Below are 576,716 nucleotides of genomic sequence, written 5' to 3'. Positions count from 1 at the left end.
GGATTGCATTGAATCTGTCGATTACTTTAGGCAGGATGGCCATTTTGACAATATTACTTCTTCCTACACATGAGCATTGGATGTATTTCCATTTATTAGTGTCTTCTTTAATTTCTCTCAAGAGTGACTTGTAGTTTTCAGCATATAGTTCTATCACTTTGGTTAGGTTTATTCCTAGGTATTTTATTCTTTTTGATGCAATTGATGCAATTGTGAATGGAGTTGTTTTCCTGATTTCTCTTCCTGCTAGTTCATCATTAGTATATAGGAATGCAATATATTTCTTTGTATTGATTTTGTATCCTGCAACTTCACTGAATTCAGTTATTAGTTCTAGTATTTTTGGATTAGATTCTTTAGGGATTTTTATGTACAATATCATGTCACCTGCAAACAGTGATGGTTTAACTTGTTCCTTGCTGATCTGGATGCCTTTTGCTTCTTTGTGTTGTCTGATGGTCATGGCTAGGACCTCCAGTACTGTGTTGAATAAAAGTGGGGAGAGTGGGCATCCTTGTCTTGTTTCCTATCTTAGAGGAAAAGCTTTCAACTTTTCACTGTTAAGTATAATGTTGGTTGTGGGTTCGTCATGTATGGCCTTTATTATGTTGAGGTATTTGCTTTCTAAACCCATTTTGTTGAGAGTTTTTACCATGATTGGTTGTTGGATTCTGTCAATTACTTTTTCAGCATCTATAGAGATGATCATATGATTTTTGTCCCTCTTTTTGTTGATGTAGTGGATGATGTTGATGGATTTTCAAATATTGTACCATACTTGCATCCCTGGAATAAATCCCACTTGATTATGATATATGATCTATTTGACATATTTTTGAATTTGGTTTGCTAATATTTTGCTGAGTATTTTTGCATCTATGTTCATCAGGGATATTGGTCTGTAATTTTCTTTTGTGTGTGTGTGTGCCTTTGCCTGGTTTTGGTATTAGAGTGATGCTGGCTTCATAGAATGAGTTTGGAAGTATTCTCTCCTCTTCTATTTTTTGGAAAACTCTAAGGAGAATGGGTATTAGGTCTTCTAAAATGTCTGATAAAATTCAGCAGTGAAGCCATCTGGTTCAGGTGTTTGTTTTTGCATCATTTTTTGATAATCAATTCAGTTTCATTGCTGGTAATTAGTCTTTTCAGATTTTCTGTTTCTTCCTGGGTCAGTTTTGGAAGGTTATATTTCTTCCACATTATCCATTTTGTTAGCATATAATTTTTCATAGTATTCTCTAATAATTCTTTGTATTTTGGTGGTGACAGTTGTGATTTTTCCTTTCTCATTCATGATTCTCTTTATATGTGTAGACTCTCTTTTTTTCTTGTTAAGTCTGTCTAAGGGTTTATCTATTTTGTTTATTTTTTCAAAGAACCAGCTCCTGGTTTCATTAATTCTTTCTATTGTTTTATTTTTCTCAGTTTTATTTATTGCTTCTCTAATCTTTATTATGTCCCTCCCTCTGCTGACTTTGGGCCTCATTTGTTCTTCTTTTTCCTGTTTTATTAATTGTGGCTTTAGACAGTTCATTTGGGATGTTCTTCCTTCTTTTAATAGGCCTGAATTGCTATATACTTTCCTCTTAGAACTGCCTTTGCTGTGTCCCACAGAAGTTGGGGTGTTGAGCTGTTGTTTTCATTTGTTGTCATATGTTGCTTGATCTCTGTTTTAATTTGGTCATTGATCCGTTGATTATTTAGGAGCATGTTGTTAAGCCTCTATGTGTTTGTGGGCCTTTTTGTTTCTTTGCACAACTTATTTCTAGTTTCATACCTTTGTGATCTGAGAAGTTGGTTGGTACAATTTCAGTCTTTTTGAATTTACTGAGACTCTTTTTTGGCCTACTATGTGATCTGTTCTGGAAAATGTTCCATGTGCTTTTGAGAAGAATGTGTATCCTGCTGCTCTTTGGTGGAGTGTTCTGTAGATGTCTCTTGGGTCCATCTGTTCTAATGTGTTGTTCAGTGCCTCTGTCTCCTTATTTTCTGTCTAGTTGATCTGTCCTTTGGTGTGAGTGGTGTGGTAAAACTCCTAAAAAGAATGCATTGAATTTTATTCCTGCCTTTAACTCTGTATTTGTTGCACATAATTTGGTGCTCCTATGTTCGGTACATAGATATTTATAATGGCTATATCCTGTTGTTGGACAGACCCCTTTATCATTATGCAATGTCCTTCTTTTTTTCTCATTACTTTCTTTGTTTTGAAGTCTATTTTATCTGATACAAGTATTGCAAATTCTGCTTTTTCTCCCTCTTGTTTGCATAAAATGTATTTTCCCATCCCTTCACTCTTTCATCTGTGTATGTTGTTAGGTTTGAAGTGAGTCTTTTGTAGGCAGCGTATAGATGGGTCTTGTTTTTTTATCCATTCTGTAACTCTATGTCTTTTGATTGGTGCATTCAGTCCATTTACATTTATGGTGATTATCAATAGATATGTACGTATTGACACTGAAGGCTTTGGATTCGTGGATACCAAAGGTTCAAGGGTAGGTTCTTTACTGTCTAACAGTCTACTTAACTTGCTTATTGTGCTGTTATAGACACAATCTGAAGATTCTTTTTTTTCTCCCTTCTTTTTCTTACTCCTTCACTCTATATATTAGATGTCATATTCTGTACTTTTTGTGTATCCCTTGACTGACTTTGTGTGTAGTTGATTTAATTTTGCATTTGCTTAGTAATTAACTGGTCTACTTCCTTTACTGTGGTTTTATTTTCTCTGGTGACAGCTATTTAGTGTTAAGAGCAATTCCATCTTGAGCACTTTAAAATCACTGTAGAGATGTTATGTGGGATGGAAATCCCTCAAATTTTGTTTATCTGGTAATTTTGTAATCCCTCCTTCTAATTTAATTGATAATCTTGCCAGGTACAGTATTCATGGTTTGAGGCCTTTCTGTTTTATTACATTAAATGTATCATGCCACTCCCTTCTGGCCTGTAAGGTTTCTCCTGAGAAGTCTGATAATAGCCTAATGGATTTTCCTTTGTAGGTGATCTTTTTTCTCTTTCTGGCTGCTTTTAATATTCTGTCCTTGTCCTTGATCTTTGCCATTTTAATTATTATATGTTTTGGTGTGTCTTCCTTGGGTCCCTTGTGTTGAGAGATCTGTCTAGTTCCTTGGCCTGAAAGACTGTTTCCTTCCCCAGATTGGGGATGTTTTCAGTGATTATTTCTTCAAAGACACTTTCTATCCCTTTTTCTCTCTTCTTCTTCTGGTACCCCTATAATGCAAATATTGTTGCATTTGAATTGGTCACACAGTTTTCTTAATATTCTTTCATTCCTAGAGATCCTTTTTTTTCTCTCTGTGCCTCAGCTTCTTTGTATTCCTGTTTTCTAATTTCTGTTCCATTTACCGTATCCTCTATCTCATCTAATCTGCCTTTAAATCATTCCATTGTATGTTTCATTTCAGCTACTGTATTTTTCAGCATGTCTAACTCTGTCTTGAATTCATTCCTTAGATCTTGAATATTTTTCTATAGTTCTGTTAGCATATTTATGACTCTTATTTTGAATTCTTTTTCAGGAAGATTGGTGATTTCAGTTTCACTGGGCCCTTTTTCTGGTGTTCGAGGGATTTTGGATTAAACAATTTTCTTCTGCAATTTAATAATCCTGGAGTGATGGCAGGGGTCACAGGTGAGTGTTGCTGGTGCCTACCTGAAGGAGAGAGCTCTTTCCTGCCTTCCAGTGGCAGTGCCTGCCTCCACTGTCAGGGCCAGTGAGCCATGCATAAGGAGCAGCCTCTGTGTTAATCTCCTAAACTGCCATAGGTGGGGCTGCCCTCCAGCTGGCTGGAGCAGATGGGTGGGTCTCAAGTGAGTGGTGCCAGCCTCCTGGAAGGACAGAGCTTTTTCCTGCTTCCTGGCCCCAGTGTCTGCCTCTGCTGTCAGGGAGGTTAGTCGCATGTGCAGGGAGCAGCCTCTGAGTTAAGCTGCTGTGATTGCTGTAGGTGGGGCTGCCCTCTGGCTTACCTGGAGCAATGGTGGCAGTGGCAGGTTTGTGTGCAGGTGCCCAGAAGAAGGAAGGAGCAGCAGACTGCTTATTATGGTGGGGGGCCTCATGACTGTGTTGGCAGCCAGGGGGTTGGAGCATCTGAAGCTCCTGAAAGTTTCCAACCTGCTGGTTTGAGTGTGCTGGGATGATTTTGTCCACTTGTTCCTTCTCCTGAGCAGCAAGCTCTGTGTAATCCTTGCCCTTCAGCAGCCCTCCCACTGTTGGGAAGTCTTTCAAAGCACCTGTCTTTCTTTTGTCTCAGAGCAGCCAGTTGTGAGAACCTGTTCTCCACAAAAGGCTGGGATCTCAGTCTCTGACTTCACTTCTCAACCTCTCTAATCTCCAGAGCACCATGAAATGTGGGTTTATGCTCCCAGAGTAGATCTCCAGGGCTTGGTATTTAGCAGTCCTGGGCTTCTACTCCCTCCCCACTCTGTTTCTCTTCCTTCCACTGGTGAGCTGGGATGTGGGGAGTGCTCAGGTGCCACCAGATCATGGCTTTGTTACTTTACCTTTTTCCATGAGATATTCTCTTCCCAGATGTATGCTGGCTGGTACAATCTCAGTTCTGGTCACTCTTTTAGGATTAGTTGTATTTTCTGTATTTTCATATTAAGTATGGTTTTGGGAGGAGATTTCTGCCTCACTTCTCAAGCCGCCATCTCTTTTCCTTATCCTGGAGTCTCACTTTTTTTTTAAGTGAACTTTTTATTTACATTTAATGTAAGTAAAAGTGCTCAATAAATTTTCACAAAGTGAGTACACCTGTACCTAGTACTCAAAAAATATGCAATTGTAATGGGACTATTATCTTAATTTCTTTTTCTAATAGTTATTAGTATATAGAAATTAAGCAGATTCTTGTATATTGATTTTGTATCCTTATTGAATTTGGTCATTTGTTCTAACAGTTTTTTGGTGAATTCTTTAGGATTTTGTAAGATATAATATGTTATCTGCAAATAGTGAAAGTGTTACTTCTTCCTCTATGATTTAGATGCTTTTTATTACTTTTCTTGACTAATTGCTCTGGCTAGGACTTCCAGTACTATATTGAATAAAAGTGTTAGGGGTATTGGTATAAAAACAGACACATATTCAATGAAACAAAATACAGAGCCTAGAAATAAACTCATGAATATATGTTTATTTAGTCTTTGACATAGGAGCCAAGGATATACAGTGGGGAAAGAAATATACAATCTCTTCTATAAACACTGCTGGGAAAACTGCATATCCACATGCAAAAGAATGAAACTCTGTATCTTAAATGTACACAAAATTAACTCAAAATGGATTGCATATTGAATGTAAGACCTAAAACCATAAAACTCCGAGAAGAAAACAAGAGGCTAAGTTCTTTAGCATTCGTCTTGACAATGATTTTTTTTAAAACTTGGCACCCAAAACAAAGGCAACAAAAGCAGAAATAAACAATGGGATTACACCAAACTAAAAAGTTTTAACAAAGCAAAGGTAACCATAAACAAAATGAAAAGACAACATATGAGATGAGAGAAAATAATTCACAATCGTGTATCCAGTAAGGGGTTAGTGTCTAAAATTACCAAGAACTCATAAAATTCAATAAGAAAGAAACCCAAATAACCCAATTAAAAAATGGGTAAAATACCTAAATAGACATTTATGCAAAGATGGTATACAAATGAGCAATAGGTACATGAGAATATACTCAACTTCACTAATCATCAGGAAATATAACCCAGAATCATAATGAGATGTCATCTCAACCTATTAGAATACCTGTTATCAAAAGACAAGAGATAATACATTCTGACAAAGATGTGGAGGAAAAGGAACCTTTGTATACTGTTGGTGGAAATGTAACTGGTAAGTAAAGCTACTATGGAAACAGTGAGGAGATTTATCCAGAAATTAAAAATAGAACTACCATTTGATACAACAGCCCCACTTCTGGGTATATATCCAAACTAAACAAAATCACTCTCTCAAAGAAGTATCTGCATGTTCACTGCAGCATTAGTTACAATAGTCAAGATGGGGAAACAACCTGTGTCCATCAGTGGATGAAGGATAAAGAAGATGTGGTATAATATATACACAATGGAGTATTACTTGGTCTTAAAAAAAAGAAGGAAATCCTGCCATAGAAACCGTGCAGGTAAGGCCAAGCAAGAAATTTTCTGAGCTGATCACCTTCAAGTCTCAGTATAATCAGGGCATAGCAGCTACTGGCAGGGCCTCTAAACCTGAAAAGTCCTTGTTATTTTTGCATTTTCATACTTTATGGAGCTCTTAAACATATGTACAAACTACATCTGTCCACACAGAGTAGTCCTCCTAGGAACATTTGTCAAAGCCAAAATGGTCTTTCTCTGGTATTGGCTGCATGGACAGTAACAGTCTCCATAGCCTTATGTGCCTGTATGGTTCCACTGGAGCATGAAAGTGTTCAAGAAAAAAGTCCTAACTTCAAGTAAAGGGAAGAGGCTTATTTTTCCACTTAACTTGTTGGCTTACTTTGGGGTTTCAATTATTTTATGTTAACTTTGTTGATTCATATGCTGACCACCCCTAATATTTCAACACCTGGGAAGAGAGGAAAAACAGAGGCCCACTAACCATATGTCTACACACATGAAGGTTCTCAATCAAGATAACAAACTGTTAAGTAAAATGTGTGCTTTCTTTCTACTTTGATAGATATACTTTCATAATGACAAAATAAAAATTATGTGGGTGAATCCATGGATTTTATATGATAGAAAGCTGGTAAATGTTAAAGATGACTAAAGTCAATTATTTAATAATTAAACTTAATTATTATTGCATATGCTTTGGTATTCTGTAATGGGCTAGTGATGTTTGAATGATTAATAAAAATACATGCAGATTTCATCAATTATATGTTTGTTCTATAGAAAGTTTTTTTCTCTTTATTTAGCAAAATCACTACTTATATTTTTACACTTGATATGTTTCATAATTTAATAGCCATTTATAGAAATGAGCTAAAGGATTAAAAGCAAAATACACTTGTAATCAAAAGTATGCAATTTGATTATATTTTATAGCAATATAAACTAGAGTAAATGTAAAAATTTTTTAATTATCATATGCTTTAAGTTACATGTATCCTAAAATATACAAGATTTATCAAGTCACAAGTAAAATACAAATTGTTATTTATAAATATAACAATTTTTAAATAAAGCTGAATTTAAATTTACTTTTAAATTTCAACTATTTTTATAAACATAAAAGTATTCACAATTCCAGTGTTAAAAATTCATCTGGTTGCCAATATAAATAATTTTTATTATTTTATTTTTCACACATTATGTTTAGATTCACATAAAGATGAATTTAAGAGTAATATAAATTGCTTAACATCATGAAATATTCTTCAACTTCTCTTTGCAACTGTAGTATATATGTAGTATAGCAAATGTAGTGCTGATTGGAGGGCCTTCAGAATCACATATTGGTACCTGAAGAGAAGCAATAACTTTTGTTTATGTGAGAATCTATCGGATTCATTCTGAGAGGCAAGGTTTGGTAAGGGAATTAATTTTCCCTTTATCTTGCCTATGTGCTTTGCTGCTCAAGTTCTCCTCTGCTCTGAAGCAGTGTCCATTTTGACCTCAGCAGTGGCACAATCCATAAACCTTCATGGCAGGTGGACACAGTTACTTTTGAAGACATAAGACAGATATGGAGAAGCCTAAATGTTGTTATTCATGAAACAGGTGTTTAGGGTTCTGGATAGTACTAAGCCAGTATTGAGTGTAAAATCCTAAGTTATGACAGAGATGCTCATGTGTTTTTAATACATTTACTGTGTGTGTACAGTAATATTAGGTCCTGTAAAGAGTTATTGGTGGGAAATACCACAGACTTGAGCAGGGATTCTGTTTCATTCATCTTTGCAGCTACCGTGCTCAGCTCCTTGCCTGGCATTTAGTACATGCTCAGTGCACATTTGGTGAGTTAATAGATGAAGCATTGTTTGGTGAAAGCTTCAGGAAGCTTTTTTTATTTATTGCCTTCTCCTTTTTTCTAAAATTATGGGCTATTCACATTCTAGGTTCATCTCAGGGACACAGATTCAGACTTGCGCAGGATGGACCAAAGATTCTGTAGCTAAGCTACTGCGGAAGATTTGACCAAGGGGCAGGCATCTTGATCCTAAGTATAAATCTGAAACTGTCCTAAAGGCCCTCCTTATATCTTATTAGCTACATATTATATAGATTTCCATCCTTTTTTATCTTTCTTATTTCTTGCACTAAGACAGCTTTTTGGCCATTGTTTATGCATCTGAGGAGGAAAAAGAAATAGAGCCAATGGTGGAGGTTGTCTCCCTCTTTCTGAATCTGACTTAACTGCCAGGGCCTTTCCCAAACCCCTTCATGAGCCTCTCAAGAAATGGAACCTCAACAAGCTGATTCTGATTGTGGATGGGTAAACCAAGCACTGGCAGAGAGTAGGGAGACTTGGATTCTATTCTTTTTCTGCTATTCACTGGCTATATCATTTTGGCTTAACTTCTTGGGAATTTCAGGTTCCTCATCTGTGAAATTAAGGGATTTGTACTAGATATCCTAGGTCACACCTGTTCAAAAATGATGGGGTTTTATTTTAATAGAATAATTGAGCAAAATGTTTTCTAGGTTTTACATAATGATAAACCATGGCAGGCACCTTTTAGGACTGTTAGTTGGGCAGACAACAGTTTTATTAGATACTTCCATTGTTTATATGGCTTGTGGGCTCCAGCTAATGATATTTATTCATTGACTCATAAAGAACAAAGAATATCTATCTACAAAACACCATCCATGTGAGGTGCTGAAGCTTCAAAGATGAAGTCAGAATTCCTGCTCTCAAGAAGCATGCAAATAATTTTAGTAGTATGTGGTAATCGGTATTACTGAGAATTTTTCAAAGCGCAGGGAGAGGCACAAAGAACAATGGTGTTCCTGCTAAAGAAAAGGGGTGAGAGTGTCAGGGAAGGCTCCTAGGTGAGGAGTTCCTTATCGGGAATACTAGGATTATTTTCATCTCAAAGCTTCCCAGTAGTTGCAACCTCTGTTGATGAGACTGCTCTTTTCAGCAAACCAATATGACAACAGTGACTGGCATTACTACAGAGGATGAGCCAGTTAGCAGCAGAGTTTGCTGAAGGTATTTGATTCATGTGCTTTTCTATGGCAGCAGATGGTTCTGGTTTCAAATGGTGCAATTTTTCCTGCAGTGGGCCCAGGGGAGGACATACTGTTGGGCAGAGCCTTAGAGATGGATTTATGGACACATTGCTCAAGCTCTTAGATTATTTGTCTCATTAGCAGTGTCAGGAATGGCTAAGGGTAGAGAAAAGAAAAGGCCAGAGATGCTTGGTATGCAAATGATTTCATAGTCATGGACTCAGGGCTCTGAGAAGAAAAAATTCCCCTTCCTGCTTATGAATCATTTCAGCCTGGTAATTTAGGACTGAGTCTGCATATAACCAGTTCTCAAGAAATATTTTCTATCTCAGTAGTTACTAAAAGCCTACTATGTAACAAGGACTGTTGTAGGCACTTAATAAATGTTTGTGGGATAAATTAATTTCATTTAATCAAATGCCAGAGAGCAACCAAATAACCTACATGAGCATTTGGTTGCCATTAAATACAAATGAAATAACCACACATTATATAAATGCATCCCTCCCTGAGTATGAGCTTGCTAATGCTTTCCAAGGGAACAATAACTTTGGTCTTTATAAAATTTTACTTGTTAAGTTACAAATGAAATGAAGAGATTTGTTTGGCTTTGTATGTCTACCTGGTACTCTTCTAATAGTCTTTCATTATGTTCTTTCTCTTGTATCAGATACACATATTTGCAATCACCTATGAGATATTGCAGCACTGGAGACCGAAAGTTAACCTTCTAAATAGATCAAAGGTAACAGAACAGCCTCTCCATATTTTTTCTGTGGGGGTAGGGCATGAACCATTTGCATCATTTCAGGGTGATAAGGTACAAAAACAGACATGGAAGCCTTTTATTATATTTGGAAGAATGGGAAAGGAAGGAAGAGAAAAGAAATAAAGAGCTCTGATGCATTGTTCATTTCTTAATCTTTCATTATAAGGATCTGGTGTTCTTAGTAAATGACATTCACAAACTGCAGTTTTTATTATGAATACTCTACTTTTTTTGTTATAGGAGAATAGACTTCAACAGCCCTAGTCTTTGGCCACCTAGTGTACAATTGTCATTTGAAAATCACATCCATAAAGGTAGAAAAGTTCCATTTGTTGTGTCAGAGAAAATTATCCTCAGACGTCACCCAGACCAAAATACCACAGTTTTGTGTCCAAACTCTCCAGGTCAATCCAAACTCTACCTCTTGGACCAGTGCTCTTCCAAACTGCTCACTGAACATGTGGATAGGACCTAGTGGAAAAACATTATCTGAAAATGGCCAAAGCAATTCTAAGAAATCTGTTGGAAAAAGTAGAAGTTACTACAAAAATGGGACATGGAGGGAAGGAAGCCTGTGTAGCTCTAGAAATCTCAACCATCTCACGCTTCTCTGGAGACAGAAAAAAGTTGCATTGAAATGGATTTTTAAGCTGTTAGGCTCTCCTTCAGCTCCCTTTACTAATGGTACTAAAGTACACTGAGCTTAAGGGCTACATCTGGACCCAAATATCCTTGCTGAAGACTCCTGCCTTTTTTGAACTTTGTCTTATCTTTCCTCACCTTCCTGAATTTGGATTTCACCCATCCTTCCTGAATTCTGTTCTCATCATCTTTGCCAGCTGCCCTTTCCTTACTCCCTGGGCACCAGAAAGGATTCCCATTGTATAGGTATTTCTGGGCATGAGACAGCTTGTTGGCTGAGAGATGAGGCCACAATTTAGAAACAAGGCTGGGAAAGGTAGAGGGGAGAAAATGACAATAAGTAAAACAGTTTGTATTGATCAGATTCTTAAATACTCAGGTAATGTGTTAAAGAATAGATGAGCTTCTAAAACTCCACAGTTCATATTAGTTGTGTCATGGTGGAAGAGGTGCTAAAATCAAGGTCAAGGATCACTTTTTCACCTGGGAACCAAGTAGAAGTTAAATAATGGGTATTTAATTTCTAAAAGAATTTATTTGTAATAAGTCTAGCCTAATCTAAGCTGTTTTTAAATCTCCAAAAGTCAGGGTGTGAATGAAGCTTGGAACTGTAGTCTTACAGCTCATTCTTTTGCATATTAAAAACACCCTACTTAGGGGATAAAAACCTGTGCCAAGAGCCCTATGCCCCGAATATAAACCTTTATAATATTTCTCACTTGAAGGTTCTAGGGTCCTGCAAATGCTCTGCCTAGTGTTGGATGGGGAAAAGGATTGTTCACTGGTAGTGCTGATATAGCCTGAGGAGAGAACAGCGGGAGCGGTGGTGGTGGGGTGCTTGGAGGGTGTCTGAGAGCAGTGCTTCTCAAACTTGAGAGTGCTCCGGAACCACCTGGAGGGCTCCTTACAACACATGTTAATTGCTGCGCCTTATCTGAGCCAGTGTGTCTGAGATGAGACCCAGGAATTTCCATTTTTAACAAGTTCCCAGAAGAGACTGAGCTGCTGGTCCAGGAAACTATTGAGAACCCATTGCTCTAAAGTCTAGGGGGAATCTTTAAAGGAGAAAGAGAAGAGGACTAGGACTTTTTGTAACAATACAATGAGCAAGGTTTATTCATTTTGCATGCCAGCACTTTAGTACCAACAAAGCTTCCTCATTTTTCTATTTTTTAGTGCTTTGTTGTAAAATACAGATAGTACCCTTTGAGTACCAAGTGCATTTGCACCTCATTGAAATTTCTCTTTTAGGGAAAGTTGAGTCTATTTGCTTTCAGGCTGCCTGTGCTCTTAACTCTACAAGATACCATCAATGGTGGTCGCTAACAACTCGGACACCGCAGACCTAAGGACACTTGTGCCCCACAAGGGGTCAGGAAGATGAAAAGACCATCTTTTTAGTGTCCCCATGTCCTTAATAAAACATGTCTTTTATTTTAGACATTTTGTCTAATTATGGACCTCTCCTTTGGAGCTCAGAATGAGCTGGTGGGATAAATTATGTAAAGGATAATTTGTTAAAGGTATCTGGTAATATAGAAGAGAAAAATGTTTTCAGTTTGAGAAAACTTAGAGGAGATGATGAATGTGTGCTCTGCTTGAGAGATGATATGAAAACATTGTGGTTAGAGAGGTTTAGTTTAGGATGATAATGTCTATAACACTGCAGAGAGTGTGGGTCTGGGAAGCTGAAAAAGGTTATTTTAAGAAAAATTATCAAATCTGAAATTGAATGGCTTCTGGTATGTGTGTGTGTGTAGACACTGAGCAGTTCTTACTGTCATATCTTACTGTCATAGTAGGAATGTCAGTACTTATTCTGAGTTCACTAATTCAGGGATAGTCTGTGAATTCTAGGTATTCTGTGAATACCTAGAGATCCAAGCCAGTTCGGTAAAGGCCTCTTTCCAAGGTGTGTTGGTTAGCCTCCTGGGCATCTGAAATATTTGAATTTCTCAGGTTGTTTAAGAGAGTCAAAGCTCACTTGTACCAGAAATTCCTCCCTCCCCCCCAGGTAGTTCAACCACCTGGGCCCTGGGTTGTAGTCCCCTGTGCCTGAAGTGGCACTATCATCCCTTCTTCCTCAGCTGACCCTGGCACTGACCTGAGCGACTGGAACATTAAGAAGGAGGACTTACTACTCCTAGATGATTTGTGTAGAAGAGTCACTGCAGTCTAGACTAGGAGGGAACTTTGTTAAATCCAGTGACCTACATTCTATACATCAGGGTCACTAGAGTGAGCAAGTGCATTTGGGATATAAATGCAGTTTGGAATATTTGGGGCTTTTGTTCAGTCATGCTGACACTGTTTGTTTTAATCAGAGTAACAGTTAGCTTATTTAATTAAGACATTGAAGTTTCCAGTTGGATTGGGAGAAGGAAGGAAAAAACAGAAAAAAAAAGCACAGGCTTTTGAAATTAGTCACATTTTTAAGTCTTCCATTGCAAAATCTAAACAAAAACAAAACAATATACTTGCTCACACTGATATATTTCCTTTCCTTTAGTTCTTTGGGAGGGAATATTTGAATTTGGTTCAGTGTTAGACATTAAGCTTCAAATGTATTATGATTTATTTTCCAATCTATCTTTACAAAAACTATATTTTATCCCTAATTTCAATATGTTCAAATCTGCAAAATATGAGGGATAAAAAATGTCCCTTGAAATTCTACTTACTTCAAATTTCTCAGAAAGTGAAATTGTGATACTTATTCAAAATAGCAGAAATGTATCACTGGCCTTAAAACATGAAGGGTATTTAAAAAAAACTAGGTAATAGGCAAAAACAAAATCTGAATAATACACATGTAGGAAAAATAACAGAAGTTAGTGAGGTTTTTAGTTATTTATTATACTCCAAAATTTTTGAGACATATATATATTTATGTATGTGTTTGTATATGTGTGTATGTGTATGTTTGTATATTTGGGTGTGTGTGTGTGTACATATATATATATATATATGTACACACATACACATAGAAAGATTCGTTTTTCTACCTCCTTGCATTTCTACCAGGCCCATCAAAGTATACTTTTCTCTTCACAAGAGGGCCAATATCAGGAAGGAAATGTCTGTCCTCCTAGCTCCACTTCTGACTGGCGGGATTGGGAGGACGACCGGAGCACTGAAATCTTCTTGATTGGAATGGTTTCCTTTTCTGCAATATGCAGTGATGTGCCCAGATGGAGTTTGTGGGAAGGACTTGTAAAGAGTCTGTAGTTATGCAATTTTGTTGCTAATTGGGCTAATAAATTAATTATAAATTGTTTAACCCCATTTTCCACCCAGCCTTCTCAGTTTATGAGTTGATACTGTATTTTGACTATTGACTTATATGTCTTACATCTCTTAATGGGTTCCAAATTCAGAACACTTTAAGGTGGGGAATAGTCATCATCCTAAAACTCCTTCAAGAGAGAGTGCTGCTGAGATTTCCCCGAAGGAAATTTTTTAAGAATTTCCCCCTATAATAGGGCTTTAGGCCTTTCCTACTCCTAGCTGTGTCCATGAACAAAGAGCAGGAGGGGTAGGTGAACCTCATTATTTACTTTACTCCTATGCTACCGTATCCTCATACATGCCCACTTACAGCCACTTACATACAAACTGCCTTTCCACCTTTTTCCTCCTCCCTCTGTGGGTAAAATTGCAATATTTCCAGAATCTTTTGCCTGGCCTTAGTGCATCTCCATATCAATAGATGATTACAAGAGGGAGCGAGAGCATATCTGGACCATAGAGTGTGGTGGGGTCCTCTTGCAGCTGGATTGCAAGAGACACAGACAAGCAGAGTAGACTGCTTATAGGCAATAAAAGGATTTCTCCAACTTTATTTCTCCCTTTGACTGATTTTGGCTTCCAAGGTTATTTGCCCTGGGATGGGAACATATTTTCCCCTGGAGTTACACATGGCTATGGTCAGGAGGACTTCTGAACCTGAAATCTGTCTTCATGGGTGCAATGTTTGGGTGGGCTGCCCCTAGAGATGGTTGGGAGATACCCAGAAACCACCCTGTGGATGGTGGAGAGACCCCCGTGGCTGCTGAAGTTGGAGGTGATGACTCACCCTTCCTTCTGGCAGCTGTCGATGGTGTGCCTTCACCTGAGAAACCCCTATCCATTAGGCTTCCACTTAGGGAACCCCTAGTGGGAAACTGGTCTAGGGTAAACCACTTTCTAGACAGGTGGGCCCTTGCCCAGAATTTGGGAAAGATGGAGACACCAGAAGGTGTGGAATAGCCCTTTTTGAGATAGAATACTGCTTAGAAGCCCTGAGTGGCCATGTGGCAACCAGGATTGTGGGATGTTTGTTTCTCAAGGTAGTGGAAAGGATTATTGAGGAGAGAGACATACTTTGGCATTGCTTGGAGGAGCAGAGTGATGACCTATGGGATGCCCTTAAGAAAGAGAGATAGTATTGAGAAGATGGGTCACACTCCTGGAAGATACATTAGCAGAGAAGGAGGAGGCAGCAGGAGAATCTGCATTGCAGGCTATGGAAGAGGAGGAAAGAGTGATCCCCTTCAGCCGCAGAGATGGTAGAGGAGATGTTAGCACAGGATGAGGGTGTGGGTCCAAGGGCTGAACTATTGTTGAAGCCATTACCCAAGGCATCAGCCTCTCACATACTAAAGGCCCAACAGGTTGTAATTAAGAAAGTAAAAATGCAACAACTGCGGACTCCTCAGGGGGAGGAGCAGCCCCCTCCCCAGGTTGTGGAGCACTCCATGTTCTGCCCTAATGCCCAGGATGAGCTGGTGGACATGAACATCTGGTTTTGGCAGAAGCTGTCAGAATCTCTGCCTATTGGCTTTTGTATCTCTGGGATATAGGGGTGGAAAAAATTGTTATGTCAGGTTCTAACATGGGTAGACTGGCTTCCCTGACAACTCACCCTTCCCTCTGGCAGTGGTTGCAAAATGCCCATCACACCTCAGGGAATCAGGCACTTCTGGATGGGCTGACAGCAGCCATCAGGGCAGTTTGGTCCAAACAGGGTGATTTACCATACTTGCCCACTAACTGCAAAACATATGCAGATTCTAGCAGGTGTTACAGGAGTTGGGCATGAAAAATATCATCTATAATATGGGCCCCCCAGGGTCCCAGTGAGGAATTGTTCACCGTAGGAATGAGAAATCTAGTACACAACTTCCCCATCTCTCTTTGGGTCCCTAGGGACTATCCTTGCCCCCAACATAGGGCAACTCGTAAGTGAGGCCACTCATACTCTAGCAGATCTGAAGGAGGTTGAAACAATAAGAGCGTGGAAGGAAGTATGGGCTATAACTGAAAGGAGAGGTGCAAAGGACCCCATGAAGGTCTCAAGAACCAAGATGTGAGTTGATCTGATGAAGGCAGGGGTAGTAAAAATACTTGATAGACAGCCCAGTGGATCATGTTTAAACTATGGTACCAATTAAAGCCAGAGCAGCAGTTCCAACCACAGAGGCCCAGGACATGGAAGCTGGAGGCAAAGCCCCATGTCAGGGCCTTTGTCCCTGCAAGACTTCCTGGGGGACAGTATTCAGGCTCTGCCTGGGCCCTCACCCCCACAGAAGGGCGATTGGGTGTCACAGTTTCACTGAGGGTCAAGGCCTCCACCTTGGGGAACATGTTGGGAACTGGAGGCCACATGTAGAATTAGCAATTAATTGGTTCTCTGTGAATGTGCAACATGTCCTGGAACTGGTGACACAGGAGCTAAATGTTCTCAAAATTATGGCAACCCTGAGTGCTTTCCTGGGCCCCCTGCTGTGACAGATGGCTATGGGGTAAGGCAATTAGAGTGAAGAAAGCCCAAATTCCACTGGGCATAGGGCATTTATACCCAAAGAGTATACTGTGTACATTTCTCACATCCCTGAATATATTTTGGGGGTAGATATCTTGCAGGGCCTGTGGTTACAGAACACTGCAGGTGAGTTCAGACTGAGAACACGTGTGGTAAAGGCAGTTCTGAGGGGACATGCTAAGCAACTGCCTGTACCTCAGCAAGTGACAAATACTGAGCAGTATAAATTGCTGGGTAGACACAAGGAAATTGGAGAAACTATACAGGAGTTGGAGAAGGTAGGCATCATAAAGCCCACTCGTAGTCCTTTTAATTCCCTGGTGTGGACAGTGAAAAAGCCAGACAGCTCCTGGGGTATGACTGTGGATTACAGGGAATTGAATAAAGTCACACCACCTTTGCATGCTGCTGTCCCCTCTATAGCAGCCCTTATGAATACCCTCAGTCATGAACTAGGGATGAATCATTATGTTGTGGACCTTGCTAATGCTTTCTTCTCTATTGACATAGTAAAGGATAGTCAGGAACAGTTTGCTTTCATGTGGGAAGGCTGGCAGTGTTCATTTACTATCATTTCACAGGGATATATCCTCAGTCCCACCATTTGTCATGGACTTGTAGTCCAGGACTTGACCACATGACAGAAACCACAAATGGTGCAGCTGGATCATTACATTGGTGATATCATGCTCGTGTCTGATTCTCTTTCAGATTTAGAAGATACTGTGCTCATGCTTGATTCTCTTGCAGATTTAAAAGGGGCAGTTCCTAGACTGCTGCAACATCTATAGGAGAAAGGATAGGCTGTGAACATCACGAAGGTTCAGAAACCTGGTTTGTCTATAAAGTTCCTGGGGGTTGTTTGGTTGGGTAAAACTAGTTATTCCTGAAGTGATAGACAAGGTCCAGGTCATCCCTACCCCTACCACTGTGGCAGTATTACAAGAGTTTTTGGGTCTTTGGGCTACTGGAGAGTGTTTATCCTGCACTTAGCACAAATTCTGAAGCCCTTATACTGGCTGGTATGAAAGGGCATCAGGTGGGATTGGGATGAAACATATGCAGCTGCTTTTACTGCTGCTAAGCAAGCAGTCAAGGCCATAGAGCCCTTGAGTGTAATGGACTCATCAAGGCCCTGTGAGCTAGATGTTCATGTAACAGAAGATGGTTATGGATGGGGCCTTTGGCAGTGGCTTGCATAGATCCTCCAATCTATTGGATTCTGGTCACAACTATGAAAAGAGCAGAGGTCCAGTACACATTGATAGAGATGCAACCAGCTGCTGTGTACCTTGCCTTGCTGTTATGGAACCCATTACTGAAACAGCTCCAACCAAGTTAAGAACCACCTTTCCCATCATGGAGTAGCTGCAAAACTGGACCCAAAGGCCATGGAGTGGCATGGCACATACACCTATACTGGCCAAATAGGGCATATATTTGCAGAAGCTTAGCATCCTCTCCACTAGCCCCTTAAGTGGAGAACACCAGTGCTTATTGGGGCCAGTAACCTATACCAGTGGAAAGCAGAAAGAACTTGCTTTTGAGCCATTGGTAGCCAAGAGTCCTTATCAGGAGGGAAAAACCCCTATACCTGAAGATGCTTGGTATACAGATGGCTTCAGTCCTGGGCAACTCCAAAGTGGAGGGCTGTGGCTTTCCATCCTAAGATTGAGACAATACGGATGGAAGATGGAGAGGTAAAGAGCAGCCAATTGGCTGAGTTGCAGGCAGTATGGCTCGTGATCACCCAGGAGCCCTCCCCTATAGTTGTCTGCACTGACAGCTGGGTCATCTATCAGGGCTTGACCCTGTGGCTACTGACATAGTACCATGCCAACTGGATGGTTGGTCACCAACCCCATTGGGGAAAGGGTTGTGGCAAGACCTATGGGCCTCTGGTCAGACTAAGACAGTTACCGTATATCATGTGACTGGCCATTTGCCTTTGGCATCCCCAGGGAATGAAGAAGCAGACACACTGGCCCAGGTGCTTTGGCTAGAAGGAAAGCCTGCCTCTGATGTAGCCCAATGATTGCATCAGCGTTTGTTGTAAACAGGGTAAAAGACAATGTGGGCTGTAGCCCATTGGTGGGGCTTGCATTTGACCTTTGAAGAAGTCAGCAGAGCCTGGAAGGTATGCCTTGTGTGCTCTAAGAGGGACTTACACTGAGTCCCACAGCAACATAGCACAATAGTAAAGGGGCCAATACCCCTCGTCAGGTGGCAGATAGACTATATTGGGTCTCTGCGCATATCAGAAGGATATTGGTATGCCATGACTTGTACAAACACAGCTAGAGGACTGCTGGTTGCTTTTCCTACAAAGCAACATCAACAAATCAGATCTACAAAGCAGATCAACAAATGACCAAAAGGGACCTAGTGTGTCTATTTGCAGGCTATGGCCAGCCGCTGGTGATTGAGACTGATCAAGGCACCCACTTTACTGGATATGCATTACAAGAATGGGTGCAGCGATTAGGAATAAAGCAATTAGGAATAAAAAGGATAGAGAGGTACAATGGTTTGTTGAAATCTGGCCTGAAGTCAGATACCAATAGTCTATGGGGCTGGTCAGTTTGCTTATGGACAGTGCTACAGCATTTGAATGAGAAGCCCCGAGAAGAGGCCTTGAGCCCTGTGGACATGCTAACACACTTTGCTGCTTCTCCTATACATATGTATGTGCAAACCAAAGAGGAGTTATTGAAACCTGGAGATGGCCAGCAGAGCAACATCCTGCTGTCAGCCTCAACTGCATTGAACCCTGGAGACTCTGTTGAGTGGATGTGGCCCTGGACATTTTGACACATGGAACACCTTGGGGAAAAGGCCTGGAAGCTTGTCTCTTGTGTGGTCCTGGAGTAACAACAGAGTGGCCCCCAAAGATCACAGTAGTGTACCCAAAATGTCCTGAAGGTAAGAGCATCTTATGGGGAAGTTTTGTTTTATCTTTATGACCAGTGCACGTACCTCCCATAGCCCTATATATTGAACTGTCCATAACTCCCACAGGGAGTGGGGTGAAGGTCTGATATACTAGACCAGGATGAGGTCTCATTCCTGCCATTGTCCTATCACAGGACCACTCTCTTGCATGCATCCTACCTGATGGACAAGATTTGCCTATGCTGGTGTCATTAAACATGTATCTTACCTCTCTTAAAGTTATTTTCTTCTATATTGCTTGTGGCCTGCATCTGCCCCTGGATGTAGCTAGTGTGTAATGATTGCTCTGAACTCCCTATCCATTCAGCTACTGGCTGCCAGTGAAATGGGTGAGCTATGGACTTAATCTGCCTAGGACTTTGAATCTAGCTGAATCCTCTGGCTTGAGGATTTTCATGATTTTATTGCTGTTGCTGTTGTATGTTATTAGTCTGGTTACACTGCTCAAGTTTTCTCACACAGAGGCCATTGTAGAAGGTGGGGAGCATGTAGATTGTAAGGTGAGATTTCTGGAGGGGTGGGCTGTGGGTAAAATTGCCATATTGCCAGAATATCTAGCCTAGCTTTAGTGCATCTCCATATCAATAGGTGATTCCAAGGGGTGAAGAGAAGTAGTCCATCTCCATATCAATAGGTGATTACAAGGAGGGAGGGAGAGTGAGGGCTTATCTGGACTGAAGAGGTTTGGTGGGGTCCTTTTGCAGCTGGGTCATGAGAGACATGGATGAGCAGAAGCAGATGACTGCTTGTAAGCAATAAACAAGTTTCTCCCACTTTATTTCTCCCTTTGACTTATTTTGCCTTCAAAGGTTATTTGCTCTGAGCTGGGAACATATTTTACCCCCAGAGTTACACCTCACTCTGTACCTCTGGGTCATGTGGTTCCTTTTTCACTATCTTTGATATCCTCTTAGATTTTTTCTTTCCTTTTTAGTTGATACAAATTTTATGGTTCACTATGCTGAGCTAAGAGCATCATTATTTGTATGGCTAAAGTGGGATTTATCAAATGCTGCTTATTATGGTCATATATAGTGGATTGTCTTTTGTGTTGTTGCTGTTCCTATATAAAAAATATATATATTATATAACCGGGCCTGAACACTCTTTGAGGGCAAGCTCTTAGGTTTATGCTCATTTGTGTGTCTTAAAATGCTTTACATATATTAGGTGCTTCATAAATATTGGTCAGATTACCTACTGGATACTCTCTGCAGTGTCCTTGTAGGGTAAATATTAAAATGTGTTACTAGAAAGATGGATCTCTGATAGGTGGTTCATTCCTTTCAGCCAGTAGTTTAATTACTACCACTACTATGTTTAATTGAGGTAAAATTGTTATGTAATATTGTATTAGTTTCCAGTGCACCACATAATAATTTGATAAAATTTCTCACTCTTATTAGTTGTACTCTCAGTAAGTTTTAATAGAGGTTGACAGAAAGGAGTAGTTGGTTCTATGTTGGCTTAATATGAGTAATAGTAACATTACCGAGTTTCTGCAACATAACAGCCATCAAGCTAAGTGTTTTTTAGATATTACCTCATTCCATCATTACAACAATTATGATGCTGTTGCTGTCATTATCTTTGTTTCACTAAGAAGCTGAGGCTCCAGTTATATTACCAGGTTGTAAGTGTGAGAGCTAGGATTTGAATTTGAGGATTCTTGATCCCAAATCCCAAACTTTTAGCCACAGTGCCATGTGGCTATAAAGCTTTTCCATGCCCAATATTAAAGGACTATTCAGGCATTCAGCAGGTGTTTTGTGCTTTTTCTCTTCAGCTGTGGTGCTAACCAGAGGGATGTGTAAGATACTAATCTAGTGGTTGAGAATATTACTCTGAAATTAGGTAGACCAGGGCTCAAATCTCGTCCTTGTTATATAAAAGCTGTGTGATCAGGAGTTAGTTCCTTAACCTTTCTGACCCTCATTTCCATGATCTAAACTATCAACATTGTAATTCTGTTAAATGAGATAAGTGCTAACAAAACACTTAGCATAGTTCCTATAAGTGCTCAAGAAATGTGAGCTATTGTTACTACAATTACAATCCTGTTGGAAACTAACACAAATTACATTAATGAAGGTAGATGAGGAAATTGGCAGGCAGAGTCCTATGTAAAAGGGATACTTGGAGAGACTAACAGAACTGCAGTCTCTCCAGTGTCTGAGAAATAAACAGCATATCAATATTTTCTAAAAACTTTGTTCCTTTCTTTAGATATAAGAGTAATTATGTGACATACCAGTTAGTTTAATGATGCTGCAAGCAGATCAGTAAAGTCATGCACATGGGCATTAAATACAAGCAAAGAAGTGCTTATGAGCAAGTTTATGTGTGACACAAATAGCCTCCCTATGTATTTTTTCACCTCCTCCATGTAAGGCTCCAACTGAGCCTTGGCACTTGGCATGGAGAAATTTGAGGCATTGGATGGAATGCTGTCCATGGAGAAGGTACAGGGCAAATCAGGAGGAAGAGGTTTCACTATACGGAACTGGGAAATTTGGAGGGCTTTTATTTCTTTTGACCCTTTTCTGTGTTTCTTTAGGTTCTCTGCTTTGGTTGTTTGTTAAATGAACTTAGGGCTGCAATGGGTTTATATTTGAAAGGCCGCATTACTAGAAAGAACATCATCTCTAGGTTGAGGAGATTGGGCTTGGGCTTGGAATCCTTACTCTCCTACTCTCTAACCTAGTGACCTTGAGGAAACCCCAGGGTAGACTAAGCTCCCTTTGTCTGCAAAGTGGGGGCCATAGTAATGATACTTCTTAACCATAGGGCTGCCATGAGGGTCAAGAAGGCCCAGGTGTGAAGTCCTGGGCAAGGTACACAAATATCTTACTGAAAGAGCTGTTATCCAGCTGCATTTTAGTCTTTCTCCCTCCCCTAATTCTCTTTTCTTTGCATGTAATGAACTTATGGAATATGGTCCTTTGCTTCCTGTACTATTTCCTCCCAACATTCCTTCTTCCTAAATCTGTGAAAAAGAATAGGAAAGGAAGCGGAGCCAAGATGGCGGCATGAATAGGACAGTAGAAATCTCCTCCCAAAAACATATATATTTTTGAAAATACAACAAATACAACTATACCTAAAAGAGGGACCAGAAGACACAGGACAACAGCCAGACTACATCCACACCTGAGAGAACCCAGCACCTGGTAAAAGGGGGCCACAGCATAGCAGAGCAGCAGCCTGAGGCTGGTAACGCCCACAGCAAGGGAGCTTCCTCCATACCCGCTGGGCAAGATACAGAGACCCAGTCTACACGAAATTACCCAACACAAGCCACTAGGGATCGCAGTTGTCCCAGTAAAGAAAGGCCAGGAGCCAAGTAGAAAAAGTCTAGGCTCTCCCAGCTGACAGATGTGTCAATAGCATACCACTGCACCTATCAACATGAAAAGGCAAAAGAATTTGATCCAGACAAGACTAACCCAGACAGCTTCAACATCTTCTACATCTTCCGCTGAGAAGGAACCTGGGGAGATAGAGTTAACTAGTCTTCCTGAAAAAGAACTCAAAACAAAAGTCATAACCATGCTGATGGACTTGCAGAGAAATATGCAAGAACTAAGGAGGGAGAATACAGATATAAAACAAGCTCTGGAAGGACTTCAAAGCAGAATGGACAAGATGCAAGAGACCATTAATGGAATAGAAAACAGAGAACAGGAACGCAGAGAAGCTGATGCAGAGAGAGATAAAAGTATCTCCAAGAATGAAAGAATATTAAGAGAACTGAGTGACCCAATCGAAATGGAACAATATCCGCATTATAGGGGTACCAGAAGAAGAAGAGAGAGTAAAAGGGATAGAAAGTGTCTTTGAAGAAATAATTGCTGAAAACTTCCCCAAACTAGGGGAGGAAGTGGCCTCTCAGACAACAGAGGTACACAGAACTCCCATGACAAGGGATTCAAGGAGGACAACACCAAGACACATAATAATTAAAATGGCAAAGATCAAAGACAAGGACAGAGTATTAAAGGCAGCCAGAGAGAAAAAAAAGGTCACCTACAAAGGAAAACCCATCAGGCTATCATCAGACTTCTCAACAGAAACCTTACAGGCCAGAAGAGAATGGCATGATATGCTTAATGCAATGAAACAGAAGGGCCTGGAACCAAGAATACTGTATCCAGCACGATTATCATTTAAATATGAAGGAGGGATTAAACAATTCCCAGACAAGCAAAAGTTGAGGGAATTTGCCTCCCACAAACCACCTCTACAGGGCGTCTTACAGGGACTGCTCTAGATGGGAGCACTCCTAAAAAGAACACAGAACAAAACACCCAACATATGAAGAATGGAGGAGGAGGAATAAGAAGGGAGAGAAATAAAGAATCATCAGACCGTATTTATAATAGCTCAATAAGCAAGTTAAGTTAGACAGTAAGATAGTAAAGAAGCTAACCTTGAACCTTTGGTAACCACAAACTTAAAGCCTGCAATGGCAATAAGTACATACTTTTCAATAATCACCCAAAATGTAAATGAACTGAGTGCACCAATGAAAAGACACAGAGTAATAGAATGGATAAAAAAGCAAGACCCATCCATATGCTGCTTACAAGAGACTCACCTCAAACCCAAAGACATGCACAGCCTTAAAGTCAAGGGATGGAAAAAGATATTTCATGCAAACAACAGAGAGAAAAAAGCAGGTGTTGCAATACTAGTATCAGACAAAATAGACTTCAAAATAAAGAAAATAACAAAAGATAAAGAAGGACATTACATAATGATAAAGGGCTCTGTCCAACAAGAGAATATAACCATTATAAATATATATGCACCCAATACAGGAGCACCAACATATGTGAAAGAAATAGTAACAGAATTAAAGGAGGAACTAGAATGCAATGCATTCATTTTGGGAGACTTCAACACACCACTCACTCCAAAGCACAGATCCACCAGACAGAAAATAAGTAAGGACACAGAGGCACTGAACAACACTCTAGAACAGATGGACCTAATAGACATCTATAGAACTCTACATTCCAAAAGCAACAGGATACACATTCTTCTCAAGTGCACATGGAACATTCTCCAGCATAGACCACATACTAGGCCACAAAAAGAGCCTCAGTAAATTCTAAAAGTTTGAAATCCTACCAACCAACTTTTCAGACCACAAAGGCATAAAACTAGAAATGAATTGTACAAAGAAAGCAAAAAGGATCACAAACACATGGAGGCTTAACAACATGCTCCTAAATAATCAATGGATCAATGACTAAATTAAAATCGAGATCCAGCAATATATGGAAACAAATGACAACAACAACACAAAGCCCCAACTACTGTGGGATACAGCAAAAGCAGTCTTAAAAGGAAAATATACAGCAATCCAAGCATATTTAAAGAAGGAAGAACAATCCCAAATGAATGGTCTAATGTCACAATTATCGAAATTGGAAAAAGAAGAACAAATGAGGCCTAAGGACAGCAGAAGGAGGGACATAAAGATCAGAGAAGAAATAAATAAAATTGAGAAGAATAAAACAATACAAAAATCAATGAAACCAAGAGCTGGTTCTTCGAGAAAATAAACAAAAAAGAGATAAGCCTCTAGCCAGACTTACTAAGAGGAAAAAAGAGTCAACACACATCAACAGAATCAGAAATGAGAAAGGAAAAGTCACGACGGACCCCACAGAAATACAAAGAATTATTGAAGACTACTATGAAAACCTATATGCTAACAAGCTGGGAAACTTGGAAGAAATGGACAACTTCCTAGAAAAATACAACCTTCCAAGACTCACCCAGAAAGAAACAGAAAATCTAAATAGACCAATTACCAGCAATGAAATTGAAGCAGTAATCAAAAAACTACCAAAGAACAAAACTCTTGGGCCAGATGGGTTTACCTTGGAATTTTATCAGACATACAGAGAAGACATAATACCCATTCTCCTTAAAGTTTTCCAAAAAACAGAAGAGGAGGGAATACTCCCAAACTCATTCTATGAAGCCAACATCACCCTAATACCAAAACCAGGCAAAGACCCCACAAAAAAAGAAAACTACAGACCAATATCCCTGATGAATGTAGATGCAAAAATACTCAACAAAACATTAGCAAACAGAATTCAAAAATACATCAAAAGGATCGTACACCATTACCAAGCGGGATTCATCCCAGGGATGCAAGGATGGTACAACATTCGAAAATCCATCAAAATCATCCACCACATCAACAAAAAGAAAGACAGAAACTACATGATCATCTCCATAGATGCTGAAAAGCATTCGACAAAATTCAACATCCATTCATGATAAAAACTCTCAACAAAATGGATATAGAGGGCAAGTACCTCAACATAATAAAGGCCATATATGATAAACACACAGCCAACATCATACTGAACAGCGAGAAGCTGAAAGCTTTTCCTCTGAGATTGGGAACAAGACAGGTATGCCTACTCTCCCCACTGTTATTCAGCATAGTACTGGAGGTCCTAGCCATGGCAATTAGACAAAACAAAGAAATACAAGGAATCCAGATTGGTAAAGAAGAAGTTAAACTGTCACTATTTGCAGATGACATGATATTGTACATAAAAAACCCTAAAGACTCCACTCCAAAACTACTAGAGGTAATATCAGAATTCAGCAAAGTTGCAGGATACAAAATTAACACACAGAAATCTGTGGCTTTCCTATACAGTAATAATAAACTAATAGAAAGAGAAATCAGGAAGACAATTCCATTCACAGTAGCATAAAAAAGAATAAAATACTTAGGAATAAACCTAACCAAGGAAGTGAAAGACCTATACTCTGAAAACTTTCAGACACTCTTAAGAGAAATTAAAGAGGTCACTAACAAATGGAAACTCATCCCATGCTCCTGGCTAGGAAGAATTAATAGCATCAAAGTGGCCATCCTGCCCAAAGCAATATACAGATTCGATGCAATCCCTATCAAATTACCAACAGCATTCTTAAATGAACTGGAACAGATAGTTCAAAAATTCATATGGCAACACCAAAGACCCAGAATAGGTAAAGCAATCCTGAGAAGGAAGAATAAAGTGGGGGGGATCTCACTCCCCAACTTCAAGCTCTACTACAAAGCCACAGTAATCAAGACAATTTGGTACTGGCACAAGAACAGAGCCACAGACCAATGGAACAGAATAGAGACTCCAAACATTAACCCAAACATATATGGTCAACTAATATCTGATAAAGGGGTCATGGACATACAATGGGGAAATGACAGTCTCTTCAACAGATGGTGCTGGCAAAACTGGACAGCTACATGTAAGAAAATGAAACTGGATTACTGTCTAACCCCATACACAAAAGTAAATTCAAAATGGATCAAAGACTTCAATGTAAGTCACCAAACCATAAAACTCTTAGAAAAAAACATAGGCAAAAATCTCTTCGACATAAACATGACTGACCTCTTCTTGAACATATCTCCCTGGGCAGGGAAAACAAATGCAAAAATGAACAAATGGGACTATATCAAGGTGAAAAGCTTCTGCACAGCAAAGGACACCATCAATAGAACAAAAAGGTATCCTACAGTATGGGAGAATATATTCATAAATGACAGATCCGACAAAGGGTTGACATCCAAAATATATGAAGAGCTCACACACCTCAAAAAACAAAAAGCAAATAATCCAACTAAAAAACGGGCAGAGTAGCTGAATAGACAGTTCTCTAAAGAAGAAATTCAGATGGCCAACAGACACATGAAAAGATGCTCCATATCGCCTGTCATCAGAGAAATGCAAATTAAAACCACAATGAGATATCATCTCGCACCAGTAAGGATGGCTACCATCCAAAAGACAAACAACAACAAATGTTGGCGAGGTTGTGGAGATAGGGGAACCTCCTACACTGCTAGTGGGATTGTAAATTAGTTCAACCATTGTGGAAAGCAGTATGGAGGTTCCTCAAAATGCTCAAAATAGAAATACTATTTGACCCAGGAATTCCACTTCTAGGAGTTTGCCTTAAGAATGCAGCACTCCAGTTTGAAAAAGACAGATGCACCCTGATGTTTATCGCTGCGCTATTTACAATAGCCAAGATATGGAAGCAACCTAAATGTCTATCAGTAGATGAATGGATAAAGAAGAGGTGGTACATATACGCAATGGAATATTACTCAGCTATAAGAAAAAAACAGATCCTATCATTTGCAACAACATGGATGGAGCTAGAGGGTATTATGCTCAGTGAAATAAGCCAGGTGGAGAAAGACAAGTACCAAATTATTTCACTCATATGTGGAGTATAAGAACAAAAGAAAACTGAAGGAAGAAAACAGCAGTAAAAGCACAGAACCCAAGAATGGACTAACAGTTACCAAAGGGAAAGGGACTGGGGAGGATGGGTGGGAAGGGAGGGATAAGGGTGGGAAAAAAGAAAGGGGACATTACGATTAACATGTATAGTGTGGGGGGAGCATGGGGAGTGCTGTGCAACACAGAGAAGACAAGTAGTGATTTTACAGCATCTTACTATGTTGATGGACAGTGACTGTGAACGGGTATGTAGGGGGGACTTGGTGAGGGGGGGAGCCTAGTGAACATAATGTCCTTCATGTAATTGTAGATTAATGATATCAAAATAAAATTAAAAAAAAAAGAATAAGAAAGTTTAAATATTAAAAAAAAAATAGTCAGCATGTTTGTGTTGTCGGCCTTCATCTGCCAAGGTTGAGCATGTCAGACCAGCCATAAACCAGCTGCCCTTCTATGCTCATAGTCCTCCTGGAGCCTTCTAGTGCAGCTGATTGGAAATGTTGCCTATTAGGAACACTCCTTCCTCTTACATGCTCTTCAGTCCCAACTCAAGTGCCTTCTCAGAGTACTTTACTAAAGTCCTATCCAGAGGCAGGAGACAATGTGCTATAAATGAGGCAGCAGGGTCTGGAAAGAGAAGTTACTAACCTGAGGCTAAGTGAGGAAGCAGTGTTTTCTTCAATCCAGTCAACAAGGGAGGAAAAGGAGACAGGGCCTGAAGAGGGGGAGAATTAGAGGAGTTGACATAAAATAAAAAATGGAAGTGGCTACTTATGTCCTGTTCCAGTAGTAAAAACATTTATACACACATACATATAATTGTATATGTGTGTTATAGTATACAGATAGATGCATAAGTCCCCCAGATGCTCAGGACAAAAGTTTTAAAGGCCTATCTAGAATAAGGAAAATGTGAGACAAATTCTTACCAGATACCCCTGTTCCAGCTCGAACTCTTACTTCAATTTTTTTTAATTTTAAAAGTTACATAAAAATTTATAATAATCTCTATTTCCATTACTTACAGTGAATCATTGTTAATATCCTGGCATACCTACTTGCACTATTTAAAAAAATAAAAGTAGGTTATCATTATTTTGTGAAATTGCAAATGCTGTTTTGAAATTACAGGCATTAAATTTAATGTCACGTGCACTTACAGAAATGAGACTAGAGGAATTGTTGAACTTCAAATATGTATTTCCTCATCTCAAGAAATATCACTTCATAAAAGGGGTTTCTAAAGTTAAGAAAACATGAAAAATATTAATGTTGGAATTAAGATTTTTAAAGTTATAAATTTTAATTTCCAACAGTTCATTTAAACTTTTTCTCTGCTGTGAAAGAATAGAACCATAGTACTATCATGCATCACATCTCTCTCTTTGCCTCCAATTTTTATGTTTTATTATTACTTTTACATTAATTTATACATTACATTTTACTCTGTAACTAATTTCATTTATATATGTTTAATAGTCAACATTTAAGTGGATTGAATGCTCACCATTAGTCTTTTAAAAAAGTCATCCCTTCTCTATTTCTGGGTTTTAAATTTTAATTGAAAGTGAATTGGCAGGTTTTTACCATCAAGTGTTTTTTTCAGACAGGCTCTTGGGCAATATGTTCCCTTAGTCCTTTCATAGTCCATAATGCTTTTGTACTAGATTTCCGTCTTTGTTACAACATTATTTGGGTTATGCTATTTTCACCTCAGAGCAATTGTTCCTTTGTCTAATAGCATTGATTGATCTAAGGCAGCCTGATTTTAAACCCTTCTAGGTTATTTGCTTTTTTTTCCCTGATGCCTGAAATTATTTTATTCCTGAAACTCAGGAGATTACCTAGAATCTTAGTGTAGACAGTTCTTGTAACAGATTTTTCCAGAACACATATACTTTCCAACTACAGATAATTTAAGAAAGTTTCCTTTGATTCAGATAAATTATCTTGTATTATATTTTTGAATATATAATTATTCTATATATTAGGCTTTTCCAGGAATATCAGTTTTTCTGTCTTTTCTATCAATTATCTTTTTCTTCATGGCTTTAGTTAATCTTTTTAAATATGCACATATCCTATTAGCTCAAACCTTTTTTCTATGCCGGTAATTTGGTCATCAGTGGGACTAATTCTGCTTCTTGCTTTCCTAATTTTTTTGTTATTTCTTTAATTAAACTGCTTTGGTTTTTCAATTTGTTTCCACAGGTCTACAGTTCTCTTTTTTCATAACACTCTTGTTTCATCATTTTATCTTTGGCCCAATACTGAATTGATATTTTTGTCAAGAAACATTGATGAGAAAAGTTCCTTGAGATATTTCTTCAAGGGTTTTTGGTTTTGTTTTTTTGTTGTTTTAGATATTCTAGAAGGTATTCTGCTTCTTTCCTGACTGTGGAAAAAAAATCCTCAATTGGATTGAAACAAACTGCCCAGAGTTATGTTGAGACGCCTGAATGTTTGATTGTGATATCCTCCTAACTAACATCTCAGACAGAAACCAGGAGAGCAAAAGGGCTTTGAACATAACTGAGGTGAACGTAAGTGTGTACACAGAAAGCTGACTCCAGGTCGTCAAAGTTTTTCCTTATCATGACTTGTTAGTTTTCTATTCCCACTCTGTTCAATTCCCAGGCCTCTTGTAGACTTTGTGTGCTTTTTTGTGGGGTCAGAGAACATTTCTAATTTTAGCTTGCTGGCTTGCTTAAGCTCATGTACTTCCATAGAGAAGTTAAGAAACCTTCCCTTAACATACATCTTCTTTGTATGTTAATTGGAAAATGAATACATTTGAAACTTCTGAATTAAAATTTAAATTGTCACATGCTGGGAATCTTCCCTATAAAGTAAGCAATTTAACCATATCCAACAATACTTCCTTTGGCATCAGAAGCTAAAAATATCTCATTGGCTAAGAAAATTAGGTACAAAGAAATAATGTAGAGTTAAATCTTTCTAAGGGAAACACCGACATATTCACAGGCAAGATGCAAAGACTTAAGGCTTCTATTGTATTTAACTGTATTCACGTAATAGCAAGATAATTGGTAAGAAAACTAACCACCTTCATTTATGAGAACTCAATTCAACACAATATCCAGTGTTTCTATAATTTTTCCTCAGTGCTCTCACAGTAAGAAGGAGGCCATCCATTTCTATTACATGGATTAAATTTTGTGGTCTTCTGAAAAGATACACAGTAATGGGCTGTTTCTGCAAATATAATAAATCGTTTCATTTACTCTAGCATGCAAATTCAATCTCCCTGGTGTGGTTTAAAACAGAAAAAGCAGTTGCTGGTGTGGCATTGCTGACAGTTTAGTTTGATTCTCCTTAGGCTGAGAGCAGGTAGAGTTAGCAAATAATTTTTGTAACTTTATACAGAAAATATTACAACAGTATGCAAAATGTGTAATAGTATAGTGATTTTCACCAGAATCTCCTTTATAAATTACTAACCTCTGGAAATATTTAAGAAAGTACAAAATTTTAATTTTGTTAAAACTTGCCTAAGTCAATTCTATACACATAAGACAGGAAAAACAATCCAACTTTCCTTTAGTTGTTAAAATGGCAGAAATGTAAAAACTATAAAAAACTGATGTCATAGGGAATATTTCTCTTTTTGGATAGCTCATGGTTCATGGAGATCCTCACTAACAGTATCATTGCGGAAATCTGGGCCCCCTAGGGATGTATCCCCAGGATAATAGACACCCAGGCTCTTTTCTTGCTCTTTATTGTATTTATCAAACTTCATATTTCTTTTCACTTGACGTCTGATGCCTAAAAATATGTTTTTCTCAATAAGCCAGAAGTAATGGAAAATAAATTTACCCAAAAGGATGTGGTACCAATCAGAGTAAGAAGAATTCACAGATAGGAATGATCATTATAACTCCACTTTCAAAACCAGAACAAGTATTTGCTTGAGTACCTACTGAGATGGCCATTTTGCCAAATGGTATGTATAATAACACTTCCAATAAGCACTGGGAGGAAAGCAATCCCTTTCAGAACAATACAGACAATGAGCAGTGCTCTTCAGAACTGCGTGAGAAGGTATGTTTCCACGGATAGTAGCAGTGGCTTCTGGTTCTCTAACTTTTTGTTTTCTGGTACTCTCTGGTCAGACTTGGAAATCTGTGGGTCCAGACTTGCTGGCTGCTTAACAAATATAATAGCATTGGATTGTGTTTCCAGGAGAGGAACTGGAATGCTTGGCAGGAGAGAGGTGGGAAGATTGACCCTCTGTAGTACAGGTTATCTTTATGCTGTGACTTCCAAAATCATGTCTGGTCAGGTTTATGAGCTTCAGGCTCACATATCCATCTACCTTTTTGATACATCACACCTCACAGATATCACAAAATTAAAGACTTTGTTTTTCTGAAATAGAACTCAATTCTCTACCCCTGCTTTGTATCTTCCCTATCTCATTAATGATACCTTTGTACATCAACCCAATTACTCCACAGAGAAACTCAGGGATCAGCCTTGAAAATTCTTTCCCTCATTCTACTCCTTGCATCCAATCCATCAGTAATTCCTATCAGTTCTCTCCTCCAATTTGTAAATGTGCCCAAAATCAATCTACGGCTTTCCACTGGTCCCAGCCACTATCCTCTCATTTAGATTAAGGCAACAGTCTTCAAATTTACAATCTGTTTTTTCCCAAACCTAATCCATTTTCTACTTGATGGCAAAGATAATCTTTCAAAACACACATCAGATTATGTTATTGCCATGACTAAAACCTTTCAACAATCTCTCAAAAAGTCTAAAATAAATTTCAAGCTCCTTATGATGAATTCCAAAGCTCTTTGTGATCTGGCCCCAGACTGTCCCTTCACGCTCACTCCCAGCCCTCCTCCCCCAAGCTCAGGAGGCTGTAGCCACCCAAGTTATATTTCAGTGTCTCAGGGTCTTGTCCTGAGCTCTTTCCCACCAGAGGACCTCTTTCTTAATGTGGATGACCTCTCTAGTAGGTTCCATCTCAGCCTCTTGTTTGTTTTTTTTCATTATGCTTATTTACACTTCATTACACTGGAGTTATTTTATTCATTTGCTTGTTTACCTATTTCTTATCTGTCTTTGCCTGCTAGTATGTAATGACTATGAGGAAAGAGACCATCTCTAGGTACTGCCCTTTTACAGCAACACTTGGAGATAACCCAATAAATGTCTGTTTAATGAATGAATGAATGAATGAATGAATGATGTGGAAGCAAGACTGTGGCATAAAGACACACTGAAGGCTCTGCAAAGGGAAAAGCCTGAGTTAAGATGAGTAGAATCTATAAAATTATGAATCAAAAAGTAAAGGGAAGACTAGTTTGGTCACAAAATTTCAAAGCACTGGGTTGGGGAGGCTGCCTTTGATATTTCAGGGAGGTGACTTTAGAACAATTAGCTTGTGAGACTTATTAAGAGGTGACCTAAGGAGGATATATAAATGAATAAGAGTAAATATCAAAAAGGTTTGGACATTTTGCAAATTACAGTGTCATAAAACCAAATGAAGCCTGGATGACAGGAATTGTTACACGTGAAGGCCAAGAAAGATTCACCACCCATCCTCCCTTTTGAAGGTCTTACCTCTTGTCAGTCTAGGTTTCATTCAGTGTGAACAGAAGGAACCACCATGTTGTTTGTTTTGTGTTGTTTTAAACCAAAATCTATACCAAGTGCTTTATCCTCTCAGCTCTATTTGGTGGGCACTTCTGTGTTCCTGGTGAGTGAGCAGAGGTTTGAGAGGCTAAGTAACCAGCTATAGGCCACATTTGGTGAGAGGGAGAGCAGGGAACGAAAGTAGTATGGTCACCAGAGGCCTGCTCTTACCTTCTGTCCTGACCCTAATGAATATTCAGCATCCCAAGCCCTAGGGAAAATAACAAGATAGAGATATTTGACTTTAGCATTTACTTCTCCATCCTTTACCTTTTCAGGGGGTCCCTAGCCAGGCTCCCACTGGCTGGAGTCCCTTGAGAAAGAATGAAAGATGATGAGTCATTAACACCTTAGCATGAATTAGATAATGACCCCTCAAGGAAACTACTGACCTTTGTAAGGTAAAAATATTATGATCAGAGCACCTTCTCCTTCCCCTCAAATCCCAGATTCAGAGCTGTAACCCTTGGGTCCATGCTTGCTAATGAATATGTGCAGGCCGAGGAGCTCGATAAAGATTGACTGATTCATTGATTAATGGAGCGAGGCCAAGCGTAATCTTCCCTTGCAGCTGCTCCTTTCCTTTCACATCCCTGGAGCTGTGTGTTTGCCCCACCCAACATCCTCATGTATGGTGTACTTCATCCTTTAATGGGAGTTTAGTATGAAGTTAATCAGTGGCAGAGAAACATCTGGAGACACTAAAGAGGAGGAGCCAAACCTGCAGCCCAGTGCCGGGCTCCTGGCAAGGCAGGCATCACCATACCACACCTGGGGAAAACTCGCCAAGGGCTTTCCTACTGCCAGAGAGCTGCAGAGGGAGTGATCCTCACCCCCCAGAAGAAGGACAAGCCAGCTCTAGGCTCCCTGCCTCTGTCTATGAAGCTGTGAATAAGTTGGGAAGTGTTCACAGACACTGGCATATGGGAGGAGAGGTGGCTTTGGCACTCCTCATCTTCCTTGCTTGTGGGATGGAAGGGAAAGAAACCAGTATCAGGTGGATACTCTAGCTGGTAGGTGGAGAGCGTCTGGCATCTGGCATGGAGCAGGGCATGTGGGGCCTCTTCTTGGCTGAGAGGCTGCCTGACACTGGTGTGGCTGTGGCAAACATGGCAGTGGTGGTGAGATTGCCCATAATCATAAATGTTTGTCTTTAAGGCCCATACTGCAAGTTTCATGTTTAGTTGTAGGGGATGCACTTTGTAAATGACACGTAATTACTGCTACATATGCATTAGTATGGACAGGGGCAGGTTTACAACCAAAGCTTCTGAAAGTGGAGAGGGTATTCCCAGGGGCATAGTGAACCTCACATCACTGGGGGAATTCAAGAAGAGGCTAAGGGATAGCCATGAGCATTGTATAAGGTATTCAAGCATCTGATAAGAGATGAGGCCAGACTTCATAGCGTCCCTGCAACTCTGAGATGTAGAGTCCAAGGAAATCACGATGCTAATAATACCTGCCTGTTTGGCTAAGAGTAGGATAGTCGAGTAGAGAATCCATAGAACTCTCTGCCTGTGCACCCAGTCCTTGCCTGTGCTCCTGCAGGAAAAGACCAGCATTGAAACTCAAAAACAGCCTTTCAGTCTGGGGCTAACGGTTATTTCAGAGTTCATTTCCAAATGTCTCTAAACTGCAAGGCATGGAAAAACAGAGTTTTGGTGAAAGGAACTTGAATTTACCTAATATTTACCATGTTTCAGATGATGCTGCTCCATATTGTAGCCAGTGTCCACAAATGCTTGGCATGTGGCTTCTCTGCTTCAAGATGTATAAAACACATAGAAGATTTCAAAGATTTAGTATAACAAAAAGAATTTTAGAATATCCCATATTTTATATTGGTGTTTTTGTAATGGTAATATTTTATAATATACAAGCAAAGTTCCCTTACTAATTTTCTTTTTTCTAAAATGGAGCTACTGGAAAATTGAAATTATATTCATGGACTGCATTATATAGGTATTGGACGGTGCTTCTGTAGACCCAGCATTAGTATTTCTGTTTATCTGATTTAATCCTCACAATTACTCCATGAGGTACGTACAGTTCCCACTCCCATATTAATCATGAGGACTCTAGAATTCAAGGAGGTTAAATAACTTGCCCAAGGCTCACAGCTAATAAATTGCTAACCTGGGATTTGAACCCAGGTCCTCCAGACTTTGACCACATTCTGCTGCTACTTTATGCTGCTGTATTGACATCCTCTTTGGGAAATTGCTGCTATGTTGTAAAATGCTGAAGGAAGGAACATGAGAAATGATTGTGGAAATGCTGATGGCAACTAAACTATCTAATTAAAAATGTAACACGGCCTCTGAAGTATGTGCCATAGGGGCAGGAATGGACAGCAAATCTGGTTCCAAGTTTGACTACAAAATCTGTGCCCTCAGAAAAGGGAAACTGCAAACCTGGAACCTTGGAAATGCATGTGACTCAGGAGTTTGAAAGGTACATAGGTGGAGAGTCATTCTAGAGATAGAGCTTCCCCTGTTTGAGCTCTGTGGGCTGGATTTAGGCCTACTTGGGAACCCCTTCTACTTCATGAGGTGCTTTAATATGAACACTTTCTGCAGAGTTGTTTGGTGGGATCACTGATGGAGCAGAGGGAAGGGTGACTGGGGGTGACCACGTCCCGGGGAGGATTTAAACATCTTCCTGGATCCTGCCTCAACAAAACTAACTCATAAATGACCCGCTTTTCCTGAATCAAAAAGGTATTTGCTTTCCTTTTTTTCTGGTTAGGTAGTGAGGGCAATTTGGAAGGGGTTCTTCTGTTTCTCCATATACATAAAGCCTTCTCTCTCCCTGTCCTGCCCAGTGCCTCCCTTGAGTGGACAGTGTTGCTTCCCCTGGCCTCGTTGTGCCCAGGGGGCATCTCCAAGCCAAGCTGCAGTGGGCTGAGGCCTGCACCTCAGGAAGGTTTCTTTGTGGGGATTATCCACCCTGTACTCACATCTAGGAAAACAGAAGGTGGCCTCAGGCTGTGGAGGGCAGGGAAATCAATGACAGGCCATCTGCTGTTCTGTGTTAAATAAATAAGTACCCCACCTCCCTCAAATAACACTCAGTTGAGAAGATTCATGAGACATGAGGTAAATGGCCTGTACAAATGTGCGACTGAGGGGAGGAAGGAGCCATGGTAATGATTTTACCTGCCCTAAGGGAAGAGGAACCAGAGTTGGAAGGGAGTGATTGACTTATAATTACACTGACTGGGGACCCCAGGGTTGTGACCACAGAAAATTACTCGAGTTTTCCATAGTCCTAGAGCAGCAAAAAAAAGCCCCAACACCCAAGGCCCCAGAGCAAGTTGGCTGCAGTTACCTCGGGTCTCTCAGGAGGCAGCAGGCATGCGGGGGGGATCGGGGGATGCTAGCCAGTTTGGGGGGGTTCAGGTCATAGCTGCAGGTGCGGCCATTTCAGAGACCTTGCCACCCTGGACTGCGGAAAGGGATATGGGAGGCAGGACATAAGTCAAAAAGGGAAATTTTTTCATGCATAAGTCATAAAGAAAATTTGAGTGTCCCATCCTCCCAGCTTTCAAGGATTCTGGAATAATGTGGCAGGGCCCTGCAGGTAGGAAGGATAATGAATGACCCTTAGCTCAGGCCCACAGTTCCATCAGCTCTGCATTCTGGGTCTGGGAGAGACACCCAGAGGTGACTTGAGGGAAGGCAGCTTTTCTCCTTGATGACCTTGGGAGAGTGGGGCTGCACTTTTAGAACCCACTTTTGGTTCTAGTGAGTTCCTACTAGTAGTATTGTTAGTGGTAAGGGCTGTGACCACTTCGAGATCACAGTGGGGTGTGGTAGGTCAGGGAAGGCATCTTTTGGACAAAGGTTAGTTCACTAGGTATCTGCTGTAATCTGTGACTCTGTTTCAAGGGACTGGGGAGAACAAAGCTGGTGTACCTCTGAATATAGTCCCCAACTCCCATTAGCCCCAGAAATTTCCTCAAAATTCTTACCAGAGCCCTGAACCAGAAGGTAAATTAGTAAACTTGAGTTTTCTCTTTGTGTATTTTCCCAACCCACACAGTAAATAGTTAATGCAAGTGAAAGAAATATATGGAAGCTATGAATGGTGGCTCTGCAGTTATGTTTTTTCCAAGGCCCATTCATTGTATCTTCTCTGAAGTGAGCAGACAGTGGTAAGAGAGACCTACTGAAATAACTGCCTTGCAGATGCTCCTGCCTCCTTCAGATTCTTCTCTCCATGGCATCATCAGGGAAACCTCCACTGAGTAATGTTAACTCAGCCAGAAAAATACAAAAGTTCCCCTTTTCTAATAAAGGGGGAACCTTATTTTAGGCTGCTTAGGTGAGCCTTCTAGAGTTCCAGAGAGAGGCTGAGCAAAGCTTGTCACTTAACAACAGTTCTGGTAAAAGCATTGTGATGACAGCAGTGATTTCAGATCCCAGTGTGAGATGCCCAAATGGCATTGGGAATTCAGAAAGGTTTAAAAGTTAAAATGAGCTCAACATTTCCCCCTGCTCCACCTCCTCTTCAGAACTGTATGGAAAGTAAAACCCCCCACAGATCCAGCTCTCCCACACAGTGTGAGCAAGCAAAGTGCAGAGCAGGTCACAGTATTTCTAATTCAGATTAATGACCCCATTCAGCTCTGTCGCCTTAGCAGGAAATTAGAAAGTGTAGGAAGGAGCAAATAGTGATTCATAAAGCATGACTCTGGGTATTGGCAACTGTGCTCATTAAAAGCTAAGATACTATTTTGATATAAAATAATTGAGTCTGACTTATATATGGCATAAAGTGTTTTCTATAATGGAAGATCCCTTTTACAAAGCCAGCTGGCTACATACCCATATGGTTGAAGGGGAGGAGCACTTATCTTTGCCCATTTTGTGTTTGCTGCAGCTCTGTCAGAAACAGTAATCCAGGGTAATAGGCTGGTGGCTTGTGCTTTTCTTGTACTCTGCTGTTGATTCTATAGATCTTATTCCTCCGCTGGCCATCTCTCACCACCAGGGCTTAGACCTGACCTTCCATTCTTTACCCACTACACTTCTTCAGGGAGCTGATTTCATTTGGCATCATTTGTCACCTGTTTGCATACAGCCATGACCTTTTCCAAGTCTTATCTCCCCTACTCCCCAACACACACACACACACACACACCACACACTTCTATTTGCTTCACATAGACTTATGTATACAACTAGACTTGTCTCCATGTAAATTCCATTCCTTCTCCAATTCCCATGTATAGCCATGCATATCCATTTCTTTCCTTCCTTTGGCTTCTGTTATCTTGTTTGTCACCAAGAGTTGCCCTTTCCTCTTCAGATTCAGCCCTTTTCCTCCATTTTCACACTCAATATATAAGCTTGTTTCACGCTCTTAAGAGAAATTATTTCTTTGAATAACAACCATGCAAAGCTCAGTCCCTGGGCATGCTCAGTAAGCCTTCAGCATCACTTAAGCATTGTTTGACATGCAAGTTCTTGGGCTTCACATCAGTCCTGTTAAATCAGTACTGGGAGGTAGCTGTTTGTGTTTCAACAAGCCCTCCAGGTGGCTCTGATGCTGGCTAAAACTTTGAGAACTGCTGCTCTAAAGCATTGTGCTGTGCCACGTTAGCTTTTGCACTTACTAGTATTTGTCAAAGCAAAAAAAAAGAAAAAAGATCTGTGGCAGACATATGTGACATTTACATCAATCTTACACTACTCCCTAATTGTGTCAGGTGTATTGGGTTAGGAAACTGGCTTATCATGTGGCCCTTAAGCATCCAGGAAGAACTCAGTACATATTTGTTGGCTGGCTAATTTTTGCAATATTTCTTTTTTGGCTCTAAGTGACATAAGGAGAAAGAAAATTTATAGTCCTCCACTCAAGAATTAATACAGTATATTTTTTTAGAATATAGAAAAGACATTGATTAAAAACACTTGTAGGTTGGTTAATTTTGGTTCATTGTTTTATTATTGGTTAAGAAAATATTAAGGTAGTTAAGAGTCAGATTTGGGCTGAATCAGGCCTTCATTGGTAAAATGGGCAATAATATCTACCTGGGAGGATTAATAGTACTGACACACAGTGGGTACTCAAAGTAATTGGTAATAATATTAAAATTTGGCATTTTTGTAACATATAATATGTAATGTTTATTATGCTGGTGTGTGTGTGCCTCTGAATGTAATTATTCAGAAAGAAAGAAGACAGTGAAAAGCATGTTTCAGAATGGTGGTTCTCACAAAGTGGTCCTAAGACCAGCAGCAGTACTGCCACCAACTAGGAACTGTTTGGAAATGCAGATTGGTAGGCCCCACCCGGATCTACTGAAACAGCTCCTAAGAGTGGGCCTACTAGCTGTTTTGCCAAACTCTTCAGGTGACTCTGATGCAAGCTTGGGTTTGGGAACCCTGCTTTAAAATGACCCACCCCAATATGGTGTGCTCTCTTGAGAAACAATCTAGTAACAGATGAAGGGACCCTGAAGTCAACAACTAGAAAATTCCTGCTGAGAGACAATTCAATAGGATTCAAGTCATTTGAATTTGGAAAAAAGACCCAATTCCTGGTTTCTGTATCAATCCATTCAGTGGACTGGCTTTCTGACAGGGCCTTGAAAAATGAGGTCCCCAGTAACAGCCTTCTCTCCCTCAAATGTTTCCCTGGCCTGCAGCAATTAAACTGCTGAGCAGGAAACTGGACCTGATGTTCTGTTAACCCTTTGCCAGCTAAAGCACAGAGGCACTTTGTCTTGCTGGAGAGATTTTTCTTCTCAACTTCTTTCCCTCTCACTGCACTACAAAGGAAAACTCCCTTAAAACATCTCCTTGTCATTCTTCCATGTCTGAGAAACAGCCAGGTCAGAGATCAACAGAGGTGAAAGATCATTATGAAATAAATGCAGCTGCTGAATCTCCTTGTGCTTCCCCTTGGTGTCATGAAGACAAATAGCATTAAAAAAAAAAAATTCTCCTGATGAAGCAGTTCACATTTTCTCCTTTCTCATCACCCTCCAAGCATTTCTTAATGAACTACAGCTCAATCAGCTATGAGCCTGATGATTTTAAATTGGAATGTAGCCTAGCTAGAAATGATCAGAACTGAGTCAATTAAGCTGGCTTTCTGAGTTCTTTTGTCCTTGTGTTTTTAAGTTTGTGTTTTTTACCACAGTCCAAGTCCTCATTGTTACCATTTATGACAATACCAAACAAACCTGTAGTAATGTCAAGCCAGTCCTTTGGTGCCAGGCAGGACTGAGACGCTGAGGAAACACTTCCTGGTTATTTGACAGTTGTGGTGTCTTTTCCTTTGTCTTTTACGCACATTCATTTTTCTATTATCCAAAGTGCTTTATAGGTTTTCCCAGTGAATTTTATTTCTAGACCAGCATCTCCCACCATCTATCCAGGGATTTTGCAGCTAATTTGAATGTGAGTTTGGGATGGGGACAATGGACTTAGACAGAGCAGGCAAGATATTGCAAGGCAAGATATTACAGTCAAAGCAATGTAACAATGTAAAGCCCCTATTGAAACTCTGTGTTCAGCATTATGCAAAGTCAAGGTCACACTAATTCTCTAGGGTAAAGATACTAGACTAGGAATATAGACATCTTCAGTGAGATCAGTTAAAGGTCAAAAGGCCAAGAGCAACTTGGCCTGGAATGTTTGAATATTCTGCAAGGGTATCTCACATAACCCGTGACTTCACTGTAAACAGCCCTAGCAAACAGACAACAACCCAGCCCACCTTGAGGGCAGGGCACATGGTGGAAGTCCACACCCTAAGCCCTCAGTTCCCAAAAATGCTCAACTGCCTATAAATCCCCTAGACAACACACCACCCCGGGCTTTCCTGTCCCCTTCTGGCATGAGCCAGGAGCTCTTCCCTCTCACTTTATTTCTAAATAAAAGCCTCTGCCCTGGCTCTCCTACCTTGGGTGTTTGCTAAGTTCATTCTTCGACTCCACAAACAAGAACCCCAGCATCAAGTTTAAACAAAAGGCAGTTTGGATCATAATCTTTTCTAAGCCACATCTGTTGGACCCCAATAACTCTATTTAGGAAAGACAATCCTGCCTTCCTATTTCTCAAGTTGAAAAGAGTTTTGAATCTGGCAAACAGACTAGGGAGCATCTAAAAATATCAAATAATATCTTTGTAGCTATGAGAATCTTCTGTAGTCAACACAGGCTACTGTTTAATGAGGCCCTTATGATAGCACAGCGCTTTGCTCACAGTTGATGCTCAACATGTTTTTTTTGCTTCAATATTATTTTCAAATGTGTGTTTTAGCCCCCAACAGACTAAAAACTGGAATGAAGATATAGAGGTGGATATATCTGATTTTACAATTAAATGAGAATTTATTAATCAAATTTGGGTTTCTTCTCTGTTAGTGCAGATGATGGGAGAAAGAACTAGACTCCTGCTTTCAAATGAAATTACATGTATAATCCAGCCAGTGTGGATTCACTCCTGTCATGTAAGTGCTTGAAGAATGTGACTTTTCTTCCTTTCTTCTTCTCAGGCAAGTGATGGTCTATCCACATGTCAAGGGACAATGTACTAATGAGTGAGCAAAAATTAAACTGTAGTCAGTGGTTCCCTGCCTTGGCCCAGGGGACCTCTGCTGGCAGGGTGCATAGAGAGGGTTGGGGGAGTAAACAGGAAAGGCTTACAGAGTTATCTGCAAAAGATTTTTAAATGTATATGTGCATTGAGCCTTGTATGTGGATGACATCAACACTATCTCTTAGACAGAGTTCCTACTCTTTCTCAAATATCTATATATGGTAAATAAAACAGTATTTATCTATAATCATTACAAAATGAATTACAGATTTTTGCTGTCCTGCTTTTTCTCAAGTGTTTTTAAGGGATGTCTGAGAACTTTTTTGAGTAGAAAACTTTCCTCACGTTGAAAAACAAGAACTTCTGTTCTATAGCATTGCCTAAGGCAGGGCTTCCCACGTGTGGTCCTAAAACCTGGTGGTACCTGTTTGAAGTGCAGATTGCCTGATTCCATCCCTGACAGTCTGGATTAGCCTCTAGATGGGAAACTGGAAATCTTTTTAACCAAACTTCCGAAGATCGGTTTCCCATGCATTGAAGTTTGAGAACCATAGGCTTAAGAGAATTGGAAAATACCTTCACACAATCAGGAGTCAGCTTCAGAAGGTTAAAGCTTGTTTTTTCAAGTTTTACCTGAAGGTGGAATATCTGTTTCCTCTTTGAATCCTTGCATACTATCCAGAAACTTGCTAGAAAATCTATCAATCATGTCAGATAGTCTATTGACAATTTTTAACACCCTATCCCTGCTGGAACTCTTAAAAAAAAAAAGGAAAAGGTTTTGGATCATTTACAAATGTGGCTTAGTCATACAACTCTGCCTTCATTAGTGTGCACTGAAATACCATGTAAATTAAATTATGGTGGGTAGGGGAGCTGGATTACAGATCTGAAATCATTTTAGCAACTCCTAGGAGCACTCACTCGATTTGCGTGTATTTAAATATAATCTTCAATAAAATTAGGAAACCTTTACCACTATCTGTGTTGCCATAGCAAAGTACAGGAGTAGCAAATACCTGCTGTATGTTTTGACACCCACCCTCTCTAGCTGTATGGCAACTAGACATTGCTAATCAATTCTTGCATCCTTCCCCTTGAGCCAGGTATTTGTGCCTCAGAATCCTGTGTCCCAAGCAGCAGGTAGAATGATTGGATGATGAAACCTATTTGATATGTCTGGGGGTGGTGAAGGGTATAGGTTTTGCAGTCAAATGGGTTTAAGAGGTTCAAAAGCCAGTTTTGGCACTTTGAAGTTATGGGACATATAGCAAGATATTTAATATTCAGTACTCTTGTAGCCTCATTCCCCTTACCTGTAAAAGCTGAATAATCAGTCCCATCTCACAGGATTGTTGTGAAGGTGACAGAAAGAATATGTGCAAACTGCTTAGTATTCCTGCATATAGTGGGTACTCAATAAATTTTAGGTATTGTTATTTTAATGCAGCTTGAAAGGATGTGGTGATGAACACAAGGAGGAGAAAAAGACCCATTTTGAGGGACCATTTTAATTCCATAAAGCAAGCGTAAAAGATTTTATAGCAAAGTATATCCTTACTGGAGCCCTCTCTGAAGGGTCCCTATCAGTAAGATGGCAAACTTCCGGCTTCTCTTCTGGGTCCTCAGTTCCCGCTGGCGCCACCTGAAGCCCAATCACCTCTCGCCCCCCTCCCAATCCCAGCACCTAGCCAACAGCCACCAGCCCCGTAGAAGTGACACCTCAATCAATTCATGCCCCTTCCTATATAACCCAGCACCTTTCCCTAATAAAGCGGAACTCTCCGGTGAATTGCTACTATGTGTCGCTCCTTTCCTTTCATTGGTGCTAAAACCCGGGAGACGGGACACGCCAACTGGGCCCCGTCTTCCCCCCCCCCCCCGACACCAGCAGCAGCTTGCCCTCATCATCTTTTTCCAGCGCTGGCTCCTCACACTCACCACTCCTCTCTGGCCTTTAGGTAAGTTTTCCCCCCGGAGTGGGCCACTCTTCCCTGAGCTATTGCAGTGCCATCGACCGTGATCGTCCGGCAAGGCCCTGACGCTCAGGAATGAGGAGGGAACTCTCCCCGCCTCAGGCCTTCACGGCTGCGGCGGACCCTCAGGCCCCTCCTCCAACAGCCATAAATCCCCGCCTCAAGCCTTTACGGCTGCGGCGGACACTCAGGCCCCTCCTCCGACAGTCATAAACGCATTCACCGTCCCTTCAATCAGTGCTGAAACTTTTTAAGCAAAATTTCCCCGGGGTGGGCCACTCTTCCCCGAGCTATCGCAGTGCCATTGACCGTGATTGTCCGGCAAGGCCCTGATGCTCGGGGATGAGGAGGGAACTCTCCCCGCCTCAGGCCTTCACGGCTGTGGCGGACCCTCAGGCCCCTCCTCCAACAGCCATAAATCCCCACCTCAAGCCTTTACAGCTGTGGCGGACGCTCAGGCCCCTCCTCTGACAGTCATAAATCCCCGCCTCAGGCCTTCACGGCTGCGGCCGACTCTCAGGCACCCCCCCCCTCCAACAGCCATAAACGAGGTGACTCCTTTGTAGATGAGAACGCTCCCTTTCCCCCCCCTCCTCCTTCTGCTCTGTCCGCCGAAAACGCCTAGCGCTAGGTACCTCGTGACTCCGGCACTCTGCCTTCTTAGGGAAGTCTGGGTGATGACCCACACTTCCTAAGAAATTCCTACTCGTATACGAGTTTCCGCAGACCACCAAGGATCATCGGGGATGCCCTTTGTCTCCTTGTGGTCTGCTTCCAGTCCGAGAATCTCTGTTCGTCTTCCCCTGTTTGTCTCCTTCTCTGTCCTTTAGCCATGGGAGTCTCCTCATCCCTCCCTGAAAGTTCACCTCTTGAATGCCTGCTTAAGCATCTGGCTACCCTCTCCCTGATGCCTGATATAAAACCAAAACTTCTCCATAAATATTGCTCCCAAGATTGGCCAACATACCCCCTAGACAATAACAACCAATAGCCTGCAGGGGGAACTCTTGATCCTAACATCACTCGCGATCTTGTTAACTACTGCCAGTGCCTGAAAAAATGGAAGGAGATTCCCTATATCGAAGCTTTCCGCCTCCTCCTCTCCCCGCCCCCTCCCAAGTTCTCCTAGCCTGCAAGCCACCGCCCCCACAGAAGCCTCCTGTTCACTCCCTTCCCCTTCTTCTCCTACAATAGCCCTTCTCCCTTCCTCCCCAACCATCTCCTCCCCCATCTCACCTCCTCCACCTTCATTCCCTGCAGATTAAGCCTGAGCCTTTCAGCCCCCCTTTAACTAGGTCCCAAGAGCCTCCTCCGTCTTTGCCCTCATCACCTGTTTCTCCCCTGTTAGGGACCGCCTTTGTCTTCTCACATGTTTGTAGGGAGAATGGGAAAGCACCTTCCCCCATGTCTGAACGCAGCATGGGAAAGCACAAGCTAGAGAACAAGAGGTGCAGTCCTTAGAAGTTATCTGTCCCCAAAAACATATCTTGCCAAGACTCCTCACTCTGAAAATAGGGAGACCTTGAAGATGTGTAGAAACACCGCCCCTGCTTCTAAATATGCCCTTCCCCCACTTGCGGATGTGGCAGGAATAGAGAACAAAGAACATTCTGTTTACGCATTCCATAAGCAATTAACTAGAGCCCTGCTGCAGCTCAGTTAGTAGAGCATGGGACTCTTAATTCAGAGTCATGAGTTCAAGCCCAACTAGAGCGGCAGAAGTAAGCAGCTAAGCTGCTAGCTGGCGACATGTGGGTCCGATTCTATCTTTCTTTATTTTCTTTGCCCCCCTTCTGCACTTCAGGACCTGCTCGACTAGGCACGGCTAGACTGCGTCACTCCCCCACAGACTAAGCCAGAACCCTTCAGTCCCCCTCAGACTCAGTCCCGAGAGCCTCCCAAAATTATCGCCCCCCCCTCTGGGAGGTAGCAGGATCCAAAGGCATCGTGCGCATTCACGTCCCTTTCTCCTTAAGAGATTTAGCCCAACTAGAGAAATGCCTAAGTTCCTTTTCCACTGATCCCATGACATACATCAGGGAGTTTCAATAGACCCTCCAGTCTTACAGCCTCACACATCATGACATTTTCATGCTCCTGGCCAATACTCTCCTCCCTGAAGAGCGTAGACGAGTTTGAGACTTTGCTCAAATGCAGGCTACCGAAACCCACAGGACTGACCCCACCTATCCCCCTGGTCCCACTGCTGTCCCCGAACAAGACCCACACTGAGATTATAACACCGCCATGAGTCTCCGCTCTCGAGATATTTTTGCCTCCTGCTTAATAGCAGGTCTGAAAAAGGCAGCTTGTAAAGTAGTCAATTTTCAAAAGCTCCAAGACATAATTCAAAAGAGAGACGAAACCCCCTCCAAGTTCTTAGACAGACTCACTCAAGCCCTATTACAGTATACCAGCCTGGACCCAGAAACACCTGAAGGAAGACATGTCCTTATGACATACTTCCTAGCTCAAGGCTACCCCGACATTAAAGCTAAACTCAAAAAGTTAGAACAGGGCCCCACTATCCCACAGACTGAGATCCTAACAGTGGCCTTTAAAGTCTTCCATAAGCGGGAAGAGGAGAAAGAACGCCGTAAACAAAAGGCTGATCAGGCCAATTTCCAAATGTTGGCCCAGCTGATAAAACCACAACCTGGGCGCCCCTCTACAAACAAGCCCCCCCCAGGAGCTTGTTTCAAGTGTGGAAAAGAGGGACATTGGTCAAGGGCGTGCCCCTCCCCCAGATCTCCTACCACCCCATGCCCCAGATGCCACAAAAAGGGCCACTGGGGGTCTGATTGCCCAACCACCTGAAGGGGAGGCTGGACGAACAACCCCCATCCTAAGCCCGCCGTAGTGGAGCTGGCAGAAGAAGATTGATGGGGCCTGGGGGCTTCTCGCCAGACCATTTCCATCACTAAACAGGAGCCCAGAGTTACTTTAACAGTAGACGGTCACCCCATCTCCTTCCTCCTAGACACAGGAGCCACCTTCTCAGTCTTGCGAGAATACCGGGGCCCTACCACGCCAGCCATTACTCCTATAGTCGGGGTAGGAGGTAAACAGATTTTCCCATTAAACCCCCCCCACCCTTTTATGCACAATCCAAGACAATCCCATACCTTTCTCCCACTCCTTCCTGGTTATGCCCCAGTGTCCCTTCCCTTTACTAGGACGGGACATCCTTTCCCTCCTCCACGTTTCCATAACTATATCCACTCCCACAGCCCCCAGTACTCCCTTTCTGATGGTCCTCATAGCCAACAACCCCCCTCTACCAAATGAAAGCTCCGGTTCTGCCCTCATACACCCTGTAAATCCCCAAGTTTAGGACATTACAAGCCCCTCCGTGGCCCTATGTCCCCCTGCCTCTATCAAATTACGTGACCCCTCTCAGTATATCTGTCAGGCCCAATACTCCCTAACCACTTCAGCCCTCATAAGCCTCCAACCCATCATTCAAGATCTCTTAAACAAAAATTACCTCAGACCCACTCACTCCCCATTTAATACCCCCATATTAGCTGTTAAAAAAACCAACAGATCTTTCCGCCTTGTCCAAGACCTTCGCCTCATCAACATAGCCATTGTCCCTATCCATCCCTTAGTTCCAAATCCATACAGCCTTTTATCGCAGATCCCTGCCTCAGCTTCCCACTTCTCAGTCCTAGATCTCAAGGACCCATTTTTCTATCCCTCTAGGCCCCTGCTCCCAAGAATTTTTCATCTTCACCTGGACGGACCCATACACAAGACATTCTGAACAATTCACTTGGACAGTTTTGCCACAAAGCTTCCGAGATAGTCCCCATATTTTTAGACAGGTCCTAGCTCAGGACCTCAAACAGTTTCATCATGATCACTTCAAGTCCACCTTATTATAATACATGGACAATCTTCTACTCTGCAGTCTCTCGTGAGAACAGTCTCAACTTGACACTGCCTCCCTACTTAACCTTCTAGCGTCCAGAAGTTACTGAGTATCCCCCGTCAAAGCTCAAATCTCTTCCCCTCCTGTCACTTACCTCAGATTCCTTCTATCTCAACAAAGAAAGTCCATTACCTTAGACAGAAAATGGCTCCTCTCTGACCTGCCCATTCCCAAAACCAAGACAGAAATCCTTTCCTTTCTAGGCCTGGCTAGGTATTTTAGAGCATGGATCCCTAACTTCTCCCTGTTGGCAAGACCCCTATATGACCTCAGCAAGAGCCCCCCTAAAGAACCATTATCCTCCTCACCCTGACACTCCTTCATTAAGCTCTGTCAAGCCCTTGTGGAAGCCCCAGCTCTCCATCTTCCTGATTTGTTGAAGCCCTTCTCATTATACATTCATGAGAGGTCCAGTCAAGCTCTAAGAGTCCTAGGCCAATATTATAGCCCATCCTTTGCCCCAGTAGCTTATCTCTCCAAGCAATTAGACCCCACAGTTCGGGGATGAGCCCCTGCCTATAAGCATTAACCGCTAGACAGCTCTTGCAGAAAGAACCTCATAAACTGACATTCAGGGCGCCCCTTACCATTCTGTCCCCACATCACCTAAAAGATCTCTTAACCTACAAAAGTTTACAGACTCTCCCTTCCTCCAGACTCCTGACCGTATTGTCCTCTTTCCTCCAAAATCCCGTTCACCCCCTTTGCCATCTATACCCGAATCATGACTTTTTCCTCCTTTACTGCTCTCTCGCTTTTTTTTCCTCATTCCTATTGTCTTCCCCACCACCCCAGCCTCCTTTGTATGGCGATTCAAAGTCAGAGAGACTTACACACAGCATCAAACAATAGTTACTGCCCTCATTGCCACACCAGACTGCCCTCTGAAAAGCTGCTCTGAGCCTTTATACCTCCACTTTCCTCCCTCCACCGAAGTGTTCACTAGCAGCTACCCTTATTCTCCCTACCTCTGCTTCCTCTATGACCAAAAACAAGCCTATTGCAGGCGATAGCCAGACACCTACGGGGGATGTCCCTACTGGTCTTGTGCAATTCACTACATGAGTAACTTCCAGTACCCACAGTATTACTCCTCCAACCGTTTCATGAACTATCCCAACGGCTCATTCTCCTTTATCAATCCCAGATCCCTGAGACTCTCGATGAGCTGCCAGAGTCACAGCCTCAGTTTACTATGGGGGGGGTCCTCGACCCCCACGGTACCCTTCATATCTCTCAAAAGTATGTTCCCTCTCATTCCCAGATCGCTCAAGTTGCATCAGATATCAGACATTCCGAAAAAGTCATTATCCAAACTCTTGACGGCGCCTCTTCATCTTCTTATCCCCGCCCCTCTTCCCATTTCTCCTACTCTTCATTACAGCTCATTCAAGACACCACCATCTTTCTCAACCACACCCTTAACACAGCCAATTGTTTCTTGTGCACATCACTACAGCGCCCACTGCTGGCCGCCGTGCCCCTCAATATTTCCAACTACTCCTTCCATGCAGAAAGACAACCCCTCTGCCCCCTGGCAGACATACCCCTATGGGAACCAGAATACGCAGATCATCTCACCATCCACCACTGTGTAGGCCCAACTCCACCCCCCTCCAGCGCACTTCACTGCCTCTCTATCTACACCCCTACCTCCGGCTCTAAAACTTTTACGCAACCAGGAACTTCTTTTAGTGTAATGGCAGTCTTTTCAACTCAGTGCCTCTCAACTCCGATACACCCTGCATTCTCGTCACCCTAATCCCACAGTTTACACTTTACAGCATGGCAGAATTCCTTGAGCTCCAACCTCCCTTGCCCTCGCGCACAAAAAGAGCTGCTTTCCTTCCCATCATGGTCAGTAGCTCTTTGATCACCTCAGCCACTGGGGCAGGGTTTTCGGAAGAAGCCTTGGGTCACTCTCTATGGGCAGTTAGAGATCTCAACGCCAAACTTGAGGAAGCCCTGACATCCACTGCCGATTCTCTAGCCTCTCTCCAAAGACAGGTCACTTCGCTAGCTAAAGTCACCCTTCAAAACCGGTGGGCCCTAGATCTGCTTACAGCCGAGAAGGGCGGCACCTGCTCTTCCTCTGAGAAGAGTGCTGCTGTTCCGGCATTGTAGAAACTAACATTACCAAACTCACCGACCTTGCCTCCAGCCTCCACTCTGCTTCCAATTCCAACCCATTCTCTTCAATACCAGCAAACCCCCTCCTCACCTAGCTCTAGCCCATTGCAGGCCCCATAATAGTCATTCTTCTCGCCTGTCTCTTCTTACCCTGTATAATAAAGTTCATCAAATCCCAAGTCGGAAAAATCTCTAATCAAGCTTTCAACCAGCTTTTACTCAGGAACTACCAGCTTCTAGCCACAGAAGATCCCTCATCCTCACGTGACCTCCTCACCACACGCTGAGATGGACCCCTCTCTTCACTGGAAACTGTTCCTGGAAACAATGGCCGCAGACGCCTGGCTCCTGACACCCATATCCTCTTGGCACCATTGGAATCAACAGGTCCTCAACCTATAGTTACAGGGAACCTTCATTGATTTCCAAACCTGAAGAAGTCCACATCTACTCGTCCTTACTGTGGGGAGTCCTATCAACCCTTTCCTCCCAATCCTCAAGCCCTCACTACCTTCTCTGCCCCTGTTCAGCAGGAAGCAGCCAGAGAGAAAGCAACGTCCACAAACCCATAGAGGAGAAAGGGGGGAATGAAGAGTCCCCACCAGTAAGATGGCAAACTTCCGGCTTCTCTTCGGGGTCCTCAGTTCCCGCCGGTGCCACCTGAAGCCCAATCACCTCTCGCCCCCCTCCCAATCCCAGCACCTGGCCAACAGTCAACAGCCCCATAGAAGTGACACCTCAATCAATTCATGCCCCTTCCTATATAACCCAGCACCTTTCCCTAATAAAGCGGAACTCTCCGGTGAATTGCTGCTATGTGTCGCTCCTTTCCTTTCACTCTCTCTGGAATTATGGCTTATATGGCCCACATTTATGGAGGCTTAATAAATTCCAGAAAGTATCCTAAATACCTTATGAGGAGCAACTAATTTAATCCTCACAAGAACCCTAAGAAGTAGATGTTCTTATCCCCAATTTATAGATGAGGCACCTGAGGCATACAGAAGTTAAGTAACCATAAGAGGTGGAGTCGGGCCAGTGCCCTTCAAAGTGAGGACCCAGGCCGACACCAGCAGAAGCAGCCCTGGGAATCTGTGGGAAGTACAAATTCTCAGGCTCTACCCCTAACCCCTGGAATCAGAAGCTCTGTGGGTGGGCCCAGAAATCTGTTGTAACAAGCCCTCCAAATGATTCTGAGGCATATTAGACTTTCAGAACCATAAACTGGAAGGCAAAAGAGATTGGCAGGATAAGTGCAGGAGTGAGATTGTGACCAAGTAGGGGAGCAGATTGATCCAACTAGAGAAAGCATGTCCCTGTTAATGAAGTGTGAGTGCCCTTTCAGAAACTTGTTTTGATTTTAGCTATATTTCTTCCAGTATTCATCCTGGAATTCTGTATGTGTTTCTCTTCTGTTTAAGAGGAAAATTGCTTTGTTTGTGCTATTGTTTTTTTACTTTGTATTATATAGGTTCCAATAGAACAAATAAGAAAACCCATCTGTCTCTGAACTGTACATGAACTCTTGTGAAAGGCATGCAAGTCTCTTTCATATCCACGCTCTCCTTAATTTACACCACAAATGTGAGTGCCTGCATTTTGCCTCTTGCAAACTCTGTTCTCTCCTAGTTTTACAGTTACATTCACTAAGTAATGACCATGTAGGAGGGTTTTAAACTCTATCTGCTACATGAATTTGAAAGGGCTTTGTTGGAGGCCTGCAACATAAAATAAAAATTACAGTAACAACCTAAATGTGTATGACTCCCAATGCTAAGGTCTGCTTAGTCACCGTGTCACTGAATCTTTATAAAGATCTTAATGCAACAGGCACTGTCATTATTATGTCTGATGCAAATGAGACCACTTACCCACTCTTAGCTTTGAAAGTGACCTAATCTGCCCCGTGTGAGCATCAGGGCAAGGATTCAACCCCAGGTCTGAACCAAAGCCCGCTGTCTTAGCCACAGGCTTTGTGACACAGGGGAAAGGAGTGATGGAAATCTGAGGCCACTAATATCACCAAGTTGGAAAAGTCAGAACTGGCTGCTCATAAATTCTAGAGAGAAACTAGATGCTGGGATTCAGAGAGTCTCCTTGGTGATTTTATCATGATTTGCCCCCAACTCAGTCACATCATCATGAACCCCAGTAAGCTCTGTTATTTGTTGACTGAGTTCTGTGCGATTACTGTGTAGTTTTCAGAAAGACTGAGAAATTCTGTGTTCTTTCAAGATGCTCTGCTGCTGTTTCTAGTGCTATGAGAGGAGATCCCTTAACACCTGCAGAGACAGCAACCCTCTGCTGACTTAGAAAGCAGAATGCAAGTCCCAGTGTCCTTGTGGCTTGCTGTGGGACTCTCTGCCTCATGACCCAACTCTGTGGCTTGGGGATGAGGGAGCAACTATCCCAAGAGACAGCTTGTATTTTCCCAATGACCTGTGGAGTAACTTGCACTTTGGGAGAGGAGGAAAGGAGGAAAGCGATTCTTTCTGACCTTGGTTGTGTCTGCCACTTCCTTGTCATTTCTCTAACAGACTTGTTCTGCTCCTGCAAACACAAGCTAGTCATACATAAATACCCAGTCAGAACAAGTTAAAACAAAACAAAACAAAACAAAATTCAACCAGCCATTGTCCTGTATCTCTGGAATTCAGCCAGATTTTCTCTAGTTTTGGCTTCCCAGACTTTCCACAGCTTGTTTTTTGCTTCTTCAGCTCCGACCCCTGTACTGTGTTGTTTTAGCTTCCTAGGTTCATTCCAGACTTTTCTTTTCTAACAACCAATTTGAGGCTTTCATCTCCAGGCCTCACCCTTGGCATCCTCTGGGGAAGCTTATGAGGTTTGTCTTGGGCCACTGCACCACATATGGGGTCAGGGTTGTCTTTGAGTTCCGGCCCCATACAGAAGAATAACCCTTGCCAGAGGAGGGAGGGGATCACATGCCTTCTGCGGTGGAGATTTCCCAGCTTCAAAGATCTGGGGGGTGGTTCTGAAACTTTAGAATACCTAAGAATCACTAGGGGCTTTTGTTAAAATGCAGATTCTTAGGTCCCGTACTCCTCCCAATTCTGATTAATAGGTCTGAGGTGGATCCCAGAAACCTGCATTTTAAAAAGCACCTGGGTGGTCCATGTGCCTCATTTTGAGAAATCAAGCCTTGCTGGTGGTATTGCAGTGTTAGACCACGTCACATCTGGCCTTTGGCTGGCAGAAGAGTCGAAGAGTGTGCTGGGGTATTTGGCGGCAGGGGTGGGATGGGGAAGGGGAAGGCGGGCACTAAACTGATGCCCAAACTGGGAGAATCAGACAGGAGTGCAGAAGCCCTGGGGCATCAGCCAGCTCTCTACATCCTCACACTCTTCCTCCTTTCTTCTATCCCTTTCCCACCACCTTTTCCAAAAGGAATTTCTTTAAAGCATCTGTTGTAAGGAAACTTTATTATGCATAAACCAGCTATCAACAAAGCTATGCCAGTTGGGACAAGGGGACCTGAGGGGCTCTAAGCTGACCATCTCATGACCCTACTGAGCTTCCTCAAGGAAGTGAAGTGGAAAGGGAATATAAAAGCCCACTCTCTTAGCCACAGGCTTTGTGACAGAGGAGAAAAGAGTGATGGAAATATGGGGCCACTAACATCCCTTAAGGAAGCTCCCAGGGTAGATCCATGGACACTTGAGGGTTTCTTCAGGATTAGTTTGAAAACAATCTTAATCTAACATCCATTTTACAGATAAAGAAGTTGAGACTCCAAGAGGTGGAGTGACTTGTGCAAGGCTGGCTAGAGACAGACCTGGATGATCACCCTGGTCTTCCAATCTCAGGCCACCGAGATTTTCTAAACTGTGTTCATTAGAACACCAGTGTCCAATGTGAGGTCAATAGGTGTTTTAGGGGAAAAGGGGTGAGCTGTGGCCTTATAAATAAGTTTGGGAAACACAGGATGTAGCCCAGTTAATCAGGTTTATTTAATGCAGGTTTTCACAGACCTTTGGAAATTCTAATGCAAATGGTAAATCTGTAGTAAAGGTTATGGAGGCAGTTTTCCAAATTCATTTAATAACAGATACTTTGTAACATATTAGCATCTCAACAAACACTACTGTTAAGGAAAGCTATTTGATGATTTCTGTAATATATTATGTTGCCCTGATTCAAGCCAGAGAGTCCAGTCACCAAAGCCCTGAGCCCTCAGAGGGTTATGAATTAACATAGACTTGCTCTGGACCAGCAACTCCTGGCACCTAAACTGCCACACCGGGGCTCCAGGTGGACCAATATGACCAATTCCCACGGAAGAAGCCATAGGCCAGTAATAGCTGTGAGCTGGCTGACAGAGTGGCTGGCAGAATGGGTATCCACTTTTTAGAAATAGAAGTTCGGCTCTCAGAATTGCTTGCCTGAAAGACAGTGTTGCATGTGTCAGGGACACACAATCAGCCCAGTATCCAGTTGAAGACACGGATCTTGCTGTTGTCGAGGATCTGGCTAGAGAGGAGCAGCTACTGGGTAGCAGTTACCAGCCACATGCTATTGGAGCGGACTTATTACCAGGGAAATCGACAGAACCAAGAGGTGCTGGAGGCCTCAGTCAGGGCCCAGACTTGAGTTCTAATGATAGGCAGAATTTGACTGGTTGGTCAAGAGGAAATTAAGCTGGGAGCTTTGCCTTCTTTCCTGCCCATTTCTGAAGCCAGACTGTGATTTGGGGACATTGGTAGTCCATCCTTTGAAAGCTGCCTACAAGTGAACAATGTAGGTTCTGCCTTCAGGTGAACCAGAGACTTGGTAGCAAAAGGGGAATGGAGGTAAGGCAGGCAGGAAGTCAGAGTCTGGGAAAATAAACAGGTCTGGTCAAACCAACAGGAATTAGATCCCTATCATATAAGCCTGCTTTTGAAAAAGATCACCAACCAAGTGTTCCCAGAGAGGTCATGAGGTGACCTACCATGAAGGAGGGTGCATCTGGGGGCTGGAGAAGGCAACTGCAGGGTGGTACATCCTGCAGGCACTTGGCTGGGGTAAGGCTGGAAGACTGAAAGGCTCTAAAGCCAAGATTAACCTTTATGGTAGACAATAAGCTAAGCCCAGGGAGTGCCTGTGTCCTGCTGGGTAATCGTGTATTGACTGAAGAAAATTTGGTCCCAGATTTGATTTCATTTTAATCTTTAATTTTTGTCTGATTGAAAAGTAAGTACATGTCCATTATTAGTGAAAGACACTAGAGTGTATTGTTATGAGTAAGGTCTTTGGAGATTGAATTTGAGCCCAGAACTCACAAGCTATGTGACTTTGGGCAAGTCATTTTCCATTTCCTCTTTTGTGAAATGAGAGAAATAACCACATGTACCCCATGTGGTTGTTATGAGGATTTAATGAGACTACTTATGTAACATCCTAAACAAAATCCATGATACTTAGTAAGTACTTCGATTCTGTCTATTATTATTATCATTATAATCTTACCAACCCAGATGATCTATTAATACATTCTCATAGTATATTCCCTTTCCATCTTTTAATCATGCATTCATATCTTTAAATATGTAGGACAATATTAGACATATGTAACTTTGTGTCATGCTTTTCTCCATTAATATTCTACCCTGCGCTCCAAGTTCCTAATGGGATAGAGGTTAAGGATTGGCTTAGAAATAAACATTCCTCAGTTAGAGCTTTACTTTACCACTTATATACTCAACTGTGTGACTTTAGGAAGGTTAGTTACTTAACTCTTGTGGACTCAGCTCTGCAACTGAATTGGTGTTATAATTGAGCTCCTTCACATTTGGCTATGGTATGAAACTGAGTTAGGTAGGCTCACCTATCAATGTTGTCAAGAGCCTGGTGCCCAGAGAAGTCAGATCTGTTGTTTAAAATAGTTTTTTTCAGGAAACCCAGGGGTTCCAAAGATGTACCTCAGGGACCACCAAGTGGGGGAGGGCTGGGCTCCCATATCTATGTCTGCCCCTCTACTTTTCATCACCTCTAACTCTCTGCTATAAATGGAGCAGTTCATTTTTATCTATTTTATATACTGGAATTTTACATGCAATTTTATTTGAAGAAAGTCATGGTGCTTAAAAACAAATTTAAATATTGTTGCTTTTGAGAATGATGCCTAAGCAGGGCAATTCCAATGTGAATGCTCCACATATTACAGTTGTAATTGTGTTTTCAGGGAGTTAGATATGGCTGCAATAAATAGCCACATGCAGGAAATACGAGAGGATGGTTCCAGAAGCCCCTGATTCCTAACAATCTTATTAATAAAAGAAATTTGTCCATTACGAATGAGTTACCTGGACTGAGGCATTTCAGAGTGTGGAGGAACCGTCATCATAGCTGCAGTGTGTACCCTGCATTGTCTGTTGACTGTGGTAACAAAGTCCCTGTTTCCAGTGGGGAGCCCATTCTGAGTGCCTTAGGGTGGGCATATGACCCAAGACTGACTATTGAGATTGATTGATCCATCTGCTCATAGTATCATCAGAGAGGATACATGATTAAGCGAGGCCAATCAGAGCCAACTTTGGGATTTTTATTGTAATTATTGGGACTACTGGCTGTAAGGACAAGTTAACTCTAGAGCTGCTGGTGGTCCTCGTTATTTACATGGGGAGACTGCACCTTAAAAGGAAGCTGTGAACAAAAAGGCAGAGCATAGAAATGGTGATAGATTTCTGATGACATTGTCCAAATCTCTGGTCCAGCTATTCATGGAGTTAGATTGCCCCCCGGAACTTCCCATGTGTGTACATTTCCTTTATGGTATAAGTGTGAGTTGAGGTTCTATCCGTTTTAGCTGGGAGTCACAGCCCAGTCACTGTATGATTCTTGCTAATGGATAGTCTGAGAGGAATTGCTGGGCAAAGATACGAGCATGGAGCCCTTCATAGGGAAGTGGGAAGCTGGAGACTGGTCTGGCTAGAGGTGATCTGTCAGTGTTACTTGGGAGAGGACTGATAGCATAAGAGCAATGGAATTGGAGGAGACTGCAGATGAGAAAATGATGATGCCATTCCTGGGTCCACAAGAGTCATCTCCCAGGGCCAGCAGAAGGTCCAATGAAGCCATGTCACGAAATATCAGAAGTCTTTTCACACTGTGACCTATGCCAATCTTTCAGAGCTGGCTAGTTGACTTAATTATCCCTATGATAAAACAAGTCGGGTAAATATATAGTCACCAGAATTCAGTGTTAAATGTTATTGGTATTTCTGAAGCTTACATGTCGACATAGTTTTGACTCTGACCTGCATGCTCTGTATATGTTAAAACAATTAAAAATTAGTCCCACTTACCATACTTTGCTTTTTTTTTCTCCCCAAGAAATTTTTGTTCACCTGTAGCCATTTTACAGTCCCAAGTGAAAGCCATGGTAATCAGATTACTAGCAGGAAATGTGTTTCCTCTGTGGGTAACCAGAGGATTCCTGAGCTGCTGTTCTGAGAGAGGGGCCAGGCTAGGGCATGTATTATCTTAACGATGGTCTGAGCTCAGCAGCTGGTTCTTTATGAGGCTATTGCTTAATTACCTGATTTCCAGTGTCAGCTTCAATAAAATATCAGAGAAGAATGACTGGGAACAGAATAAAGTTGCAGCCGAAATAAATGCAAATAAAAAAACCTGCAGGATTACTTGTCCAGGAACAGGAGGTGAAAGCAAAGATGGAAACTCGATGCTTTCAGTTAATATACTGGCTAGTTGTAGAAGGGTAATTCCATTGTTAGAAACTGCCTATTGTCACAATTCTTATACAGTAATGACTTCTTTTCTTCTGAAGCTGGATATATCAGAGACAGAAAATATCCTTAGCATAAATCACTCCTTTTCCAGCATTTGACAGCCACTGTCTCAAACTCAATTAGTCATCACAGATTCACATGTGTTTAATGGATAAAGCACTACTGGGGAGAGATTTCCTCTGTTTAATCTCTGCTGTTCGATATACCTTGGTAGATCACATGGCTACTAAAATAAATAGGACAGTAGAAGTTTCTTTTGGTCAGGGTTAAGCAGATGTATTCTATTTTAAAAGATGGAATGAATTTCATCCCAGAAAGAGATAAGGGAGGCAGAGCAATGAAAAAAAGCAGTGGAGGAAATAAAGGGTGTTTAATCAGAAAGCTTGTCTCATTGCTTGGCTGAGGACCCTTGCCACCAGGGGGTGTAATTCTGAACCTGGAAGTCAGCACTACTACAGAAGGGCAGATTCAGATGCTTCTGGAGAAGTTCTGAGCAAGAGACATGGTTTCATTGATACTAGAAAACTCAAATTGCCTGGATCATTTCTGTTAATCCTATTGTCTTGCCAATGGGTTTCAGTGATGTCTCCACTTCCTGTATCTCCCCTCTTGGAGTAATAATTTTATTATACCAAATGGGGGGGTTTTCAGTGGTTTCCTAAAACTTACTGGTTCTATGCTGGAAGCATGAATACAAATCAAATCTGGAAATCAGTTTTAGATGGTACCTTTCTTTTTCGCAGTTCAAAGTCTTTACCAAAATCCTAATTGCTTTGCTTGTCTGCGTCAGTATTGTCTGTATTTTATTTTTCTAAATTTGAAATCATGGGGCCTGTTTTTAAACATACCCAAGGGCAATGTTGTATACAAAAAAGTTCTTAGGGTTGTAACACTCTTTCTTATGGGCTTATGAAGTTGCTCTAATGGATCCAAATACCCAAATGGTAAGGGCAGGGATTACTCCCACATTAATCTGGAAATACTAAGCCCAGTTGAACAGTTATTACCAGATTCTAAATCACCTGAATCTTAGACCTGACTCCCTTTAGGAGAGGCCTATATTGTCCAGCTAAGTAACAGGAGATCGGGTTAGGTTTTGTGGGGTCAGTTCTAGGACTGTGAGTTTCTATCAGAGCCCATAGAGGATCCCCAGGAACCCAAAGGACAAATCAAGATCAATTCTATACCTAAAATCTCGATGATGGAAGATGTTTTGTATATCATGTCTACAGAGGCTAATGGCAGGGATTAGATACAGAAGTCGGAGCCAAAAGTCAAGACTTAGGTGAAGATATATTCAAATATGGCAAACTGGAAAAGCTCAGGGTCTGAGTCAACTTCTGAAACTGCGCTGGGAGAGAACTGGGTGGCAGGGCTTACGAAAGGACTGGGGTGGCTCTCCGAGAAGGCAAGTCCTTGGTGGGTCTCTCCCTACAGGATGTCATGGGCCTACCCAACCTCAGGAAGACTTGTTATTTGAAATCTAGCAAGGTAAGGTGCAAGAAGGAGACAACAAAAGCAGGGACTAGAGTTATTATCTTCTTTCTTGGTCTTCATGAGTATTTTACTTTAGATTTGGCAAAAAGGAAGAAAGGATAAATAAAATCACTTGGCTATATCAAACTGACTTTCATTTTCTGAATTCTTTCAGTCATGTATTTGTTTTAGTCAAGGTTAGCTATTCATTGTTTTCTCCTAAAAACACCTACAAGAATTGTTATGTGAGGGACTTACTACCTCAGACCCATGGTCCACTTAGGCTAACAGAGGCCTGAGGGACCTCCAGAGGGTGGTACCACTTCCTGTCCTCAAACACATCTTAAGGTTGTTTATCTTTTAGAGATCTGCATTTCATTAGGACATTTGTAGGGGAGAAGATTTTCCTCCACACTACTAGGATCTCCATCTGGCATTGACAAAAGACAGATAAACAGGAGAAAAGCTTATAAATTTTATCTGTATGTTGTAGGAGCTCTCATGAGAAAAATAAAGACCCAAAGAAGTGACTAGTCCTAAGTCCTTACATACTAGGTTAAACAAGGAGTGGCATCTGTAGAAAAGTAACTAAAATATATGAAGAAATTAATGGAAGATAAGAGTTATTTTAACAAGGTCTGTTTTAACAGATTTCTCTTGGCCTTGACCCCCTTCTCTAGTGATAAGAGTGTTTCTTCCTCCTGATACTGGGAAGGCACCTTTCACATGGAAATTTTATCTCCCACTTCCAGAAAGAAAAAGGAAGGTCAAATGGCCTTCCTTGCATCTGCTCTTTCTTGAGTACCTTTAACTCAAAATAATCAGTATACCAATGTAGCATATTTGGGGTAACGTGTTCTGAACTCCTTCACATCCAAACTTCTAAAGAACATTTCCTGCCAGTTCTGTTTTTGGGGGTAGTAGGTTCCACTAGTTTATTACTGTTTGCATAAAGCAAGGATTTCCTTCCTTCACACTAAGACAACTAGAAAAACCTCCCGAAGGTAACATAGAGCTTAATACATAGACCCCACCCCAGTTTGAGTGTTGGAGGGAGATGGAAGCAAATGAAATCAGGAGTATGGTGAGCTTTGAAGTGAGATAGGAGGCCCCTAAAGTCCCTGCTAGTTCTTTGGAAGATAGAGTAACCAGCTTGCCCCAGTTCTCCTGGAACGTTCTTGGTGTTTGCACTAAAAGTTCCTCATCCTGGGAAACCCCTCAGTCTGAGGCATACTGGTAAAGTCTTGTCACCCTACTGGAAGACCACAGTGGTGGCCCCTCTCAGATGTTACATGCTTCTCTAGCTCCTTTATTTTCTGCATTCCTAAGTCAGTTTGTAAGCTGGCCCTTACCCATGTGTTACTGATTAACTTCCTTAAAGTTTTGGCTTGAGATTTTTGAGTGAAGTTTGGTGATAGCATCCCCCGCAGGGCAAACACTTCCCCTTGGGCACCTTAGCTTCTGTACCAAGACCTTCCCAGATCACTGCCTTAAGCCTAATGCCTCTTTATGGAGGCAACAGCAAAACTTGTGTTGATGAAGCTGAGAGATGAAAAATTGTTGTTCTATCTGGCTTGTGGCACATAAAGTGATGTATAGCAATTTTTTCTTCTAAAAAATGGGGTTAATAATTATACCAACCCCATTGGGTTGTTTTAAGGATTAAATAATACAAGAAAAGCACTTCAAAAAGGGACCAGTATATAGTAAATACTCAACAAATATTAGGAAAAAGAAAAATTAACTGAAACTGTATCTTCATATCCTTAGGAAGCCACTAACCTGAGCCTACAAACAAGCAGAGCCTCCAAGTCACAAATTTGTGTGGTGACTTGTGGGTGAGGCTACCACCATCAGAGAGAGCTGAAGGAGCAAATTACAGAAAACCCAATTCAAACTGGATTAAGCAAGTAGGAAATTTAATTGCTCATGTAACTAGAAGTCTAGATGATCATCATGCAACTGATCCTCAGGGTTAACTCAGCCCAGTGAGAGTATAATCCAAAACTCATTAATGTTCTCTATACTTCAAGATCTCAGATGTGAGAAATGAGGGAGTCAGAGCCAGAGGTTGATCTTTTCTTCTGACAAAGAGCAGGGAGTTAATAGGGAGGGAGTGATGACTGTGGGAACCCATGTCTTACCTGGAGAAGCCAGGGTACCCAAACACAGAAGTTTAAGGACTCTAACAGCAGTGGGGGAAGAAGGTCACTGTGATAAACAGAGTTTGAGCTGGAATGTAAAGGTCATGGAATCCAGCACCTGAGGAAATGAGAACAGGTAAGGGCAGGTCAGCCAGATTTCATGTAGGGGCTGTTGGTGGGCTGGTTGTTGCATGCTGGTGCATTCCCCTGCATATTAAAGGGGCAGGCTGATGAAGTTTAAAGAACCAGAGATTGATTCCCCAGAAAAACAGTTCTGTGCAGGGCTTCTCTTCCACAAAGGAAATAGGAATGCATTCAGGTAAAGACTGGTTCTAGCTCTGAGGGTATCAAGTAGCCAGGTCTATCCTAGGAACTCTGCACATAGGCTGAGGGCAGCAAGACCAATCGTGGGAAGGCCTGTATGGGTAGGACTGGGTTTCCTAAGCCACTGCGAGGCTGCTTATTCATGACCTGAGGCTGATAAAATCTTTGCTCACCCTCTTGGTTTTCTCAGAACGTAAATTCAAATTTGTAAGGGTTCATATTTCCCAATACTAGAGGCCTCTCCCATCTTCTAGTTTATTACTGGTTTCTTTGCTTGCTAGTAAACCAGAATAAATCTTCCTACAATATGGGTCGTTTTCTAACCACCATGGCAAAAGCAGCCATCTGGGAAACAGGACATATGAACTGAAAATATGGTAAAATGTCAATGAGTTCTACTCTTTCCAAAATAATTGAAGGTGGAGTGCCAAATTTCACTGAGGGTGGAATATTTGGAAATAGCCTTTCTGAGGGAGAAAAATCCCCAAACAACTTTTGAATATAAAGATTATCAAAGAAGATGATGGTATCAGGAAGGGATTGTCAAAAAGGAGGCATTTAAACTATTTTTCTATTGTAGGCTAGAAACTGATCCTGGAAGTATTTTCCAAAAAATGATTTTCTAAATATTTTTAAAATAGCAATGTGGCAGCATCATGTGAATCAGCTGTAACCTCAAAGTTTCATCATTTTGAAGGGCAGCACTCAATTCTAGCTTACAACAGTCTGATGTGTCTGTGATAAAACAGTCTAATTACTTTATGATGTCTTATATGTGGAACTGAGTTGATTGTTTAAATTCAAGAAAGATGAGTGTTTTAGGTGCATGCTATAAAGTTCCTCTTCTTCATCTGCATTTGATAAATTTTCCCCACATTCTCTTCACTCTGTTTATTTTCTGGACTTTTTGCACTTTGTAGGCAGAAGGTAATTGAAAGCTGTAACAGGGTGCCATCTACTGGTGAAATAGAACAATACATAAAAAACATGGATGTCTCATTTCAAAGGAATGAATGCTTAGAAAAAAGAGGATAGTAATGTAAAAGCAAAAGGCCACATGGGAAATTTACATTTTGCTTAATATTGGAACATTTTATTTGAACTCTAACATGCTTCTGTTGAAATAATATTTTATTTTGACATTAGGTAAAACATTAGATAGCAGGAGAAAACCCTCAGTCTATACTTAAAATCCCAAAAACTTTCAAATGGCTGAGACCTTTGAGATCACCCAGTTCATCATCTTCATGTTACATATGAGAAACAGTAGCTCAGAGTGGAGAAGAATTCATCCATGCTCTCCAGGTGGGTAATGGCAGAGAACTTGTACCTTCTCATCACCTAGATGCTCCTCACTTAGAAGAAGGGTCCATTTGGCTAATCATTATGATGTAAGGGATGCCCAGAATTTATACAGGGCCTAAACCATTGTCTCTCTTGCTGGCTAGACAGGCTGTTAGAAAGTCTCATTACTAGAGTTGCTCCTTTGGAAACTGGTGCTTCTTCGTTTGCACTGTAAGTCTCCACAAAATCTTCACGTAAACATGATTTTTCTGATAAACTGTTATTTCCCTGTTTAGCTAGAAAGTAACCAACAGAACTGCTGCGTTAGAGCTAATTCTAACCAAGAGAGGGTGATGAAGAGTGAGAACCTTGTGAATAGTGACCCATGGTGTCCCTGAGGCCGTGAGTGGAGAAGAGCTGGGCCTGGTGACTCTGGGCTCTAGAGCTCAGAGAAGAGTAGATCCTTGGAGGGAAGACCATGCACGAGGGATGCAGAGCTCTCAAAACTGTTGTGCGCTGGATGTGCAAGTGCAAACACACCCAATGAGAGGTAATCAAATGGGTGCTTAGGGAAAACAACTTGGCTGCACAGGAGCTGTCTGATGAGTTCTGATTTTAAAAGAACACTTATAAAAGATAGAAATGAGTGCTGGGAGAACAGTATTGTGCAAGCTTTAATTCCCATGAACTTGTAAGAAATGCTCAGAGGAACAAATACCATGAACTTGTGTTCAAAGTTCCGGAAGGGGTAGGGGAGGGAGGGTATGGACCTGCTACTTGAAGAGATTCTTGTGTGAGGGCCAATAATACAAAAAATTAAGAGCTTACCTGTCTCCATTCATCTTCATTTGTTGCAACAAAGAATGATGTTTAGATTGAAAAGCATGGAACAAACATTGATGAAAGAGAAACGGAAATCCAGACTCCAGGAAACCCATATCAAATACTAACAGAACACATTCCAATGCTTCCTGCAGTCAGTGTTTTACCTGTTTCATTTCATTTAATTTGTACAATAACACTAGTTTTAGGCACTATCTTATTTTGATAATAGGAGCCTTAGACTTGGGGAGGTGGAGCTAATTAAGTTTTATGTAATTAGCAGAAGGAAGTGAGGGAATTTATATATACCCTGGCCATCTGATCTGCAGCCTGAGCTGAGCTGCTCAGTCACTTGGCCTCCAGAGCTCCTAAGGGAGGTCAGGTCTGGAGCAGACACATACCACCCCAGCTTCCAAGAGAACTCGCAAATGGCAAGTGTGGATCATGGTGAGTAGCTGGGATCCAAGGATGGGAAAATAGGTTTCTGTTTTTAAACTTTTTTTTTTCCCAAGAAAAGGGGGCTATAATAGATTCTACAAACTGCAAAGTAATAAGCTTGATGTAATTTTGGGTAAACCCTAAGACTATTAAATGGTTATTATAAACACCAAGCACTCGGCAAGGGTTGTTACCACAGACTATGTCACTTAGATCATCCTGGGGTTTTACTTTGTGCATGCTGCTGTGTTCTGAGAAACAGCGTCCTCCCCTCAAAGTAGTCATGACCAGTGGCAGGGGGAAGACAGGGCCACAGATGATGGCAATGCTGTGGAAACACCAGATAGGTAGGTACACGTCAGTACAGTTGTCAGGGGAGCCCCAGGGAAGCACCCAAGTGACAAAGAGGCAGAGGAGGTTCCCTGGGGATCCCATTCCTTTTCCTTTTACTAACAAGGTTTTTAAAATTAAATTTTTATTAATTTTGTGTTCAACCATATGAACATATGGCATTAACATTTTTAAGGCCATAAATGGTCAAATATTGGCTATTTCATATAATCCAACCTAACCCAAAGCCTTAAAAGTTAGGCAGCAGTCTTAATATTAATAAGACAACAAAAAAATCTTAATATTGAACAAACAAGTTCTCTGCTCTACATCTCCTCACCCCAGATTTTTTTCCCCAAAGCTGCCACACTCAACTCTAGAGCTGTTTTAGCTATTTCTTAGGCTACATATTATTGTATATTTTCTATCATTTTCTTGACTTTCCACTTTATGTATTGAATTTCTTTTATAAGGAAGGGGATTTAGGTCTTTTATGCCACCATTATCATAAATACTTGCATTTTCTGGCCCTTCTAACATTGCTTTATTATAATTTCTGATGAAATCACTTTTTACACTGGCATTGTTAATGTAAAGAAGGGAAGCATTCTCCCCACTTCCAATGTTTTCTTCCATGAGGAGAGATTTCCCCTATACATTTCTGTGTTCTCTTTACTCATTCATTCAGTTCTCTCTAGGAAAAGAGGAGGGGCTCAATCTGGGTGGTAAATTTGTATCACCCCTTTTTCCTTCTGCCCATCTTGGAAGCTCTTTGTTACCAAGAAACAAGCTTTCCCTGGAGCACCGCCCTGGCTGGGTCAGAGAATCTGCCCAACTGTGGGGTTCAAAGCCCATTTAGCTCTCAAAAGTAAAGTACATTGGCCAAATAACCTTTATCATGAAGGAAAAAAAGTGATATTTTCATCTGAACTCCTTGGCTTTATTTATCAAATGTTGAAAACTTGGGAGGGAAAGAGGAAAATGTTACCAAGTTGCTTGGAAGGATCCAACAATTACAATTACCTCTAAATTCACTCTTCTTTTCCTATAGAATCTTTTGTTTTCTCTAGAGCTATTAACTGTGTTTATTTGCTTAGCTTATCCTTAAACCCCTGAAGGCTGAAACTCTCTATAAAGTCATCATTTGCACCCTACTCCCCACCGACGTCCAACGTTGGAGACATACCTCTCATAACTTTCAGAATCCTCCTACCCAAGTTCCCATCTGTTCTGGCTGCTTCTCCAGGCCTGCTGCCCAGCTGTCACCCAGAGGATCTCCTTTACCATCATCTTGGGAATTTTGCTTGCTTCTTTCCCTCCCAGTTTTTAGATTGCCTGATTTCCTTTTACTTGGTTTACATTTTGCCCTCACACTTGACTGATGATTTTGTTAAGTGTAGAATTCTGTTTTGGACAGAATTTCCCCTAGAACTTTCAAGCTCCATTGTCTTCCAGAATCACAGAGTTATGACATTTCACAGGGATAGGCATTTTGCAGGTTATCTGGTAGGTCCTTTTGGTTTAGAAACACTTTCTTTCACGTTCTGAAAAAATTTTTCTTACATTATTTCTTTTATATTTCATATTATCTCCACCATTTTTTCTGATCTTGCTTTCCATATACCCATCTGTGGAACTTCTGTTATTCTGAAGTTTGATCATCTGGATTGATCCTCCAGTTTTCTTGTCTTTTCCCTCTTAATTCCCATCTCTTTGCTATTTTGTTTTACTCTCTGTGAGATTCCTATACTTTGTCTTTCAATACAGAGCATTTGATTCAATTCCTATTTTTACCATCTTACTCTTTTCCCATCTGTATCTTGAGTCCATAAGTCCAGAGCTTGAACCCAGATTCTGAGACCTACCACTTCTTCAGAAAGGAAACAACCTCCTGTTTTCATCACAAGAAAAAGAATTTTTGCAACTACGTAAGGTGACAGATGCTAACTAGACTTACTGTGATCATTTTGCAATGTTTATAAATATCAAACCATTATGTTAACATCTGAAACCAATATAATATGTCAACTATACTAAATTTTAATAAAATACAAAATAAAAAATAGAGGAAACAACCGGTTTTTCTCCAGCTGAGACAGCAGAGTGGGGGTGGGGGTAGGAGTGGGAGTGAGGTATAGCCTAGCTCCATGGGTTTAGGAAGGGGATTTAACTCCTTATATAAATTTCCAATCAGCTCTCCTATTTTCAGCCTCACCCCATACCCCAGTCTTCAGAATTAAGTGATGCCTCTAATTTCTGAGCCTTTCCCTTTCTTGTCTTCCCTACAGGCTTTGTTTTTGGCTTTCCTAAGTCTACTAGGTCGGGGTGACACTCATGTAGCTGCTTCCTAGCATCCAAAATGGTGTTGCTATCTCCCCTTTGCAGTGGTCTCTTCTCACATATTTGTCCATGTGTGATCATGCCTTTAAAAACATGCTTTTATCACCATTTTGGGGGAGAGATAAATAAGTGTGTTTAGTAATCCATATTTTAAGAGAATTCTCTCTCTCTGCCTTCTTCACTCCCTCCATCATTTTTAGTTACAACTTTATTAAGATATGATTCACATATCATATAATTCACCCATTCAATGTGTACCATTCAATTGTTTTAGTATATTCACAGGGTTGTGCAACCTTCACTGTAATCAATTTTAGAACATTTTTGTCAACCCTAAAAGAAATCTGTACCCATTAGCAATCACTGTTCGTTTTACCTCCCAATACTTTCAGCACTAGACAACCACCAATCTACTTCCTATCTCTATGGATTTACCTAATCTGGGCATTTCATATAAATGGATCAAACAATATGTGGTCCCTATGACTGGCTTCTTTCAGTTACATAAAATTTTCAAGATGTATCCATACTGTAGCATCTATCAGTATTAAATTTTTTATGAATGAATAATATTCCATTACCTGGATACCTGGATATATCATATTTTATTCATTCATTCATTGATGGACACTTAGGATGTTTCTGTTTTTGGCTATAATGTGGCTATGAACATTTGTATACATGTTTGTATATGGATATATGCTTTCATTTCTCTTAAGTATATCTAGGACTAGAATTGCTGGGTAATTATACTTGATTTTTTTAGAAATTCCTAGATGGTTTTCCAAAGTGACTGACCAGTTTGTATTCCTACAAGCAGTGTATTAAGGTTCCAAACACTCTGCATCCTCATCAATAATTGTTATTGTCTGTCTTTTTTATTATAGCCATCCTGGTGGATGTGAAGTATATCTGATCATGGTTTTCATTTGCATTTTCCTGGTAGGAAATGATGTTGAGCATCTTTTCATATGCTTGTTTGCCATTTGTATGTCTTATCTGGAGAAATGTCTATCCAAACCCTTTGCCCATTTTTAAATTGGGTAACTTGTTTTTTCACTACTGACTTGTAAGACTTTTATATATATATATATATATGTATGTATATTTACACACATATACATATATATGTGTGTAAATACATACATATATAATAAATACAGTGTATGTAACAAATATAAAATAATATATAAATGTGACATATGTATATAATGCATGCTAATTCCTTATCATTTATATAATTTATAAATATTTTCTCCCATTTTATGTATCGTCTTTTCACTTTCATAATGGTGTTCTTTGCAACACAAAATACGTTGTTTATCTATTTTTTCCCTTGGTTATTTGTGCTTTTGGTGTCATAGAATGAGGTGGGGAATGCTCCCTTCTCTTTATTCTTTGGGAGAGTTAGTAATGAGTTGGCATTAATTCTTTGTTTGGCATTAATTCACCAGTAAAGACATGTTGGCTTGGACTTTTCTTTGTGGGCAGTTTAAAAACTACTAATTCAATTACTTTATTATAAATCCATTCAGATTTTCTATTTCTTTTTGAATCGATTTTAGTAGTCTGTGTCTTTATAGGAATTTTTCCATTTTATCACCTTCCATTTTTATGTTTATTTTTGTCTTGGACACCAAGAGTACAAAAATTATAGGTCAAGGAAATATGGTGGCATATATGGGCTTCAGGCTAATGTATGAGATTGCACAGGTTGTGATCCATTTGCACTATCCTCCTCTGAGTTGTGTAGTACACAAGTTGTGGCCATATGTACTGGTCTTAAATAGCAGAAGTGTTAAATGTGCCATCTATGGAGACAGACTATCTGGGATTGAATCCTGCCCCCACTGCTTCCCAGAGGCTTTGGGCAATTACTTAATCTCCTTAAACTTTAGTTTCCTTCTAGTACTATTAAAACAATAGTACTTTCTTCAGGGTTTTTAAAAAAATTTGTGGCTATTAAATAATACAATACATGTAAAGTGCTTAAAATAATACCTGATTTAATAAATGTTACTTCTTTTTGGGTATCTTTATAGCCTCACTATAGGCTTCATAATGTTAGAAATGGTTTTTTTTTCTTTTTAATTATTGAAAGCCTCATACCTAATTAGCAAGATGCTTAGTATATAGGAGGAGTTCAGCATTGTTTGTTTAATGTTTTTATGTCAAAGAACTGGACACATGGACAGTTTGTTTATGTACTCATTCAAGTACTGAATGATAATGAATGTCAACTGGAAGAGACTAGAGGTGTGCTGAAACTCCCTTGGCCCTTGTTAAATTTAACAGAATCATAAATGGCTTGGGTAAAGCCTGTGTGTATGTAGTCCTGTACTTAGGTCCTAAAAATAGAAACTGCAGCATCATAAAAAAGTAAAATTCTAGGGGTTCTTGTCAATCATAAACTCATTATGAGAAAACAGTTCAGAAGTAATGGCAGCTGAAGCAACCTTCATTATGTGTGAAACAAGGGAGGGACAGGAACACGTGTACAAGAGAAATGTGTTGTAGCCTCATTCCTTTTCAACTTTTGGGGGAAAACTTCACTATGTCTTCTAACAAACTGTATGTAGAGCCTCAAGCAACAGACGATAGATATGGAAACATTCTTTTTGGTAAGGTTTTATTATTATGAACTAAAAATGCTGTTATATCCTAAGTACAGCACCTCCATGATTTCTATGAGGATGTACTTTCTATCACTGAATTATCATTGAACAGGAGTTGGCCTTCTTTATAGGCATGAGTCTTAGGCTCTTCAGATGTCATACCAAGTTATCAATCCTATTTCCAGCCCAGTTTAACTGAAATGTAGACTAAAAGTACTTGTTAATACTCATTAGTACTCAATTACTTTCAGAACTGGAGCTGGAGAAAGAATGTTAATGGAAAATAACCTGAAGGCTATGTAATCTATCCATCCACGCTCTAAAATTTGCCCGTGAGTTAAGCTTATCAGAGACTTAGACTTGAAATGTATCACAGTCTGGTCCACATAGAATTATTTTTTATTGCATTGTATTTTGGCATGAAGGTATCAAACTATATTAAGATTGTTTTAAGAAACATCCTTATGAAATACATCTTTGGTTTTACATTATTCAAACTTTTTTCCTAGAATAATTGTTTGAATAAAGCCTGGAAGAGAAAGGTTTTCCTAGGCAAAAACGATAGATTAAGTAGTGTTGGGGAGGACCAAGGGAGGTTTAGAAGTGAAAAAGTACAGTGTGCATGTGGAAACTAATTGTTATTTCAGTTTACCTGGAATGAGGCATACAACTAGGACTACAAATCAAAATAGAGTCAGATCACAGTAGGCCAAAGAATGAGTTGTGTTTGGGAATGAAAGGTAGATGATTCGTTTGTAAGACTATGACTTCAGTGCTTACTACTTGGCAGGTGCTGGATGTGGAGTGGTAAATAAAATGAACACAACATTTGGCCCCTTAAAGCTATTATGATCAATGGGACAGACAGTAATCTAGTAAGCAAACAAGTGTTTAATTTCTGCTTATGGATGAAAAGAACATGGTGCTTGGGGACAATAGAGTGAGAGAAATATTCATTAGAAACAGTGGACTCATCTCTGAGGAAGTGATATTGGAGTAGAGACTTGAAAGATGAGATGGGTTGTCCAAATGAAAGTTGGTAGGGAGGAATACTGCACGCAAAGGGAATAGTAGCTGCAAAGCTCCTAAAGTGGGAAGAGTTTGGTGCCTGAAGGAAATGAGAAAGTCCAGTGAGTCTGCATGGTGAGTGACAAGGGAGGCAATGAAAGAAGTTGGAAATGTAAGCCATGCCTAACATGTAGAATGTAGTACTGGGAATTATTCCAAGTGGAGTGAGAAGCTTTTTACAAGTTTTAAACAGGGTGTGGATGTGTGTGTGTGTGTGTGTGTGTGAGAGAGAGAGAGAGAGAGAGAGAGAGAGAGAGAGAGAGAGAGAAGGAGACAGACAATCCAGTAGTAATTCAGTATAGGGTTTTGATAACAGCATATTTTGAAAAGGAGGGAAAACTGGAAAGAAGTGAAGGCTGGGCACACCTGTTATAATATTATAAGGCAGAAGTTGACAAACTTTTTCTGTAAAGGGCTTCATAGTAAATATTTTAGGCTTGGGGCCCAACAGTCTCTGCCTCAACCACTCAGCCTTGCTGCTGTAGTGTGAAAGCACCCACAGAAGTTACAGAGATGAATGAGTATGGCTGCACTCCACTACAACTTCACTCACCAAAACAGGTGGTGAGCCAGATTTGGTGCTCAGGCCATAGAGCTCTAACGATGTTCCAGTGTTCCTGAGTAGAAAGGATAGGCTAGGAAAGATATCAGGTGAAGAATTTTGAGGGTTTGTGACTATATGCAGGGGCTGAGACAGAAGGCATCTGGACATGGGATTTAAAACCTAGGATACAGAGAATTTTTTTTTTTTTGTGGGTGGAACTATATGGAAGTCAGGAAGAAAAGCTGGTTTTAGAGACAAACAACACATTTGCCTTTAGTTTCTACACAGCTTATTGGTATATTTTCCATTGGATTTGGCTAGTGTGGAAACATCCAGGAGTCTAGAATTTAAAAATATCATTTAAGGTTAATATAGATTGAGTGTGTGTATGGGATCCCTTGTGTCTGGTGGCTGTGAAATGGCTGCCCCTTCTGCCTTTAATGAGCACCTTCTGGAAATTGAATATTCAGCTGAAAAATGCTGTTTTCTCCAAAGGACTTTAAAAGTTTTATTCTCTCTGCATCTGCATTTGTGAAAGTGGGAAACCATTGCAGAGGCCACAGGAAGGTCAGTAATGCCTCCAGCTCTATGTGGCGAGCAGCCGTACCAGATACCCATGCATGATTTGGACACCTGTCTCCTGCCAAGAAGACTGTCCCCTGGAGTGGATTTCCAATTTTTGGGTCACCTTAGTTTTAATATAGTTGTCTTAAAATTTATTGTCATCTATCACACTGATACATTTTACATTTGCTTATTATTCAAATCCTAGAAAACATATTTGTTTAATGAACTATGCAAAGTATGCCTAAAAGCATCCTGAAGAAAATATAGGAAAGGATAGGAATCAGAGCGTAGCTTTGCTTTAGATGGCAGTAGGATTCTTACAGAAGAGTTCTGTGCTTTAGATTTTATGGGTGGGTTTGGTAAAATGGGGGCACTTGTCCTGAACTTTTCATCACAGCCTTAGAGTTACAAGACTAGAGTTGAGTAGGAGAAGGACATGGTTTGGCTAACATCAGAACTTGTAGACATATTGGGATGGTAGTCTGGCACAGTGGGATTGGTACAGGGGATCCTTTTGCAAACTCTTGCCCCTCTTTTCCTCAAAATTGCATTCCAAGTGCTCCCTGTACCCTATATTCCAACTGCAGTAGCTGACCACAACCATATCCCCCAGTGGTCTTGTCTCAGCTCAGTTTTGTCTTCCCTTCTTGTCCCTTCTTTTGGGGGTAACTATTCTCCCCCAACCCTGGTCCTGTGGTCTAAATGAGGACTGTCATCATTGTACATGTCTCTGGCCCCCTGGCCAAAGAGATAGGTCCAGAGATCACCCATATATTCTTCCTTGTGAGTTCTTAAATGAAAGCTGGACTTCTCTGGACAGAAATGTGAGGATGCAGTTCTGCAGCTGTGAACCTGACTGTGTGGACAAGGCTGGGAAACGGTCTGTCTGCTGACAGAGAGGATGAAGATCACTCCAGAGAGAACAGAATAAAAGCAGGGAAGGGAAAACGCAGGTGATGTGTGAGGCACTGTTTTACTCTGAGATCTTCAGCACTGCCCTCCCTGTCCTGCTCATAACTTGAGAGATAAGCTTCTTTTTGATTCTCCAAGCTACCCCAGAGTCCTACCAACAAATCCCCTGTATGCTGAAGCTAATTAGAGTTGGGGTTCTTTCATTTGCCATTTTATAAGGTTTTGGAGTGGGGATCAAGACAGAGCATCATAACAGTATTCTTCTGAAATCACACCACTGAAACAGCAGTCTATTCTGGTTACTCTGAGTGGAGGAGCCGGGGAACTACCTTTATGTAGTTGATTGAAATTAGCTTCAAGACCTGCAAAATTTAGACAGGGGCTGTTGCTGAAGGCATAGATCATTAGAACATTTAAGATAGATGGGTCTTGTGACAAGAAATCACATTTGCAGTCTAAACAATAGCTCGCTAAGGAGGAATAAATGGGGAAGAAAGATCTGAAGGTTTGTCTCCCCAGAAAGAGCCTTTAATTCTGGCTTTGTGCTGGGAGGGACGCCCATTTGACTCTCTTGGTTCTCCTTCAAGGAGCTCCATTGGTGCATCTTTATTGTTCACTACAGAGACAATGTGACTTATTATCTTCCCTGAACATGGCTTCTGCTTTTTGCCTCTTAAAATCAAGTTCCTCTTCTCCACTCACTTATCCACCTACTGAAATTCTATACATACATCAAAGTTTATTAAAAATGCTATATCGTCTATGAAGACTACCTTATTGGTCCCAACTAAAATTAATCTCTGCCTTTTTAATTTACAATAAGAATTTTACAGTTTCCTTAGCATTTATGCATTACTTCTCCCAGTAGTCACAAGTACACTTATTTTCATGCTAGCTTGTAAAACATTAGGTCAGGAAGTTGGCCTATATAATTTCTAAACTCTCTTGTAGTAATTCTATGATTCTGTAACTTCTCTAATACTGTAACTAATAGTAACTGTTAAAAAACTTAGAGTATAAAGACACATCTTTTTATTTTTAAGTGACTATCTTTATACCTCTTATTCTTAATTTTTTCCATCTTTGTTGAGATGTAATTGACATATAACATTGTGTAAGTTTAAGGAGTACAGCGTGTTGATTTGATATACTTGGATATTGTGAAATTACCACCTAGCGTTAGCTAACATCTCCATTACTTCATATAATTACCATTTATTTTTTGTGGCAAGAACATTTAAGTTTTATTCTCTTAGCAGCCTTTAAGTATATAACACTGTATTATTAGCTATAATCACCATGCTGTACATTAGATCCCTTCTTGTCAAGAGCTTAATATGTCTTTCTTCTTTGACATTTCCCTCTTCCTGAACTACTCAATGACTTTAGGGAGCCATTGTCCAATAGAACTTTCTGCCATAATGGGATGCACATGTGATTATTGAGCACTTGAAATATGCCTAGTACAAAGGAAGAACTTAAATTTTACTTTTATTTCATTTTAATTAATTTAGATTCAAATTTAAATAGCTACATGTGGCTAGTGGCTACCATATTGGACAGCATAGCTCTAAAAATCTTTTGCACTCCAAAAAAAATGTTTTAGTCCCGGTTTGCACCCAAATGGAGTATCACTGGGCTCAGGAACCACAATGGCTGATGCTTCCCATCACCAAATGATGTTGCTTATCAAAGTTCAGTGCTGCGTTGCCTGCCTACAGTTGCTGGTCCCTTGGTGCAAAAGGAAGGTGATAGGACCCTGCTGCTCCTATACCAAACCCGGAGGGGTATTATCCCACTCTCTTGAGCTGACCTGGCTACACTGCCCATGTTTGGACTCTAACGCTGGAAGTCTTCTTATTCATGTTTCCATGCAAAACGACCATCCGGGTCTACTGCAGCAACTAAGAATCAGGATCAGGACCAGAGGAAATTCTTTTGTTCATCATCTCATGGATCCCAAACCACTGATACTTTCTCTGTCTAGATATCCACCACTAGGAGACATATGGCTTTTCTTTTTGAACCCTCAAAAGCACAAGGGATCTGCCTTTGGATTCCTCCAAAAAGAGACCCTTTGACAAGGATTCAACTCTAAGTAGATTTTTAGGAGGTGATCCTATGAAATATCACTAAAGGGGAATTGAGAAGCAAAATAGGGAAGTGAAAGAAGCCAGTAAAGGATAGTGTATCAATTACCACAGGGCAACTAAAGCTCAACCCTCCTGGAAAACTTTAGAAGGTAGCATAGAACATGCCTAAGAGTTACCCCAGTTGAGAGGCAAGTACGATGCTAGCTATCCACCATCCACCAAACTCCCATGAGGTCACTGGTCTAGGGCTTCTCCTGGAGGCATTAGCTCCTCAGTGCTCTCAGCATGCTCTGAGGGTGGCCAAGTGTGCCCTCACTGCAGAAAGTCCTCAAGCAGAGTTACATGAATTTGTAATATGAAGTCACTAGAGTGTAGAGGTGAGCTGGGGAGTGACACTGCCTGCTCCAGGATTCTGGACAATGGAGTACTCATACTTCCTTCTATAAAATTTTATGCATTACTGGCAATTTTATGCAAAATTGGCTCTCTTAACTGGCACCTTACCTCCAGGGACAACACCCCAGAAGTTTCTCAAAAGAGAAGTAGATTCTGCTACAGTTATAAAATCCCGGTAGGGGGCACTGACTCTCATAAGCTAGCCCATTTCAACTTGGTTTGCCTGTTAGGTAACATACTGACCATGCAGTGTATGAAGAACATCAAATACAATTTTTATGTGGTCTGAAAAGCACAACCAAAATTAAATTGGAACTATTTCCACAGGTTCCTTTTAAAAATGTTTTTTTATTAAGGTATCATTGATATACACTCTTATGAAGGTTTCACATGAAAAACATTGTGGTTACTACATTCTCCCATATTATCAAGTCCCCCCCATACCACATTGAAGTCACTGTCCATCAGTGTGGTACATCTCCACAGGTTCTAACAGTAGAAACAGCTTTGTACCAAAAAAGGGGAGTTTGGAATTTGAAGATATCTTAAAACTTCAGATTTTAAATGTACACATTTTCATTAACTCTTGCCTTCTCCAGTTTCAGTAGGAATGAGCAGTTTCATGTTGGCAGAGGTGAATGGGATATATGAGGTCCCATATGCACAATGTGGAAAAATTTTTGTAAAATAATTGGACAGTGGAATCTGTTTTTAAATATAGTCAGGTGGAATTTAGTGATGGGGGAACTACTCTAGAAATGAACTTAGTGTTTCTTCATGGTAAAAGCATTTGGCTTGGTTTGAAATAGATTATTTTAGAAATCTCATTGATTACACTCTCATTGATATATCCTCTCATGACTTCTTGAGGTCTGAAATAGAAGATTTTTACTTGCAAACTTAACTGGGTCTATATGCAAATATTTACAACCTCTCCAGATATGCAGAGTATCACTAATAGGGGAGCTACTGGTCATTGTGCTGTTTCTCATTGAATATTGAGAGTGTGATATGAAGATTTATCTTGTAAATATCACTGGTTATAGACTTGTAAACTCAGAGATATATCATCTACAGTTTGGCTTTGAATACAGAGCAAATGATTTTTAAAATAAAGTCAAAAAAGATAATTAATATTTCATAATCTTAATTAACTTTTCCACTGCACATTGATTTTTAATGTTATTTGGGGTGTAATTTGTGATTATTGCTTCAAAGACAAATCAGATAATCTGATCACAAACTTGAATGTTAAAGGTAATGTGAACATCTTGTTTGACTTGAGAAATTAGTCATTAAGTTCCTCAATTAGTTCTGTGCTTATTCTGAGGAAATTGCATTACACAAGTGAATAAGGCTGTAAGCTTTTGGAATAATAAAGAACTTAGTAAGCACATTGGGTTGGAGATACGTGAATTACTGGATATTTGGGAAAAGAGGAATCCTGTACCAAGTTTTCCAGTGCATTTACAAACATGATAGGATTTAACAGATCGTTGAGCACAGTAGATTTAAAAGTGTTTTTGTGCTAGTAGACACCTGATCCTCAAAACCAGCCAGAATTCTGCAAACCCACTTGCTGACCCAGTAGAGGTGAGCCATGTACACCAACCAGGGCTAGAGGGAATTGCCCAGGACCATCCACCTCTCATCATGACTCACTTCCCCTCTGATCTCATCTTCCCATCCTACAGTACTTGGCTCCAAGACTCTGACTTTAATTCTTCCTTCTGAGTGACCCCTTCAGATTTAACTCACCCCACAATTACTGGGATGTCGGCTCTCTCTCTTCTTTCCCCTTTGTTGCTCCAGTGACTCTTCCTGCTTCAGCTGAAATCTCTCTGCTCCATCCTCTGTTCTGGTCATTCAGTTTATCTCCAGCTAGCTGCATTCTCATTCTGACTACTAGGATGGCCTGGGACAGACAGTGACATGAGAATCTGAAAATCACATTATTTTGAAGGAGCTTTAATAAGTGACTCCTAAATGTTAGAAAATGTATGTAACTTTAAAATCATACTCATTCTTATATAGTGTTTTGGACTAGTCAAGCATCATCTCAGGAGGAAATGTGTCTTCTGGGTATCACTTGGTTGGAAAGTTACTTGCCTTTTTGGGTCATATACTTCATATATAAACTAGAACTAACTTTCGATAATTATTGCTGCCATTTACAACAGTAAGTACTTTACATGTATGACCTCATGTAATCTTCTCCATAATCCTAGATTATTCACAACCCCACTTTAAAGACAGACTACTGACTTTCAGAGTTCACCCAGCCTAGTAAATTGCAGAGTTGGGATTAAAATCTAGGTCTCATCAGAATCCATGGCAGAATATCTCGTTGCTAGAATTAAACAGAATGTAACATGTTTGGCATTAACTAGGAACTCAATAATATTGATTTTTCTTCCTCTTCTTTTTTCTTTTCCCTTCTCCCTCTCATCTCCGGGACTCTTAACCAAATAACTCTTCACTTGTTGGGGATTCTTTCAGGAATTTCTCTTTAGAGAAGAGGCAGGACACCACTTACACTATGATTTCTCCCACCAAGTGGGTGATGAGAGGGAGAGCTGGTGGCATGGAGGACTGGACACATGCTCGTACCATCCCTGCTTCTGCCCCTCTGCACGGTGTGTGCTGGGAGCAGTAGGTGCAGGAAGGGACAGAAAGAATCCTGTACCTATTTACTTCTTCACGAATAAAAGAGTAGTAACCTTCACATAAAAGTTCTCCCCTTCTGCAATATTTCTGTCCTTAGTGTGTTTTAGTTGTTTACAGCTGGAGAAAGTAATTAACTTGGTAATATAAGCATTTTTCCTTTTAAAGGAGAGAAAGGTCTACCAATCTCCAGCTCTTGTCAAAAATGAAGTCATATTAACCCTCATTCTTAAAAATATATGGCTCTATCAACCAGGTTCTGGGTTCCTACTATCCTGAGAGCCAGGTATCCTAGGGCAGTGGGGTTGAAGGTAAAAGGTTGGAGGTAGGAGGATGTGATTCTACATCTCGAAAACAAGACTCTCTTTGTGTGTATGTGATTTTTTTTTTTTTTAGAGGAAAACAGGCAATGCTTCTTTATGGCATCTGGCATGGAGCCTGGGGATATTTCTTTTATCTCATCCCATAAATAAACTGGATGACTGCCAGGGAAGAAGTAAACTGGGACAAAGGTCTTAGTGTCTACTATATGAACCTCTCTGAAAACTCCAGGCTGACACTTCATACAAGGGCTTTAAAGGGTATTTTGAGTCTTTCTGCATGGGAAGCTTGATACTCTGTCTTCATCAATTTTTTTCCACTTAAAAATTTTTTTAATGGACTCACAAGATGATTTAGTATCTCTCTGTAATATGTTGATAAGTATCTGCACCAGGAAAATGTACTGTCGATTTGCTTATTGCTTACCCTGTGATGGGTGATAAGCTAATTCTTGGTAATTCTAAGGATAATGATGATTCAGTACCACTAGTCCAACAAGGCCAAATTCTTTCTTAGTTAAAAGTCTAAATTCTACTCTCCTAAGGTAACTCAGTAAGTTAGGTGGAACTCTAAGAACTGCCTATCTGAGGGTAAGAAACCAACCAATTTGCTAGGTTTTTAGGATTTTGTCCTCAAGGGGGATTTTGAAGCTTTACATCTTTCTGTTGCTGTGAATTGCTATTGAGGGTGAGGAAATATTAAATCAGGATGACAAGACTGGCCAAGTGATACTGAGTCAGTCACCAAAGGGAGGACATAGCACATCTTCCAGGATGCTCGAGGATTTAGGGAATTGTTCTCCATCTGCATTGCACATGAGGGTGTCGGGCAGTGTAAAGAGTATGTACCCATTTGGGGCATGGGCATCTTGAACAGCTAATTTGATAAATCAACAGAAGACCACAGGGCAAACTGTATGTGAAAACAGAGGAAGAATGATTGAGACCTGCATGAATTAATTCATCTTTTGAATTTTCTTTTAGCTTTAAAGAAAAGTCTTTCCCTCCTTTCAGTGAACACTTACATTCCTATTGTCAAAATCATTCACTTAACAGTGGCACTTGTCACATTCTGTTTGTATTGTGAATGAAATTTTCACACGTAAGTGTTTAATATCTCAACTAGATGGGGACTTCCTCGGGCAAGGGGCTGGGCTTTCCACTTCTGTGTGTCCTTGCATCTTCCAGCTTTGAACTTCATACTACTGATGCATAATTCACCATTAATTATTATGAATTATACATTGTTGTTATGAATTGTTATTATGATCATCAATACGACTCATTATTCATACTTGATGAAAGTTCAAAGTTAAAAGTACACAGGATACTTTCTTTTCCATGCAGTTGTGCAGAGTTAAGACAAGTTTGACTCAGGTTCCGAAGCTCTTGTGTAAGGAACTCTCTTTATAGGTTTACACTCAGATGCAGTTTACTTATTTCAGTTAGAATTTGCCAAGCTTCCTTGTGATGATTTATAGCCTAAAAAAAGGAAATAAGAATATCTAAGTATTCAGTGAGTTTATAGTCTAAATTATGATTGGTAAATAGAGTTTAACTTACATGTCTATCTTTCAGTTGATGGTTGCTCCTTTGATTACTGACAAGGATTATGAAATCCAGTCTAGATTCAGTAAGAAAGAATGCTGTGATCAATTAGCAATATCTACCATTATTTGACATTGAAGAATGGAGAATGGTAGCATGGATTCACAATTGCCAATTTACAGAAAGAATTCAAATTCTAGATAGCAGAAGAAGCATATATTTGTAATTGATCAATCAATGCTTTAATCAAATTTGTTTGGCACAAAGTAACAAACAAATATATGAATTACATTAAATAATTATTTATTAGTATTTTTGGGCTGCTATAACAAAATAACCATAGATTAGGTGGCTTAAACAACAGAAATATTTTCTCACAGTTCTGAAGGTTAGAAGCCTAAGATCAATATTTGACCAAGTTCAGGCCTTGTAAGAGCTCTCTTTCTGGCTTGTAAAAGGTAGACAACTGCCTTTTATATAAACATGACCTCTTTTTTTTGTGTTCTCAACTTGAGAGAGTGATGAGGCCCGATGGAGTCAGGGCCCCAGCCTTATAATCTCATTTAATCTAAATTACTTCTTTATTGGCCCAAATACACGATTACCCTGCTATGTGAAAGCTGAGCATTCCTATGAAACCTTTGTAAGCCAAAATGGCTTACAGTGAAGCATACCTCCTGCTTTCTGAAAGTTCACTTAAGGCCATGTCATTTGTATGGAAGACCTACATTAGTACCTGCTTTTGCTAACTGAAAGAATTCTGAAGGTGATTGTTGCTTTTGTGAGAAAGCCTTTATTGTACTAATGTAGGTCTTTTATAAAACTGATGTGGCATAAAGTGAACTTTCAAAAAGCAGTGGGTACTCATGGAGCCACATTGGGGAGTTAGGGTTTGAAGATACGAATTTTGGGGGGACACTTTCAGTCCATAACAATATGTGATATAAAGGATAGGTTTATGTCTCCTATTCAGAGAATGTGATACCACAGTAGTTACAGATCTAGGGAGAATTATTTTTTAAAAAGCAAGACATCAAAATTTCTTAATGTTTTTCACATTAGATGCATTTATGAGTTTTGAACACCTCTGATCTTATGGGTTGTTCATTGAACTCAAGTAAGCTACATAGTGCAATTTTTAAAATTATATCAAGGAAGCCAATAGTTCAAAGTAACTAAACCCATACAAGGTGGTAGATGGGTTTGAAAATGTATTTAACAAAAAAATCATGTACTTCTAAATCTTAGTGATACCTTAAAATAGTAACTAACCATTAAAAAATACTATCCTCCAAATTATGTTAACTGCAAACTTTTTATCTTGAAATACGCCATCCTTCCTCTAACTACCAACATGCCTCATTTTTGTACTGTTATGTGCTTAATAGATTGAAAAATATCACATATGGATATATCCATTACAATGGAATTTAGAAATATGATTTCTTAAGGCATCATTTGCTCTCAGTGAAATTTAAATCTAGAAAGTTTTGTTTTGTGTATGAGGTTTTATATTCCGCTCTGCAAGAAGATTCATTTATTGAAGTGATCAGATATTAGAACTAGTTATTACCCCTAAAAAAACAGAAAATACATATGTGTTTGGATTTTGACCCCATCCAGCTCTTACTTCATTCCACCCCTCAAAGGTTTTATATTTCAGAGTAAATAATTTTTTAAAATAACACTTTTTTTCTTAATAAAATAAAAGCCAATTCTTAGCTTCAAATGGCTCAAAATGCCTGGTAATTTCTCTTTTGTCCTGACATGACCAAACTGTAGAACACCCACACAGATGATGAAATGGATTCCTTAATTTTAATCCAAACAGAACCTTCATAAAATATTTAATGAATTCTTGTTTAAGATATGGAAAATCATAAGAAATATTTTATTTATCCTTATTCCTATCTCAAAGGTTTTCTCAAATTATTAGCATGAGAGTGATGCAGTGGCTCAAGGTGACACAGTAGAGTAAAACTGTGTAATGATTGAAGTGTATATATGAAAAAGATCTGAGAATTATATAAATAGGGAAACACAGCATTTTAGGAATTTACTACGGAAAAATCTTTTCATGTCTTTGGGCAATATACTATAATAAGTAGAATTATTATCTGATATATTCATTAATGTTTATCTTGTTTTTCCAATTAAAAAATATTAACTATAGATCAGAGCAAAGAATATAAAAATCATAATTCTATCACTCGATATTCACTGAATTAACATATTAGCATAGAAATATTTACCAGTAACATTTTGACTTAATCTTTCTTATTTTCAAAATTGGAATTATAAGTCATATAATGCTATATTTGCTTAATAATATATCACAAACATTCTCTTATATAATTACATATTAATTAAATGTAACTATCATACAGGTATATTATTTATTTAACCAATCCCCTATTGCTGAACCTTTACATTATTTGTAATTTTCTTTTATTTCAAGTAAAATTGCCTCAAACATCATCTCAGATAAATTTGCTTGAATGTAAATTATTTTTCTCAAGATTTTCCTGAAAGTGGAAGTCTTCAGTTAAAAGCTTTAGGTTTTTTAATAGCTCTCGTAATATTGCTTTTCAGAAAAATGTGTCTTTTTATGTTCCTATCAGGAATTTGAAAGTGCCCTTTCTCCATACCTTTGCTAATGCAGAGTGTTATTTTCTCCATACCTTTGCTAACAGAGTGTTTTAAGTTTTTATGCTTGTCAAGCTGATAGACAAAAAGTATGATATATTTTTGTTACCTTCTTACAGACTTAACTCTGTGCTTAGGTCAGAACATAGAAGTATAGAAGGAAGCCTTGTCAGTCTGTCTTATTGCTCTAAAGACTAATTTTAGATTGATGCCTTTTCATTAACCCACTCAACAAATGTTTTTTGAGTGCCTCTTCAAAAAGAGCAAGAATTTAAAGTGTAAAATTTTATATTTGGAGATTCAGTAATATTCCTCAGTTGGTGCTGCATTAGCACCATGGCCCATGCTGGGATGTTTTCTTGTTTTCTTTTACTATTTCCCCTCCTTTCATCCTAATCTCCATTCCTTTTCTCTTCTCTTTCATACGTAGCTATTCTAGTGTGTTTGAAATATATACTGGATATGTATGTTTTCTTGAAGACTACATAGTGTTTTGTGATTTTGTGTAAATGTGTTTTTAATTTATATAAATCTTGCATTATCTTGCATTTTTCACTCTAAACACTATATTTAAAAAAATTAAACACTGTCCTTGTTATTGTGAGCATCTTCAGATTTTTGCTTGTATTGCTACAAAAAAAGTCCATGGTGTCCACCTGAGGTCCAAAGGAGGAAAATGTTTGTGTTTAATCCATCATTTGGGGAAGGCCAAATGAACATTTATGTTTTGTTATTTCTTGAATAAAGGAGATCATAATTTACATGTGGTTTATATATGGTTACATGATTTATATGTGGTTACATATGTCTATAATGGATCTGTAAATTTCTGAGAGGGCTGCAAGAAATTTTAGGAAAGCTTAAATTGATAGTATCCCCTTAGAACATCAACACTCCTGGGAGAAGCTACATAGTTGTGTCCATCCTGCATATACACCCAATGGGACATGTGCAGCATGCCACTGACTTTAAGTTTGGAAGGCTGGCAGCCCATATTGTGGTGTGGCTCTCCTACACTAAGTGGGGTACTGCAGCCAGGAATACAATGCTACCTCATGTCTTGTATCTTCAGCATCATTCACAATGTCTGCCATGTAGGAGGCACTAAAAAGGTATTTGTTGAGTGGTTTAATGAAAAGGAATCACTCTAATGTGAATCTTAGAGCAGTAAGATAGGGAGACAAGGATCAGTGAGGGATTTCTAAGGAAACAGCTTGTAGGTCATGGAATAGAATTCACCCATGTCTTATTCTCCTTTCCTTCCTGAGCATTTAGAATGCTACATTTCCTAGTCCTTTTGCAAGTAGGTGAACCTGTTTGACTAGTTGAAGCCAATGACCTATGTGTGAAATTGGGATGTGCCGTTTCTACACCCAGGTATGGAAGAGCCTGTGTGCCACATGCAAGCTATTTCTCCCCTTTTTCAGTCATCTTGGAGGTAACATGCTCAGATTATGCAGCTACAAGATAGAAAACATCAGATAGCCCTGGGTCCAGGGACTGTGAGGGGAAAGACTATCCCTCTTTCTTTCTCTGCCAATACACATTGGGAAGGGGGTTGGATGTGTTGGAGAGGGGGTTACATTTTAAGTAATGTGACCAGAAAAGCCCTTACAGAGATGTTCAACTTGAGACCTGAAAGCCTGAGGGAAGTGAGGGAGTGAGGCACGTGGGTCAGGAGTATTCTGAGCAGAGGGAGCAGCAAGTGCCAAGGCCCTAAGGTGGAACTGATTCTGGGGTGTTAAAGGAAGTGGGACAGAGTCAGTGTGACTGCAGCTGAGTGAACAAGGGGAAAAGTGATAGAGGTAAGGCCAGACAGAGGACTGGAGATGGAGGACAACAGAGTATAAACCAACACGGGTCATTTTAAGGACTCTGGCTTTAATTTTGAGTGGAATAGGAAGCATTGGAAAATTGGAAAGTTTTGTCTATTAGAGTGACAAAATCTGATTTACATTTAACCTATATTGAGAATAGATCAAGGGTGGTGAAGGGTAGTCAGGATGGGCAGTTCAGAGGCTGCAGCAATAATCCAGGTAAGTGATGGCAATCACTCAGATCAGGGTGAGAACAGTGGAAGTGGTGTGAAGCAGCCAAATACTGGCTACATTTTAAAGGTAGAGCCAGTGGAGGTACAGATGATTAGATGAGGGTTTTGAGAGGAAAAGTCAAGGTTGAATGCATGGTTTTTGGCCTGTGAACCTAGGAGAATAGCATCACCACTTGTAGAGATGTGAGACTGCAGTGAGAGTAAGTTTAGGAGACTATCAGGAGTTCAGGTCTGGATGGGTTAGGTGTGAGACACCCACTGGACATGCAAGTATTGATGAAGGGGGATCACACAAGCCTTGCTGACCAGGACTCCAATCTGGTGAGAGCAATGGGGTTGACACCACCTTTACTTAAAAGATTGGGGTCCAGGTTTTCTAAGTGAAGACTCAAACTTTGAGCATATTTGGGAGTCAATTCCCTGATTTCTATTGGGCAGGCTCACTTGGAACTGCCTTTCCCAATCATTATGATTAAGATGACTTTCTACAAGATTAGCTATTCATCTACCAACAAATACATCTCCACATGAAAGCCATCCACTTGGCAGTCAAAAAGGCCAGAATTTCACACTCTGTGTGTGAAAAATCACCTAAAGCCACCATTCTCAAAACTTCTGCCTCCTTGGATCTGGGATTCATTTCCAGATTTTCAGATCTCAGGAATGAAGATGGAAAGTATATTTTAAGGCAAAGCAATTTATGCTTATTCTTCCAGCATAAAAAATTACATTTCCATATTGGAGTCATGTTTGGTTTCTAAACCTGTTACCATAGCTATAAGAATTATATTCCCCTGCTTTCCTGGTTGCATTGTTTATATTCCTTAGCTAACAACATCTAAACCTTTTTTTCCTTCCTAACTCGGAGATGCCATTTATTCCAACACTTTGCTTCATGAAACATTTATATTTACTATATATGTGAGTTTTATGTAGAGGAATTTCACATGCTGCCCCCACCCCCCTCTTTTTGGGGACATGATTTGCTTGTTTTCTGGTGCCAGCCATACACCACTCTTCTCCAGGCATCACACATCCACTCCTAATTGTCACACGTGTTGAACTTGACAGCACCGTGTCTGTGACTGGTAAACAGTGATTCATTCCATATGCTACAGTTCTGTACAAGTGTCATTTCTGGGACTCAGCACTCATGGAATACTTTGTCAGTTGTTATTTCTGTTTATCTCCCTGTTTATTCATTTACATGATTCTTTACTTTATGGACTCATCTTGTTTTTGTCATCTTCCTATTGTTTTCCTTTTAGATTTTACTCTGTTCTTTTATTCTGCACTGAAGGGAAATTGAATGCTTCACAGACCTGCCAGCCGAGGGGCAAGTTGTGCTTCTCCCACTAACTGGAAGGGTTCAGCATTGTACCCTTGACCTATGTCAGTCACGTAACTCAGATGCTTCTCTGGATGGCCCCAGGTGAAAAAATGGGGCTGAATTCAAACAACTTGTATGGTGAAATGCCCTTTGCTGTGGTATTATATGGAGCCCAAATCATGACCAATCCACTGTGGTGGGCCTGAGGGAGCCACAAAGTCCCGACTACAATTCCTTGATTCTGACAATGAGAAGGAGCCATTTCCTAGTGTAGTCATCAACCTGGTGGGCAGGGTCACTATGTGCTCATGGGCACTGCATTCTACATTAATGTACCCAGCTGACAGCAGATGGGGGCTGGAATGCAGCCCATGGTCTATCATGCACCCTACTTACAATGGTTAATTTTATGTGTCATGGTGTGCCTAGATATTTGGCCACACACTATTATAGGTGTGTCTGTGAAGATACTTATGGATGAGGTTAACGTTGGAATCAGTAGCCTGAGTAAATCAGGTTGCCTCCCTAGGGTGGGTAGCCCTCATCCAATCTGTTGAAGGCCTGAATAGAATAAAAAGGTGGAGTAAGGTAGACTTTGCTGTCTGCCTGACTGTCTTCAAGCTGGGACATCAGTTTTCTTTTGCTTTTAATTCAGGTTCACACTGAAACCTATGCCATCAGCTATCCTGGTTCTGAGACTGGGACGATCCCAGCAATTCTCCTGAGTCTTTAGTTTGCTGACTGCTAATCTTGGTACCTCTCACCTTCCATAACTGTGAGAACTAATTCCATATATAGATAAAAATAAGATACACTAACACACTATTGAGACACCCAGGGAAGTGGTACCTTTTGCTAATTCAGAGTTTCCTATGGTCTACCCAAAGCTCTGGCAGTGGGTATGGAGCTGGGTATGGAAAGGTGGGAAGGGTCTACGTATAATTTGAAAAATTATGTCCCCTGCCACTCCCACATACCTTAGTTTGGCTGTGGTTTAAAGCTCCTGTTCTCAGCAAGAGTCTTATGGGTGATTCTGAAAATGTGAGTGATGGAAGCAATTAAGGGCTTTAGTTCTTCTGCTACATTAGCAGTGAACCCTGAGAATACCTTTGCTTCTTGGAGAGAGATATAGCAAAATAGGGATGAGTGATATCCATAAAAAAATGCCCGAACTTTGTATTTTGATGGGACAATTTATACTTTCAACATGTTCCTGTTACTGTTTTAATACAAAGAGGCATGCCATCCTTGCTACCATTCTTATTGCAAACATGCAGAAACAGAGCTGCAGAGGGGACAACTGAATGTCCCCATGACCAGAGGCCAAGTTTCTTCTCCAGTTGAGTCACTGTCCAGGTTCATAGGCTCTTTCTAGCTTTCCCCACAGGCCTGGCTAAATAGTCAGAACATTAGCATGTTCTTTCTAAGCACTCCATTTCTTGGAAAAAACAGAATAGTATGATTAAGAGCATACTTTTCTTAAAGAACAAATGCTGGAGGTCCTGGCTGATGCAGATGATAATTTTTTTTCCCTGAGAAAATGGCTATGTTTACTTGGGCTTATAATTATGTTTTAATCTAGTTTTCTACTTTCACTGCCCAAAGTCTCTTCTCTGATTGCTGTAAAGAATCCTCACATACAGAAACACACACACACATATCAGGACTGTTTTTTTCAGCAGTTGTCTAATAAAACACTCAAACTGCACATAGGGCTCTGTGATATCACACTGATCACTGCAGAAGAGCTAAATGTGAGGTTATGTTTGCATTACCTGATATATTGCCCTCAAAATAAGAATTATTGTTGGTGCTCATCCACAGCAGGGGTGAGAGAGTAGCAGCAATTTTATGATGCAGCTGAAGTTCTTTGTGCCCTAGAGAGAAGATGAAAGTCAATGCACTGGAGAACCAATGTTTTGTTTTTGTTTTCAGCTGCTATCCAAATTGTTTTTAGGATTTCTTGCACTTTTATGTAACCTTCCTCTGGGACATTTAATGCCAATTAAAGCAACATGGTCAGCCACTCTTCCAACTCTGCAAAGACCACCTCTGAAGGGTATTTATGAGCATACATAATGGACTCCTAAATGATTTTCTGAAGTTTCGTGATCTTCATATTCACACATCTTCCTAGGAAGGTTGGCTAAAGTTCTAGGTCAAGAATGTTTAAGAGAAAATGGTAGAAGTAGATCTCAGTCAACCCTTCAGAATTATCTTTACCTGACACCACTGCTTACCAAAAATCCAGTTCTAGTTCCCAAGGCTGCATCCTGTGAGAAGCAGGGAATTCAATGAACGCTGCTTGGCTCCAGTTAGCTTATCCCCTCCTCAAGGTGATGAGGCACTCAGGAATGAAAGAGTGATAAGCCCTGTTTTCCTGGTTCACACTATTTTTGGGTATGATTGAAGCTTGATTAAGTCCACAGTGGAATGAATCTCCTCTAAGCTCAGGAATTCCTAAATCCTAAGGAATTTCCTCTAGTTCATCAAGCCTTTATTTGCCATTGATTTAGGTCAGCACTTCTTCATCTTTGATACTCTTATAAATCACCTGGAGATCATCAAAAGGCAGATTCCCAATCATTAGTTCTACAGTGGGGGTGGAGATTCTAAATTTCCAAGAAAGTCTTTGGGGAAGCTGATGCTGCTGGTCCACAGACCACACTACATAAAGGCCCAGAGTGAAGTTAATTCCTATGTCCTTGATTCCTTTCCTGCTCTTTCTTTTGATGCTCACACTGTGTGGTTGGGACCTCTACTACCTCTTGCTTCACTTCCAACCTCATTCTGCATCTACTGCTAATAAGAGTGTCTAAGATTGGCCTCTCATTACTCAAGTCTGCTCATAATTCATCTGGCCAACCTAAGGTAGTCTAGCTTCTAGTTCTTTGACAAGCCTTCAAAGGATATCACTTTTGGTTTCTAAGGAACTTGGAATGAATTTTCCAGAAAATAAAATTCTTCTGCCCTGAATATTCCCCCAAAGACACTGGTGGTTTTTGTTTCTTCTTCTGGCTGGGTAGTACTAACTCAGTGTATGGGGGTAATGTTAGCTCTAAAATCTAATTCATGGCTTCTTATGGGTAGACATGTGGTACAAATGTAAATAGGATTCATAGAATCCTCTCAGGCATCCCAATACCCAGAATGAATGTGTGAATTAGTTGTTGCCATGACCCTCACTGCAAAGACAACAAACAAAACTTGTATGAGGTAGGCAGACACAGAAGTCCCACATATGGATCTATTGACTGATTACATCAGAATCAGCCAAGCCTTCAAATGTACATTTCCAAGACTTCACTCCTGACCAACAGAATCTATTTCCTGGGGGGAATTTATATTGTTAAAAAGCACAAAGTAGTTAGGTGCTTGCTGTGCTGATGACCAAATATTAAACACCTGCAATATATCCAGTCACTACAAGAGTTACTGAGTACTTGCTATGGGTCAAGCACAACACAAACTCAACTGCTCCCTTCATACCTCTTCCAGCTGAAAGTGGGAAGTAAACCGAACAGAAATGATTACCAGTGATAAGTGTTATGAAGGAAACAAACAAGGTGATGAACTCATGGTGGACTGGGTCCTTTAGATGACCTAATTAGTGATGGTGTCTCTGGAGCAGTGATATTAGGCTGTGACTTGAAGGGGTAGGAATTATGCAGTAGCATAGCAGTGCTTTTGCAAAGAGCATCATATGTGAACATCCAGTGGGAAAGAGCATGCTTTAGGAACTTCACTAGAAGCTACCAAACCAACCAAAGAAACAATTATGTTTCTTACCTGCAAATTACTCTGCTAGGACTTCTTTCCTAGGTGGCAAACGCATAAGGAGTCCCGCTTTCTGTCACCTTAAGAGTGTGTTCTCGTTCTTTGCTTGCTCTCCTGTGAAAGCCAAAAATCCTTCTGAATTTGGGTCTCAGTGAATATGCCATGGAGACCTCTTTGTCACTTCTTGTAGGGCTGTGCGGAAGGTTCAGGGCTGCAGCCCCCTGCAGAGTCCTCGAACTCCTCCTGCTCTTCTGGCGCAGGTGAGAATCTTCAGGATGATATTCCCTATTAAGTGGGTGAGTCTGGCTGGAATCTTGGATTCCTCGTCTGTAAATGGTATAAGAATGCCTGTCCCATAGTTGATTCTGTAAAACTGTGTTCTTCCTCTAGGATAGTTCTTGTCCAGTCACAATGTGACTATAGCCCCCTGGAAGGTTTCATGTAAATGACAATGAGTTTACCTCAATTTTTGATCTGTCAGTTATCATTTCAAATTAATGAGGACCTTTTAGGCTAACATCCCAGGTGATACTGATCTTGCCAGGGCCATGCTGTTTGAGAAACTGTCCATCTACCTATGAGCAGACATCCTCATCAAACTTGCATACACTCAAGGCAGATGCATTCTGTGTTAGGAGAAAAGAAATTTATTGAGCAAATGTGTGAAGAGGCATTTTTACTTGTGAGACTCTTTACTGTCTATTTTAGGCAGTTTAGCAAAGGGACTGAAATGTTTCAGATGGTGTGTGGGTGGGTCTGTGCTGGGACAGACAGGGTTACACCAACTCCATGGGTGTTTGTCTCACAGGTCAGACCCATTAGACAGTCCCTGCTTTTAACACTTTCTTCCTTTTCTCTACTCTTGGGGTTACACCTTCTCAAAGACATGTCCAGTGACCATGGCAGGAAGGCATTACGATGGACATCTGGGATGTGCGTGATCTCTCACCTTCCTATACAGAGGTCTCTTCAGGAGTAGCCTTCCTTGCACGCTTTTCCCGACTGCTCACCAGGACCTAGGCACCCCAGAGACGAAGCCTCAAATGCATCCGAACAGCCTTCACTGTGCTCCTACAACAAACATTTTACGTGGCAGGTGTGGTGGAGGTTCACTGATGAATAGACAGGTCCCTGCCCTCCAAAAAAAAAGAAGAAAAAGTCAATAGGTATCCAACTAGCTATAAAAGAAGAAAGACTGTGGTAACTACAATAATATAGATAAAAAGGACATGCTTTGTTAAAAATGGGCTGTATTCATTTCGTATTGTGGCCACAAATTTAGTGGCTAAAACGGCAGACATGTATTCTCTCACAAGTGGCCAGAAATTTGAAGTTGGTCTCAAACTGCTAAAATCAAAGTGTTAGAAAGGCGTTGTTTCCTCAGGAGGCTCTAGGGGGAACCTTTTCCTTGGCTGTACCAGTTCCTAGTGGCCACCCGCATTCCTTCACTTGTGCTGCATCACTCCAATTTCTGCTTCTGTAGTAATATCGCCCACTCTTCCCCTGCCTGCCTCCTACACGGATACATGTGATTGCGTGTAGGGTAAGCTAGGATGTTTTTCCTATCTCAAAATCCTTAACATAATCATGTCTGCAAAGTCCTTTATTGCCAAATAAGGATATATATATATATATATATATATATATATATATATATATATATATATATAAAATATATATAAAGTAAGGTAACAGTTTCTAGGGATTAGCATGTAGCTATCTTTCCGGAGTCCTTATTCAGCCCACTGTCATTCTTTTACTCTCTTTCCTGACCAAGTGGTGTCAAAAATGGTATACACTTATTGGTAGTTGCAATATTGCATGTGGCTAGCGAGCACTTGAAATATGGCTTGTCTGAACTAAAGTGTGCTGTAAGTGTAAAATACACAACTAGATTTTGAAGACTTACTCCAAAAAATGCAAAGTAACTCATTAGTAATTTTTTTCTTGTAGATTTCATGTTGAAATAATATTTTGGATATATTAGGTTAAATGAAATACATTAAAATTAGTTTCTTTTACTTTCATTTACTTTTACTTTTTAAATACAACTAGTAGAAAATTTAAAATTATATCTTTGGCTTGCATTCATAATTTGTACTATACTTCTATTGGACAGCGTTCTACATCACCTACAAGAGTAATTCTCAAACTGCTGCCCAACAGAAGCACATGCGGAGTTTGAAAAAAATGCAGGGGGCACACGGCTTATTAAATTAGAAATCTCTAGGGAGAGGGCCAGCTATTGGGATGTTTTAAACTCCCTAGGAGATTCCAATGTGCAGCCAAGGTTGAGAATCCATGGAGTAGAGACCCGAAGGAAGATTAATAGTGGAAACATTAATGGTCCAGGGATTATCACAAATCTGTATGCCCATTTTTTTAAACAAACAACAGAAAATATGGCCTCCTGAAGTACCCTCTGCTTTTGGCTTTCCTTCCTGAGATGCATGCCTCACCCCAACCAGAGTGCAGCTGGGAGTCTGAGGCTGAGGGAGGGGACAGAGCAGCTATTTCCATGAGTCAGAAGACATCTGGGATTTCAACACTCTGAGGGGCAAGTTGACTGGACATCTCTCCCTTGGGTGCATCTGGAAGTTAGATCAAGCATTCCCTGGTAGTTTCTGCTATAGTCCCTAGCAGAACAAAATACAATAAGGGCCAGCAAGCTCCTAAATGCTTGGTTTGTGGGGCTGGATTGAGACAAAGCACTTGCATAGTGACTCAGAGTGGAAGTGTGTTTTGGAGGCATCCATAAGTAATATCTACCACCACCAGACATTGCTGTTACTATATGAGATTCCCAACTATGTCCTGGCTCCACAGAATGGCGTGTTCTCTAAATCTGGGCTCAGAATAAGGCAACCAAGCTAAAGTCCAGTGTACTTCCATTAGTTTTAAAGTATTGCCTGAGAAATTGTTTCTTGGAGCAAGCTAGGATGTTCCACTAGCTGCTTGCGTTACATGATATAACACAGATACATTGAGATAAACGTCAGCCTTGTTCATGCAGTACAATTACTTATGTCTGGCATCAGTGAATAAAACTGTCACCTGAGTGCATTTTGCAGTGATTTGAGGCTAACTTATTAGAGCACCATAATAGCCTACATTTGAAACAGTTTAAAAATTTTTTGCTAAATTGCATAGCACTCCTGACTTCCAAAATAATATATACTAAACATTAATTAGTATTTTCAAAAGGAAGAGGTTTTGTGTATGTGTTACAGGTGGTGAGGCTTTCCAAACAAAGGGGGATTTAAAAATTTTGACTAAAGCTCTCTAGCAAACTTGTTTCCTCCCTCCTTCCCTCTTTTATTGAATGCTGACTCTAGATTAGGAAGTGAGCTTTATCTTCATGGAGTTTAGGAGCTGCTAGAGGGAAAGGTTATCAAAATAAATGGGAAAGATAGAGAAAACCATATATATATATATATATATATGACAAGACTTCCCTTCCTCTTTTGCTTCTTCCTTCTTTCTCTTTTCCACTTTATATATATATATATGCGTGTGTGTGTGTATGTATGTATTATATGTGTGTATATATATATATGTATCAGATAACCTATAAAGATACATAAAAACAAGATAAACGAGAAGAAATTGTGAGGGAGAAATTTGAAAGTAAGAAAATGATGGAAGTCAGGTTAGTGAACAAATTACATTCCTTAAATCTTATCTAAATTGCTGAGGAGGAGCTGCAGTTTAGATCTGACTTTCCAGCAGCTAGTGCAATGAGGAACACACACCAATTGTGTAATTCAGTGTCTAAGATTAAAACTAATGAGCTGCCAAGAAACCAGATAGATTAGGGTCCAGTGTCATAATTAGGCATCATGGGATGTATTTAGCAATGTCCTCAATAGCAGTCCTAATTGCATTAGAGAGTTTAGAAGTCTTTAAGGTTTGGAGAGAGCAGAAAAGAAATCATATTAAATTCTACCTGGAGTTAAACTGTTTTGCTGAGATTGGGCTGGGTTAGTCTGAGCCTTCACCTGTAATGCCCTGCAGCTTGGTATTCTGTTTTAGGTGCTGGGTTACAGGTATGCACTGTAGGTTATGGGGGTGGAGAAAGATACTCACCTCTGATTTCATTGGTGAAGTGTGAACTGATGCAAGGGTTATGATATGGAGGAGATGATGTCTGTGGGAGGATCCAGTGGGAGTTGTCCAGGGAAAAAGGCAGGGAATGCAGTCCATGAATGAGAGAATAGCAGCTGGGGGCACAAAGGTATGGAGTGTGCTGACAGGGAGCTATGGGCAGTCTGGCACTGGCAAAGTATCAACTAAGAGACAATGATGCCTGTGGGAGGATCCAGTGGGAGGTGGAGCTGGAGTAGCAAGGGCCATACAGTGCCCATCTTACATGCTCTGCTAAGGAAGGTGACTTTGCTCTGTGGAGGGGCACTGAGATGCCACTGAAGGGGGTTAGGCAGGAGAGTTGTATCTACTAACTATTGCATTAGTGCGACACAGTATATCGCCCCAAAACTCAGTGGCTTAAACAACAATCACATATTCTCACCATAGATCTGTGAGTTTTCAAGGGGAAGATGGCTCTACTTCAGGTTGGCCATGTGGGGCCCCTATGAAGGAAGAGCAGCTGCTCAAGGTTAGCTCTTCTCCCAGTGCAGTGTGTCAGTACAGGAGGGTGAGGAGGCAAACAGATGTCTCTGGAGGCTCATCAAAAAAGGGATACATTCAGGTGCACCCACATTACACTAGCAAAGCATGTCCCTAGCCAAACACCATATTACTGGGGATGGAAGAGTGACTCCTCTCGTGGAAGCTACTGCAAACTCACATGGCAGAGAATGGTATAAATTATGCACAGAAGTTGTGAAGAATTATGAGCAATGATTCTATCTATGTTAGGGGTGAAGCAGCTGGACTTGAATTTTTGGATAGTTTACCCAACAGTTATGTGGAAAGCAGATTTGAGAGGTGATGCTGGAGTCAGAAGACCCAGGGAGGAGAACCTGGGCTGGTAGGGTGGGTAGTGAGCTGTGATAGAACAAAGTTAAGTCAAAACAAAATATGAGATAAAACCATCTGGACTTAACAACTGGTTTTTTAGATACCACCATTTGCAATAAAGGGTTCCCCACTTAAGGTTACATATGAAACTGTTAGTTACCTATCCAATACCTGTTTTCTTAACTCATATTGTAAGGACTCTGATTTTTTAGTTGTATCATTGATGTGCTTAACTTAAAAAAATTCTTAGCTTCCCTTGAAGCTGAGAGGTTGTCATATGTCACGCCCTGGCTTTTAGGATATAAAAGAGATTCACTTATTTTTTTTTTTTTGAGAGGGCATCTCTCATATTTATTGATCAAATGGTTGTTAACAGGAGAGGGGCAGAGCCAAGATGGCGGCATGAGTAGGACAGTGGGAATCTCCTCCCAAAAACATATATATTTTTGAAAATACAACAAATACAACTAATCCTGAAAGAGAGACCAGAATACACAGGACAACAGCCAGACTACATCCACACCTGTGAGAACCCAGTGCCTGGTGAAAGGGGTAAGATATAAGCCCCAGCCCGGTGGGACCTGAACGCCCCTCACCCCAGCTCCCAGCGGGAGGAGAGGAGTCAGAGCGGGGAGGGAGAGGGAGTCCAGGACTGCTAATTACCCAGCCCTAGCCATCCTCACCAGAGCACAGACACAGTGCATGCGTGGGGTGCTGGAAACTAGGGAAACAGGGCAGCAAGATCTTTGAGCGGGTCCCGAAGCCAGTGCCCCTGTGACAAAGAAAAGCGAGTGCTTTTTGAAAGGCTAAAGGGACAGGGATGCCACAGCTAGAAGGAAGCATCCTGGGTCACAGTCCAGCAGCTGGAAATTCCAGGGAACTCCGGGTGCACTAACCCCCTGGGCAACAGCTCTGAGACCCCTCACAGAGGTAAACAGCCAAACAGCTCCCCATCCATTACCCCTCCGGGGCCCAGCCATAGCAGAGCAGCAGCCTGAGGCTGGTCACACCCACAGCAAGGGAGCTTCCTCCATACCGGCTGGGCAAGATACAGAGACCCAGTCTACATGCAATTGCCCAACACGAGCCACTAGGGGTTGCAGTTGTCCCAGTAAAGAAAGGCCAGGAGCAAGTGGAAAGCCTTGGCTCTCTCAGCTGACAGAAAGTCAATAGCTCACCAATGTACCTATCAACATGAAAAGGCAAAAAAAATTTGATCCAGACAAGACTAACCCAGACAGCTTTGACATCTTCTACATCTTTCCCTGAGAAGGAACCTGGGGAGATAGATTTAACCAGTCTTCCTGAAAAAGAATTCAAAACAAAAGTCATAACCATGCTGATGGACTTGCAGAGAAATATGCAAGAACTAAGGAGGGAGAATACAGATATAAAACAAGCTCTGGAAGGACTTCAAAACAGAATGGACGAGATGCAAGAGACCATTAATGGACTAGAAAACAGGGAACAGGAACACAGAGAGGCTGATACAGAGAGAGATAAAAGGATCTCCAGGAATGAAACAATATTAAGAGAACTGTATGACCAATCATAACGGAACAATATCCACATTATAGGGGTACCAGAAGAAGAAGAAGAGAGAAAAAGGGATAGAAAGTGTCTTTGAAGAAATAATTGCTGAAAACTTCCCCAAACTAGGGGAGGAAATGGCCTCTCAGACCACAGAGGTACACAGAACACCCATGACAAGGGATCCAAGGAGGACAACACCAAGACACATAATAATTAAAATGGCAAAGATCAAAGAAAAGGACAAAGTATTAAAGGCAGCCAGAGAGAGAAAAAAAGGTCACCTACAAAGGAAAACCCATCAGGCTATCATCAGACTTCTCAACAGAAACCTTACCGGCCAGAAGAGAATGGCATGATATGCTTAATGCAATGAAACAGAAGGGCCTGGAACCAAGAATATTGTATCCAGCACGATTATCATTTAAATATGAAGGAGGGATTAAACAATTCCCAGACAAGCAAAAGTTGAGGGAATTTGCCTCCCACAAACCACCTCTACAGGGCATCTTACAGGGACTGCTCTAGATGGGAGCACTCCTAAAAAGAACACAGAACAAAACACCCAACATATGAAGAATGGAGGAGGAAGAATAAGAAGGGAGAGAAATAAAGAATCATCAGACTGTATTTATAATAGCTCAATAAGCGAGTTAAGTTAGACAGTAAGATAGTAAAGAAGCTAACCTTGAACCTTTGGTAACCACAAACTTAAAGCCTGCAATGGCAATAAGTACATACTTTTCAATAATCACCCTAAATGTAAATGGACTGAGTGCACCAATGAAAAGACACAGAGTAATAGAATGGATAAAAAAGCAAGACCCATCCATATGCTGCTTACAAGAGACTCACCTCAAACCCAAAGACATGCACAGCCTTAAAGTTAAGGGATGGAAAAAGATATTTCATGCAAACAACAGAGAGAAAAAAGCAGGTGTTGCAATACTAGTATCAGACAAAATAGACTTCAAAATAAAGAAAGTAACAAAAAATAAAGAAGGACATTACATAATGATAAAGGGCTCTGTCCAACAAGAGGATATAACCATTATAAATATATATGCACCCAATACAGGAGCACCATCATATGTGAAACAAATACTAACAGAATTAAAGAAGGAACTAGAATGCAATGCATTCATTTTGGGAGACTTCAACACACCACTCACTCCAAAGCACAGATCCAACAGACAGAAAATAAGTAAGGACACAGAGGCACTAAACAACACACTAGAACAGATGGACCTAATAGACATCTACAGAACTCTATATCCAAAAGCAACAGGATACACATTCTTCTCAAGAGCACATGGAACATTCTCCAGAATAGACCACATACTAGGACACAAAAAGAGCCTCAGTAAATTCCGAAAGATTGAAATTCTACCAACCAATTTTTCAGACCACAAAGGTATAAAACTAGAAGTAAATTGTACAAAGAAAGCAAAAAGGCTCACAAACACATGGAGGCTTAACAACACGCTCCTAAATAATCAATGGATCAATGACCAAATCAAAATGGAGATTCAGCAATATATGGAAAACAAATGAAAACAACAACACAAAGCCCCAACTACTGTGGGATACAGCAAAAGCAGTCTTTAGAGGAAAGTATATAGCAATCCAGGCATATATAAAGAAGGAAGAAAAATCCCAGATGAATGGTCTAGTGTCACAATTATCGAAATTGGAAAAAGAAGAACAAATGAGGCCTAAGGTCAGCAGAAGGAGGGACATAATAAAGATCAGAGAAGAAATAAATAAAATTGAGAAGATAGAACAGTAGCAAAAATCAATGAAACCAAGAGCTGGTTCTTCGAGAAAATAAACAAAATAGATAAGCCTCTAGCTAGACTTATTAAGAGGAAAAGAGAGTCAACACAAATCAACAGAATCAGAAACGAGAAAGGAAAAGTCACAACGGACCCCACAGAAATACAAAGAATTATTGAAGACTACTATGAAAACCTATATGCTAACAAGCTGGAAAACCTAGAAGAAATGGACAACTTCCTAGAAAAATACAACCTTCCAAGACTGACCCAGAAAGAAACAGAAAATCTAAACAGACCAATTACCAGCAATGAAATTGAAGCAGTAATCAAAAAACTACCGAAAAACAAAACCCTGGGCCAGATGGATTTACCTCGGAATTTTATCAGATATAGAGAGAAAACATAATACCCATTCTCCTTAATGTTTTCCAAAAAATAGAAGAGGAGCGAATACTCCCAAACTCATTCTATGAAGCCAACATCACCCTAATACCAAAACCAGGCAAAGACCCCACAAAAAAAGAAAACTACAGACCAATATCCCTGATGAACGTAGATGCAAAAACAGTCAACAAACCATTAGCAAACCGAATTCAAAAATACACGAAAAGGATCGTACACCATTACCAAGAGGGATTCATCTCAGGGATGCAAAGGTGGTACAACATTTGAAAATCCATCAACATCATCCACCACATCAACAAAAAGAAAGACAAAAACTACATGATCATCTCCATAGATGCCAAAAGAGGATTTGACAAAATTCAACATCCATTCATGATAAAAACTCTCAACAGAATGGGTATAGAGGTCAAGTACTTCAACATAAGAAAGGCCATATATGATAAACCCACAGCCAACATCATACTGAACAGCGAGAAGCTGAAAGCTTTTCCTCTGTGATCGGGAACAAGACAGGGATGCCCAATATCCCCACTGTTATTCAACATAGTACTGGAGGTCCTAGCCATGGCAATTAGACAAAACAAAGAAATACAGGGAATCCAGATTGGTAAAGAAGAGATCAAACTGTCACTGTTTGCAGATGACATGATATTGTACATAAAAACCCTAAAGACTCCACTCTGAAACTACTGAGCTAATATCGGAAATCAGCAAAGTTGCAGGATACAAAATTAACACGCAGAGATCTGTGGCTTTTCTATACACTAACAATAAACTAATAGAAAGAGAAATCAGGAAGACAATTCTATTCACAATAGCATCAAAAAGAATATAATACCTAGGAATAAACCTAACCAAGGAAGTGAAAGACCAAAACCCTGAAAACTATAAGACACTCAAGAGAAATTAAAGAGGTCACTAACAAATGGAAACTCATCCCATGCTCCTGGCTAGGAAAAATTAATATCGTCAAAATGGTCATCCTGCCCAAAGCAATATACAGATTCGATGCAATTCCTATCAAACTACTAACAGCATTCTTCAATGAACTGGAACAAATAGTTCAAACATTCATATGGAAACACCAAAGACCCTGAATAGCTAAAGCAATCCTGAGAAGGAAGAATAAAGTGGGGGGAATCTCACTCCCCAACTTCAATCTCTACTACAAAGCCATAGTAATCAAGACAATTTGGTACTGGCACAACAACAGAGCCACAGACCAATGGAACAGAATAGAGACTCCAAACATTAACCCAAACATATATGGTCAATTAATATTCGATAAAGGGGCCATGGACATACAATTGGGAAATGACAGTCTCTTCAACAGATGGTGCTGGCAAAACTGGACAGTTACATGTAAGAGAATGAAACTGGATCACTGTCTAACCCCATACACAAAAGTAAATTCAAAATGGATCAAAGAGTTGAATGTAAGTCACCAAACCATAAAACTCTTAGAAAAAAACATAGGCAAAAATCTCTTAGATATAAACATGAGTGACCTCTTCTTGAACATATCTCCCCGGGCAAGGGAAACAAATGCAAAAATGAACAAATGGGACTATATCAAGTTGAAAAGCTTCTGTACAGCAAAGGACACCATCAATAGAACAAAAAGGTATCCTACAGTATGGGAGAATATATTCATAAATGACAGATCTGATAAAGGGTTGACATCCAAAATATATAAAGAGCTCACACACCTCAACAAAAAGCAAATAATCCATTAAAAAATGGGCAGAGAAGCTGAATAGACAGTTCTCTAAAAAAGAAATTCAGATGGCCAACAGACACATGAAAAGATGCTCCACATCGCTTGTCATCACAGAAATGCAAATTAAAACCACAATGATATATCACCTCACACCAGTAAGGATGGCTACCATCCAAAAGAGAAACAACAACAAATGTTGGCGAGGTTGTGGAGAAAGGGGAACCCTCCTACACTGCTAGTGGGATTGTAAATTAGTTCAACCATTGTGGAAAGCAGTACGGAGGTTCCTCAAAATGCTCAAAATAGAAATACCATTGGACCCAGGAATTCCACTTCTAGGAATTTACCCCAAGAATGCAGCACTCCAGTTTGAAAAAGACAGATTCACCCCTATGTTTATCACTGCACAATTTACAATAGCCAAAATATGGAAGCAACCTAAATGTCCATCAGTAGATGAATGGATAAAGAGAAGTGGTACATATACAAAATGAAATATTACGCAGCCGTAAGAAAAAAACAGATCCTACCATTTTCAACAACATGAATGGAGCTAGAGGGTATTATTCTGAGTGAAATATGCCAGGTGGAGAAAGACAAGTACCAAATGATTTCACTCATATGTGGAGTATAAGAACAAAAGAAAACTGAAGGAAGAAAACAGCAGCAGAAGCACAGAACTCAAGAATGGACTAATAGTTACCAAGGGGAAAGGGACTGGGGAGGACAGGTGGGAAGGGAGGGATAAGGGTGGGAAAAAAAGAAAGGGGGCTTTCCGGTTAGCATGTATAGTGTATGGGGGGGCACAGGGAGGGCTGTGCAACACAGAGAAGACAAGTAGTGATTTTACAGCATCTAACTATGTTGATGGACAGTGACTGTGAACGGGGATGTGGGGGGGACTTGGTGAAGGGGGGAGCCTAGTAAACATAACGTCCTTCATGTAACTGTAGATTAATGATACCATTATAAAAAATTTTTTAAAAAAGGTTGTTAACAACAAACAACAATAAAATTCTGTATAGGGGACTCCATGCACAATCATTAATCAACCCCAAGCCTAATTCTCAACAGTCTCCAATCTTCTGAAGCATAATAAACAAGTTCTTACATGGTGAACAAGTTCTTACATAGTGAATAATTTCTTACATGGTGAACAGTGCAAGGGCAGTCATATCACAGAAACTTTTGGTTTTGATCACGTATCATGAACTATAAACAATCAAGTCAGATATAATTATTTGATTTTTATAGTTGATTTATATGTGAATCCCACATTTCTCCCTTATTTATTTATTTATTAAATAAAATGCTGAAGTGGTAGGTAGATGCAAGATAAATATAGAAAACATAATTTAGTGCTGTAAGAGGGCAAATGTAGATGATCAGGTCTGTGCCTATAGACTAAGTATTAATCCAAGCTAGACAAGGGCAGCAATACATCCACAGATGCAGAAGATTTCTCTCAAAACAGGAGAGGTGAGGTTCTAAGCCTCCCCTCTGTTGATCCCCAGTTTCTCATCTGATGGCCCCCCTGCGACTGTGCCTGTCTTAGGTTGTTCCTCCCTTGAGGAATCTTACCCATCTCTGACTAACCAGCCATCTTCTGGGGCCATACAGGGAAATGTAAAGTTGGTAAGTGAGAGAGAAGCAATATTCTTTGAAAAGGTTAGCTTTTTACTTCTTTGCAGATTTATGCCCTGTGGCTTCTATGCCCAGCATTTGTCTTGAGGTATCTTTACCACTTGGAAGAATTATGATATTCGGTAATTTTTGATATGAGGCATGAATTCTACTAAAGGGCTGTAATTAGGAAGGAAGAAGAAAAGCTATAGAAGTAGCAGATGGAAGAAAACATGGGAAGATTGATTATTTCTTTGACATAACTTTTTGTAGAGTAACATAAGTATGTATAGGTTTTAACAAACTACTAATTAAATTGTGTACACACATTAAAAGAATAGGAATACAGATACATAACCAAAGCAGACCTACAATTACCAGCCATATCCAGTGAAGCCAAGAAAACCAGTTAGGTACCCTAGGCATTTGTGAAAAGTTATCAATAATATGATGGATATTGTCTAACTGAATTTGAATAGTTTGAGAAAAATCAGACAAAGTAAAACAACACATTCCTGGGAACTGTTCACATCCCATATGTTCTTTTAACAGTAGATAGTCTATAGTTGCATGATTTTGGAGCACTGCAACTTGCACTTCTCCTAATTCTTGGTTGAGTTCTGACAGTATAGATGCAGTCAAATTTGTTGTTTTACTGTATGCACAGGTCAGCTTAGATATCTCCTTCTTCATTCCAATGGCAAGTCCAGGAACCGGTGGGATGAATGCAGCTACAACTGCAGCAGCGCCAGGATCTTTGTTGAAGTTTTTTGATGATCATCTTCTGGAATGACTCTTACAGAGGATGTTGACGTTGGAAGTTCTTCTTCATATTGTATCTTAATTTGTTTTCTGGGTAGCCAAATTAGGCTTTGATCCTTTGTATAAAAACAAACAAACCCTTTGCCCACACTTTGATATGACCTTTATACAAATGTGAAGAACCTATTGGAGACTACCACACAGGAACTGCTTTTTTTTCCTTAAGAGAAAGAAATATTATCAGAAAAATGTACTTCCACAACTGATCATCTGACACCCTTTAAAAGATCAAAATTAAGGATATGTAAAGCATGCATTAATCATTGGTTTGCAGTTAATTTTATCCTATCAGGGAGTAATCCCCCCCTTTTTTGTTATCATTAATCTACAATTAAATGAAGAATATTATGTTTACTAGGCTCTCCCCTACACCAAGTTGCCCCCACAAACCCCATTACAGTCACTGTCCATCAGCATAGGAAAATGTTGTAGAATCACTACTTGTCTTCTCTGTGTTGCACAGCCCTCCCCTTTCCCCCACCCCCACATTATACATGCTAATCATAATACCCCCTTTCTTCTTCCCTGCCCTTATCCCTCCCTACCCTCCCATGCTCCACAGTATCTTTCTCTTTGGTAACTGTTAGTCCATTCTTGGGTTCTGTGACTCTGCTGCTGTTTTGTTCCTTCAGTTTTTCCTTTGTTCTTATACTCCACAGATGAATGAAATCATTTGGTATTTGTATTTCTCCGCTTGGCTTATTTCACTGAGGATAATACGCTCTAGCTCCATCCATGTTGTTGGAAATGGTAGGATCTTTTTTCTTCTTATGGCTGAATAATATTCCATTGTGTATATGTACCACTTCTTTATCCATTCATCTACTTACTGATGGACACTTAGGTTGCTTCCATTTCTTCACTATTGTAAATAGTGCTGTGATAAACATAGGGGTGCATCTGTCTTTTTCAAACTGGAGTGCTGCATTCTTAGGGTAAATTCCTAGAAGTGGAATTCCTGGGTCAAATGGTAAGTCTATTTTGAGCATTTTGAGGAACTTCCATACAGCTTTCCACAGTGGTTGAACTAATTTACATTCCCACCAGCAGTGTAGAAGGGTTCCCCTTTCTCCACAACCTCGCCAATATTTGTTCTTGTTTGTCTTTTGGATAGTAGCCATACTTACTGGTGTGAGGTGATATCTCATTGTGGTTTTAATTTGCATTTCTCTGATGACAAATGTTGTGGAGCATCTTTTCATGTGTCTGTTGGCCATCTGAATTTCTTTTTTGGAGAACTGTCTGTTCAGTTCCTCTGCCCATTTTTTAATTGGATTAGTTGCTTTTTGCTTGTGAGGTGTGTGAGCTCTTTATATATTTTGGATGTCAAGCCTTTATCGGATCTATCATTTACAAATATATTCTCCCATACTGTAGGGTACCTTTTTGTTCTATTGATGGTGTCTTTTGCTGTACAGAAGCTTTTCAGCTTGATATAGTCCCACTTGTTCATTTTTGATTTTGTTTTCCCTTCCCAGGGAGATATGTTCATGAAGTCACTAATGTATATGTCCAGGAGATTTTTGCCTATGTTTTTTTCTAAGAGTTTTATGGTTTCATGACTTACATTCAGGTCTTTTATCCATTTTGAATTTACTTTTGCATATGGGGTTAGACAATGGTCCAGTTTCCTTCTCTTACATGTAGCTGTCTGGTTTTGCCAGCACCATCTGTTGAAGAGACTGTCATTTCCCCATTGTATGTCCATGGCTCCTTTATCGAATATTAATTGATCATATATGTTTGAGTTAATGTTTGGAGTCTCTATTCTGTGCCATTGGTCTGTGGCTCTGTTGTTGTGTCAGTACCAAATTGTCTTGATTACTATGGCTTTGTGGTAGAGCTTGAAGTTGGGGAGTGAGATTCCCCCCACTTTATTCTCCTTTCTCAGGATTGCTTTGGCTATTCGGGGTCTTTGGTGTTTCCATATGAATTTTTGAACTATTTGTTCCAGTTCGTTGAACAATGTTGCTGGTAATTTGATAGGGATTGCATCAAATCTGTATATTGCTTTGGGCAGGATGGCCATTTTGACGATATTAATTTTTCCTAGCCAAGAGCATGGGATGAGTTTCCATTTGTTACTGTCCTCTTTAATTTCTCTTAAGAGTGTCTTGTAGTTTTCAGGGTATAGGTCTTTCACGTCTTTGGTTAGGGTTATTCCTAGGCATTTTATTCTTTTTTATGCAATTGTGAATGGAATTGTTTTCCTGATTTCTCTTTGTATTGGTTCATTATTGGTGCGTAGGAAAGCCACAGATTTCTGTGTGTTAATTTTGTATCCTGCAACTTTGCTGTATTCCGATATCAGTCTAGTAGTTTTGGAGTGGAGTCTTTAGGGTTTTTTTTATGTGCAATATCATGTCATCTGCAAATAGTGACAGTTTAACTTCTTCTTTACGAATCTGGATTCCTTGTATTTCTTTGTTTTGTCTAATTGCCATGGCTAGGACTTCCAGTACTATGTTAAATAACAATGGGGAGAGTGGGCATCCCTGTCTTGTTCTGGATCTCAGAGGAAAAGCTTTCAGCTTTTCGCTGTTCAGTATGATGTTGGCTGTGCTTTTATAATATATGGCCTTTATTATGTTGAGGTACTTGCCCTCTATACCCATTTTGTTAAGAGTTTTAATCATGAATGCATGTTGAATTTTGTTGAGTGCTATTTCAGCATCTATGGAGATGATCATGTGGTTTTTGTCCTTCTTTCTGTTGATGTGGTGGATGATGTTGATGGATTTTCGAATGTTGTACCATCCTTGCATCCCTAGGATGAAATCCGCTTCGTCATGGTGTATGATCCTTTTGATATATTTTTGAATTTGGTTTGCTAATATTTTATTGAGTATTTTTGCATTTACATTCATCAGAGATATTGGTCTGTAATTTTCTTTTTTTGTGGGGTCTTTGTCTGGTTTTGGTATTAGGGTGATGTTGGCTTCATAGAATGAGTTTGGGAGTATTCCGTCCTCTTCTAATTTTTGGAAAACTTTAAGGAGAATGGGTATTATGTCTTCTCTGTATGTCTGATAAAATTCCGAGGTAAATTCGTCTGGCTGGTGGGTTTTGTTCTTGGGTAGATTTTTGATTACTGGTTCAATGTCTTTGCTCGTATTTGGTTTGTTTAACTTTTGTGTTTCTTCCTTGGTCAGTCTTTTAAGGTTGTATTTTTCTAGGAAGTTGTCCATTTCTTCTAGGTTTTCCAGCTTGTTGGCATATAGGTTTTCATATTAGTCTTTAATAATTCTTTGTATTTCTGTGGAGTCTGTCGTGATTTTTCCATTCTCATTTCTGATTCTGTTGATTTGTGTTGATTCTCTTTTCCTCTTAATAAGTCTAGCTAGAGGCTTATCTATTTTGTTTATTTTCTCAAAGAACCAGCTCTTGGTTTCATTGATTTTTGCTATTGTTTTATTCTTCTCAATTTTATTTCTTCTCTGATCTTTATTATGTCCCTCCTTCTGCTGACTTTAGGCCTCATTTGTTCTTTTTCCAGTTTCGACATTGGTGATGTTAGACTATTCATTTGGGATTGTTCTTCCTTCTTCAAGTGTGCCTGGATCGCTATATACTTTCCTCTTAAGACTGCTTTTGCTGCGTCCCACAGAAGTTGGTGCTTTGTGTTGTTGTTGTTATTTGTTTCTATATATTCCTTGATCTCTATTTTGATTTGTTCATTGATCCATTGATTATTTAGAAGCATGTTGTTAAGCCTCCATGTGTTTGTGAGCCTTTTTGTTTTCTTTGTAGATTTTATTTCTAGTTTTATATCTCTGTGGTCTGAAAAGTTGTTTGGTAGAATTTCAATCTTTTGGAATTTACTGAGGCTCTTTTTGTGACCTATTATGTGGTCTATTCTGGAGAATGTTTCATGTGCGTTTGAGAATTATTTGTATCCTGTTGCTTTTGGAGGTAGAGTTCTATAGATGTCTATGACGTCCATCTGTTCTAGTGCAAGGTTACTTATTTTCTGCCCAGTGGATCTATCTGTTGGGATCAGTGGCATGTTGAAGTCTCCTAAAATGAATGCATTACATTCCATTTTCCCCTATAGTTCTGTTAGTATTTGCTTCACATATGCTGGTGCTCCTGTGTTGGTTGCATATATATTTTTTATTGTTATATCCTCTTGTTGGACTGAGCCCTTTATCATTATGTAATGTCCTTCTTCATCTCGTTACTTTCTTTGTTTTAAAGTCTATTTTGTCTGATATTAGTACTGCAACCCCTGCTTTCTTCTCGCTGTTGTTTGCCTAAAACATGTTTTTCCATCCCTTGACTTTTAGTCTGTGCATGTCTTTGGGTTTGAGGTGAGTTTCTTGTAAGCAGCATATAGATGGATCTTGCTTTTTTATCCATTCCATTTCTTTGTGTTTTTTGATTGGTGCATTCAGTCCATTTACATTTAGGTTGACTATTGAAAGATATGTACTTATTGCCATTGCAGGCTTTAGATTCATGGTTACCAAAGGTTCAAGGTTAGCTTCTTTAATATCTTACTGCCTAATTTAGCTCACTTATTGAGCTGTTATATACACGTCTTGAGATTCTTTTCTTCTCTCCCTTCTTATTCCCCCTCCTCCATTCTTTATATGTTGGTTGTTTTATTCTGTGGTCTTTCGTGTTTCCTTTAACTTCTTTTAGTGGGTAGTTGATTTTATTTTTTACATTTAGTTAGTATTTGGTTGGTCTGCTTTCTTTGTTGTGATTTTATTTTCTCTGGTGACATCTGTTTAGTCTTAGGAGTGCTCCCATATAGAATAGTCCCTCTAGAATACCCTGTAGAGGTGGTTTGTGGGAGGCAAATTCCCTCAACTTTTGTTTGTCTGGGAATTGTTTAATCCCTACTTCATATTTAATGATAATTGTGCTGGATACAGTATTCTTAGTTCAAGGTCCTTCTGTTTCATTGCATTAAATATATCATGCCATTCTCTTCTGTCCTGTAAGGTTTCTGTTGAGAAATCTAATGATAGCCTGATGGGTTTTCCTTTTTAGGTGTCCTTTTTCTTCTCTCTAGCTGCCTTTAAAACTCTGTCCTTGTCCTTGATCTTTGGCATTTTAATTATTATGTGTCTTGGTGTTGTCCTCCTTCAGTCCTTTCTGTTGGAAGTTCTGTGTACTTCTGTGGCCTGATCAATTATTTCCTCCCCCAGTTTGTGGAATATTTTAGCAATCATTTCTTCAAAGACACTTTCTATCCCTTTTTCTCTCTCTTCTTCTTCTGGTACCCCTATAATGCAGGTATTGTTCCTTTTGGATTGGTCACACAGTTCTCTTAATATTGTTTCATTCCTGGAGATCCTTTTATCTCTCTCTGTGTCAGCTACTATGTGTTCCTGTTCTCTAGTTTCTATTCCATCAATGGCCTCTTGCATCTTATCCATTCTGCTTATAAATCCTTCCAGAGTTTGTTTCACTTCTGTAATCTCTCTCTGGATGTCTGTAATCTCCCTCCGGACTTCATCCCTTAGCTCTTGTATATTTCTCTGCATCTCTGTCTGAATGTTTATGATTTTTATTTTGAATTCTTTTTCGGGAAGACTGGTTAGGTCTGTCTCCTTCTCAGGTGTTGTCTCTGTGATCTTTGTCTGCCTCAAATTCTGCCTTTTCATGGCGATAGAGATAGTTTGTGGAGCTGTCACGACTGACGGCTGGGAGAACGTCCCTTCTTGTTGGTTTGTGGCCTTCCTCTCCTGGGAGAACAGCGACCTCTAGTGGCTTGTGCTGGGCAGCTGCACACAGGTGGGGCTTCTGATTCTTGCCCAGCCGCTATGGAGTTTATCTCCGCTGTTGCTGTGGGCGGTGGCCTGCCTTGGGCTGCTGCTCCGATATGGTGGAGCCGCGTCGGAGGGGAAACAGCCAGGAGGCTGTTTATCTCCATGAGGGGCCTCTGAGCTGCCCTGCTATCCAGGGGTTTAGGGTGCCCGGAGTTCCCTGCAGCTGGGGTAATTGTCCCGGGATGCTTCTGTCTGGCTGTGCGGTCCCTGTCCCTTTAAGACTTCCAAAAATCACTTGCTTTTCTTTGTCCCCGGGGCGCCGGCTGTGGGGACTCGCTCACAGGTCTTTCTGTCCTGTTTCCCTAGTTTCCAGCACCCCACGCATGCACTGTGTCTGCGCTCCGGTACGGATGGCTAGAGCTGGCTATTTAGCAGTCCTGGGCTCCCTTTCCCTCCCTGCTCTGACTCCTCTCCTACTGCCTGGAGCTGGGGTGTGGGGTGCTTGGGTCCTGCTGGGCCGCGGCTTGTATTTTACCCCCTTCGCGAGGCACTGGGTTCTCTCAGGTGTGGATGTAGTCTGGCTGTTGTCCTGTGTCTTCTGGTCTCTCTTTTAGGAAGAGTTGTTTTTGTTGCATTTTCAAAAATATATGTGGTTTTGGGAGGAGATTTCCGCTGCTCTACTCACACCGCCATCTTGGCCTGGGAAAACTTTTTAAAGAGGCATGTGTCCTTTTGTCATTTGCCCCTGTCTTCTTTCTGCCTCGAGTGTAGATAGATGGCTAGAGCTCCAGCAGCCAAACTTGCCAGGAGGCAACCATGTTAAGGATGGCTGAGCAGAGAGAAGCCTGTCTTTAATGACATCTTAAAGACATCACATCAGCCTCCAACAGCCCATCTGTAGAATATCAGCTACATGAGACAAAATAAATACTTTCTTTAAGTGACTGTTTTTTGAATTTCTGTTTTTAGCTGCCCAGTGAAGTTCCTGACACCACACATGACCTTAGCAGCATGAAGCAACATTATTCATTGAATAATTATCCTGAGTCAATGACCAAAATTAGAAACATTAAAACCTCAGCAAGGTGATCTAGCCAAATAGTAAGCAGCTGCTAGGGTATGTAAACTTGTGGAGAAATTTTTCTTTGGTTTCCTTCTTCCTTGTCCTAACAAGTCCAATTCCTCCTCTCAGCCATCTATCTCCCTTCTTATATCTGCCTATCTAATATCAGCTGTTAACTGATCTGAGAGAGTTAGCAATAAAGGGGGACGGCTGTTTTCATTTTAGAATAGAATTCTTGAGGAAGAAAACTGATTGAAAACAAACAAAATAACAGCCAGATGTGGTGGCTCCTATTTCCAGGTAATGAGCTGTCCAAATGTCTTATCAGTAATAACAAAGTAGTATTTCTGTAGATAACTTGATAAAGCATTTCATGAACATCATCTCATTAGCTGTCTGAGGTCCAGTAAGGTTAGATGATTTGTTCAAGGAGAACTAACAAGTGACAGAGACACTTGTGAGAGTCACTTTTCTAACTTCTATTTTCCTTTCTTGTGCCAAAAGTAGTCTTAGGAATGGTGTTGAGGAGAGCCTTCTGTGTACATGACATAAGGAGATGTGGTAAAGAAAAATTTCACTAGACATAGTTAAACAGTCAAGGAAGACTTTATTTAAGACTACTGCACAGGAAAGGGAAAGGGGGAGGGAAGAGAGGGAGAGACTGACAGCTCCAGCTCCACCACACAAAGGGCAGGAGGATTTTAAGACCTGGGTAAGCTTACTGGGAAGTCCTGAAGATATTGGGAGTGGGAAGAGGGGAGTTAGTCGCTGTGATTAGTTGCGATGTTGGCTGATTCATGCTGATACTGAAGTTAGGTACTACCTTTCCAGAGAAAAGACAGATAGGGGTGTTATCTTCCTTGATGATTACATTTTCAAAGGATGACTCTCAGGTACGGTGTGGTAAAATTGGTGAGAAGCTGGGGGATGATTTCCATCTCAAGAGAACAGAGAAAGAATTTACAAACTGAAAAATTTTCTAAAGTAGATGCTCTAAGAAAAGGGAAGTCAGGGAACCTCTCATCAGGAAGAAACCTGTCTGAAGTTTAATCAAGATGAGGGGAACTTTAAGACCATCTAGGTTAAAGGGAGCACCTTTCCTTGCTCTCCAGGAAGCCAGGTCCCAGAAGTCCTCAACTGATCATATCTTAACAGGTGGCAGCTTTATCAGGGGATAACACTCACCAGCTAGCTGGTGGAGGGACTCTGATTTAGATCCTTGTACTACTAGGTGGAGATGATTTCCTCTGCACCCTGGTTTTCTGAAGCCCCCTGTAGGTAGATCCCTGCCTCTATCCTGGAGTGGAGAATATTCACCTAAATGGCATGCCCATGACCAAATGCATCTTTTTTCTAGAAAAAGACATGTTTTCAGTTCCAAACCGATTCTGTGGATAAGAGGGTGGAATTGGTTAGATCCGGTGAGGGAATTCTGAAGCCCAAATTTAGAACCCAGAGACACAGAGTACCGGCTTCCAGAAATTGCCATCATAAAAAGCCCAACCGCTAAGTACATGGCAGCCTGAGGCACAGAGGAAAATGGAAATTTCCTTGCTTGGCATTTCAGCTTGCCTAAGGGGCTGTGCTTTGCTCAGAGGGGAGGTGACCGTGCTGACCTTAAAATCCAGACCTCAAAAAGCAGGAGATGGAGGTATTTATTTTCCCCTTAAGGGTTTGATTTTTTTTTCAAATAAAAACTTAAAAGATCCAGTACTTTCCCCTGAAGCTTTCTCACAAAGTAGTGGATTTTTAGAAAAGACAAAAGGCCTTGGGGGTGGGGATGGGTGATCCCTAAAGAGTAGTGCCCTGAGGCCTCTTACCTCTTTCAGAGCTTTAGGATTTTCTATAACGTCCCTCCCTACTTTCCGAGTTTTTAAGTTTTTATTTTGCCACCGATTGCTTCTTCCATTCTACATACAGACAGTTACCCCTCGGGCCCTCTACCTATCTTCCCTGAAACCCAATCCGTCTAAACAGCAAGCATCTCTCATTTCGGTCGGCAGCTGGTGTCCTTGCCTGGTCGATAGCCTGGCTTGCAGGGGGCGACGGAGGGGAGCTTCATTCTCCACATGGTGGCGCGCGCGAGCCTCCCAGAACCCCGGCGGCCACGGCTCCTCACACTTCTCCCACTCTGGCCCCACCCGCGCTCGTGCGCTGGAGGAGCCGCGCCCGCGGCCTTTCCCGGCGGGATAGCAGGGAGCGCGCCCCCGGAGCCCGGGAAGCAGTTGAACGGCATCTAGGTCCGGCAGGCGCGGGAGGTGCGGCCGGCTGCGGGCTGCCCGGGCTCCAGGCTCCTCCTCCTGCCAGTCCAGCCTTTATCGCCCTCACCCTGCACCCCTCCTTGACTTGGCTCTGCAAATCCAAGGTTTTCACGAGCAGCCTAGGAGCGGCGGCGGGCGCAGTGAAGGCGGCCGTAGGAGCGCAGCCGGCCGGCCCGCCGCGCCGAGCCCAGCCCTGGGGCAGCAGCGGCATCGTCGCTAGAGCAGCCCTGGAGGCGCCGCGGAGCCCGCGCGCTCTAGCCGGCTCGGAGAGCAGTGAAGCCCGGAGCGGCCCCCTAGCCATCCCCACCTGTCCCCAAGGTCCTCCAGCGGCGCCGCCCGCTCCTCGGCGCCCCTCACCATGGACTTAGGCGGAGTTCGGACGCGCCGCGGCAGTAGCGCGCGGGTGGTTGCCGGGCCCTGGGGGTGCGCGGGCGCGAGCGCAGGGATGGCGAGGTAGGATGGCTGCCCAGCGCTACCCCTGCCGCCCCAGCCCAGCGGCTCCCGGGCGGTGCAGCTGACTTGCTCGAGCTCACAGGGGTGTGGGCGGAGGCGGCCCCGTCGCCCGCGCCTTCGGGAGTCGCTTTGCCTCTTCCACCCACTCGCACCTGCCACTGCACGGATACCATGTCGAAGGCCGCGGGAGGCGCGGCAGCGGCGGCGGCGGCGGAAAGTTGTCCCCCAGCCTCTGGCGGCCCGACCGCCGCCGCCGCGGTGGAGGACCTGTCCAAAGTGTCAGACGAGGAGCTGCTGCAGTGGAGCAAGGAGGAGCTGATCCGCAGCCTGCGGCGCGCGGAAGCCGAGAAGGTGAGCGCGATGCTGGACCACAGCAACCTCATCCGCGAGGTGAACCGCCGCCTGCAGCTGCACCTCGGCGAGATCCGCGGGCTCAAGGTGAGCGGGGGGCCAAGCCGGGAGGCTCGGCGAGGCGGGGAGCGGGGCACCCCGGAGAGGTGGGGCCAGGCAAACTTTCCCTCCCTCCGTCAACAGGTGATCGTCCCTATTGTCCCGGCCAGTACCCCTGCTCCCCATTTACAGTCCTTTGGAAACTTTTCCAAACTTCGGAGCCATGTCCCCCCTCTTCCCCATACGGGGCGCGCCAGTGTCGAGCTCTCACTAGGGGTCATCTGTGGCTCGAGGAAGTGGGCGCCTAGGATGCTGAAAGGTAGGGAGGGAGTGGACTTGCATGTGGAACCTTTGGTTTCCGGGGAGCCTGGAAAATCTGCTTTGGGACGCTGGGTTACAGCCAGGCCGGGGAAAAGGCGAGCGAGGGAGCAAGTCCGGGGCATCTTCGCCCTTGGGGGTCAAGGATACCGCTGCTCTGGCACCACGACAGCCCTGGAGAGCAGAGGGTGAGGAAAGGGCGCCAGTGATGGCTCGAGGGGCTGGAGGGGGATTCGCTCACAGAGAATCCGCTGGCACCACCCTCGGAGCTGGCTTCTGTCGCTCGGTGCAGAGGAGCTTACTCTCTGCCCTCACATTTTCCACCTTTTCTGTGCTTTCCTTTTCTCCGAGTTCGAATGTCGTCATCTGAACGCTTGACTCCCTCCCCCCACTCACCCCCAGTTTGATGTTAATTTTCCCCAGCACTGGCGGGGGCTTCGCTGGTGAGCAAAAGTACTCAGTATGGGAGACGCAGGGTTTTGAATGGATACCCCCAAGTGTCAGGCAAAGATGCTTCCTTCTTGGAAGAGAGAGGGAGAGAACCAACAAGAATACAAAAACCCCACCAACTCTCATCTCTCTTTGGGGAGCTCAGCCGGTGCCAGCCGCGCCTGACGCCGCAGACCGGGGGCCGGGATCCGCCCTGCCGGCGCGCACCACAAACTTCCTCTCCTCGCCGCTTGCGCTGGTGCCTCCTGGTATTCCTTCCTCTCATTGTTCTGCTTTTTGTTTATAGGAAGCCAGACACAAATGAAATCTCTGCAGGGACCCCAGGGAGCAAATTCCCGGAGGCACATGCTGTTCTTGTCCCCTTTCCATTCTCACCCCACTTCTAGGCAGTAGACACTTTAATGGCCTCAGCGCGCCAGCTCAGGGATTCTGGGGCAGAGAGGAATGGGAGGGGCAGAATGCCAGATGCTCACCTGGGTGCTGGGCCCACACCACGTGGAGATGCCCTCCCAGGCCCTAACTGACAGTCATAAGGTCCCTAGGATCGGTACAGTTAGGAATATCCCACAGTTAGAGAAATCCCAAGGCCTACTCTCTCCTTTGGTTTAATTCATTACTAATGGAGTATTTATTAAGTACCAGACTCTTGGGGGAACAGAAGCAAGCTGGTGTAATGGAAAGATCATCTCAGAGGTGGGTTTGCCTCTAGAATACTCATTTGCCAGGAGGGTGAACCTGGGTAATTAACTTCTAAGAGCCTTATTTTACTCATCAGTGAAATGCAAATGATAATAACCATCTCCAAGGTGTTGTGACAATAACTTATGATAATATAGGGGAAAGTTTAACGAGATTTGGCTGCAGAAATTGTTAGTTGTCATCAGGGGGAACTGTAAATGTATAGTTGTGCATCTCCAGGATTGGGTTTCTTAGGTAAAGCTGGACAAAGGCACAATTCCTAACCCACCAGTTTAATCCCCATGGTTTGAACTATAACGTAACTTGGAAGAGGTTTTAATTAATTAATTTCCTAAAGATATTAATAGCATGGAGAATTAATATAATAGCTCAGAAATACCTGAAAGTTCTTTCAGGTTGTATGGATTGCCTGTGTGAGGCGGGTGCTATGTGAGAGTGGTGGTGGTGGGGGCTGGTTTTCATTCTAGTAGCCTCATTTAGAGAAATACCTATATGCCGGTTAAGGGTGGTTACACTCCAAGTAGGAGAGTCTCCAAGTAGGTGATCTAGATTCATGAATTGGTATTAAAAGTTGTTCTAGTCCACCTCCTTATCAAGGTCAGAAGTGCTGGGACTGGCTACCTTCTGATGCAGCCTCTACTCCCTCCTGTCATCCCCAGGCAGCCACAAAATGGTAGCCCTGGAGGCCGTTGGCCCACCCCTGACGGGGTTGTGGTAAAGAACTGCTGAGACGCCAGCTTTCTACCTTCTCGTCATCTCAGCTGAGGGCATCCCCAGACTCCGTGGTGATCCATAAATATGGTTGACTAAATACATCATAGGTATATGTTTATTTCAGCTTAACTTGAAGAAAGGGTTTTGTGTGTGGATCCCCCCGCCCCCAACCTCAGCTTCTGATGGTGTGGGACTCTCACTGAGGACTATAAATTTCTGGTAATTAAGGCCACAACATTTGTCTTTTTTATGCCCCTTTTTGTGAATTGCCTTAGAAATTGCATCCAAATATTTCAAGGCTACTAGGTGGTACTGCAGCTGTAGACATGGGGAGGTGGGAACATCAGTTCTTCTCCTTGGAGGGGCCTGTGACTGGGTTTAGCACTGCTTACTTATTTACGCCTAAACATTTAAAAGGCAGCGCGGTGTTGGGCAGTGGAAAGATAAAGGGTTTGGAGTCTGACAATTTGGGCACCTTGGGCAAGCTGTTAACCTCTCTGTGCCTCAGTTTTCTCCTCTGCTCAACGGGGATGCTCATTCCACATGAGGTTTGATGAGGATTAAATGATACATAGATGAAGAAACCCCAGTGAGGTTAAATAGCTTTCTTAAGGTTACACAGATATAAAATGTTAAAAATAGACTGACTTCTTTTCTTTTGGGTAGTTAACATTCTCTAGTTGGAATGAATGAAAGATATGGAGAAAGGAGAGTCCCATTAGGGTTCTGCTGTTGTAGGGAACTGGATTCCTGAGAACCAAGTTTGTGCACTGCTGAGCATATAGCAACACTCAGGCTGTTCTGACTTGGAATTTTGGGGAATGGGGAGCAGATTTGTGGGAACCAAATTTCTGTGGGTTTGTTATCTGCTGCACGTTAATTTTCCTTCTTGCTCCCCACCATGTCACTCCCCCATCCTTCAATGAAAAAAAATAATGAAATTATTCTTCTTTAACCACAGATACAGTACTTGAGAATCTTATGAATAAAATTTTTGGTGGTATGCTATAAGGTGGGCTTAATCTTTTAAAAAGTCCACTTTAGACAGATGGATAACATCTGGTAGCCTGTAGCAATGTTAAAAGTACACTTAGTGTTTTGAAAAAGAAGGCCCAAGACATAAAGTGGCATATTTGAAGAAGCTAGCTCAGAAAATCATTATCAAGCTGATTGCTTAGCTGTTCCAAAGAAGAGAAAAGAAATAGTTCAAAATTGGGGAGTAAGTAATATTTCCAAGCAAACTAATAATAGGAAGAAGAAGCTGTGAAAGAAAACTGAATTGGCTGATACCCCTTCTACCTTATCTGGAATTTGGAGATGTGCATACTTCACTTCATTTGGAAAGAGCATTAGCTCATTGAAGCCTACAAGAGTCCTGTTTACTCTCCAATTCTGGAGAAATCAGTAATAGTTGTAAGATAGTCAAGGGAAGTAGTTTCAGATGGAGATTCACTTAGATGAAGAAGAACATGACGAACTTTCTATGAAGTGTTAAGTTTAAACTAAATGTGGTCTAATTTTTGAAGCTTAGAAAGACTAATTTTATTTAGTATTATTTTCTCAGAATATCTACAGCTTCTAATTTCCCCCAATGTATCAACATCGAGATAATTTATTATCTTATTACTGTAGACTCCAACATAGCAGGGGCTTACTGAAAACAATAAGAAATACTTGCTCAGTAACCAGAGCTATATCCTCTTTTGGCTATAGGCTAAAGGGTTGGTCAGTCCATAAACAGATACTAAATATTCACTGTATGCAAGGCACCATGCCAGGTGTGTCAAATATGCAAAGAAAGACACTGGAATGATCTCTGTCCTCTAGAAGCTGAGATACCAATATTAGAAAAGAAGAAAAAAGCTGCCCAATGAATGGTCTAGCTAGTGAGTCTTACAGGCACTGAGTGGGAGAGTCAGTTCACTCATTCATTTGTGCCTGGCACTGCCACACGCCAGGTGCTGTTCTAGTGCTGGGGGAGACTGCTCAGAGGAAACTCTTAAGTGACTCATAGAGGGAGAAGACAGTGTTTTTTCTGGTTGGAAAGCTAGACATAATCATGGTTCATAACTGGCTGATAGATGGGGCTAAAAGTGGAAAGTCAGGAGAAAGCCTCTCAGACCTGGACAGAGGGTTACTCATTTTACTTGATGGGGGTTGATATTTGGGAGAGATGTAACATGCAGGGATCATGCTTGAAAATCAGTCTGGCTCAGGAGACCTTGGATTGGAATGGGTAAGGAAAGTTAGAGGATGGGGCAGATGAAGGCAGGCAGACCCGTGGGAGGCTTTTGGAAGTGGCCAGGCTTGGGATCAGAAAGTGGCAAAAGGAAGAGACAGGCATCAGAAACAGGGGAAAGGAGTTGTCAGTAATGCCAAGACTTTGAACTGTAGTTGAAAACCAACCTGCACCAGAGCCTCTGCTTCCCCAGTCCTTGAAAATCTCCCATTTTAGGCCTCATGCCTGTCAGGAGGCCAGAGTGTGGCTGGCAGATGTTTTATAGTTTATTTTCTAATCATTATCAGGGGAAGGTTGGAATCAATCTGAGTTTAAGAGAATTAAGGGCCTTTCTGAGTAGTTCTCATTCTGGATTGGATCACAGAGTCGTAAGACCAGAGGTTTTCAGGCTTTGTAAAGCAAGGGGAATCTTAGGTAGCTGCTCGTTTCATCTTCACCAAACCATGATGCTTCAAGAAACAGTTGGCTCCTTTACTGTATGTATGGACAGTGAATAAATGTGAACTTCACAGTGCATTTTCAAAGTTCCTTGGTTTCAGATATCTGCTGTGGAGTGCTATGTTCAGGTTACAGACTCCATTCTCATGACTTGAGTGAGGACAGAGACATGACAAGCACACTCAACCATATGTGATTACAAATTGTAATTAGTGCAAAGAGGGAGAAAATCTAAGGGGTTGTTGTAGAGCATAGAAAGTGACCTTTAGATGGGGATTAGTGGTCAGGGATGGCTTCTATGGGAAAGCAACTTATCAAGTGAGATCTGAAGGGTATGTAGATGGCTGAGAAAAGCATTCCAAGTGAAAGAGGTTAAGGGCTCATCCTTCAGCCCTGGAACAGACCAGTGTTGCTGGGGATCAGTGCATGATGGGGGGAGATGCTCTCACCTTCTCCACTGCTACCATATATGCAAGCCACCATCACTTCCGTCTACCTGGACTAGCCTAGTGCCCTCCCACTGGTCTTCTGACTCCCACCTTATCCTGTCTTCCTCCCTTGTGCTCCCCACTCCTCCAGTCTGTTTAACACACAGAACTACGGTGACCCTGTACAAAATGAATCCAATCACAGCACTCCTATATCCTCAGCTCACCAACAATCCAAAGTTCTTCCTATGGCTGACAAGGCCTGGCATTACCTAACCCTGCCCCCTCCCCACCCCCACCCCCCCATGTGGGCCTCATCTCCCAGACTGCTTGCCAGCTGCCCTCCTTGCTCACTGGGTTTTGGGCACACTGGCCTCCCTGCAGCTTGAGCCATGTTTGCCTCAGGGCTCTGTGCTTGTCCTCTCTGCCTAGATCACCTTCCCTCAGATGTTGGCCCCTTCATTTTACCCAGGTCTTTGCTCAGATATTTTCCTTCTCTGCAGAGGTACCTTCACTTAAGAAATAGTAATTTTTAATCTGGTTTAGTCTTCTTCCCAGTGCTTTTCACTATGGGCCATTATGTTCTTTGTTAGTCTTTTGCTGGTCTTTCCCACTGGAATGAAAGCCATAGGATGTCAAGGTCTTTGCTGTGTCCACTGATCTGTCTCCAGCACTGGGCTGATGCCTGGCACATAATTGTTGCTTACTGTTTGTGGATGAATTACTGAACCACCATTCATGATAGAGAAGTAGGCTGGGTTAGGAGGATTGGGAGCCTAGTCAGACGTGGAGGATTTTGCACTTTATTCTAAGGATTGGGGGCCATGTGAGATGCTTTGAAAGGATTTAAGCATGGGATTAACAAAATAAGGTGTATTTTAGAGGTAGAGTTCAAAACACTTGTTTGGCTTGGAAACGAAAGGTGAGGGAGAAGGAGATGCCAGGCATAACCAGAGGTTCTTAGAAAGAGCAACAGGATGGGTGGAGATGGCATTTGCTGAGTTCAAATTTGGGGAGCGGAGTTTTCTTATCACCCAAGAGCTCAGTGTTGCCCATGTTACATGGGAGATGCCTGGAGACATGCAGGGGGTATGGAAAGTAGGGCTGATGTGCAGGTCTGAAGTGTCACAGGAGGGCAATTGTGCTGTTCCCTGTTGAGGGGTTGGGGGCTGCTCCTGTGTCATGGACTGAACACCCTGGCAGTGCTTGTTTACACTGACAAAAGGCCTGTTGCCTTAGAGCTCTCGAGCCTTTCATAGGTCACTAGCAGCCATCTTCCTTGAAGGTAGGGCAGTGGAGGCTTGCTTTTTACTGATTTCCAGTTAATTAACTGGCTGTTCCCTAAATACTGCCTGGATGATCTTGGACAAATGAGACTTTGGGAGGTCCAGTTTCCCCTTCTGTAAAAGAACCATACTGATCATTATCCACTAAGTGTTTTGGTGAAAAATCAGATGAGGTAATGCAAGTAAAGCATGGGGCAAGGAGCATAACCAATACTTACTATTTTTATTTTTATGGGTAGCTATAAATCTTCAGCTTTCTCTCCTCTTCTCCCCTAACATCACGGAGAATAAACCAATTCCAGGCTCCCTTGCTCTCAGGAAATCTCAACCCAATGACTCCACATATGTGTATTTCCTTTGAATGTTTATATCTCTCTTTGCAGGATATCAACCAGAAACTCCAGGAGGATAACCAGGAACTGAGGGACCTCTGCTGTTTCCTGGATGATGACCGGCAGAAAGGCAAGCGGGTGTCCCGGGAGTGGCAGAGACTGGGCCGCTACACGGCCGGGGTGATGCACAAGGAAGTGGCCTTATACCTGCAGAAGCTGAAGGAGCTGGAGGTGAAGCAGGAGGAGGTAGTGAAGGAGAACATGGAGCTCAAGGAGCTCTGCATGTTGCTGGACGAGGAGAAGGGTGCAGGCTGCGCGGGCAGCCGCTGCTCCATCGACAGCCAGGCCAGCCTGTGCCAGCTCCCTGCCCCGCCGGCACCCTGCGTGAGGGATGTGGGGGATGGAAGCAGCACATCCAGCACGGGCAGCACCGACAGCCCTGACCACCACAAGCACCATGCTGGCAGTGGGAGCCCTGAGCACCTGCAGAAGCCCCATGCCGAGGGCAGCCCGGAGCACTCCAAGCACAGGAGCACCAGCCCCGAGCACCTACAGAAACCCAGGGCTGCTGGGACCCCAGATCACCCAAAAGCACTCAAAGGACCAAGCCCTGAGCACCACAAACCCTTGTGCAAGGGCAGTCCTGAGCAGCAGAGGCACCCGCACCCGGGGAGCAGCCCTGAAACACTGCCCAAGCATGTGCTGGGTGGGAGCCCGGAACACTTCCAGAAGCACAGGTCTGGGGGCAGCCCTGAACATGCCAGGCACAGCGGCGGGAGCCCCGAGCATCTTCAGAAACATGCCCTTGGGGGGAGCCTGGAGCATCTACCCAGAGCCAGGGGCACCAGCCCAGAGCACCTCAAACAGCATTATGGGGGGAGCCCCGAACACAAACACGTGGGCGGAGGAGGCGGAGGCAGTGGAGGAGGCAGCAGGGAGGGCACCCTCCGAAGGCAGGTGCAAGAGGACATGTCACCCCATCACCGGAGTGTCTACAGTGGCATGAACGGTGGGTCAGTACGTGCTGGGGCCCTGCTTTGGCTGCAGCAACTCAGTAGAGAGTTAGGAATGATGAAGGGCTTTCCAGACATATTAAAAAGCATAGGTGCTGGCTAAGGCAGGGGGGCGGGTGTGGGAGAGAGGAGCCAGCATTTGCCCCCAAATCGTGATATGTGTTTCTTCCCCTCATTTGTTTTAGTTTATACAGTTATCAGTTAAGTAAGCCTGGAGAAGATTGGGGATGAGGGGTTAGGAGAAGGGGAGGAACAATAATCCCAGGGGACCCTGAGTAAATTGGGTGTGAGATTTGTGGGAATGGAATGTAAAAATGAAACCAGTTTAAGATTCTTCTGTCTCCACTATTTTCCTACTTGTGTGCAGTTTCCTACTGCTGCTCTCTTAGAACAAGTCACCAAAAAGTTTCTGATTCCAGTTAACAGCTTATGTGCTGCAAAAAATGAGTATTTATTATGAAAAACAGTAATGCTAAGAAGGAAATGGTGTCCTTAAACAGGCTTGATGCTGGGTTGTCTGAATGCCTATGATTATGCTTTACCTTGGGGATTTTTTTCCATTGTGTTGGAGGCTTTAGCATGAATCTGTGACTTTCCTTTGCATCTGAAATGCACCAAATGATTTCCTTCCCTCCTCACTAAAACCTACCCACCCTCTCACCAAACTCCTTTAAACATATTGTGAATAGCATGCTCTCTTAACACTGTGAGACATCGTTCCCAAACGTTTAAGTGTTCTTTAAAATGTACAGATGTGTTTGGACTTGCCTTTGGTTTCCAAAGTACTACAAACCAGAGTGTGTTTGTAGTAGTACATCCACTGTGTTTGCTGAGGCAGTTCTAAACCCGACTCTAAACCTTCTGGAAGAGGTTTAGTTTTCTGCATCTTGGTTCTGAAACCACTTTGAACTCAGTAGAGAAAAAATAATTTTCTTAAAAAACCCCAAAAACCTCCCATAAACCTTTTATATTACCTATGGTTGAGTTAGAACTAAAACGATTGGTTTTATAAACTGTGTGTTTTTTCCTCCAAAATACCTGAGTTTTGTCATTTTATCTGAAGGCTGCTCTGGACTATATGTGCAGTCAGCTCTGAGCACTGGTGGAGGTTGCCAGTTTTAGCTGAGACATGAAGGGGTCAATTTTCAATATTGTACTTGGGGATTTACTTGTTGGATTCCATTTTGTCCTAATCCTTTTCTTGTAGTGCTGAAAATTAACTCTGGAAGCTTGGCTTCTAAAGCATCCAATGTTCTTTTGGGCACAAATGGAACTAGAAAGGGTGGGAAAGGTAGGATGCTGTTGCTTTCTGGCTTGTTGGGATGTGAAACTGGGAGAGATGCCGCCCTGAGCGCTGAGGACAGCCTTGGCTCTGCAGTTCTCAGAAGAACTAAAGTCATTTAAAAAGAAATTTTGGTTGTGCTACTGTCATGCAATGGTTCATTGGCCATGAAGCTTACCTTCAGGAGGTAATGGGTTAACTTGAAGGAAAAGTTAATGACTTTTCCATTTCTTCATTACTTTTTAATGGGCATGAGATGTAAATGTGTGCACTACTTTAAGGAACTTTGTATCTTGAACCAAAAAAAAAAAAAATTACTTAGGGGCAGGTGGCTCACTTAAACAATTCTCTTTACCAAAGTGCTCTTTTAAATAAGAACTCCTCTAGTTTAGTCAATCAATGTTTTCACTTACAAAAAAAGATTTCAGGTGTAATTTTTAAGCCATGTCTTCCATAGAATCAAGCATATCTCTAGATAACGATGACATTACAACATGGCTTATTGTTGCCTGAATTCAGATAAACTTTATGGTCGGGCAAATATTTTTAAAAATTTAACTATTTAGTCAAAAATTTGATGTAGCAGGGATGTGTTACTTAGAATGACAGTACAGCAAGTTTACTTAAGGTTTTCTCATTCTTAAGTGATAAACCTGACACTGATATCCTCACCAAAGTGTGTTTGCAGTACATTTGCACTGTATTTTTATTTCAGTAATTAATGGGAAAATGAAGTGGCACAGTGAGATGTTTATGGATCATTAGCTTATAAACTTGGACATTTGTAGCTTGTATTTGTCCTGTTATTACAAATTAATTTTCCATATGGATGGTAAGTTATGATTTTTCGTATTTTTAAATCCCCACACATTTTGGTTGAATCACTGGCTTATAAACAGACAGGGACCAGTAGCAAGGTAAATCCAAAATTACAGATTTGTGGATTCATTTACAGAGTCATTCCGTTGGGGTTGGTGTGAGATATGAGTGTTTTGGGTGAGTACTTGCATATTTTTGCATGAACAAAGAGTGGGTGAAAGCAGGTGGGAAACATATCTGTAGAATGAAACAAAGATGAAATATATATCTATGAGCTATTGTCCTATCTGTAAGGGTCTACATTCCCTCCAAAAAGAGACACATACCTAAACTGAGGGAACATTAGTGAAAGTGATTGCTGTTTTAGTTGACTGTGCCATTGGCATCTTTAAATCTCGTGTTTTCATTTATAAATTCAGTGGATAAAGTAGTTGATGAACTTTATGTCCAAGGGTTTCCTTTGGCTAAAATAGATGGCTGATTTCCAACTGGATGAAAAGATAAATTTTAGCTATTTTTCCTCCCTTAAAAATCTAAGCCCCTGTATAGCTACTTTTAACTTACTAGCTGATTACAAAACAAAAAAAACAAAGATAAAACACTATTTGATGAAAAGAAAAACCTCTAAATTGAATGAAGTGTTCATGAATGCATTTACTTCTTTAGAAAGCATTTATTCGACTAGTTCTTTGCAATTTGTAGTTTCATTTGCAAAGAGAAAGTGGATTCAATACTTACCATATGTAGACATGGAAGCATTTGTCTGTTCATCAAGTTACTTGCTGTATTCCAGATTTGTAAATTAAGTAATTGAATAGCCTCTTCTGGTTATAAATGTACACAAACTGACAGCTTCTTTGAGAATGGGGAGGTTCACTTACCTGATTCCATTGAAGTCTATGGTTGGGTTGAACTTTCTTAGGTGAAAGTATTTCCTCCCACAGTGAAACCAAGGGTCTTTGCTTCCAGATACCACCTGGTAGATCTTTGCTTTTTAACAGATACATTTTTTTAGCTCAGATATGGATACTGTGATTGGCTCAAATTCTTCTAAAAATAGCTGCTGTTGTTGATGAAGATGATTCTGATGATGAGAGGCCTTACAAGTAGTTCATTCATTGGACATTATGAATCTACATGAAAAAGTAATAAAAGTAGTTTAATTCTAGAGGCATATATTGCTGTTTACCAGCAACTGAGAAGGAATAAAGAGAAGAACATTATTTTATTGTTTATCTTCCTGCTTCTAAAATAAAAATTTCTTACTTACCCTGGTGGATCTAATTTGCTTTGCCATCTGAGAGCATGTTTCAGTGAATGATAGCAGCTTCATGCCCTCCTTCAGCATCACCTTAGCCAATGAGAGCACACATGAGGAAATTACTCACCTGCATGAGACAGGATCCATTTAGAACTACAGATGGCCTTGTTGGATGGAGTGGCATAGTTGTAATTGTTCCTCCTGAAAGTTTCTTATTGCTTCTTTTCCTTTTTTGTGAAGAGTGTATCTAGAGATAGAAAGAGCAGGCTGTTTCTCCCACCAACTCTCTTTAGAACAGTTTCTTAACAGTGGCATTTGCGTTTGGGACCAGATCATTCTTCATTGTGAGGGGTTGTCTTGTGCACTTCAGGAGGTTAAGCAGCATTCTGGCCTCCACTCAGGAGCAGCCCCCAGTTGTGACAGATAAAAAAGTCTCTAGACATTGTCAAATGTTCCCAAGGGGTAGGGAGTGGGCAAAATTGCCCCTGATTCCAGAACCACTACTTTAGAACAGTGTTTTTCAGTCCAGCTGCAGATTAAAATCACTGTAGTAGCTTTGAAGAAATACCAATGCCTGGGCCTGGCACTCAGATGCAAATTGAATTGGTCTGGCATTTTGCCTGAGCATGTTACAGAAAGAGCTTCTCAAGGATTCTAATGAGCAGACCAGGGAAGGCCATTGTCCTAAATGGGTGATTATTACATAAAATGGGTTAGTATGAGTGAAGCTTTCAAGCACCCAAGCTTCCTGGGAAAAAGAAAGTTAGCTTCTTCCCTTCCTTTGCTGAACTCCAGGACTGAGAAGGACTGATGCCAAAAGTACTATACAAACTTTTTAATCCTCTTAACCCCAGACCAAGGCTATATGATAATGCACTTTTTTGGAACATAGGTAGAAATTTTGAGCTTTTTGGTGGGTGGGATTGTTAATGTGGAGAAGTTCTGATATATGAGTAGTTCAAGACTACTTTTTAAAGCCTTCAGATCCAGATGGAAAAAGAAGCATGTGGGTTTCTAACCCATGTGCAGGGGATGCTGATGCTGATGGTGCATGTAGATCATCAATACCTGTAAAGCTAATAAATATTTTCCACAGTAGAATACTGCATTTCAGATCTCCCAGTTTATGTGTTTTAAGATTGAATTTTAAAATTGCTTCTTATTCTCTGTTGAATAATTAATGAGTGAACGAAAAACGCTGATGACACAAAATGGCCTTGCCTATGAGGGGTACAATAACGTGTGTGTAGAAGAGCCCAGCAGGATTTCTCTGAAGCAAGGTTGTCTGTAGGTTAAGTAATGACTCACTATAGCATGAGTAATCACTCTCATTCATCTTTTATTTTGCATAGAAAAAATTAGGGCATCACTTATTGATGAATTTGGACAATGGAAATTGAATGTCTCTTTGGGGAAAAATTTCTACAGTTACAGTTAGAGAATATCAGAACAGATTTTAATTGAACACCTCTGAGTATATTTTCTATTGCATGAGCTAACATATAGATGCTTAATACACTAGTTAATGTATTTTGATCCTCCAGCTTCAATGTGGTATTTGGTAGCCTAATATATACTTTGACAGGACATCAGTTTAAGAAGTTTTGAAAAACATAATTGAATATTGTACCATACTTATGAGTCCAAAGCATATCGCACTTGTCATAAGAATATATTTTGATTTAATGATATAGAAAGCTTAATGTTGGAAATATAAGAAAATCACAAAATATCAGAGGTGAACTACTATTGGAAAGCTTAGATGCATTAGAAGAATGTGCAGTCTTCAACTCCACTGACAATAATAACAACTATAAACATTCTTTAAATCTGGGGGACCATTTTCATCTTCTACATAGGAAATTATCTATAATTTCCTATATGTATCATCTACCTACATAGGAAATTATATATAATACATAGGAATAATCTATGTATTATATATAATCTTAATATTGCATCTGTACTATCACAAACATTCAGTTGATCAATTCTGTTCAGTCAGACAAATGTTCAAGTGCATCCAGTATCCATTCACATAAGCCAGTCGCTGCCAGGAAGTCAGCCAAGAATCCTTTCAGCTGATTATGGTCAATCCTTTAGAACCAATCAAAACCAATTAAATTTGTATTTTTGGATTTCTTGCAACTTTTCAGAAGACACAATAGGAAAAAATTATTGTTGAATTACTGATGCATTTATCTTTTTAAATAAAAGTATCATTGATACAATCTTATGAAGGTTTCACATCAGCAGCATTGTGGATTCAACACTCACCCTTATTATCAAGTCCCCCCCACCATTGCAATCACTGTCCATCAGCGTATTAAGATGCTATAGAGTCATTACTTGTCTTCTCGTTGCTATACTGCCTTCTGCGTGACCTACTTACATTGTATGTGCTAATTATAACAATTAATCCACTTCTCCCTCCTTTTCCACCCACCATCTCCAATCTCTTCTCTTTTGTAACTGCTACACCATTCTTGAAGTCTGTGAGTCTGTTGCTGTTTTGTTCCTTCAGTTTTGCTTTATCATTATACTCCACAAATGAATGAAATCATTTGGTACTTGTCTTTCTGTGCCTGGCTTATTTCACTGAGTATAATACCCTCTAGCTCCATCCATGTTGCAAATGGTAGGATTTCTTTTCTTTTTATGGCTGAATAATATTCCATTGTTTATATGTACCACCTCTTTATTATCCATTCATCTACTGATGGACACTTAGGTTGCTTTCATATCTTCGCTATTGTAAATAGTGCTGTGATAAATATAGGGGTGCATATGTCTTTTTGAGTCAGGGATCTTGTTTTCTTCAGGTAAATTCCTGGGAGTGAAATCACTGGGTCAAATGGTATTTCTATTTTTAGTGTTTTGAGGAACCCCATATTGCTTTCCACAATGGTTGAACTAATTTACGTTCCCACCAACAGTGTAGAGGGTTCCCCTTTCTCCACATCCTCGCCAGCATTTGTTGTTTCTTGTCTTTTGGATGTTGGCCATCCTAACCTAACTTGTGTGAGGAGATATCTCATTGTGGTTTTAATTTACGTTTCTCTGATAATTAGTGATGTGGAACATTTTTTCATGTGCGTGTTGACCATCTGAATTTCTTCTTTGGAGAAGTGTCTGTTCAGATTCTCTGCCCATTTTTTAATCAGGTTATTTGTACTTTGGGTATTGAGGCATGTGAGCACTTTATTTCTTTTGGATGTTAATCCCTTATCAGATAAGCCATTTACAAATATATTCTCCTATATGGTAGGATGCCTTTTTGTTTTGCTGATGGTGTCCTTTGCCTTACAGATGGTTTTTAGTTTGATGTAATCCCATTTGTTCATTTTTGCTTTTGTTTCCCTTGCCCAAGATCTGTTCAGGAAAAAGTTGCTCATGTTTATATACAAGAGATTTTTGCCTATGTTTTCTTCTGTGAGTTTTATGGTTTCATGACTGACATTCAGGTCTTTGATCCATTTCAAGTTTACTTTTGTCTATGGAATTAGACAATAATCCATTTCATTCTCTTACATGTAGTTCTCCAATCCAATTTTGCCAACACCAGTTGTCGAAGAGGCTGTCATTCCCCCATTGTATATCCATGACTCCTTCACTGTATATTAATTGACCATATATGCTTGGGTTTATATCTGGACTCTCTAGTCTGTTCCATTGGTCTACGGGTCTGTTCTTGTGCCAGTACCAAATTGTCTTGATTACCATGGCTTTGTAGTGCTTGAAGTTGGGGAGCATAATCCCCCCTCCCCTTTATTCTTCCTTCTCAGGATTTCTTTGGCTATTCTGGGTCTTTTGTGGTTTCATATGAATTTTAGAACTGTTTGTTCTACTTAGTTGAAGAATGCTGTTGGTATTTTGATAGGGATTGCATTGAATTTGTAGGCTGCTTTAGACAGATGGCTATTTCGACAACATTAACTCTTCCTATGCATGAGCCTGGGATGTATTTCCATTTATTGGTGTCTTGTTTAATTTCTCTCATGATTTTCTTGTAGTTTTCAGGGTATAGGTCTTTCACCTCCCTGGTTAGGTTTATTCCTAGGTATTTTATTTTATTTTTGATGCAATTGTAAATGGAGTTGTTTTCCTGATTTCTCTTTCTGCTAGTTCAACGTTACTATATAGGAATGCAACAGATGTCTGCATGTTGATTTTGTATAACTCTGCAACTTTGTATAACCTGCAACTTTGCTGAATTCAGTTACTAGTTCTTTTAGTTTTGGGGTGTATTCTTTAGAGTTTTTTATATTACAATATCATGTCATCTGCAAACAGTGACAGTTTAACTTCTTCCTTACCAATATGGATGCCTTTTATTTATTTGTGTTATCTCATTGTCATGGCTAGGACCTCCAGTACTATCCTGAATAAAAGTGGGGAGAGTGGGCATCCCTGTCTTGTTCCCAGTCTTAGAGGAAAAGTGTTCAGCTTTTCACTGTTAAGTATGATGTTGGTTGTGTGTTTGTTGCATATGGCCCTTATTATGTTGAAGTACTTATCTCTATACCTACTTTGTTGAGAGTTTTTATCATGAATGGATATTGAATTTTGCCAAATGCTTTTTCAGCATCTCTTGAGAATATTGTGCGATTTTTGTTCTTTTTGTTGATGTGGTATATGATGTTGATGAATTTTTGAACATTGTACCATCCTTGCATCCCTGGAATAAATCCCACTTCATCATGATGAATGATCTTTTTGATGTATTTGAATTCAGTTTGTTGAGGATTTTTGCATCTATGTTCATCAGATATATTGGTCTGTAGTTTTCTTTTTTGTGGTGTCTTTGTCTGGTTTTGGTATTAGAGTGATGCTGGAATAGAGTGGTGCTCATAGAATGAGTTTGCAAGTAGTCCCTCCGCTTCTACTTTTTGGAAAACTTTGAAGAGGTTGGGTATTAGGTCTTCTCTAAATGTTTGGTAAAATTCAGTGGTGAAGCCATCTGCTGGAGGGTTTTTTTTCTTGGGTAGTTTTTTATTACCAATTCAGTTTCATTGCTGGTAATTGGTCTGTTCAGATTTTCTGTTTCTTCCTGGGTCAGTCTTGGAAGATTGTATTTTTCTAGAAAGTTGTCCATTTCTTATAGGTTATCCAGTTTGTTAGCATAAAATTTTCCATAGTATTCTCTAATAATTCTTTGTATTTCAGTGTTGTCCATAGTGATTTTTCCTTTCTCATTTCTGGTTCTGTTTATATGTGTATACTCTCTTTTTTTCTCGATATGTCTGGCTAGGAGTTTATCTGAATTGTTTATTTTCTCTAAGAACCAGATGCTGGTTTCATTGATTCCTTCTATTGTTTTGTGGTCTCATCTTTATTATGTCCCTCCTTCTACTGACTTGGGGACTCATTTATTCTTTTTCTAGTTTCATTAATTGTGAGTTTAGACTGTTCATTTGAGATTGTTCTTTCTTGAGGTAAGCCTGTACTGCAGTATACTTTCCTCTCTGAACTGCCTTCACTATATCCCACAGGTTTTGGGGTGTTGAGTTTTGTTTTCATTTCTCTCCATATTTTGCATGATCTCTATTTTTATTTGGTCATCGATTCATTGATTATTTAGGAGCATGTTGTTAAGCCTCCATGTGTTCGTGGGCTTTTTTGTTTTCTTTGCAAGATTTATTTCTAGTTTCAGACCTTTGTGCTTGAAACTGGTTGGCACAATTTCAATCTTTCTGAATTTATACTAAGGTTCTTTCTATGTCCTAGTGTGTGATCTCTTTTAGAAAATGTTCCATGTACACTTGAGAAAAATATGTATCCTGTTGCTTTTGGGTGGAGTGTTCTTCAGATGTCCCTTAGATCTATTTGTTCTTATGCATTGTTCAGTGCCTCTGTCTCCTTGCTTATTTTCCATATGGTTGATCTGTCTTTTGAAGTCAGTGGTGAGCTAAAGTCTCCTAATATGAATGCATTGCATTGTATTTCCCCCTTTAATTTAGTTTGTATTTGTTTCATATATTTAGGTGCTCTTATATTGGGCACATAGATATTTATAATGGTTATATCCTCTTGTTGGACTGACATTTTATCATTATGTAATGTCCTTCTTTGTCTCTTGTTACTCTCTTTGTTTTGAAGTATATTTGTCTGATACAAGTACTGCAACTCCCACTTTTTTCTCCCTGTTAGTTGCATGAAATATCTTTTCCATCCCTTCACTTTTAGTCTGTGTATGGCTTTGGGTTTGAAGTGAGTCTCTTGTAGGCAGTATATAGATGGGACTTTCTTTTTATCCATTCTGTAACTCTATGTCTTTTGATTGGTGCAGTCAGTCCATTTATATTTATGGTGATTATCGATAGATATGTTCTTATTGCCATTGCAGGCTTTAGTTTCATGGTTACCAAAGAGTCAAGGGTAACTTCTTTACTGTCCAACAGTCTAACTTAACTCACTTATTGCACTATTTCAAACACAATCTAAAGGTTCTTTGTTTTTTTTTCCTCCCTTCTTTCTCTTTCTCCACTATTTATATATTAGGTGTCATATTCTGAACTCTTTGTGTATCCCTTGACTGACTTTGTGGGTAGTTGATTTAATTTTGCATTTGCTTAGTAATTAATTGGTCTACTTCCTTTACTGTGTTTTTTTTTTCCTCTGGTGACAGCTATTTAACCTTAGGAGCACTTCCATCTATGGCAGTCCGTCTAAACTACACTGTACAAGATTGCTTGTGTGAGGTAAATTCCCTCAACTTTTGCTTATCTGGAAATTGTTTAATCCTTACTTCAAATTTAAATGATTATCTTGCCAGGTAGAGCATTCTTGTTTCGAGGCTCTTCTGTTTCATTGCATTAAATATATCATGGCACTCCCTTCTGGCCTGTAAGGTTTCTGCTGAGAAGTCTGCTAATAGACTCATGGGTTTTCCTCTATATGTGATTTTTTTTCTTTCTTTGGCTGCTTTTATTTTCTCTTCTTATCTTTGATCTTTTCTCTTTTAATTTTATTATGTCTTGTTGTTGTCTTCTTAGGGTCTCTTGTGTTGGGAGATCTCTGCACTTCCATGACCTGAGAGAATATTTCCTTCCCCCGATGGGGGAAGTTTTCAGCAATGATTTCCTCAACGAGATTTTTCTATCCCTTTTTCTCTCTCTTCTTCTTCTAGTACTCCTATAGTGCAAATATTGTTCTGGTTGAATTGGTTGCTCAGTTCTCTTATTATTCTTTCATTCCTTGAGATCCTTTTTTCTCTCTGTGCCTCAGCTTCTTTGTTCTCCTGTTCTCTGATTTCTATTTCATTTACCATCTCTTTTACCTCATCTAATCTACTTTTTAATCCCTCCATTGTATATTTCATTTCAGATACTCTATTTTTCAAAGTTTCCATCTCTTACTTGAAGTCCTCACTGAGATCTTGAATATTTTTCTGTAGCTTCATGAGCATGTTTATGATTTTTATTGTGAAATCTTTATCAAGAAGATTGGTGATTTCAGGTAACTTAGCCCTCTTTCTGGTGTCTGCTGAAGTTTTGTTTCTACAAAATTTTTTTTGCCTTTTCATATTTCTTGTGTTCCTATGGAATAATAACTTTGTGTAGGCAATGCCCTCTAGAGCCCATAAGCTCTATTCTTTGGTATTGCCCAGCACCTGGAGCAATGACAGGGGTTGTAGGCCCGCAGCACTGGTGCCTGCTGGGAGGAAAGTGCTTTTTCCTGCTTCCCGGTTGGAGTGCCTGCCTCCACTGCCATGGCCAGTGGGCCAAGCATGCAGGGAGGTGCCTTTGTGTTAAGCCCCTGTAGCTGCTGTAGGCAGGGTCACCCTCTGGCTGGCCTGGTGCAATGGAGGAGGGTAGGAGTTGTGTGGACAGGTGCCTGTTGGCAGGAATGAGTAGCAAGCTTCATATCTCAGTGGTGGCCTCAGGGCTGCATTGCCTTCCAGGGGGATCGAGCATCTGAAGTTCCCCAAAGGTCCCAATCTGTTGGGCTGAGTGTGCCAGCATGACTTTGTTCACCTACCCTTTCTTCTGAGTAGCAAGCTCTGTGTAATCTTTGTCCTTTTAGCAGCCCTCTTGCTGTTGGGATGTCTTTCAAAGTACCTGCCTCTCTTTCTTCCCAGAGTGGCCTGTTGTGTGTACCTGTTCTCCACAAGTGGCTAGAATCTCAGTCTCTCTGAATATTCTTCCTGTCTTTGCTCTCCAACCCCACTAATCTTCAGAGCACCATATAATGTGGGTTCATGCTCCCAGAGAAGATCTCCAAGGGAGGATGTTTAGCAGTCCTGGGCTTCTACTCCTTCCCTGCTCCATTTCGCTTTCTCCTGCCAGTGAGCTGTATGTGATTTTTTTCCTTCTCTGGCTCTTTTATACTCTTCTTATCTTTGATCTTTTCTCTTTTAATTTTATTATGTCTTGGGTCCCGCCAGATTACAGTTTTGCTACTTTACACTTTCCTGTGAGGTCTTCTCTTTTCCCCAGATGTGGGCAGTCTGTTTTGCAGTCTTTGGGTTGCTCTTTTAGGAGGAGGTTTCTGCCTCACTCCTCATGCTGCCATCTTCCCCCTCCCCACCTGCATTTATCATTTTATTTGAATAATTTGGAACAAAGCATGGGGAAGTGAATAGTTATGGTGAATATTCCATTTCATCAAATAACTTTTTTCACATGTGTCAAGTGAGTACAAATACAGTCATTTGCTGTAGGCTATACCTTTACTCATAGTAATGATAGATTATTGTGGAGGCATTGGTGTAGAGATCTTAGACAAGCTCCACTAGTCTGAAAGAAGAGTGTGAAGCCTAAGTTTGCTAATGTTTAAAAATTTAATGATAAGGTTTCACTTTTAAAGGAAGCACCATTGGGCCATTGTATGCTTGATGGAGTAAGTTTTCCAGAGTGCAATTTATGATCTTAGGCTCTAGAAGTTGTTAAATTTTAGTCACTTCTAATGCTTAGAGGCCTCAGAGATTCTTACACTAGATGGAACTGTGAGTCCCTACATCAAATGTCCCTAGATGGCTCTTCTTTTTTTCTTCTTCTTTAGTATTTATTTTAAAAATAATAGATTTTTCAGTAAGTTCAAGTACCAACATGCTATCAGTAGTACCCCTTGCTGCCCTCAGCTGGTCTGACTTTAATTCATTTTCTCGTTGTTTCTCAGTTCTGTTCTGTTTCTAATGGCTGATCATACTGGCAAGTGGATAGCCACAGTGATCAGAACTGTGTTGAAAAATAGAGTAAATGGCCTTGAAGTGTCTATGTATGAGTAGAGTGCTTAAGCTTTAGTGCATTGTCCATGTGATATGAATCTATAAGAATTTTGCCTTTTCAAGGTTCATTTTTTCTTATTTTTCTGGGTCTTAACTATACTTAAGATAATTGAGCTTTCCATATCATAATAATTCAGAAATATGCCTTTTGGTTACTTTGGTACAACCAAGTTGCCCTTAAAAAGCACTTTAGGACATAATACTTATGGCAATAATAGTGTACATTTGAAAAAAAAATGTTTACTTTGAATTTGATTCTGGGGAATAGTAAACTAGTCTCATGTTCTGATATCGGCTGATTTTTCAAGAGTTTTAAGAAATTCGGGATTCAATATCAAGAGTAGACCATGGGACACTTACACATGCCACCATGAAATTTCAGCTCTAATTTATAAGACTCTCTAGCTAATGTGCAAAAAACTGAAGTTCGAGTTACCATTGCTCCTGACTTAAACTGCTTCCTCTCTAGAATGCCATTCGAAAGTTTCCAGTGGCTGCTCTTTTTGAAACTGAGGATCCCTAAGGAGCAGAGAGATGAAAGTGTTTGAAAAGAGAAAATGGCAGAGGAATAGAAAGCTGTGTTATCATCCTTACAAAGGCAACACTGGTTTGTCCTCAAGACATAAGCCAGTAACTGGGCTATTCACACATAGTTGGATTGTTTACAGTTTTTGTAACAAAGAGTCATATATTATAGAGCATCTGTTGTTGAACCATTATGGAAGAGTACAAAATGTCTTGGGACTTGGTCCTGGCCCCTAGATTGAAACTAGGCACACATTTAATTATCAGATAAGTGACAACTTCAGGAATAATATTTAATTTTTTTTCATCTTCTTCAGTTTCTTTGCAATTTAGCCCTTCTGTAGGCTTTTCTACAAGACAGGTATATTAGGGAGAAAGGTTGATGATTGTTGCTTAAAGACTCTATTTCAAATATTTGCCTGCTTGCTTTCTAAATACACACATTTACACACACAGACACACAAACACAGAAAGTGTTCCTGTATGTATATTTAATTGAACATTAAATGCTGCTATGGTTGAGGGACAGAATGTTTTGGTTAATTTTTGATGATCAAGAATTTGAAGGTGGTCTCTCTTGTTTTCTGAGTTGTCTTTTCTAATCAGGGGTGTTCCTTGTGGTATTAAACTTTGAATTTTGTCTTCTAGTCTTGATTACAAAGGAAACTGAAAGGTCTTCTCATCTTTCTTGAGATTACTGAGGGGTCTTGGCTTTTAAGGGAAATTCCTGATCTGGTTTCTGTGTAGCTACAGCTTCTTAAGTGTCCATAATTTTAGTTGGTTCAAAAATGCTAGGAAGAGTGAATTGCATTTGGAGGTATGGCATGTGTTTTCTTAATAATAGAAAAATAGTTAATGGTGAATGTATGTATGTATATGTATATATGCATGTGTATATATTTATTTTATTCAGTTAATTGAGAATGGATGTCCATTTTAATACTAAAGAATAAAAAGAAATTAGGACATTATAGTATTTAGTTTAGGAAGTCACAGGATCATAGAACTTAAATCCGTGAAGTACCCTCTTGTTTATCCAGTTCAACTTTCCCAGCTAATGAGAAAATTAACTTCCAAAGAAGTTTAATGAATCGCCCCAAACCAACCACTAGTTAGTAGAATCAAGCTGACTTGAACAGTTCGCTAAGAAAGACATTTAACTTTCCAGAATTTAAGGGCATTTGAAGTAGGGGTAATATAAATAATAAAGACCCTAAGTGGAATGGAGAGCCATTCTTTCCCCATTCCTTTTGGAAATCCAGAAAACCAGAGATCTGATGTGCTGAGAGTGAGACAGGGTCCACAGACTCTGGCTAAGAAGACCTGGTGATCTAGGAGGTGAGCTTGCTTCTATTACCTGGAAACCTTTGATTAGGCCGGATGGGGTGCACAGTTCACAGCTGGATGGGCAACTAGTGAAATACATCCCTAGTAGAAGGAATATTCCTGCTCCTAACCTCAGAGGCCAACACCTTTACTATCTCTTTTCCTCCCACATGGACTCTACCCACCTCAAGACCACATTCTTTCCAGAGAAACATCCTGTGACAATGGACTGACCTTAGTCCTGTCCTTACACATCTACATGTATACACAGCCAAAAAGCTGCATGTCTGGAGAAGTGTCAGCTTCTGGACTGTAAGAAATGGAAGGGAGGAACACCAGGAGCAAAGGGATGGGCCAGATGGCAACACCAACTGCTCTCAAAGAACTGTGTTTTATAATAACTCAGCTTACTGCAAACAGAACTAATTAAGCCAGTTATTCTGATTTATGCTGCTATAGGCATAAGCAAAGTATACACATTACACTTTTGATGGTATTTAAAAGGTCAGCATATCTGAGTTGCAGATTTCTGTTCAACATAGTTTAGTGTGTTGAACCTCTCTTAAGAATTCAAATTAACCATGCTCATTAATTCAGCATCTCTTCCATCTCCCTAGACAGTGAGTGCCAATTCACCCAAACAGAATAATAAGACCCTGAAAGGCAAGTCATTAGTCATATCTGCAGATGATGGATTAGATACGACTAACAGAAAAGTGGAGTAAGAGTCAACTTACAGTAAGAGAATGAAAATAGCAGACAAAGGCAGTGTGAGGGGCTGATGCCATGTAGAATTTCAAAGAATCTGTTCGGCAATGCACGTTGTTAATGGGCACTGGTCTGTGGTTGATTGGCAGGGCAGACCTCTTGATTGTCACAGGAACCAACCAGAATTGTCCTGATTATGGAGCCATGGGGCCAACTGACTGAATTTAGCTATTTAGACTACATACGAGGGTGCTTTGGAAGAGAGTACATTTACAATTATGATCAATTAGAGGTCTAGAAATAATCATTATCCAGGTGGTTTGACATGAATAGCTCCCCTAGTGTAGTGACTTTCATGAGAAACTGTTTGGAATCAAGCTTTTCAAAATTTGTGGAAGAACAGTCTTGATAATTGTTAATTTCTACAGTGTCCCTTTAGCACTTAAAATGGAGACCAGTACTTTAATCCTTACCCAAAAACTATGTGCCACGTGTTTTCACCCTTAATTTATTTGGCTTTTTTCCTGTTGCAGTCTCAGAATTGCCCATTTTGGGCACATTAATCTACCTTTGATGGAAACATTATTCCTGCCAGAGTCTATGCACCCGTATGAATAGGCATTCATTTCAAAGAGAGAGCTAGGCTGGTAATATTAAACCTACTCGTAAAACATATCTATTTTTATATTTGTAGGTATCTGTTGAATTTCACCAAAATATTAAAGTAATATATAGATATATATTCTTAAATTTGCATATAGCTTTTAAACTTTTATAGCTTTGAAGCAATTAAACAACTTTATAGGCCTCCTTCAGCCAAACTCGGTTTTAATTGTGAATAAAAGTGATAGGTATTATAAAATACTTAAAAATAATCTAAATTTTTTATGGAGTTAAAAAATAATGTGATGTACTAGCTCCTTAAGAGGGATCCTGGCACACTTGCCCATCTGGAGATTTGGATATCAAATTGGCTTTGCCACTTGCTTGCTGTGTGACCTTTAGCACACCACCAACTTCTGTGGGCAAAATAATTTATTCCTCAAGTGAGGGGTTTGGAATAGAGATCATCTAAGTCAGTAGTCCCTGAATTTGAGTTTCATAGATGTATAAAGCCTGAGAATAAACCTGCTGAATTTTTATTTTTATTAGGGTATGGACCATAAAAAATAAATCTTCATCTACTAACCATTACTTCATAAAAGAAGATCATTTGAACACTTTAAAACATAATATATATATATAAATATTTACTAAAGGGCATTCTTTCTCCCCAAAGAAACAGTTGCCAATGTTATACTCATACATCTCTATTAGACATCTTTTGGGATAACAATACACAACCCAGAGTTCAGATTCAACAATGCAATATAAAGTATTTCTAGTGTCAAACATGTTTTGGGGCTTTTTTTTTATTCCAGCCATCATAGAAAATTTCACACAGATTTGTAAGTTGATAAACATAGAAATCTCGCATTAACTCAGTTTCACTTAGGGAGGGTCTAGGTGAACCAGCTGAAGCCAGGAATCATGATTCTTGTGCTGCTACCAGCTTTTTGCCCCTCCTCTCATGAGGACAGGAAGAAAGGCTGTTCATCGGCCTGGGAGTCTGACCGACTTAGACTTGGGGCTCCTCTCCCTGTTGCCACCCACCCACTTTCCTCCAGAGGTTGTATAGCTGGGCCTGGGCTTCTCACAGGGAACAGTGAGGATGTTACCTGGGAGGGATTTGGTGGCTGGATGGAAAGCTCACTGGGCCTGGCACAACCGAGAACCATTGACCTAATCCTTTCTGTGTACCACTGAGCCTTGTAGGGAACTTGTTAGGGTTGTAACACTTCTAGCAGTGTCGGTATGGACCCAGTCCCCATTGGAGTGGCCACAGTGATGCATCTGAATGCCTCATGAGTGAACAAGGAGCTAAAGAGGCTATAGTGGAGATGACTTGGGATTTGTACAGTTTTAAAGTCACTCTGATGTTATGTTTCTTCTGTGGGTAGGTCTCAGATGGCATACTGAAAATGGTCTGGCCATGTGTGAAACATGCACATTCTGTGTCTAGACTTACATATATTCCCATGTTACTTAGTGGGATAGTGCTCTGAAAAATCAGAGTGAAGGATTCTATTCTTTTGTGTACTAGATTTTTCTCAAGTCTCTTTGCCATCCCTGTACCAGATGGTGCAGTATGTCTGTCACTAAAGTTTGGAAGAGAGTAAGCAATGACGAAACAGTGGCACCAGCCTCGCCATGTGCTTTTGTTATCTCCCATCTAACCAGATTTTGTGGTCTTTTCCTGGAATCATTGGGAAGAGGATAAGACATTCTCTCCCTTCTTTGGCACTTTAATTCTATTACTTTACAGCTTTGTTTGAACTAGTTTAGAATAAGGCCTTTCAGTGAAATTGGGAGGGTAACATTGAGTGAGAGGGAGGGCAAAATCTATAGCAATTTCATTATAAATCATTGCCTTGACTCATCAGGCAGCCACACATGTTCTAAACAATGTCAGGGATGATAGAGATTTATTACAACAAATTAAAGTCTAATCAGAGTGTGTCCTGAGATAAACAGCATAGCAAAACAAACATAATGACAGTACAGGGAAGCATGAGCTGCTAAAAGACTCATGGGTGAGGGTTGTAGTAGAAAACCAATTTCTGTCCATATTCACTTACTTTGTATATTTCTGTACTGTTCCATAAGTAGATGAGAGATTGTTGAGACATATATATGTTATATAAATGTATGTATATATTATTTTTATACACATACACACATATAAAACACATTTATTCAACAAAGAATTATTGTTTGTTCCATGTGAGTGCAAAATGGTGATAGATACCATATTTACTGTGTCTGTATAGAGTAGAAAACTGAACCACAGGCCCTTCCTCTAGGAGTTATGTGTGACTTGTCCAGGGAAGGTGGTAAGTAATAGTGAAGGTGTTCAGTTGAGAGCCAAACAGACAGAATGAACTATTGGTACGATGGACCTTTGTGGGTCTGGGAGGTGGTTCATGAGGTGCTGTGTCAGGGATGCCACTCAAAGGTGTGTTGTTGAGCCCTGGGGAATGGTTGGATTTGGATAGGCTGAGAGGAGAAATGGCATAGAGGTGGAAATGAGCAAATGGTGTTAAAGGAATGATGAGGACCTGAGAAGGTTTTTTGAGCTGAAGTCTTTGTTAGGTTGTGTCGGATAATTTTGGAAAGTGTATAGAGGCTAGGTTACATAGGATATTAAATGCTATCCATGAATGTTTCCTAATAGCAGCATTATTTTCTCATACAGGGAGGAATATAAAATGTTCTCCATTCTTTAGATCTTCTGATTAAACTAAGTGGACCAGGAAAGCTAATTCCTTAGCATTTAAAACAAAACAAAACCCCCACAAAACCTCTTGTTTGGATGTTTCAGTCAGTTTAATTCTAATAGTTTGTTTTTATTCCTTTTCTTAAGGGGTCCTGGATTTAGATGTTTTACAATGATCAATGCTTGAGGGCTTACATATGCAGATTTACACCATCATTTAATTCTCTTCATTAGTTTACGTTGTTTTTCTAGCAAACGTAATGTTGAATTACTATTCTTTAGTGGGGGAGTTTATGAGGGTTATATTAGCTAAGAAAATCCATCTCTGACTAATACCTTCTGAGTCAGTAATGAAGATGTTACAAGGTTTGGGGGAAAATATGCCTAGTTGCCCAGAAGGCAGAAATATACTGCTAAGTAAAAATCAGTAAACTAATTATGTGAAAACTATAAAGAGAGAAAAATAATCTTGGAACCTGTTGAACTTTTGGTTGGTCTAATTTAGTAAAATTAACCTAATTTAGCCTTTAAATTTCATTCATTTTGATGTTTTTCCACTTTTGCATTTTGACTTCATTTTAGCATGCGATATTGCATATCAAGTCTCAGATGGTTTTCAAATAGTTCTCTGTTGAGTTCTAGAGGGTCTGTGGACCCTCTTTGGGGGAAGGTGTGGGAGAAAGGAGTAGGCAGGCTCTGCCATCCCCTTCACCCCAATCACAGGTACCTACCTTTTAACGGACAACTGTACTTTAAACTGGTTTGTTTGTTCACATTTTTGCTTAAGCTTTTAATTGAAAAAAGGTAACTTTCCAAAGTTTGAAAGCCTTTGGTCTAACCTAGAGATACCAAAAGAAGCAAACATTTGGATACACCAGCCACATTTCTGGACCAGTGAATAGATGGTCCCAGATTATACCATTTCTTGATTTTTCTTGTCACCAAGTGTGTATACTTGACCTCAGCTGTGATGAGCAGCATGCTATGAAAACATACAACCAAGTTAATTTATAGGCATGGGGATTTTATTTTTCAGAGGTAGACATTTAAATTTGATGCATCTTTGAAAACCTTTCACCTTCAGGTTCTCCTCCCTAGTCTCTACCATCTGTTCTTTATTTTGTGCTGTCTTCTGGGGCTGGAGAGAAAATAAAATATAAATTCTTTAAAGGAAACCAAGCTTTTGCTAACCTCTGCCTATAGATACTGTGGTGCTGATAATTTTTAATGGTTTTTATAGGAAGTAACAAAGTTTTCTAGAGAAATAAATTTAATGTTTATCCTTAAATCTAGCAACAGATAGTTTTTCCTGTTTGTACATCTCTTTTTCTTCACTGTGGAATTGTTTGGGCAGAATTTATATTTTAACAGCTTAATTAGATAAATGCGATCTTTATTGTGACATCAGTTGTTGCCATTTGAAAAGTTGAATTTGAGTTTTAGGTTCCTTTAATTGCCTGTCTGATTTTAATTGTCAATTCTGGGTTCTTATAATAAAACTTGTTTATTTAAAATCTAGTTGCTGATAGAACTCAGGATGCTAAATTTTACTAGCTCAGAAAAAAGCCAAATTGCTAATATCATCTATAAAATGAAGTGTTCTGGGTCTGTCTTCTCCTATGTCTTACATAAACACTCACAAGCCTATACCTAATCTTTTATTAGCAACAACTTTAACTAAAGGTAGAGATAGTTTCCTTGCAGCAGAGTATTTGGAAGCAGAGGTATATGTTATAGCAGCACAGGATGCTTTACTTCCCTGCAGTGGCTTGTGGAACCTTTGGCTAATGTAAATCAAGAAGAGGCTGGTTCAGTAAGTGGAATCTTGAAATTGGGTGCACAGTGAAGCACTTGCCATGGGATCAAGCAATGTCTTGGGCCTAGCTTGACTCAGAGAGAGGAACTTTCACTATGATTTTTATAGGCTTCAAATGATATTTTCAGGGTTCAACCATGTTCTCCTCCTCTGGCTCACCCAGTTCATGCATTCAGGAGACTTGGCAGCCTTGGCTCTTAGTCTCAGAATGTTTCCTCTCGTCTACTTGTAAACTTCTGACACTTCACGATCTTCAGCATCCACTCATAAAAACCTTTCATTCATAATCCAGACAGGAGACAGCAGGCATTCCTCACCTGCCTCAAGGACTTTCTTATGCAAACCGGCCTAGGGTTTGTCTAACTCAGGCAGGCAGAAAGGAAAGTAAAACATCTTTTGGCCGTGGTGTCCAAGGTTGGCTATTCTGAGTCATCCTTCTTTGAAGGGCTAGCTATATCTCAGAATGGTGACGGATTTAAATTTGCTGTCTGAATTCATATCCACGTCTTCCTTAATATTCAGTCTTGAAAATTTAGATGGCTGTGGCACAGTGATTTCACAGAAAGTAAATAGAATGCTAATTTGTTGAATGCAACCTATTTGAAACTAAACATTCTTGCCGAGTCACATGTGGCTTCTTTTCTTTACTCCTTATAAAGAAAATTAAAACAAACAGACAAACAAAGCCCTAGTCACTTACAAGAAGATTAATTTAGGCCTGGGTGATAGTTGGTAAAAATTATAGGATTGTAAATAGGAGTCTGTTCTTTCTCTCCTATTTTCTCCTTACAGAAATAAATGTTGACTTGTATACAAAACTCCCTGCTTATTAGTTTTGTGAGAACGTCTTTTTTTGGTTGGTTGTTTAATCCTTTTATTTTGCACAAAGGTTTTAATCTATAATGAACTATAATAAACTAACTGTACTGGTTGGTCTCCATCAGATATAAGGACTTGGGAGAATATACTTTCTATTTTAGACACTTAACAGTTTACATTAGCTGAAGACCTAAGAAACCTAGATTAGGTCATGGTTTTGTTTTTGTGGAGATGCCAAAATATGATGTAAAGGAAGATCAGACAAAGCATCTGTTGAAACAGTTTTCTATCCATTCATTAATTTATTCGTTTACCTTTTATTGAGCTGCTGTTGTGTATTAGGCTCTGTGCTCACCTTTGATTCCACAGTTGAGTTCCTGCTTTGCTGTATGGGTCCCAGGCATGCCATCTGAGCTCCTATTTGTGGCTTCCAGTTTACTGGCCTTTGACTTCTGTTGTCATCACCATGGCTTGAGGTGTTAGAATATGGACCTTAAAATCCTTTGGAGACTTAAAACTAAAGCAAATCCCTGAGTGTTCTTAGGAAGATTTTTGGGTGAATTTCTCAGCCTTAACTGGAGCTGACTCTTGCCTAGCGTTGTTTAAGGGAAAGCAACAAAATCTGGTATGGTGCTGAGTGACAGTGGCAAGGTGGTCTGAACCACTCATTGTACCCTTTGAAAGTGGCTGTCATCAAGGGAACATCTCTTTGACTCCAGAGAATGTATGTGCTGCATGAGGAGCTGCAAACTGGTGGTCCAAGGGCCAAATCCAGTCAAAATCATGTTTTGTTTGGCCCACACAGTGCTCTAACCATTGGAAAAGTCACATACAAATTGAAGTTTCTGACTTATATTAATAAAATGGAAGGGTCTTCTGACACTGGTCCTGCATTCCCACAGGGCAGCAGTCAGTGGGAAGAGAGCAGTGCTGCCTTTAGTGGAGGTGTTCTGGTTTCTGTTGCTGTGTAACAGACCATCTTTGTAATTAATATTTGAAATAGCAACCTTTCATTATGCTTGTGAATTCTGTGGGTCAGGAATGTGGACAAGGCATAGTAGGGATGGTTTATTGCTACTCGACAGTGTCTGGGGCCTCAGCTGGGGTTACTTAAATTTGGGGGACTGAAATAATTTGGAGAAGTCATTATTCACATATGTGCCTGGGCTGTGATGACTTGGAACTCCTTGGGAATCCCCTACATCAAGCTTTCAGGCTTCCCATGTGGTCATCCTATGTACCTTCTACAACATAGTGGCCTCAGGATAGTCATTCTGCCTATATGGCAACTCAGTGATCCAAGATCAAGTGTTCCAGATGAAAAAGGCAAAAGCCAGCTGGTCTTTCAGGGCTTAGCCTTAGAGGTCATTCTATGTCACTTCCAATTTACTGGTCCCTTATTGGTTGAAGCAGTGTTGAGACACCAAGATATATGGACAAGGGTCATAGACCCCATCTTTGGACAAGCTAAGCATCAAGGAATTTGCAACTATGTTTTCAAACTGGCAAAAGGGACCAGCATGTTTCCATTTGCTGCAGTCTTCACCATTCCCTGTTACCTTACATCTAGGTTGCTTTATGGACTTCTGTTATTTGACTGCTTCTGAGGGCATTTGAATTAGAGATTACTGATCATGATTGGTACTTCACATTTATGTAACTCTAACCAGAATTTAGATTTCTTCTTTTGTCATCATTCATAATGATAAATCTAAGTGTTCCATTTAGGGAAAAGAGTGGAGGGCAACATAGACTCACACTGCAAACTCTTTTTGGGGAAGCTGTGTATGATTTTTGGCTGGGGAAGATTATCTACTGAGGTATGACTCGTGATTGTATCAGTCATGTCCTGGATTTTCATTGGCAGAATGAAAATGTGTTCATTTTCTTGTTTCTTATACTTGAGTATGTGTATTTCCTCCTGTATTTCCTTGTTCTGGGAAATGTAGACCAAGCTATTTGGTTTTTTATTATTTTAGCAATATCCTGTGGGTGTTATTATCATTGTAAGTAATGAAACCTTCTTTAGTAGTGCTATATTACTAGGAATATTAGAATTAAAGCAACCAAAATTAAAAAAAAACATTTAAAGAAAAGTATCTAAAACTAATTTAATCATCTTTCTTTTCATTTTCACCCAACTGTCTTTTTCCAGTGAAGGTGTTACTGTTATCCTGGTTGTAATACTGGGTGCTATCCCAGTCTCTTCCTTGCCTATCATCCTTGACTATCAATAAATTTGGCAATTTATTTTCCTAAATATTCCCTCCATCTGTCCCCATCCACTGTCATTCCCAGAGGTCAGACCCACATAACTGGGACTTCTGGTAGTAGGCCCTTATCTCTAAGTATTCCCCATTCCTGTGTCCTCTATTTTAGATTGATCTTCTTAAAGCCTCCATCAGATCATGTTAATTTTGTGCTAACAAGCTGAGAGTGGCATCTCTGTGCCTCTAGATAAAACTCAGTTGCCTTTCATAAATGGCACAGGAGGTCCTATAGGATCTGGACCTAGTTTGGATCTTAGACCTCATATCCAAATTTCTCCTGCCCCCTCCAGTTATATTCGTAGCCTAAATTGCTCTCATAATAACAGGCTACTTATTTCCAAGAACTTTCTAGGTATTCCTGGCCTCATCCTACACTGGAAGCCTTTGCTGGTGTTCTGTCTTTCCCATTCTGTGCTGAAACCTCATCTCTGAGTTTCTGTATCATCCCAGAGCATTTATCTAATATGGTAATTACTTACTACCTGTCTTTCCTATTTGAATTAAAATTTCTTAGGGGCCGATTGGTCTCCGTATATCAATGTTTGATATAAGTAAGTGTGTATGGAATGGCTGGCTGACTAAAACCCAATTTTAGAAATGATTCTGCTCTAAAATTACACTTGTTGAGCATCAGTGTTCAGAAAGTATTTACAATGGGATAGAGGACCCTATTTCAGGTTTGTGTTTGACAGCGAGGATTGTTCCCTGCACTCTTCATACTGAAAGGAGATGGATGGGTGGATGATGGATAGATATAGATATGGAGGATGATAGATCTTTTTCTAAAATCTGTGTATCCTGATGATATATTTGTGTATCTTATGACAGTGGAAAATGTTAAATCTAGTTCTCCCTGGTTAATATCAAGAAAAACCTTCCTTTGTGTGCACTTGCATATTTTTAGTTACCTCAGGGAGCAGCCTGAATTTTCACAAAAATTCTGTCAGAAATACCCAGGGATAGTGGACAGGACATGAGCTTGGAGCCAGGCACACTCTGAGAAAATTATGGTTCTAGTTTTTTGCTAAGCTGCATCTCCTGGAACAGCTTACCTAACCTCTTAGAGCCTCACCATATTTATGAAACATAGATGGCAGATTATAGTATCAGTTGGTAAATGTTAGCCCCCTTCCTTCCTCCAGAGGGGAAATAATAGTGCACCTAATATTTTATTTTGACAGTTGGATAGCTATCTTCTTCATCTCTTGAAACCTCATTTTGTCATTTTAATCTCAGCAACTCAGAAGCTAGTGAACAACATACTGTAAACTAATCATTGCTATGTGTAAAGAGAATAAGACATCGCAGAATCAAGAGAATGAGAGGTGAAGAGCTTGACTGACTCTACCATCTTGGTTAGGGCTGTACAGTTTTATCAGCTGAAAGTTTTCGGATGAATCACCTTGGTCACCATTGTTTGTAAAGAAGAAATAAGCACTTGGAAATGCTTTGAGGATGTCCAGAATTTCAGTTTCAAGATACTGCTTAGTTCAGGGTCCCTTTTGCCTGCTATTAGGGTATTAGTCAATATTGCACATTTACCTGTATTCCATTCCCACCCTGTAGACAGGAGCTCAGGATGACTTCAGTGGCGAGTCGGTACAGTAATAATTAGGATCCACGGTCATGTTTTATAAAGAGTTTAGATTTGGCTGTAACTGGCAGAAGGTTGTGAGTTGCCAAGAGCTGAAGCTGAAAAACTTATGTTTTAAACAAAAGGAGTTTTTCTAGGAATTGCCTTTTTTCTAGGAGGTTAGAGGAAGAGGGGAGATAGATAACTTTTTTCTGTCAGGCTGTAGGATCTAGGCCAAATAGGGATTGAGCTGCCTCTTAAAATTTTATTATTAGGCACTCTAGGAATACCTTGAAAAGAGACTAATGCACCTTTAATGACTAGGTATTAAAGAGTATTTATTTCAAGCATAAAAATGTTGCTGTTGAAGTGATTTTCTTTTCTCATTGTCTCAGCTCAGGCATAGGAGGAAAAAAAGTCTGTTAACTGAAAATAGAGCCACCAAAAATAGTCCTTCTTATAAATGTGACCTGATCACGGATGGCCTGGTTTGGGAAGAGCAACCCTTAGTAGTGGTGAACTGGAGTTTTGTAGGGTAGGAGGGTACACAGTCAGCAGCTGGATATGGCAGGTGGGTGAAAGGCCAAGGTGTGGTACCAGATCTGTCCAATAAGACCTGATAGGTATTGAGGCCTGCGCATGACTGATAGGAGGCGGTGATCTTGAACACTCTCCTGAGCCAGGACTGTCTCCTAGGGAAAAATTTGATGTTAGTATATACAACATGTTAAGAGTATGTGCCCTGGGGCCAGACAGGATTTTGAGTCTTGGCTTTTCCTCTTGTTTGTTTGGGCTTTGACAACTTACATAAACTCTTTGGACTTCAGTTTTCTTATTTATAAGAAGAGGATGGTAAAAATTTCTACTTTATGGAAAGGTGAATATTTAGAAAGTCAATGTACATAAAGGATTTAGATTGATCCCTGCCCACAGTAAGTGCTGCATAGATGTCTAAGATGAATTATAGGATTTTCCATCGATTGCCACACTGCCTGGAAACTATAGGAAAGCATCAGTGGTAACACAGGTGAAACACTTTACTTGGATGCTAATTACCCAGTGGGTGAATTTTCATGTTACCGGCCAAATTTATGTATTTCTTTCCTGGATGAATGCTGGTACCTAAGATGAGGTAAAGATGGTACAACTAAAGAAAAAATGGAAAAGGAGGAGTGTGTACAAATCATGATGAACAGTATTTACTGGTCAAAGGCAGACCTAAATTCAAACTCAGGCAGTTTTCTAGCCTAGATTCTGGACTTTCAACCGCATCAAAGTGAAAAGTGAATGCCTTTTCCCCCCAAAACCCCCAAATAACGACTTTATTGTTTTTTGTAAAAAGTTCATGTGATAAGCAACCCAGAAGGTTAGAAAGAATAAAGAAAAAAAAAAGCCTAATTGTATCATCCAGAAATGAACACCATTCGCATTTGTGACCCTTCTGTTTATCTCCCCAGGCATAATATAGATGAAAGGTAGATGGGTAGAAATTGTTTTACAGACTGAGATAAACCTACCATACCCCCTTTTAGAGGGTTGCTGTGGAGAAATATAAGGCCAATCTAACTTTTTCCTTCCTGTGAATGTGACTTGGTGTTACTGCCTAAGAAAATTTTCATTATTTTCTCTGTGTATGTCTTGATGCTTCAGAATTGATGTCCAGATGGAGTGGGCCCTACTGGTGTACTTACTTTTTAATTTCAGGAAATTATCTTCTTTTATATCTTTAAAACATTTAACATTCTTATTGTAACATATAACATAGATAAAATAGAATTAAACAATTGAACAGTTCTAAGAATTGTTTGTAAAGCAAATTCCTAAGTAACTGCCACGTGGGTGAAAACACAAATCCTAAATGCCTCCCTGAAAACTCTCTTATCCTTTCCCAATCACACCCACTTCTGTCCATGGCAGTATCCCCATCCTGACTTTGATGGTCACTATTTTCTTGCTTTTCTTTATTAGTCTGAACCACCAGCATTCATTTCCTGAAATACTATAGTTTAGTTGAACTCAGACTATATGTATTCTTTCATTACAAATGATGTTGGACATCTTTTATTTGTCTTGTCACTTGTATATCATCTTTGGCGAGATGTCTGTTCATGTCTTTTACCCATTTTTAAATTGGGTTGTTTGTCTAAAAATTCAAAATTGTTGAATTTTTAAGAGTTTTTCATGTATTTTGGCTATAAATCCTTTATCTAATATGGGTTCTGCAAACATTTCCTCCCAATCTATGACTTGTCTTTTCATTCTCTTAACAGTCTTTTGCAGAGCAGAATGTTTTAGATTTAATGAAGTCTAACAACCATTTTTTATTTTATGTATCATGCTTTTGGTGGTGTATCCAAGAATGTATGGTCAAATCCAAGGTCACATAGATTTTCTTCTGTTATCTTCTAGGAAGGTTAGCTTGTACATTTTACATTTAAGATCCATTTTCAGTTAATTTTTGTGAAAAATGTAAGGCCAGTATCTTTTTTTTTTTTTTTTGCGTATGGCCAGCATCATTTGTTAAAAGCACTATTCTTTCTCTGTTTAGTTACCTTTGCTTCTTTGTGAAAGGTCATTTGACTATGTTTATGTGGGTCTATTTCTAAACCTTCTATTCGGTTCCATTGATGTATGTGTCTGTTTCTTGGCTAATTCTGCATTGTCTTTATTACTGTAGCTTTGTGATTATAGAAATTGGGTTTTGAGGGTCCTCAAAACTTTTTTTCTTCTGTATTTTGTTGGCTTTCCTGGGCCTCTTTTTTCACATAAACTTTAGAATCAGTGTTCTGATGTCCACAAAATAGTTTGCTGGGACATTGATTGGGATTCTATTGAATCTGTAGATCAGGTTGGGAAGAATTCATGTCTTAACAATATTAAATCATCTAATCCATAAACACAGTATCTCTCCATTTATTGTAAATGGTATTTTTTTAGAAGTTCAAATTACAATTGTCCATTTCTGGTGTATAGGAAAGCAATAGACTTTATGTATTAACCTTGTATCCTGTAACCTTGTTATTCTGGCTTATTAGTTCTAGGAAGGTACCTCCCCCTTTGTTATTTTCTCAATTGACAATCATGTCATCTATGAGCAAAGTTAGTGTTATTTCTTATTGTTTAATTCTTTTACTTTTCATTTCCCTTTTTCTTATTGTACTAGCTTGTACTTCTAGTATAGAGAAGGAATGGTGAGAGAAGGCATTCTTTCCTTGATCTGGATCTTAGGGGTAAAGGATCCAGTGTGATATTAGCTGTAGGCTTTCTGTAGATGTTCTTTGTCAAGTTGAGAAAGTCTCCATCTGTTGCTATTTTGTTAAGAATTCTTATGAAGAGTGGGTGTTGGATTTTGTTAAATGCTTTTTCAGTATTAATATCATATAATTTTTCTTCATTAGCATATATTCTTTTGAACTTGTTCACTTTTTAAAAACTCAATCTTATGTATGTTAAGATTTATCAATCTTGTGCAGGTGGTTGTGCTTTGTACATTTTTATTGCTGTATATAGTAAGGGTTGGTAAACTGGCCTGCAGGCCATGTCTAGCCTGCTGCCTATTTTTATATGACCTGCAAGCTGAGAATAATTTTTAGATATTTAAATGATTGAAGAAGATCTAAAGAAAACATATTTCATGGTATGAAAATTGACATTCAGATTTCATTGTCCATAAATACATTTTAATTGGAATGCAGTCACACTCATTCATTTATGTTGTATCTGTGGCTGCTTTTGTGCTTCCATGGCAGAGTTGAGTAGTTGCAAAAAGCTCTCAAAGAGAAAAATATTTATAAACTTGTAATTTGCAGAAAAAGTTTGCTAACACCTGCTGTTTAGTAGTCCACTGCATGAATATTCCACAAATTGTGGATCTATTTTACAACTGATGGATTAAATGATGTTACTGGCTTTTGGCCTGTCATGAACATTTTCATCAACACATGGCACATGTAAGCATGTGAACTATTACTGGGTATATACTTTGGACTGGTATTGCTAAGTCATGGAATGTGTCTATTTTCAGTTTCATAAGATTATGCTATGTGTTCCAGAGTGGATATTTCTAGTTATATTCTCACCAGCAGTGAATAAAACCACTCATTGTTCCATATGCTCACCAGTAATCACTATTTGTATAGCTTAAGATTTTTGTCAGTGTGATAGATGTAACCTAATGTTTCATTTAAGTGTTAATTGGTTCTTCTTGACCACAAATGAGTCCTATTATATTTTTGAGTATTTTTTATACATTATTGCCTTTTTTTCCAAAACACCAATTATATGTGTGTTGTCTTATTTTTTTTTTGCTCCTCAGTCTTCTCCACCTTGTTTTTTATTGTGATTTTAGCTACAGGCATTCATTCCTTCTGTTTTTCCTCCTAATGATTTTCATCTCAGTAATATTTTTGTCGTTTGCTTTCATTTTTCATCTGGATGCTGCCATCATTTTTTTTGTTTTTGTTTTTGTTTTTTTTAAATCTGTTTTGAAATTTGAAATTGTTTCTCCTTTTATGAGTTCTACTATTTAAAATTTGTCTGCAGACATGGTGAACAATATTTGCATGAAAATTTTCTGTTTCGTTCTGTTTTTTCCTTTACCTTCTTTATCTTTTGCTTAAGGGGTAAGGGGAATATGAACTGGGACACTATGAGGTTTCAGTTTTGGTTTTTGTTTCAAAAGTCTCCTCACCAAATAGGTTGTTTGTATTTATTTATTTATTTATTTATTTATTTATTTATTTATTTATTTATTTATTTCCCCTCTGGGTTTCTCTTCCCTGAGATTTTAGCCATTAAATAGTGTTGTGAATCAGCAAAGCCACTGAAGGCAGAGACTAGGTCATCTCCTAGCCTGGCTGCTTTTCCTCTGGCAGTCCCACTCATAGAGGGTTAGGTCAGAGTAATAGAAATGCATATGTAAAATAAGTTTCTGGTTTAGCTACACTTTCTATGACTTTTTGTGGATTGTTCTGTATCATTATTACCTCCGGATATATTCCCTCTCTAACCACCTGCTACAAACATACATCTCTCTTCTGGTTGCCCTAGTCATTGGATAGCCCTGCCCCTAGACACCTAGTCTGATTTGTCCTTTTAGGGAAATCCATTTCTGTTAATCCATGAGGAAGTGTAAGTAATAACATTACCCTCCATTGCTTAGGTTTGCTTCAGAGCTTGCATTTTGAAGTGGTCTGTGCATCCTTCTTCCAAATAAGTTTCTTGGATGTCTTTGAAGAGATGAATCTCTTTGCTTAGCCATTTTTAACTAGAAGTCATGACATATCTTTTTGGTGCTATAAACATTCATGAATATTTGGTGATAGAAAGATAAAATATATGGGTAATTATTTCACTTTTTTATCCACATACATGTTGATACCAGGTGAAGAGAGAGCATTTGTAAGTTATTTTCTTCCTAAAGGCATAGACATCTAAAATGGAAGGAAAAATTTTTTCTATATGGCATGAAAGCAAAATGCTCAAATTAATGATGTTCTTACTAAAAGCTTAATGTTGTATATCCTAATTATCCAAGGATTAAAGCATATGATGTTCAGTTATTATATTAATTGTACATGAAAATCATGGCAAACATCCTAATATACATCTCTGTACATGATTTGCCAGCCTTCTTTGTTAGTCATAATTATCTTTCTTAATTAGGCTTGCCTGATTATTGGTTTCTTAAAATATGTGCATATTTTAAGGATCATAAAGAAGTCACTTTATGGAAAAAGCATCCTTAAATTTGTTTTATAGACTCTGTGTTGTTCCTGCTGTTGGGGACATATGGCATCTTGTCTGATACAACATCTTGTGTGAAAAATCTTGTTTAGAAATCAAAACAAAAGCAACCAAAACTAAGAAAAAACTTTAGGAATGTAAAATTTTCCTCAGTCAAAATGCTTTTGAATAATTTCAGCAGATATAACATACATGTGGCTGTGGATACAGTGCTAAGTATCTTCCATTTGTGAGAAAAAAGATTGTAAAAACAACTAGAAAATGGGAACAATAGTTTTAATATAGTAATCTAAAATATCTTAAGGCAAAACAAAATTTGTTTAAGAAGCAGATAAGTAGTTCCCTACTTTTTTACAAATTAAAAATACACTTTTATCATTACAAATAGCAATAGGTGTACATTGTAGAAAAATTATAACATATAAGAAAATGAAAATACTGTCTTCCTACCACCAGACTATTATCATTGTTAACACCCTGTACATAATTTCATATCCATTTCTCTCTGTGTGTGTATATGTGTATATATATAACTGTTTTTTTAACCAAAAAAATCATACTTTACATGTATTTTGTAATCTGCTTTTTTTCCAAATTAATAATCACCATCTTCTCATGTTGGTAAACTTACATCTTACATATTACCTGATCCACATTCAAAATTTAACAATTGTCTCCAAAATCTCCTTTGGGGTTTGTTTGTCCAGTGAGGATTCTGTTCCTTCTGCATCTGATTCTTATGTCCCTCCAGCTGCTTTTATCTGGCACAGCCCCACCTTTTTTTCCTTTGACACTGACTGGTTGAAGAGGCTGGACAGGAAGAAAGTGGGCAAGCTGTCTTGTGCTCACAGAGTTTTAATATTAAATTTTTTGGAGATAGTACTTAGCTTCTTGAATCACTGAAAACTCACTTCTTAGGAGGCTTAGGGAAGACCAGAAGTAAGAGTGGGGGGGAGTTAGACCTAAGCATATTACTGAACTGAGAAAATCCTTTTATCTGCAAGGTATGCTAGTTATCTGTTATTTGTATTTTTAGTCTGTGAGATATTGTCTCCTAAACATGTGAAGCCCTGAATTCACCAAACCCTTCTTCCATTCCTTACTGTATTAACTAGGCTGATTACGAACATCAGTTTACCAATGAGGTTGCTGGTAATATAGAGCTGCCATTTTTGGATTTTGTTGAGACTGTTGTTTGCCTTCACATTGACTCTGTGTGTGTGTGTGTGTGTGTGTGTGTGTGTGTGTGTGTATGCGCATGCATGCATGCATACACAGATACATATTTTTTTCTGGGCCATGAGACCCACTGCTAAAAGCAGTAGTGCCTACAATGTGCTATGCCTTGTTAGATGTTATGGGAGGTAAAGATGAGTAACACAAAGATGAATAACACAGTCTCTCCTCTCAGGGAGCTCTCTAGAATAATTATGGAGAATAAAATATACCAAAAATATGAAGAAACAAATAAATGCAGTGTTAGAGGACACCCTTGGGACAGTAAGGAAGATGGCATTAAAAATACTCCATAATCTTGCATTTAAAATGATCTCTATTGAGATATAATTTATATACAATAAAATGTACCCATTTTAAGTGTCCAGCCTCATTTTCTTGACCATCCCTGTTTCATCCTGCTGCAGTAACAAACCGCTTGTAAAGCCTTCCACAAATCTCATCTTCTTGCCCTTCCGACTGTTCCATTCTAGTCCCTTTGCTGCTTTCCTCTGCCTGGAGTGCTCTCCACCCCACTGGCTTTACAAGATTCATTCCTCAACCTTTAGTCTCATACTTGGCTGTTTGCCCCTCCTCTGTGCTCTCAGACATCCTGTGTGTAACACTGTTTATTAAAGAAAGTGTGTACTATTCTTCCACTCTACTTGAACAGTCTCTTAACTTAACTTTTGCCCCCTATTAGCAAACCTTTTCCTTTTCCTTTTTCTAGTTCATCTATTTTGTAAATATTTTTCCAGTGTCCATTCTGTATTAGGCTTAAAGCTAGATCCTGGGGTAGGTAAAAAATTAGAATAAGGCTTTGTCCCTTTCTTCATAGGATTGGAATATAGTAGGGGCGACAGAGTCAGAAACAATAACAATACAGTGACATTAATATAATAGTGGTAAGTGTGGTTACCTGTGGGAGCAAGGAGTTGGGAGTGATGGGTCATGTGGGGAAGGAGAGCTTTATTGAGGTTTATTCTAAAGATGTAAAGATTCTGGGATCTGCTAGATACGAAAAGAAGAAGTTCACAAGAATATAAGCAATATGTGTAAAAGCGTGGTGCTCTGAAGTCAAGACATACACTGGGTATTCTGAGATAGTGTTCCTGGAAGATCCTTTCTTACATGAGTGTATTTCTCAGTGTAGACAAATATTCCCTTCTATAATCCTTTTGATTCCATTTTTTTTCTATTTAATCTTAAATTCCATTCTCCACCATTATGTTCTTTCCTTCAAAGGCTGATAAATCAAGTACCCTCCATATGCTGAATTAATATTTTAGGGATTCTTGTTGTTGTTAATGAAGCCAAGCCATATAATGGCTGTTTATCCCTCCTCTGTGCTCCCAGACATAATGTAAAGACAGAATCCTAAACTACTGACATCAGAATAAGGTGTGACTGTTTACAGATCACCAGGTGATCACCAAGATTCGGAAAACAGCTTACCTTTATAATAATGATTCCAAAGAAAGATAAATTGTTATTTCAGAGAATAAACTATGACAAAAAAGGCCACATGGAGTGGTACTTTGTTTTCCAGAAACTCATTTAATATTCCTTTCATTGCAGTCAGTTTAGCAGGTCAGACATTTCTGAGAAGGCAGGTTATACATCATCATTTCTTCCCAGTAGCTAAGTGGCATTCCGGAAGATAGCTCTTCAGAAATGTCAGTGTGCTTAAGGATAAGACAAACCACAAATGGATTGTCTAAAAGCTAAGTAAGACTGGCTTGACCTAACAAAATAGCAATGAAAGTTGGTCTCCATTGATAACCTCTTCTTTTGTCTCTGGGCTACCAAAAATAGCATGTAATGCCCTTTTCCATGAATCCTGAAGGAAAGAAATATACAGGTGGCCCAGAATGTAGTCTCTTGATTGTCCCTCATTTGACTTCTCCATTCTCACCAAACCCTTCATCACCCTTTTCCCCACCCCTTGACATTTGGTCCATCAGATTGGACGATATCTTCATCTTTTTCAACAACAAATTCTCATTTTGTGAAAATATCTACATTTAAAGTTCTTATTATCTTGATGTTTTCTGTGGTTCTTTGTTTTTCTGACTCCATTTTGTAGTGCATCAATAACCTGTACTAGCTGGTGAATAAGAGATAATCCACAGACCATTTAATAGGGATGTCTCAGATGGGTTTAGGTTATAGGTGGCAGCTCAAGAATAGAATCAGCCAGTGTGTAAGGTTTCTCTTGGTATTTTAAACTATCAGCTGCCAAGGCATCTGTGTCCCATCATGGAGTTGTGTACCACATATACACTTTCTGTGTAGTAGATGTGTACCTAACTAGCTTCTGCTCACCTTACTTAACAGACTAACTGATGCTTTCTGTTTTTGCTATAAAACATACTGACTGATGCCCATAGCCCTTGCAGCTAGAAGAATATTCTTTGGAAAGCTTGTACATTTCTACTGCTAGTTGAATTGTGTGCTTACTAGGAGTTAGCTATGTGTATTCCCAACTGCATTTGTTCTTGTAATCTTGACATTTAATGAAATATTGCATAGATTGATGAACTATAACTGTAAAACAGGACTTATTTTTCTATGAAAAGTAATCAAATGCTATGGAAAGATTCAGTGAAGGTAGTTGTTTAATGAAAATTGCTGTCAAATTAGAGATGGACAAGAAAATGATAAAATATTTGGAGGTAGAATCATAAAAATTCAGAAATATTTTGCTAAGTTACAGATTCTCACTCCACTTAAGTGTTAATTTGCCACTACACTTCAAAGAAAAAAGAAACAATATCTAAGTGACATATTTTGCATTGACTTTTATGAACATTACTGTATAGACTCTGAGTAAAGGTCTTTTCCTATATTTATCATTTTAAAAGTGATTCCCAACTTCTGAAATTAATGGAATGACCCCTGTTATGCTATATTTTGAGGTGAAATTAATGGAACTTCTGAAATTAATGGAATGACCCCTGTTATGCTATATTTTGAGGTAAAAGACTTAGGAAGTATCTGAAATATAGGGACCCCCATTTTTATGTGCAATCATGCGGAGACATAGTCTCTGTTAGAAACCATTGGGCTGGAAGAGTTCTCTTTTATAGAAGAATGATTTCTGGACCTAGTCAGGGAAGGAGATGTGCAGGCCCTCCAGCTATTAGGAGCCCATCCAGGATAATTGAACCATGGAGAGTTACTATCTCTGTAAATCTGTTTTCCTGGCACATAATATTCAGAGGCATATCAGACATTTTTTCCCACCCATTGATAATAAATGTATCTTAAGTCCCCAATATGAGATGTGACTGGGAAGTCAAGAGACAGATTTAACCAATATACCAGAATTTATACATCCAAATGAACTTTCTTTTTCAATATAATGACAGTAGGATGTTCAACAATTATTCCAAAGATGTTGTCTCTACTCAAAAGTCATTTTTGGAACTCATTTTAAATTTCTTTTGAAGGCAGTTTATATAGAAGTTTCATAGGAATGCCAGCTGAATTGTTTCAGAGTCATACCTGATTTTAGACCAGTGGTAGTTTACCAGCTCGGTCTCCTTCCCAGCAGTTGTACCCTCTGTTCTCAGCTGATGATCTCCTAGGATGGCAAAAAGGCAGAGATAACTAACACTATATGCGTGGGAAACCTCAAGTTATTTTGCATTACCAGAACCTTAACTGAAAGTCAAGGAGAGACTAAGAATATAAAAAAATTCTATCTTTTGTAGCTGGTTTGTAAAAATTTCCAAGGTCATAACAGTAGTGAGAGCTTTTTAAAAGAACTCATTGTTTTTATTAATGGTGAGTTTTTTTGTTCTTTGGTGTCAACCAGACAGAGTACTTGCTTCAGTTATTTACTTGGAGCCAGTGGGCCAGTGAGGTCAGAAATCATTAATTTGGTCACTATGTTAGCGAGTTATAAATATGTACATCATCTGTCACAAGGTGGTAGTGAAAAGGTAAATTGAACTTATAAGGCCTTTGGGCACCAGCACAATGTGTCCACCCTAACAGGAGGAGGATAAGTCATGTTCTCTTGGGAAAGATAGGCAGGGTTGGGGCATATGCCCTGGCAAGTTGTACAGTGAATGATTCCAGAGAGTGCAACTCACAGACTAAAATGCACAATTATGATCCCTTGTCCTGTGATAGGGTTTAAATATATTGTCTGAGTTGGAAGCCTTTTAGATTTGCTGTTAGAGAATTCAGAGTTTTGAATATTCATCTGTATTTATCATCTCATCTTAGATTTTTGGTGCCTGGGTGGGCTTTAGCCCACTCCTACGTTTCTTGGCTCTTTTGTTGTTTTTGTTTTATTGACAAGCATTAAAGAGAGTTGTTAAAGATGGATTGGCACCTAAGTGAGCTTTTTTCCTTGATAGTAAACATACTTTAAAAAGAAAATTAAAAATAGATGTAGGGCTTTTTTCCTTCTATACAGAAATATGTCCAGCTACCTAATTGTGTGTGTATGTATTAGAAAATATGTGAATTTCTTCTACAATGTTAGTTTCTAAAATCTACTTACCTAAATATTCTATTTGATCCAACCTCCAGTTGTATCAAATCATATCATCCATATCACCATTAATAGTTTACTGGTAATTCTCCACTTGATGAATTTTAGTTTTTGGGACATTATTTTGTTTAAAACCTACCTATGATAAATTTAGACAAATTTTATGTCAAAAGCTCTTCTTTCTGATGCACTGAAATCTGCTCCCTTGCATTCCCACCCCCCACCCCACAATTATATCCTCTCTTTGGTTCTACTTTTGTATCAAGGAATTATAGGGTAAATTTCCTACATTTTCTGTGTAAAAATCCTTCTGTTATTTAAAAGACGCTTAGTACATCTCCACCTAAATCTTCTCTGCTGATCAAACAATGGAGTATATTCCTGATAGATTTTCCAGCTATTCCATTGTCACAATTGACACACAGGATGTATCAAGAGGAACTCAATACTTCTCTCAAAATGAATCACAGAGAACCAAATACAGTTTTCAGGTGTGATAGCATTGCAAGGTACAGTGGCATTATTACTTCCCAAGCAGGGCATGTGTGATGAACTTTGGTTAAGGGTCTAGGCTTTGGAGTCAGACAGGCTTGAGTTAAATTTTAGGCCTATTATTTACTAGCTCTCTAGAGAAGTTACTTGAATGTGCCTTAATTTTCTCATCCATAAAATAAGGATAATAAGCATGGGAGCTCCTTGAGACTGTGGATTTCATGAGGGTAGGAACTGTATCTGTTTTGCTCACCATCAGTTACCCAGTTCCTGGAACAGTGCCTGTGAACCATAGCGTATGCTTGTTATGTATCTGTAGAATAGATGAGTTAATGGATGCTTGTCATATAGACTATTACTAGGATTGTATGCACTTAGCACAGCGCCCAGAATTTCACACACATTCAGTCATTTTTAAAATGCGTTTTAAGCAACAATATCACTTTATCTCACATTAAATCTGCATTTGATTAAAAGTCCATGATCTTTCACTTATGAACTCTTTTAAATCATATTTTCCCAATGTGATCTTTTAACCTCATTACATCATTACATTTGGCCGTGTTAACTTTGATATTATGAATTTCATCTCTCCCTTCCGTTTTGTTGAACTTTTGCATCTTCATTGTATCTCCCCAGTGTATTTGTGGCAACCATTCCCTGGGCCTCCTACCCTGTCTTTTAGCTTTGAAGAATGAATGAATTCAATGACCATGGTAGTCACATCTTTAAAATCTCTCTCTGAAATTTTTGCCTGCCATTTTGATACCTGATTTCCTAGCTCAGGTAGAAGGCTGTGAAGGTGGACTGGATCTGCAACTTGGGGTTTTGTACTCCCCAAAAACCAAAGCTTTTTCTTTGTTACATGATTAACTCATGGGGGTGTATCCTGAGCAGTTTCATCAAGTAAATTCTAGCACTAAAAGGTGCAAAAGCAGACAGAAACTATTCAGTATCTGAAAATGTGTAATTACAGCTAATGTGGTAAGAGTGATGCTGTTTTTACATGGCTGTAGCAATTTGAATAGCTACATAGACTCCTTTGTCACTAGCGCTGCACACTGAGTTTTCTGAAATTGAGGAATCCATGACTTGTTTCCTTAATAAAAATAAAATGATTTGATGTGAGTCCTATTTCTTTTCTCTTTTGTTTCATTTATTTATTTTTTTAAAATTTTTCATTCTGTAATCAGGATATCATTTCTATATCCTTCCTATATAACTGAGAATATTAATCAAGGTCTCAAATTGTATCATAGGAAAGTATGTTGCTTGGCAACAGAAGGGAAGATATGTTTTCAGATTTTAAAAATAATTCAGGGTTTTATTCATTTTTTATTAAAATGATTTCATTATTTGTGGAGAAATAGCCTAGAGGGAGAAGAAAACAGACCATGACATGAATATCTTTCTCATATTTGTCTTATATGAAATGATTTAAGCAGGAATTCGTTTTTGTCCACTTCAGCTATATAGATACTCTGGCAAAGACTTGGACTCATTGTCTAGAGATTTATTTATTATATATGGAGGAATATTCTTTTTTTCCCCTTTTGTTTGTATGTTACCCTCCAAAATATTATAGATCACAGACCCTGTTTCTCCAGTAAGTCTTCTTAGAATTAACCATACCCATTGTCTGATATACTAGGACCTGCCCCATTTGCTCAGTGTATTTTAATAGTTGTGTATTTATAGTGACTACTATTGGTCTAACCTCTCTCCCCTGTGAGAGTCCAAGCTCCTTGAAGACCGTTTTCAGAATCCCCTCCCCCACCACGGACTTGCTCTGAGGTTTGTTTATGGTCTGATTGCCCTTTTTGCAGTATGCGCTCACCTGGTTGCCAAGAATTGGGAAAGACTCAGTATGTGGATCCCAGTGCTTTCTACAGAGTACTTACCACTCTGTTCTAAGCTTTGATGGAGACATGCAAGGTAGACCCATCCTACTTCAGAATTGTAGAAATGACCTAGTTGCTGAGAGACTAAGATTCTTTTTTTCAAGGACATGGCACAGAGCAGAGCTGAGGACTAAAGTTCCCTCATGGTTCATCAAAGAGTAACTCCTAACTAAAAACTTCCTTTGTAAAACCAGCCACTCCAGTATTACTTTGTGGCTCTCCTAATTACAAACTCTGTGATATGAGCAAAATCCTTAACTTCTCTGTGCTCCAGTTTCCTTATCCATAAACTGAGGGTAGTAATAATACCCATCTTATAAGATCATTCTCAGAATTAAATGAGACAACACACTACCCGGCACGCAGCAAGTGTGCACTATATGTTTGCTTTTATTACTGATATTAGTGTTTAAAGACAAAAACATAAAAGCCTTCTCACTCTTCCTGTTTAATTCCATTCTAATTGACCCTATTAAGATTCAGGATCAAGTTGGGAGAAGTTTGTGTCTACTTTCTAAATTTATTTTCCTTGAATAGTGAGCTTTCATATTAAGGCTTTCCCACTGCACAACTGAAATAAAAGGAGAACTAGGTACCTATGATGAATGCAAAGCCTTCTGGAGACTCAGAACCTCTTCCTGCCTAGGAGGATCTTTTTTATGCAAAACTAAGCCAAGGCAGGATTTTCCTCCCATGGGCCAGGATTGCTGGGACAATGGGTACTATAACTAGCAGAATTAGGACTTAATCCCTTCTGTTTGGAAATTTCATTTCCTTTTGATGGGTATATCTAAAGTTTCATTTGTCATTTCATATCCATTGTTTTTCTTTTCTGCCAGTATTAGCTTATAAGGAGCTTTATCCTACATGATCAAGACACAGATTTATGTCTTTGAGTATTGGTACTATTTTTCATCTATTTTATTTCTTGCTTTTGATTGGCTGAGTTTTTTGGGCATATGTAATGTTTTCTCTGGTTTTAAATAGCAGACCTTAATGAAGAATTTTTTAGGTAAGATTATTAACATTGTAGCTAATAATCCTCACAAAAACTATGGGTCAGTGAATGCCAGTTATTTTAGATCTTAGTTCTGCAAAGTTCTTGGTTATTGGTGGAAAGCCAGGACTACAGAGAAGAGGAGAGACAAAGTGAGAGGAAAAGGAGAGGAGAGTAGGAGAGAGAGAAAAGGAGTGGCACATTTCCTGGTATCATAAACCCCTGACTTTTGTTCTAGCTGGTCATAAACTTGTTTTGTTTGTTTTTTAAAAATAAAAGAACCATGTTGAAGCAGTTACAAATGGCCACATATACTAGGCTAGATTTTTTTCCTAAATGAAATATGGAAAGTGGTCAATTTTTCAAAACAATATATGGTACAAATTAGGCTTGAAAAGCATACACTGTCTTTGTGTTTTATCTGAGGCAGAGATGACTCCGTGCCAACGAATGGGCTTTCATCACGGAATCAATATGCTTTTCACCTTGAGCTAACTTCGCATTAGCAGCAAGATGCATCTGACTTTGATTCTCTTATTACACTGGGAAAATTTGTCTATTGTGAGAGAATTTTGGTGAGTTTGATACAGATGTTAATGTTGGCTGTAAAACTATGCGTGAGTAAGTATTGCTGGGGCATTTTAATTTTTTTAAATGCTGGACAGAGTTATCAGAATCAGCTGGTGCCATTTAGCAAGGTATTTGGCAACAGTGAGCCCAGCATGTTCAATATTTTACTTTCTGTATTTCATGTTTGGTTTAGTTTTCAGTATTAAAACATTTTCTTGAGTTGGGATGAAATTTGCACAACTGCTTAGACTAATTGAACTAAACCCTTCTCTGCTAACAATATTAGTAATTCATGACTAATAATTTAGGAACATGGACTTACTCTAGGGATAGATACCTAGAGTAGATGATGTAATTTCTGGGTACAGGCAGTAAAAGTACAAAAAGTTGTTATTTTTCTGTGCTCCCTACTCTCTTAATTAGTCATTGAAAACATCATAAAAGAAGTAATGACTCATTCTTTTTTATAGGCAATCCCAGGAGCCCATATTTATTTTCCTGCTATTAGAAATAATGCTGCTAAACTGCAAAGCCTAATTATTTTCCAGTGGTTTTAAGTTCACTGTTGGGAATGAGATTTTTTAAAGCATAAATGGAACACTCTCCCTCAGCTCTTCCCATGGCTGCTACCTCCTTGTCATTCAGGTCACAGCTCATGCAGCCCTTCTCCTGAGAGAGAGTCCTCCCCTGACCACCCAGTTTAGAGAAGCCTCTGCTTCTGACTCTTGTTTTATTTTTTTCAAAGTAATAATCCCCATTTGAAAACTTCCTGTGTATTGGTTTATTTTTGCCTGATTATTGTCTTCTTCCATCTGCTGAAAATGGAGCTTCATGAGTGGAGGGAACTTGGCCATCCTTAGTGCTTCATTTTGGCCTCTTGGCCCAAGCCCTCGTACCAGCCTCCTGAAAGGGCATGGTGAGTGTTTGGTGGAGGAATGCTGGAGGAAATGAGAAAAGAACAAGAAAGAACTGTTTCCGGTTTAGATCCTGCTTTTGTCATACATCTTTGCACTGAAAGTCGTTTTGGTGCTTGAATGACTTGCAAAGCATGATCCAGACAAGCCCTGCTAATTGTTTCTTACATCTCAGGATTGCTGCAAGGAATTTATAAACCTGTCATATGCCGGCTGGTATCTTTCCTTTATATGAAAGGGCAACATGCCAACCAAAGTTGGAATTTTGGAGCATATGAGGTGTAAAAAATTAGTTCCTTGAATATCACTTAATTTTTTCAAATTCTGACTCTGTAGGGTCTGATGATGTAATATCCTAGCTGCTCTGTGTAGTTAGCATGACGCTAGAGTGTCTTCTGGCAGAATTTGGAAAAATAAGAACATCTCAATTGCCTTCTTGGTAAAACACTGTGCTAATCAGTCTCCCCAGCCTGAGATGGGGAGAAAAGAAAGATAGGTAACAGCATAAAGTATCTGAGCCCTAAAATAGATAGTCTCTTGGGGCCTTGGCTCCTGCCTGGTTCTTCTAACAGTGTCCCTTAGAGAAGTCAGTGGAATAGCTGGAGTCTCTCTGACTTAACTTATCCTAAAGGAAAAGAGCATTATGGGAAAGACAGGAGACCTCACACATCACTGTAATTGTCTATGGACTCTTAGTTTCAGTTGGGTGAAAGATACTAGCCTTGGTAGTATATTTTCACTGTAGACCAGGGTTTTTTTTAATGAGGTGCCTAGAACCGCAGGGAGCTGATGTATAGACAGAGAAGTCTATCATGTAATCCTTCCTAATATTTGATGCTTCAGGTGTTAGAGCACTTTTTTTTTTCCTCTGGGAAAAAGGTTCTTAGCTTCATCAGAGATGGTCAGGTCACTTTTCTCATTCCTCTCTTTATATTCTTTTTGTATCCCACTCCAGTAGTTCCTGCCCCTTCACTGAGATGGCTCCCTGACGCTGGTGACACCAGAAAGAACACCATTCTGCTGACCACTCAGCAGGAAAGGAGTGGCTGCTCTCCTTATGATACTTATTCTTGGCTTTCATGACATTATATTCCCCTTGTCTTCTTTCTGGCTATTCTTTCTTTTAGACGTGGTCTCACTCCTGTGCTGACCTCTCAGTGTTGGAGGGCTTCAGGGTGTTCTCCCAAACACCTCCCTTTTCTGCCTGTATATTTAGGTGACATCATCTGGTTCCATGGCTTTCAATGATACCTTAATACAGGTGACTCCCAAATCTGTTTCTATAGCCATGACTTCTCTGCAGGATTTCAGACTCTGATATCTAAATACCTATTCAGCATTATCACTAGGATGTCTAATTGCTGTCTGAAAGTTGCCCAAAACCAGACTCTGATTTCTCCCCCATAGCTGCTTTTCCCATAGAATTGCTGATCTTAGAAAATGGCACCAGTTGCTCAAGTCAAAATTCTACTACTTGCACTTGATTTTTTGTATTCCTTTACCCTCCACATCCAGTCCATTTATCATGTCCCCCCAACATATGTGTATTATATATAGATACATAAAATTGAATATATATATACATGAATATATATAGGGGTGCACATTTGTGTTTGTTGCCTGTTGCCCCCACAAAATGCCAGTTGATTGTGCTCTATCACTGTCATCTGCAGTGTGCCTGGCACATCACGAAAGCTCAATTATTTGTTGAATGGATGAATGCATGATTATCCTCAAAGGGATCTGTGATCTGAAAAGCCATTAAGAATGACTGGTATCAGCAAAAATAGCTGATTTGTGGTTCATGGTTTGTCTTTTGTGCCGTTGTATGACCAATGCCTTTTGTGTTATGCAAACATAAACCTCTCAGAAATGTGCATGTGAAAGAAGAAAGGTTTGCATGTGAGGTGAGAAGGCAAGGTCAAGAACTCACCAGCCTGTCCAGCACCTAGTAAACCTAGGCTGCTGATTGGTGGGTGTGGATTGTTAGTATTTTCCTGGACTGAGAAAGAAACTTGAGTCTTGTACAAGTTAACTCACTAGGCAGATTACATAGCTGATAACTGAGGGGCCTGGACTGGAACCCTGTCTTTCTGACTATAGAGTATATTCTGTAACAATAACACTACATAGCTTTCTTGCCTCCTTTGAAAAATAGCAGAGGGAATTTATGCTAAACATTTGTGTTGAGGAATCCTGGCGTGCTGTAAAGCAGCAGTCAGCCAACACTTTTTTGCAAAAAACTAGATAGTAAATATTTAGGCTGGGTTTCTGGGCCAAAAGGTCTCTGTCATAATGGCTGTTATAGTGCTGAAAAAAACCCATAGACAATATATAAACAAATGAATGTGGCTATGTTCCACTAAAACTTTATTTATGGACACTGAAATTTGAATTTTATGTAATTTTCTTGTGTCACAAAATGTGTGTAAACAATTTTCTTTTCAACCATTTAAAAATATAAAATTCATTCTTAGCTGGTGGGCTGTTCATTCTTAGCAGTAGGCTGGATTTAGTCCTGGGGCCATAGTTTGCTGACTCCTGTTCTAAGGGCTGTTATCAGAGCTCTTACATGCTGTATTTGTGAATCTAAGAATGACCTTCATGACTAACTGATGAATTGTGCTACTGTTAGCTCCTCGAGGGAAGGACCTTGTGGTATATTTCTCACCACATTCTCTTACTTGGGTTGCTTTCTTGGGTTGACCCCATTTTATTGAGTCCTATTTTATAATTGGTATGGAAAAAAATCCTCCCTATGTTATAGATCAAAAAAGGGCAAGAAATGAACCAAGTGCTGGGTTGTTTTTCAAATATTATTTTTAAACCTCTGAACTACGATCTTGAGGGATAAAATTTATGCAAGGGTTCAGTCGCATACCACCTGAACACCCTCTACTTAGAGGCTAGCAGGAGCATCTTTCACTGGGTCGCTGAATTTTGTTTCATGAAGATTTCATCTTTCACGTTTCCCTTGCTAGGGACCTTTCTCCTTTCCCTCGTTATCTCTGGGTACCTCCCTCCTAAGAGTCATTTCAATCTGCCACCTCTTCTGGTTGTTAGCTTTGCTTTTTTCATTTCACTGGGCTTCTGGAGGGCAGGCTTTTTTTTTTTTTTTTTTAAATCTTCATGGACTCAGCCGCTCTTAGCATGGCATCTTGCCCTTAGTAGGACCACAGTGTAAATAGCTATTGAATTGGGCTGGTACCCCTTGGAGCTTGCTTAGCCTTTTATTTCTAGCTATTGCTCCTGTCACTTCAAAATACCTTGGCTACACTTATTTTTCTGATTTTTTTTATTTTTAATTAAACCTCCATGTATTTTTTTTTTTCTCCTGTGCTTCATGCTTATTCCCATCATGGTTGATTTTATAATTCCTCAGTCTTTTTCTCAGATTTGTCTGTTTCATTTCAGTCACTCATTATTTGTCATCTACCGTCTCTCTTCTCTGGGTTTCATTTCCCTTTCAAATATGCATGTTTTCCAGAGCCAGTTTAAAAATATTCAGAATTGATCTAATCTTTCTAACCCCTTGATTATGTATTCATCTTCCTTTACCTGAGTGTTTACACATTCATTTCTTGTCTTGCGTGTTTGCTGACTTAGGAAAGACACTATGTTTTAATTATTTGTTGAATAATAATTACCACATTATGAAAGGTTGAACAGATTTTAACATCTCTGCTCCTAGAAATAGCTTAGTAAATACTCCCATATATTTATAAACCTGGGTATAAATGAGTTGATCTCAGGTTGTGAAAAACAGTTTACTAAAATCAGAAGCAAATCAAAACAGATGTAAAGTTTTGGGGTCATTAATTTCCTTTAAACTTCCATGGAGACCTATGAACAAGCCAAAAATACCTTCAGCAAATTATATGGGATGCCATCTTTCATGGTATGTGGTGTGACAGGTGAAAAGTATGAAGCTAAACACTAGTTTATTACTTGTTAAGTACAAGCTTGTCTAAATAATAATGTGGATAACCTCATTATTTGAAATAGTTAGTGGACATAGAAAGTTTTCTGCATAGATTCCACCCTTAATTTCTTGTCAAGGTCCCCTTACTGTAGAACCACACAGAGCCTTGATTAAATCACCATCATTAGATGTACTTTGGAAAATAACATACTCTAGCAGGCTTATTTTATTGTTTTTATTTTGGTATCATTAATCTACAATTACATGAGGAACATTATGTTTACTAGACTCCCCCAGTCACCAAGTTCCTCCAACATACCCCATTATAGTCACTGTCCGTCAGCGTAGTAAGATGTGTAGAATCACTACTTGTCTTCTCTCTAGCAGGCTTATTTGATATTGATTTTTATACATGAATGAAAAACATAAATTAGGGAAAAGACAAAATAATCAGTGAGAGAAGCAGAGTGTATAAGACACTAAAAGGAGATGAGGTTACCTTTTCATTGTCAGTATTTATCCATAAGACATTGCTTGAGCAAATGTGCATTGTGTGTTGAAAGCCAACCATAGACATCAATATCATGATACTAAGTCTCTTGAAAAATGGGCAGTCTAACAGAGGAGAGACAGATGCACAAGATCAAATAAAGGTGGTACAAAAAATATCTGTAATGATTAAGAGAAGATACTGTTTTGGCTGAGTGATATTAGAAGTCCTTGTGGAGGAGGTGTGTTTGAGATCCCCTTTGAAAAGGCAGGGCATGGTAAATGGGAAAGCATTCCTGTTAGAGGGAACGACTACAAAGCTTGACTACAAAACAAAGCTTGAATAGAAGAAGGGAAAATAGAAAGAGGGAAACAAAAGGGAGGGACTACCAGGCTTGAATAGAAACCCCTCTGGATTTAGGAATCTCAGATACTGTAGATGTGAGTCAGGATGTCTCCTTTGGATTGTCTGCTGACTGGGTTAAGTACTTTCTTCCTCCGTAGAAGGGAAAGGAGAGGCAGAAGTCACTGCATTTTGCAGCCAGCCACTGGCTGCCTGCACATCAGGAGCAGGGTCCACAGGACAACACTGAAACCCTGGGGAACCTACATTAGCCTGCTTTCCAAGCCAGCCTTTTCTGACAAGGGAAACAAAAGAAAAATGAACAAGTGGGACTACATCACCTATGCAGCCTCTGCACAGCAAACTATCAACAAAATGAAAAGACAACCTATTGAATGAGAAAAGACATTTGCAAATGATATATATGAGAAGGGGCTAATATACAAACTCTATCTTTAAAAAATGAGAAGTTCAGTTTGGGGTTTAAAGTATGATGCCAAAAAATAGATGTGGCTAAATATGGAGTTTGAGTAATCCTAGGCATTATAGCTATAACCTCTTGGGGGTAGTAACTACAACAGGATCCTAACCTCCTTTCAGGGTGATTATATGTAATGAAGGAAAAGTCCATGTGTGTCCGTGGCACCTGTGTGCACTCTGTAGGAGTTACCATCGCTGGTATTGGGAAGACAGTAGGAAGCTGTTCTTGTGTTTGAGCAGAGAAGTGACCATCACATATCTGATGGAAAGAAGTGTGAGAGACTTGAGGCTGCTGGAGACCAGGAGAGATAGCAGGGTGTGATTGAAGTTGACTTCTACAATCCATTTCTGGACTTGGCTTCTCTCTTGAGTTGGAAGACAGATACAGATGATAATGAGAGGAGGTGAGAGGATTTACTGCAGAGGGAAGAGGGAAACCAACTCAATAAGGAAAGAGGAGGTGTGAGATGTCACACTTCTTGACCTCTTAAGAGAAATTAATTTTTATTTTTTCTTAACTCTCCACTCACATTTTGCACATTCCATTTCAGAATCTAAAACTGTCCTGCACAGTGTGAGGACAAGGGGAATGACTTAGGGCAGGTGAGATAAAACAAGCAATCTGTTTACCTAGTGGAGGCATGAAGAGAACTCAGATGTCCTGAATGAGTTTTTCTCTCTGTAAATGGCTGCTTTAGCATTTTGGCCTCAGATTTGTGCAAATGATTCAGGCTTCTTACTTTCCTTCTCATGCTGGAATGTGTAAATGCTGTGGAATTGCCCAAAACATACAAAAGACAAAAAAGAAGTAACAAAGTAGGGCCCCTCCCCTGCAAGAATATTGATTTTATCATACTCTTCCTGTCTTATCCAGCTTTCCTATTAACTTATTTGCATGGATCATCAAAATTATTTTAGTTGGTGACTAACCCATGCAAAATGCAAGGAGGCATTTCTAAATGGTGCTTATTTCAGCATTGCTACTATTTTGGGATTCTTGCCGGGGTTAGACCTGGAACTTGTAGCCTCACTAAAAAGGCTGACTGCAGACCTTGCCCAGTGTGGAGGGCAGGTCACTCACGTTTGGCTTGTGTACTTGGCTAAAGCTGGATGTCCTCTCTAGATTTCTGGCATGATTTAGAAAGCATACATAATCTGTGATTAGTTACTTAAGCTTATTCTTGTTAAGTTATAATTACAATTGAAGTAACAGGCAGGCCTAACTCGCGTGACTGGGAAGGGTGATGCAGGAGGCAGAAAGCAGGTGTTCACAGGTGTACCTGTCGTGGTGTTGCTTTTGGTGCCACGATGGACAGTCAGGACATTTCTCCCTACAGGAATTCAGTGGAAAAAAATTCGTATTAGAATCTTGGTAAGTAATAACAATAATCCCTAATGTGTATCAAGTACTTTGTTAAGCAATTTACATGAATAACTCATCCCTATTTTAAGGACAAGGAAACTGTGTTTGGGAGGTTGATACATTCAGTTCACATATATTCGCCAGTATGCAGTAGTGCTAGGATTCCAATTCATAGCTCATCTTGGTTTGCTGGAACTCTTAGCTTTGATGCTATTCTATCTCTAACCAGTGAATAAGAATTTTTTTAAAAAAGCAAAGTTCTCTGTGACAGGATGCCTAATAAAGTGTTATTTCTTTTGTAAACTAAGAAAAGAATATTGGTTAGGTACCTACTATAGGTGGCCTAACAGAGATTGGTGGCTTGCTCTTGGGCCCAGTGTTGTGTTATGCCCAATAGACTTATTTTTTATTGCATTATCATGACAGCTTTAAAAGGTAGATATTCTATTCCCATTTTACGAAGTTGAGAGTTGGGGTTTGAAGAGGTAAAGCAACTTCCCCAAGTTCACCCATAGCCAATTCCTAGCAGAGGTGGCTTGGAACCCAGGTCTGCTTGACTGTACCATGTATTTCTGCTCTTTCCACCATGCTACCCTGCCATGAGGTAGCAAGTTACTCTAAGAGCACGCAGCATTCAACTTTTTTGTTAAAAAAATACAAACACAATATATATTGTCCTGTTAAAAGCAGTCATTATTTATGATTCATTCATGACCCAGACTGTGTAGCCCACATTTTTGTTTGTTGAACAAAATACATTTAGAATATGAAAAAAAGTCTTTGAAAATTATTTGGATTCTTTGTTTTCATGGGAATATCTGGTTAATTGTAGTGACCAAATTGTGCAAGTTGTTCACATAATCAGAGATTTGTTTTCCTTCAAAGACTTGATCATTTCCTTAGTACAAAGACCAGTTATTATATACTATGCGAAAGTGATAAAGTGGTACTATTTTAAATCATGGGCTCAGTCCACACAAAACCAGTCTTTTTCATGGAGGATTGACTCATTTGATAGGTATCTGTGTACATATATGGACTTAGTTATATGGCTCTGAATTAGGTGTTTGCTAAAGATTATTTAACTACTTTATGTCTTTTTATGTTTTTCCCATGAGACAGAGCAAATATTCATATTTGTTACTTATCTAAGAGCAAAACGTGTCCTTAAAAATTTCCTTGGCAGCTACAAAAGAATGTAAAGAAGCTTGAAATGAGAGACAGGTTTCCTGTTCTAAAATGTGCTGAAATTTAAAATGTTGAAGGGAGAAGAGAATGCTTTTTGAGATTCCCTGAGTAGACATTTCACCTATTTTTTTATTGAGCCATTTGTCAAGGTCACTCTATGACTATGGAGTGTGCACAGAGCCTGTTTGTGTCAGAAAAATCGGTAATTAAATGTCCTCATACTCAAGGTACATGTCATACTATTCTCTTTGTTTAAAAATGGACAGGAGAGAGAATCCTCTCGATGGATGATGCAGCCCAAAAGAGAAATGGCATAAAATGATATGCTTATGAAGCCAGGCTGACTAATGCCTTGTATTGGCTGATGAATTACTCTCTGTAGGTTTTATCTGGAGGGTTACTGTTTCCTCTTCAAAATAACTTTGTGGGAAGCTGCATGATGCTGGGAGGTAGCCAAGTGCATTTCATTTCAAATCACTTAGTAGGTTAGGGCTGGAGCCTTGTAAAACAGCTCTGAAACATATTGAGGCACATTACTTATTTGAGAAATAAATAGGCAGTATTCATTTTTATGATGAAGATTCATTAAGAAATATTTTTGGGGTCATTTTTGCTCTGCTAAGGGTATTCATTAATAGTTACTTAGTTTTAGTCTTCAGACCAAGCTAAGGATTATTTCCAGGTTTTAAATTTTGTAAAGGGCTTGGTCTGACTTCATTCAGCAAGCACATTCAGTGATCACCTGATTGTTCAATGATAGCTATTGGCAATATGATATGATAATCTGTTGGGAAATTCCCAATGAATGCTTCTGGAATCATAATTTTAAGGACTGTCATAACTTGAGATCTCTTTATCAACTTTCATTTTATATATTTGTCTGTTCCATGGTAAGTGTTAAATGGAATTACTTAATTTTTTCCAAGATTTGCATACTCTTCAAATCTACATATCACTAAAATTAAAAGAAATTGAGATGTACTTCACATACTTTTAAAATTTACTCTTCTTTTATCAAAGTATAGTTGATATACAATCTTATATTAGTTTCAAGTTTACAACAGAGTAGTTCACCAGTTACCCACATTATTAAATTCTCACTCCAGTTACTATCTGTCAACATAGGAAGATGTTAGAAAATCATTGGCTGTGTTCTCCATGCTGTACAATTCAATGTTTTTAACTAAATTCACAGAATTGTGCAACTACCACTACCTAATCTCAGTTCTAATTCTTTTCATGACTCCAGAAAGAAACCTCATACCCATTACCAGTTATTCCTGATTTCTTCCTCCTTCAATCTCTAGCCACTATACTTTCTATCTTTATGAATTTGCCTATTCTGGACATTTCATACAAATGGATTCATACAACACAAGATCTTTGTGTCCGCATCTTTTACTTAGTGTATGATGTTTCCAAGGTTCATTCATGTTGTAGCATGTATCAGTATGTTATTCCTTTTTGAGACTGAATAATAGTCCCCATTGTGTGGATGTACCAATTTTGTGACTTCATTCATCAATTGATGGACATTTGAGTCCATTTTTTGGCTATTATGAAGAGTGCCTCTACAAGTATTTATGCACAGTGTTTGTGTGGACATGTGTTTTAAATTCTCTCTGGAGTGGAATTGCTGCACCATATGGTAACTCTGTTGAGCTTTTTGAAGAACTGCCAAACTGTTTTCCAAAGTGGCTGTACCATTTTACATTCCCACTGGCAACATGAGTGTTCTGATTTCTCCACATCTTTGCCAACACATGTTACTGTCTGTCCTTTGGATCATTGCCATCCTTGAAGGTATAAATGGTATCTCTTGTGGTTTTGATTTGCATTCCCCTAATGATTAATAAACATCTTTTTATGTCTTATTGGCATTTGCATGTATTGTTTGGATAAAGGTCTATTTAAATTTTTTGCCCATTTTTTATTAGATGTCTTTTTATTGTTTGAGTTTTAAATTCTTTATATCCAAGTTGCTTAACAGATATATGATTTGCAAATACGTTTTTCTCATTCTGTGGGCTTTTCACTTTCTTGATAGTGTCTTTGAAGCACAACAAAGTTCTAATTTTGGTGAAGTCCAGTTAAGAAACCACTGCCTAATTTGTAGTCATGAAGATTTTCACCTATGTTTTCTTCCAAAAGACTTGTAGTTTTGCCTTTTACTTCTAGGTCTTTGATCCATTTCAAGTCAATTTTGTATATGGTGTGAGCTAGAATTCCGATTTTTTATTCTTTTGGATGGAGATATACAGTTGTCCCAGCACCATTTGTTGAAAAGACTATTATTTTTCCATTGAATTGTCTTGGCACCTTTGTTGAAAATCAGTTAACTCTAAGTGTGAAAAATTATTTTTGGACACTCTTTTGTTCCACTTATCTATATGTTCTTGTACCAGTGCTGTACTGTCTTGATTACTGCAGCTTTGTAGTAAGTCTTGAAATTGTCGGGTGTGAGTCCTCCAAATTGGTTTTTTTTTTCAAGATTATTTTGGTTGGTTTGGGTCCCTTGAATTTTTGTGTATATTTTAGTATGTGTTTGTCAGTTCTGCAAGGAAGCCAGCTGGAATTTTGTTAGGGATTGTGTTGAATCTGTAGATTAGTTTGGGGTGTATTACTAGCCCAATAATAAGTTTCCTAATTGGTGAACATGGGATATCTTTCCATTTATTTAAGTCTTCTTTTATTTCTTTTAAGAGTGTTTTGTAGTTTTTAGCATACATATTTTGCCTTCTTTTGTTAAATTTATTCCTAAATATTCTTTGATGCTTTTCTAAATGGTATTACTTTCATAATTTCATTTTTGGATTGTTCATTACTAATGTATAGAAATACAATTGATTTTTTTGTATCCTGCAAATTTGCAGAACTCACAAGTTGGCTCTGATAGTTTATCTGTGGATTCCTTAGGATTTCTGTATATAATATCTTGTCATCTGCAAAGAGACATAGTTTTACTTCTTTTCCAATCTTTTTATTTCATTCTCATGACCAATTTTCCTAGCTACAATGTTGAATGGAAGTAGTGAGAGGGGACATCCTTATGTTTTCTTGATTTTAGAGGAAAATTTTAGTCTTTAAGTTGGATGTTAGCTGTGGGTTTTTCACAGATTCCCCCATCAGGGAATTTGCTTTGATTCCTACTTTGTTGAATTTTTTCATCATGAAAGTGTATTGGATTTTATCAGATGTCTTCTTTTGTCTTTTATTCTGTTAATATGGTGTATTATATTGATTTTTCATATGTTGAACCAGTGTTAGTCATGAAGTATAACCCTTTTTATATTTACATTCAACTTGATGTTCAGGCCACTGTCTTGAGAGGAAAAGATTTTATGTTGGAATGCCTTCCATAATTTTTAACACAATTTAGTCAAATTTGGGCTGTGAGGAGAGATGATGGAGCTGTGTGATCTGAATCGACAGACATTTTCAATAGACTACAGATAAACTTCTTCCATTGAGTTTAAAAAAAAAAAAGCTAAAAATTTGCTTGTTGAATCTGTTTCTGGCCTGTTGTATTTTGGAAGGTTGATGGTTTTAGGACCTTTCACTTCCGATTTCATGGTTTGAAAATATACTTATTTGGAGAAAGACCAGCTCATTCCAGTTTATCTATCCTTGAAACATAAATGTGTGTAAAGGACTTGAAGAAGTTGTGATTATTATAGTTTTCAACAATGTTTTCCTATAAAAGTTCAGTGAAGTTCTACTCTGTAATATTTTTATTATGAGGGTTCAGATATAGTGCATGCTAAGTGATGTCCTCTCTAAACATGATTAGGTCACCGTATACATTCTTCCCAGGAACCAAGAGTGACCTGGGTGTGTTGAGAGTGTGACTGCCTAAGAAGGGGTAATTTGAAGGTGACCAGAACATAGTGAGTTTCGAGATCTTTTCCTATATGTGTCATGATCCCTTATTTGGGGTGGCATTGAGGCTCTCTGACATTAAGTTTTAATGAAAATACATTGTTTGGGGGAAGTAACAGCAACCCACTGTTACCCAGTGATAGTGAATACTGAAAAATTTAAATTTTATTTTAATACTTATCTGGGGTTTATAGATGTGGAATCTGACAGGTATATTTTTTTTTCCTGGAAGGAAGAAGGAAACTCGGAAGATGCATTTTTTCTTATGCAATTCTGCCTTGTAAAGGTCACACATCTGGTATTATTAAAAGGCTGTTCCTCTACAATCTTAAAGTAGTTGGAGCATTGCCTGCTTTTTCTCATTGAGAATATTTAGGCTTTTAATGCAGTAGGAGCCCACAGAGAGAAATGGGGTCTATGAAGCCATCTTGTTTAAATCTGAAGTGTTTTGTCCGAGTATTTCCAAACTGTCTACTTTAGATGAGTGTTTCCTTTTATACTTTGATAAAAACGTGAAATGAAAAAGGCTAGGCCATTAAAAATATAAACAAATAAAAAGAAGTCATAGAGGATGTGAAAGATACTGAAGATATAGAATATACATTTTCCCTTCTAATACAGTATAGTTTTCTAAAATATAGCCCTGTTTAATTCTTTCCTTTGAATCACAGGAGAAAGGAAGGGAGTTCATTGTTTTAATAAAAAAGTGGAGAATCTGGGTGTATTTTGCTGTTACCAGAAGGTATATAGAGGTACAAGCTTTTCAGACATAAAAGAGAGAGAGTTGCTTCAAAAGTGCTCCGGTCATTTACTGGGGAGCAGAGAGACCTGTCAGGTGTATCCATGCTTTACCTTCTCTGCAGAGGATTACATCAACTTTGTCTTTCTCTTTCCCTGGATCCTTTCAGAAAGTGACAGGAGCTATAAGTGATATTACTCAGATGGCTGTTTTGAGATGTCTCAATTTTTGGAAGTCAGGATATATCATTTTGATAAATGCTTTTGCTCTTAAAATATCCCACAGAAACTTGGGCTCTGGCAGGAGAATGTCTTACCAGCTCGCAGGAAGGATGATGGAGTCAGGGTGAAGGGCATTTTCTGGGCATGGCTGGCCTGAGAAGAAACTCCCTTGTTTGAGCCACCAGCTTTGGTGATTTCTAATCTGAGCACAGCCCTGGCCTCCTAATCAGCTGCTAGGACGGGGTGGTGTACTCAGAAGGAGGCTCACAGGCTCCTTGGTCCATATGGCTTGCCCTTGGGAAAACAGGGGAAGCAGATGACACAGGCCTTTGGTGCCTGTCCACCTCCCTTCAGTGCTACCTTCTTCACCTTGCGGCCAGCCTGTCTCTTGAGGCCTCAGTTTCTGTTCGAAGGCCCTGGCATTCCAGGGCTCCTACAGGTGCTCCATCCAGTCTTGCCTGTCCAGGCCCACATGTTGGTCACTTTTGGGTGGGTTCCTGCCTGGAGTTTTCAGTGGTCATAGCTGCTGACTGTGTCATGTCTACTACCTGAAGTGGCATGGTCTTTTTGTTTTTTTAAATACCTTATTTTTTAGAGCAGTTTCAGATTCAGGGCAAAACTGAGCAGAAGATACAGAGATTTCCCATAGTGTCCTAAGGTGTTTCTGCTTTAGTAAGTGGCTTCTAGCAATGTGGAGGCTCATCACAAAAGTGGGTATTTCAGGCAGTAGTAGTAGCAGTCAGTGGGGGAAGAGTGAGGGTGTGATCCTCAAAAATAATAATGATGATAATAGTAGAGACTAACATTTATCAATCACTTTTACATGGAAGGGGCTGAGCTAAACATCACATATAAGAAATTATCCTGACAACACTGATCTAGGTTCCATTAGGATCTCCTTGATAAGGAAACCTGAGAAGGGCAGATCACTGGTCCAAGGTCACATAGATAATGACTGGCAAAATCAAAATTCAGGTCATGTCTTGGAGTCAGTTGCCAAAACCCATGCCTTAGCTATTGTAGTTGTCCTGGAGATTGTTTCAAGTGTGTGTCTATGTTAGTCAGCCCCCGGAAGAACAGGTGGGACCCTTCAGCTATAACCTTCGGGCAAAGGATGATCACATCAGCCAAGTTGGCACTGGAGGGAGGGAGTCGGAGAAATAAATACCAGGACCTTGTTCTCTCCCCTCTGTCCGATATTCTTCAGATGCTGCTCAGTAACTGAGCCCTGGGGTAAGCCAGAGGCCAGGAGAACCCACTGTTATAATCCATATAGAGCAGACCTATGGGGACGAGGGGAGGACGTGGCTGTTACCATGGGAGAGGGGCTAGCAGACCTGAGCTCTGCCTTAAAGGGAGGATGTACCCACTGTCAAACCACAGCCTGGCAGGGAGAGAACCCCTGTGTTTCTTTCTTTACTCCCATTTCTTGCCACAGCCTCTTACTGGCTGAGCCCAGTGAAAAGCTGAAAGGCAAGGGAAGCCTTCTGGAGTACAGAGCAGGGTGGAGAAGGGTAGAGTTAATCTGGAGGGACACACCGAAATAATCTTGCTCTTAGCCCATCTGTGAATCCATCCCTGGAGGGCAGCCTCTGAAGACATGCTGTGGCAGCTTCTAGGTCACTGGGTAATTGGTCAGCAGCTGTATTTAGGTCAGTTGCCTCTGTATATACAGCATCTTTCACTTGACCTTGTTACATATCAGTTGTCTCTAAGCCTTCTAGAAAAAGCCTGCATCAATTTGCTTGGCATTCAGGGTAAAAGCCAGCATATTTGCAGAGGGCTGGTCTCCCCACATCTCAATGTCTGTGTAGTTTACAAATTCTTGACCTTGAGTGGCCTTGGTGTGTTGTCATCCCTCTGTATCTACACCTGGGCCTTGTGGTATTTGTGTCCTTCAGATTCTCCTTCCTCTGATAAACGTTTTGAAGGTTCAGCATTTTTTGGGTCTCATTAAAATTTAATTTGCTGTAACATTGCCAGGCCCCACCATAACTATATTTAAATGGCTTCATTGCCTCTTTCTTTGCATTGCCTCTGCTTTTGAGAATCTTGAGGCAGTAAATGCCTTCACTGTGCCAGCAGCCATGAAAGGCAGGCAATGCTTTGTAGATGAGATCTGTTTGTTCACAGGTTTTGCTTCTCTACAACATGCAGGCAAGGAGAGTGAAGTGGATGGAAAGGCTTTGTTGGACAGTTGGAAGCATCTGAAAGCAAGTGTTAATTCTTTTAAGGGCTTGCTACTTGTTTGATTTTGGGGAGGCCTACTCAGAATATATTAAGACTTTAAGTTAGAATGCTTTTCTAAGCATTAGCAATAGAAATGTCCCTTGGATCAAATTGTGTTATTGGCAGAGAGACTTTAGTGGGTTTCACAATTATTTCCATGTACCCAGGCCTGTGTATATACAATATTTGGAAAATATTCTTAGTTTGAAATTAGAAAACCAAGTAAATTTTCTGTTGGGAACATTGTTGAGGAAGATATTATACCATGTATCAGAATTATGCTGATACAGACATGGCTGGGGAAAAAAGTAAGGAAAAGTTCTCCTTGAACTTCTGGCATGGCAGCTGACACGGCAGCCAGGTGAACCAAGGAAACAACTGGAAGGAAGGGAGAGAGTCAGGGCAGTGGGAGGAGCTGGGGCCAGGACATTGAGGCTGAAGACTGAGAATTCTAGGTCTCCTAGGGAGTAGTGAGTAGGGGTTTCTTTTCTGGGTTTTGAGAAATAAATGCATTAGAGAAGGATTGCAATGCGATCTAAGTGGCTAATGTATACTGCTTAAAAAAAAAAAGGAAACATCTGGAGAAATGGAGACACTTGGTTAATAAACAATCCGTCTCTGTTCATCGAGGACCATTTGTCATTCCCAGAGAAAGTCTATGAACCAGAGCAAATAGAGGACTAGTAGAAGTTCATCTCAAGGACTTCAGATGCAGAGGTCTTCTACTGTAAATGTCATATTTTTCCCTTTTCTGCCAGATTTCCAATATGCTTACCTGACCTTCCTTCTCTCCCTAGAGTGTTTTCACTCCAATCCCTTTTTTACTTGTTCTCCTACTTTAGTTTAATTCTCCCCTTTCAAAGTCTGCTTTTTTTCTTTTTCTTTTGGTCCACATCTCTGCCGTGATCACCTGATACCATCTGTGCCATGTGTCTCATCCGTTCCTCCCCGGATGCGTCCCTGGGCCCCATGGGTAGTGCTGCCTGGTGTGGGGAGGTGAAGGGCACGGCTGTGTCAGTCCTGCCCTGTGGCAGCCCTGCCTCCCGCTGGCAGGTAGCCACTGCTTAGTGCGCCCTTTGCCCTTGCCCACCTCCAGTTAGGTGCTTAGTCAATGTTTATGGAACAAGAGGCTGTATTCTCTGAAAAAGGCCACTGGGAGTGGAAAATGAGGGTTACTCTGGGAAGATGTTGGCAGATTTCATTTGGATTTGCCTGTGGTGTGGTGGCTTGGCTGTTTTGGTGGTTAGTCCTGCTGATCTGTTTATTTTACAATCGCTTATTTTTGGTGGGTCCTGCTGTTTCCGGTCTCTGTTCTTAATGTTGTTTATATCGAGTTGCGCTGCCCTCTTGGCTTACCCTCCCTGGGGCTGTGTTGCCGCCAGACCGCCTGCTTGCCTGTCCTTCATGGCTGCCTGTACCACGTCCTTCCTGCTTCCCTGCTGGGCCTGCCTCCTTGTGCTACTCGCGTCACTACGGTGACTCTTGTCCTTTCCTCCCTTTTTTGGTGTCTTTATTGATTCTTTCATTCTGCCTTCCTAAATGACATGGGTCTTAGTCTTCCTAGGATTAATAGCTTGTGCTCCATCACACCAGATGAGCGCTGGGGTGAGGGAGGGACCCCGAGAGTGGAATGTCTACAGCAGGAAGGAAAACAGCCATTATTTCTTCTGTCAGCTTATCTGAGCTATTCAGTTTGATCTGTTCTTTCACTTGTCTGTGAGATTCATTCCATCAGTTTCACTGACCAAATCATCTAAAACTTGTTGATTGCTGAGCGAGGCCAGGCATTATAGGCTCAATGGTGAGCAAACCCAGCCTGCTTCCATGGAGCCTGCAGTCAAATGGGAAAGTGTTAGACATTGACCAGTGATGTAAAGTTGCACCTGTGCAAAGGTATAATACATAAAAGGGAAAATACATTATGATCAGGGTGTCCTGGGTATTTTTAAAAACATTTTATTAAAGTGAATATACATTCAAAGAGTGCACATACTGTGATGTATAGCTTGATGAATTTTCACAAACTCAACATTCCTTGTAGCTAGCTTCAGGTCAAGAAATAGAACTTTACCAGCACCTGGAAACCCCCATTAGGTCCTCTTCAAGTTCATACTCCCTATCGAAGGATAAACTACTTTTCAGCTTCCAAAACTGCATGTTAGTTTGGAGAGTAGATCAAATATGAAGCCAGGAAAGGCTTCCTTGAACAAGTGCTGCTTGAGCTAAGACCTGATGGATGAGTAGGACAGGAGTTAAGGCAAAGATTGAGGGAAGAGTTTCCAGGCAAGTGGGGTCCTGTGACAGGAGGAAGCAGGAAGCATTTGAGGAACTAAAAGGGTTCTTGGTACAGGATGAGGCTGGAGGGAAAGATGAGGCCAGACTATACTGGGTCTCATGGACCATCGTACAAGGTTCTGATTCATCCTAAAAGCAGTGGAGTTAGTGGGAAGGGGCATTACGTGTGTTTTACAAAGGACTGCTCTGGATTGGAGAGGGGTCAGACTGAATAAGGGGAGACCAGTTACAGGGTTATTGTGATATTCTAAGCTGGGGAGGAAGTGGCTTGGTCAAGGGTGGTGGCAGCAATTCAGTAAAGTGGGTGGATCTGAGAGATGTTTCAGAGCAAAGATTAGCAGGTCTTGTTGATGGATCAGCCATGGAGGCCAGATCCTGAGTTGTTAAGACACTGTAGATACAAAGCTGAGCAATACTGACTCAGTTCATAAGTGCTTATTAATTTGTTTATGCTGTGCTGGATGTTGGGTTTCAATGTTGAACTAAAATAAGCATGGTGTCCCTGCTTTCATGGAGCTTATAGACTAGTAATAGAGGTGTATATTAATTAAAGAATCAATTACAACAGTAATGTGTACCATAAGGGAATATACAGTGTTATGAGAGCATATAAATAGGGATTGAATCTAGCAAGTAATATCAGCAAAGTCTTCCCTGGGGAAGTGATGATTAAGTTACAAGAAGAGTATCATTTGGACAAGAGAGGGTAGTGAGAAAAGCATTCTCTCTTAATAGGGCAGTTAGAAAAGATAAGAGAGAAAGCAGACTAGGTTATGTGTGAAGAACACATGAACCCCCAGATTCCAGGGGCTTAGCATCACAGAGTTTTGTTTCTTACTTTTCCCACATGAATGACATAGCATGGTGAGGAAGTCCTATTCTTCATAATAATCAGAGATCCCAGATAATGGAGGCTTCCCCACTAGAGCATTGCAGGTCACTGTGGTATGAGAAGAGAAGACATGATGTTCACGTGCTTGCTTTTCTCTATTCCCATCCCTAAAATACTTCTGCACATAGCCCATTGGCTGGACTGATTATATGACCCTACCTAACTGCAAGGAGCTGGAATATACAATTTTCTGTGCAAGGGGATTAACATTCACTGAAGTGATGATTACGGTTCTGTCAAAGGAGTGAAGCGTCTCAGTGACCATGCAAATAATATCTCAGAATGATGTGGTAGCTGATAAAATGTGGGTGGTGAAGGCAGGGAGGAATCAAGGAGAAGGAGAAGGAATTCCTAAAAAGAATTAAGGTACAATTCACAAAGTTAAGGGAGTGATAGAGACTTTTAGGGGATGGAAGATGAGTCTATTTAGTGGAGTTCATATTAAGTCTGGGGTATTAGCTAGGAGAGCATGTCCAACATTTTGACAGTAATAGAAAAAACAGTGAAAGGTGAACCTAAAGCAGAGAGATAAGATAACTGTATTTAGGGAAGCACTTCCACACGGGTGGCGCCAGGACAAAGAAGAGTTGTCCAAAGAGATAGAAGAGGAGCAATCAAAGGATGGCACATGGAGTTACAGGACATTTTAGAAGGAAACAGTGGCCAGCACTGTCAAATGCTGTAGATATTAAAGAAGATGAAGAATGAGACCAGATCAGTGGGTTGGAGAATTGAGAGAGGTCATTGAAGATCGTCTAGGAAGGAGAAAGATTATTAAAGTCATGGGTCAGGATTTTGGGGGGAAGAATGTGAATCCTGGACATGCTAGACATAGAACAGGAATTATGTGGAGAAAGAGAAAATGAAAAAACAAGAAGAATAGGATTTTGAGGAGAGAAGAGAGATGGAATTCCGTTAGCCTTGATAATAAGAGGGGCATTTCTTCTCTGGAGATAAGAACAATCAATGGGAGGAGAGTTTGAAAATAGAGAAATATTTGAGGTGATGAAGTGGTTGATAAGGAGAGGTGAAAAGATGTACATAGCCTATGTAGAATTCAAGATCCTTACAGATGTCCTGTTTATTGTCCTGAAATGTAAATATATTACACAGCAGGACTAAATATTCAAGTTAGCTTACAAGATCAGAATTAAAATATATTTTGATTATAGGACAAAATACTTTGGACCTTATGAAAGGGCTATTATTTGGTAATTTTTAAAAATAATGGTAAATCTTGCATTTTGAATAATTGTGCATTTATTGTACTGTTTATGGGAATATAGAACCAACCTGCTGGGTGGAATTGCCTACATATCCTTTTAAGCAGAATCAAGGTAACTTGCACAACTCTATATGAGAATTAATTAATGAGAATATCTTTCAGATGTCAGGCACCTGCTTATTATTACTATTAAGTGGGCACAACATATCCTTGGTGGCCTATTGATCAGTGTTATCACTTAAAACCTATCAGTCAGCCTAGCTGTGAATTGCCTAAAGGAAATTCAATTATAAATTAGTTGACTAAAATAACTCATGCTTAAGGAGGGAATGAATTACACCCATTAGAATTCACTTGCAGTATTAAGTCAAATATTTTTTAGAGGATTAAGTCTTCAGTGTTCACTTTAAAAAGTCAAAGTAGGGCAGGCCATTTTTATCCTAATTTAAGAGCCACACAGGTGACTTAGGTATTGTTTGATTGGATTTGACTCTCCTGCCTACCCAGATAAATAGAGACCTCCTGACCCAAAGCCTAAGCTGTGTGAATGACTGCCACAAACATTTGGTAAGCAACTTGTGACTTCAGAAGTTGTGTAAAGAGTGAATAGCCTTGCAGAGTCATCTAAAAGATTTTTTTTCAATCAGGCATCCTTTGTAAAGTGTTACTGGGTGAATGCCCCTTTCTTTTTTTATGCATGAGAGTTTAAAAAATAAATGGTAGTAAAAAATGTCAAACAGATCCAGCCTGTCAACAAATTTTCAGAATAAAAAGGAGAGAGCTTACTCATGGGGGGAACATTCAGTGGGCACCCACTTAGGACCACCCTTCCATTACATGTTGGATAACTCAAATGATCTGTCTTAGAAGTTACCATGTGGTAGACCTCACTTTGCTTTTATTCAGTTTCACAAATATTTAATGAGTACCTTCTATATGCAAGGTGCTGTGGTATGTGCATTCTGGAAGCACAAACTCAAGATTCAATTCTTGACTTAAGAGAGCCTGTAGTTGCATGTTACCATATATGTGTGTGTATTGGGGAGATGGTGGCAAGGCATATATAATTAAATGTAGTGGATGATGCAAATGAGACCTAAGTAATATAGAAGTTCAGGCAAGGAAAGCAATGTTTTTAATTAGGGTATCAGGAAAGTTTTTATGAAGGAGGTAGTATTTAAAGTGAACTAAGTTATAAGCTAAACTCAAATTATGGTAGGATACTGAAAGAGGAAGATGGGAGATATGGGAGATGAGGATACAATGAAGGGCAGAAAGCAGTGGGAGGAAAACAGGTGTGAAAAGGCAAGGTGTATATAGTCACATGGTCTGGCAGAAGCAAGGGGTAGGAGTAAAGAAGTCACATGAAAACCATGTGGGGGGAAGGTAGATTTGAGCATTATTTGGAGGTTCTTAGATGCCTAAGTGAGGAGTTGGTACTTTTTTGAGTGGAGGAGTGAGATGATGAAACAGATTTAAGAAGTATGTGCCTTCAGGTATGTATAAGATGACTTAGAGAGAGAGATACTGGAGGCAGGAAGACGAGTTAGGAAGCTATGGTGATGATCTAAATGAGAAATTGTAGAGATCTAAACAAGGAGGGCTGCAGTCAGAAGCTGTGATGTGAAAGGAAAGATACAAAAGATTCTGTAGATGCCAAATTTTTATATATTAGCTATTGATGGAGAGGAAGAAAAGGGATTGAAGATAATGTTAATGTCCTTTCCATCAACAGAAATAGGTAAATCAGGAGGAAGGGTTGCTTTTTATTTGGGGTCAGCTAAAGTAACAAGTTTGGATTTCTGCTTCTTTAATTATAGACATATTAGAACTCATCAGATGTTCTTCCTTGAGAAGTCCACTTGGGAGCCATGGACATTGAAACAGTGAATCAGTTTCTGGGGTTGAAGTGTGAGGTTGTAGAGCAAAGTGGTGAGCAGGGTCCAGCAGCACAACTGCAGTTAAGAGGTAAGGGAAGAAGTGTGGCTGAGGGAAGAGACAAAGAAGAAACATGCAGGGAGGGAGAAGAATGAAGCCAGTGGAACAATATAGAAGCCAGTGGAAGAGACTGCAGAAGGAATGTACTGAGGAAAATCAAGAATGAGACAATGTGTGCTTATCATCAGGATCTCACTGAAAGCCAGGGTGTAAGAAATTCAGGGGTGGGTGGAAGGAGTGAAGGTGAGGGCAGGATGCTCGGTACTGTGGCTGCTTGGCCTGTCCTTGGTTTGAATCCTTTTCCACAGAAGTTCATGGACAGCCTCTAACAAACAGGTGGATTAGACTGTTTGACATCCCAGTAGAGAGTCTTTTATCCAGAATTTTGGTAGGCTAAAATGGCACTTTAAAAGGAAAATTGGCAACTGAGATGGAGATACTTGAATATAACTGTGGCAGAAATGGAGTCAGTATAAAAATTGAGGTTGAATTATAAGAGAAAAGAATTGATAAAGTGTGTCTTTACAAAGCCCAGAGGGGAAGATCAGGTCTGGGTTTGGCTTGATGAGGAGAGAGGATATTTTTTCTTTGAAATAATGAGGGTAGAGGTAAAGATACAGAGAGATTTTAAAGTAGAATGGAAAGAGATTTGGGGCACTTTCAGTTGGATTTCTTCCATCTGAAACAAAGCCCTCTGTGAAAGTGAATGGGTAAGATGTGGCCCTAAGGCCACTGAGAATGTTTAGAACAATTGCTGAAGGCTGGGTGATTCAAGGTCAATGTGAGGTAAATAAAATAATGGTTGGGCAACCTTGAGGGCCAGGTGAGGATGGACATTGTACATTTGTAGTGACCTAAATTATGGCCTCTTTCTGCAATATTTGGCAACTGAGGGGCATTGCTAGGCTTACCAGTTGAGGTTATCCAGTACTGAGGATTAACAAAGGAAAGTGGATGAATACTGACCAGGGATCCTGAACTGGTAGGAGTTCATTGTTGATACTGTATCTGGATGTGGCTCATTTTTTGTGGATAAGATAATATGCACTGATTGCTTCATTTCTCCATATTCCTAGAGGCTGACAAACCAGAACTCATACTGAGATGGAAGGGAACAGAGGAGACATGAGAGAAATCTGTGGCCACAGAGCCAGGGGGCCCTGGTGTTGCCAGTACCACTTCCCCAGCCCTTGCCTCCTAGGCTTCCCTCTCCAGGCTCAGGTCCATCCAATCCCTGGCCACCCTAAGCAAGGCAGGCGATGTGTACCCTGGAAGCTTCCATTACCCTGGTGGGTGGAGGTGTTTTTGTACTCCCATGTCTGATAGAGATATGGTGAACCCTGGTCCTTGGGTGTCTGGAGTGGTGACCTTCATGCAGCCCCCTCAGCACTGGCAGACTGCATCTGGGCATCTGTTGTAATTGCTGCTTACTGCTCTTCCCTGAGTTTGGGATTGTCAAAATTCCACCTGGATGGCTGGCCCTCTGTCACCTTTCTGGGTCTTCCTAGAGCCTGTTGTCCAGGAACTAGAAACCTAGCCATTGGCTGAAGTTCTGTCCTGAAACTAAAAACATGAAGCTGCTTTGTCCTTGCCAAACTGGGCATTTTCAGATTCTGATGATGGCACAGGTCAGATCTGATTTCTTCTTGTCTCTTTGGATACTGTATGCTGAAATTCTCATTACGTATCTTGGGGCCGCTCTGATAGCTGGATCATCTCCACCAAACTCAGGTGGGCCCACTTCCTTATAAATCTGTTTCTGACACTTCAGTACTACCTTGGCCAAGCCTGCTCAAATGTTCATTGAGTTGTGAAATTTAAGGTGGTAGGTTAGCAACCAAACTAGCATTTAAGACAAGAGAGGTAGGTTGTGAAGACACCCAGAGGGCTGGCCACCAGAGAACAGGAAGGCTGGTGGGAAGCAGAAAAATACCAATGTGAAAGTCAGTGTGCATCCTGAAGTCAGGGAAGATAGTATGGAACTCAAAAAATGGGAAAATGGACATGACAATAAACAGGGTAATCGGTTGGTAACCTACACCTACAAAACACCATTTGGCTTCCTGCTAGAGAAGAGATTTTCTTGAACTTGGCTTTCCTAGGGATTTCAGCTAGAATTGGGGTGGGGCAGTAGTCAAAAAAGAGGTATTTCTGACAAAGAATCACAAGAATCTTTCCTTTGATCAATGCTCTTTTGAAATGTTTTCCACTCCTCATAATGTGAGAAGTCATGCTTGAAATAAAACTTTAGTGGAACCAATTTATTCAAACCTGGGCTTACATGAACATGATAAATTTTCCATTTTTCTTAACTGCTCTAGTGTCATGGTAGCTTATCTGCCTGCAGGACCAACAGTGTACTGTGGCTCTGTAGTTTAGCCTAATGAGCAGGACAGGGCTGTGTTGGTAATCGCGTTGCATTCATGACCTGCCTCCTCTTCATAAAAACTAATCTCTTCACTAGGAGCTGCTGCCAGGGCACATCTTTTGGGTGGTGAAGTTGTTTGGAGTTGACATAAACTGTAAACTCTACTAGTTCTGGAAGTATATGTACCATACCTGTCCAGATTATTACTTTATGGAAGTAAGTTGTTTGGAAATATTAAAGAGTGTCATTTTTAAAACACTTGCAGTGATTGAATTTGTTGGCTGAATATCTTAATTAGCCTGAATAGTTTCTGTATTGTTCCAGGGCATTTAACCTTTGCTTATTAGATTTCCATTTATCATAGATCTTGCCTTCACAAAAACTAACATAAATTTTAAAAACGCATCTTGGTGTTATGAAACCATCTTGTACAAATTTAGTTGTTTGTTTTTATCTCAAAAATTTTTTGATTTAGTAATGAAGTTGACAGAGCCCTGAATACACATCAGAACTCTGGATTTGCACCTTAGATCAGTCCTGTCCCTACTGATGTTGGGAAATTTGCAAAGCCTATTGGAAATGCAGTCTTTTCTTCTGTTAAAACAGGATAATGAAACCTCATCATCAGGGAGATTGTGAAGAAACCTGTGGTAGCACTTAAAAACCATAGGGCTATACAAACATGCAGTGCTATTTTGGGGCTAGAACTGAAACCCTCAGCCTTGCAGAGAGAAAATAGGGCAGCAAGATAGGTAATTTATAAGCTCAGGCATTCCCATTCTTTTTCCTTCTTATGTATACCATGTGCACATCCTACTGCATCTGAAGCAATTCTAGCACAGCCCCACTTCCATTTGAGCATTCATATATCAGCTGACCAAATTCATATACTAGGATTTATCTCTTTTAAACCAGTCTGAAATTCTGCATACATTACAGCCCACTAGGATCACTTTGGTTGTATTCACAAAATCTATGCCTCATTTTACTTAGTTCAATTTATCCAGTGTTTAATGAATGAGCATCATATATATGCAATGTATGGTGTACGACATATGCATGGCATGGTCCATGTTCTTAAGGATTTGCCATTTGGTGAAATGAGAATAAGCTAGCTATAAATTTGCTATCTGAAAAGCAGAAACAATGCTAATGACTTGAGGCCAATTGTGGTGCAGGTGAAATGAATTTTTGGCGCACCTTCACATGCCCTTGTACTTGTGTACTGTTGTTCTCAATTGCCCAGAGACCCAACCCAAGCCATGCTGTCCTTTAACCTTTAACCCCCTTTTAGCATCCACTGTCCTAGCCCCTATGGCAACTAGGAAAGAGCTAACGAAATCAGCTAACCATACATTCATCCATTATGTATTTAGTGAACATCTGCCACATGATGTGTTTACAGGGCTTGGGTGTATTTTGAAGCTAAGAGGAGACAAATGCATGAGCCCAGTTTCACTTGGATGGTGAAATTTCACATGCCAGAACAGGATTGTTGAGGAAATTTGAGAGGGTCAGTAGAGGTGTGGGCTAATCTCCCATAGCTGTGTAATTATGCCCTATATGTTAAACTGATTATTTTACTTCGGTGTTGAATGAGATTTGTAAAACTGAAGAGTGGATTATTTAGAACTAACTTAATATTGGTGTTGGGTTTTTAAAAATTTTGGCATACATAGGAGTGCATTAGGTATTCTTCTGGGGTTATATTTCAAACAGAATATCGTTTGTTCATAAAGACTTGTTTCACTTTTCTGTAACTAATTGTTGGAAATGTAACTCTGTCTTTCTCTCTGTCTAATATAAAATGGGCTTTCACCCAGCTTTCCTTTGCTTCTAAGGGGTTTTCTGCAGTACCTAATTGCTGGATAAGGTGGTATAACTCAAGTGTCCCCAGGTAATCAAGAGTTGTCTTCACCTCACTGGGAGATGCTCATCCCTGGTGGTGGCCATCAATAAACAATCCACACATCACTAAGGGTTCATTAAATTTTCTGTGGTGTCTGGTACTAGTGGCAGCTGTATTTGTTAGAGACCACAGCAGGGTCAGACCTCATGTTCAAGTAATGTTAAGGTAGGGCATTGCTGTCTCTTGCTTCTCAGTATTAGGCTTTCCAGTAGAGTTACCACAGGCAAGCTCCATGACACAGAGAATGACCATACAATACCAGCACAACAGCTCACAAATCGAACATTTAAGTACTCAGTCACATGTCTCTAAATAGGACATTTAGTTTGTCCACTTTTCCCTGCACTAGACCATTCCATTACTTTGGCAAAGTATAACTACAGCTTCAATTACATTGCTTAGAAAATAAGAGGTTCCTTGGAGAACTTTTTTTTTTTTCAGGACTGCTTATAGCATTGATTAACAAAGAGAGCAGCAGGGACCAAATGAGTACTTAGTTCAGAATAGCACTAGGAATACTGCAAGCAGCACAGAGCAAGTGGAAGTACTTAATTAGAGTGTATAAAACGTGACCTTTCCAGGGCACTTTGATGTCTTATAGAAATGCAGTATGATTCAGAGGCACAGAGTTCCTATAGAAAGCCCAGCACTTAAGATCACTGAAGTCCTGATACATAGCAGGGGGATTGATAGCCTGGAGCTCTTTGTCTTGTACTTCCATACACACTTACAGAGAGCTTCTAGACAGTGCTAGTCTCCGTTAAGTACTAAAACTTGATTACGAAATAAATTCTTCTTTAAAACTTGAATGAATGTTTGGAAACAAGTAGAATATACTCTTTGGGCTTTGTTTCCTTTGAGGAAACATTCCATGTAACTGAATCAGGGCAGGACCTTGAAGTTCTCAGGGAGTTCCCTGTTCTTCTCCTCTGCCTCCCTACTCGGGGGAGTGGAGGGATGCTCTGAGTTCTCTGTGGCTCCATGGAGCCCTGGCTGGGATAATCCCAGGTGTGCTCTCCTAAATTTGCACTCTGTGCAGTGGGCAGGTCCTGTGGATGTGTTATCTGGGTATGAGAGTATGTGTGAATGTGTGTCCTTGAGAGTGTGAGAGAGTGTGCACTGTGTGTGTAAGAGGAATGTGCATTGGAAAGAGATAAGTGGATGGTGTAGACACTTTAGCAGCCTTCTTCCTACAGTAGAGAGCATGGTGCTTTGAAACTGTGAACTGATTCATTTTCTTTTTACAATGGAACAAATAGGATAATATATGAGGGATTTCTTCATAGCCCCTTTCACTGATTTCTTTTTATCTCCCCCAACTTGCAAACTAAAATATTGAACTGCTCAGGTTTCATTCATTGACTCTGTTCCCTTTTATATTTCCACTAATTCCCTAGGTGATTTCATCCAGTCTCATGCATTTATAGTCTTTATATCATCTCTATGCTCTTGATTTCCAAATTGTATCTACAGTCTGAACCTCTCTTCAGAACTCCAGATTCTTATATCTGCTTATTTGATATTATTTCTTGAATATCTGGTAGGTTTCCAACTTAACATGGCTAAAATCAGACTTCTAATCTTCCCATATCCCCCAGACTGCTCCTCTCACTGCCTGACCAGCCTTCATATGTAGTAACACCATCTTTTTGTTTCCCAGACCAGGAACCTAGGAGTCACCTTTGATTCTCTCACATCTCACCAATCTCTGAAATTTCATATCCAAACTATCAGCAAATTCTATCAGCTCTGCTTTCACAGCATCCAGAACCCATCCACTTTCCCCACCTATTCTGTGAGCACTCTGTTCTAAGCCACCATCATTCCTCTCCTGGGCTACTGCAGTAGTTCCTAAACTGGTCTCGTTGCTTGTAGCCTGGCCCCCTACTATCTATTCTCCATGCAGTAGCCAGTGATCCTGTCATTATATCGTCTTCAACACATGGCTTTCCTAATTGCTTCCCTTCTTATAGTCTGAGAGCAGAAGTCCTGACAGGAATGAAATGGCGGACCTTCTGTGATCTGCGCCTGCTCTCTGTCTGACCCCACTGCGCAAGGTGCTTCAGCTCACGTACGCCCCTCTAGGCCATCCTCGCATTCCTGCCTTTCCATGTGCTGTTAGTTCCCTCTGTTATTCCCCTTCAGGTGCTTTGCGTGGTTTAGGCCGTGACATTCAGATCTCTTGTACAATGCCCCTCTTTAAGGAGGCCTTGCTGGACTTTCTTATATAAAATGACACAATCATAGCCTCTCTATCCATATGCCTTCCTCTATTTTTCTCCATAGTATATACCGCTATGTGACTGAATTAGCCAGAGTGCCACGCTGGGTAGGGGATGGTAGTGTGTGGCAGGCAGTACTGATGGGTGCTACTGGCTCTCCCAAGACTTACTTAAGGGAAAGGGAGAAAAGAAGAGCCACCCAAAGGGGAAGGACAAGCTATAGAAAGAAAAGCTGTCCTTCTGATGCCACTTTGCCAGCAGTGTCAAACTTGCCTGTACTTGAACCACCTTCCTAGGGTGACCATTTCTGTGGAGAACAGTTGTGTTAACACAGGTACCAGTCAAAATTAACCATGATTTGTGTGAAAAGAATTGAAGAAAGCCTTGATGTTCACATTTTATGGCTCATGGTGTTAAATTTTCACTGAGAGCCTTACATGTGTTAACAGCTTCCTGATCCCTATCATTCGAGCTTCTCTTGTCCCTTTGCCTATGCCTGGCTGCTCTTGTCATCTGTTTATAGCCCCGACTCTTAGTTATGTCCTCTTCATTAAGGACTATTAGCAAGTTGTATGAATGAGGATGTTTAAGGTATATTAGCAAATTAATTAAAGCTTCTCTGTTGTTATATGAAGAATAGGATAAAAATGATTAACATTAAGAGGGGGGCATTGAAGTTTGGTTAGCTTTGAAAAAGTGAGTAGCTGTTAAAATGCATTCCCTACAGAGAACAAGACCTTTGAAGATTTTTCTATTTGTAAATCTCCATGTGCTTGCACACAGCCTTCTCTTTATATGTATATATGCATTACGGAGATAGAGCAGTATGTAATTATGAACAATGAAATATGTTCATGGGCTTGGTTTGTGATATTTCTAACTGAAAAACAGAGGCTGTTCTAAAATGGAACAATTTTTGCTGGCCCTAAAAATAGAGATTGACTCCTCCTCCCCCACCCCCGAGACCCCACTTTCCTGCCAGTTCTCCAGTTCTCACCATCCCTAGCCAAGGCTACAGACAGGATTCAAGCCAGCTCCCTGGGCAGATCTATTTAACAACCATAATGCTATTTCGGATTTTTTTTTTTTTCAAACTCAGATCTGTGAAAAAATTGATTAAACCTGTGAGGAATGATAGTTTTTCAAGTGCTCATTGCCTTTTTACATGTGGTGCATATGTAAATCATTTTAACTGTTTTTACCCATGCGGTCTTTTGGTTCTTCTTCAAAATGGTAATCGGTGAATTCATCGTAGTGCACAGACCCTCCTGTTCATTCTGACTGGGACCAGATGGGAAGAATGTGAAACGCCAACATGGCTCTGCCATGTTGGCATCCAGGATAAGCCCAGAGGGCTCTTGAGCAGGTTTATTGAGTGTTCACAGCCCCCATGGAACATAACACTGGCTATGTTTTATACAGTTAACCTCAGAAGACAACCAAATAGACCTATATTTCACTAGAAACGCTAGAGAGTAGGAGTCAGTCTAATTCAGGACTGTTCTGAACTCCCCCCAGAATGATACTTACAATGTAAACCTGATCAGCCAGTATCTCACTACCAGGATTTAGAAACATCTGGAATATCTCCTTGAACACGATTGAAAGAAACAGGCTAAGTAGGTAGTGGTGTTATAGCTAGTGATACTTGGTGTGAAGTTTATAGTAGGCTTAGGAAGCCTATGTCAATGATTTTTCTTAAAAATCCATTTAAAGAATAAATCTCAGACTTTCTATGTGATGGTTAAATGATGCCCTTGAAACTTTATAAACAAAATAAAGAAAACCTTTGACCAAATTATGCTGTTAGTTTATTTAGGGTTAATGTATTCTATATTTTAAGAAGATTTATATAAGTTATTCCGGTTAATACAAAATTGAGTCAACTTTCTAAGTTTCCTGGGCTTTCAAACATATATCAGGAATGACATGCAATTTGCCTGTGGAGTGCTGAAAGTAAGATAAGAATCTAATATGTAGAAGCAGTTCCAGGTTTTATGGGCCCTGCAACATCCAATTTTGGAGGACCTCTTGAAGGAAATCAGAAGTTTATATACAAATGATACACTTAGAATGAGAAAAATCACAACTAGATTTAAAAAACTGAAAAATACCACCATTATTATATGATGTCCCCCGAAATTATGTAACATTTTAATGAATTGCCTCCAGTTTTTGAAAAACATTTTTGGTTGTATAGTCTTTGATCTCTTCATACAACAATGATTTTAACTGTTTTTAAACAGTTAAAAAGAGATTTAAAAAGGTAATTGTCTTCTCTCTATCATGGCTGTTTAGACTTTATTTTTTATTGCTAGTCTAGACAAATTTTATATCTTATTAGTAATGTCATAGACATTTTTTAGCATTGCTGTCACCTTTGGGAAATTCAATCAAGTTTCTTTCACTCTATCTTTCTGTTTTGATTTAGAAGATTTAGGAGACTTTTTTATAGACTGATTTCTGGCTCTGGAAATTTGTTTTAGACCTTGTTTCCTCCTTCCCCATCCATTCCTTTTTGGTGCTAGGCAATGAAGGCCACATTTATTTTACAATCTCTTGCCCTACATCTTTGGGTCATGGTGCAGAAGGGATTGGAGCAGCATATGGCAGGAGCCTTCCTGGAAACCATTTCTCCACCAGGACTAACTTACCTAATATTAGCTTACCTTACACAGAAGCATGTAAATCACAACTAAATGTACTTCCAACTTAACTCTCCCTTGCTGTGTTGCAAAATGCCCAAAGATGTTACCACACCGCTGGCAGGGTTTATGTGTATGTGTATGACAGGGTGTATGAAGGACAAGTTGGAGTAGAAGGAACCAATATTAATGGTACTGGTAATAGATCTCAATTTGCAAAATGTACAAAAATGTAAGTCTATATGAACATATTGGCTAGGGCTCCTCCCAAGACTTTGGAATCAGCCCATGCAAGTGAGAGTCCTAAAGCTTAAGCTCAATATTGTCACAGTAAATCTGCCTTTGCTAATAGGTACTGATGATTCATCATATCCATTACCCAGAGTGCTCTCCAGGGAAAGAGCATGGCACTTTCCTTCACCAGCAGCAACTCCAATCCCCAGGGTCACATTCAATTCTCACAATTTAAGCATGTGATTTAAAGTCTCCTTGTATTTAATTGATGCTCTCTCACTTCTCCCATTAGCACCTCTTCCCCCACTAAAAAAGTACAGGGGAGAAAAAAATAAATTTTTTTTTTTAAGTGAGGATATGCCAACATAAGGCTGATTCTGGGCACAAAATAGAGTTAACACCTATTCATTCTCTTGGGTTATCGCAGATGATTCATTATCATAAACAGCACTATTATATTTTCTTTCCACATTAGCTTTGCCGGTGATTTTTATTTTATACTCCACATGGGGTATGCATATCTATCAGTCAGACTGCTGTTAGGAATCTTGTCTGCCAAATGCTTTCTCATAGTAATGGCTTTGTCAGGGTAAGTGAGTGTCAGATTCATTTTGTACAGAAATAGCCTGTCATGTATGCGCCACATGTTTTCATCCCACTGCAGGAATTATTAAGATCTTGGTAGATGAATGCACACACGTATTTAGTGAATCTGGATAAGCTGATTTGCACCTCTCTGTTACACTAATTAGTGGTAGGATCCAGAAAGGCGTGATGGTTTATCTAAGTGATTTGAAATTGACAACATTTCAGGAATTGTGTAAGAATTAGCATCATTTTCTTAATTATTATTCATATAATTTCATAATTTGATAGCAAAAAACAATACCTAAAAAATTAGTTTACTCTTGTATTAACTCATTTTTTTGAAGAGTCATTGAAAGCTCATTTTTTTGAGTCCCAGGTGATTAAGTGAATGCTGTTACTATTCAGGTTTCCAAAGAAAATGTGGTTACAAATATCAAAAAGCAAGATTTGAATGGAATAGTGTCCTACCCTTTCCTTTTAAACACCTGGGAAGAAAAGTAATAGATACTTCGTGGTTATATGCAGTCTTATATCAATTATGATGTACCCCTGAACATAGTTGATTTTCTATTTGAATAAAAATCCTGTTAAACTTGGAGGAGCTATTTTTGTAGTTAATTCTACAAGTTAAAATTAATTTTAAAAATCTCCCCAATTTTATTTATTTTTTGCTATTTTGATGTACATTGGATGTTGTAATGGATCTCAAAGATTTGCTTTGCTTATATATTTGAAGGTTAAGGAATTTCCATGCATCAGAAATCAGCACTAAAAATAAAGGTGATTAACTTGGGCACTCAAAACAGACAGGGTCCATGTGATGCTTCTCAGGCAGTCTATGCAGTCCATCACAGGGAAAGCACTAAATTTATTACCGATTCAAGTCAGCTTTAATGGGATGGATTGATTCTTAACAAGTGCTTGCTCTATTTCATATACTCTGCTACTAGATAATTGCTATATTATTTATTTGAATTCTCATAGCTCTTTGAATTAGGATTTATTATTATCTCATTTTCCTGATGAGGAAACAGGCTCAAGGAGATGTAACTGGCTTGCCCAAGATCCCACAACTAATAAATGGCAGAGGTGGAATTGAACCCAGGTCCATCTGGCTCCAGTATGTAATCTGTTACTGGTACAACTACATCATTTCTCCTGTAGGACTTACTAGAATTATAAGGCTAGAGCCAGATTTGGGTCAGATGTGCATCATTTCTGAGGAGCTGTAGATTTTTGTCAGGAACTGGTCTTTAGTAAGGATAAGAATAACTGGAAAAAATGAATTGCCATTGGACAGAACACAGTGTGGGGTTGGTAGATCTCTGTATATTAGGCAAGATTGGATCCAGACAGCTAAGCTCTAATGGAAAGGAGCAGACAGGTATCACTGGCTAGACTGGCGCAGGGCTCAGACTCCAAGAAGGCAAGGGCACTAATGGGAGATGGAAGGCATTATGTAAGTCACAGCTGCTCCCTGCCCTGTTTTATGCAGCCTATTTGCTTTAGATCCACAGGTATTATGTAGTTGGTATCAGAGATATACAGGTAAGTTTTAGAGCAGAGATGCTGGGTGCTGGGGGTTGCATTATAAAGGGACAGGCCAGTGACATTAAGTACTTTAGTTTTTTTTCCCCTCCCTATCAAGCTGCCCCCAATCTGTCATTCTCTCTCAAAGATTTGGGCCAATTAGGAGGTCTCTGTTGCTGAACAACTCCCCACGTCTAATGGGAGCTGAGGTACAGAGACAGGACAGGCATTTCCTCTGTGGAGGAAGAGAAGCCCAGGTAGGAGAGAAGCCTCAGATCAAGTCAAAGGCTGGGCTGCTTCAGATATAGCATAAAGACAGTACACATAGGGATAAAAATATATCAGATCTTGGCTATTGCTATCAGTGTCAGGCCAGAGCTGACCAGATCCCTGCTGTCTTTGGAAAATGATGGCATTGATGAAGTGAAGGACAGAGACTCAAGTTCTGTACCATTTGGATTTGTGAGTTTCCCTCCAGTTGTCTTTCAAGTTCTGCTTAGATCAGGAGCCCTGGTTGGAAGCTAAGAGGGGTGAGGTTAGGTGGGTTCATGGTGTTCATTTTCAAATATGTTAGACCAGTAATGTGTGTGAGACTAGTAAGACAGTCCTGAACTTTGGGCATAATTTAATATGACAAACTGACCACTTGCTTTTTTTCTCTTTCCCCAAAATACTTCCAAACAAAAGTTATTATGTGGTATTAATCCCTAAGGCTAAAGGAAATGGGATGGGGGCACCAGTGGGTAACAAACTTAATAAAGTTTAGCAAGGTAAAAAATCAGAAAGAGAAGTGGTAACTAACAGAGCCAAACAGAAGAAGCTACCACTTACCGCCTTGCCAAGGGGTATACTGAGTAGAATCAAATAGATTCATCTGACAGAACCTCTAATGGTCTTAGATGTAGTGGGTACCATAGAAGGTGGCAGTCAGATAGGTATGAAGACTTCCAAAATACACTTATTCAGAAGGTTCAAAAGAACAGGAAGTTTTTAGATCCTGACCCCCTCTCCACCTGACATGAACATGTGATTCTCTCAATTGCCTCCTATCCTTTTCTTATGGAACTGATGTTTCTTCTTTGGAGAAATTAAGTGAGATCTATTCCCAGGGATATCATGTGTATAGCAGAGGCAAAAATAAAAATCACAGGGCTAAAGTAAAAATAAGGAGATTCAGTAGGTGCTCCTGAGGCAGAAGAGCAGAAAAGTACTATCCTGAGAAAAAGAATGACTCTTGGATGAAAAGATTTTTCAGGTCCTTATATTTGAAAGTCTCTTAGTGGGGAGGCGGGCGGTGGGGGGCAGGTAGTGTGGGACAGCTGAGAGGCTTTTTGTCTGGCTGATTGCTCTTTAGTGAAGCCTTCAAGGCAATATGCCTGGTTCATAAATTCCAACCTTCCATAGAAATTTTTAATTCTTCAGCTTGTAAATGTGAATATGCAAAGATGACATGGCATTAAAGAAAACTTTCAATGTGGAAGGAACACTGATATGGACAAATTGGGGGAAAAAAGCACAGAAAATTGATATAAGAAAATATCAAAATAACCATATTTAATATTCTTAGATTTAGGATGATAATACATTTATGAATTAAGAACAGGATGCTATGATAAAGGAATAATAAAAGAATAGATAAGAGGTCTTGTAAATAAAAACATACTTAAAGTAAATTCAAAGGAAGATTTGGAAGATAACTGTCATAGAAAGAAAATAAAAAGCAAACATGGAAAATAGATGAAAGGTATGAAAACTAGGAGATCAATCTATGAGGTTCAAATTCAATGTGAATTCTAGAAAGAGACCACACTAAAAGGAAGACAGGGAAATAATACCCCAAAAAAAAGTTTTTATGTTTTATAACTAATACAAAAAAACAAAACCCAAAAAATGTGTCTTTTAATCAAACATCAGAAAGACTTGTACTTCTAGAAGGGCACACTGAATACTTTAGTATATGGAGGCAAAACCTAGACCAAAGAAAACCATTGTAGAATTCCACAACATGGGAAGAGAAAGAAAGAAACAGAAAATAATTGGAGTCAGACAATGACTTTCTAGAAAACTAAGGAAAAATGCCTTTAAAATTAAGGAGTTAACCTTCAATGTAATATTTCATACCCAATCAAATGATCAGTCAAGTGTGAAATAAAATAATGATATTTTCAGGAATAAAGGTATTGAGAAATGTATTCCTTCCATCTAATCGTTCTTAGCAAGTTACTAGAGGATGTGCTCCAACAAAATGAATGAGTAAACCAAACCAAGAAAGAGGAGGACATATGTTTCAGAAAAAGAACAGTGTTGACCAGGGCAAGGAAAAGGGAAGTCTTAGGGTAATAGTTATGTAGCAGAGGTGGGGTTAGGACTAGGATGACTTGGAGATAAGTGAATTTAAACTATGCAAGTGAGAAAACTGGGCCATTACTATAAATAAAAAATGAAGTTGGTTAAAGTAAACATAATCATAGTAGATGATACTAAAAGTTTTAATTTAACTATACTTGCTTACCTTTATCAACCAAATTAGTTGATAAGCTTAAAATAGCTATCCTGTACTCCAGGAAGAGCTGTAAGTTACCCTAACTCTTGAAGACAGATAATTTGGGAAAGATATATATGCTCTTTTCTTCTCCTTGTTCCCTACCCCATTCCCTGGTCATTGATTATTCCTTGTTTGTATTATACCATTTTGCTTAACTTGTGTATTAGGCAGGGTTCTATGGAGAAACAGAACCAATATATATATATATGTGTGTGTGTGTGTGTGTGTGATATGTATCACACAGAAAGAGAAATATAAATATTTATTTTAAGGAACAATTGGGAGGGTGGCAAGTCTTAAGTTTGTCAGGCTGGCTAGCAGACTGAAAATTTAAGAGTTGATGTTGCAGTTTTGAGTTGGAAATTTGTAGGACAGGCCAGCAGGTTGGAAACTCAGGCAGAGCTTTTATGTTGTAGTCGTGAGGCAGATTTGCTTCTTTTTGGAAAACCACAGTCTTTGATCTTGGACCTTCAATTAATTGAATCCACATTATGGAAGATAATCTGCTTTACTGATTTTAAATATCAATACATACACAACTATCTTCACAGAAACATCTGGACTATGTTTGACCAAACATCTGGGTGCCATAGCCTAGCCAGGTAAACACATGAAATTAACCATCACGATCTGTTGTGAAATAACCATCATATCCTGTGTCTTGGTCAGCATGGGCTGCCATAACAAAATACTGTAGACTAAGTTAAACACAACAGGAATTTATTTCTCACATTTCTGGAGACTGGAAGTCCAAGATCCAGGTGCCAGCAGGGTTGGGTGTCTGGTGAGAGCTCTGTCCTGGAGCTGTAGACAGCTCCCTACTTGCTGTGTCATCAGGTGGCCTTTCCTTGGTGCATGCATGCACATGGGGAGAGGGAAAGGAGCAAGCTCTCTGGGGTCTCTTCTTGTAAGGACACTAATCCCATCATGAAGGCCCAACCCTCATGACCTCATCAAAACCTTATTATGTCCCAAAGTCCCCATCTCCAAATACAATCACATTAGGGGTTAGGGCTGCAACACAGGAATTTGACAAAGGTTGTGGGGGTCTGGGTACACAGTTGAGTTGGTAGCAAACAAAATGTAAGTCTGTTCTCATTTCTGGGAAACAGGAGGCAAATATTCATTGTGAGCCTTTTGGGTAAATCTGTCCTTTTGTTTCAGCACCTTTTGTATATCTAGTTTTGCTATTTAGGAGAAAAGACTGAGACGGTGAGGTGGAAAAATTAATATCTTGTGGGCTACTCTCACGATGTTTCCTCATCATCTGTAAGTATCCCTTGTAAACTTGGTTTGGGAAGATTTCATGCTTAATCAGTTTAGTCAGATAGACAGCTTGGAGAAAATTCACAGTATATGAAATAGATATAAGGTACCTCCATCCTTATACTATTCCTATTAGGTGAATTTAGAAACTCATTAATTTTTTTTACCTACTAGAACTTTTGAGTGTAAATGTAGTATTATTTCCAGGAATATGCCAAGCCTGGGTAGCATGTTTATGGATGTGGGAATTTTTTCTCTTTAGTGCTTCTCTGCTTACTAGCTCTTGGTATACTGCTTTCTGAGGATGACTGGTTAGAGTGGCCTGGGTTTATAGGAGCCCACATGGTCCCACCTGTGGCTGCAGGAGTTGGCCTGTTGCTGGGATGGGCTGGCTCTAGGGTCTATGGTGACTTTAGACTCTCCTATTTCCACAGAAAGGGTGTCTCTGTGTGCTGGGCTACCTGGGCTTGGTAGGGGAGTGAATCTATCTTTTCTATCCCCCTTGTGTCTTTTCTTGTTTCTGTGCTTTACTTAGGTGCTGTAATCACTCACCTGGAACCCTTGGCTCTTGTGAAAGTATTTTCTTGTGCAGGTAGTTCAAATTGATATTTCTGAGGAGGAGGGATGAATGCTAGAAATTCCTATGCTGCCATTTTGCTGACATCTGGAATCTAAAATTTGAAAGTAAAATAAATCCAAAAGAAACATGTCCATTTAAAATCCTTTTTAAACTACCTTGCAAATTGTCTTTTCCCCCTTCTAAGCAAAGCACATTCACTTAACATATGGTATCTGCCTCTCTTTCTTAGAACCTTTTCATTCTTTACAGCACTTTCAATTCAATTCTGCAGAATTTGATGATTCGTGTAATTTCACTGGCCTGACATGTGGTGTTGGCTCTGCCTTGGGCCAGCTGGGCAACAGCCCTTTATTCTTAATCCTGAGGTTATGTGGTTCAACTAGACTCATTACCCTTCCTTGAACTTCAGTTTTCTCATCCATAGAAAGAGCAGTTTAGATCTTATTTAAAGACATCTCAAGGACAGTTAACTTAGTGTTTGAAAATGCTTCATAGCTTTGGGTGAGCCACTTCTTAGTCAAAGAGTAAAATGCTTAAGGACCTGAACAATTTGCTAAGAGGGACAGGACTTGGTATCCAGCCATTGAGACAATCCCTGTTTCCTTCTTAAGTGTTAGAAAGACAATATCAATGAAAAATGACGTGGAAGTGTAAGACAAACACATCTAACAAAAATTATTTCTGGTCCATTCTCTATCTCTCTTTTTTTCTCACAAACTTATGGTGAGGAGACAGTACTATATGCTAATTATATTATTATTAACTAGGTACATTCACAAACTAATCAAACTTCATGTTCTCCTTTGGCAGTTGAAATCATTACCATTGATTCTTGACAACATGGGGGTTAGGGGAACCAACACCACATGCAGTTGAAAATCTGTATAACATTTGACTCCCCCAGAAATAACTGCTAACAGCCAGTGTTAACTGGAAACCATACCAATAGCATAGTTGATTAAGACATATTTTGCATGTTATATGTATTTTTATAATAACATAAGCTAGAGAAAAGAACATGTTTTTTTGAATTGTTACAGATCTCCCCAGAATTTTCCAGTGTACCTATTGAAAAAAAAAACCCATGTATAATTGGACTTGCACACTTAAAACCCTTGTTCAAGGGTCAACTGTATTTGTAAGATGGGTGAGCCACCAAAAATCCTACATTCCTTTTCTTTTTTGGATAAAATTTTAAATAAAGCAAAATGCATGTATCATGAGTGTACATTTTATGAATTTTGACATATAGTATTTCTATGGAATCAATACTTCAATGAGGATGCAGGATATTTCCATCACCCAGAAAGTAACCTTCTACCCCCTTATAGCCAATCCCTAAACAACTTAGACAACCACTGTTCTTATTACATCATGATAGATTAGATTTGCCTTTTCTTGAGCTTCAAATAAATAGAATCATGTGGTATTTAGTCATGTGTGTGGATTCTTTCACTGAAATAATGTTTTTGATATTAAGCCATGTTATTGCATGTATCAGTTCATTTTTTTTTTACAATATGTATTCTGTTGTATAAATACATGAATTTGTTTATTCCTGATTATGTTGATGGGTATTTGGGTCGTTTCTAATTTGGAGCTATTATGAATAAAGCCATGTACAGATTTTTTGGTGGATATGTATTTGTTCTGGGTGAATATCTAGGAGTGGAATTTCAGGTCATAGGATAAGTATAGGTGAACTTCATAAAAACTGCCAAGTAATTTCTGAAAGCAGTGGCACCATTTTATACTCCCTTCATCAGTGTATGAGAGTTTCATTTGCTCCATATCCTAATAAGCATTTAATATTTTCAGGCTTTTTAATTTTAGCCATTCTTTGGGAGTATATAATGGTATCTTGTTGTCATTTTCATTTTCATTCCTTTGATGAATAATGATGTTGAGCACTTTTTGTTGTATGTATTGATTGGCCATTTATATATATTTTTAGTGAAGTGCCTGTTCTTATGTTTTCCTCTTTATTAGATTGTTAATCTTGTTTATTGAGTTGTTGGCACTCTTTATATTCTGCAGTTAACTCATTTGTCAAATCTATGTGTGACACAAATATAGTGAATATTTTCTCTCATTCCTTAGCTTGACTTGTCATTTTCTTAACGTCCAGATGAACAGAGTCCTTAATTTTGATCACGTTCAATGTTATCAGTTAAAAATTTTTTTGTTTGTATTTGTTGTTTCCTTTCCAAGATTTCTTTGCCTATTCCATGATTGAAATTGTTACCCCTATGTTTTAAAATGGAATTTTTATCATTTTAGATTTTACCTTTAGATCTATGATCCATTTCAAGTTATTATTTTATCATGTAAAGTTTGAGTTTTTCTTGTTTTTCTTTTTCAGATGCTTATCGAGGTTCTAGCACGATTTGTTGAAAAGAACATTCTTTTTCCATTCAGTTACTTTGGCACCGTTCTCAAAGATCAATTGGCCATATATGTGTAGATCTTTTTCTGTACTCTATTCTGTTGTATTTGTCTATCCTTATGTTAATACAACAATGTCTTGATAATTGCAGCTTTTCCATAAGTATTGAAATCAGATAGCATGAGTCCTTGAAATTTTGTTGTTTTTGATTAAAACTGCTTTTCTCCTTGGGGATCAAATATATCTGAGAATCAACTTATCAGTTTCTATAAAAAAAAGCCTTATGGGATTTTGATTTGTGTTGTGTGGAATCTATATATCTTATATCTTAATAACACTGAGGGTTTCTTTTTATCTTGTATTCATTTAGGTCTCATTCATTTGTCTTAGCAGTTTTTATATTTTTCAGAATAGTGGCCTTGTATATCTTTTGTTCAATTTATTCCTGAAGATTTTATTTTTTTATAGTATTGTTAATGGCATTGAAATATTTTTCATTTTTCTCTGCTAGTATATAGAAATATAATTGATTTCTTATACTCTATAATACTAAATTCTCTTCTAGTAGTTTTTTAGTAAAAAATTTAGGATTTTCTGTGCAAAAACTAATGAAGATAATTTTAAACTCTTACTTTCTAATCTAATTACTTGTTTTTATTGCCTTAATATCCATGTTAGGAACTCAAGTATTATGTTGAATAGAAATGATGAGAATCCTACCTGATCTTAGAGGAAAAGCATTCAATATTCCGCAATGTTTCTGTCACATTTTTTCTTTATCAGTGTGATTGGTTTTATTCAATTAACCTTTCCTCAACTATGTATTTTACTTGTTTTGTGGTGTTTATTATCCATCAGTAGCATTAGTGTTTTGAGAGCCAGTTTGTACAAAGCAGAAATAACCTTAGCTACCTTAACAGGAGGTAATATTTAAGAATTCTAAAAGATGGAAGACCATCATCAAATTTTGTAGGAGTCAATACTCAGATCTTGAAACAGCTGGCTAGCTATCTTTTTATGTTTTACATTTTAGTTGTAGAAGTTATATAGATGTATACATTTAAAATGTTTTAAAGGAAATCCTTGGTGTAAATAATTAACTCTATAGTGTATCTTTCATTATCTAGGAGAGGTAAGGACTTTTTCAAAAATATAAAACCATAATAGAATTATTACACAACGCCAAAATTAACATTAGTTTCACTGTCCTAAAAATCCTCTATTCTCCATCATTCATCCTTCCTGACCCCCAACCTCTAGTGACCACTGATCATTTTATTGACTCCATAATTTTTCCATTTCCTTCATGTCATGTAGTTGGAATCATACATTACATAGCCTGTTAAGATGGGCTTCTTTCACTCATAACATGTGTTTAAGAGTCCTCCATTTCTTCTTTTGGCTAATAACTCATTTCTTTTTAGTGGTGAATAATATACCATTCCCTGGGTATACCACAGTTTGCCAGTTTATTTACTGAAGGACAAACGGATTACCTCTAGGTCTTGAAATTTATGAATAAAGCTTCTGTAAACATCTGTGTGCAGGTTTTGTGTGAATGTTTGTTTTCGACTCCTTTGGATGAACACCAAGGACTCTAATTGCTGGGTCATATCATAAGAATATGCTTAATTTTGTAAGAAATTGCCAAACTATGTTCCAAAATGGCTGTACCATTTTGCATTCTCATCAGCAATAACTGAGAGTTCCCGTTGCTACATGTTCTGGATTTGGGCAATTCTTACAGAGATGTAGTGGTATCTTGTTTTAATTAAGATGTGGACATACATGAAACATTTTCTCATGTGTTTATTTACCATCTATATATCATCTTTGGTGTGGATTCTGTGGAGATCTTTGGCCCATTTTTCTAATCAGATTTCTTATTGTTGAGTTTCAAGTGTTTTTTGTGTATTTTGGGTAACAGTCCTTTATCAGATGTGTCTTTTGCAAATATTTTCATCCAGTTTGTGGCCTAGTCTTCTAATTTTCTGACACTGTCTTTTACTGAGCAGAAGTTTTTAACTCTAATGAAGTCCAGCTTATCAATTGTGTTTTTTCAAGGATCATGTATATAGTGTTGAATCTAAAAAGTCCTATATCCAAGGTCATCCAGGTTTTCTCCCATTCTGTAAGACTTTAAGAGTATTGCATTTTACCTTTAGACTCTGTGATCCATTTGGAATTAATTTTTGTGAAGGGTATAAGGTCTGTTTCTAGATTCATTTTCTTGCAGATGCATGTCCAAGTGTTTCAGCACCCCTGTCACTTTTTTGTAGCTATCCTTTATAATGCTGTTCCCTTGTAATCCAGTTTCCTGAATTTTTAATGTGTATGGATATTAATTTTGTCAAACATTTTTCTGTGTGTCTTGTAATGATACAGTTTTTCTTAATTCTGTTAAAGTGAATTATACTGATTTTTGATTGTTAAATCAAATTTGTATTTGGAATAAACCCTACATGGTCATGAAATATTTTCTTTCCTACATTTTGTTGGGTTGGGATTTTCTACTTTTTAAAGCTTTTTTAAAGTCTATTTTTATGAAGAATTTTGATATGTTACTTTAGAAAAATCATTCTTTGGCTTTGGTAGCCGTTATGCTCACTCTTCCTGAATCAATAGTGGTAATTTGTGTTTTTCACAGGATATGTCTTTCAGCTAAGTTATTAAAATTACTGGAATGTAGTTGCTGCTATCTCTAGGATCTATAGTGTTATGACATCTTTTCTTTCTGATATTTGCAATTCTTATTTTCCTTTTGTAAAAATCAGTATTGATGGGGATTTATCAGTTGTACTAATCTTTTAGATGAACCACCTTCAGCTTTGTTCATTTTTTTCTATTTGTATGATTTCTGTTTCATTAAATTTTATTTTCTTTATCATTTCCTTCTAATTATTTTGGGTCTAATTTTCTTTTTCCTTTCTCTAACTTCTAAAAGAGGAAACTTAGGTAATCAATTTTAAACTTTTTATTTTTTCTAAGTATTTGAAGCTCTACATTTCCCTTTAAGCCTTGCTTTATCTGTATCCCATACATTTTGAAATATTGTGTATTTATAATTAATATTAATTTTCTACGTAATTTTATTGTTTTGATCAATAAGTTATTTATAAGTGTGTTTAATTTTTAAATACTTGGGATTTTGTAGATAGATATTCATTTCTAATTTGATTCCATTGCCTTTATATAGTCTATGATAAGTCAACAATTTGAAATTTATTGTGATTTTCATTGTTACTTCTTGAGTAATCTATTTGCATTTGAAATGAGTGGTAATGCTGACATTTCTGGATGTAGTGGCTTTTAAAAATACATTAGTTGATAGTGTTGTTCAAACATAAACCCTTGCTAATTTTTATTCTACTGTTTTGTCTATTATTGAGAGAGATGTGTTGGAATATTCTACTATGATTGTAGGTTTGTCTCTTTCTTCCTTCTATCAGCTTTTTCTTTCTTTACTTTGAAGTGCTGTTATTATGCACATAAGTTTTTATAACTATTATATCTTCTTGAAAAATCTACTTTTTTATCCTGTGTATAAGGAATTAACCTTATACACAGTATTATGCTTTGTCTTAAAGTTTTCTTGTTAATATATTCACACCAGCTTTTTATGCATATTATTTGCATGGTACTTATTTTTCTGTCCTTTGACACCATATATTTCTTTATATTAGTCTCTTTTGGGCAGCATAAAAGCACTTTTGCTTTTTCATCCAATCTGGCAGCCAGCACTTTTTAGTTAGAGTATATCATCCATTTCCATTTAATGTATTTTTTTGTATGGTTGAGTTGTAACTTTTCACAGTTTGTTTTCTATTTGTCTTACCTTCTTTTTCTTCTTTTATTTTTCTTGCTTTGCTTCATTTTTATTCAATCTAATAATGGGACTAATTCCTGTTAGATTAATCAAAAAGTTTAGCTCTAACCCTTTATATTTTAAATTCACTGCTATGAGAATTAGTCTATCATATTGAATTTATCTCAGAGTTTGTACTATACACTTCATGTACAGTGTAAGATTGATGATATAATTATATTTGCTCCCTTTGTCAATGTGTGTTGTGTTATATATTTTACTTCTGTATGCATTATATACTGCAATCAATGTTATTGTTTTGTCTTTAAATAGTAAGGGATTTTTTGATGAAATCAAGAAAAAAAGTTGTCTTTTGTATTTACCTACATATTTACTAATTGTGGTATTCTTCTTTCATTCCTGTACTGTGAGCATTAAACTGGTATTGTTTTCCTTTAGCCTGCAGAAATCTGTAGTGCAGTCTGTTAGAGATGAGACTTCTTAGATTTTTGTCTCTCTGCACATGTCTTTATTTCATTTTCAGTTTTGAAAGACATTATTCACTGTGTATAGAAATATGGGTTGTCAGGGTTTCCCCATCCCCAGTAGTATAAAGATGATGTTTTATTGTGTGGTCCTCATTTTTTCTGACATGAAGTCATCTGTAATTTAAATCATTGTTCCCAGTAATGTCTTTGTTTTCACTGACTACTTTCACAATTTTCTTCATATGTTTCATTTCCACCAGTTTGACAACATGAGGCTAGTTGTGATTTTCTTTGTTTATCTCTCTGATACACTGTGTTTCTTGGATCTGTCAGTATATGTTTTTCATCAAATTGGAAAATATTTAGCCATTATTTCTTTAAATATTTTTCTGCCCCATTCTTTGTTGTCTCTTCTCTTCCAACAGGTACATATGTCAGACCGCAGGTATTAGGACTGTCTTCACTAAGGCTCATTTTAATTTTTAAATACTTTTATCAAAGTTGTTCAAATTGGATAATTTCTATTGCTCTGTCTTCAAATTCACCAAACCTCTATTCTGTAGTCTACAGTCTGCTATTAAGCCCATTTGGTAAATTTTAAATTTTACATGTGTTGATTTGAAGTACTAGCATTTGTTCTCTTTATATTTGTCATGTCTCTGGTGAGATTTCTCCATATGTTCACCCATATGCCCATATTTTCCTCTAAGCCCTTGAATGTACTGAAAATAACTATTTCAAAATCCTCTACTCATTCCTACATCTGGGTCATCTCTTGGTGTCCTTATATTGGATGCTTATTTTTATGTATTATGAGTCACATTTTCCTACTTCTTTGTTGACTGACTGGGTTTTCTTCTGGCCAGTACTTAAAGTACTGGTGAACCCTCTTGATCCTGTCAGACTTGGCTTTGTTCTCTGTTAGGATTGCCCTTAGTCTTAGGGTATGACCCTTACTTTAGAAAGTGATGTGTTCTCCAAAGATGTGGCCCTTCTATGGTCTTAACTGAATGCTAAGGCGTTTGGTGCATTTTCTGCACTGCAGCAGATCTGCAGTGTCTCTCAGCATAGTGCAACATCTGGTATCTTTGCTCATCTCTCAGCCTTGCTGCGGCTACTCTCTGGTTCTGACAGAGGCTCACTCCACACTTGTGCAACCTAGCCCATAGTCAAGGACCACTGGGGAGACCTTCAAACTCCTGGGTCTCCCCCTACAAAGCTACCACCCAGTTCACTTCCCAGGCCCAGAGGGTCCAGTTGCTTCAGGGGCTGCAAACTCCAATCTCCATCTCCTCAGCTCAGGGACACAGTATTCTGTTTGGGTTCCACCTTCCTGTGCCAATTCCAGAAAGTGCTGCTAGGTAGATAGCCAAGGCTCACCTTGTGGGCTTCCTTTCTCTCGAAGATTACTGTTTTCCATTGCCTGTTGCCTAAGGTCTGAAAACAGTTGCCAGTATTCTGTCCAAGTCTTTAGTTGTTTATGCCTGGGGGCAAGTCTAGTTCTAATTATTCCATCATGACTAGAAGTAGAAGTAATATTCTCTGTGTAATGCATGTTAGAGTTACATGACTGATTCTCTGTTATCCTGCATTCTTTTTCTATCAGACCTATGACAAGCCCAGCATTTAATACCCAGTATATATGTGGGTCTTCTTTCTTGGCTCCAGGCCTGCTATTTTTCCTTCATTTTCTCACCTTTACCTTTTTTGAATTCTTTCCCTTTTCACTGTTTGCCTGCTTTTTAGAAACAGGACATTGAAGCACCTAGCACACAATGTTCTGTGCATATAAATGTGAAATACTTTTGGGACTGTGAAGTTTTCTTCCCAATTTGGAACAGAACTTGAGCCCTCTTATATTCCTTTTCTGCTACCTTCAAGTTTTCCCTTTTTCCCCAGATTGCTTCCAAGAATCATGGCAGAGGCTCTCCGGAGAAGTTTGGGGGCCTATTTTCTTCTGGCCCTTCTTGGACTCTCCTTTACAGAGCCTGTTGTCAGCCTCACTTTGAACACCAGGCTTTTGGGGACAATTGACAGTTTAATGCCCACTGCTAAGAGGAAGCACTGATGCCAGGGTAATTATTCACTGCACAGGGCTGAGTGGACCGAGAGAGACAGGGTAATGAATAGTTTTGTATCTAGTCACAATCTCATCATTTTTATTTGTAAGGAACTCATCATGACTCACCAGGTTTTATCTTCACTCACCACCTCTCCATACTTAAAATTCCCTTTGTTCTTATTTTTTACCCCTTTTAGCATCAAAATAATGAGATACTTATCTATTTCCCAAAGCAGAAAACCAGGAATGAATTTCAATGAAAATCACTGCCAGCTTTTAAGCTCTTCTTCTAAACACAAACTAGTTTAATGTGTTTGACTGACACTTTTCAATAAATAAATAATGAAGTTAGTCTGAAATAAGTTAGAATTAGCTATGTCTGTCTGCATATTTTAGCCTCAGAGTGTTTTAATTAGGTACTTTTGATGTATTACACATAATTATGTTTACTTTTAATTTGGCATGAAAATGACATTTCTAGAACCAAGCTGAGTGAAATATTTTAGAAAACACCAGTAGAAAATACATTTCATCTCCTGGGGCCCTTTTTCTGCTTTTCCCTATCATCATTAAGGTAAATCAATATATATATTTTTAAACTAATCTGATTGTGCCTCAATTGTAAGATCCTAAGACCAGAGCACCACAATTAACACCATTTTCCTAGCCAATGAACCTTGAAAATTTGTAGTGCTCTGATAGTTCAAGTGACTTGTGGGAAGCCATCACATCTGCTCTTTCCAGTGGAAAAGTGATAATTATTTCTAAAGGTCTGTGTGCAGAGAGCTTTATACCCATATTTAGTGACCCTTTTAGCTGATGAGTTTTACTAACATGGCAGTAAATGTCTCAGTGTAAGCTGAGGTGGCATAGAGTAGTTCTGGGAAGGGGTGAGGTCTGGGACACAGATGAGGCTTCCTGGGTAGAGGCAGTGCTGCCCTAGCTGTGAGAAGCACATCAAATGCAAGTATATGGATTCATAAGTCAATAGGCACCAGGACCTGTGATTTCTGATTATTGGTTTAATTCATTCAGATTATTACTTATTTGTCTCTTTTTGTTTATGGACTTTTTTTCATGTATTTATTCATTTTATCTATATTTATCAGTCACTGCTTACTATTCACTGTGGCAGACATGGAGGATATAGGCCTGACAAGTTGTCAAGTAAATAGATCTTATGATGTAGTATAAATATTCTGATATAGTGTGTGACTGGCAGATGCAGTTAACCAGACTGAAAAGAAGGGAGCTCATGGAAGGCATCTGAGCCAAGTTCTGAAAGGTAAGTAGGATTTAGCTGGGCAAAGAAAGGGAGATGTGCGTGCTAGAAAGGCATTCTAAGCAGAGGTAGCAGCCTGGGAGAACATGGCATGCTTGTGAAGCTGCATAGTTTGATGTGCTTTGGAATATAGAGTCCAAAACAGTTAGGGCAGAGGTTACACAGGGGAACAATGAGAGATGGGACTGCAGAGGTCAGCACATACCAGACCTTGAAGAGCCCTTTCAGCTTTCACCTCTACCATCTTTTTCCACGATTCTTCTGTCCCCCACTTATTCTTTACAGAGTATGTAAACTGCAGCTGCAGCTGTACTGTCTGAATTGTCATGAAGTTTAATATTTTTATTTTTTGAGTTAGAGCCTACCATGACATTCTACTCATGTAAGAATATACTGATAGTAAATGAAATCTTTGTCAGGTGCTTTCTATTTTAATATTTTATATTTCAATGAGGGATCGATCAAGTTGAAGAGCTTATTCTGATACTGGGCTATCAGTCAGACCTTATCACAGAGGAGTTGGAGTAATGATTGAACTGGTTCTGACCCAGACTCTCTTTCCCTGCTGTTACCTGTTTCTCCCATCTGCTTCTCTGCTCTGCACTACTGTGGGTCACATTCTTCTACAATTCCCTTTTCTTTTTCTCACATCAGTGCTGACATTTCAGTTGTGGTGAGTTCTCAGTCTCTCTGTAATCACTCAAAGTGATTTAGATTTAATCCATTATCTTTCTGTCATTCTATCTATTTTGGTTCTTAATTATTAACTACATAATCCATGTAAATGTTAGAGGTGTAACTTTTTGCCAGTATTAACATGACATCTCTATTCCTTTTTTCAGTGGTGGGAGGGGCCCTATGAAGATCCATCTTTTGTGGTGGTGGGAAGAGAACAGCTTTTTGTCATTTCCTGTGTTATGATTAAATATGCATGACACTTTCCCTCTCTGCTATGGCAAATGAGATCAGATGGATTGTGTTTGCATCTATGGTGAAATTTTGCCATATAACTTTCCCAGACTTACTTAGCTTTGGGTAGAATTCATAGTAACATCACTGATGGTGACCATTTAACTATCCAAAAGACAAACAGAAGGGAATAGTGTAGATAATTTTGAAGTCATATAATTGACCTCTGGTCTATAGATGATTAATTTTTTAACTATCATTATTAGTGTTTCAAATGTGTATAACCACCATCTTTACTTTGAACCCAGTGAATATCTCTAAGGAAACTACTTCTGGCATTTTCTTCTAAAAAATTATCTAGAAAATTCCTTCAAAGTATATTCTGTGAAATACTAGTTCTTAGGGATCTTAATTGGTACTGGTAGAAAAATTGATTCTGTTGTCAAATAAATATGGAAAACCTTGGATTAAACAAAGTTAATCAGGCTTCTTTTCTGTAATTATTTTGGAGTTTTTAATATGCTAATGTGCATTGTGAAGTTCCAAGACAAAAAAAAAATGTGGAGTGTTTCCCAGATTCATTTGACCATGTTACTTTTTTCTGGGGTATAATTTTCAGAACTAATCTTATGGGTTGTGTGGTAGTCGTTATTAGCCCAACTGGTGATAAATTGGGAAATGGATGTAGGAAAAACTAAGTTTATTTTGTTTCATTTAGAGATAAATATTGAAAAGTACAAATAGAATAGTGAGACATTTAAGAAAATCTTGATGTGTTAATCTTTGAGTACAGGCTCAACAACAACAAAATATGCGTAAGTAGATCCAGCCATATTGTGGGTTCCCATTTATTCATTTATTAGTCTTTCATCAAGTACTGATGGAGTCGTGTACTAGGAGACAGGCACTGTTCTGGCCTCTAGGGTCACAGTGGTGAGCAAGACAGTGTTAATGAGTAAGATAAAGGTATAAAGGACTGGCACATCAAGAGATAATGAAAACAGCTGGTGGTTAAGAACTGTGAAGTAAGTGACAGTTCTGTGAGAGATAATAGGGTGGGGGCTACTCTGGCTAGAACGGTCAGAGAAGGTCTCTTTGAGTAGGTGATATTTAAGCTGAGACTTAAGGGGTGAAATCGGGAGATCAGAGGACCCATAAGTACAAAGTTCCTGAAGTAGGAAAGAATGTTTGAGGTGCCATCAGAGCCCAGTATGGTTGGAGCTTTGCAGACTAAGGGGTGCATAGCATGAAATGAAGTCAGAAGTATAGATGGAATATATCAGACCATACAGGCTGAGCTAAATGTTTAGCTTTTATTCAAAGAAAAGTAGGAAACCTCTGCAGTGTTTTAAGGAGGGGGATGGCATAATCTGATTACTATGTTGGAAAAGGCTTGCTGACTCGTAAGTAGAAGGAATTGTAGGGGAAATAATGGGAGTGTTAGAGGCCACTTGGAGGCTGATGCAGGTCCAGGTCAGAGATGGCAAAGGCTAGTTTGGACTAGGGTGATATTTATAGAGTTAGAGAAGATTAGGCAAGTTTGAGACATGCTTCAATAAAATCATTGCCTCATAAAAATATTTATTAGTACACCAAAGGCACTTCTTGAGTTTTAGAATAGTTATATATTTGAGAAAGGATACACATTTTCTCTTATTTCCCTCTGATCAAACCATTTTATTTCAGAAGGAGCTCTAGATCCCTATACCTTTCACAACCCTCTCTCACTCCCCTGAGAAGGAAGAGTGACATGAATAATCTACTGGATTTAAGACAGGATAAAGGACAAGAAATTAGTCTCATCTGCTTTTAGTGTTGTAGGCCACTTGTATCTGCCTCACACCTAGACAGGAAAAAAAAAAAGAAAGAAATACTCCATGAGCTCCATTCATTCTAAGTTGCCAGAGGATCTACACTGGTGCACAATTCCCTTTGATATGCCATTTATACATATGTCTTCCACAAAGGCATTGTGACTGTTACAGGACATGGTTTTGGCATTGTCAATTTTGGTTCCTGGTTAAGTATCATTCCATTCCATTGTGGCTAACACTCATGAGAGATCCTCCATAAAAATAAGCTGAAAATGAGGAAGTGTGCAAACCTATATAGATATAACTTTTCCTACATATTTTACATTGCATAGAAAATCCTGTGAACCTGATTGATAGCCCAGTAGGAGAGGAGGGCAGAATAGAACAACATTGCAGCTTTTTCATGTCATAGCAACATAGAAAATGATAGCATTTGTATAGCACAGTGGAGTGAGTGGACCAGGCCACCCCCAGCTGGAGCACAGTCAGGACTCAGGCCTCTTGGGTATGGGGTGGCTGCTCCAGTGGGGAGGGGATCAGTATCTGTGGTGAATTAGTAATCCATTTACTTCCCACCAGATGTACCAACTTGGAATGTTCTAGTCTGGAGGATTCCATGAAGAGAAAAGCCAAAGTTTTACCAGATATGGGACTTTAAAATCAGTTTTCCAGGTCATGTTGTTTGTTTCTTCTGTAGGAATGATTACAGCCAGTGTTGTCCTATTACTGACACTCTTAGTCTGGGAGTGGCCTCTTGGAATTAGTTTATTTTCTTCCCCATCCCAATGAGATAACTATTCAGAACTGAGGATTCACAGCTTCTTTTTCCAGACACTTGCTCCATGATCCTGTAGGGACCGACTGAGGATGACTGAGAGAACACTCACCCAAACAGCCTCATAACTGGGGGATTTATGTATGAAAAAGGGACAGTTCTTCCATGTTGCTGGGCAGGAGGGGAGAACTTCTGGCAAATCTTACAGTTAAGATCCTTAGTCCAATATAAAACTTGCTGCTTTGAAGAGAGCTTTAGCTGTGAAGAAGTACATGGGAGTTCCTAAGGCCCGTTCCTCCAATTGCTGGGTACTTGAAATACTCAGGATGGATGGTATTGTTACCAGTCAGAATAATAACAGCCATGATTTGGGCAGTTATGAGGACTAAACACACAGTAGCAGAAACAGGATATGTTGAATTTTATGTATTACTTGATATGAGGGTAGGATTCAAAACATTGTATTTACAACATCCGGATTGCTGAAGGATGCTGATAGTAATTGCTATGTGTTTTTCTGCCCAGTTTTAAAAAAATTGACCAGTTCTTTCTTTTCCTTCTTTCATTCTTTATTTTTTTAAGAATGAGATACCTCCCTAACTCCTACCGTCCCCCAAAAAATGGCCCACAGCTTCAAAGAAATAAGTCGATTTGACTAGCATATTTATTCAATTATTATTTATTTTCCCCTCACACTTGTTTTTAAGATCATTGTTTCTGGACTCCATGGTGATTTTTTTTCCTTTGTGCAGTGAGACCTAACTTAAGGTTTTCTTTGTGTTTATTAAACTGTGATCTTCCAAGTTGGGTTGGTTTCTTTACAAAGGACCAAATTTCATATATGGGCTATAATGTAAGCATAACTGAGTAATAACTTTTCACTCTGTGATGCAGAAACTCAGCCTAAATGTGGTCAGTAGAAAGGGGATGGATCTCTTTCAGAAAGGATGCTGTGGAGTCCACCCGAAGGGCCCCAGAGGACAGGAATAGGTGTGGGTGCTCCAATAACAATAAATTACCCCTCTCCCTGGGAGGGTTTGATTCTGCTACCATTCACTCTTGTTGCAGATTATTTCTGTCCAAATTAAAAAGGTGGTGTCTGTGTAGTGACTTATCCCCATGAATTTTAGCATTGTTATCTAATGTCAGGAAACTCTGGGGCCTAGAATAAGAACGACATGCTGGTGGAGTCCCTCTTCCTCCCGCATCATGCTAGCTGTCAGCTTCAGGTAAAGGCCTGGTCAGCGGGTGATGTGCAGAGTGCCAGGGTCACTGCCCAGGTGCTGTGTGCCAGGATTTCTGTGGCAGGATTCTGCAGATCTGGTGACAGCGTTTTCTACTACTTTCTAATTAAGCCTATAAGTAAGTTACTGACATCCTTCTCATATATATGATAAGGAGAAGGGAGGCAGCAGCCCTGAAAATGAGGAAGAAGTCAGTTTTCAAAATTTTACAACTATAGGAAGCAGTTTTCCTTTATGTGACAATACCACCAGGAACTTCAGCACACTGGCTGGATCTCCTGGGTATAACCTTTGTTGCCTCTTTTTATTCTCCTCCTCAATAGTTCCCACTTCTAGAAGCTTCTAAATATGTATCTTAACAGCCATGTATGCCTCTTTGGCTACCATAACAGCACCTGAGTAAAAGGTTTATCCCAAAGAATCATTTATAGTTTCAAAAAGGATTTCTTTTTGCTGGACGGTGCAAGGTTGTTATGAAATAACCTAAAAACTGTTTATAACATACTGGGAAATCTCTGAAATGTGGTAGTTTTCTTCTTTCCCTTTGCCATAAATAAATGCAAACAAGAAAAGGAGACTAGTGCACTGTACCTAAGCCTGTGAAAGGAGAGAGCAGAATCCCTGTCTCCAGGCACCCAGTCGTGGTTGTAGGGAGCTTTTCAGGTAGTCACCAACCAGTGGTTTTCCCTAGAGCAAGGTGGTAATTTCTCAAGTAGGGAAAGGAGTTTTGGTGAATTTTGACATTGAGTAAACGTCAAGAAGGTGTTATACTGAAGACTTTTCATAGAGTTTATGGCTTTTTTAATGAAAGAATAATAGTACAGAGCACCTGGGTTGTGTATCTTGGGCATTAGGAAAGAAAGAATTTCCTTTGGAAGGGATTTTCCATTTTCCTTGGGAAGGAATGATCTGTCTCTAATAATGGAAAGAGGAAAGAGTTAGCCATTTAAACAATTTACATAGCAAATTAATAGCACAATAATTATCCATTTGCTTATTTAAAATGGCCCAGAAATGCCTACTTTTTTCATGGAAGATTATTTCATTGCATGTACTAAAATAGAATGATGCCATACAGAAAAGCAGTAAAAATGAAATAAGACTTTTGAAAACATATTAATATATAAAATATTTATCACAGAGCCTCAGTAGTGTTTGCATTTAATCATTTTTATTGTATATCAGGGGTTAGTCACTTCATTCTGAATTCTGAAAAATGAACATGAAATGTTTTGCAAGCACTGCTTTTTCTGGAGTTCACTCTCAGTGGGATTTACTGAAGAAATACTTATTTGTTGAGAGGTGGGGGCATGTGTCTGTAAGCACATTACAGATACTTCCTACAGTATTACTAAAATGATAGGGGAAATGAGAAGCAACCCAGGCAAGGTTGCTTCAAGGAAATGGATTCTTATGGGTCTGTTAAGTGGAGTACAGATGAGTCGGGGAACTTATTCAGGACAAAGAGAGGCAATGCCTCTCATTAGCTCTGGTTTAGAGAACCACATCCTTTTTTTAGGTTTTTTGGACACCAACCAGGCTTTATACCAGCCCATGTTTCCCACTGTATGACCTTTGTCATATATGTATATTTTTCTGTTTCCAAAGCATGAAATATAGTTGTTCAAACTTTAGGGCCAAGAATTGGGGCATTTGTGATATAGCTACTTAATAAGCAAGAGTTAATTGACTAAGTGATTTTTTTTTTTTAGTAGAATCCAGTGCAGGGCTATGGAAAGTGGTTCCTCATTGGTATGTTCCCTGTGTTAAATCGTGAGGTCTCCAAGGATATAACCTATTCTCAATCAATTTCAATAGGATAGGGGAGTGGTAAAAATATTTGCTCTCTGAATCTAGATGAGTGTCAGAGCTTGCTGCTTGAGATGATTTGGGGGGCATGGAACTGGGTCCAGAGCTTTATTCTCCTTCAGTCGTTTGGCCAAATTGGATGGCACTTGGCAGACAGCTAGAGCTTGGCACCAACCACTGGTGGTGTTTAGGGCTGTAATAAAGGACTGTAAAATAATACCTTCCAACCTGTTCCATATTTGAGGCACTGTGATCTGCTATCAACCACATATTCATCTCTGGGAAAGAAAGGCTTGAACTGTGATTCTCCAGCTGTGCCATGTCATGTAGGCTACAGAAGAGATTTATAAGGTCATGGTCTGGGTACCAGACCCATCTTGCATAGCCATGGAACCTTCCTGAAGTTGATTTTACATCAAGAAATGATGATTCATTGTTTGCAGATGTACTAGCTGAATGGCAACATATGCCAAGGAGGTATTTTTGGGTGATTTGAACCTGACTGAGTAGTAATGGTTAAGAAATAACAGCAGGAAAGAGAATATGCAAGTCTGAAATGATAGCCAGTGCTCTAAATTAATACAGGCAATTGCTCAAAGAAGTGAGGGTTCTGGTGTGTGAATAGGTCCTACACAGACACCTGGATGCCTAGAAGCCTCATGGAATTTCAATTCTGAAAGCAACCCACATGTAGGAAAGCCTTTATTTCAAACACACGATAGTCCGCATTATGGAGAAAAAGTGATCTTATATTGTTGCACACTTAGTCAAAGGAAAATATTATTGCTTTCAGTAAATATCTAGATCCTGAATTCTGTTTCATGGCTCAGTTGAATTTTTCTTAATTCAGAAATTCTTAAAGAAAATCTAATCACATGCCACCATACATTCTCTGAGGACAAGGTTAGTTTAGGGAACCTTTTAAACCTACCATCCCTTTTCAAGTTTTGTTCAACTCTTAGTATAACTGCAGTCCAGAGATGACTTGAATGGTTTGTGGCAGCATCACTACTTTAAAGTTGAGAGAACAGTTGGGAATTAGGAGAGGCAGCTAATTTAATTGTAAATAAAACTTTGCAAGGTTGGAAATTTGTAGTCTTACTAGTAAAATATTTAAACACGCACATCAGTTCTGTTTATTTTTGTGGACCTTGGAATGCTGTGATTTTATTAGCTAGTCAAATTTCAAGATTCTGGAAGAGAGAAACCTGGGAGCCAGCTAAGGACTAGATCAAAGGTACAGACTCTTCTTCAACTTTGTCATTCTCATTACTATTTTGGACACACACAGTAACAAATCCAGTCACATCATAGCAAATGCCAGGCTTAGGCATACATTAGCATGGCAGGTCTGAATAAAGCTTTCTGCACCTGTAGTTCTCATGCATTATTTATCTGTTCTTACTCCTCTTATATCTGCACTCAGTCTGGAAGAGTAAAGGGTGCACAGGAAATCCTCAGCTCTTGGCCCAGTACACTTAGGGAATATTGCCTGCCAATTGGGTGACTGTGATAACTGCAGCAGTATTCTTGGGTAGCTTGTTTTCAGGGCATCTTTAATGGGAAGAGAGGATATAAGGAGGCTATTAGCCTTGGCTGTGCTAAGTTTAGAGTGTCGTCAGTGATCCACTGCACCAATGCCCCCTGCTGATTTCTTCCTTGATTAGTCTTTTCTGATGTTCTTGCCTGGTCGTGTCTGTGCTGCACTAGAGAATTAAACTTCATAATCTCTGCTTGGGATCCTGAGGCTGTACTCTGTTCTGGAGCCCAGATGTCTGTTGTTTCCTAGCTTTGCCACTGAAAACAAATTTCCTAGCAAGTTGGCTGTTAGATGAGCAGCATGAACATGAGAAGGAAAACGTTAGAAATGGAGGATGGCCAGTTACAGTCTGTCTGTTGGAAGAGAAGATTCCAGCTGCTGTATAGATCAGAAAGGACAAGACAGTGAGCACTTGTCCTGAACTAAGAAACTGGATAGGGGGAAGAACAGAGCAAAGGATGTTATAAGCAAAAAGGCAGGCTAAATTAGATCCCTGAAGTAATATTAGCTGTGATTTCCTGTCATCGCCCTCATAAAATCAGCTAATGCTTCCCTCCCCCTGTCTCCACTGCTTTTTACAGCTATTTAATACCTTTGACATGAAGCCAGGGGGTCAGTTTTTACTAACTGAAGGACTTCAACGATTCACTTCAAACACGAGTACAAAGAGGCAAAGTCCAAAGAGGTACAAAGGTGTACCCTAGTGGTGGCCTGAGGGGCAGCCAGCATTCAGAAATGGGTAGTGTACGTACATCCAGGCAGACCCGGCCCCTCCAGGGTGGCTGGGATTCAGAGAAAGGACTCCATAGCCCCAGACATAGAAAAACTGTCTTGCTGGACAAGTTATTGAGACACAGCATCAGATATTAGGGGAATAAAATAGGACAGGGCTCTCTTACAGTGAAAGGACGGGTGGAGTTTGACTTCAGTATCTAGATCACAAGATCCTTGAAGGTAAATGCTGTGCATTGTTCAAAGCAGGTGCTAAGTAAATATTTGTTGAATAAGTGAATGAACATAGAAAAAACTTTTTTGATGATGAAAATAAAATAGTCAATCACCAAGTGTAATTTAATGCTGATTTGCTAATGAGTTGACTTAAATGTCTCCAGCAATCTCCTGTCCTCCCTCCCTCTATCATAAGGGCAACTTTAGTCACCTGGGAGCAAGGCTGAGCCTGGATGCCCAGAAGGGAGCTTACCAGAGTCTGATCATGTGGTCCTAGTTGGGTGGAAGAGAAATGTAAAAGCAGAAAAATCAGTTTATTCTAGCACACAGATGCCTGACTTTCAAGAATGGAAGACCTTTCGGTCAGTATCTAGTCAGTGTGGATAGGCTGGCCCACCCTTGTCATCTCTCTTCTGGAGGTGGTGTTTTTTCTGAGTATGATTGCATTTGTGATGTCTGCCTTGGAAGGTCAGTGAATCTTGCCATATGTGTCTCTTTTGAGTCCCATTTAATTATATTAATTTTTCCTACAAACTGTGAAGCTTAATCTAGAGCACCATCTGAATAATCCAGATTTTGAAACCCTGGTTTTATTTTATAAGTAGCAGCGAATGAGAAGAGTAATATTCAATCATCTTAAAAAAAAAAGTTGTGTAAGCAGCAAGCAAAAATTTTTATACCAGAAATTTTATAAAAGAAATCAACCTCTGGACTTTCAATGCTGCTTTTACTAAAACAACAAAAAGCTTTGCCCTAAAATCTTTTCCTACTCAAAATGGCATTTGTTTGTGTGGTACTAAGTATTTATAAGGCAAATCAAATTACATGGTGGTCACTTAGCGTGTCATGTGTGGCAGGTTTTGGTGCATGGAGTGCAGTGGGCGTGTGCACAGGAGGGTGTCGAGTTCTGTCATGGGATGAATTGTGCCCAGACATTTTCTCTTCTACCTGAGACAGAATCACCCAAGGTGCTGGTTAAAATATAGTGTTTTTGGCCACACTTTCCCACTCAGAATTTCTTGAGACTAGGATCAAGAAATCCAGGGGCTTGGAATCTCCCTTTTAGGTAAGCATACCCCCACCATCCATGATTCTGATACACAGAGAACTCAGGCTGATTAATGATTTTTTTGGACAATAAGTGATTAATACCAAGTAAATAGGAAGTAAGAAGGTGAAAGGTTACTGGAGAGCATGTTTGGGGTGTTAAAAAGACTTCATAGATGATGGAAAATCTGAATTTTTTCTAGGGGCTAAGTCAGGAGATGGACATTTCATGCATAAAGAATGGTGAAAACGGGGGCAGAGCTAAGATGGCAGCATGAGTAGGACAGTGGGAATCTCCTCCCAAAAACATATATATTTTTGAAAATACAACAAATACAACTAGCCCTAAGAGAGAGACCAGAATACAAAGGACAACAGCCAGACTACATCCACACCTGCTAGAACCCAGCGCCTGGTGAAGGGGGTAAGATACAAGCCACAGCCCGGCGGGACCAGAGGAGCCAGAGCAGGGAGTGAGAGGGAGCCCAGGACTGCAAAACACCCAGCCCTAGCCATCTGCACCAGAGTGCAGACACACAGTGCATGTGTGGGGTGCTGGAAACTAGGGAAGCAGGATGGTAAGACCTGTGAGCGGGTTCCACAACCGGCGCCCCTGGGACAAAGAAAAGCGAGTGCTTTTAGAAAGTCTTAAAGGGACAGGGACCCCACAGCTGGATGGAAGCATCCTGGGTCATAGTCCAGCAGCTGGAAATTCCAGGGAACTCTGGGCACACTAACCTCCTGGGCAACAGCTCTGAGACCCCTCATGGAGGTAAACAGCCAAATAACCCCCCGTCCATTACCCCTCCAGGGCCCTGCCATAGCAGAGCAGCAGCCTGAGGCTGGCAATACCCACAGCAAGGGAGCTTCCTCCATACTGGCCGGGCAAGATATGGAGACCCAGTCTACATGCAATTGCCCAACATAAGCCACTAGGGGTCGCAGTTGTCCCAGTAAAGAAAGGCCAGGAGCAAGTGGAAAGTCATGGCTCCCCCAGCTGACAGACAAGTCAATAACATACCACTGCACCTATCAACATGAAAAGGCAAAAATATTTCATCCAGACAAGACTAACCCAGACAGCTTAGACATCTTCTACATCTTCCCCTGAGAAGGAACCTGGGGAGATAGATTTCACCAGTCTTCCTGAAAAAGAAATCAAAACAAAAGTCATAACAATGCTGATGGACTTGCAGAGAAATATGCAAGAACTAAGGAGGGAGAACAAAGAAATAAAACAATCTCTGGAAGGACTTCAAAGCAGAATGGACGAGATGCAAGAGACCATTAATGGACTAGAAAACAGAGAACAGGAATGCAGAGAAGCTGATGCAGAGAGAGATAAAAGGATCTCCAGGAATGAAAGAATTTTCAGAGAAGTGAGTGACCAAACGAAATGGAACAATATCCACATTATAGGGGTACTAGAAGAAGAAGAGAGAGAAAAAGGGATAGAAAGTGTCTTTGAAGAAATAATTGCTGAAAACTTCCCCAAACTAGGGGAGGAAATGGCCTCTCAGACCACAGAGGTACACAGAACACCCATGACAAGGGATCCAAGGAGGACAACACCAAGACACATAATAATTAAAATGGCAAAGATCAAAGAAAAGGACAAAGTATTAAAGGCAGCCAGAGAGAAAAAAAGGTCACCTACAAAGGAAAACCCATCAGGCTATCATCAGACTTCTCAACAGAAACCTTACAGGCCAGAAGAGAATGGCATGATATGCTTAATGCAATGAAACAGAAGGGCCTGGAACCAAGAATACTGTATCCAGCACGATTATCATTTAAATATGAAGGAAGGATTAAACAATTCCCAGACAAGCAAAAGTTGAGGGAATTTGCCTCCCACAAACCACCTCTACAGGACATCTTACAGGGACTGCTCTAGATGGGAGCACTCATTAAAAGAGCACAGAACGAAACACCCAACATATGAAGAATGGAGGATGAGGAATAAGAAGGGAGAGAAATAAAGAATCATCAGACCGTGTTTATAATAGCTCAATAAGCAAGTTAAGTTAGACAGTAAGATAGTAAAGAAGCTAACCTTGAACCTTTGGTAACCACAAACTTAAAGCCTGCAATAGCAATAAGTACATACCTTTCAATAATCACCCTAAATGTAAATGGACTGAATGCACCAATGAAAAGACACAGAGTAATAGAATGGATAAAAAAGCAAGACCCATCCATATGCTGTTTACAAGAGACTCACCTCAAACCCAAAGACATGCAAAGAATTAAAGTCAAGGGATGGAAAAAGATTTCACGCAAACAACAGAGAGAAAACAGCAGGTGTTGCAAAACTAGTATCAGACAAAATAGACTTCAAAATAAAGAAAGTAACAAAAGATAAAGAAGGACATTACATAATGATAAAGGGCTCTGTCCAACAAGAGGATATAACCATTATAAATATATAGGCACCCAATACAGGAGCACCAACATATGTGAAACAAATAGTAACAGAATTAAAGGAGGAAATAGAATGCAATGAATTCATTCTGGGAGACTTCAACACACCACTCACTCCAAAGGACAGATCCACCATACAGAAAATAAATAAAGACACAGAGGCACTGAACAGCACACTAGAACAGATGGACCTAATAGACATCTATAGAACTCTACATCCAAAAGCAACAGGATACACTTCTTCTCAAGTGCACATGGAACATTCTCCAGAAGAGACCACATACTGGGCCACAAAAAGAGCCTCAGTAAGTTCCAACAGACTGAAAGACTACCAACCAACTTTTCAGACTACAAAGGCATAAAACTAGAAATAAATTGTACAAAGAAAGCAAAAAGGCTCACAAACACATGGAGGCTTAACAACATGCTCCTAAACAATCAATGGATCAATGACCAAATTAAAATGGAGATCCAGCAATATATGGAAACAAATGACAACAACAACACAAAGCCCCAACTACTGTGGGATACAGCAAAAGCAGTCTTAAGAGGAAAGTATATAGCAATCCAGGCATATTTAAAGAAGGAAGAACAATCCCAAATGAATGGTCTAATGTCACAATTATCGAAACTGGAAAAAGAAGAACAAATGAGGCCTAAGGTCAGCAGAAGGAGGGACATAATAAAGATCAGAGAAGAAATAAATAAAATTGAGAAGAATAAAACAGTAGCAAAAATCAATGAAACCAAGAGCTGGCTCTTCGAGAAAATGAACAAAATAGATAAGTCTCTAACCAGACTTATTAAGAGGAAAAGAGAGTCAACACACATGAACAGAATCAGAAATGAGACAGGAAAAATCACGACGGACCCCACAGAAATACAAAGAATTATTAGTGAGTACTATGAAAACCTATATGCTAACAAGCTTGGAAACCTAGGAGAAATGGACAACTTCCTAGAAAAATACAACCTTCCAAGACTGACCCAGAAAGAAACAGAAAATCTAAACAGACCAATTACCAGCAATGAAATAGAAGTGGTAATCAAAAAACTACCAAAGAAAAAAACCCCCAGGCCAGATGGATTTACCTTGGAATTTTATCAGACATAAAGAGAAGACATAATACCCATTCTCCTTAAAGTTTTCCAAAACATAGAAGAGGAGAGAATACTCCTAAAGTCAATCTATGAAGCCAACATCACCCTAATACCAAAACCAGGCAAAGACCCCACCAAAAAAGAAAACTACAGACAAATATCCCTGATGAATGTAGATGCAGAAATACTCAACAAAACATTAGCAAACCGAATTAAAAAATACATCAAAAGGATCATACACCATGACCAAGTGGGATTCATCCCAGGGATGCAAGGATGGTACAACATTCGAAAATCCATCAACATCATCCACCACTTCAACAAAAAGAAAGACAAAAACCACATGATCATCTCCATAGATGCTGAAAAAGCATTCGACTAAATTCAACATCCATTCATGATAAAAACTCTCAACAAAATGGGTATAGAGGGCAAGTACCTCAACATAATAAAGGCCATATACGATAAACCCACAGCCAACATCATATTGAACAGCGAGAAGCTGAAAGCTTTTCCTCTGCGATCGGGAACAAGACAGGGATGCCCACTCTCCCCATTGTTATTCAACATAGTACTGGAGGTCTTAGCCACACCAATTAGACAAAACAAAGAAATACAGGGAATCCAGATTGGTAAAGAACAAGTTAAACTGTCACTATTTGCAGATGATATGATATTGTACATAAAAAACCCTAAAGACTCCACTCTGAAACTACCAGAGCTAATATCGGAATTCAGCAAAGTTGCAGGATACAAAATTAATACACAGAAATCTGTGGCTTTCCTATACACTAACAATAAACTAATAGAAAGAGAAATCAGGAAGACAATTCCATTCACAATAGTATCAAAAAGAATAAAATACCTAGGAATAAACCTAACCAAGGAAGTGAAGGACCTATACCCTGAAAACTATAAGACACTCTTAAGAGAAATTAAAAAGGTCACTAGCAAGTGGAAACTCATCCCATGCTCCTGGCTAGGAAGAATTAATATAGTCAAAATGGCCATCCTGCCCAAAGCAATATATAGATTCAATGCAATCCCTATCAAACTACCAACAGCATTCTTCAATGAACTAGAACAAATAGTTCAAAAATTCATATGGAAACACCAAAGGCCCTGAATAGCCAAAGCAATCCTGAGAAGGAAGAATAAAGTGTGTGTGTGGGGGGATCTCTCTCCCCAACTTCAAGCTCTACTACAAAGCCACAGTAATCAAGACAATTTGGTACTGGCACAAGAAGAGAGCCACAGACCAATGGAACAGAATAGAGACTCCAAACATTAACCCAAACATATGTGGTCAACTAATATTAGATATAGGGGCAATGGACATACAATGGGGAAATGACAGTCTCTTCAACAGGTGGTGCTGGCAGAACTGGACAGGTACATGTAAGAGAATGAAACTGTATCGCTGTCTAACCCCATACACAAAAGTAAATTTGAAATGGATCAAGGAGTTGAATGTAAGTCATGAAACCATAAAACTTTTAGAAAAAAACATAGGTAAAAATCTCTCAGACATAAACATGAGTGACCTCTTCCTGAACATATCCCCCTCGGCAAGGGAAACAAAAGCAAAAATGAACAAATGGGACTATATCAAGCTGAAAAGCTTCTATACAGCAAAGGACACCATCAATAGAACAAAAATGTTTCCTACAGTATGGGAGAATATATTCATAAATGACAAATCCGATAAAGGGTTGACATCCAAGATATATAAAGAGCTCACATACCTCAACAAACAAAAAGCAAATAATCCAATTAAAAAATGGGCAGAGGAGTGGAATAGACAGTTCTCTAAAGAAGAGATTCAGATGGCCAACAGACACATGAAAAGATGCTCCACATCACTTGTCATCAGAGAAATGAAAATCAAAACCACAGTGAGATATTGTCTCACGCCAGTAAGGATGGCTACCATCCAAAAGGCAAACAACAACCAATGTTGGCGAGGTTGTGGAGAAAGGGGAACCCTCCTACACTGCTGGTGAGAATGTAAATTGGTTCAACCATTGTGGAAAGCAGTATGGAGGTTCCTCAAAATGCTCAAAATAGAAATACCATTTGAACCAGGAATTCCACTTCTAGGAATTTACCCTAAGAATGCAGCACTCCAGTTTGAAAAAGACAGATGCACCCCAGTGTTTATCGCTGCACTATTTACAATAGCCAAGATATGGAAGCAACCTAAATGTCCATCAGTAGGTGAATGGATAAAGAAGAGGTGGTACATATACACAATGGAATATTATGCAGCCTTAAGAAAAAAACAGATCCTACCATTCGCAACAACATGGATAGAGCTAGAGGGTATTATGCTCAGTGAAATAAGCCACGTGGAGAAAGACAAGTACCAAATGATTTCACTCGTAAGTGGAGTATAAGAACAAGAGAAAACTGAAGGAACAAAACAGCAGCAGAAGCACAGAACCCAAGAATGGACTAACAGTTACCAAAGGGAAAGGGACTGGGGAGGACAGGTGGGAAGGGAGGGATAAGGGTGGGAAAAAAGAAAGGGGACATTACGATTAACATGTATAGTGTTGGGGGTGGTACAATGGGAGGGCTGTGCAATACAGAGAAGAGAAGTAGTGATTTTACAGCATCTTACTATGTTGATGGACAGTGACTGTGAATGGGTATGTGGGTGGTACTTGGTGAAGAGGGGAGCCTAGTAAACATAATGTTCTTCATGTAATTTTAGATAAATAATACCAAAAAATAAAAAAAAGAATGGTGAAAACCAGGTAGCGTTTAAAGGAAAGTAAACATATCTGCTCCCTCAGAGTGGAGGCCCTGTTTAGGCTAGGACAGCAGAAGACAATATTTGGATAAGTTAATATGAGGCAAAATATAGTGAGGGCCTTCTGAGAGAAACAGATTGGCATTGAGCTTGGGGGCAAGGAATGAGACTGATTGTAAAACTATAGAGAGTGACGTGGGATACTTTGTCTCACAGAGGTATCCTTCCTTTATCTCACCTTTCAGAAATAAAATAAACATGGCCTCTCTTCGAATTTCGAAGAGAGAAAGTAACATGATTACAGGAAGAAAACTATTTGGAAGAAATATATTTGATTTTGTACTCTTTGCTGAGTACAATGAGATCTGGACAGAGATTAGTGTGTCCATATACTGTATTTCCCATACAAAGACATCTCTTGTTTCTACTGTTTTCGGGCATGAACCTAATCTAGACTAATATCGTAATTTCAACATAAAGCTCATTTTTACAAATATCTAAGTCAGTCCACTGTGTGCATGTACATGTGTTTGTTAGTGTATGTTAGTTAGATCAACTCATCTAAGTCTTCCTTTTTAATCCGTCTCTACAGCCAGTCTAGTATAAGAATTGAGAACAGGGTGTTAGTAATTTATATTTCCTTTTTTCCCTCTTATTTGATACTCACATGGACCCTGTTAGACAGATGAAATCAGAGCATTTAAGCTCAGAACTTGACTGGGGGAGAAGTGAGGCATGTACGCAGTGTTGCCAAGAGCTAAGCGAGGGAATCATCAAGGCAGGCTTCCTATTCCCAGGCTGGGGCTTTTGTTCTCTATCCACTATGCCTCCTTTGAATGGACCTGCTGATTTCTTTTCTGCAACTGCAGGGATATTTTGTCCTTGGCACAAGTGTAAAGCCTGTAGACTGCTTGAAATGATGATGATTTGGTTTCTAGTGGAGATGCTCACAAATTCTTAGAACATTCTTTGGATTGTTGTTATAGGATTAGGTTCATCATTTAAAATAATAATACAAAGTAAAAGAAGAAGATGAAATATTGAATACTTACATTGTTTTTCAAACGCTTTATACATATTAACTCATTTAATCCTTATATAAACCTATGAAGTAAGAACTATTTCTACTTTTTGTTAGAGATTTTTAAAAAATAGCAGATACCCAGAATTGATAGGTAACTGCACAGTGGGCAAGGAAAGTAAAGAAAAACAAATAAGTTTCATTAAGGCTTAGATAAAATGTTGCTGATGACAGTCAGTGGGCCTTCATTCCTCTAAGTGTGACTCTGAAGTGTACTGTTTTGTCTTCTGAGATGCTGATTATAGTATCTAACTCATAGATAACAATTGTAATGTGGATGATCTTTAGTGAGTGTAAAGATTTCTAATTGAATATACTTGTGATAATTGCAATGTCACAGCAACCTTTCACTTTTTATTTAGTAACTGCCACATACAATGTATTTGGGGCATATATAGGTTTGTGAATCCCAGGCCCAGAAAGCTTACCATAACATTTTGAATGTATGTGTTGTGGGAATGAAAATAAGGCCTGAGGTTTAAACTTTGTAGGGAATAACTTCTTCCCCATTGATAGTGAAATTTCAACCATCTGAAAGCAATATTACTCTTCAGTATCTTATTTAGTAGATTTGCCTTTCCTCATTATTTTATCTCACTATATTTGAGTTACTCTTCTGTTTTTTCTCTGGATTTAGCTCGAACCAGTTAAAATTTAATGTTTTGCTGACTTGTTTTCTTAAATGATTCGTTGGCTAGCTTTTATGGAAGCTTTCTCCTATGTGCTGTATACTGCAGAAGGTAAGCATTGTGATTCAAAGTATAAAAGTTTGCGACATGGCAGCCCCCTCCAAGGGATGTATGTGAATACAGATCTCTCGCATTCATCAGCTTCTTCCTTCACACCTCATATGCACTCTGTCTCCATTTCCATCAGTTCTCTGAATACTTCATTAATTTTCTCTCCCTCTCCATGAGCTCCTTATAGAATTATACTGTCCTTTTAATTATTGTACTAGTTTCTTGCTGTATCCCTAGCCTCCTATAATGCAAATCTGGCCTGGTCTTCTTCCACTGATTACTTTTCAGTGGCTGTCCATTACCCGGGCCAACGAACATGATAAAGGTGAGCAGAGGTCCTTCATCACCTGGCCTCTCTACCACTTCCCTGGCACTGCTGTTGCTCCTCTTGTGTCTCTGTGCCATTGGTCTAGCCTTAGGATAAAATATGCTTGTCCTTGGTCTATGTGCTACCACAGTGAAGTCATCTCCATCTCTTCCCCAGAAAGAATCCTCCTCTGTGTTTTCATATCACTACTTCTGTCGGTCTTTCACAAGCCCACCTCCCTGCATGGCAATTCTTTGTTTACTTGTCTGTCTAACCCCTGTATAAGATTCAGAGTAAGCTGCTTGAGGCCTAGCTTCTCTGTACTGTATATTCCCCATTACCTGGCACATAATAAGTAATCATTGTCTAATGTTTAAATAAAAGAATGTGCCTGATATTATGGTTCAACTTAGAAACAGTTCAAAAGACACAATGCTAGACTATAGGAATCCAGAGGGCATCAGTTGTTATTTTCCTCTGTTATATGCTCATTTCTTAGCTCAAGACATGGCAGAGAATACATGCTTAATCAGTATTTGCTGCATGAAGAAAGGGAGGAGGATCAGAACAGACTGTTCCAAGTAGGAAAGAACTTGATATGAACCCTGGACTGGGAAGAAAAGTCAGGCACCAGGGGCACCAAGCAATAAAGACATTCTAAGGATGGTAAATGCTATAAGCAAAAGTCATGGGCGAATGAGGAGTTTGTCTTTATGGAAGCCAAATCATTATTTTTCCTCTCACAATGGTTGCTGTGTTTATGGTGCTGATGAGAAACTACCAGCTCCTTTTTTGTTTGTTTGTTTGATTGAGGGAAGAAAATTGCTATATCCATAAAAATTTTGAACTGTCTTTGCTGACTGCAAGGAGCAATGATCTGAGAAATATAAAGCATGGTTTCAACTACTGTGTTCTGGCTTCATTAATGATTAATGGACAAGGAATATATTGGTTGATGCCAGTGTCTCCTAAGGAAATTGTTTAGAAGCTAACAGTCTGAAAGGATGCCTTTGGGAACTGACACAAAGAGAAGTTCATTTCATCAAGTAAAGCCAGGACGAGCTGTGAAGAGATAAAGATTGAAACAGAAAGAATAACGAGTGAATGTTAGATCTCTGTGCCTGCATGATTTTCATCAAACCAATGCAGTTAGGTAAGTTAATTCTATTAGGTAGCAGTTGTGATGGTCCTGTGCATTACTGTGAACTGGACTATTGTAACTGCATTCTCATTAGGAAATAGGGCATGTTAACTGAAATCCTGTGCCATTTTATGACCAATGCCACTGACAGTAAGCCTCACCTTTGTTTCTCTAGTTTTAATTGAGTGTAGCACCTAAGTTGGGCTTTCTGGACTTAGGGAGAATTCACAGACGTGACATTTCAAATAAATAAATAAATGTTTCAAAACACTCTCATAATTTCACTAAACAATGTCAAGGAAGATGGGTTCTGAGTAGAATTTAAAATCTGAGAAATATGATATGCATGCAAGTTTGACTTTTATACAGTGGTATCAATAACTTCCTCTCAGACTGGTGCATTTACACAAGAGTTCACCAGGCCAAGTAGACTAAATTATGAGGTGAAATAACGCTCCGTGATTTTATTTAGATCTGTGCTATTGGCAGAATAAAAAATTTCGATTATGGGAAGAACTGGTGGGCTACCCACTGTAACATTGTGGTGAAGGTGAAACTCAGAAATGCTAAAACAGCAAGTGTACAAAAACATGAGATTCATTTGACGTTTACTCTAAATTTTATCCATGGGGAAACCTAGGAGAGAGGAACATTTCTTAACTGTTTTAAAGAAAATAGTCTAACTAAAGTAAAAATGTTTATTTTTAAATGTTTCAAATTTTTGAAAAGTAAAAGATTACCCTCAAAATTTTACAAAGATAAAAAAAGAAGAAGAATGGTTATCATGAATATGTTTAGTGCATAATACTGTTCACACATTGTCACTTTAAGGAATGGACATGAATACGTATGTTTAATAGTAATGGCTAAAATTTATTAAACAGTTACAATTTAGCAGATACTGTTTTAAGTGTTTCACAGGTATTAAGTTCCTTGATCTTCTAACAAGTATGTGAAGGTAGGTGTTATTGTTCCCATTTTATTAAAGCACAGAGAACTCAAGTAACCTGCCTGAGGTCACATGGCTGGTAAGTAATGGAGTTGGGATTTGAAGTAGGACAGTCTCTAGTTTCTGTGCTCTTAGACATTAAAACATACTGCTCTGTGTGTGCAGTTGGGCGAGTACTCTTTGTAGGTACAATCTCTGCTTCCAGATTTATTCAAAAGGCAGGGACACAGCTAGTAGATAACTCAGAAATGCTGTAATTTTTCTATCTGTTTCAAAGGCAGTAAAGTTGGGTTTGTTGATGTATTTAAGCAAAGAGATCATTAGACTCAGGTAGCTTGGTTATGAATGAAAACCTAAGCCAGAGTCAATACACTGGAATCCCAGAAAGAGAAACTTAAGAACAGCCAATCACAAACAACCAAGTAGATTTTCACAGATAAAATAACTCTTAAATTATAAGCTGTCAAATAATTGCTTTGCTTTGCTTTGCTTCCACACTTTCAGTATAAAAACCTTGCCTCTAGCTTCTGTTGGTAGAGTGCTACTGACCACCTGGCCTGAGTGATATTTAATAAATAAACTTTTCAAAAATTTTAATGTATGCCAGTTTACCTTTTAACAGCTTCAACAATGACTTAAAGTTCATCACTTTCAGAATTCGGCAAATTCTATCTCAACATTCTTGATTAAAATCATGGTCTCAGTTTTAATTGATTGGCTGGTTTATGTTCTTAAAATTCAATATTTATATTTACAAGCAGACACATTGGCTTTGATTAATTGCTGAATTTAATTCAGCATAGAGTACTTCTGATTCTGTAATCAGCATTGCTGATTTAATAATCAAGTACTCTTGTTCCCTAGATAATGACATTAGGAACCAAAAATGACAATTTGAAGATTGACATATTTCTTTTCAAGTGAACTATAAACTTGTCCCAAGAAGAGATTCCCTCCTGTCTCATGCTCTCTCTTCCTTCTTTAACTTCTTTCACAAAAATTGAATTAAATGCTTTCCGGATGCCAGAGCTATACTAACAATGAACATGAACAGAGAGGTCATGGCCTCTCCTCCTATACTGTAAGTTCTGAGAGACTTACAGAGCAATTTACAAACAACAAGAGGAATTTATAACTTTCTAAACAACAATTTTTGAGTTGGATTGAAAATGTTTTATAGAAATATTCAAATTGTAACTCTTTACAAAACCACTTACACAGTTATACATCCAATTTAATTTAGAGAAATTGGGGTATAAATTTAAGTAAATGAAAACTGTGGATTAGAAATGCTTTATTTATTGTATGAATAAATAATATGTATGTTCTACCCTTGTAACTGAATCACCTTTCAAAGGACTCCCTGCTCCAAATGACATCACACTGGGGGTTAGGGCTTCACAGTGGAGGACATCTGAGGGAAACCAAACATTCAGTCCCTAGCAAGGCTGATACTGTTCTGGCCAGAGATCTGTCAGGCATACTAAAACTTCAAGTAAGCATGTTAACCACTTGGTTAGATACTAGGTATTTATTGAACACCCACCATGTGCCAGGGCTATGCAAGGTGCTGAGTTATAGCAACAAGCAAGATGTAGTGCCTATCCTTTCTGGACAAGACAATACAGAGATTATCTGTAATATACTACCAGACTCACTGAGATTATCATCCAAAGTAGGTTACATTTTTCCTTTCCCAGCTGTTTTTTGCCTGCTTCAGGTTGATTGATTGAAAATTCAGAATGAGTAGTTTTGCTAGATTCAAAATTTATGTGACTCTGTTAATAATTTATATTTTTAAGCTAGAGGTAAGGTTAAGCATCTAAAATATTTCCAAAACTACAGCCCAAACCAAAGAAATTTAGGGGGCTTGTTTTTCTAATTTCCTTCCTGTGCTTAGAGTAGGAAAAATTGGAGTCTTTGAAAATAAATAGCTTATTAAAAATGTTCTTCAACTTATTTCTCTTCATTTTCTTACATGCTATATAGTCTTACTCGTTAAAGGGATTGCCTACTTTTAAGTATGCAAAGCCAGAAAAATGGTAATGAAGTTGCCACGTGAAATATAGGAATGTCTTAATGCAAAGTTATCTTTTATGTTTAAAAAAAAATTGGGTTCAAGTCCTGTGTAATCGATTACATTTTCACTGGAATCAAGCTCCATGCAGCTGTATCTCCTTCACAGGAGTAACCCTAGTACCTAGCCCAATGATAAGAGGTAGCATAGAAATTTAATGAACTTTTAATATTTGTTGAATAAATGATCCTTTTTCTTATATTGAGTGGCAATGATGTGTGAAGGCTTTGGGTTTGTTCTTCATTGATGTATGCATGTAAAAGTAATAATGAGTAAGTACATCATTGATTGAATGTTTATTTTGTGCCAGTTATTCATTTATTATCCTTACAGCAGTTGTACAAAATATTGTTATCATTATACAGGTGAGGAAACTGAGGCTAAGGGAGATTAAAGACTGCCCAAAGTAGTATACCTAGAAATTAGCAGCAACAGGATAGAATGAATGTTTGCATGACTCCAAATCCTGTGCCCCATCCACGTATTTTATTTAGCAAGGTAAGATGGTAGATCCAGTGATGGCTTAGGTCGGAAGAGCAGAATGCACATCAGCCACAGGGCATTCCGGCATTGGCCTGCTGTGAAGTGAAGTTGATAGGATAGCCTTTAATGGTTAAGTAGTTCTCCTTCCAGTGCCAAGGTGTCCCTGTGCTTCTGCAATTGCTGCTGAAGATACAATACCTATAACTAAAGCAACGCTGGCATAAGATGATTGGACATAAACGTTGATTTACACAGACAAATATTTTCCAAATACATCCGTTACATATAGAGGATGTGACTCATTTGTAGGGTTAACTTCTTGAGTGCTTCAAGTAGTAGCTCTTGACAGTGAAGGTAGGCTTAGCTGTGAGTAGCAATGCAAGAAAGAAAGGCCTTTCTGAACACAGCCACGATGGCATCATCGTTAATAGCAAACACTTTTAAGAAGTAAGTTTTACAGAAGTCATTCCGAAGTTCATTCACTCCGAGATCACCCTATTTCTACTTTCGTATCATGACCAGACATTTCAGGAGCATCTCTGGGGACCTGGCATTTTGACAGCAGCCAAACCATCTTGGCAAATCTTGACATTTCGCAGAACTGGTCATGAGAAGTTAGTGTAGTTCACCATTTTCAGACATTTTTTTCAAAGAAATACTTTTTTAAAAAGGCTTTATTTTTTGGAGAAGTTTTAGATTTGCAACAAAACCTCCACTGACACATTATCATCACCCAAAGTTTAATTTACCTTAGGGTTCACTCTTGGTATTGGACCTTCTGTAGATTTGGACAAAAGTATAATGACAGATATCCATCATTATGAATATATGTATATATATATATATAGGTGTTTTCACTACCATAGAAATCCTCTGTGTTCTACCTGTACTGATCCTCCTGTCCCGGCAACCACTGACCTACTGCTTATCTCCATAGTTTTGTCTTTTCCAGAATGTCATATCATTGTGGCCATACTGTATGTAACTTTTTCAGATTGTCTTCTTTGAATTAGTAGTATGAATTTAAGATTTCTCCATGTCTTTTTATGGCTTTATAGCTCATTCTTTTTAGCCTAAGTAATGTTTTATCATCTGAGGTCCAGCTTGTTTATTCTTTCACTTACTGAAGGGTATCTTGGCTGCTTCTGTAAGAGAGATATTTAATTCATTTTGATCAAAATGTTTCTGTTCTGCAGCCCACTCTTTGAGCTATCTGTACCTCTATAGAAAGAACACTCCCATGCCCCCTGCCCAAACTGTTTTGGACTACAGTGGAGGTCAGTGTTGAGGGAGCTCTCATCAATAAATTATCTGATGGTTCTGAATTCAGCCAGTGTTGTTTTGAGGAACTGTGTGCACTGTGGACCTGTGAAGATCTACTTAAGATGGGAGTTAGCAAGATTGAGCTCTCTTTTGGACTCAGAAAGTTCTTGGTTCAAATCCTGGATGTGCTGCCTTCTAGCTGTGTGAACATTGGTTGGGACTTGGACATTTAATTTCTCTGAGCTTCAGTTTTCTCAACTAGGAAATGGAATCTAATAATACCTATTGTATTTTCTATGAACTATCTCTGTTGATACTACCACTCATTGAAAGCAGAGATGAGGCTTCAGCCTGAATGGCATTTATTTGTAAGTGGGAGGAAGGAGAACTCAAGTTTATTGGATGTCCACTGAGACCAGTCCTTTGGCAGATCTACAGTATATATGTTGTCATCTAGTGTGCAAACTATGTGCTCTGTGCTCCTGAGCCAACTTCTTTAGCTTTGGAGTCACACAGACTTGATGGAATCCTAGCCATGCAATGTACAGGCTATTGAAGGGACAAAGAGAAGGATGTAACTTTGGGAAGAGTAAGGGGAGTCTTCACTAGAAATCAGAACTCTATCTTGGAGGTAGAAAGAAAAGGTAGGTTCCGGCTTCCAAAGTTCCAGGCTCTCAACTGTACCTTGAGACTGCTTCCTGCAGAAATAGTGGGAAAATGTAATCAATATGATCTTTCTGTTGTGTTGAGAGTTAATAAGGTTTATTTTGGTCAAATGACAACCTAGACTTTCTTTTTGTGGAGAAAAAAAAGCATGAATTTATATAACAAAACTTTTTCATAAGAAGGTAACTGCAGAGTAAAATTTCAGATTTTATTTTTTCTCTAAAGATTGTTCAGAAGAAAGAAAACAATGACATGAGTCCTTGTAATGGTTAAAATTAAATTTCTTTCTTGACATTAGGCCCAGATCTTAAATCTGATAGGCAGCTGTACAAATCATAGCAGTTTTGTATATATGTTTATGAGCTTCAGCTTGCAACACATTAAGCAACATTGCCAGTCCTAATTATCATAAAAGCTTCACAGACCTTCGTTGGCATTATAGGCTCAGTTTCTAAAATGTCTTATAGTATAGTGATAGCTTATTTGATGCCACAGTGTGACCTATTGCTCAGAAAGTAATGGTAGTGCTGATGAGAGAGCTAACAAGATTGTGTGTGTGTGGTTAACACTAAGTGATTTATTAAAATAAACTTTGGGGCAGTTTGGTGAACTGGGGAAAGTGAGTCTACTTGTTAATGGGTCATCTTTTGATTGTCACATTTAGAAGACAGCATTAGGAAGGATTTTAACACATGAAGAAATCACCATGTATCCCCGTGTGAGAGACTGTCCCTGCCTTTGCCTGTCCTGCTGGCTGAGGGCCTGAAAGGATGCGCTAGCTGAACATCTGAGTCTCCCGGGAATGCACGCAGCTTGGCAGCAGCTTTGAGGCTGGCTTCTTCACAGTCTGCTTGGCTGAAAGTCAGCTTGGGCCCAGACTTTGTGGTTGCTCTTAAGTTGTTATAACAGAATGTGCACTCTGCCTAATGAGAAAAAGATTTTCTTTCTCCTTCAGTTCTTGGTCCTTTATGCATTTGTAGAAGCCCAGGAGGAGTCACACTGTTCACACTATCAACTTTACCTCAGTTTGTCCCATATAACATATGAAGAGCCAGAGGTCTAAAGAAATCAGGTACTCCTGGTCCCATCTGCCTGTAATAGGTTTAGAGTCATGTGCTGTCCCTGGTTCCAGCCACTGCTTAACCTACACTTATAGTCTCAAGTGAGACATGGACATGCCGTGGGTAAAGTGTCGTGACTGTGTTCACTGATGTGGTTTGTTGCTGGGCAGATGTTTGCCTGTTTTGATAAGAGGGCGAGGGAATTCCAGAGAGGAGGCTTGTCCCCAGATACAGGAAGCATTTTCTGGGGGACCGAGGACCAGCTTAGGATGCTGATGAGGTCAGCTGGAATCTAGCTTTTTGCTACCAACTACTGTCAACTGCAGCTACAAGAAGCAACAAGAAATCCCAGTGTTCATTGAAGATGTAACAGAAATCTCAGAATAATTATTTTTAGACAAATTGGGTTTCCTCTATCCCACCTTAAAACAAGGCCCTTGTGAAGTTGGATCATAATGATGACTAACATATTAAGAATCAAATCAATCCAACTAAGACCAATCAAGCAAGCAAACAAAAAATTGATCTATTTCAACTTTGTTGGATTATCTGATCTGAGCACATTCTTAATTGATTTCACATTCTCTGGGCTTAGTATCACTCTATTAGCAAACATTTTTTTTTTTTAGTTTTTATGTGGCTGCATCTGAGAATACCCACATAAGAATGTGCCGCAAAAGTGGAAGAAGGAAAACAGGATTCCTGTTGTTAGAGATGTGCCCTCATGTGTCTGAGTGTGTAAGGTCTATAACACTCTGAACCTTTGAGAAAAAGAAGCAGCCAGGAATTCTTCCTGGAGGCAAAATGGAGGCAAGGTTGTATGGACAGCTGCACATACTTTTCAGGAAAAGAGGGTTAGTTTTGTCTGATTTCCCACTTCAGGTTTGTAGGTCTGAATAGACAGAAAACACAAAGACTGCTGAATCCCGATACCTCCCGTAGCTTGAGCCATATGTTTTTCTCTTGAATTCAGACCTTCAAGGAACTCTTGATCTTTGCTGGTAAACTATTAATTTAGGGAGAAAATGTCAAAGATGACCTTTTCTACCCATATTTCCTACAAGTTTAGTGGCAGTGTCCTTAGCCATTTCCATGGATATATTATTCTTACATGCTGGTATGTTGACTTACAACATAGGAAGGAAATAATAATTTTTATTTATATTTTGTTCCTGCTTTAAAAGTTCTTCATAAGTCTTGATAATCTCTGGTGATGAGGCTGAGGGTGAGAGAGAGAAAAAGAATACAGGCTTTAATGTCTGCTACTCTTGAGTCAGTCCTTGTGGGCAGCCTTCCTCTCTGCTTCCTCTTTCCCTCCTGCCCTCATTCACGCTGCGATAATTCACACCATTCCTCAGGTCTCAATGCCTTTCTGCAGTTCACAGTCTCCATCATTGTTTAAATATAGGATTTTGGGTTTTGCTGGCTTTTAGCAATTGTGGTGAGAGTTCTCTCTTCTAAAAGCTAAAGCTAATAATCTGTTAATCATTGTTGCAATGGCCTTTGTTTTTAATGACTTTGCAATACCATGAAGGTAACTAACATTTAATAAAGTGAATCTCACTGTGCGTCAGGCACAGTGCTAAGAAATTTTAGATGAGTTCAGTTTACCTTTACAGTAATTTCAAAAATGCACTAGGTGAATGTCCCTTTTGCAGATGTAAAACCAGCTCTGCAGGCTGTGGACCCTGCTCAAGGTCACACAGCCAGCGCAGAGTGGAGCAGGGATTCAAGCATTCATAGCTCTAATATCTTGCCCCTCAAAGAGTAGTCCCAGACTAGCCAGAAGAGTGCCAGCCCAGCTCAGAACTACTGAATCAGGTGTACAGCTGAAGGAGAGCCTTAGGTAATTTGAATGCACACTGATGTTTGAGAAGCACTGCTTTCCTCAGAAGTTCAGATAAACTGGAGACTGCAGTAGGTAAGGAGCATCAGGGACCCTTGTTTCCTGATGGCGCTGTTTAGGTGTGATGTTGGCATTTGTTTTATTAAGCTGAAGTAGGAAGCAGGAGAAAATGAAAGAGAAGCATTGTGTGTTAAGGTGGTCTGCAGACTAATTTTTGAGGTGTAGAAACACTACTATCAATATCATTATCAATAGTACACATCTACCAAGCACCTTTTTCTTTAATAGCAGCTCTCATTAAAGAAATGATATAGAATACCTCTGTTTGTTATGAGGAGAAAATTCATTCATGAAAAGAAAGTGGGAGCCTAAATCATAATTTCTTTGACTATATTTGAACACCTAGAGGCAGTGCTAAAAAGGCAAGAAGATCATTGTTGTTTAATGTGTGTGTGTGTATGTGTGTGTGTGTATATGTATGTGTGTGTGTATATATATATATTATATATATATATGTTTGTTTATTTATAATTATAATGTGGTATAGTTACCACAGTAGTTTGGGTTTGAATTTATAATTTAATAGGGTTGTATTTTGTGATGAAGGTGCAAGTTATGATACATTAAGGCCCTTTGTATAATCAATGTGTGTCATGCATGATGCCCTTATTATAAGGCTTGAAAAATAATGTTAGTACTTTACATGATTATAAAGATTTATGATTATTTTATCTTTGCTTTTATATCATCATAGGTTATATTTGTGACAGCTGTAATACCGAATCCTTGGTCAGAGCAAATACCCAATTACAGTAATAGTCTCAGTGGTAAACATAATTTGCTTTATGAGCATCCAGTTTATTAAGTGATTTTAAGGATTTTAACTTGTCATAAAGGAAATACTCTCTAGTACATCATTTTAATTTTAACATTGATTTATTTGATATTTACTGAGTGCCTGGGCTAATTACATTAATCTCTAATTTTGAAAATCTGACAATATTCACAAGTTCAGACTTGATGTAATATTTCTGGTGTTTTGTACAATAAGGATAGACTAGTTACTCTAGGTTTTGATCCTGAAATACATGATAACTAAGTATCATGAAAAACATGATAAATAGGTTTGTAAATTTCTTTATGCTTCTAAAATGCTTCATATTCACACCATTTTATTTAATTCTTGCATGGCTTAACATGCTCACTTTGTGGAAGGATGGATGAGTCAGATGATTGTACTGCCCTTTGCATCCTGCAAGTCTTTTATTATGTTTATAGATGCAGAATTGTCATACTGCTCTGATAATTCATGGCTGCTACCGTCTGTACAGACCAGTAGGCAACTAATCATGTGCCTTTTTGTGATAACCCTTTGTCTTCTATTTTTATCTTAATAGCCATTTAAATCATATTTATCTTTTTATACATTTCAGTTTTATTTTGCCATCTAGCCTATGCAAATCTCATGTGTGTTGTATTTCTTTATATTCCTTATATTACCCAGCGCACTGTATAGAGACCCTCAATAAATTTTGTTGAATCTGAAGTGGAAATAAGGAAGGCTGATGTTCTGATTTGCATCCTGCCCTCATTTGTTTCCTTGCCTAGGTGGTGACTTTTCTCCAGGCCAGTCTAGGCTAGGACTGCTGCTTCCCCCTTCCAGGCTCTTGCTCTCAGCCGTGTCATTGCCCACAGACCATGGTGCGACAAGGAGGCTTTGGAGCCCAGTATACTCAGTTTTGCCAAATGTTCGCTGCTCTGATAAATCATCCATTGGCTAAGCTAACTTTGGGGAATTATCTGTAGACTTTAATTCTATTTGCTGGCCCCATCTGGTTGCCATGGATACTTGCTGTGGCAGAAAGTTGTCCTGCAGGGTATATGATGTTGCCTATGGCAACAAATAACTTGGTGGGCAGCAGAGGAAGAGGGATGGGACACGTGTACCAGATACTCACAGGGAGGGTGGGGACTTTGGTTGGACCCAGCAGACGCTATGAAGGGTGGGGTGATGGCATCTGGTCAGGTAGTCGGGTCTGGGCCTTTGGAGGGAGCATGTGGTGTTAGAAGATGGTGTGCTGCAGGCAGTAATTGTCACTGATGGGGGTCCATTAAGGACAGCAGGTGTGTTTTGGCTGATCAGCCATATTGTGCTGGGGATTCTGGCAGCAGGTAGTCTGCAGAGATGCAGGTGAGCTGGCAGCTGAGATTGGATCTAGTATTAGTAGAATAGGCATAGGAGTCAAGGCCAGTCTTGAATGAGCTTGGACATTTGGCCATGGAGGGAGGGGAGAGCAGAGCCTGAAGACGGCGAGGATAGAAGGCAGGGCTAAGGCACAGCTGCCTAACACAACTGAACCAGTGGTCAGAGCTGGAGTTGAAAAGCTGTATGGGTCTATAGAAGAGAAGAGTGCTGACCTGGAGTAGAAAAATTCTTAGTTCTTATCCCTGCTTATCTCTATATTAACCCTGCCATCTCAAGAAATTATTTTGTTTTTCCAGGCCTCAGTTTTCTCATCTGTAAAATGCAGAAGATGGGTTCATACGCATTTTCCAACCTGTGACTGGCTTAGCGCTCTCCTTTGCGAAAAAGCATTCTGTGTTAAAATAGTTTTAGAAATGCTGCATAATTTATCTTCCCCCAGTATTGCCAAGATTTACAGTATTCATTATTATCTTAAAGTAGCCAGTGATGACCTGTAATTGCTTTTATTTACCTTAGTGGTTTGCAAACTGATTGCCCATGGAATGTCTATGCCCTGGAGCAGCTATTGACTTGGTGAGGGAATCTAGAATTTGGAAGCACACTGTTTGAGAAAGACTGGACTCCAGGATTTCTCAGATGCCTGCCGTTTGAGCATCACTCAGCTGTATCTACCACTTACTTACGAGGCCACTGATACACAATGGCCTGTCCAGTTGGGTAGCTACACACCGTCCTTTTTCTTCCATTTTTAACTTGGTATTTACTTCTCTCTTTCCTCTTTAAAGTTATAGCAGAGACCACAATGTTGTGTGGGATTTCCTGTCCCCCTGCAGTGGAACACAGGTCCCCTATGCCCAGGTCATGACATAGAGGAAGGGGTGTGGAGAGTGCCTGTGATTGTTCCTCCTTCCCCTGCCGGAGCCTCGGTGTTGGGCGTGAAGTCAGCCTCTCCAATCTGCATCTGTCCCCTTACTGGAGCTTCATTTCCTCACAGCCCCTTTCATTTCATCTGTTACAGGCTTCTCGGAGACTAACCCACACACATAGCATTATTTCTGTCACTGGGAAAGCATTTTCCTCTTTCCAAACAACTGTTTACAATAAACTTTTGGAAGTCTGCCCATCACCCCACCACCTCCCATGGGGTTGGCTGAGGTAATTCCATAAATACAATCTGTTTAAGCATTTTGTAATCAAGAGTAGGAAAATCTACTAATTGTTTTATCAGAATGCATTTTACATAAATAACTTAAGAACAGCTTGACGTTTTGCCCAGGGAATGGGAAAATTTCATAAAATAAACTTGGCGGAAGTAAATGTGGCTATGTTTTAGTGTTTGAACCTAGTTATAGTAATGACTTTAAGACTGAAAATCTTTACTCAGGTAGCAAGCACTTACGCAATTTTTACCCATGTCTAACTGTGCAGACGCTGTGGGGTATCAACCAAGCTCTTGCCCTCAAGGAACCTATGAGGAGGTAAGGTCACCATATGGAAGCATTAGACTGGAATCCAGGGTTAATCTACATAGTATTTCACTGTATTAATGGAAAATTGTGGTATGAATTCAGAAATGAGAGGGACCATTATAGGCTAACTTAGTCAAGGGAGGCTGTTCTGAGATGGAGGGACTTGAAGGCTGGCCATTGAAAGATCAGTGAGATTTGTAGAGTTTTTGTAAAGAGACGATGTCTTAAATGGGCAAAGTTAAACCTCCTCAAATAAAATACTTTTGAAGCCCTAGTATGTGTGAGGTGGTGCATTTTGTGGCAGGGATAATAATGAGAACTCTCTTTTAGAGGTGGCAGATGCATGTGTAGGACCTGGGAGGAAGAACGTGTGTTGACAGAGTAACTGCAGACTGAAAGAATAACAAATCCTCGCTTCCCACTTTGGTGGGAGCATGTGGATTAGCTAGGAGTCAGCTCACTGGTGGACTCAATGTTGGTAGACCTGGGACCAGATAGTCTGGTGACAGGGAAACATAATGTTAATAATAATAATGATAATAAAATATAATAATAATACATTCTTGAGACATATTTGTTAAAACGATTTAGAGATTTGGATTAATTGACAGCTGCTGAGATTATACATTTCAAATAAAATGTTGGCAGTTTCCATGTGGAATCATCCTGAGAACTGCTCCATGCCACATTTGGTTTGGGAGGCTTTCAGTCTTGCCAGGACACTCATGTCATCACAGGGACGCTTCTATGAATCTTCTATACCATGTTCTGGGTACCGGGGGAAGACCAATCCCACCTTGGGAGTCTTTGCTCTTATATGTTAAGACAAAGCCAGGATTTTAGTTCTGCTTTTGATTGGGTCTGAGGAGCCACACAAAGATTTTTTGGTCCCATGAGTGCATACAAAGATCAGTCAGTCCAGTGATTCGCCTAAATTTTGTTTTTGGCTCTATTCTTATTTACAAAAATCAGCAGGCCATTGATGAAGCCAACTGTCATAAAGGAAATTATAATGTGGAAATTATAATTAAATTAAATTAAATTATAATTATAAAAGGAAATTATAATTAAAATTGAATTTTATACCTCTATACAGGTATAGACACAATCTTAGTAGTTGATTGGAGAAAGTTACTAACCTTTGCTAGATCCCATCCATCCTATCTGTTGAATAGGGATGATACTCTTGTAAGGATAACACTGAAAGTATCCAGAAACTGCATAGTAAGAGGATGTTCTGTTAAATGTACTCAATTATCTTTTTTTTTTTCAGTACAGACACATGGTTGACCACCCATAAATGTTTGTTGAATAAATGTGTGTTTAAAGATTCCCAGATCTGTTTCAGGCAGTTATTCACAAAGTGGCAAAAAGTCACTTTTGTATGATATGCGTATGTCATTGACATTCAATAAATTGGAAATATTAATAATAGTTGTCAAAGGGTTTTTAAAATGTCCTTTTTTGTGTGTGTGTCTTATCCATGGCTAGAAAAATATTCCTATACCAAAGTTATAATTTTTCTTCTTTTTTGCATTCAAGTGGACATTCTTTTCATAGGGCAAATTTTAGCATCATTGAAGAATCAACTCAAGCTATCTCATTTTATAAGAGGTGCATATAGTAAATAGAAGATGGTAAAGTAGAAGATTTTTCTTTCCTGTTATTAAAAGCCTGTATTTCCCATAGCTAAGCCAATTCAGCAAAGACTTGTAGGCACTAATTATTTAAGTTTTTCCTTGAAGCAGTAAACTTTAATTAAAATATATAGTTGCTATGGTTTCTAAGCCATCTACTTGAGCCAATTTATCTGTAAAGATATTTTTACAAAATAAATTTCATGTTAATTGGAGGTTTACCTTCTGTATCAGGGAACATACCTACATCAGTATGTAGCAGTTCAAAAAGTCTAAGCTGGCAAATGGAGGTAGCATTTTTCCCAAATCTTCCTCCAAGTGAAACATTATTCCATTGTTTTCATAAATATTAATGTTTGAACTAAGGCTGTCTATCTTAACTTGCAAAGCTAAGTGGGAAATTATATACTTAGCCAGGCAACCCAGTTCATCTGTCCCCAGACTCTTCTCTTTCCTCATTAAGAGGGAGTTTTACCTGAAATATTGGAGTTGTGCTCATAATTGGAAATGAGTTTTTCAGAAGGAACTTGAAAAGGGCATTTGTTTCAAAGCCTCCCACAGAGGAGTTTGACTGGTGCTCGTGAAATCTATGGAATTTAAACTTTTAAAATCTCCATCTCATTTTGGAAAAAAAAATTAAAATAATTCTTTTAACTCCAAGTCACTCATGGGTTTGCTTCCCTGTTGCTGTGTAATGTTCAGTTCCTACTTTATTCACCCATCTCCATCCTTAAGTCCTTTGGTCCTTTTGATGTGAAGATGGAGGATTATCCAAGACTACTTTCTCTTTCTTTGACTAACTGAATCACCACAAAATTTCTAAAATCCAGTCCACCATCTTATTCTCATAATGAAGGCTGATGACTGCTATCTATGCATATCATCTATAGAAATGCCTTCCTCTGGCATTTTTGTGTAGTCAGGCCAAAGTGCTAGAGCCAGTATAATCTGCTTTATCTGTACCAATGTAATGGATCAATACATTACTTCCTACAGAGATTTATGGAACTTTAGAGACACATGACCCTAATTGCCAAGCTGATTTGAGGCCAGTACAGACTTAATACTCTTTTTAATTTTACTCTGTATTTTAAAAGAATACTTTGCTCATTTCCACCATAGGGCCTTTGTATGTATTGCCCTTCTGTCTAGAATGTTCATCCTCTAACCATATCTGGCTCTCATTTATTTAATATTTATCAGTTTAAATGCCCATTCTTCAGAGAGGCCTTCCCAGACCCTCCAATTATTCCTTCACCCCTCCTTAACACATTTAAAATGATTTTATTTGTTTTCTTGTTTCTTATCTATTGTTTTCTATTGTTTGTTCCCCATTATATCCTAGTACCTGGAGCATTCAAATATTTGTTGAATAAACAAATGTACCGTTTTCATGCAATTTTTGTTTTGGCCTAGGTGTTTATTAGCAGCCAGAGTATAATTAGTCAATATACTAGCACTAGGGAAATAAATTTTGGTCACAATTAGTCATTTAGTCAGTACTGCTCTGGAGAGGACCAGAGACACCATGGTGGTGATATCACAACCATACCACTAGATGGGATGAGGATAATGATAACAGTTAGGGCTTCTTACATGCCAGGCACTGTCCTAGGGGCCTTACACACAGTGCACTTAGTTCTCTACTTATGTGGAAGGTACTGTTTAAATCCACTTCACAAATGGGGAAATGGAGACACAGGAGCTTAATAACTCCTTCAAGGCCACAGAATAGGTGTGGAGCCAGTATTTAAACCCAGGCAAGTCTGGCTCTGGCATCTGTTTTCTTTACTAGTCTATACCAGATCCCAGATGAGGGTCCTCAGAGGGCTGATTCTTACAGTAGCATAAAGGGAAAATTGCATGGTCAGAGCAGGGTGAGAAAGAAGTTGGAACTGTCTAGAAGTTTTCTAGTTAGAGTTAGTAGAAGCAAATGAACAGGAAAGATGCCTGCTACTAAGTCAGGCATGGGGCAGTTCCAGTTATCTCCTAGCCTGAGCTCTGTTTCTAAGGTACCTCCTTTGAAGGTCTAGCACCTGCCTTCCTACCTGGCCTTTGCTTTCCTTAAAGATGCAGTGCTCCACAACCTGGTCTGACTTTGGATTTGTGGCTTGAGTCTAGGTCTAGACTAGAATATAAGATAGAGCTGATTAAAGGATTCATTGCCCAGCTTCTCCAGAGTACAGCAGGTTGGGATGAGTTAGGCAGAGTTTTTGGCCCTAGATCATAATCTTTGCCCAAGAAGGATTATCCTCAGACTTGGATCTATTATGCTCCATTTTACTATAAAAACAATGCATAAAAATGTATAATGCATAGGTATAAATTAGGAGATTTTTTTTAATTAGAAATTTTTTACAAGTTCTATTTAAGAGTTACTTTTAAGAGGCCAGACAAATATTTAAAACAACATCTTAACTCTTAATGAATGTTTTCAAATAAGTATTGCATGCACTATTTAGGTGCTGATGAAAATGTAATAAAATATATGGAAAAGACAACAGAATAAATTAAGAAGCAATGGGCACAGCTGATTCCATTATGATGCTGAAGTCATATAGAAGACCCCAGTACCAGAGACCAGAAACCTGTGAAATACCCTGGAAATTGGCCAGGGAATACACTGGACTGGGCAGTGAGCATAGACTGCAGGGGCTGAGAGACTGAACAGCAAGACAGAACTTAACTTCTGAGAAGTGTAAGTAATGGAGATAGAATCCACCCATAGGTATGAAGGAAACTGGGTTAGAGCTCCAGGGAGATTGTGTGTTGAGTTGATTTTGGAGCTACTGTGTGCCATCTGCTTGCTGTTTAAATCAAAGTGAGCAGAAGATAGTAACAGGCAGTTCCTGACCTTGTGGGTTAGAGAAAGTTCCATTCGATACAGCCTTCCTGAGGTAGACCCTCTCTGAGTCAATGTGGAAGACATGGCTAAGCTTCTGAAATTTTTCTTCTCTCTCTCTATGCATCAAATATGTAGTGATGATGATCATAAAGCATGTGTCTAGGCCTCTTTAAAAAAAGGCTGATTTAATCTTATTTACATAGAATTGAGGAGCACAGTCTTCAGAATTATTATGCACTCTCCTTCCAAGTAATTCGTTTTCCATGTATTTTAGGAGATAAATTCATAGCTAGAGAGCAGAGAGAGGGTAAGAGAAGTTGGTGTCTCTCAGTGATACATTGGCTTCTCAGTCACTCCGACATAGACAGCAATAGGAAAATGTTTCAAGTGAGTCATTATTTAGACTAAGAAGATTAATCTGTCCATAGATCAGTTCATTAAAATGGTCATTATGGAAAGATACATACACTTGTAAATGTAAATAAGAGATATCCATCATTTTCCATGCATTTGAATTTACATGGGCCATAGGCCTATTGTTTATTCTACCTTTATGTTCCTGGGTACTTCTGAGGGACAGACTGTAAATTAAAAACAATTCATCTTGTCCTATTCCTGGGTCTAATGTGATGATTTAAGAAACCCTTTCTCAGTAAATCTGTTAAGCCAGCAGCCTCAATCAGAAGCCCCAGTTGGGTTGTTGGTAATAATGGCAGAAAGCTGAGCTGTCCACAGAGGGGAGAGGGATGTATTTCTAAGCAATTCTTTTAGCAGACCTTCCATTTTACAGCATTGTTTTAAGTTCTTGAATAACTTAGTTTATTCTCAGGAAGGAAACAGACTCATGATTCTCTTGATACAATGATGGTGTCGCCCAGAGCTGTGTAATCCCAGAGGAGCCAGGGTAGAATAATGTTACTTATTAATTGAAAGAATACACAGGCAAGAGTTACCTCTTAGACTTGCCTCCCTCCCCACTGCATGCCCTGAGATATCTTATTAGAATGAAATTTTCCTAAGTGTGTAAAAACATCATTTAATTGTTACTTTTATTATTGTTAATTAGACTATCTCACTCAAACCATTTGGGACCAGGTAGACTTTTTTTTTTGAATCTTAGTGTGTTTTGAAGGGGAATGTCTTTATTGTGATCTTATTTGCACTTCTCCTTATTTTATTCAGTTATATTTCTTCCTTAAAGTCAACTGCTTGCATTTCCTTTTAGCTCTCATAGACTTGAATTTAACAAAGACATTTTTAAGTCTTAAAATACAGAAAAATTATGATTTCATGGTGAGGAGGCATGCATCTTAGTTGAACAACTATTTGGGGTTTAATATTGGTGCCAGACATGAAGTTATAAAAATGAATAAAACATAGTCCTTTCCCTAAGAAACATGCAGCTCACAGTCTATTTTAGGATTTCACAGTCTATTTTATTCTTGTTTTTACTTTTTGACTTAAAAATTATTCTTTGTGTATAATTTAAGGCTTTCTCTAAATAGTTAAAATGACTATGCACTGACAAGAGGTAACTCAAGTGAAAACTTAAAAGATTTTCAACTCTACTTTGAAAGTTAAAGAAGCTTTCTTTATTTGTAAGGATGAATAAAAATCATTGACTTAAGAATTTCATTTTATAACAGCATATAACATTTTTAGGGTAATACATACTCAGTCTGAAAATTAGTGTAAGCAGAAAAGAACTTCATAGATTCGTTGTGTGGCCAAAATGAATTTAAAATATCCTTTTGATTGTCGTATGTATAATTTCAGGCTGTGTGGAGCTTGAGAAACCATTATTTGAAGATTACAGTTATATAAGGTATAGAAGTTTACTGGTTTACTGTACCTACTCCAGTTTCTTATGTATTATAAGTATTGATACATACTTGCAGAGTCCATAGGATTTTCTGATTCTTTTAAAGACAGTGCATTGAGATATTTGATTTGTGGAAATAATCAACTTCTGTCCAAATGCCTGTTATTACTTCTGTTAGGTAATATACAGCAAATTCTCTTTTGTTATCACCAGGAAGAATGTTAAAAGTATTGACAGCCATGATATTAAATTAAGCAGAGTGAAGATTTCATTCATTGGGTTTACCAGCTGTCTGGGAACAGCTGTTAAACATTTACAAACCAGAAGAAATTATCCTTTGCCTTTGTCTATCATTTTCTTCTAAGCCTGAAGATTTCTGAGACTTGGGTTTTGAGAAGTTAGTGAAATTTTCCAAAGATTGCATTGTGAATGTTATCTGCATTTATTAAGCCCACTAATGACTTAGCAGATCCAGGCACTTAGATTGGGATGTCTTGGTTGTTGTTGACAACTTTGTCTTCACTGTGGCTGATTCTTGTTTACTTGAAGGCACCACCATATGAACTGAAGAGGTGATGAGCTTATTTGCATCTTAGGAAAAATGCAGTCTTCATTATTTCAACAAAGGCATCAGTTGAGTGATGGCTTAGTGATCAAGTATAACAAGGAAGAGAATTCAAATCAACCAGACTGTTATGGTGTTAATCAAATTCTTTGATACTTGCTTAATTTGGCCTTCACTCTATCTCTCCAGAAAGGACCTATGCTCTGCAGCTATGAAAGGTATTCGTGATGCTGATGATGGTAGGCTTTGTGGGGCAGATGTCAGGTTGAATTCCAGAACTGCACTACTAGCTTTGTGACTTTGAGAAGCTACAATCTCTAAGCCTTCAGTCTTTCATCTCTGAGATGACAATAACCTGCTTCTTGGTTTTGCAGTGAGGAATAAGTGTATTAATGCATGTGAAAATTGCATATACCTTTTAAGCAAAGTGATACATGGTAAATCAAGTTAAAATTATTAGCCTTTATTTGTATCACCTAATTTACTTTCTTGGTCAAATTGATTAGTCTCTTTGTTGCCTAGCAATGCTTAGTGAAGGTAAAATGATTAACTACTTGTGAATCTAGAAGAGTTCAAATGAACCTTAAGGCTGGTAGGAATTTTCCTGGCTAGAACATACTTTCCCTACTGCATTATTATAAAATGTCTCTAAAATCAGAGGGCATGAAAAACAGGATAACCATATTCAGCTTGCCTTGTGTTGGCTGTATTTAATAGGATTTTTGAAGTTTATCTCCTATATCAGTTTTACAAATGGCAAAAACGAAGCCTGATTATGTTTAGTCAAAATACCATCGTCAAATAAAATGCTTAGATTAAGTAGCACCTTTATAGTTTCTTTAATTCCTTGTTTTTGCAAACATTTAGTGATTTGTTCTCAACAATGGCACTAACAAATATTCCTTTATACTGAGATGAAGTTTTTTTCTTAATCTGATAACTTTATTTAGTGCAAGGAGCTTTTAAGTATACAAAGTTAGGAGAGAAAACTCTAAGGAGGTATTCTTAAAGAATAGTATTTTTAAATGTAAACAAGCCTCAGCCAAGTATGTTAGCTGCCATAATCAGAACTGGTGTGCATCTGTCACATGGGTATGCCCTTACTCCATTTCTCAGAACATTGCAACATTGTCTTAAATATTCTTTGCTTCTCCAATGTTTTTTTTACATGGTAGGTATTCCATAAATGTTTGTTTAATGAATAAATGAGAGACAAGCAAAATAAGACGGTTAGAAATCCTATTTTAGCTGCCTGTAGCAGTTAAACATCTAATAAGGATTATTATAAAATACTGATCTTTGTAATCCAGAAATTGGGGGTCTTAAGGTGTCTTAAAGATCATCTACTTCAGTATCCACCTTGAATGAGCAAGACCTGAAACCCACAGAGCTGGCTCTCTTAGTCACTGTGCTCTACTTCACTTACCCAAATTAAAGAGGATGAGAGAGCCATGACAAAAAGGAGCGGCAGGCAACAGACAAGAAAACGGCAGGCTTGGACTTAGGAATGCAACCAAGGTGAGAGTGAAGAGGAATAGAGAGATCTCATTGAAATGCACCCTAGTGGAAGAGACAAGATCTGTGTTCACAGGGAGGCTGGGTGCTTTCTCAGCTTTTGGAGGCATGGAGTGGGGAGAAAGGGACTGGGTATGGGTGTCTGCATGTGTCTCTTCCTCCTCCACCAGGCTCTGTACTCAGACCCTTCTCATCCCTCAGGCTTCCTTTTGACAACAGCTCTCTGCTGTTTGTTGACTTTCACATTTAAACCAAAACCCCAAATCTCTTTTCTGAGCTCCAGACTGACATATTTAACTGCTAACTCTATATCTTACCTTAGATATATAGTAGAAATATTAAGCCTAACATGAACAAAATAGAATTCCTGATTTCAAACCCTACTCCAACTCCTTCTCCAAACCATCTCGTTTGCCACCACCATCTCCCATTTGTTCATGCTGAAACTCCAGCCATTATCCTTGATCCTTTTTAATTTTTTCATAATACCTCACCTCTGCTCTGTACATATGCTTTGTTGTCTCTTCCTCTGGGAGACACTGAAGGCAACCACTGCTCTCTGTGCCACGGCTGCGGCTCACTTACAGCCTGCTGCCATCTCTCAGCCCACCTCCTGCAGAGGCTCCATCAGTGATCCCTTGATCACTCACATTCTATTTTTTTTGTCTGTTCTCTACAGAACAGCCAGGATGATCATTTTAAAGTGTAAGTCAGATGATATCAGTATAATATACCAATCGTACCAATCCCCCTTCCTTAATAGCTCCTCACTCCAAGTAGTTCAAAATCCAAGCTCCTTCCTTTGGTTGACTGACACTGTGGGTCTTGTCTCCTCCCTATGCTCCAACTGGAGCTTCTCTCTTCTCTTTCTTCACCTTACTTTGGCTACTGTAGCCTATTGGCTGTTCTTTGAGTGCCTCTGGCCCATTCCCACCTTGGGAACTTTGCAGATTCTGTATTTGCTCTTTGCAAAGCTCATTCCTAGGTCTTTACATTCAAGTTTCAACTTGGATGCCCCAAATCTTTGATGGTCTAGATCTATGCTACAGTGCTGAAGGACATACTGAGGAGCAGTATGCTTGTGCATCTGTGCATGTCTGTCTGTCTGTCTTCTATACTAAAATGTTCCTTGAGTGTTCTTTTTTGTTTGATTTCAGTGGAATATGTCAGCACATAAAAGAATGTCTGACGCTAGTAAGTGCTCAATAAGTACATTTTATTTATTAGTTATATATTAGTTAATACAATTAACTATTACAAAGTGCTTCTTGAAAAATATTCCAAAATAACTAGCATATGAAAAATTTTCCAAAGTATGTGGTCTTTCCAATTTTTTTATCTGAATTTATTATATTTATCCATTATCTAACTAGATTCATCTATTACCTATCTGCATCACTTTATATGTGGATAAATAATGCTAAAACATTGTGAAAACATTGCTATTCTTATATAAAGGAATTATTCCTTAATTGTTATGCTATACATTTGTTTGCCAACTACTGTTTCATAGCCAGTGCAAAAAGTATATATAGGCTAATTTGAACAAAATTTTTATAAATTCCCAATTGATGGAATCCAAATTAATGATGCTTTGCTGTGTAATTTGATAAAAAATTTTTATTTTGCTAGTAACTACGAAGTAAAAAAGCAGACTCATATAGATTTTTAAAACACCTAAATACACATAAAAAGTCAAAATAATTATCCTAAGAGAAAATAACATTTTTATAGGTCTACCATCTTGAAAACTTTTTTTTTTTACAAATTTACTTTCTTGTTCATTCATTGACAATATGGACAAAATGCACTTATAAGAAGGCTACCTGCATTGAAGAAAACTGTTGCATTTATTAAAATGACATCAATTTTTGTCCTCTGCCATTGGGAAAAGGCAGTCATTATCTCTGGGAAATGATGAAAACAACAAAAACAGCACCATAACAGTGGAAAGTAAGACACATCTTAACCCTGAATAGCTGTGAAAATGGTGCTCATGCTAAATAGGTCTTTAGAGTTAGAAATATTTTTCATATAGTCCCCAGTCCTTTAGTCCAATACCTCCTTTGTGGGGCTGATGTTTTCAAAGTAAAGTGAAGACAATTTTAGGGCACAGAAAGTTCCTCTAAGCCAGACTGTAATTTAAATTGCTTGTTATTATGTGTTTTCCAGAGGACAATCTGCCTGCATTTTGAGTTAACTGCTTCAGCTGTCCTGGGAGCACACAGCTTTAAGTAGTAGCCAGAGCAGCTGGAAACAGAATGGCTAAGACATTCATTCACTCATTCGCTCAACAATGAGTTATTAAACACTTTCTAGCACATCGAACTGTGCCAATCATAGGGCAGCTTCGAAGAGAGCTACAAGGCAAGGCCTTGCCACATGGAGCTTCTGGTTTATTGAGAGAAGGAAATGGAAGCTGAAATGTCCAGGTGCCAATTCCCAAGGAATCGGCCAGGTACGTGATAGCAAGTATGCAGCAAAATGCAATTTTCTCCCATTTTAAAAACACTTTCAGTTGGGAAGAGAAATTTGAGTGTATTTACAGTGATTATTTTCTGGTACAAAAGTTAAGACATAGACCCTGATAATTATTTTTCTGATTTCTAAATTGATTTATACACAAATCATTGAATTTCAGTATCCATTTAATTATTTACTCTTATATAAAATAATAAATGAAATCTGGACTGTTTCAAAAAAATGTGGTACTTGCATGGCACTAGGCAAATAGCACTCATAATTTTATCTGTCAAAGCATTCTTGGAAAATGATGCATTATTTCAAGGCTTCATTCTAATTAAAATAAAAGGATAGCACATTGCTCTTGTTTTGTTTTCTTTTGAAATGACAGATTTTTCTCTTCACCAAGAAACATTACCCACTTTGATATGGACCACTACCCCACTGCCATCCCAGAATGCTCTCTGAGAGCTTCAAACCCCTTGCTCAGGGCACAGCTGACACCTCCCGGTGCCACCCAACTATGCCTCCTCCTGCACTCTTAGTACACCCCTCATTACATATGACATAATTTGAGAACTTCCCCAAAGTTTCTGTCTGAAGTTTAATGTTTCATAGAATGTTTTTCGGATGGTGCAACAGCACTGATAAGAGACTCCGTTTAAATACCAATCCTGTCTTGCTTGAAGTGATTGGCAAATGATCTGTACTGTGAAATAATGTACATCCAGGGCACTCTCTATATAACTGGTTGATTGACTCATTCAATAAATTTTAGTTGTGCCAAACACTATTCTAGGCACTGGAAGTACATCACTCAACACAACAAAGATCTCTGCTTTAGGAAGTTTACATTCTGATATGGAAAGGCAGATCACAGTAAAGATAACATATGAACAAGCAATTTATGATGTAAGGTGATAAAGTATTTTGAAGAAAATTAAGAAGCAAAACAGGCTAAATGAGATCAGGAATTGGGGGGTGTAGGTAGGGGCAGGTTGCAGGATTAAATGTGGTGGACTCGGTCAGTCCCACTGAGAAGCTGAGAATTGAACAAAGACTTGTAGGAGGTGAGGAAGTTTAGCTAAGCAGCTGTCTGGGGGAACAGCATTCCAGGAGCAGGACAACTAAAGTAAAGGGCATGCCTGGATGTTCAGGAACAGAAAGGAAGTTGTGTGGTTGGAGCAGAGGGTGTGACGGCATTAACTCAGAGAGGTGCCAGGTGGCCAGATTATGTGACTCCCTGCTGGACTTTTTAAGGATTTTGGCTTTTATGTGGAGCAAAATGGTGAGCCACTGCAGGGTTCTGAACAAAGAATGACATGATCACACTTAGCATTTTAGAAGGAAACTGGCTGCTGTAGGTTTGAAATAGATATTGAATGAAAAAAGACCTGGGAAAGGAGGCAAAAATAGAAACAAGGACACCTATTAGGGACTCGTGAAGTTGGATTATCAGGGTATTTTGGAGGAAAGGTCAACAGAATTTCCCAGTGGATGGGACATGGGGTAGGTGAGAGAATGGAGCCAAATGCTAAGATTTTTGTCACAAAGAAAGCCTAGTAGTCAAAGTATTTAAATCTAGATTAGATTGTGAACAGCCAAAAAGGGCACACAGTTTAAAAAATTTAAGCAGTGGAGGAAGGTGACACAATAAACCGATATCTGTCTCAAATTGTTGTCACTTCCCCCTTTACCATTGGATCCAGAATGTGAGTCCTCCTTGCCAGGCCCTTGCCTTTCTGTATGCCTAGAACTCTCTTCTCCAAGATCTTTGCAGAGTTGGCTGTTCACAGGTTGTGGTCCTCAGAGAGCTCTTCCCCAAACTGCTCCTTAATGTACTTGCCCAGATCTCTGTGTGCTAGTACTGTTTTGTTTTCTTTATTGCACATATTACCTTCACAAAGAATTCTATTTGATTTTGATTGTCCATCATCCCCCCTGGAATGTGAACTCCATGAACACACAGACCTCATTCCTCTTGCCTGCGGCTGTATCCCCAGTATCTAGAACAGTGCTTAACACACACAGATATTTACTTTTGAGTGAAGAAGTCTTGATATTAAGTAAATCAACAAGTCTATATTAAATCTCTGCAGGGAACAGCACTGTGTAGGGTTTTGGGTGGGTGGGTGGGGGGAATATTTTCTTATCATATTTGGGCAAAAAATGAAAACATGAAAATAACATAAGAAAGTAGGTAAAGAAAAATCACAAAGCACTAAACATTTGATTTATAGCAAATGCATTGGGAAGAAGGAAAACTGGAGTGGGAAGAAAAGATTCCTGAAATGGGAGGAATTTAAAATTTTAGAATTATTAAACTCCAGAGTTAAGGGACCAGCCCAGCAGCATACACAGGTAGACGTATTTGTAGTATCCCACTGAGCTTTTACTGAATACCTCCAATAACATGAAGTACATTATCATACAAAGTAATATATTCCAACCTTTGGATATTCTAAGTATTAAAAAAGCTATTTTTTATACCAGGCACAGAAGGGTGAGTATTGACCTAGGCAGATTAAAATGAGTATTTGGCCGGGGGAGGTGTGGCAGAGATCCAGAGCTAAGAGAAGTTGGGGCCAGAGAATAACGGTGAACAGGTTTCCAATGGGAGAAATGGGATAGAAAATAACTTATATTTTAGGTTGGTATAGAGAGAAGGATCTAAGAGTAGAATTAACTTCATAGAAAGGGTGGGGAGCAAGACCTAACATCATTTTTTACTTAGTTAGGACAATTAAAGCCCCCACTAAAAAAAAAACAATACTGACCTCTGTGAATAAGGCAATCTTAGTTAAATATCCAGTAAAATCTTAAAATGCTGATTTCAACAAGATTTTTTTAAATAAGAAAAGCATCAAATTATAGTGAGAAATGTAATCACTTATACTTTTGGACTAATGTGAATTCTAAGTAGGAGGCTGACCTTTGCTTGCCTGAGGAAGAAAGAGAAACACTTTTAGTCAGAACAGTAATAATTTTTAAAGTATGTAGTTCTCAGGTAATTTCCTTAGGAATGTATAAAAACCTGTGGATGGTGGAATTAGTATGAAACTAATCCAAGCAGTGTCTTTAGAGTTGAGAGTTCATTGAAGAGATTGCCTCCAGATCTGACATTGCACGACCCCCGGACTCTCTCTCTCTGGCCAAGGGAGACCAACCTGAATGAGCCACAGGAAAGCTAACATGTGTAAACCCACGGCCAAAATAGTCTGCCAGATGATTTTCCTCCTGTATGTCTTTCCAAATGATGTAATTTGTTTTAGAATGAACCATTACCAGATTTTGTTTTCTGCCCTGAAATTTTGGAGACCAGACAGCATTTCATTGAATCAAAACCACTCAGAAGTTTGACAAACCTTAGACAGTTGAATCTGCCAATGATAAACTTTTTATGTACAATAATCACCATAATTCATTGGTGATTTCAAGAATGGGTATTTCCCTAGGGAGAGAAACATGTTTAGAAACCAAGGGGAAATCAAAGGGTTTAATATTTTTATCAGAGTATTTTCAAACTAGCAGAGGAAAAAGTCAAGCTACTTTATGCAATTACATGCATTTCAGGTAAATTGAAGTGAAATCAAGTCTAGGAAATTACAATATTAAGTTATTGTAAAAGTAAAAATCCATCCAGAATACCTAAAATGAAGTAGAAAGAGGAAAAACTTAGAATTGAACTACCTATGTAAGAAGCTTGGCATCACTTAATGGTTAGAAAATCCAAGCTAGGGATCATTGTGATGCCCTAGCAATGAAACAAAATATTTTGAATATATGTGACTCATCTCTAGCGTGAGGGGCTATTCACTATTTTCTGGGCTTTGTTCTGTCGTCTGCCAAATGAGTTAGGGGATGGGGAACTGGTTGAATTAGGAAATCTCTAAGGTATGTGTCAGTTCTAAAATTGGAACCATTTAGATGTGAATTCAGTGGAAGTTTTAGGACTATTTTATTATGAGAGATGCTGTGAACTTTTACATATAGGTCAAAAAAAAGTGAGACACAGAGAGAGAAATGGCTCCTGCTCTGAAAACACACCCACGATTTACATCTTGAGAATGTTGCTGGAATTTCACCTTGGTATTGTTTGCTTAGTCTTGCTGTTTTAATGGGTAGATGTCCATAGATTTCCCGTGGTGGAAAGAGAAAGGAAAATCCTTTGGGAGGTTAGGAGCAAACCATCACGTGCCCGATTGTGTCTTGACATTGGCTTTCCAGGTTCATGACCAGGAAGTTTCCTCCTTCTCCTCACCGGTACTTCTCTTTCTCTTCCTTCATGTGACTCCTTCCATCTCAGCTGTCACTTCAGGACAGGTCTTGGCTCCTGGCTCCTGTCCATCCTATGGCTCCACTCATGTCTCTCTGGCCCATCAAAGTTCTGTTGATCCATTAAGCTCAAATTTCTCCTTCATAATAATTGCAACCAATATTGTTCTCTTTCTGTTTTCCTGTTCTACGTGATGTAGCACTGAATTTCATATTAATTTACTGTTTGATTTTTTTTTTCCTTTTTCTCTCTCCGCAACTGGTTATATACTTTTTGAAGAAAGGGTCCATCCTCCTCTAATACATTGTGTATCTGCATACAGTATAGCATATAATTTGGCTGTTTTTTCATGGGGGAAGTCGATGCTCTGTTGGAGCCTCATTCTTAGAGTTCTGAAAGCAAAAATGACATTTTGAAATCTCAATTTCAATAACTGTCAGCTACTGGTATAAAAATGTAAAGATCAATTCAAATTACAGTACATTCTAATACTATGTGTGTGTGTGTGTATCAGTTTATATTTAAAAAAACACCAGTTTTTTGTTAGGCACTTCTCTTAAGTCAATGCACAACTGTACTCCAGATTCCCTGCCTATTTTATACTTAACACCACGGTGAAAGTGCCTTGAGTAAGGAACAAAAGGGAGAGCAGCGTGGGGAGGGGTTGTGGCAGATGGGCCAAGCATGTTCCAGGACACACAAGCCTCCTTTTTTTTATTATACCCAAGATTTTGTCCTTTTTTTTTCTAATGATCAAGCAGGACTGTGATGTGAATTGTGATGTGAATATTTTAAAAGTATGGGTTCCTTACAATTTATCCTATTGTGTTTTACTTAAAAATGTTCACATATTTTCTATCCCATTATTGGTTACGTACTAGTAGTCAGGCTTGGCTAGCATATGGTACAGTAACAAATATTAAAATCCTAAGGGCTTAACAAACAGATACTTATTTTTCTCACAAAGGATTGGGTGTTTTTTTTCAGTAGCTCTTCATACAAGGACTTGGAGACCTAGTGATGATTGTACAGTATATTCTAGAAAAATGTTTGCCCACTCCACTCCCATTTAAAGAATTATGTAATTAGTTTCTTGATGAATAAAACAAGTACCAGCATGAATTCTCTTATGTATGCATGCAGATCAATTATTCCCCCAGCTTACACCCACTGCCACCCCCACCCCACTGATCTGAGGAGTTTCTCATTGATCATATCCACTCATTGTTAAGTAATAATTCCAACAGAGCCTGGGCCTAGGAAAACAGGACCTTCTGGAACATAGCACATAAACTTGTGATCCTAATATGGAATTTGTATTTTGGGAAGCTTAAGACTTGCAATAATTGGCTTTCTTTTCATCCCAACCCTAGAATAGTGCCTGTCACAAGTCAATAACACAGTAGTATTTTGTTGAATAGGAGAACTCAAAACTCTCCTTAGCTTTACCTTCACTATAAAGCTAATTTTTTCATTACTTTACCTGTCTAAATTATTCCCTATCTCTTCCTGTCCCAGACCGTATTTATAGTGAATGTTTTGAATCAGAGATTTGGGCTTCATCTGTTATAGCTTGACATTAAAAATTAGAGTTAAGGAACATTTTCTAAATTCAGGAATTTATCCCCTTTTTTTGAACTGGCATGACTTTTGTAATATACATAGAAACTTAGTAAAACCACCAAATATGTACACTGCCAAGATTTTAAAAAGAAAGAAAGTGACTGAAGATTAAAATTTTAAAAGAATTAAAAGAATCAAAATCCATTCTGTGGTGTTTTTCAAATGTCACCTGACTTTCTCTGTACAGAGTCATTTCAGCTGCTTTAAGTATCATAGCCTTAGGGATAGTGCAGTATAGATACAGTAAAGATAAGCAGTAAATTATGAACAAGGGAGAAAATAATTGTATTTGTTCATGGTTTAAATAGAATATTTCTGAGCAACTTTTCACTTGGATGGCCCTTATCAAGTTGTTGTTTTTCTAGAATAGAGTGGGGTTTGCAAAACTATAAATCAGGCAATCTAAATTCATGTTTTGATGATCTACAGATCACTTATTCATTTGCCAGAGTAATGCAGTTTCATGAAATCAATAAGTTTGTTATTCATTTATGCCATATGCTTTTTTTTTCTACTTGGAAAAGTCCATAAAACAAACTCTTAACACTTCATTGAGCTAAAAAAATGAGAGCATATATCTAGAAATATATCTTCAGTCTTCAGTTTCCTTGACCTTGTGCTCTTCTCTTATAGGAAGAATGCTTAAGGCTAAGTCCGTTCCACTGGTGTGAGATCCATGGGTAGTTACATTAATGTTGGTGTAGGAACTTTGGACAAAGATTTGTGAAAACATGAATGCTATAAACTGTTCAGGCTGAGCTTAATAGTTCCATTTATGAATTAAATAATGGACTCTTCTATGTATTTTAAGAAAATTGTATGTTGCTTTGGAGATCATAAAAATAGAATTGAGTTAATATAACTAATTTCCATATAAAAATTAAACAGTAGAATTTCCATGATGAATTTCAGATCAAGGTGTTCATTTGCATCAATATCCATCCTAACTTTGGATTTTTAGGGGCTCCCAATATTTACCTCTTTATCTTGGTCTTGTTTCTTGCTCTTTTGTGTTTTTGAGGCTGAAGAGCATGCACTGAGGATGATCTGCTGCTTTAATATTAACTATGGCAATATCCTTGGGAGGGATTCTGTTGTTATGTACATTTCACTGAACCCAAAATATGTGTGTTCTTGGGTAATAAATGAATTGCATCTATGTTGCTTTATGAGGCACTTAAATATTTCCACTTTAATGGAGAGTTAATTGTCAGATTATTCCTCAAAATGAAACTTCATTTTCCTCCACCTGTGACCCCCTTTCCTCAAACAAAGCTATAAACTTTAGAGTTTCACTATGGAAGAGACACTAAGGAAGATGCTGATTCTGAGTTTTCAGCACATACCTGATGCAACGAAAGGAAAACAAGAATGGATATCAAATCTGACCCTGGTTTCCCTAAAGATTTGGGAAATCTGTCACATTCAACAAAAATGAAAGTAAAAACTCAGCCTAATTATTTAGCCTTTTTGTAGCTCTCTTCTGCACTACAGCCATGATATCTGTAGATATCTGACAACAAATATTGCTCTTGAGATTTGAAATATTTATTGGGAAAATGAAGGGAGCTGGATATTTGAAAATTTTTCTGTTTTCTATTTTTTAATGTGAACTCGTAATTTATTTAGGTTTTAATTAACATTACAAAATATCTTACTTGTGGGACAATTCATTGATAGTTCAAAATAGACAAAATAAGTAGAAAAGGGAATAATTGTCTTCAAGATATCTAAAGTTCTGAGGCCTGCATGGTATGCAAAAGCCTGCAATCTCACCACCTACACATTTTTCTAATTCTCTTAACACTGTAATTGTTCAAACTGCTTGTAGTTTCAATGGCTTCCATTATTGTTTTTTCTAGAAAGAAATCTTTTTTAAAAAATAATAACAGACTAAGTAGTCACTATCTGATTTGAATAAATGAAGCCAGAAATATCCTAACAGTGCATCAAACAAGACCTGTGTGTATAATGTGAGTTCTTTCTTTTTAATTTTAGAATCAACCTTGTCCTATGTTAGGCAGCTGGAGGCAAGAGTAAGACAGCTGGAGGAAGAAAATCGCATGCTGCCCCAGGTGGGTGACTTCCAGCACTCATAGCTAGTCAGTGTCATTTCAGTTGTAGCATTTTATTTGGAATTTAAAGTCTCAATTACATTTTCTTTTTTAAAATGATAGAGATCATTTTGTAAATAGCCATTCATCAATGTAGAGTGTGATTAGTTTCCATCATGACCATCGTATTATCCAGATTTTTAAATGTGATACTAAAGGATGAAAAGGTCTGAAATAAGAATGTAAAATAATTTTGAAAGGAAGCAGAAAGGAGAAAGAGGAAATGAAGAGAAGTAGAAAGTACTTTGATAGTACTACTCATCTATTTCATGTGTATAGTTAGTGAATATAGGGAATGGACTTGTTTAAATGAAAAATTTGGTAATTTATGAGCTAGGGGAAATCTGTAGGTAGTTTGAAGATTTTATATTTTATTTAAGTTAGTGCTTTCTAAAATTCTTTGTGATATAATTGAACTCTTTTGGTGCAACAAAGCAATGACAGTAATTGGCAATTTTTACTTTGGGGCCTAATTTCTTTGCCCTGGTGAATGTAAAGTGGCACTTTTTCTGAGATGTCATACCTTGTCATATACTTTACTTAAAATGATTTCTGTGGGCTGATACCATAGTGAGAATGTTGTTGGTTGAGGTGGTGACTCTTGGGAAATGTTTTGTTGAGAAGTTGAACAAATCCGATTTTAGATTGGTTTCCTTTACAGGTATGTAGACAGTAATATTTTGATATATTATAAAAAAGGAGTTTTCTAAGTGTATGGTCACTAGTGTCCTTTCCATATTGTAATCATTTCTCTTTCATAAGTGACTAAGGGAAAATTAAACCTCAGACAGCTAGTCAACAGTAGTTTAAGTGAAAAGACAAAGAATATATCATTAATGAAAAGATATTTTGGAAAGATATTCTAGGTCTTTTTATTCTTATTTTGTTTTTAAACTATTACTACTGTTAATGGTGATTTGGGGTGCCAGGTACTTCATATAATAATATATTTTTCTTTCTTCCACTGGCCAAGCATTTGGGTTAGAAATCACGATATTAAATGAAATGAATCTATGTTTTATCTTCCCTCTCAAATGTTTATATATATATGTCAGTATTCATGATGATAGAAGGGATTTTTGCATCATGAAATAAAATACTACTGCTAGGGCTTTTTTCTTTGCTCTCCCATATTTTAATTTTTTAAAATTTTCTTTGCCATTATTCCTTTTATATTAGATTCACAGTATGACTGTGCTAGGGCCCTTGACTGAAAACATCTAATTTCTTCTCTGTTCCAAGAAACCTAAGAAATATAGTTAGCTTATTATGAATATTATATATAGCAAGACCATCTCTGAAGAACTGGGAATGTAAATGAAAAGAAAGGAAAAAAAGAGATGTTTCTTAGTTTCTCTTGGAGTGGGAATTGAGATCTACATCAAACCTTGCAATGTGGGCATGTGTACTATCTTACTGAAAAAGAGGCACAACGAATGTGAAACTGATTACACGACTGATTTTTAAAATCTGTAAAAGAGAGTTTTAGAGGTCTCTAAGAAAACTTAGAAGAGTCCTCAACTGTTCTTGATGGGTGTGCATATTTAAATACATAGTATTTGCATAATTAAGAGTAGACGAGGTTAAGCAACTTTTCAAGTTAGTGTTCAGCCATAGTTTTTTTAAATGCATTGCTCTTTTCCATCAAAGAAGACATTTTTTCTCCACAAGAAATGGGTGGGGAAGATATATCTTATTTCAATCTGAGATGTTACTGATGTGGGATGCACTATTACCACATGTACCACATAAGAAAGAGAAAAGATGACAATTGTTCCATATCAGGTTCCTGCTAATTTCAGTGATGTTAAATGGATAAATAATGTTTTAGAATTAAAGAGCTTTTTATGTGTCCAAGGGCACTTTAACATAAAGAAAATCGATTATTTGAAATATAGTATTGGACATATGCAAAGAGTACTATAGATCTACCCGAGTTCAAAACAATATTTGTTAAATTTCTGTATTTGTGAGTGTTGCTTGCATTTATAGCTTGGACATATGACAGAACCACCAGTTGCAACTACTTGTATAAACACAACTGAAATGAGTAGAGATAGTAGATGAGATCTCAGGATGGAAAACAGTACAATGGATCTCAGAGCAGTGAGAATCACGTAAAGGGAATCCTGGTGGAAGGCTGTGACTTGGGCTGGATAATACAAAGGCATATGTGACTTATTCTCAGGTGTTATTGGTACTTCTACAAATAATTCTGAGATTTTTCTGCAGAAACTATTTCTGACTGCAGTGATATTAGCTGATTTGCAAGGTCAATTCAATACAACAAGCTGACATCCCTGCATAAATAAATCTCAATATTTGAACACTTGATTGTCAATTGTAAGAGCTTGCTCACTGTGTCTTGATTAGAAGGTATTCTTTTTTATGCCCATGTTTATAAAATATGTCCACTTGTCTTTGAATAAACAGGAACAAAAACACAGTTGGCAACTGGAATTCTAAGTATATCAGATATCTTTTGTGGCTGTGGTCAGGTTCTTTTCTGATAGTTTAGTGGTTAGACTAATTATGTAAAGTATTTTCCTAGAGGAAGAAATCTCCTTAATGCTTATTTTTATTCTTCATATAAAGTTGTATATATTGTAAAGAAAATCACAACTTTGCCCTAGCAATACATATTTAAAAATAAACAAGATGAGTGTAATAAATGCTTGTGTGTCCCTCTTTGGTTAAGTGCAAAGGCTTCAATTTCTTAATTTGTAAATAACAAGGCTCCTCCCAGGTCTTACATCTGATAGGCCTAAGAGTAAATAAAGTTTGGGTCCAGTCTTATACCCATGCAGAGTCATGGAGCCCTGGGCTCCATTGTCCCCATTGACCTGATAGGCACAACTCTGTGCTCTGCCTTCTAGTATCTTGGTTGGGTTAAAACTGGCTTGGGCAGGGGGTCCAGTTGCTGCCATTAAAGAATTATAGGGTGTTTAAAACATCCAAAATGAAGCATTTTTTTTTCAAGAACAGATAGAAAAATGTAGTGAAGATTGAGTTGGTTCTGTCCAGTGTTAAAGAGGAGCCCAAAGGAAGCATGGATGAAATATCAGTACAGATGCCATGGCAGGTCTTCACCCAGTGAGCACAGAGCTCTTTGCTCTGCCATGGTCTCTACAATACAGGTAGTTACAGTAGTGGTTTTCAAGCTATACTTATGAAGTTTGATATTTTAGCCCAAATTCAAATACCTTACCTAGATCTAGCTATTCATTCCATTCATTCCATTGTCCTTTTCTTGATGGTTACAAGGATTTTAAGTCCAGACCTAACCAATATGTTTATGTGCTACATCTGCAATGAAGTCTGTTCGATTAGAAAATATCTCAAAGTGAATGAGAATATCTATCTGATGATTTTTATTATATATAGTACTGCCCTTTGAAGACCTCAGTCACTATTCAGACATAACCATGAAGTAAACACTATGAATTTTCAAAACTATTTTCACCCATTTTGTGTTAGGTTTGGATTTTGCACATGGAGAGGTCTAGAGGCAAGGAACAAGCAATTTTCTGTGATTCCAAAGCCAAGTACAGTTGTTTTGCTGTCCTACCAGGAAATCTGTTCCCATTCATCAAATACTCTGGCACTACCATCTGCTTGGAAAACACTATATATATCCTTTGTGGCTCAGAGACCCTCTCCAAAAACACACCACCTACCTCTTGAGACCAACATTTTAGAACAAATTTTCAGAGTCAGTAAAGGTGCCCTGAACTGCCTCATGTCATATGCCTGCCCATGTGCTGTGGGTTCAGAAAATGTGTTTGAAAAGCATGGCAATTTGCATCACCACTGAGCAGGCCCCTTTCAGCAAAATGTTTCTGCTTCTGTTAAGCCAGCACACACATGAGAGTCTAATTTTAGGAATGGTAGTGAAAAATCTCTCTCTCTCATGTAATTTGGTTCCAGTGTGGCCTCACAATGCAGTCATTCAGTGCATTGGGGAAGAGGCAGGGCCATTTCCAGAGCAGTTTCCGAACAAAGGGAAAGAACCTGTCACCATTGCCAGAAGTGCTGAGGAGGGTACACAGGAGCTAAAAAAATCGAGCTTCACTTCCATGGCAACACACTGCAGGTCCAGCATCACATCTCAGAAAGGCTCCCTCACCTGTGTGCTTATGCAGATTACCAGCATGCTGGGCCGAGAGGGGAGGCTTGTCTCTGACACCTGGATTTCCCTCATGTGCTTTTCCTTTTTTTGCTGTGGATGTGTTTATTTACTGTGTTGCTCTTTCTCCTTTTCACATTTTCTGACTTTATGTTTTTCAAGTCATTTTATTTCCTATGGGCCTTAAAAATATGGCTCTTCAAGGGTTGGAATTGCTCCGAAAAAAAAAATCAGTAACTATTGCACAAAAAAACAGACACAGAGTAATGCTTTCCAGGATGCTGAAAGCAAATGGTAGTATACTTCAATTGTTATTTGCATGGGAATTACCATTTTGGCTCTCCTGAGGAGTAACTTGTGCAAAAAGATATTTTTTCTTGGATAGGAACTCTAATTATATTATACAACCTGAGTAGAATCTAGATGCTACTGATAGAAGAAATTATCATTAAGGTTGTTGCTAGAGTCAGAATTAGGGAAAATGGACTCCACCAGAGGAATACTGCTTATGGATTACCATTTTTTTCTGAATCACCATGATTTATAATTAAATGAAGCTTGTATGTGTAATTCAATAGGGTTTTCAGAGAACAGATGACAGCTACACAAGTGGTGTGGGTATATTGGTATAAGAGACAAATAGAAATGGGAAATAAATTTGTGGGGTAAAAGCCATGTTGGAGAACCTAAATAAATAGATACTGGATTAAGGAAAGCTAAAGTCTATCAGAAAAAAGTTTGAAGACAGCGGAATTCTGAGGAAAAATGGAGGCACATAAAGTGAGGAAATTTACACATTGTTCCATGAGCCCCTTATGCTTGGGGATTCTTGTTTGAGAGTCTCTGATGCATGATAAGAAATCTTCATTCTTTTTTTAAATTTTTATTAAGGTATTATTGATATACACCCTTATGAAGGTTTCACATGAAAAAACAATGTGGTTACTACATTTACCCATATTATCAAGTTCCCACCCATACCCCATTGCAGTCACTGTCCATCAGTGAAGTAAGATGCCACAGATTCACTGCCTTCTCTGTGCTACACCGTTTTCCCCGTGACCCCCCACACCATGTGTACTCAACATAATACCTGTCAATCCCCATCTCCCTCCCTCCCAACCCACTCTCCCATACCCCTCACCTTTGGTAACCACTAGTCCTTTCTTGGAGTCTGTGAGTCTGCTGCTATTTTGTTCCTTCAGTTTTGCTTCATTGTTATACTCCACAAATGAGGGAAATCATTTGGCACTTGTCTTTCTCTGCCTGGCTTATTTTACTGAGCATAATATCCTCCAGCTCCATCCATGTTGTTGCAAATGGTAGGATTTGTTTCTTATAGCTGAATAGTATTCCATTGTGTATAAGTACCACATCTTCTTTATCCATTCATCTACTGATAGACACTTAGGTTGCTTCCATATCTTGGCTATTGTAAATAGTGCTGCAATAAACATAGGGGTGCATGTCTTTTTGAGTCAGAGAAGTTGTATTCTTTGGGTAAATTCCAAGCAGTGGGATTCCTGGGTCAAATGGTATTTCTATTTTTAGTTTTTTCAAGGAACCTCCATATTGCTTTCCACAATGGTTGAACTAGCTTACATTCCCACCAGCAGTGTAGGAGGGTTCCCCTTTCTCCACATCCTTGCCAGTATTTGTTGTTCTTTTGTCTTTTCGATGCTGGCCATCCTTACTGGTGTGAGGTGATATCTCCTTGTGGTTTTAATTTCCATTTCCCTGATGATTAGTGATGTGGAGCATCTTTTCATGTGTCTGTTGTCCATCTGAATTTCTTCTTTGGAGAACTGTCTGTTCATATCCTCTGCCCATTTTTTAATATGGTTATTTGCTTTTTGGGTGTTGAGGCATGTGAGTTCTTTACATATTTTGTATGTTAACCCCTTGTCAGATATGTCATTTACAAATATATTCTCCCATACTGTAGGATGCCCTTTTGTTCTGTTGATGATGTCCTTTGCCACACAGAAACATTTTAGTTTGATGCAGTCCCATGTGTTCATTTTTGCTTTTGTTTCCCTTGCTCGAGGAGATGAGTGCAGGAAGACGCTGCTCATGCTTATAGTCAGGAAATTTTTGCCTATGTTGTCTTCTTAGAGTTTTATGGTTTCATGACTTACATTCAAGTTTTTGACCCATTTTGAGTTTATTTTTGTGTATGTGGTTAAACAATAATCCAATTTCATTCTCTTGCATATAGCTGTCCAGTTTTGCCAATACCAGTTGTTGAAGAGGCTGTTATTTCCCCACTGTATGTCCATGGCTCCTTTATCATATATTAATTGACCATATAATGGTTTGGTTTATATCAGGGCTTTCTAGTCTGTTCCATTGGTCTATGGTTCTGTTCTTGTGCCAGTATCAAATAGTCTTGATTACTGTGGCTTTGTAGTAGAGCTTGAAGTTGGGGAGCAAAATCCCCCAGCTTTATTCTTCCTTCTCAGGATGGCTTTAGCTATTTGGGGTCTTTTGTGGTTCCATATGAAATTTAGAATGATTTGCTCTAGTTCATTGAAGAATGCTGTTGGTATTTTGATAGGAATTGCATTGAATCTGTAAATTGCTTTAAGCAGGATGGCCATTTTGACAATGTTAATTCTTCCTATCCATGAGCATGGGATGTGTTTCCATTTATTGGTATCTTCTTTAATTTCTCTAATGAGTGTCTTGTAGTTTTCAGAGTATAGGTCTTTCACTTCCTTGGTTAGGTTTATTCCTAGGTATTTTCTTCTTTTTGATGCAACTGTGAATGGAATTGTTTTCCTCATTTCACTTTCTGCTAGTTCATTGTTAGTGTATAGGAATGCAACAGATTTTTGGGTATTAATTTTGTATCCCACAACTTAGCTGAATTCAGATATTAGATCTAGTAGTTTTGGAGTGGATTCTTTAGGGTCTTTTATATACAATATCATGTCATCTGCAAACAGGGACAGTTTGACTTCTTCCTTGCCAATCTAAATGCCTTTTATTTCTTTGTGTTGTCTGATTGCTGTGGCTAGGACCTTCAGTACTATGTTGAATAGAAGTGGGAAGAGTGTGCATCTTTGTCTTGTTCCCAATCTTAAAGGAAAAGCTTTCATCTTCTCACTGTTAAGTATAATGTTGGCTGTGGGTTTGTCATATATGGCCTATATTATGTTGAGGTACTTGCCCTCTATACCCATTTTGTTAGGAGTTTTTATCATGAATGGATGTTGAATTTTGTCAAATGCTTTTTCAGCATCTATGAAGATGATCATGTGGTTTTTGTCCTTCTTTTTGTTGATGTGGTGGATGATGTTGATGGATTTTTGAATGTTATACCATCCTTGCACCCCTGGAATAAATCATACTTTATCATGATGGGTGATCTTTTTGATGTATTTTTGAATTTGGTTTGCTCATATTTTGTTGAGTATTTTTGCATCTATGTTCATCAGGGATATTGGTCTGTAATTTTCTTTTTTTTATGGTGTCTTTGCCTGGTTTTGGTATCAGAGTGATGCTGGTCTCATAGTATGAGTTTGGATGTATTCACTCTTCTTCTGCTCTTTGGAAAACTTTAAGGAGGATGGGTATTAGGTCTTCACTAAGTGTTTGATAAAAGTCAGGGGTGAAGCCATCTGGTCCAGGAGTTTTGTTCTTAGGTAGTTTTTTGATTACCAATTCAATTTCATTGCTGGTTATTGATCTGTTTAGATTTTCTGCTATTTCTGGGTCAGCCTTGGAAGGTTGTATTTTTCTAGAAAGTTGTCCATTTCTTCTAGGTTATCCAGTTTGCTGGCATACAATTTTTTATAGTATTCTCTAATAATTCTTTGTATTTCTATGGTGTCCATAATAATTTTTCCTTTCTCATTTCTGATCTGTTTATGTGTGTAGACCCCCTTTTTTCTTGATAAGTCTGGCTAGGAGTTTATCTGTTTTGTTAATTTTCTAGAAGACCCAGCTGTTGCTTTCATTGATTCTTTCTATTGTTTTATTTTTCTCAATTTTATTTATTTATGCTCTAATCTTAATTATGTTCCTCTTTCTATTGACTTTGGGCCTCATTTGTTCTTCTTTTTCTAGTTTCTTTAATTTTGAGTTTAGACTGCTCATATATGATTTTTCTTCTTTCCTGAGGTATGCCTGTATTACAATATACTTTCCTCTTAGCACAGCCTTGTCTGCGTCCCACAGATTTTGTGGTGTTGAATTATTGTTGTCATTTGTCTCCATAAATTGCTTGATCTCTGTTTTTATTTGGTAATTGATCCATTGGTTATTTAGGAGCATCTTGGGAAGCTTCCATGTGTTTATGGGATTTTTCATTTTCTTTGTGTAATTTATTTCTAGTTTCATACCTTTGTGGTCTGAGAAACTGGTTGGTACAATTTCAATCTTTTTTGAAATTAACGAGGCTCTTTTTGTGGCCTAGTATGTGATCTATTCTTGAAAATGTTCCATGTGCACTTGAGAAGAATGTGTATTCTGTTACTTTTGGGTGTAGAGTTCTGTAGATGTCTGTTAGGTCCATCTGTTCTAATGTGTTGTTTACTGGCTCTCTCTTCTTACTTATTTCCTGTCTGGTTGATCTGTCCTTCAGAGTGAGTGGAGTGTTGAAGTCTCCAATAATGAATGCATTGCATTCTATTTCCCCTTTTAATTCTGTCAGTATTTGTTTCACATATGTAGGTACTCCTGTGTTCAGTGCATAGATATTTATAATGGTTATATCTTCTTATTGGATTGACCCCATAATCATTATGTAATGTCCTTCTTTTTCTCTTGTGACTTTTTTTGTTTTGACATCTATTTTGTCTGATACAAGTACTGCGTCTCCTGCTTTTTTCTCCCTATTAATTGCATGAAATATCTTTTTCCATCCCTTCACTTTTAGTCTGTGTATGTCTTTCAGTTTAAAGTGAGTTTTTTGTAGGTAGCATAAAGATGGGTCTTGTTTTTTTTATCCATTCAGTGACTCTATGTCTTTTGATAGGTGCCTTCAGTCCATTTACATTTAGGGTGATTATCAATAGATATGTAATTTTTGCCATTTCAGGCTTTAGATTTGTGGTTACCAAAGTTTCAAGGTTAACTTTCTTACTATCTAAGAGTCTAACTTTACTCACTTAATATGCTATTACAAACACAATCTAAAGGTTCTTTTTTTCTCCTCCTTTTTCTTCCTCCTGCAATTTTTATATATTAGGTATCAAATTCTGTACTCTTTGTCTATCCCTTGATTGACTTTGGGGATAGTTGATTTAATTTTGCATTTGCTTAGTAATTTAGCTCTTCTACTTTCTTTTCTGTGGTTTTATTACCTGTGGTGACAGGTATTAAACCTTAGGAACACTTCCATCTATAGCAGTCCCTCCAAAATACACTGTAGAGATGGTTGGTGGGAAGTAAATTCCCTTAACTTTTGCTTATCTGGAAATTGTTTAATCCCTCCTTCAAATTTAAATGATAATCTTGCCAGATAAAGTATTCTTGGTTCGAGGGCCTTCTGCTTCATTGCATTGAATACATCATGCCACTTCCTTCTGGCCTATAAGGTTTCTGTTGAGAAGTCTGATGATAGCCTGATGGGCTTTCCTTTGTATGTGGTCTTATTTCACTCTCTGGCTGCTTATAGTAGTCTGTCCTTATCCTTGATCTTTGCCATTTTAATTACTGTATATCTTGGTGTTGTCTTCCTTGGGTCCCTTGTGTTGGGAGATATGGCCTGAGAGACTATCTCCTTCCCCAGGAATTTTTTAGCAATTACATCCTTAAAGGCTCTTTCTATCCCTTTTTTCTGTCTTCTTCTTCTGGTACCCCTATGATGCGAATATTGTTCCATTTGGATTGGTCACACAGTTCTCTCAATATTCTCTCATTCTTAGAGATCCTTTTTTTCTCTCTGTGCCTCAGCTTCTTTGTGTTTCTCTTCTCTAATTTCTATTTCATTTATCATCTCCTCCACCGTATCAAATCTGCTTTTAATGCCCTCCATTGTGCTCTTCAACAGTTGGATCTCCAACCAGAATTCATTCCTGAGTTCTTGAATATTTTTCTGTACCTCCATGAGCATGTTAATGATTTTTATTTTGAAATCTTTTTCAGGAAGATTCATGAGGTCAGTTTCATTTGAATCTTTCTCAGGTGTTTTGTTCATAATTTTACTTTGAACCAGCTTCCTTTGGCATTTCATATTTGCATGTGCACCCTCTAGTGCCCAGAAGTTCCGCTCTCTGGAGCTGCTCTGCCCCTGAAGCAATGTCGGTGGTCACAGGGAAGCATTATTGGTGGCTGGGGGAGGAAAGAGCCATTTTCTGCTTTCTGGTTGCCATGCCTGTCTCCATTGCCATAACCAGTCAGCCGAGCACACAGGTATAATCCTCTATGCATTGCTTTTGTAGTTGCTGTAAACGGGGCCTCCCTCTGGCTGGCCTAATGCCAGGGTAGTGTTTGCCAGTTTCTGAACCAGATGGGGCTGGTCAGGAGAAAGGCTCAGTAGGCTGCGTATCACGGAGGGGGTCTTTTGAGCTGTGTAGCCAGCCAGGGAGCTGGAACACCTTAAGATTGAGAAAGTTCCTAACTGGGGCAGAGTGCACCTGGACAATTTTGTCTACCTGTTCTTTCTCCTAAGCAGTAAGCTCTGTGCAGTCCTTGCCCCTTTAGCAGCCCTCTTGCTAAGGGCTTCCTTGTTAGGGAATCTTTCAGACTGCCCACCTTTCTTTTGTTCCAGAGCAACCGGATGTGGGTCTCTCCTTTCCACAAGCAGCTGGAATCTCAGTCTCTCCAGGAATTCTGCCTGTCTTAGCTTTCCAACCCCCTAATCACAAGAGTACCATGAAAGCACCATGAAATGTAGGTTTGTGCTCCCAAAGCAGATCTCTGGAGTTAGGTATTTAGCAATCCCAGGCCTCCACTCCCTCCCTGCTTCATCTCTCTTCCTCCTGCAGGTGAGCTGGGGTTGGGGAAGGGCTTGGGTCCAGCTGGACCATGGCTTTGATATGTTACCCTTTTCCATGAGGTTTATTCTTTTCTCCAGGTGTATGGATTTTGGCACAGTCTTCTTTCCTGTTGCTCTTTCAGGATTAGTCATATTAATTATATTTTCTTATTATATGCAGTTTTAGGAGGAAGCCTCTGTCTCACCTCTCACACCTCCATCTTTAATCCTCTCAAGAAATCTTCATTCTAATGAGAGAAAATAGGTGATACAGAAATGCAACAGAAAATATAGTTATGCCACTTGTTAAACTTAATAGAATTATGGAATTTTAAAGGTACTCAATTGTTAGGGTCTATTGTATCAGTTCACATTTAACAGTATTTTCTTTTTATATCTTTACTGGCTTGTTAATAATTCTTTCATTAGGACATATTTAAAAAATTTGTAGTAGCCATAAAAATAGTAGCATTTTTATTACTTGTTCTTGGCAGAATTTGTCACAAAAAATTATGAGACTCTCCTAGCAGAAAGTTGTGCCATGTAATAATATTAACTAAAATCACAGGTATTTGAATAAGAAACAATTTGGAGGAATAGTTGGGGAAAAATTGAGATAAAACTATAAGAGAAATCAATGTTGCCTCATAGAAATGGCCTTCTACTCATTCTACTTGCTCTAAAAGTTAATCTTAAGAGGTGGGTGGTTTGTTTTAGTGAGTGTCTCTCAGGCACAAAGGACATATGATCCTCTCCAAGCAGATATTGGTACCAAAGTATGTAATGAAAGGGAAGTGATTTTCTGGTAGGATTTTTAATAAATATACTTAATTGAAGAAGTAAAGTCAAAAAAATTTTTTTAAGTTAAAATGAAGTCTTCTCTTTTCTAACAAGGTAAGGAAACAGTCTCATAGAAAGTGGTGGAAAATAGTAAATAGTGTTTGATCTCAGAATTAAATTAATTTAACTAAATCTAAATACTATTGAAATATGGATATCCAAACAACAGTAAATTACAAATCTTGGCTTAATTGAAGCTCATAAAGATATGGAGATTCCTGCTTGAGCACAGTCTCACCTTGATCTCTATTACCCTTGATTCAGGTGTCTCTCCCTGGTCTAATGTTTTCCTTTGGGAGAAATTCTTGTCCTCAAATTTTTTATTAACTCATTAAAATTAACTCATCTCAGATTTTTGTGATTTCTGGCTTGCTTAGTTGAGGCATACAAATAATCAAGCCCTCTTTCAGAATTTTTATCCTCTTTCAGATTTTTATAACCTCCATAATACAGGTTAGTGGAGTAGAAGAAACTTTTCAATTATTTTTTAAAAAGACAAAAAACATAAGGAGATGGCCAACCACCTTGCTTGAAACCACTGGACTATAATTTTGGTAGTTTTATTCATCTAATTATCACTCTTAGTAGTTTATTAGGGCAAATATTGTATTTAGAAATGTAAGGGTCATAGAAGAAATGTCAATCTGACTCAAAAGTAGTAAAGCAACAAAAGGAATTTGTTACCATCTTTTCTTGACCTAAAATGCCTCTCATTTGCAATAGAACAACATGAGAAGCAGAAGTTCTAATGTTTGACAGATAACAAATAATGAATAAACCCAGGAGCAGATGGGAGACGTCCTGAACTTGTATAAATGTTGGCTGTAAGAAAGGAGGCTTTCTGTAGCCAAGGTATTTCAGCTGGTTTTGATACCAAACACATGTGTGTCTTAATGTCAAAAAACAGATTTTTTTTAATTTAAACATTTTCATATGCTAAAAAATTTAATATCTTTAACTACAGAAGTCTCACACAAGAAAAACATAAAATACACACTCAGAAATAATCACAACTAAGTAAATTTGATCACAAGTAAATTATGTGGGAATGATGGCTCCTTATTCTTTTGGTGCCAAGCATGCATTGAGTGCCAAAAGCTAACAGAAGTTATGGTTAGAATTTGAATGGCATCTTTCTGATGAAGAGTTTAAAATGAAGGGGTCTTTAGCAACTTCGCACTTTGAAATTTATTTTCTTTGGGACCTATCAAATTCACTTTCCATTCCCTGTTCCCATCCCACTCCTATTTTGATGCATGATTCCTTAACCAGCAAAACTCACAAGCTTTTGTCAGTAAGCACAAACAGTAAGATAGTTGGTGATGGCAGTGCAGGTTCTTTGCCAACTGAAAAGGACTTTGGAGAGGTCGATTAAGATTGAGCCTCTAAATGGCCTCTTGTGAAGACAGTGGCTCATGTGGCCTCACAGATATTCATTTTATTGAAGAGGATTCTCTTGGTTAGGGAAACAGTTATGTTGAGACTTTGACACTTGAGAATGAGATCAAGATGGGCATGAGAGCAGGTAAGGGCAGCTACCCCTCCAATGTTTTTCATTTAAAATAAGTACCCTGCTCGATTTAGATATCAACAAAATTCTTCAGAATCTGTCATGAAAATGTGATAAGACATTTCTCAGGGGTGGATGGTTTCTCAGGGCTCTATGTGATACCGTTGTAATTTAAGAATCAATAGGACTTTAATTGGTCTTCAAACCAGTAGAAAATGTCCTATGTTGTTATTATATTGATTTTTAACATCTTATCACCTTATTAAATTATATTGTTTATATTAGATGCATCTTTTATGTAAATTCCATTTGAGGGCATCGGTCCTACTAGTCTTAAGTGTTCGTTTAGAATCCTACATCTTTAGGGCCTAAGGAGAAACATTATAGGTTGTAAAAAAGGATAGTGCCCACTTCTTTAATTTTTACATGCTCTTTCTTCTTTTAAGTGTTGGGGTTGCAGCCTGATATGGACATTTCTCTGTGAGAAACACAACTTGGGCCACAGCAGGGCCCTCACCTGGGTCTGCCTCAGGGTGCAGACAGTGCACAGGATGGGGATGGCGGAGGCACCCATTCCACCCTGCAGGTTTGTTTCTGTCATAAGCACTAGCCACATCATGAGTATCAGCTGGTGTCCTACTACTGGTTCCCATGCTTACCCTGGCCCCTGTGATTATCTCTGTATTGCAGGTGAGATAAAGTATACTAATGGGCAGATGCAAGGTCTATGCCCAGATTTTCTGCTAACACGAGTCTAACATTCTTCCCATTTTACTGAAACCTGTCACATGGCAAGTGTGTACCTCTCGAAGCAAGAAACCTATGAAAACTACCACTCTATCCAAAACAAACTTCTGGTATAATATCTTTGGGGTCTGAATTGAGATTTAGCCAAGAAACCAGTTGAGTTTTCTAGTCCATCTGTTTTGCTATTCACCAAGAGAGTTCATTGCTCTAACAATGACTTTCTTAGCATGGGGAGATCTCATACTTTTATTAATCTTAACGAACATTTCTGGCCCTTAGATAGATGATTACTCAAGAAATAATGTTTGTCTACTTATTACTTATCACTTATCTTCTGGTTCAATTATAGTTTCTTTTTAAGCTTCTTATCTCCTTCCCCAGGAATTTTCCAGACTATTCCAGTCTGCAATGACCTTTTCATCCTCTAAGCCAGGGGCTGGCACTTTTTTAGTGAAGGGCCAGATAGTAAGTATTTTCAAATATGTGAGCCATACTGTGTGTTGCAACTGCTCGTGTTTGCCACTGTAACATCAAAACAGCTGAAAACAGCCACAGAGAATATCTGCATGAATGTGTGGCTACATTCTAATAAAACATCTATAAAGCAGATGAAAGGGACTGGATTTAAATCTTATAGTAGTTTGCCGAACCCTGCTCTACACTAAAATCACTTCGTTGTTACTTAGCTTCTATTTTAATTTTATTGTATGTTTTTAAATTGGTTTCATATTTTTACATAAATATTCACTTATACATAAACAATGTATGATATAGACTTTTCTCGATAAGTATTGTTTATTGTTTTGTTGGTTTAATTTCCTTTATCCTGTTGTCCTCAAACCAGCCCTAAGTTATCATTATCTGTAATTTGTAAAGTGCTGTGATTGAACCAGAGGAGTAATTGAACATGAGGCAAAGGTAATTTTTTCCTAACAAACCACTAATCTTTGGGATAAAAATTTGTTGGAGATTAAGGTGCTTGCATTTGACTTGAAAATGCAAGTCCTTCCATACAGGAAAGATAATTGTTGTGGCACTAATGGATAGAAAATTTGTACTTTTCTGCAATACAAATGTATGGTGACTAAAGTTGTACTTTAGTGAGTGATTGATTATATTGCTTTTCTGTCCTGGCTGTTCTTGGATGTCTTAGAGAGATTGATAGGAAGATAACATGGGGCAGGCTTGTCTTTAAAATAGATACCACATGGCTGGTGGCTTGGAAAGTACATGAACTACTATACAGTAACTCACAGGCACATGAAGTTCCAAATCCACATTTATCAGTGACTGAAGAAAACCTTTTCTGGCTTAGGAGGTAGTTAGAAATCAATCTTCCTTTTCCCTTAAGTGAGAGCATTTCATGAAAGGAGGAATTCACTTAATTCTGTGTTTTTTCAGGGCCTTCATGTTAATATTCTCCTCTCCCATGATCCTTGTCAAATATGTGCTTTTTAATTATGGTCTATGTGTACTTGGAAAAGAAAAGGTAGAGAGGAAAGGCCTTTTATGCAGAGTCTCTTTACTGGGGATCTTCAAGGTCCTTTGGAAAGAACAGAGGTGCCCAAAAACTGCTTCAGTCTCCGGCATGTTTTCTATGGATCAGCATGAGACGTGCAGGAAATAAGAATCCTCACTCATCTTCTTGTCAACAGGACTGACTGACATCGGAAGAGCCAACGGATGTAAGAGAACTTAGAGAGTTCTCAGTCCTTCCTGGTGACCGCGGGCAACCTGGCAGTCATCAAGTCTCTCTATAGCACTTAATGTTCCCAGAGTTGCCTTGTAGCCAGGCTTATCAGTCATCCTGCACAGCCACCACGTGAAGCTAATTGGTAGGCCTCCCCATTTAGCACTGAGGACAAGTGATTTGCTGAGGGTCAGGTAATGAGTAGCTTAGGGAGCTAATTAGTCTCTGGGTCCATTTCTCTCTTGAGTTAGCAAAATGCTTTTTACTTGTCCTTTTTTAAAGAAAGAGAAAGTTAAAAATCTCTGCTCAGCCTTGGAAAACTCTTTACTACTGGTTAACCTGATTGTTTTTCAGGATGATCCTAGTATAGAAATTCTAACCTTTAAAAATTTCTCTTTAAAATTCGCCTAAAATTCCTAAAGCTTCACAATGTCACCTCTCAGAACTTTTCAGAAAATTTTATTGGTGCATTTTGACATTTAGCCAGGGCCTTTATTTACACTATGCTCTCAGAATTTTGGCTTTTTAATTCCTTTTAAGTTCTTTACCCAGAGACTTCAGGAAAAGTTAGAAAACTTAACCAGGTGAACTTGGTTTGTGGCATTAACTGTGGTCAAAGCTTGTATAGAGCAATGAGATGAAACTATTTTCTATTTCAGTTACTTATGCTATATTTTATCCCCAGAATCTCATATAGGTAGACAAAAATAGTGAAATTGCTATTTGAAATGAGCACTTTTTTTCATTTTAAGATTTGCACACTGATAACCATTTGATAATAGGTAACAATAGGTGACTTGTGGGCTTCCTCTGCTTTTCTCAGTGTTACCAAAACAATCCCTAACAAACATGGATGGGATATTTCTGTGGGTTATGGAAGGTTGATTGCTTTCATTGGCCATTCATTCAATATTTTACCCCTCAAGTATTTTTTGACCATCTCTTATGTATAGATACTGTTTAGACAATGGGAATACAGCTCTGAATAGGAAATTCATACAGTTTACATTTTAGTAGATGGATTATTATTTTAAAAACCATAAATCTGTAATATGTGGAAGTGATAATCACTAAGAGGAGAACAAAAGCAGGGTACAGAATTGGAGAGTAACTGGGATGAGACGTCATTTTATAAGGGGCTAGAAAAGACTTGTCTGAGGAAGTGACATCTGAAGGGGCCTGAAGGAAGGAGAGGGCTATGGGTAAAAAAAGAGTAAAGCAAGAACAGCAAGAGCAAAAACCGGAGGTAGGAATGAGTGAGGTATGTTTGAGGAAACAGGAGCAAGAGGCTAGAGTGCCTGGAACAGAGGGAGTAAGATGGAGAGTGGCAGGAGATGGAAGCCAGACAGGCAGGGAGCAGACTCTGTGGGCTTTGTTGGCAAGATTAAGTGTGTGGTCAAGGTTCCAAGTTGACGGAAAGCCACCGGAGGAATTGGGTGAGGATATGATACCATCTATTTACATTATCAAAAGGTCACTGAATTTTATGTAGAGAGCAGATTAAAGAAGGTAGAGGTGAGGAGAAGGGACAAAGAGACACTCATTAGGAAGGTAGTTTGGTAGTTCCAGATGGCTGATGATAGCTTGAACTAAGTGGTAGGGTAGAGATGGTGAGAGGCTGTGGGATTCACAATGTATTTTGAAGTAGAGGTGAGAGTGCTCTATGACAGGCCAGATGTGGAATATGAGGGAAAGAGAACACATATGGCTTCACAGTTTGGGCACTGACAACCCCAGCAGGAGCAGTTTGCCTAGGCTGTGTAGTGAATTGCAGCCCAGAGGTGGTATGGGGTGGCAGCCCTGGGAAGAAAGAAGGCTGAGTCCTTGGATTTGTGATCTAGACAATTGCATGACTGATGGCACTGCTGCTGAGGTGAGGAGGAGTGAAGGAACAGGTTAGTAGTTGCAGGGGAATCAAGTGCTATTTTGGACGTGGTGAATTTGAGATGTGGACATTTTTGAGGAGATGTCGCATACAGAGTTAAATGTGTACATCTAGAATTTGGGAGAGGTCAGGGCTGGAGATGAAAATTGGGGAAAATACATGGCTAATGTGACCGAATCAGAACTTGAAAGTGAGTGTTGAGGTAAAAAGAGAAGAGGTTGGTGGACTGTGCCCTATGACCCTCTAAGATTTAAAGACTGGGAAGGAGAAAGGAGTGCAATTCAGACTGAAAGAAGAGGCCCATGTAACCTTTTTAATCTCCCAGAATTATGGGTGATTTTTTAACTTACTTTGTATATTAATTCTGCAAAGCTATTTTCTCTTTTATACTGTTTTAATTCTCTGATAGGCCCTAGACCTACTTTTTCAAATGTTACTTCATCTACAGCTTTAATCCAGAAAATCATGTTTTCATCACAAATTATGTGAGGAGGTAAGCACAAATAAACATATTTTAAATCACTTATTTTCTTTCTGCCTAGTAAGAGCCGCTGTGAAAACAGAGCTTGTGGTTCCATGATGCTTCCTTTTGTGCTCTGATGGGGTTCTCACTAATGGGAAACTTCATTTCTCCCTTTTGGTGATTTTATTGATAACACCTATGCAGAGGCTACACTGTCTTGATTCATTTTGGCCAGTCTTGTTTTTGTAAACCTTTAAATACACAATCCTTGTGCATGCTCCAAGATAAAGCTTCCCATAGGTGGCATGGGTGCATGTTCAGTCTAACAAGCAGCTGTACTTACTTGTAGTTCTAATACATGTAACAGAGAGGTGGCTGCCCTTGTTGAAGCTGACTCTTTCTGCGTCTCTTGTCTATGTCTCTCTCTTATCTTGACCTTCCCATTTTCTGCAGGAGGAGCTTTGTATATAGGAAGACTCCTTGAAGAAACTGCAGATCCTTCCTTTTGCCAAAGCCAAGGCAGCAAACACCCCACCTCACAATATAATATTCCTTAGCCAACTCAACAAGTGTTCATCTTAAGTAGCTGCTTAGTCCCTCAGGCTCTAGCTCTGTGCATATCTTCCACCGAGCTCCAGTGGAGTGCTGAGGTATTTAACACAATCAGTAATTGGCTCTGCTCGGCAAACCAAATGCAATGTTAATTAGCATTACTTTTTTGCCTTTGCATCTACACTGGCAATTCATCTCCAGTTTCTGACACTCAGTCCCATTCATGTAGGAATTTCAGTGTTTCTCACTTGGGGTTGTATGATTAATAAAAGGCAAGAATTAAAGAACATAAACTCACTACCTAGAAGCAGAATGTATGTAAATCTGATTATCCATATTTCCTACCTATTGTTTAGCAGCTTTTTTTTTTTTTAACCAGGCCTTCATTGTTATTCTTTGTCTGCTGTCACTCTGGCTACAGAACTACAGGCTGTTTGCTGTCTTAGCCCTTTCCAGACATTCTTTTCTTTCTGAGGTTTATCCTCTCTAATTCTTGTAAAAAAGACACCCTGCTATCCCTTTATAATTACTTTCATTTATTATTTCTTTTCTGGAAACTGTATTTATATACCTGCAAGTTTCACCTGGAACCCTAGATGTTTCAAAATTATGTTCTTTTCCTTCTAAGAACATTATATTGTGGATCAGATATTTCTATCAAGGTATAAAGTTAAATCATTTACAATTTAAGTGTTTTACAAACACTTTCATTTTACATATCAGAAGAAACACATTTGTGGGGGTGTATCTGAAAGAAAGATGCTTTGGGGATCTACATTGTTATTTACCTCTTTGATCTTGATTTTAAAATCCGATGAAGGAGTTACATATATAACTTCTGCTAGCACTTCCTATCCTGGTTGATGGCATGACCATTTAGCTGGTACCCAGTCAGAAAACTGGGGGCCATCCTGGATTCCTCTTTCAGCCTCACTGCCTACATTCAAATAAACATAAAGACTCATAGGGTCCTGTCCTTCAATCTGTCAATATCATCCTTTTCATTCCTTCTGCTAGTGTCCAGTATAGACAATGAGTCATCATTTTTTACCTAAACTTCTTTAATCTCCTAATTAGACTTCATCCCAGCTGACCTTGTCCTACCCAAATCAATCTCCACATTATTACTCGAGTGATCTGTAAAACAAATCAGGTCTTGTTATAGCTTATGCCTCATCATTGAATAAATTTAAAATCTTTCATATGGTATAGAAGGTTCCCCATGATCTGACTCCTGCCTTTCATGCCAGTTCTTTCATGTCAGTTCTTGCTACTCTGTCACATTTTAGGCTCACATCCTTCTGAACTACTCTGTTTCCCTGAACATGACAACTGTCTAAAATTCAAGGTTCTCTGAATTGAAGCTCCTTACCACTTCTACTATGACTCCACAGATCACAATCTTAACCATTATTTGGTGCAATAAATAGGAAGTGAGCTAATAAACTTTACCTTCTGTTTTCCTTAGCTGGGAATACCTAGATTCTTATAGATTGGCCTACACTTAATGAAGTTAAGAATAATCCCTCTTCTGGAACCCTCCTACGCTTTTGGTGGGAATGTAAATTGGTGCAGCCACTGTGGAAAGCAGTATGGAGGTTCCTCAATAAACTAAAAATAGAAATACCATATGATCCAATAACTCCTCTCCTAGGAATTTACCCAAAGGAAACAAAATCTGTGATTCAAAAAGATATATGCATCTTGTTTACTGCCACATTATTTACAATAGCCAGCATATGGAGGCAACCAAAGTGTCCAACAGTAGATAAATGAATAAAAAAGAAGTGGTACATATACACAATGGAATATTATTCATCCATAAAAAAGAAAGAAATCCCATCATTTGTGACAACATGGTAGACCCAGAGGGCAATTATAGGTGGACTCTAAAAACAAAACAAAACAGCAGTAGACTCATAGACACTGAGAAGTGACTGGTGTTTACCATGGGGGAGGGGTTGGGGTTGGTGGGTGAAATAGATGAAGGCAGTAAAGATGCACAAAATCTCAATCATAATATAAATTAGTCATGGGAATGAAAGCATAGCATAGAGAACATAGTCAGTAGTTCTGTAGCATCTTTCTATATTGATAGACAGTAACTATACTAGTGGTGGTGAGAATTAATAATGTATGTAATCATTGAATCACTATATTGCATAATTAAAACTAATATAATATTGTGTATCAACTATACTACAATAGAAAAATACATCAAAAAAAAGGATGGAGGGAAAGAATACAGAATGTATATAAAAAAGAATCTCTTTTGATGATAATTTTTTATTTTCACACCTTGATGTTTGCCATTACATAATGACTTTGATGGGATGCACCAGTAATAAAGTCTGTTTCTACTTTTGATCTACTAATCATCCTAGTGGTCTTTTCAGTTACTCTTTTTAACAAATTTAAGCTTCACTCCAGATTTAGAAACAGATGGAAGTGAGTCAAGATTTTCAGCAAGAGTTTATGGTACTCAAATAACAGTAACTGGCTAAGAGAGGAAAAAAATAGTGGGACTTCAGTCTGTGTTTAAATTGTATAGACTTGCCAAAATATGGACCAACACAGAAATGTCAGTTTCACTTATTTCAGGCCATCTTAGGACTCTAAAAGTACTTCAGTTACTTGACAAATAGTTGAGTACCTCTAATTACCAAGTACATAGGCACACAAGTAAAGCATTTACACAACTATTTTTGAGATGTAGAGGAAAAGCCACATTCACACATATATTTTGATCATCCATTAACATATTATGTTCATTGAGCAATCACTACATGCAGATAGGGTGCTGGTCATCCTATTACATATGTAATAAAGGCAAATGCAATGATTTAAAGGGGCTTCAAGATACATGAAATATTACTGTAAAGTGTGATGGGGTTAAAATTGAGTTAGGAACAGCTCTTTTTAGTTCACCTTAAGGTGAGTGGTCAGAGTAATTACACCCCCATCTATTAAGCAATGAAAGTAAAGTTCACATGTCATGAACTTTTTTTTTGGTTCATCAGCACAGCCAGGATTGAACAAGTTTTTAAGATACCTATTCCAATATGAGAGAAAATAGAATATGAATGAATAAAGAACCAGAATATAGAGAGTGACATCCTGGATCACACTAGTATGAGACAAGAAAGGTGTAGAATCCAGAAAAATATCACTGAAACCCAACCCAAAGAGAAAAAGGTTAGAACAGGACATAGACTGTTCTCTTGATAACTGTATTTAGCTAAAACTCTATTGCATTTCATTTATAACCTGACTTATATAGTATTACAAGCAAGTTGTCAGTAATTCTCAAGTTCTCTAGATGACTTTGTAAAATCCCCATTTCTAAATCCTCTGGTTAGTATTATAGATGCAGACTTTAAACTGTTGGAACCACTGTTACGTGCCTGGAGTGGAGAAAGTCAGATGGTCCCAGAACTGATCAGCAGCTGGTGTGTGCCAGTTCAACTGTATGAGTTACTGATACTAACACTTCTATTCTGATCCTGCATCCTGGGTCACTCTAACCATCCTAATCCTCCCCAGGCTCTCCTTGCAGCCCAGGAGCTAAATGATGAGTACAAAGCACAGAAAGAGACCTCTAGGGCCCCAACCCCTGGACCCCGCAAATTCATTATGGAGTGTAAATTATTGAGAACAGCACTAGGCCAACAGTTAGTGTCTTAGTAGGTATTAACATCAAGTAGGAGCTCATATTAGTTCGTTTTACTAGTCTTTTAATTGACAGCAATTAGGGAAGTCTTCTATGTAGCAGGAGTTCACTAATTAAGAACTGTTATGGCTAAGACTTGCTCTCAACTGTCTTCTACCTACTGTGAAGACAAACATGTAAACAAAGTACAACCCTTAGCTATGTGTGAGGGAGAAAATGGTCACTGTTCTGGTCCAGATTTCCCTCTTTCTGACACCCCCCTGCATGTCACACATGCTCTCATCTGCACTGGGGTGTTGTTTCTTGTGTTGGCAATTTTATTCTTACCTAGCGTGGTTGCTTAAAATTAAGTGGAGACTCTTTATCTGTTGTATTGCTAAGGAAGTTTCATTTTCTTCCATAATTTCCACGAAGCACCTTCTGCCAATTTTATTCTCTGTGAATGGTTTCTTAATTTTCGAGGTGCTGCAGTAGGCTCCATATCTCCACTCCGAGAGCTCTTTGTTCTTTGGCCCGACCACTGCCCATTATGTAGTCTGTTTTTGCTAACATTGCTGTTACAGTAAGAGGTTTTGGGTATTTTTAATTCATTTCCGTTTGTTGGAAAGAGTAATTTCCTATTTGGGGATGGAAATAAAGATACTTCATACTTAGACTGCTTGAGGGCTGAAGCTTAGAGTTTCCTTGAAAATAATCAGAAGCTCCAATTCATGTGGGTGACTTGTCCTCATATGCAAAATTTGCAAGGACTGTCACCAGAAATTTTGCTTTGGAGCTTTCCAAGATAGTTATCTTTCACTGTATCAGAGTTTCTTAAGCTTCAGCACTATTAACATTTAGGGTTGGCTAACTCTATTGTGGGGGCTGTCCTGTGCACTGTCAGATGTTCAGCAGCATTCTGGGCCTCCCACTAAATGCCCATAAAACTGCCCAATTTTGACAGCTAAAAATATCCATAGACATTTTTGCCAAATGTTCCCCTTGGAGGGCCAACTCTCTCCAGGATGAGAACTACTGTTCTAAATAATAAAAGTGTGAGGGTAGATTGATGAAAATTATACAATGTATTAACAAGCAAAACAGAAACATTCAAGACAATGACAGCAAATACTTCTGGAGTATATTATGTGGACATACAGGCATTGTTTAGGAACTCTTCATATAAAGACACAAACCTGTTGGATGAAGTGCTCTTGTATTTTTATTACCCACATTTTATAGATGCGGAAAATGAGGCTCAAAAAGGTCACCCAGCTGCTAAGTGTCAGGTCAAGAATCTGAACCCAGACAGTTTGACACTAGAGTCAATGTTTTGAACTTACTATCCTTCTCTTTCAACAAATACTTATTGAACTAGATAACCTACTTGGCATAGCATGGAACTGCTTCTGGTAAATGCTTAGTAAATATTTAAGTGAATAAATGAATAAGTATTTATAAATCCAGGAAATCATTTAATATTTTATGAAGTACTGAATAAATTCCTTACTTTAGTAATTTAAATTTAAAAACACATTTCTCTTTTAATACAATCAACTAAATATTATCTATTAGGGCAAAGCAGAGGGTCTCTTAGCTTTTCTAAACCCATTCTTGAGGATCTTTTGAAAAATATTTGTCAAGGTGACCGTTAGTGTTTCTTCTAATCTGAGTTTCTATTTATCTGCTAGTGCAATTTTGCATTGTCAGAATGAAAGCTGGTCAAACTGAACAAACTATTATTTTCCTGATGAGATTAAACAAAGCATCTGCTCTTACCCTATAATAAGGAAAAAGAGAATTCCAAACTAGGTATGTGTTCTGATGATCTATGCTGCACTGTTTGATAATATGACCTAGCTTCAGGACTTATTAAAAATTGATCATCTTTAACTAACAGGAAACCACTTTAGCCGATCAATGTTCAGGCTTCCATAGTTGGCTTCCTATAATAGATAAGAGTGTTTGACTCTGAAGGTTGTTACAAATGCATTACATCTGATTTATATCTAAGTAGAAAACATTAGATATAAATTTTTATATGACAAAATATGAAAACTTCTATTATTCTTATTAAAGATTTTTTAAATGTATATTTAAAAGAATGGAAACTTCCAGTGTGTTATTGAAATAGCAATAAATAAAATATAACCATAAAATAGCAAGAAGACAACCAACCACATAGCTTCATCTTCCTAGTTCTTTTAAAACTTTTAAAGAGTATTATCATTTTAGTCAATGAAGCCATAAGTAATATATTTCTTTTGTTTAGATGATCTTTCAAAAATTTGAATGGCTTCATTTATTTCCATAATTCTGAAGAAGAAGTCAATTATTTTAAGGAAAATACTAGGCAATGTCCTAAATCTCAGTTTTCATGGAAGATCTTTCAGATTGTCATGTGATGAGAGGCATAGAAGTACTAATATATTTTATCTTCTTCAGTGATATGCAGGGATATTTTTGTTCCTGATCTAGGGTGTTTGCTCACAGCATTAGAAATCATGATTTCTAAAATCAGTACTTACCACATAGTAAATAATCTATAATTTACCTCCCACACAATCTTGATGCAGAGCATTACTTCGCTATTAGCATTTAGGGTGGAGAATCCTAATATCTAAAATAATTGTGGGTTACTCTATGTGTCTGTATATAAAATGATTTATGAGGGTACAGATTTCTACTGAAATGATAGGGTCATTCAGGCATTCTTTTTTATAAATTTGTAATTATGGAAAACTGCAGAAGACAACAAACACTAAGCAAAACAGAATTTCTCAGAAAATAGAAAGTGGCTCCCTTAGGGTTGTTTGGAATTGTTCTCCCAGTTCAGTTGATGGCCAGAAGCTGGGTTACTGTACTTTGAGCTCTGAAGTTGCCAGAAACAACTCCAACCACTGAGCTACTGAAGGCTTATCTTATTTTATAAAGCTGTCTTCAGAGATGGATAGTTGTAGAGCTAGCAAAGTGCTAAGCCTTCATTATTATATAAATACCATTCAGATATACTTTACTTGAAGGTCAGAAATGATGGCTGGTTCAGAATACACTTTTCCATGACTTGGATTTTTTTTTAAAATTGCTGATATGAGTAGAAAGTCAATAATCCTGATTCTAAAAGAGTACCTTTTCCTTTGAAATGGTTGTATCATCAAGTAGTTTATTATTCCACAAAAATCTGGCCTGTGTTTTATGAGATTTATATTGCTCTGTTTTATGAGATTAATACTACTATACAATCTATATTTAAAATGTTTAAAAAGAACCTTTTACAAGATGCTGAAAGACATATTTATTATTTTGTTATATCTACTTTCTAAAATATGAGAAAATACTGTAGCTAAAGAGCTGCTCTTTCCGTCAGGCCTGTATATGGTAATAGATGCTACCTTAGATTTCACAGTTTGATAAAAAGCTTTGTTACAGTAGAGAGGCATTGGGATTTAATCTCACTACATATTAAGGAAGAATGCAAGTAGGAATACTGTGTCTTACTTGCTTGTTGAATCCAAAAAAACAAAATCTCAAAGATTCATAAGTCATGGAGAGAACCAAACCTGTAAAATAGATCTTACTTGTAAAAAATTTTCCTTACTTGTTAATGATCATCTCAGAAATAGAGCTATGCAGATTGGGGTGGAAGGTGAATTTTAACATCAATTATATTATAAATTACTGGATATAATTCTTTTACTAATGAAAATAAATTACACTGACACATGAAATGATTACTAACAGAGCAATGTTCAAATCAGTGTTGCTTGGATGAAGTGATCATTATGGTCCAAGTGCAAATATATAATTTTCGGTTATCTGTGTGACTTACTGATTTCATAGATTTAGGAAGAGTTTTGTAGAGTACCAACTGCTGGCCATCACTATTCCTTTTTCCTTCACTTAAGACCATGGTACATTTTCTTTATTGTTCAGCTTCCAAAAGTTAGAGAGGAGTAAAAATTAGACTGTTGCTACTCACAACAGAGTACATACTACTAGGAAGATAGATCAATGAGAACTAAAAATATATGTTTTTATTTTCAGTCTCCTAAAATTAAACTTCTAGACACTGGAAATTTTGGACTATTTTGTGAAGTTTTTGTGTTTTTTAATTTTTTCTTATTCCTTAGGACATAGCATTGTTAGATAAAGGTCTTAGTGAAAGTTAGCAGGAAGAGGAAATTGTACTCAAATAAGTTAACTTTTCTTCTGATCATTTTAATATATACAGTTTGTTCATGGAAAAAACTAAAATTTAGAAAAAGTTTTTTTTTTTAATTTCTGTTGTCTGTTATCTCTAGTTCCAACCAGTGTAGGAATTTGGGGATTAAGTAATGAATAGAAATTGTGATAGTTATGTGTGTGTCCCTTGTAAAATAGTTATTTTAATGCTATTGCTACCTCTTAGCTTATAACATACTCTTCAATGTGCAGAAATTTTGCTGAGAATTGGATGTAGTGTCAGTTTTTTTGAATATTATTGAATTTACCTACCCACCTTATGTTTCTTAACAAAAGCATATAATGCTCCCAACTGCATTTCAACTAATTTCTGTTATGTTCTGAACTTACATGGTTTTAAATACTTGGAAGACTTATAGTAATTCTCTACTTGTGACAAGTAAAAACAAGAAAACAGTTGTCTAAATAGCTTCAATTTTTTTCTGGCATTTTGGTGTTATCTACCTGATGATAGCTTGGGAATTAGTTACACCTTTGCCAAAAACTTCTAAAAAAAAAACCAGTATGAGCTGTAATATACAGGACATCAGTTTGTTTTTATTTTAATTTTTTCCCCAGTTAGAGGTGCATGTTACAGCTTACCATTGTGGTCATCGTGGTTCATTTCATTAAGCTTCTTGTTCTATCTGCTTTCTTGAGACTTGGGAAACAGTATTTTTCTGAGTGATTGTACTATATTGTTCCAAATATAAGGCCACCCAGAATAGAAGGCAACCTCCAACTAGAAACAGCTCAAATATGGAGAAAGGCTGGGGGCCCAGAGCCCGGCGGGTCTTGCAGTGGTGGCAAGGGTGCCGTGGAGTAGGACGATGCCTGCCTGCGCTCCCGGTGAGTGAAGATGAGTCAGCTGCTGCTGCATTTGCTTGTGCATAACCAGACGGCTTCTGCTGCTAGAGGAAAAGTTACACTGGGGGGTAGAGAACAATTCCATACACATGAAAGAACATTACTCTGTGTCTAAATCTGGGGAGGGAGAATGGGAGTAGAGTCATTTCCTAAACAATTATCTTCAGGGTTTTTCTCCTGAACCTGGAGGTGAAAGTTGAGAAACCCCAAACACAGGGGAAGATCAAAGGCACCCTGCACCTTCCATGAAAAGGAGTTTAAAAGATCAGTGACCATGAAATGAATTATTAGACACCATCAGATGTCTGTAGACCAGCCCAGAAAATTATTGCTTGCCCTTAGAAATTGACCGCTGACCCAAGAGGTCATGCTTGCACTATGTGATCATGTGTAGCTTGAAAACAAGCAACCCTGAAGCTGAAAGTTGTATTTCCAATTTCATTAAAACGTTCCTCTTCTTAAACTCCCTATCTCCTGAGCCAGCCAAGTTACAATTTAAATAAATGTGCTTAATCTTATTGACATAAACTCCAAGGGTCTGTTTAAAATCCTTTGTTGTGCTGGTATTTCATTCAATAGCATATTTTAAAAAAATACTTCAGTGAGAATGTATTAGTCAACTGAGAATGTGTATTGATTGAACCTAGATAAATCTTCAAATATTTGTCTTATTATACTAAGAACACAGAAATCTAACCTTTTATTTCATAGTAACTTAATGAGATGTGCTAGAATGAGATTTTCGATTCTGTTATAATCAGAAAACTATTTAGCACCTGTTAATGTACAACTTTTCAGGCCTTTGGTTCCCTTTGCAGCTTCACAGAAAACACAGAAGCTATGAACCTTGATCTTTCTGGTGAATACTAGTCTATGGTTTACACAGCAAATTTGAATGTCTGTAGACCAGCCCAGAAAATTAATCCCTGAATGCTAAGTTTTCCACACTATGTAATTCCTGTTTTAGCCATTATTATTATTACTACTACTAATACAATTATTATTATTTTAAGGAAACTTATTTAATAAAAGTGGGTTTTCTTCTGCCTAGATTAAGGGTAGAGCAAACCTTTCCTTACCTATAAACAATGGTAAGTTGTCCAGAGGATTTTGTTTAGGTATGCTATTTATCATTGATTTTAGAAACTCTCTTACGTCAAATGCCCTGAAAGATAGAGGCCCCATTCTCAGGCAAAAGCATTCTAGGATTGATATGCCTGCTATTTTGCTAGGTCTGGAAAGGGAATGTTTGAAACAGAAGGGCTGAACACAAAAGGGTTTGAAAGGAAGAAGTGGAAAGGAGGGTAGCCACAGTGGCAAGGACTATTGCCTGCCAGGTTAGATCACCGGTCAGAGGAAAACCAGCACTGCATGGTGGATCCTAATTGAGAGGTTCGAAGTGAAGTCTACATAACCTCAAAAGCCTGTTCAAAAGAGGTCATAGGGTGGTACCAGGAGGGAAGAACAGTGGAAGAGGAACTATTCAGAGAAGAGCTTCTTTTATTAACTCTTTCACTTTGGAAACATACGGTCCTTGAAGAGAAAGAGGATGTCTAAAATTTGGTGATGGGGTTGAGGAGAGGGTGTACCCCTTTAAGCCATCTTTAAATTTAAAATAATTTCCCTTCCAGTATTTGTGTCACTATTATGTCTGATTTAACCTGAATTAGGAATACAGGAAAACATGAATTGTTTTTTTTTCCTAGAGGGGTTGGGGGTTACCATAATTGGCTGTCCTGTGTCATCACCTACCAGTAATTAAATCATTCGTAACAACGAAGGACAGAGCTGGAGAGGTGACCAAAGTGTCATATTCTGCAGCTTCCTCTCCTTCGTGGCTAGTAAGGGTATGGGCACCACCTGATTTTATTGCATAACTCTTTAAACAAGGAAAAGAATACGGCTTCAGTGGGCTTTTGAGATGGCAAGGATAGCCTTCAAGGACATGAGCAGAAATAACAGTGACAAGGAAGGCGAGAAAATCTTCCAAACTGCATAACTAATAACCTTTTAAAAATAAATAAGAATTACCAGTTTCTCTCCAAATAGCATGGTTTACATGAAACCCAGATCTATAGCCTTGCTGTGCTCAGCTTCTCTCTCCCATTCTTAAAATGCACAATATAGAAATAGATGCTAGAAAATAAATGTCCCAAGCCACAGTTGTTTCTTCTGTTTATGAATCCACACAATGATGTACCTTCAGTGTCCCTTCTTACAGGATTAGATTCATAGGACCAAGCTAAATGAACCAGTTATTATTTGATTAAGCATGAAAAAACCCTGTAGATTTGTTGATGGACAGAGATGAAAATCTCTCAGACCCTCTGAGTTTAACAAGCTCCATAAAAACAGGTTTGGAAAATGCCTGTTAGACTACTTTTTCTAGAAGGTAGATAACTGCCACTCTTTTTCTTCCCTGATCTATTAATCTCTTCCCAAGCAACCCCTAGAGAAGGTGCAGTTTTTACTTTTCCAATTCCTGTATGGGTGACTGTGACCTCACAGGTCAAATTAATCATGCCCAAGTTCTGATTTTTCAGCAGTTAAGGTGAAGAGGCACTAAACTACAAATACATAATTTATTATTTTTTTTCATTTTCAAAATGACCAAAAATAAGAGAATTTTTCTTTAAAGAAAATGTTGGATTTAGTTAAATCTCTTGGAAAATGCTCTACCATAGGTCTTTCTCTCAAAGAAGGGTTTTATAGGAGTCAGTTTCTACAGACCAAGAATGTGATGTGTCTGCATTTTATGAGACATGAATGTCTTGCTGAAGAAGCATGTTTAAGTCAGCTGTGGAGTAACTCACAAATTCCTTACTCTTGAGTATCTCTATACTTTCAAAAATCATTCTTGAAATATTCTTAATGGGCATTCTTTGGGGGCATTGCTCTCTTTGCTAAATCAGAAATGACATCTGGATATGCACAGAAATGGCTCTTGGTTAAGATTTCTTGCTGGTCAGGCAGCAAGTGAATTCCAATTAACAGGCTGATAGAATCTTAGGATAGGATAGAAAAAAATGAACAAAATGGATAATTTTCATTTGGCAGTGAAATTGAATATTGAATGACATCTATACAGTTGTAAACGACTTTTGTTTTAATAACAAAGTTGTTGATTTTCTACTAAGGGTTCTTTTAGGTTGTCATCAGGGGCTGATGGGAGTAACAGTTCACCCAACTCTCCAGCTAGCTTCAGTGGACATACCACACCTTCTCAGCAGCCTGAACCCGTGGTACATTCTCTTAAGGTAACCAATTGTGTACAACTATTTATCCAGAACTTAAGTTGTGTTGTGGCTTGTTTGCTGTAGTCTAGTAGTCCTCACAGTCTTGTTTTAACCATAGATTCTTTATTGTTTGACCTCTTACAGTATAACTTTCTTTATCTTCATTTTTGAAGTATGACTTTATTTTTTTTTTATAAATTAACAATGGGTTTGAGTACTTATGGTTGAATTTCTAGTTTGATCATTTTGTTTTTAGTAATTGTGATTCATATCTATCTGCATCGAAGTTGAAGTCTGATGTGCATGTCTATCCATATATGTAAAATATTGTTACAGGTATTTTATGTGCAGTGTTTGTAGCATGCTTGTCTTCAAATACAGACAGTTAATAGTTGGCCAAAATAAGGAAGGATACCAGATTTTTCTTTTGTTATGTAGCTGAAGTGCATTGTACAACTTCCTAAAAGTGTTGAAATAAACTAAAACCTACTCTATCCTTCATTAAATAAAAATAAGGTTTTCAAACTGTAGCTTCTTTATGGAGTATTAGGAAGTAGGTGTATGGTATTACTCATAAAGCTATTTTATTTTTTGCTTTCACTTAAAATATGGCAATCATTTCCAAAAAGATTTGGCTGAAATGTATCATTTATTTTTCTTTACCAGTAATAAGCTTTCTAATAAATAAAAATAAATAAGCACTATAAATAAAACTAATAATAAACAATGAATGCAAATATTTACCTAAGGGAAGAAACTGATGAGGCAGTAAAAATCATCTTAAAAATTGTGACAGTACCTTGAAGTTTTATCAGTTCCAACGTTATAAAGCCCTGTCCTTCAAATTATTTATAATTCCTAACATGTAGCTTTGATCAAATCTTTCAGAGCCATAAAGCAGGTAGAGCGCTTCAGTTCTGTGCTTGCCACATGAGTTTCCCAACTTGCCTAAAATTGTTTTGGTTTCAGAATTATTTATCAGCAGCCTGAATATGCATTCTTATGGAGTGGGCCAAGTTTTCCTTGTCATGCATAAAGCAAATAAATAGATGAAAACTTCAAAATATTTATTTGATTTGGGGGAGATTTGGTTTTAGCAGATTTAGCTCCCTCTTCTATTTTGCTGTAACTTAGACAAAATGCGTTTCCTTATTCCAAGCATATACTACTGATTCTTCAGAGGGAAGGTAGCAGAACCATGCAGGTGGCCAGTGGCAGTGCACTTGGCATTTCCTGTCTTGACTGGGACAACTCACAAAGTGAGCAACTGAAAGGACTCATGAGAAGGCACACTCGTAGGAGGGGCGCTGCCCTGTGTCTGGTGCATGCTGGCTTAATGACTAACATCTTGGTCTCTGCAGTAGCTTTTGGATACTGTTTAGCATGCTGTTTCTGTAGCATGAATCAGGCCCTAGCTATCTGAACAACATTTTAGAAATGAAAAATGAGAGAGTGGCTTCAATCCTGTAGTATTAATTTCTGCACATACTCAAAAACAATACATTTCCGTACTTTTCAAATTGAAAGTTGTTTTGGACTGTTGCCTTTTTAAATGACAAGTGTGATATCTGATCAGCATAGTAGATAGCATTGCAGTCTTTCCCAAATTTCTCTGTGCAGCTGTGTTAAGATGGCCTAAAAGGAAGGGGAAGGCAAGGAGGAGCTCTTCAATTTTCTCTGAATTCATTCTCTAATTTTCATATAAAATTTTATCTCAAGAGAGGATAATATTATATTATAATCAGAATACATAAGTGTCCTCTGTTGGCAGATGGGTAATAGTGAGCAACTGAAGCATTTTTATTGGATAACTGAAGGCCCTTGAGTATAGAATGTGTTTGCTTCCATGAGTTAACCGTGTTGTGAAACAGAAATATGTGCAAACATTGCCTATGGGAAATGCATCCTAACAATATCTCAATGTAGAAAAAAGAAATGTAGCCACTCAGCATGTTTTGTTTTTAAAAGCCACTGATCTAGACTGATTTATATTAAGACTTCTCTGTTTTGAAAAAAATAATTAGAACAATGGCTCAGTTTCTCATTTTTAATAGATTTTTTTTAAAAAAACCTCTATGCTTTAATAAAACTATGCTCATGGATTTGGGGGAAAAATTACAAAGCAGTGTGAGAAATTAACCCACTTGTAATAACACCACATTTTCCTTGCTTTAAAATTTTTGACAACTATTAATTGGAGCTTCACTTAATTTAGTATAAATTAACTGATTTGAAGTACACTTCTCTGAGATGCATTATAAATTGAATTTGTAGGCAAATGAGTTCCAGGAGTTCTTTAAGTTTCTATGAATATTCACTGAGCATAGTCAATGATTTCCTCTAAGTATGTAAAGAATGTGAACTGACTCTAATATGAGTTGTGTACCAAGGTGAGGCTTTTTCATTTACTATTGTCATATCCTACTTTAAAGGCATAGTGTCTTTATAGTAATAATAACTAGAAGTTTTGACTTAACTAGAGTAGTTTATGAATTAGATTTATTTATTATAGGATTGAACTCTGGAAATATCAATATATTCTCAGTATCTATGAACTTGACATAAAGGTCCCATGTCATTTTTAAGTCATTTATTTTGGCTCAACTGTTCATTGGTGCAAATTCTTAGGTGACACCATTAGGTGTGGCTATCAGCATTGACCATGACAACAGAACCAAGGAGTTTAGCGGTGTCACAGTTCAGCAGGGATTCTACAGGAGTTTTTAGGAAAACCACTAGTGTTTTATGCTTACATTAATGCTTTGACTTATAATCTGATATGGAGAAAAATAATGAATAGCACTCAAAGCTGAAGTTTTGTCCCCTCTTGTACAATAACAAGTAATGAAATGAAAACTTCATAAATATTTTTAAAGAAATTATTTTAAAATCATTTAGAGATAATTTAAAGAAGTGGAATCTTTGCCCTCTAAAATTATTTACAAGCATCTCATCCCCACTTTGCTCTGATGAAAAATACTTGAAGTGTAGTTCAACCATTTTCATTATAAGGAGTCAGTGTTTCTTTTTGCTGCTTACTATCAAAAAGCTGCCACCAGAGTCCTTTCCTAGACTCTCGGAACACATCCAGGCAAAAACTGTAAAGTCAGTAGCATTAATGTTAACAAGAATTCCTACATACGTATTCCTGAGTTCTGACCAGTTTTACCTGTCACTGTCATCTATTTTAGTCATCTTTTATATAGGCCATGTCTACATATCATTTGGAATATTTGGCATATAATTAATTATGTTGCTTATCTTAACAATGGAGCAAGAATTATTTACTGTCTCCAAGTGGTTGACAGCTTATCTTAATAACCCAATTAACTAAATGCATCTAATTAATTTAGACATTAATGAATTCAATTGACTATTAGTGATGCAATAGATGGCATTTAACAGTCTTTTGAAAATCAGGTAGAATTGATTCATGATAGGTTTTAGAACAATCAATTATTGTAAAAGATTTTGCCATATACTAATCCACTCTGATATGCAGACACTGAAAAAACTAACGGTTTTACAAAGTGGAGCTCATTGATGGTTTTATTCATAACTAACAAGTTTTTTATCATGTGAAATTTGCTTTTCTTTTTCAAAAAATCCAGGTCTTGGATGTTCAGGAAACTATAGATCGTCAACAGGGTAAAGAGTATGAAAATGACCTTAGTGAGACAGAAAAAGCTATAGTCAGAGAAATGTGCAATGTAAGTTTAATGTGCTTTATTCTGTATTTTGTGTTGAAAGCCTCATCATAGCTTAGTTATTGCTTTGTGAATACCCACTTTTTAAAATGCTGGCCAAATGCCATTGTATTTTATATGAAAATAAAACCAATTCCCCTTGTTTTTATCTTTAATATATTTTATTACAGTTTTATTACAATAATCATATTATAAAATATTCAGGTAAGCAATAATCAGCCAATTCTATATTCCAGAATGATCTGTGAAAGTTTTAAAATAATAAATTTACTGTCTAAAATGTTGTATCACTAGTTTTGATAAATGGGTTTTGTTTTATACTTCTCAAGTACCTTAAAGGTCAATGTTTAAAAGCCTGTGATAAAGAAAACACAGCCTTCTTCAGATGTATTTATAAATGTACTTGAAAAAAATCTTAAAGGTAGTATTTGCTTAGTTCTTCATGCATATAGCATGTGTGCTTCATGTCGTGCAAAGTAGTATCTTAGTAGTTCCTGATATAAGCTCAGAGAACAGTAAGAGGAGATGGATAAGAACTTAAAAGAGACACATAGAAATCTATGAAGTCAGAGAGGAACACAGTAAACATTGACATGCCATTTTCATGATGCATATCCTCTGTAATCATTAATGTGGCTTGGATTTTATCATTAATCACTGACTAAATTTTAATTTTGGGGGTAATATGGATGGGTGTATCATTTAACCAAGAGTATAATTTGTGAAGTTGATTAAGAAGGTAAATAGAATATTATAGAGGAACATATTTGTTAAAAGCAAAAATGTCACAGCAGATTATATTAAGCACTGATTTTAACTGTTTTTATATTGTACTTCTATCCTTATATTCTTGTCCATTACTATATCAAAATTTCTTTAAAAATACCCTTATGTTTTAGGCTATTAGAACCAGAATTCTCACTTACCAACCTCCTTGAGGTGTTCCTGGAATCCACTAAATGTTACATCATCAATCCTGTGGTCATTTTATAGCCTGGGCAACAATTTTAGTTTCCTGCTTGCTGTGTCATAGTTGTTTTCTTTTTCAGCCTTCTCCAGGTTATTTGTTTTTCTTTCCCACATATCTGTTTTTGTCTGTTTTCAAAAGGTCATTAGTTCTAGATACCATAATGCCTTAAATGCACCACTGTTCACCTTCTGTAGCTTTTCATCCTGTCCTTAAGATTTTAATTGACTATTTCCTTCAGGTAAATTTTAAAACTTAAGCCACACACCTAAGAATGGCTGTTGCTTCTCATCTGTTGACTAAGGAATGAGAAATAAAATACAAACATTAGGACTCTAGAACTAGAAGGGACCAGAGAGGTCATTCCCCAACAGTTCTCCAAAAACTAGTGTTAAAAGCTTTGTCATTTATAGATGTCTGGGTTCTGCCCCAGACCACAGGATACTTGGATAGGAATCCTGTGGTGAGAACCCAACACTCATGTTTGATGTTTGAAGAAACAAAGATTCCAAAATTGTTGACTTGCTCCACTTGTTCTCTAATGAACAGCATAGTCAGTAGCACACCCAAATCTCTTCCCAGAACTAGCTCTCCACCTTTCAGATCTGGTGAATCTGATGACTTCCATTTTCTTTCACCAAGGATGAAAAACAATGTGTCTTACAGAGGGGACCCTTTCCATTGGGCTTACTACCAGAATTTCTGTAAAGAACTGCGAGGATTATTTCTTTTCTTGCCTTTTTGTTTCAGATGAAAGATTTCTGGACATTAGAAAATTCATTTCTTAGTCACAGAAGAGACCTACTAATAGACTGGATCTTGATTAGTTCATGTTCTTTTCTTTGCCTGTATTTCCAAAAATGCTTTAAAAGGCCACATGTAGTGTGTTGTTGTTTTTCCTTATGTAATATACTCTCTTGAAGCCAAAACCTTGCTTGTCCTCCTCCTTTACCTTTAAAAGTTCTCTAGGGTACCTTTTCTAACTGTTGACTCTTACTTTTTGATCCCCAAAATCTGAGGAGAAAATGCAAGCCAGTCCAAATCTCAGAATTAGCACTGTTGTATTTGAAAACTATTTAAAAGCCAAGAAAGGAAAGTGTGGATTGAATATTTGTATCACCATTATATGTTATATGAACATTGAAAACACATAGCAAATATGGGAGAATAAAAAAAAATACAGATTGTGAGACATTTTCATAGATAATTTCTTAGAAATTAGCTAAGATTTTGAAACCTATCAGAAGAATTATGTGCTTTTATAATAATGTCACAAAAATGTGAAGTTTTCTCATAATATGAGATTGGTTAATAAGACTCAGGTAGAACAGGATGAAAGAATTTTGCCTCAGTTTTGGAGATAAGTTGTCAACATCTATACAATGAAAAGACTTATTCACAGTACAGTACCATCATGATGATTAGTAAGCATGAAATGCTTTATTCTCTCCCCAAACAGTATCTCAGAAGTAAATACATTGTCCTCTAATAAACAGTAAATCTTTTTCTAGTAATATTTTTATTTTAGGTTTGTCTGTTTGGCTCTTGTAAGTTCCCTGAGAACAATCGAAATACATGACTGGTCATCCCAGTCACAACCTCAGACACCTATGTATTCTGCTTTTTCAGTTAACAAGTTAACAAGTTACTACTCCGTCCGTGTCCACCTCGGTATCATTATCATTGTCTTTCTTGAGAGTTCTACCCTTTCTGAGTTTCCTTTCCCCATCTAGTCATTTCAGGGTGAAGACCCATTGCATACTGCATTTGAAGGCTTGAAGAAGGACTGTGCTTTTGAGTTGTAACCGTCTAATAATATCTTGTGTCCTAATAATATCTATGATCCTTTAAGGTCTTTGAGTCTATCCTTTGCTTCTAAACTAGACATTCAGAGTGTCCTGGGTAGATGTATATACCATTATGGCTGGAAAGGAGAGTTACAGCATCCCTTGGCTCCCTGATTCTGTATTTGTACCTCTTTGCAATCAATTTATTAAGAAATGAGACCTTCCTAAATCCTTATATACAGCTTGAGTCATCCATTGCTATGTCATTTCCTTTCTAAATATTTAAGCACCATAACTACATCTCCCTTCAAATATGACAGAACATTTCTACCATATAATAGTGTCTGTTACATAGGAACTCATATTTCTATTGGCTTAGAAATGAAGATAGACAGAACCTTGCATTTTTATGTATTGCTATGAATAGTATTGGGTTTCCTACAGTATCTGGCCTACTTTAAGAAAGACAAAAAAAGAAACACAGTCCAACAATAATTAATGAATTCATTGATTAATGGTTCATGTTAGAGCAATGTATATTTTTGTGGAATTTATCAATCTGAACATAATCCTTATAGTGAAGCATTATAAGAGGGATATGACTTATTTTTTGTGGTTGTGTCAGTGCGCGTGTGTTTTCCAATTAAGGTTAGTCTATTGGTATATCATTGGCAAATTCAGTGGTTTTACTTTACACTTACGTTATTCCTAATCTCACTTCTTGCTGTTATCCTGATAAAATGGTCCAATTTGTAGAATATTGTTATATCTATTTCAGTGATTCTTGAATTTATTCTTATCTTTTCCCTGTATTTGGATGGTTTTTGTTTTGGTAATCTGAGAGATCATACTTTTTGGGAGCTAAGATTTATGATGATGGAAGCCCACAGTCTGTGGAGAAAACCAGGTAAATTTATTGGTAGCTCTAATAACGCTCCCAGCTGAAGATGTAAACAAAAAGCTTGTTCAGTTTCCTTAGTGGATTCAACATTTTGGTAACCCTTGTTATGGATGTATAATACAGAAAGGCAGAATGATTTGTTCATGTGTTCTTACTTCTTGCTACACATTAGTATCATATTGGTAGCTTTAAAAAAATACAGATGACCGGGCCTCACCTCCACCAGTGCAGTCAGTCTCGGAGGGTGGGAGTTATTGTTTAAGAGTCCTCCAAGTGTGCAGTATGCAGAGCTGAGGACCACCATGCACCTAGAGTAAGTTGGCACATCATTCTTCAGTTCCGACACTTACTGAGATCTGGTAGTCCCATCTACTGGACAGTTCTTGTGACTTAGAAACTTGCCTCACATTTCATTTGCTTGTGTTTCATTCAGCTCATTCGTGTGGATATTTTGTCTCTTTTCTTCACATTCCTCTTTGCCTCTCTCATAGATCCCTTCTGAAAAGCCGCAATCTTTTTGTGGACGGGACAGTTAAGAAGCTTATTCTTTTTTCTCCTTTCTTTCTTTCTAAAGGTTGTATGGAGGAAACTTGGAGATGCTGCAGGTTCGTGTCCTGGAATTAGGCAACATTTGTCTGGAAACCAGTACAAAGGACCAATGTGAGACACACTTTTTCGAAAAACATGAGATCACCACTGCCAGAGAGAAATAAAAGAAGAAAAGAATGAATTTCCACAAACCTGGACTCATGGAATAACATGGTGTGATTGTACATTGCACATATTTCACCCCTAAAACCTTTAGCATAGCTAACGCTATATTTTATCTTTCTCACTTTGAAGTCCACAGCAGTCAATCTCAAACAAGGTAGCTTTGAAAAGATCACAATTTTGGTACCAGTATTTTCATTAGAACTAACACATTTTTGATTCCTCAGATCTAAGACTGTAATTGGGAAACCTGCATGACTGGAAGAGTCCAATAGAGCATCCATAGTTTATAGAGTTGACTCAGTGCATATAATGGTGAGTTTTCTACCATGTTGTATTGACAGTAAGAAGAGGTGTCTTCTAGCTTCCCAAGTTTGAGAATTGGGCACCTATTTCTTACATTTTAGTCAACAATTACTACTTTCTGCACTTGTACCACTTTCAGAAATTGTAATTTCTGATGTGTAATTAATTTGGGTACAAGTAAAATTAGATTTCTGGGATTTTATTTTCTTTTGACTTTTAAGGTGCTAAAAAAAATACTACATAAATTCTACTTACTATCTCTAAGGGTAGCATTATCAGAGGGTACCATTTATTTCAGTTGATCAAATAAATATCTTTTCTTCTAATCTTGAAGTATTGTTCATGAAGACCACATCTTGGGAACATTACCAACTTCCATATTCATTCAGTGTATCTGTTGATGTGTTAATACTAACAATTTCAATTAAAGAACAAGCAAACATAATTTTTCTAAGTGTTTCCAGTTGTATGATGTTAATTTCTACAGTTTAGTTTCTAGACATGCTGTTATATTTAATAAACTTTATGTAAACTTTAAAATATTTCACTGCATTTATGAAGAAAAGCTTTCTTTGCCTACAGCAGCTATCTAACATTTTAAGAAACTGACGCATGTCCTTCGTTATTGAGGCTTAAAGCTCTTTTCAGATTGCTTGAGGTTTGAAAAAGAGGTGTGCTAGCTTTGCTTAGTTTATCTCTTATTTTTGGTATATATATATATATAAATTATTATATATATATAATATTAGATTGTGTATATTGGAAATGCTATGATAGGTATTTTGTGTTTATTCATATGCAATGATAATTCCTTGTATGAATGTGCAAGAGGCCTGTGACAGAATGCTAAGTTTTTATTGCAGTTTAAGATTATAAAAGTAGGAATGCAACAATTCCCAGTTGGCAGATTTCTTCTAAAATACTCAGATTTGAATCATAGCAAATAGTAATCGTCATTGTTGTTTTTAAATAGGTTCATTGCACAGTGTATTAATTGTCAGTGCTGAAGGAATTTCTTTATACTTTCTAAAATGTTAGTGATGAAAAACCCGACCCCTCTGTTTTCAGAAAATATTTATGAATTAATTTACTATAGAATTATCTCCCTAATTATTGTAATTGGGTTACCATTTAAGCTTATCATTCTTTTAAAATGTTACATATTTTAAAAATATTATTACTCTGTAAAACAAAATTGCTTGCTATATTTACACCTTTTCTCATAGAAAATCTTTCATCCTCAAATTGTTGTATTCCTACAGTCTGAAGATTTAAAACAAATTTTTGTGCCTGCAGTAGAGCCTGCAGAAGCTAACACAAGGAACTGGTCTTTTGAGAAAATACTTGTGTAAATTTTGATACTGTATTAAAACTATTTTTTTAAAGTTCTGCATAAAATTGAGTATCAAGTAAATGTGTTCATCTTAGCAATAGTAATAAATTATTTAATCTCACAGTTTTTTTTCTTCAAAATGTTTCTCCTAAATTGAATAGATTTCTAATCATCACTAAATATCATAATGCCTCCTATATGATGGTGATAGTGGTAGTAATACAGTTGATTGATTATATTAAATATAAGACAAAGACATGTTTTTAAATATACTTATAATGAGAGATTTAATATTCAGAGATTCCTCAACTTACACTATTCTCTATTATAGTGTAGTTAAAAATTTAGAATGGTATTTAACGATATTCTTAAATTAGTTATAAAATGTATCACTTGTTCTTTTAAATCATATAGATAAAAGTTAAAACTTAATTCAATTACTATTTTATTGAAACATTAGTCATCAAAAGGAAATATACTGGAGGGAGAAATTAGTACTAAAGAAATGGATTGGCCTCTATCCTTAAGAAGATTATACATTATTAGGGGGAGATGTAATGTATACACATGATTAAGACATAAATCGGAAAGCATACGTACACACATGCTCCGAGAACACTTATACTTCTTGGAAATCACTAATAAGACTGGAATGAGGCCTCCTACACTTAGCATTAGCCCTGAACTTAGCATTAAGGTTATAGCACATGCTCAAGACACTATAGAAAATTCAGATAATCTTCTGTGCCTTCTAGTAAGATATCACTGGATGTGAGAGTGTCATATATCACATTGGCTGGAGCCAATATGAAGTATGCTTTACTAAGTGCAGCACTGAAGGACGTTTGACTTAGCGAGGCAACCTTCGGGCCAGCAAGTTCAGCTTTTGACTCTACAATTAGCTCTGTGAATTTGAGCAACTTAACCTCACTGAGCCTGTGTGTTCTGAAGTGTCAAAGGAGATAACATCTATCTTGCTAAACTGTGGTAAGGTTCTTTATAGCCTCCCTAGTTCTAAGGTTTAATGATCTTGACAATCCATAAGGAATGATGGCAAGTCTTCCAAGATGTAGGAGCCTAGACCCATGAGCTGTGGCAATTCATACCATTAGGCTGGGGAGGGAACCACACCAGTTCTGCAGGGTCTGTGTACCACAGAAAAAGGTCCTAGCTGCATTTACATATTTTCAAGTTCTGTTCTTTATTCATCATCCAAGACTATCACAGGCCTTGTTACAGCCAATCACTAATGCTTAGGGTGGGAGGTAAAAAGGGACATTGGTCTAATTCTCACATAGGAACAGTATGTTTGAAAAGAAAATTCCTACAACTATTTAATTCTGTATTTGTTTTTCATGTCATTGAAAACATTTGAGAATAAAGACTTTTGCTTCAAAATGGCAGCATTGGTACCTGCCGCAGCCGCCTCCTCTTGCTTTAAACCTGAAAAATGATCAAAAGATATTTAATAAATCCGTAATTCCACTACAACATAAGAAATAGTGTACTCTATAGACTAGCAGTTATGATGAATTCTTGAAAGACCAGAGACAAACAGTATCCAGTTGAAAGTGGATTCATAATTCAAGGTAGGGTATTATTAAAAAAGGAGGAATGGCTTTAAGGGTGTTCCCAAACACGGTAGAGTTTGATACATGCATTGGTTGGGATCCTGGGGTGACTGACAGTAGCCAAGCATTTTGATTTCTGCATTTAGTCTTTCCCTCCTTTGGTCAGGCAGAGAACAAATGAGATCATTCCTCCCAGGCCAAAGCAGAGAGTAAGTATGTTTGAACTGAGACACAGGGCAGAGTCTTCTTGTTGGTAACACCCAGAGGAAAAGGGATCCTCCAAGCTCAGATCATTAGCTATTGATAGTCTGCCAAAAAGTTTGTTCCACCATCTCTTTTATATTTAATTTAGAGAGGCAGAATTATTTCCAAACCCAGCATCCTGATGTGCTTCTTTAAGCAAGTTGTAGCATGAACCCAGCAAGTTAACAAGGAAATGTCAATAATAAGAGCACAGAACCAGGTATCACCCAAGGTTGGAGGGAAGCCATGGCTATGAATCAGAAGCACAAAACTCAACAAAGAAAGGACTGTATATCAAGAAAAAATTGAAATTAAGAGGACTTAAGAAGTATGGACTTTCAGAAAGATAATAAATAATGCATTCATTGAAGTGAATTTTACATCTTGGGAATAAAATGCAGATTGGGATAGCTTTTTTGCTTTTTGAGTTCCCTCTCTATGTTAGGTCTTTCCCACAGCCCATGCCTGTTCCTAAGATCTGCCAGTGTCCCCCAGATCAGCAATGGCTTGCTCAACATTGTAAATGTGTTGGTGCAAGACTGGCCTCAGCATGGGTTACAGCATCATGTACCAGGTGCTGGCAGCAGACTGGAGTGTCTTAGCTCATTCCTGTTGTGAATGTGGCTGGTCAGGGTCTTCAAAGACAGAGGCATAGATGGCCTGACTCATTCCCAATAATTCCCAAGAAGTTGTGCCTCCTGTATAGATTTTTAGGGTACCATATACCTAGGGAGATTCCCCCTCATTGGGCCAAGCCTCCTTACAGGCCAAAAGAATCCAATCTATAAAGAAGTGAGTACACTGAACCCCCTCCATTCCCTTACCCCCATCTCCATCACTCAGCAGGCATTGCCAGAAGGCAGGATGTGTAATGTTATCCATTTTTCCCTCCTCCTGACTGGTCAGAGAAATGCCATCGGTCCCTGTATCCCACAACCCACTACCCATATCTGGATACTTTCTTGGACTTCTGCTGGAACTTGGCACCCATATCAATAAGCTCAACAAGAGAATATTCTCTCACCATAAATGTTTCCTGAGTCAGGGGGCTGCCCCACTGCCTGGGATTGCTGTTGCTGGGCTTCTTTTTCCCTTGCAAGAGGGGGGTCTCACTGAACTGGGGTGGATGGGGACTGCGATTTGTCCATTTCACTGTCAACACAACATCCTCCTCTTTGCTCTCCCTTTTTCCAAGAATTACACCTCTTAGCGTCCAATCAGGCTTTGTCACAAGCACTGGGGCCTTAATCCGGCCAGTTTGTAGCACCCACTTAGCTTTACCAAACTGCATGCTAAAGTCTCCAACTTCCCATCCTGCTATCCCACCTTGACCGCCGCCGCCAAAGGATCAGCGTAGGGGACAACCAAGTATCCTTCTATAACCTCAGCTCTTCCAACTTTCTAACCCAAGCTTCAGCCTCTAGCTGGGCCTCAGGGGCCAGTGAACTGCCCGAGATGGGGGCCAGCCCACGGGGGCATCCACGCATTTCCCCTTTAGGCTGCCCCGGGCCCTGTACAGCCCCTCGGACGGTCCTGCTAGACCTGCGGCGCTTCCGGGCGGCCTGAGCACTCGCGCCGCGCACGGGCGCCTCCGTACGGGGCTCTCCTCCACGCAGCGGTCAGAGGCCGGCCCAGGATCTCCTCCGCGGCGGCCTGCCTCCGAGACCCGTGGCCCTCGTCTCCTGGCTGGCTTGCCAGGTGTCGGTTCACGGGCCGCTCCTGGACACGGAGGGCATGGAGAGACTACCGAAGGCAGCAGGCCACTCCGGAATGGTAATAAGCAGGGGAACTTACATACGAGGTCGGCCGGGCGGCTGTAAGAGGAGTCCCTCACTGCGCTCCCCGCCGAGTTTAGAAGCGTATCTAGGGGCCTTACCTGGGTCCAGTCACGTACGCCATGCGGGTGGTTGGAAAACATTGCTCCCCCAAGGTTGCCTCCTTCCAAGTACGGGGAGGGGGTCCGGCTGGCTGTCAGGTCAGCCCGTGGTCACAGCCTCTTGCTGACCACCTCCAACACTCGCTGTCTTGTTTAATTACTGTGTCTTATTTATCTCTTAATAATTTGTTCTTCATTCGTGACTCTTTTCCGTGAGTTTTAAAGATAAATTTATCAATTTTTATAAAAAATCCTCCTTGGAAGTTTGATTAGAATTGAATTGCATCTATTTAGAATAAAGTACTAAGTTTTGCCATCCATTACTCTTTAAATTTTATTCAGATTTCTTTATATCCTTTAATAATGCTTTGCACTGTATTACTGAAGGTCTTGCACCTCTTTTGCTGCATTTATTCCTAGATGCTCTATAGTTCCTATTGATTTTGTAGTTGGGATCTTTATTTCTATTTTATTTTTTCTACGTGGCTATTTAAGAGATATGAGAACCTTATTTTCTTGATTATTATCAAGTAACCCTAAAGAATGGCTAATTTGTGTATCTTGTTGAATTTCCAGTATAGACAATCACATAATTATCTAGTGATAAGTTCATTTCTCCCATTCTAAGTCTTATAGTTGTTCTTTGTTAGTATAGTGGTGAAGAGCAGTCCTGGAAATCAGACTTCTTGGATTCCAATCCTTATTAACTGTGTGACCTTGAGCTTTATCCTTTAGTATTGTCATCTGCGTAACAGGTAATAATATCTAATTCACATAGTTTTTGTGAAGATTATATGAGTTATTATATATAAATCACTGAAAACAGTGCTTCACACATAAATAAGATTGCAAAATAATGTTATTATCATTTCTGTTACTGTTGTGGCTAAATCATACAGTGTCCTCTAGTAAAGGAAGCTGTGATCATTGGCCTCATTGTATTTTTTTGGAAAGAAAAGTTTCTTTTAAGCCAAAACCATTTTTTTGCCATGTGAGGTTATAAAATTCTATGGCTTCTTTAAGTATTGGATCAGATCTAAAATCTTTTCCTAACAAAACTAATTGGCCTTCTAACAAATGCTCACCTGTGGGCATAGATGTATCATTAGTTAATTCAAAGGAGAACTATTAAGAAAAGATAAGTTTATCCACCTGGTCATTTGGTTTCTGAAGCATGTGGAGCTTTCTTCAATGCACAGTCAGTATAGTAATGTATTTTTCAGTTGCCAGTTAGAGTATAATTTTTCTACCTTCTAGCTGTTAATGAAAGCCCAGCTAAGAATACTTCCATTTAGGAAAAATAAAGTATTCATTTGGTACTACATTTGGTAATTTAAAACTGTCATTAACACAAATCAGATTACCACAGTTTGCCATGTAAGCCTAGCTCATAGTATCACCTTAACTCAGTTGCATTAAATGTTTAACCAAGTACCATTTCATGAAATGACCATATTTGCTGTAAGAATGTTACCAAGCATAATGTCCATTGATTAAACAAAATTTTATATAAAATCCCATGTGAAAAATTCAGTGTAGAATTTATAATTGGAGAATGTGTGTCTCATATAACGAAGTAGTGATCTTCCCCCCTTCCTCTTTTATTTAGTGTGTTTAAACTTACCATGTTTGACCTTTTGTCTGGCTGCCTGAAAGTCCAGAGCTGAGTTTAGAAGTTCAGTCATATAAACAGCATTTGCCACCATGGCTAGCATCTTTGAATTCCTAGTTTTTTCGCAGTCCCCATTTTCCTTTCCTGATTTATTAATCTCTTGTACCTTATTATAAGCTTATTACCTATTTTTGAAAAAACTGTAGTATAAATTCAGGAACTTGAAAATTTAACCATCAGGCTGCCTTTATCAAATGACTGTCAAGCCATAGGAACAGCATTAAGGAAATTCTAAATCAACCACAATAAAAGCAAAACAAAAATAAGAACAATACTGCCATGAACTAAGGGGTTTTCTTTACTTTTTATATTTGCTGTGTGTATAAAACTTTCTTCTAAAGTTTGTAATTATTAAGTTCTGTTTATTTTAGTACAGTTACTTTGCACTTACAGTTAAACAGAGATTTAGTTGTAAAATTACCTGAATTATCTCTTCCTTTAGTGGTTAAGATCAAGCAAAGTTCTCATTTTTTCTCAGATGGTATAACTGTTTCTAAAATATTCATATGAGGCTTTCATAAAGAAGACATACTTGCAGACAATATACACTGACTTCGTCCTTGCCAGGACTCTTCAGCTCACAGCAGGGACCCTAATCTCTTTTATCTTGAGCAAATTTTCTTTAGTTCCCAAAAGAAGATGGTACAAGTTGGTGCCAATGTCCCGTAATTATTAATGAACACATCTTTTTCCATGTTACCACTTAGAATTGGCATTTATATTGGATGAAGTATATTCAACTCACAGAGGAAGAAGAGGACTTGAAAAAATATTTGAAAAAATATTTAAAAGTCTAGGCAGGTTAGCAGAGAGAACTGATTTTTTAAATATGTATTCTGTATTCTTTGCCTTAAAATTATTCAGGAACTCTACTTGCCAGAATCTGGTGTCATTAAATGACTGAGAGCATGCACTGAGAGAGTCAGTCAGTTCCTTTTCCATCCAGTGAAGAGCCCCCCTGTGTGTGGATTAATGTACAAGTTATCTCCCTTCTAACCTTGCCCCAATTCCCTATAGTCGAGTTACAACAGAGCAGCTAGTGTGAACCCTTTGCAGTGTAAGTTAGATCATTTCACTCCTTAACTTCAAACCTTCAATGGCTCTCTATTCCACTAAGAGTAAAATCCAAAGTACTTGTAGAGGGTTACAAGTTCCCTATTATCTTCTGACCATTTCTCCTATTACTCTTCAGCTCACCCAGTCCATTATAGGCACACTAGCCTTTCTGTTCCTTGAACTCATGAGATGTCATTCCACCTTATGTCATTTTCATGGGCTGTCTCTCTTTGAGTCTGCTCCTTTCCCAGATAACTATACAGCTAACTTCTTCAACTTCTTTAAGTCTTTCCTCAGAGGTCATCTCAGAAAGGCCTCACCTTACCACCCTGTAGGCAACTGCAGCCAGTCTCCAATCTTGTTCTGTCTTTCTGTGCTCCATTTACTCTTTTTATCAAAGCACTAATCACCTTTTTAAATACTAACATACTGTTTACTTTGTATTTGCTGGGTCATATGTAGAATATAAGCACCTGAGGTCAGCAGCCTTTTCTAGTTCAGTGATGTGTCCCATGTGCCCAGAACAGTGCCCAGTAGATTTTTGTTTATTGGATGAATAAATTGATTTTTATGGTCTTCAAGTTAATTTTTAAAAATCTAAACTGCAGAATAATGTTTCAAGTTGTTTAATGTAGCAAACAAAGGAGCAAGCTGTGTCTAAAAAGGGTCAGTAGGATTGGAGTGAGATAAAGCCTTCCCAGTGTCCTAAATAAGCAAAGGAACTAAATTTATAAACACCAGCAAAATCAAAATCCATAAGAAAACTCAAAACAGTGACAAGGGACAACAAAAATCTACCTTTGTGGCCATAGTGTGTTTTATTACCATAACTGGTGATTTACATTGTAAAGGCTTCTGCAGAAATTTATTTCCATGGCAACATGTTCAATTTCTAGTTTATAATATGAATCCATAAACACAACATCAGAAACACCCCCCAAAATGCAGGAAAACATTAAAAACAAACAAGCATTGTAGCATACATATGATTTATATATGAGACTGTAAAAAAGAAAGTAGTACATATGAAATTAAACATTATTCTCATTTTTTTTACTTTTGGTATCATTAATCTACAATTACATGAGGAACATTATGTTTACTAGACTCCCCCCTTCACCAAGTCCCCCCATATACCCCATTAGTCACTGTCTATCAGCCAAGTAAGATGCTCTAAAATCACTACTTGTCTTCTCTGTGTTGCACAGCCCTCCCCATGCCCCCTCCAACATTATACATGCTAATCGTAAGGCCCCCTTTCATCTTTACCCCCCTTCTCCCCCGCTTCCCACCCATCCTCTCCAGTCCCTTCCCCTTTGGTAACTGTTAGTCCATTCTTGGGTTCTGTGATTCTGCTGCTGTTTTGTTCCTTCAGTTTTCCTTTGTTCTTATACTCCATCTATGAGTGAAATCATTTGGTACTTGTCTTTCTCTGCCTGGCTTATTTCACTGAGCATAATACCCTCTAGCTCCATCCATGTTGTTGCAAATGGTAGAATCTGTTTTCTTCTTATGGCTGAATAATATTCCATTGTGTATATGTACCACTTTATCCATTCATCTACTGATGGACACTTAGGTTGCTTCCATTTCTTGGCTATTGTAAATAGTGCTGCAATAAACATAGGAGTGCATATGTCTTTTTCAAATTGGGCTGCTGCATTCTTAGGGATTCCTAGGAATGGGATTCCTGGGTCAAATGGTATTTCTATTTTGAGCTTTTTGAGGAACCTCCATACTGCTTTCCGCAATGGTTGAACTAATTTACATTCCCACCAGCAGTGTAGGAGGGTTCCCCTTTCTCCACAACCTTGCCAACATATGTCCAACATTGAAATATGTCCAACATTGTTGTTGTTTGTCTTTTGGATGGTGGCAATCCTTACTTGTGTGAGGTGATATCTCATTGTGGTTTTAATTTGCATTTCTCTGATGACTAGTGGTGTGGAGCATCTTTTCATGTGTCTGTTGGCCATCTAAATTTCTTCTTTGGAGAACTGTCTGTTCAGCTCCTCTGACTATTTTTTAATGGATTGTTCGCTTTTTGTTTGTTGCGGTGCATGAGCTCTTTATATTTTGGATGCCAAGCCTTTATCAGATCTGTCATTTATGAATATATTCTCCCATACTGTAGGATGTCTTTCTGTTTTATTGGTGGTGTCCTTTGCTGTACATCAGCTTTACAGCTTAATATAGTCCCACTTGTTCATTTTTACTTTTGTTTCCCTTGCCTGGGGAGATATGTTCATGAAGAAGTCACTCATGTTTATGTCCAAGAGATTTTTGCCTATGTTTTTTTCTAAGAGTTTATGGTTTCATGGCTCACATTCAGGTCTTTGATCCATTTCTAATTTACTTTTGTGTTTGGGGTTACACAATGAATCCAGTTTCATTCTCTTGCATGTAGCTGTCCAGTTTTGCCAACACCAGCTGTTGAAGAGGCTTTCATTTCCCCATTGTATGTCCATGGCTCCTTTATTGTATATTAATTGACCATATATGTTTGGGTTAATGTCTTGGGACTCTATTCTGTTCCACTGGTCTGTGGCTCTGTTCTTGTGCCAGTACCAAATTGTCTTGATTACTGTAGCTTCGTAATTGAGCTTGAAGTTGGGGAGCAAGATCCCTCACACTTCATTCTTCCTCCTCAGAATTGCTTTGGCTATTCCAGGTCTTTGGTGGTTCCATATATATTTTAGAACTAGTTGTTCCAGTTCATTCAAGAATGCTTTTGGTAATTTGATAGGGATTGCATTAAATTTTTATATTGCTTTGGGCAGGATGGCCATTTGGACAATATTAATTCTTCCTATCCAAGATCATGGGATGAGTTTCCATTTGTTAGTGTCCTCTTTAATTTCTCTTAAGAATGTCTTGTAGTTTTCAGGGTATAGGTCTTCACTTCCTTGGTTAGGTTTATTCCTAGGTATTTTATTCTTTTTGATGCAATTGTGAATAGAATTGTTTTCCTGGTTTCTCTATTAGTTCATTGTTAGTGTATAGGAAAGCCTCAGATTTCTGTGTATTAATTTTGTATCCTGCAACTTTGCTATATTCTGATATCAGTTCCAGTAGTTTTGGAGTAGAGTCTTTAGGGTATTTCATGTACAATGTCATGTCATCTGCAAATAGTGACAGTCTGACTTCTTCTTTACCAATCTGGATACCTTGTATTTCTTTGTTTTGTCTCATTACCGTGACTAGGACCTCCAGTACTATGTTGAATAACAGTGAGGAGAGTGGGCATCCCTGTTTTGTTTCCCATCTTAGAGGAAATGCTTTCAGCTTCTCACTGTTCAGTATGATGTTGGCTGTGGGTTTTTCATATATGGCCTTTATTATGTGTTAACATTATTCTCATTTTAAGATTAAGCAATTTATAGCAAAGTAATTTTAAACTATTAAGTACTAATACTTTAAAAATACTACTAATTTTTTGCAATCAGCATTTGAAATTAAATACTCATAGCATTCTGACACTTTACATGTAAGTGTTAACTTACTTTGTTGGTTTTGATTTCTTACAGGAAAGATTTCAGTCCTGAGTTCAAAGGTATCCAATGGGGATTGTATTTAATTACCATTTCTATCACAATCTAGAGGGGCTTTTCTGACTGGAGAAGCAACTAACATTTTATTTTGACAGTCATTTGAATTAAATAATAGGAGGCTCTCAGACAATATACATTTATGGTTTTGGAGGCAATTTGTTGAGAGATGTATTTTGTGTAGCTTCACTAGAATTCAGTGAGGATACTACAAAAGATAAAAAAAGGAAGTTATTAGAAGATATAAAGGTCATTTCTTTTTTAAAGTAGTACCTTTGCTCTTTGACACGCTGGAGACTTCTTCACTTTTCACCCCTTCTTCCAGGAGACACCACGCTATGCTGAAGACTTGGTTAATGTGTCAAGTTTGCTGTGACTAACTCCTTTTTATCTTGGAAATGATGTCCTTAGCCTGAGTCCATGGGACCTGACTGAGTCTGAATGAACTGCAGTGGGTATATGAGCCCAATGAGTTTGTACAATAATTTTGTGAATATGTAAATTTAACTAGGGTTTTTTCACAGTGCCCCCCCAAAGGTCAATAATCTTAGCAAATTAGCTTTCTGTAACCTCATGAAATATGTCTAGTTTGCCCACCCCACCAGTTTTGCAGACATGCTGGGAAACACTCCACTTCTGCATCCACTTCTAATGCCACATCACTGTGAAGTACTTGGTAGATATCTAGTTGCAGCAGGAGGTACTATCTAACAATGTTAAGTACTGCTTTAGAGATTGGCACAGCTGGACTTAGAGTCCCAATTCTACCACTTTCTAACTAACTGGCCTTGGGCATGTTATATAACCTATCTAAGCCTGAGTTATAAAGTGTATGTAAGGAGTTTACCTATCTCATAGGATAATTGTGAAGAATGCGAAAAATGTATGGGAAAGTTCATGCTTCAGAGTAAAAATAACAATTTAAAAATACATTTATGGACTGATGGACTGAATCAGCCCTTATGGCTCTTCCCTACCTCTAATATATCCTCAGTAATACTCAAAAGGCAGGAAGGGAACAGAAGACTGGATCCAGATAGAAAATGTTCCCCTCTCCCTATAAAACTTTTCAATTCTCCCACAGAAAGCAGAGGAAATACTCTGAGAACTGAGTACTAGATTTTAAGAACACATATTCATGTTTTATCTGCCTTTAACAAACTCAGATTCCCCTAGATTGGGCCCCTCTTTATTTCACCAGTTTTTATGTCTAGAATATTATTAATAATAGATTATACACACAAGGAAACATAGTTTTGCTCAATTTTTTTGCAACCAAGCACATTTTATGATATTAAGATTTAAACACTTACTGAGTTCTGATACTGTGGGAGGCACATGTAAATATTAAATATTATTAAGTATTAATAGGTGGTAAGATATTTCTGGAACAAAATGAATGAAATCATTTTGGCAGCTTATAGTCATTGCCTTTTAAAGACAGGATTTTGTTTAAATTGCAACACTATTGGGAGCCCAGGTGTCTCTGTTTAAAAAGAGAACTGGAAGGAGATGAAGCTATGGTTGGATGGTCCTGAGTTCAATATTCAGCTGTTTAATGGGCTTTTCCTCAAGCAGGCAATGTCCCTGTGCTGGTACCAATGGCAGGTGCCCTATCCCCGCCACCAAATTCCACTGCACCTCAGTCCTGAGAAATCTTGACTGCAGATAGTTCGCTCAGAGTAAAAATAAAAGTCTTTATGATTAAGGAAGAACATTTTCCAATTAGAAAATATATGTTCCGATTATGTTGGAAAATAGTATGTTGGATAAGGATATTTCCCAAATACCCTTAACATGTTTTCACCCGACTGAGCCCCCACTAGCATGCTACGGACAATTGTGTCTTCTCAGTTGGCTCCCTTGTCGCCGTCAACTTCTTTTCTAGTTATATCTGCTTCCCCAGATCCTCACATTGTCTCCCCAGACAGACCCATATATGAGCTCAGTCCCAGGGACTGAAACACACTGAGGGAGGAAACACATCTGTCCTCTGCCATTTGGGCCCAGCCTTAACCATTCCAGTCACGCAGCTCTGCAGCAGTCAGCTCCAGAGATTCATAACATGCTGTGCACCTTTGGGCCTTTCTGTAGGGCCACACTTTTGTTTATGTTTCCCATCTTTGTCAACACATATTCTATCTAAAACTGAAAGCTATAATTGATTGGATTCTAGTTTAATAGTTAGTCCAAAATAGGCTTTCTTGTAAGATATTTTGATAGTATATTGTAAAAATTTTGAGTATGCTGGATTGGATTGGGGCTAGACATATAAAGTAGGTGAACCTTCAGATCTGGTTTGTTTAGGAGACTGGAGAATAATGATTTTCCAGTGTTTTTCTATTTTAGTAAATTTACCTCATATATAGGTTTGATTCTGTTTGAAGACATTCACTAAAGATTTTGAATAGGTAGTATATAATGGCCTGTGGTTCAAATAACTAGATAGAGACTTATACAGATGGTTAGAAGCAGTTCTATTCTGTCCTTTCTTGTCTGGCCTCTGCCTAATCACAGATGCATGACATCAAATTGTGAGGATGCTTCACATTCCTCAGCAGGCAGGCTGGTACTTTGAGGTTATAAAGTTACAAATGGCACATCTATGCCTGAAAAATCAGTCTTAGAATAAAAAAAAGGAGAAGATTTTTATATGGAGGGGTTGCCTTCCTTTCAAAGAGCAAGCACCTGGTGTTCATGAATTTTTGCTTTTTTGGTTAGACATGCTTTTCAGATGGCTCCACTTGTGCTTCCATTGCTAGCATGAACCGAAAAGCTAAATCCTCCAGAGACATAAAAAAAGCATAAGCATGGCAAGTGACCACAGGGCTTTAGAGTATCACTGTCTGGGAAGCCACAGATTGAGGGAAGCACTGCACAGCAGAACAGGAGCTGAGGCACAGTGTCTGCCATCTACCGCTTTAGATGGTCCTCTTGGTAGCAGATAAGGCATCAGGACACTGAGGGACTCTACAGACTTTGAGTGCAGAAGTTTCCATGTTCTGTGGTTTTGACACCCAAGATTAAAAGATGGGAGAACCAGAACTTTTGATCTAGGCCTTCCAGCCTGCCTTAGGACATATCTAGAGACCCTCAGGGGTTTCCTAGTGGAATGTCGTGGCTCTCAGCATGACTTAAGAATCAGAACTGAGAAAGCAAAACAGATTTGTTGGTCATGAAGTTGCTGATTTTATTCTAGTTCTGAGGAGCCAGGAAAGGCTGCTGCCTGAGATCAGTGGTTTTTTTTAATATTTGTGTGGAGAAGAATCACCTTAGTAGTTTTTCAAAAAGGGCCTCATACCCAAAAATTCTTATTTACTTGCTCTGGTTCATGGTCCACAAATATATATTTTCAATAAGCACCTTGAGTAATTCTGACCTGACCATATATAACCAGTTTGGAAAACACTGAGAAAGCAAAACCCAAGTGCTTAATGGCTTCAGTAGCCTCATTTCTCATGGTTTAGGTAGCCCTTCTGGTAAAGACATTTTTTTTGTACAGATGGTGGGGGAAACAGCTCTGAGACTATCCCAGGAAGACAATATACCTGCAAACTGTTTTCTGATCTCAGAATAAGCACATAAGGGTGACCTAGTTGGTAATGTCCTGAGCATAGGCTCGAGGAGCTCTGTTATAACATGCTGTGTATTTTGTGGTATGCATTTTCTGAGGAGCTCTCCATCACTGGGTATAGGAAAGGGCCCTAAACCAGGAGTCAGGAGACTTAAGTGTCAGCTTCTTCAAATGTGTATGAAATCAAGCAAGTCATTTCACTTTTCTGAGTTCTAGTTTCCTTATAGATAAAACTTGAAGGCTTTTGCAGATAATGTTATGTGCTTTTTAAAGGAATTTAACTTATCCCTTCTTAAGCAGCCCGGTGGGTGTGCACTGTTGCTGAGAATTGATCTGGAGAGGCACAGTTTACAGGAGACAGCTTTTTAAGCAGTCCAGGTCAGGAAGAGCCTTTAGAGTAAATGTCAAGCTGAGAAGTGATTCTTAACCAGGGGTGAGTTATCCCTCAGGGGACATATGCATTGTCTAGAAACATTTTAGTTATCACAACTGGGAAGGGGGTTGCTACTGCGATCAGTGAGTAGAGGTGAGAGGTAGCTAAGCATCCTATAGTGCACAGAGCTGTCTCCCAAATTATCTGCCTCTACTGTTAATCGAGCTGCAGGAGAGAAACTAGGCTAAAGCCATTAGTGACACCTGGGAGATGTGGGAGCTCAGGGGCAGACAGGCACCCTTTCCTGGGAGTCAGGTACGGTCAGTGCTAGGACCAACAGAGAGTTTGTAGTCAGGGAAAGAAAGTGTTCAAGGGAGTACAAGTCAGGAACACAGAGGTCCATGCTAGCAGTGCTTGATGTGGGTTGGTCTTGTGTGGGGAGGTTGAGCTTACTTAAGGTCCAGGCTTGACTTCGTTTCATTGTTTTATTCACAGCATGCTGAATTAATTCAATGAAGTCATTCAGTAAAGTTAAGTAGTTGTGGGCAGGGGCCACTTCTTATTTCTGTATCTTCAGTGCCTAGCACAGACTAAATTCAACAAATGACTATTAATTAATAGAAATGTCACTCCTTCTCAAAACATATGGGCATTTTAACATATAAAATATGAGGGTATTTACATATATATGTGCATATGTATATATTGTTCTACAAGTATACTTCGGAGGCATAAAATGTGAGTAAACACCCATGTGTTATGAGACCTGGAATAAGTCACTTGAATTTTATAATCATAGTTTCCTCATAAATATATGAAAAAAATAATACTAATTTGATATTACAAGGATTTTCTTTGAACTTTTAAAAATGGAGGTATAATCACCTGTCATAAACTTACCTTTTTAAAATGTATGATTCAGTTGTTTTTAACATATTGAAAAATGTGTGTGATCATCACCGTTACCTAATTCAAGTACATTTTCATCACCCAAAGGAAACCCTGTATGTGTTAGCAGGGACCAACGGGCCTCATCTCCCCCAGCCCCCGACAGCCACTAATCTACTTTTTGTTTCTATAGATTTCCCTATTTTGGACATTTCATATAAACATAATCATACAGTATGTGATTTTGGGAACCTGGCTTCTTTCACTTAACATAGTATTTTCAAGGTTCATAGACATTGTAGAATGTATCAGCAATTCCTTCCTTTTTTAAAGCTGAATAATTGTCCATTATATGAATATATCACATTATGTTTATACATTTTTCAGTTGATGGAAATTTGGATTATTTTTACTTTTGGCTATTATGAATAATGTTGCTGTGAGCATTTGTGTACAAGGTTTTGTGTGGACATATGTTTTTCTTCTCTTTGGTGTCTAAGAATTGAATTAGTGGGTCATATGGCAACTCTATATTTAAGCTTTCAAGCAACTGCAAACTGTTTTCCAAAGCAGCTGTACTTTTTTACATTCCCACAAGCAATGTACGAAGGTTCCAATTTCTCCACATTTCTCCCAACCTTTGTTATTGTTCATCTTTTTTATTACATCCATCCTAGTAGGGATAAAGTGGTACCTCATTGTGGGTTTGATTTGCATTTTCCTATTGATTAATTGCATCGAGCACATTTTCACATGCTTATTGGTCATTTGTATCTTTTTTTGGAGAATTGTCTACTCAAGTCCTTTGCCCATTTCATAATTTATTTGTTTGTATTTTTGTTATTGAGTTGTTACATGTGTTTTGGAGAGATTTCTTTTTAAAAAATAGTTGACATACACAGTGTGATGTGGGTGTGACTTCAGTTGGATACAAGTTGGGAGAGGGGACTGTATGGCCAGGGACACCATCTAGTATAGTATAGCCTTTTCCTGTTGGGCAGAGGTCACCAGCCATCCTATAGACAGCTGCTCTTTGGATCAAGGGGTTGGTAGTGGTCCAGAGAGCTGTGGTCTTAGGATCTAAAGCATGGAAAACTGTGTATGAAAATTAACCAGCTGATTTGTCTGAGGAGATATTTAAAGGTAGGTGGGGTGCACTCAGGGTGTAGGTCAAGTCCAATATTGATAGTTTTTAAAGTTTTGATTTGCCATATGAAGAGAATGGTATCCAGAGATATGAAAGATTTTACTCAGAGTTACACAAGATTTGGTATTAGAACCAGACCTCCTGACTTCCTAGTTTAGTGTTCATGCCATTTTGCCACACAATTTCTACTTATTTCAAGAAGAAGCAATGAAACAACATTCTAGTTCATACCTTTGAATTGGCCTTTGTTGATCTAGGAAAGACCATTTTTTAATTGTTGCTGTTTAGAGACAATTTTAATGGAAAGAGAATTTCATCAGTGTCATGAACAAAACAGTTACGCTGTGACCAAAGGGAAATGTCTTTCAGACCCTAGTGGGTTTAGAACTGGCTCCCCACTGGGACTCAGGCATCTCTTCAGGCCACCATTTTGTCTGTGACTCCTTCCTGGCCAATCTGGCTGTCACCCATCAGCTCTACTATGGTCTCAGCTAACAAGGATGCAGAGATGAAGCATCTTTCTTTGGCTTTCACTGCAGAACTGTCAGGGGCTCTGCTTTAGAGGGAGCTGGGGTTGGCTTGCCTTAAGGATAAGGATTCATAGTTTAACACCCTCAGGTCAGGTTTTATAACCTTTACTGTTTTAGGCTGCTTGAAGACTAGAACTCAAGGCTTGACTTTTTATCAGCCCTGAGAGGACACATGCTGTAGAAGAAAGAGCATGGCCTGGAGTTAGTTCTGCCATTTATTATCTGGGTGTCCTTTTAGATACTATATTACACTCTCAATCTTTACAATGGGGATAATAATATCTGTAATATTGTAAGGATTAAGCAAGATAACATATGTAAAGAACTTAGAAATGTGTTTGGCATATTGTGTAACACCATATTTTTTTCTTCCATCCTTATAAAAACATCAATTTCTGAAAACTAGTTAATTCTCTCACCCATTTTCAAATACAAAGCAAAGGACTAGTTTAAGTGTTCCATAGCTGCTCAGAATGGCAATATTTTCATTAGATTTGTTCTTTTGCAATGATATAATGACTTGGTATTGTCCTGGTTGTGTTGGTGTTTTTCTACTGATATAAGGGCTGAGGTAAGACCAGAGAACAGTGATAAGAAGAAGTACAGAGAAGACCAACCAGCTTAAATTGTGATATGATCAGGGATCACAGTGAGAAATAAGAGAAGGCTCGGGGCTCAGACCCAAAAGCAACATTACATCACTACCTCAGTAACTGTTGAGAGCTGCATGTGGGCTGGACACTGGGTGGGCTTGGCACTGAAGCTATAGTCACAAACAAGTCAGTTTGTGGTACATTAATTGCTAGATTTTTACACCCCATATATCAGTCTACCCCATATTCACACCCTTTGCAATGAGACCTTGCAGCTAACCCCTTCCAGAAGTAGAGAGTATTTATTTATCCACCCATTAAATCTGACTCAGTCTTGAGCCTTACTTATGCCAGTAGAATGTAGCAGAAGTGACAACATGCCAGTTAGTTCAGACGTAGGCCTCAAGAGGCCATGCACCCATGCTTTGCGCTTTTGGAATCCTGCCTGGACATTCAATGCTAGGGGATGAGGAAACATATGGGAGAAACAAAGGACACCAGCCCCGTAGCCAGTGAAATTCCAGAGCAGAGCTGCTGAGTGCAGATTCCCTAAGGAGTCCAGCTGAGATCAGAAGAATCATCCAGGGGCTTGTAGAATCATAGACTGTTATTTTAAGCTGTTACCTTTGGATGTGGTTTATTATGCAGTAAGAGAAAATTGATCTCAAACTGAGGTTCTTGATCTCATAAAGTGTAGCATCATGTAGATGACAAAGCCAAGTTCAGGTTTGCAAAAAAAAAAACAAAAACCCAACCATAATGTTCAAGGGCCAGCTGTGAACCAATGAAGGAAGCATGTACAATTTGAATACAGATTGACTCCTCTTTCATAGGCACAGGAGGCAGAGAAGTATCCTAAAGGAAAGAAACATTAGAGCGTGTAACATTATTAAGTGTCTGCTTGGTAATATTATTTGCAACTAGATGGTGCCCATGGGCACAGTTCCAGAAGTGTGGCCCAGGTCTTTTGAGCTCAGAGGTTTCACGAAATGAGTGCTGCTCTCTGTAGTGTAAGTCAGTCCTCAAGATCTAGAGACTTTCTTCATGAGCTGGCTTTCAGAATGTTAAGTGCTGCAGCAAGTTCTTTGAAGGAAGATAAAACATTTTAAATTAACTTGTGAGGTAGCATATTTTGATTGTCATGATAGCTGTATATAAACACCAAGTCTATTCCAAGTATGGTTTGATTTCCCAATAATATGCCAGATACTGTAGGTCCTCTCTAACTCATGAAACTGGGTCAAGTAGACTTCCAGAAAGTAGTATCCAGAGCCTCTTGTAAAACTACAGTCAGTTCCATTGTGATAAGCAAACCTCAGGTATTAAGCTGATTGAGATTTGAGAAGATTTTAATTTTACGGGGATTTTCATTTTTAATAGTATTTGTTGTTGAAGGATTTGGTCATTATGCCAATTTCAACATTCAAATTTCTCTTTCTCCTGAATGTGCAACTGCTTTTTTTTTTATTAAAGTATCATTGATATACAATCTTCTGAAGGTTTCACACGAACAACATTGTGGTTTCAACATTCACCCATATAATCAAGTCCTCACCCCACCCATTGCAGTCACTGTCCATCAGCTTAGTACAATGCTATAGAGTCATGACTTGTCTTCTCCCTAGTGTACTGCCTTCCCCATGACCTACCTGTTTTGTGATTGCTAATTATAGTGCCTTTTAATTCCCTTCTCCCTCCCTCCCTACCTGTCCTCCCAACCCTTTCCCTTTGGTAACCACTAGTCCCTTCTTGAAGTGTGTGTCTGCAGCTGTTTTGTTCCTTCAGTTTTGCTTTGTTTTTATACTCCACAAAGGAGTGAAGTCATTTGGTGTTTATATTTATCTGCCAGGCTAATTTTACCGAGCACAATACCCTCTAGCTTCATCCATGTTGTTCCAAATGGTAGGACTTCTTTTCTTTATATGACTGAATAATATTCCATTCTGTATATGTACCTCATCTTCTTTATCCATTCATCTATTGATGGACAGTTTCTTTTCTTCCATATTTGGCTATTGTAAATAGTGCTGTGAGAAACATAGGGGTGCATATGTCTTTTTGAGTCAGGGATCGTGTTTTCCTTGTGTAAATTCCTAGGAGTGGAATTACTGAGTCAAATGGTATTTCTATTTTTAGTTTTTTGAGGAACCTCCATATTGCTTTCCACAATGGTTGAACTAATTTACATTCCCACCAACAGTGTAGGAGGGTTCAACTTTCTCTGCAGCATCACCAGCATTTGTTGTTTCTTGTCTTTTGGTTGTTGGCCATCCTAACTGGTGTGAGGTGATATCTCATTGTGGTTTTAATTTGCATTTCCCTGATGATTAGTGATGTGGAACATCTTTTCATGTGCCTGTTGGAAATCTGAATTTCTTGTTTGGAGAAGTGTCTTGTGCAATTGCTTTATACTGTATTCAAACACTGCTGTTACTACTACTACTATTATTCACACTCACACCTGCTCTTTAACACTATTACATGCTTGCACTGTGCTATTTGCATATGATCTCATTTATCTTCAGCATAAACTTTTGTGGTTGGCATAGTATTATTAACCCCATTTTGCAGTTGAGAAAACTGAGAGTTAATACAACTTTGGAAGTTGCTTAGAATTACCCAGAAAATAAGAGTATAAACATATATGTGAAGTCAGGATTCCTGGGTCCAAGTCCAGTTTTCTTTCTACTGTTCTGCTGCCTTCTCTGTAAAGCAGATGTGATGTCTCTTCTGCTGTTCTCATGAGACAGAAGGAAGAGTTAAAAAATGTCATTTGAATACATTTAATTAAATGAGCTTGGCAAAGACTTCAAAGAGGTCATCAAGGAAAGAACAAAGATGAAGAGAGAGAAAAGGAGATAATTGATGATGCAAAGAATGAGAAGCCACCAAACGTTCATGCATTCATTCAGCATGTATTTGAGCATTTATTACGTGTCAGGTACTTGTGGGCACTGAGAATACAGTGAGGACAAAATGATTCAGGATTCTACCTTCATGAAACTAAAATTCCATATTGAAGATACATATTGTAAGCAAGTAAGTAGGGTCTTTACCAACTGTGATGAATTCTTTGAATGAAATGAGTACAGTACGGGGATAGAGACCAGTGGAGGGGAGCTGACTATAATAGAATAACCACTTGCAGGAGGGGACATTTGAACAATAAAAATGTTTCCTTCATAATACAAATAATGATGGTGTCAATTTTTTACAATTGTGCTACCATCATCTTCTTAAATTCATCTCCTCTCCTTTATTGATTTCTTCATTTCACACTTACTTAGTTTCCTCCTATCTCAGCCACTTTCACTGGTATCTGTTCTTCCATACAACCTCTAAATGATGTTAAACTTCAGGAACATGTCCATAACAGAACTCTTCAATTTTGCTCACAAAACTGTTTCTCCCCCTAGTCTTCTGCATTTCAGAAAGTGGCAGGGGAGCCCACCCTCTCAAACCTGGAGTCATTCTTGACACTTCCTGCTCCCTCACTTTCCTATCCCATCAGGAGGTCCTGCCCTTTCTACCTCCTCAGCCCACCACCATCTGTTCTGCTCTGAACTCTTTAGGCTACAGAGACAATGTTTTACCTGAACTACTGCAGTTGTTCCCCAAGTGGCTCTCTGCTTCCCTTCTTGCCCTCTCTATTCACTTACCAACCCTTTAAAAGTATAAACCAGATTGTGTTACTCCCCGTGTAAAGTTATTTAAAAGTTTTCCTTTACACTAAGAACAAAACCTTTTCAAGATGGTTTCAAAGGGCCCATATCATCTATCCCCTGTCTGTACCTCTGACGTCATGTTCTATTATTTTCTTACTTGCTCATCTTACGTAAGCCAGTTACCCTCTTTCCTTTCAAGAAAAAGTCTGCACAAGGCTTTTATTTTGCTCCTGCTCCTTATATGCCCGAGTCCTTCTCATCCTTCAGAAGGAGTTCATCACCTTAGAGAAGCCTGAACATTTCAGCTAATGCAGACCCCTCCTTTATTGTGAATACTATCACTATTTGTTTTCTTTCATAGAATTGCTTATGATGTAAGACTGACTGATTTTTTCAATTACTTGTATATTGTCTTGCTTCCCTTTTAGTTATAAAATCCAGGAGAGCAGATACTAAGCTTTCTTGCACACTAGTTTCTCCCTAACACTGGCCACAGTGTTTGGTACATGGGTATACCCGTAACTTTATGTTGAATGAATGAAAGAATGAAGTACTAGCTTTAGTACTTACTAACTATGCAACTGTAAACACATCACTTAGCCTCTCTCAAACACCATCTCAGACACCTCGTATTACCTTTTCCAATCTTTGAACATTTTGATGTGATAGATACCAGTAGACTCACAATTTATAGATGAAGGAACAGAATACAGCAACTTAAGTGACCTCCTCAATGACTCATCCTTAATATGTAACAGAGAGGTGGGACTTCAACTCCGGTCTTTTTAATCCCAGAGCTCAGAATCTTAGCAATTGTGCTGCTCTCACAGCCGCCTGCCAACTTTGGAGGGCATTCTTTGCATTGATTTACGTGTTTCTTTACTTTGCTTTTCTTTTTAGATTCTGAGGTTCTTGAAAGTTTCCTTCCTATATTCTTAAAGGTGACTGCCCCCAAGTAAAATAAAATGCTTGTATATGTGGGTGGATGGTGTTAAAAGGTCTTGGAATTTTTTGCAAGTAACCAGTTCAGAAGATTACCTGTTTAATCTGAGCTGCTTTTGAAAGATGTCTTTCAGGAAGGAACATGTGTTACCTGGGAGGACTGACCCAAACCACAGCACTGTACATATTATTCACTGAAAGGCACTAGGTCCCAGTCATGAACCAGGACAGTTACATTATTTACAATCCTCACTCTGACTTCAATGAGGTAGACATTTTCATTTCCATTCCATGCTGAAAAATCAGACCCAGAGAGGCTAAGTGATGTGTTTACAGTTGCATAGCTAGTAAGTACTAAAGCTAGGTTTTGCTCCCAGTTTTTGTCAGAATCTATAAAGTTGGTGCTCTTTCCCATATTGTTATATTTTTTTTCCCTTCTATCTGCCAAAGTTTTCTAAAAATATAGAACTTAAGTTATCTGTGTAAATGCTGTGCTAAATATATGTAGACTCTTTTCTACCTCATTTTCTAGCTGAAAATATTTTGGAGGATATTTTTTCTACATGTTTTCATTTTCTATTTCTTTATGTTATATTACACATACCAAATCAGTCAGAAATATTATTAATTGGAAAACTTTCATGCAAAGGTCCAGATGTATTTCATGCTTGTGGACCATGTCTTTGTCACAACTACTAAATTCTACTGCCATAGTGCAAAAGATTTCATAGATAATATGCAAACAAATGAGCTTTCTGAGTTGCAATAAAACTTTGATAGCAAAATCTGTAAACTGTCATGTGTCATATGAAATAATCTTTTATTTCCAATTACTTAAAAATGTAAAAACTACTTTTAGTTCATGCTTTGTATAAAAGTAGGCAGTGGACCCAGTTTGGCCTGTATGTCATAGTTTCTGACCCCTGAGGTAGATCAATATTCTCTAAGTACCAGGATGGCTTTGATTTTTAAAATTTTTCTTAAAATCCAAATATTCTTTGATGTGTTTTGTAACCCTAACTCACCAATTAAGTGAATTCTAAATTAAAGACACATAATTTCTCTTGAATACAAACACTGCATTTGCTGTTCAGTGGTAAAAGGGGACAAAGTATGGGGTGGAAATTCTTTAATGATTAAAATTCAATTATAATACTATTTTTAATGTCATCTACTACTTAGAAGAGTCAAATCAATGAATTCACATTTATATAATGCCCTTCCCACAGTCTTTTTAATTTTTAAGTAAAATCTTTGACTATAAAATAAATTTCAGTAAAAGTGAGTAGAATAAGAAGAGAGATAGTTACTAAAATGATAACTGTCTACAATGAAATCAGGTAGCACTAGTGAAAAAAACTAGGTTCCATATGGTCTTTACTTTTTATTTCCAGCAAGAATTTGTTAGTTGAACCTCAGTCCTTTTCCCAAGAATGGTATACCTTTAGCTTTAAAGAGACAGCTACTCTAATTTTCTGTGAGAAAGGCTTAGCTGAGCCTAAGCTGGGAGCTCTGGAAGTGCTCAGGCCGCTCCGCAGGAGCTGATGGCCTGGGCAGACAGTTGGAAAGGGACCCAGCTGGGAACAGTGCTGTGCTTGGAAATGTGGGAAGGCATATGAGCTGTTGCGTCTCTCTCAGTCTAGGAACTCCTGAAGCCTAAGTCTGAGCCTTAACAAGAGAACATTTTCTTCCACATCACTGGAAAACACAGTGTGATTCAGGTGATTCAGTCACTTGAGGCTTGAAGTGAAGGCAGCATGGTTTACTAGATGGAAGGTCTTCAACTTGGAGAACACCAAGAAATGGTGGCTAGAGCAGTGGCCCCATGGAGGGCATGGGCAGCAGAAGCAGCTGCTGGGCTACGGCTCTGATGGTAGCACACATTCACAGATACACAAAAGAAGAAGAGGAAAGACTTCAGAGTCATCTCCTGCTGGGACACCTGAGTCTCCCACAAGTAGTCAAGGGAGACTGAAAGAGGTACCCTTTTGAGTATGTAGGGATGACAAACCAGGTACACTGAGTAAAAATCCCGTATGTGACTTCATTTAATTCCATAGGCTGGAAAGGGGCTTGCAGGGTTAAAAGATAGAGAAGGAAGCACAAACCAAGAAAAGCTTTTTTGCTAGGTAGTAGAAAAGTTTCAAATAAAAAAGGCTTAATGCTTTTCTAGATGATATGCATTTAAAAAAAAACTGGCAACGGTTAGATTTGAGCTTTATTGAATTCAGTTTCTTTGTTTTTGAAGTTGGGCAGTAATAATACTTATCTTACAGAGTTTTTAGGAGAATTAAATTACATTACACCTATGAAGAACAGAGTATTACTCCTGGACTTACAGTTGTTCAATCAAAGTTAATTCTTATTCTTAACTATTTTAATATTAGTAATGAGATTTTTGCCTGTATAGTCAAACTCTCAGAAGATAGCTGGAGTCCATGTCCAAACTGCTTCAGGATAAGGTTATGACATTGTAATATGTACCTGGAAGGGATTTTTTTGGAAGAAAGAGTGCGTACACATTCAGTGGTTTATTTCATAGTCTTTTACAGGAAGATTGAATCAGTGCGCATTCACTCTAGCGTCACATAAAAGCATTTGCTTCCTTACACCCTCGGTAGTGCTGATTAACTCTGGTGTGTGTATAACTGATAAATGCATATTAAATATAGTTATTATATAATAATATACATACTATATAATATAAATTAAATATATATATAATTGATACTTAAAAATACAGAATTTTTAATAATCAGTGTGATAGACAGTAAATGGTGTTTTATTATTTATACTCTTCTTACATTTACTTCTGTTATTGGTGAGGTAAATTTTTTTTCATATGATTATAGGTCATTTGTATTTCTTGTTTTGTTGGAGTCTGGGTCCTCTAATCATTTAACTATTGTTTTATTAATTTAATTATTAAACTATAAGGTTTTTATATGTTAAGCTTATTAGCCATTGTTACATAGCTTACAATAAAGCCATATATTTTATTTTCCTTAAATTCTCATTATTTTGTTTTTCCTTATGTTTGTTTTTAGCTGTATAGAAGTTTTAAAATGTAGGTAGTAAAGATATCATGATTCATTTGATTTCCTTCTCTGATTTTAATTTTAAGATTTTTGTCAACTTGATAGTATATAAACATCATGTATTTTATGTGTTATTTTGCTAGATACATTTTCCCAGTATTTAACTCTTAAACTCATAAAATTATTTTATGGCAGTTGATTGCCTTCTGTTTTTATATAAGTAGATTGTATTTGAGTCAACTCCATCTTTAGTATATTGTTCTTTTGTGTTTGTTTGCTGTCTGTCAACGCTATTGGGATATCCTGGCACTGCACTATTTTCCATATTCTTGAATTGTCACGATTTTTCCTTATTTATCAAATTGACTGGCTTGTTTAAATTCCCCTAAAGATGCAGTCTTGAAAGTATAATCCTACTTCCTTTCCCTGGCATTTTTCTCTGCTTAGAAGTGTTTGTGGAGTGGTTTTATTGATGCCTCTAGATCCATCTTGTGGAATTACAGAATTGGTAGGGATTCCAGGCCTCTTTGGGGGCCTGTGTTTCCTGGAGCAGCCCTATCCATCACCTTGACAGGCATGTGCAAAGGGTCAAAGTGTTCAGTACTTTCATATCTTTTTTGAGATTTTGTGTTTCTAAGATATCTATCACAGGAAGATACTTTTTCGGGATGTTTAGGTCCTAGTATAGGCAGAATTCTCAACACCATTTGTTGTACATACACCCTCAGGATCTTCTGTCCTAATGGTCGTGACTGTGAATATGATGTCACACCCATGAGTATGTTCTGTTATCTGTCAAAAGGGACTTTGAGGTTGTAATTAAGTTTACCATTTAATTGACCTTAAAATAGGGATATTATCTTAGATTATTTGGTTCGACCTAATCTTATCACATGAGCTCTTTAAAAGCAGAGTTTTCTCTGGCTAGCAGCAGAAAGAGAAATCAGAGATTTGAAGCATGAAGATTTGATGCACAGCTGCTGACCTTGAAGATGGAGAGGGTCATATGCTAAGGAATGCAAGTAGCCTTACAATACCCTCATTATGCCTCTTATTTTCATAAGGACACAGACAATATATCACAGCAGTTAGGGGGAGGACTGTGACTAGAGCCCATGTCTTCATCAAAGGAGAAACCCGAATCACTGCAGTGCAGAGAGGTGAGTGTGACAGGAGGGTCCCTGACTGGTGCAGCCACTGTCATCCTGTCCCTAAGTTTTATTCCTTTAACGGGCATTTCTGTAACTTAAACAGAGGTGGGCCATCTTCAGGAAACCCAGACACTTTGCCATGTGGTTGCAGTGACTTTTGGAGGCTGAAAGAGTTTGTACCACACACCACCAGTAACTTGCTTGGCAATACTGAGAAATAGCTTCATCTGCAGTTAGTACCAGAAAGAAGTTTGAGTAAAACAGAGTGTGGCAGATCTGTGAACTTCAGGGAACAAAACTGAACTTCAGCTCCAGGTGCTGAAATCCAACACAGCCTTCACACCAGGGCTGGGCTTCCCATGTTGCTCCCAGCCAGTGACTGAGTACCCAGGGATACTCTGGCAGGTGTGCTCCTGAGGAGGATGCTCTCCTTTGATGGGGGCTGCCATGAGCACCACCGAGTGACCTTGCCGGCTTTCCTTAGAACTGCCTTGTAGTTCATCCAACCAACCTTCCTTCCTCCCCTTGCTCCTTCTTTGGAGGCAGACGTGTACCACTATAAAAGTTCTGCTGGCCTCTCCTGATTTCGGCCTTTTCTCTCCCAGGCATCTCCCCTAATAAATTGCTTGCACATTAAATCCTATCTTGACATCTTTGTTCTTGGAGGAACCAGGCTAATACACAAAGTATGAGTGAAGTAACTCCTTGGGAATAAGGCTCCAGCTCGCTCTGATCTACCAAGGACCACACAGGTCATACAGACACAGGGCAGCTTAGGTATGGGTAGAGAGGCCCCAGCTATGAACCCAAAGCTTTAGAGGGCCATACATAGCACAAATACTAACAGTATAACAGATGGACTTTCATTTGTTCCCTTGGACCAGACCCCACAGTGTCACCAGCAGGCCTTACACAGAGATGTGAATGAGACTCACTTCCTCATACCCAGTTGTATATTCTTATCACATAAAAGGAAAATTAAAAAACATTCTTTTGGTAGCTATGTGTTGTTGGGCCTCAGAAACTTTTTTTGTGTTTTTTTCCCAAAACAACTCTGGTTTGAGGTCGGCCTTTGATTTCCTGGTGTTGGGGAAGGACTGGGAAACCAAATCACTTTAGTGTTTGTCCAGCTTCCTTAAGTAGGCAGGGAATACTTGTGTATGTGATCATGGGGTAAGTGTTTTCCAGAGGGTATTATTGTAGAGTTTGTGACATTGAAGATTTTTAGCGTTTGTAGTACTCAGCTTTCATTCAGGCAGTGAAGCATTAGTGAGTGAACTATACAGATGTTTCTCAAGAAGCACATACCTCAGCATAACAGAACTTTGCACTTTACAGTCGTGGAAACCGAGGCTCAGAGAGGTAATTGGTGGAGTAAATCACACAGCAGGGGCTGAGAATCACTGTCCTATCAGATAATGATTCACTGATTATTTTCCCACGATCTGGACGAAAGACATATTCCGTTAAAGGCAATGGGAACAAATGAGCCATAGGTCAGAGGCAGTGTGAAAGGGAGTGTTATTTAGAGTCTGGTGTCACTTTCCACACGACTACTTCAGCTCTGTCACTTGGGTCGCCATAAAACCATCCACTGATTTACTCTGGGCTCCTGGCCCTATCACATAAAGGCATCTTTGTAATTTTCAGCAGAGATCGTCCTTTGGGATGACAAATAACATTGATCATTAAAAATGACATCTGTAATTTTGCAGCCAGGGAAGATGATCTTCTAAAGCTGTCAGTGAAACAAAGGGGATTTTAAGAGATGCTGATGCAATCTCTTTAAAATCTTTGGAAGTTCTAAAGCATGAAGATGAACTGTCTGTTTTGGAATTGCAGGATTTATCGTGTGCTAAGGCATGCCCCACATGCCCTGCTGTCAATGGAGGTGAGGTTTGAAGCAACCAAGGTTCCCTGTAGCTAAGTTATTAACTTGCTGAATGGCTTAGGAGTCAAAGGAGTTAATGGGCTTCTTCCAGAGCAGGATAGAGGGCAGGAGGGGAGACAGGGGAAAACTCACCATTGCTATAGGAAGGGGAGGTGGGAGGCAAAGCCATACAGAGAGATGAGGGAGACACAGATGCTCAAGAGCACAACCTCTGCTTTAGCAGATGATCATTCAAACAATGAAAGAAAGCCTTCGTTGTAGACTCTCAATTTTACAAAAGCCGAAGTCACCTTAATGAATAGTATTGTCTCCCATCTTCTTCATAAAATTTTCCAGGACATGAAAATTGCTGAATCATCAGCCATGTCAATATCTATAGCTCTGTGAAAAATAAAAAGGGAGAAAAGAAATTAAATGTCCATTTTCAAAAAAAAATGGAGAAGGAAGAAGAGAGGAGTTAGCAGTGGCCTCGTCTTTTTTCTCACCTGCGTCAGGGAACTAATTAGTCTAAATAAGCAGAAGCTCAGAGCACCAAAACTAATGAACAGATGTGCTCTCTCCAAGTGGAAAGCAGCAATCCTGCAAGCAACTGCAGCTGCAGAAGGGCTAGAGCTGAGGGGTGGGTCACGTGTCCCAGCGGGAATGCTGGCGCATCTGAGGGAGACATCTCCACTTGGAGTCCAGATATCTGAGTGAACATTCAAGATGGCTGGAGTGCTATGTGATCTATGGACTCAGTGCAAATCGTTCACACCATTTTTACCTCTCCATGCTAATTCCAAATATCCACTTTATTTATTGCATTGGTTATTTTTTAGAGGAAACTCTAACTGCAGCAATTATTGCACAAGAGTCTGAGCAGCTAATGACCTACATTGTTAGTTACCCTTGGTTTTTTGAAAGCTTTCCCTTTTTTGTTACCTGATTTGATGTTTCTTTTCTCTGCAGTGAATTGTGTGGGCTTGCTGCTGACCCCTTGCAATTCCTGGGATTCCCAGGCTGTAAAGCAGGAGGTGTGCAGTCAGCATGTCAGACTCTGGGGTAGAAGTCATCGCTAGGGGATGGAATAATTTTTCTGTGCCATTGCTTTGCTGACTTGGTATTTAGTGTAAATACCTCCTGCTTCCAAGATATCTCTTCCATAATTACCAAGCATGATTATATTTTCAGTGCAGTAGTGGAGAGGGTGTAATTGGAAACCACAGAGGCTGATTATTTTCTCTTTCTTTAAGGTGTTTTTTTGCTATCATAATCTTTTGCTCCCACTCATACCAGGTACTTCTCATGCTGAATGAGAACATGTATTACTGGTTCTGAGTTTCTTTCTACTTATAGGTTATTTTGCTTAAAAGACTGCAGAAGTGCTGAAACATGGCTGACTGAGATGGCCTTAATGTTCCTTCGAGCTTGACTAGATCCCTGACATCTCTTTTCTTAGAGCATTTACTTAAAAAAAAAAAAAAAACTTTGTGCAATTCTAAATTCTTTTTCTGCTCCTTTGAGATGTAAATCTTCTACAACCCAGGAATATCTTTGTCAAGGATGTGGGAGTCATCCCTCTGAAATGTAATCAAGAAAGACAATGTCTCTGTCTCCCAGTTTCTGTGGGAGGGTAGAAGCCTAACATTGATTAGTGACAGCAACACTGATGACCAATCACACTGACCATCTTCTCCCAGCATCCTCCAGTACTTTCCCACTAGCTCACCCCAGCACTTAAAAGTTCTCCCAGCTTCCCAGCTTCTGTCTTAACAGAGTTGAGTTGTCTTTCTCCTGTTCAATTGATTCTAACTCTTTCTGCAATATTATTCTTTTTTTATTTTTTAGTTTTTAATTAAGGTATCATTGGTATATACTCTTATGAAGGTTTCACATGAAAAACATTATGTTTACTACATTCACCCATATTATCAAGTCCCCCAGACCCCATTGAAGTCACTGTCCATCAGCATAGTAAGATTCTTCAGTATTCTTGAATAATGCCTTTCTTGTCTGTTACCTGGAGGTTAGCTGAGTTCTATACTAAAGTATCTCTCTCCTACTGCAGTAACCTGACTAAAATTTGTCTTGCCATTTCTAGAAGTATTGAATGCAATTTTTTTAACATGGTATGCCTGGAATGTCAAATTTTCTTTTTGCACAGTATAAAAAGACACAGCTTGGATATTATTTGTTAAATTTATGGAGCAAGCCCTTGGCTAAGCTACCCAACTGCCTTAAGTTAAGTATATTTATTTCTGATTTTACAAAAATTTATTTGCTCAAAATATTGAGTTCCTACCATACACTGAGCACTGTGGATGCAGTGGTAAGCAAAAATAGACATGAATTCTGTTCTCATAGGATTTATTGTGTCAGGGGAAAACAAACATTATTGAAGAATCATGCAACTAAATATTAAGCTGCAAATGTGAAAAGTACTCTGAAGAGAAAGTTTGTGATTCTATAACAGCATGTGTCAGGATGATCTTGTCAAGGAATTCAAGGGTTCCCTGAAGTATTTGATTGAGTTTGAAAAAAGAGTGAGAGGGTTGGGGTATATATAGGCAGAGGGAATGGCAGGTGTAAAGGTCTGCTTTGAGAACTTTGAGAAAGAAATTTGAGAAGGAAAGTCAGTGAAGCTGGAGTGTTGACTCTGTAGCCATGTCAGTGATGGATGGTGTCTGGTTTGGTCAAATGCCCATCCACCCCAATGGCTTCCTTCCCACTGATTGGCATGGTTCCTTGGGGACTCTTTCCAGACCATGCTTTTCCTTTCTTTGATCAGTTCTTGATCCAAATGCTTTGTAGTCAACTCTTATTATTCACTCAGCCCTGATGATTTAACATTTTTCACCCCTGATGGCTTGATATTTTGGGTGACAAGCTTCTTACCTTCCATCTGGCTTCACATCCTGCATACCTAGTTCTATTCTCTCTGCTTTGTCACTCTATTCTGGGCCCCAGGAAGCTAACTTTCCAAGTCTGCATCATCTAGGCTTTCTTGATGTTGATTTACTGAGTTCAGCCAAAGAGAGACACTTATCAGAAATGGATAGGCAAGAAGAGAGGTTGGGATTGGGTGCTTGCTTTGGACTAAATTTCTAGAAGTGTCTGTAGCATTTCATCAATACAGCTTCTATCCTATCAGGAAGGGTCTAGTTCCAGTGAGCTTTTATAGCACTGTTTCTTCTTTTTGCTCCTTCAAGCCTGGGCTGGTGATGCTTTCTAGCTATGCTCGTCTCTGGTGCCTTGACATCCTGTTTTTAGTGACACCTATATATCTACTAATATTCATTTCATTTAAGTTTCTTATGCCATTTGAATTGGATTGTGTTTCCTTCTGGGATCCTGATTGATACAAATGATCTCATTAAAGCTACCTCTGTGTATGGTAACCTAGTTCTTTCTTCCTCCACCTCTAAGTTGAGAATTAGTCCGGATCATTCATATGCTGTCCCTGTTGGGTTGAATTCCAACCTAGGATTCATCCTAAGTCTTACCTACCCAGGAGGGGAGATTGGATAATTCCCTAATGTTTTCTAACATGGTGAGGTAACTTCAAAGACTTTGCTCTAGAAGAGACTACTCCTACCATCTTCATGCTCTTCTGGAAATACCTGGATCCATTTGATCCTGAACCCAGCTATTCCCAGCTATCCTGGGGATACGTTTCAGGGTTCTTTTGAATTAAGCTTGTTGGCCACCTAACTGTGGTTGCTCAGTTGATATCTTATATGCTTAGCTGTTTTTGTACCATTTCTCTTTAAGAATGGGCCTAACAAAGGGAAGCTAGTAGCATATTCTAAGGGATGAAAAATGACCAATAAACAGCCTGGTTCCCACAATTTAGGGATATCTTGTTCTCCCCAAATCCCAGGGCTTGTATTGGTTTGACAGTTGAATAATCCAACTAGATTGCCTATCTCAGTATTGCTTTCTAAGGTAATACCTCAGTTTGGAGTTTATTTGTTAACTTTCCATTTCTCTCTTGTCTGCACAGGGGCAGAGAAAAAACTTACTTGTTTGAAGTTCCATTCCTAAAGTCCTAAAGAGCCTTGTCTTCAGCTAGGTAGCAAACTAGAAAGACTGTGCTAGATGAATTCAGATGGAATTGTTTAAAACTATTGTTCTCAACACTTAACAAGCAACAGATGGAAAGCTCTTGTATGCCACAGACAGAAGAAAAAATACCCTAATTTGTAAGGTGTAAAATTTATGGCATTGAGACAGGCTAGTAGAAGTAATAATAGAAAGGAAGGAGTGTCAGTCTATACAAGAGGGCCTTATTGGTGAATCAGATGAAGTGTCCACTCTACTTGTTCAGAAAAATACTTTTTCTTAGACAGAGGGAAAGTAGGAAGTTTTAGCCCTGCCCTGGATAATTTGTTCCCAAGAATCCTCCACTTCATAATCCCAGCTGAAAAATAATAATAAATTTTAAATGTAATAGAAATATTACAAAGGAACCTGAACTGTAATTTCTCAGTAAGTTGTGATGCTGCTGATATAATTTGAAATTTAATATTTGATAATACAAAAACATATGTAACAATTAATTACATATATTTTTTAAATCTGTGAACCCATCATTCTTCTCCCAAGCTAGAATATTACCAGGACTTTTTAACTTTCCATGTGCTCTTCTCTCATCTCACCTCTGCTTCCCCACCAGAGGTAACCATTGTCCTCTGCAGCCTACAGCTTCAACCCTGGGTTCAGCCATTCTCAAGCTTCCCCTGCCTCTTCACTAGTCCCTCATGGCCTGTCCCTCCCTTCTTTATTTCCTAAAGAAAGTAGAGGTGGTACAGATAAAGGTGGCATAGATACAGGGTAATGAAAACAGAGGTGACCATTTTTATGAAATTGGTCCTTGGTTCTTTTAAGAGTATCCCTGTTATTCCAACTAATCATTTTAAAATATAACATTTGGAAAAGAAATCTGTTCTTATTGTTTGGAGAGGTTTTTATCATTCAGTGTCATTTCACTTTTTTAGGAGTAGGTTTGCTGTTTTTGTGATAAATTGTGCATGACTCAACTCATTCAATACAATTAGCTGCTAATGTTTGCCTGTCATGGGGAGCAAAGGTCACAGAAAAACTAACATTAAACTATATACTGAATTATGTATCATATACAATAACTTTTATCTAAGATAATTTCAAGAAATTATAAACAGATCAAGTTTATAAGTCAAAGTGATTGATGGAGGCATAGTCTAATTATTTTATACAATAGGGTTTGTTTGGATTTGAGGGTAAGGGGAGAGATGAAGGTGTCTGACAGAATTATTAATCCAGTGACTTTCTGAAGTACAATATAGCTATCAGTCCATGTTGTTCTGTCTCTAATTTCAAAGCAAAATAGCCCACAAAAACAAACAAAAACCAGGAAAAGAACACATCAAAGCTTAAACCACAGGAGAATTAATGTAACAATAGACTTATTGTCAATTTGCTCTTTGCCTATTAATGTCCTTGAAGAAAATTAGGAATAAAAGAAGTTTGGGAGAAAAAGTTTCTCTAGAGAACTATACATGTCTCTGGTGAGTACAAAATGTATGTGGCCTGATGGAACAATTTTTTTAACCACTGTTTCTCATAGCTTACTATCTATATGGTCAGTGCCTATATTTATGAACAGAGAGACATAGTAAATGACTGAGAAAGGCTGTGTACTCTCGTTCCACATTCTGAGTTGATTCTGTGAACAAGCACAGTGCATCCTCCTTTCCTCTCAGACTTATGTACACTTATCCTCATGCATAATCACCACTCTATTTTCCTGCCTTAAAAATGAGAACATTGTTGGCCTGACTCCTGAGGATTGTATCAGGGTTAAATAAGTAATTGAGTGATTGGAGAAGAAGGACTGTGAATGTATGAAAGTGTGAAATTGGATTGTAAAGCAAAATGTGGCTTGTGAAAGCGAGAGGCAGGTTTAAGTGCTGAATGAAATACTGCAATACAAACTGGAATGTATTAGTTCATAAAATGCTCTTGAGATTCCAGGAGAACCCAAGGGTCTATGGGATGTGATGTAAGACTCCCTTTCCCAGTGAAACAACCTATATTTCAAGAAGCAGCACTAATATTTATAATGAAATATTGTTTTGTTCTTGAGGAGATGGAATTTCAGGGGATGAAGATGGAGTTCTTTTATGGGCTGAGACTGCCTGGAAAAACCAGTAGCAGCTACAATTGCTTTGCTTGCCAAATGGCAGAGAGAAAAAGAGCAATTTAATATATTCAAGGCCATGCTTTATCTTAGGACATGTCAGTGCCAAGAGGCCAGCACTGAGAGACCCTCAAGGGTTTCCCCACCAGTGGGCAAATTGCACACATAGTTGCTGTATGCAAAGGCACATAGCTCTGAAGTTAATGCTGTCTTTGCTACATAAACACTCAAAGGTTGGCATGAACTTCCTCCACAGGCTCTGGAAATGGGGAGTATGTTTGCCTCACCTGTATCGACTGATGCACCATCATTTTGAGAGCCTCTAGACTGTGGCCCAGACCCTGGGTATGGCCCTGGGATGAGAGGGATGTCGCAGTCACCCAGCCCCCACCGTGTGTGCCTGACTCTTCCCTCTGCTGCTCTCCAGCAGGACAGAGTGCAGGAAGACCCCTGTCACCCGTGTCAAACATGTCCTGTCCTGGCATGGAAAGGGAGGAGTACAAGCTTTTGTTATTTTGCAGCAGGGAAATGTTGAGGTTTTTCTGAACTCAATTAAATGCATTTCTGCAGCTGCTTTGGATTTTATCAATTTTGAAAATGGTGATAAAGTTTTGCTGTATCTTAATCATTACATGCTTGATCTTAATCATTACAAATTTATACATTCTTTGGCTCTGGCTCTTATACATCAGAAAATAAGGCAGGAAATCATTGAAAATTTTTCCATGGCTACTTGGTGTTGAAATGCTATTCTTTGCCTCTGTGGGGAGGAAGGGAAGAAGTTGCAGGGGGAGTGTAATAATTCTAGAATTACTTCCTACCGTAACTGAAGCAACAAAGATAGTGTGTTTTTCATAATGAATTTTTTGAGAAATCAAATTCCTTCACTTTGGCAAAGTGATGTTATAGCAAATAGTGTGAATAGCAGTAGAATATCTCTCTGTTAACCAGCCATGCTGTCACTATTGGGACATCACAATGCCGGGCACCGTGGCACTTTGGGATTAGCTCAAGATTTTGTTTGTTCTTTGAAGTTCTCAATAGAGCCATATTTTCTCAGGAAACTCTTGGAGCTAAAGATACCAAGCTTCAGAATAACACCAGTCCTCAGCTTCCTCTCATGTGATTCTTATACTGCCTTCTGAGGGAAGCATCCCTCAAGGAGTCCTACAAGGAATTACCAGTAGAATTATTCTGCAAGGTCATTCCTGCAGTATTAGGGCACCCCAAATTCACAATAGGAGAATTGTTGATTTCCCCCTTTCTTCTGTAAAATAACATTAGAACTTGACTTTCCTATTTTTTCCATTAAAAAAAAAAGACAAGCCCGTAAAGCAAGTCTCAAAGTCCAGATGGCAGTATTGCTCAGTAGGTTCTGAAATTAGAGCACTTGTCATTGATTCTTGACTGCATGACCTGTTAGTGTGTGACTTTGGGCAAGTCACTGTAGGCCCATCCTTCCCTTGCTCCATTCATATTTTTACAGGACTGTAACTCAGGCCAGGGCCCACGTAGGATGCCACTGTTGCTCAGCCTGTTAAATCTTCACAATGACTCTCAAATGAGGTCACTAGATCTTCAGTAGCCAGTTTCCATTCCTAAAAATACTGAGCAGGACCTGTAGTTGTTTTTGTTTTTTCTCAGAGAAATAACCAGTAAATTCTTTCCAGAGAGCAAGGTCCCTTTTCTGCAGGCACATCATCCACGACAAACCCAACATTAAACTCTGCTGTGAGAAAACATGTATTTTGAGTTTATTATAATCAAATTATGACAGCTCCTTCACATATCCTCCAGAGGAGCAGTTGCTTTTATTTTTTAATGTAACAACTTCACAATGCATTTTTTCTTATGTATGTAAACTCTTGGTATCTTCATCTCCTCATAGGAGCCATGAAATAGTGATATTAATAATAATAGCAATATCTAAAGTTTATTGGACACTTATAATATTTAAGGACCACTATAATTAACAAAAATAATTTTAATTTATCATCTCAACAACCTTATGAGGAAGATACTGTCACTTCCATTATATAGGCAAAGAAATTGAAGGTCAGAAATAAACACTCGACACAGGGCTTTGTACCACTAGGCAGTTCTGTCTCATGAAAATCTCCCAGTTTCCAAATCTTGGAGTCTGAGATTCTGTTCTGGAGGCTAATCTTGCTTAAATGTCAAGCTTCTGTAATATTCAGATGCCTGCCCTTCCTTCCCAATCTCCATCCACCAACTAGCTACAGTGAGTACCATTATTCCTATTTTATAGAGACAAAATAGAAATGTATAAAAAGATGTCTCCTGCTTAGGTCCTCAGAAGGATTAGGATTCCATTTATAGCAAGGATAGAGTAAAAACTTGGAATCAGCTTTGAATTTGGAAACTCCAAGTAAGGCTGCAACTACTTTTCCTAAAAATGAAAGAAGCCTGGCAACCGCAGAATTAAATTTGTCAAATTCCAGAAATAGCACCATAGTGATGAGTATGGCTGTCCATGAAAGCGCATAAATGAAATGGAAGCCTTCCAGCCCCTCCCCGCTACACACACACACACAAACACACACACACATACACACACACACACACACACACCAGTCCGTCTCTAGTAGCTGAGATGGGTGTGTGTGCACTAGCACGGCCATGACTGCCAGAGCAGCATTAGGCAAGGGAGCTCTTGAGACTCTGCAGTGGCTGAGGCCTCCCGCCCCCATCTGATGCTAGTGAGGCAGGACAGGCCTTGAAATTGTCACGGCGGAAGCTCAACTTCACCTGGAACCTTCTGACTGTGTTTATTTACCCTTACCTGTGAGATGTTAAAAATCCTGGGACAAAATTTCTTAAGTTGTATGAAGAAACTATGGGCAGGAGATGAGTGAGCAATAGAACTCCTCTTCTAAGGCCTGTGTGCCTTTCACCTTTCAAAGGGTGACTCTGTCATGGTGTGGGGAATGCCCACCAAGCCTTACCAGTCAATCTCATTCTCTCTCCCCAAAATCTCTCACCACAGAGTAACCTGTTTAGATTGAGTTATGTTTCCAGCTGACCATGTGTCCTTAGATAAATCACTGAACCTCTTTCAGTGCCTTAGTTTCCCCTGTATAATGCAAATGCAACATGCATCAGACTTGATGTCAAACATCTGAGTTCCTGTCCTAGCTTTACCCCTTACTATCTCCCTGGCACTGCACAAATGACCACTTTGAGCCCCACCTTTTAAATTTGGAAACTCCAAGTAAGGCTGCAACTACTTTGCCTAAAAACAAAAGAAACCTGGCAACCACAAAATTAAATTTGTCAGATCCTGGAAATAATGCCATAGTGATGAGTGTGGTTGTCACTAAGAAGGGTGGATGCATGGAATAAGGATGACTGATTTCTAGAGGCTTTATTATTTTTCTGAGAATTAGGTGAGGAGGTAATATAAATGTGTGTGTGTGTGTGTGTTTTTGTATGTATATGTGCGTGTGTGTGCAATGCTCTTTGTGACTATAAAGTGCCAGGTAGATAGAAGAGACTGACTTCACATTTGTTGCAGACTTAGTGATGTCTGTCTGAGAAGGCACAATGAGCTCACCCGTTTGCTCCTACCCAGTTCTTTGTTACAGCATTGTACTAAAAGCTGGTGAAGATGGATGGAGAGCCAAATTCCCTGGCTGCCCATTAAGTCAACATCTACCAGATTTTATTGATTTCTCAGCTGTTTCACTTCTCATGGGATTCCTGTAAGACAGAGGCATTAATTTGACATAGATGGTTGTAAAAACAGCCCTCCCAGACCTCATAAAGGAACCCATGCTGAGACCCACATGCAAGCTTGGTTCCCGAAGCTTAGCTCAGGACTTCTGTGTTTAACTTGTACCAGAAATGCATTTTCATAAACAGAAATGCTATGTCTTCCTTGAAAGTAATAACATACTGTTAGAATGAAGAGAGAGCAGAAATAAAATTAAGTAGAAGGGCATTTTTTTCCATCAGGACTAGTAGGTAAGCAGCACTAACCTTCAACAACACTATTGAAGACACCTCACCCAGGTCCTTATCTCAGCCCTTTTCTCTCCCTGCCTTTTCTTTTTCCCCTCCTTTCTCTGATACCTCTGTAGCCATTATTTGGGAAGGACTATTGAGTGATGGGGGTGGGGGTGGGGGGGTGGAATTTACAGCTTTGCCAAGACAAGCTGATTCTACATTTTATCCTGGCTAGCATCTCATAGTTGGCAGGTTTTCACAGTTAAGGAAAAAGCAAAAACATCACTGCCTCCAGCTTTTTGCAGCAAAAATCCAAGTTGCAGGAATGAAAACCACATCTCTTCTCCTGGGCTGTGAATGTGTACATGCCAGGTTACCCCTCCAGCAGCCCCACTGCTTAGGCTCAGTGTCTTACATGGAAGGAATGGACCTTATTTCTATTCTTTGGTCCACTTACAATAAGGTTATTGCCTCCAGGCTACTCAAAATTCCCAGTCTCCCAGGCTCCTTTCTCCATTTATACAGGAAAAGAACACAGAAAAGTAAATCCCTGAAGTATTTAAAGGGGGTCCTGATTTTACACCCTTTTTGGAAGGTGGGATTAGGGATGATGGCTAAATTCTCTCTTGAGTCTGAAGGAACTCCTCAGGTGGTTTCTAAATAGATCTCCTAACAAGCCTCCCACTTGCCCGGGAAATGCCAGTATTCCCTGTGTCTGGTCTCAGCAAAACGATGAGGCTACCACCTTCTCTATGGGGCACTAGTCTTCATCTTTTCCTCAGAACATTTCTCTTTCTCCTCCCTTATTAATGGGGCTTATAGCACATAGTTTACGCCTAATAGAACTCAGGATATACTTTTTGAGAAAACAACATTCTGATTTGATAATTTAAGAACACTGGGGATTAGAGTAAAAGGTGAAAGGTTTTCTTTCTAAGTCTCATTTCAAATATGAAATTAAAACACCTCCAACAAATTTGTCTTTGTGAAAGTTATTCCAATAGAGAGCAGATGGGAGGTTTTAGACAGAGTAGAGACATTCACATCATGCCTCAAGGAAAAGAGCAAACAGAGGTAAAGTCTGTGTCAGTGTTTCTTATTGGAAAGTATTTTGACATACAAAGATGAGAGATCTGTCATGGTTAGGTGCTACTGTCTTATTTTCCCTATTGGTTTACACAAGAGTTCCCCAAAGTGTGTTCCTTAGGCAATGACTCTGTCATAATGCATGAGAGACATTTGGTCAAGTGTTCTTCAGACACACTCTATACTGAATCTCTTTCTCAGAGATTCATAATGCACTTCTGCACATCAGAAGTCCCACACTAAACAAATCAGTTTACCTTAATATTTCCTCAAATGCTGTTCACAGAAAGTCTTCTTTATGTGATAAAAATATAACATCTGATGGCTCAAGTGTTGGGAAATCTTGGTTTTCATTATCTCTTTCTAGCAGTATCAAACAGTCCCTACTTCAGACCAGGGTCAAGCAACCGGAATCATAGTCTGTTACAGAGAAACATGAAGCAAAATTCTGAAGTAGGGGCAGACTGAGGACAGATATAGCACCTCCTCAGGGGTGGGGCCAGCCTGATCAATCACAGATTTGAAGGGAAGAGGTGAAGACAAGAGCCAGCATATTTAGAGGTATCAGCTACGCCCAAGGAGACACATCTGAGACAAGGTCAGGGCTGACTGTGACACAAGCACCCTGGGCCTTCTCCACTCCCTCACTGTCTGGTTTCATGGTAAAGTTGATATATTTAGGACATATTTAGGAAAGGCCTGCTGGCCCCAATTCCTTCTGAGGAACATTCGCGAACAATGAGACACCTACCAATAGTAAACACATCCTGCTCAGATGTCATGTGGTAGTCTTTACCACTCTCTGCACCTCAACCCAAACTTTGTAAAAATAGATTGATCAGTCTCTGAAACTGTACTGCCTCCTTTTTAATCTGTAAGAGTAATATTTTTATTTGGGGTATGATTTGAGTGTTTCAGAGAGATACTAGTGAGGCTTCTGTCTTTGTATAAAAACAGGCTCACACATCTTATTACACTGATGGACAGTGACTGCAATGGGGTGTGGGGAGGGACTCTATAATATGGGTGAATGTAGTAACCACATTGTTTTTCATGTGAAACGTTTGTAAGAGTGTATCAATGATACCTTAATTTAAAAAAAACTGGCCCACAAATATAAATGCATTCTATAATGCTTCATATCCAAAGACCTGGGCAGGGGCTCCATTCTCATATATGAATTCTGGTCCCAGGTGGGTAGCATTGCTCTTGCCATTGCCACTGGGATCTCTGTGTAGCTAAGAATGGAGCCACTCCTGTGACCCTGAAGCACAGGGCTTCCCCACATGAAATGCCTTTTGACCAGGATCTCAGTTGATGAGTAGGGCCCTGATGAGGAGTCCATTCAGGGAATGGACTCAACCTAAGGAGTTTTTTTTTGTCTTTTGGTATTTGCTAAGAAAATACTCTTTGGTTTAAGAGGTCTGTCATTGGCCTACAAGTAAAGCATGTGTCTCCCAGTCTCTATTCTCCTTATAGGCCTAGAATTTTAATGAACTGCATATTTATATATAAAGAGAATATGAATTTTGCTGTACCATTTCTTCTGGGTTTGGTTCATGATGAAGATACATGGATGATTTGTGACCTGCAGGACTTAGGAAGAAAATCTGAGATTGATATATTTAGGCATATATGCAAGCACTCTTGTTCATAGTTGGATGTAGAGTTGAAGTGTTACTGTGCTGAGAGTGTGAGTCTGGGAATAGAGTGAGCATGTGCACACATTGAGTGTGTGCCTGTAGTATATCCCAGACAGTTCATTTATGTTATTTCATTTAGACATAATTAACAGATGTACCTAAAGCAATAGAAGATAGCAAAACTAGGATATGGACCTAGAATCACATACTCCAAAGCACATGCTCTTTCTCCTACTCAATACTGGATTGAATCAAGTTGGAAGTTACATTTTGAATGTGTTCACTGTCTGACTGTGATGCGTTGAGGTCAGCAGTGGTAGCTATGTGTCCTCTTCACTCTATTCAGCAGCTGTGTTTGGCAGACCATCATTCATAGGCTGAATTACCAAAAGAGCATCAAGAGTAGCCCTGGGAATCAGCCTGGCAGAGAGCCACTGGCCTGTGTCTCTCTTCATGGGAGTCTTCTACTGTCCCTGCAGCAGATTCTAACTTTGCTGGACTGTGTCTTTACATAAAACACTAGTTACTGGAGAGTCCTTGCCTCCAGTCATGTAGAATATGAAGATAAGAGATGCTATCATTAACCATGACTCATAATCAAGGGAAGACACAGAGCTCTAGAGGCAAGGGCTCAGCTTGGAATTTTAACCCTGACTACATGGCACCCAGCCTCTACCTACCCTTCTCACAGGAGTGAAACAAGTATAAAGTGTTTCAAAGCTCTTTGGCCTTGTGGTATTGAGATTGTAGTGTCTGCTAATTTTCTTGTGGGGCACAATTCATGAAAAGTAAGAGAAGAGGGGGTACAGGTTAGGGTTTAACAAATTATAGATCAAGAACATTCTTTGAAGAAAAGTTTTGTTTGATTCAAAGAATCCAGGGTTGATGTAGAGACATTTGATTTTAAGTTGATTTTAAACCATGGACTGAAAACAAAAAACTTATTTGGATTAAGGTATTTGGATTACAGGATAAAAGATCAAAATTTATAATATGAAATTATCACCTTGAAATTATCAAACTTGTCCAGTGAGAGATAAATATGTTTTGGGCTTTGTTTCTCAATGTTCACTGGGCATTCTTACTCACTGAGAAGGAAACTACTGAGAAGGAAATATCATGCTTTTCTACATTTTAAAAGAGAGTTCTCTATTTAATATGGGTCACTTTAGCTATACGTATAATTCCCTGAAGAGCTATTCACTCAGGAGAGAAAAAGCATAAATATGGTCTGAATATGGCCACTGGTCTGATTAATTTCCTATTGTGTACCCATGACTCCTAAGGGGACTCATGATCACACTGTCCAAGTACGGACTTCACTAGTTGATTGGAGTACATTGAATTCATTAAATTCAGACTGATTATAAAAGGAGGCAGAAAATGGCAGTAAAAAAAAAGTCACTTTAACATTTCTGTACTTGCTTCACTCATTCATTTGATATTCAAAATTATGTTTTCCCATAGCCACCCTAGATCCTCGTAAGTGTTAGAGATAAAAAGATGAATTACATACAATCCTAATTCACAAGGCTAGGGTAGATGAACTGTTACCATGATTCATTTGTTGTTAGAATTGTTTATACTGTGCTTAGGTAGTAAGGGGATAGTAGAGATGGTGACTAAGTTGGATCTTTGATAAGTTCTTATTAAAATGCAAAATAAGTAGAACCTGTTAGATACAATTCTAAGCCATTTCTCTCCTCATTTTCAGTTTTCTGTCTAGAGGAAACCAGATCTTGAAGGGCAAGTTAGGGTTGATCAAATACATCAATAGGAGCAAGTGTTCTAGTCTGAGGAAATGGGCTCTCAGGCCTGGATGTGTGAGGGAGAATAGCTCTTCTGAGAAATGCCACTTAGATCATGTGGCTATCAAGGGTCGGGGCATGATGATGAGGTGGGGAAGGTAGAGTTGTAGAGACAGAGAATGAGGAACATCCATATTTGGGGCTGTGGCGGTGGGAGCCATAGGAACATATTAAAATTAAGGGAATGTCACAAACAGATTTTACTTTAGGAAGATTACCCTCGCAGTAGAATAAAAGAGGATGTAGAGGGAAGCACTTTCATATTCTGGAAAGTACTACCCAGGCCCTCAAACAACAGTTATCTGTACCAGCTGCACATTTGTATCACCTAGGGAACTTTTAAAATCCTGATGCTCACTCAGGACCATATGATTTTGCTGGTGAATTCTTTGGAACATTTAAAGAAGAATTAATGCCCATCCTTCTCAAACTCTTCCAAAAAATTAAGGAGGAGAGAACAGTCCCAAACTTGTTTTACTAGGCCAGCATTACTCTGATACAGAAGTCAAATAAGGACATTATAAGAAAAAACAAACATGAAACTATAGGCAAATATCCCTGATGTATATAGATGCAAAAATTCTCAAAAAAATAATACTAGCAGACTGAATTAGACAGAACATTAAAAGGATCATACTCTATGATTAAATGGGAATTCTTCCTTGGGATGTAAGACTGGTTCAGCATATGCAAATAAATGTGTGATATATCATGTTAATAGGCAGAAAGATAAAAATCATATCATCTCAATAGATGCAGAAAAATATTTGACAAAATTTCAAAATCCTTTCATGATAAAAATATCAACAAATCATATACAGAAGGAATGTACCTCAACATAACAAAGGCTGTATATGACAAGCCCACACTAATATCCTACTCAGTGGTGAAATGTTGAAGCTTTCCTCCAAGGTCAGGAACAAGAAAAGGATGACCATTGTCACTAGTTCTGTTCAATATATTATTGTAAGTCCTAGCCAGAAGAATTAAGCAGGAAAAAGAAATAGAAGGCAGATTTTTTTATGTAAGATAATCTTATATATAGAAATCCCTAATGACTGCCAAAAAACTGTTAGAATAAACAAATTCAGTTAAGTTGTAAGATACAGAATAAGACAAATACTTATATGCAGAATCTAAAAGACAATGAACTCAAACAGAGAGATTGGTAGTTGCCAAGGTGGGTGGGAAAAATGGGTGAAGATGGTCAAAGGGCACAAACTTAAAGTTCTAAGATTGACAAGTTCTGGGGATATAATATACAGCATGGTGACTATAGTTAACGATATTGTATTATATACTTAAAAGCTGTAACAGAATAGATCTTAAAAATTCTCACTATATACATACACACACACTTAACATAATACTGGAAGTCATACCTAGAGCACTCATGCAAAAGAAAGAAATAAAAGGCATCCAGATGAAAAAGGAGAAAGTAAAAAGTTGTCTTTATTTGCAGATAATATGACTTTATATATAGAAAGTATATAAAGACAAGCTCCCAGATATAAAATGAACATACAGAAATCAGTCACATTTTTATACACTAATGATGAACTACCTGAAAAAGAAATTAAAAAAACAATCTCATTCACAAAGTATCAAAAACAATAAAACACTTAGGTGTAAATTTAACCAAGGAAGTGAAAGATCTGTACAATGAAAACTATAAGATTGGTGAAAGAAATTGAAGAAGACATAAACAAATGGCAAGATATTTCATATTTGTGATTGGAAGAGTTAATATTGTTAAAATGTCCATACTACTAAAGCTATCTATAGATTCAATGAATTCTTTATTAAAATTCCAATGGCATTTTCCATAAAAATAGAAAAAATAATCCTAAAATATGTTTGGAACCACTAATGATCTTGAGTCACCAAAGAAAGCCTGAAAAAGAACAGTTGGAGGGATCACATTTCCAGATTTCAAACTATACAAGACTATAGTAATCAAAGCAGTATGATATTGGCATAAAAATAGATACACAGACCAATGGAACAGAACAGATGCCTCATGTATGGTCAACTAATATTTGACAGGGGAACCAAGAATACTCAATGGGGAAAGAATAGTCTCTTCAATAATTGGTATTAGGAATACTGTATATTCACACACAAAAGAATGAAATTGGACCCTTATCTTACACTATTCACAAAAACTAACTCAAAATGGATTAAGGACCTAAATGTAAAACTTGAAACTGAAACTGTAAAACTCCTGGTAGAAAACACAGCAGAAAACTCCTTGACATTTGTCTTGGCAGTGATTGAGTATGAAACCAAAAGCATAAACAACAAAAATAATCAACAAGTAGGACTAGATCAAACTGAAAAGCTTCTGTACAGCAAAAGTAACAATGAATCAAAAGAAAGAACAACCTATGGTACTGGAGGAAAATATTTGCAAATCATATATCTGATAAGGGGTTAATGTCCAAAATATGTCAAGAATTCATGCAACTCATAACAACAATCCAGCTGAAAAGTGGGCAGAAGAGCTAAATAGGTATTTTGAAAGAAAATATACAAATGGCCAACAGGTACATGGCAAGATGTTCAGTGTCACTAATCATCAGCAAAATGAAAATCAAAACTGTAATGAGATATCACCTCTCATGTGTTAGAATGGATATCATCAAAATACAAGAGATAACAAGTGTTGGTGAGGATGTGGATGAATGGGAACCCTGTGCACTGTTGGTAAAATTGTAAATTGGTACAGACTATGAGAAACAGTATGGAGTTGCCTCAAAAAACTAGAAATGGAACTTCCATATGACTCAGCAATCCCCCTTGTTTGGTATATTCAAAGAAAATGAGAACAAGATATTGAAAGGATATCTGCACTCCACGTTTATTGCAGCCTTATTCACAATAGGTAAAACACAGAGAAACAACCTAGTTGAATAGATAAAAAAGATGTGATGTGTGTGTATATGAATATTATTTAACCATAAGAAAGAAGGAAATTGTGTTATTTGTGACAGCATGGATGGACCTTGAGGGCATCTGCTAAGTGAAATAAGTCAGAGAAAGAAAGACAAATACCATATGATATCACTTATATGTGGTATCTAAAAAAGCTGAACTCATAGAAACAGTAGATTGTTACCAGGATCTAGGGAATGGGAGGATTTGGTGAGATCTTTGTCACAGGATACAAACTGCTGTTAGAAGATGAGTATGTTCTGGAGATCTAATGCACAGTATTATGATTATAGTTAACAGTACTGTTTTATATACTCCAAAGTTGTTAGGAGCCTAGATTTTAAACGTTAGCACAAAAAGAAATATGGTAAATAGGCAACTTGATGAGGTGTTAACTAATGCTCCAGTGGTAATCACATTGCAATATATATATGTAACAAATCAATACATTATGTACCTTAAACTTACATAATATTGTATGTCAATTATATCTCAATTTTAAAAAGGTGCACAATGTAATGATTTGATACTTATATATATTGGAAAATGACTACCACAAGTTAGTTAATACATCCATCACCCTACATAGTTATATTTTTGCATGTGGAGAGAACTTTTAAAATCTACTCTCTTAGTAACTTTCAAATGTACAATATTTGTACAGAATTGTTACCTATAGTCACCATGCTGCATACTGAATTCCCAGAACTTATTTATCGTACAACTTTAAGTTTGGATCATTTGACCACTCTCAAGTATTTTTCCCATCCCCACCCCTACCACTTTCCCTGGCAACCACCAATCTCTTACTTTGAGTTCAGCTTTTTAGATTCCACATATAAGTGAGATCATACAGTATTTGTCTTTTGTCTGTCTGACTTCCATTTGCAAAATGCCCTCAAGTTTTAAGTTTCATCCATGTTGTTGCAAATGATTAGATTCCCTTACTTCTCAAAATTATACTGATGTATACACACACCCACACATACATATATACATACTTACACACATACATATACCACATGTTCTTTATCCATTCATTTATAGATGGACACTTAGGTTGTTTCCATGTGTTGGCTAAGAAGTACCACTTTTGTGCTATTTCATTCAACTTGGAATGTTTTAAGTTACCCAGTGTATCTCAGTACTTCTCCTTGAAGTTCTGCAGGGAACTGGCTAGTAGGGCTGCAGGAAAGAAGCTGTTCTCAGAGGGTGGTCAGTAAAGCCTCAGGCTGCATGGTAACAGATTTGTTTCTGAGTGAGGCAGGCAGGCTTTATCTGAGATGCAGGCCATAGATGACTCCTAGGAGCTATTGATCTGTTCTTTTGAATCTTGATTCTCATAATTTAAACCATCACTAAATAATATAAATACCACAAATATTCATACACTAATACAACAAGCATTTATTGAGAAATTATTGTGTGCCAGACTTTGGGATAAGAACCTTATATAAATAGTCTAATTTAATCCTCAAAATAACTGCTTGAAGAAGAGCATTGCTATCATCACAATTTTGTTGCATAGCAAAGTGAGATATTGAAAGGGTAGACAGTTGCTGAAGGTGACAAAGTCAGGGAGCTAGGATTTAATACTGGAGTATGATTTCAGAGTTGATACTTTTCATTTACTGTCATTGTAAACATTTTTAGGGTTTTCTTTAATAGAAATCCAAGTATCTGAGTTTACTTCCTTTCATTGCAAGTCTAAGTATTTAAACCTACCTGACTCATGCCACCTGGGACTGAGCCAGTCATGCTTGGTCCTCAGTGCAGACATGTGGGCACCCATGCCAGCACTAACAGATGTCCTGGCTTCCCTTCAGTAGCTTCATACATTCAAGTCAAAGAAGGTAGCTTTAGAGCACAAAGGGAGCTCCATGCACTTAGGCTGGAGTTGGACTCAGCACCAGTTAGGCTGTGGGTGGGCCAAGGGGTTGAAATTAACCTATCCTAGAATGCCACTTACCTTAGGGAGGCTATTTTTAGCCCAAAATCACAATGCTGCAAGGATATCCTGTTTCTCACAAGTTTAGGTGATTTCATATCTTCTAAGCAGTTTAGAAATGTACTTTAAAGAGTCTTATAAATTCTGGTAAAAGCTCAATGAATTGAAGCATGGGCCAATGTAAAATGTCAGTTTGTTGTGCTGGAACTGACCACTCAAGTCAATCCTCAATTTGAAGTTCTCTTAAGAAGCTATAAAGTAAATTCTCGGTCATGACAAGAGATCTTCAGACCTCACAGCACTGACTTCTCTTTCTACCATCATGTGGGCATTTCATTACTTCTTTCTTTCACTGCTGTCCAGAGCTATGAATTATTTCAGGGAAACTAGGAATGCACACTGCTTAAAATAAAAGGGCTCATCCACTTGGTTTATGCCTGAAATTCTTCCGGCTTAAAAGGAGAAGATAAAGCAGTAAGGGAAGAGGTTCTAGGGATGAGAGAAACTCAGAATGAGGTTAGTGGGCTGGGAGCACAGCAGTGTAATGTGCTAACAATTTTGCTCATTCATGATTTCATGCCATTGACAGTTCACCTCTCACATACTGAGCTTTATATTGATTTTTAAGTAGAATCCTGTTGTAATAGCTATAGGATGAAAGTTTCTGGAGACAATAAATATTACCATGTCTATTCTGGGTGCAAGAGAAGCATTTATCAGTGAACTCTTTAGAGTGGAAATAAAGGCACTTTCATTTAGAGTGAAATCTGTAGAACCCTTAGCAGTCATTTGCCTTTTATTGACCTAAGCACCTAGCGGTGACCTAAGTGACTTGATTTCGCTCTGCATTTCTTCTGGCATCTCTCTAAGTAATGGAGATGATGTGAAAATGAGTAAATAGCACTATCGGCAAGAGTATCTGAAACAGTGCTCAACCTTCAAAATTTGAGATACGATATTATGTCACTAAGTCCATGACAATCACTTTTAATATGTATCTGAGCACATTATAATAGCTTGTCAGTGTCAATGGTGTAATTCATGGAAGGGAGTTAAAAATAGCACTTGGGCAATTACGCAGCCTTCACTGGACTGTGCAATTTATTCTCAGATTGCCCTGACAGCATCCTGCTCTGGAATGATTCCAGAGAAATCACTTCTTTGTACTCTGTGCCATCAGAGCATCCCAGAAAAGCTTGATTTCAGGTTCTAGTAACATGATGCTGCTACTATTATACAAAGCTCAGACTTGGTGGGTCTTAGAGTTAAGGTAATTGAAAAGACTTAAAAAATGTGGTTCATAAAAAGGTGAATCTCTCTAGAATATGTCAGGGATTTACTTTCACATTATTCAACCTTCAAGGGAAAATATATTGAAAACACTTATATTCATGTTATGGATGAATAATGGTATCACGTGATTCAAATATCTATTTCCAATTTTATAAATTCAGAGAAGTTCTTAAACCTCAAGTTGAATGAACTGATACTCACTCCAATTTTTCAGACCAGGGAGCTCGAGGGCATGGAAAGCTCGGGATTCTCTCTAGCCCAGTGAGCTGCTTGCATTTAATAAAATGCTCAGTATTAAAAGCATCCAAATGTGTGCTGATCTGAAACAAACCTAGAATGCCTGCTTCTAATGTTTGTCTTTTGCTTCTCATAGTGATTTAAATGATTCTTTTTCTTGGCTTTCTCTGTCAGAAGATTATGCTGACACTAACCAAAATCTCATTGGAACTAGTTGGTACACAATGAATTTGCCCAGAGTCTTCCTCAGTTTCTTAGTCTGTAAAATGAGACACATTATAAATATAGGATCTTAACTATCAAAAGACTGAAACCTAACCATCTGTCTTTTCTCCATCCTTAAAAAATCACAAGTTACTTCATGTGTTGTCTTTTTAATGTAAGACGAACGTTTTTATACTTGAAGTCAATCAGTTGAATTTTAAACATCTTTATTGAGGAACAATTTGCCTAACAAAATATTCACCCATTTGAAGTGTACAATTCCAGTGATTCTTAGTAATGTTACAGAGTTGTTCAGCCATTTCCACAATGTTAGAATATTTTCATTAACTTAAAAAGATTCCTCATAACTATTTGAATTGTGTTGGTATCCTTGTAGGAAATCAATTGAACGTAAATTTAAGGGTTTATTTCTGAATTCCCAATTGCATTTTATTGATACATATGTCTATCCTCAGGGCAGTGCCACATAGTCTTGATTATAATAACCTTGTAGTAAGTTTTGAAATCAGGAAGTATGAATTTTCCAACTTTGTTCATTTGAAGGTTTTTTGGCTGTTCTGGATCTCTTGCAATTTCATATGAATATTAAGCTCAGCTTCTCAATTTTTGCCAAAAGAAAAAAAACAGGTTTTGACAGAGATTTCACTGAATTTACAGATCAATTCAGGAAGTATTTTCATATTAATATTAAGCCCTCCAGCCCATGAACATAGGATGTCTTCCCATTTATTTAGGTCTTCTTTAACTTCTTTCTATGATATTTTGTACTTTTCACTGTATGTCATACTTTTGTTAAATTCATTCCTAAATAAGTATTGTTTTGATGCTATTATAAGTGAAATTTATTTCTTAGTATTGTCATATTTTTCATTACTAATACAGAGAAGTACCATTGTGTTTGTTCATTGGTTTTGTGTCCTGCAATTTGCTGAACTAATAATTTATTATAGTATTTTTTGTGGTTTTCTTACAATTTATTATATGCAAGATGATGTAGATTGTGCAGAGATCATTTTACTTCTTCATTTCCAATCTGGATTACTTTTATTTCTTTTTCTTGCCTAATTGCCTTGGGTAGAACCTCCAGTTTTCCATGCATATAAGTGTCAAAAGGGGACATCTTTGTCCTGTTCCTGATTTTTAGGGAAAAGCTTCAGTCTTTCACCATTAAGGATGATACTATCTGGGGTTATTTTGTAGATTCCCTTGAGGAAATTCCTTTTTATTTCTAGTTTTCACTATTTTTTTAATGAATGGATGTCAGACTTTTGTCAAGTGTTCTTTCTGCAGCTATCGAGATAATGTGGTTTTTGTCTTTTACTCTATTAATATGTTGTATTACACTGATTGATTTTTGAATGTTGAATCAACTTTGCATTGCTGGGATAAACTCCATTTGGTTTTGTGTATAATCCTCTATATATGTTGCTAAATTCAGTTTGCTGGTATTTTGTTGAAGTTGAAGATGTTTGTGTCTATTTTCGTAAGAGTTGTTAAGTCTGTGGTTTTCTTTTATTCTAATGACATTGGTTTTTGTAATTCTGTTCTCATACAGTATTTTGGAAAGTGTTCCTTTTTTTACTATTTTTTGGAAGAGTTTTTGAAGTAATACATTAATTCTTCTATATATGTTTGTTAGAACTCATCAGTGAAGGCTTTCCCTTATGATAAATTTTTAAATTGCAAATTTAATTTCTTTGTTCGAGGTCCATTCAGATGTTGTATTTCATCTTGATGGTTTTGATAGCCTGTATTTGTCCATTTCATCTGTTATCAGATTTACTGGCATACAGTTCTTTGTAATATTCCTTTCTACATCTTATTTCTGCAAGATCAGTAAAGATGGCTTTTAATTCTTTATTAATATGTTTGGGTAAATGTTTGCCAATTTTATTGATCTTTTCAACATCCAACTTTTTGTTTTATTGATTTTCTAAATTGTTTATTTCATTTCATTTCTATTTTATTTATTTTGGCTCTAATCTTTGTTACTTCCTTCTCTTTGTTTTGAGTTTAGTTTGCTTTCTTTTTCTATTTCTTAAGTGGAATTTTAGGTTATTGATTGAATTCTTTCTTATTTTTGTAATATCGGTATTTACAACTATAAATTTCCCTCTAAGAACCTCTTGATTTGCATCTCATAAGACTGATATGGTGTGTTTCATTTTAACTCATTTCAAATGTCAAATTTCTAATTTCCCTTGTAATTTCTTCTTTGACCCACTAGTTATTTAGGCTGGTGTTGTTTAGTTTCCACATATTTTTTAATTCTCCAAATTTCCTTGTTACTGATTTCTAATTTCATTTCATTCTGGTCAAAGAACTTACTCCAAATATTTTTAAACTTATTGAAGCTTGTTTTGTGGCCTAGCATCAGATCAGTCCTGGAGAATGTTCCATGTATACTGAAGATATATGTGAACTCTATTCTTTCAGGGTGAATTTTTCCTTAGATGTCTGTTATCCTTAAAGAGTTGCTTTAAAGAGCTGTTGTTGAAGTCTTATGTATCTTTGTTGATGTTCTATCAATTGTCGAAAATGGGTTATTGAGGCCCCAGGTATTGTTGTTGAATTGTCTATTCCTCCCTTCAAGTTCTGCCCATTTTTGCTTTATGTATTTGAAGCTCTATTCTTAGGTGTTTATAGTTACGGTAAATTTTTAAATTGCAAATTTTATTTCTTTGTTCTATGTCCATTCAGATTTTCTATTTTTCTATAAACCATATGTTTGTAGTTATGCCTTCCTGGTGGATTGATCTTTTATCATTATAAAATGTCATTCTTTATTAACATTTTTTAAAAACTCTTAATTTCTCTCCTATCAGTACAGCAGCTATTGCTCTTTATGGTTATTTATATGACATATCCTTTAACATAATTTCAATTTATTTGTATTTTCAAATCTGAACTATGCTTGCTCTCGATAGCATATGGATTTTTGTATGTTTTATTAAAATCCAATCTGATATTCTCTGCTTTCAATTGAATTACTTAAATCATTTACATTTAATGTTACATTGACAAGGTTGGATTTACATCTGCCATTTTGGGTTTTGTTTTCTGTATGCTTAGTCTTTTTCGTTCATCAGTTCCTCCTTTACTGGCTTATTTTGCATTTAGTGAATATTTTCTAGTCTAACATTTCAGTATTTTTAATGATTCATTATTTGTGGTAAGTAAAATAATGCACCCCAAATGATGTCCATGTCCAAATCTCTGGAACCTCTGTGAGTATGTTAACATGGCAAGAGTTAAGCATCTTGACCTCAGGAAATTATCCTGGCTTTTCTGAGTAGGTCCAATATAATCAGAAGGGTCCTTGCTACACCCAGTTGTTCCTTCTTGGAGGATTGGGGAAGTTCTTAAAATTGTATGCTTCTCTTGATCTTTCAAATCAGGATAAGTGCTGAGAGCCACGTGTTTTTTTTTTCATAGGGTAGTGCCCTGAAATGCTCAAGTTTGTGTGTCTTCTCCCAATCCTGCAGAGTCAGGCTGGCTTCCTGCGCATCCTTATTAGCCATCTGCAAAGGCTTACAGTAGCTGTCTGCATTCAGGGAGCTAGTCACGGGAGGTAGGGGGAAGAAGGAGGTAAGGTGTGGTGCACAGCATAGGGGGTACCTGTGGGCTAGTTGGTTATCTCCAAGAAGCTCATGGGCAGCCTTCTTGATGAGCTCTGCAAAACAGTTAGTAGGATATATGACCCTCTGTTGAGTTCCAAGCCCTGGTTGCTGTAAGTCCTTGCCACTCTTCCCTGACCCCAGACTTTTGTAGCCACTCAGCCTTGCTGATCCCCTCAGTATTCTGATTGCAGTGAGGAAGAGGCTGGTCATTTAGTCAGTGTTCCACACAGCTCGGGAAGCAGAGGACTCACTTAGTATGCTCTCACATTCTCCCACGGGAGGAGTTGAGGGCTGAGGGTCTCTCTTGGCACTGAGCTGTGCCACCTTGGGGGACGGGTGATGCAGATCAAGTAAATTATTCTTTTTACCCTCTTCAAGGAATCTGTTCTTTGAATTTTTGCTCTTATGATGTGCTGGAGCTTCTATGATGAGTGGGACTCCCACAAAGACCCTTTCGTCCAAGGGTGGTTGTCATAATCAGTGCACTGTGGAGAGATGACAGTATAAAATTCCTATTCTGGCATCTTGCTGATATCATCTATACTTGTTTTAAAATATTTTTATTATCATTCTTTAAGATGGTGAAAATATAGTCTTTGAAATTAGTACTATATGACCCTGAGTTCAGCTTTCTTATCTCTTTTAAGATAACTGACAAATATTTTTGCTCTCTTCCTGCTATTTTAGTTATTTGTGTTGTCAACTTAATAGTTCTGTTTGATTTCATCCAAAACCATGCTTGAGATTTAATAAAGTAATATTTGCCTTTTAAGCCAGGGATTCTTTTCCACTACCCAAAGAGTGCCAAAGTTATACCTTTCTCCAGCTGCTCCTATTGTGAAGGACAGTGTAACTTTTTAGGAGGTGTTAACAATTCTAAACATAGTGCTTAAGAAGTTTATTTTACTTCTCTCTTAGGAGGTGCTGGTGGGGGTAGAGAACCAATTAACAAGGAGAAAGGGGGTAATTATTAAGTGCATAAAAGTTTCCCAGATCAAATTAGCACTTAAACACAGGGGCACATGGATTTCTCATCTTCAGACAAATCACATGTTCCTTTTTTAAAAATGCTGCAATGAATACATATTGAGGAAACTGATTTGTAATCACAGATGATTCCATTTTTACTAGAGAAGTAAAGCTCTATTAGTAAATTCAGTATATTTGTTGAGTCTATTCAATTTAACCATGAGAATTACCCTTTTATTTATCGTCTCCCCTATTCTTCTGTATGCATTAAAAAAAATATGTTTATAGGTCTTCCTCTTGGCTATTTCACTCTTTCTCTGGTTTTGGAAAATTCCTTTACAGGTTATTATAAGATGAAGGCTCCTCTAATTATTTAGATTACTTCTTTCTCATTTGTCTCTAAGTAATAATTTTATGGAAAGTCATCATTATAGAAGTCCTTGAGAATTTTCGATCATTCCTTAAATTTGGTTCTTTGCTGGACATTATAAAGCAACTTCCTTATTTATTCCCAGGCTGCTTTGTTGTAATTGGAAAATGATTCCTAGATAATTGATACAAGGCTGTTCTTGGAGCTACAAGTTTAATTCATTTCTGCTGTTGACATACTTTCTTCCATTCTTACAATTAATGACTTCCCCTTGGATTGTAATAAACCATACCTAGATCTTTCTTTACTTTCTTGAGTTTTGGAAAGTAAGGGTTCTCCTATGTGAAGTTCAAGTGCTTTCTAAGGACTTGTGGGCTGTGCCAGTGCCACAAAATGTTACCCAGTTAAAGTCTCTGCAAATCAGGTCTTGAGATCCTGTTTTATTCTTTAGACATTTAAGTCATACTGAGTAAAATACTTCATTTTCATCATTTTTGTAACATGACCACCTTATAGTGTTACATATATGCCTTTCTTTCCTTTTAGTTACTGATTTACAAAACAACTTCTATGCACTCCTATTATAAAAATACCTGCATAGAATGCAGCTGCAAGGTGAACTTTTCTTACCTGTCTTCATCCACTTTTATGCTGCAGTAGCAAACTTTGTCCCTGTTTTGGGGAGAAAACTTTATTATCCCCCCTACAGCATTCTGACTCCTGAAATCTGTTTACTGTATAGTTCAACTGATGCACAGCGTTTTCATTTTTGTTACTAAACCTATGAATGTGTAGAAAAAAATAAAGATCTTACATCAAAAAAAATTATATGTAGTAATCTGTATTTCTTTTTCATCTAAAATATCCAGATTTCAGGCAAATATGGCTATGTAGATGAATGGCTTTAATGGAATCCAAGTGTTCAGGAGTAGTTAATGCAGCTTCGGAGAACACTCTATGCTTTTATATTCCTAGAATTCATTAACATAATTTTAAAATTAGCCTTCTGAAGATAAACTAATTTCTGTGTTTAATGCAACACTGAATAATTAGCATTTTTTTTCATTTATATAGCATTTCTGTCCCTCAAAGAATAATAAAGGTTATTTAAATGAGTGACAGCTATGGTTAAATAACCAAGAGCAATATTTCTCTGTCTTTTGCAGAAAATACATATTATTTCCTTGGAATTTAGCATCATTCACAAGAATTCTTAAAATGACACAAATTGAAAAATAATTAGCTTCCCAATTACTGTTGAGAATTTATGAGTAAGATTGCTGGTCAGTCTTTTTGGGTAAATGGAAATGAATTGACAGCAAAAGGTGCATATGTAAGTTTTGAAGAGAAACTGACCTTGTGCCAGTCTCTCAGCCTTTCCTTCTTAACATATGAATATCATTTGCTGTGTCAGTGGTTTGAAGTTAGTAGCCATTGATACTCTCCTTTGGGACCTCTTGTGCTTACAAAAGCAATATTTTAGAATGAGGACACAGACTGCTGATGAGTATCTCTAATGATGGTGAGAAGAAATGTTACCTTGAAGCTCTGAAATTCAAAAGAATTATTGCTGCCTTGTTCTTTTAAGGAGTTATTGAACAATAATGGTGCATAGTTCCCAACTATACTCAAGAAGAAAAAAGGTTGTTTCTAATCAGAATTTTAAAATGTTTGTGTTCTATAATGTATCACTCTTGCTCTCTTTGGAGAGCAATTTCAAAGTGCTGACCCTGGTAAGAAATTTGGTAGAACAATACCTTTTCAAATGAAACTTCATTTGTGTCTAGGTTAGAAAAATACGCCAAAGTTTAGTTTTCAGTCCACATATACTCTCAAATATGAACTATTTTACCATATCACTGTACCTTGCCTTTGAAGTCATTCTAGTACTCCATTGCTTGGTTTGTCTGGACAAATTTGAATATAATTCTCATGGTCAGTTAAAATCTGCCATGTGTGGCTCACAAATTTTGGCCTTTTAATCATCACTTCTTTATTCTGTTGCCCTCGCGTCTTTTTAGATGCCATATGGTATTTAAGAGCAATCATGGAGAACTCAATAGCTCCTCAGTCTTAGACACTGAAGTCTTAGAGTGTTGCCAGACCTTGGTGTTAAAGACAGATAGATCAGACATTTCATGAATCTAATTCCACGAGTTAATTTTTGCTTTCATCATGAGGGTGAAAATCCCAGTTCCAAGAAGGAGCTATCAGAGATGATGATGTTAATTTCCAGATGGGTTATAGGGATGTAGAAATATGGCCCATTGAATAAGACTTTATCTGCTTTAAAGTATTTTTACCTTTATGCTATTTTTTGCCAACAGGAAAAATGATTCTTATAGCTGAATATAATATGTGTATATGTAGTTCTCCTAGCCTCAAAACATGAATTTTTATAGTGCAGGATGGAGTTAGTGTTTAGACAGTTTTATCCTTCTTTCTCATCTCTCCTCCTAAAAGCATCTTAAATAGAAACAAGTGGAATGAACAAAAACCTGATTAGATGAAACAGCTACAATATGCTCTGTAGCACCCTGTCAAACATTTGTCATGCCATATTGTAGCTATCTTTTTATATGTCTGTCTTCCCCTCCAGACTGTGACCTTCTTAAAGCAGGGATTGTGTTTTACTTCTGTTTCATCAGTGCCTGGAACAAGTTCTGTTATAAAGATATGTAGTACTTAATAAGAGAATGAGCAGTCAAAAAATAAATCAATGGATGAGTAAATATGTCATGAATCACTTTGTGAAATATTTTTTAGATGGGTTCTGCAGAGATGTCTCCTAAATCCAATTAGAGAGCATGATGTTTCTCAACTTAATCAACAGTAAATGTAAAATATGCATATAGATGCTGAAAGAACCAGTGCTTGAACCCTGAAGAAACATGGAATCACTGAAGAGAATGAATGTTTCGGTTTGCAGCCATTTTGTTTTTGATATAGTTAAGTCTTATTATCCAAAGTGAATATATTTTTCCTTATTATCAGATTTGGTTTCTAAGGTTGGTTAGTAAGAATTAACTCCACAGAATCTGACCACCTTCTGAGAAGCTGATAGAATTGAGTAGCTGATCATCATCATTCAGATCTCTGTATTTCTGTTCAAAGTGTTTATAAGCACATTAATTTTACAAGAGCCTGTGTTCAATTCAAATCACATGAAGCCAGAGAATTTCTCTATCCTTCTAATAGAGAAATTCAGCTTAATTTCACATGCACAATGTCATTAATACTAATAGGAAGCAAATTCCCAGTAAATATATGTGGGTATCTATTTGATTCGCTATGAGATTTAATCATCCCATTGACTTTCCTTTTTCTTAAGAGAAGTGACCAGGTAATGGAAGTAATGGAACTTGATCTGATTTATTTGATTGGTTCAATAATTAATTTATGCAGGTATTTATGAGACTCTGTAGGAGATTTGATCAAGATCGAAATGAAATTTGATACTCAGATAAACCATCTTTTGAAAAATTCTATCTCCTCTTGAGTCCTATAATGAGCATATAAACATAAAACATTTTTTAAGAGATAGGAGCCTCTTGAGGCAATTCTGTTCCTTTGACTGATAGAGAGGAAACCAGCATATATTTAGCAACTGCTCTTTGCCAAATGCTATGTGATATGAACAGATGTGGGTCAAATTCTGTAGTAATAGACTTTCTGTATCTGAGTGAGTGAGCATTTTGCTATGGTTCAGAAAAGGTTTCTTTCCAGTTTCTGATAAAATCCAAATTTTTTTCATTATACAAATTATATATGTCATATATATTATACACACATATGTGTAATCCAGACTTTAAAGATTTCAAATCTTAAATTAAGCTATATAATTAATGTAATTGTAATAAAATACCAGCATTTGAGATATCTGATAAAATGGTATTAAATTTATAAAAGATGCATACACATGTGTCTGTTCTTAAACCAGTGGAGCTTATATTATAATTGGAGGAAACACAAATATAAACAAACATATCAGTAAAATATGTGTATAATTTTTAGGTGGTGAAAAGTACTCTGGAGAAATGTTAAGCAAAATGGGTGATATGGAGCCCTATCTGGGGGATTTCAGTTTTTAAAAAGATCTACAGAGAATATCAGTAAGTATTATTATTTTCATTTCTAGAAGAGAAATTTTTATACTTCTAAGCTATGTGAGTGGCTATCTGATATTTAGTAATGGCTCAAAAAGAGTTTGGTTTGGGTATTTGAGATAATTTAAATTAAAAAACTAGTACAACCATCTTGAAATATAAATAACACCAAAATGATATAACAAATGTCTCTGATAACAATTCAGGGGATCTCTGTGTTACCTCACTCATCAAGAAGAAAATCAAAACCTTAATTGTGCAGTGTTTATAAATAAAGAAAATGAAAACAATATGCTCCAGAACCTATGGGATGTATCTACAATTATGCACAGCATTGTTTACATGGTCTTAAGTGCTTCACAAAGATTGAACAATAAGTGAGTTAATTATTCAAATCAAGTTTTTGGAAAAGACCAACAAGTTGGAAGTAAGAAATTCAGAAGGAATGCTTTAACAAATTGAAAGTATAGGTTTACACAAAATAAAACACAATCTATAAATAAATCTAAAAGCTGGTTCTCTTAAAAACAGCAGATGAAACAGATTAAACTTGAAATGAAAGTGAGAAACAACAGTACATAGAGAAGAAATAAAATTCAATGTAAGTCAATGTCATGATAGTCTCTCTAATTCTGTTAGAAAACCTAGGCAAAATGAAAGTTTTTCTAACTAAAAAAACTCATAAATTAGTAGAATGAACTCCAAAAAATGTAGAAAAACTAAACAGTCCAAAAACCCAATTTAGAAAATTGAGAAAAATGTTTATTATTCCCACAAACATCATGCTTAGATTTTACAGGTGAAGTCTTTCAAATATTTTGAAACTTTAGAAAGCAATAAATCTAATTTTGTTAAATAATTTCCATCATATAGAAAGGGAAAGTATAAATTGATATCAAAATCTGATTAATGATAACAGAAAGGGAAAACAAACACAGACTACTTAATTAACCCTTAAAATAAAAAATGTAAAACAAATTATTATCAAATAGAATAGAGCTATATGAAGGATGCCTACATATTTGGAAAACTAGGAATATAATTTACCATATTAAAAGATGGAGGAAAATAATATGATCAATATAATAGATGTTAAAAATGCAGTAGCTTTAGAGCAATATTTATTTTTAAATATAAAGTGTTAAAAACTCTTAAATAGAAATGGAAACTTTCTTTAGCATGGATAAATACAAGTCTTAATTCAAAAGCAAGCATCGGGGTTAATATTGAAATACTAAGATATTCCTCTTATAGTCAGGAAAACACAAAATTCTATTTTATATCATAATAATTTATTATTTTTCTGGAAGTACAGCCAGTAAAATTAGAAAAAAATGAAATTAGACTCATAAATATTGGAAAGTATGGGCCAAATTTTTATTTTACATATCATAGCAATATAAACCTGAAAACCCTAAGAGAATCAGCTAAAAGCTACTACAAAAATAATTTAGTGAAATAACAGATTAAAAAAAAATTTCCTACATACAAAATGTATAAATTTGGAAAAAGGCAGTTTCTGTATGTACTATGCTTAACTATGAATGAGAATTTTCTGCACTTTACTATCTAATATAATAGCCACTAACAACATACAGTTTCTGAGCTCTTGAAGCGTGGCTAGTTCAAACTGAGATGTACTGTATGTGTAAAATACAATGCTAAATTTTGAGTCTTGCTATGAAAAAATTGTCTTTTGTTGAATACATGTTGATACGATGTTTAGACATACTTGGTTGAAGAGTATATATTATTAAAATTTAAAAAATAGCAGTGGAATAAAATATTTAACATAATATCAGGAACAATAATCAATGCATAGAACTTACATTAAAAGAAAACTAAGACTAGGAGAGAAGTCCTAAAAAAGGCATACTTTGGGTGAAAATAATCCATGTTTTAGAAATGAATAATTTTTCCAAATCTGTACATTTAATGTTTCTTTCAAAAGAACAGCAAGATTACTTTTAATTAAATTTGCAAGTTAATACTTAATTTGTTTTGAAATATAATAGCAATATAATAGCAATATTTCATTTATAATTGAAATGAAATATTGTAAATAAGAAGAATAATGTGGGAAAACAAGCCCTATGAGATGTTAACAAAAATTATAAGTCCAGAGAACTTGAATTTATTACTTATATCAGAATATAGAGTGTGGAAATAGAGGAAAAAGATGGTGGTATGAGAAGTAAGGCAGAAGCCTCCTCCCAAACCACATATAACCAGAAAATATTCTGAATACAACTAGTCCTGAAAGAGCGACCTGAAGACAGCAGAACAGATTGCCTACATCTGGGGAAAAGAGAAGACCTCATAGAAAAGGGTAAAGCAGCAAAGTTGTAATCTGGGGGGACTCAAGCCCTCCCTCTACCCCAGCTCACTGTGGGGAGGGACAGAAAAGGAGCAGGGATGGAATAGAAGCCCAGGACTGCTAAACACCCAGTCCTAGAGATCAGCCCTAGAGATCTGCTTCAGGAGCACGAACCCACATTACGTGGTGCTCTGGAAATTAGTGGGGTTGGAAAGCAAAGATAGGAAGAATGCTTAGAGAGACTGAGATTCCAGCCACTTGTGGAGAACAGAAATGCAGAACCAGGCACTCTTCAACAAAAGAAAAGCAGGCACTTTGAAAGACTACTCAACAGTGAGAGGGGTGCTAAAGGGGCAAATATTACACAGAACTTGCTGCTCAGGAGAAAGAACAGGTGGACACAGTCACCCCAGCACACTCAGTCCAGCAGGTTGGGTACTTAATAGGAGTTTCAGATGTTCAATCCCCCTGGTTAGCAACAGAGCCAAAGCACCCACACTGCAATACACAGCCTACTGCTCCTTCCTCCCAGCAGACCCTGGTCTGCACATTTGCTGCCCACGCCATCACACCAGACAAGCTGGACTGTGGATCTGCCTATGGAAGCTACAGGGGTGTAATGCAGAGGCTCCTCCCTGTGGGCACAACCCACTGCCCCTGGCAGTGGAGGCAGGCACTGCATCCAGGAAGCAGGAAAGAGCTCTTATCTCTCAGCAGCACTGGTGCCACTCACCTGGGAACCCACCATTCCTCCAAGTGCTTTGCTGCTCCAGAGACTACAGCTTCTGGGCAGTAGAGGTTACTGCCTACACAAATTTGTTATTCCATAGGAATCACCAAAATGAAATGGCAAAAAAATTTTGTACAAATGAATTCAAATACTAGAAAGAAGTCTAAATGAAATTGAAATCACCAGTCTTATAGATAAAGATTTCAAATAAAAATCATAAACATGCTCATGGAGCTACAGAAAAATATTCAAGATCTCAGGGAGGACTTCATTAAAGAGAAACTTTGAAATATACAGTATCTGAAATGAAATATAAAATGGAGGGATTTACAAGCAGATTAGACAAGGTAGAGGAGAAGGTAAATGAAATAGACATTAGAGAACAGGAAAACAAGCTTAGGAACAAAGAAAAAAGATCTCTAGGAATGAAAGAATAATAAAAGAACAACTATGCGACCAATCCACATGGAACAATGTTCGCATTATAGGAGTACTGGAAGAAGAAGAGACAGAAAAACAGAAAGTCTCTGAGGAAATAATTGCTGAAAAATTCCCCAATCTGGAGAAGGAAATAGTCTCTCAGTCATGGAAGTGCAGAGATCTTTCAACACAAGGGACCCTAGGAAGACAACAACAATATGTAATAATTAAAATGGCAAATATCAAGGACAAGGAGAGAGTATTAAAAGCAGCCAGAGAGAGAAAAAAGATCATGTACAAAGGAAAGCACATCAGGCTATCATCAGACTTCTCATCAGAAACCTTACAGGCCAGAAGGTAGTGCAGAATGTAGTTAATGCAGTGAAACAGAAGTACCTCCAACTAAGAATACACTACCCATCAAGATCATCATTTAAATTTGAAGCAGGGATTAAACAACTTCCAGATAAGCAAAAGTTGTGGGAATTTACCTCCCACAAACCATCTCTACAGTGTATCTGAAAGGAACTGCTATAGAGGGAAGTGCTCCTAAGGCTAAATAGCAGTCACCAGAGAAACTAAAACCACAGTAAAGGAAGTAGACCAATTAATTACTAACCGAATGCAAAATTAAATCAGCTACCCAGAAGATCAGTCAAGGCATACACAAAGAGTACGGAATACGATACTTAATATGTAAAGAGTGGAGGAGGAAACAGAAGAGGGGGAGAAAAACAAAAAAAAAAGAACCTTTAGATTGTGTTTGAAATAGCATAATAAGCAAATTAAGTTAGACTCTGAGATAGTAATGGAGATGCCCTTGAACTTTTGATAACCATGAATCTAAAGACTGCAATGGCAATAAGAACATATCTCTAATCACCTTAAATGTAAATGGACTGAATACACCAATCAAAAGACATAGAGTTACAGAATGAATAAAAACACAAGACCTATCTATATGCTGCCTGAAAGAGACTCACTTTAAACTCCAAAACATGCACAGACTAAAACTGAAGGGATGGAAAAAAATATTTCATGCAGATAATAGGGAGAAAAAAAGCAGGAGTTGCAGTACTTGTATCAGACAAAATAGACTTCAAAACAAAGAAAGTAACAAGAGACAAAGAAGGACATTATATAATGATAAAAGGGTTAGTCCAACAAGAGGATATAACCATTATAAATATCTATGCACCCAACACAGAAGCACCCAAATATGTGCAACAAATACTAACAGAACTAAAGGGGGAAATAGAATGCAGTGCATTCTATTTTAAGAGACTTGAACACACTACTCACTCCAGAAGACAGACAAACAAGACAGAAAATAAGTGAGGAGACAGAGGCACTGCACAACACATTAGAACAGATGGCCCTAACAGACATCTGCAGAACACTCCACCCCAGAGCAGAATACATATTCTTCTCAAGTGTACATGGAATGTTTTCCAGAATAGATCACATACAAGGCCACAAAAAGAGCTTCAGTAAACTCAGAAAGATTGAAATTGTACTAACCAGCTTCTAAGACCACAACGGTATGAAACTAGAAATAAATTATACGAAGAAAACAAAAAAATCCACAAACACATGGAAGCTTAACAACATGTTCCTAAACAATCAATGGGTCAATGATAAAATTCAAACAGAGATCAAGCAACATATAGAGACAAATGAAAACAACTCAAAACCCCAAAATCTGTGGGATGCAGCAAAAACATTTCAGAAAGGAATGTATATTACAATAAAGGCTTACATCAAGAAAGAAGAGCAATCCAAAATGAACAGTCTAAACCACAATTAATGAAACTGGAAAAAGAAGAACAAACAAGACTCAAATTCAGTAGAAGGAGGGATATAATAAAGATTGGAGCAGAAGTAAAATTGAGAAGAATAAAACAATAGAAACAATCAATGAAACCAGGAGCTGGTTCTTCAAGAAAATAAACAAAATAGATAAGCCCCTAGCCAGACTTATCAAGACAAAAAGAGAGTCTACATACATAAACAGAATCAGAAATGAGAAAGGAAAAATCACTATGGACACCATAGAAATACAAAGAATTATTAGAGAATACTATGAAAAATTATATGCTAACAAACTAGAGCTGGGCTGGTGCTTGAAGCCCAGTCTTCTGTGCTTCAGATTACCATGGATGCCTCCAATTTGAATCTACTTAATCAGAATTCTTCATCTAAATTACAAAAATTTTGGAAATTGAAGATTAATGTTTTGATTTTGAGGAATAAAATGTTTTAATGAAATGAATGTAGTTATCTGAGGGAAAAAAACCACTTTATTTATATATATTTTTTACTGTGAGTGATCCTGTGATCCTGTATTGGCAAGTTTTGCAAAGAACATGCATCTGTAACAAATGTCTCCAGATATTCAAAGACATATGTAAAAACTTGGTGAGAGAAAGTAGTTTGCAAATATCTGAGTTGAAATAATTAAATACTTAAACTTTTTTTTTTTCACCAGAAGTTTCCCTTAAAACTAATTAATATTCTACTAAAGATGGTAACTATCCCAGAGGGGGTTATATCCCAAGCTCATTTGACTACACAAATTTATTTTCCTCCTTCAGAGCATCTGTTTCATAGAACACAGTTTGGGTAACACTGAGGAGAGCATATCTTCAGACATTGATAAAAAGAATAATTACCTTAATAATTTGACTTCTAGTACATCTGCTATGTTTAAATATATATACTTTAGAAAGTCAATCTATAATATCACTTTTTATTGGTATGAGGATAACACAATTTATGACTTCAGTTACAGGCTTCACAACTAACTGATAGAATTACACCTTGGAGGTCATTCTGTCAGGGATTCCATTGGCCAAGTTGAAATTATGCATTTGTTTGAATAGAGCTTTGTTAATCATCACAGGTGCTGGCACAGTGGCTGAGCCTTGTTATGTTTTTAGACTCTATCCAAAATTCCAGCCATAGAGGCAGTCTGGATGTGACAGCTGGCTCTAGAAGCCATGTAATTTGTTCACCACAGGCAATGACTATTTCAGCCATGCAATGGCAGATGAAAAAAAAAGGCATTTTCATATGTGGGCACTAAATGCTGATCAATCTTGGAAGACTCAACATGAGTACGAGGTGATACCTGTAATAAATTTGAAGTCTTAAGCTCTTTTGTCATTGCTCCCGGAATTGCTAGGGAATTTAAACAGTCACTATTCTGGTCTGAGGTTTTCTCTAAAGAACCCATCAATTAGTGCTTATTTGAGGGAAATTTAAAAATTCTTCTGCAATTTTTCCACCCAGATATTCAAAGTCAGCTTAAAGTTATGAGGGTTTACAGGCAGTATGGTCAGTCTATTCTGTCACTTTGCAGCTTAGTTTCCAGTTTTATCTACACACCTCTTAAATTTCGTGTCTGATAGATTGTCTACCAGTATTTCCAACAGATCAATTTCACTGTGTTTTCTTCTCATTTTCTGTGATTGGCTACTTTAAATTTCTATCTACAGAAACTTCATTCTTTACAGTCTCTTATATGTAGCAAATGGGAGACTGGCTCCTATTTGTAAAATGTCCTAGATTCTGAAGATATGAAGAGAAGCAGAGTTCCCATTATGACTGAAAGAAGCAAAAGGGATATAAATGATCTAAAGCATGTTTATAAGTTTAGTTGGTGACTTTCAATATGATAAACTTCAAGGATCTCACAATGCTGAAAAATGATGTCTGTAAACATTCTGTTCTACATGGGGTCACACCTGTTTGTCTGAAGCCCTTTGATCAGTATTAAAATGTTTGATACATAAACATATTATATATTAAGGCTTTCAAGTGAATCGATTAAGAGGAAGATTGGAGCAGGGGAAGAGACTGAAGAGACTGCAGGAAGATTTTGGATAGCTAATGTTGGGAGCAGAGGAGAAGAGCATGGAGGAGAGAGGCTGGGGACACCAGACAAAAACAATTCCACTCTGTTAAGTGCCAGCTCTGAATATCTCACTAAATCTCCTGAAAAACAAAACCTGGCCAGGAGTGTGCTAATATGGGTATACTGAAGAGCAGATGGCTCACATTTTGTCAAATTTTAAAATCTAAGTAAAAAATGTGATACATTTAAAAAATGTGGGGGTAGAGTATGAGAAAGGAAAGTATCTTTTGCTAATGCACCACTAACAATCTCTCATGGATCTCATGCTTATTTTTACTCGAAGCTATGCTGAAAGGCTGAACTTCTGGCTTCCTGAGTTATCTGAGAAGCTTGGGTTTTGTATTCTTGGAGCCAAGAATCTCTTCACTCATTCAGAGGGTCTTCCTTTGCTTTCTTCTTCAATGTTTATACCCCTTGTCATTGATCTTCAGGGCAGTGTGCTCCAGTGGGAAAGCAGGCTGAAAGAGGGAGGCTGGAAGTAGTAGAAATCTGAGGGCAATGAATCTGTGAGACTTGTTTTTTGAAGGGAACAAAAGGGATGGGATTTTTCTCGTGCTCTAACCCCAGGCATTTGAAGCATAGCTGGTGCCTGCAGTTGTTTGGCCTTTATCAGAAACACAGCATGTTACACACCACCTGGGTCTTTCTGAGAGGAGGTCAATAGAAACCCATGCTGTTCTTTTTTTTTTTTTATTGAAGTACAGTTGACATACAATATTATATTGGTTTCAGGTGTACAATAGTTATATACATTACAAAATGCTCACCACTGTAACTTAGTTAATGTATCATACAAAGTTATTACAATAATATTGACTATATTCCCTATGTTGTACTTATCATCCTTGTGAATTACTGATTTCCTAATAGGAAGCTTATACCTCTTTATCCCCTTCCCCTATTTCACCCAGCCTCCCAAACCAACACCCATCCCCTCCCCTATGGCAACTACCAGTATGTTCTCTGTATTTATGAGTCTTTTTATGCTTTGCTTGCTTGCTTGTTTTTCGGTTCCACATGTTAGGTGAAATGATACAGTATTTGTCTTTTTCTGCTGACTTAGTTCACTTGGCATAGCAGCCTCTAGGTCCATCTATGTTGTCTCAAATGGCAAGATTTCATTCTTTATTATGGCTGGATAATATTCCCTGTGTATATTGGTGGACCCTTATGGTTGCTTCCATATCCTGGCTACTGTAAATAATGCTGCAATGAACATAGGAATGCAGATATTTTTTTGAATTAGTGATTTTGTTTTCTTTAAAATTGAATTACTGTTTTTTATGATATTTCTGTTTTTAACTTTTGAGGAATCTCCATACTCTTTTTCCATAGTGGCTACACTAATTTACATTCCCACCCACGTTGTTCTTTAGTAAAAAGCTTGTGCCTTTGAACTTGTAGGTTATCTATTGATTGCATCAAAATGTTATCTCCCTTATATTCAGATTAAATGTTCCATATCCCATGTGTTATGTTAATTTATTTTATTTACAGTGATCATTTTCCAACGGAAAATCACTTAGGGTTGGATATGCACAAACTAAGTTAGCTTTTCTAGCAGGATATTTTACTTTGTAATACCACTCTCATAACTCATAGTATCTTAGGGGAAGGAATATTAGGAATCATCCAGGCCTATTCATTTGGCTCATAGAGGAAGAGGCTGAGGTCTAGAGAGGGAAAGTGTCTTACCAAAGGCTTCAGAACTAGACATGAATGCAAATCTTTGAGTCCCAGTTCTGTGACTTTCCTCACAGCATCATACTGTCCTTGGTGCATCTTTGGACTACCTTATCCCCACCTCAAACTAAAAAGAAAATATTTCCCTTAAAATACTCTAAAACATCAATTACTTGCCATAAGTTTTTAGTACTACAGATGAAATTTTTAAATGCAGAACAATCACACTTTAATAAATATCAGCATTAATTTGTTACTACATGAAATGTTATTGCAGTTTAGCTGAAATCAGAAAAAAATTGTTTAAAATCTACTGAAGACACAAATATTATAAATGTACAAAATGCAAGCTGTCTTGAGGAAACATGAGATAGGAATTCGAAGAAAGATAACTGCTTATGTTAGTCTCTGCTTACTCAGCCTACTGGCCTACCCACCTGTTCCACTGATGAGCTTGTTCTTAAATATCCTTCCAGCAACTCCTTAGCTCGACAGATGCTTGTAAACTCAAGAAGTTATTTTCCAAGTACAGCTCATCATGAACAAAATAATTCTTTAGTTAAACTCCAGTGTCATGCATATTTCACAGATTATCTTCATTTTTCCTACTGTAACTATGATCATCATTCTTCTCAAATCTTGAGGTGGTTTTCTTGACTTTTTGCATTTGATTCAGAAGACATTCATTCATTTTAAACCAGCTCATCTTGCTCAACTTTTCAGTGTTCTACCCTGAAGTGACCTTGGGGCTTGTGGTATCCTGGATGATGTTTTGCATAAAGATGATGATAGATATAGCAGCATGCTTTTTAAAAGTTTTAAATTTGTATGTTTCTAAACTACTAGTACTCCATGTTGCAGGTTGGATTCCCTGGGGAAAATATTCAGATTGAGCAATTTTGCACAGGTAATTTACTGGGAGTGCTTTTGGAAACCACATCTGTGAACGAATGAAGGAAATATAAATGGTCAGAGGGAAAAACTGAACTGTCATGTAGTCACAATGAAGGCCTCTTCTGATCTGGTGAGAAGTCCTGGAGTGGAATGGCCCTGTGGAGTCAGCCCATGTGGAGGCAAGAGAGATAGGCCTTTATACTCCCACAATCACTGTATGTGGATGTGAGCTTCCTACAGAAATTGGGGTGTGGGAAGCATGACCTAGGACAGGGAGTCTCTCTTTCACTTAGATAGCCTTCTTCAGCCCAGAGTGATTCTAGAGATAAACTCAGCTGAGAGCCATCAGCTGCCCACACTAGCAGGAGGTGGGGAATGCATGGTGTATTCAGTCCCTAAGGTTGACCTGGACAAGACACCATGGTATCCACAACAGCTCACTATTTGCACTGCTCAGAGCCGTAATCTTCATATGCTATGTTCAGGGAACATCTCCGCCTGGATCCTCATGGGCTTTTCCCAGGAAAGTTATAAGAAGAAGGTTTGTGACATGAGCTATATCAGCTGTTTCAGCTGGTCTCTGAGCTATAACTTAACATTTCAGTCTTCTATTAGCCATTCCAGATTCCACTTACCTTTGGTTATCATCTCTTAGTCTATATGGCTTACTTGCTGGGATGCCTCAGATCCTAATTTCTGTGGGATCTGAGCCCTGGATAACATGTTCTTCATAGTCTGTGGCTGTGAATTTGTCCATTTACAGTTAAAATGGTGCCAGTGAGTACTGAGAGACACAGATAAAAGTCATCGGGGTGCCCACATGTTCTTGTATGCCTTCATTGTGTAACAGCAGTCCTACTTCTTCCTCATGAACAGACCAGCTACTCCCTACCAGGATGTAACTCCTTTCCTTGCCAACAGGTCTCTAACTCAATAAACATAAAGTGACTGGACAGCATCCAAGGCTTAATATTCAGTGGCATTCTTGCTGTGTCCCATGGTGGAAGCATTCCTATCTGGGAATCAGAAGTTTTAAACCTGCAAAGCCCAACTTTGAAGGGAAGGGAAGCACATAGTCCTCAAGTGGGTCACTAAGAGTGAGGGCAAGCTAGCGCATTAGCAGTGCCTTCATCAGACCTACATTGGTGTCCCATGTTAGCCTCTTCCAGATGACACAGTGATCTCCCCAGTGGCTTCTCTGGGCTTGTCTGGTCATGTGGCCATTTACAAGCATGTGGGATCCCGTGTCAGTGGATCAGGCACAGTGTATCTTCTTGGACAGTGAGGCTAGAGTAGGCTCTGAACCCAGGAAAGGCAAACCTGTAAGTAGGATATAAGTTGATTCCAGTCAAGGTGAATGCTGCACCTCCCAGTATAAAATAATAAAAACAAATCCAATCTGATCAACTTTCCAGGAGGCAGGATAGTCTTCTTGAGGGCTGGTTACATATGAGGGGCTCAGATTTGGTCTGTGTTGTTAGCAGCAGCAGTAGGTAGATTCGCCTTAATGAGGGGGAGCTAGTGCTGTTAGGCCCATGCATCACCTCCAGCCTAGCCCCTAGGTCCACACAATTTGTACATCCTTTGTGCCAACACTCAGAGGTCAGTGACAGGCTGGTTGATGTCAACTAGTCAGACTTTTCCATTTGGTTTAACGCCTCTTCTGAGTTGGATGCTCTCTGATGGGTATTGACATGTGAACAAAGTTCGTCACGCTCGTACACACTGTCATAAGTCCAACTATGTGCCTGTTCCTCAGACTATGTTTATGATCTTTCAGTTTTTATCTTCAAAGGCCTCATCCCAGCAGCAAAGCCATTCTTCTGCTGTCCATGAATGTGTATACATTCTAACAGCAGGAACTTCTCTTTCCATAAAGTGACAATAAGATTCATCACCCAAAACAATCAATTACTCCCCAAAAAAGCCATCCAATTTCAATTCTTTATAATTATTATCGTCCATATTTCTTAAAGTCTGAGATACTGCACCCACCATTGTATTCCCTTCCACCACTTTCCTCTCTCAGTTCACTGTTAATGAAAGTAAATATTTAACCATTGCTCCATTACTCCATGCTGGGAGTGGTCAGTGTTCCATCTACCATCAGTGATGAAGTTTCTGTTGCCAAATGATCAACAGGTAATTCAGCAGCAAAATCCACTTCGTAGATTGTTTCTTTGAGTCAGTTCTGGCACCAACTATTGCAGTTTTTATTATCACAGAAAACAGATGCTGAGAAGGAGATTTTTATGCAGAACATTCACTAAGTTGTGCTGGTGGAGTCAAGGGGGTTGCAGGAAAAACATTGTGCAGAGGGAGAGGTTAAAATGTGATGCCACCATGAAAGAAGTCTCATCTGTTCTTACAGAGAGTTCTGGAGTTGGGACAGCCCTTTGGAGTTGAATCATGGTGGGGGTCTGGACCTTCATACACTCTCATAGGTCAGCCATTGAATGTTAGCTGCCCCTGGGAAGGAGGCAGCTTTGGGTGAGGCAGCTCTCTTCTGGTCAGGGAAATTTCCCGAGAAGCACTTAGGTGAGAGCTGGTGGCAACCTACTCTTCCAGAGCATCAGTGCTTCAGTCCTGAGAGGGGAATAGGGGACAGAAAATCTGGGTGGTGTGATACAGGATGTTGTATACTGCTTATTGGTTAAAATTTTGAAAATCTGAAAAGTAAAAGAAGAAAAAGTAGCTCCTAATGCTATCACCCAGCTTTAATTGCTGTTAATATTTTGATGCATTTCCTTCCCTCTTTCCTGGGTATCTATATTTCCTACATATTTGAAACTACACCATAAACATCATTTCATATGCTACATTAATTAACAAGGTTTAAACAATTTTTCATTTTGTTAAAAACAACTTTTAAGTCCTTAATTTTAGTGACTTTAAATATCTCATCTTGTCTATGTACAAAATTTGCCTATTTATCTATTATTATTTGTTGTCTCATATTTTGCTGACAAACAATATCAATATGTTTATATTGTTGGTCTGTAATCTAAAAATATCGGAAAGTGCTCTCTTCCTTTTTGCAAATTGGAAAGTTAACAAATCTCCATTGGAAAGATCCTCTCAAGATTCCTTTTCTGAAATTCTGCAGTTTGTTCTGGGCAAAAGAAATGACAGCAGGGCCTCCTCTGCTTTTCTGTGTTCTTATTTTAATTCTGCCATTTATAGCTCTGTGATTTCTTAGGCTGGTCACTTAACTTCTCTGACCTTAAGATTTTCTGTCCAAAAGTGTGTAATCTCGGCTCTTCTTCACACTTATGATGAAAAATCCAAACACACTACTAATACAGAGGAATAGTTTTGTAGTGATGTCATATCTTGGGGTTGAAGAATAGTACAATGGGGAGAACTAGAGGAAAAAACCAAACTAAACCAAACCAAAAAATCTTTCTTTTTCCTTTCAAATTGTTCTGGTTTGCCTAGTGTCAGGATCATACACATTTTACAGAGAAAAGGGGAACTCATTAGTTTTGTTTCAAAACAGACAGGGACTGTTCCTGCATAGCAATCAGCAAAAGATGGAGAAGAGCAAGTTTCAGCTGAGGTTCCAGTTGCTTGTTGATATTCACAGTGTAAACAAAGCAGCTGAGTGGTTGAGTGAATCTTCCGTTCAGTCAAGATGCTTGGTTTTGTATGGACAAAATTGCAAGTTGGTGATGGAAAGGAAAAAATCCATATAGACAGAGAAACAGAATTATATGTATGTTTGAATGTAAATGTCTCTTTTTGTGTTCTCATAATTACTGGGAATCTTAGGCATCCTGTTATAACAGCAGGGGCAGCTGTAAAGACACTAGGGATGTAGCTGACAATAGGATAGTCTTCCATTCTATTGCAGATAATCAGAGGGAAGCCTTTTAAAATAGATTATTCTATGAAACTTTCCAAGTTGGTGTGTCTTTACTTAGTTCATCTTATTGTTTTTCAGACTGTGGTCTCTCCAGAAGGCATACATAAATCATTGTAATAACAGGAGGAGGAACCCATGGACCCTTTCTTCTTTTCATGGTGTCTGAGAATAGGAAGACTGGGTACCCCTCAGAATGTGATCCTGATGAGTTAGAAACCTCAGGCCCCGACCGAAGACTTGAATCAGTGCATCCAGATTCCAGAGTGGGATGGGATGCTGAGGGATTTAGACTCATTTTCCTCACCTTCAACTATACAGGGAGGGGAGGAGAGCCAAATGTTTGTCCAAGGGAGGAGGAAGTAAGTCTACTCAGTTCCTCTCACCTCTTCCTTCTCCTCCACTACTTCCTCAGCCTTGTGGGAACTTTGGAAATATGATTATTTATTTTAAAAATGAATCTAACCAGACAATAAGCAGTCGACCTTTTCCTTTGAGGTTTTCTATCTGCTTTGTATTTGTTATAAATATAAATCATATAACACACATATAGTAACTTGAAATACAATATAATATTATCATAACTGTTTGTTAATCATTCAGTGTGTCCTTGTGTTTGTACTAGTCACCAAGAACCCAGAAATGCCTGGAAAAATAGTTCCTTGCTGTCTCCTTATCTCTCATTCACTCTTCAACCTCTTGCAATATGACTTCTACTCTTACAAGTTGATTGAAATTTCTCTTGCCAAGTCAATGACCTCTTTTTTTGAAAAATTCAACAGATAGTCAGTCCTTACCTTATTTGATTTCTCAGCAGCATTCTACAATGCTGACTAATACCTCCTTCTTGAAAAGCTTTTTCCCTGGCCTCCCTTTCCATTTTTCCCTGAGCTCCTTCGGTGCTGCTTTTCTACTAATTCTCTCTGGTGCCTCTTTCTTTGGCACTTAGCATGTTTCATCCTCTGCCAATCCGGAAAATATTTTTTCTTTAGGCTCCCTCCCCTTTCCTCTAGTCCATTCTTTTCTCCTCCCCTCCCTTCTCTTCTCCTTCTATATAACCTTCCTAAATAAACAGAGCCATTCCAATGGCTCTATGAGTCCTCAGCCTGTATCTATTATAGAGCTCCTTATATTTTGATTGTTCTTAAATGTATACTTTCATTTGAATCTTCACACCTGGACATCATCCCTTATATAAGATAACCCTTAGATATCTTGATTTTGTTATTATACAGGTACTTCTATTTCGGTATAATCAAGGATGCATCAATTTGCCATTTTGCTTTTTTCACTGAATGGTACTAATATCCAACCCACAGCAAATGTCAGAAATACGGGTGGCACGGTTGCCTCCTCTTCCTCACACTCCACACATTCAGTTCATCACCAAGTTCTAAGAAATTAACTCAGAAATATTTTAAAACATATTCACATCCTTCCTTTTCCCTATTAACACTCAAATCTGAGTCCTGCCATTTCTCCCAAGATTACTATGTACCTCCTCGTTTAAACATGAAATAATCGAGAGGACAAATGCAGCACATTTTTAGGAAAAATGTCCTAATGTTAACTAAACTGGTATAAACAAGGGTCCTTAGGATGGGACACAGCATTTCTTCACATTTTCTTATGATTATCTTTCAGTTCACTTCAGTTGACTTTAAATGGAAATTTGAGAATCTCTTCCATTTCTGATGTCCTCCTCCAACCATTCTTTTGGCTCTTCTGCACCTGCCCTCATGTGCCTTAAAAATCCTGTGAGGTTCTCACAGTGCCTCCCACTTCCATCCTGTCTGAGTGGCTGTAGATCCTTAACTGTGTCATACTGTTGTCAGGCAGCCATGTCTGGGGAGGGCTCTCCCTGTGCAGTAGGTGGAACCTCAACATGGGTGGAGGAGGGTTCTTGACTGTGATCAAGAAAGCTTGAACAGGTCGGATGCATGTAGGGAAAGAAGGAATTCATTAAAGAGAGAGTAGCAGCGAATGGCAGTTGCTTTGCAGTCAGCAAAGAGTAAAGAACAGGAAAGGGAAGCTCATTGAACTCCTGCTCAGTGTAGGGCACATCCCTTGCCAACTCCTAAAGCCAGGTTCACCTGATGTCCAGTGTTCTCTTGAATCTGCACAGCATGGAAATTAAGCATTTACCACCCCTGGACTTGGGGGAGCTGTGGAGCACTGGATAGAGTTAGTTTATGTTCTGAGAACTTCCCAAAGGCAAAGAAAGGAGATTTTCAGGAAGGCTACTGAAGAGCAGGATCGTACAGCTTCAGTCTCTGCTGGGTCACCCAGGTGATGACAGGAACTTGCAAGCTCAAATCAGAGATCTCACTAGCTCTTCCCTACTTGTCCAAAGTAGAACAGAGAGAGAAGACTTGTGCTTAAGTCTAGACAACTGAATGAAGTAGCACAGTAAAAAAGATGCTCAACACTGGGAGAGTGCAGAGACAAAAATGCAGTAAGCTGAGCAATGAGAAGTTTTTATTTAAGGCAAAAAGTATACATTTCAAGAAAGGGGAGTGTGGGAAACCGCACAGAGGAGGCATGTTCCAAGGCTTAGGATTCTGTTTTTTACAGCTTTCAAGAATGAGGTAAAGGGTGGAGGCTTGGGGGCTGCATAGGCCTGACATGTGGCCTCATGCTCTCTGGAGGGAAAATGGAAGTTCCTATGGCCAGGATCCTCACATAACCCTAATCTACTTGATGATGTAATTGGTCTATTGCATAGGCTAATGCTTACACAACTGTTGGCAATGAGCCATTATAATCCACGTTACTATGTGAAGAGCTCTGCCCAGTACTCTGTGCGGAGGCAGAGAGAGAGACTGACTGTGAACTTGCAAGAAATGACATGATTCTAGCACTCAACCTGCCACCTTGATAATAAAGCTTGGTATAAAACCTTTTACTCCCAACCTTCTGTTGTTATTCAGTCTCACTGAATCCAGAGTGAATTTGCCCTGGGGCAGTCCCTCTCAGGTAAGATAATGTCTCTGGGTCAGTCCTCTAGATTCTGTAAGATAACTTTACACAAGGAATTTATTGATTCTGTTCTTCTCCAAGATACGGTGACTCTCAAGCACTGGGAACATATCAGTTAGGCCTGCTCGCCCTGCCTTAAGATAAGTTGTTGGCTGATTGTCCTGACAACAAGACAGGGGTTTCACCCCTGGGCAAGTTCACTATAGATTCAATGTGACCAAAGAAATGACAGTAGAACATTCTTGGGGTGAAAGGGTTATACCCAACTTTATTTCCATGGTGGCAGATCACTAGAATCCCATCCACTCAGAGAGAGTCTGCCTGCAGCAAGTCTATCTCTGCCTCTGGGCCTCTCTGCCAGCACAGCCATCCTCTGGGCCTCTGTCCTCAGCACTGCTACTACTCCAGCCTCTGCTCCGCTCTCTTGCAGCCTTGCAGCCATGCTACCTTGTTGCCCAGAGCATTGGGCAAGGCTCTTTATATAGAGTCAGTAACAATGCATTGCCCACACATTTGTACTAAGCTAGCCAACGAACGTCAGGTGAGAATCCTGGCCACAGGAACCTTCATTTTATCCACACTGATTACCAAAGAATTTGTTAGGAATCTTATCTCCTAACTCCCTGTTTTTTTTAAATGGTGTCTTTCCAATGGGTTTCAGCCCCCAACAAGTTCAGTATAGATTCAATGAGACTAAGAAAATGACAATGGAACATACTTGTGGTGAAAGGGTTTATACCTAGCTATATTCCCATGGTGACAGATCAATTGCTAGAATCCCTTCCACCTAACAAGGCTACATGTAGAAAGCTAGTCTCTGCCTCTGGGCCTCTCTGCCCCCCGCAACCATATTGGTCTCTGTCCTTGGCACTGCCACCACTCCAGTCTCTGCTCTCCTGCAGTCTTGTAGCCCTGAAGCTGTGCAGCAACCTAGAGCACTGGGTGGAGCTCTTATATAGAGTCAATAACAACATATTGCCCACATGTGCATAGTGAGCAAGCTGACCAGGGCCTGGTGAGAATCCTGGCCATGGAACCTTCACTTTCTCCACAATTGGAATCTTTTAAGATTACAGTGTTAAGATGGAGTCCATTCTGTTCTGAACATACTGTTTATATCTTAGTATTTTTCATCATAGGCAGAATAAGTTAATCATGATGATTTTCCCATATCCCTGCCCTATCTCAGTACATGTGGTAACGTTTAAGTGTTTCATGGTTTTAGACCATAAATAAAACACTTTTCCTGTTTTGTTTTGTTTCTCCTGTCAGCATTGAGTACCTCTCCTAGCATAAATTTTCTGTACTACCATACTATTCAAATCTTTCTTCCAGAAATCAGAAGATGAAGGAAGGAGGTATGACTTCAGTGTTCTGTTAATGGTGCTGCTCATCTGCTGATTTGCCCTTTTAATAGTCTCTCCATTCGGCAGTCAGAGTAAGCCTTCAGAAAGGTAGGTCCAATCATATCGCTCCCCTATTTAACACTTCCATTGCTTCCCATTGCCACAGAGTAACTTATCAGCTTCTTAACATAGACGACCTGCCTGCTTCCTTTCACACTTCATCTCTTGTCATGCCATGCCCTTCTTCTTCCTCTGAGCCCCAGCTAAACTGGATTCATTCAAGTTCTATGTCATTCAAGCCTCATTATCTCTAGTCCATTGTCCATGCTATTCCCTGTGTTCCAACACAGAAGTTGGAACCATTACAGTCTCATTCTTTGGTTTAAGTGTCCTTTCTTTCTTTCTCATCCATGCTTCTCCTTTCTACAAGCAGGTAGGTAAAATTGTGAATGAGTCTCTTATGCATGTTTATTTATACACTGTTTTTTGTTTCATTTTGTTTGTATATTGCATCCTCCCAATAGCAGCAAGACTAAAATTGAGTTCCCCATCTCCTGTGAATAAGAAAAAAGCCTTTTGCCTAGGGAGCACTATTCTTTCCTGTGCCTCTGCTAGCTGATAAATATACAGGTGGAGAATGGTGGGATGTGATTTCTAGATGGGTATCCTAGCTGTGGGAGTAGAGACAAGGACCCCTCCTGTGCAGGTGCATATGAGGACAGTGCAGCAAGCTCCAAACTGGTATTTAATTTTCTGTGTTGGTGTTACAGAGACATGAATGAGGGATTGTTTTAGCATAAGGAATTAAATACCTGTCAAGATACTCTGCAGCATTAGCATGGAAAAAAATCACTCCTAGCATTTTTCTGGGCTTAGATTCAATAAGTAGACTGACATTATTATTTAGTAGGAGAATTGCTATCAACAGAATTGATACATCTCTGGTTCCTAAATTAAAATTTTTTTCACTGTTAGCAAGAAGGATGTTATTATCTGTTAGATTTGATGGTGAAAGCAAAGCAGAAGGAAGAAGAGAATGCAAAATTGTGAGCTCAAGCAGTAACAATATTTAGGAAAGGAAACAATCCCAGGAGAGAGAACTGTGCAAGCTTGATAAGTTTTCCTATTTCTCTGCTTCACAAAAGTGTTCCCATATTCCTAAACAATTTCATTTTCTCTCTACAACGTTCTCTATGGCATGCCTTAAAAATACCAGTAACCCTTAAGGAAGTAGAGTTGGCATATGTCTTGCCAAATGGGTTTCAGCCCAAGGCAAGTTCACTATGAATTCAATGAGACCAAAGAATGACAATATAACGTTCTTGGGGTGAAAGGGTTTATTACCTGGCTTGTTTTCCCGGTGATAGGCTGAGCACTAGAACTACGTCTGCATCCAACAGTCTGCAGGTCTGTAATCCTCCTTTGTCTCTACCTCCACCCAGAGCACTAGGCAGAGCTCCTTATATAGTGACTCAGCTTATTGTCTATGGGTGTGGAAGCTGTAGCCTAGCCCCAGACCAGTTACATCATCATGTTGTTTAAATTGAGGTGAGGATTCTGATCTAGCAACCTTCACTTTATCCACACTCAACCCCTCCAGGATTCTTGCCTCATAATCCACGTGCTCTCAATCTTCAGCAATGGTCCTGTGAGAGAAAGATGGAGCATTGTAACCAGATTCCACAAAGGCAGCAGAGGATAACAGCAGCATAGAAATAATAACAAAAATTAAGTACAACAAAATTTTGATAGAGGTAACAATTATAATAATCCTCAATCCTTAGGAGGTTATTTCAGCTATATTCAAAACCAATTCTACTTTCATGACTCACACTTAGTACTGGTATGGATAGGGAGGTCCATGCACCCCAGTGAGTAACAGATTTTTTTTTTGCTAGTGGGTGTGTCCAATCTATAAAGACCTTAAGGGTCTTTGTAGACACATATTTTTTTATAACATAGGCAAATCTTGTCCATCAGGTAGGATGCATGCAAGAAAGTGGTCCTGTGTTAGGACTGTAGCAGGAAGAGGGTCCCGTCCAGGTCTAGTATACTATACCTTTACTCCCTGTTCCCCCCATGGGGGTTACTGAGGGGTCTATGTATAGTGCTACTGGAGGTACATGCATTGGCCATAATGACAAAACAGAACTCCCCAGTAAGATGCTCCTACCTTCTGTCCATTCTGGATATACTACTATGATGTTGGGGGGTCACTCTGCTGTTACTCCAGGAATATACAGGAGGCCAGCTTCCAGGCCTTGTCCCCAAGGTGCCAGGAGAGCCAGCCATCGTTTGTCCATGTGTTGATAGTCTAAGAAAATGTCCACTCAATGGAGTCTCCAGGGTTTAGTACAGTTGCTGTTGACAGCAAGGTGGCCAAACCTTGACTTCAATGATTCCTCCTTGGTTTTTACTTGCAGTTGTATAGGGAAGGCAGTAATATGCCTTAGCATATCTACAGGGCTCAGGGCTCCCTTTTGGGGTTTCTTGTACAAATGCGATAGCACTGTCCATAAGTGGACTGACCATCCCTGCAGACTATTGGTGTCTGACTTCAGTCCAGATTTTAACAAACCATTGTAACTCTCTATTATGCCTGCTGTGGTAGGATTGTATGACACATGAAACTTCTATTTGATTCCGAACTGTTGCACCCGTTCTTATAGTGCATGTCCAGTAAAGTGGGTGCCTTGATCACTCTCAATTACAGGGGTTCAGCCATAGGTGGCAAAGAGAGGTTCCAGAGCTCTTTTGGTCATCTGTTGGCCTAAACAAAGTATAGGAAAAGCAACCAGAAGTCCAGTAGTGGTGGCCGCACAAGTCATGGCATATTAGTACCCTTCTGACATGGGCAAAGGCCCAGTATAGTCTGTGTGCCCCCTGACAAGGGGTACTGGCACCTTAGCAATTGTCTGATATTGCTGTGGAACTCAGTGTAAGTTCCTTTTAGAGCATACAATCCACTCCCGCCAGGCTCTGTTGACTTCTTCAAACATCAAAGGCAAGCCCACCATTGGGCTACAACCCATATTGTCTTTTGAAGGATAGCGTTACAACTAGAGTTAGGATCTGGCTGTGATATGAGGCCTAGGGCGAGACTGAGCTTCAGGGTTATGGTGAGGCATGGGTAGCATTGATGCTGATGTTGAGGGGTCTGGTCCAGGGACCAGGGATAGGGTTAAGGTTAGGTGTTTGAAAAGTGTAAGGTGAGGGCAGGGTTACGGTTAGAGATTTGTTCTGGCTCTGATGTGAGGGCGAGGGCATGATTGTGCTTCAGGGTTAAGGTGAAACGTGAGTGATGTCCATGGTACATTGACGGGTCAGGTCCAGGAGCCAGTGCTAGGGTTAGGGTTAGGTGTATGGTAAGGAGTAAGGGGAGGATAAGGTTACGGTTAGATTTAGGGTCCCACACTGATGTGAAGGAGAGGGTGAGATTGTGTGCTTCATGGTAAACATGGCCCCTGGACCTGACCCCTGAACGTACCATGAACAGCAACTATGTATCATGAAGTGCAATCATGCCCTCGCCCTCACATCAGAGCTGGGATCTAACTCTAACCATAACCCTGCCCTCGCTGGACACCTTTCTGAACACCTAACCCTAACCCTAGCACTGGCCCCTGGCCTGACCGCTCATCATCAGTATCTATGTGAACCATGGCAACCATGAACCTGAACGTCAATCTCATGCCCTTACATCAGGGATGGACCCTTACTCCAACTTAACCCTATCCTCCCCTTACACCTTTCCAAATACCTAACCCTAACCCTAGCCCTGTCCCCTGGACCTGACCCCTCAACATCAGCATCAATTCTACCCATGCCTCACCATAATCCTGAAGCCCAATCTGACCCTCGGGCTCATATCACAGCCAGATCCTAACTCTAATTGTAATACTATCCTCCCCGTACACCTTACAGAACACCTAATCCAAACCCTAGCCCTGTACGCAGGACTGACTCCTCACTGTCATCATCAACATCTCCCACGACTCACCGTAAACCTGAACCTCCAACTTGCTTTTGCCCTCACATCAGACCTGGACCCTAACTCCAACTGTAACCCTATCCTCCCCGTACACCATTCCAAACACCTAAGCTGAACCCTGGCAGTGGCCCCTGGATGTTGCACATCTGTGTCACCATAGACATGACCCACGCATCACCATAACCTGAGGCACAATCTGGCCCTCACCGTCTAATGACAGTGGGACTCTAAATCTAATTGTAACCTTTTCCTCTAAATACAGCTTATGGAACACCAAACCCTAACCCTTGCACTGGCAGCTGGACCTGACACCTCACCATACCATGGACATCAACCATGCAACACCTTAACACTGAAGTGCAATCTCGCCCTTGCTCTCACATCAGAACCGGATCCTAATTACAAATATAACCCTAACCTCCCAGTATACGTTTTGAAACACTTAAACCTAACTTAGCCCTGGCCCCTGGCCCTGAACCCCTTACCATCACCATGGACATCACCCTTGCATCCCCTGAACCCTGAAGCACAATCTCACCCTCACCCTCATATCAGAGCCAGAATGCAACTCTAACCGGACCCCGATCCACCCCATACACCTTACTGAAAACCTAACCCTAACCCTAGCTCTGTCCCCAGGACTGACTCCCACCGTCCAAATCGACAACCCCCATGTGTCCAAATAAACCCGAACCACAAGCTCACCCCTCACCCTCACATCAGAGCTGGGCCCTAACTCCAACTGTAATCTTGTCCTCCCTGTACACCATTCCGAACATGTAACCCTATCCGTAGCACTGGCCCCTGGACCTGAACTCTCACGGTAACATGGACATCACCCACACATCACCTTAACCCTCAAGCATAATCTCGCCCTTGCCCTCACATCAGAACTGGATCTAACCGGAATGCTATCCTCCCCTGAACACCTAACCCATACCCTAGCCCTGGCCCCTGGACCTGACTCCTCATCATCACCATGGACATCACTCACGCATCAGTGTAACCCTGAAGAGCAATCTCATCCTCGCTGTCACATCAGAGCTGGACCTTAACTCTAACCATAACCCGATGTTCCCCATATACCTTACTGAAAACCTAACCATAACCCTAACCCTAGCCTGGCCCCTGGACTTGAACACTCACCCACGCATCACCTTAACCCTGAAGCGCAATCTTTTATTCCCCATCACATCAGAACTGCAACAGAACTCCAGATGTAACCCTATCCTCCCAGTACACCTTTCCAATCACATAATGATAACTTTAGCCCTGGATCTTGCACCTTGCCACCTTAACCATCGCCATGTACATAACCCATGCATTACATTAACCCTGAAGCACAACCTTGCCCTCTCTGTCACATCAGAGAGGGACCCTAAATCTAACTGTAACCCTATCTTCCCATTACACCATACTGTACACCTAACCCAGTCCTAGCAGTGGCCCATGGACCTAACCCCTCAACATACCATGGACATTACCTACACTTTACTTTAACCCTGAAGCGCAATCATGCCCTCACCCTCACATCAGAGCAGAAACCTAGTTATAGTCATAACCCTGCCCTCGCCATATGCCATTCCGAACAACTAAACCTAACCCTACCACTGATGCCTGGCCTGACCTCTCACTGTCACCATCAACATGCCTCATGGCACACTGTGAAACTGAACCTCAATCTCTCAATTGCCCTCACATCAGGGATGGACATTCACTCGAAACTTGCCTCTATCCTCCCTGTTCAACTTTCCAAACACCTAACCCTAACCCTAGCACTGGCCCGTGGCCTGCCCTTTCACCATCAGCAATGACATGCCCCATGGAACACTGTGAACTCGAACCTCAATATGTCAATTGACTTCACATCAGGAACAGATACTCACTCCAAATTAACCCTATCCTCCCCGTACACCTTTCCGAATATCTAACCCTAACCCTAGCCCTGGCCCATGGACCTGACCCCTCAGCGTCAGCATCAATGATACCCATGCCACTGTAACCCTGAAGCTCAGTCTCGCCCTTGGCCTCATATCACAGCTGTAACCTAACTCTAATTGTAATGCTGTCCACCCTATACACCTTAGGGACCTCCTAACCCAAACCCTATCCCTGTGCACAGTACTGAACTCTCACTGTCATCAACTGTGTCCCCCTGACTCACTGTAAACCTGAACCTCAAACTCTCCCTTGCCCCCACATCAGAGCTAGACCCTAAATCGAAATGTAATACTATCCTCCCTTTACATTCTGAACACCTAACCCTAACCCTAGTACTGGCCCCTGGACGTTGCACGTCACCATCACCATAGACTTCACCCACACACCACCTTAACCTGAGATGCCATCTTTCCCTCGCTTTCTAATGAGAGTGATACCCTAAATCTAACCATAACCCTATTCTGCACATACACCTTACCGAACACCGAACTCTAAACCTAGCACTGGCCCTTGGAAATGACACCTCACCATACCATGGTCATCACCCATGCATCACCGTAACCCTGAAGTGCAATCTCTCACTCACCATCACATCAGAACAACAACGTAATTCCAAATATAACCCCATCCTCCCAGTACACTTTTCTGATCACCTAACGATAACCCTAGCCCTGACTCCAGGACCTTACACCCCTCACCATCAACATGTACATCACCCACACATCACGTTTATCCTGAAGCACAATCTCGCCCTCTTCCTCACGTCAGAGTGGGACCCTGTATCTAACCATAACCCTAACCTCCACATACAGCTTACCAAACACTGAACCATAACCCTAGCACTGGCCCCTGGTCCTGACATCTAACTGTACGATGGACATCACCTATGCATCACATTAACCTGGAAGCACAATCTCGCACTTGCCCTCACATCAGAACCGGATCCTAACTCTGACTGGAACGGGATCCTCCCCATAGTCCTTACTGAACACCTAACCCTAACCCTAGCCCTGGCCTGTGGACCTGACACCTCATTGTCACCATATACACTACACACATGTCTCTTTAAATCTGAAGCAGAATCTCACCCTCACTCTCACATCAGAACTGGATCATAAATCCAAATGTAACCCTAACCAGCCAGTACACCTTTCCAAACATTTAACCCTAACTCTAGCCCTGGCCCCTGGACCTGAACCCCTCACCATCACCATAGGCATCACCCATGCATCACCGTAGCCCACAAGCCCAATCTTGCCATCTCCCTCACATCAGAATGGGACCCTAACTCCAAACGTAAGTCTATCCTCCTAGTACAACTTTGTGAACAAATAACCCTAACCCTAGGCCCTGGCCCCTGGACCTAACCCCTTCAACATCACCATGGCATCACTCACGCATCACCAAAACCCTAAAGTACAATCTCACCCTCACCCTCACATCAGAGCTGGACTGTAAGTCTAATGTAACCTGATCCTCCCCATACACTTTACTGAAAAACTAATGCTAACCCTAGCCCTATATCCAGGACTGACCACTCACCGTCTCCATTGATGACCCCCATGCCTCACTATAAACTTAAACAACAAGTAAGCCCTCACACTCACATGAGAGCTGGAACATTTCTCCAACTGTAACCCAGTCCCCGTACACCATTCCGAACAGGTAAGCCTAACCCTAGCGCTGGACCCTGGATGATACCCTTCACCATCACCATGGACATCACCCATGCATCACCTGAACCCTGAAGCACAATCTGGCCCTCGCCCACACATCAGAGCTGGACTGCAACTCTAACCAGAACCGATTCACCCCATACACCTTACCGAAAATCTAACACTAACCCTAGCCCTGTCTACAGGACTGACATCTCATCGTCATCATCGACATCTCACACAACTCACCATAAATCTGAACCTCAAACTCACCCTTGCCCTCACATCAGAGATGGACCATAACTCCAACTGTAACTGTATCCTCCCTGTATACCATTCTGAACACCTAACCCTAACCCTAGCCCTGGAACCTGAGCCTGACACCTTATCATCACCATGTACATCACCTACACATCACCTTAACCCTGAAGCGCAATCATGCCCTCGCCCTCATATCAGAAATGGAACCTAACTCCTAACCTAACCCTATCCTTCCAGTACACCTTTCTGAACACCTAACCCTAACCCTAGCCCTGGCCCTTGGATATTACACACCTCCCCGGCACCATGGATATCAGCAACGCATCACGTTAAACCTGAAGTGTAATCTCAACCTCACCCTCATAGCAGAGCGGAATCCTAAATCTAACCATAATCCTATCATCCCCTTAAATGTTACGGAACACCTAACCCTAAACCTAGCACTGGCCCCTGGACTGGAGCCATCACCGTACAATGGACATCACCCATTAATCACCTTAACCTTGAATTATAATCTCGCCCTCGCCCTCACAGCAGAACCAGATCCAGACTCTAACCGAAATGCTATCCTCTTGGTAGTCCTTACTGAACACCTAACCCTAATGCTAGCCCTGGCCCCTGGACCTGACCCCTCATCACCATGATGGATATAACCAACACAGCAGTTTAACCCTGTAGCACAATATCTCACTCGCCATCACATCAGACCTGCAACGTAACTCCAAACATAACTCCATCCTCTCAGAACACCTTTCCAATCACCTATCAATAAACCTAGCCTTGACTCCTGGACCCTACCACCCTCACCATCACCATGTGCACACCATGCATGACCTTTACCCTGAAGCGCAATCTCACCATCCCCCTCACATCAGAGCAGGGCCCTAAATCTAACCATAACCCTATACTCCCCTTACATCTTAACGTACACCAACCGTAACCCTAGCACTGGCCAATGGACATAACACCTCAATGTACCATGGACATGACCCATGCTTCACCTTAACCCTGAAGCACAATAATGCCCTCGCCCTCACATCAGAGCAGGAACCTAATACTAACTGTAACCCTGCCCTCACCATATACCTTTCTGAACACCTAACCCTAACCCTAGCCCTGGAACGCTATCCTCCCGGTACACGTTACGGAACACCTAACACGAACCCTAGCGCTACAAACCGGACGTACCCCTCACCATCATCATTGATGACACCCACGACTCACCGTAATCCTGAACCTCTAACTCACCCTTGCCCTCACATCAGTGCTGGGCCCTAACTCTAACTGCAAAACTATCTTCCCCATACACCATTCCATACACTTAAGCTGAACCTTAGCACTGGCCCCTGGATGTTGCATATCTGTGTCACATAGACATGACCCACACATCACCTGAGGCACCATCTGGTCCTAGCCCTCTAATGAGAGCGGGAACCTAAATCTAAGCATATCCTTATATTCCAAATACACCTTATGGAACAACAACCCTAACCCTAGCACTGGCCCCTAAACCTGACACCTCACCGTACAGTGCAGATCACACATGTATCACCTTAACCCTGAAGTGCAATCTCGCCCTTGCCCTCACACCAGAACAGGATCCTAAATAACTGGAATGCTGTCTTCCCAGTAAACCTTACTGAACATCAAAACCTAACCCTAGCCCAGAACCCTCGGCCTGCCACCTCATTGTCACCATATACACCACCCATGCATCACCTTAACACTGAAGCAGAATCTTGCCCTCACTCTCATGTCAGAACTGGATCCTAACTACAAGTGTAATCCTAACCACCCATTACACCTTTCTAAACACTTAAGCCTAATTCTAACCCTGGCCCCTGGACCGGACCACCCTCACAGTCACCATGGACATAACCCACAAATCCCCTTAAACTTGAGGCACAATCTTGCCCACACCATCATATAAGAATGGACCCTAACTCCAAACCAAACCCTATCCTCACAGTACACATCTCCAAACACCTAACCCTAACCCTAGCCCTGGTCTCTGGACATTACAAGCCTCACCAGCACCATGGATATCACCCATATGTCACATTAAACCTAAAGCGCAGTCTCGCCCTCACCCTAACATCAGAGTGGGAACCTAAATCTAACTGTAACCATCTCCCCCCTTTATACCATACCGTGCACCTAACTAATCTTAACACTTGCCCCTGTACCTGACCCTTCAATGTACCATGGACAACACCCACGCATCACCTTAATACTGAAGAAATATCTCACTCACACTTGCACCCACATCAGAGCCACACAGTAACTCCAACAGTATCTCGATCCTTTCCATACACTTTACCAAAAACCTAATCCTATCCCTATACCCAGGACTGACCCTCACTGGAACCTTCAATGACCCCATGCCGCATGATAAACCTGAAAAACAAGCCTGCCCTCGCCCTCATATCAGAGCTGGACCCTAACTCCAAATATAAACCTATCCTCCCCATACACCATTATGAACAAGTAACCCTAACCCTGAAAGTGGCCTCTGGACCTTACCCTTCACCATCACCATGGACATCACCCAAGGATCACCTTAAACCTGAAGCACAATCATGCCCTCACCCACACTTCAGAGCTGGACCCTAAATCTAACCTAATGGTATCCTCCCTTTATACCTTACCATGCACCAACCCTAAACCTAGGAATGCCTTCTGGACATGAACCCTCAATGCACCATGGACATCACCCACACATCCCCTTAACCCTGAAGCACAATCATGCCCTTGCCCTCACATCAGAGTGGGAACCAAACACTAACCATAACCCTGCCCTCACTGTACACCTTTCTGAACACCTAACCCTAACCCTAGCACTGGCCCCTGCCCTGACCTCTCACCATCAGCATCGACATGCCCCTTGGCACACCGTGAACCTTAACTGCAGTCTCTCAATTGCCCTCACATCAGGGATGGACCCTCACTCCAAACTTAACCCTATCCTCCCCGTACACCTTTCCGAATACCTAACCCTAACCCTAGGTCTGGCCCCTCGACCTGACCCCTCAACATTAGTATCAATGCTACGCACGCCTCACTGTATCCCGAAGCTCAATCTCACCCTCAGCCTCATATCACAGATGGATCCTAACTCTAATTGTAATGCTATCTTCCCAGTGCATGTTACAGAACACCTTAACTGAATCCTAACCCTGTGTGCAGGACTGTCCCCTCACCATCATCATCGACGTCCCCGATGACTCACCGTTAAACTGAATCCCTTACACGCACATGCCCTCACATCAGAGCTGGACTGTAACTCCAACAGTAAAACTATTAATGCCCTACACCATTCTGAACACCTAAGCTGAATCCTAGCACTGTTCCCAGGATGTTGAACATCACTGTCACCATAGACATGACCCAAGCATCACCTTAACCTGACGAACCATCTGTCCCTCATGCTATAATGAGAGCAGGACCCTAAATCTAACCATAACCTTATCCTCCAAATACACCTTACAGAACACAGAATCCTAAACCTAGCACTGGCCCCTGGACCTGACACATCTCCATAACATGGACATCACTCATGCATCACCTTAACCCTGAAGCACAATCTCGCCCTCGCCCTCACATCAGAACTGGATCCTAACTCTAACTGGAATGCTATCTTCCCTGTAGACTTTACTGAACACCTAACTCTAACCGTAGCCCTGGCCCCTGGCCCTGACACCTTATAGTCACCATATACACCACCCACACATCAATTTAACACTGACACAGAATCACGCCTTCACTCTCACATCAGAACTGGATCCAAACTACAAATGTGTGCCCAGTCTCTCAGTACACCTTTCCAAATAGTTAACCGTAACGCTTGCCCTGGCCCCTGGACTGGACCCCCCTCACCTTCACCATGGACATCACCCATGTATCACCTTAACCCTGCAGTGCACTCTTGCCCGCACCCTCACATCAGAGCCAGACCAGAACCCTAACCAGAATCCAATCCACAATGTACACCTTACCGAAAATCTAACCCTAACACTAGCCCTGTCCCAGGGCTGACCCCTCACGATAACCATCGATGTCCCAACGATTCATCATACATCTGAACCTCACACTCACCCTCGCCCTCATATCAGAGCTGGACCCTAACTCCAAATATCACCCTATCCTCCCTTTACATGATTCAGAACACCTAACCCTAACCCTAGCCCTGGAACCTGAACCTGACCCCTAATCATCAACATGTACATCACCCACCCATCGCCTAAACCCTGAAGCACAGTCAGTCCCTTGCCTTCATATCAGAAATGGAACCTAACTCCAAACCTAAGCCTATCCTCTCAGTACACCTTATTGAACACCTAACCTTAACCCTAGCCCTGAAACATGAAACTGACCCGTAATCATCACCATGTACATCACGCACGCATCACCTTGAACCTGAAGCACAATCACACCCTTGCCCTCATATCAGAAATGGAACCTAACTCCAAACCTAAACCTATCCTCCTAGTACACCTTTCCGAACACCTAACCCTAACCTTAGCCCTGGTCCCTGGAGAATACACCCCTCACCGGCATCATGGATATCACCCACACATCACGTTAAACCTGAAGCGCAATCATGCCCTGTCTCTCACATCAGAGCTGGACCCTAAATCTAAACATAACCATATCCTCCCCTTGTACCTTACCATGCACGAACCCTAAAGCTAGCCATGGCTTCCAGACATGACCCCTCAATGCACTGTGGACATCACCCAAGCATCCCCTAAACTCTGAAGTGCAATCATGCCCTCGTCCTCTCATCAGAGTAGGAACCTAACACAAACCATAACTCAGCCTTCACCACAAGGCTTTCCAAACACCTAACCCTTACCCTAGCACTGGACCCTGGCCTGACCTCTCATCAACAGCATTAGTGTGCCCCTTGGTACACAGTGTACCTTTACCTCAATCTCTCAATAGCCCTCACATATGGGAAGGACCCTCACTCCAAACTTAACCCTATCCTCCCCATACACATTTCTGAATACCTAACCATAAGTCTAGGTCTGGCCCCTCAAACAGAGCCTCAATGTCAGTATCAGTGCCTACCCATGCCTCACCATAACCCTGAAGCTCAATCTTGCCCTCAACCTCATATCACAGATGGATCCTAACTCTAATTATAATGCTATCCTCCCAGTACACATTACAGAACACCTAACCCAAACCCTAACTCTGTATGCAAGACTGTCCCCTCACCATCATCATCGATGTCCCAGACAACTCACCATAAACCTGAACCTCTTACTCACCCGTGCCCTCACATCAAAGCTAGACCCTAACTCCAACTGTAAACCTATCCTCCCCATACACCATTCCGAACACCTAAGCTGAACCCTAGCACTGGCCCCTGGACGTTGCACATCACTGATCACTGTCACCATAGACATGACCCAAGCATCACCTTAACCTGAGGTACCATGTGGCTCTCATGCTCTAAAGAGAGCAGGACTCTAAATCTAACCATTACCTTACCCACCAAATACACCTTACGGAACACGGAATCCTTACCCTAGGACTGTACACTGGAAATGAAACATCACCTTAGCATGGACATCATGCACGCATCACCTTAACCCTGACATGCAAGCTCGCACTTGCCCTCACATCAGAACCAGACAGGAACTCTAACACCCAAATCTGATCTAGGCCGTACACCTTACCAAACACCTAACCCTAACCCTAGCCCTGTCCTCAGGGATGACCCCTCACAGTCACCATTGACATCCCCAATGACTCATCATACCCCTGAACCTCAAACTCGCTCTCGCCCTTGCATCAGAGCTGAACCGTAACTTCAAATGTAACCCTATCCTCCTGTACAGTATTCAGAACACATAACCCTAACTGTAGCCCTAGAACCTGAACCTGACCCCTAATCATCACCATGTACATCACCCACACTTCACCTTAAACCTGAAGCACAATCACGCACTCCTGCTCATATCAGAAACAGAACCTAACTCCAAACATAAACCTATCCTCCTAGTACACCTTTCTGAACACCTGGCCCTAACCCTAGTCCTGGCCTCTGGGCATTACACCTCTCAACAGCAGCATGGATTTCTCTCATGTCATGTTAAACATGAAGCACTATCCCGCCCTCTCCCTCACATCAGAGCAGAACCCTAAATCTAACCATAACCCTATCCTCCCCTTATACCTTACAGTACACTAGCTCTAACCCTAGACATGGTTTCTGGAAATGAGCTCTCAATGCACCATGGATATCACCCATGCATCCCCTTAACCCTGAAGCACAATCATGCCCTCGCCCTCACATCTGAACGGGAAGGTAACACTAGCCATAACGCTGCCTTCACTGTAAACATTTCCGAACATCTAACCCTACCCTAGCACTGGCCCCTGGCCTGATATCTTACCATCAGCATCGATGTGCCCCTTGGCAAACAATGAACTATTACCTCAATCTCTCAATCAGGGATGGTCCCTCACTACAAATTAAACCCTATCCTCTCCGTACACTTTTCCTAACACCTAACCCTAACCCTAACCCTAGCCCTGGACCCTGGACATTACACCCCTTACCGGCATTATGGAGTTCACCCACACAAAACATTAAACATGAAACGCAATCCTGCCCTCTCCCTCACATCAGAGCAGGACCCTAAATCTAACTGTAACCCTATCCTCCTCTTATACCTTGTCATACAACAACCGTAACCCTAATCATGGCTCCTACACATGACTCCTCAATGGACCAAGGACATAACCCAAGCATCCCCTTAACCCTGAAGCACAATCATGCCCTCACCCTCACATCAGACCAGGAACCTAATACTAACAGTAACCCTGCCCTCATTGTATACCTTTCCGAACACCTAACTCTAACCCTAGCCCTGGAACCTGAACCTGACCCCTAATCATCACCATGTACATAACCCACGCATCACCTTAAACCTGAAGCACATTCACACCCTCACCCTCATATCAGAAATGGAAACTAACTCCAAACCTAAACCTCTCCTCCCAATACACCTTTCTGAACACATAACCCTAACCCTAGCCCTTGTCCCTGGACATTACACCCCTCACCAGCATCATGAATTTCAACCACACGTCATGTTAAGCATGAAGCGCAATCCTGCCCTCTCCCTCACATTGGAGCGGTACCCTAAATCTAACTGTAAACGTGTCCTCCCCTTATACCTTAGTGTGCACCAACCCTAACCCAAGCCATGGCTCCTGGACATGATCCCTCAATGCACCATGGACATCACCCATGCATCCCATTAACCCTGAAGCGTTATCATGCCCTCGCCCTCACATCAGAGTGGGAAACTAACACTAAACGTAACCCTGCGCACCCCATACACCTTTTTGAACACCTAACCCTAATCCTAACATTGGCCCCTGGCCTGACCTCTCACCATCAACATCGACATGCCCCTTGGCACACAGTGAAACTTTACCTCAATCTCTCAATCGCCCTCACATCAGGGATGGACCTGCACTCCAAACTTAACCCTATCCTCCCCGTACACCTTTCTGAATACCTAACCCTAACCCTAAGTCTGGCCCCTCGACCTGACCCCTCAATGTCAGTTTCAATGCTACCCATGCCTCACCATATCCCTGAAGCTCAGTCTTGCCCTCGGCCTCATATCACAGATGGATCCTAACTCTAATCATAATGCTATCCTCCCGGTATACGTTCTGGAACACTTAACCCAAATCCTAACCCTGTGCTTAGGACTGTACCCTCACCATCATCATCAACATCCTCAATGACTCACAGTAAATCTGAACCCTAACTCACCCCTTCCCTCACATCAGAGCTGGACCCTAACTCCAACTGTAAACCTATCCTCCCCGTACACCATTCCGAACACCTAAGCTGAACCCCAGCACTGGCCCCTTCATGTTGCCCATCACCGTCACCATAGACATGACCCAAGCATCACCTTAACCTGAGGAACCATCTGGCCATCGTGCTCTAATGACAGCAGGACCCTAAATCTAGCCGTAACTTTATCCTCCAAATACACCTTACAGAACACAGAATCTAACCCTAGCACTGGCCCCTGGACCTAACACATCACCATACTATGGACATCATGCATGCATCACCATAACTTAAAGTGCAATCTCGCCCTCACCCTCAAATTAGAACTGGATCCTAACTCTAACCAGAAAGCTATCTTCCCCACAGACCTTAATGAACACCTTACCCTAACCCTAGCCCTGGCCCATGGACCTGACACCTTATCATTACCATATACACCACCCACACGTCACCTTAACACTGATGCAGAATCTTGCCCTCTCTCTCTCACATCAGAACTGGATCCAAACTACAAATGTGTGCCCAATCTCTCAGTACACCTTTCCAAATACTTAACCCTAACCCTTGCCCTGGCCCCTGGACCAGAACCCCTTCACCTTCACCATGGACATCAACCATGCATCACCTTAACACTGCAGTGCACTCTCGCCCTCACCCTCACATCAGAGCCAGACTGGAACTCTAACCGGAATCTGACCCCCCCGTACACTTTACCAAAAACCTAACTCTAACCCTAGCCCTGTCCCAGGGCTGTCCCCTCACGGTCACCACTGACATCCCCAATGACTCATCATACACCTGAATGTCCAACTCACCCACGCCCTCATATCAGAGCTGGACCCGAACTCCAACTGTAACTGTATCCTACATGTAGAGGACTCAGAACACCTAACCCTAACCCTAGCAATGGAACCTGCACCTGACACTTAATCATCAGCGTGTACATCACCCACGCATCACCTTAACCCTGAAGTGCAAACACACCCTCACCCTCATATCAGAAACAGAACCTAACTTCAAACCTAAACCTATCCTCCGAGTACACTTTTCTCAACACCTAACCCTAACCCTAGCCCTGGCCCCTGGACATTACACCCCGCTCCTGCATCATGGATTTCACCCACACATCACATTAAACCTGAAGCGCAATCATGCCCTCTCCCACACATCAGAGCTGGACCCTAAATGTAACCATAACCTGACCCTCCCCTTATACCTTACTGTACAATAACCACAAACCTAGACATGACTCCTGGACATGACCCCTCAATGCACCATGGACATCACCTATGCATCCCCTTAACCCCGAAGCACAGTCATGCTCTCGCCATCACATCAAAGTGGGAACCTAACACTAACGGTAACACTGCCCTCACCATACACCTTTCTGAACACCAACCCCAACTGTAGCACTGGCCCCTGGTCTGACCTCTCACTATCAGCATTGGCATGCCCCTTGGGCCACCATGAACTTTTACCTCAATCTCTCAATCACCCTCACGTTAGGGATGGACCCTCACTCCAAACTTAACCCTATCCACCCCATACGCCTTTCTGAATACCTAACCCTAACACTAGTCCTGGCGCTTTGACCTGACCCCTCAATATCAGTATCAATGCTGCCCAAGCCTCACCATAACCCTGAAGCTCAATCTTGCCCTCATTCTCATATCACAGACAGATCCTAACTCTAATTGTAATGCTATCCTCCCTGTATATGTTATGGAACACCTAACTGGAATCCAAACTCTGTGTGCAGGACTGTACCCTCACCATCATCATCGACATCCCCAATGACTCACAGTAAATCTGAACCCTAACTTGCTCCTGCCCTCACATCAGAGCTGGACATTAACTCCAACTGTAAAGCTATCCACCCGTACACCATTCCAAACATCTAAGCTGAACTGTAGCACTGGCCCATGGAAGTTGCACATCACTGTCACCATAGACATGACCCAAGCATCACCTTACCCTGAGGAACCATCTGGCCCTCGTGCTCTAATGAGAGCAGTACCCTAAATCTAACCATAACCTTATCCTCCAAATACACCTTACGGAACACGGAATCCTAACCCTAGCTCTGTACCATGGACATAACCCACGCATCACCTTAACCCTGAAGCACAATCGGCCCTCGTCCTCACATCAGAACTGGCTCCTAACTCTAACCAGAATGCTATCTTCCCTGTAGACATTACTGAATACCTAACCCTAAACCGAGCCCTGGCTCCTGGACCTGAAACCTTATCATCACCATATACACCACCCACACATCACCTTAACACTGATGCGGGATCTCGCCCTCCCTCTCACATCAGAAGTGTATCCAAACTACAAATGTCTCCCCAATCTCTCAGTACACCTTTCCAAATACTTAACACTAACCTTTGCCCTAGCCTCTGGACCGGACCCCCCTGACCTTCACCATGGACATCATCCATGCATCACTGTAACCCTGCAGCACAATCTCACTCTTGCCCTCACATCAGGGCTGGAGTGGAACTCTAATCAGAATGTGATCCACCCCATACACCTCACCAAAAACCTAAGCCTAAGCCGAACCCTAACCCTGTCCCCATGGCTGACACCTCACGATCACCATCGACGTCCCCAGTGACTCATCATACACCTGAACCTCAAACTCGCCCTTGCACTCATATCAGAGCTCGACCCTAACTCCAACTGTCACCCTATCCTCCCTGTACAGGATTCAGAACACCTAACACTCACCCTAGCCCTGGAACCTGAATGTGACCCCTAATCATCACAATATACATAAACCACGCATCACCTTAACCCTAAAGTGCAATCACCCCATTGCCCTCAATTCAGAAACGGAACCTAACTCCAAACCTAAACCTGTCCTCCCAGTATACCTTTCCGAACACCTAACCCTAACCCTAGCTCTTGCCCCAGGACATTACATCCCTCACGGGCATCATGGATTTTACCCACACATCATGTTAAACATTTAGTGCAATCCACGCTCTGCCTCACATCAGAGCAGGACCCTAAATCTAACCATATCCCTACTCTCCCCTTATACTTTACTGTGCAACCATGCTAACCCTAGACGTGACTCCTGGACATGACCCCTCAATGCACCATGGATATCACCCACACATCCCCTTAACCCTGAAGTGCAACCATGCCCTCACCCTCACATCTGGGCGGGAACCTTACAGTAACCGTAATCCTGCCCTCACTATACACCTTTCCAAACACCTATCCCTAACCCTAGCACTGGCCCCTGGTCTGACCTCTCACCATCAGCATCAATGTGCCCCTTGGTATACCATGAACCTTTACCTCAATCTCACAATTGCCCTCACATAAGGGATGGACCCTCATTCCAAACTTAACCCTATCCTCTCTGTATACCTTTCCAAATATCTAACCCTAACCCTAGGCCTGGCCCCTCGACCTGATCCATCAACATCAGTATCAATGCTACCTATGCTACACCATAACCCTGAAGATCAATCTTGCCCTTGGCCTCATATCACAGATGGATCCTAACTCTGATTGTAATGCTATCCTCCCGGTAAATGTTACAGAACACCTAACCTGCACCCTATACTTGTGCATAGGACTGTGCCCTCACTATCATCATCAGTGTCCCCGATGACTCAGTAAACCTTAGCCCTTATCTCACCCCTGTCCTCACATCAGAGCTGGACCCTAACTCTAACTGTAAACCTATCCTCCCCGTACACCATTCCGAATACCTAAGCTGAACCCCAGCACTGGCCGCTTGACATTGCACATCACTGTCACCATAGGCATGACACAAGCATCACCTTAACATGAGGAACTATCAGGCTCTCATGCTCTAATGAAAGCAGGACCCTAAATCTAACCATTACTTTGTCCTCCAAATACACCTTATGGAACATGGAATCCTAACCCTAGCACTGGCCCCTGGACCTGACACATCTCCGTAACATGGACACCACCCACACATCACCTTAACCCTGAAGCGCAATCTCGCCCTTGCCCTCTCATCAGAACTGGATCCTAACTCTAACCGGAATGCTATATTCCCCGTAGACCTTGCTGAACACGTGACCCTAACCCTAGCCCTGTCCCCTGCACCTGATACCTTATTGTCACCATATACAGCACCCATACGTCACCTTAACACTGACGCGGAATCTCACCCTCACTCTCACATCAGAACTTAATCCAACCTACAAATGGGTCCCCAATCTCTCAGTACACCTTACCAAATACTTAGCGCTATCCCTTGCACTGTTCCCTGAAACCGACAGCCCTCACCTTCACCATGGACATCACCCACGCATCACTTAACCCTGCAGTGCAATCTCGCCCTTGGCCTCATATCAGAGCCAGACTGAAATTCTAACCAGAATCTGATCCACCCCATATACCTTACCAAAAACCTAACCCTAATCCTACCCCTGTCCCCAGGAATGACCCCTCACTGTCTCCATCGACGTCCCCAATGACTCATCATACACCTGAACCTCAAACTCGCCCTCGTCCTCATATCAGAGCTGGACCATAACTCTGGCTGTAACCCTATCCTCCCTGTACAGGATTCAGAACACCTAACCCTAACCCTAGCCCTGGAACCTGAACCTGACCCCTAATCATCACCATGTACATAACCCACGTATCACCTTAAACCTGAAGTGCATTCACACCCTCATCCTCGTATCAGAAATGGAAACTAACTATAAACCTAAACCTATCCTCCCAGTACACCTTTCTGAACACCTAACCCTAACCCTAGCCATGACCCCTGGACATTACACCCCTCACTGGCATCATGGATTTCACCAACACATCACTTCAAACATGAAGCACAATCCAGCCCTCTCCCTCACATCAGAGCAGGGCCCTAAATCTAACAGTAACCCTATCCTCCCCTTATACATTACCGTGCACCTACCCTTACCCTAGCCATGGCTTCTGGACATGATCCCTTAATGCAACACGGACATCACCCACACATCCCCTTAACCCTGAAGCGCAATCATGCCCTCGTCCTCACATCAGAGCAGGTACCTAACACTAACCATATCCCTGCCCTCACCATACACCTTTCCAAACACCTAACTCTAACCCTAGCACTGGCCCCTGGCCTGACCTCTCACCGTTAGCATCCATGTGCCCCTTGGCACACTGTGAACCTTTACCTCAATCTCTCAATTGCCATCACATCAGGGAAAGACCCTCACTCCAAACTTAACTCTATTCTCCCGGTACACCTTTCCTAATACCTAAAGCTAACCCTAGGCCTGGCTCCTCAACCTGACCCCTCAGCGTCACTATCAGTGCTCCTCACATCTCACAGTAACCTTGAAGCTGAATCTCGTCCTCGGCCTCATATCACAGATGGATCCTAACTCTAATTGTAATGCTATCCTCCCGGTACATGTTACGGATCACCTAACCCAAACCCTAGCCCTGTGCGCAAGACTCACTCCTCACCATCATCATCAACGTCCCCCACGACTCACCATAAACCTGAACCTCTAACTCGTCCTTTCCCTCACATCAGAGCTGGACCCTAACTCCAACTGTATCCCTATCTGCCCCGTATACCATTTCGAACTACTAAGCTGAACCCTAGCACTGGACCCTGGACATTCTACATCACCATTACCATAGACATGACCCAAGTTATCAACTCAACCTGAGGCACCATGTGGCCCTTGCCCTCTAATGAGAATGTGACGCTAAATCTAACTATAACCTTATCCTCCAAATACACCTTACAGAACACCAAAGCCTAACCCTAGCACTGGTGCCTGAACCTGACACTGGACATCACCTTAAACCTGAACTGCAATCTCACCTTAGCCCTCACATCAAAACCGTATCTTAACTCTAACCAGAGTGCTATATTCCCCATAGACCTTACTGAACACCTAACCCTAACCCTGGCTCTGGCCCCTGGACTTGACACCTCATCATCACCTATACACCACCCACGCATCACCTTAACACTGAACTGAATCTCACCCTCCCTGTCACATCAGAACTGGATCCTAACTACAAATGTAATCCTAACCTCCCAGTACACCTTTCCAAACACTTAACACAAACCCTGTACCCTGGACATGACCACCCTCACCATCACCATGGACATCGCCCACGGATCACCTTAACCCAGAAGCTCAATCTCGCCCTCGCCCTCACATCAGAGATGGACCACAACTCTACCTGGAACCTGATCCAACTCATACACCTTACCAAATACCTAACCCTAACCCTAGCCCTGTCTCTAGTACTGACCCCTCACCATCACCATTGATGTCCCCAATGACTCACCATAAACCTGAACCTCAAAAACGCCCTCACCCTCATATCAGAGCTGGACCAGAACTCCAACTGTAACCCTATCCTGCCTGTACACCACTGCAAACACCTAACCCTAACCCTAGCCTTGGCCCCTGGACTTTACACCCCTCACCGGCACCAAGAATATCACCCATGCATCATGTTAAACCTGATGTGCAATCTCGCCCTCTCCCTCACATCAGAGCAGGACCATAAATCTAACCATAAACCTATCATCCCCTCACACCTTACCGAACACCTAACCCTAAACCTAGCACTGGTCCCTGGACCTGACCCCTCACCCTAACATGGACATCACCCACACATCACCTTAACCCTGAAGTGTAATCTCACCCTTGCCCTTACAGCAGAACCGGATCCATACACTCACCAGTACGCTATCCTCCCCGTAGCCCATACATAGCACCTACCCCTAACCCTAGCCCAAGCCCCTGGACCTAACCCCTCATCATCACCATGGACATAACCCATGGATCACCATAACCCTGAAGCACAATATCACCCTCACTCTCACATCAGAACTGGATCCTAACCCCAAATGTAATGCTACCCTCCCAGTACACCTTTCTGAAAAACTATTCCTAACCCTTGCCCTGGCCCCTGGACCTGACACCCCTCACCATCACCATGGACATCATCTGTGCATCACCTTAACCCTGAAGTGCACACATCAGGCCTTGCCCTTGCCCTCACATCAGGGCCGTACCCTAACTCTACTCATAACCCAATCCTCCATACACCTTACTAAAAACCTAACCCTAACCCTAGTCCTATACCCAGGGCTGACCCCTCACCATCCCCATCGATGACCCCCACACCTCACCATAAACCTGAACTACAAGCTCACCCCTCGTCCTCAAATCAGAGCTGGACCCTAACTCCAACTGTAACCCTGTCCTCCCTGTACACCATTCCAGACATGTAAACCAACCCTAGCACTGGCCCCTGGACCTTATCCTTCACCGTCACTTTAGACATCACCCATGCAGCAACTTAAACCTGAAGCACAGTCTTGCCCTCGACCTCACATCAGAACTGGCTCCGAACTCTAAACAGATCTCTGTGCACCCCATAGTCTTTGCTGAACACCTGAACCTAACCCTAATCCTAGACCTGGCCCCTGGACTTGAACCCTCACCATCACCCACACCTCACCATAACCCTGAAACGCAATCTCGCCCTCACCCTCACATCAGTACTGGATCCTTACTACAGATGAAAACCTAAACTCCCAGTACACCTTTCCAAACACTTAACCCTAACCCTAGCGCTGGCCCCTAGACCTCACCCCTCATCATCAACATGGACATAACCCATGCATCACTGTAATCCTGAAGCACAATCTCGCCTTCGTCCTCACATCAGAGCCAGACCGCAACTCTAATCAGAACCCAATACACCCCATACTCCTTACCAAAAACCTAATCCTAATCCTAGCCCTGTCCTCAGTACTGACCTTTCTCCATCACCATCGATGTCCCAACGACTCACCTTAAACCTGTACTTCATTCTCACCCCCACCCTCACATCGGAGCCAGACCATAACTTACTGTAACCCGATCCCCCACATACACCTTAAGGAAAACCTATCCCTAACACTAGCCCTATACCCAGGACTGACCCTTCAGCATCCCCATTGATGACCCCCACACCTCACCATAAATGTGAACCACAAGCTTGCCCTTGCCCTCACATCAGAGCAGGAACCTAACTACAAATGAAACCCTGTCCTCCCCTTGCAACATTCCAAACATGTAACCCTAACCTTAGCATTGGCCCCTGGACCTTACTGTTCACCAGTACATCACCCACGCATGACCTTAACACTGAAGTGCAATCACACCTTCACCCTCATATCAGGAATGGACCCTAACTCCAAACCTATCCCTATCCTTCCAGTACACCTTTACGAACACCTAACTCTTACCCTAGCCCTGGCCCCTGGATGTTACAAACCTTACTGGAACCATAGATATCACCCATGCATCACGTTAAACAGGAAGAGAAATCTCGCACTCGCCCTTCCATCAGAGTGGGACCATAAATGTAAATCTAACCCTATCTTCTCTGTATACCTCTCCAAACATCTAAGCTGAACCCTTGGACTAGCCCCTGGACATTGCATATCCCTGTCACCATACACATGACCCATGCATCACCTTAACATGAAGCACCATCTGGCCCCCACCCCCTAATGAGAGCAGTACCCTAAATCTAACCGTAACCTTATCCTCCAAATACACCTTACAGAACACTGAACTCTAACCCCAGCACTTGCCCCTGGACCTGACACATCACTGTACCATGGACATCATCCACACATCACTTTAAAACTAAAGTGCAATCTTGCCCTCGCCCTCACACCAGAACCGGATCCTAACTACAAATGTAAATCTAACCTCCAGTACACCTTTCCAAGCACTTAACCCTAACCCTAGCCCTGGCCCCTTGACCTGAGCACCCTCACCATCACCATGGACATCACCCATGCATCACCTTAACCCTGAAGTGTAAATCTCGCCCTCAACCTCACATTGGAGCCGTACCATAACTCTAACTTGTAATGTAACCGAAAATGTAACCCTAACCCTAGCACTATACACAGGACTGAACCCTCACCATCCCCATCGATGACTCCACTCCTCACCGTAAATCTGAACTACAAGCTCGTCCTCGCCCTCACATCAGAGCAGGACCCTAACTCCAACTGAAACCCTGTGCCCCCCTTACCCCATTCAGAACATGTAACCATAACCCTAGCACTGGCCACTGGAACATGACCTACACCGTCACCATTGACATCACCCATGCAACACCTTAACCCTGAAGCACAATCACACCCTCACCCTCATATCAGAAATGGACACTAACTCCAAACCTAACCCTATCCTCCCAGTACACCTTTCTGAACACCTAACCGTAACCCTAGCCCTGGTGCCTGGATGTTACACTGCTCACTGGCACCATGGATATCACCCACGCATCACGTTAAACCTGAAGTGCAATCTCGCCCTTGCCCTCACATCAGAGGAAGACCCTAAATATAACTGTACCCTATCATCCCTTTACACCTTACCGAACACCTAACCCTAAAATCAGCACTGGACCCTGGACCTCATGCCTCACTGTAACATGGACATCACCCATGCATCACCATAACCCTGAAGCACAATCTCACCATCACCCTCACATCAGAACTGGACCCTAACTCCAAACAAAACCCTATTCTCCCAGTACACTTTTCCAAACAACTATTCCTAACCCTGGCCCTGGTCCCTGGACCTGACACCCCTCACTGTCACCATGGACATCACCCACGCATCACCTTAAGCCTGAAGCGCAATCTAGCCCTTGACTTCACATCAGAACCAGATCCTAACTCTAACCGGAATGCTACCTTCCCTGTAGACCTTACTCAACACCTAACCTTAACCATAGCCCTGGTCCAGGACCTGACAACTCATCGTCACCATATACACCACCCACGTGTCACCTTAACACTGAAGTGGAATCTCACCCTAGGTCTCACATCAGAATTGGATCATAACTACAAATGTAACTGTAACCTCCCAGTACACCTTTCCAAACTCTTAACACAAACCCTAGCGTTGGCCCCTGGACCTGAACCCCCACACCATCTCCATGGACATCACCCACACATCACCTTAAACCTGAAGTGCAATCTCGCCCTCACCCTCACATCAGAGCTGCATTGCAACTCTAACTGGAACCTGATCCACTGCATACACCTTCTCCAAAACCTTAACCTAACTCTAGCCCTGTCCCCAGTGCTGACCCCTCACGGTCACTCAATGACTCAACATAAACCTGAATCTCAAACTCGCCCTGGCGCTCACATCAGAGCTGGACTCTAACTCCAACTGTAAACCTGTCCTCCCCGTATACTATTCCAAACATGTAACCCTAACTCTAGCACTGGCCCCTGGACCTTACCCTTCACCTTCACCATGGACATCACCCACGCAACACCTTAAAACTGAAGAGCAATCTCATCCTTGCCCTCACATCAGAAACAAACCTAACTCTAAACCAAATTCTATGCACCCCGTTGTCCTTACTGAACACCTAACACTAACCCTAACCCTAGCCCTGGCCCCTGAACCTGACCCCTCATCATCACTATGGACATCACCCACGCATCACTGTAACCCTGAAGTGCAATCTTGCTATCACTCTCACATTGGAACCAGACCCTAACTCCAAACGTAATCCTATCCTGCCAGTACACCTTTCTGAACAACTAACCCTAACCCTAGCCCTGGCCCCTGGACCTTACACCTCATCATCCCTATGTGTACCACTCATGTGTCACCTTCACACTGAAGCAGAATCTCACCCTCTTTTTGCCCTCCAGGCAATTTGTATTGCTTGGTATTAGTCACTCACTGAGGCACAAGCAAAGCTATGCGGGGGTGCCTAGCATATCTCTTCAGAACTGCCTTCACCACACGTATTCTGTTTCTTTCTCTGTCAGCCTTGGATGGTTGTATTTTTCTAGAAAGATGCCCATTTCTTCTTGGTTATCCAGTTTGTTAGCAAATAACTTTTCATAGTATTCTCTAATAATTCTTTGTATTTCCGTGCTGTCCATAGTGATTTTTCCTTTCTCATTTTTGATTCTGTTTATGCGTGTAGACTCTCTTCTTTTCTTGATATGTCTGGCTGGGGGTTTATCTATTTTGTTTATTTTCTTGAGGAACCAGCTCCTGCTTTCATTGATTCTTTCTAGTGTTTTCTTCTTCTCGATTTTATTGATTTCTTCTCTAATCTTTATTATGTCCCACCTTCTACTGACTGTGGGCCTCATTTGTTCTTCCTTTTCTAGTTTTGTTAATTGTGAGTTTAGACTGTTCATTTGGGATTGTTCTTCTTTCCTGAGGTAGGCCTGTCTTGTAATATACTTTCCTCTTAGCACAGCCTTTGCTGCATCCCACAGATTTTGCAGTGTTGAATTATTGTTGTCATTTGTTTTCATATATTTCTTAATATCTGTTTTTATTTGGTCATTGATCCATTGGTTATTTAAGAGCATATTATTAAGCTTCCATGTGTTTGTGGTCTGTTTTGTTTTCTTTGTGTAATTTATTTGTATTTTCATACCTTTGTGATCTGAGAAGGTGGTTGGTACAATTTCAATCTTTTTGAATTTACTGAGGCTGTTTTTGTGGCCAAGTAGAAGATCTATTCTTGAAAATGTTCCATGTGCTCTTGAGAAGAATGTGTAACCTATTGCTTTTGGATGAAGTGTTCTGTAGATGTCTGTTAGGTCCATCTGTTCTAATATGTTGTTCAGTGCCTCTGTCTCTACTTATTTTCTGTCTGGTTGATCTGTCCTTTGGAGTGAGTGGTGTGTTGAAGTCTCCTAAAATGAATGCATTGCATTCTACTTCCCCCTTTAATTATGTTAGTATTTGTTTCACATATGCAGGTGATCCTGTGTTGGGTGCATAGATATTTATAATCATTATATCCTCTTGTTGGACTAACCCCTTTATCATTATGTAATGTCCTTCTTTGTCTCTCGTTACTTTGTTTGTTTTGAAGTCTATTTTGTCTGATACAAGTACTGCAACTCCCACTTTTTTCTCTCTATTAGTTGCATGAAATATCTTTTTCTATCCCTTTACTTTTAGTCTGTGTATGTCTTTGAGTTTGAAGTGATTCTCTTGTAGGCTGCATATAGATGGGTCTTGTTTTTTTATGTTTTTTTATCCATTCAGTGACTCTATGTCTTTTGATTGGTGCATTCAGACCATTTACAGTTAGGGTGATTATCAATAGGTTTGTACTTATTGACATTGCAGGCTTTATATTCATGGTTATCAAAGTTTCAAGGGTAATTCCCTTACTATCTAACAGTTTAATTTATCTCACTTCCTATGCTAGTACAAACACAACCAAAGGTTCTTTTTTTTTTGTTTCCTCCTTTTTCTTCCTCCTCCATTCTTGATATGTTAGGTATCACATTATGTACTCTTCATCTATCCCTTGAATGACTTTGTGGGTAGTTGGTTTGGTTTTGTATCTGCTTAGTAATGAATTGTTCTACTTTGCTGTTGTTTTATTTCCCCAGTGACATCTATTTAGCCTTAGAAACACTTCTATCTATATCATTCCCTCAAAAATTCACTGTAGAGGTGATTTGTGGGAGGTAAATTCTCTCAGCTTTTGCTTATCTAAAAATTGTTTAATCCCTCCTTCAAAATTAAATGATAACCTTGCTAGGTCGAGTATTATTGGTTCAAGGCCCTTCTACTTCATTACATTAAATATATCATGGCACTCCCTTCTGGCCTGTAAGGTTTCTGTTGAGAAATCTGATGATAGCCTATGGATTTTCTTTGTATATGATCTATTTTATTTCCCTAGCTGCTTTTAAAAGTCTGTGTTTATCCTTGATCTTTGCCATTTTAATTATTATATGTCTTGATGTTGTCTTCCTTGGGTCCCTTGTGTTGTGAGATCTGTGCACCTCCATGGCCTGAGAGACTATCTCCTTCCCCAGATTGGGGAAGTTTTCAGCAATTACCTCCTCAATGACACTTTCTATCCCTTTTCTCCTCTTCTTTTGATACCCCTATAATGCAAATATTGTTCCATTTGGATTGGTCACACAGTTTTCTTGATATTCTTTCATTCTTAGAAATCCTTTATTCTCTCTGTGCCTCAGTTTCTTTGTATTCCTCTTCTTTAATTTCTATCCCATTTATTGCCTCTTCTACTACATCTAATCTGCTTTTAAATCCCTCCACTGTATGTTTCATTTCAGATATGGAATTTCTTAATGATTCAATCTCCATCTTAAATTTGTCCCTGAATTCTTGAATATTTTTCTTTACCTCCATGAGCCCATTTATGATTTTTATTTTGAACTCTCTTTCAGAAAGATTGGTGAGTTCAGTTTCATTTGGCCCTTTTTCTGGGGTTTTGAAGATTTTAGTCTGAACCAGGCTCCTTTGACGTTTCATGTTTCTATATGGCACCCTCTAGTGCTCAGAATCTCTAGTCTCTTGAGCTCCTCAGCCCCTAGAGTGAGTTTCAGGGTTGTAGGAAAAGATGCTGGTGCCTGGGGGGAGGATAGAGCTGTTTCCTGATTCCTGGCTGCAGTGCCTGTTTCCATTGTGAGAATCATTGGGCTTAGCACACTGGTGTAAGCCTCTGTGCTTTGCATCTCTAGCTGTTGTAGGCAGGGTCTCCCTCTGGCTGGCCTGATGCCAGTGCAGTGACTGCCTGTTTTCAAGCCAGTGCCAGCAGGCCAGGAGGAAGGCACAGCCAGCTTTGTGTCACAGTGGGGGCTCTCAGCACTGAGTAGCCAGCCAGGGGGATGGAGTACCTTAAGCTCCTCCAAGTTCCCAACCTGCTGAGTAGAGCACATACAGATAACCTTGTCCACCATTCCCTTCTCCCGTGCAGCAAGCTCCATACAAACCCTGCCCCATCAGCAGCCCTCTAACTGCTAGGAAGCCTCTCAGACAGCCTGCCTTTCCTTTGTCCCAAGCAGCCGGATGTGGATCCCCGTCCTCCACAAATGGCTGGAATCTCAGTCTCTGAAGCACTCTGCCTGTCCCAGCTCCCCAACCCCACCAACCTGCAGAGCACCACACAATGCAGGTTTGTGTTCCAAAGCAGACCTCCAGGGCTGAGTGTTTAGCAGTTCTAGGTTTCCACCCCCTCCCTGCTCCATTTCTCTTCCTCCAACCGGTGAGCTGGGGTGGGGGATGGGCTTGGGTCCTGTCGGATCAAGGTTCATTACCCTGTTTCGTGAAGTCTGCTCTGTTCGTGAGGTCTGTATGTAGTCTGGTGCAGCCTTCTTTCCTGTTACTATTTTAGGATTAGTTGTATTAACTATATTTTCAGACTATATGTGGTTTGGGGATGAGTTCTCTGTTTCACCTCTCATACCACCATCTTGAATCCACCCCTAAATCCTTACTTTTTTTAAAAAACCATGCTAACCTCTTTCTTAGGAGATATTCAAGCATGAAGAAATACGAAGAGGGTTTATATTTTATTTTTCCTTAGCCATCATTTCAGAAGGCTGTAAGGATCCCCCATACCAAGCAGTGGCTATTGTTGAGCCCGTTAGGTAGCATGGGATTATTGTCATGAACTATAGAACCTTAGGGTGTCCATTTATCAAGAATATTCAAGTCTACCATGAAGCTCCCATCCACTCCTGACAATTCTGTAGAGGTGAAGTTTTATATCCAGTTTATGGTTATATTTCTTAGAGTAACCGAGCTAACCTGGGCAGTGAAGCCCAGTGGCATTAAGTATGCTCATTTAGGCAGTAATTTCTATCTTATCTAATAGCAACCTTTATTAGAGTAGTTAGCAAGTGACTAAAATGAGACTGATTGTGGCTTATCTTTATTTCATTTTCTTTATCTTAACTTAAATGAAGGGCATTAACCAGCAGTGAATTGATCATGCCTCCGAGAAAGGCTTGTTTTGCCCTGAGCTTGGACAAACCGCCTGGTGATAGACATTGGCTCAGTCTTTCTAGGAGAAGCTGCAGTTTTATCTGGAGAACAGAGGAAAATACCTGATAAGGAATAATTACCATATATTGTCTTCATTGCAGTTGCATTTTGATTGTTCTTCCTTTACTCTTTAAGCTCAGGCGGGGCTGGAGGGTTGGGGGTGCATGCAGCTTGAGAGTAGGATGGACCATCTGGGTTGTATAAACACAGCATTATGCAAAAGGCTCATATGCCCACACTTGAGACAGTCCTACAGCTGCTGGGACAAACTACTTTTCCACTATGATAACACAAAGCCAAAAACAGTCAGCAATTGTATTTACCATTGTGGATTGTGTTCCAAATCTTATTCTCTCTGAGTTAGTCATTTTAATGAGCCAAAGATGCTCACTTAGAAAAATAAAAGGTTTTGCATGTAAGCATCTTCAAACATGTTTTTATACTGTCTGGTAGCATTATCATATTTCTTCTTGAACATATTTTGATTCCTAAGTTAGATCCTACTATAGCCAAAACTGAGGTTTGCAATATGTCAAAATACTCTATTATAGTTAGTTCTTGAGAACTTCATGTCTTGATCCACCAGAAATAGACTGAATTTCTGGAATTGTGGCAGATAAATAGAATTTTTATGATATTTGTCTTCAGTTTCTCTGAAGAGTATAGGTTGCCAGATGAATGAAATGACATGACAATAAAGTAGATTTTTTTTCAGCTTAACTTTCTGAAACCAAGGATGCTGTAAGGCAGAATAGGCTCAGCAAAATTGAAACTCTAATCAAATCCATTTGTCCATTAATTTTAGATTTTTTTGCTCCATTAAATTTCTTGTTCTTTCTGCCACTTTGTAGGAATTGCTAACCAATGGCATGAATAACTAACAGCAGAAGCTAAATGCGATACACTCTCCCTTCTGTGCTCACTGAGACTCTGCATACCTGCATTGTAGTCTAAGTTGGTTATCTTGTAATTGTGTGCTTCTTCTCTCTAGACAGGGGTTGATACACTGCAGCCTATAGGCCAAATCCTGCCCACTGTCTGTTTTTCTAGATAAACTTTTATTGAAACAAAGTTCCATGCATCTGCTTATATATTGTTTAGGGTTACTTTTGTGCTACTTTGCCCGAGTTGAGTAGTTGCAAAAGAGACTGGCTGGCCAAGCCCAAGAATATACTATCTGGTCTTTAACAGAAAATATTGCCTAAGCCCTGTTGTAGACTGTGAGTTCTTGAGAGGCTGGGACTCTCTTATAGTCTGTGAATCCCAAATGCCCACCTCAGTACCAGGAATGTTGTTGCTGGCACCCAGTGTTGTTATTAAGAAGCAACAGCATCAATGTTTGTCAAGTGCTTACTGACTCCCAGGCAGTATGTGTTAAGTGCTTTTAGCTGCATTACCTTATTTATTCTTCACAATAACCCTATGAGGTGGGTATGCTATTATTATCTCCATTTTGCAGATGGAATTAGAGCAGAAAGTAGCATAATGATTTTCAAAAAGTCACACAGCTGGTATGTGGTGGGGCCAGTATTCATGGGATTCATACCATAATGCCTATACTATATAAGTAATTGAAGAAAGGGCAGGATAACAGAGCAGCGGGCCTGAGTCACCTATAGGCTACATCAGCAGAATGGATTCCAGGAAGAACATATGCTAGGGAACACCATTCTAGAGGGCTGAGCATTTGTGAAGAGAGAAGATACTTTCTCCTGTGTTTTTGACCCTTTCTTTCTGAGGCAGTGGTAAGTAAAGTTCTGAGTGTGTCTTTTGCTGGGCAGGGCTTAATGGAGGAATTACTTGGGCCAAGGTGAGGCCTCAGGGGGAAGGAAGCAAAAAGGGTCGCTTGACTGTCTCTGTGTGAAGTCTCAAGGCTGTTTGAATTCTCTGCTGTTCATTGTAGATGGGTAGTGAGCAGGTGAGTGTTTAGAACAGAAGCCCTAGCATTGTAACAACAGCACATTTAGCTGTTTCGGATCCTGTGTCCTCTCTCTTAGGAATCACACCAAGGCAGTGAAGATTTGGATTTGGATGCCATTAACTGCACCAGGGAAGCCTGGATATCTGTCAGAGCCAGCAAGAGGAAACCTCAACAGGTGGTACATGACCTGCGAGCACTGCCTGCCTCCAGTTGCAATAACAATAGCTTTTTCACATAGCGAGTAATAAATACAAAGAATTTACTGATGGTATTAGCCTCCAAAGATTTGTTAAAGAATAATAATTGACAGAAATCCTAGAAATATTTCAATATGATTATCAGTTATTAAATGAGAATAGTGTGCTCAGGATATATTTATGAAATGAAAACAGACTCAAGTTTACTGCCTGGCAAATACTCAGCTCCTTAACAAAGTACTTTTATTTATGTAGCTAAACATATATATTAGCATATATACATCAAGATGGCTCATTGATTTGACTCAGCATAGAATTGCATTTTCAATTATAACATTAAAAAAATTTTTTTGAAGATGAACCAGAGTTCTTATATTATGAGTCTCAACCAGGAGTTGGCAGGATTATAGTCAAATGATCTGATAGTCTCGAATAACCTAAAGCTAGCCCCAGATTGTTTATTGATTCCTCCCTGTTTATTTCCTGCTATTATTTTTCATTTCTCATTTTCACTATTCCTCCAACCAGAGAGCACTGTGGCCAGTGTTATGTCATGAGTAAGCATTGATAGTAGATGAGGAACCTGAAAAGTTTCATTAAATTTCCAGGACACCAGAATAAGAATCACTGTACCAGGTTATTCATTTACTGAAAGGCAAAAGCTTTTTGCTTTAAATTCTCTTGTTATCACCTCAGGGGGCTGAAGAAATCCTTTGAGTCCTCTGTTGTTCTCATTTGTTCTGTTTTTTCTTGAAGGAGGAATGCACTAGGTTTGTTTTATGTACAATTTTACTCAATAAACTGAAATTACAATATGGAAAATGTGTGATTATGAAGCAAGCAAAGCAATAATTATTTTGTACAAAACACCAAGAGCCTACCCCTGTGGTAATTAGTGTGGCACACCTAGCTAAGTTCAAATTTGCATAGTGTTAATGCCAAAGTGATGCTTCCATGTGGATCAAAAGAATAGAAGGTTTTGTGATTCGAAATGACTTGCAAATGATAAGTGACAGAAAGCCAGCAAGGTCTTTTCAGTCACCTGGCAAATTTAAGTATCTTCCCTTGTGAAATCACTTGCTGAGTTTTTTCTTTTGTTTGTCTAATCATCACTGAATGGTTTTCATATTTCTGTTATGAGTTTTTAAAGCATTGTTTATTCTGATAAATGTCATATACATTTTGTCCTCATAACATCTCAAGATGAATTATGAAGATACTTTTTGCTTTCAAATGGCTTCAGTGTTTTAGATAATAAAAATGATTTTACTAAGACAGTTTGAAAGTGATGTTACTGCTGGGTGACATGAACCCAGCCTCTGACTTCCCAGTCTTTTACCTTAGTGTAGGAAGAAATCATTTTTTACCTACCTCTAACATCTTCTTATTTTCTTTTTTTTAATCCTAGCTCTTAAAAGCTACAATTTAAAAAATACTAGATTACATTTAGTCTCACTTTTACAATGTGAATGAAGCAGGTTATATCTGAACCCTTCTCAGCTTTGATGTAATTACTTTAAAAGTCTTTGTAAAATAATGTCTCTATACAGTGAGACCCTTTACTTAACGACAGCAGTATTTAGAAATCTACTGTTTTCTCAGTACTCTCCACAAAAGTCCATAAGGAAGGCTGCATAGATGCAGGAACTGAAGCTTGAAGTTTAAATAATTTATTCAAGGCTATTTGGCCAGTAAGTGATAGAGCTGGGACTCAAACCCAAGCAGTCTGACTCTGCTTCCCAGACATTGAATATTGCTTTCCTGGAGCTTGGTTGCATTTTTACATCTGGATGGATATGAATTTCTATTTAGCTAAGTATAGATAGACAGAGCAGACAGGTAACAAGGTATGTGGGCAGTATATGTGGTTTTATGATGCCTTCCAGCCAATGCATACAGAAGGAAGGGAGTGCCAGAGTTTTACGTGTTTCTACAAAGCTCTTCTAAAACTCATGTTCTTCCTGGAGAAATGGAAAGAGATACCAAAGAGCATCTGTGTAGCCTCTGGATGTCTTGTTTTTATAATCCTGATTTTACAGAATTGTGCTTTTGAGGAATTGATGTTGGTCTTGCAAATTCTCCTTTCCCATCTCCACTGAAATGTGACTGATGTGGTGTATGTCCAGCTAGCACTTTTGGCAAGTGCCTGAAGTCCACCTTCTGTTTTGACAAGATCACACAAGTTTTGGTGGTAGCTGCATTTCTATGTAGACTTAACACCTATTTTTTTTGGCATTTCCATTATATTTCCTTTCTATTCCTATGCTTTTCCCTATCACATTATAATGCAGATGTGCTAAACAGTAGTAAGGGAGTGAAGAATCCCCAGGGTCTGAGTAGCCACCAGGATAACTCACGCAGGCTACTGTGCTAAGGGTGCTGGACATGAGGAAGCTACAGACAAGACTGGCTGAGATGTGACTGACTGTCGATGCCTATCAGAGCATGGCCCCATGATGGCAGTGCAGTGATCTCTTGCATGGAAGGGTAGTGTACAAGCCCTCTGTGCCCCTACATTCATTTAGACAGACATACTTTAATGCTGTTGGAAAAAGTAAACAAAGAATATATTAGGCTGTAGGAACAAAACCCTATTATTAAAAAGTACTATTTAAGATGCCTCATAGTCAAACCAGGTTTCTAATGAAAAGTCTTGTTTCCAATTTCCAGGCTTTCACAACTCTTTGTATTGTCCTTGTAGTAACATTTTTTCAATGAGGACTAGACCTCTCATATAAAAACTAAGCTTTCTGACTTCATCATGGATCCTTTCTGAACCCTGTAGCAATTCTGTAATTACTCGTTAGCAAATGCCTGTCCTGCTGTGCACATGTGTTTACCTGACCACATGTTTGTGAGAGGTCAGAAAAATATAAAGCATCTTTAAAAGGATCCTGGTTTGATATTTACAAAGACAAGTATCATGATTATAATTATACACATTTTTTATCTTTTAATCCACACTAGAATTTTTTGTCATTCCAATTGAAGCCAAGAAATGAAAATCCCTATAATTTCTTATGTCAGTAGACCTTAATCCCTGGAGAGTTTCATATAAATTATCTTTGGCAACATCAGCCAGGTGGTGAACTTCAAAGAATTCATGAACCATGCATCATGTTTAAGGGTCAAAACAGGTCAGTCTGTCTTTTTTTTTATGGCAACTAAGAAGTTTGGTTTACTTTGTACTCAGTTAAAACCAGAACTATTATACCAAAACATTACTCTGATTTCTTATACCTGCCTTTATTAGTGTTAATAAAGTTTTGTGTTGTACTATTTTGAAGACACAATTTGGTGTCTTAGTTGAATACATAGATTTGCTTAGCTATCTGGCAGTCTAACGCTGGTATGTATGTGTATGTGTGTATGTGTCACTGTAGATTGTGTAAATCAGATAATTAGATTTTTTTAAAAGAAGTCTATTTATTTGGAAGTTTTGTGGCTCCAGTTATAGAGCATGAGAAGAATTATCAGTAGCAGGGCTTTCCCTTAACAAAATTGGAAAGTTCTAGAATTTTACATTTAATACCTTGAACTTTAAATTAATTTTCTTACTCATTCAGTCGGGGCCCCTTCTAAGACACTGAGATACTTCAGTGAACAGTTACCTGTTACCTCAACTTCCTATAAGCTTTCTTCACTTTTTGCCATTACTCCCTTGTTTCTGTCCCTCTTTTGGCTTCAACACTCAATATTTATTTGAGTATCTATGATGTACCAAGTACTATCCCCGTTCTCCAGTGGTCTTTGAGCTTTCTCAAACTGTTATTAGAGAAGGAAGTACAATAATCCTAGGTCCCAAAATATGAATTGAAACCAACATTACCTCTTTCTCTTCCAGGGGTAATTACTTTGAAGCACAGAGATACTAGATATTACCAAGGTAATTTGATATTAATTAAGAGATGGCTAAATTATTGTTCTGCCTCTCTTGTATGCATAGGTAATCCGAAGTCTGAGTATTGTTAACTGAAAGCATAAAAAGAATAGTGTTAAATTGTACTGTGAAGGTTTGGGTGAGGCATGAAAAATTCCCTGATGTTAAATGTAGAAGATATTTCTGGAAAAAAATAAAGACGGACCTGTAGTTTTGAGAGATATTTCTAGGAAACAATGTGGATCAGCTGTCTGTGTGTGCCTTTGCCTTTGTGTGAGTGTGCATGTGTTTGTGTTTAGTTGCAGACATCCTGTTTGAAGGAAACTTGTTATATAAATCAAGTGAGAGTGGAGCTGGGCTGAGACAGAATCCCACCTACTCAAGGGATCCCTGAGTTCCTCACAGCACAGTCTGAATGAAAAGCACTGAGCCAGACCACGTTTGCCTAGAGTGGATTTACCTTAGGGCAGAGAGTAGCTTTGTGAGAGTGCTTCAGCTCTGACATTCCCACAAGAGCTGTCTGCATGTTAAGGAGTAGTTTGGCAATGTACATAATATCCAGCAGGCATTGACTCATGCCCTCTCATTTCAACTAAATTGAATAATCAGTGTTGAACATAAGGTCTTTCACATAGTGGGTTCTTGACAAATATTTGTTGAACAAGTGCTATTCTTTGGTACGGTAGAGAGCTTTAATTCTCTGAATGACTTGGTGAAAAGCAATGATAAGTCAGTGGCACAGAGGTAAGTTTGGCTTCCTATCCTCTCTATGCAGTGTTTTGAATTTCACCTCATGGGGTGGCTCCCAAAGGCACAATTTTCCCAGCTCCATTTGTGCTTGTAGCCTGGGCAGAAGCTGGGAAGGCAGAGGCAGTAGAAACATGAGACATGGACCTGGGTCAGCTTGACTCAGTCAGTATCTTCCTGCTCAGCACCTCAGAAATGTTTCCTATGTTAATCTCTTTCGACAGTAATGAATGACTGACGGGTATTTTAAAAGAGTAGCTTATCAATATGAAATAGATGCCCAAGTGTGCTCTGGATTGGACACTGTGCACACCAGACTTTCAAAACTGATCTTTTTTCTTTCCCTGGACTTGTAACATTGTGGGAAGGTAACTCCAAGACATTACAGATTTTTGGATATTGACATGTCAATGTACCATTGCATGTGTGGCTTCGGAGAGCACTAAGTAACTTTCCTGGTTGGCTGCCTTTTAGGGATAAGACAAATGTTTTCAGAACTGCCACATAAGGAATGTGTGTCTTTACAGACAAAAGGACATTTTGCTATCCTGCCATACCTTGCTCCATCCTCACAAAGTATGTTTTTGTGGTGCTTTCTTCAACATTTGTAACTTTCTTTTATTTATTATACAAATGGCATAAAATAACAGCCCAAAGAAGAAATAACTTGTTCAAAAAATCACCACTCAATTATAGAAGATGTTTTACTTTTTCAGTGTTTTCCATACAGACATTTGTTCATACAAATGCCATATAGTGCTAATCAGGATGTAGGTAGAATTATATCTTCCATTTTATGCCGAAGTTGATGTTATGTATATTTTTTCATGTTGAGTAGTTTTCATGAGTCATTGTATTAGTGGCTATATTCTTTTGGTAGATGTGTACAACTTAAGACTTTATTGTTTGATGTGTATTTAGAGAGTTTCCAAGTTTTTCTGCCATTAAAACAATTGAAATGAGTGATTTAACATATGTAAATTTTTCCTTCTTTTAAAAGCAGCATAGCATAGAGATGATCCCCTGTCTAAAAAAATTTACGTTTTAGTGGAGATCAGCAGACATGAAGTAATACAAGTGGGAAACAGTTGCTATAGCAGCTGGGTACAGTGAAAGAATGACAATGATGAATTCCTGATGACTCAGAATGGCTTTTTAATATATAAAAGAAGTGAAGCTTTAACCAAGTCTTGAAAATGTGCACATATTAGCCAGGTATGTGAAAACAGAAGGAATTACAGTTGCAGGGTAAAGCTTGTACAGGGGCATGGAGGTCTCGTAAATTCTGGGAACTGCCAGTCATTAGCAACAACTGTAGGTCAATGTGGAAGGAGGCTCAGATCCAGGGCTGCGGTGGCACTCAGATGATGCAGGACCTTGTGTGCCCAGTTTAGGGATTGGATTTTGTCATTTAGGTAACTATAGTGTTCCTGCAGGATTTTAAGCAGATGAGAGATGCAATGTCATTTCTGCTTTAGAAACATCTTTCTGTCAGCCCCAGGGAAGAGAGATTTGGGAATGACAAATTGCTGGAGGTACAGAAGTCTACACTTACACTGATAGTTCAGGTAGGAGGTGAAAGAAGCTTTGGGCACGTTGACTTTTATGTTCTTGCACACTCAGAATAGAAGGTTTTAAAGTCATTTATATACATGGCATTGAAAATATTTGAGTGGATGACATCATCAAGGGAGATTGTTCAGAATGAGGAAAGGCTAAAAACCAAGGGTTAATAAATAAGGCAAGAGAAGAAGACGAAGGCAGAAGGAGGGAGAAAGCAAAGTCAAAGGACAACCAATGAGGTAGAAGGTGCAGTAAGGTTGGAGAGTCAAAACTATTTATTGGGTAAGTACATTTAGATAAGAAACTAATAGACCCTTGAATTTTGTTCATTGAATTCTCTTTGGATTAAAACCTTCGTTATTAATCCATGTGAATTTTCTGTATCAGGTAGATATTAGTTCTTTGTAAAAGTCATGTTTGACCGTCCTTCTTTCTAGTGCACTTTTTTTATTTTTAAAGTTTCAATTGTATTTATCTTGAGTTCAACAATTTTAAGATAGTTAAATTGTGATGCTTTTCCTTTGTGATCTTTTTCTTTTGCATTGAAGTCTAGGCAGATTAATTAAAGTGGACTGAAAGGATGAGGGCTAGAGGTAGGGAGGCAAGTTAGGAAGCTGTTATGACAAAGGGATGATGTCCCAAGACTCTGTAATAATGTAAGGAGCAGTAGAAGTGGAAAAGAGTAGATGGATGTAAAGAGTTTTTATAGAAGTAAAGTTTATACTTTGGACTTATACAGATAAATCAATTGGCTGTTGCCTTCTGGCCTCCAGTTAAGCTTAACCAATGAGAGGCAACAAAATGTGATCAGAGCCTGGGAGGAGAGGGGAGAGTTGTTCTGTCTTCCTAGTGGTCTGAGTGTGATAATGGTTGGTCTTACCTAACAACAGGGTTGACCTATGTAAGATGCCCTTTCTTACAAGTTCCTCAAGGTTCCAGAAAACTGGCTGCTCCTTCCCTTTCCCAAAAGGGGCACCAGAACCTTAATGTTTCTAACCCTTGTATGCTTCACCATTCATAGTTAATTTTCCTTTTATATTTCCTTTGAATATTCCTTTCCTCAACTGTACCTTCAGTTCCCACCATTTGGGCATCTCTTTTTTTTTTTTACCAAACTTGACTGGTGTTAAATGATAAGTATCAAGTTAATAAAGAAAAAAAACCCAATAGAGAATGGTAAGGGGATCAGTATTGTGAGAAGTGAGGAGATAATTTGAGTATTAAATAGGTTGGTCAGTTAAGTTTCATTAAAAATTGGACATGGAAGCAACAACTGGAAGGAGATGAAGGCATTATTCAAGTGGATCTCTGGAATGGATCATTTCAGGCTGAGGGAGTAAACTACAGGCAAGGTGATAAGAATGCTTTGTCCTGTTAATGGTCAAGAAACAACAGAAAGATAGCATGGCTGGAGCATTGTGAGTAAGTTGATTGCAGTAGTAGAAGATCAGAAACCATGTAGGAATAGAAGACCATTTTAAGTTTAGCTTTTACTCTGCAAGAAGGAGCCACTGCACAGTACTGAACAAAGGAGTGTTATGATCTGACATACTTTTACAAGATAGCTTTGGATAGTTAAGAAGAGCGGCAGGCAGGGACGGGATTGGAGAGAGGAGACCTCATCACAAGTGATCATATTAGTCTTCTTGAAAGATGGTGGTGACTCTAACCCTGGTGATACCAGAGAAGGTGGTACATAGTGGATGGAGCCCAGATATACTTTGGGGTATGAGAGAATGGGAAGAAATAGGAAGACTTTATATCTTGGGATACTGGAAAGATGAACTTGTATCACTGCAGGTGGAGTGAGGGAGATCAGTTGAGTTTTGGGCATGCAGAGTTTGAAATGTACATTTGATATGTCCAATTGGAAATCTCAGGTAGGCAGATAGATACATAATCTGGAGTAATCAATTGTAAGTCATCACTATCAAACATGAAAACCACTTGCCACATGCACTAGCACATTTAAAGTGCTCAGTAGCTTCATGTGGTTAGTGGTTACTGTGTGAGATAGTGTAGAGATAGAGTATTTCTCCTGTAGAAGACAGTTCTGATGGACAGCACTGACCTAGATGGTATTTCAAGTAATTAGATGAGATGAAATCATCAAAGGAGTAATGAAAGAAGAACTGGATAGACTGAACTCTGGGGCAATCCAGTATTTAGGGATTAGATCAAGGAGGTGGAAGGAATAAAGGAGACTTGAAAAAGAGTAGACGGTGAAGTATATGGTACACCAAAAGTATCTGATAAAAGTATCATTTCATCCTCATGACAAATTTAAAATACTTCAGTTATTTTCAACATTATTTTAAATAATGAGACTCAGAAAACTGAGGCTCAGAGAATGAAAGCACATGTCTTCTACCCCACAGCTACTATAGGAAGAGTTGGGATTTGAGATAAGACAGTGTGGAAATCTTTTGGGAGGGATCCAGCTGGCTGTGGATGTGTTGTTGGCAATTTCCCTTTGACCATGGCATCTGGTGTGTCTTTACCAAAGATACCTATCCTGGTGGATTCAGGGAGTTGATCAAGTCTCAAGGATCTATCCAACCATGGATGTAATTTACTGATAACAGCTGCCTCCAGTAACTAGCAATGTCTAATTCTACCTCAACTTGTCATGCACACTAAGAGAAAATGTTTGCTTTTCTATTTCCACTTTTATTGAGATACAACTACTGTACAACTCTGTATTTGTTTTAGGTGTATAACATAATGATTTGATATACATATATAAACGATTACTGCAAATTTAGTTAACATCTGTCACTTCACATAGTTATAAATTTTTTCTTGTGATGAAAACTTGTAAGGTGTGCTCTTTTAGCAACATTGTTGTTAACTATAGTCCCCATACTTTACACTTCCAGCACTTACTCACCATATAACTAGAAGCTTGTACCTTTGGACCACCTTCACCCATTTTGCCTACTTCCTGTACCCCCAAATCTGGCAATGTATGAGTTCAACTTTTAAATTCCATATATAAGTGGGATCATACTCATTTTTTACCATACATCATACAAATATTTTTCTTTCTCTGTCTTACTTATTTCACTTAGCATAAATGCCATTAAGGTCCATCCATGTTGTCACAACTGACAAAATTTTCTTTTTCTATGGCTGAAAAATATCTGATTATATGTATATAGTACATTTTCTTTTTCCATTCATCTGTTGATGGACACCTAGGTTGTTTCCATGTCTTGGCTGTTGAGAATAATGCTGTAGTGAACATGGGGGGTGGTGCAGTTATCTTTTTGAGATAGTAATTTCATTTTCTTTATATATCTACCCAGAAGTGGAATTGCTATATCATGTTAGTCCTATGTTTAATTTTTTGAGCAATCTCCATACTGTTTTCCATAGTGGCTGTACCAGTTTACATTCCCACCAACAGTGCAGGAGGATCCCCTTTCCTCTCCATTCTCTCCATCACTTGTCACTTCTTGTCTTTTTGACAATAGTCATTCTAACAGGTGTGAGGTGGTATCTCATTATGGTTTTCATTTTAATTTCCCTGATGATTAGTGATGTGGAGTATCTTTTCATGTATCTGTTTGCCATTTGTATGTCTTCTTTGTGAAAATGAGAGTTCAATTCCTCTGCCCAGTTTTTTTTATCAGATTGTTTTTGTTTTTTGTTTTGTTTTACTATTGAGTTGTGTGAGTTCTGTATGTATTTTAATTATTAACCCCTTATCAGATACATGATTTACAAACATTTTCTGCTATTTCATAGGTTGTCTTTTCATTTTTTGATAAGCTTTTTAGTTTGATGTAGTCCCACTTGTTAATTTTGCTTTTTTGCATTTACTTTTGGTGTCAAATAAAAAAAAAATAGTGCCAAGACCAATGTAAGGTGTCAGTGTTCGCTTTTGAATTGTGGATCTTGCCTCCATTTGTCACATGAGAGGTGGGCTATATCTTACTAAAAATCCCTGAGATTGCTGCATATGGAGCTTACTAGTTTGCCTCATTTGACATTTCTTGTTGCAAAAACTATGACATTATTTATGTCTTAATTTGAATTTCTTTGATAGTCTGAAATAAGTATCTGGGCGCAGGTGATTTATTCAGGGAAGCAAAAGTGACAGAGTGAGGAGAATGAGGCAGGGAAGAGAGAAAAGCTAAAGTGGATTTGTTACTTCCATGGGCAAATGGGGCATAATCTCTCTGGGGCCAGTTGGAGTCTCCTGACTCCCACCACCCTAGTTTAGGAGTTGCCTTTGGGGAAATTACCTTACTGTAATTCTGGGCTGTGCTTATGCACATTTTAAACAGTGATCCCAGCTGCTCCCTGAAGGAGAAAAATGAGAGATCCTACAGCTTGTGTTTGAGGTGAGACTCAGGCACTGTGCATGAAACTGTCCACTAAAGCCATACTAAAATCAGGGGCAGCATGTGGTATGGGGAACCTGTAAGTGTCTAATACAATTGGGAACTAGCATAATTTGGCTGTTGGTAGTTTTGAATGAGTAACAGATTAACATTATCTTTCCTTAAAATGGCATCTACTTTATATAAATCTACCATATAACACTATCATTTATTTATCTCTAAAGATAAAATAAATTTTAAAAGAAACTCTCTCTACTCTTTTAAAGTTGACACATCACTTTAGAATCAGAGAAACTGGGTTATAGAATTATTTTGTTACCTGTTTGCTATCAGACACTGGGGAAGCCAATCACTGTTACTGCACATCAGTATTGTAATCTGTACAGTGGAGATAAACATATTTACCTCATGGGATTACTGCAAGAATTATACAGCACATACACACATAAACATACACATATACATGCATGTCAGGCATGGATTAAGCACTTAATAATTACTAGTTTTCCTTTCTTTTGAAAAAATCTATTTAATCCATTTTCAGTTTTTAACTCATTTCTTCCATTTTGAATGCAAAGTAGAGACATGCTGGTTAGTATCAACAGTGAAAAAAGAATAAAATGATGTAAAATTCCATGAGAGTAAATAAAGACAGAGTGCAAAAGTTCCTCTTTCAAGTTTTTTTGAAGTGCCTCTTACACTTGCATGAATATTTTGGCATTTAAGTTATGGAAAAATGAAAAATTACCTGAATGAAGAAAAATATCATCTAAATTTGTTACTAAAATTAATATATTACAACTTATATTTCCTTTTTATGTGATTTAAAAAGATGCAAGATGTAAACCAGTCTATTTCTATTTACATTTACTCTAATCAGCATCCTGTTGATTATAAACTTTAAATTTTATATTAAATATCTTATCTGCCTTGCTATATTGAACAGTCATTCCTCATTGTGTCTTGTTTATGACCTTATTAACTAGAGATAAAGGGAGAGAGGAAATGCCAACAAGTCTAAATATTGAAAGGTCAGGGTGTTCACATACACACACACACACACACACACACACACACACACAATTCATTCACCATTACAAGTCTGGTTATCTCTTTCAACTTTCAGATATCAAATTGATGGGCCATTTTTTCTTCTGGAGGCAATTTTTGAGATCATAAAAAGTGTGCAAGGAACATGAAAATGGGGCATGAATGATTCAAAATTGAGAGCATCTTTAGCTCATGGGTAGTGAGAAAGAACAAAAGATGCTGGTTTCATTGGCTGTTTGTTTTTGTAACACTTCAAATAATAAAAGCATTAACACGAATTTTGGGTGGTTTTGTTCCCCATTGAAATTTTGCTCTACGGACTGATAAATCTCTTTGCCCAGCTGTGTAAATACTTGCTGCCATTTGGCACAAATGAGAGGTTGGCCTTTGAAATCTCCAATTGTGAAGAATGGAATAAGAATGTAATAGATACTTGCTGCTCTTGTCTACCCAACATGTTTTTATTTGGGCACCTGCTCTTCCGCTACCTCATAGTTCTGGCCAAGCTGTCAGGCACAATACCCTGACTTCTGTCTAACAGAAGATACCAGTGGTCCAACAATTGTAAAAGTAGCGGCAATAAGAAAAAAAGAAACTTGATGCATTTGACTACACAAAATTTTTCTAAATGCATGAAAAGAATCATAAAATCAAAGACATTGATACATTTGGAGAAAGTATTTTCAAGATGAATCACATAAAAAGTGTTAGTATCCCTAATACATAATAAACCTTTAAAATTAGAGTGGAAATACTAATTTTATAAAGCTAGTATGAATTAGGAAGATATAAATAAATAATTCACCATAAAAAATAACCCTTAAACATAAAATGGTTCCAATTTCTCACATCCTTGCCTGTACTTGTTTTCTTTAATTGTTTTCATAGTAGCCACCCTAACTGATATGAGATCATATATCATTGTGGTTTTGATTTGCATTTCCCTGATTAGTAGCGTTGAACATCTTTTCATATGCTGTAGGTCATTTCTTTGTCTTCTTTGGAAAAAGTCTGTTCAAGGCCTACGTTAATTGTTTGTTTGTTTTGTTTTGTTTGCTTTTGAGTTGTAGCAATGAACCTGAAGGAGATTATACCAAGTGAAATAAGCCAATCACAGTAGGATAAATAATGCATAAATCAAGTTGTATGAGTTAGCTGTAATAGTCAAACTCATAGAAACAGAGAATAAAACAGTGGTTAACAGGGTTGAGGGGAAGGAAAAGTGGGCAGTTGTTGTTAAATTGTTAAAAAGTTTCAGACATGCAAGATGAAATAGTTCCAGAGAACTGCTGTTCAGCATAACATTTAAAACAACTGTAATGTGCACTTAAACATGTGTTAAGAGGGTAAGTCTTATATTTAGTATTCTTACCATAAAATACAAAACAAACAAACAAAAAAACTTGAAAGAGGCACAAGGAAACTTTTGGAGATAATGGATATCACTGTGGTAATGGTTTCATGAACATATTCACATGTCCAAACTCATCAAATTGAATACATTAAATATGGGCAGTTTTTTTGTATCTCAATTATATCTCAATAAAATTGTTTAAAAATACAACTGAAAAAACAAAACCAAATAACATAAAAAGGCATCTAACATCAGACATAATTAGAAAAATTAAAATTACACAGACATCGTTTATTATCTTTCCGAGTTGGTGAAATAACTTGAGGCTGTTGGTATGGCTGAAACAATATATTGCTGGTGGGAAAGCAAATGAATATAACTTTATTGGATGGGAATTTAACAGCTATCTAAGAAAACTACAAATTCATTTACCTTTTGAATCAATAATTCCACTTATAGGACTTTAACTTGGAGATACACCTCCAGCAGTATAAAGATACAGATGAGCAAGGTTATTCATCATTGTTTGGAATTACAAACTGTAGGGATGAACCTAAGTGATGATACACAGGAAATTGGTTAAGTGATATATTGGAATTGTGATATATGATACATCAACACAATGGAGTATAATGTGCCTATAAAAAAAGTATGAGAAAGATCTCTAAAACTAATATCAAGCAATTCCCAGGGTATATTATTAAATTAAAAAAAAACATCTCCCAGGATATATTTTTGAGTAAAGTTGGTATCTATACAAATAAGTATGGTATGATTTATGCTGAAAAGAAGGGAAAATAAGAAAATATACATGTATTCATTCATTTGAGGTAGAAGAAATTCAGAAGATATAAAACAAAAACTAATGAGATTGACTCTATATTATAAGAAATTGGTGAAAGTGATGTGGAAATGAAGGGAAATTGGAATAGGATAGAAGGGATGCAGTAACTTCCCTGAATATACTTTTTGGTTGAGTTCTGACTTTTAGAAACAAAACAATGTTTCATATACTCAAAAATGAATGATTAAAATTAACATGGACTCAAGGAATCCAGCATGGAAGACATGTAAAAATAAATGAACCCAAATATATTATGGAAAATAGCATCACCACAGTGAGGGAGAGAAGGGGGAAGAAAATAATTAACCTAAGAAACTTTGAAAAACACTATTTTTATTATGTGCTCTAAGGCTATAGATAAAAAGAGCTTTATACAAATATTGAATTCCAGTCAGTAGAAGTGTTTTTTCACAAGTGTATATAGGTTAGCAATTCTGAAACTATTTTGTGTACATTCTGGAATTAAGCAAATAAGAATGTATATACATTGTGCAGCAGAGCCAAGATTTCTCACTGTCCAAAAATGCAGTTACTTTTAAGGAGAGGTGGAAGACTAGAATAAATCTTGTTCTCAGAGTCTGTCATCAGCCAAAGACACATGAATATACCTGTAACTGACAAGCTAAGTTTATTAGTTGCAGTGAAAGAAAACACACACCATGGGGAGCTAGGGGGTGTCTCAGAGAATGTCAGAAAGAATCTATCATAGGATTTGGCTTTTTGTGGGGGTGAATTGAGTGAAAATCTAAGGAAGTGGGGGTCCACTGTGGATTGGATGCTGTCAGAGAGTAGGGAAATTTAGTCCTTGGGTATCTCGATAATTGCATTTGTAGAGTAGGCAGACTAGAGTAATAATAAATTTGTTCTTGGAAAAGAAGTAGCAGGCATTTATTTTAGTGAGGTGAGAAGGTTATTCAGTATTTGATGGGTAGTATGACCTTGTTTTTGTCTATGTATAAAAAAAGTATGAACTGGTCTTGTCTCACTTTATCATGGTCTCAAGTAATCTTTTCTGATATTGACATTTGTGTTTATTATTAACAGTCGAATAACATAGCCTACCTGTGAGTGCTGGGCCATCTTCAGTAGATAAGAATTGGCGGAAAAATCAGTATGAACTTATGATTCATGCACATAACATATGTTTCTTAACTCTGTCACTGAAAGGTATAGAGGCAATGACACACCAGTATGAATGAGCACATCTCTCAACCACATATTGGTTTCTAAATTTTGTTCAACAAAGGAATCAAGAGCACCTTGGAAAAATGGCCAGTTCTGTGTCTGGAGCAGAAAAACTGTGATGAAACTAGAACATATTGTGGTGTCAGAAAATAAGAAAGTGTGTTCAGAAAATGATTGGGGCATATCAGAAGAGACAGATAGTAACTATACTAGTTTAGGGTGAGCATTTAATAACATTGATAACTGTCAAATGAGTCTTGTATACTTAAAACCAATATAATATTGTATATCAACTATACTTGAATAAAAATATATCAAAAATATAAATAAAGATACAGGAGCCAGTTTTGAAGGGATTACCATGGCCAAATATATGGCAATATAAGCAACAGACTAAAAAATACTAGTAATGGATTATAATCCAAACAATAAAATAGGGCTCTGTGAATCCTCACCAATATAAATAAAAAGTTGAACAAATAGATAAATAAATGGAGAGAGAATAGAAAGCTCTTCATACAGTTTAAACCAAAGTAATAAATGTAGAAAGAATGATAAAAATAGAAATACCACAAAGGCATTGTTTCAGTCAAGAATCACCAATGGATGCTAAAATTTAGTAATGAGAAACAGGATATTTATATAGTCGCTCCATAAGATACAATGGGAAAATTGTAATTTAGAGTGGAGAGCATGTAATGAATAAATTGACATCTACCAGTGATGAATAAACTGACATCATGCATCTCCTAATATGATACACTGAGAAAGACACTATCACTCCTGTGATACTTTTACAAAAAAAGTATAAACTCAGTTCAGTAATGAACTAGTAGACATACCCAAGTAGAAGGACATTGTACAAAATAATTGGTCATTACAGTATTCTTTAAATGTATCAAGGTCATGAAAGACAAAGAAAGAATGAAAAACTTGCTCATATTAAAGTAGACTAAGACAATATGACAGCTAAGTAAATGTTTTCCTGGGTTATTTTGGAGACAAAGGATACTAGTAATCAGTTGGCAAAATTAGAGTGAGGTCTTTATATTTGATAAGAGTACTTTATCAATATAATTTTCCTTATTATTGTGATTGTGCTGTAATCATGAAAGATTTAAACAATTGGGCCAGTGATAAACACACATGCACACATTCTTTGTACTATTTTTATAACTTTATGTATCTGGAATTACTTCAAAATTAAAATAAAATTTATTTTGGTTTCTGAAACTTTAAAATGGTAATCACCCTCTATCGTCTTTAGAAAGCATTTTTGTATTTGCTCCATGCTTGTGATATTCATGGACACAATTTGAACATGTTTATGTTGCCAGGAAGGGTTATTACTCAGTTCTAAAATTCAAGTTACTGTTGATATGGAAAAAAATGGAAGTCTGCCGATATCATTAAATGATTCATATTATAATCATCAAACAGAGAGGTCTTCAAAATACATTAATAAAATTTTTTAACAACATGGGGAAACCCTTTTATTATGAAACAAAATTTTCTAACATATTTATAGTAGATGCTTTTGGGTAAAAGTGTGAAAATTATTTGTGATCTAAAACTTTATTTTACATAATTTTTATGGAGATATAATCTAAGACAGTAAAATTCTATGAATTTTGATGAAAAGATAACTTTATGTAACTATCTCAGTCCAAGAACATTTCCATCACTACCAAAAATTCCCTGTACTGACCATTTGTAGTCACTTCTTCCCCAGTCCCACTCCAGGCAAGTTTAATCTGCTTCTGCCTCTATAATTTTGCCTTTTCCAGAGTCTCATTTAAGTGGAACCATGTAATATTTAGCCCTTTGAATTTGGCTTGTTTCACTTCACATAAAGCATTTGAGAATCACCCATGTTGTTGCACATATCAGGATTTCATTCCCTTTTATTGTTGAGTAAGTATTCATTGTATGGATATATCACAGGTCACTTATTCATTCGCCAGTTGAAGACCATTTGGTAGTTTCCAGTTTTTGCTTGTTATGAATAGAAGAATATTAACAATCCACATGAAGTGTTTTGTGTGAGCACTGTGATGATGGTAAGGTATGTCTTTAAGGTTTTCAACTTCCTTTTTGATAACATTCATTCAGGGCTCAATCTCCTTCCTCACCCATCGACCCCCCATCAGCTAGGGCTCTCCATCTGCCCAGCTTGCCTGCCCAAAAATACGTAGATTTATTAAATATGTGACCCCTTACTGTGGATCAGTTTGTCAGAGTGCCTCAGAGTCCTTTCAGGAATACCATAAACACTATAGGTTATAAATTATAGGCAGTATTTTCCTCCACTATATCATCTCCTCTACCTTTCATCTTTCTAGTCCTTTTAGAAACCTTAGAATCACTTTTCACTTAAACTTTTCTTAATATTCTCTAAGAAGTTACCAAATGTTAGTCTCCTAATATTTCAGCCTTATCACTTGCTTCCAGTCTTAGGGTCTATCTTATCCTCCTGCTTTGTTTATTGTTTTGGTGTTATTCAATCAGACAATGGAAATATCCTGGTCCTTCTGCCCAAAATATTAACCCAATCCAGTCCATGAATTATTTAAATAAAGATCTTATCATTATTCATCTAAAAACAAGCTCCTGATAGTTCCCCATTACTCAAGAAAACTTCTTATCATGATATACAAGATTTGTTCAGTCTGGCACCAAGCACCTTTCCATTCTTACCTCTTGCCATTGCAGTCTGTGTATTCACCTCACAATGTTGTTCTATCCAGAACTTCCTGGTCTTTTGATCTTTGCACATGCTGTTGTCTACCTATAATGCTTTCTCTTTCTTTTCTAACTGGAAAATGCTTACTCATCTCACACAATCCATCTTAAAGCAACTCTCTGATGTCTTTTCTCTATGCCCACATTTCCAGCCTGGGCAGCTTAAAGCATTCTCTCTTCATAACATCCCAAACGTTCTGATATTATCAAACTCATCAAAATATATGGTGATAATTATGTCACTTTTCCTCTAGTAGATACCTAGCATAATTACAGGGCTCAATACATGTTGAGTTGAATGAATGTAAATGATTGAATACATGAGATATAAGGGAAGTGTTTTTGCTAGAAAAATAAAACAAAACCTTTTTCTACCACTGAAATGTGCACCATTACAAAATAGTCTACTGTGGTTATGAGGATGATATTCTCAAGTAGCTTATATGACTTCCATGTTGCAAATAAATTCACTTTTAAATCCAGGTTCATTCTTGGTGTGAATTTGGAAAAGACACTTTGGGTTAAAAACACTCCAAATTCTAAATTCTAAACCATATTCTTATTTAATCAATAGCAGTCATATGAAATGTCTATAGAAACTATATTTTAAATATTAACAAGTCAGATGGTAAGAAAAAGAAACTTTATTTTATGGGTCCAATTTAATAGGCTTTTTAGTTTCCATAATATGTAAAATTTAATAATATATATAATTTTTAATAGTACATATCATAGAATATTTCACTTTAACCAATATTTACGCTTTTAAGTTACTGTGAAAATAACTGGAAAAAATCAACAACACCTTACCAGATTCTAGTGCTGAAAACCTTTTTTATTTACATAAAAACTATATTCCTATAGTAGAAGTAGATGACACCATTTTCCAGTCTGAAATTATAAGCCAGTATACTTGCAGACATTTCTCAGTGGAGACATTGAAAGGTAATCATGTTTATGTACCACTATTTGTTATAACCTTGACAAATTTGAGTGGACTATATTGTTTTCTAGGAAATGATTATACTCTTATCCTTAAGATACAGAGCCCCTTACTTGAAACTGTTTTTTAAAGGATTTGCACTGGAACAGCAATTGCATCTATAAAATGTGTAGGAAGGAAAGCCAGATGTGCTTGATGTCTTATATGCTCTTTAGGTACTTAGCAAGGTAGAGATTACATTTTTCCATGTCTTTTTCTTTATCTAAGTCTCACCACTGTGACTTTATATAGGGCTGTTTATAAACTCTTCTTTTCATACCTTTCTATGTTCAAGACAACACAGATGTTTTTGCACGTTGCTACAGAAGCAAAAAGTTACATGCTGTCTTACCTTTTTAGCCCTGAGACTCTGGATTTGTATTCTTTTCATTGTCAAACTTGTGATAGAAATAAGCTGCTTGAGACTGGAGGAGCACGATAAATACTTGTGCAAAATTAAGAAATGGTAAGATTGCAATGGTTTAAACTGACGTTTACAACACAATTCTTTTGACCCTGAATCAGACTCAAAATAATAAATTTCTTATACTTGAAAAGTAGGAAAACATTTACTATGCTTATTTTTCTATTCTTCCTAAGTACAGTTTGATCTTGACATAGGTTGAAAAATAATCCACAATAAACTAAGGGAAAACACATATCTTATCTTTGTCAGTCTCCTTTATGTCCTCTCTGTAAGATAGTAGGAAACCTAATTCTTTTCTATGAATCAATGAACACCAAAACGAAAGAGGAAACATCCAGTCAGCCTATGACACATAATAATCCAGGTATATGCTGCAAAAGGAATTTTATATCCTTGAAGTTTTCTTTGCATTTGAAAACTGCATTTAAGAAAGGAGCCTTTAGTGTAGTGTCAGAAATAAGATAAAAAATGCCTCAGGCCTCCTACAAGTTTTAGTAATCTGAGAAAGTTTCTTAACTTTTCCTGCTTTTATGAGTGTTTCAGTAAAGCACCTGATACTTGGGAGCTTCAGGGACCTAGAGAAATAGGAGACAAGATCCAGGGATTATGTTTTCCATTTGTATTAAAAGTTCTCTATTCGTTCAAAGTCCATCTGAATTTGTGTGTGTTGAGTGATCTCAGTAGACTGAAGCTCCCTAGAAGGGTTTCAGTGAAGAAGAGGGTCCAGATGTACCTTTTCACTGCAAGTGGTATTTGAAAGGATGGTGATTTTCTTCTGAAGCCTCAACATGCATATGTGAAGAGAATACCACAACTTCTATCCTGGTGCAGAATTTAATTTCATATGGGAAAACTTTATCTACTATAATGAGAAAAGAGAATTAAATATAAATGTCTTTGGGACAGAGAACATTTTGATTCAAATTCATACTAAGGTATAAGAGATCTTTTCCCGAGAGCAGTTTTTGATAGATGAAAGAGAGTAAAGAGAATAAAAGCACATAAGATGGAAGGAGGAGGAAAACATATCATAAAACTGGGAGAAATAGAGAGGAATGGCTGAGAGGCTGGAGCACAAGACAGCTTTGATGGTAGTTTTATATATGGGTAGATGGTCTTTCCACACTGCTTACACTTAGAGCTGACTATCAACTTCGTGGCTGTAGCTATGGCTGTTATTTAAATATAAGCCTCATAGATGGCTTGGGATAGTTGTTAAAATAGTGCTAGACTGGGCTGACTATGGTAGTTTTTCCCGTCCACATAGAATGTGTACACATTTTTTAATACTCATGCTTGAGGGCATTCTGCTAAGTACCTCTCTTCCTTCTGCTTGATTTTGCCCTTCAAAGGAAATAACACGCAATACATAGAAAATTCACATCTCAGTTGACAAATGACTGTACTTTAAGATGGAGAATCATAATTCTTTTAGACCTCTGAGAATTACTTAGACAGAATAGAAAACCGTTTGGACCAATGTGTATGAGAAACATAAGAATAAAAAACATTTAAAAATTATAACACAAAATACAGTAGGCTTGGTGTCATTGGTGAGAAAGTCTTTATTCACAGACAGTATTATTTAAATGTGATGATTATCATTAAACTGCTGACAATTCTGTTCTCATGAGAGATTTTTCATAATTGAGCAATCATCTTACTTTTCCTTTTAGGGGACAAGAAATAATGGAATCTGCAGCCTATGCTAGAATTTCTCACCAGCTTCCTTTGAAGCTTTTGGTATCTCCCTTTCCTTCTTTCATCTCCAGTCTCATCAACAGAGGAACTACTACTGTCTCCTCTGGGCCCGTCTCAGTGAATGTGTACAAATTTTAAAGTGCACCACTCACTGATTACATTTTTCCATTTTCCCTGGTCTCAGCCTTCTGCTTAAAGTGCTGATAATGTGAGGAAATCTTTCCACAGTCTTTTTTTATTTTTTATTTTGGTATCATTAATCTACAATTACATCAGAAACATTATGTTTACTAGATTCCCCCTTCACCAAATCCCCCCCACATACCCCATTAGTCACTGTCCATCAACATAGTAAGATGCTGTAAAATCACTACTTGTCTTCTCTGTGTTGCACAGCCTTCCCCGTGCCCCACTCCCCAACATTATACATGCTAATTGTAATAACCTCTTTCTTCTTCCCCACCATTATCCCTCCCTTCCCTCCCATTCTCCCCAGTCCCTTTCCCTTTGGTAACTGTTAGTCCATTCTTGGGTTCTGTGATCCTGCTGCTGTTTTGTTCCTTCAGTTTTTTCTTTGTTCTTACACTCCACATATGAGTGAAATCATTTGGTACGTGTCTTTCTCTGCCTGGCTTATTTCATTGAGCATAATACCCTCTAGCTCCATCCATGTTGTTGCAAATGGTAGGATTTATTTTCTTCTTATGGCTGAAAAATATTCCATTGTGTATATGTACCACATCTTCTTTATCCATTCATCTACTGATGGACACTTAGGTTGCTTCCATTTCTTGGCTATTTTAAATAGTGCTGCAATAAACATAGGGGAGGGGTGCATCTGTCTTTTTCAAATTGGGCTGCTGCATTCTTAGGGTAAATTCCTAGAAGTGGAATTCCTGGGTCAAATGGTATTTCTATTTTGAGCATTTTGAGGAACCTCCATACTGCTTTCCACAATGGTTGAACTAATTTACATTACCACCAGCAGTGTAGGAGGGTTCCCCTTTCTCCACAACCTCACCAACATTTGTTGTTGTTTGTCTTTTGGATGGTGGCAATCCTTACTGGTGCAATGTGATATCTCATTATGGTTTTAATTTGCATTTCTATGATGACTAGCGATGTGGGGCATCTTTTCATGTGTCTGTTTGGCCATCTGAATTTCTTCTTTGGAGAACTGTCTGTTCATCTCCTCTGCAATTCATCTCTGTCTGTTCATCTCCTCTCCAATTAAAAAAATCCAATTTTTTAATTGGATTGTTTGCTTTTGTTTGTTGAGGTGCGTGAGCTCTTTATATATTTTGGATGTCAACTCTTTATCGGATCTGTCATTTATGAATATATTCTCCCATACTGTAGGATGTCTTTCTGTTCTATTGGTGGTGTCCTTTGCTGTACATCAGCTTTACAGCTTGATATAGTCCCACTTGTTCATTTTTACTTTTGTTTCCCTTGTCCGGGGGGATATATTCATGAAGAAGTCACTCATGTTTATGTCCAAGAGATTTTTGCCTATGTTTTTTTTAAGAGTTTTATGGTTTCATGGCTCACATTCAGGTCTTTGATCCATTTTGAATTTACTTTTGTGTATGGGGTTAGACAATGATACAGTTTCATTCTCTTACATGTAGCTGTCCAGTTTTGCCAATGCCAGCTGTTGAAGAGGCTCTGTCATTTCCCCATTGTATATCCATGGCTCCTTTATCAAATATTAATTGACCATATATGTTTGGGTTAATGTCTGAAGACTCTATTCTGTTCCACTGGTCTGTGACTCTGTTCTTGTGCCAGTACCAAATTGTCTTGATTACTGTGGCTTTGTAGTAGTGCTTGAGGTTGGGGAGTGAGATCCCTCCCACTTTATTCTTCCTTCTCAGGATTGCTTTGGCTATTCGGGGTCTTTGGTGGTTTCATATGAATTTTAGAACTATTTGTTCCAGTTCGTTGAAGAATGCTGTTGGTAATTTGATAGGGATTCCATCAAATCTGTAGATTGTTTTGGGAAGGATGGCCATTTTGACAATATTAATTCTTCCTACTCAAGAGCATGGGATGAGTGTCCATTTCTTTCCACAGTCTTTTTGAGTGTTTTCTATTTCCAAGGCACTATTCCACAAATCCAAAATAGAATATTCTTGTTTTCTGAAAGCTGAAAGCTGGGAGGAGAGACTACATAAAATATTTATTAAAAACTTAGATACATAAGCTGAACATGATATGGAACAACCATATATTTATTGAGCATCTGCTCCATCCTGTATACTCTTCTAAGTGCTATGGGTGATTAAAACAAAAGTGAGAGGAGTCCATGAACTAATTGGGGAGATAAAGCATAAACACATGAAATAGGCTTGTATGAGGCAAAATAAGTGAGTAGTGTCTGATGAGAGGAGTCAAACAGCTGGCTTTATTGTAAGTAGTTAATACATGTTTAAAAATTGTTTAAAGATGGGGTGTAAATATGGGCTGTGAAGTAACTTTAGCTGAAGCTTCAAGAATGATACATGGTGAATAGCAGGAAAGGAGGAGGAAACACTTTGGGAAGGGAAATGGCATGAACAAAGGTACGGAATTAGGTGTGTACTGGCATGACTGGAAATAAGAGAGGCTGAGTTGGAGGCAGAAAGCAAACTTAGAAATCAGATAACTTGTTTTCAAGCTTGGTCAGCTAAAGGTTAATGGGGTTGGGATTTGATCCTGGGAAGTCTGATCCTGACTCCCAGGGTGGGAGATAAGACTGCACACATCAAGATTGTGGCAGCCTTGAATTTGGGCACAGTAATTTGCCTTTCATTTTATAGATAGCTAAGGATTTATTGAACATTATTTTCTTGACTTTCTCCTAAGGATATTAGTAGCTGCTCGAATACTTGAGATCTCTGAATGGAGATAACTCAGTTTTCTGAAATTGTGGTCTTATAAATGACCCTAAGTATTAGGAAGTAATTCTTTAACTTGTTGAAATTCTAATACTCAGGTAAGTTATATACTTATGCTATCATTCTATAGTACTTTTGTACTTATATGCGATTATTGAGTTTTTGCTGAGGACTGTTTAGGGTTATAAAAGGATTGCTTTCAAGCTGAGATAGAACTTGTTCAAGTTTCTTATTGTGTGGAAAACTTATTTCCAGAATTTTAAATAATCCAAGTAAGTGAGTGTTCTGACTGATTTGTGTCCCTCCAAGGTTTATATGTTGAATCCCTAACCACTGATGTGACTGTTTTTGGAGGTGGTGCTGTAAAGGATGCTTTTAAGGCTAAATAAGATCATAAGGATGGCGCCCTAAGCTGAGAGGATCTGGTGTCCCCACAAGAAGAGGAAGAGACAGCGGAGCTCACCCACTCTGTCCTCTCACACACAGGAGAAAGGCCATGTGGGGACATGGGGAGAAGGCAGCTGTCCACAAGCCAGGATGCCAGCTCTCACTAAAAACCAACCAGGATGATGTCTTGATCTTGGGACATGTGGCCTCCAGAACTATGAGAAAATAAATGTCGTTTCATCTACCCAGTCTGCAGTATTTTATGGCAGACCTACCTGACTAAGACAGCGAGTATTTTTAAGGAGAAAAAAGGAGGAAGCAAAGAGAATCCTATCTCTGAAATAAAAAAAAAGAGAAACTGAGAGGAAATAGAGTATACTTAGAAATATGTTATAATCTAAGGAGGTATTTTTACATCCTAAAATGGAAAGCTTGTATTCATAGCCTGTCTGGGTTGACATAATATGAAATATCCGGAAGTAAGTAAATGGGTCTTCTTGGGATATGAGACCCATCATAAAAATTATGGAGAGTGTCACTGGAGTTACATTTGTTTAAAAATAAATGTAATTGCTGCCAATGGGAAATACTGAAAACTATTGGCCATTTTTTGTTTTAATCCACTGTAATTTATTAACACAAGTTTTAATTAACTCCGTTGACAGTACTATATTTCTCTTGTAGCAGTTGACTAAAAATCTAGGGCAAAGTATAGCAATAATTGTGTTGAATCTCTTTAGGGAAAAAAGTGAGAAATGATAATACTTATTAAACTTTCCAGTGGTTTATGTTAGCAGATATTATTTTCTGAGACTGAATATTTTCATTTTCTGCTTATTTGAAAGCAATCAATCCAGAATTCTCTGATCTGGAAGGAAAGTTTCACTTTTCATGGGAAGAACTTCTTAAAAGGAAGAAATCATTTTGAAGAAGATGCAAATTCTTTGGTATCTGTGCGTCTAAGCTTACTTAGTAGCTCAGTGTTGGATAATGTGGCGTCTTGTATGTTCCTGTTTTCACAAATACTGCAGTTGTGCTTCAGCAGCACAGTGAAGACATGACAACCTGTGCTTCCCCATATCCTCATAGACTTTTGGGGAAAAAATAAGCCATGTTCATATTTAATAAAAGGCTTTTAAATTCTTTCCAGATCCTTACAAACCCATCTAAACCATTTAGATTCTCTTACAATATTGAAAAATGACTTTTTGGGTCTGTAGTATATTATACATAAGTTTACAAGAATGTATAAATATATATAATACTGACAATGAATTATTATGAGAGTACTGATTACATTTTTCCATATAGAACTTAGGGAGAAGGGGGAATTTGCTCTGGCTTTCTAAGTATGAATAGAATTTCAATAGGTACTTATGGGGTCAGGAAAATTTTCAAGGGATAACTTTTTAAATGATCAAAGGAATAAAGTGAAGGGTATGTGGTGGGATGTCTTCAGGGGAAATTGTGGAATTGGTTGTATAGGGATTTAGCAAGATGTGCCCAGGGTGGAGAAAAATGGAAATAGAGCTTGGGACTATATCATAGTCAGACTTGAAAAGGCCTTACTTTTGAAACTCATCCTCTAAGGCAACAGCATCAAGCAGTCTCCACAGAAGTTTGTTTCCCAGTCCTCATCTACAGACATTCTAATTTTCTACCTGTATAGAGCTATAATTTTGCTCTTAACAATAACAGATTCAGGTAATTGTAGCTGGTCCCTATATGACTTTTTGAGAAACACTAACTTAGGTGTTGTCACTGTACGTATAACATTTACTAAGTCCAGATGTATGTAAAAGGGACTCTAAAACAATCTGTCTCCACTATTGCTTAATATTGTTGCCAAAATAAATTCACTCTTTCATATGTGTATCAGGCTCTGTCCAAAAGCTGGAGACAGAGTAGGTGACAAAACAAAGTGCTTGTTTACATGGAGTTTGTGTCCTATTTGGAGGAAGGTAAAGACTATCTTGTACCTTATGTCTCAGTTACAGAGAAAATAAAAACAAGAAGAGGAGCCATGGCAATCAGACCACACAAAGAAATAAAAGGCATCCAGATTGGTAAGGAAGAAGTTAAACTGTCACTGTTTACAGATGACATGATATTGTACATAAAAACCCTAAAGAATCCACTCCAAAACAACTAGAACTAATAACTGAATTCAGTAAAGTTGCAGGATACAAAATTAATGCACAGAAATGTGTTGCATTCTTATATACTAAAAATGAACTAGTAGAAGGAGAAATCAGGAAAACAACTCCATTTATAATTGCACCAAAAAGAACAAAATACCTAGGAATAAACCTAACCAAGGAGGTGAAAGACCTATATCCTAAAAACTACAAGACACTCATGGGAGAAATTATAGAAGATACTAATAAATGGAAACACATCCCATGCTCATGGATAGGAAGAATTAATATTGTCAAAACGGTCATCTTGCCTAAAGCAATCTACAGATTCAATTCCCTATCAAAATACCAACAGCATTCTTCAATGAACTAGAACAAATAGTTCTAAAATTCATATGGAACCATAGAAGACCCCAAATAGCCAAAGCAATCCTGAGAAGGAACAATAAAGGTGGGGCAGATTACACTCCCCAATTTCAAGCTCTACTACAAAGCCACAGTAATCAAGACAATTTGCTACTGGCACAAGAACAGACCCTTGGATCAATGGAACAGAATAGAGAGCCCAGATAGAAACTCACACAAAGATGGCCAATTAATATACAATACAGGAGCCATGGATATACAATGGGGAAATGACACCCTCTTCAACAACTGGTGTTGGAAAAACTGGACAGCTACATGTGAGAGAAAGAAACTGGATTATTGTCTAACTCTATACACAAAAGTAAACTCAAAATGGATAAAAGCCCTGAATATAAGTCATGAAACCATAAAACTGTTAGAAGAAAACATAGGCAAAACTGTTGAATATAAACATGAGGAACCTTTTCATGAACGCATCTCCTCGGGCAAGGAAAACAAAAGTAAAAATGAACAAATGAGACTACATCAAACCAAAAAGCTTCTGTATAAAGGATACGATCAGCAGAACAATAAGGCATCCTACTATATGGGAGAATGTATTCATTAATGACATCTGATAAGGATTAATACCCAAAATATATAAAGAACTCACACACCTCAACATCCAAAAAGCAAATAACCTGATTAAAAAACGGGTGGAGGATATGAACAGACAATTCTCCAAAGAAGAAATTCAGATGGCACATGAAAAGATGCTCCACATGGCTAATTATCAGGGAAATGCAAATTAAAACCACAGTGAGATCTCTCCTCACACCAGTATGATGGCCACCATCCAAAAGACAAACAACAACAAATGCTGGTGAGGATGTGGAGAAAGGGGAACCCTCCTATGCTGTTGGTGACAATGTAAATTAGTTCAACCATTGTGGAAAGCAATATGGAAGTTCCTCAAAAAACTAAAAATAGAAGTACTATTTGACCCAGTAATTCCTCTCTTAGGAATTTACCCAAAGAAAACAAGGTAATAGTTTCAAAAAGACATATGTACCGCTATGTTTATTGCAGCACTATTTACCATAGTTAAGACATGGGACAGCCTACAATCCATCAGTAGATGAATTGATAAAGAAGATGTGTTACATATACACAATGGAATATTATTCAGCCATAAGAAGAAAACAAATCCTACCATTTGCAACAACATGGATGGAGCTAGAGGGTATTATGCTCAGTGAAATAAGCCAGTTGGAGAAACGCAAGTACCAAATGATTTCACTCATTTGTGGAGTTAACAACAAAGCAAAACTGAAGGAAAAAAACATCAGCCGACTTACAGACTCCAAGAAGGGACTAGTGGTTACCAAAGGGAACAGGGGTGGGGAGGGAGGGAGAAGGGGATTGATGGGTATTATGATTAGCACACATAATGTGGTGGGTGGGGCATGGGGAAGGTAGTATAGAACAGAGAAGACAAATAGTGATTCTCTGGCATCTTACTACGCTGATGGACAGTGACTGAAATGGGGTGTGTGTGGGGGGCTTGATAATATGGGTGAATGTAATAATCACAGTGTTGATCATGTGAAACCATCATAAGATTGTGTATCTATGAAACCTTAATAAAAAATGAAAAACAAGAAGAGGAGACACCTTGATTTAGGGGTGATGTTTTTTAATACCAGTGATTAGGAAGGGGTTGTTTGATGATGTGATATTTGAGCAGAGTCTTGAGGAACATGGGGAGGAGTAGCATTCCAGGGGGGAGGAACAGGAAGCATGAAGGCCCTGTAGCAGAATTTGTGGAGGGAGAACAGGAGTCCAGTGTGCCTCTAAAGAGGAGGGAAGAGGAGAGACACTAAAAAAAAGCAGTTTAAAGGGGCAGAGAATGTTTTCTCTTTTATGCCATGTTAAGACATTTGGCTGTTTTGAGCAGGTAATTTGTGCTTTTAAATTATAACTCTGGCTACTCTAGGTAGAAGGGATTGTTGATAAAGAGTTGAAGGGTGAGAGGCAATGTTGGCATAGACCAGGTTGGATAACAGCAACTACAATGGCTGTAGTGATATTTCAGCCCTATTACATGATGTACATCTTCAAAAGGTGTTTAAGGGGTTCTGTGGTGTTTTTCCAACATCAGCAACCAATGATCTAATTCTCTGGAAACAAACTAGATGTCGTACAATTCAATTCAATTCTGGCACTAACAACTCAGAGTTAGCAACAGAATCATCCACAGGTTGAAGGATACAGTCCCACAAGACTGTCCTCTCTTTATATGCCAGTCACAAGTCTTGGGTTTCCAGTTACCCACACTCTGTCCAATTTCATTATATATTGGGGTTCCCAAAACTGCCTTCAGATTTTCTGTGATCTAGAATGGCTCACAAAACTCAGGAAAACAGTTTACTTACTATTAATGGTTTATTTTAAAGGACACAAATCAGGAACAGCCAAATAGAGGAGATGCATATCACAAGTGCATATGGCAAGGTGTGAGAAATTCAGATACAAAGCTTCCATGCTGTCTCTGGGCACCCCATCTTGTCAGCATCTGGATGCGTTCACCAGCCTGGTCTCTGAATCCTGTTATTTAGGGATTTTTATGGAGCATCTATTACACTGGCATAATTGCGTAAGTCACTGGCTATTGGTGATGTACATTCCTAGCCCCTTTCTCTTCCTCAGAGATCTCAAGGTAGGGCTGAAAGTTCTAGTGCTCTAATCACATGATTCTTTCTGACAACCATCCCCCATCCTGAGGCTAACTGGGAACCTACTAAGGGTCACCACATTAACATAAACTACAATGTGGTTGAAAATGGCTAGTTATAAACACAAAAGATGTCCCCATTACTACTGTAACTCAGGAAATTCCAAGGATTTTAGAAAGTCTGTGTCAGGAACTGGGGGCAAAAACCAAATACATATTTAGTCTAAGTTCACTTAGGTGGGACCCATATGTTGACTACAGGCCAGTCAGCTTTGGGGATACATTTCTTTAAGTATAACTTTTGACACTCCATAGTTCACTTTGTAATGGCACTGTAATAAGGAAAAGGAAAGCTTTTAATATTACTATAAAAATATGTCTATAACTTCTATAATTTAAATTTAAAATAACATTCATCAGGGAATATCACATTTACCCTAAATTCTTTTTGCTGAAATGCAATTTATTGCTTTCTCTAATACCATATGCTTGTTTTATAGGATACAATAAAATGGCCTCAAAGTTATGTTAGGATTTCAGCTTTTTACCTGAGCTAGCTCTCTCTGCAGAATTAATGTCAGTGCTAATTGAAAAAAGTCTCAAAATTATGAAGGTCAAAATCATCAAAGGAAATGAAGATAGCCAATAACACTATAGACCATGAAGGGTGATTTAACTATACAATAATAATAATAATACCATATGCTTGTTTTATAGGATACAATAAAATGGCCTCAAAGTTATGTTAGGATTTCAGCTTTTTACCTGAGCTAGCTCTCTCTGCAGAATTAATGTCAGTGCTAATTGAAAAAAGTCTCAAAATTATGAAGGTCAAAATCATCAAAGGAAATGAAGATAGCCAATAACACTATAGACCATGAAGGGTGATTTAACTATACAATAATAATGGTATAGGAAATAGTTATTTATGTGTTAATGCGTTCCACAAATGAGAGAACTGATATGTATGTTAATTGTAGAAATAGGCAAACTTTTAAGACTGAAAGGACAGAAATAAAGTTGATCATATATACTTATAAATAAAGAAATATGTTACTTGAATACTTCTAATGAAGAAATGTAGTTGCCAGTGAATGGTGATTTCAGTAATCTGAGAAGCTATGAAGCAACGGTCATCACACTGAAAAATGAAACATTCACTTCGGCATTATCTATGGCACCTATCCGGTGATATGCTGCAGAGATCTAACATGACACTACAGAATTTCTGAATTTCTGAACACGAAAAGTGGAATTGTTTTGAAGATAGGCAACATAGTCATAGAATAGTCTTTTCCTCAGGATAATAAATCTGGAAAAGAGAAGAACACAAGATGTGAATGCTCTGGTACTTCGCACTTGGAATTGCGCTGCAGAGAGCAGGTGAGATGTGGGGGCTAGAGGGGCCGTTCCTGCCAAGCTGCGCAGCCTAAGTGCCTGGAACTGAGCTCACTTCCCGTTCAGGTCTCCTACCTCCCGCTCTGTATTTGAGCCCTCATTGCTGAGTCCAACGAAAAAGGACGGTCGCAGAAGAGCAGTTCGCCATCTTCACCAGCATGCTAGGTTTGCCGCCCCTCCAGCTTGGCCTTCTCTCTCCCTGGGTGGCTGTCAGCAATCTCTGAAAGCTGGCATGGAAGTGGGGCTTTCTCCGCCCAGACGTTCTCTGAGGCTGACGCCCGCTGAGGGCTTGCGGGACCTGCACTCTCCGCTTTACCCTTTCTACTCCTCACAGCGTACAAAGCAACCACACCTGGGTTTTTACAAACAACTTTTATTTCCCGAAAGTCTTCCTTAGCCTATGAAACAAGAAGCTGCCACAGAGTAGGGCCCAGTATAAGGGCTGTTTTTTCTCAACCATCCCATATAAAAATACAGATTTACAGATTTTTATTTTTTTGGGTGGGGAAAAATACCTGTGATTAATATACAAGTGAAAGCTTGGTGGCAAGGAGCTCAGTAAAGTTGAGTGAATATGGTTAACAGCTCAGGCGCTGGAGTCAGAGTGCTGGGGTTTCAGTCATGGTTCTACAACTTATTAACAGTGTGACTTTAGGGTATGTTACACACTGAATGTGTCCCCTCAAAATTTATATGTTGAAACCCTTACTCCCAGTGTGGTTGTATTTGAACATGGGACCTCGAGGGAAGGAAGTTTCAAATGAGGTCGTAAGAATGAGGCCCTGACCCAGTACGATTATTCTGTGTGAAGAGAGACACCAGAGTCCCCTCATTTCCCTCTATTCACACCCACTTTCCCCTTCTCTAAAGCATAAAGGCCTTGTGAGGATGCGTCTAACTGCAAGTCAGGAGGACAATCCCACCTGAAACCCACAAAGCTGGAACCTTGATCTGGGACTGCTAGCATATAGAACTGTGAGAAAATACATTTCTGTTGTATAAACCACCCAATATATGTTTTTTTTATAGCAGCCTGAAATTACCTAATTTCTCTGTGCTTTAGTTCCCTTCCTGTAAATGAAGATAGCAAATGTGCCCACCTCCTAGTGTTGTTTTGATGAGCTGAGTCTAATAAACTAACTCATGTTAGTTATTCATATTATAAATATCGAGAATGCAATTTGCTATTCTCTTTATGTATCTAGAATAGACTTAGCTAATTTTATTTGGTAAATGAGTCTTTTTAAAAAAATGAGTTCAGCGCATTAGGCATTTAGTATATTTACATTGTATACAGAAGGAGGAATATGAGCTTGGGACAGATTTAAAGCTGTGAAAAAGAATGTTAAGTACAGAAGTTTGTAGAATGTAAGAAGAGTAAGTTAAAAATATTTGTGATACAGATTTTGGCTTCTCTGAAGGTGTGACTTGACTGTGACCAGACGCAGAGAGATGAAACTTGTTTTGAAATTTTCCAGGCTTCTCAGACTGTACTCCAAATAACTAAATGCAAATTTTAAGTCTGAGATCTTGTTTCAAACAATAACAAGAAAAAGTAGAAAGAGTACAGAGTATACAATACATTTAATTACCCTCTAACTTCAACGTGAAGTTTTGCCTGCAGCCAATATAAGTTCTTTTTTTTTTTATTTGTTATTTCAGTGTCCTGAAGACACAGATTCAATCCATTAGTAAAGCAAGGGTCAAATCAGTCATTTGTTATCATAGAAGAGGGAATGAGTAACTGATTTAACTTAGTATTTTTAAAGCTGGTAAGCCCTGTGATTTTTTAGACAAAACATTAATGACATCAGGGTTTCTCTTTGTACTAGTTAATACCTCAACACAGTGACATATGTCGTTATGTAGACAAATTGCTTACTATATTTTGTGCCTTGGTAAAGTCTTTGGAACACAGAATTAAAAGTACCTGTGCTTGTATGGGGTTGGGTGAGAATGATGGGTTAGGAGGAAGATGGCGGTAAAGCCAGGTATCTTCAATCATTTGATTGTTCTAATGCAGTTTCTCCTATTCCTAAAAAATTTCTACATCATTGCTGATACCTTTGAGAGCAGGATGCAGTTCTTCTAAGAAAATTAGAAACCTGAGGACTTGGAAAGAATATTCATAAAAAAACTAGAGAAAAGGTAGGAAAAAGACATTTCTCTGAAAAAAGTCTTTTTGAAATGCATTCTTCTCTCCCTCTTAGTTATCCAGTCTGGTTGGAGAATTGGAGATAGAATAAGAAAGTAGGAGTGGGAGGGTAAATACAGAATGTCAATGCCATTGATAAATTTGTATGTATTTGTTTTCATGTTTTACTATAATCCTGAAAAACTGGGGCTTAGTATAGGAAATTCTGTAATAGATCATAAACACAATAGCATTTGAATAGTATAAATTGTATTCTCATGATGCTTATAATCGTATTTTAATAAGCACCAAAAAAATCCTAAATGTAAAACCTAATGAAAAACTGTATTTTAAAATAACACTTTATTATATTGCAGTTTGCTTAGCATCTTAATTAAATTATCTGAACTTAGTATTAAAAGTTCAGTGTGTAATGAGATAGTTTCTTTGCCTAAGTAAAAGGAAATTTCTTTAAAAGTCCTTTCTCACTGAAGTTATTATAAATAAAACATTAATGTACTTCCTTTGCACTTTATTAAGAGTGCCTAAACAGTGACAGAGAGGAAAATAGAAAACTTAAAAAAAATGTTAATAAGTGATTGAAAAGTTCTTTTGTATTAAATTCTCACACAAAAGAATCTGAGATAATAGAAGTAGTTAATCCGTTCAGTTTTTAAATATTGGATTAAGAATAGTTTTGTTTGATACAAATTAATGAAAAGACCAGAGACAACATATTTTTCAGTAACTTAAGGCTCTATTTGACTGTAATCTTTTAGTATTTATAAATGCTGTTTGAAGATGCTGTTGATGTTTCCTAAGCAAAGCAAATCAATGGGAAAACTATTAAAACTAAGTACATTTGGTAAAATGGCTACTTTCAAAATAAATATTATAAATTAATAGCTTTGTTAGTAAACAACATTAAAAAACAAAAATTATACTCAATTCGTAAAAGATGAAAGTTCTAGGAGTAATCAATAAAGATGCATAAAACCATATGGACAAATTTAAAACCTTATGGAGAAAATAGCAATAATAAAAGACTATTTTTTCTCTCTTGTATTCCTAATGCTTGAAAACTGATGGACTCAGTAGGCTATGAAATATTTGTTGAAGAATAGGTAATGAATGTAGAATACAGTTTGGGAAATGACTTAATGGTGTAAAAATATGCTTAATATAAAAATGAATATCCTCAGAATTGTATCCAGCATCTTACATAATAGAGAAATAGTAGAAGTTTGTCATTCTAGTATTTAATTAGGTGGGTAGTCAAGGGTCACAGATTTATTTATTTTTATTATTTTGCCCTTGAATTTTAATCCCTAATTATGTCCTCTATTTTCTGGATATATAAGGCCAAAATGCTAAATTACTAAAAACAAATACAATCAAACACAAACACTTGCACACCTGTCATGCTCACACACACCAACACACACAGCAGTTGAACAAAACCTAGTTGCCTGTTCACATCAGTATCTTGTTTCACCTCCTTACCCATCTACTTAAACATAAAACATTTAAACATTGATCCATCCATTCTTATATGCACACATATAATAAAGTTTATTGGCTTTTATAAACCAGTATTAACCTGTTTCAGCAAAGGAAACATAAAAAGTAATCACAGAGAGAGTAAGAAAAATAGAGTATTTCTGTGAAGTCTAGGAAAGGAAGTTTGAAGGCATTGGTGAGTCTGTGGGGATGATACAGAGAGGTTATGTCTTGGTAGTATTTTGTTGGATTCATTGCTTAGGATGCTACTGATGTGTTTCAAGGTAGCAGTTTCATTAGGTTCATCAAACAAGGCAGATTCATTTGGATAGAAGGTAAGTAGGATGAGATTGCAGTAAGGAGATGAAGATGTGGCACCCTTTTCAGTACCCTGCCTTCAGACCTGCATTATAAAAGGATACACATATCAGAAGCACACAGACTCACAGCTTACTAAAGGACACATGGGCAATGCAGTTATCACAGATCTAGAGCTTAGTGCTGTCATAGCACAGGCAGTGAACATAAGCATCCTTTTTTGTGACATATCATTCAGTTTTTAGAGAAATGCTTTCCTTCTTTTGCACCATGTTCTTGAAATGAAGTGATAGTGAATGCCATGGAAATTTGTATGTCAGTCCACTGTCATATCATAGATGGATATACCTTCAAAGTGCAGGAATGATCTCAGCATCAAAAGTACATAGGGAAAATTATTTTAAAAAGTATTAATTAACTTGTCAAATTCTTCTGACAAGAAAAAATGTTATAGATTCTTAACATGACAAAGTATCATTCCCAGAAGTTCTGAGCATCCATTCTTTGTTCTTCTGTGTTCCAATTCCTGGTTCTGGAGACACTGAGAAGTAGTACAAAATTTGCACATTTGCATGGCAGCTGAGAATCCATTTGTAATGTTAAATCATGTTACTGTAATGATTAAAAATATTTTTTAAACATTTTTGATGAAAATATACTTAAAATTTGGATGCTTAGAACAGAGTGATATTTTATATTTTAAATTTTAGGTCAGCCCAACCAGTAGAACTAAAATATTATTGTATTGCTTATAAAAGCAATTTGTGATTTTGATGAAATAAAGGTAAAATATTTAGGAATATGATTTGTGAATTAGATATGCCTTTGTTAGTTGTATGTCCAAAGATTTCCAGCTCAATAAAATACAGCTCAGACATATACAACATTGATTAAATCCAGTCATCTTTGATAGTTTGCGAATTTTAGTCTCATAAAAAACATAGTTTTATACATATTTTATTTACCATTTAAAAAAATATGAAGGTAGATTTGTCCAGATAGAAAAAAACATTGTTTAACAGTGTGTTAGCTTGGTTTATAGCTTTTAAATATTTAAGCATAGGGTATATGGGCTTCATTTATACTCTTACTTTGGGTTTTACAAATTTAGGGGTTGGTTTAATGTGAATACATTATTGAACATTGGTCCTCTTACATTCTTAGGATAAATTTAAGAATAGAATTACAAAGTTAAAGAGAAGGCACTTTTTTGTGAGCGTTTTGATGAGATCTGTGATGAGTTTTACTAGCAAAAGCACCTTTAGTAAATGAAAATATTGTTTACTGAGTATTGCTTACTATCTTTTTTTCAGAATATGCTTCTTAATTTTGTTACTGAATGTGTAAGTTGTTTCTAGAGTGTTGAAAAACTTTGCAGAGCTCTTCCATAGACCCTGAAAAGCAGAGAGGAAATGAGAGTAAATGGGGGAGGTGGGCAGCACAGCTGGAGGAGGCTTTCCTTGGGCTTGGGTTTTATCAGTGCCCTCTTGCCGCAGTTTAGTTGAGAACCAGCAGCCCCTTGTCTTGGAACATCAGTGGTGGGACCCTCTGAAGGAGGTACATTGTTATGTTTTTTCAAAAAAAATAGCATTTAAAAATACTATACACACATGCTTTTTTTTTTTTACAGCAAGAAAACGTATGAAAGTATGAAGAGTATCATAATCATCTATAATCTTATACCAGGGAAAAATTGCCTTAGTACTCTTGTATGTACATTTTCTGACTTATGTGTATGTGATACATACATACACACACTTTGAAGTATTACCTCCCACTTACTATACCAGAAATCTATGCTTGCCAATATAAATGATACACACCTAGGGTTGCATTGCATCGGTATATGCATCTACCTTAATATGTGCATTTATAATCTGTCACATTATTAGATATTTAAGATGTTTTGCTTCCATAAATAATCTGAAGATAAACATCTTTATACATAAATCTGCAAAATCTATTCCATTTATTAATTTAAAGTATGTTCTGTGAAGTGAAATTCTTGATTTAAGAAAAAATGCACAGTAAAGCTTTTGATAGTTAAATAACTCTCCACAAAAGGTATGTGTAGGTTGTTCCTCCCTTGAGGAATCTTACCCATCTCTGGCTAACCAGTCATCTTCCGGGGCCATGCAGGGAGATGTAAAGTTGGTAAGTGAGAGAGAAGCCATATTGTTTGAAAAGGTTAGCTTTTTACTTCTTTGCAGATTTATGCCCTGTGGCTTTTATGCCCAGCACTTGTCTTGAGGTATCTTTACCACTTGGAGGAATTATGATACTCGGTAAATTCAATATGAGGCATGAATTCTATTTAAGGGTTGTAATCAGGAAGGAAGAAGAAAAGCTATAGAGGTAGCAGATGGAAGAAAACATGGGAGGATTGATTATTTCTTTGACATATCTTCTTGTAGAGTAACTTAAGCATGTATAGGTTTTAAACTACTAACTAAATTGCGCACACACATTAACATAATAGGAATACAGTTACATAACCAAAGCAGATCTATAATTACCAGCCATCTCCAGTGAAGCCAAGAAAACCAGTTAGGCACCCTAGGCATTTGTGAAAATTTGTCTATGATATGATGGATATTGTCCAACTGTACTTGAACCATCAGACAAATTAAAGCAGCCCATTTCTGGGATCTGTTCACATCCCATATGTTCTTTTAACCGTAGATAGTCTGTAGTCGTAAGATTTTGGAGCGCTACAACTTGCACTTCTCCTAATTCTTGGTTGAGTTCCAACATTATAGATCCAGTCAAATTTGTTGTTTTACTGTATGCACAGGCTAGCTTAGATATCTCCTTCTTACCTTTATCTTGCATCTACCTACCACTTCAGCATTTTATTAAAAATAAAAATAAAAATAATAATAAGGGAGAAATGTGGGATCCACATATAAATCAAGTATAAAAATCAAACAAATATTCATATTTGACCTGATTGTTTATAGTTCATAATGCGTGATCAAAACCGAAAGTTTCTGTGATGACTGCCCTTGCACTGTTCACCATGTAAGAACTTATTCACTATGTAAGAATTTGTTCACCATGTAAGAACTTGTTCATTATGCTTCAGAAGATTGGAGACTGACAAGAATTAGGCTTGAGATGGATTAATGATTGTGCATTGAGCGTTGACTCCCCTATACAGAATTTCATTGTTGTTAACAACCATTTGATCAATAAATATGAGATGCCCTCTCAAAAAAAAAAAAAAGGTATGTGTATTTTACCCTGCAGTATATGAAGTGATTAATTCCCTAACTCAATGTTGTCATTCTTCTTTACTCTTTACCAATCTCAATGGCAACCTATAATAATTTTTGTTTTACTGTATATGGTTCCAATTTTAGATAAACTTTCATATATTTATTAAGAAATGCATTTGTGAATTGTTTGTTATATAATTTTTCTATTTGATTTCTTCAATCTGTTTTTACTTATGAATATACCTTATAGAGAAAAAATATTAAAACTTCATCTCAGTCTAACAACAATTAGATACCTGTTATTGATGCCCTGTTTAGGCCCTGTAAAGGGCACTGAATACATATGGTAAACAAAATAGACATGACAGAAGAGCTGAGTGACTCAATTAATGATCAAGGGAGAGATGGTCTTCATGACTGAAAAGCTTTTCGACCAGTGATTAAATTTACATTGCATCAGAGCAAGAAATCTGGCTCCATAATTCATGTCATCATAGTTTCCATTTTTTTGTTGTATGTTAGTTTATTATAGCTATAGATTCAATGGATATAGTTTAAAAATTCATATTGTGCTAAGCAACTGTAGCAAAAAGGCAGCATACTCTGCCCTGTCCTTCCCCACCATGAGCTCCCACTGCACAGAAGCAGCCACCTTCATCTCTTTCAGTTGTTGAAACATGTATTTGCCTGCATATTTCTAGATAATATATTTAAACATCTATTTTTTGATCTTCAAATTTTAGATATTATAAATCAATCTGATGGTAAGAAAGGTAGGCTTTAACTTTTACACTCTAACACACACACACACTAAACACACTTATCCTCCTGTATCTTCTCAAAATTAGAATTTTTGTTTAAATCATTGTTCTGAGTTTCTAAAATATACCTATTGCCCAGGGTTTCTCAGTCTCAGCACGTTGGCTTTTGGGCTGGATAATTCTTCATTGTAAGGGCTGTCCTGTACTGTTGGATGTTTAGCCGTATCCCTGGCATTTGCCCATTGGGTGCCAGTAACACTTTCCCAGTTGTGATAGCCAAAAATGTCTCTAGACATTGCCAAATATCCCTGGAGTACAAAATTACCTCCAGTGGAGAACCACTAACTTCATCTTAGAAGTGATGACTTAAAAATATAATTGCTAACCACTGAAATGACACATCATACAAATATTATACTGTCTTTCCATATAAAATTTTTTATTAGAAGTTAATAATTGCACTGCATGTGTGTATGTGTTTTCTTCATTTTATATATAAATTCACTGGCAGAGTTATAAAACTCCTCTTAATGTGTCAAAGACAGTTAATCTGTCAGTACAGTTTTTTCTGGGAGGTACCTCTGTTCTTCTCCAGGAGAGACTCGCTGCTTTCTCAGATCTACAGTTGTCATCTTGGAATTTTCCATGTCATACGAAGAATTCCCATTGCCTCACTAATCTGATAAAGCCCATTTCCTGGTTATGTGTATTTGTTATAGATTATACTTAGTTGCTCATAAGAGACACCAAAACAACAGCTTTAACAAGCAATAAATCAACTTTTTGCTGATACAAAAATAGTTGAGATCTGGTAGTGTGCTGGTATGGTAGCTTCAAAAGTCATCAGGGATCCTGGCTCATTCTCTTTCTGTGACACAATGCTCATGCATGGCTTGACTTGTGATGGCCAGTCAAAAAAGGTCTGCAGGATCTCTCACATCACACCTGTACTTCAAGCAGTAAACAGGAGGAAGAGATAGGAAGAAGACAAAAAAGGTTCTTGCATAGGTTCATTTTGGTTTTGTATAAAATTGTTGGAAATCACATTCTTGGATGAAAATGTTGAAGCCATCCTGCCTTTTTATTCTGCCTTTCAGCACTACTACTGGGATGTCTCATATCATTCTGATTCTCCATAAAAATTTTTAACATCTTTTTTTTTTGGACTCATCTTCTGCATCTACCTACACAAGTGCCCGTACATCCAATTACTGAGTCGCTAGGCTGAAATTGTTTTCAAGTGTCTCCCTGTACCAGGACAGTTACCACTCATGAATCTCATTTTCATCTTCTACATCTTATGTGCTTTAGTTTACTTTTTCATTTACTTTGCCCTTGTGTTTTGTCCATTTTTATTAATTTACTTACATTTTGGTGGTATTTTTGAGGCTGAAGATGAATAAGTATGTTCAGTTTGCTGTGTTTATCAGTGTTATTAATTTGTTATAACTTTCCAAGGTAATAGTCTCAAATGTATAAAGAAAAAAGGCATTTTAATGTAGCTATGCCAAGACAACAAAGAATTAATTACCAAGTTGACTTCAGGGGATTATCTAGCTGATGGACTTTGACAGTTGGTGCCATTAAATGTTTGGCCAAAAAGACATAGTGAGATTGTATATTTAATCCCCACTTGAGATGTTCCCTATCATGATAGCTCATACAACTGCCACTTTTATTAGGATGAATAAATCAAATGTGCCAAAATTTGAAAGATGCTTATATAGTTTTCAGATTAAATGTAATTTTGAGCAAATCTACTTTTGTATCACTTCCACCCTTCACTTCCAAACTTATTTTCACATTAGTTATCAAATGAAGAATATTTGACTTAACCTCATTCCTAATCTTGATTTGAAATTCAGTGAGAACCATTGGAGATCTTCCAGATAGCTCCTTTAAGCAGAGAAGTTCCAGCTGAATAGACCATACTTCACTAGCACAGCATGGCATTGGTAGGTAGATGCAGGCTAGGAGTTGGAAGAGTCTGGAGGAATAGGTCTGTAGTGGTTAAAGTGTACTTCTAATTTTCTAATTTATGACTAATGTAGAGGATCCCCTATTCAGTTTATTTTTAGGCATTACATTGCCTGACTTGTGAGGCACTATGCAACATGCCTTCAGTCATGAATTTAGTGAAATGGCTTTACAGTTGGGTTGTTCTGAATCTGTAGAGCACTTTGCACTTGCTTCATCTTAGCTCAGTATTTTCCCATTAATTGCAGGTCACTTCTCAGGTGATCCAGTGTTTGAAATGCCATTGCAGGAATAAATAATTGCATTTGATTTTTGATTATTTCCAAAATGCATCAGTGAAAAGCTGTGGTAAAATATAATAAGGTTTAATCCCTGGGCAAATGAAATCACTTCATTTCAGCTACTGTTATCATGTGTCTTAAAGTAATGTTGACTCTTAAGAGGTGCATTACATTTATTGCATGTTTCAAGAGTAGAATTTTTTTTGTACCATAAATAGACTACAGATCCTGAGTTAGGCAAAAATAAGACAACAGCAGTGAGAGCTGGCTTTAAGTTTTGAGATGTTAAGGGAAAAAAAACAAATGCAGAGAGTTTAACCATTTTTATTTGTATTTTTTGACAATAGGAAGATGTGAGAACAACTTTTTTCCTCAAAAAAAATTTGTTTCCTAGTTCTTTTTACAAAATCATCTATGAATGAAATCTTCAAACATAATAGAAATATTGCCCAAAGGAATGGTTCCTGTATTGACCTTCAAATAGAGACAAAGAACATTACGTTAAGTTGTGCCTCAGTGAAAACAGTTCTTTGAAGGGCTGAGATAATGTGGTAAATGTGCTTTACTATCTGATGGCTTAACACAGGAATGGATCCTAGGGAATCAGACAAATGAATGTCAGCACATCCATTAAGCTCTTTCCAGTATCATAGGTAGAAGGAAGCTCAAGATTGTATAAAATTTCTATAGGGAATTCAGTTCTTCCTTAGACATTCAGGAAGGGTTGTTTATCCTTGTAGTAATCATGACTATATCTTTGTAACTGAAATTCTTAATGTTTATATCTTGTGATGTAGTCTCAGATTGATTTCTGTTTTCCTTGGTATGGGTGAAAAGGTCCATATTTATTTGCACATTTAGAAAGTTTTGTTCTTGTTGATACCCTTCCACAGGAAGCTGAATATTCAGAAAGTAGATAACACACTTTATTCTCTTTAAATAACCTTTCAATTCAAAAACATAAATGAAAGATTAATGGTTCAGCAATTTATAGTATCATTACTGTTTTCTTCTGAATTTAATGCTAAAAAATTCAAACAGCTGTCTTTGTCCAGTTGGGCTGCCATAATAAAATACCATAGACTGGATGGCTTAAACAAAAATTTACTTTTCTCACAAGTATTTTTGAAGTTGGAAAGTCAGATCAGGGTGCTAGCATGGTCAGATTCTGGTGGAGATTCTCTCTGGTTTGTAGAAGGTCACCTCTCTTTTTCCTCACATGGCAGAGCAACCTCTCTGGTATCTCTTCTGCTAAGGACACTAATTCTGTCAAGGCCCTACCTTCACGACCTCACTTAAACCTAACTTATCCCAAAGGCCCCATCTCCAAATACCATCACAGTGGGGGCTAAGGCTTTAGCATATGAATGGGGTGAGGGTGCAGAGTTCAGCCACAGAAGCATTACCTGGATTTTCATATTGAATATTCTAGTTGACTCATCTAGGTTTCCCTGCAGCCAATATTTGCAAAACATGCTGTGTGGCGTCTGTGTGTCTGACTGAAAGTACCTTAGCTCATTGTGGAAACCTATGTCTTTTATTTTGGCTGCCCATCTCCTTATTTTTGTTCAGAAAGAATTTGGTCAACAGACTCAGTTTTGAAGAAATCCACTATTTCTTGGTTAAATGACTGTTAGATCTGAAGGGAAAGGAAGAGAAAGAAAATTCAGAAGCAATGTATACATTTTAAACAGACCCTATATCAAGCATATTTTTTCATAGCCACTTTCTACCAGACATAAAACACATATGTAAACTCTTAATTCTAACTACTTAGTACAATTTACTCATTTATCCACCTATACACATACATACATACAATACATGTAAAATTATTTCCCTGGATTTTTCATTTCACAGATATCATGTAAATCAACACATAGAGTTCAAGACATTCATTTAAGCAAAATTTCAATATGGTGTACTTCTTTGCCACTAACTACAACTGGACAATAGAATAAAATATGTGAGGGATAGATCATCTGTATTTGTGATGCCTTTTGTTTCCAGAAAAGGGGCATGCATCATGCTGTCAACAGAATTGGGTGCATGTAAATGTAATGACTGATCTTTGATGTAGAAATCAATTTACACTTCCAAAAAGTTCCTGAGACCAAAGCAAGCCTATGAAAGAATATGAGTGGTTTCATTTCTATGTGTGCTATCTGGAGACTAAAGGAATGTTGTTTTTATGGGTGGCAGTTAGTTTAAGTATTAGAAATCACATAATTATAGTATTTGTGTTTATAAGCTACAGCTAATTATGATGAAGAGTTAAAGACTGGCTTATATTCATGCATATGTATCTCACTGAACTCTTTGAGGGCAAGCTCTGTAACATTTGGCTCTGTGACCCCAGAACAGTATTGGCATAAAATAGGGGCTCCATAAGTGCTTATTGACTGGCTGACTGAATAACTGAATAAACATTTCTGAAATATCATACTGGAATGCAGCATAATTAATTTGATATTTCAATTTAGTATTGAAAAGGGTTAGCTTATGGTCAAATAAATTGATGTGCATCAAATTTACAACAAAAATGGTGAAGCATCTTACTTTGTTGCTGTGACAATGATTTACAAGGCTTTCCATTCATCTAACTTAAAGATTAAACCCATACTACAACCAAATATTAATTATGGAGCTTTACATTCTTGTTAGTTTATTTTCTATTACTTCACTTTTGATTACCCTGAACTGAAAAAAAAAAAATTCCTACTTCAGAATAGATTGGAGAGGAGCCAAGATGGCAGCATGAGTAGGGCAGTGGAAATCTCCTCCCAAAACCATATATATTTTCTGAAAATACAATAAATACAACTATTCCTAAAAGAGAGACAAGAGGTTACAGTACAACAGCCAGGATACATCTACAACTGCGAGAATTCAGCATTTCACGAAGGGGGTAAGATACAAGCCACAGCCTGGCAGGACCCAAGCACACCCCCACCCCAGCTCACTGGCGGGAGGAAAGGAGTCAGAGTGAGGAGGCAGTGAGAGTCCAGGACTGCTAAATAACCAGCCCTAGTTATCAGCACTGGGAGCACAGACACACATTGCATGGTCTGCTGGATATTAGGGAAACGGAACAGTAAAATCTGTGAATGGGTCCCCACAGCCAGTTCCTCTGAGACAAAAAAAAGCGAGTACCTTTTGAAAGTCTTAAGGGGACAGGGGCTTCAAAACTGGAAGGAATCGTCTGAGTATACACGGCCCAGCAGGCTGGGAATCCTGAAGAACTTCAGGCACCCCAGCCCCCTGGGTGGCAGTGCAGCTCTGAAGACCCTCACAGAGATAAGCAGCCTGCCATTCATTCCCCCTGGCCGGTGTAGCCCTGCCCACAGTGGTGGAGCAGCTAGAGAGTGGCCTCACCTACAGTGGTGGAGAAGCCAGACAACAGCTGCTCCTACAGTGTTAGAGCAGCCAGAGAGCAGTTGTGCTCACAGCGTTGGAGCAGTGGGAGAGTGGCCACGCCCACAGCAACTGCCAAGAGCCTTCTCCTGGTGTGCAGCTGCCCGGGCCAGACCCAGAGGCCTCTGCTGGTGTGCAGCTATACAGCGCAAGCAGAGGAACCAGGGCAAGGCACGAACGGGCACCGTTCTCACAGGAGAGCACACCCAGCATTCCTGCCACTCCCCGCAGGGCTCTGGGCTACCCTGACGGCAGCCCCACCCATGGCAGCTCAGAGAATTAATCTGGAGGTTGCTCCTGGTGTGCGGGTAACAAACACAGGCAGCGGAGAAGGGTAAGGCGATCAGCAAGCAGGAAGGGACTTTGTTCTCACAGCCAATACATGCACTACCTGCCTACAACTACCTCTGTCGCCATGAAAAGGCATAAGAATTTGGTCCAGTCTACAAATACCCAGACAACCCCTGAGAGAGGGCCTGGGGAGATAGATTTAACCAATCTTCCTGAAAAAGAATTCAAAATAAAGGCCATAACCATGCTGACAGACCTGCAGAGAAGTATGCAAGAGCTAAGGGATGGAGTCAGAAGGGAGAATACAGAAATAAAACAATTTCTGGAAGGACTTAAGAGCAGACTGGACGAAGTGCAAGAGACCCTTAATGGAATAGAAATCAGAAAACAGGAATACAGAGAAGCTGAGGCAGAGACAGACAAAAGGATCTCCAGGAATGAAAGAATGTTAAGGGAACTGTATGACCAATCCAAAGGGAATAATATTCACATTATAGGAGTAACAAAAGAACAAGAGAGAGAGAAAAATGGATAGAAAGTGTCTTTGAAGAAATAATTGCTGAAAACTTCCCCAAACTGGGGGAGGAAATAGTCACTCAGACCACACAAGCCCACAGAACTCCCAACAGAAGGGACCCAAGGAGGATAACACCAAGACATATAATAATCAAAATGGCAATGATCAAAGACAAGGACCGAGTATTAAAGGCAGCCAGAGAGAGAAAAAAGGTCACCTACAAAGGAAAACCCATCAGGCTATCATCAGACTTCTCAACAGAAACCTTATAGGCCAGAAGAGAATGGCATGATATATTTAATGCAATGAAACAGAAGGGCCTTGAACCAAGAATACTGTATCCAGCATTATTATCATTTAAATATGAAGGAGAGATTAAATAATTCCCAGACAAGCAAAGTTGAGGGAATTTGCCTCCCACAAACTACCTCTACAGGGTATTCTAGAGGGACTGCTCTAGATGGAAGCACTTCTAAGGCTAAATAGATATCAAAAGAGAAAATAAAATCACAACAAAGAAATCAGACAAACCAAATACTAACTAAAGGCAAAAAATAAAATCAACTACCCACAAAAGCAGTCAAAGGAAACACAAACGAGTACAGAATAAAACACCTAACATGTAAAGAATGGAGGAGGAGGAATAAGAAGGGAGAGCAAAAAAGAATCACCAGACTGTATTTATAATAGCTTAGTAAGAGAGTTAAGTTGGATGGTAAAGAAGCTACCCTTGAACCTTTGGTAACCATGAATCTAAAGCCTGCAATGGCAAGAAGTACATATCTTTCAATAATCACCCTAAATGTAAATGGACTGAATGCAACAACCAAAAGACACAGAGTCACTGAATTGATAAAAAAGCAAGACCCATCTGTATGCTGCTTACAAGCACCTCACCTCAAACCCAAAGACACACACAGACTAAAAGTCAAGGGTTGGAAAAAGATATTTCATGCAAACAATAGGGAGAGAAAAGCAGGTGTTGCAGTACTAGTATTAGACAACATAGACTTCAAAACAAAGAAAGTAACAAGAGATAAAGATGGACATTACATAATGATTAAGGGGTCAGTCCAACAAGAAGATATAACCATTATAAATATATATGCACCCAATACAGGACTACCAACATATGTGAAACAAATACATAATTACAGGAGGAAATAGAATGCAATGCGTTCATTCTAGGAGGCTTCAACACACCACTCATTTCAAAGGACAGAGCCAGCAGACTGAAAATAAGGACACAGGGGCACTGAACAACACACTAGAAGAGGTGGACCTAACAGATATCTAGAACTCTATACCCAAAAGTAGCAGGATACACATTCTTCTCAAGTGCCCCTGAAACATTCTCCAGAATAGATAACATACTAGGTCACAAAAAGAGCCTCAGTAAATTCAAAAAGATTGAAATTCTACCAACCAACTTCTCAGACCACAAAGGCATAAAACTAGAAATAAATTGTACAAAGAAAACAAAAAGGCTCACAAACACATAGAGGCTTAACAACATGCTCCTAAATAAGCAATGGATCAATGACTAAATTAAAATAGAGATCAAGCAATATATGGAGACAATGACAACAACAGCACAAAGCCCCAACTACTGTGGGATGCAGCAAAGGCAGTTCTAAGAGGAAAGTATATAGCAATCCAGGCCTATTTACAGAAGGAAGAACAATCCCAAATGAATAGTCTAAAGTCACAATTATTGAAACTGGAAAAAGAAGAACAAAAGAGGCCAAAAGTCAGCAGACGGAGGGACTTTATAAAGATCAGAGAAGAAATAAATAAAATTGAAAAGAATAAAACAAGAGAAAAAATTCAAAGAAACCAAGAGCTGGTTCTATGAGAAAATAAACAAAATAGATAAGCCCCTAGCCAGACTTATTAAGAGAAAAAGAGAATCTTTACACATCAACAGAATCAGAAATGGGAAAGGAAAATATGATGAACCCCACAGAAATACAAAGAATTATTAGAGAATACTATGAGAATCTATATGTTAACAAGCTGGAAAACCAGAAGAAATGGACAACTTCCTAGAAAAATACAACCTTCCAAGGCTGACCAAGGAAGAAACACAAAATCTAAACAGACCAATTACCAGCAACGAAATTGAATCAGTAATCATAAAACTACCCAAGAACAAAATCCCTGGGCCAGATGGATTCACTACTGAATTTTATCAGACATATAGAGAAGACATAATACCCATTCTCCTTAAAGTTTTCTAAAAAATAGAAGAGGAGGGAATACTTCCAAACTCATTCTATGAAGCCAGCATCACTCTAATACCAAAACCAGACAAAGATCCCACCAAAAAAGAAAATTATACACCAATATCCCTGATGAACATACAGGCAAAAATAGCCAACAGAATATTAGCAAACCAAATTTAACAATACATTAAGAGAATCATACACCATGACCAAGTGGGATTCATCTAGGGATGGAAGGATGGTACAACATTCAAAAATCCATCAACAACATCCACTGCATAAACAAAAAGGAGGACAAAAATCACATGATCATCTCCATAGATGCTGAAAAAGCATTTGACAAAATTCAACATCCATTCATGATAAAAACTCTCAACAAAATGGGTATAGAAGGCAAGTACCTCAACATACTAAAGGCCATGTATGATAAACCCACAGCCAACATCATACTTAACAGTTATAAGCTGAAAGCTTGTCCTCTGAGATTGGGAACAAGACAGGGATGCCCACTCTCCTCACTGTTATTCAACATAGTACTGGAGGTCCTAGCCACAGCAATCAGAGAAAACAAAAAAATACAAGGAATCCAGATCGGTAAAGAAGAAGTGAAACTGTCACTATTTGCAGATGACATGATATTGTACATAAAAAGTCTGAAAGACTCCACTCCAAAACTACCAGAATTAAGATCTGAACACAGCAAAGTTGCCGGATACAAAATTATTACACAGAAAGCTATTGCACTCCTTTACAGTAACAATGAACTAACAGAAAGAGAAATCAGAAAAACAATTCCATTCACAATTGCATCAACAAGAATAAAATACCTAGGAATAAACCTAACCAAAGACATGAAAGACCTGTACCCTGAAAACTACAAGGCACTCTTAAGAGAAATTAAAGAGGACACTAACAAATGGAAACTCATCCCATGCTCCTGGCTAGGAACAATTAATATTGTTAAAATGGCCATCCTGCCTAAAGCAATCTACAGATTCAATGCAATCCCTATCAAAATACCAACAGCATTCTTCAATGAACTGGAACAAATAGTGTTAAAATTCATATGGAACCACCAAAGACCTTGAATAGCCAAAGCAATCCTAAGAAAGAAGAATAAAGTAGGGGGAATCTCGCTTCCTAACTTCAAGCTCTACTATAAAGACACAGTAATTAAGACAATTTGGTACTGGCACAAAAATAGAGCCACAGACCAGTGGAACAGAATAGAGTCCAGATATTAACCCAAACATATGTGGTCAATTTATATATGATAAAGGGGCCATGGACATACAACGGGGAAATGACAGCCTCTTCAACAGCTGGTGTTGGCAAAACTGGACAGCTACATGTAGGAGAATGAAACTGGATCATTGTCTAACCCCATACACAAAAGTAAATTCGAAATGGGTCAAAGACCTGAATATAAGTCATGAACCATAAAACTCTTAGAAAAAAACATAGGTAAAAATCTCTTGGATATAAACATGAGTGACTTCTTCATGAACACATCTCCCTGAGCAAGGTAAACAAAAGCAAAAATGGACAAGTGGGACTATATCAAGCTGAAAAGCTGCTGTACAGAAAGGACACTACCAATAGAACAGAAAGACATCCTGCAGTATGGAATAATATATTCATAAATGACAGATCTGATAAAGGGTTGACATTCAAAATATATGAAGAGCTCATGCACCTCAACAAACAACATCAAATCATCCAATTAAAAAATGGGCAGAGATGAACAGACAGTTCTCCAAAGAAGGAATTCAGATGGCCAACAGACATGTGAAAAGATGCTCCACATTGCTAGTCATCAGAGAAATGCAAATTAAAACCACAATGAGATATCACCTCACACCAGTAAGGATGGCTACCATCCAAAAGATAAACAACAACACATGTTGGTGAGTTTGTGGAGAAAGGGGAACCCTCCTACACTGCTGGTGGGATTGTAAATTAGTTCAACCATTGTGGAAAGCAGTATGGAGGTTCCTCAAAAAGCTCAAAATAGAAATACCATTTGACCCAGGAATTCCACTCCTAAGGATTTACCCTAAGAATGCAGCAGCCCAGTTTGAAAAAGACATATGCACCACTATGTTTATCGCAGCACTGTTTACAATAGCCAAGAAATGGAAGCAACCTAAGTGTCCATCAGTAGGTGAATGGATTAAGAAGATGTGGTACATATACACAATGGAATATTATTCAGCCATAAGAAGAAAACAAATCCTACCATTTGCAACAACATGGATGAGCTTGAGGGTATCATGCTCAGTGAAATAAGCCAGGTAGGGAAAGACAAGTATCGAATGATTTCACTCATCTGTGGAGTATAAGAACAAAGCAAAAACTGAAGGAACACAACAGCAGCAGGATCACAGAACCCAAGAATGGACTAACAGTTACCAAAGGGAAAGGGACTGGGGAGGATGGGTGGGAGGGGAGGGATAAGGGTGGGGGGGAACGAAAAGGGGGCATTATAATTAGCATCTGTAATGTGTGGAGGGGGTGGGGTAGGGCTGTACAACACAGAGAAGAGAAGTAGTGACTCTACAGCATCTTACTATGCTGATGGACAGTGACTGCCATGGGGTATGTGGGGGGAACTTGGTGAAGGAGAGAGTCTGGTGAACATAATGTTCCTCATGTAATTGTAGATTAATGATACCAAAAAAAATTTCTCCTTCATTGAAGATTCTAGATGACAAGTCCTTGATTGAAAAATGTCAGTTTCATTTTTGGTTATGTCTCATGTACTTGCAGAGCGTTAGAAACCTCATGTTTCTTTTTAAAAATTTCAAGTACAAATTGTCACAGAAACTCTTAAAGATAAACAAGATGATTACAAAGTTAAGGTCATTTTGTAATGGTAAAATTCCTTATTAAATTCTGATTAATCTAAGGATTCTTGTCAGATCGAAGTCACATATTTGCCTTATGCTCTAGTAAGTTTCTTTCCTGAGTTAGTATGCACTTGCTTAATTTTATGATTTCTTCTAGGCGTGGATAGTTGGTGAAGTTTGGTAATGCCTCATAACAGACATGGTTGTAATTTGATTATGTTTGAAGTGATATGTGTCATAATTTTGTGGCTTTTTATGTTTAATTTCTGGGAATTAGAGATGCATGGCAATGTGCTTTTCATCTGGCAAAACAGAATCCAGAGAGAAATACCTTGGTGCTTTATCTGAAAAGGAGAATTGGTATAGCTTCAGATGAAATGATATGGTATGTCATAGCATTAGCATCATAGCAGTTATTTTTAAATAAAAACAAACAAAACCAACCATCTCTGCAGGTGCTAGTTGTGGCAATATCAGAAGTGGTTGAGGAGAATTTCCTAACAATGTATTAGATGACTAAATAGTGCAAGCAACATTTCGTCATGGTTAGAGTATTAGCTTTGGAGTCATTCAGTATTGGTTTCAATTCCCAATTCTCCCTCCTAGTAGTTGTGTTCACTTGGGCAAATTAATTTTCAGTGTCAAGCATGTCATAGTTCTATAATAAATAGTAGTTATTGTCACTGGCTAATAAACAGTAGTCAACTAAAGTGTCTTTCTGGAATATTTTCATTTTTTCTATTAGTTGAGCATTTTTGGTTAATGCCAGGTTGAATATTTTGCTGGGATGAAGTCTTTGTTCTGTATTTTTCCCTACTCAATTAACCAGATAACCTTCACTCTTGGTTTAAAAGCAGAAGTCTCAAGGGTTAGAGATGAAAGCATTTGAATACTGTATTTCATTTTTGCTAGAAGTTTCAATAGAAGAAACATTAAAAAAAAATTCCTAGCAGTGGGGACATGGCTGTTCCTTCTGAATTCAGGAAGATAGTGATGGTAGCTAATAGCTACGTTATGGCTTAATGGTCCTTGAAGCACTGGTCTTTGCATGTTGGGACATATTCAGACTTGCCTTATCAGCTGTTTTATCTGGGTAATTTTACATAATGGGGGCACAGGTGGGGTTAAGTTTAAAGAGGAACAAGATCCTGAGTTTCTTTATTTTTTAGAGCTTAGGGAGACCATATGTAAATTAATCAAGGCTATAAATATGTATGCTTTTTCTATTCCTGAGATTTTGTTGAATTTAACTCTTTGATTTTGAGGTCAGGAATCCTAGCTTTGTTATTTATTAGTTGTGTGACCTCCTGTCAGTTAACTGGACCTCTCTAAAGTTAGTGTCTTCACCTATAAAATGTGGTCTCATTATCTTTATTTTTTCATACCAGATGTGGGAACTGAGTCTTAGGCTGGTTTAGCAACTTGTTAAGTCACACACCTAAAGGCTGATAATGGCAAAAGTTTGGTTACTGCCTGTTACCAGACACCAAGTTCTATTCTCATACTCTCTGTTATCTCCAAAATATCGTCATCATTTCCTATTTATTAGTTTATTTCTTGTCCTGAGCTTGTGTGCTTTTCTTTAGTTTACATATCTGCTTGATTTTGTGTTGGCAAACATATATCTATTCATTTTAGCTGTCAGGAAATCCATGCTATTTTCTAGTCAGCAGGTGCAGTGAAGAGGGACATGATTTACACAGGTTATTTTGAAGCATTATTGTTTAACCTCAAAAGCAGACAGGTTCATTTTATATGCATCTAATAAGCAAAGGCCAAGGTATAAGATTCCTTGATATCATCTGGGAAATAATCAAATATGACAGAGACTTACTAATATTTTTCTCATTAAATCACATGTGGATTTACTCTATACAAAACCAAGGTCTGCGTATCTGTGGCAGAATCAGGCATGGCTGAAAGATGAAGTCATTCATAATTGCCAGGGAATATTAATAATATGATTCTCAAGAGTGGAAGTGCTATTATCTCTATGTCCACCTGCCAGAAGTCTTTCAGAGAGGATACAGGAAACCAGAAATTCTGCAACTGTACCAATATGATGGCTCCAGATGATTTAAATTTGAAAAACAGAATTATTGATTTTTGAGATATTTTGATGTGTCAGTCCAGCCTTGACCAAATCCAGTCTTTACTGAAAAATGGATAATTCAGACACAGAGTAAGTTAATTTGTCAGTCTCCCTCCCATTCATACCTAAATTTGTATTTTCTATTTGTAGGTGATTTATAGGTAATGCAAAGCAAATACTTCTTAAACTTAACTAAACAAACTTCTATATATAGAATGCAAGTAAATTTGGTGTTTAAAACAGTGTTTAAGCTTGTAAACCTTGAAAAGTTTTAACTTCACTTAAAGACAAGGTAGGTAGCAACACACAAAAAAATTACTTTTATTTTTCAAGTTATAGATAGTAGGGCGTCCACTCATCCTAGAGTTTTACCTTTAATGCTTCATAGGTAGTGCATAGGAATGAATTTCTTAAACTCATGCTTACCTCTCTTTAAGCAGAAGTTACATAATAGAAGAATACAAGATTAATCTTGGCCCTTTGAATGGTGTCCTTTTGAACATTGGTCCTTTACCACTCATGTACTCTATCCAAATCTCAGCAGTGACCTTATGTCAAGAGAGAAACAGGAGGTACCCAACAGAAATTCTCTTAGCTTTTCATTCTACTACTCATAAATTGATCTACTTCTGTATACTCCACTTACAGATGCAGAGGATCAAGACTGATCTATTTTCTGGTGCTCTGTACCCCATCACCTCCTGTTAACTCTAGTTTCTCATATCTGTTATCATTTGCTCTTTTCTTTGCTGTTAATCTTCCCTCTTCACTGGTTCCTCTTTTCAATTTAAAAGTATTCATTAACTCAGCAACTATTAAGAATCTGCTTGGTGACAAGCTCTTTTGTAGGCACTGGAGATACAATGTTGAATGAAATAGACAAAAATATCTGCTTCCATGAAAGTCAGATTCTGGTGGGCAGAGAAGAGATTTAAAAAAACAAGTAAATATATAAAATAGCAGATGGCAATAAGTACTAAATGAAGAATTCACTATAAAATAATGCAGTCTGTAAAGGCTTTACTGAGAAGGTGGTATTTGTACAAAGGAGGTAAAAGTGTAGATCTGGGGAAGAGCATTTTAGTGATGAAAAGACCTGAAAGAGGAACATGCCTGCCATGTGTAAAGAACAACATGGAGGTCACAGTAGCTTGAGCAGTTCTGTGAAAGAAGGTAGCACATCATGCAGGGCATTTTAGGCAATTACAGTCTTTGGCTTGTAGTTTGAGTGAGATGGGGAGCCATATGTGGGGTCTTAGCAGGCAGAGGAATGGTGTAATCTGATGTGTTTTTTTAATCAATTGTCATCTGGCTTCTGTGTTAAAGGCAATGGAGAGATAAGGGCACAAAGCAGGAAGATCAATTAAAAATCCATAACATATTCTAAAAGAGATGAATATGGCTTAGACTAGAGTGGTGATGGTAGAATTGGTAAGAAGTAGTCAAAACATGGATATTTTTAAGAGAGAGTCAGTAAGATTTGGTGATGGATAAGATATAGGGTATGAAATAGTGGACTTAAGAATGAACTAGCCTTTCTGGGTTTTCCATTGTACATATCCATTTGTGACATGAAAAGCTGGAGCAAGCATCACTCCTACTCTTATAACAACAAAAATGTCAGATGATTTACAAACGTATCTTTTTTCAAATCCATTAGAGAACTGAGGTTACAGAGCAGCTGATAACTCTGAAATCTAAATAAACATAGGTGTCTGTAAGGAAATACAGGACACACACACATATGGGGGAAGACCCACCAGGTACTGGTAAGAATTTGTTAAAATTATTAAGGAGTTAGTAGGGGCTGAGTGTAGGCCAGAAGAGAAAATAGAACCTTTGAGGTCCAAAGATATAAAAGAATTTGCACTCCCTTATAGGGTCTTCTTCACAAACTAACTGAGTACTCACAAAAAGAGTGGTGGATGTTATAAGAAACTGTCCCTCATGATACAGGCTTGGAGGGGAGTAAGGGCAGCCAGCTTGGGAAAGGGACAAAATCCCTTCCAAATCCTCCTCCCTTGTATCATCTTAAACTGCTGGGGGAAGGGCAAAAAAGTATTATCACATATTGGACATGTGAAAACCATTACAGTTAGGGGAAGGGGAAAAGTCACAGTCCTCTAACTCTACAGGAGGTGAAAGAATATATGCTGTGCCTGTAACTACAATGGATGGAGGAGCAGGAATGCTACTAGGACCACAGCAGTAGGATATAGGGACTACCTAATTAGAACAGCAGACAATGACAGCTCCAATTGCCAGGCTAAAAAGTGTCAAGTAACATTTAATAATGGAATTGTACTGGGAGAATTACAGAAAAGTGGAGAGAGAGACTTTCTAAGGCACTGCACAAAAGAAACATCTAAAGCTGATAATAGAGGAAATCCAGAAGTTTGGATTTACACAAAGAAATGAAGAGTATACAAAAACCGAGCTAAAGATAAAACTTTTTTTCTAATTTTCAATTGCTGTAAAATAGCTGAATATTTAAAGCAGAAATCATAGCAGTGTATTGTGTTTAGAGCATGTAAAAGTAAAATATGTGACATTAGTATAAATGTTGGAAGGTAAAAATTGTAAAAGGACTTGTAAGTTCCTCAAACTAGAATGTAATATTATTTAAAGATGCAACACATAGTTGAAAATACTGTAAAATCTGGGGCAAATACTGAAAAATAATAAAATGTATAAATGACAAAGTAAGGAGAAATGAAATAATTAGAATATTCAATAATACAAAAGAAGGCAAAAAAGGAAAAAAGAACAGGTGGAATAAAAACATCTAGAAAGCTGTAGATTTTACTACAAACTATCAGTAGTCACATAAAAGTAGGCATTAAACTCACCAATTAAGACATATATTGTTTGATTAGATGTTACTAACAAAATCTTCTCTATGCTCTATACAAGAAGCCCACTCCAAAATAGACAAAATGTACACTAAAATATTAGGATAGAAAAATATATACCATGCAAATAACTATAAAAAGAAAGCTAGAGTAGTTGTATTAATATCAAATAAGACTTCAAAAAAGACTTAGTGCCAGAAATAAAGGTGGACATTTCATGACACAAGGGATCAATTCTTCAAATAGGCCTATCAGTTATAAATATGTATTTATCTTTAAGAAAGAACAAAAGCTGATAGAATTTAAGAGGGAAAAAAGCAAATACACAATTTTATTTGAAGACTTTAACACTTCTACCATTAACTCATACAGTGAGACAAAATAAGCATGGATATAGACAATCTTTTAATACCAACCGAGTTAACCTAACTGACATTTATAGAATATCCCCCTCCACACACACACACTCACAAACATGCAGACATCAGAATATACATCTTTTTTGCAAAAGCACATAGGTTAATCACCAAACTTACTATATTCTGGACCATAAAATAAACCTTAAAAATTAAAAATAATAGAAATACAATATGTATTATTGGACTCTACTGGACTTAAACCAGAAACAAGTATTATAGATTTCCAGAAAGTACCTATACCCTACAATTCTGTGTTGACTTAGCTGCAACTCCCTTTAGCTGTGCTTCTACCACCCTCACATCCTGTGGCTAATGGTCAACAAAGGACTATTAGTGAATTTTCTGAACTATACCTCATTGGCTTTAGTTCTTATTCTCAGACATGCTCCAGTATTTTTTTAAATTAAAATATCATTGATACACAATCTTATGAAGGTTTCAAGTGAACAACATTGTGGTTTGAACATTCACCCATATTATCAAGTCCTCACCCCACCATTGCAGTCACTGTCTATCAGCGTAGAAAGATGCTGTAGAGTCAGTACTTGTCTTCTCTGTGCTGCACTGCTTTCCTTGTGACCCATCTATATTGTGATTACTAATTATAGTGTCCCTTAATCCCCTTCTCCCTCCCTCCCACCTACCCTTCCCAGCCTCTTCCTTTTGGTAATCACTAATCCCTTCTTGGGAGTCTGTGAGTCTGCTGCTGTTCTGTTCCTTCAGTTTTAGACAAGCTCCTATATTTTTTAGTTGAAATAGATCTTAATTTCCCTATCTTGACTTTGTATTGTTTAGGACTTTGTTAAATCATATCATTACTTCCTTTATCCCTACACCCAAATTAGTACCCACATGCTTGGCCAAAGCCTATAAGGTTAACACCTGAGAATTAGTTCTATCCTGAAGAGTTAGTTCTACCCTGAAGAGTCAGTCACTCTCTACACTCTTAATGTAGGTCACCTATGATTAAATAAAATATAATATATAAAGAGTTTGTGCAGTCCTTGGCATGGGACAAGTTTGTGATAAATACTAATTGTTAATATTAATATAACTCTTTCGTATTTTTTCTTCTTGTTATATGACTGTATTTATCCTATTCTATGTTTTGGCTTCTGTCTCCAGCTTGTTTTATTTTTGTATTTACTATTGATAAATATGACTACCAGCTTCCAAGTTACTCAAATTATAAAACTGGAGTTGTCTTCAATTTCTCTGTCTTCCTTTATTTTCCTCCAGTTGTAAACTGCTATAGAGCCTACCTCTGTAATATATGTTTTTCTCTTCCTGTTACTGTTGCTCCCATATCTTTATGCTTTACCTGAGCTAGTGCAGTAGTTTCCCAACTTGATGCCTTTTCTCAAATTCATCCCCTATCATGATTCCAGAAATACATTTACAAGATACAGATATCCTATGTTTAAAACACTATTCATTCACATTGCAAAGGACAAGAAGCCCCTCATTGTATCTTCCCTCTCTGTAACCAGCCTCATCTCTGATTACTTCTTCAAGTGGCATTTCTCAAGGCCACACTACTTGCATTTCTTCCAAGTTGTTTACATCTTTTGCTTTTGTACATATTTTTTTTCATAGGAAAGCTCTCATAACCCAATTTGTGGGTGTGAACACAATTTAAATTCTACCTTATTTCTGAATTGTTATTCTGTCTTGTCTAGTGACAACATTCCACATATATCTCATCCTAATGTAGTGTTCCTTTTAGCACTTAACAAGTATGTTATTGTTTTAAATTCCTATGTTTGTTTTATCCCCTAGATTAGAAATTCCTAGAATTCAGGCATGGCTGGCTTCTTATTAATCTGTTTCTCCAACCTCCTGCTCAACCCTGGACAAATGAAGTTCAGTACAAGAATGACTGAATAAATAGAGTAAGATAGAATGGACTAAGGTTTAGTAATCTCCCATGGAACTTACAGACTTAAGAGTCCATAATGCTTTGAAATTGAATGAAGACAATGATCAACTTTTAAAATTTGTTCAAATTATCCAGATGTTGAAAACACACCAAATAGTATAGTGTTTCTTTATTTTAAAAGTATTAAACTCATCAATAAATTATTTGTCTGACTTTTTAGCATTGTACCTGTACATAGATTTCCATGGTTTAAATTGTTTCTGAGTTCTTTATGTGCATGATTTATTTTTTTACTTCAAAATAATGGTAGAATTTTGGAATGGCTGTCTATCTTAGCTATAGAAAGACAACTGTGCAAAAAATGTAATTCTATAATTGAGTTGCCATTTTAACTACTTTAAGTTTATCTGAAGATGTGGTAAAGTCATGGTCAGTGATGAAAACTTTAAACAAGAAATCTTGAAACAAAATGAGATAAAATACTCAAGTCTTTTGTTGCTCACAGGGGCTATTTGACCTTTTAATTTGGTCATATTAAAATCCAAAATGGGATCCATGGTATCTTAGATATTCACAAAATCAGGTGTACTCAAATTATATTACTTAAATAGGTTATCTTTTTTCCCTCCTATTTTGTGGACTGGCCTTGTAATTCTTGCTTCTGAAGAGTTACAATAGCAGTATTACTGGACTCAGTAAATAAACCAACCTTTTTGAGTTCCTACAATGGGCAATTGAGGGTGATTGATTAGAAGGAGCCCTTGCTTCCAGTGTGCTTATAGCTTGATGTCAAGACAATACCATTATTACTACTCCTGATTTTTAGTTCATGAGCAATAGTAATAATTGTTATAATAATTATATGTTGATACATTGCTAACACTGTGTGAAGGAATTCATATATATATATATATATTATTAGAATTTAATCATCACAAGAAAAATCTTTGTAGTAGATGTAGTTACTCTCATTTGATCACAAAGCAAACCAAGGCCTGAAGATTTTGATGAATGTATCCAAAATCACACAGCTATTTAGTAATAGGGCTGGGCTTTCTGTCCAGCCTTATAGTCTTAGAGCCTGTTCCCTTTACCACGGCAGCCTAATGCCTCCTTAAGTTTCACAAGAAAAAAATGTGAAGTTAAAAAGCACGTGAAGTAAATCAGAGTTCAGTATAACACCCTAGAAAATACTGTGGGTAGTACGTGATTAATTGCTAAGAGAATGGTGAAGACAAAGTCTTTGAGTTTAACATGATACTCTAGAGTAGTCCCAAGATCACATTCTGTCTTTTACAATGTTTCTTCTCTTTTAAACACCTTCCTTGCAACTCCAATTTGATAGGGAAGTACAGAATTATGCGTATTTATCTTACATATTTTCCCCTATACATATTTTAAATATGCACTGGTCAAATTTTTGCTCTTTTGACATACATACACAATCTCATCCTTTGCTTGCATATGTAAACCAAGTAGCCTGCCCACTTATACATAAGGCTTAAAACAATAGCTTTTGTTGAATTGTTACAGAATGAGTTGGACTAAGATATTCTATCAAATATCTGCCAGTAAGATAGCCATATGGTGATGACAAATGTTTGGCTGCGACCTATAAAGGATAGCCTTTTTATATGTTCTTATACTACATTCTTTAACTTTTCCCTTATTTTAAATTTCTTCTCCATGGTATCTTAGAAGTTCACAAAATTCAGAAGTAACTGCATTCAGTCTGAATGAATAAGGCTCTGGAGATTTATGATGTGGCTATTTGCATAAAAGTGAAGTCATGATGATGATTTTCTTTGATTGTAAGAAAATGCTTTTTAGAAAATCAGTTGAGAATTTTTTCCTCCCCGTTTCAATGTAAATCATCACTGCACAAGTTACAGCTTTTATCAGGTTTTGTATAGAAAGAAAAAAAAAGCGTTGTGAGTGCTTTCAGTGATTGGTTTACAGTAGGAATAATTTTAACCCTAGCTTTCCCAAAGTATCCACAATTTTAAAATACAGGTTAACTTTCAATAATATATTAATTTCATATTTTATGCTAGTGTAAACACTTTTAATTCAAGGTGGATCTATTTAGGAGAAACCAAATTCATATTGTTTCATATACAGGCTTCATAAAATCTGTAACATATGGGGGCATAAGGCAGAAAAGGTCTAAGTCTCAGCCTCAGAAAGCAACTTTTATTTGCAATACAGATTTGAATGTGGGTGGTACAAATCCTTAAGCAAAAATCACACAATCAGGTTTATGATTTTATGAAACTGCTTGACTCTTGGACTTAATTTTGAGCATCCCTGGTTTTATTTACCCTTTGTGAATCTGTTTACAGAGGAGCAAGAAGCTTTTGATGTCATGAATTTGTTACTTTCCAAAATATCTTAGTATATTTTTGCTATGGTAGTGATTGCGTGATTGACTCGAATATCTACTGCAATATGCAATTTAATTTCTGTAGCACCCAGATTATATTAAACATTGGAAAAATCTTATATTGTTTCTGAATTTTTACATAAAAAAGAGAAGCTCATCCATAAAAATATCTAAAGTGTATATCCTGTTAGAGTGTAAGTATAGATGCACAACTGCTGATTTGTAAGTCACATGGCCATGGTTTTAATCTAGAGGTCTTTGTCTCTACACTTTAGTTTCTTCTTTCCTAAAATAGAAAAACTTATCTGTTAATGTGGCTGTTTCAACTAAAAAGAAACACATTACATCAGAGCATTGCAGATTATCCTTATTTATTCAAGCATTAGTTCATCAGTCACTTTTTGTAATAAATTCATAATCATTAATATTTGTTCAACTGGAAAATCATGTGTATTTTCTTTTAAATTTGCACTTTTTCTCTCGTTTGGCACCTGAGCAAGTTTTCCATGTTTGGTTAACTATTTTTTGATTAAAGATGAACTCTTCACAGTGGTGTGTTGCTGACCTAATCTGCTCCTTTGGAAAATCCTAAGCCTCACTCATCTGTTTGAGTTGAAACCTATGTTTGAGACAATTGACTGCTTTGGAAGTACCAATGCCTTAAAGATTCAGAAAGGGTTCCCAAAATCGGGGGGAGAGAAAAATTAAATATTTGGGCTTGTCACCTTTCACTCAGATGTCATCAATTTAATAAAATATTTTTTTGGTTGCTTATTTGATGTGGTGAAAGGTTCTTCCATACATTTACAGATCTTAACAAATGTTGTAAAGGATTGCTTAAATAACATACTAAAACATTTTTTTATTGAATTCTCTTTTATCTGAACTTCAGTTGATGTCTATAAGAGACCTGATATGTCAAAAAAAATTGTAAAAGAGTTGATTAACTGTGCACAGAAGGTAATACTAGATTACATGAAGAGTAAAATCAAATCAGATGGCAGCTGAATTTGAAAAACTGTAGGAGTGGTTGGAAAAAACCAAAATTTTATGAAAACATAAAAGTCATCTCAGGTCTCCAAAACTGATACAATATTTTAAAAATGATTCTATTTACCATATTATGTTTTATGGGACCCAGTATTAATCTTCTTAATTTATCAGTTGATTCTAAAATGAAACCTTTCTAAACATAAAAGGCAGAAACCTATATGATGTTAGCTTTTGTGTCAGGAATGAAAGAAGTACTATATTAAAATAAGCTACATGTCATTCACATGTTCTCTAAAATTTTTTATTACTAGTGTGTAACATATAACCATAAGTATTGATAATAAATAATCCTAGTGTCTCGCTGAGCATTTTTGATGTGATCTACCTTTATGGTTTATTTATCAGAAATGCACCAGCAAATGATATTGACTTATTGGGTCACATAAACAAATTCTGAAGCTTTTCACCCCATTGTGTCTAAATGAGATGGCATCTGTTGAGATGTGTAGGAGAACTCTCTGGATGGTATTGTTTGATTGCCTAGCAATCAGTCACCTGACAGATTTGGTGAATTAGACAATGAGTAGGAATATGACAAAAGAGAGAAGACACAAGATCTTTTACAGAGGCTAATTATGTACAGTAGCATATATTTTAGCTTCTGCTTGCATGTATAAAGTAGTTGAAACTAGGCCAATAGTATCTTTGGATAAGATTCACTATAGAGAAAGAGGAATTTGGCAAGTTGTATTGAGTTGCTCATATGATACTTTTTTTTTGGAAGATGGGGATCATATTCTCAGGAGACTTAAAAGAACCCATGTACATGTCCAAAGTCTATACTATGAATTGTAATGACCTTGGGAAATCACATTTTGAAAAGATGTTCTTTGGCGTTATTGTCAGTAGAATATTTCAATTTATGTCAGTGATTACACTTAATTAAGCAAGTATTTGTCTTTGCATTAATTCTCATCAGATAGAGTCCTTTCTCAAAAATTTTGTGACTTCTTAAGTGTTTGTGACAAAAATAGGGAAGCCATCCAGTAAGATGTTGCCTATTGTTATTGTGTCTGAATTAGGGTAATGCTAAAGTTCTTGGGCTAGTTTCTGTATCACTGAGTATGAGCTGCAATTCAAACTTTTCTTTACCAATGAGTGGCTGATTGGTAACTGAATCTACTACAATAAGGTCTCCTACTCTTATGACTTTCTTAAATCCTCTTGGGAATAAAACAGGGTAAAAATAAGTAATGTAAAAATTTATTGATAAGTTTCTATGAGAAATCACGAAAGGAATATAAAGTTTTAGCAAACCTCTAATCCCGGGTATGCTACTGGTGTAACCACACTACAGAAAAGTTCCAGAACATACTCATTTCCCTCTCAATATTAGACTTAACTATTTAAATTTAATGTTTGATTTTTTAAAATAATGACTATTAGGATTTAAAAAAATGAGATAACAGATATCTAACAAATTTTGCCATTTAAATAATTTTATAATATGCAATTCCATGATTTTTGGTATATTACTCAGTTGTGCAGCCTTCACCACTATATAATTCTAGAACATTTTCATCACCCAAACAGTATCCCTGTACTTATTAGCAGTTACTAACCATTCTTCCCTGCCCCAAGCCGCTAGAAATAACTAATATGCTTTCTGTATCAATGGATTTACCAATTCTAAATATAAAACATACCTGAGAGATAGTGTGGGTTTGGTTCCAGACCACCACATTAAAGCAAATATCATGATAAAACAAGTCAAATGAATTTTTTGGCTTCCCAGTACATAAAAAAATGTTTACAGTGTATTCTGTTAAGTATGCAGTAGCACTATGTCTTAAAAAAGTATGTACCTTACTTAAAAAAATGTATTGCTACTTACTTTTGAGAAAAGATGTTGGAGTAGGAAGGCAAGGAGGAAATCTCCTTGCAAAAACACGTAAAAGAAGAAAATACAGCAGATACAACTAAACCTGAAAATGACCTGGAGACTGCAGAACATGCCACCTACATCTGAGGAAGAAGAGAAGACCACACAGAAGAGGATAGAGTGGCAGAGCCAAGATAGAGTGGGCCCCAAGCCCTTCCCGCACCTCGGCCTGCAGGTAGGAAGAGGAATGGGTGGGTAGAAGCCCAGGAGCACTGCACACCTGGCTCTGGAGATCTGCTCAGGGAGCATGAGTCCACATTATACTGGGTTCTGGTGATTAGCAGGACTGTATTCCAGGGACAGGTGGAATACTCTGGGAGGCTGAGACTGCAGCCATTGGGGAGGACAGTACATTCCACCAGTCCTGAGACCCAAAGCAAAGGCAGCAGTTTGAAAGACTTGCAAGCAATGGGAGGGATACCAGAGGGGCGAGGGCTGGATGGAACTCTCCTCAGGAGAAAAGGCAGGTGGAGGATACCTCCCTGTCCTTTCCTCAGCCTAACAGATCAGGAACTCTTGGAAGCCTCAGATGCTCCATCCCCCTTTCTGGCAACACTGACCCAAGGCTCCTCCCTGCACATGCTACCAGGAGCCAACCCACTTAGCCCAGCATCACCATCAGATTTTGCTGCCTGGCAGGTGAAGGGAGACTCTCCCAACTTCCTTAGCTCCATTTCATCCCAATCAGAGTGGTGCCTGCAGGAGCCAGCACCAAGAGATTCTTTCTCTGTGAGAAACCTGATGCTGCGCATATGGCCCAGGCAAAGCCACATATCAGCCCACCTACTCTATTATCCCTGCTGCTCCACCACTGCTGCAGGCCAGAGGGTGGCCCTGCACACAGTGAGCTCAACAGACTCCTGAGCTGGTCACAAAGGCAGCAGCTGAAGCAAACTCCCAGCACAGACAGATACCTTGCCCATTGCATGCCAACAGCTGGGGGCCCTGCAAAATGGAACCAGGCACTAGTAAAGAATCTTGAGCTTCTGGGTGCCATAGGATGCCACCTCATAAAGCTATTACTCTATAGACCAGGATGCATACAGAGGTATCTAATTCAAAGGTAGAAACAGAAACCCTGACAAAAGGAGGAGGCAGAGGAATATGATCCAAACAAAACTACAGTCTAGAACCTCAGAAAGAAGGCTAAATGAAATGAGATCACCAACCTCTTGATAAATATTTCAAAATAAAAGCATTAACAGGCTCATGGATTAACAGAAAAGTATTCAAAATTTCAGGGAACTTAAACAAAGAGAAGACCTGAAAGGAGCTACTCAGAGCTGAAGAATATAGCTGAAGTAAAACATACAAAGGAGGGACTTAAGAGTAGATTAGTGCAGGTAGAGGAGATGGAAATTGGAGAACAGAACAAAGAATCTGAGAAACAGTAAAAAAGATCTCTAGGAATGAAAGAATGGTAAGAGAGCTATGTGACCAATCCAAAAATATAATAATTCACATTAATAGGGGTACCAGAAGGAGAAGAGACAAAGGAATAGAAAGTCTCTTTAAAGAAATGATTGCTGAAAACTTCCCCAATCTGGGGAAGGGAATAGATGGGGAAGGGGTCTTGTAAGTGCCAAGAGCCCCAAACAAAAGGAACCCCAAGGAAGACAACAGCAAGACATATAATCATTAAAATGGCCAAGATCAGGAATAAGGAGGGAGTGTTGAAAGCAGCCAGAGAGAGAGAGAGAGAAGATTACTTGTAAAGGAAGTCCCATGAGACCATCAGCAGATTTCTTGACAGAAGCTCTGCAGGCCAGAAGGGAGTGGTATGATATATTGAATGTACTGAAACAGAAGGACTGCCAACCAAGAATCCTCTACCTGGTAAGATTATCATTTAAATTTGAAGTAGGTATGAAACAACTTCCAGATAAACAAAATTTGAAGGAATTTGCCACCACTATGACAGCCTTACAAGGTAAGTTAAAGGAACTATTGTAGATGGAAATGACCCTAAGGCTAAATAGCTTTCACCAGTGAAAATAAACCCACAGTAAAGGTAGTAGATCAGCTAATTACCAAACAAGTATGAAATTAAAACAAAAGCAAAATCAGCTATACACAAAATCAGTCAAGGGATACACAAAAATTGCAGATTATGACATCTAATACAAAAAATGAAGAAGAAATGTACCTTCAGACTGTGTTTGAAATAGTCAGCAATTTAAGATAGACTATTATAGAGTAAGGAAGCTATTGAACCGATGGTAATCATAGAATGATGAAAGCCTACAATAAATACACCCACATAAATATAAATAAATAAATCCTGTTACAACACTAAAGAAAACCATCAATAACAAGAGAAGACTATAAGAGAGGAAGAAAGGAAGAGAGAGGAGCTATAAAAAAACAGCCAGAAAACACTTAATAAAATGACAATAAGTACATATCTATCAATAATTACCTTAAATGTAAATGGACTGAATGTGTCAATCAGAAGACTTAGGGTGGCAGCATGGATAAGGAACAGACCCATCTATATGCTGCTTGCAAGAGACTCATCTCAGACCAAAAGACATACACACACTATAAGTGAAGGGATGGAAAAAGATATTCCATGCAAATAATAGACTAGCAGTTCTTAGACAAAATAGATTTCAAGACAAAGAAAACAGAACAAGGAAGGACATTACATAATGATAAAGGGATCAGTGCAACAAGAGGACCTAACCATTATAAATATTTATACAGCTAACATAGGATCACCTAAATATGTAAAACAAATTAAAGGAGGAAAGAGTTTGCAACACATTAATTTTAGGAGACTCTAACACAACACTCACATCAATAGATCAACTAGACAGAAAATAAACAAGGAAACAGAGGCACTGAGCAATACATTAGATCAAGTGGACTTTACGGATATCTACAGAACACTCCATCCAAAAGCAGCAGGATACACATTTTTCTCAAGTGTACATGGAATGTTCGCCAGAACAGATCACATAAGAAGGCCTCAGTAAATTCAAAAAGATTAAAATTGTATCAGGCAGCTTCTTGGACCACAATGGTATGAAACTAGAAATAAATTACATACAAAAAACAAAAAAGCCTACAGACACATAGAGGCTAAACAACATGCTTCTAAATAACCAGTAGATCAATTACCAAATTAAAACAGAAATCATGCATTATGTGGAGACAAAGGAAAAGAAAAACACAACATCCAAAAATCTGTGGGAGGCTGCCAAAGCAGTTGTAAGAGGAAAAGTACTTAGCAGTACAGGCTTATCTGAAGAAACAAGAACCAATCCCAAATAAACAGGGTAAAGTCACAATGAAACAAAACAGAAAAAGAAGAAACGAAGCTGAAAGTTAGTAGAAGGAGGGTCATAATAGAGAAAAGAACACAAGTAAATAAATAGAGAATAAAACATTAGAAAAAAATGAGTGAAAACAGGAGCTGGTTTCTTCAAGAAAATAAACAGATAAATCCCTAGCCAGACTTACCAAGAAAAGAGAATGTACTCACATAAACAGAGTCAGAAACCAAGAAGGAATAATTACAATGGATACTGCAGAAATACAAAGAATTATTAGAGAATATTATGAAAAATTGTATGCCAATTAATTGGACAAACTAGAGGAAATGGACAACTTCCTAAGAAAATACAACCTACCAAGACTGACCAGGAAGAAACAGAAAATCTGAACAGACCTGTTACCAGTGATGAAATCGAATTGGTAACCAAAAAAGCCTCCCAAAAGTAAAAATTCCACATACAGATGGCTTCACAGCCAAGTTCTACCAAACATTTAAAGAGCTAATATGCATCCTTCTTAAAGTTTTCCAAAAATATAAGATGAGGGAATACTTCAAACGCATTCTAGGAGGCCAGCATCAGTCTAATACCAAAACCAGACAAAGACACCGCAAAAAAAGAAAATTGCAGACCAATATACCAGGTGAACATAAGGTGCAAAATCCTCAACAAAATATTAGCAAACTAAATTCAAAATTACATAAAAAAATGATCCATCATGATCAAGTGGGATTTATTCCAGGGATGCAAGGATGGTACAATATTCATTAATCAATCTATCACACACCACATTAAGAAAAAAAAGGATAAAAACCACATGATTGTCTCAATGCTGAAAAAGCATTTGAGAAATTTCAACAACCATTCATGATAAAAACTCTCAACAAAATGGATATAGAGGCTAAGTACCACAACATAATGAAGGCCATATATACAACAAACCCATAGTCAACATTGTACTTAATAGAGAAAAGCTGAAAGCTTTTCCTCTGAGATTGGGAACAAGAGAAAGATGCCTGCTCTCACAATTTTTATTCAGTATAGTACTGGAGGTACTAGCCACAGCAATCAGACAAGACAAAGAGATAAAAGGCATACAAATTAGTAAGGAAGAATTAAACTGTCACTATTTGAATATGAAATATTATACATCGAAAACCCTGAAGAATCCACCAAAGAATTCTTAGAACTAATAACTGGGTTCAGGAAAGTTACAGGATACAAAATAAATGCACATCAAAGTGTTGCATCCCTATATAATAACAACAAATTAGCAGAAAGAGAAATCAGAAATAACTCTATTTACATTGCACCAAAAAGAATAAAATACCTAGGAATAAACCTCACCAAGGAGGTGAAAGTCACTCTGAAAACTATGTTACTCATGAGAGAAATTTAAAAACGTGCTAATAAATGGAAATCTGGAAATCTATCTGATTCTCATGGATAGAAAGAACATTGTCAAAATGGCCATCCTGCCCAGAGCAATTTACAGACACAGTACAACCCCTATGAAAATACCAAGAGCATTCTTCAATGAACTAGAACAAATAGTTCTCAAATTCATATGGAGCCACCAAAGACCCCAAATATCCAAAGCAGTCCTGAGAAAGATGAACAAAGCTGGGGGTCTTACATTCCTTGGCTTTAAGCTCTACTACAAAGACACAGTAATCAAGACATTTTGGTACTGCCACAAGAACAGACCCATAGATCAGTGAAACAGAATAGCCCAGACCATGCATACATGGTCAATTAATATATGATAAAGGAACCATTGATTTACAGTGGGGAAATGACAGCCTCTTCAAAAAGTGATGTTGGCAAAACTTGAGAGCTACATGAAACTGAGTTATTGTCTAACTCCATACACAAAAGTAAACTTGGGAGGAGGAGCGAAAATGGTGGTGTGAGTAGGACAGCAGAAATCTCTCAAAACCATATATATTTTTGAAAATACAACAAATACAACTGTTCCTAAAAGAGAGACCAGAAGATACAGTACAACAGCCAGGCTACATCATCTACACCTGCGAGAACCCAGCGCCTCATGAAGGGGGTAAGATACAAGCTGCAGCCCAGTGGGACCTGAGCACGCCTCCCACCCCAGCTCCCCAGCAGGAGGAGAGGAGTCGGAGCGGGGAGGGAGTGGGAGCCCAGGACTGCTAAATACCCAGCCCTAGTCATCTGCCCTGGGAATGCAGACACACAGTGTGTGGTGCGCTGGATACTAGGGAAATGGAACAGTAAAACCTACAAGCGGGTTCCCACAGCTGGCACCCCTCAGACAAAAGAAAAGCCAGTGCTTTTTGAAAGTCTTAAAGGGACAGGAGCCTCACAGCTGGATAGAAGCATCTGGGCACACACAGCCCAGCAGGTGGGAATCATGGGGAACTATGGGTGCCCTAACACTCAGAGTGGCAGGGCAGCTCTGAGGCCCCTCATAGCAATAAACAGCCTCCCGCCCGGTCCCCCTCTGGCACGGACCCACCATAGTGGAGCAGTTGCCTGAGACTGGCGACTCCCACAGCAGCCACACAGAGCCTCTTCCGTAGCCACCCAGGCCAGACTGAGAGGGCCCGTCATCGTGCAGCTGCCCAGCACAAGCCACTAGGGGTCACCATTCTCACAGGAAGGAAAGGCGACAGGCAAGCAGGAAGGGACTTTGTTCTCCCAGCTGACAAACGCACCAACTGCCTACAACTACCTCTATCGCCATGAAAAGGCAGAAGAATTTGATACAGACAAAAATAACACAGATATTCCCTGAGAGGGAACCTGGGTATATAGATTTAACCAATCATCCTGAAAAAGAATTCAAAATAAAGGTCATAACCATGCTGATGTAGCTGCAGAGAAAAATGCAAGAGCTAATGGGTAACATTGGGTGGGAGAATACAGAAATAAAAAAAATCTCTGTAAGGACTTAAAAGCAGAATGGAAGAGGTGCAAGAGGCTGTTAATGGAATAGAAATCAGAGAACAGGAATGCAGAGAAGCTGATGCAGAGAGAGATTAAAGGATCTCCAGGAATGAAAGAATATTAAGGGAACTGTATGACCAATCCAAAGGGAATAAAACCTGCATTATAGGGGTACCAGAAGAAGAAGAGAGACAAAAAGGGATAGAAAGTGTATTTGAAGAAATAATTGCTGAAAACTTCCCCAAACTGGGGGAGGAAATAGTCACTCAGGCCACACAAGCCGACAGAACTCCCAACAGAAGGAACCCAAGGAGGACAACACCAAGACACATAATAATTAAAATGGCAAAGATCAAGGACAAGGACAGAGTATTAAAGGCAGCCAGAGAGAGAAAAAGGTCACCTACAAAGGAAAACCCATCAGGCTGTCATCAGACTTCTCAACAGCAACCTTACAGACCATAACAGAATGGCATGATATATTTAATGCAATGAAACAGAAGGACCTTGAACCAAGGATACTGTATCCAGCATGACTATCATTTAAATATGAAGGAGGGATTAAACAATTCCCAGACAAGCAAAAGTTGAGGGAATTTGCCTCCCACAGACCACCTCTACAGGGTATTCTAGAGGGACTGCTCTAGATGGAAGCACTTCAAAGGCTAAATAGATGTCACCAGAGAAAATAAAATCACAGCAAAGAAAGCAGACCAATCAAATACTAACTAAAGGCAAAAAATAAAATCAACTGCCCACAAAAGCAGTCAAACGAAACACCTAAGAGCACAAAATAAAACACCTAGCATATAAAGAATGGAGGAGAAGGAATAAGAAGGGAGAGAAATAAAGAATCATCAGACTGTGTTATAATAGCTCTATAAGCAAGTTGTTAGACAAAAAAATAGTAAAGAAGCTACCCTTGAACCTTTGGTAACCACAAATCTAAAGTCTGCAATGGCAATAAGTACATACCTTTCAATAACCACCCTAACTGTAAATGTACTGAATGCAGTAATCAAAAGGCACAGAGTAATAGAATGGACAAAAAAAGCAAGACCCATCTATATGCTGATTACAAGAGACTCACCTCAAACCCAAAGATATGCACAGACTAAAAGTTAAGGGATGGAAAAGATATTTCATGCAAACAATAGGGAGAAAAAAGCAGGAGTTGCAGTACTAGTATCAGACAAAATAAACTTCAAAACAAAGAAAGTCACAAGTGATAAAGAAGGACATTACATAGTGATAAAGGGGTCAGTCCAACAAGAGGATTTAACCATTACAAATATACATGCATCCAATACAGGAGCACCAACATGTGTGAAACAAATACTAACAGAATTAAAGGAGGACAGAGAATGCGCATTTTAGGAGACTTCAACACACCACTCACTCCAAAGGACAGGTCCACCAGACAGAAAATAAGTAAGGACACAGAGGCACTGAACAACACACTAGAACAGATGGACCTAATAGACATCTATAGAACTCTACACCCAAAAGCAACAGGATACACATTCTTCTCAAGTACACATGGAACATTCTCCAGAATAGACCACATACTGGGCCACAAAAAGAGCCTCAGTAAATTCAAGAAGATTGAAATCCTACCAACCAACTTCTCAGACCACAAAAGTATAAAACTAGAACTAAATTGTACAAAGAAAGCAAAGGGCTCACAAACACATGGAGGCTTAACAACATGCTCCTAAATAATCAATGGATCAACAACTAAATTAAAATAGAAATCAAGCAATATATGGGAACAAATGACAACAACACAAAGCCCCAGCTTCTGTGGGACTCAGCAAAAGCAGTCTTAAGATAAAGTATATAACAATCCAGGCATATTTAAAGAAGGAAGAACAATCCAAAATGAATAGTGTGAAGACACAATTATCAAAATTGCAAAAAGAAGAACAAATGAGGCCTAAAGTCAGCAGAAGGAGGGACATAATAAAGATCAGAGAAGAAATAAATAAAATTGAGACAAATAAACAATAGAAAAAATCAATGAAACCAAGAGGTAGTTCTTTGAGAAAATAAACAAAATAGATAAGCCTCTAGCCTAACTTATTAAGAGAAAAAGAGAATCTACACACAAACAGAATTAGAAATGAGAAAGGAAAAATCACGACGGACCTCACACAGAAATACAAAGAATTATTAGAGAATACTATGAAAACCTATATGCTAAAAAACTGGAAAACCTAGAAGAAATGGACAACTTCCTAGAAAAATACATCCTTCCAAGATTGACCAAGGAAGAAACACAAAATCTAAGTAGACCAATTACCAGCAACAAAATTGAAGCAGTAACCAAAAAGCTACCCAAGAGTAAAACCCCCAGGCCAGATGGATTTACCACGGAATTTTATCAGACATACAGAGGAGACATAATACCCATTCTCCTTAAAGTTTTCCAAAAAATAGAAGTGGAGGGAACACTCCCAAACTCATTCTATGAAGCCAGCATCACCCTAATACCAAAACCAGGTAAAGACCCCAGCAAAAAATAAAATTATACACCAATATCCCTGATGAACATACATGCAAAAATAGTCAACAAAATATTAGCAAACTGAATTCAAAAATACATCAAGAGGGTCATACACTATGACCAAGTGGGATTCATCTCAGGGATGGAAGGATGGTACAACATTCAAAAATTCATCAACATCATCCACCACATAAACAAAAAGGAGGACAAAAATCACATGATCATCTCCATAGATGCTGAAAAAGCATTTGACAAAATTCAACATCCATTCATGATAAAACTCTCAACAAAATGGGTATAGAGGGCAAGTACCTCAATCTAATAAAGGCCATATATGATAAACCCACAGCCAACATCATACTGAACAGTGAGAAGGTGAAAGCTTTTCCTCTAAGATAGCGAACAAGACAGGGATGCCCACTGTCCCCACTGTTATTCAACATAGTACTGGAGGTCCTAGCCATGGCAATTAGACAAAACAAAGAAATGCAAAAGCATCCAGGTTTGTAAAGAAGAGGTCAAACTGTCACTATTAGCAGAAGACTTGATATTGTACATAAAATACCTAAAGACTCCACTCCAAAACTAGGAGAAATAATATCAGAATTCAGCAAAGTTGCAGGATACAAAATTAATATACAGAAATCTGTGACTTTCCTATACACTAATGATGAACTAATAGAAAGAGAAATCAGGAAAACAATTCCATTCACAATTGCATCAATAAGAATAAAATACCTAGGAATAAACCTAATCAAAGATGTGAAAGACCTGTACCCTGAAAACTACAAGGCACTCTTAAGAGTAATTAAAGAGGACACTAACAAATGGAAACTCATCCCATGCTCCTGGCTAGGAAGAATTAATATTGTCAAAATGGCCATCCTGCTCAAAGCAATCTACATATTCAATGCAATCCCTATCAAATTACCAACAGCATTCTTCAACGAACTGGAACAAATAGTTCAAAAATTCATATGGAACCACCTAAGAATCTGAATAGCCAAAGCAATCCTGAGAAGGAAGAATAAAGTGTGGGGGGGTATTTCGCTCCCCAACTTCAAGCTCTACTACAAAGCCTCAGTAATCAAAACAATTTGGTGCTGGTACAAGAACAGACCCACAGACCAGTGGAACAGAATAGAGGCTCCAGCATTAACCCAAACATACATGGTCAATTAATGTATGATAAAGGAGCCATGGACATACAATGGGGATATGACAGCCTCTTCAACAGTTGGTGTTGGCAAAACCGGACAGCTACATGTAAGAGAATGAAACTGAATCACTTTCTAACCCCATACACAAAAGTAAATATGAAATGGATCAAAGACCTGAATGTAAGTCATGAAACCATAAAACTCTTAGAAGAAAACAGGCAAAACTCTCTTGGGCATAAACATGAGTGACTTCTTCATGAACATATCTCCCTGGCCAAGGGAAACAAAAGCAAAAATGAACAAGTGGGACTGTATCAAGCTGAAAAGCTTCTGTACAGCAAAGGGCACCATCAATAGAACAAAAAGGTATCCTACAGTATGGGAGAATATATTCATAAATGACAGATCCGATAAAGGGTTGACATACAAAATACATAAAGAGCTCATGCACCTCAACAAACAAAAAGCAAATAATCCAATTAAAAAATGGGCAGAGGAACAGAGTTCTCCAGAGAAGGAATTCAGATGGCCAACAGACACATGAAAAAATGCTCCACATCTGTTGTCATCAGAGAAATGCAAATTAAAACCACAATGAGATATCACCTCACACCAGTAAGGATTGCCACCATACAAAAGACAAACAACAACAAATGTTGGCAAGGTTGTTGAGAAAGGGGAACCCTCCTACACTGCTGGTGGGAATGCAGATTAGTCCAACCATTGTGGAAAGCGGTATGGAGGTTCCTCAAAAAGCTCAAAATAGAAATACCATTTGACCCAGGATTTCCGCTTCTAGGAATTTACCCTAAGAGTACAGCATCACAGTTTGAAAAAGACAGATGCACCACTATGTTTATTGCAGCACTATTACAATAGCCAAGAAATGGAAGCAACTTAAGTGTCCATCAGTAGATGAATGGATAAGGAAGATGTGGTACATATACACAATGGAATATTATTCAGCCATAAGAAGAAAACAAATCCTACTATTTGCAACAACATGGATGGAGGTAGAGGGTATTATGCTCAGTGAAATAAGCATGTCCGAGAAAGATAAGTACCAGATGATTTCACTACTCTGTGGGGTATAAGAACAAAGCAAAAACTGAAGGAACAAAACAGCAGCAGAATCACAGAACCCAAGAATGGACTAACTGTTACTAAAGCAAAAGGGACTGGGGAGGATGATTGGAAAGGGAGGTATAAGGGGGTGAGAAAAGAAAGGGGGCATTATGATTAGCATGTATAATGTGGTGGGGGGACTTGGGGAGGGCTGTGCAACATAGAGAAGACAAGTAGTGATTCTACAGCATCTTACTACACTGATAGACAGTGACTGTAATGGGGTTTCTGGGGGGGATTTTGTGAAGGGGAGAGTCTAGTGAATATAATTATAATGTTCCTCATGTCATTGTAGATTAATGATACCAAAAAAAGTAAACTCGGAAAATGGATCAAAGAACTGAATGTAAGTCATGAAACCGTAGTACATCTCTTAGAAGAAAACTTAGGCAAAAATCTCTTGAATGTAAACATGAGCAACTTTTTCCTGAACACATCTCCTCAGGCAAGGGAAGTGACATAACAAATGAACAAGTGAGACTACATCAAACTAAAAACCTTTACAGTAAAGGACACCATCAGCAGAATAAAATGGCATCCTACAGTATGGGAGAACATAATCATAAATGACATATCAGATAAGAGTTAACATCCAAAATACATAAAGAGCTCACATACCTCAACATCCAAAAAGCAAATAGCCCATTTATTAAAAAATGGGGAGAGGATCTTCCAAAGAAGAAATTCAGATAGCCAACAGGAACATGAAAAGATGCTCCACATCGCTGATTATTAGGGAAATACAAATTAAAACCACAGTGATATCCCCTCACACCAGTTAGGATGGCCATCATCCAAAAGACAGGGAACAACAAATGCTGTTGACAACATGGATTAAGGGGAACTCTCCTACACTGATGGTGGGAGTGGAAAGCAATATGGAGGTTCCTCAAAAAACTAAAAGTAGAAATACCATTTGACCCAGGAATTTCCCTCCTAGGAATTTACCCCAAGAAAACAAGATCCCTGATTCAAAAAGACACAAGATGGAATTGTTAAGCAAATATGAAGCAGAATTTAAATGTTTGGGAAAATCTCAGCCTATCTATACTGCAAAATTTGAGACTACTAAGGTTGTGGCCAAGGAACCCTTTGATAAGAGTAGTATGTATCAGTCATATAAGCAGAAGCCAGGAGCTCTTGTTCAAGACAGTTGATGCATGACCCAGAAGAGAACCAGATATCATCAAGGCTCCCACTCCCATCACAGGGCCAGTGCCTGAAAGACAGAGTGGTTTAAAAGAGAGGGCCACTTCTCCCGTCATGCAGGCCAGCATGTCCCAGCCACAGTTTCAGAGGCTGTGCCCCTGCATAGAGCTTAGCATGGGCTGTACTCAGAAGAGCCATGGGGCAGGATTTGGCTATCTCCACCTACATTTCAAAAGACGGGACCTCTCACCAGAGCCACAGGCTTGGGACCCTACCATAGGAGAGCCATGGGCACAGAACTGAGGCAGAAAGCTACAATGGGTGTGGAGCCCCTGCAGAAAGCCCTGTAGGGCTATCTCAGTGAGCCAAGGGGGTGACATCATCACCAGAGTAGAAAGCCAAAGATAATTATTCTTGAGCCTTACAGTTTAATGCTGGCTGCCCTGTTAGGTTTTGGACTTACTTGATATCCATTACCTCTTTCTTATTTCCTCCTTCTCCATTTTGGAATGAGAATCTCTCTACCTTATGCCTTTCCCACCACTGTATTTTGGAAGCAAGTAACATGTTTGGTTTCACAGGTTCACAGCTGAAGAGGAATTTGCCTCAGGGTAAAATCATACATTGACTCTCACCCATATCTAATTAGATGATGTTTAGATAAGACTTTGGATATTAGACTTCAGAACTGATGAGGGAATGATTTAAGACTTTTGGGGTTGTTGTGTTACCAGAGATGGGTCCTTAGGCTCCTTCTGAGAAAGAATTCAAGAATGGATGCAGAAAAGCCCTTGATGATTAAGAGTTTATTTGGAGATTTAGTTGAAAGAAATGAGCATGCGCCCCATGATTGGGGTGCAGGCAGACCCAGACAGGGTAGCCCAGAGAACAATAGGAAGCCTTTTTTATATGGAGGGAGATGAATATGCACTAAGGGGGGTTAGGTTTCAAAAGTAACAGGTCGAGTCTTCCTGGAGTTCAGGCTTGTTACATCCTCACATGGGGCAAAGGGATATTGGACTCTATTGGTCCCCATCAGAACTGTCTATGTCTTAAAGAGGTGTGATCTTTACTATGTAAATTAATGTATAATGTATTTGGAAGTGAAGTCAGGGTCAACTCTCCCTCATCTTGGAACTAGCTGGTTTGGCTAGTCCATTATCTATATTCTTGCTCCACATCCCTGGAGAATAGCCTATGTGGAATTCGTAGAATATAAGCAAGCATCTAGATAAATGTAAACACCAGCCCAATCCCTCTCCCACTTCCCTGATCATGTCTGGCTGTCTACCTACTATAACCATTGGGATGGAGTGAATGTGTTTTCCATGTAAGAAGGACATGAATTTGGGGGGCCTGGGACAAATGTTATAGATTGCATGTTTCTGTCCTCCAAGATTCATTGTGTTGAAACCCTACACACAACTGGATGGACTTAAGAGGTAGAGCCTTTGAGAAGTTATTAGGATTGGTTGAGGACATGAGTGTGGAGCCAATATGAAGAAACTAATGTATAGGGAGAATCAGAGTTAAATGCCCAGTAAATCCTGATGTTGTCTGAATCTGGGTTTCAGCTATCCCACAGCCAGTCAATACTATTGAGATTTGGCACTGTAATGTGAATTCCTTTTATTTTATTTTCCTGCTTTAATGTACTTTGTCTCAGTGTTATCACTTGAATTAGAAGGAGAGCTGAGAATTATGTGTTTACTCTTATCTGTAGTGAAGAGCTGAAGAATTGCTGTGATGGCCAACAAACAACTTAAGAAGGTGCAACTAAGGGAGTCTCTTTTCTCAATATCTAGACATGATGTGGCACAGTGCTACACTCCCTTATAAATTTTTAATTTTTTTTAATTTTAATAATTTTACTAATAAAATAACTGTGGTAACAAGTACATGAGGAAAATTATTAATTTTATTAATGTGTGATAATAGAGGTACTTTATGTCTGTGATTCAGCTTAGACTTTTCAAAGCATCTTTCACACTTAACTCCCCCAGGGCACCCAGAATAATCCTGTAAACAGTTAAAACAAATAAGTGAATGAAAACAAAAGGGTCTGGCTTGAAATTCATTTCACCCCACCAGCCTGTCCATTCTTTTCCACAAAAGACTGCATCTGATTACTGCTCTCATAGGGTTTCAGAGCACTGACTGCTTAGTAAATGTTCTTCATGTTCACACACAAAGGTATTTCATTTTTTGTACAACTCAAATATCAATAGCTTACTTTTCCATCAAGGATATTTCTATTCTTTTTGGTTGTCTAGATTTCTTATTTTGGTATCTCCAAACTCTGGTACATATTAAAGATAAATTTTCAATAGTGATATGACATTTGCTTTCCCCCAAGTTTGGATATAAAGGCTTAAACAAATTTAACCCAATATATACTTGAAGTTTAGACAGTGAACAAGCTTTTAAACATCTCACAGAAACTGATCCCTTGGGTGCATTTATACCACAGGCAATTAATTTGGCTGAAACAAATATTCTTTGATGATCATCAAGCATAAAGCAGAATATATATATTTTTTATTTTGGTTCATTAATGTACAATTACTTGAACAACATTATGGTTGCTAGACTCCCCCTATTATCAAGTTCCCCCCCCACATACCCCATTATAGTCACTGTCCATCAGCATAGTAAGATGCTGTAGAATCATTACTCATCTTCTCAAAGCAGAATAATTTTAATATGAGAGAATAATTACTGATAGGGGAATATTATGTGAAATTGGTATAACCCAGCAAGATCAAAAAGGCTCTCTAATTATAAAACATCAAAGGTTTCAGGCAAGTCCTTCCTGAGAGATAAGCCTAAAATATTGGTGAATGCATTTATACCATTACATTATGGAATAATTTTAATGATGGTCCCCCTGAGATGATAGACTGAGGCAAAATTTCAGAATTGCCCAGAATCAAATCTATGAACTCCATAGTTAGAGAAATAGTTCACAATAACTAGCTGTCACTCAAGCATGTGTACATTATTTTTAAATGTATGGTGTTGGGAAAAGTATATGATTTGTAGTTAGTCCCAGTTGGCCAACTACTAGATATTTAACTCCAGGTTATTCTTAACATTTCTGAACATTTTTCTCTTTGTGGATACATTTTTTGTGAGAATTGAAGGGACATTATTTGGCAAACCAATAACTATAAATTTATAAATGATGAATTTCTATATAATGTCTAGTCTGCATTTCACTGAAGTAACAGATAAGAACAACTTCTCAAAACCTATTCAAATTAAGTTGAAATAATATTCTACAACTTTATTTTTCCTAGAAGTCCAATGCTTTAAACACATTGACATGCCCAGAAAAAGTAGCAAATTCCTAATAATTTTAGTATCGCTCTATATGCCTGCAGAAAATAGTATTTTTGGCAAACACTTTAGGTAAAAACACATCTCTTAAACAACTCTCCTAGTCTATATGCAGCTGCCATATCTCAGTCAACACAGGCATACCTCATTTTACTGAGCCTCCCTTTACTGTGCCTCACAGACACTGCACTTTTTATAAACTGAAGATTTGTGGCAACCTGCATTGAGCAAATCTACCACTGCCATTTTTTCAGTGGCATTTGCTCACTTTGTGTCTCTGTGTCATTTGTTAATCCTTGCAATATTTTAAATTTACTATTATATTTGTTATGGTGATGCACTGTCAGTGATTAAGACTCACTGAAAGCTCAAGAGCATTGTTTAACAATAAAGTATTTTTTCTTTATTTAAAGTATCTTTAATATACAACCTATATTAGTTTCAAATGTACATCACAATGGTTCAACAGTCCCCATAATCAACTTACATTGTGACTGCAAATTATTGTGCCCTTATACCCCCAGCTCCTTTCTACCCACTGTCCACTCCACACCACCACAACTCCAATCCCTCCCCTTTAGTAACCACTAATCACTTCTCAGTGTCTGTGAGTCTACTTCAGTTTTGTTCCTTCTATTTTGCTTTGTTTTCATATTCCACAAATAAGTGAAATCATATGGAATTTGTATTTCTCTGCCTGGCTTATTGCACTGAGCATAATATTCTCTAGAACCATCTATGTTGTTGAAAATGGCAGGATTTCCTTTTTTATGGCTGAATATTCCATTATGTGTATGTACCAAATCTTCTCTACACATTCATCTACTAATGGACACTTAGGTTGCTTCCATATCTAGTCTACCGCAAATACTACAGTGATAAACAGGGGTGCATATGTATTTTTTAAATCAGGGATTTTTTTTTCATTCAGTTAAATTCCTGGGAATGGAAATACTGGGTAAAATGGTATTTCTATTTTTAGTTTTTTGAGGAACCTCCATACTGCTTTTCACAGCAGTTGCACCAATTTGCAGTCACACCAACAGCATAGGAGGGTTCCTATTTCTCCCTATCCTTGCCAGCATTTGTTGTTTCTTGTCTTTTGGATGTTGGCCATGCTAATCGGTGTGAGGTGACGTGATATCTCACTGTGGTTTTAATTTACATTTCTGTGATGATTTCTGATGTGGAGCATCTTTTCATGTCTGTTGGCCATATGTATTTCTTCTTTGGAGAAGTGTCTGTTCAGGTCCTCTGCCGATTTTTAAATCAGGTTATTTGCTTTATGGCTGTTGAGGCATATGAGTTCTTTATATTTGGATGTTAACCCCTTATCAGGTGAGTCATTTACAATTATATTCTCCCAGACTGGGGGATGCCTTTTTGTTCTGCTAATGGTGTCTTTTGCTGTACAGAAGCCTTTTAGTTTGATAGAGTCCCAGTTGTTTATTTTTATTTTGTTTCCCTTGCCTGAGGAGATGTGTTCAGGAAAAAGTTGCTCATGTTTACATTCAAGAGATTTTTTACCTATGTTTTCTTCTTAGAGTTTTATGGTTTCATGATTTACATTCAGGTATTTGATCCATTCTGAGTTTACTTTTGTGTATGGAGTTAGGCAGTAATCCAGTTTCATTCTCTTGCATGTAGCTGTCCAGTTTTGCCAACACCAGTTTTTGAAGAGGCTGTCATTTCCCCATTGTCTATCCATGGCTCCATTATCATATAATTTTTTATATTTTTTTTTTATATATATATGGTATAATTTACCATATATACTTGGGTTTATATCTAGGCCCTCTAGTCTGTTTCATTGATTTATAATTCTCTTCTTACGCGAGTACGAAATTGTCTTGATTACTGTGGCTTTGTGGTAGAGCTTGAAGTTGGGGAGCGTAATCCTGCCAGCTTTACTCTTCCACCTCAGAAAGTGCTTTGGCTATTCGGGTTCTTTGGTGGTTCCATATGAATTTGAGAACTATTTGTTCTAGTTTATTGAAGAATGCTGTCAGTATTTTGATAGGGATTGCATTGAATTTATAGATTGCTTTAGGCAGGATGGCCATTTTAACAATATTAATTCTTCCTATCCATAAGCATGGGATGTATTTTCACTTATTGGTGTCTTCTTTAATTTTTCTCAGAGTGTCTTGTAGTTTTCAGAGTATAGGTCTTTCACTTCTTTGCCTAGTTTTATTCCTAGGTATTTTATTCTTTTTGATGCAATTGTGAATGGAATTGTTTTCCTGATTTCTCTTTCTCCTAGTTCATCATTAGTATATAGGAATGCAATAGATTTCTGCATACTAATTTGTATCCTGCAACTTTGCTGAATTCAGTTATTAGTTCTAGTAGGTTTTGGGTGGATTCTTTATACAAACATTATCATGTCATCTTCAAACAGTGACAGTTTAATTTCTTCCTGCCAGTCTGAATGCCTTTCATTTCTTTGTGGTGTCTGCTTGCTGTGGCGAGGACCTCCAGTACTATGTTGAATAACAGTGGGGAGAGTGGGCATCCCTGTGTTGTTCCTGATCTTAGGTGAAAAGCTTTCAGCTTCTCGCTGTAAAGTATAATGTTGGCTGTGGGTTTGTCATATATGGCCTTTATTATGTTGAAGTACTTGCTGTCTGTGCCCATTTTGTTGAGAGCTATTTTTTATCATGAATGGATGTTGAATTTTTGTCAAATACTTTTTCAGCATCTATTGAGATGATCATATGATTTTTGTCCTTTTTTTTGATGTTCTGTATGATGTTGATGGATTTTCGAATATTGTACTATCCTTGCATCCCTGGAATTAATCCCACTTGATCATGATGGATGATCTTTTTGATGCATTTTTTAATTTGGTTTGATAATATTTTGTTGAGTTTTTTTACAGCTGTATTTATCAGGGATATTGGTCTGTAATTTTCTTTTTTGTGGTGTCTGCCTGGTTTTGGTATTAGAGTGATGCTGGCTTCATAGAATGAGTTTGTAAGTATTACCTCCTTTTGTACTTTTTGTAAAACTTTAAGGAGAATGGGTATTAGGTCTTCTCTAAATGTTTGATAAAACTCAGTGGTGATGCCATCTGGTTCAGGGATTTTGTTCTTAGGTAATTTTTTGATTACCAATTTGATTTCATTTTTGGTAATTTGTCTTTTCAGATTTTCTGTTTCTTCCTGGATCAGCCTTGGAAGTTTGTGTTTTTCTAGAAAGTTGTCCATTTCCTTTAGATTATCCAATTTGTAAGCATATTATTTTTCATAATATTCTCTAATAATTCTTTGCATTTCTGTGGTATCCGTAGTGATTTTTCCATTCTCATTTCTGGTTCTGTTTATGTGTGTACACTCTCTTTTTTTCCAGCAAGTCTGGCTGGGATTTATTTATTTTATTTTCCCAAAGAACCCGCTATTGGTTTCATTGATGCTTTCTATTTTATTCTCAATTTAATTTATTTCTGCTCTGATTTTTATTATGTCCCCCTTCTACTGATTTTGTGCCTCATTTGTTCTTGTTTTTCTAGTTTCATTAATTGTTAGTTTAGACTGCTCATTTTGAATTGTTCTTCTTTCTTGAGGTTAGCCTGTATTGCAGTATACTTCCCCGTTAGATCTGCCTTTACTGCATCCCACAGGTTTTGGTGTGTTGAGTTGTTGTTTACATTTGTGTCTATATTTTGCTTGATCTTTATTTTAATTTGTCATTGATTCTTGATTATTTAGGAGCATGTTGTTATGCCTCCGTGTGTTTGTGGGCTTTTTTGTTTTCTTTGCGTATTCTACTTTCAGACTTTTGTGGTCTAAAAATTGATTGGCACAATTTCAGTCTTTCTGAATTTACTGAGACTCTTTTTGTGGCCTACTATGTGATCTATTCTGGAAACTATTCCCTGTGTTCTTGAGAAGTATTGCTGCTTTGGGGTCTGTAGGTGTCTGTTAAGTCCATGTGTTCTAATGCATTGGTCAGTACTTCTGTCTCCTTACTTATTTTCTGTTTGGTTGATCTGTTCCTTGGAGTGAGAGGTGTGTAGACATATCCTAAAATAATTGCATTGCATTCTATTTTCCCCTTTAATTCTTCTTTGTCTCTTGTTGATTTCTTTGTTTTAAAGTCTGTTTTTCTGATACAAGTACTGCAACTCCTGCTTTTTTTCTCCCTAGTATTTGTATGAAATATCTTTTTCCATCCCTTCACTTTTAGTCTGTGTATGTCTTTGGGTTTGAAGTGAGTCTCTCGTAGACAGGACATAGATTGGTCTTGTTTTTTAACCATTGTGTAACTCTATGTCTTTTGATTGGTGCATTCAGTACATTTACTTTTAGGGTGATTATTGATACATATGTACTTACTGTCATTGCAAGCTTTAGATTTGTGGTCACCAAAGGTTCAAAGGTAGCTTCTTTACTATCTAACAGTATAACTTAACTTGCTTATTATGCTTTTTCAAACACCATCTGAAGGTTTTTTTCTTCCTTCTTTTTTTTCCTCCTCCACTCTTTATATATATGTGTCATATTCTGTAGTCTTTGTGTATCCCTTAACTGACTTTGTTGGTAGTTGATTTCATTTTGCATTTGCTTAGTAATTAATTGGTCTACTTCCTATACTGGTTTTATTTTCTCTGGTGACACCTATTTAGCCTTAGGAGCAGTCCCTTTAAAATGCACTGTAGAAACAGTTTGTTGGAGGTAAATTCCCTCAGCTTCTGTTTATCTGGAAGTTGTTTAATCCCTGCTTCAAATCTAAATGATGATCTTGCCAGGTATAGTATTCTTGGTTGAAGGCTCTTCAGTTTCATTGCATTAAATATATGATGCCACTCCCTTCTGGCCTGTAAGGTTTCTCCTGAGGCATCTTATGATAGCCTGATGGGCTTTCATTTGTATGTGATCTTTTTTCTCTCTCTGGCTGCTTTTAATACTCTCTCCTTGTCTTGATGTTTGCCATTTTAATTATTATATACCTTGGTATTGTCTTCCTATGGTCCCTTGTCTTGGGAGATCTCTGCACTTCCATGATCTGAGAGACTATTTCCTTCCCCAGATTGGGGAAGTTTCAGCAATTATTTTCTCAGAGACTTTCTATCCCTTTTTCTCTCTCTTCTTCTTCCAGTAGCCCTATAATGTGAATAGTTTTCTGTTTAGATTGATCACACAATTATCATATTAAATTCTTTCATAACTAGATAACCTTTTTTCTGTCTGTGCCTCAGCTTCTTTGTTTTCTTTTCTCTAATTTCTATTTCATTTACCATCTCTTCTACCTCATCTAGTCTCCTTTTAAATGCCTCCATCATATGTTTCTTTTCTTATACTATATTTTTCAAAGTTTCTATCTGTTGCTTGAAGTCCTCCCTGAGATTGAGTAATTTTCTGTAGCCCTTTGAGCATGTTCATAATTTTTATTTTGAAATCTTTGTGAAGAAGAATGGTGATTTTAGTTTCACTTATCCCTCTTTCTGGTGTTTGTGGGATTTTTGTTTGGACTAAATTCCTTTGCCATTTCATAAATCTAATGATTACTATGGAATATAATTTTGTGTAGGCAGTGCTCTCTAGTGCTCAGAAACTCTACTCTGTGGAGCTTTCCAGCATCTGGAGTGATTTTGTGGGTGTCAGGTATGCAGCACTGGTGCCTGCTGGGCAGAAAGAGCTTTTTCCTCTTTTCAGCAGCAATGCCTGCCTCCACTCCCTGGTTTAGTGGGCTGAGTATGCAGGGAGGCACCTCTGCACTACAACCCTATAGCTTCTGTAGGTGTGGCTGTCCTCCAGCTGGCCTGGTGTGATGTTGGGGGCAGCAGGTGAGTGGACTGGTGCCTGTTGTTAGAAAGGAGCAGCAGGCTGTGTATCACAGTGGTCTTCAGCTCTCCTTTCCCAGCCAGTGGGTGGAGTGTCTGAAGCTCCTGAAAGTTTCCAACCTGCTGGGCTGAGTGTACTGGGATTACTTTGTCCACCTGTCCTTTCTCCTGAGTAGCAAGCTTTGTGTAAGCCTTGCCCCTTTAGTGCCCCTCTTGCTGTTGGGAAGTCTTTCAAATTGCTCACCTTTCTTTTATTCTGGAGTGGCCAGTTGTTTGACCTGTTCTCCACAAGGGGTTGGAAACTCAGTGTCTCCAAGTATTCTATCTGTTTTTGCTTTCCAACTCTACTAATCTCCAAAGCACTGTGTAATGTGGGTTCGTACTCCCAGAGCAGACCTCCAGGGGTGGGTGTTAACAGTCCTGGGCTTCTTCTTCCTGCTCCATTTCTCTTCTTCCTGCCTGTGATCTGGGGTATGGGAGGGCTTGGATCTTGCCAGATCACGGCTTTCCTACTTTACTCTTTTATGTGAGGTCTTCTCTTTTCCCCAGATGTAGGCAGTCTGTTCTTTAGTCTTCAGATTGTTCTTTTAGGATTAGTTGTATTTGCTGTATTTTCATGTTGCATGTGGTTTTGGGAGGAGGTTTCTGCCTCACTTCTCATGCTGCCATCTTCTTCCCCTGCCACTTCCATATTTTTAGGTTATTTGTTACAGCAGCACACCCACATGTAGGTACCCATTTCAGTCTCAGCTGGGGCTACTGTATGGAAAATACCTTTGACTAGATGGCTTGTAAACCACAGAAAGTTATTTTCTACAGTTCTGGTGGTTGGCATTCTGAGATCATGTTTCTGTTATGAGCCTGTAGTATACAAAATAATGATTTCTGCTGCTAGAAAGTACATATGGAAAGGGGGATGCTGATGGTGGGGCAAGGTGACCCCAATCTATCTGAATTTTAATATTCACTACTTAACATTTCTCACATCATTCCTTGGTGTGTTGTGTATTCTAATGAGTGCATCCTGCACCCTTGGCTTCAGCGTTCCAGTAGAAGGAATTCTGTGATGTGGCTTGCTTCCTTCTGAAAAGTCCAAGTTGCTGTTTAAAGAAGTAGACTCCTTCCCATGACATATTTACAGTTTATACTGAACTGGCTGGCATGAAGTGGTCTAGGAGAGATCTAGTACTTGATCTGCTTGAGGACAGTATGGGTTTAACACTGTGGACATGCTGACTGTATTGAAACAGCACTTGTAACCAAGAATCACCTGTTAGAAAAAGAATGTTATTCAAAGATGCTGGATAGAGATTATAGAATGTACTGATCAGTTTCTTGGATAGTGTCCTAAAGAGGACAATGTATACGGCTTTCATTGTAGGTAAGAATTTAGGTGAAAAATTTGTGTTACAGGCATTTCTTACTCCAGCATGACTTCTATGGATACTGCTAATTGATCAGAACTGGCTGCATGTTGCTTTGTGGTCATTTTATTTCTGTACTCACTCTGGTTGTAGGCTTTTTAAAACACTCTTACACTTCTTGAGCATTATGGGAAGGCACAACAAACAGTTTTCTCATATTCATAAACCAAAGTTAGTAAACATTTTTCCACAGCACTGTTTATTTGTGCCTAATATAATTCCTGGTAAATAGCAGAAGCTGGTACTTCTATTATATTGCTTATGATCATTGCTGACAGTATGAAAAGACCCATGGATACTACTCAGTAACCTTTAATAAAGTGAGCAGATGAAGCTGCTTAAGAACATAGGCTTAGCTTTGAGACATCCTAGATTCTTAGGTTCAGTAGACTCTAGTCTTGTTGAAGATATGCAGTTTTCCAGTGTTGATTTTTATGACCACATCCTGTATTCAGAATCCTAAAAGGTGAATATATTTACAACTTAAGTAAGTACAATATTTAGTTTTAAGCAGTTTTGTAACATCTATGGATAGATAATTCTGATAACTTGAGGGTTTATTTCAGTTAAGAATAAAATTTTACTAATATGTTGTATTCCCGGAGGCCAAACACAGATTATATTTCTGCTAACTAGGCTCTAAGAATTTAGAGTAAGAATCAGTGAGAAGTGCTAGGGACAAAACAAAACAAAAACCTGAATGAGATCTTGGTAGTAGAAGAGGAAAGACTTAAAGGCCTTGTAAGAAAGTATGTCTTCCATAAACTTCATTTAAAGAAAGTTTCCAAAATTCTAATCAGACATTTTGGGGCAAGGTGGCATTTCTCATTTGCATTCTCAGCAGTCACAACTAATGTCCAGTTTGTTAAAGGACAATCTTCAAGAAGAGTTTATATTACTATTCCAGGGATTTGATCCTGGGTTATCAAAATTGTGAGTGAGCCTTACAGATCATTTTTTTCTAATCTACTTATTATCAAAATGTCCTGCTTTCATCTTCTGTTGAATCTCACACATTCTCAGATACATTCCAGCATTCTAAAGGTTGCTAGTAATTCTAAAAAGAAGTACAACTTTACAAAAAATAATTTCTTGTGCCCCTCCACTTTTCTCTTCTAAAGTTACACATGTTTTACATCTCCACTCTTTGCCTTCACCTATCATATGTAGTTGCAATCTGTTATACATCATGATTTTATGGAAAGCTCATAAAAATATGGTATACATCTCTCCCTAAATGTAATGGGGCTTCTTTATGTTAATGACTGCATTTTTGCTCACCTTTTTCCTCTAAAGCACCATATGGAGTGACAGGTAGATATTAGGTACTGAAAGAATTGCTTTTGTAGGTGGACATTAATCAATTAGCCTGATATTCAAAATGAATTTTGATCTTTTTTCAACAGTATCATAAATTTATTACTGTAACATCATCTGACATTTGAAACTTTTAGATGTCTTTTTGCTAAGTAAGGCATCATCCCCTCTGACCTGCTAATAACTAGCTGTGGATAAAATGAGAGTTCCTGTGGCCAGGATTCTCACCTGGCCATGGTTGACTAGCTCACTGCACACCTGTGGGCAATACATGGCTGTTGACTCTATATAAAGAGCTCTACCCAGTGCTCTGGGCATGCCATAGCAGCACGGCTGCAAGGCTGCAGGAGAGCAGAGCAGAGGCTGGAGTGGTGGCAGCACCGAGGACAGAGGCCTAGAGGACAGCTTTGTGGGATGGCTGTGCAGAGAGGCCCAGAGAACAGCTCTGTGGACAGAGGGGCCCAGAGGCAGAGACTGGCTTGCTGTATACAGACTAGCTCTGAGTGAACGGGATTTTAGTGACTGACCTAGAAATAAAGTGGGTATAGCCCTTTCACCCCGATAACGTCTTGCTGTCATTTTCTTTGGTCACATTGAATCCATAGCGAACTTGCCTGGCCCTCAAACCCATTGGCAAGACTATATCTAAATAAAATGTCAGTTTCTAATCCTCTACTTCAGGAACGACATTTAGGGACATAGAAGCATGACAGGCTTTATTATATAACACTGTGGGTATATTCCCCATATACATATGTTCTTACTATATTAAACTTCCCTGTTGTCTCACAAATAAAACTGTACTTTTAGTAGATCTGCCAAAAGATGACAATTTTAATTATTTATGGATAATTTAGATCCTGGAGTAATTTCCTGCTTGAATATTTCATGTAATTGACTGTAAATATGAAAGTAGAATTGTTGGGCTGATTTTTTTCATTCTGAAACAGATTTGTGCTTTCAGATTATCTAACTTCTGTAGGGATATCATGGAAATGAATGGGTTGGATTGCTACATGCAGTGCCTGGAAGCTGCAGTTGGACAATGTTTTAAATTTTTACTTTTTAATGCTTTGATATGTGTTTCTGTTTATCTCATTTCAGTCTCCATCACTTAGAACTATCTGTCACTCATCTGTTTCCAGTTAGCAAGACTGATCATGTAGGATAGATTGATGAATTGTGGAGAGAACTTCATTTGAGCAACATTTGTGATTGACTGGTATTTCAGAAACAAGATGACTTCAGTATACAAGGCATAGTGTCATAATATACTCTAGGAATGAAAAATCAATGCAATATAAAGATAAAATAAAAATACCCTGAAGGGGGAACAAAGCATATTTGAACATAGAAAACCAAAAGACTAATTTAGAAGCCTTCAAATATCCTGGATTCATCTTGATCACAGTTTTAGGTGAAAACTAACAGCTTACATTTCAACTGAATTCATGTGTACTTCCAGTTGTAGTTCTAGTTGTTTCTTAGTCATGACTCAGCCCAAGCCCATATCCTCTTTCACATTTTGGAGCCAAGGCAGGTGGCTGGCTTTTTATTTATTTCTTTTTGGATTGACTTAAACATTTTATTTAAATAAATATTCTGAAGACTAATCTGAGATATTCTGAAGTTCACTGATAGGAAAAATTTTAAGTGTACATATTTAAAGATCATTTTGTATTGATATTATAGTAAATTTATCAAAATAACATGATTAGTTTTGTTGTGCTATTAGTGGAATGAGTTCTGCAGAAATGTGGTTTTGCCTTTGAGTGGAGCACACTACCCTAATATCAAAAATGAATAAAGGATAATAAAAAACACAGCTTTCATTAGTTTAAATTTGAGTAGATCACATCTGTTTTTATGTATTTAAAAACATTATCTTGAAATGGGGCCCATAGACTTCTCAGACTGCCTAAGAGGTTCAGTGCACAAAAACATATATTGGTGGAAAAATTAGAAATCCTGTTTTGTCTATCTTGGAAGCAAATAATATATTAGCTTATTTTCTAAATAGATTTGGACTAAGCAGTTGTCTAATTTTATCCTGTAGATGTGGTATTATTTTGTATTGCTCTAGCATAATATTCAGAAAGCCTCATCAATAAGCCATCACCTTCAGCCACAAGACCATTAATAGAGTCTCTTCTGGCATTGAAATTTCTTTCTTAAGTGGGTGATTTCTGGTCAGTCTTTTCTTAGACTAGGCACCTGTCTTGCCAGTGGGTTTCAGCCCTGGGCAAGTTCACTATGGATTCAATGTGACCAAAGAAAATTGACAGCAGAACGCTCTTTGGGGTGAAAGAGTTATACCCAACTTTATTTCCAGGTGGCAGTCAGTCACTAGAATCCCATTCACTCAGAGCAAGTCTGTATGCAGTAAGCCATTCTCTGCCTCTGGGCCCCTCTGTCAGCACAGCTGTCCTCTGGGCCTCTCTGCCTGCACAGCCATGCTGCACAGTTGTCCCACACAGCCATCCTCTGGGCCTCTCTGCACAGTCATCCCACATTGCCTTCCACTGGGCCTCTGTCCTCAGTGCTGCCACCACTCCAGCCTCTGCTCTGCTCTCCTGCAGCCTTGCAGCCCTGCCACTATGTCACGCCCAGAGCACTGGGTGGAGCTCTTTTTATAGAGTCAACAGCCATGTATTGCCCACAGGTGTGCAGTGAGCTAGTCAACCATGGCCAGGTGAGAATCCTGGCCACAGCAACTCTCATTTTACCCACAACATCACACAAATGATGTTTTTAAAAAAATTATTGGTTTACTGGCCAGAGTCATGTGTGAATCTCTTATTTATTGCTAACTTCAGAATCGTGAATAGATATTGGAGAGACAGTTGTTGATAGAGAACTTCCAGACTCAGGAATGGGACACATTTAACATAGATTTAAGGAATTGAAGGTAATCTATTTCACTGCAATTTCTCTATACCTACCCTCAATTCCCACACATACCACACTTAGGTTAAGTCATTTTAGGCTCCTGATAATAAGCAAATCTACTCTTCTAGAGCTAACTTATTATTTAGTGTCATCCTTTAATTATACAGCAGTTTATCTGATTAGTCTCTGTCATCTAGAAAATCAGTTTCCAAACTATGGGCCGTGATCTATTCCTAGGTTATGATATCAACTTAATGGACTATGGCTGCATTTCTTTTAAAATAGTGTAGAACAGAATACAGTAGAATATGTCAATTTCATATGAATTAAAGGTAAAAATTGTTTTGTGAAAAGTTGTGTATATGTGTGTAGTAGGGGAGAGAGAGAGAGATTGAGGAATTATATGTATGTGAATTGCAATTAAATATAAAAATTTTTGGAAAAGGTGAATAAGGATGGAGCTGAGAGAGAATCAAGAAAATTTAGAAACAGAATATGAGAAGGTAAGGACATTAGCATCTAAGGATTGGCAAAAATGGTAATGAATATTAATAATAGTGATAAGTACTATTTATACCCAATGCTTCTTGAGTACTTACTGTGTACCAGGCACTGTTATAAGAAATTTTCATGTGGTAATTTCATTTAATGTTGCCAATGATGCTTTAAGTTAAGTAGATGGTATTGGGGTATTTATATTTACTATTTCCATTTTACTGTTGAGACAACTAAGGTGAAGACACACTTAGTAACTTGACCAACTTTGTTCAGCTTAGTGAGTGGCCAACTTGGGATCCAGATGCAGGCTCTCCAACTACAAAGCTTATGCTCTTAAACTGTAGTAAATTGTTTTCCATGTTAAATGAGATTGAAACATAAAGAGAAAGAATTTCCTGCTTTGAATATTTTTAGAGAGGACTGAGTACAACACTATTCTCTTCTAAAGTTTCAGACAATGGACAGACACACAACATCAGGACATTCAGAACCTAACCCATTCGATATTGTAAATGAGTTTTTTGCCAAAGTCTTTAAAATTGTCTACAGGTTAATGAACTTGATGCAGTAGCTTGTAGACTCATAAAGAACTATACTGACTAGAGAGCTGTAAATTTAGCTCCTCTCAAGTTGACGAGTCGTACAACTCAGATTTCCAAATGTATTGAATTTTATAATGGCAGGGAGATTTAGGGACATTTACTCAAATATCTTGAACTTTTTTTTACTAAAGTCCCAAGTTCACTAGAAGTACAAACAAAATTAAAATCACCCTTTCATACTTGGGGCAGCTGAAGAAGGTTTCTGCTGCTGATACAGCAACCTGATATGAAGAGGAAGTGGTTTAGTTTGATATTTTCCTTAACATATATACTGTACAAATTATGCTTCTCTCAACTTTAATGCACATATCCCCCAGGGACTGCTAACAAGCGGCCTAGGCGAGCCAAGGCAAAGTGGCCGGAAGGTGTCAGAGCTGACGTCTCCTGCCTCTTGGGAGCTGATCTTGTCCGTCTCTCTGACATGTGCTCTCTGCATATCAGAAAATACTCTTGATGAAATCAAAGCGTTCATGAATCCAGTGGTTTTTCCCTTCACCAAATGTTCTGGTCTTCTTAGCTGTTTGTCAGCAGTGTCACAGCTGAGAGCACAGTTCCTGGCTTCCTGAATTTCCCTGAGGGCCAAACTGTCAACATCTATGTTCATCACAGAAACCTTAGGCTTGAGGAGTAATCTGATTTTAATCAGGATTTTATATGTAAAATGAAGCCTCTTTAGATCTTTCAGTTTTCTGAATTTGTCAGAAATTTATGAATTTATGAATTTAATTAATTCAGTTTTGCTAGAATGATTGTAAATATCCTCAATGAGATTTTCCTTTTGTTTTTCTTCCCTCTCTTCCTCCGGTTCTTCCTTTTTATATTCCCTCCCAACTTCTTCCTCTTCCCTTTCTTCCTTTCTTCTTTCCTTCTTTCTTTCCTACCTTCCTTCCCACTGTCTCATTCTTGCTTTTTGCTAGTCTTTTCTTCCTTTCATCATTTACTGAAATACAGCAATGTGCCAGACACTGTGGGTGTAACTAGGGATGCAGATGTCCTTGCCTGTGAGGAACTCACATTGACCTCGATTCACTCTTAATCAGGAAAGAAGCAGCTTCCTTTATTTATTGCTGTTTCTAACATCACTTCTATCCTATCCTTTCCATGTGTTTGACTGATGTATGCCAAAATGCTGGGTGTGCCTGATTGGATTTATCCTGTTTCATATAGCTGAAAATGACAGTTAGCTAGCCTATGACTTTGATTTTTCTTCAGGTTAATGAAAACGGATCTAAGTTTAAAGGAAGATACAAAGAAGAAGGGAGGAAAGGGCTTAGAATTTAGACCTGCAAGGTGAGTCTGGGGATGCAAAATTCTACTCCCTAACTTACTGCAGTTCCTCACTGGCTGCCCCATTGCTTGAGATCATAAATGTCCTAACAGGAGTAAAAGCTTTGGGTGTATATTTTTTAAGTTTATCAAATATATAAATAGTTGTGCCCTTTATCACTCTTCACCCCAGGCCATTCTCTACATAATCATGTCACCTTTTTAATATACAAATTTGATTATGTTGCTTCACTATTTAAAACCATCTTGTAATATCTGATTAAAGGCAAAAGTTTACTAGCTTTGAATGTTAGGCAACCGATATTGTTGACCCCTGCAACCTTTCCAGCTGTCCATAATATCCTGGATATACATAATAACTTTGCTTAGAAGAGCAGAAAGACTGAAGATTTCATACTTGAGGTTGTGGGTAGAAGGAAGGGAACGGACACAGAGCCTTAGAACAAAACGGAAGTGTGGTCCACAGATCAGCTTCTATGTGTTATAGGCCCTCTATCAGATAGCTTTTTTCCCCACCAAAATGTAAATGTACTAGGTCACTAAGCATATCATTTAGTTCAACTGACATTTTGCATGAAGGAAAGCAGCATGAGACTTTCAGTGTAGTGCAGGCTCTTAGCTTGTGGCAGACATCACTTTCAGTAACATCATGTCAAGCAGTGGGAGAGAGCCAGGAAAACCTGGCAATGTCTGGGGAGCCAAGGAAAGCCCAGCCCATTCCACATCCAGCAAGCCATAATTGAATGGGCTTCTTTATTCATATTGTTGAAACTACCATCCCTAACCCTCATTTATTGGTTCTTATTCTGTCCTCCAGCAATGAGATTCCCCTAAATCTTCCCCCACCTCACCCCAGGGTAGAATCCTCAGTTCCTCTGAGAGTTCTCCATAATGCTTAGTTTTCATACCCTTCATCATCATCTTTACCATCATTAGAATGTACCACATTTTATCAAGTTTGAACACAAAGTGATGAACTCATGTCTGTTCTAGATACATACTAACCAGAACAGAGATATGGAAACTGTTTTGTCCTGGGTGCTGTGCCTGTATGTCACAGCCCATGATTTTATGTTTATTGGTGATTATGTCTTAATGCTTCATGACGTAGAATATACAACTAACTAAAATTGCATGCTTTTACATATTCTTTACATGAAATGGAGTTAACTCAGCTTTCCATCGTCTGGTGCTTGTAAAGTTAATTTTTTTAAACCAAAGTGCCTAATATTTCATTCATCATTACTGATATCAGCTTAATTTGGTCTGACTTTCTGATCTGTCATTTATCAGTCATTATAAAATGCTGGTGTAGAGAGTAAATTGTCTGATTCAAGGTGTTATCAAGGCCCTTAAACAAAGCATGTGGACTTATATTACAAATACTTCATCTACTCATTCAGTGCCATAATGGGCTTTATATAATTGGGAATTCTTGGGTACTAAAATCTTAGAATTTTTCATTTAAAGATAACTGCATATGTGAGCATTTATTCATTTATCCTTGTTTATAAATATCACCAAAAATGTGGAAATTGTTTGTAAAAGAGGTTTCTACATATTTTTGGAAAAAGTTAATTTAGCTTTCCCAAAATTTCAATTTCCTTTTGTGTAAAATATAAATTGTAATATACACTTTATAGGGATGTTGTGAAGATAAATCTGCAGCAATAGTAATTTCAGTCCACAAATTCATTTATGCAATAAATATTTTATATAATTAAATTTAATTTGAATCTGAGTCATCAGTGCTGGTGAGAAGGGCAACATTAGTTATTTTGAGGCTTGTAGAACTTAATGATGATGTAGGATTTAGCATGAATTTGAAGAATGCAGAGCTTTACTTGGAATGGTTGGATGGATGTGGGAGTGTCAGTTTAGACAATCCAAGAGGAAGGAGAGCAAGCCCAGATGGTGTTAGGCAGAAGAAACCAAGGGAGTTGGATGACTAGGAATTACTCTAGTAATATCAACTGTGCATTAGAAAATATCATCTGTGCATTAGAAGAAGTAAGGGAGAAAGTAAGATGGGAGCTGAATTACCTTCACAAATATTTACCCAGACTGTGTGAGGTCTAAAGTGGTAGGCTGAATCGTTAAGGGAACATAAAGATAATTGGAGCAAGTGTGGGTGTGTTTGGAAGGGAAGTGCTTGAAGATTGGAAGCCCCATTAGGGTACATTACAGTGGTTCAGGCAAGTGAAGCAGGAGGCCTAGACTAGAGGTGATAGGAGAGAGCAGGCAGGAGGCAGTCCTGAAGGGAACAAGTTCTTCATTTTTTTCCCACAACAGTGAAGCACTCTCAGTAGAACTGCTCATCTTCATCATTAGTGTCTCTTCTTTCTTCCACTTCAGGAAATTGTTTAGTAGGTAGCCTTGTGGTTATCCTGGACAGTCAGAGTCTTCTCTGACTGGATCTCATCTCTAGCCTGGATCAGTAGTTTGTTTCTTAGTAAATGCAGCTACTAGGGAAATTGACTTACAGACACTGATAGTAGGAATTGGGAAAATCAGTTCAGCTTAGAATAAAGAAAAATATATATTTGGAACCTACAGGTTGTTTTTGTGATAATTTTGTGCCTTTATAATTTAATAATCAGTAGCTACGTAGGGTCAAGTATATGTAAATGGCATTTACACTTGTTATAGTTGAAGGTAACTAAATAATATGATTGATTCTTATTAAGCTCTGAGACAAATAGAACATAGATAAACTGTCCTGTGGCTACTAGTATTAAAATTGATAGAAAACACAGATTTTAAATAGAATAAACCATTAATAGTTGTTTATAGATATTCTTCATCATATCTTAAACTTAAGGGATATAACCTTTTTGCATAATGTGCTTTATAGCTTACAGATCACACCCTTGGATATTCTCATTTGACCCTCAGAACAATTCTGCCAGGAAGGCACTTAATATTTTCCCAAACAGAGACTCTGAAGAGTTTGAATGAACCTCACAAGTATTTACCAAGCTGGCAAATAACAAATGAGAACTTGATAATGTGATTTCTTGTTTTCTGCATGATGTTTTGCATACTATGCCATGCTACATAAGTTATTCTATGAGTCAGGATAGACTAAATTTTAGTCACTCAGAACAAACTATATCTATCTGTTTATTTATTTACCTCACATTTGTTCATCAAGAGCTGGTTTGCAGGGCTCTGCCCTGTGTTTTCCTCAGTCTTGAACACCAAGCTGATTGGGAGCATGGCTGGTCATCATGACAGCAAGAGAGGGTGACAAAGCCCATACTGATTTTGAAAGCTTCTGCCCTGCATGACAAAATGTACTAATGTCACCATGACATTGGTCAAAGTGAATTATACAGTTATACCTAGTTTCAGGTGAATAGAGGTGTATGTCCTTCCATGTGTCCAGAAAAAGAGGGAGAACTGGAATATTTATAAACTTTCTAATTACCAACATAATTGTTTAAAGTCAAAATTAAAAAATTAATAAAAATATAATAAAACAATGTTTTTTGTTGTAAAGAAAACAATGTTTACCTTTTGCCCAAAGGTTACATATTAATTTTTTTAATGTGCACAATTTCTTAGCAACTCAGTATAGGAGTTGTCAAAATGACAACTATGTAAGACTGTTGAGCCTTTGAGATGCTCTGGGGTGCAAGGTTGTATAAGTTTTGAAGCTCTACATACCATCACTTTCTTGGAGAGTCACAGTAACGTTAGTATTTAAAGGCCAAAAAATCCTGATGAAATACAAACTCACATGAAGACACCCCTTCTTGTGTGTGCATGTGACTAGCATCCTGACAGCACAGGGCTTCTTAGAAAATGCTGCCCTGAATCCTTCTTTAGTGTCCTCCTTCTCCTCAGTACCCACATTCAATCTGCCAGAAATTTCATTCAGAGTTCTATTTTCTTGAGTTTTAAGGAGCCAAGACTGTGAAAAGCCTGTTGTAATAACCATACTAGTTATGTGCCAAGCAAGTGACTTAATGTTTTAGTGCCTCATTTGTAAAATGGGTTTAACACTGGCTTTGAGGATGAAAGATAACATGTCAAGTAACTGACCAGCTAGAAAGTTTGTCTTTTCTCTTTCCTGTTACGTATTGGGAAAATAAAAGAATAGAAATTATTTGCCATTGCTTTTTCTTATTTATTTAACTAAAATATTTTATTTGGATGTGTCTTAAAGGTAGTGATACCTTTAACAGTGATAGTATCAACTACCACACATTTTAACTGTGCTAATATCTTCTAGAGAGCATTAGAAGCAGAGAGTACTGAGATAGCAGAATGTGGAAGTCATGATTTCAGGCATGTGTCAAAGAGAGTGAGGCTAAAGGACTTTCATCAGCAAGGCTGAATGCCACTTTCCATAATGAAGGCACATTTCCAAAATGTACCTTGATCAGCTCCACAGAGCAGGTAATCAGAAACATACCATTTTAACACCCTATTTAGATTTGCTCTATTCTATCTTTCATGGTAACAAGAAGAGAGAACTATTTTTTTAAATGTTTGTTTGATTTTTATACTTGATTTATATGTGGATCCCACATTTCTCCCTTTAAGGTTGCTGATTTTTTTTTTGAGAGGGCATCTCTCATATTTATTGATCAAATGGTTGTTAACAACAATAAAATTCTGTATAGGGGACTCAATGCTCAATGCACAATCATTAATCCATCTCAAGCCTAATTCTTGTCAGTCTCCAATCTTCTGAAGCATAACGAACAAGTTCTTACATGGTGAACAAATTCTTACATAGTGAATAAGTTCTTACATGGTGAATAGTACAAGGGCAGTCATCACAGAAACTTTCGGTTTTGATCACGCATTATGAATTATTTTTCAGGATAAGGATTGCTTGTTAAAACTAATTTTTAAGTGGATTTATCTTCAGGGTATATAGAATGAAGAAGAGGCTCTTTATGGGTCTTTGGGAAAGTTGAGCTAGATAACAATCTCAATATTTGACAAAAGCAGTTACCACGATGGATAGAATGTAGCAAAATCAAAATAATAAAAATAAATACAATATAGTGAAAGTGTTAGAAAGCAGAAGATTTTCTATTGTGTAACTTTTCTGTTGCAAAACTATCTTATTCTGTAATCAACTTTGTATGTCCAGATGTGGGCCAGAAGCAGTTTATTCTGAGATGTAAGAAATAATGCCTGTTTTCTCTTTATGCCCCATCTGGGTCATAAAGACTATGAAGGAAGAGTCTATGCAACCCATTTAAGGACTGAGCTGCAAGTCAGTCATCTGCAAACCTGACCAGGGAGTTTGGACCTCATGTTCTCTTGTGCAATAAATCTATGCTAAATAATCCTTAAAACCATCTTATAAACACTGGTATCATGCAACACTTGCTAATTCCCTTTGCTTTTTTATCTGTTTTTTCCTATGATAATGAAAATGATGTAAATATGATGTGGTTTCTATCCTTGATATACTGACTAAACTGATGCTAGTCAAAAATATGGAAAGCCTTTCAAATAGATTAGACTGGAGGTAGTTAATAGACTAACAGAGATTATACATATATGAGGGGAATAAACATGTTTGTATTTTGTGTAGTTTTGGGGTCACCAAGGTTTATCACAATTCCTGGCACTTAGTGCTTTCCAGTAACTACTGAGTAGATAAATGAGCCTGAAAGAGGTATGGCTCAGGCACTGACTCATTTGTAATGAGGGAGAAATGACTTCATATACAAGGTGATGATATTGGGCACCTGGGACACAGATTCTGAGACTGAGATTTGTGTGCAGAAATATTACTGGAGAATGGTCTTGGGATTTACATGCACAGAAACAGAAGGAAGCAGGATTGGGCAGAGAGAGAAGCTGGGTTGTGATATAGTCACAACAAAGATTCAGCTGAATCTACTGGGAGCTCAGAAGCTAGAATAGGTTTTCAGAAATCTCTTGAGCCACCCTCATGCTGACCAGACGTGCAGGCTACCCTTAGGAAGTGGATATAACCTTTAGCAGAGGACTGACAACTATGGGTTTATCAGACTGAAGACTTCTCGGCAATAAGGAAAACAGGCCTTTATTTACTGAAAGGAAGGTCTGTGGGTGCTGTACAGTGTTCAGTACAGCCCACACTTGGGCTGATCACATCTACTTCCTATATACCTGGAAATAGCTGAAACAGGATTTATTTTTTTGAGAGGGCATCTCTCATATTTATTGATCAAATGGTTGTTAACAACAATAAAATTCTGTATAGGGGACTCAATGCACAGTCATTAATCAACCCCAAGCCTATATCTCAACAGTCTCCAATCTTCTGAAGCATAACAAACAAGTTCTTACATGGTGAACAAGGTCTTACATAGTGAATAAGTTCTTACATGGTCAACAGTGCAAGGGCAGTCATATCATAGAAACTTTTGGTTTTGATGACGCATCATGAACTATAAACAATCAAGTCAGATATGATTATTCGTTTGATTTTTATACTTGATTCATATGTGAATCCCACATTTCTCCCTTACTATTATTATTATTATTATTTTTAATAAAATGCTGAAGTGGTAGATAGATGTAAGATAAAGGTAGAAAACATAATTTAGTGCTGTAAGAGGGCAAATGTAGATGATCAGGTCTGTGCCTATAGACTAAGTATTAATCCAAGGTAGACAAGGGCAACAAAACATCCATGGATGCAGAAGATTTCTCTCAAAACAGGGGGGGGTGAGGTTCTAAGCCTCCCCTCTGTTGGTCCCCAATTTCTCACCTGATGGCCCCCCTGTGACTGTGCCTGTCTTAGGTTGTTCCTCCCTTGAGGAATCTTACCCGTCTCTGGCTAACCAGTCATCTTCTGGGGCCATACAGGGTAATGTAAAGTTGGTAAATGAGAGAGAAGCAATATTGTTTGAAAAGGTTAGCTTTTTACTTTGCTTTTTACTTCTTTTTACTTCTATGCCCAGCATTTGTCTTGAGGTATCTTTACCACTTGGAAGAATTATGATACTCAGTAATTTTCGATGTGAGGCACTAATTCTACTAAAGGGTTGTAATTAGGAAGGAAGAAGAAAAGCTATAGAAGTAGCAGACGGAAGAAAACATGGGAAGATTGATTATTTCTTTGACATATCTTCTTGTAGAGTAACATAAACATACATAGGTTTTAAACTGCTAATTAAATTGTGCACATACATTAACATAATAGGAATACAGCTACATAACCAAAGCAGACCTACAATTACCAGCCATATCCAGTGAAACCAAGAAAACCAGTTAGGTACCCTAGGCATTTGTGAAAACTTATCAATGATATGATGGATATTGTCTAACTGAATTTGAATAGTTTGAGAAAAATCAGACAGATTAAAACAACACATTCCTGGGAACTGTTCACATCCCATGTGTTCTTTTAACAGTAGATAGTCTATAGTCGCACGATTTTGGAGCACTGCAACTTGCACTTCTCCTAATTCTTGGTTGAGTTCCAACAGTATAGATCCAGTCAAATTTGTTGTTTTACTGTATGCACAGGCCAGCTTAGATATCTCCTTCTTCATTCCAATGGCAAGTCCAGGAACTGGCGGGATGAATGCAGCTACAACTGCAGCAGCGCCAGGATCTTTGTTGAAGTTTTTTGATGTTCATCTTCTGGAATGACTCTTCCGGAGGATGTTGATGTTGGAAGTTCTTCTTCATATCATATCTTAATTCATTTTCTGTGTAGCCAAATTAGGCTTTGATCCTCTGTATAAACACAAACAAACCCTTTGCCCACACTTTGATATGACCTTTATACCATTGTGTAGAACTCATTGGAGATCACCACACAGGAACTGCTTTTTTTTTTTAAGAGAAAGGAATATTATCAGAAAAATGTACTTCCATAGCTGATCATCTGACACTGAAGCAGGATATTTTTATACCTCTTTTCCTGTAGAAATGTAGGAAGGTTGGTGAGCTAATTACTGACTCTGTGGCTACAGATTTTCTTAAGATCATAAGTAATACTCATCTCCTTTCTCTATTATCCATTTAGTCTTTCCTCAACTCAACTAGAGTTGAGTTTCCTCCAACTCCTGGTGTCAGTGGAATGCCTACTGTTGTGACTCAGAATCTCATTTATGAAGGGTCTGAGCTTCTGGCCACCAAGCCTTTCTCAGGCTGTACTTTCCTGTTTCACATCAAAATTAGACAAGTAATTACCTAGAGAGTCCTAAGTGGATTGCATGTCAAATATTTTCTTCCCTTTCCCTTTACATAACAGCATTCCTATTTTATCTTGGTGATCAGGGTCAATACACTCTTCCAGAGTAATGACTCTTCTTGCCTGCTAGTGCTTTGGCATAATGCAGATCTTGAAGTGCCTGGGTAATAGATGGCAAGTATTAATCTTAAAGATTAATACTTGCTCAAAACAAGCAGTGAACAGATTTGTAGGGAAGGGAAGCACAAATTTCTCAAGTGGGCCACTTTGTTGTCCCTGAACCCATATAGTCTATCTGCTAGGGACATGGCACCATTTGGTGGCCACTATTCAGAGTATATAGTGAATCCTGGGGGATGGCATCCCATGTCCACAGAGATTGATCTTTGGGATGGTGTCTCAGCTGTGCCTTCCATCGGCCATTGTACTGCTCTGTCAGGCTAGTAGCTTTTGGCTGAGATCTGTGATAGGACCAGTGGATCTCACAGTGATATATCCACTGCTATGTCCTCTGCTGTGAAGTGTATTCTTTGGTCTGATACAATGTTACAAGGGATTTTGTGTCTGTAGTTCAAATACTTGGTAAATCCTTTGCAGGTGGTGCAGGCAGAAGACTGCTGGTAGCAAAGGCAAATTCCTATATGGAATATTTGTCTGTTCCACCCAAATGAGTCACTGTCTCTTCAAGGGTGGAAGAAGTTCAGTGTGATTAAGTTGCTCTCCAGGGGATGGTTGGTCGTCTTGAGGAATGGGGCTGTATCAGGAACTCATTGTTCCATTATGGTCATCAGTATACACATGGCATACTTTGAGACTATATAGATCCCTCAATTTCTTGAGCAGTCTTGTTTCTGTGCTTAGGAATAGGAAGGATAGGGATATTTTACAAGTGTGGGAACACTGCAGACTGTATTTCCGGCTCCCTTGCATGTGCTACAACAAGTCATGCCCCGTCTTCAAAAATGTAGGAAACAGATGTTGATAAATAATCATTCTTCCTTCTCTTCCCCAGCCTCCTCTCTTCTCTCTTTTCTTTCTAAAGCTGATATTTTTCTGTCCCTTCACTTTGGAGATAGCCAGAGTAACCCCATTAATGAGTTTATGTCTAGACAAAGGAGCAGCTCATGACTCAACTAGTTCTGATTTTAGTCCTGGAAAAAAGAAATTCCAAAGGCCAGGAAGTACTAAGGATAGGCTCTCTTGTTGGAAAGGGGAAAGAAAAAAATACAGCAAACAAAAGGCAATATAGTGCATCAAAATGTATCAAGATAAAGTGGTCTGTTGCTCTGAAACAAAAGGCAGTAGAGATTGACAGAGAATGTTTAGTGGGGGAGGTAACCAACCTGAATGATCCACGTACTAGCACAGTCAGGATGCGATAATTTTAGGGGCCAAAAAGACCCTGAAGATTACCTTATTCACCTCTTTTCCTTTCACACAAGGGGAATCTGAGACTCAGAGCTGGAACCAAAATCCAGGGATCTTGATTACCAGCTAATCTCCATTCCTATCTTTTTTTCATGTCTTGGATGACTGTTTTTTTCTTGTTTCAACCTTGGTAAAGATAGTTGTGCTGAGTTCTTCCCAGTTGACTGAAATTTATGCTGCAACCAGTTTAAGGTTTAGATATTTTTTTCTGCATGCATGTTACCATTAGACCACAAGGAACTATGATGTATGATCTGCAATAATAAATAAAGTTAGAAATAATGACAAAGGCAGTTTTGTATAGTGAAAATGTATGTATTGGTGGTGGTATGTACTGACAAAAAACTTTTTCCCTCCGTCTTCCCTGCTAAAGCTGATTGCTGCTGCAAAATAAAAAGAGACACTTTGAAGCTAGCAAAGCTAGCCTTCCTCAACTTGGTAAGAATATTCAATACCTTTATCACCAGACTGGGCTTAACAAAAAGTATAATTCAGACATACAGAGACTAGGCAAATTGTTTCAGGACTCTATTTTCTGGCCTACCTGCTGGGATTTTTGACGTGGTGTCAAATGCCCTGACTACCCCAGGATGGAGCCTGTTGATGGAATGGATGGATATTTTAAAGAAGTGCCCTTCTGTTCTAGTTATCTGACTGATAATGAAGAATATCTGGCAATGTCATCTTCATTCTCACATTAAAATTATGGTGATTAGATAAATACACAACGATAGGTATATGTAGTGCACATTTGTATTGGTCCACCCATATCTACTCTTGCTGCATCTAATATTATGTCTTCTAAGTTATGTATCATCTGAGTACTGCTCTCCACTGATGTGATTTGTACAATCCTTGTAAAATGGTCAATGCACAACTCAGGCTTAGCTAAAGAAACTCGCTCCAGAATTTTGATTTTCAATGGCATGACACATGATGGAAACCTGAATGGAGCTGATTCACATAAGAGGCTGACTCATGCTAGCATGGTGTTATCCAGTAGCTATTTCTGCAGTCATAGAAATATACATATGTGCTATCTAATGTAATAGCCACTAGCCACATTAGACTATTGAGCACTGAAAGTATGGCTAGTGTAACTTAATAACTGAGTTTTTAGTTTTATTTAATTTTAAAGTTTAAGTAGCTACATTTTCATAGTAGCTCCTGTGTTGGACAGCACAGCTCTAGCAGAGCTCCTAGAAGAAATCATGCACTATCTGGATTCCCAGGGCTACTCTGGCTCTTTCCTCTTTTGAAACTTGGTTCTTCAAACTATTTCTTTAATTCTATGAGCTCCCAAGTCCAGTTTGTTACACTTTTTTTCCTTTTCCTACTACCTAAGTCAATTTTGTTTGCTTGTAATCAAAGAACTCTTAACTAAGGAGCTTAAGTGGGAAAACTCACTGACTTATTGATCTATCAATAATAAGTTAAGTATCTATATGTGTCAAGGACTGAACTAGTGTATGGGATGAAAAGATATGAACAAATATCATTACCTTGATGGAGTTGAGAGTAATGAAGAAAATAGAAATACAAATAATAATAATGCAATGAGAGAAATCAGATATTTATAAAGAATTTTGTGGTCCCAGAGGCAGTTTCATTAAAGTAGTCCAGTGGGATGAATAGTGGTTCCCCCCCAAAATGAGTCTATCTGGGACCTGTGAATATGACCTTGTATGGAAATAGGGTCTTTACAGAGATAATTAAGTTAAGGATTTAGAGGTGAGAGTATCTTGAATAGGCAGATCCTAAATCCAATGACAAGTGTTCTTAAAAAGGACACTCAGTGGAAAGACTTAGGTAGACAAGGGGAAGCATTTGAAGATGGAGGAAGAGATTGGAGTTATGCTGGCACAGACCAAGAAATACCTGGAACCACCGGAAACTGGAAGAGGCAAGAATGGGTTCTCCCTGAGAACCTTTGAAAAGAGCCGTGCTGCCAACACTTTGCTTTCAGGCTTACAGCCTCCAGAATTCTGAGATAATATATTCAGGCTGTTTTTAGCCATCAAGTTTGTAGTAATTTGTTATAACAGCCCTAAGGAGCTAACAGACAGATAAGATGTTCTATTCCAGTACTAGTATCAAAGCCCTGACTTAAACCTACCATCTGAATTGTCTTTTGTATGTCCAACCTAGATTTCAGGGATGCTAGACCCTTTTCATTCTACTTTCTACTGTTCAGGTCCCAGATAGACTTATTTTTTGGGGGGACCCACTATTCATCCCACTGAACTACTCTCCTGCAACTCACATGGTTTTTGCCCATCTTATCTTTGAGTATTATCCATTCAAACTAGGTTCCATAAAGGAAGGGATATCTTGTTCCCTACTATATTTTCAGCACCTAGAAGAGTGCTCGGTACCACATTATTTTAAATATTTAATTAATTGATTAATTAGGATTCTTGCTTCTGGGGTCCTTGCAATGGACCTTGCCAAATTTCTCTTTCTTCCACCATATCCGTCTTCAGTATTAGTGCTAATCTTGGTAATGCTCAAGGTCACTATTCTTCCTGGGTGAATCATATTTAGATTTCTGATTACCACTTACATAGGAGGACATGGAATTGACTTAGCCACCCTTACCCCAATCCCAAATGGTCCATAGATTCTGCTACCCCTTATCAAATCAAACTATCCTGAAAGGAGTAAGAACAAAAAGCATCTCTGGATCACATTGAAATAATCACATCATTATGAAAACTCAGGACTTTTTTCCTGCTATATTTAAACAGGTTGCTTTGGTCAATATATTGCTGAACTAATATCAAATTATTTATTTTCTTGGGCTGCTTACAACTTCAAGCATTATCTCAGATTTTAAGTTGTATTATGCTTTATCCATCATGCTACAAAACGTATGCATTAGATTCCTGCTATTTATTCTAAGACGGTACCTCAGATTCTCATTTATTTTGACTTTCTTTCAATATATACTTTTAGAAAGTTAATTTTTTCCTCAGCTCATAAAGCATTTAAGTACTAGTCACTATGACTCTTAAAGATGAGCCAGTGAGAACTGACAGCCTAATATTGACAGAAAAAGTAGTTAGAAAATCATGCAAGAAAATCAGTGTACAACAAGCAGGAGACATGAAGTGCAAAGGCTGATGGTCTATATACATCAACAATGTACAGTACGTGAATGGGTGCTCATATAATGATTCAATCATCGAAAAGTCTTAGTTATGTTCAGTGTATTATATCTAAGACACTAGAGAGGAAGAGAAGATACTTTTTTAAGAATATTATCAACTCAGGGCAGAGCGAAGATGGTGGCGTGAGTAGAGCAGTGGAAATCTCCTCCCAAAACCACATATATCTATGAAAATATAACAAAGATAACTCTTCCTAGAATAAGGATCAGAGGAAACAGGACAACATCCAGACCACATCCACACCTGCGAGAACCCAGTGCCTTGCAAAGGGGCAGCCCGAGCGAGGCCATGCCCACAGCAACAGCGGAGATAAACTCCATGGCAGCTGGGCAGGAAGCAGAAGCCCTGTCTGTTCACAGCTACCCAGCACAAGCCACTAGAGGTCGCTGTTCTCCCAGGAGAGGAAGGCCACAAACCAACAAGAAGGGAAGTCCTTCCAGCCATCACTCGTCCCAGCTCTGCAAACTATTCCTATCACCATGAAAAGGCAAAATTACAGGCAAACCAAGATCACAGAGGCAACACCAGAGAGGGAGACAGACATAACCAGTCTTCCTGAAAAAGAATTCAAAATAAAAATCATAAACATGCTGACAGAGATGGAGAGAAAAATGTAAGAGCAATGGGATGAAGTCCGGAGGGAGATCACAGATGCCAGGAAGGAGATTACAGAAGTGAAACAAACTCTGGAAGGATTTATAAGCAGAATGGATAAGATGCAAGAGGCCATTGATGGAATAGAAACCAGAGAACAGGAATGCATAGAAGCTGACATGGAGAGAGATAAAAGGATCTCCAGGAATGAAACAATATTAAGAGAACTGTGTGACCAATCCAAAAGGAACAATGTCCGTATTATAGGGGTACCAGAAGAAGAAGAGAGACGAAAAGGAATAGAAAGTATCTTTGAAGAAATAATTGCTGAAAACTTCCCCAAACTGGGGGAGGAAATAATCGAACAGACCATGGAAATACACAGAACCCCCAACAGAAAGGATCCAAGGAGGACAACACCAAGACATATAATAATTAAAATGGCAAGGATGAAGGACAAGGAAAGAGTTTTAAAGGCAGCTAGAGAGAAAAAGGTCACCTATAAAGGAAAATCCACCAGGCTATCATCAGACTTCTCAACAGAAACCCTACAGGCCAAAAGAGAATGGCATGATATATTTAATACAATGAAACAGAAGGGCCTTGAACCAAGGATACTGTATACAGCATGACTATCATTTAAATATGATGGCAGGATTAAACAACTTCCAGACAAGCAAAAGCAGAAGGAATTTGCTTCCCACAAACCACCTCTACAGGGAATCTTACAGGGACTGCGCTAGATGGGAGAAATCCTAAAAACAGCACAGAACAAAACACCTAACATATGAAGAAAGGAGGAGGAGGAATAAGAAGGGAGAGAAGAAAAGAATCTCCAGACAGTGTATATAACACCTCAATAAGCAAGCTAACTGAGGCAGTAAGATACTAAAGAGGCTAACCTTGAACCTTTGGTAACCACGAATTTAAAGCCTGCAATGGCAATAAGTACATATTTTTCAATAGACACCCTAAATGTAAATGGACTAAATGCACCAATCAAAAGACACAGAGTAATAGAATGGATAAAAAAGCAAGACCCGGCTATATGCTGCTTACAAGAAACTCACCTCAAACCCAAAGACATGCACAGACTAAAAGTCAAGGGATGGAAAAACATATTTCAGGCAAGCAGGGGTTGCAGTACTAATATCAGACAAAATAGACTTCAAAACAAAGAAAGTAACAAGAGATAAAGAAGGACACTACATAATGATAAAGGGCTCAGTCCAACAAGAGGATATAACCATTCTAAATATATATGCACCCAATGCAGGAGCACCAGCATATCTGAAACAAATACTAACAGAACTAAAGGGGGAAATAGACTGCAATGAATTCACATTAGGAGACTTCAACACACCACTCACCCCAAAGGATAGATCCACCAGGCAGAAAATAAGTAAGGACACAGAGGCACTGAAAAACACACTAGAACAGATGGACCTAATAGACATCTATAGAACTCTACATCCAAAAGCAACAGGATATACATTCTTCTCAAGTGCACATGGAACATTCTCCAGAATAGACCACATACTAGCCCACAAAAAGAGCCTCAGTAAATTCCAAAATATTGAAATTCTACCAACCAATTTTTCAGACCACAAAGGTATAAAACTAGAAATAAATTCTACAAAGAAAACAAAAAGGCTCACAAACACATGGAGGCTGAACAACATGCTCCTAAATAATCAATGGATCAATGAAAAAATTAAAATAGAGAGCAAGGAATATATAGAAACAAATGACAACAACAACACAAAGCCCCAACTTCTGTGGGACGCTGCGAAAGCAGTCTTAAGAGGAAAGTATATAGCGATCCAGGCACACTTGAAGAAGGAAGAACAATCCCAAATGAATAGTCTAACATCACAATTATCAAAACTGGAAAAAGAAGAACAAATGAGGCCTAAAGTCAGCAAAAGGAGGGACATAATAAAGATCAGAGAAGAAATAAACAAAATTGAGAATAATAAAACAACAGCAAAAATCAATGAAACCAAGAGCTGGTTCTTTGAGAGAATAAACAAAATAGATAAGCCTCTAGCCAAATTTATTAAGAGAAAAAGAGAATCAACACAAATCAACAGAATCAGAAATGAGAATGGAAAAATCATGACAGACTCCACAGAAATACAAAGAATTATTAGAGAGTACTATGAAAACCTTTATGCCAACAAGCTGGATAACCTAGAAGAAATGGACAACTTCCTAGAAAAATACAACCTTCCAAGACTGACCAAGGAAGAAACACAAAACTTAAACAAACTAAATACGAGCAAAGAAATTGAAGTGTTAATCAAAAAACTACCAAGAACAAAACCCCCAGGCCAGACAGATTTACCTCGAAATTTTATCAGACACACAGAGAAGACATAATACCCATTCTCCTTAAAGTTTCCAAAAAATAGAAGAGGAGAGAATACTCCCAAACTCATTCTATGAAGCCAACATCACCCTAATACCAAAACCAGGCAAAGACCCCACAAAAAAGAAAATTACAGACCAATATCCCTGATGAATGTAGATGCAAAAATACTCAATAAAATATTAGCAAACTGAATTCAAAAGTATATCAAAAGGATCATACACCATGACCAAGTGGAATTCATCCCAGGGATGCAAGGATGGTACAACATTCGAAAGTCCATCAACATCATCCACCACATCAACAAAAAGAAAGACAAAAACCACATGATCATCTCCATAGATGCTGAAAAAGCATTCGACAAAATTCAACATCCATTCATGATAAAAACTCTCAGCAAAATGGGAATAGAGGGCAAGTACCTCAACATAATAAAGGCCATATATGATAAACCCACAGCCCACATTATACTGAACAACGAGAAGCTGAAAGCTTTTCCTCTGAGATCGGGAACTAGACAGGGATGCCCACTCTCCCCACTGTTATTCAACATAGTACTGGAGGTCCTAGCCATGGCAATCAGACAAAACAAAGAAATACAAGGAATCCAGATTGGTAAAGAAGAAGTTAAACTGTCACTATTTGCAGATGACATGATATTGTACATAAAAAACCCTAAAGACTCCACCCCAAAACTACTAGAACTGATATCAGAATACAGCAAATGTGCAGGACACAAAATTAACACACAGAAATCTGTAGCCTTCCTATACACTAACAATGAACAATAGAAAGAGAAATCAGGAAAACAATTCCATTCACAATTGCATCAAAAAGAATAAAATACCTAGGAATAAACCTAACCAAAGAAGTGAAAGACCTATACTCTGAAAACTACAAGTCACTCTTAAGAGAAATTAAAGGGGATGCTAACATGGAAACTCATCCCATGCTCATGGCTAGGAAGAATTTGTATTGTCAAAATGGCCAACCTGCCCAAAGCAATATACAGATTTGATGCAATCTCTATCAAATTACCAACAACATTCTTCAATGAGCTGGAACAAATAATTCAAAAATTCATATGTAAACACCAAAGATGCCGAATAGCCAAAGCCATCCTGAGAAAGAAGAATAAAGTAGGGGGGATCTCACTCCCCAACTTCAAGCTCTACTACAAAGCCATAGTAATCAAGACAATTTGGTACTGGCACAAGAACAGAGCCACAGACAAGTGGAACAGACTAGAAACTCCAGACATTAACCCAAACATATATGGTCAATTAATATTTGATAAAGGAGCCATGGACATACAATGGCAAAATGACAGTCTCTTCAACAGATGGTGCTGGCAAAACTGGACTGCTATGTGTAGGAGAATGAAAGTGGACCATTGTCTAACCCCATATACAAAAGTAAATTCAAAATGGATCAAAGACCTGAATGTAAGTCATGAAACCATTAAACTCTTGGAGAAAAACATATGCAAAACCTCTTAAACTTAATCATGAGTGACCTCTTCTTGAACATATCTCCCCGGGCAAGGAAAACAACAGTAAAAATGAACAAGTGGGACTAAATATTAAGCTGAAAAGCTTCTGTACAGCAAAAGACACCATCAATAGAACAAAAAGGAACCCTACAGTATGGGAGAATATATTTGGAAATGACAGATCTGATAAAGGCTTGATGTCCAAAATATATAAAGAGCTCTCATGCCTCAACAAACAAAAAACAAATAATCCAATTAAAAAATGGGCAGAGGAACTGAAAAGAAAGTTCTCCAAAAAAGAAATACAGATGGCCAACAGACACATGAAAAGATGCTCCACATCGCTAATTATCAGAGAAATGCAAATTAAAACTACAATGAGGTATCACCTCACACCAGTAAGGATGGCTGCCATCCAAAAGACAAACAACAACAAATGTTGGCGAGGCTGTGGAGAAAGGGGAAATATCCTACACTGCTGGTGGGAATGTAAATTAGTTCAACTATTGTGGAAAGCAGTATGGAGGTGCATCACAATGCTCAAAACAGACTTACCATTTGACCCAGGAATTCCACTCCTAGGAATTTACCCTAAGAACGCAGCAATCAAGTTTGAGAAAGACAGATGCACTCCTATGTTTATCGCAGGACTATTTACAATAGCCAAGAATTGGAAGCAACCTAAATGTCCATTGATAGATGAATGGATAAAGAAGATGTGGTACATCTTCTAAAGAAGAGGGCAAATCCTACCATTTGCAGCAACATGGATGGAGCTGGAGAGTATTATGCTCAGTGTAATAAGCCAAGCAGAGAAAGAGAAATACCAAATGATTTCATTCATCTGTGGATTATAAGAACAAAGGAAAAACTGAAGAAACAAACAGCAGTGGAATCACAGAACCCAAGAATAGACTAACAGGTACCAAAGGGAAAGGGACTGGGGAGGATGGGTGGTAGGGAGGGATAAGGAGGGGGAAAAAGAAGGGGGGTATTAAGATTAACATACATAATGAGGGGGTGGGAGAAAGGGGAGGGCTTTACAACACAGGGAAGACAAGTAGTGATTCTACAACATTTTGCTATGCTGATGGACAGTGACTGTAAAGGGGTTTATAGGGGGGACCTGGTATAGGGGAGAGCCTAGCAAACATAATATTCTTCATGTAAGTGTAGATTAATGATAACAAAAAAAAAAGGAAAGAAAGAAAAGGGGGATTACTCCCTGATAGGATATAACTAACTGTAAATCAATGATTAATGCATGCTTTAAATATCCTTAATTTTGATCACTTAAAGGGTGTCAGATGATCGGCTATGGACGTACATTTTTCTGATAATATTCCCTTCTCTTAAAAAACAAAAACAAAAACAAACAGCAGTTCCTGTGTGGTGACCTCCAATGAGTTCTACACAATGGTATAAAGGGCATTTCATAGTGTGGGCAAAGGGTCTGTTTGTGTTTATATAGAGGATCAAAGCCTAATTTGGCTACCCAGAAAATGAACTAAGATATGATATGAGGAAGAACTTCCAACATCAGCACTCTCTGGAAGAGTCTTACTAGAAGATGATCATCAAAAATCCTCAACAAAGATCCAGGCACTGCTGCACTTGTAGCTGCATTCATCCCACCAGTTCCTGGACTTGCCATTGGAATGAAGAAGGAGATATCTAAGCTGGCCTGTGCATACAGTAAAACAACAAATTTGACTGGATCTATACTGTTGGAACTCAACCAAGAATTAGGAGAAGTGCAAGTTGTAGCGCTCCAACATCTTACGACTACAGACTATATACTGTTAAGAGAACATATGAGATGTGAACAGTTCCCTGGAATGGGTTGTTTTAATTTGTCTGATTTCTCTCAGACTGTTCAAGTTCAGTTGGACAATATCCATCATATCATAGATAAGTTTTCACAAATGCTTAGGGTGCCTAACTGGTTTTCTTGGTTTCACTGGAGGTGGCTGGTAATTATAGGTCTGCCTTGGTTATGAATAATTAACAAGAATTATTCAAATTCACTATATTCTTGGCACTATTCTAGGCAGTGTTGTTTGAGCCAGTGTTATGGGAAATTTTGTTGTGACACCAGGTTTCCTTTAGTGCCCCAGTTGCCCCCTCACTGGCCTCTTCTTCTCAGATGGTTTGCTTTAAGACTTTTGATTTTCATTGTGTTCATCTATAATTTTTTAAGTTATTATATGGGTAAGAAATTATGGGGAAATACCTCATAAGGGTATTTGCAGTTTTATATGATTCTGCAAGACTAACTGTATTGATGGGAAGCACATTAGCTTTGGAATGAGATAGACATGGGTTTTTATTTCTGCTTTACCACTTAATATACTTGTTTTTTTTTGAAAAGTCATTCATTTCTCTAATCCCGAGTGTCTTCATATTGGGATTAATGGAGATAAATACTTTCTGGGTTGGTGCGAAAAATGAAGGTGAAGTGAGATGATGTATATATCATACACAATGCATAGCACCAAGTGAGGGCTCCATAAATAATGGTAGCTGCTCTGTTATTTTATTTAAATCACACAGAACAGAGCTTAGAATACATTAAAATCACTGTAATTCTTACTTCATTTCTTTTTCCTTTAATATTCAAGACATAAGTCTAAGGCTGGGATTTCTGTCCCTCTAATTGGGAGTAGATGCAAATTTGCCTCAAAGGAAAGGGGAGAGAAAGAAAGAGAAGCAGAAGGAACTCTCTGAGACATCAAACCTACCAGCTATGACCTTAAATTCCATTTCGGGTTAAGCTCTGGTCTGCGAGTGAAAATCTTCAAAAGGCAGTTTTTCTTTCCTTTACTGTTTCAAAATGTGCCTGGGCTGAGAAGGAATAAATGGCCTCTTGACATTATTTTAGTAGCTAAAGCCCAAATATCTAGATCTCCAAAGCTGAATCATACCCCCATAGCTAAGATGTTTGGAGAAAATGTAGTTTCTTTCCTTTATCAGTATGATTTGCTTGCCCTCTTGGTAGCCATTCATTGTTTAGTTGGTGGGTGGCATGGTGGGAAAGACTCTTTTAGCAACTTCCTGTTTCAGAAACATCTATTCCTACCATTTACACAACAGAGTTTGCTCTGTATTCCTAGGAAAGAATTCTCAGGCTTTCAAATTTTGGTTCTTCCTTTAAACTGCAGCTTCTCTCCAAGATGGTGGCTTTTGGGGGACAGAAATATGACTTACATGATGTCATGGAGGAAACAAAGAGAACTTGGGAACAATGCAATCTGGTTACTCCGGTGTTAAGCACTATGTGCTCTTTCCTCCCTGGTTGCAGCTTGCTCATCTACTATCCATAGGTTGAGGGCATACCTGATATAATTTGCAGTCCTTCCTGCCTTCCAGTTCTCCCTCCCTCCCTGGCTGATTCAGCTTCTCCTGAAGCTCCAGCATGGTCCCCTCTTGGATCTGTACCTCCCCTTCAGCCAGGTGCTAGCAGTCTGAGCTGCTGGTACCAGGAGCTGAACCATTTTGTTTCATGCTCAGTATCCCTGCTGCAGGTTCCCTAACCAGACTCCCATATATTTCTGGGTCCTGCCTGTGCCATTGGATAGCATTGGGCTCATGATCAAGGAACCTCAATGCCTTTAGGACTGACCATCTGCGCTAATATGTTTACTTTTTACAGCTGTGGCTGTAAGTATTTCTCAGTTCCAAATGCAGAGTGGGTGCTCTTGGAATCACTGCCACTTGCCCCATTAACTCTCCCTTTCTGAGCTCAAGACTGAAGAGGGAATTGGAACGTGAATTTCTTCTTCCTTCCTTCCATACCTCACCAGGACACAATTGTGTAGGCTTTTCCTTATATCGAACTCCAGTCTCATTGCTGAACCTAAATGATGATGAGTATCTTATCCATTTTATTTTAAGGGAGAATTTTATAACCTATGTCTTTTCACTGTAGTTTTTGACTAAAGGAATGAAATAATTTCTCTCTCCAAGAAGCCTGACTTTCTTGCCTATAGGTGTGCCAAAGAGGTTGAGTACTGACTCTTTACTGCCTGAGAAAAATATAGTTCATTTAAGTGGAAGGTTGCACTATAACCATGACAAAGGGGAAGTTAAAATGCATTTATATTTACAGAAAAATTATGTGCATTACCTGACTTGGTTTTGAAAACTCAATTAGCTTAGAAAATGAGCCAATCACATATTATATTGTTATGCTAACTTATTTTTCACTATTAATGAAGAATATCATCTAGACTAAGGATTATAATGAAGAATGTGTCCACTGTATTTGCCAAGTAATAGACCCTCACTAAATATTTTTGGAAGAATTAAAATTAGTTAATGATAGTTTATGCTGAAGTCTTTATTGGGTGAGGTACATGATGATATACAAAATGGAAACACATAAAACATGCTTTAATATAGCATTTTCAGAGACTTTCAAACTCCATTCAATATTCTCTTACTATTAGGCATTTCTTGTGGCTTCTTTATTTTGTACTTTTTTTCGCTCCCTACCACTTACATTTGTTTAAAAAAAAACATGCTTTTGGCAGTTGAAACCAAATCCAGCATCTTAAATTTCCCTTCTACTTTAGCCCTGAAACTTTTCAGTTTCTGAGTCTTGTCTTGGGAGTCTTATGTTTCTACAGTCTGCTTCAAGTCTGAAGGCGAACAGTTGTGCAATTTGACTGTATAGCAGCTAACAGGTATCTGCTACATGAGCAAACCTTGCCCATTAATAACTGGGGCACTACAGAGATCATCTGTTTCTTACAAGATGCTGCAGCTTCAAAATATACCAAAGGAAAAGCAAAGCAAGTTTGTAACAGCAAAGTTAGAAAAACAAAAGGAAAAATAGTACTATTTGTGAGCCCAAAGACTTCCTGCTAAGGCTATGTTTCTCTTAGTGGCTCAAACATCGTTCTTTCCACATCCTACTACTCATCTTAGACGGAATTTGTGTGTAACAAATATTCTAAATAATAGAAAACAATATATATATAACATTTCCTGAATCATCAAAATAATTAAGCCAGTGCACAGTGACCGTGGCTTTCTAAATACTATTTCCTTTTAATGAAACTAACCTATAAGAATGAAGGAATTAAGTCATTTATTCAATAAATATTTATTGAATGCTTAGTATGTGCCAAAGTCACCACTATGAAGAAAAATACAAAAATGAGTGAAACAGACAACAGTCTCTGCCCTTAAGGAGCTTAGAGTGGAGGTAAATAAACACACACAAAAAAACAAAATTTAAATAGCATTGGTAAATTTTTCTGAATATTTACCACATTCCAATGTTTACAAAGTGCTGTGATAGTTGAAAGTTGTTATATCCATGGCCTTTCCCTTAAAACTTGAAGTCTCTCTTAACTCAAAGTGCTAAATGTAGAACAATTAGAAAACCAACACAATTTGTGACATTTATGGCAAATATAGAAGGAATAAAGAGAAAAGCATAGTCACCAGAATCTTTAATAATAGTAATAATAATTATAGCCCTAATAATAGTTCCGCTTTAAGTTATTGCAATATTCACATCAATAGGCCATCTGCATTCATGAAAACAGTAAGGTTGATAGGACACATATGATTACTTCCATTTGTAGAAAAAATACGAGATACAGAGGGGTGTGAAGCAATTGCCTATGTTTCATGACTGATAATTCGTACAGAGCTAGAACCCAGGTGTTGGAGCCATACTCAGTATTTAGGCAAAGTGAGGAACGGGGAATGTGTGTGAAGAGGGTAAACAGTGAGAAAGGCACGGAGCTAGAAAGGAATTAAGTATAAAAGGAGGTCTCAAGATCTCAGGTTTTTCATGTTCTAGATTTGAAGCAGATTAAAGGGTCATTTTTAAAGAGTCTTCTAACATAAAAATACATTATTCCTTTTTTAAAGAAATATTCCCAGTATATATTCTGTAAGTTTGATGGAGCATATTTTTCTATTCAACCAAGGCATAACTATTTTTAGATGGCAGATTTTTATTTATTTAATTCTAATTTCTCTTTGAAACTTACATTCTGCTGCTCTTACTTTTTGGAGGACATTTTCACCTGAAGTTTTATTTTACCTTCAATCTGTTATGTTTAAGACAAAGACATTATCTTTCTTCCAAAGTAATTTTCCTTATAGGGGATGTTTATAGAAAATATTATTCTCCTAGTTGCTAAAGATGAAAACTTTAAAGCTGCTTTTCCTGACTCCTTTTTTATTCTCACTTAGATTCTAAGAGCAGCCAGTCATCAATATCTCCTACATTTGCTAGTTCTTTCTATTCTCTTTTTCCGAGGCTAAAACAGAATCTCATTACTTCATGTTTGGGTGACTTAAAAATTTCATAATTAGTTTTCTCCATCCCTTCCAGTTCATCATAAAAACTCAGACACAGGGTCATTCTGTATATATAAAATTATTATTAACTAAAAGTGGTACAGGATAAGGAAAGGCTGTCTGTCAGTGGCATTTTTGTTGTATTTTCCCTAAGAGTAAGTATGGTGTCTATCTTGCTCACTACTCTATCCCCAGCACCTGGAGCAATGCTCTCATGGACAGACTAAGATAGGTGTCCTGCCTCTTGATACTTTGATCTGCTTCCCTTGAGAAAGAACCTGTGACTTGATTCTAACCAATAAAATACAGAAAAGGTGATGGGATGTCATTTTCATGATTACATTGTAAAAGACTGTAATTTCCACCTTGACTAGCAGACTCTGACAATGGCTTTCCTTTGTTCAATGTGATGAAGTTTCAGTTGTTTTTTTGATGGCTGAAATCTCTGCTGTCATTGAACATGTTTAATTAAATGTGTGATCTATACTTTCACACACAAGTTAATTAAACCTATGTCTATAGAGATAAGGTGAGCTCTCCTCTTACTTTCTCACAGAGACTTTGAAGTTCCAAAGTTATTTTTGCCATAATTCTTGAAGAGGATGCTTAATTAAATCTGTATTTGTTTTCAGATATCCTCATCACCAACAGCACATTGTACCATAATGCTGGACATGCAGAAAACCAAATTATAAATTAGAGTGTTGCAAATATACATTAAAAATTAAGTTCTGTAGAAGGTAGCTCACTTGGCAAAGACTAATGTTGGAAGATGTACCTTAATATTTCATATCTTCTATAAAACATTTAAAAATCAATGTTCTCTTGGAAAGAAGTTTCAACAAATTTAACATCTGCAAAGTGTGGTGACATATGAGGAGTACAAACCTTTATAACAAGTATTAAAAGAAAATATCAGGAGGCCATATGTATATTACCCCAGATTGGAAATGGTAGTTACTATTTGGATCAGCTATTTCTAGAAGTTTTACAATGGCTTAAAAAGCTTGTTCCTTTGCCACTAAAGCAATTCTTTGTTTGCTGCTTCTCCTGATCCAATCCATTTCCACTCTATCTCAACTCAGTAAAACCCTCATCTTTCCATGCCACTGTTAATGTGAATGTATTTAGAACTCATCACATGAAACAAAACAATCTTAAATCAATTAAATGTGCTTTCAGAATTAAGGAAAGTAAGATGGAGGATGAAAATATACTTAGCAACAGCCCTTGCTAAAGAAAAACTACATGGAAACCTTAATTTCAACATGTAATCTGGAAAGATATAGTCAGTGTGTCATATTTAACTGAGAATACAAGTGGACAATTAATTAGCTTTGTGTGGGTAAGCATATAAACATACTTGCAAATTCAAATTTTAATCCAAGTAATGTTGAAGCTCTTCCTATCTTTTTGGTTCAAATGAAGTAGAGGTGATACTCAGTGGGGGTGGGTTGGCAAATGAATTGACAAAGAGATTTGGCTCAATGTAACATTTTCGTGTGTGAATTGTAGGGTTAATGATAGACATATTTGACACATAGTAGCTGGGACAGATTCAAGGAAAGAAGATATGTAGAAAGTGGGACAGTTAATGGAGAGTAGAAAATAAGAACCTAGGTCCTTCCTAGATCTTAATATTTGGTATCTTTCATTAAAACAGCTTTATTGAGGTATACTTTATTTATTATATTTAATATATAAAATTTGATGAGTTTACAGATTTGCAGACACCCATGATATCCTCATGACAGCCAGGGACTAGACATATCCAACATCTCCCCAAGTTTGCTTGTGGTCCTTTTTTCCCTCAGCCTCCTTTGTGTGTGTGTGTATGTGGTAAAAACACTCAACATGATATCTACCTGCTTAACAAATTTATAGAGATCACATTGACAGCAGATACCTATATCTCATTTATGTAGGATAACTGAAACTTTATGCCCATGAAAAATAAGTCCCTATTTCCCCCTGGAAAAACTGTATTTTGTATTCTCTGCTTATGTCAGTTGAATTGTTTTAGAAACTTCATATAAATGGAATCATGCAGTATTTGTCTTTCTGTGATTAAATTTATTTCACTTAGGATAATGTCCTACAGGTTTATCTATGTTGTCACAAATAGCATAATATCCTTTTTTAAGGCTGAATAATATTCCATTGTATCTATATAACACATTAAAAAACAGTTCTTCAGTTAATGGGCAGTGGGTTGTTTCTATGCCTTGGCTATTGTGAATAATGCTGCACTGAACATGGGAGTACAGCTATCCTTTTGAGATCCTGATTTCAGTTCTTTTTTTTAAAATTTATACCTAAAGTGAGATTGCTGGATTGTATGGTCCTTCTATTTTCAATAGTTTTATGGATCTCCAAACTGTTGTCCATAGCAGCTGCACTATTTTACATTCTTTTGGAAACTAATATGCAAATTAGGTAAAGTTGCAGGATATGAAATCAACATACAGTAATCAGTTTATTTAGGTATACTTGCACATATTTAATACATAAAATTTGATGAGTTTCTACACACTAGCAATGAACCATCTGAAAAGAAAATTAAGAAAGTCCCTTTTATAATAGCTTCTAAAGTAATAAAATGCATAGCAATAAATCAAAGAGGTGAAAGATTTCTATGCTGCACACTATTAAAACACAGATGAAAGCAGTGAAAAAAGACATAGATGAATAGAAAGACATCCTGTGTTCATGGATAGGAAGACTTAATATTGTGAAGTGTCTAGACTACCCAAACACAAACAGCTTCAGTGCTATCCCTGTCAGAAGCCCAATGGCATTTTTTACAGAGATAGAAAAAAATAATTGTAAAACTCATATAGAACCACAAAAGACACAGAGAAGCCAAAGTAATTTTGAGAAAGAACAACTCTTGAGGCTTAACACTTTCTGATTTTAAAGTATATTCAGTGTTAAGTAATTACAACAGTATAGTTCTAGCATAAAGACAGACATCTAAAGCCAGTGTAACAAAATAGAGAGCCTAGAGGGAAACCCACGCACATAGAGCCAATTGATTTTTATCAAGGTGCCAAGAACACACAGTGTGGAAATTCAACAGTTTTGAATGATTGGTATTGGGAATACTGAATATTCATATCAAAAAAAAAAGGAGGGAAAGAAATTGGATCCATATCTTATACTCAAAAATTAAAATGGATTAAAGATAAATGTTAAGACCTTAAACTGTGAAACTCCTGCAAGATAGGGGATAAATTTCTTGACATTGTTCTTGGCAATGATTTCCTTGGATGTAACACTAAATGCACAGACAACAAAAGCTAAAATAGGCAAGTGGGACTATATCCAACTAAAAAGCTTCTGCACAGCCAAGAAACAACTGACAGAATTAAAAAGCAGCTGCAGGAGTGGGAGAAGATATTTTCAAACTATATATCTGATAAGGAGGGTTTTTTTCTTTCTTCTTTTTTATTTTGAAAAATATATAAGGAACTCCTAAAACTCAATAGGAAAAAAATAATATTAAAAGTGGGCAAAGGATGTAAGAAGACATTTCTCTGGAGAAGACATGTGTATGGTCAACAGGTATATGAGGATGCTATCATTAATTATCAGGGAAATGGAAATAAAAACTGCAATGAGATATCACCTCACAGCTATTGGATGGCTGTTATAATAAAAAAAAGAGTGTTCATGATGATATGGAAAAATTGGTATCCTTATACACTGTTCTGAGAGTGTAAAAGTCTGACATTTTTATAAGGCATTAGGTTAGTTCTTAAGTTAGTCTTTGTTTAATGTATCATTTAAAAAATCATTATTTTAATATTTAGAAATACATTTAAAAAGGTTTAGAAGTTTCGAGTCACTAGTCTTCATTTGCAAGGCCATCAGACACACCTGTTTGTTTAATACTGATGTTTAAATACAAGAAATAAAAACATAATTTTTCCACAGGGCCAAGTTTATTAAAGGACTGAACTTTATTCTGTTATTATCTACATCTTAAATATTGGTGTCACACAGTTTAGAAATACACATTGGAGTATTGCATCACCTTGTTAGGCATCCATGACTTTAGAGTTTTATAAGTAATGATTATTGCTCTCAGGCAGTAATATCCTCAGGTCCAGACAAGAGAGGTTCTTTTTCATGGGTACTGCACACCAGAAAGCATTGTTATGGATGTCCTCCAGCTGTGGAGTTTATAATACCCCTTCTTGGCTATTCTCTTAACTAGAATTCTGGAGTTTCCTTTCCCAATTCAGGTCCTGGATGGGCCTCTTAGTCATGTCCTCCTTAGGGTAGATGGTTGTAAGCAACTCAAGGACTGAAAGATGATCAAGGAGCAGCTTAATGTGGGTGTTGTGACTGGAACTTGGCTGAACAGGCTGAGATTTCTGTATGCGTGCATGCATGCTAGGGCTCTTAGTGGAGAAGAGCTGTGAGTGTGATGATAATGGAGCAGACAAGGATCTAGGGACTGGGTTTCCTCATTTGCCCCTAGTCCAAGGGCCACTTATTTTACCTCACATGCTGTGATGACTAGCAGAGTCATCTGTATTCCAGCAGAGTAAGGAGTTTATGAGTGATAAACTTGTGCATGAATTAGCTGAGTACTGGAACATACATTTATCAGGGCAAGAGAATAGAAAATATTTTCATAACTGTTTACTGGTTTGATTAAAAAATTTTTAAATATCTAGACATATGATATATGGGCTTCATTTGCCCTTCTATTTTGAGCTCACAAGTGTTAGTGGCAGGATTTTCTCCTGAATATTAGCCACTGGTTGTAAAACCGGGAGAAATATAATTTCACCTGCATAATTAAAATTGTACTTATGACTTGGATATTAGTAGGAGAATTTAAAAGAACAGTCAGATTCAGCTCTGTCAAACCTGGCTGTTGAGAAATTACATAGTTCACTGGTGCCCCTGAATATGTCCAGGCAGATTCAGTGGGAGTATTCTTAAGCATGTATAAAATGAATTATAATAATAATAATCCAATTGTGACTAGAAGAAAAGCTTTAAAATGCAAGTTACATTATTCATAATACTTGTGCTGAAAATCAGGCCCAGGATCTGATCATAGACTGGCAAAACTTCAAAAGAAAACTGAATTCACAGGCTCAAGAGGTCTCCTCTGTTAAATTCAGAGCCATGATCATAGTAAGTAGGACTCTCAAAACTGGATTGGGACATTTACAAGAACAGGCCTGAGAGTATTAAATTCCCAAATTTAATACTCAAGGGCATTACAAGCAGCACATTCCCTTTTGCCAAAATAGCCCAGCCTCCTCTTGCCTGCAGACACTGTACTGACCTAGACAAGTGTCTCATGAGATGGTATTTGTTCTCCTTAAGATCTACTCCCACTAATACTCATTCCTTTTAGGTCAATTACCAGGACTAAGTTTCTCAGTACAGATTCAGGAGTGAGAGAAGGTTCCTGCCCTTTGAGGAAATAAATACTCTATCATTCAAATGAATTTCAGAATTTGGTTATATATATTGGCAGGAACCTAGAGAACAGGTGTAGAAGTCCTTGAAGATGTTAGGCCTGAGAGGCAGGATATTAGACTGGAAAATGTAGTTTATTTATTTACATGGTGGTCTCACCCATATCTCAGATTTAAGTGTCTTGGCGAGCAAGTGGCTCCAATCATTTGCTGTGATGACTCTTTGAAACTTAGGCATGATGGTTATCTAAAATAAATTAGATATAGAGCTAAGGCAGATATCAGAGGACTTATAGAGGTGAGAAAGCCAGAATGGACTTATGGAAAGAACCTGATATAGGCTTCCCAGAAATTCCTAAAGAACACACTTCTCCCTCTAAGATAATAGAGAATACACTGGTCAGTGGTGGGGAGGGGAGGCAGTGGAGTCTTTGAGAACGCTGGATGTGGTTATTATCTGTAGGCCATGAGTGTGGGAAATGCTCTCATGAAACTAGATTCCTTAATATAATTGGAGATGCTGAATTCTGGAGATGTTGAGGCTAGGTGACAGCATTTATCAAATGTAAAGTGAAAGCATTCCTTAGTTGGCATTGAAGACTAGAGTGGCAATCAGGATTCCCTGACTGTGAGAATTGGTGACAAAGGCTAAGAGATCATGACAGTCCTAGGTGTGAGATAAATGGTAGACTATTGCATTTCTTGATTTGTAGGAATAAAGAAAGTGGCATGAGCCACTGAAATGGAAAATCATGTCCTGCCTATTTCCAGATCTAAATCAGTTCACAGACCCAGGGTCCAGTGATTGAAGAAGATCCTAAGTTCTCAACATCATGACAAATATATGTGGTAAACAGTCCATTGTTCTGTTCTTAAGATCTGTGGCCTTTGTGAGAGTTACAGTGCCTTGAGAAGGGGGGCAGGGGCATACACAGACTTTACAAGTTTTAGTTTGAACTGACGCTGACACTGAATATCTGAACCAGCATCGAGGTTTTCCTGTACAGAGGCTTGTGGTGGACAGGCTGCTGCAGTGAGCACCCCAGTTTGTTTCACTAACTCCCTTGCCTGAAGTAAAGTCTTTCCAGACATTGTATTTCTGTGACTTTTACAACCTCTTTTGGAACAGTGAGGGCATTTTATTTTTTCAAAAATGGGGGGTCACTTTGCAGTGTGGGAAATGAATAGAAATAGGAAGGCAATGAATGGATCTGAGTGTTGCAAGGGGTGAGTTGTATTAGATACCATCCAGCTACTACTTCAATTGATTTTGACCTCATTTGCCCCTAGTCCAAGGCCACTTATTTTACCTCACATGCTGTGATGACTTACTTCATGTGATAGCACCTTGTCTCATGTCAGTACTCTATATCTCTTGCCTGTCCCCACATCTCCCTGATTTCCACTGAGGAGTGAAATGCCATTGGATACACTTGGCACCTATGCATGGCAATCCTGAAATTGAACTTTTAACTGATAGGAAATCAAAGATGGTGAATATATTCTTCATCCTTCTTCACTTACACAAACTCTTCTAAAATACAATTATAAATATGCCCTCTCAGGAGATACCTACTACATCAAGCAAATCAGTTGTGCTAACTAATGACCATTTCTATGATACTTTCTCTCCTATATACTCTACTTTCTATAATATCTTACTCTCCATTTCCTTTCTGCCTGCTTCTGGGGTATTTCACACACCCATAAAGTATTAACATATACATTTTTGCCTTAAGCTCTGTTTCTAGAAACACTAAGTTAACATAATACCACGTGCCTCAGACATATATATTACTCCTTAAACCTGCACTGGTTTGTTTTTTGTACCCCCCCCTTATCTGAGTGAGAAACTCCTTATCATGTTCTGTAAAGCTTGATCCATTCAAGCGGAATGAACCATTTTCTTCATTATGTTACTATTAATTTCCTAGCCTATATGTCTGTCATTGTATTTACCATAATGTTTTACAATGGAATGAATGTTTTATTGGTTAAGCCATGAACCCCTTGAGAACTATGTCATATACGTCTGTGGACTCCCAACATCATGAATGGTCCCTGGGATATAATATATAATCAGCGTTTTTAAAGGAATGAGTTAATGAATTAACTAAGATTTAATATTAAGGCATGTTCTAGATAATGGTTTGTATGAATGTAGATAAATGTCAAAGAACTGAAGATGAGTACTACATAAATACCTATTATGTAGTTGTGTTGATCTATTATATAATTATATACTTTTATTGAATACCCTCGAAATTTTATTTACCTAGAATATTTTATTTACCTATACATTTTATATGTTTGTCTAGCTGTCTATCTCCTGCTTACCTATTGTCAGTGTGTAATACCTGTTTGAGGGAGAAAGATAACAGACAAGTACCATTGATAAAGCAATAGAACATGAGGTTATGTGATCAAAATAAATATATTCTTTGGAGAGATGATTTTTCTTTCTTTAGTCAGGAAGTGAGCCTGGATTCCTCCTTTTTTTGGCCCAGTGTGTGTTGGTTCTGACAGACTTTGTTGTAATAATCATTTCACTGCAGTATTTAAACTTCAAAATACAAGTCTAAGAAATGACATTTTCTCCAGTAACTAAGACAGTAATGAAGAAATTTCATTTGCTGCTGAAATTTTTAGAGCTTTAAGTCAATACTGGATTCCTAAACACATACTAATTAATTTGCAGATCCTTCTCTAACTCCAGCCTCCATACCTTTCTGCTCCAACCTGCATAAAACCACCTAGTAAAATTGTTATAATTCTGATTTGTAGTTGTCATGTCTAATTTCTGTGCCACAGGCTACTTGATAGTTCAAAAAGCCAGCCTTTGCATAATTCCCAGAGTGAGAGAAATGTCCACCCACATCCAGGGCTTCATCAGTTTTTGGTTTAAAAATGCTTCTCATCACTCAACTTTGTTCCAGATTTAGCCCCCAGACTTTTGCCTCCAAAATCACCAGAAAAGGCGTAGAATCCTGGGTGCTTCAAAAGTGAAAGGACTTTGGTTTCTGCATTCCAGAAAATAATCACCACTTATTAAATTATTATAAATGTTCAGAAAGTATACAGTGGTAATTTTGTATCTAATTGAATATACACTATTAGCATGTAATTACTCTGTATTGAATTTATTTCTGATCTGAATGTATTATTAGTGGGTGAGAATAAAGGGAGAAAATCATTGCTTGTTTATCCAATTTACCTCTTTATGATTCATTCAGATTACTTCATTTGGTACTTTTCTTTTGAGGACTGCGTTTGAGATAATGCATCCTAGAAAATATCTGCACACTGTCCAGAACATTTATTTGGAATGAATTGAAGCTTTTAAAGGCTCTATTGCATCCTTTATCATGCCTTTATAGTATTTCTCAGTTCCTGACAAGGTGCCTAATATTCCTTGTTCTGAGTTTGATGTAAAATGCCACAAAACAAATCTAGGAGAGTACGGACAGTCAGTCTCCATACTGTCAAAGAGAAGTGATCCTCACTTATGATGAAATTACAGCTATTTACTTAAAAAACCCATTTGTCATTTGCAATTTTATATTCAATCATAACACTTTAAGCAAGGGAAATATAAGTAGTAGTGACATCAGAAAAGTAGTGAAAATAATCACTTTATTAATTAAAACATTTTAAAAGGGCCACATAATTTTAGGAAAACAAAGCTCAGAGTTGCATGTGAAGTCCTGCATATGCATATATATGCATGTGTTTGTCTGCATTTGTCATACTCTCAAATGCTGAAACAATAGCACACTTAATGGCAGTGAACAAGAAATGCTTGCTGAAGTAATCTACTTGCCAAACATGACCTAATCTTGTCCTATGTTTTATACTGTTTTCGTATCTACAGAGAAACAAGGCTTCTGTGGGCTTCTCAGACATATTAAGCCCCAGAGGGGAAGTGCGTGGACAAGCAATGAACAAAGCTTTGGAATTGGCTGGCTGGCTTGTGAACTGCTTGTTCTGATCATCATTAGTTTTAGGCTCCAATCCAGTGGTGAAATGAGAGGATGAGGACATGGGGACTGAGCTGGTAAAAGTCCGTGGCCAGAAGAGGAAAAGGAGCACGCATCCTTAAAGAGAGCATGCTACTTCTCGTTTTGGTTTTACTATTGACAATCTCCCCCATTTCATAGATAAGATAAAGTCCATTCAAAAACATCAAGATTTAATGTGCTTCTTTATGGAATTTCCTTATCCTTCTTTCCCGTATACCCTCCTGCACTCCTCTTTCTGCCATTTGTTCCTTTATACTAAAATGGGACTTCTCACAAGTGGCACTGTTGATGTTTGTTCGGGGGAGTGGTGGTTAATTTTGTTTTAGGGGAGTGGAGTTTGACTCTCTTCTGCATCATGAATTGTTTAGCAGTATCTCCGGCTTTATCTACTGGATTCCAATAGCACAGCTATAACAGCCAAAAATGTTTCTGGACATTACCAAATATCTGTCAGATAAAACTGCCTCTGGCTAAGAGCCATTGCACTAAAGAAGAATTTTAGAAATTGCATTAAAGATGATAAAATCAATTCAAAAACACCAATTTAATATGCTTGTTTATGGACATTTCCTTGTCCTTTTCTCTAGTATATCCTTCTGCACTCCTTAGGAGTCTTTGGGGGCAGAAGTGGGCTATCACTTACCCTTCTTTGATGCATAAAGTTGGAATAGCTTTTCTTTCGTTATGTACCTCTTGAGTTTGGGCTGCTGATAGAGGTTTGGGAGAGGAAATAAAATGACCTTTCACTGGACAGAAACTATTTTAAGGTATTTATTATAAAGAGAATGAAAAACAACTCTCAGAAACCTATAGGTATTACAGTTCATAGACTAATGATAAACATAATTTTGAGACATAAATATCCACCATGTTGTATATTTACTTAAACTGAATTTATATAATGGGCTTAGAAAACAAAGGTCTGATTTTCTAATTTTATTTTGACTCTATCCTCACTGACTTTTGATTTGGAGCAAGTCATTGAACTTCCCAGTATGTTTGTTCTGCATTTGTAAGATAGGCATAAAACCACTTCTCTTAACTTCCTTAACAGGATATTGAAATGAGTTATGATTATAGTTTCATTTAAAAATTCTTTGTTCTAGTAAATTTCAAATATTACATTATATCACCCTACTTGTGGTTCACTGTGTGGGACTGGTGACTAAGTCAGATATTGGTACATTGTCCTTTAGATACAGGGATTCTGAATTACCTGAAGACAAGGAGGCTGAGAGACTGATTGCATGGCAATCTTGTAAGCCCAGTGAGCATTTGTACATAATTGTGAAGACCCATGTCAAGTCTTATAAAAGCAACTATGAAGGCCTCTGTGACAATAGGTGAACTATAAGGAAGATGAACTTTTATAAAGCCAGAATATCCTCTCATTAGAGAAGCCAGCACGTTAGGTCTTAACTTTTGAATATTGGATGAATCAATTGTGTCTTTGTTACAAGGCTTACAGGGGAGCTATCCATGGTTCTGACAGTTTATTCCTGACCTTTCTTCATCAAAGGGCCACTATCCCTATTCTTGACACAATATTTGTCCTCTTAATTGTAACCCTTAATGTTATTGTCTTCTAGGCTAAAAGTGATCCAAAAAACACCTTGAACAATTTCCAAACTAACTTACATTATTAACCTTCATGAATTAATGAGTAACCTACTACTTAAGTTAATCAATATCTAGCCTGATTTTTCACATTACCCAGATAATCCCTAGACCTACATTCTGGTATCAAACTGTATTAATTACACAATAAAAAATATGTACATAGTGCTTATAGCCAGTGGTTGGAAAAGTACCTTCATAAGGAATCAATAACTGTAGTGTAAGTGAAACTAATTTTTATGGCTTATGATATTTTAAAGTATTTGAGACAAACCTCAATTTGAAACAGATATATCTTAGTAATGGCTTGATAAATTAATGAGAACCCTGATTTAGTTGTAAGTTAATACTTCTGGTGATTGTTCACATTTCTTGTCTCAGCTAAGAATCCCACCAGAGTTATATAACAGCTGGTGAAATCATATGGGCTATTTTGACACTCATTTCATTATCTCATACTATTCCATTGTTATAGAAATGCCCTACTCTGGTATTAAGTTCAGAAAAGATGATAGGTCTGTTTTTGTCATTGTGGTTTGATTATTTTCTCCCATGACCTTTAGTAATATGAAGTGTATTGTTTATGCCAAGCACATAAACACATTACCTTGGAGTAAGAACTGTATTTTGCAGGGCTTATTTCTGTTAAAAGAGTGTGTTTTAACAGCTGAAGGCACAATAGACCAGCTTGAGTATCGATCTGGGAGAACTGTAGCATTGGAGCTGACTGGAAGGTGCTCTTTTGCTTTGCTCAATTAGAATCAAATCCAGCAGCAAGCAAACTAGGGGGACTCCTTAAAAATACAAAATGAAAGCTGTCTAAGGTGCAGGGAGCTCTGACTTTCATAAGAATTAATTTAGGTTAAATCTGGCACTCTCAAGGTTAGGAAAAAATGGAGGAACTGGCAGGGGAATTATTTATGTGAGATATTTTATTCTATTTTCACTGCATCTGGTTGACCTTTTCTAGACAATGATATAAAAATGTACTTGGTTCTTCGTTGTTTTAATCAATATAAAGTAAATATGGATATTTTAATCTTTATTTCATTAGGCTACTACTGTATTGCCTTTACTGAACATTGCAACATTTGTTTTTATTGAAGTATAGTTGGCATACAATATTAATTAGGTTTAGGTCTATAACATAATGACTGGACATTTATATTCATTAGGAAATGATCACCACAGTAAATATAGTTATCATCTGTCACCATACAAAGTTATTACAATACTATTGACTATATTCTCTATGCTGTACTTTATATCCTTGTGACTTGTTTATTTTATAACTGGAAGTTTTACCTCTTTATCCCTTTCACCTGCTTTATCCATCCCTCCACTCCTTCCCTGCTGACAGTCACTAGTTCTCTGTATTTATGAGTCTGGTTCTAAATATTATGACATTCTGAAACATTTGTGTACTTCTCCTTGTTAGATTTTCCATGACATATAAAAAGGAAACTGGTAATTATAGCAGACTTTCTATATTTAAAGACACATTGCTTTTTATGTGGCTAGGGCCCATGATATTTGAATATGGGAGGAGAAGAATACTACCTAAGTGGTATTAAACAAAAAATATATTCATTGGCAGTTATTCCTTTTATTTAGTTCTATACTAGATACTGTATAAACAGGGAAAGAAATTTATAAAAATTTTGGCCCTGTTTTCAGTAATTTGAATAGCAAATTGTACCTTAGGGGCAAAAATAATTCCCAGGCAATAGGATAAGATGATTAGTCTAGTTTTACAGTGGTCCTATATTGTTGGTTATATGCTTTGAGTTTTGCAAACTACTTTCATTTCATTTGTATACACATTTGGCAGTTTCATTGCTTACCGAGTATACAATTAAGTTGAAGGACTATGGAAGTAAAAAAAGAAAAATGTGAAAGAATGACATTGTCCACTTCTTAAAATCAGGTAATAGGTGCTGGCTCCTTTCTACCCTGCATGTTGCTCTTAAATGTTCTTTGTTTAGGACAGTGCTTTTGAAACTTTAATGTATATGTGAATCCTGTGCATTTGTTAAAATGCAGGATAGGATTGTAAGTCTGGGGCAAAGGCTGAGCTTCTGAATTTCTAACAAGCACCCAGGTAATATGCTGATGATGCGGGACTTGCGAACTGTACTTCGAGTAGTGAGGCATTAATCTATTGTGTGATAGCTATTTGTGTATAGCTGTCATACTAAGCATTTGACCTTCCTATTTTAGGAACCTCCCCCCACCCCACCATCTTAAGAGTAGGGATGGTGAAGTGTAATGATTAAAAGCATGGGCTTCTCATGTCAGGTGACCTAAATCTGACATCCAGCTTTCAAATTACTTATCTGTGACTAAATTGTTAAACCTTTTTAAGTCTCTAGTTTCCCATTATGTAAGTAAATAGATAATGTCTGGTCCTTCACCATGGAATTCCTCTGTGGATTACATGAGTTAATGCTTATAAAGTACCTAGCCCACTGACTGGCACACAGTAAGTGCTCTAAAATATTAGAAACTATCATTTATATTTGCATTTATGTGAAACTGAAGGGACTTTCAGAAATTATGTAGTGCAGCCCTTGATTTTTAAATCTTGGAATACTGAGACATGAAAGTAAACTGAATTTCCTTGATCCATTCAGCAAGTGCAGGCTAATAACTTAGATAGGCAGCATATCAGATATAGTATCTGAGAGAAAACTTGGGAGGATAAAGACAATTGAAAGAAAATTCATTATATTTGCAAATGCATTAGTTAAATAAACTCAGCATATACCATACTACATAATATATTTTTGTATTTTTATGAACACATTTTTATTTTTTAAACATTCATTTATTTATGATATTTCACATAATTTATGATATAGTTCATTCCATTTTTAGAGAAAATGTTGAAGTGCAAATAGAAATTTATGACATAGTTCTTCAGCAGAATAATTGCTTGATAGATATCATCAAGTTCTTTAATACTTAAAAATATTCTCTTCATCTTAAATCAGATGTCTGTCACTATTTGGTCCTGACAATCAACAGAGAGGCATTTTAATTCTATTTCTGTTACTAACTGACTGTGGTTGTTAGGTAAGTCTCTTTATCTCTGACTTAGTGTCATCAACTATATCTATTTTTTCCTCCAAGTATTTGGGTGTTGATCAAAAATATGTATTTTTCTCATGGTTTGAATTGAGATTATCTTTTTAAAACTTTTACTCTTTTTGATTTTTTTTGTCTCACAAAATCACATCCAAATGCACACATATATGAACAGGAAAAGTAGATCTTAAGCTTTTCACAGAGTTAGAGTAATATTGATTGACTTAGCTTAGATAAATTTCTACAGGAAATTTGTTTCAAAATTATGGATTGTCTGTGAGGTTTCCCTGTGTTCCTGATGATTTTTGTCCTAATGAAGTTCAAGATTTATTTGAGAAAAGTTCACTGTATTTAAAATTTCAAAAACATAAAAGCCCATGGTTTCTTTCAGTTCTGTCAGGTAGAAGCTGCCAAAACTATTTAAGCAGCCTCTACTTGTCTGGAGCCTTTGCGTATAAACCCCATTTACCTGTTGAGGATGTCATAATTTCAGCATTCCTCATGTGGCTGGTACTGTTCTTGAAGCCCTATTCCTCACACTGTCACTGTCCCTCTGTGGGTCATTCAGGCATATCAGATAAAGCTGTGGCTTTTACTTAAAATTTTGCCCCAAGATAATACTTGATGGAAGTATAAAGAATATCTTGAAAGAAAATCTGGCACTTGCAATAGAACATACAATATCTTTCTTGGTCTATTCCTAAAAGAGTGCTGTCATTTTAAATTAACACTTTAAAAAAATTTGTTATCATTAATCCACAATTACATGTGGAACATTATGTTTACTAGGCTCCCCCCTTCACCAAGTCTCCCTCACAATCCCCATTACAGTCACTGTTCATCAGCGTAGTAAGATGCTGTAGAATCACTACTTGTCTACTCTGTGTTGAACAGCCCTCTCCATGCCCCCCCAACATTATACATGCTAATCATAATGCCCCCTTTCTTTTTCTGTTCCTTCAGTTTTTCTTTTTTCTTATACTCCACGTATGAGTGAAATCATTTGGTACTTGTGTTTCTCCACCTGGCTTATTTCACTGAGCATAACATCTTCTAGCTCCATCCATGTTGTTGCAAATGGTAGGATTTGTTTTCTTCTTATGGCTGAATAATATTCCATTGCATATATGTACCACATCTTCTTTATCCATTCATCTACTGATGGACACTTAGGTTGCTTCCATTTCTTGGCTATTGTAAATAGTGCTGCAATAAACATAGGGATGCATCTGTCTTTTTCAAACTGGGCTGCTGCATTCTTAGGTGAATTCCTAGAAGTGGAATTCCTGGGTCAAATGGTATTTCTATTTTGGGCTTTTTGAGGAACCTCCATACGGCTTTCCATATGGTTGAACAAATTTACATTCCCAACAGCAGTGTAGGAGGGTTCCCCTTTCTCCACAACCTCGCCAACATTTGTTGTTGTTTGTCTTTTGGATGGTGGTGATCCTTACAGGTGTGAGGTGATATCTCATTGTGGTTTTAATTTGCATTTCTCTGATGACAAGCGATGTGGAGCATCTTTTCATGTGTCTGTCGGCCATCTGAATTTCTTCTTTGGAGATCTGTCTGTTCAGCTCCTCTGCCCATTTTATAATTGGATTATTTGCTTTTTGTTTGTAGAGGTGTATGAGCTCTTTATATATTTTGGATGTCAACCCTTTATCGGATCTGTCGTTTATGAATATATTCTCCCATACTGTAGTGTACCTTTTTGTTCTGTTGGTGGTGTCCTTTGCTGTACAGAAGCTTTTCAGCTTGATACAGTCCCACTTGTTCTTTTTCGCTTTTGTTTCCCTTGCTTAGGGAGATATGTTTATGAAGAAGTCGCTCATGTTTATGCCCAAGAGATTTTTGCCTATGTTTTTTTCTAAGAGTTTTATGGTTTCATGACTTACATTCAGGTCTTTGATGCATTTCAAATTTACTTTTGTGTATGGGGTTAGACAGTGATCCAGTTTCATTCTCTTACATGTAGCTGTCCAGTTTTGCCAGCACCATCTGTTTCATATTCATCAGCATCATCTGTTAATATTGTTTCATTTCAGGAACAGTTCTTGGTTTCATTGATTTTTTCTATTGTTTTATTTGTCTCAATTTTATTTATTTCTTCTCTGATGTTTATTATGTCCCTCCTTCTGCTGACTTTAGGCCTCATTTGTTCTTTTTCCAATTTCGATAATTGTGAAGTTAGACTATTCATATGGGATTATTCTTCCTTTTTTAAATATGCCTGGATTGCTATATACTTTCTTCTTAAGACTGCTCTTACTGTGTCCCACAGAAGTTGGGGCTTTGTGTTGTCATTTGTTTCTGTATTTGCTGAATCTACATTTTTATTTGGTCATTGATCCATTGATTATTTAGGAGCATGTTGTTAAGCCTCCATGTGTTTGTGGGCCTTTTTGCTTTCTTTGTACAATTCATTTCTAATTTTATACCTTTGTGGTCTGAAAAGTTGGTTGGTAGAATTTCAATCTTTTTGAATTTACTGAGGCTCTTTTTGTGGCCTAGTATGTGGTCTATTCTGGAGAATGTTCCATGTACACTTGAGAAGAATGTGTATCCTGCTGCTTTTGGATGTAGAGTTCTTTAGATGCCTATTAGGTCCATCTGTTCTAGTGTGTCGTTCAGTGCCTCTGTGTTCTTACTTATTTTCTGTCTGGTGGATCTATCCTTTGGAGTGAGTGGTATGTTGAAGTCTCCTAAAATGAATGCATTGCATTCTATTTCCTCCTTTAGTTCTGTTAGTAATTGTTTCACATATGTTGATGCTCCTGTGTTGGGTGCATATATATTTATAATGGTTATATCCTCTTGTTGGACTGAGCCCTTTATCATTATGTAATGTCCTTCTTTATCTCTTGTTACTTTCTTTGTTTTGAAGTCTTTTTTGTCTGATACCAGTACTGCAACACCTGCTTTTTTCTCCCTATTGTTTGCATGGAACATCTTTTTCCATCCCTTGACTTCTGGTCTGTGTATGTTTTTGGGTTTGAGGTAGATCCCTTGCAAGCAGCATTTAGATGGGTCTTGCTTTTTTATCCATTTTGTTACTCTGTGTCTTTTGATTGGTGCATTCAGTCCAATTACATTTAGGGTGATTATTTTAAGATATGTACTTATTGCCATTGCAGGCTTTAGATTTGTGGTTACCAAAGGTTCAAGGTTAGCTTCTTTAGTGTCTTACTGTCTAACTTAATTTGCTTATTGAGCTATTATAAACACTGTCTGGTGATTCTTTATTTATCTCCCTTCTTATTCCTCCTCCTCCATTACTTTTTTAAAATTATTTTTTATTGAAGGGTAGTTGACACACAGTATTACATTAGTTTCAGGTGTATAGCACAGTGATTGAACATTTATATGCATGATAATTCTAGCTACCAGCTATCACCATACAAAGTTGTTACAATATATTGACTATATTCCTTATGCTATACATTACATCCCGGTTACTTATTTTTTTACAATTGGAAGTCTGTAACTTTTTTTTTTTTTTGAGAGGGCATCTCTCATATTTATTGATCAAATGGTTGTTAACAACAATAAAATTCTGTATAGGGGAGTCAATGCTCAATGCACAATCATTAATCCACCCCAAGCCTAATTTTCGTCAGTTTCCAATCTTCTAAACCATAGCGAACAAGTTCTTACATGGAGAACAAATTCTTACATAGTGAATAAGTTACATGGTGAACAGTACAAGGGCAGTCATCACAGAAACTTTCGGGTTTGCTCATGCACTATGAACTATAACCAATCAGTTCAAATATGAATATCAGTTTGATATTTATACTTGATTTATATGTGGATACTACATTTCTCTCTTTATTATTATTATTTTAAATAAAATGCTGAAGTGGTAGGTAGATGCAAGATAAAGGTAGAAAACATAGTTTAGTGTTGTAAGAGAGCAAATGTAGATGATCAGGTGTGTGCCTGTAGACTATGTGTTAATCCAAGCTAGATAAGGGCAATAAAACATCCACGGATGCAGCAGATTTCTCTCAGAATGGGGTGGGGGAGAGGTTCTAAGCCTCACCTCTGTTGATCCCCAATTTCTCACCTGATGGCCCCCCTGCGACTGTACCTGTCTTAGGTTGTTCCTCCCTTGAGAAATCTTACCCATCTCTGGCTAACCAGTCATCTTCTGGGGCCATACAGGGAAATGAAAAGTTGGTAAGTGAGAGAGAAGCCTTGTTGTTTGAAAAGGTTAGCTTTTTACTTCTTTGCATATTTATGCCCTGTGGCTTCTATACCCAGCATTTGTCTTGAGGTATCTTTACCACTTGGAAGAATTATGATACTCGGTAAATTCGATATGAGGCATGAATTCTATTTAAGGGTTGTAATTAGGAAGGAAGAAGAAAAGCTATAGAAGTAGCAGGCGGAAGAAAACATGGGAAGATTGATTATTTCTTTGACATAACTTCTTGTAGAGTAACTTCAGCATGTATAGGTTTTAAACTACTAATTAAATTGCACACACACATTAACATAATAGGAGTACAGTTACATAACCAAAGCAGACCTATAATTACCAGCCATCTCCAGTGAAACCAAGAAAACCAGTTAGGCACCTTAGGCATTTGTGAAATCTTATCTATGATATGGTGGATATTGTCCAACTGAACTTGAACAGTCTGAGAGAAATCAGACAAATTAAAACAACCCATCCCGGGGACGTTTCACATCCCATATGTTCTGTTAACAGTAGATAGTCTGTAGTTGTAAGATTTTGGAGCACTACAATTTGCACTTCTCCTAATTCTTGGTTGACTTCCAACAGTACAGATCCAGTCAAATTTGTTGTTTTACTGTATGCACAGGCCAGCTTAGATATCTCCTTCTTCATTCCCATGGCAAGTCCAGGAACCGGTGGGATGAGTGCATCTACAGCTGTAGCAGTGCATGGATCTTTGTTGGGGTTTTTTGATGATCATCTTCTGGTATGAGTCTTCCAGAGAGTGCTGATGTTGGAAGTTCTTCTTCATATCGTATCTCAGTTCATTTTCTGGGTAGCCAAATTAGGCTTTGATCCTCTGTATAAACACAAACAGACCCTTTGCCTACACTTTTATATGCCCTTTATACCATTGTGTAGAACTCATTGGAGGTCACCACACAGGAACTGCTTTTTTTTTTTGTTATCATTAATCTACACTTATATGACGAATATTATGTTTACTAGGCTCTCCCCTACACCAGGTCCTCCCTATAAACCCCTTTACAGTCATGTCCATCAGCATAGCAAAATGTTATAGAATCACTACTTGTCTTCTCTGTGTTGTACAGCCCTCCCCTTTCTCCCACCCCCCCATGCATGCTAATCTTAATACCCCCCTTCTTCTTCCCCCCCATCCCTCTGTACCCACCCATCCTCCCCAGTTCCTTTCCCTTTGGTACCTGTTAGTCCATTCTTGAGTTCTGTGATTCTGCTGCTGTTTTGTTCCTTCAGTTTTTCCTTTGTTCTTATACTCCACAGATGAGTGAAATCATTTGGTATTTCTCTTTGTCTGCTTGGCTTATTTCACTGAGCATAATAACCTCCAGCTCCATTCATGTTGCTGCAAATGGTAGGATTTGCCCTCTTCTTATGGCTGAGTAGTATTCCATTGTGTATATGTAACACATCTTCTTTATCCATTCATCTATCGATGGACATTTAGGTTGCTTCCAATTCTTGGCTGTTGTAAATAGTGCTGCGATAAACATAGGGGTGCATCTGTATTTTTTAAACTTGATTGCTGCGTTCTTAGGGTACATTCCTAGGAGTGCAATTCCTGGGTCAAATGGTAAGTCTATTTTGAGCATTTTGAGGAACCTCCATACTGCTTTCCACAATGGTTGAACTAATTTACATTCCCACCAGCAGTGTAGGAGGGTTCCCCTTTCTCCACAGCCTCGCCAACATTTGTTGTTGTTTGTCTTTTGGATGGCAGCCATCCTTACTGGTGTGAGGTGATACCTCATTGTAGTTTTAATTTGCATTTCTCTGATAATTAGCAATGTGGAGCATCTTTTCATGTGTCTGTTGGCCATCTGTATTTCTTTTTTGGAGAACTGTCTGTTCAGTTCCTCTGCCCATTTTTTAATTGGGTTATTTGTTTTTTGTTTGTTGAGTGTGTGAGCTCTTTATATATTCTGGACGTCAAGCCTTTATCGGATCTGTCATTTTCAAATATATTCTCCCAAACTGTAGGGTTCCTTTTTGTTCTATTGATGGTGTCTTTTGCTGTACAGAAGCTTTTCAGCTTAATATAGTCCCACTTGTTCATTTTTTTTGTTGTTTTCCTTGCCCGGGGAGATATGTTCAAGAAGAGGTCGCTCATGTTTATGTCTAAGAGGTTTTTGCCTATGTTTTTTTCCAAGAGTTTAATGGTTTCATGACTTACATTCAGGTCATTGATCCATTTTGAGTTTATTTTTGTATATGGGGTTAGACAATGGTCCAGTTTCATTCTCCTACATGTAGCTGTCAAGATTTGCCAGCAACATCTGTTAAAGATACTGTCATTTTGCCATTGTGTGTCCATGGCTCCTTTATCAAATATTAATTGACCATATATGTTTGGGTTAATGTCTGGAGTCTCTAGTTTCTTCCACGGGTCTGTGGCTCTGTTCTTGTGCCAGTACCAAATTGTCTTGATTATTATGGCTTTGTAGTAGAGCTTGAAGTTGGGGAGTGAGATCCCCCCTACTTTATTCTTCTTTCTCAGGATTGCTTTGGCTATTCGGCATCTTTGGTGTTTACATATGAATTTTTGAATTATTTGTTCCAGCTCATTGAAGAATGTTGTTGGTAATTTGATAAGGATTGCATCAAATCTGTATATTGCTTTGGGCAGGATGGCCATTTTGACGATATTAATTCTTCCTAGCCATGAGCATGGCATGAGTTTCCATTTGTTAGCGTCCCATTTAATTTCTCTTAAGAGTGACTTGTAGTTTTCAGAGTATAGGTCTTTCACTTCTTTGGTTAGGTTTATTCCTAGGTATTTTATTCTTTTTGATGCAATGGTGAATGGAATTGTTTTCCTGATTTCTCTTTCTATTGGTTCATTGTTAGTGTATAGGAAGGCTACATATTTCTGTGTGTTAATTTTGTATCCTGCAACTTTGATGTATTCTGATATCAATTCTAGCAGTTTTGGGGTGGAGTCTTAGGGTTTTTTATGTACAATATCATGTCATCTGCAAATAGTGACAGTTTAACTTCCTCTTTACCAATCTGGATTCCTTGTATTTCTTTGTTTTGTCTGATTGCCATGGCTAGGACCTGCAGTACTATGTTGAATAACAGTTAGGAGAGTGGGTAGCCCTGTCTAGTTCCTGATATCAGAGGAAAAGCTTTCAGCTTCTCACTGTTCAATACAATGTTGGCTGTGGGTTTATCACAAATGGCCTTTATTACGTTGAGGTACTTGCCCTCTATTCCCATTTTGCTGTGAGTTTTTATCATGAATGGATGTTGAACTTTGTCAAATGCTTTTTCAGCATCTATGGAGATGATCATGTGATTTTTGTCTTTCTTTTGTTGATGTGGTGGATGATGTTGATGGACTTTCGAATGTTGTACCATCCTTGCATCCCTGGGATGAATCCCACTTGGTCATGGTGTACGATTCTTTTGATGTATTTTTGAATTCAGTTTGCTAATATTTTGTAGAGTATTTTTGCATCTATGTTCATCAGAGATACTGGTCTGTAGTTTTCATTTTTTGGTGGGGTCTTTGCCTGGTTTTGGTATTAGGGTGATGTTAGCTTCATAGAATGAGTTTGGGAGTATTCCCTCCTTTTCTATTTTTTGGAAAACTTTAAGGAGAATGGGTGTTATGTCTTCCCTGTATGTTTGATAAAATTCCGAGGTGAATCCATCTGGCCCAGGGGTTTTGTTCTTTGGTAGTTTTTTTTATTAATGCTTCAATTTCATTGCTGGTAATTGGTCTGTTTAGATTTTCTGTTTCTTTCTTGGTCATTCTTGGAAGGTTGTATTTTTCTAGGAAGTTGTCCATTTCTCCTAGGTTTCTCAGCTTGTTAGCATGTAGGTTTTCATAGTACTCTAATAATTCTTTGTATTTCTGTGGGGTCCGTTGTGATTTTTCCTTTCTCATTTCTGATACTGTTGATTTGTGTTGACTCTCTTTTCCTCTTAATAAGTTTGGCTGGAGGCTTATCTATTTTGTTTATTTTCTTGAAGAACCAGCTCTTGATTTCGTTGATTTTTGCTATTGTTTTATTCTTCTCAATTTTATTTATTTCTTCTCTGATCTTTATTTTGTCGCTCCTTCTGCTGACCTTAGGCCTCATTTGTTCTTCTTTTTCCAATTTTGATAGTTGTGACATTGGACCATTCATTTGGGATTGTTCTTCCTTTTTTAAATATGCCTGGATTGCTATATACTTTCCTTTTAAGACCGCTTTTGCTGTGTCCCACAGTAGTTGGGGCTTTGTGTTGTTGTTGTCGTTTGTTTCCTTATATTGCTGGATCTCCATTTTGATTTGGTCATTGATCCATTGATTATTTAGGAGTGTTTTTTAAGCCTCCATGTGTTTGTGAACCTTTTTGTTTTCTTTGTACAGTTTATTTCTAGTTTTATGCCTTTGTAGTATGAAAAGTTGGTTGGTAGGATTTCAATCTTTTGGAATTTACTGAGGCTCTTTTTGTGACCTAGTATGTGGTTTATTCTGGAGAATGTTCCATGTGCACTTGAGAAGGAGAATGTATATCCTGTTGCTTTTGGATGTAGAGCTCTGTAGATGTCTATTAGGTCCATCTGTTCTAGTGTGTTGTTCAGTGCCTCTTTGTCCTTACTTATTTTCTGTCTGGTGGATTTGTCCTTTGGTGTGAGTGGCATGTTGAAGTCTCCTAGAATGAATGCATTGCATTCTATTTTCTCCTTTAGTTCTGTTAGTATTTGTTTCAGGTATGTTGGTGCTCCTGTATTGGGTGCATATATATTTATAATGGTTATATCCTCTTGTTGGACTGAGCCCTTTATCATTATATAATGTCCTTCTTTGTCTTTTGTTACTGTCTTTATTTTGAAGTCTGTTTTGTCTGATACCAGAATTGCAACACCTGCTTTCTTCTCTCTGTTGTTTGCATGAAATATCTTTTTCCATCCCTTGACTTTAAGTCTGTGCATGTCTTTGGGTTTGAGGTGAGTCTCTTGTAAGCAGCCTATGGATGGATCTTGCTTTTTAATCCATTCTATTACTCTGTGTCTTTTGATTGTTGCATTCAGTCCATTTACATTTAGGGTGATTATTGAAAGGTATGTACTTATTGCCATTGCAGACTTTAAGTTTGTGGTTACCAAATGTTCAGGGTTAGCTTCTTTACTATCTTACTGTCTAACTTAACTCACTTGTTGAGCTATTATAAATGCGGTCTGATGATTCTTTATTTCTCTCCCTTCTTATTCCTCCTTCTCACTTCTTCATATGTTGGGTGTTTTGTTCTGTGCTCTTTTTAGGAGTGCTCCCATCTAGAGCAGTCCCTGTAAGATGCCCTGTAGAGGTTGTTTGTGGGAGGCGAATTCCCTCAACCTTTGCTTGTCTGGGAATTGTTTAGTCCCTCCTTCATATTTAAATGATATTCGTGCTGGATACAGTAGTCTTGGTTTGAGGCCCTTCTGTTTCATTGCATTAAATATATCATGCCATTCTCTTCTGGCCTGTAGGGTTTCTGTTGAGAAGTCTGATGATAGCCTGACGGGTTTTCCTTTGTAGGTCACCTTTTTTTTCTCTCTGGCTGCCTTTAAGACTTTGTCCTTGTCTTTGATCTTTGCCATTTTAATTATTATGTGTCTTGGTGTTGCCCTCCTTGGATCCCTTGTCATGGGAGTTCTGTGTACCTTTGTGGCCTGCCATTTCCTCCCCTAGTTTGGGGAAGTTTTCAGCAATTATTTCTTCAAAGACACTTTCTATCCCTTTTTCTCTCTCTTCTTCTTCTGGTACACCTATAATGTGGATATTGTTCCATTTCAATTGGTCACACAGTTCTCTTAAAATTCTTTCATTCCTGGAGATCCTTTTCTCTCTCTCTGCATCAGCTTCTCTGTGTTCCTGTTCTCTGTTTTCTAGTCCATTAATGGTCTCTTGCATCTCGTCCATTCTTTTTTGAAGTCCTTCCAGATCTTGTTTAATTTCTGTATTCTCCTTCCTTAGTTCTTGCATATTTCTCTGCAAGTCCATCAGCATGGTTATGACTTTTGTTTTGAATTCTTTTTCAGGAAGACTGGTTAAATCTGTCTCCCCAGGTTCCTTCTCAGGGGAAGATGTAGCAGATGCTGAAGCTGTCTGGGTTAGTCTTGTCTGGATCATATTTTTTTGCCTTTTCATATTGACAGGTGCTATTGACTGTCAGCTGGGAGGGCCAAACTTTTCACTTGATACTGGCTTTTCTTTACTGGGACAACTGCGACCCTTAGTGGCCTGTGTTGGGTAATTGCATGTAGACTGCGTCTTTGTGTCTTGCCCGGTCGATATGGGGGAATCTCCCTTTCTGGGGACGTGGTCTGCCTTAGGCTGCTTTTCTGCTGTTGCAGTGCCGGGAGGAGTCATGGATGGGGGGGGGGCTGTTTGGCTGTTTATCTCTGTGAGGGGTCTCAGAGCTGTTGCCCAGAGGGTTAGTGTGCCCGGTTTTCCCTGTAATTTCCAGCCACTGGGCTGTGACCTGGGTTCTTTCCATCCAGCTATTACATCCCTGTCCCTTTAAGACTTTCAAAAAGCACTAGTTTTTCTTTGTAACAGGGACATCAGCTTCGGAAACCGCTCAGAGGTCTTGCTGCCCTGATTCCCTAGTTTCCAGCCCTCCACACATGCACTGTGTCTGCGCTCTGGTGCGGGTGGCCGGGGCTGGGTGTTTAGCAGTCCTGGGCTCCCTCTCCCTCCCACCGGGAGCTGGGGGGAGGTGTGCTTGGGTCCCGCCGGGCCGGGGGTTGTATCTTACCCCTTTCACCAGGTGCTGGGCTCTCGCATGTGTGGATGTAGTCTGGCTGTTGTCCTGTGTCATCTGATCTCTTAGGATTAGTTGTATTTGTTGTATTTTCAAAAATATATGTGTTTTTGGGAGGAGATTCCCACTGTCCTACTCACGCCACCATGTTGGCTCTGCCCCTCCTCCTCCATTCTTTATATTTTGGGTGTTTTATTCTGTGCTCTTTTGTGTTTCCTTTAACTGCTTTTGTGGGTAGTTGATTTTATTTTTTGCCTTTAGTTAGTATTTGGTTGGTCTGCTTTCTTTGCTGTGATTTTATTTTCTGTGGTGACATCTGTTTAGTCTTAGGAGTGCTCCCATCTAGAGCAGTCCCTCTAAAATGCCCTGTAGAGGTGGATTGTGGTAGGCAAATTCCCTCAACTTTTGCTTGTCTGGGAATTGTTTAATCCCTCCTTCACATTTAAATGATAATTGTGCTGGATACAGGTTCAAGGCCTGTCTGTTTTGTTGCATTAAATATATCATGCCATTCTCTTCTGGTCTGTAAGGTTTCTGTTGAGAAATATGATGATAACCTGATGGGTTTTCCTTTGTAGGTGACCTTTTTCCTCTCTCTCCCTTCCTTTAAAACTCTTTTCTTGTCCTTGATCTTTGCCATTTTAATTATTATGTGTCTTGGTGTTGTCCTCCTTGGGTCCCTCCTTGGGTCCCTTCTGTTGGGAGTTCCTTGTACCTCTGTGCTCTAAACAATTATTTCCTCCCCCAGTTCCAGGACGTTTTCAGGAATTATTTCTTCAAGTCCACTTTCTATCCCTTTTTCTCTCTCTTCTTCTTCTGTACCCCTATAATGCGGATTTTGTTCCTTTTGGATTAGTCACACAGTTCTCTTAATATCGTTTCATTCCTGGAGGTCCTTTTATCTCTCTCTGTGTCAGCCTCTATGTGTTCTTGTTTTCTGTTTTCTAATCCATCAATGGCCTCCTTCATCTCATCCATTCTGCTTTTAAATCCTTCCAGAGATTGTTTTATTTCTGTGTTCTCCCTCCTTAGCTCTTGCATATTTCTCTGCAAGTCCATCAGCATGGTTATGACCTTAAATTTTAAATTATTTTTCAGGGAGATTGGTTTTGTTGGTCTCCCCAGATTCCTTTTCAGGGTAGACTGTCTGGATTAATCTGGTCTGTTTCAAATTCTTCTGCCTTTTCATGGCATTAGAGATAGTTGTGGGTATTTGGCATGTGTCAGCTGGGAGAATGTCCCTTCTTGCTAGTTTGTGCCTTCCTATCCTGGGAGAATGGCGACCTCTAGCAGCTTGTGCTGAGCTGTTGCACGCAGATGGGGTTTCTGATTCTTCCCCAGCTGCTGTGAAGGAAGCTCCACCATGCAGTTGCTGTGGGTGTGGCTGCTCTCAGGCTGCTGCTCCACTATGGCCGGACCAGGAATGCGTGGGAGGCTGTTTATGGGTGAGAGACTGTTTATTGCCATGAGGGGCCTCAGAGCTGTGCTGCCACCCAGGGGGTTAGGGCGCCCAGAGTCCCCGGGTTTTCAGCTGCTAAGCTGATTGTGTTGGGATGCCTCCACCCAGCTGGGGTCCTTGTCCCTTTAAGACTTTCAAAAAGCAGTCACTTTTCTTTGTCCCATGGGTGCTGGCTGTGGATCCCCACTCACAGGTTTTATTGTCCCATTTCCCTAGTATCCAGCACCCCATACACTGTGTGTCTGTGCTCCCAGTGTGGATGGCTAGGGCTGGGTATTTAGCAGTTCTGGGCTCCCTCTCCCTTCCCACTCCAACTCCTTTCCTCCCTCCGGGAGCAGCTGGGGTGAGGGGCGTTCAGGTCCCGCCAGACTGTGGCTTGTATCTTCACACCCTTTGTGAGGCGCAGGGTTCTTGCAGGTGTAGATGTAGCCTGGCTGTTGTTCTGTATTTTCTGGTCTCTCTTTCAGGAATAGTTCTATTTGTTGTATTTTCAAAAATATATATGTTTTTGGGAGGAGATTTCCGCTGTTCTACTCATGCTGCCATCTTGGCTCCTCCCTCTGAATTAACACTTTTATTCAAAGCAAAGAACTGAACGATGTCCTGCCCTCCTTAATTAAGCTCTTTTCTTAAATTAGAAGGTTTTGATTTTTTATAAAATGTGCTAAGTAAACATGCCAGGATTTTCTGAGTCCTTTAAACCTATTCAAGAAAGGATATGCAGGAGTCTTTCTTTTTTACAAATATTTCTCTAAGCATATGAGCAGTCTGCCTTGGCCCCTGGATAATGTTTTGAAAGATGCCTTAACCAAACCTGAAACCACATAGTCAGTTAGGGAAGTAGATTTTTTGTTTTACAAGTAAAAATAGGCTTTGCTTATTATTCAAAATATGGAGTTTCATGAAAAATATGCAGAAAAGATACAAAGTAAAATGAAAACAAAGCCCTTTTCAGAAAGTATTAATTAAAATGAGTTTTCTGATAATCATGAAATCCTCTCGTTTGATAGAGATATAGATCTTTTGATCTGGGTCATAGGAACAATCTGGGATATTGTGAGTATATGTACTGAGGAATCTCTCAGAGTACATGCCTGAAATTTAATAAACTTAGAAATGAAGGATCCCTACCAACAAATCACTTTTATTTGACACCTCAGTGGTGAACATTGAGATCTGACAGATTTGAAGTTAGCATGTGACTGTAAAAAATATCATTTTTGTAGTGTAAAATGTTTTTTAGTGTAAAATGTTTTTAGTGTAGTGTAAAATGTGTGTTTTGCCACACAATGATAATCTATTGATGAAAGTAACCACTGTACCAGAAAGACTGACTTTCTTTGATGTATATATTCACTGGGAGCAGAGCTTGACAGCTGTTTCATTTAGGAAAAAAACACCATTAGTCCTGAAGTTCTTAAACTTTAGCTGCAACTAACTTTTAGAGTCAAACATGGACCCAATTTGAGCTAATATTAGTACAAAGAACCTACAGCTCTCATTGCCAGACTCCTTTCCATAATCCATAGGAACAGCAGTATAATTTGGCATTATTATTGAAGCTAGCTTTGATCAGAAATAATTTCTGTTACATAAAAAATGATTTGATAGAGATTTCTGTGTTCCATGTTTATATAGCTGTGATAGTTCACCCCCCTCGGAATTATCGGAAGAATGTCTGGGCCCTCAGGACCTACTTAGTTAGTGTTTTCTTTTACAAGGCACTCAATTCCCTGGAAAGCAGGAACACTTAACTACTCAAAGCAGATCCTGAGACGGACATTAAAAAATCATAACTCATGAGGTGGAGCCAAGATGGCAGCATGAGTAGGACAATGGGAATCTCTTCCCAAAAACACATATATTTTTGAAAAATACAACAAATACAACTAATCCTAAAAGAGAGACCAGAAGACACAGGACAACAGCCAGACTACATCTACACATGCAAGAACCCAGCGCCTGGTGAAAGGGGTAAGATACAAGCTGCAGCCCGGCGGGACATGAATGCCCTTCACCCCAGCTCCTGGCGGGAGGAGAAGAGTCGGAGCAGGGAGGGAGAGGGACTCCAGGACTGCTAAACACCCAGCCCTAGCCATCCGCATCAGAGCGCACACACAGTGTATGTGTGGGGTGCTGGATACTAGGGAAAGAGGCAGTAAGACCTTTGAGTGGGTCCCGAAGCTGGTGCCCCTGTGACAAAGAAGAGCGAGTGCTTTTTGAAAGTCTTAAAGGGACAGGGACCCCATAGCTGGATGGAAGTATCCTGGGTCACAGTACAGCAGCTGGAAATTCCAGGGAACTCCGGGTGCACTAACCCCCTGGGCAAAAGCTCTGAGACTCCTCACAGAGGTAAACAGCCAAACAGACCCCCATCCATTACCCCTCTGGGGCCCCACTATAGCAGAGCAGTAGCCTGAGGCTGACCATGCCCACAGCAAGGGAGCTTCCTCCATACCAGCTGGGCAAGATACAGAGACCCAATCTACACGCAGTTGCCCAACACAAGCCACTAGGGGTCACAGTTGTCCCAGTAAAGAAAGTCCAGGAGCCAAGTGGAAAGAGGCTTGACTCTCCCAGCTGATAGACGCGTCAATAGCACTCCACTGCACCTATCAACATGAAAAGGCAAAAAAATTTGATCCAGACAAGACTAACCCAGACAGCTTCAACATCTTCTACATCTTCCCCTGAGAAGGAACCTGGGGAGATAAATTTAATGAGTCTTCCTGAAAAAGAATTCAAAACAAAAGTCTTAGCTATGCGGATGGACTTGCAGAGAAATATGCAAGAACTAAGGAGGGAGAATACAGAAATAAAACAAGCTGTGGAAGGACTTCAAAACAGAATGGATGAGATGCAAGAGACCATTAATGGACTAGAAAACAGAACAGGAATGCAGAGAAGCTGATGCAGAGAGAGAGAAAAGGATCTCCAGGAATGAAAGAATTTTAAGAGAACTGTGTGACCAATTGAAATGGAACAATATCCACATTATAGGTGTACCAGAAGAAGAAGAGAGAAAAAGGGATAGAAAGTGTCTTTGAAGAAATAATTGCTGAAAACTTCCCCAAACTAGGGGAGGAAATGGCAGGCCACAAAGGTACACAGAACTCCCATGACAAGGGATCCAAGGAGGGCAACACCAAGACACATAATAATTAAAATGGCAAAGATCAAAGACAAGGACAAAGTCTTAAAGGCAGCCAGAGAGGAAAAAAAAGGTCACCTACAAAGGAAAACCCGTCAGGCTATCATCAGACTTCTCAACAGAAAACCTACAGGCCAGAAGAGAATGGCATGATATACTTAATGCAATGAAACAGAAGGGCCTCAAACCAAGACTACTGTATCCAGCACGAATATCATTTAAATATGAAGGAGGGACTAAACAATTCCCAGACAAGCAAAGGTTGAGGGAATTCGCCTCCCACAAACAACCTCTACAGGGCATCTTACAGGGACTGCTCTAGATGGGAGCACTCCTAAAAAGAGCACAGAACAAAACACCCAACATATGAAGAAGGGAGGAGAAGGAGTAAGAAGGGAGAGAAATATAGAATTATCAGACCATGTTTAAATAGCTCAACAAGTGAGTTAAGTTAGACAGTAAGATAGTAAAGAGGCGAACCTTGAACCTTTGGTCACCACAAACTTAAAGCCTGCAATAGCAATAAGTACATACCTTTCAATAATCACCCTAAATGTAAATGGACTGAATGCACCAATGAAAAGACACAGAGTAATAGAATGGATAAAAAAAGCAAGACCCATCCATATGCTGTTTACAAGAGACTCACCTCAAACCCAAAGACATGCACAGAATTAAAGTCAAGGGATGGAAAAAGATTTCACGCAAACAACAGAGAGAAAAAAGCAGGTGTTGCAAAACTAGTATCAGACAAAATAGACTTCAAAATAAAGAAAGTAACAAAAGATAAAGAAGGACATTACATAATGATAAAGGGCTCTGTCCAACAAGAGGATATAACCATTATAAATATATATGCACCCAATACAGGAGCACCAACATATGTGAAACAAATAGTAACAGAATTAAAGAAGGAACTAGAATGCAATGCATTCATGCTGGGAGACTTCAACACACTACTCACTCCAAAGAAAAGATCCACCAGACGGAAAATAAGTAAGGACACAGAGGCACTGAACACCACACTAGAACAGATGGACCTAATAGACATCTACAGAGCTCTACATCCAAAAGCAACAGGATATGCATTCTCCTTCTCAAGTGCACATGGAACATTCTCCAGAATAAACCACATACTAGGCCACAAAAAGAGCCTCAGTAAATCAAAAAGATTGAAATCCTACCAACCAACTTTTCAGACCACAAAGGCATAAAACTAGAAATAAACTGTGCAAAGAAAACAAAAAGGCTCACAAACACATGGAGGCTTAACAACACGCTCCTAAATAATCAATGGATCAATGACCAAATCAAAATGGAGATCCAGCAACATATGGAAACAAACGACAACAACAACACAAAGCCCCAACTACTGTGGGACACAGCAAAAGCGGTCTTAAGAGGAAAGTATATAGCAATCCAGGCATATTTAAAGAAAGAAGAACAATCCCAAATGAGTGGTCTAATGTCACAATTATCAAAATTGGAAAAAGAAGAACAAATGAGGCCTAAGGTCAGCAGAAGGAGGGACATAATAAAGATCAGAGAAGAAATAAATAAAATTGATAAGAATAAAACAATAGCAAAAATCAATGAAACCAAGAGCTGGTTCTTCGAGAGAATAAACAAAGTAGATAAGCCTCTAGCCAGACTTATTAAAAGGAAAAGAGAGTCCACACAAATCAACAGAATCAGAAACGAGAAAGGAAAAGTCATGACGGACCCCACAGAAATAAAAAGAATTATTAGAGAGTACTATGAAAACCTACATGCTAACAAGCTGGGAAACCTAGGAGAAATGGACAACTTCCTAGAAAAATACAACCTTCCAAGACTGACCCAGAAAGAAACAGAAAATCTAAACAAATCAATTACCAGCAATGAAATTGAAGCGTTAATCAAAAAACTGCCAAAGAACAAAACCCCCAGGCCAGATGGATTTACCTCAGAATTTTATCAGACATATAGAGAGGACATAATACCCATTCTCCTTAAAGTTTTCCAAAACACAGAGGAGGGAATACTCCCAACCTCACTCTATGAAGCCAACATCACCCTAATACCAAAACCAGGCAAAGACCCCATGCCTGGGGCAGCCATTTTGCCAAAATCTACATTTTACCGCTTCTGAATAAGTAGGAGTTGATCCTAAACAAGTTCATCAAAGTTCAAAGGCAGTTTTCAGAAAGTTATTTTGTCACAGAAAAGGAAAGCTAGGATAAGAATTTATTTGCAAAATGAAGAAGTACCCTGGCATTCCCTTTCCAGGAAGTTTTGTGGAGTGCTGTTTTCTTTCACTGGTACAGCATACCTTCAGCAAAAGTGGGGAATTGAAGCATTTCCCTAAATGTTATAGGCAGTGGTATCAATTGGAGTTTTATAACATTCACCCACAAACTGTTTTATTGTATGTATAATACTAGATAGCATATATATGTATTTCTGAAATGTTATCCTATATAATGTATATATATGTAGCTATAATTATTCCTTTATACTCACTTTATGTCCATTCACACCAAGAATTTAATTTTAGCCTTTTAATAATTAATGTGAGAACTGCTATTTTAACCCACTTCTGGTTTGGTTTGCTCCTGTCACAAGTGCTTTGTTACCAACTAAAAAGTTTTTGTTCATTCCTCTGTTGTGCTTCCTTTGTAAGTCAGGCTCAAAGGAATATGTTCTTTAACAAGCAACCAGAGTCACTCTGACTACTGCTAAGATGAATTCATACTAGAAAGTTAGGGAGGTGAGGAGTGCTCCTCTGAGAACCTGCAGCTCCCAGGGCAGTCATTAGGGACACTAGCTGCTCCTCTTTTCCTTCTGTAGCTGCAAATTCTCTGTTTGCCAGGCCTTGAGAGCAAGAACAAGATGTGCAAGGGACAGGTTGTATAAACACATGGGAAGGTAAAAGGAACATTCAAAGTAATAATGGGGTAGATATGCAATGGACTTGGAGTTCACTGGTCCAGTGTTTCTCAAAAGTGTTGTCTGAGGCCTGCCTGGTAGAATCACTACTCCTTCCAGAGTACAAGCACACCAGGTGATTTCTTAATATACACTAAGGTTTGCAAATCACTGGTTCTATCCACTACTCCTTCTAGTAATAATTGATTTAATTTGGTTATGTCATCAACATCACTGTCATCTGTAGCATAAAGCTAGGATTTATTGAGAATTTACTCTGTAGGGCACTATGGTTTACATGCTTTATCTTCTTTAATCCTCACAACAATCCTGTAATTAGGATCATGTAAGCTATTATAAGTAAAAGGAAACAGGCTGCAAGAACTGAGGAATTTTCCCTAGGTCACAACTATTAGGAAGTGATAGAGTCAGAATCTAATCTCTCTTCTGTATGACTACAGTGGCTTCACTTTTGAATACTTTGTAAATAAAAAGTTTAGAAAAGAATATTGCTTTCTGTAGAGATTGTAAAATAGTGCAAATTAATTGGAAATGTTTTGGAGAGGAAAACTCCACTACTTGAAAGATAGTCTGAATAGCTTAATCTATCTTGTCTGATGTAGTAAAAGACATACTGGAGTTAGCCACAGATAAGAAGAAAGAAACATGGGTATATGGAACATGGAATAAGGCTACCATATATGATCTAAAAATTTCCTAGGGAACTTGGAATTTTCATAGGCAAATGTCAAATGAAGAATAGTGAAGAGTTTTGTGGATGACTAAGTAAGATACCTTTAATTCCAAGTTTAAAATTCTTCTCACTTTCTAAGTATTCTTTCGGCATACTTTCTAGGTTCTACTCCTTTTGTGTCAAAGTGCCTGTTATGTTACTACATTGCTGGGTTAGTTTAAAAAAGAAATTTACATTAGATTATAAAATAATCCCACTGCCCTGAGACAGTATCCTAGCAGAGCATCGTTCAAAGAATCATAGGTTACTATGAACACAGTTTTGATTTAGTCCTCAATAGATCTGCCCTCTCTGTTCAAAGATCTTATACTCTTTCATATGTGACATCAGAAATGTTCATTATGGAACTTTGATATAAATCCTTTGTGTTATTCCAAGGCCCTGAGTCTTGTTGACTTCCAGGTGAAGGTTGCAAATTTCAATTTGGCAGTAATTAATATTGCTGTTCCTTGAAAAAGTGCATTCTTTTGTCATGGGTCACATAGGATACTACTTGATAAAAGGGTTTCATGATTATAAACATTTGGGTAATGCTATAGAAGATATTCTCCCCCATTCAAATTGACAACACATACTTTAGCAAATTAAAAGCGTAGAGAAATGCTTCGCTAAATTAACTTTAACTTTGTCAAACCCAAGATTTCAGAAACTTCCTGAGCATATTGCTTACTATCACTTGCATTAATATCCAAGAAGTATGTAATGTGAAACATTCTGTTGGTGTTTAAATGTAATAATGATTTTTGTGTGTGCGTGTGGGGGTGGGGGTGGGAAGTATAGTGCTTCTCTCTGTCCTGTCGTGGTTTTTATTCTGAGAGTCTATCTTGGTGGATTTTCAAATCTGTCGTAACGTCTCACTGGAGAAGAGGCTCCCTAGGACCTGTGACCTTACAGTAAGAGTACATTTTTGTGAAGATTTTATTTAGGGAATATATGAATGACGCATTTACAAATATAAAGGAGTGTCAGAGAGATAATCATGGCATGTCACCTGGAAGCATTCAGTGCATGTTTTGTGAGTAAGTGCTATTTTAAAAAAGTAATCTGTTTTGAGATGGGCTACAGTCATATGTGCATAATTCAATATGGCATGGATACTATTACATTGGATTTGAAGTCAGAAAGACCTGGTATTAAATCATAGCTCTCCATAGTCTTGTGTGTCCCAGGACAACATACATAACCTGCTTATTTATAAAATGTGGATGGGAATGCCTATATTACAGATTTTGGGGGATGATATGGATATCTTCTATGTATAACCTCTCGAAAGTCAAAATTACAGAAGTAAAAATATAAAAAGGAAAATGGGACCAGCTGATATTTTACTAAACACAAGTGCATTTTTCTTTTGTATGTGTATAAAACATGTTAGACTATATTAGAAATATAAGTTGTTTCTACATAATACTCTACACCCAGATGAAAAATTAAAACAAAATTAACCAATCATTGCTGATTATATAAACATCCAGATGTTTGGCATTGAATAGATAAGACATCTGGTTTATGAATTGAAATTTTTACTTTTCATATGCAAGTTTTGATGATACTACTTGATGTTTATTTCTATAAAAAATTTTTCCTTTCCAAAGTAACAGGCATATGGCTTGTGCAAAAGAAGTATAGTACAGAAAAAAATTTTCAATTTTAGGGAAATTTTAATCTTACAATTAAGTTTTACTCTCCAGTTTGACACCCAGTTCAATTTATTCATCAACAATTTTTAATTTTATGTAGCAAACCATGCATTAGGCAATATGGATTTTAAAACAAACAACTGCACCCCCCCAGCCCTGTCTGCATAAAAGTCACATTTGAAGGGAAAACACAAATGATTGAAACAATGAAATTGTTTTAATACCAGCAGTGATGTTGCATCGGGGGGCCATAAGCACACAACAAGGAGGCCCCCTTCGCCTCTCCCAGCAGGAGGAGGTGGAGAAGAGAGGAATGTTTGGGAAGACTTACAACAAGAAGATAATATTGGAATCAAGTAATGAAGACAGTTGTGTGCCAGGTGGATTAGGAGGTGATAGAAATTCAGGGAGCTTGTGGATTTGTTTGCCCCTAGAGCTTAGGTCTGCTTGTAGGATGTTTGGGAGATGAGAGAGCAAGGAAAGATTGTAATTGACTTTCTTTTATAGTCAGTGAGGCGGTGGGGTAATGTTGCACAGAGCATGAATTCAGTAGCATGAAGGATGGACCGTGAAAGGAGGAAAGATAACCTGTAGGGAGACTACTGTGTTTGCCTGGGGTCATGAAAACCTCACCTTAGGAAAAAGGAGCAACAGGAGAGGACAGATTGCAGAGCTATAAATGAGTTAAAAGCAACCCTTTTTGCTACTATTATTAGTGGGGAGTAAAGGAGAGGGAAGTTTGCTGATGTCTTTCAGGTTTCTGTTTGAGTGACAGGGAAATCATGGCATCTCTATGTAAAGAAAGAGAAACAGCTCTGTGGACAGATACTGTGAGTCTAGCTTTTGTATCTATGCTAGATGCAAAAGGGAGATGACTAGAGGGCCACAAAAAAAAAGGTCTAGATTGTAATACTCATTTTGCAGATGTTGAAATCCAAATAAGAATAAGAAAAAACACTATGAATATTATAGACACTGAATTTAAAATACTCTATAGATTAATTTGAATGATGATTCAGAATGATTCAGAGAAACAATGCAATGAATATATCTTTTGAAATTACTTCATTATGAATTTCATTAACTAATGACCACAGATGATCAGATAATTGAAAATACAGAAATGTATTAATTATGCACTAGTAGAATCTGTAAACCTTGATGTTAATGATGTCATATGTTGATCTTAGCCAGAAGTACATGATTTTGTGAGTTATCTTCTAGAAGACCATTTAATTTAAAGTCTAAAAATATGAAAGATTGTGTCTCTTTTTTACTCCCCAGACTATTCGTATCTGAAGAGAACTGTATTTTTTTCATTTTATTTATTTTTTCAAAATTTTTATTAAGGTATTATTGATATACCCTCTTATGAAAGTTTCACATGAAAAAATACTGTGGTTATTACATTTACCCATATTATCAAGTCCCCACCCATACCCCAATGCAGTCACTGTCCATCAGTGTAGTAAGATGCCACAGATTCACTATTTGCCTTCTCTGTGCTACACTGTTTTCCCAGTGATCCCCCACACCATGTGTACTAAACATAATACCCCCCAATCCCCTTCTCCATCCCTCCCTCCCCACCCGCCTTCCCACACCCCTCCCCTTTGGTAACCTCTAGTACCTTCTTGGAGTCTCTGAGTCTGCTGCTATTTTTGAGAACTGTATTTTTAATTTTACTTTGTTTGTAGGTCTAAAGAGCAGAAAGAAATATAAGTGCCACTAAAACAGTTGAATAATTCAATGATACATGGCTCGGTACATAGTATCAATTACTTTGTGATGGAAATATTTCTGGCTGGCATCCCAAATATTGGACTGGTTCCCAACAGTTGAGTCTGTTTCACCTTCCCTTGCAAGGATCTCTACTAATACTGTTGTAAAGTGAAACCAGAATGTATCCCCATCGTCAGACTTCAGAGCCCAAGCCTCACTGTCATTATAGTTGCTCTATGGAGCAAAGAAGATTGAGTTTTGGCTAAAGTTTTGCAAATGCCACTAATATATACCTTTGAATTAGAGACAAAGCTAAACTTCAGCATAGCCAGCAACCAGTCAGGGCTTTGCAGCCTTCCACAGCAAGATCTGAGCTATAATCTTCAACATTATTTCATCTCTTCAGTGACAGAATCTGGAATAAAAGCCAAGATATCTCGTCTTCACTTTACATGAACACTATATATTATTAATCTCAAAATCACTCTTGCTCTGTTTTATTGTTAAGTAACATGGAATATTAACATAATAGTGTTTCATTTTTTGCAGGCTAATGGTACATTTTAAAAAGCTAGTTCATTCTTATTGCTCTTATTTTTTGCTTCCAATGCTTTTTCTTATAATTTTCTATTATGTATAAACTTCATAATAAAATGCTTTAGCATATACTTCTAAAAAGGGAGAAAATGTATCATATATGCTCAGTTATTATAATACCAACATTAAAAATAATTCCTAACTGTTATCTAACATCTGATCCATATGAAATGTCCTGTATTGTACCCCGAGGCCTTTAATTTGTTGTTGCTTATTGGATCAGTGGTCAGAATCTACACAGTGCATTTTGCTGTTGTGTCCCTTAAAGCTTTTAAGTTTTGAAGAAGTCCTCTGACCACACATGATAGACACACACACACACACACACACACACACACACACACACACACATATATATATAAATATAGAATTACTTTTAGAGCAAAATTTCTGCTTCCATCCATGAAGTAACAAGAACTAGATTTACTGGTCCACCTTAGAACAACTGAAACCTGTACTAAATATATAAAATAGTGACTTTCTGACATTGGACAGTGGGTATCACATAATTTGAAAACATCAGATTGTTATCAGTTAACAGAGAAGAGCAAAAAAATGAAGTTTAAAAAAATGTGCAACCCATAATTAGGAGAAATAAATTATGTCAATAAATTAAGTCAATAAAAACAGAACAGAAATGACAGAGCTGATAGATGAGGCAACTGATTATACGTTTACTTCATATGTTCAGGATAGTAGAAGAAAGCATGATAAACAAGGAAGGGAAAAAAGACCAAATAGAACTTTTAAAGATTAAAAAGTATAATATCAAAAATGAAAAGTACATTTGATGGAATTAACAGCAGATTATATACTACAGAAAGCCAGATTCATAAAATTGAAGTACTAGATGCTACTCAGAATGAAGTAGAGAAAAATGACTGACAAAAATAAACAATAGGACAACATATGAGGTATAATATGTATGTGATTAGAGTCAGAAAAGAGTACATGGGGAGAAGCATTTGAAGATATAATGGGTGATATTTTTCTAAATTTGGTGAGGCAATAAACCCACAGAACAAGAAGCTCAGTAACCCCAGATAGGAAAAAAATGAAACAAAATGACAGCAAGGCCCATTATAGTCAAATTGTTTACCCAGTGATAAAGAGACAACCTTAAAACTACCTAGAAAAAATGGCATGTTGTATACAGAAGAACAAAGATAAGACTGACAGCTGACTTCCTGTGAGAAATGGTACAAATGAAAAGACATTGTTAGAACAGTTTTAACATACAAAGGGAAGAAAACCTGCTAACCAATAATTAGATAATTGGCAAAAATATTTTTCAGTATCAAAGGCAAAACAAGCACTTTTTAAGGAATATATAAAAGCTGAAAAAATTTACCACCAGCAGAGCACCATCATTCCATCAGAAGGAAAAGGTAAGAGATGGAAATCAGTATTGACAAAGTAGAATAAATACCATTGGAAATGGCAAATATATGAGTAAATATAAAATACATTTTTTTAAACTTTTAATTCTCTTTGAAAGGTAAGGGACTACTTTATAAGCAGGAATTGACAAAATAAAGTCTAAGGACCCAATCTGTCCCTACAGTCTGTTTTTCATGGCTTATGAAACAAGAAAAGTTTTTATATTTTTAAGGGTAATAAGAGAGAAGCAAAAATAAAAACAGAAGTATATGCAACAGAGAGACCTCATGTGACCTGCAATGTTTAAAATATTTGTTGTCTGGCCCTTTACAGAAAAAGATGCTCGATTTAAAACAAAAATAGTAATGTATTGTGGTATTTATACCGTATGGAAAAATAAAATAAAATATATGAAAACAATAGGATAAAGTCCAGGAGAGAGGAAATAGAATAAAAATCTCACAATTAAAACCACAATGAGATACCACCTCACACCAGTTAGGATGACCAACATAGTAAAGACTAGGAACAACAAATGATGGTGATGATGTGGAGAAAGGGGAACCCTCCTACACCACTGGTGGGAATGTAAAGTAGTCCATTGAGGAAAGCAATATGGAGGTCCTTCAAAAAACTAAAAATAGAAATACCATTTGACCTGGAAACTCCACTCCTAGGAATTTAACCAAGGAAAACAACTTCTCAGATTCAAAAAGATACCTATACCCCTATGTTTATCACAAAACTATTTACAATAGCATCAGTATATGAATGGATAGAGAAGATATGGTACATGTACACAATGGAATACTATTCAGTCATAAGAAAGAAACAAATCCTACCATTTGCAACAACATGGGTGGAGCCAGAAGGTATTATGCTCAGTGAAATAAGTCAGGCAGAGAAAGACAAATACCAAATGATTTCCCTCATTTGTGGAGTATAACAATGAAGCAAAACTGAAGGAACAAAATAGCAGCAGACTCACAGACTCCAAGAAGGGACTAGTGATTACCAAAGGGAAGGGGTGGGAGAGGGCGGGTGGGGAGGGATGGAGAAGAGGGTTGTGGGGTATCATGATTGGTGCACATGGTATGTGTGGGGTCACGGGGAAGACAGTGTAGCTCAGGAAGACAAATAGGGACTCTGTGGCATCTTACTGCACTGTCGGACAGTGACTGCAATGGGGTTGGTGGGGGGGCTCTTAATAATAAGAGTGAATGTAATAACCACATTGTTTTTCTTGTGAAACCTTCATAAGAGTGTATATCAATGGTACCTTAATAAATAAAACGTCAAAAAAAATTCTTGGGATGAAATTAGAGCAGTGTATAGAGGAAATTTAGAGCTTTAAATCCTTACATTAGGAAAAAAAGGATGAATTTCAAATTAATTACCTAAGCTTCCTTCTTAAGACAGGAAAAGAAAAGCAAATTTAACCCAAATTAAAGAGATAAATAAAAAAGATAAAAACAGAAATAAATAAAACTGAAAACTGAAAACATTAATGAAACTGAAAGCTGGTTCTTTGAAAATACTAATAACCTTGACAAAAGTTTTAGCTAGATTAACCAGAAGAAAGAGAAGATATAAATTACTAATAACAAGATGAGAAAGGGAATAATACCATAGATCCTATAGACCTAAAGAAGACTAAAAGGGAAACTTATGAACAACATAGTGTCAGGAATTTGAAAACTTAGATGCCACAGACAAATTTTTCAAAAGACACAAACTATAAACTCTTGCTTAAGAAAAAAATAGATAACCTAAAGAGTCCTATAACTATTAGAATTGAATTTGTAGTTAAAAAAAATTTCCAGTCAGATGGCTTCACTGACAAATTCTACCAAACATTAAAGGAAGAGACAATACCAACAATACCAGTTCCTAGAACATTTGGCACATGGTAATTATGTAATATTGATTGAATTGATAAATGTATTTTTAAATATCTCTGTACACATATTTATTTATGGGCACAAACCTATGTGTTTGTACTTCATATAGCTTTTATTTAGGGACCAGTATTTAGAAGCTTCTACATATTCATAAAAGAAATTTCTACATATTCAAAATTTCTACATATTCAATCATTGAAATTGGCCCAATTCATTACTAAAATATACACCTACAATATAGAACTTTTTGAATTTCAAGGAAGAAAAAGATTACATACTCTGCATCACAATTTGCTCTCTATATAAAAGTGCCCTATATCACTGTACAAGAAAAGCATAATCAATTGTGTGTGTATCTAAAAAATACTTTTAATTCATTATAATAAAGCACATGATGTTACAGTATTCTTATCTAGTAGGAGAGTCACATCTGACCCAAATAAGAACATTTACCCAATTGTATGGCATATTTAACAAAACCAGTTTTATCACCCTGTTATATTTTTGGACACCAACAAAGCAGACAAAATGATACACACATAAATAATTTGGGAGGTTCGATGATTTTGCTCTCTTCCCCAGTCATGCTTTGCTTCAAAGTTTATGTAGTAACAGCTGACTTGGTGTGACATTTCAAAACTTTTTTTTTCTTTTCTGTTACCTTTTTAAAGCAATTCTTGCCAAGGTGATTCAAATAGATGTCAATTTTAATAGAGCAAGAAGGATATATTTTTTAAGGTATATAACTCAAGCGCTCAGTTAGAAATGTTCACAGAATTTTACTAATTCTTAAACCACATGCCTGCAGAAAAAATATTTATTTAATATAAATGAGGGCAAAGTCTGAGATGGAAATGAGGTTTGTGAATGGAAGTTTCAGGTGTCCTAACAAAGGAGAGGTCCAATAATTATTTTTATTTTTAAAAATTACAGTAAAATAATTTAAAAAACCTTTTAATTGTGTCCATTCCAAATTTTAATAGTTAAGATTCAAAATTATAATAGAATTGGGTCTTTGTGTTCTTTTAATTACCATAGGTTTGGTTAAGAAGAGATTAATAGAGAACAGAGAAAATGATACTCTTCAAATTGAGTTTGAGCTCTTCTACTTGCTTTTGTCCTGTGTTTAAATTTCTTAAAGTATGTTTTCAAGAAGAAAACTATATAATAATATGAATTTCATCAGCAAAATCAGGTACCTGTTTTTTCTAGTATAACATTTAAAATGTTAAATACTGATAGTAGTATTAGCACTCAGTTCATCTTGATCAGCAGTAGAGAATGAGATTGGAGTTGTAGTGTCTACGTTATCTAATGGGTTAAATGGAAGGCTTTGCTAATTCATACATCATCAGCATACATGACAGATTTTAAGGACAAACTCATTTTTTACATATATAATATAGACCCTTTGCCATGTAGCTTTGCTTTTTCTCTAAAAACAGACAGTATGAATTTTCTATCTTGAATTGGGTGTACTTTGTAACACCATTTGACCCATAATTACAATACTTAAATTAAAAATATTGTGTATTTTCACCTATTTGATCTCTGCTATGATCACAATAAAAGAGCTGTGATGGTGAAAGATGTGCAGGACCTTTCTACATTGTCCCTGTTACCTCAGCCAAGGCCACTGTAGATAAGCCAATAAAGTCCATCCTGACATATAAATGAGTCAAGCTACAAAAGATCTCTAGCTCCTGAGTAAGCCCAGCTAATTAAAGCTGGGCCCATCACAGATCAATTGAATTTTGAGATAAAGAAAAGTTATGTGTTGGTTTAAAGTGAGAGATAAGCAAGGGAAAGATGGCAGCATAGGAAGATTCTGAGCTCACCTACTCTGACCGACACCCCGTAGTTCCAATTACATATGGAGTAAATCTCTGAAAACAACCTGAAGACTAGTGCAATACTCTTCCACAGCTAATGTACAAAGAAAAAGCCACGTGGAGTTGGGTAGGAGAGGCAGAGTGCAGTCTGGTGGGTAACCAAACCCCTGGTGTGGCAACATAAAAGCAGGAGGAATACCACAGGCATGGCAGTCTTCCCAGATGAGTGAAGGTTCACATTTCACACTGGGACCCCTGTCCTGGCATCTGTGTTGGGAAATGTCTGTGTTTGAAAATGAGTGGGGCTTAACACCATGAACTTTGAAGGTCATTGGGGTTCACTCCAGGAGAGCAAGAGGGTCATAGGAAACCTGGACTTCTTTCTTAAAGGACCCATACTGACTCATTCTGAGACCCAACACAGAGGCAACATCATGGGCCATATATGAAGGAGATCTATTGACTAATTTTAGGGTGTGTGATGGCAGGTTAGAGATCTGTAGGAACATTCTCTGGGAACCGAAGTGCATTCAGATGCCATTTTTCTTGCCTTCCTTCAACCTAACTGGTTGGATGCTGGGAGGCACCAGTTATGACACTCTATATTTACATTGCTAGCACTGTTGCTCTGTCCCAGCATTTTCCTGTAGACCTGTAACACCAACCTGCTTGCCCTGGTAGGTGTCCCTCCAAAGCAGCTTTTTTCTGCAACAGCCTTGTTTGGAACTAGCTCCTCCACAAAGAGACTCTTGCTCCCAGGAAAGGGAGCCACACTGCCCATTTGTATGCCCACAATACTCACACTCCACCATCACAACTGGCCTCATCATTAGGAGCTGTATTTGGGCTTCTCTGCCAACCGCATGCTGGAGACCAGCCCCTCCCACCAGTGCATCTGCAGTAATTGTGGCCAGGAATTACAGCCAGCTGGTCCAGGGGGCAGCTTCATTCACCAGCATGCCTACAGCAGTCCCAGCCCAGTCACAGTAGGAAGGCACACTCATCCCACACCGATACGTGGAGTGCCTGGTTCTGGTGACTAATGGGGATTATGCTCTGGGCCCCACACTGTGGTAGCTACATAAGGCTGCTAACTTTAAGGACAGGAGACACAGCTGACCTAACTAATATATAGAAAAAAACATAAAGAGTCAGACAAAATGAGAAGATGGAGGAATGTACTCCAAATGAAAGAATAAACAAAATAGCCATAAGCAAATCACCTGATAAATACTTCAAAGTAATGATCATAAAGATACTCAGTGAACTTGGGAAAACAGTGAATAAACTCAGAAGTTCAACAAAGAGAAAATATAAAAAAAGAATCATAATTGAACAGTATAATAACTGAAATAGAAAATACACTACAGTGAATTAATAGTGTATGGAGGATGCAGAAGAATAAATCAGCAATCTAATCTGGGAGACAGGTTATTGAAAATCATCCAAGCTGAACACCAAAAATACAAAAAAGAATTAAAAAATGAGACATCAAGCACACCAACATTTACATTATAGAGGTCCCAGAAGGAAAAGAAAATAGGGCAGAAAAATTATTTGAAAAATTAACAGCTTAAAGCTTCTTTAACCACGGGAAGGAAATAGACATCCAAGTCTAGGAAGACAGTGAGCCCCAAACAAAATGACCTGAAGAGGTCTGCATCAAGATACATTTAACTAAAATGTCAAAAATTATAGAGAGAATGTTCAAATCAGCAAGAGAAAAGCAATTACAACTGATCCTTGAACAATGGATGGGTTAGGGCCACTGACCTCTCATTCAGTCTAAAATCCATATATATATTTTGACTCCCCCAAAATGTAGCTATTAATAGCTGAAAGCCTCACAGATAACACAGTCAGTTAACACATATTTTGTATGATATATGTATTATATACAGTACTGTTACAATAAAGTAAGCTAGAGAAAACATAACAATTTTTTTCAAATTGTTACAAATTTCCAAAAAATTTCTAAGTATTTGTATTGAAAAAGTCAAAATATAAGTAGACCCATGCGGTTCAAACCTATGTTGTTCAAGGGTCAACCATAGTTACATACAAGGGATCACCCATAAAACTATCAGCTGATCTTTCAGCATAAACTTTGCAAGCCATAAGATAGTGACATGATATATTCAAAATTTTGAAAAGAAAAAAACCTACAACCAAGGACTCTACCTGGCAATGTATCATTCAGGGTTGTAGGATAGACAATGAGTATTCCAGATAAACAAAAGTTAAAGGAGTTCATCACCACTAAATTGGCCTTGTAAGAAATGTTAAAGGGACTTCTTGAAGTGGGAAAAAGAAGGCCATCAGTACAAATAATGTTTCATGAGTAAAATATAAAGGTAGCAGATCAATTACTTATGATGCTAATATTAGTGTTAGGGGACAAAATTAGTTAAAACCAACTATAAAATAGGGTATTCATGAAATAAAAAGATGTAGAATATGACAAATACATAAAAAACTGAGGCAGGGAGTAAAAATGTAGTGCTTTTGAAATGTGTTTGAACTCAGGCAACCATCAACTTAAAATACATGTAAGGTGTTCTATATGGAACCTCATGGTAACCACAAACCAAAAACCTGTAATAGATACACACGCACAAAAAGAAAGGAATCCAAGTGTAATGCTAAAAACAAGCCTTTAAATCAGAAGGCATGAAAGCAGAAGAAAAAAGGAGTAGAGAAGAGCTAACAAAACAACCAGGAAACATTTAACAAAATGTATTAAGTATGTAAATAGATATAAATGCTTCAATGGAAAGACATAGGGTGACTGAACAGAGAAAAAAGCAAGACCCATCTATATGCTGTGTATGAGAGACTCACTTTAGACCTAAAGACACATAGAATAAAAGTGAAAAGTTGAAAAAATATATTCCATGCAAGTGGAAGTGAAAAAAAGCTAATATAGCAATACTTATTTTACAAAACAAACATTAAAACAAAGACAGTAATAAAAGACAAAGGGCATTACACAGTGACAAAAAGGATCAATCAAGAAGAACAACTGTAAATATCTGTGCACTCAACATAAGAGCTTCTAAATATATAAAACAAATATTAACAAACATAAAGGGGGAAATTGACAGAAATACATTAATAGAAGAGGACTTTAACATTCTACTGTACATAAATGGATAGATTATCCAAATAGAAAAATCAATAAGGAAACAATGGCTCTGAATGACACATTAGACCAAATGGATTACACAGATGTGAATAGAGCATTCTATCCAAAAACAACAGAATACATATTCTTTTCAAGTGCACATGGAGTATTCTCCAGGATAAATCACATGGTAGGCTACAAAACAATTCTAATAGATTTAAGAACTTTGAAATTGTATTGAGCGTATTTTCTAACCACTATGTAAATGAAACTGGAAGTCAATTACAAGAAATAAACTGGAGAAAAATGACTTTAAGGGAAAGAAAGATGGCGACGTGAGAGGAGAGACAGAGGCTTCCTCCTAAAACTGGATACAATTAGAAAATTTAATTGGCACAACTAATCCTGAGAGAGCAACAGGAAAGAGGATGGCATCAGACTGCACACACCTGGAGAAAAGAGCAGACCTTAGCGAACGGGGTAACGTACTAGAGCTGTGGCTCTGCGGGACCCAAGCCCCTCCCCCACCCCAGCTCACCAGTGGGAGGAAGACAAATGGAGCAGGGAGGGAGTGGAATGCTTGGGACTGCTGAATACCTAGCCCCGGAGATCTTCTCTAGGAGCACAAACCTATATTTCATGGGGCTTTCATGAGACTCGCATGACTACTGAGTTGGAAAGTTAATACAGGCAGAGTTCCTGGGGAGACTGGGATTCCGGCTGCTCGTGGAAAGCAGGGATCCATATCTGGCTGCTCTGGGACAAAAACTTATACCTGTGTGACCGGCCCACTGGCTCAGGCAGTGGAGACAGGCACAGCAGCCAGGAGGTGGGTAACAGCTCTTTCCTACCCCCAGGCACCAGTACCGCTCTCCTGTGACCACCAACATTGCTTCAGGGGCTCAGTAGCTCCAGAATAGAGCTTCTGGACACTAGAGGGTGCCATATACAAACACGAAATGCCAAAGGAACCTTGTCCAGAGCAAAACTGTTAATACAACTCCTGAGAAAGATTTAAATGATATGGACCTCATGACTCTTCTTGAAAGGGAGTTCAAAATAAAAACCATCAACATCCTAATGGAGGTACGGACAGACATCCAAGAACTCAGGAATGAATTCAGGTCAGAGATCCAATCGTTAAAGAACACGATGGAGGGTATTAAAAGCAGGTTGGATATGGTGGAGGAGACAATAAATGAAATAGAAACAAGAGAAGAGGAATACAAAGAAGCTGAGTCACAGAGAGAAAAAAGGATCTCTAAAAATGAAAGAATATTGAGAGAACTGTGTGACCAATCCAAGCAGACCAATATTCACATTATAGGAATACCAGAAGAAGAAGAAGAGAGAGAAAGGGATAGAAAGTGTCTTTGAGGAGGTAGTTGCTGAAAACTTCCCCAATCTGGGGAAGGAGATAGTCTCTCAGGCCATGGAGATGCACAGATCCCCCTACACAAGGGACCCAAGGAAGACAACAGCAAGACACATAGTAATTAAAATGGGAAAGATCAAGGATAAGGACAGACTGTTAAAAGCAGCCAGAGGCAGAAAGAAGATCACATACAAAGGAAAGCCCATCAGACTAACATCAGACTTCTCAGCAGAAATCTTACAGGTCAGAAGGGAGTGGCATTATGTATTAAATGCCATGAAGCAGAAGGGCCTGAAACCAAGATTACTTTATCCAGCAAGATTATCATTTAAATTTGAAGAAGGGATTCAACAATTTCCAGATAAGCAAAAGCTGAGAGAGTTTACCTCTCACAAACAATCTCTGCAGTCTATTTTGGAGGGACTGCTATAGATGGAAGTGTTCCTAGGGTTGGATAGCTGTCACCAGAGGTAGAAAAATCAGGGTAAGGAGGATGGAGCAGCAGATTTCAAGGCAAATGCAAAATTAAACTGACTATTCCCAAAGTCAATCAAGGGATAGACAAAAAGTACAGCATTTGATACCTAATATATAAAGAATGAAGGAGGAAGAAAAAGGAGGAGAAATAGAAAAGAACCTTTAGATTGTGTTTGTAACAGCATACTAAGAGAGTTAAGTTAGACTCTTAGATAGTAAGGAAAGTAACCTGAAACCTTTGGTAACCACGAATCTAAAGACTACAATGGCAATAAGTACATATCTTTCTATAATCACCCTAAATGTAATTGGACTGAATGCACCAATCAAAAGACACAGAGTAACAAAGTGGATAAAAAAGCAAGACCCATGTATATGCTGCTTACAAGAGACTCACCTCAAACCCAAAGACATGCACAGACTAAAAGTCCAGGGATGGAAAAAGAAATTTCATGCAAACGGTAGGGAGAAAAAAGCAGGTGTTGTAGTACTAGTATCAGACAAAATAGACTTCAAACAAAGAAATTAACAAGAGATAAAGAAGGACATTACATAATGATAAAGGGCTCAGTCCAACAAGAAGATATAACCATTATAAATATATATACACCCAACACAGGAGCACCAGCAAATGTGAACCAAATACTAACAGAACTAAAATAGGAAATAGATGGCAATGTATTCATTTTAGGAGACGTCAACAAACCATTCACTCCAAAGGACAGATCCACCAGACAGAAAATAAGTAAGGACACAGAGGCACTGAACAACATACTAGAACAGATGGATCTAATAGACATCTATAGAACACTACACCCAAAAGCAACAGGATACACATTCTTCTCAAGTGCACATGGAACATTCTCTGGAATAGACCACATACTAGGCCACAAAAAGAGCCTCAGAAAATTCAAAAAGATTGAAATTCTACCAACCAACTTTTCAGACCACAAAGGTATAAAACTAGAAATGAATTGTACAAAGAAAGCAAAAAGGCTCACAAACACATGGAGGCATAACAACACGCTTCTAAATAGTTAATGGATCTATGACCAAATTAAAATGGAGATCCAGCAATATATGGAAATAAATGACAACAACAACACAAAGCCCCAACTTCTGTGGGATGCAGTGCAAGCAGTCTTAAGAGGAACGTATATAGCAATCCAGACATATTTAAAGAAGGAAGAACAAACCCAAATGAATAGTCTAATGTCACAATTATCAAAATTGGAAAAAGAAGAACAAATGAGGCCTAAGATCAGCAGAAGGAGGACATAATAAAGATCAGAGAAGAAATAAACAAAATTGAGAAGAATAAAATAATAGAAAAAATCAATGAAACCAAGAGCTGGTGCTTTGATAACATAAACAAAATAGATAAGCCTCTAGCCAGACTTATTAAGAGAAAAAGAAAATCAACACACATCAAGAGAATCAGAAATGAGAAAGGAAACATCATGACAGACCCAACAGAAATACAAAGAGTTATTAGAGACTACTATGAAAACCTATACGCTAAGAAGCTGGAAAACCTAGAAGAAATGGACAACTTCCTAGAAAAATACAACCTTCTAAAACTGACCAAGGAAGAAACACAAAATCTAAACAAACCAATTACCAGCAAAAAAATTGAAGTGGTAATAAAAAAACTACCCAAGAAAAAAACACCTGGGCCAGATGGATTTACCTCGGAATTTTATCAGACATACAGAGAAGATATAACACGCATTCTCCTTAAAGTTTTCCAAAAAGTAGAAGTGGAGGGAATACCCCCAAACTCATTGTCTGAAGCCAACATCACCCTAATACCAAAACCAGGCAAAGAGCCCACAAAAAAAGAAAATTACAGACCAATATCCCTGATGAAAGTAGATGCAAAAATACTCAATAAAATATTAGCAAACCGAATTCAAAAATATATAAGAAGGATCATACACCACAACCAAGTGGGATTCATCCCAGGGATGCAAGGATGGTGCAACATTCGAAAATCCATCCACATCATCCACCACATCAACAAAAAGAAAGAAAAAACCACATGATCATCTCCATAGATGCTGAAAAAGCATTTGACAAAATTCAACATGCATTCATGATAAAAACTCTCAGCAAAATGGGAATAGAGGGCAAGTACCTCAACATAATAAAGGCCATATACGATAAACCCACAGCCAACATCATACAGAACAGCGAAAAGCTGAAAGCTTTTCCTCTGAGATCGGGATCTAGACAGGGGTGCCCACTCTCCCCACTGTTATTTAACATAGTACTGGAGGTCCTAGCCATGGCAATCAGACAAAACAAAGAAATACAAGGAATCCAGATAGGTAAAGAAGAAGTTAAACTGTCACTATTTGCAGATGACATGATATTGTACATAAAAAACCCTAAAGACTCCACTCCAAAACTACTAGAACTGATGTTGGAATACAGCAAAGTTGCAGGATACAAAATTAACACACAGAAATCTGTGGCTTTCCTATACACTAACAATGAGCCAATAGAAAGAGAAATCATGAAAACAACTCCATTCACAATTGCATCAAAAAGAATAAAATACCTAGGAATAAACCTAACCAAAGAAATGAAAGACCTTTACCCTGAAAACTGTAAGACGCTCTTAAGAGAAATTAAAGGGGACACTAACAAATGGAAACTCATCCCTTGCTCTTGGCTAGGAAGAATTAATATCATCAAAATGGCCATCCTGCCCAAAGCAATATACAGATTTGATCCAATCCCTGTCAAATTACAAGCAACATTGTTCAATGAACTGGAACAAATAGTTCAAAAATTCATATGGAAACACCAAAGACCCCGAATAGCTGAAGCAATCCTGAGGAAGAAGAATAAAGTGGGGGGGGATATCACTCCCCAACTTCAAGCACTACTACAAAGCCATAGTAATTAAGACAATTTGGTACTGGCACAAGAACAGAGCCACAGACCAGTGGAACAGATTAGAGACTCCAAACATTAACCCAAACATATGTTCAATTAATATTCGATAAAGGAGCCATGGACATTCAATGGGGAAATGACAGTCTCTTCAACAGATGGTGCTGGCAAAACTGGACAGCTGCATGTAAGAGAATGAAACTGGATCACTGTCTAACCCCATACACAAAAGTAAACTCCAAATGGATCAAAGTCCTGAATGTAAGTCATGAAACCATAAAACTCTTAGAAGAAAGCATAGGCAAAAATCTCTTGGACATAAACGTGAGTGACTCCTTCATGAATATATCCCCCTGGGCAAGGAAAATAAAAGCAAAAATGAACAAGTGGGACTATATCAAGCTGAAAAGCTTCTGTACAGCAAAGGACACCAACAATAGAACAAAAAGGTACCCTACAGTATTGGAGAATATATTCTTAAATGGCAGGTCCGATAAAGGCTTGACATCCAAAATATATAAACAGCTCACGCACCTCAACAAACAAAAAGCAAATAATCCAATTAAAAAATGGACAGAGGAGCTGAACAGACAGTTCCCCAAAGAAGAAATTCAGATGGCCAACAGACACATGAAAAGATGCTCCACATAGCTAGTTATTGGAGAAATGCAAATTTATACCACAATGAGATATCACCTCACACCAGTAAGGATGGCTACCATGCAAAAGACAAACAACAACAAATGTTGGCAAGGTTGTGGAGAAAGGGGAACCCTCCTACCCTGCTGGTGGGAATGTAAATTAGTTCAACCGTTGTGGAAAGCAGTATGGAGGTTCCTCAAAATGCTCAAAATAGACTTACCATTTGACCCAGGAATTCCACTTCTAGGAATTTACCCTAACATGCAGCACTCCAGTTTGAAAAAGACAGATGCACCATTATGTTTATCGCAGCACTATTTACAATAGCCAAGAAATGGAAGCCACCTAAGTGTCCATCAGTAGATGAATGGATAAAGAAGATGTGGTACATATACACTATGGAATATTATTCAGCCATAAAAAGAAAACAAATCCTACCATTTGCAACAACATGGATGGAGCTAGAAAGTATTATGCTCAGTGAAATAAGCCTAGCAGAGAAAGACAAATACCAAATGATTTAACTCATCTGTGGAGTATAAGAACAAAAGAAAAACTGAAGGAACCAAACAGCAGCAGAATCACAGAACCCAAGAATGGACTAACAGTTCCCAAGGGAAAGACTGGGGAGAATGGGAAGGTAGGGAGGGATAAGGGCAGGGAAGAAGAAAGGCGGTATTATGATTAGCATGTATAATGTGGGAAGTGGGGGAAAGGAGAGGGTTTTGCAACACAGAGAAGACAGGTAGTGATTCTACAACATCATACTATGTTGATGGACAGTGACTGTAATGGGGTTTGTGGGGGTTTTTGGGTAGGGGAGAGCCTAGTAAACATAATGTTCTTCATGTAACTGTAGATTAATGATAACAAAATAAAATTAGAAAAAAGAAATAAACTGGAGAAAAACAAAAACATGTGGAGCTTAGATAACATACTGCTAAACATCCAAGTAGTCAAATGAGAAATCAAAGAGTAAATTAAAAAATACCTGAATTCAAATGAAAATGGAAACACAATGTTCGAAAATGTTTGGAATGCACCAAAATTAATTTCATGAGGGAAGTTCATAGTGACACAGGCCAACCTCTAGACAAAAAAAAAAATCTTGAGCAGTCTAATGCTAATTTCAGAAAAGCTAGAAGAAGACAAACCAAGCCGCAAGTTAGTAAAAGGAGGGAAATCATGGAGATCAGAATGGAAATAAATGGAAGGACCTAAAAATAATAGAGATCAGTTAAACTAAGAGCTGTTGCTTTGAAAAGATAAAAAAAAAATTGATAAACCTTTACACAAACTCATGAAGAAAAACAAAAGACTGAAATAAAAGTGGAAATGAAAGCAAAAATTACAACCAACAACAAATAGGAAGGACTATACGAGACTACTATGAAAAACTAAATGTCAATAGATTGCACAACCTAAGGGATGAATTCCCAGAGAACCATCTTCTAAGACTGAATCAGGAAGAAATAGAATATCTGAACACATTGATTGCTGGTGAGGAGATTAAATCAGTAACCAAAAACACTCTTCAACAAACAAAAATCCAGAATCAGATAGCTCTGCAGGTGAATTCTACTGAACATTTAAAGAAAAGTTAATACTTTTCCTTCTCAAATTATCCCTCAAAATTGAAGAAGGAATGCTTTCAAATTCATCCTCTGAGGCCAGCATTAACCCTGCTACCAAAACTAAAAACATCACAGTTCATCAAAAAAAGAAAAAGAAATGATAGGCCAATATACCTGATGAGAATAGATACAAAAATCTTCAACAAAATATTAGTAAACTAAATTTAATATTACCTTAAAAAGACAATATGCCATAATCAGGTGGGATTTATTCCAGAGATAAAAACTTAAGTATCTACAAATCAATACATG

At 38.6% G+C, this 576,716-nt stretch overlaps 1 protein-coding gene and 2 long non-coding RNA genes across 9 annotated transcripts; 2 read left to right on the top strand and 1 right to left on the bottom strand.

The window, feature by feature from the left end:
- Positions 1-79,026: 79,026 nt before the first annotated feature.
- On the bottom strand, positions 79,027-90,489 carry LOC140849936 (uncharacterized). Its single transcript, XR_012132378.1, has 5 exons — positions 90,318-90,489; positions 89,381-89,994; positions 87,367-87,468; positions 79,581-79,641; positions 79,027-79,499 (listed from the first exon to the last, which is right to left on the bottom strand). It is a non-coding gene; the product is annotated as an uncharacterized lncRNA (long non-coding RNA).
- A 20,737-nt stretch (positions 90,490-111,226) lies between these two features.
- CCDC85A (coiled-coil domain containing 85A) lies at positions 111,227-300,934 on the top strand. Of its 7 annotated transcripts, XM_037020562.2 has the most exons (7): positions 111,227-112,161; positions 119,069-120,026; positions 258,828-258,904; positions 286,266-286,400; positions 289,556-289,675; positions 293,266-293,364; positions 297,591-300,934. In XM_037020562.2, the coding sequence occupies exons 1-7, from the start codon at positions 111,895-111,897 to the stop codon at positions 297,678-297,680; spliced, it is 1,746 nt and encodes a 581-aa protein (XP_036876457.1). In that variant the 5' UTR covers positions 111,227-111,894; the 3' UTR covers positions 297,681-300,934. The 7 variants fall into 7 exon arrangements, with proteins under 7 accessions (XP_036876457.1, XP_073069012.1, XP_036876453.1 ...); XM_037020558.2 differs by lacking the exon at positions 293,266-293,364 and having other exon boundaries at positions 111,229-112,161; positions 297,591-300,932; XM_037020563.2 differs by lacking the exon at positions 286,266-286,400 and having other exon boundaries at positions 111,230-112,161; positions 297,591-300,932.
- A 1,877-nt stretch (positions 300,935-302,811) lies between these two features.
- LOC118972788 (uncharacterized) lies at positions 302,812-409,159 on the top strand. Its single transcript, XR_005061875.2, has 3 exons — positions 302,812-302,953; positions 375,623-375,741; positions 408,147-409,159. It is a non-coding gene; the product is annotated as an uncharacterized lncRNA (long non-coding RNA).
- The last annotated feature ends 167,557 nt before the right edge of the window (positions 409,160-576,716 follow it).

Source organism: Manis javanica, chromosome 1 (assembly GCF_040802235.1).
Source record: "Manis javanica isolate MJ-LG chromosome 1, MJ_LKY, whole genome shotgun sequence".
Lineage (NCBI taxonomy): Eukaryota > Metazoa > Chordata > Mammalia > Pholidota > Manidae > Manis > Manis javanica.
Note: the sequence above shows the minus strand (reverse complement) of the source record. Positions and strands in the feature narration are given on the sequence as shown.

Excerpts from the sequence above, each read along its gene's own strand:
- CCDC85A (XM_037020562.2), top strand. The coding sequence starts at position 111,895 with ATGTCGAAGGCCGCGGGAGGCGCGGCAGCGGCGGCGGCGGCGGAAAGT. Across the intron at positions 120,027-258,827 it reads TGTCTACAGTGGCATGAACG|AATCAACCTTGTCCTATGTT; the intron begins GTGGGTCAGTAC and ends TTTTAATTTTAG. Across the intron at positions 258,905-286,265 it reads AAAATCGCATGCTGCCCCAG|GCCACCCAGAATAGAAGGCA; the intron begins GTGGGTGACTTC and ends TCCAAATATAAG.